This window comes from Neovison vison, chromosome 7, assembly GCF_020171115.1.
Source record: "Neovison vison isolate M4711 chromosome 7, ASM_NN_V1, whole genome shotgun sequence".
Taxonomy (NCBI): domain Eukaryota; kingdom Metazoa; phylum Chordata; class Mammalia; order Carnivora; family Mustelidae; genus Neogale; species Neogale vison.
The window spans coordinates 178,915,058-179,491,773 of NC_058097.1; the positions used below are offsets into that span (position 1 = coordinate 178,915,058).

General features: G+C 46.5%; 6 protein-coding genes, 1 long non-coding RNA gene and 1 other non-coding gene across 12 annotated transcripts; 5 read left to right on the forward strand and 3 right to left on the reverse strand.

Moving 5' to 3' along the window:
* The first annotated feature begins 209 nt into the window (after window positions 1–209).
* On the forward strand, window positions 210–30,388 carry LOC122914302. Its single transcript, XR_006385776.1, has 3 exons — window positions 210–279; window positions 25,683–25,909; window positions 30,318–30,388. It is a non-coding gene; the product is annotated as an uncharacterized LOC122914302 (long non-coding RNA).
* A 10,647-nt stretch (window positions 30,389–41,035) lies between these two features.
* On the forward strand, window positions 41,036–41,226 carry LOC122914660. Its single transcript, XR_006385811.1, has one exon. It is a non-coding gene; the product is annotated as a U2 spliceosomal RNA (small nuclear RNA).
* Window positions 41,227–138,673: 97,447 nt separating this feature from the next.
* On the forward strand, window positions 138,674–177,137 carry CAPRIN1 (cell cycle associated protein 1). Its single transcript, XM_044259054.1, has 19 exons — window positions 138,674–138,815; window positions 139,396–139,605; window positions 152,835–152,897; window positions 153,009–153,095; window positions 156,507–156,745; window positions 156,833–156,915; window positions 160,096–160,233; window positions 161,781–161,833; window positions 161,911–161,997; window positions 164,016–164,171; window positions 164,255–164,363; window positions 166,197–166,258; window positions 166,740–166,850; window positions 167,075–167,224; window positions 168,134–168,284; window positions 171,213–171,407; window positions 172,275–172,375; window positions 173,410–173,473; window positions 175,011–177,137. Exons 2-19 carry the CDS (start codon window positions 139,396–139,398, stop codon window positions 175,073–175,075), a joined length of 2,124 nt encoding a protein of 707 aa, XP_044114989.1. The 5' UTR covers window positions 138,674–138,815; the 3' UTR covers window positions 175,076–177,137.
* A 4,097-nt stretch (window positions 177,138–181,234) lies between these two features.
* NAT10 (N-acetyltransferase 10) lies at window positions 181,235–219,226 on the forward strand. The gene is made up of 29 exons (XM_044259053.1): window positions 181,235–181,404; window positions 183,884–184,006; window positions 184,349–184,440; window positions 187,883–188,054; window positions 189,374–189,496; window positions 191,116–191,177; window positions 192,842–192,956; window positions 193,054–193,161; window positions 196,697–196,830; window positions 198,031–198,124; window positions 198,253–198,351; window positions 201,155–201,291; window positions 204,052–204,176; window positions 204,616–204,766; window positions 205,043–205,139; window positions 205,984–206,100; window positions 206,822–206,923; window positions 207,019–207,093; window positions 207,650–207,766; window positions 208,597–208,730; window positions 208,927–208,975; window positions 212,125–212,221; window positions 212,299–212,409; window positions 213,510–213,682; window positions 214,174–214,293; window positions 214,656–214,754; window positions 215,179–215,252; window positions 215,882–215,965; window positions 218,409–219,226. Exons 2-29 carry the CDS (start codon window positions 183,899–183,901, stop codon window positions 218,518–218,520), a joined length of 3,081 nt encoding a protein of 1,026 aa, XP_044114988.1. The 5' UTR covers window positions 181,235–181,404; window positions 183,884–183,898; the 3' UTR covers window positions 218,521–219,226.
* A 5,692-nt stretch (window positions 219,227–224,918) lies between these two features.
* Window positions 224,919–395,905, reverse strand: ABTB2 (ankyrin repeat and BTB domain containing 2). Of its 3 annotated transcripts, none has more exons than XM_044259055.1 (17): window positions 394,648–395,905; window positions 269,552–269,698; window positions 263,204–263,417; window positions 243,724–243,876; window positions 242,192–242,357; window positions 239,346–239,435; window positions 238,804–238,905; window positions 236,751–236,847; window positions 236,344–236,479; window positions 234,227–234,456; window positions 232,741–232,919; window positions 232,300–232,405; window positions 231,973–232,075; window positions 231,400–231,490; window positions 227,063–227,131; window positions 226,355–226,468; window positions 224,919–225,213 (listed from the first exon to the last, which is right to left on the reverse strand). In XM_044259055.1, the coding sequence occupies exons 1-17, from the start codon at window positions 395,528–395,530 to the stop codon at window positions 225,016–225,018; spliced, it is 3,078 nt and encodes a 1,025-aa protein (XP_044114990.1). In that variant the 5' UTR covers window positions 395,531–395,905; the 3' UTR covers window positions 224,919–225,015. The 3 variants fall into 3 exon arrangements, with proteins under 3 accessions (XP_044114990.1, XP_044114992.1, XP_044114991.1); XM_044259057.1 differs by lacking the exon at window positions 394,648–395,905 and adding an exon at window positions 305,751–305,789; XM_044259056.1 differs by having other exon boundaries at window positions 225,127–225,213; window positions 226,355–226,511.
* A 62,030-nt stretch (window positions 395,906–457,935) lies between these two features.
* CAT (catalase) lies at window positions 457,936–499,168 on the forward strand. The gene is made up of 13 exons (XM_044259058.1): window positions 457,936–458,127; window positions 473,776–473,947; window positions 475,240–475,350; window positions 476,574–476,704; window positions 477,162–477,266; window positions 477,864–477,989; window positions 481,209–481,400; window positions 482,290–482,442; window positions 485,801–485,939; window positions 489,006–489,136; window positions 496,269–496,376; window positions 498,044–498,127; window positions 498,453–499,168. The coding sequence occupies exons 1-13, from the start codon at window positions 458,062–458,064 to the stop codon at window positions 498,516–498,518; spliced, it is 1,584 nt and encodes a 527-aa protein (XP_044114993.1). The 5' UTR covers window positions 457,936–458,061; the 3' UTR covers window positions 498,519–499,168.
* Window positions 492,323–493,503, reverse strand: LOC122912834 (transcription initiation factor TFIID subunit 9-like). Its single transcript, XM_044259059.1, has one exon. It carries the CDS (start codon window positions 493,339–493,341, stop codon window positions 492,544–492,546), a length of 798 nt encoding a protein of 265 aa, XP_044114994.1. The 5' UTR covers window positions 493,342–493,503; the 3' UTR covers window positions 492,323–492,543.
* A 5,726-nt stretch (window positions 499,169–504,894) lies between the features above and the next one.
* On the reverse strand, window positions 504,895–547,237 carry ELF5 (E74 like ETS transcription factor 5). Of its 3 annotated transcripts, none has more exons than XM_044260940.1 (7): window positions 547,197–547,237; window positions 529,008–529,132; window positions 518,690–518,923; window positions 515,651–515,701; window positions 508,339–508,407; window positions 506,772–506,967; window positions 504,895–506,343 (listed from the first exon to the last, which is right to left on the reverse strand). In XM_044260940.1, exons 2-7 carry the CDS (start codon window positions 529,126–529,128, stop codon window positions 506,247–506,249), a joined length of 768 nt encoding a protein of 255 aa, XP_044116875.1. In that variant the 5' UTR covers window positions 529,129–529,132; window positions 547,197–547,237; the 3' UTR covers window positions 504,895–506,246. The 3 variants fall into 3 exon arrangements, with proteins under 3 accessions (XP_044116875.1, XP_044116872.1, XP_044116873.1); XM_044260937.1 differs by lacking the exon at window positions 547,197–547,237 and adding an exon at window positions 536,078–536,147; XM_044260938.1 differs by lacking the exon at window positions 547,197–547,237 and adding an exon at window positions 534,051–534,215.
* Between the last annotated feature and the right edge of the window lie 29,479 nt (window positions 547,238–576,716).

The following is a 576,716-nucleotide window of genomic DNA, read 5'->3' on the forward strand; positions in this document are numbered from 1 at the left end:
TTTGTATGTCTGCGTTCTTAGTGGCGTTATTCCCAAGAGCCAAAGGATGGAAGCAACCCAAGTGTCCATCCACAGATGAGTGGATTTTAAACAAGGGGCATGGGTGCCCAAGGAAATATTAGTCCACCTCAAAACAGAAAAAATCCGGACACAGACTACAACCTCCGTGAACCTTGAAGACGTTCTGCTAAGTACAAGAAACCAGTCACGAAAGGACAAAGACCGTATGATCCCACTCACATGTGGCACCTAGAGTCATCGGATTCATAGAGACGGAAGGTAGAAGGGTGTTTGCCAGGGGCTGGGGGGAGGAAGAAAGATTTTTCAATAGGTACAGTGCTTTGGTTTGGGAAGATTTAAAAAAAGCCCCAGAGATGACTGCTGGAGATGGTTGCACAATGGGAACGTGCTTCCTGCCACCGAACTATGCCCTTGAGAATGGTTAAAATGCTAAATTTTATGGTATGTCGATTTTACCACCAAAAACACTGGTCAGAGTTCAAGGACATTTTGGGCGCCCATCCGGGCTAACATGCGGGATTTTACCTATTATTTCCAGAAGCTCACAACCTTCTTGGCCTTATCTGTGGGTCCATTTAACCCCAATGTTATGGTGAAGCCAGTCTCATGTATCCTAAGACAGACTTCAGGTGCCCCGGTGGCCCTCCCTGCCCACTTAGGTCTCTGTCAGTGGTGCTGGTCCCTGCCTTCCCAGTGACTTTCTTTGCAGGAGCCCACTTGGCTCCAAGGAAACGGGGAAAAGGATGCAGTTTGTTGTTTTGGTAAAACCACATCTTTAAAGGAACTCAATGCCCGTATAGATATCTATCTGCCCTCTCCTCTGAGAATCCATCAGTTAGAATACAACAGGCATGGGCTCCACTTTGGTGGGGGGCGTTGGCAGGAGAGCGGGGTGGTGTCTTGTGTAAGCAAAGCATCTTTAATGTTCCTTCAGGCCCTTTCCAAAGGCCCCGGGGGCTGCTTGGAGGCCATCTCAGCTCATCTCAAGCTTTCGGGCTACAGTACTTCCCATCATGCTGCAGAAGGCCGCCTTGGGTCATATCTTGCAAAGGAAGAGCTATTAAAAAATATTCCATTTGTATTTCCTACGTGGTCCGCCATCTGGAAATATCTTTTATCTGGCAACTTTTGCAAAGGGAACTGAATCTTGAAGGAGGTCCTGGTTCTCTATTCTTCCAAAAAGTCATTTCCATCCTAACCTTCACAAGGGCCAAGCCATCGTGACTTGGTCTTGGAAACAGGAATGGCATGGGACAGCAGCAAGTTTTTCAGGCCTGGAGGCTTCTTTTTAACCCTGAAAACACCCACGTGGAGGGCAATAGCAAAATCTAGAGAATCATTATACACACTCTCAGCTCAAACATTACTTCTTCCAGGAACCCCCTCCCCTACCCTCCATGACTAGATGAGGGCCCCTCCCATCCCCCATCTGATTTCACTCGCAGTCTGGATTACAATTTGTAATTCCACATTTGGGGATTGATTGTTAAGGTACAGTCCGGCTCCCCACAAAGACGCCAAGCGCCTTCTGCTCAGAATCGAATCCAAGAGCCTCACTTAGTATCCCGCACGTAGTAAGCACCCAGTAAACATGTACTCTAAGAAGGGTCAGTGTCCTTCATAAGGTGATCCCTTCTTAGAATTAGAAAATGTGAAAACCAAGTCAGTTTTCTTTGAAACACTCAAGACCTTAAGTAGTTTTAAGAATTCACTTAAGAATGAACGCGTGAACAAGTGAATGAATGAAACTCACCTTGCCTGCCTCTTCGCCAGTTACATCAATCCTGGTTGAAAAATATCTCCTTCTCAGAACTGCTCTTACTGAAAGAAAATGACAGGAACCCTCTGGCAGGGAGCTAGAAGCAGAATGGAGGGAGCGAGGCAGGGTGGGGAGGAGAGGTCTTTATCGTCAGTTAGAGAAAGGTTTGCACGGGTCCTTGATAAAGTAGGGACAAATGTCCCCAGGGCCCTCTGATAGCTGTGTGTCCTTGATAGTGTGACTGGGTGGGCAGAAGGGCCAAGGGATGGATTCTAACGGTTTCTTCACTGGTTGAAAAGGCTGCTTCCTGCCGAACTTGTTTTTCTCTGTTATAAACCAGCTCAGCCTATAAATGGGAAGGAGTGGCCAGCTTCTCCCAACGTGCGGGGTGGGGGGTGGGGCGGCTTGTGTCTCAGGAACTGTGCGGCTTTTCAAGTTGGGTGCTCCCGCCGGTGGGACATGACGAGGGTTCTGCCTGGGTCTCATACTTTGCAAATCTCACATCACTTTGGGTCACAGAAATCCTCCCCCAACGTCTGAATTAGAAAGGGCAAGTAGCCAGGCTCCCAGCTGATAGGGGAGGAAAGGAGGCCAAAGCCCTTCCAAGTCTTAATCCTGCTGAAACGAGAGGGCCCTAGGACACTTAGTCATTGAACCCTGGCATTCTTGCTCAGAAGAAGGTCTTTAGAGAATTCATTTTTCAAGAGGAAGTGTTTCATTAGGTGGAAATCTACTCAGAGGCTGTATTAATTACATAGTAAGTAGCTTTTGTGGGATTTGTCTTTTGAGTAATTCAGACAGAAGTTTACAGTTATGGATAGATGGGCCTGCTGCTGCCAATGATAACTACCTTTTATTGAGCATGTATTATGTGCCAGGCATTTGATATGTTTTATCTTATTTAATCCTAAGAACAACCTTCTGAGATCAATGGTAGTAGTATCTCATTTTATAGGTAATGAAACTGAAGGTCAGAGAAGTTCAATAACTAGCTCAGGGTCACACAACTACAGAAGGGCAGGAAATGGGATCGGAACGTAGGTCTTTGGATTCCATACTCTCACTCTTACCCACCATGTCAGTGTTTCCCAAATTTATGACATTTGCTTGTTAACTACCCATGTCCACAGGCCCACACAAAGTTGACCAGATCAAAGTCTTCAAGGGCCTCAGAGAGTCTCTCTCTGGACACCAATCTAAAGTAGACTTTTCCCCAGACACCAACACACCACTATTTTATTTTCATCATGGTACTTAACATTACCTGATATTTTCTTTCTTTCTTTTTTTTTTTTAAGATTTTATTCATTTATTTGACAGAGGGAGAGATCACAAGTAGGCAGAGAGGCAGGCAGAGAAAGGAGGGCGGGGGGAGAAGGCTTCCTGCTGAGCAGAGACCCCGATGCAGGGCTCGATCCCGAGATGATCCTGAGATCATGACCTGAGCCGAAGGCAGAGGCTTAACCCACTGAGCCACCCAGGGGCCCCCTGATATTTTCTTATTTGTGTATTTGCTTATTGTCTTTCTTTCCCCTGAGTGCAGGGACAAGGTACTCAAAGTTTTGTCTCCGGACTGCTAAATAGAGGGTAGTACCTTGTTAGTATTCAATACATATTTATTGGATAAATTAGCTGACATCATAGATATGCCCACTAACATAACATAATAATAAATAGTAAGTTATATTAAGAAGGATACTGAGTCTAGAGCCAGGTTCTAGGGGAAGAGAATCATTATTACGCACCAGTGTCTCCCAAGGCTGTGGGATGTGGAAATGTTGGCGCATGGGCCATCCCAGAGAAAGAAAGTCAGTCCCAAGATAATTAAGTGCCAGATGACACAGCAGATCAGTGGGAGAGCCAGGTGCAGCGTAGTCCCCCCTCCCCCTCACAGATCTTTACCTTTTCCCTGAGAAGTCAAAATGAGTTCATATGTGATGGAGAACTAGTGCATCATTAATAGCGAAGGGCTGACCAGAAATGCAACCTGATTGGATTAAAGAGAAATTAGAGTGGGGACAGGAATGGAAAGCTTTCTGCAAGAAGGAGAAATTTAGTTGCCCCTTGAGTGAATATCTGGGAATTTCCTTTGCGTCAGACTTACACTCTGAGCTTTACCTAGAGTGGGTAATTGCTTTTTCTTTGCAACACCCTAATGAATTAAGTAGCATGACCACAACTTAATGGATGAGGAAACTGAGTCACGGAAGGGCTAAGAAACTTGCTCCGGGTCACAGAGCTGTAAGGACTGATTAGGGATTAACAGCTAGGGATTCCAAAGGTAGTTCCCCTCACCAAGCCTGTAAGCAGAGCAGGTGTGCCCAGCAGCAACAGCCCCAGTAAGGGTCTCGGCATGGGGTCAGGGTTGGTGCTGTGTTTCCTGGGTAGCGATGGAATAATGACAGGTTCAGGTTTTCTTTTGATATAGTTATGGTCCAAAATGGCAACCTGTTGGCCAAATGCCCCACACCTGAGCCAAGATCGCAAGCAACTCAAAGGTTTGTTATTGTCTCTGGCATTGGCAAAGCTGGGGGAGTCTTTGGGTGAGGGGCCCAGTGATAAGAAGACTCCTTGACACTTGTGGGAGTAGAGAGCCTGATCCTGGGGACACAGACATAGGTCAGGAGCCCACCTGTTGAAAAATAGAGGAGGCGGTGGAGGGGGGCAGATTAATTTCAGGCTGGCTTTTGTTAATCTGCTTGTCTGTGGGCTGCACCCATTTGACATAGCCTACTCAGCATGTCACGTCCCCATGCTGGAAGAAGGGCCCCTTGGGACAAGGTCACATCAGCCTGCAGGGGACATCCAGTTCCTGGGAAGTTCAGAGTACTTCACGCAAAATTTGGTTTGGGTTTGGTGTTGCATTTGTGGGGCGATTTGGATGACTTTATTTATCCGTATAGAGCAGGAAGTTCCCCTGAGAGCACATACGTGCTCCTGGGCAGCCAGCCACCTGGAGCTGGTGGGTTATGTGCCGGGCAGGCTCTTAGGGATTTTTGCCCTTCAGCGAAACCCTCAAGGGCCGCCTCTGTTTGTCATATGGGCCTGTAGAACCTTGGACATTTCCTCTGCTGCCTCTGCTATTTTGCTGGTGTAATCGAGTTGTGAGCCCTTAGTCCCAGTCCTCGAGCTCTAGATGTCACTATTATCTGCAGGGCGGTCGGTAGGAAAATGGCTCATCACCTCCGATTAGGGACTGGGGCCAGCAGGGTCCCATCACGGGGTGGTGGGTAAATGTCGAGGAGGGGGTCAGAGTTAGCAGAGTGTGTGAGGGAGTTTGGCCACCAGGAGGGGATTATCTAGGGGAGAGTCACAGGCGGACCAGATTCCCTTTGGGGTTTCTAATCACTCACGTTTCTTTAGTATGTGGACCAGCACAGGGCCACGGGTCTTGACATGCCGTGCAGCCCTAGGAAGACACAAACACATCCTTATGCCTTTGGATACTTGCATGATCTGGACTCATGGGTCAGGGACCAGACTTGATACGATCTGTCAATGTCCTGTCCATTCTGGTCCAGGACAGCACACGGTAAGACCTAGGAGCCTCAACCAGTAGCATTCCCACTGGTGGTTTTGTGGGCCTTTTTCATGGGCTTGAGGTCATTCAGCATGGTGCAAATAAGAGGGTGGCTTGCTCCTGGGGTCAGAACATACCTGACATTGCGGGAGGTCTAGCCATTGGGATGTGGCCTTGACCATGTATACATACAGATTAACCTGTGGCTAGCCATAAGCAGTAGGCTTGCTTGAGGAGGTCTGGGAGGGGAAGTCTTAGCCATAGTGGAAGTGGGGTTCATTGTGCCCTGTGGGGAGGAGGGGGGAAGACAGAGTTATAACTTTGGGGGTCTGTCTGGTGTTCACCTCTTTACTGGTGAGTGAGGGATCCTTGTGGGGAAAATTCCTATGCTCTGGTAGGAGGTGTTGGAAGATGATGTGGGTAATGGGGTCGTTATCCTCTGAGAACCATTGGTGGGCTGGGCCATGGTCATCATCGGACTCCCTGGGCCAGAACAACTCAGGAGCCACGTCCCAGGTCATGGAGGCATGTGTTGGTACTGGGAAGGTTGTCACAAAGATGCACAATGTAGGAGAGCTTGAGGGGACACTGACCTACGCGCTAGGCAGCCAGCTGGCCCCGAGAGCTGGGGCAAAGCCATCCTGGGCGGGGGAGCGCTGAGAGTGCGGGACCACGCTCCATTTTGTCTCGCCTGGTGGCTGCTCGGGGTAACGAAGCGTGCCTGGCCTGTGGTGCTGCGGGAGAAGAGTTATGCGCTCCACACAGATAGAGATTAGACCGTGGGTGCCATACTGCCCAGGTGTCCTGGCACGGGGCGGCCCAGACCGAGGCCAGCAGCCCGATCAGGCACAGCCGGCTAGTGATAACCTAAAGGTTCGAAGAGAACATTTTCCAGTGTTTAGACTCCTCATTCAGGGCTCCATTTTTTAAAAAAAGATTTTATTTATTTGTTTGACACAGAGAGGGGAGTGGAAGGAAAGCAAGCACAAACAGGGAGAGCAGCAGAGGAAGGGGGAGAAGCAGGCTTCCTGCTGAGCAGAGAGCCCCATGTGGGACTCAATCCCAGGACCCTGGAATCATGACCCTACTTTATCAACTGAGCCAGCCAGGTGCCCCAGGGCTCCCCTTTATAAGGCTGCAGGGCATCCATACCCCCCAGCTCTGGGTGGCTGGCCTCGCTTCAGCGTCCTGTCATGGGATTAGATAACCTCAGGTATGCTATTTTAGAATAATGCAGAATGGGGCGCCTGGGTGGCTCAGTGGGTTAAAGCCTCTGCCTTCGGCTCTGGTCATGATCCCAGGGTCCTGAGATCAAGCCCCACGTCAGGCTCTCTGCTCATCGGGGAGCCTGCTTCCCCTTCTCTCTCTCTGCCTGCTTGTGATCTCTGTCTGTCAAATAAATAAATAAAATCTTAAAAAAAAAAAAAGAATAATGCAGAATAATGCTTTGGCATTTTGCCTTTCTCCGAGAGCCACATGGTGACATGTGTTAGTCCAGGTGCTGCCAGTACGTCCCTGTGAAAAGGGCCTGAAATTAACCAGTCTTTAAAGCTATCTCAAGTCCCATCATAGAGGATGTTTGAGGGGATGGTGATGCCTGCTCTCTGGGCTGATAGAAAAGTAGCATTGGGGATTTTGCCATTCTGTCTATGGCTGATAGGTCCCGGGCGATTCTCTGCCTTGGCTCCAGGCACCAACCCTCCGTGGACTGAGCTCAGGCAGGAAAAGGATAGAGTAAGGGGGGGAGCCCAGGAACCGTGCATGGCAGGAAGCTGAACGTGGGAATCCATGACCTGGAGCCCGGGTCTCCCATCAGAACTAGTAAAGGCAAATGAGGGCATTTTGTTCTAGGTGACGGGTCCCTAGAGGCAGGTCTCGAGGGAGATAAAAGCAGTATAAGGAAAGTGATTTGGGAAACCCTGGGCCATTTTTGCAACTCTAAGAGAAGACACAAGGTTGTGGAGTCCACGGGACCGTGGTGGGAGGGGTGAGCCAGTCATAGGCATCCGTGTCTCCCACCGCTGGGGCCTCCTGGCTGGCCCAGGGAACCTGGGGTAAGGGCCTATGATCATCGGTTTGCCACTGGGAGTTCAGTTAGGGCTCCCCAGTCACTCTGCTGGGAGTGACATTCTTCCACGCCCAATTCTTTCTGCACAAGGATTCAATACTTCTGGGAGAGAAGTAGAGAAGGAGTGGGAATGGTAAGTGCAGCACCACATTGGGGAGACCCTGAATGTCAGCCTCTGAGAATGTGCCTTTAATGAGCTATTTATTGATCCTTTGAGGGCTTTCAAGCAGGGGAAGGATGTGACTGGCGTCTCATTGGGTTGGATTAGGATGAGAGGGCGGGATTTGGGGCCACTCCTTGAGGACATTCAACGTCAGAGAAGGGATGAAGAAAGGAGGTATGGGGCAGAGGGAATGAGCAGGTGGTCTAGGGCAGGAGGGACACTGCATGACTGGGCAAGGCTTGTCTGCAGGAGACCAGGGAGGAGCAGCCCGGGCAGCTCCAGAATCATCTAGATCAGCCCCACGGATGGAGCACTTACTCCCTGCCACACCCGACCAGGGGCAAATATATAATATATTATTTATTTTCCAGTAAGTGGGTGAAGTACACGTGACTAGCCTCTTGCTCCTGCCCCATCCACACAAGGCATTCTCCATGCAGCTGCTAGAGGGATCCTTTTATGACCCATGTCACGTCACCTCCCTCCTGTGCCTGGAGCCTTTCAAAACTCTCCTGCTTGCCCAGAGCAAGAGCCAAAGCCCCGTGAGGCCCTCCATGCCTGGTCCCACTCATTTGCATGTCCTCTCTCCCCCACCCCTCACCTCTCTGCTTCAGCCACACAGGCTCTCTTTGTCATTCTTCAACCTCTAGTTCTGGGGCCTTGGCTCCTTCCCTCTCCCTGGAACATTCTTCCCCAGGTGTTGGGTCTCCTTATTAGAAATCTTTACCACCCAAGTAAGACACGGCCTGGCCTGACCCTCCACTGCCTTTCCCTTCACACCGCATATCACCACTGGACAAACATTGGACATATGTTTGTTTGCTGCCTTATTAGCCTAGCCTCTCTCTCCCTCCCTCTCTAGGTTAGAGTTTGCCATCCAGACACGAGCAATGTTTTTGGGTTCACATCTACATATTTCTAGAGCCTAGGATATTTCCGACCACATACAGATATCCAATAAATGTTTACTGAATGGATGGATAGTATTATAATCCTGATTTGATGGAAGCAGAAACTGAGGAACAGAAGGGGTAAACAACTTGTCCAGGGGGCAGCCAGTAGTGGACAAAGCTAGGATTCAAGCCCAGAAAAGTCTGACCATAAAGACGGTTCTTCTCCATTAGGAAACAGCACCCCCAAGGAGTTTTAGACCTTGGTAACAAAGAAATCATGACTTTTCTTGTTGTCATTGTTGTTTTTTTTAAGATTTTATTTTTTAAGTAATCTCTACACCCAAATTAGAGGCTTGAACTTACCACCCTGAGATCGAGAGTCACATGCTCTATGAACTGAGCCAGCCAGGTGCCCCAAGAAACCAGGTTTTTTTTTTTTTTTAGGTTTTATTTATTTATCTGAAAGAGAGAGAATGAGAGAGAATATACGGGAGGGAGAAGGGTCAGAGGGAGAAGCAGACACCCCACCAAGCAGGGAGCCCAGTGCGGGACTAGATCCTGGGACTCCAGGATCATGACCTGAGCTGAAGGCAGTCGCTCAACCAACTGAGCCACCCAGGCATCCCAGAAACCAGGTCTTTAATCAACAGACATGGGGCACTTCTAGGGGAAGAACAGGTTTGGAAGGTGATGGGGGGGTGATGACAAATTCCTTCTGGACTCAGGTTTTCCTTTGAGTCTCGTTGGACCTAAGTGTCCATGGGTGGCCATTCGATCATTTCCTGTATGCCAGGTGCTGTGTTAGACACTAAGGACTTAAAAATCAACAAGACACATTCCCCATCGTGAGCTCACCATCCGGGGTGGAGTGTCAAGGGAAGATTTACTGAATTCATGGAGTGGGAGCTAACTACCAGCCGACCAGAGCGCGGAGCTGGGTGCACAGCCAGACTCTGGGCCAGGCCCTAGATGAGCGGCAGCTTCTCACGACCCTGTTCATGTGTTCCACAGTCGCTGAGCTCTTGGGTTGTGCCAGACGAAGTGATGACATTAGAAATACAGAAACGGGTCAGATAAGGGCCCATCCTCAGAAGCTCACAGGAGCAAGGAGGAGGCAAATACCTCCTTCTTACTGATTCATTCGCCAGCTAGGAAACGAGTGCGCACCATGTGCCAAACATCCCTGGGCTCTGGGTGCAGGACAATGAGCAGAGCGGGCACTAGCCCTACCCTCAAGGGGCTGACAGCTCATGGCAAGTCATGAAATGATATTACCAGTACTGTTATGAACAATAACAACGGTGACTAACAAAGCCTGAGCACCAGCTACTATCCAAGCACTTACACGATTTATTTCATTTACTCCTCACGATGACCCCGTGGTTGCCCGTTACCGATGAGGACACTGAGCCTGCCGTCTCCCTAAAAAGTCTATGGTTTTCTGGGAGTGCAAAGGACAGCATCACTAACTTTACTGATAAGGTCAGAAAACGCCTTTCAGGAGATCGGGTTTTTCAGGGGGAATCTAAGGGAATAAGGGTTTTCTCTAACCAGAAACATTGGGGCGGGAGTCTGGAACAAGGAAAGCCCAGCACCCACTTCAAAGGGTAGTTTGCAAGAAAAGACGCGTGGAACCCTAGCCCCGTGACTGGCCCAGAGCAGACGCTCTCATGCACGTGCCTCCCTTCGCTGGTCTTCAGGGTGGTAGGAATGTGTGACCCCTGTCCCCACCCACCCTGGGTTTTTAAAAGATACCCTTCAAGTTATAACCTTCTTGGAGGCTGAGGCCTCTCTGAGGCACTCTGTTACAGAATTCAAATGTGTTTGAAGATGCTAGTGAGGGCAGTGCCCCAGCCCCCCTTCATTGCGTAAGTCATGTACACACACACACACACACACACGCACGCACACACACACACGCACAGAGTTGCTGGGGAGATCATGGTAAACACCAGCCCCAGCCTCTCTTTTGGATCACAATAGCTGAGTGGTCTCCCTTTGTGGCTGGTGCAGAGGAACAAATTAGATGGTAAATTAGTAGTTCCCGAAGACATTAGCAAGCACCCTGCTCACCCAGTGAGTGTTTGAGTCCCGGGGGCAGGTGGAGGGGGTGTCCACTTCTCTGCCTGTGAACAGAAGCTCTTCCTCCCTCAGACAGAAGCCTGACTGCCCAGAACACCCGGGGAGGGGGGTGCAGAGCTTAAGGGCTCATGCCCTTTTCAGAATAGTTTTCTTTTATTTATTTATTTTTAAAAGATTGTTATTTATTTATTCATTTGACACACAGAGAGAGAGAGACAGCAAGAGAGGGAACACAAACAGAACGAACAGGAGAAGGAGAAGAAGGCTTCCTGTCAAGCCAGGAGCCCCATGCAGGGCTCGATCTCAGGACCCTGAGATCCTGATACCTGATACCTGAGCTGAAGGCAGATGCTGGGCGCCCCCAGAATAGTTTTCTTTTAAAAGACAAATGAAGGGCACCTGGGTGCTCCGTGAGTTAAGCCTCTGCCTTTGGCTCAGGTCATGGTCTTAGGGTCCTGGGATCGAGTCCCTCATCGTGTCCTGTGCTTGGCTGGGAGCCTGCTTCCTCCTCTCTCTCTGCCTGCCTCTCTGCCTACTTGTGATCTCTTTCTCTCTCTCTGTCAAATAAATAAATAAAACCATTTTAAAAAAGTTTAAAAGACAAATGTAATGACCCCTTCTGGCCCTCTGAGGAAGGAGAAGTTCCCTTGCCATACATTCATCAGAGCGTTGGTCCAGCCTACTCACCAGCAGACGATGCAGTCCTGGGGGCTTCCTGGATCAGATGGTGGTGGCCTGCCTCTCCCAGGCCCTCTCAGCTAATGGCCCTGCTTTGCACCTGTTCTTCCCCAGGAGGCCCTGGCACCTCAGTGCCCGCTCCCCGTGCCACCTCATCTGTCTGCCAGGACACCAGCAGGCCCTTGTGCACAGCAGAGCCTGCTCCATGGCCCGGGGCTGGGGTTGGGGTGGAGGTGTTTCCTTCTTACTTCTGCTCGAGACCAGTTGTGAGCTAGGCCTGTTGCAAACCCTCAGTTTGGAGCCCTGGGTCTAGCGGTGGCCTGATCGTCTCTCCGATAGGGTGGAGACTTCACTCTCGCAGTCAGTTCTCAGACCAGACATGTTCTGTGCAGAATCCCTAGGTCTTCGGGAGGTGGTCTTCTGCGCTGTGCCGAACAGCAAGCCCCACAGGCCCGCATCCTAACTCGGACCCCCAGCCTCTGGCTCAGAAAGTAAGAGAATGCTCTGGATCTGGTTGGAACCGGCTCCAGCAGACCCTCCAAATGCAAGAAGCCATCTTTTTGTTTTGTTTTGTTTTTTAAGATTTTATTTATTTATTTGACAGAGAGAGAGATCACAAGTAGGCAGAGGCAGGCAGAGAGAAAGTGAAGCAGGCTCCCTGCTGAGCAGAGCCCGATGCGGGGCTCCGTCCCAGGACCCTGAGATCATGACCTGAGCTGAAGGCGAGGCTTAACGCACTGAGCCACCCAGGCGCCCCGAGAAGCCATCTTTAACCTTGGTCATTCATCTCTCTCTCTCTCTCCCCTGCACCTTCAGCCAATACTTACTTTTCCCTCTTGCTCAGGGCAACACCGTATTTATTGCTTCAGTAAAAGGACGCTGTAGGCTCACACAGACCTGGGTTTGAATCCTGGATCTGCCACCTACCAGCCAGCCAACCTGGGTATGGGGTATGCAGTCTTTCTGACCCTCAGCACCCTCATTTCTAAACCAGGGACCTCTGTACCTGCTATGCCGGGTTGCCGGATGGGTTACACGAGATAATGCAAGGAAAGGGCTTGCACAATTGTCGCTATTGCGTAACGAGTGCCGTGTGGGTTCACCCGGTGAGAATTTCAGGCCCGGATTTGATCACCTCCTAATTAGATATTAAATTCTAAGCTGGTTCTTCTTTCAAACCCCTCGGGGCCCTGAACAATTACAGGCATAGAGAAGTCGCTCATAAGCCGTAGAGAGCACTGGATAAAGCAGACTCCTGTAGCTCCTTTCCCTTGCCTTTCCCATCAGGCTCTTACCAGCTTCTCTGCTGCCCTGTCTCTTGGATCCCGGGCTCTGGGGCCACTCCAGGCTCTCCTTTCTCCGTGCTCCATCCCCTCACGCTCACTGGCTCTTGAAGGCCTGGTGTGCATGTGACTGTTGAGGTTCCCGAAATGGCTGCTTCCTGGCCTGGGCCTTGTCTGTCAGCTGCCTCCCACCACCAGCACCATCTGTCTGAGGGGTCAGGCCCCATCCCAGGGTGACAGCTCACCAGGCCTCAACCCGAGTCTCTTCCAGCATTAGCAGCCCACCCTGGCCCAAAGATATCTTTTATAGCTGATCTCTGGCAGCACCTCCTACCTTCCAATTAGGAGCTTGTCAACACCGTGGCCATCACTCTTCCTGCAACGGCTGACAACACAGATGCCTGCCGGGGCTGCTCTGGGAGAATGAAGCAAAATTATTTCCATGGTGGAGGTAGTGCTGAGCACAAAAGTTGGAATCTGGGCAAATCTGAATATAGTCCAGCCTCCTTCTGCCATGTCTCAGCCTCTTTGAATCCTCAGCACCAAGCTCAGGGCTTGGTATATAGTCGGTACTCAATACAGGAACGTGCACGAACTGCAGAGGCCAAGGAGACGTTTCCTCGCTAGTGGATTCCCTGTCTCCATGCTTGTTGATATCCAGTTCATCTCCTTGTACCTGCAGTTCAGAAAGTTAACTCATGACCAATACATCATAATGTTTGCTTTGCTTTATTGAAAATAAATTGATAGCAGAATCGAGGACTGCCTGATCCTTTTGTCCACCCTTTTCCACTTTCTCTGAATCTTAGGATCATGGCGAAGCTGTCTGACGTTCAGGGCCATTTTCAGAAACTAGAGCTGGAGTTACGACACAATCTAGCATTTTTCTTATCTGGCAGTGTGGTCTGGTGGTTTACGCGGCAGCTCTGTGAGTCGGAAGTCTGGTTTTCTATTTCTGGGGCTCAAGGGAAACCATGCAACAACAGTATTTGCAGCCCCACTCACTCCTGCTTTCTCTTTCTCTTGTGCCCTCTAATGAGTAGGACCTGGGATGGCTTAGCCGTGGCAGTCAGTAGTTCAACAAGGAAAGGAAATGCACCGCCCTTCTGGCCGCTGCTCCGGCCTCTGAGGGGTGGCAGAGAGAGGAAAGCTATAATCCAGGCACATGGAACGTGAGGGTGGTACCCAGGAGAGTGGTTAGGGGCAGAGAGTACGAGGATGCAGTGATGGCAGATGGGACCACAGCAAACTAGACCTTCCCTCTTGCCCCAGTGCAGAAGCCTGAAACCACGAGGGCCCTCGGGGGTGGAGGGTTGGGGGTGGAGATCTCCTCTACACTACCCCCCCAACTAAGGAGGACTCTGTGTGCTTGGAAAAGGAGGTGACAAGGAATCACCCCTGCTTTGCCCTCCAGGGAGCAAATCCTCAGGAAAGCCTTCCTGAGGGGTTATCGGTGTCCAGTCAGCCTAGAAGAGTTAGATGCACAATGTCCCAGAATTCCACCTCCTCCCAGACTTAAAAATACATGGAGATTTGAACAGCCTTGAAATGGATAGAAAATGTGCGGCATTTGATCAAATCATCCTACTGGAACTATGCATGTTCTGGGCTCTATCTAGAAAGAATAGGGCAAGCTGGGGAGGAAAGCGTCATTCAGCATGCCACTTCCTTCCTCATTTCTACCCCACTGATCTGTAGGTCTCAATTCCTGCTACTGTAGTTGCTGTTTTAACAACCAGGAAGCTATGAGACCTTTTGGGCTATCTTCAGAGTGACACCGTGCAGAAGGTTTGAGGCTGAGCCTTGGGCGGGGCGATCTGATGGCATTTATCACGGGCTGACAATTGCTTTGGGGTTCTGAGGGTTTTCTCTCTCCCAGCATGGTTCAGACGGTAGGTTTTCCTTTTCCAGGTTAACGGTATGTGCATTATTCAGAGCATCTGACTATGGTGGGAATAGGGTGCTTTGTGAGATCCCAGTGGTAACGCAGAGGCCAACTATGTTGCATGATTTGGGGTGTTTTAAAGAAAAAAACAGGGGCATGTAGGTGGCTCAATGGGTTAAGCATTTGCTTTTGACGCCGGTCATGATCCCAAGGTCCTGGGATAGAGCCCCTGAGTTGGGCTCCCTGCTCAACAGGGAGTCTGCTTCTCCCTCTCCCTCTGCCCCTCCCCACCCCCGCCCACCCTCCTTCTCATGCTCTCTCTCTTTCTCAAATAAATAAATAAAATCTTTTAAATAAATAAATGAGAAAAAAAGAAAAATGATCTCTCTGGAAGAGCAACACTAAGGGCACAAGCATTGCAGTTAGAAAAACCTGGATTTGCATTCTGGCTCTGCCCCTTACTTGGGCAATCCATTTCCACTCTTCGCCTCTACTGTTCATCTCTAAATGGGGGCGATTAAGATCCTCTTCAGGCCCTTGTAAGGATTTAATAAGATTTACAACTGGCATAACTGCTGGCACATAGTGAGTTGTAATTTATTGTCCCTCTGCCCTAAAGTGCACTGGAGACTTATTTTTAAAATATTAAAAGGCAGGTTTTCACAGTGGAGATTTCTCTCCAGCCTGTTGATGTTTATGGAGAAAAAAACAAAACAAAACAAAAACAAAAACAAACAACAAAACACAAAAAACAAACCTTGTAATTGGCAAAGGTTATCAAAGTGTCAGAGCTGGTTTTAGGATGGGGATCAAGACCAGGGATGTCTTCCTGTTAAGTGGAGCCTAACGCTAACTAACCAAGAAGCTCCACCAGACAGCCACGAAGAGTCAAGCTCTTGTCTCGTTTTCTTTCTGATGTGTTTACCATCTTTACGTATCACACAAGGTAACTTAAACGGGGGGCAGACATGTCTGAACCAGTCTGGAGGACCCATGGGGCACCTTCTCCCACCCGGGACTGAATTAATTGCAGGAACAAGCTCCCTGTCCCAAGGAGAGGCAAAGTTGAGTGACATTCATCTCATTCAAGGACAAGGACTAACTAACTAGTGGACAGAGGGAGGGTGGAGGTGTTTCTGAGGACAATTATGGCTCCCCCAGTGGAGTCCTAGGACAAGAGAACTGTAGTAAAAGGGTATGAAAATCGCATCACTTTTCCCTGAAACATCTGCAGGCCAGCAAGACACAAGGTCCCGGGGCCAGCTGCTTGGTTGTAAGCAAAGATGGCCCTGATGGCTTCACAAAAACCCCGTGGAAAGGGCTAGTTTTGGTTGCCTTGGTTTCAAACAACACTACCCAATCTTTTTTTTCTTGGTTTTCCATGGAATAACAGTTAAACTTTGCTTAGTTTTTATTTGGGGCAATAAAAATATTAGTACTTTACAAGACTACAAAATATATCCAGAAAAAAATAGAAGCCTGACGCTCTAATCCACATCTCTGAATCAAAGCAACCTTGCCTTGTATCTGTTTTTAAGAGAACAGATTCTAACTAAAACAGATATTAGTATTTTGTCAAGATTCATTAATAAGAATTGAAGTAGATTATACACTGAGGATAATAATATGTAGAAGGAAACCGGGTCCAGTGTTAAAGTCATTCACAGACTCTCTCACACATCCATTCATTGAACCCATTCCTTGAATGCCTATTACGTGTTGGATAGCAAAAACGTCTTTGTGCCCTCAGCATGTGTGAGTCCACAAAACATTCCTGGGGATTTGCTCCCCAGACTATTGAGGCCGTGGGGGGAGGGGTGGACAGGTCTGGAGCCCTCCCAAAGCAGGAACCGCTGGAGTTCATCAAATCCTGCTGGGTTCCTACCTCCAAGCCTTTATTTGCAGGCTGCTGTGGTTTGGGACCACAGCGTTCAATCGGCTCAACCAAATGATCTCAAAGATTTTTTTTTTTTTTTAAAGATTTTATTTGTTTATTTGACAGAGAGAGATCACAAGTAGGCAGAGAGAGAGAGAGGGGGAAGCAGGCTCCCTGAAGAGCCGGATGTGGGGCTTGATCCCAGGACCCTGAGATCATGAACCAGGCCAAAGGCAGAGGTTTAACCTACTGAGCCACCCAGGCGCCCCAATCTCAAAGATCTTTATTTTGTTTATTCCTCTACACACCGAAACTCTCAAGTCCTTATAAATAAGCAATTATGAATTGTGAAAAGGATGTATTAACAGCAGCTTCTGTACCTTCGGGATCCAGTTTGATGGCTTTAACTGTGAAGTTTCTGAGATTTCCACCTCTCTCATCCCCGCTGTTGCTCTTTGCGGCCAGATCAGGCACTACTTGGCTTCAGGTCCTTGCTGCCCGGTGGATTTACAGGACCAGAAAAGATAGCAATTCTGGATTTCTAAGAGAATTTACCTGGTTTTAAATGTAAGCTAATAATTCAAAAATATTTTTTAAACCCTGCCTGGGCCAACACTGTGTATCTTTTAAAAAAGGGCCGGGGGGCACCTGGGTGGCTCAGTGGGTTAAGCATCTGCCCTAGGCTCAGATCATGATCCCAGAGTCCTGGGATGGAACCCCACATGGGACTCCAGGCTCAGCAGGGAGTCTGCTTCTCCCTCTCTCCGTCCCCTCACTTGTGTTGGCTCTCACTCTCTCAGAAATAAATAAATAAATAATCTTTTTTTAAAAGTTAAAAAATTAAAAATAAACAACCACAAAAAAACCCAAATCAGCCCACTGACTTTGACCAGTGCTACCAGTAACAGACAACACCCAGCATGCCGGGCCTGAGCCACTCCCCAGGTGTGCTCACCTGGCCCAGGAAGCAGGAGCAGAGAGGAAGCTGGACTCTACCCGCAGATGGATCAGGGAGGACAGAAATCAGAGGAAGCGGGGCTGCCAGCCCATGTGATGCCTTAGGAAGAAGTGGAAGAGGCTGCCCACCTTCCTCTAGGCAGATGTACAGCTTAGAGACTAGGAAACAGGTTGTATCTCAACCCAGCTCCTGCAATTGACAGCACAACCATGACAAAGGCCGGCGTGGGAGCTCTTGTTTTACGGAACTGCCCGAGGTATGGCATCAAGGGGTCCCTCCACACACTTAAAGTTACCATCGGAAGTTCAATGGCTGAGCTCTGCAGTATCGAAGCCACCAGCCATCCAGGGCTGTCTAAATGTATATTGAAATGAAATAAAACTAAAAATTTCATTCCTCAGTCATACTAGCTACATGTTAAATGTTTAATAGTTGCATGTGGCCAGTGGCTGCCATATTGGAAAGTGCCAATATGGAACGTTTCCATTACAAAATGTCCTCTTGTGTTGTTCTATGGGATTCCTTTCAGTTCTGTTAGCCACTTCTAAGTCTTGATCAGCTTACCTTCCTTGCCTCCCTCTTGCTGCTCCCATCGTGGGCTGCCCTCTCCAACCCTTCAGACCATTCATCATGTTCCCAATATTCTGGGTCATGTGCAGTCCCCCTACTTTTTGTTCATGGGCTCCCCTCTTCCTAAAATGTCCCTCCTTTACCAATCACTACCCAGGTCATATGCCGACCTCCAATATCCCCTGGGTAGATACTGTTTTCTCTTGAGAGCTTCCAGAGCGGCACATTCATCTCACTGATTCTAATCAGATGTTTGCCTCTCTTGTCTCACCTGCTCGTCATGTGCCCTGGAGGGCAGTCACCTGCCTTATTCGTCTCTGTGTCTCCAGGGCTTAGGTGAGAAAGACCTTCAGAGCTCCATCTCTGGAAGGAAAAGTTTCCTGAACACTATCATGTAGGCTCTGTGAGTGACGACTGTGTAATATATCTGTACATAAAATGCTTTGAGCTTTGCAGGTGGTGCATTGTGTTCACCTTCTCTGAGCCGCGGAGCACGGGTGGATGGACACTATTTCCCCCAACTCTCGGGTGAGGCAACAGAGGCTCGGAGATGGGCTGTCATCCAAGATGACTCAGAAATGACTAAGCAACATTTGGCCAGAGGTCTTCCTGCCTCTGCTTTGAGGGAGTGGTCTGGGGACGGAGCCTGGCAGACCAGCCTTGGCTTCATAGAGCTATAGGACAGGAGCTAAAACAAGTTGCTCCAGGGAAACGAGGGTTCAGGGCAGCTGCTCAAGGACGTGTGCCCCTTTGCACCCACACCTCCTTCTCCTTCCCCAGAGGGAGAACCTGTCGTTGGGACGATTGCACAGGCTTCATTCCTCTGGTGTGACTGGACCAGGCCAGGAACCTCCATTTGACTCCTCCTTTTCCTCCCTAACGGCCATGTGTCACTTCCCACTAACTAGGGCATAGCAGAAAGGCCAGTTTGACACTGGCTGGGGGAGAGAAGGTGTCCCCAACCCTCCCCTTTGCCTTAACTCCAGGTTGAAGGCTCTAATCTCCCCTCTGTCCTCAGAGCCACCGTTCCCACGGCAGACCTAAGTGAGCTGGGTAGTTTTATGATGACATAAAAAAAATATTTCTTTCCAGCAAGAAGCTTGAGTGTCATGACTAACTCTGGGCATCTCATTACTGAAGCTCTTCCTGCCTAGGGAGAGACATTTTGTACTCAAAAATGCATTAAAAAGAGTGGACAGAATAGGGGAAGGAAGCCCAGGTTGAAAGGCACAGCCTGTCCCCCCTGCCCCACCCAGGTCCCCCTCTTCCTTCACAGGCAGCACCGAGGAAAGACAGCAATCATCGTCAGAGCATGAGTCTGACCTCCGGCCACGTCCATTTCTGTTTTTCCACCCTTGCCCTCCTTCCTCTTTTCATTCTCATTTTCTTGCTTCCTATTTCTCTCTTCTGCATACACCTTCAGTCTCCGTGAGTTCCCCAGGTACTGCGTGGTCCCTCGGGGGTGCGCTCTGTGCAGAAAATACTTTGATGTGTCTCTCACGCCCCAGCTGACCACCTCTGCCTCCCTCTTCAACCTACTGCAAAGTCTCTGCTTGATGCTTTGAGGTTCAGAGTCTATGAGTACGAAGGGGTCGAACGATGAGCGAGCATACACACAGGAGGAGGGAAACACCAGCACGAAATGAGCCAGGTCAATTTCTTCCTTGCAGATCACCTTCCTCTCCAGCCCTGACCACCCAGCTTCAGGCCTCTTGTGCCATTCTGACCTTGGCAATCTGATTCTGAGTGCTGGTGTTCCTGCTTTCTCCCTGCATGGGACAGGGGCTGAGCCTGATCTTTAAGTGAGGACGAGCCTGACAGCCTATTGCCTGTTCTTGGTTTGAAGTGTTCCACCTGGGACTGCCCCTTGCTCAGTATAAGCCCTTTATATGACCTGAGCCTCTTCTAAAACGAAGCCCTATAATGTAGAGGTGAAAAACACAGCCCCTAGTGTCAGACTAGCTGTGTTGGAACCCTAGTTTTTGTCACTTACTAGGTGTGTAACCATGGACACATTATTTTGCCTTTTCACGCTTTCATTCTCTTATCTATAAAGGGTAAGGGTTATAATACTCATCTCATGCAGGTGTTGTAAAGATTCAGTGCAGTGAGATACAGAAAAGGTTTCTAACCTAGTCTGCAACATAGAAATGGCTCAGTAGTTATCAGCCACTATCATTATTGTTATTTTCACCAATCTCCAAATAGGAAGGCATTTCCCTTTTTTTCTAAGATTCAAAAATTTCTTTAAGAAGGTTTTCATGGGGGATCACCCACTGAAGGATCCTGAATTTCCTCAAGATTGATGATAGGAGCCATGAAGGATGGCTCCTCCCATGGATCTCTGGGAAAGCCACAATACCTCTCCTTTTTTCCACCTAGGTCAGGACTCAAGATGTTTTCTGTCCATGAGTGGCTTTCAGGCCTGTGCACTGATTAGCTACAGACATGTACTTTAAAAATGATTTCATTCTCAGAGCTATAAACAGCACCAGTCTTCCCATTTTCCAAGGCCAGAGAAGGGTCACAAGGTCAGAGTTCTAGCACAATTCTGGAGCATGTTCCCCTGGCCTGAGGAGGTCCAGAGGACACTTGACTGTCCCACTCCTGGTCGCTATTCTCCAACCCTCACATCCGATGAGCCTGCAGGGTCCGATGGAGTCTCCAGATGACTGCCGAGCAGGGCTGCCTGTGTGAGCAGGTGGGACTGAGGTTGGGAGGAGAGGGAAAGTAGGAACCAGAAACACCACCGGACCAACAAGATGGAAACTTCTCTCTTGGGAACTTGACAATTAAGTCCAAAGGAGCATGAGCAAAACCTAAGTGGAATTTAGGCAGATGCTGAAAACCAAGGAGCCCAGCCCGATGGGGCAGGCAGACTGTGTATGGGAGATGGGCGACAACAGAGATCAGACAGCGGAGAAGTAAGAGAATCCAACTGCAAAATGCATAGGCAGAAATTCTGCTAAAGAGGGGCACCTGGGTGGCTCAGTCAGTTTGGCGGTTGCCTTCAGCTCAGGTCATGATCTCAGGGTCCTGGGATGAGTCCCGAATTGGGCTCCCTGCTTGGCTTCCCTGCTCAGCTCCTCTCTCTGTCTCAAATAAATACATAAAATATTTTTTAGAAATTAAAAAAAAAAAAGAAATTCTACTCAAGTGCCCAAAGCTGCTGTCCCCATCCCGCTGACCCCCAAAACACCTCATGTGGGTATGGAGCCCACATCAGGTTAGGAAAGCCTAGAAACCAGCGCTAAGTGAGGGTGTATGCAAGTGGGACAGCATTTGTAGCCTGCAGCTGGAGTTTCTAGCTAGGGCTCCAGTCTCCCTTCCCCAGGTTCTAGAAGAGTCAGGGAGGTGTGTTAGCACCACAGAGAGCATAGAAACATAAAGGTATAGCATAGCACTTTGACCTGAATTACCCAGGGTAGTTTGCCTTCCTGGCACCCATCTCCTTATTTTGGGTAATAGCCCTTGATATTTCCTTGGGAAGCCCCCTCCACCATACTCTAAGCTCCACATAGAGTCCTCACATCCAGCCTCCAGAGTTGGCCATGTGACCCCAACTGGCCAATCACTGCACTCCGCCTCCCTGGCCAATGAGATTGGCTTGGAGCAGACCGGTCACCTTAGGGAGCTGATGGTGGCTGTAGCTGTCTTGTCACCATGTGGAGCGGAGTCTGAAGGATGAAAAAGAGCTGAACAAAGAGGAGAAGCAGAGGGAGACCAGGTCATAATGGCATCGCAGCCGTCCTAGAATCCACTAACCTCCTGCCCCTGGGGTTTGCACTTGGTTTATCAGTAAATTCTCTATTAGTTTCAATCAGTTGGGTTTGGCTTTATTATCACTTTCAAACAAGGCATCCTAACCGAAGGCTAAGACTGCTGAAGAGAACCTATTTCCAGAGCCCACTCGCACAATGATATAGATTGTCAATTCCTGGTTTATTCGGAGGCCACACTCCCATTGGCCCAGGGCTGGGGTAAGGCTCAAGGGGCAGGTGTCTGACATTACTGTGGACCCCCTATCAGGCTTGGGTTGGCGGAACACATACAGAAAACCAGGTTCCTCCTGATGCCTTAGATTCTGCTTTCACATCTCCATTTGCCCTTGAAGGAGTTCAGTAGGTTGCTATGCTTTTGGACCATAATGGTTATACTTCACCTTAAAAAAAATCTATATTGGGGCGCCTGGGAGGCTCAGTGGGTTAAAGCCTCTGCCTTCCGCTCGGGTCATGACCTCAGGGTCCTGGGATCCAGTCCCACATTGGGCTCTCTGCTCAGCAGGGAGCCTGCTTCCCTCTCTCTCTCTCTCTGCCTCTCTGCCTACTTGTGATCTCAGTCTGTCAAATAAATAAATAAAATCTTTAAAAAAAATCTGTATCTATATATTTATATCTACATCTATATCTGTATTTATCTATATATGTATACATAAAAACTCTCTTTTGCATGGAAGAACTAAGGCCAAGAAGAGAATAAAGATGATCCTACAAGAAAGCACGTCCCTGAGATAATCAGAATGAGAACCCCAAGCCCTTTGAAACCTTTTATGACAAATACTAAAAGCGTCTGTCGCTGTTCAATCTCTCTCTACTGTTCCTTCTTACAGGCCCCAAATTTGAAGACCTAGTTGCCATATGTATTAGTTAAACTAGGATAACCGCTGGAACAGCACACTTCCCAGTGTATAATGACTCAACATAACTGAAATGTATTTTGTGTTCTCCTACTAGCCCTGGATGGGGGAACAGGGCAGGCTTCTGTGCGGTCACGCAGGGATCCAGGCTGATGACAGGGATTCCGTCATCTTCAACACATGAGCTCCTTTCAATTTCAGCCAGCTGGATGAGCAAAAGAGCTCATCCGTGTGTGGGAGGCTTTTATGGGTCAGGCTTGAAAGTGACGAATGTAACATCTCATTCCATTGACTGGAGTTCAGTTCTGTGACCATAGCTAAAGGCATGGGCAACTGAAATGTCCTCCGTCTGTGTGCCCAGGAAGGAGAGGAAAACCTAGAGTCCACAATCACTGTTACCGCCTCTGATGTTCTTTTCTGAATTCCAAATGGCACTTTGATCTTGCAATTCCTTCTTTAGTTTCTCCTTGTGGATCTTCGCGATGCACAATAGAGTTAAGACTAGAAGACCAGCCCTGGGGAAGCTAATTATTTCTTCCTTGTACATTCAGCCAGATAGTCCATGAGTATTTGTTGAATGAAGAAATGAATTCAATAAGATAAAAAGAAATGGAGCCTGTGAAAGAGACCATTAATGTTTATCAGACCCAGCAATTTCAGTTAACAACTGGTGAAAGTGAGATAGAACTTATTATTTTGCCCTAGAAAGCTAATTGTCTTGGAATTTTTGCATAAGTTGTTTTATTTCACCATCTGAGTTTCAATAATACATTAACATCATAAGAAAGGAAATTTTTAAGAAGTAGAAACAGATGGAGATGTTCTTTCCCATTAAACTCAGCTATTATCAAGCACCTCTTTGGCAATCCTTTGTATGCTTAAGAAAACTGCATTCTCTTTATCTCTGGGGCCTCCAATATGCAAAAAGTCCTGGGTTCTTGTTCTCAGCTTGTTTCCTCCATGGTGGCTGGAGTTTGGATGTGGAAATTCCTCAGCAGGGCTTTCCAAGATCATGGCTTCCTCCCGCACTATGGAGACTTAGACCTCATTTTAAAAGCATTTGAGGGATGCTTGGCTGGCTCATTCAGTAGTCAGTAGTTGGGGTTAAGAGTTCAAGGTAAATAAATAAATAAATAAATACCTACATTTGACCATACGCTTTTCCAAGTGTTTGCACAGCCAGGGTTTTTCTAGAAAGACCTATGCCCTAAGGTGGGCACAGAACTAGACTAGCCCCCAGTTCCTCTGCTTTTCTACTAACCCGCATCCTGAAGGAGTGCTGTTTTATTCGTCTCCGATAAATCTCCCCCTCCCCACCCCTGTTTTCTATTTCAGAATATTTCAGAAATAGAAAACTCCTGCTTTCTATTTCAGATAAGAAACAGGGGGGAAAAGACAAAAGGTCAAGATCAAGATTAAGATGTATCTCTTTTCCTCTAGGCAACAGAGTCTGTTTCCAACTCTGAAAGCGTTCCCCCACCAACAGATGAGTAAACTGTTCATTCAACTTCCTGTCCACGTTATTTGTCAGTAAGAAATTTGATGGATTTTCCTCATTGTCAGTTAAGAGGCATTTCATCATTATAGACTGTCCTTACAAGGAGTAGAACCTTTCCCCTCTTAATGTTTAGAAGTGTATTTTCAATGTAATAGAGCAGGGTTTTGATTTGTTTTTTAACTTATGCCGTGGTTTCCTCACTTCTATAATTACAGTTGAATCACTTGTTGGCAATGTGTCACTAGGGGCTTAAGGAAAGAAACTGGGTTGATTTCCACATAATGATCCAAATGAAAAAGGCTGAGAAATGAGCCCTGAGCCGCTAAGCCCACTGCAGTGGACATAACAGGTTTATGTTTAGACGCGGCCACAGCAAGTTTCCCTGATTTGCGAGCATAAAAATAAAGCATTTTCCTGTGGGTTATTTCTAACCTGCGAATTTTTTCCATAGCCAGATTTGCCTTGACCTCAGGGGTGAAACTTGAAACTTCAGAAAGAAATGTTTCTCACTAGCAGTTCCCATGATGCTATCAATCCCATTGTAGGACCAACAATTAATTATAACAATGAGAAAGACATTATCCATCCAGGCCTCCCTTCCTGCTCTTAAATTCATAAAACTCCCTGCCACCTGGACAGTTGATATGTATGTGTGTGTTTCTGCGCGTGCGCGTGTACATGCATGTGCTGAAAATAACCTGATTATAATTATGTGTAAAGTACACAGTGGAAACCTTTAAAAGGAAAAATAGCAAATAATTAAAGGAGTTACACAGGAGGGGTGATATTAACGGGAGATGGTTTTTTTACTTTACCCTCTTTTTCTAAACCAACTATTTTGCAGTTTTACTACTTAAATAAAATTAATATCATTAATTCAATGTAAAAAGTTTTAAGTACTTCACTTTTCACTGTTTATTGAGGGCCTACTACCTGCCAGGTTTTGTTCTGGGTGCTAAGAATACAAAGGGAGAATAAGACAGACCCAGTTCTTTCATGGGAGTTCTAGACAAGTACGGGAGACAGAGCATAAACAGGTAATTTATCGAACACCTACTTTGTGCCCAAAATGTTCTGAGCGCTGTGAATCAGCAGAGAACCAGGCAGGCGAATGTCTTTGACTTCGTGGAGCTTATATTGGAATTGATTTAGACATGGATTCATTTCTAATTAGCATAAGCATCAGGAAGGGAAAGTCAGGGAATCTGACTCATCTTAAAAGGTCAGAGATGGGGACGCCTGGGTGGCGCAGTTGGTTGGACGACTGCCTTCGGCTCAGGGCGTGATCCTGGAGTCCCGGGATCGAGTCCCACATCAGGCTCCCAGCTCCATGGGGAGTCTGCTTCGCTCTCTGACCTTCTCCTCGCTCGTGCTCTCTCTCACTGTCTCTCTCTCTCAAATAAATAAATAAAATCTTTAAAAAAAAAAAAAAGGTCAGAGATGATGTTCCCAAGAAAGTGACATCAAATAAAATAGGGTTTGGTTTTGCCCTCCCAGGCTGAGAGATCTCCCCTAGGCAGGGCAGGAGTTCCCCTAGGTAACTAAATTCTGGCCGGCGCTCCCATGTTGAGGTCTGTCTCACAGTTCCATCTGCTGTGGACATGCCTCGTGCAAGAGGTGCTCCTGGCCTAGAGCTGGCGGTGGAGAGGGATTTGGAACCAGATTTCAGTGAGTCGCCACCGTCCATTTGTGTATCAGCACATCGTGTCTGGAAAGTCCTGATATGGAAACCAGCAAGGCCATCCTTCCCTCATGTGCCGACACTAACTAATGGACCCTCTCCTTTGTCCAGATGGGAAACCTGGAGCTGAGAAGACAAATCCAGCAGGAGCCAGAGGGGCCTCTGCTTTACTGGTCAGGAGAAAGCAGCCGCTCGATTGCCGGTCTGCCCCATCACACTGCAGAGCTCTGGGTCACCAGCCTAAACCACTTAATGCACATCACGCCCAGGTCTACTTGGAAATGGCTAAGGCACTTAAATGGAACGTCCAACCTTTGTCCTCAGTCCCCAGACCACAGGTAAGTATTTAGGTCTGTGTAGTATCGATCACGCCTCCCACCGGCACCAGGAAAAACGCTGTGAAGCAAGTCAACTTTCCAGTGACAAGGAAGTCATTCCCCTAATCCGCTCTCACTGGACAATCAGGTTGACAAAAACCATTAAGTTTTCTGAGATTAGAAATTCACTGTCAGAGGGAGCCATGTATAGAGTTTTCCACTCCATTACACCCAGGACAATAACCAGAGGCCAAGCGACAGGAAAAGGCTGGGGTCTGTCTTTTTTAAAGTTTCCTGTGTCCTTGGGTGGATGGAAATAAATTAACAAGTGCCTCCCTTTTGTAGGACATGGGATATATATTATCTCATTAATCAATGCAACAGCCCAAGAGATGAGTTCTGCTGATTGCATTTATCAGAAGGATAAGCCGGGGCTCAGCAGGTTTGGGTCACTAGCTAAGATCTCCCAGCTAGTTAAAGTGACACGGGGCTGAGAATCAGAATCGCTGGGCTGGAGGGGTCCTGAGGCTCATAACCTTCTCTCTTCTAAGCAGAGCCACTCTTTCGCCATTGTGGTCTGGTTCCCTCTGAATGATGCCACGGCTCCGGGGGCACCTGAGTGGCTCAGTCGGTTGAGTGTCGGACTCTTGATTTCGTTCAGGTCATGATCTCAGGGTCATGAGATCGAGTTCCACGTTGGGCTCCACAGTCAGCACCAAGTCTGCTTCACGATTCTCTCTCACCCTCTCCCTCTCTCTTTCTCTCTCAGATAAATACATACAATCTTTAAAAAATAAATAACTAAGTTGCCATGTTCTGAAGCAAGTGAAAGTGGGCTGGTGCCGTGGCGAGGGCCACAGACTGTGGCAGATTCACGTCCATGTGTCAACTGTGTGTCTCACCTTGTGACCTGGCGAAGTTTCTTCACTTCTCTGTCTCCTTCTCCTCCCTTCATGAGGAGATGATAACCCAAAAACACCTATCCCTTTAGGGCTCTGGGGACTAAATAAGTTCCCACATGTAAAGCTTTTAGCACATTGATTGAAATGGGCAGGTCCTGAAAGGAATCTGTGAGGAGTAGGGACTGTTTCAGTTACATTTTCCCTCTAAATTTCTATAACCACATTACCAAAGGCTTGGGAAATAGAAGAAAAAAATCACCCGTATTCATAACTACTATTATCATGATGGTATAGTCCTTCCAGTATTTTTTTTTTTCAATGCATTTACTGTTTTCTCCACAGACAGGAGGGTTCTTCTTTGCGGTGTCTTGTTCTTTATCGCTTACTGTTATACTCCAATCATTTATTCCATTCACAGTCTTTATTTTGATAACTCTAAAATAGTCCATCATACAGATATGCCACAATTTACTTCTTTGTCCCTCCACTGGCTGATATTTAAGTTGTTTTCAATTTCCCACTATTATAAATAATGCTGGCATGAACATTTCTGTGCATTTAGTGTTTGTACATACCTCTCTCTGAACATTTACCACACTGGATCAAAATGCTCTATTTAGGGCTCCTGGGTGGCTCAGTGGGTTAGCCGCTGCTTTCGGCTCAGGTCATGATCTCAGGGTCCTGGGATCAAGTCCCGCATCGGGCTCTCTGCTCAGCAGGGAGCCTGCTTCCTCCTCTCTCTCTCTGCCTGCCTCTCCATCTACTTGTGATTTCTCTCTGTCAAATAAACAAATAAAATCTTTTAAAAAAAAATGCTCTATTTATATGGCTGTCTCCCTGAAGGAGACTTGAATCCTTTATCCTATTTTCCAGCTATAATAGCTGTGGGCCAAAAAAAAAAAAAAAAGACTCGAAGTTTCTGGAAGGTAGGTTTCTTCTTCATTGTACCTCCAACATGTAGCTCTGACACTGAGTCTGTTTGTTGACTCAAAAACTTTCCCCCTGTTTTGAATTTTGGTTTTGGATAGTTCTTTAGGCTAGATTTACAGAAATGGAATTAGGGGTTAAAGTATGTGCCCTTTGGGGGGAGGTATAGGTAGAGAAAGGGTCTATAAGCAGAGTATTACCAAACTGCTTTCCGAAGAGGTTGTACTAATCCACCCTGCTACCAGTCTCTGACTTCTCGCTGTCCGTCAGCTTCATGTTTTTTGTGAACAAATTAAGGGGAAAATAACTTCTAGAGATAAAAATAGCTGAAACATTGCCAAAGAAGAGAACACTTATAAAGCCACAGTAATTAAGTGTATGTGGTATTAGTACAAGGACGGACAAATAGACCAGAAAAATAAGACCAAGAGCCCATAAACAGACCCACACTTACACATAAATATTTGCTCTATGACAAAAGTTTCCTCACGCAACAGTGCGGAAAGTGCCCTTCACTAAATGGTGTTGGGAAAATTAAGTATTCATAAAAATGAAATTAGATCCCTACCCCACACTCTGCACAAAAAGTCAATTTCAAGTAAACTAAAACCTAAATGTGAATAGTAAAATAATAAAACTTTGAAAAAATAAAGGACACCATTTTCATGATTTCAAGGTGGGGAAATGTTTCTTAAACAACGTACAAAAATATTTGGTAAGTTAGAACTACCTTGAAATGAAAACTTCTGTTCATTTAAAAACACAATCATGGGGTGCCTGGGTGGCTCAGTGGGTTAAGCCTCTGCCTTCGGCTCAGGTCATGATCTAAGGGTCCTGGGATCAAGCCCTGCATCAGGCACTCTGCTCAGCAGGAAGCCTGCTTCCCCACTCTCTCTGCCTACTTGTGATCTCTGTCAAATAAATAAATAATATCTTAAAAAAAACCCCACATATACACAATCATAAGATGAAAAGGCAAGCCCCAGAATGAGAGAAGGTATTTGCAACACATATCAACGACAAAAGAATTGTATCCAGAATCTGTAGAGAAAAGGACAGGTAACCCAAAAGGGTAAAATATTGAACAAGCATTTCCTAGACCAGAAAACCAAATAGCCAATAAACACTTGAAAATACACTTAACATTATACTGTAAAAGACCAACAAGTAAATCGGTTTCTACTGAATCCGTTCAACTCTACTAAGCATAGAAGCAACCACATACAGTACACAAAGAAATTGGCAAGGCTGTGTGCCAATAAAACTTTACTGATGGACGCTGAAAGCAGAATTTCACATGACTTTCATGTGTCATGAAATATTATTCTTCTTTGAATTTTTTCCAACCATTTAAAAATGTCAACTCATTCTTAGCTCACAGCCCATACGAAAGAAGGTGGTGGGCCAAGTTTGTTTGTAGGCTACAGCTGGCCAACTCCAGCTCTCCAGTGCTACTCAAGGGGCGGTCCAGGAATCGGCAGCCTCATTGATGCCCCAAAATTTGTTGAAAATGAAAATGCATGGGCACCCCCCTAGACTTGCTGAATCCAAATCTTCAGGGAGGAGGACCAGGAATCTGCATTTTAACAAGCTCATTTTCATGCACGCTGAAGTTTGAGAATCACGGCTGAGGAGACACATATGTGTGTGCTCAAGGATTTACTTACGAGAATGCTCAGAGTGGCATTTTCTGTAGTAACCTCAACCTGAGAAGAACCCAAGTGTTCAGAAGCTATTCAGGAATGAATGTAGACAACTAGAGCCTTGTGCAAGATGAATAAAGTCTAACATGATAACACGGAACACAGAATGCGGACACAAAAGAATATGGACTCTATGATTCTGTACAACAATGCGAAGTTCAAAAACAGGCAAAGTAAATTGTACCATCTGGGGGTGAATCCCTAAGTGACAAAACAGTCAAATGAGGCAAAGAAGTTATATTCATTAAAGTCAGGATCATGATCTTTGGGGAGGGTACGGAAGAAGGCAGCATGTTTAGGAATAGACCCTTGAGAGGCTTCTGAGGGGCCGGCAGTGTCCTATTTCTTGACCTGGGTAATTGCTGAGTAGGAACTCACTTTATAATTTGTTAAAGTGTGCATTTATGTTTTGTGTACTTTTCTGTAGGTGTGATGCATTTCATGATAAAAAATAAATAAATAAAAAGAAAGGTTAAGTGTCAGGAGTGGTGAATTTCTGAGCTAGCTCTGTGTGTGGAACTTGCCAGATCCACTTCACACCTTGACTTCCCGCTTGGCCGATTCCCTGTAGCCCACCCAACTGCAAGCTGCAAATTTATAGGCCAACGGAGCCCAGATGGTTTCCTGTGATAGCTGCTAGGGGCATAATAATGAATACACGTCTCCCCACACGTTCCTGAATGCGTTTTGGCAGGATTTTTACTGCAGGCAGTAAAACCTTGTTACAAAGTCCCTCACTGTCTCAGGGGCTTGGCCACGTTGTGGTTGAGGCACATCGCCTCTTGTTACAGGCAGCCCGTCATCCTTGTCCCACATAGCATCCCTGAAAGCTGGCTTTCTCTCTGTTGTCCTATGAGGCTGTTTGATTGATTGTTACTAATAATCATTGCATTTCAGGAACCCGGACTCCTGTCCTCACAGCTGGAACTTCCTCTGTGCACTAATTGGAAAAACATCCTCCGGGAAATGGGGCATCTTTATTGAGTCAATCTTTGGCGATGACTATGTCAACTGGCAAGATGAAGTTTATAGCACGGAAGTGAAGTCTCTGAAACCTTCCAGTGCACTGGTCCCAGGCCACATTGACTTGAATCCAAGAAGCCACATTGACTTGACCCAACCCCCAGATAGAAAACACTAAGGGTCACCTTAGTGAAGGGCTAGCTTGAGAGACTGGATTCAATCCATAAGTTCAAGAGCCATCCAGCTAGTGGTCCCTAATTTTCTCCCCTTCCTTCCTCATTAACAGTATCCCTGAATATTAGGGGCAAAATTAAGACTACATTTCCCAGACTCCCTTGCAACTACATAAAGTCACATGAGGAAATTATGACTAATTAGGAAGGAAGCAGAAGGAGTATATGGAATTTCCATGAAGGGTCCTTAAAAAGGGGTATGCATCCTTCTTTTCCCTTCCTTTCCTTGTTTTTGACTGGAGTATAGCTAGAGACTTAGCAGCCATTTCGAACAGTGAGGTCACTTTGGAAATGGAGTCCAGGCCAATGGGAAGCAAAGCACTGTACCTTCCTGGACTCTTGCAAAAGAGAAACTTTTAAATCTTGCTTAAGCCATTACTTTGGGAGATTTTATGTCATTTGTATTTGAAAGTAATCTTAACTGATATAACAGCATTTTTAAAAATTTTTATTTAATTTTTTTTTCAGTGTTCAAGAATTCATTGTTTATACACCACACCCAATGCTCCATACAATATGTGCCCTCAACAGCATTTTTTATGATGGTGAAGAAGTAGAAGCAACCTCAGTGGCCCTAAGAAGGGATTGGTTCAATTTGTTCACTCATTTGCTTACTCATTCACCACATTTTAAATGTGTGCCAACCACATACTTGCCTCTGTTCTAAGCATTGAGATATAGTGGTTTAAAAAAAAAATATATATATATATATGTATATATACATATATATATGTATATATAGTCTCTGCCCTCAAGAACTTTGTTGGAAGATGAAGCAAAAGGCATAAATAAATGGACAACCAAAATATAGTTTAGTTAGTGGAACCATAGAGACTGAGTAGTTTAAAAAAATATTTTAGTGAGATAAGGAAAATATTCATGGTGTATTGTTAAAAACAGTAGGTTATCAAGATTATACAAGGTAAGTCTGATGTGTAAAACAGCATATATATTTGCATAGAGAAAGAACAAAATGGATGCATAATTAGTCTGAACAACTTGAACAGCATTTAGCAAGCACAAAAGAAATAGTTAATGAATGAATTTATTTCAAGGTGGAGGGACTGTTTTTTCCTTTGTATTTTTATTTATATATTTTTAAAAGATTTATTTATTTGAGAGAGAGAGGGAACGTGAGTGGAGGGAGGGGCAGAGGGAGAGAGAGTCTCAGGCAGAGTCCTTGCTGAGTGCAGAGCCTGACATGGGACTGGATCTCATGACCCTGAGGTTATGACCTGAGCCGAAATCAATAGTCTGTCAGTAGGGGTGCCTGCGTGGCTCAGTGGGTTAAGCCTCTGCCTTCGGCTCAGGTCATGATCCCAGAGTCCTGGGATCGAGTCCTGCATCGGGCTCTCTGCTCAGCAGGGAGCCTGCTTCCTCTTCTCTCTGTCTGCCTCTCTGCCTACCTGTGATCTCTGTCTTTCAGATAAATAAGTAAATAAATAATCTTTAAAAAAAAAAAAGAGTCTGCCAGTTAACTGACTGAGCCACCCAGGTGCCCCTTCCTCAGCATTTTTATATACTTTCCAAATGTTACCCCCATAATATATATTAACTTTAGTGATAAGGAAAAAATATCAACGTGAGCAAACTATGTGCATTATGAAGTTCAGGATCAAGATGAAATGTGTAGGGTCATGATTTTAGTAAGACTGCAAACTAAGTTGTATATTAAAAAGGAATTCAGGGGGGCACCTGGGTGGCTCAGTGGGTTAAAGCCTCTGCCTTCAGCTCAGATCATGATCCCAGCGTTCTAGGATCAGGCCCTGCGTCAGGCTCTCTACTCAGCGGGGAGCCTGCTTCCCCCTCTCTCTGTCTCTGCCTGCCTCTCTGCCCACTTGTGATCTGTCAAATAAATAAATTAAAAAAAAAAACAACTACATGGTTCTCTTTAAATCCAATTAAAAAAAAAAAAAAAAAAGGAGCTGAGGTCTGAGGTTGGCCTCTCCCTAGGGGGAGGACACTAGAAGGGTCTGGTTCTCCACCCTGTGCCCTGTCTGGAAGCATGCAGAGAAGTTTGCCCAGGGCTTTGTTCTACATTTTTAGTGGGGCAGGACCCACTGCGGCCAAGGTATTAAGCACTAGCCCTATCACTTCTCTTCCCAGGGCTCCTCTCTGCTGGGCCTCTTGCCCAACCATTAAAGCAGCTGTTGTTGTTTTGTAGAGGCTAATTAACTCCACACTGCATGAAGCCAGACGCTAATTGGCCCACTCACTTAATCAACTTTAATGTCTCTCTTCTGGTGGACCCGGCTGCTGCTTTTTGTTCCCCTGATCACCAACAAATGCAGGTCCAGAGGAGCGGCTGTAATGGCCGCCAGTGGGCACAGGCAGCCTCAACGCTGTCCCTTCCCACAGGGCAGGAACAGAGGATCATTCCAGCCATCAGCTAGCTCGGTGGACATACTCCTAAGTTCCCGATCACCGGAGCATCTTGGGACCTGAGCTGATTGCTTCTCTTCCAAACATTGCGCCATGATATGAGTCATCAGATGGTTGGTTCCTCAAGGGAATTGACCTCATCTCTCTCTGTCGCTGACACATATTTAAGGCTCTAAAACCTAACTAACTCACACTATTATTGCAACTACATTTTCCTGAGCATCTTTTTGTTGTAGATGCTGTGACAAGTCCTTTCCAAAGCAATGTGAACACAACACAGCTCAGGTTAAGTAAGCAGTACATACTCTTAACTGAATGAACAAGAAACATCACTCATCCCCATTTGTCAGATGAAGAAACTGAGGCAATAGTAATATTTACAAATGTGATTGCAATGAACATGTCTGTCATTTCAATCACTCACAGCTCTGAAAGATTAGGACCACAAATTATTATAATCCTCATTTTTGGGGAGAACTAGACAATCCAGAAAGAAAAGTGACTTTCCTAATGTCATGAAGTATGGTAGACAGAAAAATCCCAGCCCCCACTCCCAGGATATGTATATCCTGTGAATATGTTTCCTTACAGGGCAAAATGACTTTGCTGATGGATTAAGTTAAGATATAGAGATGAGGAAGTTATTCTGGATTATCTAGTTGGACCCAATATAATCACAAAGTTTCTTATAAGAGGGAGACAGGAGGCTAAGAATCAGAGGAAGATGTGAGAATCGCAGAGGTCAGATGGCTGAGAAGATGTTGGGTTGCTGACTTTGAAGACAGAGGAAGGGGCTGTACGCCAAGGACTGCAAGCAGCATCCAGAAGCTGGAAAAGGGAAGAAAATGGACCCTGCCGTTAAGTCACCAGAAGCAATATGACCTTGCCAACACTTTGACTGTAGACGTCTCTAGAACTGTCAGAGAATATATTCGTGGTGTTTTAAGTCACTAAGTCTGTGGTAATTTGTTACAGCAGAAATAAGAAACCAATACAGATTTTGTTACAGCAGCAATAGGAAACAAATACAGACGATAAGTAGAAGAATGAAAGGGCTTGAATTTAGGCATCATGACACAAAATCCCTTTCTGATTGAACTGACAAGATCTCCCCCTCCCTGATCATTACATTAGCCTCCCTTAAGATGAGGAGCAACTGTGCCTGTGGGTCTGTGGGCCTGGCCTCTCCTTGAAGTCCAGCCAGCCCTCTGCCCCTTCCTAGCCCATCCCACCCTTCTTTTCCTCCCTCAAGCATCTGAAACCCAGCTGCACAATATCCCTCATCTGGGGGAAGCCATGGTTCCGTCTCTGTCCGCAGATTGGCTTTGCCCAGGGCAGAATGCATCACAGTCCTCGTGGGAGTTTGGTTTCGGGACCCCATAGAGCAGCGCGGTTAGGCTCTGACATCTGAATTCTGCCTACCTGCCCTTACTTTCAGTGTGCCTCTGTGTCATCTGTCACTAACCGGGTTGTTGGGAGGCTGAAATGACGCAACCCACATGTCATGCTTCACACAGTATCAGGCAATGATAAGCACTCAGCGGAGGTTGGCCATAATAACACCCAACGCAAACTGAGCTCCTGGCTGGCAGAACCAGACCCAAGGCTCACTCCTAGAGCAGCAGTTTTCAGACTGGGGCGTGCATCAGATCCATCTAGAAGGGGCGGGATTCCACTTCTGGTATTTCTGACTCAGTAGGTATAGGGTGGGACTTGAGAATCTGCATGGCTAACACCCTTGCAAGCAAATGGGGATGTTGCTGTGTCAGGGAACATACTTTGAGAACCACCGATGTAAAGCATAGAGGCAAGTGTTGTCCTTTCTATGCTATCCCCACCCCCACCCCCGTGCCCAGCACGATGCCTGGTGCATAACAGGCACGCAACAAATATCCATGGAATGGATACATTTTTTTCCACTGTCTTCCTGAGGCTTTAAATGTCCAGCAAGCTCGGTCTCCATAAAAGAATTCCATTCTCTTTTTTATCGCCATCATATTTACTACAACTTGGCGCAGACAATCTCCTCTTCATAGACTCCCTGTTTTCCCCTTGAATACCCTCCATTTCCCCAGTGAGTGTCTCTCCCCTGGATCTCAACCTTTTCCATTAACTCCATGCACTGCCCAGCCTGTTCCAGGACATCAAACTTTAATTTAAACAGAAAATAATCAATAAGCTTAGCAAATTGCCCATGGCAACCTCTGCTGAGTGAATCAAAGGGTTTTATAGGTAATTTAAAGGGTGTCCTCACTCATCCCTCAAGGTAAAGCTTAGCACATTGACAAGAGCTCTTTTCCACTCTGGCCCAGGATGCTTTGGAAGAAAATAGAAGAGAAAGGACTTAGGGTTGGGGGTGTTTGGACCAGGAAGGAAGGGTCTATCATTTAGGATTAAAAGCTTCTGAGAAAAAGCGCACTGACATCTGATAATGAACCCAATGTGAGAAAGAGTTTTGTTTTTGTTTTGTTATTGTTGTCGTTTTTCGTACAGGCCAGAGAAGCAGACTCTGGATAACTTCAGGAAATAAAGTACTGTCAGGCGAGGAGGTGTAATTGACAAAAAAGGCTAAATTGCTGGGTCTCAGAAATATTAGAAACCGGAGCCTGCTCTCTTGAAGGTGTTATTTGGGGATGCGCCTGCGTTTTGCTCCAGGATTTATATTCTGAGAGAGCATCCAAGAAGCTGGACTGGGCCACAGGGACCTCCCTTGGTTTGGGGGGATGAGGTGCCATGATGGACAGTCCCACTAGGAAAGGAAGTGGAGAGGAGAGCTAGTTCTTCAAACCAGTGCCAAGGTAGGGAATCTGAAGAAGGGAACTGGGAAAGCTGGGCTGGCAAAGACATGTTTCCACCATAGAACTTTGTGTTTTCTTATCTTAGTGGTTTTGACTTCTCGTTTTCTCCAAACAAGGGTGGCCAGTCTAGTCATGTTGATGAGAATTTGGGGCCTGGGCAGGACTTGGAAGGGCCATCCAGTGTGTGTCCTGGTTATCTACCCAAGCCAGAGAGCTGCCCCTCATTTTCTGAGAATGGCCCCAGACTCCTCTGAGAAGATCGTCCAACTTCTAAATGCTTACAAACAGGACAGTTCTCTCTTATAGGCTGATACCAAGTATTTGACAACCAGCACACTGTGGAAATGGGCTAATCCAAACCGTCGCAGCAGGAAACACCCCGAAGACCAAACGGATCCATGCCAACTGACCATCATTCCAGCGCCCCCTTACCCTAAGTGGGACATTGACAGCCTGTTCTCATCTCCACAATGGGTGCCCAGAACCGCTCCTCATTCCTTGGGAGAAGCACTGGGGTCTTCTTTCCTGAGTTTCACAGACCCATGGCTTTGTCAGGGACTCCAGAATTTAATGTGGCAGCTGTAGGACCAATGCTGCCTTCTTAACAGAGCTGCACTCGGTGACGCTCAGGCGGCTCCTTTCTCCTGTGGACTAAACTCTGGGGCCATTCTGCCTGAGTTCAAAACCCAGCTCTGCTACCTACCGGCTCTGTGACCGTGGATTTACCCTCTCTGAGCCTACCTGTTCTTTTGCAGTAAGGAGATGATAATAGATCCTGCCTTCAAAAGGTTGTAAGAATTACATGAATTAAAGCTTATAAGGTGCTTAGCATTATACCTTGTTCATAGTAGGCACTCAACAAATGCTGGCTGTTGTTATTACATTAACATTTACCTTTTATTCAAGTATTCATATTTCTTTTTTTTTTAATTTTATTTATTTATTCGACAGAGAGACATACAGCAAGAAAGGGAACACAAGCAGGGAGAGTGGGAGAAGGAGAAGCAGGCTTCCTGCAGAGCAGGGAGCCCGATGCTGGGCTCGATCCCTCTGGGATCATGACCTGAGCCCAAGGCAGACACTTAACAACTAGCTACCCAAGGGTCCCTTAACATTTATCTTCTGAAAACATCGAGGGCACAGTACCCTTGGAAACCACGTGTTTAGTCCCTTCCTTGGACAGAGGGAGAGTGAGGCCCTGGGAGGGCAAGTCATTTGCACAAGGCCACACAGCCAGCTGGTGGAGTGCTATGTGACCCAGCCTGTGGCAGTCGAATGGGTGACATCTGTGCATAGTGGTCTATGGGCCTCATGCATAGACCAAGAACATAGGTACTTCTAGAGCTGGCATTTAAGGCCTGGGAGATCCGAGCATGGAACCTGCCTTGCCATTGGCTATGAATTGCACCTAGCTGTCCCAGAACCTCCTTGCCACCCCTGGCAAGGGTGGGGGTAGGGGTGGGGCTAGGGGTGGGAGTTAGCAGGGAAGGTGAAGTTGAGAGTGAAAGACTCTAAGAAGCAGAGTCAGAGAACCTGGCTTTTGTTTTTAACTTGGCTTTATGCTAGCTCCAACCTGCTGGGAGGAACTGGCATTTCCGACTGCCTTTATTCATCTCAAAGTGTTTTTACAAAATCTATCATATCATTTAATCTCCACTCCACCCTATGAACTAATTATTATTATTAGTCCATTCGAGAAATGAGACAGAGGTTAAATGACTTGTACTTCATCCTTTAAAAAAAATTTATAATGGAAAGTTTCAAACATGCATAAAATGAAAAGAAAATAGGATCACAAACCTCCATTTTCTATTCACAGCTTCAGCAATTACCTACGTATGGCCATTCTTGTTTTATCTACATACCCCCACCCCAACATTGTTTCTCCTCCACTGTACAGCAAATTCTAGACATCATAACATAACATTTCATCCATAAATACATCACCAAAGGATAAGGACTCTTTTTTTAAAGACAACCAGAGTGCCATAATTCTTTTATAATATCAAGTAGCTGTTCCTCTTTTATGGTTCCCCCTTTTTTTTAAGAAAGAGAGGGAGAGCTCAGGGTGGAGAAGGAGAAAGAGAGAATCTTAAGCAGACTCCACACCCAGTGCAGAGCCCAACACAGGGGCTCGATCTCACAGCTCTGAGGTCATGACCTGAGCCAAAATCAAGAGTTGGACACCTGACTGAGCCACCCAGCTGTCCCTCTCTTTTATGATTTTTATAGAATATCTTAATTGTTTTCTTATAAAAGCAGTCATCTCTTTTTTACTCAGCATCATAAACATTTTATCATGCCATTAAAAATTCTTCTAAAATGTAATATTTAAGCACGCATGATATTGATGAATCTGTTAATTGGCTGAGTCAATCATGTTTTCAGATTTATATTATTTCCAAAGTTTTATTATTAAAAAGTTCTTCCAGTGGATATCTGTGGTAGACTCTAGGGGTCTCCAAGTATCCATACTCCCCTCCTTCTTTAGGATAGAACCCCGATTTATTTGGTGTGACAATAGATAAGCTAGAAAAATTTCATCTCCCATCTTCTCTTGACATTAACTGAGGCCAAGTGAGATCTAAGTAGGCATTTCATCAGGTCTCTGGGAAGTCTGCTGGGAGGAAATTGACTCAGCTGGGAAGTATTCCATTTTTGTCCTCCTCGCCTTTCTCCTTCTTACTGCCTGGAACACAGGTAGACTTTTAGTGGTCCAGCGCCATCTTGAACCATTCAAATGGAAGATACACTCTAAGATGACAGAGCAGGAAAAAAGCAGCCTGGATCTTTGATGACCCCCATGTCGGAGGTCTGCTTACTTCCAGACTTCCTTTGGTTGATAAAGTCATTGCTCTTTTATTTAAGCTGCTGTAAGAGCTTATCATTTAGCTCAGGAGAGTAGAATGATGAGAAGCCTTGAGACTGGCATATGGCGGTCTTCTCCCAGAACAGCAAGAACATGGTGTGGCTGGAGCAGAGTTCTAGAGTGGAAAAGGGGCAGGTAAGAGGTTACAGAGGAGTCGGGCAGGCCATGGTGAAGACATCCATTCTAAGTGTCCTATGTGCCTCACAATGGGATGAACCTTCTGGAGTTTTTCTGAGCGAGTTATGCAACAGTGTCACCATAGCGCCTGCCACATGGTAAACATTTATTATGTGGTTGTGACTGTTGTTGTGGTTATTAATGATAGGGCGAGAACACCGAAAGAGAATGCGACCAGGAGTCAGAAAAATAGGGCTCTGCTACTGGTTTTGGAAGTTACCAATCAAGACACTAGCTAAGTATCTTGTAAGACCAGGTAAATGACTGCAAAATTTATGGGAGCCTCAAAACCCCCTCCTCAAATGGCATATTGAGTAAGTCAAGCATACCCAATAGACATGAGCAGAGTGATTGTGGCAGAGCGGGGAGTGGGAGCCCTGAGTACTGTTGCTACCTATTGGGTCTTCATCTCTTCCTTACCATGGTGATCCCTTGGGGGGCTTCTCAAGGCGCTGCAGAACCACCACCAGACTGAGGTTGAATTTCATGAGTCACTCGGAAAACACAAATCGAAACCACAACAAGACGGAGCACGGAGGATTTTTAGGGCAATGAAGCTCCTCAGTATGGTACTACAATGGTGGAACACATATCATTGTACCTTCGTCAAAACCCAGAGAATATACAACATGAAGAGTGAGCGTTAATGGGAACTCTGGGCTGTGAGGGATAATGGCACATTGGGGTAGGGTTGTCAACTGTTAGAATGCACCAGTGCGGTGGAGGACATCAGAGCAGGGAAGGTTGTACGTGTGTGGGGATAGGAGGTAGAGAGTGACACTCTGGACCTCCCCGTCAATTTTGCTGTGAACCGAAAATGCCTTTGAAAAATTAAAACTTAAATTAAAACATTTAAGTTTATTAATTTAAAGACTTTTTTTTTTAACAAAGCACAATGAGATATCACTTCATACCCACAAGGGGGCTGTATTTAAAAAAAAAAAAAAAAACAAGACAAAACAAATGTTGGAAAATAACAAGGGTTAGCAAGGATGTGCTGAATGTGGTACACACATGCAGCAGAATAGTATTCATCAATAAAAAGAAGTCATGACACAGGCAAGAGCATGAATGAACCTCAAAAGCGTGATGCTAAGTCAAAGAAGCCTGAGGCTGATACATCTTGCATGATCATTCACATGGAATATCCAGAACACGCAAATTCATAAAACAGAAAGCAGAAAGTAGTGGTTGCCAGGATCTAGAGGAAGGGGGAGGGGGCTGGGGACTGACAGCTCAATGGGGCTAGGACTTCCTCTGGAGTGATGAAAATGTCTTAGTACTAGACGAAAGTGATGGTTATGTAACGTTGTGAATGTACTAAATGTCTCTGAATCATACAGTGGAAATGGTTGATTTTATGTTTTGCAAACTGTACCTCAGTTAAAACACCAGAGTAGGAGCTCTCTAAACGCTTTCCAGTTCCAATGCTCTTGCTGTCCTGCCCCATGGCCATGTGTTATCTGTAATTTTGAGGTGGCTTGGTGCGTGCTAGGACCCAAGAAGAATGCTGATAGCCCTTTTACCATTATCCCCTGAGTCCTAAGGGGGGCTTTGAGGGAAAAAAGCACCAAGGAAAGGTAAGTTTCAGAGGGATTAAGTACAGAAAAGGCCAGAGCATGAAACACAAAGTATGAGTATAGCATAAACAGGAGTGGGGGGTGATAGGTACTAGAATGGAAGGTCCTTGAATTTGCTAGACTATCTCTGGGAGTAATGGAAATAATTATGCAGTTGGAGGATTAAGTAGGGACCTATCCCTACTCAAAGCCAAAGGATTGGGCTCTTCATGGCTTACAAAGGTTGAAAGAAAAGATCCTCCAGGGCTTCAAGGGGTCTTCAGAAGGACCAGAAAAGAATTCTAGACCTAGGGCGCCTGGGTGGCTCAGTGGGTTGGGCCACTGCCTTCGGCTCAGGTCATGATCTCAGTGTCCTGGGATCGAGTCCCGCATCGGGCTCTCTGCTCAGCAGGGAGCCTGCTTCCCTCTCTCTCTCTCTGCCTGCCTCTCCGTCTACTTGTGATTTCTCTCTGTCAAATAAATAAATAAAATCTTTAAAAAAAAAAAAATTCTAGACCTATGCTGTCCAAAATGGTAGTCACTAGCTACATGTAGCTATTGAACACTTGAAATGTGGATGGTGTGAATTGAGATGTGCTGTAGTATAAAATACATACCAGACTTGGAAGTCTTCATCGCTTCTCGGCCTTTTGGCTAAGATCAAGTGTAGTATCTGTTCTTATCAGTTTAATATCTGATACGTCCTCTATCCGAGGACAATATATTAAATGGATTTTTGGAGCAGGGAGATGGAATAGGAGCTTGCTCCGTCCACTCTACGCATCGACCTGGTATTGCAGTACATCCAGGAACGGTGCACCTTCCCCATGAAAATGGTGAAAATAAAGAGGTGTTTCAAGTGGTAAAAAAAAAAAAAAAAAAAAAAAAAAATGTAAATATCTCATTAATCATTTTCATATTAAGTCTATGACAAAATGATCATATTTTAGATATATTGGATAACATATATATTATTAAAATTAATCTCATCTGCTTTTTTTTACATTATTATGTGGCTACTAGAAAATTTTAAATTGTGTATATAGCATTATGTTTTGCTCGGATAGCTCAATGGACCATTGCGTTACTCCTCCAGGGCTGAAGTGGCGCTGTCCAGGGTCTCTTGGCAGAGATCACCCAGCCTCAAGCACCATCTGGGCATTCAAGCTCCCCGAGTAACTGCTGGGAAAACGTGGGCACGTCTTATCCCAATACAGCAAAACAAACAGAACCCATTAAGCAAAGCAAATTTTGCTTGTGGCCTGGATACAGATAGAGGTGCAGCAAAAGCTTCTAGTCTTTTTAAGCAATTCCATTCGCTCAAAAGGATGGTGTGGCCACAAGCATAGTGTCGGGCACAAGGGAGGTCCCAGCATGCCTGTCCCCAGCATCTCAATATGTCTCTGAGTCCCAGAGGGTAGATGGACTAGCATTTTTGAAATTGGCCAGGAAAATTGTGCAATGTTTATTCGATGGCAGGGTAAAAATTGTACATTTTCTATCAAGATAGAAAATAAGAACAAAGATCCAAATAGCCAGTCCCTCACACCGCCATTTTAGTCACAGTCTGCCTGTGCTTTTGGCTGTGTTACAAAATGAAATAAATCCCTTTATAATCCCTCAGACTGGCTCCAAAAAAGTATTTTCACAAGCACCAGAGCAGACCCTTTGGGCATTTCTTCCCACAAATGCTCATCTCTGCTCAAACCTCTTCTCCACCCCACGCCCCACGCCCCCATCACATCCTTTTCCAATATGGCGAACGGAAATGCTGTTCCGTGCTGGTTATGTCAAATGGGGATGGGGGAGGGGGTGACTATAAGGAGGGGTCCAAACAGGAATCCCTCTCATAAGCTCAATATCCTCCCCAAACTCCATGATCCTTCCCAGGTCACTCACCTTTGTAGGTTTCTTCTTCCAACCAAGACATCAAATTTCCCTTTTTCTGCCTGGCAACATCCCCCCCACATTGATGTTACCTAACACTTCACATAGTTCTTAGGGTCCTTGAGCAGCATGACCCTCCCCCTGAACCTTCACCCCCATATCTAGCTCAATGTAACTTCATGTAACACTCAATAAATATTTGTTGAATGACCCAAAGAAGTTGAATCTGTTATTTGCCAACTCTGATAAAATAGGAGAAATCAATGTCAGCTTTTCTAGCTAGCTAGAAAAACAGGACAGCTATATAAAATGATCTGAAGGAAAAATTGCATCCAACACTTTGCTTCCAGGTCTCTGAAGGAGGCTGTTATAACAATGGACTATAAATACAGGGCGAACGCTATATCTGTAAAGAAGCAATTCGAACAGTGGTCTGGAAGAGCCAAGAAAATCCAGCTTCTTCTCCCTGAGTATATACACAGGTGCGCTGTGTGGAATGAAATCCACTTAACTTGATTTTATGGACAGTGATTCATGCAAACTCAGTTCCAAACTGCTCAGCATGGCTCAGTTAAATAAATTACAGCAGGAGTAAGCCAGCCAGCAGTAAAGGCAAAAGACAGAAAATAAACTTGAGGTTGAGGACTGAAATTTTAGGAGTGCCTGCTGTGCCAGAATCATCTTTCTTCTGGGGGTTCTGAAAGGACGTCAGTGGTCTTCAAGGTCATGGCCCCAATTTGACTGATAGGGAAACTGAGGCCCATGGAAGACAGAGTACATGTCCAGAGTTATTTCAAGAGTGACTGGCAGAATCAAAACTCCTCTGTCCTAGGTCAGAACATTTCTGCATTTTCTCAGGCTCCTGAATGTCTTGTTCACTGTCCCAGTGCTAGGCACATCGAAGAGACTCGATAAACATTTGTGGAATCCATGAATGGCTGGATCTGCCAGGCTGGAGACAGCGAGTCAGCCTGAGGGTTAGAGATGGGAGAGAGATCGAAGATGACCTTTTAGAATAAATAACCCTGTGTTTAGGGATAGAAGGGGTCCTCCCTAGATGCTCAGTGTTCCAACTCCCATCTGGGGAGACACGACCACTCCCTTACTTTAGACTCTTCTCTGTTGCGTGTGACAGGCCTGCCACAGGGCTCCTTCCCTCCCATTAGTGACATTCCCCGGGGACCCCAGTTCCTTCCTTCTGGACTAGGGCATCACTGCCCAGGAATGGAGATACATCAACAGGGATGAGTTTGCCTGATTAACGCCTTAGCACCTACTGGCCCTGAGCACACAACAGTAATATAGTGACATCCTTGGGTGTTTCGTGAGATACCATTGCATCCTTATAGTAAATTACCCATGTCTTTTTTTTTTTTCCTAAGCTAGCTTGAATTATCTTTCTTCCTTGTAACCAAAAGATTCTTACACAAAATAAAGGCTCTTAGTCACTGACACAGTGGATAGATCAATATAAGGGATGGCAGTTTTCCAACATGGCTATAAATTCTTTGACAATTGTCCCATCAAGAAATGAAACCTACCCACCCTCCCCTTGAATCTGAGCAGACTTGTGACTGTCCCAACCAACAGAGCATGAGAGATGGGAAGGTACAGATGAGTCCTGAGGATAAGCCACGAAAGGCCATGCAGCTTCTCATTCTTGGAGCACTGACCTACCACACAAAAGAACTGACTGCCATGAAGCCACTGTACTGTGGACAGGCTGCATGTTGCTGTCAACAGTCCCCAGCCCAGGCACTAGCCATATGTGAAAGAAGAAGCTTCCAGATGGTTCCAGCCCCTGCCATTCAAGTCCTCCTAGTTGAAGACCCAGGTATCCGGGAGCCAACCCACCACGCCATCTCTAAATTCCTGACCTGTGGAACATACCCACTGAAGAAAAAAAGTGGTGATTGTATTATATCATTAAGTTTGGTACACAACCTGTATAACTGAAACAGAAGTCTGTAAAGGACTAAGAGAAAGGCCAGGAGTATGGAACATTGTTCAGCTGGTGTTCAGAGGCGGCTCCACGAAATTCCAGTCATCAGTCTGAAGAGACACCATGCTGGTAGCCTTGGGGCAGGGATGGGGTTTGGCAAAGGTGATTTGTTACAGAGAAACATCATCTTCTTTGGTCTATACCCGGGCATCTCTGGGAGGAGGCCCTCTTGGTAAGATGAGGAAGCTGACACAGGGAACAACCAGACTGCTCTTTGAATGTGCTTAAGTGGTTCCAGCTTGCTTTCTGAGCCACAGTCCTCAGGACCATGAGCATCAGACGGGAGGGGAGGAATTGTAATTCTTCAAATTCCCCCCTCCCTGGAACCTGAACTCTTTTGGTTGCAAGGGATGGAAACCCAACTCAACTAGTGCAACCAATGTATGAATAATATGACATGTAACTTGTCATCAAAATGCAACTTTAAATTGTACTCAGCAGAGGTTGGTGGTATCACTCTATTCCTAAGTGGTCCAGCAGTTCAAGGCTGCCGTTGGAATGAAGTTGGATACTGTCTTGACCATCTTCTTCTATATACTCCCGGAGCATGGTTCTCTACATGTTTCAGTGAATAGACACTTTTCTTAGGTGACAGCTTGATATTTTGCTGTGCTGAGGACAAGTTATATTGGAGTCTCTCCATCTTCATGACCATATAGTTAATATTCTGTCCATTAGATACAATCACGATAGTATGTATTATCTATCATCACTATCATGCTATACAACAAATAACCAGAAAACTTCAGTGACGTATAGCAATCAACATTCTGCTCACAAGCCTCTGGGTCAGCTGGGTGGTTTCACTGGGCTTAGAGGGATCATTCACACATCTACACTCAACAGTAGGTTGGCTTAGGAGGCTTGGCTGATCTTGGCTGGGCTGCACTCTCTCACATCTGGAGCTTTGCCCAGACTTTGTTTCCCACATCTCATTCCCCATCAAGCTGGCACAGGCTTGTTCCCATGGTGACAAAGGAGCGAGAGGTAGAGCAAAAGTAAGCAATGTCTCTTGAGGCCTAGGTTTGAGACAAGCACACCATCACTTCTACCCCATTCCATGGGCCAAGGCAAGTCACAAGATCAGCTCGTGCCTGAGGGGTGGAGAAATAGCTTCACTTCTCAGCAGGGGGAGATGCAAAGGTAAACTGCAAAAGGCATGCATTAGGAAGAATTAGAGCCATCTCTGAAATCGATTTACTCTATGACATAATTTTATTTTTTTTAAGATTTTATTTATTTATTTGACAGGCAGAGATCACAAGTAGGCAGAGAGGCCGAGAGAGAGGAGGAAGCAGGCTCCCTGCTAAGCAGAGTCCGATGCGGAGCTCGATCCCAGGACCCTGGGATCATGACCAGAACTGAAGGCAGAGGCTTAACCCATTGAGCCACCCAGGTGCCCCATGACATAATTTTATTTGCAAAATTTAGCAACATGCTAACATAAGACAAGTTTGCAGAACACTGGAATGCCAAAGCACACGGGTTGAGAATTAGTGCCATAATGATTGAGAACTAGGAGTGTAGAGTCAGAGAGCTGGATTCCAATTGCTACACTACCATTTTCTAAATGGGCTTGGGCAATACTTAGCTTTTCTAAGCCTTGGAACCCCCACCTAAAGAATGGGCACAATAATAACCATCCAGATCATAAGGTTACAAAAATTAAGTGGGAACATCCACTATGAAATGCTTAACACAGAGTTTGCCATAAAATACATGTTTGGTAAGTAATAATAATAATTATTAATTTCACCATAAGGAGCCAAAGCAGGAGGTAGACCGCACAGATCTACCCTGACACCATTGTTGCTATCACTCCATTCAGCTCACCCTCAGGAAAGCCACTGGGTCCTGTTCAAGGTGGTGGGCAGATTCACGGAAGGGAAAAAAAAATATGAAGGATCAGTGCTCATACTCATTCATTCATTCACTCATTATATGTCCCTATGTGCTCTCCAATTTGCCTTCAATATACTAGTTTTAAAGTGTGCTGGTGTTAGCAAATAATTAAAGATGTGTCCAGAGATTTAGTCCCAAGGATTTTTAGTGCATTATTGCTGATAAGAGCAAAAACCAGAAAACACGGGAGACTGACCAAATGACTTATACCTTTATATAGCGAACTGCAATGCAGCCATTAAAAAGTACCGTGTAAGATACCTAATGACAGAGGCAGATGGGAGGAGGTATTGCTTAGAGAAGCACTAATGGTGTGTGGGGTGATCAGCTGTTTCTGGCTCCCCCACATCACTAGAGCAATTGCAGGTCCACTGTGGGGATCTGATCATTCTTTTTGGATCCTTACTGATTCAGGAGCTGGAAATCTGGGCAGCCTCTTCTTCCGTGAAAATATCATTTTCCAGATTTCAATCATAGAGTGCTTCAGTCTCCATCTTATCCTAATTCTAATCACGAATAAACATAGGACAAAGTGCTCAACTTCATCGATTGTCAAGAACAAGCAAATCAAAATCATCCTGAGAAACCACTACTCATTTGGCCCTGGCTACAATAAAAAATACTGACATTTCCAAGTGGTGCCGAGGAAGGGGTGTGGTGGCAGCCTACATACATAGTCACTTTGAAATCGGTTTGGCTGCTGCTATAAAAATCAAATGTGCACACCCACTATGTAACCCGGCCGTTACTCCCAACTGACTCTCAACAGAAATGTGTGGGCATATATACTGAAAGACACACACAGGAACAGCAGCATTTCCCATCATAGCCTGACGGACAACCCAAATGTCCATTTATGGTAAAATTGACTGCTTGTCCTATACTCATTCCTACAGAGTCATGAAAATGAATAAGGTACATGCAACATAGTCAAGCAGAACAAAAGGACCCAAATATAAAAATATAGCCCTGTGGCCGTGCTGCTGTATGCATGTAAAAGTAGTTCCATTTATGTAAAGTTTAAACACCGAAAATGGTAGTCTTAGAAGTCAGGCTAGTGGTCAACTTTGGGAAGGATGAAGGGGGCTGTGGTTGGGGAAGAGCACGAGAGGGGTGTCCCAGGGGCTGGTAATAATCTATTCCTGATCAGCTTGCTAGTCCCATGCTATGTACTTGATGGTAACGTAGTGAGCAGTACACAATAATTTGTGTACTTTCTTCGTATGTAATATACTTTTGCAATGGACATTTTTTAAATAAAATAAATTTAGGGGGTACCTGGGTGGCTCAGTTTGTTGAATGGCCAGCTCGATTTCTGCTTGGGTCAGGATCTCAGGGTCCTGGGATTGAGCCCCACGTCGGACTCCATGCTCAGCGGGGAGTCTGCCTGTGGATTCTCTCTCTCTCTCTCCCCCTCATCCAGCCTGCTCTCTCTTTCTCTCTCTCAAATAAGTAAATAACTAAATCTTTTTTTTTTTTTTCAAATCATTTTAACATGCCTTCTACAATAAGACATGGCTTTAGAACACTTTCTAGGAGTTACTGTCTATCGAACTGAGATTGGCTGTCTTTGGGATTCCCCAGGGAACAGGAGAGTGTCCCTCTGAGAGTGGCCCGAATCCCCAGGACACTAGGAGTGATCCATAAACAACAGGCAGAGTCTGGCCCCTGATGGAAGAGCCCAATCCTGCAGGAACTCAGCCTAACAGAAAGCCCAGCCAGGGAATTTCTTTGAGGAGCAGAAAGGTGGGAGACCCACCCAGCGGGTACGGGAGCCCCTCCCTCTGCCTGCCTCGAGATAGTCAAGCTTTTAGCCTGAACAAAGCCCTTCCCAACCCCACTGAAAGGAGCTGTTTGTTTCCAAGGGCCTGGAGGAACAACTAACTGTAAGCCAGGGAGAGGAAGTTACACAATGGATGTTGAAATGTAGGCTTGTTGAAAAGTTGTCACTCGAGTAATGAATGCCCTATTTCCTGTTTTTTTGCCGAAAGTTAAACGCTGGGCATAATTAGCCAGTAAAAAAGCAAGCTTGGCAGCAGAACAAAAATAGCACATTTTGGGAGCCCAGGCCAATTAAAATTGTTTATGCAGCCATTTAGCAATATTTTTCTCCAAACTATTATGACCGGGAAATATGCAGCAGGAGACCGTAAGGCAAAGCTCCTCCAAAGAAAAATGGCCCACACATTGATCCTTTAAGCAGCCTGCTGTTCTCGGGGGATTTTATAATAAGAATGAACACTTCCATCCTCCTGAACTCCCTGGGCCTCCTCGGGATCTTGAGAACAGCATCACTCACCCTCTGTAGCAGGCAGCTGCTGGCGAGGTTCTGAAACCTGCTAAGGTTAAGATTAGCCAAGCTCCCCCACGTGTTAGAGACGCCAGCGACTACACACTCGGCTGCCTGCTGCCGTCCTTTAAATCATCCGGGCTGATGCCGTCATCCCACTGAGCGGACGAAACGTTTTTGTTCAGAACTGGACAGCCTGGCTGGTGTCAGGGTGCCTTGCTAGAACTCAGCGAAATTGCCCCGGGGCAAAGTTTGTCAGGATGTTCTCTTTCCAGCACTTTCTGTCTGAGTCTCTGACGATCTTCCACGTCAAGCACGCAGGTCCCATTTTCCTTTCTCTCCAGCCTCCGTGTCAAAACCCACATTTTAGATCCCTCACTTACACGAAGGTGTGATGGACTGACAACAGCTTCAGAAGCCATCGCAGCTTCTTGCTGAGAGAGGATGCTTTGATTATGAAATTTCAGGCACTGAGTTAAGGAAGGGGGCGAACCCTTGGCGGGGTGGGAGGCAGGCAGGGAAACTTCCCAACATCCCCAAAATTTCGCCCTGGGAAGATAGGCTATTTTACTCAGCTTGCCAGGTTAACCCACTTGGCCGAATGCCTCTGTTGGCTGACAGGAAAGAGATCTTTGGAGACCTTCCCTTGGCTGTAGATATTGTCCCAGATGCCTCCGCACAGTTAGTCTTAGCCCGGCCACCTCCCCTGCGGGGGTTCTCAATCTCCCCAGCCCTGAGGCATCTCGAGGGGGGCGCACCTCACCTGGGAGGCTCACTGCGGAAAGCCTTTCGCTGCCCCTGGGTTAGACAGTGAGTACCTGAGCAGCGGAAGAGCCTTTGCTTGTCTTCCTGCTCATGTTCTGTTCACCTCACATTTATTCATTCATAGCTAGGATTTATAAAACATAAACATGGATCCAAAATGATCATTTAGCTTAATATTAAGAGTTCTCCGTGCCTTAGTTCCAGCTTTCCCGTCTCACCCTTTCTCTGATTAGTTATTTTCCTGAGTTTGCCAGGCCCGCCTTTCTTCCAAAGCCCACACTGTACTTTCCTACGTCTTTGCTTTGTTCAGTCTCTGTTCCCTGCCTGAGCTCCCTTTTCTCCTGGTGCCCAAATCTCTCCCATCATGCGAGACTAACCTGAACCTCCCTTCTTGTCCTCAGAGCCATCTCTGACCACTTCTGGCCACAACGGTCCACTACATGTCTGAACTCCCACAGCATTTATACCCTTGGCCTGCACATGGCCTTCAATCAAAAACTCCCTTTGACATGCCCCGTGTTTTCTCGCTCATTTTCTCTTCTGGTAGAATGTGTAGCCTTGAGTTGGCCTCCTCCCTCCAGCTTGTGGGCACTGGAGTCAGGGGGGATCTCTGGTCAGCAGTTTCCGGGTCAAAACTAAATGAACTTCCTGGCAATGGACCTGCCCCAGGGTCCCCACAGGAATTTCCTATCGACACCCCCGCCCTCTGCCTTCCGTTTCCTCTCCTCCAGGCCGCACTTAGGAATCTGGACTTTCCCTGTGAGTCCTTCCATTCTCTCTCTCATCCATCCAATAAGCATTATAAGGCTTCAGATAACAACCTTTGATGAGATCAGCTCCTGGAGACTATTCTGGTTCTGCGAAGGCATTCAGGTTCTGTGGCTGTAACTCTTTGTAGTTAGCCAACCAGTGACCTTGAAGGGTCATCAGCCCATTGTCCCTCCCTCCTTTCATTCAATATTTTCTACTTCATACTGTGTGCCATGCCCTATGCTGGGCCCCTAGGGCCACCCCTGCTGGCCTTTTTCAAGGAGCTGGCAATCTAGAAGGGGATCCAGGCAAGTTAACAAGCCTTGACAGTACACAGTCTGAATGATGGCAGAGGTTTAAGGTAGCCCATATGGATGAAATTTTGTTCTGTTGAACAATATCTGTTGAGAAGCAGGATCCACAAAACTGTTTGTTCTGTAGACCTTTCCAGAAGCTGTAATTCCTTTATAGTGCACCCAGGTCTTCAAAAATCTCCTATTTTTTTTTTTCCCATTGCCTGTTAAACTTAGCAACAATCCTTTAAAAAGAGCTGGTCACAGAACTTAACAGGATTCTTCATGTATTGCAAGATAATAATTAGGTCATGCTTCTAGCATTGTACCAGGAGCTTTAACTTTGCCTAGAGTTTAAAATGATGCTGGAAAGTAATAATTCAGGCGCTAATGGTCCTAGCTATCACTGACTGAACATGTGTCTGGCGCCAGGTGCTTTTCACTGGCCTCATGGAGAGATCTGAAGGCCAGACGGAGCTTTCTACCATTCCCAAGCCATGAGCATATCCTCTGGGCCTACGACCCTCAGATGTCTGTTCCCCTGGTGAATTTCCCTTACCCTCTTCTGGTGTCATCCCTCTCTTTTGGGAGGGACGGACCAGCCAGTTGCCCCATCCTCCTTCGGCCAAAACCTTATGCCTCCGACTTGACTCCACCGACATTCTCTCCCTTAAACTTGAACTTTCGGATGCGTCCCTGCTGCTCATGTAGCCTCACCGCTGAGTCCTTCGGTTTAACTTCCCACGAGGTCCTACTCCGCTTACACGTACACCGCTGATTACCGCGGCTTGCAACCCATGATCCACAATGCAAACCGTCGTTCACTGCGACCTGGTACCGTCTTCCCATTCCTTTGTTCCAAAGCCAACAAGCTGATGCTGTCTGGAACTTGCCAGTTCTGCTCAGCACTCCGCGGAAGGAGGAGAGGCTCAGATGCCAGGGCCGTGGACCGTGGGACGTTAGAGAAAGGAACTGTCTGAGAAACAGCAAATGTGCCAAATGAATGCTTTCAGAGAAACGAGGGTTGCCTGGTATTGATTGCAGGCCCGCTAATGGTTCAGACTGTGAGGCTGGGCGTGACAGCTCAGCCTTGCTCAGTGCGGTAATATACCGCCAAGTCAGGCCTATTTTCCGGTGTCAGCAGGGAAATGGGAGACTATTAAGGACGCACCTTATCAGGAACTGAGCTCAGTGTCACTGGGGAGACGGTGGCAATTAGCAAGATGGAAGCCATGAAGCAGCGCCAGCTCCGGGCCAGGTGCGGAAGAAATTAGTAGGAAACCTCTTAACTGACAGGTCAGCGTTGGCCCCTACAGGGAGAGGGCCCTGAGCAAATGCTGATGCTCCCTTTTCTCTGGCTGGAAAGATCTCCACTCCTCTAGTGGCCTTCGGGTCTGCTCTCTGCACACACATTTGCTGGGGGAGCATCTATCTATCTAGGCTCCCTGCCCCAATTACAAAAGCAATAACGACCCCTCTCCTTTGAATGACGCTCTCACATTTAGTGTATCAGGCAGGCCGTAGAGTCAAAGGTCCAAGCTTTGGAGACTGGAGTGTCTGGGACAAATGGGCGAATAAGCCAGCCACTATCTTTCCGTCTCGGGCTCTCAGGCTGGAGGGAGTGAGTGAGCCTATGAGGGGCTTTCTTTTGAAGAAATTACTACACAGGTATCATCGCTCTTCTGCTCTCACATTCTAAATATACCCAAGGTCAAGGAGACCCATTTCCTGCTCTACTTGAGTTTGCTGTGTGGCCTCAGAAAAATCCACTTGCCTCTCTGAGCTTCGGTTTTCTCAACTACAAAATGAGGCCATTACTAGATGATCTCTGAGTTATTCCAGGTCCTCCAAGAAGCAAATGCCAAGAACGATTGAACATGCTAGGTAGGATGTTATGAGGAAAAACGCCGGTGAGAGAAAATGTGGAGGAAGCTGAGAAGCGCTGAGGGAGCCCTCTGACCAGGATGCTAGTCTGACTCTGAATCAAGAGGTGTGGGGAGGACGCTTTCGTGGAAACATCTCAGACCAGACCTAAATCTGAGGAACGTTTGGCGAGGCCATCGGGGCTTGCTGGGAGATGGCTGTCAGAGGAGTACCGTGTCTCCCTGGGGCAGTCTGCCTTAGCACCTGTGCTGTTCTCTGTCCGCTGGGAGCAGCCAGTGGGAAGTGTGGCCTTGGAGTAAAGCCAGGGATGGATTTCAGAGCCAGTACTGTAGCCTCCTGCGTTGGGAGGTCTACAAGATGCATTCTTTTGGCCACACGAAAGCACCCCATATGCCCTGCTGCCTGATGTTCTCAGAACCCTAGAGACAGGCCAGCACACCCGGACCCATGTCACCCTGAGGGGGTCTGGCTGGGCAGTGTGACTAGCAGCTGCTCTTGGCCGCTCCCAGAGGGCAAAGTTGCCAGGATGTTTGTATCCACGTGACATGCTGGATCAAATGCTTCCTGTCTCTCCTATTTTTGGCCTTGCTTTGGTCTTCAGAGAAGGGAAGTCGGGGCTCCAGTTGCCCCGCTGTCATCTTTGTTTGAAGTGAAGCCAGACAATAGAGGCCCTACCCTGATTACGTCTGTCCTGCCCTTCCTGGATGGCCCCCAGCCTAGACCCACGGTGCACGAGGCCACCCGGCCACACGTGGGAAGCTGTATGCCTTTGAGTTCTGGACAGGTCTGGGCTCAGAAAAAACCTAGACTTGAGTTTCTGTTCCTGGTCTTCCTGGCTGTCTAACCCAGAACAAATGACCACCTCCATGAGCCCTGACACTCTCTTCCGTAAAAGGAGGGAAATCCTACCTCCATCTTAGGGTCATCGTGAGAATTCAGTAAGATAAGGCGCATAAAGTCTTTAGTCCAGCGTGACACCTAGTATGTACTCAGTAAATGACACATATGTGTGGCTTTCCCTCCCAAACACCTGCTCTCCATATCATCACAACTGCCCTCAATATGATCCTCTGGTGAGAGAACCTAAGTTCTCGTAAATTTCTCCTGTGCCCAAGAAGCATTCAGACAAGGGCAAGAACACTTAGAATGCCACACTGAGATTAGCGGCTAGTTTGTGGGGCTGGCTCGGGAAGGTCGTCACAGTCAGGGCTGTCCCATTCATTCCGTGACTTCTACAGGACTTCCCTTTGGTGTCCACATACCTAGCTTCGCACGTTCATGGGCAATGTCTTAGCCCAGTACACTGGGATGTGCAGAGATGGTGGTTCCAGTCGCTGAAAGAACTGGAAAGAACAGTGTGGGTTGGGGTGATGACAGACAGAACAGGAGGAAGAGGTGGGCTGGCAAGGCTGGGTGATGAAGGGCCTTGTAAACCCTATTAAGGAATCAGACGTGATCCTGAGGGCAATGGCCGGTGTCCTTGATGGGTTTCAAGTAGGAGGGCCTTGTAATCAGATTTGTCTGATGGCTTCAGAACAATTTACCCAAGTTAGCCCCCTTCCCTAGGGAAAACCTGTGCCCTGGAGAGGAAAATATGAAGAGAAAGGATTGGAATTGCACCCACCCCTTGAAAGCACTGCCCGCTCCAACTTTCCCTGACCTGTCCTCCGTCTGACAAAGGCCTCGCGGCCAGCTGGAGAGGAGCCTTGTTGATTACTCACAATTCCCTTCCCGAGAGGACAGGCGCTGATGTGTTTTCTCTTGATAACACTGGCTCCTTTCGAGCAATAGGACTTCCTGTCTGATGGAGAGCAATTACCGTACCTCCAAAGAGAAAACGCTTTAAACAAATCCAGTTTTAGCCCTCCATGATAACGGAGACATTTGCTCACAGATCTGCCATTAGCCCTGAGTTTAAGGAAGAACGGGGACTTAGGACTCCCAGTGACCAGAGAGAGGTCTCCAGATCTGTTTGGTAAAAGATTCCAGGGGCCAAAGGGAGAGCGGGTTTTTCCCCAGGGAATCTGTTCCCGCCACCATACCAGCCTGGGCCTGGAGCTTCTGGCGCTTCTGCTCCCCACCCCTCAGTGGGGGCCAGAAGCCTACGAAGACCAACGGGTTGCCTTGAGCAACTCAGGGCAGGTCCAAGCTGCTCTGGTCACACTCGGTGGCCCTTGGTCTGTTTACATCAGTGGATCATGAGGAAATCTGCATGGAGACAAATTGTTACCCAACAGCCATCTGTGGAAACTGTCTTTTTTCATACCTTCGGAGAACATGAACACTGAAAATTTTATCCCTAGATGGGCACTCCTGCCAGAGGTCCTCAGTTGGTTTCACTCTCTTTCCTGTGTCAGCTGGAATATCTCTCATTCCTTGCTTGCTACTTTAAGACCCAGAGAGGGGCGCCTGGGTGGCTCAGTGGGTTAAGCCTCTGCCTTCAGCTCAGGTCATGATCCCAGGGTCCTGGGATCGAGCCCCGTATCTGACTCAGTGGGGAGCCTGCTTCCCCCTTTCTCTCTGCCTGCTTCTCTGCCTACTTGTCTACTACTCTGTCTGTCAAATAAATAAATAAATAAAATCTTTAAAAAATATATTAAAAAAAAAAAGACCCAGAGAAAGATAAGTGGGGGGTCGTAATTAGTTAACATTTGCATAACAACTGCAGTACGCCAGACCCTGCTCTAAGTGGCTTATGTATACTCCTGCAGTATAATTCTCCCGAAGATCCTATGACACAGGTACTGCTTTTTCTCTTTTCTTTGCTTTTTTTAAGTAGGCTCCATGCCCAGCACAGGCTCCATGTGGGGCTTGATCTCACGACCCTGAAATCATGACCTTGAGACCAAGATCTGAGCTGAGCTCAAGAGTCAGACACTTAACTGACTGAGCCCCCAGGTGCCCTGACACAGGTGCTATTATTATTGCCATGTTAAAATGAAATAACTAGGGCATATTCCAGAACCCATGGACGTATTATGGTATGGCGAGGGCAGGGAGTCAGTTTACAGTTGGAGTGAAGGCTGCTAACCAACTGACCTTGAGATGGGGAGAGTATCCTGGATTACCCAGTTGGACCCAATGTGATCCCGAGATCCTTTATAAGTAAGAGTCGGGGTCAAGTTTGAAGATGCAACCCTGCTGGCTTTGAAGGTGGAGGAAGAGGACCATGAGCCAAGGGATTCAGGGGGCCTCTAGGTTCTCTCCCAGAGCCTCCAGAAGGAAAACAGCCCTCTACTGTTGATGTTAGACTCTGGAGACCCATTGGAGGCTGCTGAGTTCCAGAACGGGAAGATAATAAATTGGTAGTGTTTTAAGCCATTAAGTTTGTGGTCATTTGTTACAGCAGCCACAGGAAATGAACCTACTGGTATTGAGTGTACAGTAGTAAACACAATAAACACGGGCTCTGCCCTTAAGAGCTGGCTGGATATTGCCAGGGTTTGCGGACTCCGGGTTGGGTCAGCAGTTCCTAAAGCACATTAGGCAGTGGGAGCTCTGCCCTTTCTGGAGCCCAGGGCCCTGCTAGTGGTGCTCCATGCTCTCCTTGCCCTATTTAATGTAGCTCCTTTAGCTTAATAGAAGATATTGAGTATTTTCTAGTGTTTGGGACCATCCTAAGTGTTTTGCATATTTACCTACTTTCATCCTGACCACGGTCTCTGAGAGATATTTTTTATCCCCATTTACCAGGTGAAGAAAGTGAGACTCTGAGAGGGTAAGTGACTTTCCTAAAGGCCCATGACAAGTAAGTGGCAGGTGTGAGCCTCAAGCCTCTGATTCTAAACCCACCCACACCGTCAGCCGAACAGCTTCTGTTCCATCCCCCACCCTCCGTTCCACCCACCGTGTGGCCGCCCTGGAGTGCGGCAGAGCGGCTCCACCCCACCGCCCCCACCCTCATTCACATCTGAAGGCAGTCACAGAGCCCCGAGCATGGGTTCCAGTAAGAGGGCGGGGTCCCCACTCGGGCTAACGCCGTTCCTACCCATGAGCACACAGGGGTGTTTTTCAGCCAGAAGCCTGGCGGAGGCGGAGATAAGCATGATTCAGGACAGCTCATGAGGGGCCGTTCTGGATAAAAACTGTGGGCAGAGCCAGGGGACTAGGGCAGCTCCAAGTGGTTTTGGAGACCACGTGCCAAACGCAGGGTGAGCCATGGGTTCTGTTTCTCCCAGAGCTCCGGGTCCAGAAATGGCCAATGGGGGCGCCTGGGTGGCTCAGTGGGTTAAGCCGCTGCCTTCAGCTCAGGTCATGATCTCAGGTCCTGGGATGGAGTCCCCCATCGGGCTCCCTGCTTGGCGGAGAGCCTGCTTCCTCCTCTCTCTCTCTCTCTCTCTCTCTCTCTGCCTGCCTCTCTGCCAACTTGTGATCTCTGTCTGTCAAATAAATGAATAAAATCTTAAAAAAAAAAAAAAAAAAAAAGAAATGGCCCAATGGCTCTACCCCAGACCTTCCCATCTAGCCGGGCTCACACGTTCCAGTCCCTCACCACCCCTCCCACCTTCATCCACCTAGTGAGGGCGACTTGATCTGGCCCTCGGCAGACTGCTGCCTGGAAGGGGAAGGCCTGTGTCATTACTGACAGTCACGATTTATTACCTGCTCATAAGCTTCAAAGTGATGTCATGTCACCCTCATGATGATCATTTGGGGTCCGTTCTCTTATCACCACTTTTGGAACAAGGAAACTGAGTCTCAAGAAGGGGACTGCCCAAGGCCACACTGCGGCCAGTAAACATAGAGCCTGGTCTCTCCTTGTTCCAAAGCGCATGCTGTTGCAGAAGTCAGGGCGTCGCTGATCATTAATGAGGTTGCCTGTCTCCTTACCTAAAAAGGAGATGGAGGGAAGGTGGGGGAGCCTCCGGCTGCTCCCACTTCTCAGGTGGGCCTGGCTCTGAGCCGCCTGCTTGGGAACCCTCCACGGGACCGCCCGGCCCACAAAGGGTGTGTGACTGTGGGGACAGCGGCGCTATCGCAGCAAAGCGGAGTGGGGAGGAAGTGACTCAATCATCAAAGGCCTGGTCTTCCTCGGGGAACTGTCCCTAATCACAATTAGCCCGCTACAATAATACCGTTTCAGAGAGACTGTGAGCCGGGCCCCTGTGTAGCCATGTAAACTGCTTCCTGTATCTGCCAAGCCCAACAGCACTGGGCAATTAATAGAAGCCAGCTAGGCCTCCCGCTCTGATAAGGGCCGGAGCAGCGCTCCTCCTGGCTGTGTTGTTCTAATGACGAACACCCTCCTCCTGCAAAGTCATTCTCTCTCCTCCCTGGCAGCGCAGGGCCACCGTGGCCCCGGGCCCCCAGGAGGCCGGGGACAGCCACACACCACCTTCTGCTCGGTTTGACGCTTCATGGAGATAAAAATGACTTTCATTCTCCCTCTGAACAAAAAGTCATGATCCTCCCAGGACCCTGGTGGGGAATGGATGATTTGGGACAGAGCAGGACCCCTGCAGCCAAGAAGGAGGGCTCACAGACAAGAAAGCACATCATGAGGTGGCTCAAGAAAAGGAACTAGAGAAAGTTCATACAGGGTCATCCCAGGGTTCCAGGATTTTAAGAGCCACCTCAGGGCATAGGGAAGGGCTTTCAAAAATGACCTAGCCCCACACAAGCTCTCTGTGGCTCTTGGGCTACCATTGGAAAGCAACACTTCACAGGCCCAGGGCCTCCCCAAATTGGTTGTGACATGACAGTGACCCACGGGGCCAGGCCTAGATGTTGCCTGCCTGGAGCTCCAGGTCCAGCGGAGTGGAAGCGTGGGAAAACGTCGGAACGTAAAAATGGTGCAGCCACTATGGAAAACAGTATGGGAGTTCTTCAAAGAACTAAAAACAGCACTTCTACTCTGGGTATTTATCCAAAGGAAGTAGAAACAATAACTTGGGAATATATGTACCCCCGCATTATTTACAATAGTCAAGACATGGAAGCTGTCCAGGTGTCCAGCAAGGAATGAATGGACAGAGATGCTTTATTATTTATTTATTTGGTTTGTTTGTTTGTTTGTTTAGCGAGCCAGGGAGGGCCAGAAGGAGAGGGAGATAGAGAATCTCAAGCAGACTCTGCTAAGCGCAGAGACCCAAGCAGGGCTCATTCTCATAACCCTGAGATCATGACCTGAGTCAAAATCAAGAGTAGGATGCTTAACCAACTGAGGGCCCTGGGATGGGATTTATATATATTATACACATACATACACACATATACATATATACACACATATACATATATACACATATGTATGTATAAAATATATATATATATATAGAGAGAGAGAGAGAGAGAATACTATTTGGCCATAAAAAAGGAAATCTTTCCATTTGTGACAACATGGATGGACCTTGAAGACATTAGGCTAAGTATAATAAATCAGATAGAGAAAGATAAATACTGAACGACCTCTCTTCTATGTGGAATCGAAAAACAAAACAAACAAACAAACCCAAGTTCCTAGATACAAGAGCAGATTGGTGGTTGCCAGAGGCAGGGAGTGGGGATGAGCAAACTGGGTGAAGGTGGTCAAAGGTACAAACTTCCAGTTATAAGTAAGTCCTGGGGATGTCCTGGATAGCGTGGGGACTGTAGTTAAGGCTACGGTATTGTGTATTTGAAAATTGCTGAGAGAAGATCTTTAAAGTTCTCAACACAAGAAAAAAATCTGTGGGGCACCTGGTTGGCTCAGTCAGTAGAGCATGCGACTCTTGATCTTGGGGTCATGAGTTCCAGCCCCATGCTGGGTGCACAGCTTACTCAATTAAAAATAAATAAATAGGGGCACCTGGTGGCTCAGTGGGTTAAGCATCTGCCTTCAGCTCAGGTCATGATCCCAGGATCGTGGGATCAAGTCCCACATCAGGCTCCTTGCTCAGTGGGGAGCCTTCTTCTCCCTTTGCCTGCCCCTTCCCCTGCTTGCACTCTCTCTCTCTAATAAATAAAGTCTTTTAAAAAATTAATAAATAAATAAATAAATAAAATAAAAACAGGAAAAAACTGTAATTGTATGTGATGATAGATGTTAACTTGGCTTACTGTGGTCATCTCACAACACAAAAATATCAAATCATTGTGTTGTAGACATGAAACTAATACAATATTATTATATTTTTTATGATATGTTAACTAATCTAATATTAACTAATAAATGTCAGCCAATATAACTTGTTAACTAGTATAATATCAATTTCATCTCAGTTAAAAGGAAAACACGCTGCTCTTCCCACTTTCCTATTTTCTTTTTGGTGACCTGCACCCTCATTTCTTCTCAGTGGGGAGGGTGCACTCATCTTCTTACAAAGGATCAAATGTCTGCATTCTCTGGGGGTAAAAGTTGACTAATAAGTTTGACTCGTTTGGGACACTTAAGCCAAATTCCCAAGAAGTCACGGCTGGTTGAGTCGAAGGTGTGATTCTGACTCTCTTCTCAAGGGAAGTGACTGCTTACGTAGCTTGCTCACTTTTCTCCTCCCAAGAACAATGCAAATGAAGGCAAAGGGATTTTTGCCCTGAGCTAGGCCAGATGAACCTTTGGGGAGGAGGGAGGAGAGAGTGAGGCCAGAGGATGTGGGTGTTTTAAAATTGGCTCTCACTTTGCGGGAAGACTCTCTCCCAAGGTGACTTGCAAATTGTACTCAAATGTCATAATTTCCCCCAGTTTGGGTGTTTGGGTTGTTAGTTGCTGCTCTGTGTTGGGACCCATCTTGATGAACTTTCTTGGGAGAAATTTCTTTTTTCTTTAAAGATTTTATTTATTTATCTGACAGACAGAGATTACAAGTAGGCAGAGCGGCAGTCAGAGAGAGGAGGAAGCAGGCTCCCTGCTGAGCAGAGAGCCCGATGTGGGGCTCTATCCCAGGACCCTGGGATCATGACCTGAGCCAAAGGCAGAGGTTTTTTAACCCACTGAGCCACGCAGGCGCCCCTGAGAAATTTCTTTTAATGGTCTAATAGCATTTATGCTCTAATAGGAGGGAGTGGGGAGGCAGGAGTGAGTGGGGTGCTATAACAGAATGGGTCATAGTTTGGTGGTTAGGACTGGAGTCCCAGCTCTATACTTTGTAGCTGTGCAACTTGGGGCAAATTATTTAACTTCTCTCACTGTCAGTCTCCTGGTCTCTAACAGTGTGGTAATTATAGGACTTAATGCCCAAGATTGTCGTGAGGATTAAGTGACCATGCCTACGAAGTAGTTGGTTCAGTCCTTGGTGTGTATAAGTGTTGGAGACCCACATATTGAGCTACAAATGGCTTTTAACTGCTTGTTATATTAGATTATCTCTCTCCTCTACTGGCAGCATCCAGATCTCTGTCACAAACAGCAGGCCTATTGGGGCGCCTGGGTGGCTCAGTGGGTTAAGCCTCTGCCTTCGGCTCAGGTCATGATCTCAGGTCATGATCTTAGGATCGAACCTCCATCAGGCTCTCTGCTCAGCGGGGAGTCTACTTCCCTTGCTCTCTCTCTGCCTGCCTCTCTGCCTACTTGTGATCTCTGTCTGTCAGATAAATAAATAAAATCTTAAAAAAAAAAACAGCAGGTCTATGAAACATTCCTCACTAGATGTTGGAATGCAGTCTATGACTGTACCCAGGCCAGTCTTGAATACCTCCAGAAACAGAAGACTCACTCCCTGACTAGGGTGGCTCATTTCATTTTCAGAAAGTTCTGGTTGATGGACATTTCTTCCTGTCATTGAGTCAAAGATTTTCTGTTTGGAGCCGTCATTTGGTTCTAGCTGTGCTCTCTAGAACTATAGGAAATTTAAGTCCCATCTCTGTGGCTTTCTATGTGGAAATGCTTCAAATATTTGAACAGAGCTGGCACACCCCTTCTGAGATGTCTCCGTCCAGAAAGCTCAAGTCCTTCATGAGGCTGGCTACTCTCATTGGAACCTGCCCTCGCTCCCTCCCCACCACATATCACTTTCTCTCTAGTGGAAGGGCGAGTTCAAAGAAACCAGAAGGCTCAGTTCAGTTAGCTGCAAACACATTGCAAGTTTCACATCTTTTGGTAAGGAGGTAAATTTCCATGTCAATGGCACTGAAACAGCCGGAGGTGGCTGATAAATGGGAGCTGGCTTTAGATATCAAGTGCTCCCCAATGTCCTGTGGCTGGTAGAGCATTTCTTTCACCAGAAGTACTGGAGGTAGCTTGAATGGAAAGATGAGAGGGCCGCTCAGAGGTAGAGCTGCGCCTCAGTCCCCCTAGGCCAGGCAGCAGGTGGGACCAGATAACTGCTAGATAATGGCCTCAAGGAGCCACAGGAAGGCCCGCACTAATCTCTCAGGCCCTGTTGTGTGAGCATCTGGAGTCTGGGCAAGGGATACTCCAGCCTTTGAAACTTCCACTCATTCTTTGGCATACGACAGCTGCTTCAGAAGATAATATTCGGTCTCCATCATATCTAGTTCAAAGGGGATGGCTAATCTTGACTTTCAGTTACTACCTAATGAAGATTTTCATCCAGATCCCTTGGCCCAGCCACATGCCACACAATAATTACTATCACATATATTTGAGCCTCAAGTGACTTTGTCTGGTGTTTTGCACTGTCCGGCACTCTCGTACTGATACCACACTCACGACGGGCTGACCACAGATGCGTGCTGCGGTTCATTCTCACACCAACTTAATTCTTCCCCACCAGCCAGCTGTCCTGCCATTCAGTTCAGTTCTGACACGACCCACCAAAGCTACATATTAAGGACTCAGTCCCACAAGACTGTCCCCATTTCAGATGTCAGCAGCAAGCCCCAGGGTGCCCCCAGTACTTATGACTGACTTACAAAATGGGGTTCCCCAACCCCCACTTTGGGTTTGATAATTTGCAAGACCAGCATGTAGAACTTGGGAAAATACCTATTTATGTTTACTGGTTTATTATATAAAAAAGAATATGCCAAAGGACACAGATGAATAGCTCAATGGAAGACGAGGTCGGGAGGGTTCCAGGCACAAAGCTTCTGTCACCATGGAGTTGAGGTGTGTCACCCTTCCTGCAATGGATGTGTTCACCATCCCGAAAGCTCTTTGAACCCTGGAGGCTTGAACACATTGGCATCATCAATCATTCATTCAACCTCTAGCCCCTTCCTGGAGGATAGGAGATGGGGCTGAAAGTTCTAAGGTTGTAGTCATGACTTGGTCTTTCGCGTGACCAGTCCCTATGCAGGACCCCATCAAGAGTCACCTTATTAGAACAAAAGACATTCCTATCACCCTGGAAATTCCTAGGGACTTAGGAGCTCTGTGTCAGAAACTGGGGTCAAAAAACATATATTAAAAGATCCTAATATTCTTATCATTTAGGAAATAATGAGGATTTTAAGAGCTTTGGGTCGAAACCAGAGTCAGAGGCCAATGCATATATTTTCTATGGTTTCATACACATCCAGGGCATTTTGAAAGCAATTATTCATTCATTTATCCATCCGTCCTTTCATTCAACAACTTGTTTCTGAGTCCCAGTTGTGTGCCAGGCCCTGTGGTGCACATGGGACTATAATGGTGAGCAGGACCAGGGGCGCCTGAGTGGCTCTGTCAGTAACGTGTCTGACTTCAGCTCAGGTCATGATCTCGGGGTCCTGTGATAGAGCCTGGTAGTGGGCTCCCTGTTCATCCAGGCATCTCCTTGTCCCTCTGCCTTCTGCCCTTCCCTCTGCTCATGCTCTGTCTCTCTCAAATAAATAAATAAATGAAATCTTTTAAAAAATGGTGAGCAACACCAGCCACATTCATCCTGGACAGAACTTAAGATCCAAGTGGCAGGAAAGAAATTAATTATATAATCATTAACGTGTCACAGAACAACAAACCATTTGAAAGATTATAATGAAAAGAAGCAAAATTCTGTTTTAAAAAATATTTAACTAATTAATTTATTTAGAGAGAGTGTGGAGGAGAAGGCGAGGGGCAGAGGGAGAGGGAGAGAGAGAATCTCAAGCAGACTCCACACTCGGTGAGCAGTCCCACTCAGGCCTCAGTCTCCCTACCTCAACTGAGATCATGACCTGAGCCAAAATCAAGAGTCGGGTGCCCAACCGACTAAGCCACCCAGCAGCAAAGTTCTGAAGAAGCAATTCACAAAGAATCTAATCTGGGTTTGTGGGAATCAGAGAAGACCGGAGAGTCCCCAAGGAGACAGTGGATATCCAGGCTCCTCGCCACCCTCCACATTTTCCAGGGGCCTCATGGGGTCCTCAACACATAGTAGGTGCTTAATAAATATTTGTGGATACAGGAACGTATATAAGAACTAACCATGTTTTGTAGTGTGTTTTTTTCAGCCATGTCATTCTTGATTAAAGCTATAGCCTGAACAGAGTTTTGTATCTGGGTAGTTCTCTAGAGAGGATGTAATGCTTTCGCATGCCTAACTTTGTGGTCCTCAAACACCCTTGAGTACTGGGAAGGGTGGGTATTATTTTCCATGTTTCATGGGCAAGAGAATTGAGAGGAAGGAAGTATGGTGGGTAAGGCCCGCTCTTGTGTCCTGCGGTCCTAACACACACTCCTGCCCATAGCAGCTGTGGGAGACCCATGAGCAAGCCTGGAGACAGCATCTCTGCTGTATTTGTCCCCAGGCCTGGGGCTCTCCTGAATTAAAGTTCGCCCTGGGCTCCAAAGTGACACTATCTGGGCTTGTGAGAACAGTGGCCCGCATAAATACATTTTGAACCAGTGTTGGCTCCCTTAGGAAGAAGGATCTTGTTCTCTACCTTGGCAGGGATCGCTCTAAATTCAGCAAGTCAACCAATAGTTATTCTCTGTTTACTCATTAAAGGCACTGCCCTGGTGTAAATAGGCTTTCATATCTTAATAAGAGGAACCACCTTCCAGAAATTTCTGTTTTAATATAATGAATAAGCACAGCTCCCATGTGTTGAACCCTCAGTGTATCCAGCCAATGTGCTAAACGCTTTCGGTGTATGGAGTCCTCGAGACTCTGTGTCGTGGGTAGTAGTGCTGCTTCAGCCCCACGTGATGGTTAGCCTCTGTGTCAGCCTGACTGGGCCACGGGATGCCCAGGCATTTGGTCAAACATTATTTGGGTAGATCTGTGAGGGTGTTTGGGGTAAGACTAACATTTGAATTTGAGTAAAGCAGATGGCTCTCCTGAAAGTGGGTGAGCCTCACCTAATCAGCCAAAGGCCTGGCTAGAGCAAAAGGTTGACCTTCCCATTAGTAACAAAGAACTCCTCCTGCCTGACTGCCCTAATGCTAGGACACTGGTCTTTTTCCAGGCCTTGGACTGGATCTACATGGTAAGCTCTCCGGGGTCTCCAACTTGTTGAATCGTATTTTGGGATAGGTCAGCCTCCATAATCACATGCGCTAAATCCTTATATCACCTTTATATATACATATCTACAAATATATGTGTATACACACACACACACACACACGCACACACATACACATATATCTGTATTGATTCTTTTACTTTGGAGAACCCTGACTAATACATCTCCTTAACAGACAAGGAAAATGACACCCTAGCCCTTCCCCTTACTAATTCCCAAACTCAGCCCATCATCTTCCCTCCAAACCCCACACCCCTGGGATCTGAAACGAAGCATCGCTCTGTCCTCCCTAGATTTCCTTTATCTCCTGGGTCTGAAGAGTCCCTGTCTTTGAACTCTCTAAGGATTCCCCTCACTTTCTGCAGGCCTGCTGCTGATAACCATTTCCCGATCCTGAACTTCTTCCATCTGGGGAGGGAAGGGTGAGGGCAAAAAGGCCTGAGGGGTTTCCAGAGCTACAAACCTTCCTGACAGCAGCTGGTGGAGATCTTCCCCCAAACTCAGCTCTTCTCCCTGCCCAGGCCCTTGTAGTCATCAGTGGCTTCAGGCATGAGGCCCAGGGCCTATACTGCTTTGATTGGGGTTGGGGGGAGGCATCTTTAGGATAATGTTTTCAGGCTAAAATATGTTTTCATGGATAACAAAATGGGGGAAAAAAGAATTGCAATTAATAAGCATTCAGAAAGTTAATTTGTTCAATTTTGGTGCCTATAAAATTTCATCTCAATTGAAAATAACTTTTAAGTTAGTTTTGTATAACTTTGCATGAATTTCTGAAGACACATACTGATTGCTGAGTGATCACGGCCAGTTGTGAAATAAACGTGTTAAAAGAGAAACTGGGGTATCTTAAAAATTGGGGGCTCACCTGAGCAAAAATCAGTTCAAATCAGGCAGCTCCCGAAGTGGTTCGGAGTGCTCACCCAACAGGACCTTGGGGCAAGACTTCTGTAGGAAAGATGAGGAAGCAAAGAAATTATTCGACCAACCATAGCTTCAACGATCGCCTTGCTGGGAAAGCTGTGTTGCTTCTGATCGGTGCTCAGTAGATTTCAATTTTGTAGTATTGAGGCATTTACAGGTTTAGGTTGCTCTTTGCTTATAGAGGCTGCTAAAGCACAAGAACAGGTTGGTCTAATGGCCTCCCAATTTAATTAATTTAACACATGTATTTGGAACCAAATAATTTTGGAAGTGACAATTATCAAAACCTTGTCTGCTTTTTCTCCAGCAAAAGTCTGTATGTTTAGTGTGGGATGCATATGCCTGGGTCCTATAAACCTCTCAAGATACTCCTCTTTATCTCAAGATTTCCCTGCTTCAATTCCTACAGTCATGACCCCTCCCCACCACGGACCCCCTGCTCTTTTGTATTCACCTCTGGTATTCAAAGCTCTCCATAACCCAGCCCATCCTGAACCGGACCTTGCTTGCTATCTTCTTACCTTTCTTTCATTCATCCATTCACTCATTCGATAAACTCAATTGAATCACGTTTATTCAATTGAATCAATGATTATCATGGATATTTTATTTGACAGACAGAGATCACAGGTAGGCAGAGAGGCAGGCAGAGAGAGAGAGGAAAGCTGGCTTCCCACAGAGCAGAGCCCGGTGTAGGGCTCCATCCTAGGTCTCTGGGATCCTGACCTGAGCACAAGGTAGAGGCTTTAAACCACTGAGCCACCCAGGCGCCCCCTATCATGGATATTTTAAGTTAAGCATGATTCTTAACTTAAGAACCTGGCCCAGGCTCTCCAGAAATTTACACTAGACTCGCAGAGCTAGGGAGTAGCTGGGGGCCTGGAGATAGCCAGTAAGCAAATAAACAAATAGATAACAATTAGCCACCAGCTCTTCTTAAAGAAAAATAACCAAAGTAAAGAACTTGAGGACAGGTGTTCTTTTTAGGCAGGGTGGCTGAAGAAGTCCACTCAAGAGGCCACATGAAAACAGAGATGAGAATTAAGTCAGGGAGCCAGACAGGCAAAGGTCTGATGGGAGTGTTCCAGGAAGAGGAACAGACAGTGCAAGGGCCCTGAGGTAGGCGTGGCCTTGGTGGGTTGGAGAAAAGGCAAGGAGGTCATTGCAGCTGCAGCAAAGAGAACAAAAGGAGAATGTTAGGAGTTCAGGTTAAAGAGATGGGATGGAATAGGCAGGATATGAAGAACTTGGTCAAGACAACTCCTCTGCTTTCCAGTATGTTCCTTCAGATGCTTAATTTGCAAATGCTCCCATTGTGAAGGAGGCACTTAATGGTTTACTGGTTCATTGAGCAACAGCAGCAGTTTGCAGAATACCACAGGGCATCACAGATCTGCTAACACCTCCCTCGGACAGACAGCTCTGTGGGCAGGGACAGACAGGCACAAATTGCCCCACCACCAGCCACTGCCTGCCAGTTCCAGCAAACACCTTCTTGGCCCCTCTTGGCTTTGCTGCTTGAAGAGTCCCACTTGCCGCCCATCAGTTTCCTCTGAAATGCCCCTTGCCCCATCTTCATCAACTACACAGCAGTGAGCTTAATGTCTTTCACCTTGACTTGTACTGTGCTGGATGGTCCAAACTTGATGTCTGCCTTCCTCTTGGTAACATCCTCAGTATTCGTGATTCTGAAATCACAGAGTTAGCGGGAAGTAACCAAATACAGTATGTTTCAGAATCCTCCTGGTTGAGAAGTCTGTGGTGAACTGGAAATATGTTTCCCATGAATGGAACTTGTTTGGCTTTTGTTGAAAAGCACTAGGGGCTTGGGGGAATATGGTTAAACTTTGCCAGGAGACTTCTACTGGGTACCTCTCCGAGGCACTGGGAGAGCTGCGAACAAGACACATCCTTTTGGAAGGAACTTCTATGGGGGAGGAGCAGAGGGATGGAGAGGAGAACAGCCAACAGACAGTAAACAATAAATGATGAAGGTACACTTGGAGAGTGAGCAACAACACAGGGAAACATGACAAGGTGAGAGAGAGCTGCTGGAGATTGGGGGTGGGGGTCAGGGGTGTGGCCAGTACCTTGGTTTTGGTAGCCCAGGGGGCGCCACTGAGAAGATGGCGCCACTGAGAAGATGGCTTCTGAGATGAGATCTGAATGGAAACAGGGAGCTGGCCATGAGTTCCTGGCAGACATAAGAAGTGCAAGGCACTGAGTTAGGAATGGCCTTTGGTGGAACAGAGGAGAGGGGATGCCTGGGGCCAGGCTGTATAAAATCCAGTGGGCCTTGGTAAGAGGCTTGGATTTAAGTGTCACAGAGAAGCACTGTAGGAGTTTTAAGCAAGGGAATGATTTGCTTAGTGTTTTAAAATGTGGCTGTCAGGTCAAAGGGCCATCAACAATCAGCCTTATGTCTGCACGGTGGTTTTCCACTTACAACAGCCTTCCTTGTTGGCGATCTCACTACCATCACGATGCTGAATGAGATGAACAGAATGCATCCTGTTTCATGGATGAAAAGCTCAGGCTCAGAATGGTTTCAGTGACTAGGGAGAGATAAAATAACTAGTAGGTGACAAGGTTCAGTAGAAAGTACCTCTTGCTTCTTAGGAGACGTTCCGTGGGTCTGGGTTGAAAGGAAATTAACCAGCAACTCCAGTTCTAGCCACCTGCTTCCTAACCATGCCAACAAAGGGCAGGGTCACATCTGCTTTGCTCCCTTAGGGTGTGGCTTCTCTCATCTGGGACTAATCCCCAACTCCCTTTGCCTTCCACTTTCCACTCAGCCACTTCTTGACAGTTCCAGCCATGCCCCAAAATGTGGAGGAGGGTTCTCAATTCCAGGTATATCCGTAAGTCCTTGTGTTTATTTCATAACCATACTCTGCAGACACCCATCTCCCCAACCTCTGTTAGTACCCACAAATACACACCTAGTTCCTGTGATAGAGTGAAGCATGGAGGAAAAGCTCCATATGAAACAGAATTATTTCAATGGAATCAGAATTACTATATCCCAAGTGCTTTCTGTTTTCCAGGCAAGGAATTACCAGTATTTTCCCAAAATCATCAGATTCTAATAGCAACCGTCTTGGAGAAAGGTATTATTATTATTATTTTGTACACAAAGAGACTGAGGCTCAGATATGTTGATAAGGAGCAAATGACTCCAAACCCGGTGCTCTTAATCTCTACCATGCTTCCTTTCTACTGGAGACAGAGGATCTCTGCTGGTTCAGCCTTAACATTTGATCCTTTGGTATGAAAAGTAAGAGTCTAAAAATCAGTCAGAATGTCTTCTTCAGCAAGCGCATGGAAGAGGCTTGCAAAACTCTCTGAGATGAGTCACCGATCCATTGGTCCCTCTGTCCATCCTGGTGTCATGGTGACCCTCTTTCCCTCTGGTTTATGCCAAGTGTTTGAAGAAAGGATAGGCACATCCTGCAGATAGATTGTTGGGTGGGGTAGAGGAAGGGTGTGTGCAGGACTGGCTTCCTTAATTCTGCCGTTCTCTTCCCCAAATTAACTCCTTTGCGCCTCTGGAAGAGATAGAAGAGTTTCAGGTAGGCTATAAAAACAGACTCTTGACTACTTTCTCTCATTGTCATCCTTGCACCGTGTCACCCATCACCGGTCCTGAAAAAGTAGCTGTGAACTGGGTCAGGTTGGGCTTCTGCCCCACTGGTCACCCTCAGGAGGCAAAGTATCTTTCAGTAACTTGCAGTCTGTCACTCATCTGGATCAAGCATACCCAGGAAATTGGAAATGACTACAACTGTGTGCACAGGTGCAAAGGCGTGCACAGGTGCGAAAGCGTGCACAGGTGCGAAAGCATGCACAGGTGTTTTCTTTCTGCACTACACCTTGACCAGTTCCTAATCTCTGGGCCTGGGACTCCTCCTTTGTCTAATAGGACAGGATTTTCCTTTTCCTTCACCTCCTTCATCTTCTCTAGTGCAAAGCCTCTAGCATGGAAGAGCTATTTCGTAAGTCCAAAAGATTGAGCCTTACTCTAAAACATATCAAAATAAGACAATGATCACAGAGGTGGGCAAGCTTAGCAAGAGGCAGGTTTGTTAGCCCTGGGGCTACTCCGTCCTAGGCTTATTCATGTCAAACAGAGGCCACCAGTGAAAATGCCCAGGACTAGGCTGGTCAAAACCAATGAGCAAAATCAGAGAGAGTAATGTCTCCACAACAAGGCCTGGGGGTCCTTAATGAGCTAAAATAAAGTTCACAGAGCTGCCTAAAGGGGCAGGCATGACTCAGCTTAGAGCTCGTTGTCACATGAGAACACAGGTTCAGTGCTGAGACATCGTTCCACTTTCTGGTTTTTATGCCAAATCTTATTTTTAAACATGACCTACTATGTCAACTTTTTAAAAACAGTGTGGGTCAATAAAATGTGCTGTGTTGAAGGGACATGCTTCCCTCCTTGGATTCCTCATAAGAGCAGACATCTATGGAGGTGACATCTGGCCTCTCCCAGTCTTCATTCATTCCTCCCCAGTTGGGGAGAAGTAATTTTGATTGATGGTTTTGGAGGAAAGAACAGGATGTTCGTAACCCACCACCTTCCCCTCCCTTTCCCTTGGGAGCTGCCCACCCACAGTGTTCCACCCCGATGAAGGGCAGCCTACCCCAGTCCAGCACAACTAAGTCTCCAAATCTGGGACTCCTTCCTCTCTAAGCCATATTCTCCAACATCAGCTTCATCAGTAAGGTGACACATGACCTCCAACAGCTTCTCTTTGGTCTTACTTCCCAGTCAGTTCACCAGCTCAGGCAGAGAGAAGAAGTCCTCTTTCCTGGGTCATTGCTAGATTCCAAGAGTCAGCTCTGGTCCCAAGGTATATATTTGCTCCCTCTTACTACAAACCAAATTTTTGGATGCAGGATTAGGGCCCGCTAAATTCCACGAAGACAAGGGCAGGATCCATGCTTAGGACCTTGAGAGGCTTCTGGTGATCCTCCAGGATGGCATTTGGAGAGATTGGGGGATGGGGGAGAAGATGGAGCAAACTGTGGGAAGTAAGAGAAGAGGGAGGGGAGATCCAGAAAGAGGGCCGCCCAGATACCCATCAGGGGGAGGACAGGATGTGGACTGCAAGGTGACTCGGTGGGAAAATGCAAGAATGCTCTGTACCATCTTCTGAATACCATTTGCATTCAGGATCACTTAATAGTAAGGTTATTTGCTTTTAGGGAATGGTCTGTGCTTATGCACCCTTCCAGGGAGGTGACACAAAAATAGTAACATCTCCCACTCCTCTTTCACAAGGTTGAAAGGCTCTAATGAGTTATCTCTGGAGACTCTGACCATAAGACCTTGTTATCTGTATCATAAACAATATAATTCAAGATGCCAAGAAGAGTCAAACTTACCAATTCTGAAACGCACTTTCCAAAACCCCAGGGAACTAGAATCAGATGTTCTTTTCTTGAGGATGATTTAACGGCCGTTGGGAATAAGAGAAACTAATACCTAGAAAAAGATGTTAAGTAGCAAAATGAACCACTCTGAGGCCCATTCATTGAACACTGATTGAGCACCTACTATATGCCTGCTACTGGTCTGAGAACCAGGCGTGCAAAATTGAATACGTACTCTGAACAAAGAGACTTTATAGTGGTGGCAATTTCCGGCAATTCAATGTGCTGTGTTTTTGTTTTGTCTTATTTTAACTGAAAGTACATTTTAAAAGAATGTTTGGGAATTATAGCTGTACAATAAAATATGTTTTGTTTCACTTCCTTTAGCTGTTACTTTATGACAGCATCGACCTCCTGACCAGAAGCAGAATTCTGGCCTTTCTAAATAACCCATATTGGCTGGGCTTAATGGGTTTTCAAAATAAATGGATTGGATTTCTCAACCTGTCAAAATACAGAGCACGAGGGCTCTTTTGAACTTGAGAGGCCTGCTCTGAGCACAGATTCTGAGTCCGCCGTCTGAGCAGGGGAGCTGAAAGCCAGTTTATCAGCAACCTGTTATTTTTGATGGAAGCAGAGGTGACCGGGACAAAGAAATGAGCTCAGGGAGGTCAGACTAACTTAAACATGATGTCACCTGAGGCAATCAGGGCATCAGCTGTCTTGCACTTTCTCAGAAGGGAATTTTAGAGGATTTTAACCCAGGCAGAAACCTAAGCCTCACCTGACAACTCCTGCAAGACCATCTCTGGGAGGGGGCCCAAGCGGAGTTGGTACCACCAGGAGGACGGTCACAGGGGCCCATGGTGCAGGGTTAGCTGTACAATGCTGGGCTGTGTTATCATTAATGATAGCAGCGTGGAAAGATGCTCTGATGTTAGACGAGCTTGGATTTGTACCCCGGCTCTCCCGGTTCCTAGCTGTGGCCTTGAGCAAGACATCAGTTTTCCGGTCTGCGAAAGGAGGCGGAGAACAGTACCAGGTTCACAGGACTGTCAAGAGGGTCGAACACGACGACTAGTAGAATAATTCCTCGGGTAGAGGGAAGCCCAAGCTCGCGGCTCCTGACAATCGGTCTGGTGGCTTTGTGGTCATATCCAGGGTCTCTGTGAGGTCGAGAGAGTCTCCCTCTAGATTAAGAAATGCCCCAAACTGGGTCAAATGGAAATTGTGACTTCTGCCAGTGCATTTTTGTGGCTTTAGGCCAAATCTCATTCAGAGATAATGTATAAAGTGGAATTTGAGAACTTTTGTGACTAGAAGGCCACGGCACACACCCAAGGCCCACATCCCCACACCCAAGGCCCTGCTCTCTGTGTATGAAAGACTTGTAGGAGTGTTTAAGACTTAGCTTTTCATGTCTTCTCCCAACTGTCTTACATGTAGTATAACTTTTAAGTACCTGATCCTAAAAGGAAAAGGGGAAGAGAGGATCCCAGAGACCATTTACTATGTGGAGAAACTGCTAAGTCCTCCCCAGAAGGGGGTCTCCTGTCCAGGAAGTATTTTTATTTTGCAATTAACAAAGGCAAAGAGAACCCTTTCCAGAGTATGTTGTTCCCTCAAGGCCACAGGATTTAAACCTCCCTGCCACCCAAGCTTTGCTGTGAATGAATTATAGGAGCCAATTATTCTGGGAGCATGCACTGCCCTTGCCGGAACAGACTCCACAGAGCTCTTTGGTGCCTTCTCTGAGGGCAGCAGTGTGCGGGGGGATGGGTGGGGAGAGCTCTTGTCAAGGTTGGCCAGGAGCATCTTATAGGACTCAGCACAGACCCAGAGTCTCTGTAATGGTGGGTGGGGCTGGTGGGCGAGAACAGGAAAGGAGGGGAGGGAGAGAGGAGGCGGCATCACTAACCCCAGCTGGCCACAACCAACAGGCTCATCCAAGACCCTTGCAGAGCGGATTTGGGGATCACGGGACATTTATCGCAAGAGGGCACGGGAGAGTTCAGCTTTTACTTCGTGGTGTAGGAGTACAGGAACCCACTGGGATAATCCCACATTTCCATTTTGCTGGCTTCAGGTCCTAGCAGATCATTAAATGGACATCAACAGCTGTCCCTGGTGTTGGGAATGACAGGATAGAAGGGTTTCCCAGCTAGGATGTGAAATAAATTGTGGAAAGAATGCCCAAGGACAAAGGGAAGCGCCTATCAGCACCAGGCCAGTGCATTGTAGCTGGGAGCTACAATGGCATGAAGCAGAGAGGGTTGATGTTGCCAGCTGATATGCTTCTGTCTAACCGTTACCATGAATTGTGAGCCAGGGAGCAGTGTTGGTAGCTTACCGAACCAGAAAGGGATAGTCCTCAGTGTTCCTAAGTTTTTCTTCTTTTTCTTCATTATCACCTTGACCTTCACCACCAACATTGCTATTACTGTAACTGATCATTTTTATCATCATTCCGTGTCCACGCACAGTTTCTCACAATTTCCCATGAACTTCTGCATCCCTTGTGATGGTTTGGTTATCACATTAACTCTTTTAAGGGGACAAGGCAATATTAGCATCCCCATTTTCCCAGTGTGTAAACCAAGGCTTGGAGAAGGTAAACTGCTGGTCCTGAGTCACGCTCAAGTTCAGGTCTCTTGTATACTGTTCATTTACAACACTACAACTTTACTCTGAGAATGATATCCAAATATTTAACAACTAATAAAGCATGGGTACTGACCAGTCAGGCCAGAGACCTGTTGGGCCAGAGACCAGTCATACACAGTGGATGGGTCTTAGAGATCTTCAGGCCACTGATCTGAATACCACATCTTTGTATCTTCTGGTCCAGCCTTCTCTTCCAGTTCACATTAAGTTCTGTTCCCAAATAAGACTGAAAGACGAGGTATTTAGAGCTGAGATAGTGGGGTTATTAAGATAAAGCAAAAGCAGGGCACCTGGGTGGCTCAGTCAGTTAAGCATCTACCTTTGGCTCAGGTCATGATCCCAGGGTCCCACATGGGGTTCCCTGCTCAGCGGGGGTCTGCTTCTCCCTCTGCCCTCCATACCACCTCTGGTTCTCGCGCTCTCAAATAAATAAATAAAATCTTAAAAAAAAAAAAAAAGATGAAGCAAAAGATTTCAATCTTGTCCTCTTTGACCATGAATGGGGGAAGTAGTTTGGGGAAGGGCATGGCTATAACATGGGTTTGTGGGTATAGGAAGATACCACTCATCAGAGTTGGAAGTTTGGGTTCAGGCCAAGTCTTTAGGGTATCTTGTGGGAATCACGTGGCTTTAGACAGAAGAAAAAGGCAGGGAAAAAAAAAAGGAAAAAGCAGGAAACAGAAGTCAGGCAGAAACAGGATTGGAGTGGGAACCAGTTGGGAATCCAAGGAGAAACCTATTTTCCCACTGGGAAATAGGAGGGTCTGCTACTTGCTTCTCCTGGCATGGGGCATGCAGACATAGCGGGATGGGGTAGACAAAAGGGAACCCACATCTTCATCAGAGCTAAAGGCAATGTGCATGATCTAAACTCAAAAAATGAATAGATGATCAATCAGGTTTTCACTTTCTCAGAAGCTACGCTCCCCATTTTTTGTTCAAGAATGTTACTTACTCTATTTTTATACCCAGTTTATAAATTATTCTTATGTACTATTCTTTTATTTCAGAAATAATAAACATTCACAGTGAGAAAATATTAATATGGATAAAGGGGGAAAAATTAAAATCACTTCCAGTATCTTTATTCAGAAGTAACAATGTCTGAATGTGCTGATTCACACATACTTCCAGACCTTGTCCCATGGATAAAATTCTCATTGTCAGAGTTCTGATGATTTATAAATACGTAGTTACTTTATGCCTTATGTTTTTTCTACCTATCAGTCTTAAAGTTTAGGGACCTCATCTTTGTTTGACAATATAGACAATACCAGGAATCTGAAAATATTTTACTGCATGGGTATCTTGTTGATATCATAAAATCAGAGGCAGAATAATATTTATTAGAAATATCCCAACACAGAGCTCAGAAACAAATCACTTTTGCCTGAGCAGCATTCTATGTTTTCAAAGTGGCCATGTAAAACAGAAAGCCCATTGGAACCATATATCACCACTACATAAACAATAATAACAATTCTTGATTTATATCTTCATATTTTCTGCCTTGTTCTTGCAGAAAAGTTGGTAAAGGCTGATTAGACTGTTACACCTACTTTTTTTTAGAAGATGAAAGATAGGAGAAAATATAACCACAGTGAAGGGGGGGGGAACCCAAAGGAAAATCTGTTTTTTAAAAATCTGGGACTTGTCAGCATGATACACAGCTCCGAAGATTAGAGCAAAGCAAAACAAATGTGTGAGTTATTTCTTGGATCAAAAGTTTCAATCATCTTTGGGCTCACTTCTTAGGTATTTGGATATCTGTAAATGATACACAAGATGGCAAACAAATTTTTTTTAAAAATCCAGAATATGAGGCTTTCAGGTGAAACGGTCTTTAACCATGTTCCTGGCTATGGTCTTCATCAAAAGAATTTCTATCAGCAGGGGGAGCAGAGCTTAACATTAAGATGAAGGTATGTTCCCTTTTTATGATTATAATCCTGCTGAATTGATATGAAGCAGAAATGTGTGCAGAGATATGTCACCAAACAAAGGGCCCCAGTTCTTCCATTTAAACAGGGAGTCATCTGTAAGAAATTATTCTGCAGCATTTTTGACAACATAGGTTATTACTTCTCATAGAATTTCTACACAGAAGGTACTTGGTTAATTACGTTTTGAATGTGGTGGGGTTTGTAAGTTTCAGAATATACTAATTTGGAATATTTGGATCCCGACGTGTTGTTGGGTTTTAAAAAGTCCAGCTTACTGTGCATTGAGATTAACTTGCCCAGAATTGAACCATCTACTCTCTGGGTTAGAAAAGAAATCCTGTTCTTACAGACCCTACGACTTCATTGAGAGGGAAAATCTTATTCATTTGAAAACACAGGAAAAGACCAGGAGAGCTCAACATTGAATTGCTATTGAGAAAGTTTCAGAAAAATAAAAATTTTTTTTTGTTGTGAGCTAGAAAGCTAAATCTCAGCACTGATTCTTATATGCTAAGAACAGTAAGGAGAGAAAGAACAGTAAGAAAAGAAGATAACCACAAAAAGTGGAATTGGCCCTTCCAACTCCATATGATCATATTCCATGAAAACAGGATATAAAAGAAAATCCAGGCAAAATGTGACGAAAGAGGGAGATCATAGAATTGGCAAAAGTGGGAGCACCTGGGTAGCTCAGTGGGTTAAAACCAATGCCTTTGGCTTGGGTCATGACCCCAGGGTCTTGGGATCGAGCCGCATTGGGCTCTCTGCTCAGCGGAGAGCCTGCTTCCTCCTCTCTCTCTTCCTGCCTCTCTTCCTACTTGTGATCTCTGTCTGACAAATAAATCAATAAAGTCTTAAAAAAAAAAAAAAGAATTGGCAAAAGTGGAAGGGAAGCTGGGAAGGGAAGAAACAGTTATAATGCCCCCTTTCTTTTCATTTCTTCAAGCAAACATTTATGGAGCATCTGTTCTGTGCCAGGCACTGTACTAGGTGTGGGGGATAAAGGTGAGTAAGAAACATGTGATCCTGGTCCCCCTGGGACTTCAGTGAGGGGAGAGGCAATAGCCAAGTAAGCAGATAAACAAGGCAAATACAGCCTTTGTTAATTACTGCAAAGGAAACAAATACAGAAATAAAGGGGGTGGGTGGGGTAACCTAGAGTAGTAGAGTGGTCAGCAAGGGTCTTCCTGAAGAAGGCACTTTTACACTGAGGTGGAAAGAATGGCAGGAGCCTCCAGAAACTGTTTCCAGGGCAGAAATGCCCAGCAGAAGGAGTTTGCATGACTATGAACTGTGAGAAGCACCCCCCTACCCCCCGCCAGGCTCCAGCAGGAGAGGTGGTGGGAGGGGGCAGGGGGCGTTGAGATGAGGATGAAAACCTTGGAGTGAGGAACTTGGATTGTGTTCTAAGAGCAGCAGGAAGCCAGTAAAGAATTTTAAGTGGGGGAGTCACAGAGTCTGGTTTGTTTTTGAAAGATCACCCTGGCTCCTTTTCATACCATATACAATAGTTAACTCAAAATGGATCATGGACCTAAATGTGAGAGCTAAAACTAGAAAACATAGGAGTAAACCTTTCTGACCTTGGATTAGGCGATGGTTTCTTAACTATGACACTCAAACACAAGCAAGCAAGGTAAACAGATAAGTTAGAGTTCTCAGATTTAAAAACTTTGATTTCAGAGTACACCATCACAAAAGTGAAAATACAACTCACAGAAGGGAAAATAATATTTGCAAATCATATCTCTAATAAGGGACTTGGATCCAGAATACAATAACAGAAAAACTCTCACCACTCAATATGAAAAAGACAAATGATCCGATTTTTTTAAAAAATGGCAAAAGACATGAATAGAATTTCTCCAAAGAAGATAGACAAGTGCCTCAATAAGTACATGAAAAGATGTTCTGCCTCACGAATCAGTAGGGAAATGCAAATCAAAATCACAATGACGTATCACTTCACACCCAGTAGGATGGCTATTTTAAAAGCAAAACTAAAAACAAGAAGAAGAACCGCAGTAATAAAACAGAAAGGAGAATAGTCTTACCAGGGACTGAAAGGAGAAAGTACGGGGCTGGGGTTTCAGTGTGGGAAGGTTTTAAAAAAACGTTCTTGAGATGGATGGTGGTGAACGACTCTGTCAATGTGCTTAAGGCCACTGAACGGTAGTAGTTGAGGACAGTAACTTTTATATTATGTCTATTTTACCACAATAGTGGGAAAAGTGAAAAGGGGGAAGGGACAAAGGATTTGAACACAAATTTTTCCAAAGAAGAGATGTACATGACCAATAGATATGTGAAAAGATGCTCAACATCACTGGCCCTTAGGGAAATGCAAATCAAAACCACAGTGAGATACCAGTTCACACTCTCCCAGATGACTATATTCAAAAAAGCAGACTGTGACAAGTGTTGACAAAAATGGGAAGAGATTGGCACCCTCATACATTGATGGCGGGACTATAAAATGCTGCAACCACTTTGAAAAATAGTTCGGCAGCCCCTCACACATGCCAAACACAGAGTTACCGTGGGACTCAACAAGTCCGGTCCTGGGCATGCAACCCAAGAAAATTAGAAACATAAGTCAACACCAAAAGAACGTATGTGTGGTAGCCAATGAGTAGAAACAACTCAAATGGCCGTCCACTGATGAATGGATAAACAAAATATGATGTAGCCATCCAATGGGATGTTACTCTTCCACGAGGAGGATAAAACACTGCTATACCCTACAACATGGGTGAACCTTAAAACTATGCTAAGAGAAAGGGTCCAGAAACAGAAGACCACATCATTGTTTGATTCCATTAACACAAAATGTCCAAGTAGGCAAATCTGGAGAGATGATAATTAGATTCATGGTTGCCAGGAGTTGAGGAAGGAGGGAATAGGAAGAGACTGCTAATGGACCCCACATTTCTTTTGGGGGCCATTAAAATGCTCTCAAATTAGATAGTGGGGATGGTTGCACAACTCTGTGAAGACACTGAAGCCCACTGAATTGCATGCTTTTTCTTTTTTTTAGTTTATTTATTTATTTAAGTAATCTCTGCACCCAACATGGGGCTCAAACTCACGACCCCAAGATCAAGAGTTTTGTGCTCTACTGACTGAGCCAAGCAGGCGCCCCCAAATTGTGTCCTTTAAATGTTATGGTATGTGACTTATATCTCAATAAAGTTGTTGTAAAAACCAACCAATCAACAACAAAAAAAGATCACTTTGGCGGCTCTATGGAGAAAACAGAGCAAGGATCCTTGAAGGAGAGGAATGGAAGCAGGTGACCAATTAAGAAGCTATCAGAGGGGCACCTGGGTGGCTCAGTAGTTGAGCGTCTGCCTTTGGCTCAGGTCATGATCTCAGGGTCCTGGGATCGAGCCCCACATCGGGCTCTCTGCTTAGTGGGGAGCCTGCTACCCACTCCCCGTCTGTCTCTCTGCCTACTTGTGACTTCTCTCTCTGTCAAATAAATAAATAAAATCTTTATATAAAAAAAAAGGAAGCTATCAGAGCCATTAATGCAACAGAGAACAGCAAATCACATGGGTGGGGAGTAAAGGAAAGGAGGAAGCATGGGTTTCAGCTTAGGTAAATGGGTTATTAGGTGGTTCCACTGACCACCCATCCGAGAGAAAGAACTGGGTTTGGGTCCGAAAGGGAAAATCTGCGCTAAATCATAACCCTACTCCAATGAGGTAGGTACAGTTATCTGCGTTTATAACTGAATAAATGAGGGTCAACAAAGTTAAAATAAACATCCTAATAATCCTAAGGACTGTGATTAGCATCAGCCTGACTCTGACATTCATGTTCTTTAATGCATGCACTATGAGGAGATATTTTATTTATCTTTCTAAAATTTTTTAAAAATTTTATTTACTTATTTGTCAGAGGTAGAGGGAGGGCACAAGCAGGAGGAGCAGCAGGCAGAAGGAGAGGGAGAAGCAGGCTCCCTGCTGGAGTGCTCTTTCTAAAATGCAAACCTACCCACTTCATTATCTGCTTTAAAACCCTTCAGGGGTTGGGGGGAAATCCTTCAGGGTTTCCCAGTTGTGCTCAGGATCAAGTTCAAGCTCTCAACACAGCTTGCAAGGCCCTTCACTATCCTCACTCTTTGTACCTCTTCAGCCCTTCTTTACTCTCCACCCCCACCCCCACCCCTGCCTAAGCATCACACACCCTTACCCTATTGGAGAGTCACACTAAACTATTTTCAGTCCCCTAATGCACCACGCTCTTGCTGACCTCAGGCCTTTGCATGTGCTGTTCTGGCTGGAAGAGCCATGCCGGACGTTGCACAGCTAACTCCTACACATCCTTCTGTCTTCCATTGCCCTCCAAGTCAGGGCTAGGTTCCCTTTGAAGTGTCCTATGGCTCTCTGCACAGCACCTTCCCCCACCCCCCGCACAGTGGAATTACAGGGTGACCAGCTGAGCAACCCCCTGAGGCAGCAATCTAGAAGAGAAAATAAAAATCATAGGAAATGTAATGAAATCAGAAAAGTTCTCTCTCCCAGAATCCTCTCAGGGGGACTTACCAGAATATTCTTTTCAACTACATAGTGCTATTAGGCCCATCCTGTATAAATGAAAAGCAAATTGATAGATAGATCGATAGAAGGATAGAGGTATATTTTACATGTATCCGTGCTTGGTCAGCATCGGGGTTGGATTTCCAGTTTTGCTACTTCTAGTGGCAGGACCTGCCTCTTCGGTGTGTTGGGGGGATCAAAAGAAATCATGAAGGAAATTATCTGACGTGTTACCCAGGTGCTCAGTAAAGGGTAACGGTATGCATTGGCTAACTGGTTCATCTCAGATTCTTTAAAACCTGGGTCCTATGCCCAGTGTATGCGGCAACACCTCCGTAGCACATTGGCCCACACACCTGACAGCATGACTTCTGGGTTTCCATCATCACTCTCTCCCAGCTCTGCTCCTCATCCACACCTGCCTCGATTAGGAAACTTTGCTTGGCCCCCCGTGTCAGGCTCTCAGGTTGACAAACCCACATCGCCACCTGGAGGACAGCGTGAGACTCTGGGGAAGAAAACCATTTCCAGGCACCAGCCAAAGAAACTCAGCTGTCTTTGCAGCGGTGCTAACGAGGCCAAGTTCACAGGTTCATCCCCAAAGGGGCCAATTAGCTTTACACACAGCGACACTTCAGAGCACAGCCCCAGCCTCTAACCCCGATTCACACGCGTGTTGGTTAGAAAGTGGATTCATCAGGCCAATCCCATTTTCCATAATTTCTTAAAAACCCATTTTTAAGGCCGTGGAAACCGTGGAAATAGCGAAGATGAGCGAAACCGAAACCTGCTCCCTACTTTAAGGACTCCTCGCCTGCAGGAGTGCTTCCCCAGATGATTCTGGAGGCATCAGTGGGAGTTATGAGGATAGGTGGCCCCAAGTATTAAATTAGTTTGGGACACACTGATTATATCCAAGTCAGGCAGGTTCTCTACGCAAGAGCTTCTCAGAGCCGCTCACATGCTAATATGCACAGTTAATCTTCCAACAAGGAAATGCGTGTGCAGTGTTTCCCAGATTTGGATGGCCATAAGACATCCCCTGCCCCGATTTGTTAAAAAAAAAAAAAAAAAAGAATAGTAATGAATCTGCTGGCCCCGGGTATGGCTGCTTCTTCCCCTGGAACATCTATTTTAAGAAGCAACTCATCCATGGGGAAAAGTTCTCAGTCTATTGCTAGATTTAAAAAAAAAAAAAGAAAAAGCAGAGTATAGTATCCCATTTTGAAAAGATAGAACAAAGACGTCCATACACTGGGGAGGAAGAACAATTGAAAGACATCCACCAGAATGTTAACATTGGTGATCTTTCTGTTGGAGTGGCTATTGTCTTTCTATGTTCTTTTGGTTTTTCAAGCGTTTTGTATAGCATATACATGTAATTTTTTTTCAAGCATATATTTATTTTAGAGAGAGAGAGAAACTTTGGTGAGGGGGGGCAGATGGAGAGGGAGAGACAGTCTCAAGCAGACCCCATGTCGAGCATGGAGCCCAAGGAGGGGCTGGATGCCACCACCCTGGGATCACGACCCGAGTTAAAACAAAGAGAGGGACACTCGACCACTACGCCCCTACCTGTCAATTTTAAAATGAAACCCACAAAGCACATGCCCTGGGACAGTATGCCATCTTCCGAAGACTATTATTATAGAATAGTAGCAAAAGTTAACACTTGCTGAAAGCTAAATTGCCCAACGTATGAATTATCTAGATTATCTTGCTTAAATTTCAAATAAATCACATGAGATGAGGTACTATTTATTGTCCCAATTTAGAGGTGGAAGATTAAAGAAAGAGAAACAAATCCTCCTGAACCAGAATCTGAACCTATTACATTCCTCTTTGCTGTCTATCCTGCTCCCCCAAGAAATACCCCCCCAGACACAGTCACACAGACACACACACACACACACACACACCCCACGAAAGAGAGAGATGACACTATTCCTCTCAGGAGAGGGACTCTCTGAAGGCACCGATGCTGTTGCAATGCTACGTGGCTCCCAGCTGCTATTGATTAAATGCTCACCGGTGCCCAGGATTATTCTCGGTGCTTGGATATATATAAACATGGAAACTGAAGAGCCGCTGGGCTCTCCAGGCTCTTTAAGATCAGAGCTTCTGCAGCATTGTTTGGGCCATACTCCCTCCTCTTTCTCTCTCACTGGCCACCAGAAACCCTGGGGAAACTATTTATTGGGTAAAGCCATTCAGCCCTCTCCAAGCCACTGGAGCCACATTCAGCACCGGTACCCGGTCCCTCCGTGGTTAACATGCTCAGTTAAACACCCATCCTTTGTCTCTGTTCCCTGCCCCTACACCTGTTGCCTTCTTCAGAGCCACGAAACCACCCACATTTGAAAACCACTCCATTATGCCTAATTTTTTTAAAATGATGGGAGATCTTTTCCTTTGTGCGGCTCGGGTCTAGAGGAAGATGACTGCTAGACTTTTCCCCTCCCTGGATGGCATTGTTTACCCCACTCCGAGGTCCCAGGCTCCTGCAGAGTTGAACGATCCCGTTCTTTTTGTCTTTCTGCTGTCTTCCAGGTGAGCCAGCAGCTGAATTTTCCCTGCCAACTGGGCCTTAAAGGGCAAGCAAGGCTCAGGGCAGAAGGCATCACAAAGCAATCTTGGACAATGTGGGTTGTTCATTATGTCTGCAAAATGCCACCAGCACCTTTGACCAAACGTTAATACCACACGACGTTGACATCCTGTGACAGAGCCGGAGTTTGAGAAATGGGGCTCAGGGTTGATTGGGGTCCGAAAAATAAATCTTTTCTATTGCCACGAAGCAGTTACAGTTGCACAACTGAAATACCAGCCCTTTGGAAAAGCTATCAAACCCACTCATGCAGGTGGGTAATATCATCACACAGACCGCTTCCTAGATGCCCGGTGTTCGAGGCACGGTGCAGAGCGAGTTGAGCAGACACAATCTATTATGCGAGACATTTCCAAGGCAGGATATAGGTTTCTGATGCTGGCAAGGAAACAGGTTCAGACGAATGCCAAAATATCCCTCCCAGAGGCCAGCATGGTATGTATATAAAGTAACTAACGTTTATTGGGTCCCCTTCCATTTGCCAGGTCCATGCTATGTATCTCACATAATATTCAGAGCAACCTTTGAAAGAGGGGCTATTGTCTCCCCCTGTTTTACAGATGAGGAGAAACAGGGTCCGAGATGGTAAGTAACCAGCCAAGATGATCCAGCTCATAAAACACAGGATTCAATTCCAAGACCCTCTAATGACATGGTTCACACTCTTAATCACCGCACCCTACCTGTAGGAGTCACGTCTAAAACTTGCTCCAGCCTGGATTTGGGGATGTTGGAGCTGGCTAGCCCAGGATTCCCATTCTTGCTTTATCACTCAGTTGGACCTAGTAAACAATCTCTTGAGTCTCCTCGTCCCCCAAAAGGTAGCCATGTTCATGCTTAGCTTTCAGGGTGGTAAAGAAAGACTTCTGTAACTATACTGCATCCCAGGACTTACAGGGATCAGTCCCAGAACCAGAGTCGTTTTGCACAAGAGGAGCAGTAAGCAGAACAGGAACAAAAAAACTCCTAACTCAGTAACTTGTCTGATTCATTTACAAAGCCTCTAGCCCATGGCAGACACGCAGTAGGTAGTAGCTATTGTAATGCTTATTTTATAGACTTTCAAGTTATGTCTTTAAATAACTAACTCGGTTTATCAATTTAAATCAATCTGCTTCTCTACCCCACCCTCTGCATTTTCAAAGACTCTGAGCTATTTCTCCTCATTTGTACTATAACAGCATGAAATGTGTAGCGGAAGCCCCGTTTTGACTCCATTTGACCCTCAAGCTGCGTTCCCTCAAAATTCTAAATTGGGTTGTACATATTTGGAAACCTGAACGAATAAACCCTTACGACCAAAAGGCTCCTGGAGAAGAAGTCAGGAGGTGAGGCCCGCCTACTGGCCCGGTGTAAGTACAAGGACAACCTCAGGGCTGGAGAGGGAGTAGATCTGTGACACAGAGATTTTTCCACTGGTCCAGCTCATGGGAATTTCTATCCGATCTGGCTCAGCGGTCCCTACTTCTTCCTTGATCCAAGACTTTGCCTCTATAAGACACTTGTCTTGCTATATTTTTAAAAAAGATATTTATTTATTTATTTATTTATTTATTTGCGAGGAGAGAGAGCATTGGGGGCGGGGGTCGTTGGGTAAGGCAAAGGGAGACAGAGACAAGCAGATTCCCTGGTGAACAAGGAGCCCAACCTGGGACTCCATCCCAGAACCCTGGGATCATGACCCCAGCTGAAGGCAGACGGATAATCCTGACTAAGCCACCCAGGAGCCCCTGGTTATAATTTAACCTTCACAGAGCAGCCAGAGGGGTCTTTCTAAAATGTAAATCAGATCCCTTCAACTCCCCTGCCCAATTTAAAACATCCAATAGTGTCCCATCGCGTGGTTCAAATCCAAACTCTACCACGGCTTACCAGATCTTACATGAGGTTGCCCTGACTACCTCTCTAAACCCATTTCTTTCCATCTAACACTTCATTCACGACACTGCAGCTACAACGACCTTCTGTCATTCCTGCCTCAGGGCTTTTGCCTTTGGTGTTCCTTCTGCCCAGAGCACCACCTTAGCTAAAACAGCCTCCCCAGAAACTCTTATTACACTGTCCTATGCTATCCATCTTCATAGTACCTACCAGCTCGGGAAATTATCTTATTGGGATATAAACTCCCAGTATTGGATATAGGAGCTGGTGAATAGTAATCCTCACTGTTCCCTGTGCTCACCCTCCCCCCAGGTTTTTTTTTTTTTCAAGATTTTATTTATTTATTTGACATACAGAGATCACAAGTAGGCAGAGAGGGAGGGGGAAGCAGGCTCCCCGCTGAGCAGAGAGCCTGATGATGCGGGGCTTGATCCCAAGACCCTGAGATCATGACCTGAGCCGAAGGCAGAGGCTTAACCTACTGAGCCACCCAGGTGCCCCCCCACCCCAGTTTCCAACCCCTGTTCTACACCTTGGGTTTCAGGACGGCTCTGCCCACCTTGATTTGGTAATCCGTTTGGATTTCCCCCTCTGACTTTCTGACCTCAGCGCATTTGGCTCTTTTGATTCCATTTGGCTTTTTGCTCTGCAGATTCCTTGGATTTTAGCATCACTCAGAGCTTGCCTTGAGAACCACTTCCTCTACCGTCCTAGGCTGGCCCCAAGCCTACTTCTCAATGCAGAGAGTTCCGTCTGCTAGCTCAAGTTCAAGCAGCCGTGTGTACTGGCTCTCAGGACCGCACAGAAGTCTTCACCTGAAGAAGCCCACTTTCACCACTGGACCTTGAAGCACTTATAGGAAAAACAGAAACACACAACTGCTCCAAGGGAGGGGAGATCCCTTCTCAAGGGCTTTCTACACACCAGGGAGCCCAGACCACTGGGCAATCCAGAAAATTGGACTGGCAGGATGTGACTGAAGCTTGCCTGACCAGAGCAACTGTCTGGCCCTGGAACAATGCTTCCATCTTATCCTGGGGGCAGCCGGCTGAGACAGCCCGTTATACACGACATCACACAGTGATTTCCTGCCACACACAGAAAGCGGCAATAATAAAAACCACCACTTCTACTATCCTTTACTAAACTCCATAATCAATACTCAGTGTCAGGTACTTTAGGTTTATGGCCCCACTTAATTTTCACAATAAAATTAAGGTAGATGACTATCCCCCATTTAACAGATAAGAAAATCAAGGCTCAGAGAAGTAATTCGCTCAGGTGAAGTGATTTGCTCAAGGTCAAAAAATAACAAATGAGTGGGACTCCAAAGTGAATTTTTGACGCCAAAGCTCATGCTCTCAATTCTTACACTCCAAGTATTAAATTATGGGTCTCTTTATACACACACACACACACACACACACACGCGCGCACGCGTGCGCGCGCACACATGCACACCAAATTATATAATCCTCAGTAGCTAGAATTTATTTCCTGTTCATCATTCACATAACACAGGGACTGATTCTTCGCGAATGGTCAGTATATTTTGCAAATGCATTCCTAATACTATTTCGTTATATAGTGTTATAATTTACGTATACTATAATTACTAGATTAGATATAAATATAATTATATGGATATAAATATCCATTGCCATAACACTGTCGGCTTTCCCTCTCCCTACTACTGGTCATTTAGACTACTTTCAATTTTCAGTTGTACTGTACAATACAGTAACTCTTACTGGAACATGGAGTGAGAAGTAAAAGATGAATCTAATGAAGGAAAAGCAACACTGCATCTTTCATGAGACTATTTGGGGTGGGGGGGAATCCAGTGTAGTCATATACTAATCACACAAAATAGAGAAACAAGTCTGGGATTATGATAATAAAATTACTAGTCTTTCCAGTAATCTTAAATACCACAACTTTGATTAGAAAAGCTCTTGTGTTTAGCATATTGTAAAATACACAGTTACCTTGGTTTAGGCAAGATTCAAAATATTTTCTAAAGTAAATATCAGAAATGCCTGGATGACTCAGTCATTAAGCATCTGCCTTTGGCTCAGGTCATGATCCCAGGGTCCTTGGCTCGAGCCTGGCACAGGGCTCCTGGCTCAGCAGAAAGCCTGCTTCTCCCTTTCCCGCTCCCCCTGCTTGTGTTCCTTCTCTTGCTGTGTCTCTCTCTGTCAAATAAATAAACAAAATCTTAAAAAAAAAAAAAGTAAAAATCAGTCTACAGAACAGAAACGTCAAGATTCTATAATTTAGAGGGGAAAAACCACCTGGGTGTCTTTTAGCACACTGAATTTGGTTAATAATGTGCCAGACGTATTAAAATATATATGCAGCACTTTTGGTTTGTGGTTCATTATAATTTGGTTTCCTGAGTGCTTTCACTGAACAACCCTCAGGTACCCTCTAGTGGATGAGATGAAGAATGGTTTGGGGCCAAAGGTACCCTTTGTCATCTGTTTGTGTATTATACGCCTAAAAGTAATCATAACTTGTGTGTCTGGGGCTACGTGAGGGATATAGAAATCATGGTTGTTTTAAAAGAAATATTTCATATATTTAAGTCATCCCTTACGGCAGTCTTGACTTTTAGATTTATTAGTACTAATAGTTTTTTGGTCTGCTGGCTTATTGTATTTTAAATAACTTTTACTTGTCTCACTCTCTTTTGAAACATGAGTAAAAAATTAATAGGATGGGGTTTAGTCATCTTAAATAGGTCATTAAATATCCTTTCAAAGAACCCATAGGTAAGTTAAAGAAAGTTATTAATTTTTACACAAATGCAAAGAATTTGAAAAGGCATAGTATAACCCAGTAATAATTTCTGCTTTAAGGAGATCTCAAAATGACATAGGCGGAGAAGAAGATCAGCATTTTCCAAAATGTAGTCCCAGGAGATCCTAGTTCCCTGATAACATTGATTGGGGGGACACGGGGGTTGTCTTTTAGTCTGGAGACGTTTCAGAAAATTAACTCACTCCTCTTGTTTTTTTTCCCATTCTACTCATAAATTTCCGATAATTTGCCTTTCTACGCTGCTTGCTCACCAGAAGGGAAGGCACCCGGCCACGTGACACAAGCCTACAGGCCAGCTTTGCAGCTCAGGTTATCTCCGTGGACTTAAACGTCGGCAATCATATTTACGTAGAAATACCTACGCATGTCCTCCTGAATACTACAGTTAGTTATCTGCTAGCGGGTTAGTGAGTGTGGTCATAGCAAACTTATTAAACTCTTAACACTGTTGGGGGGTGGGAGGTGGAGGGAGGGAGTAGGAAGGGATTTCACTTTTAAAGCTGTACTTTCCTTAGTATTTAAAAATTTTTCAACAGGCATGTTTAACTGTTATAATCGGATATATATGTGTACACACACACACACACACACACACACATTATTTATCATATTCAGTTGTAGAGTTTGAGAGAGAAAAACATTTCCCTAGCAATGGCCCCAAACGCACTTCTGGAACTCCACGTGTTCAGACTAATCCCATCTGTCCTAAGCACAGCCCACCGACCTATCCTCCTTGTTCTCTGCAAAAATCCGGTGGGTTGCTTATACCCAAAAGGCAAGACCTGGCTAGACGGTCTTGCCTCGTTTCTGGGGCTGAAGCTTGGAGCGCCCTCTTGAGGCGCAAGGCTCCACAGCGCTCCCCAGATCTGGTTGGTTCAGAAGAAGCAACCTACCAGTCCCTTGAGACTGTCTTGTCACTGCTGGTGGTGTTCTTCCCCACAGCCTTCAAGCTCTTTGTAGAAATAGTGTCTCCCACTGAAAAGGCCCTAAATTTCTTGCTCGGACTCAATCCCTCTCCCTCTTCTCCTCCCCCAACACCTTCTCTTTCTCTGAGCTCGTGCACACACGCGGGTGCGCGCGCACACACACACACACACACACCCCACACCAGCGGCATCCAGTACACCCCCCCAGTTACCACTGTGCTGATAAAATCAGGTTTCTGCATCAGTAGAATGAAGACCAGACCGCAGGTTGAGATGAACTCACTAGAATAAGTACCTTCCCATGGGGCTCTGCCTGGGGAGCTGGCCAAGCTGCCCTTGGGACCCCCCTCTATCATCTCATTTTCCACTTTCTTCCAAGTAACACAAGAACCTCATCTCCAGGATGCAATGATAAGTCAATGTTTACCAGACACTTAACATATGCCAGGAGATGTGCTCCGTGTTGTATTTTTATTTATGATCTCACCGAATCTTCACCACGGTTCTCTGAAGTGGTACTATTCTTCTCCCCACGTTATAGACGAGAGCACTGAAGTGCGGAGAGCTTCAATGGTCCAGAGTGATAAAACATGACTGCCCAACCACTTGCAAGAAAGGCACATGAAACTTGCATGGTGTGATTCTGTTGAAACCATTTAATCAAGGTCTGCACCTGGGATTGGCTAACCTCACCTGGGACTGGCTAACCACAGCTCTTCGGTCTGCACATGGGGTTGGCTAACCTCAGGCTCCGTGCCCTGGGGATGTGTGTGCTTCCTGGATGGCCAGAGTGCCCAAGGCTGTTGATGCTATAGATAAACAACGCATCATCTGAGACTACCAATTTTCCTTTCAGGTTTCTTGGGAGGTGCGTATTTTTTTATGGTAAGACCTTATGGAGTATAATGCAAAATTTTTGTCTTTTTAGGACAAAAAAGGTAAACTTAAAAGCACCCTTCTAGGGGCACCTGGGTGGCTCAGCGGGTTAAAGCCTCTGCCTTCAGCTCAGGTCATGATCTCAGGGTCCTGGGATCGAGCCCCGCATCGGGCTCTCTGCTCAGTGGGGAGCCTGCCTCCTCCTCTCTCTCTGCCTGCCTCTCTGCCTACTTGTGATCTCTCTCTCTCTCTGTGTCAAATAAATAAATAAAATCTTAAAAAAAAAAAAAAAAGCACCCTTCTAGGGAAGGGCTGCCACACGGATCCTCTAGGGTTATGCTCTCCTGCTTTACCGATGTGTATCAGTAAATATACACATCGGTATATACCGATGTGTGTACACATGAATATCACCCGTAGACAGGGCTGCCTCCAGGGGTGTGAGACCTGCGTAGTCCCACCCACACTTGGTTGAATGCTCTGCTGCCCCTATCTTGAAACTCTTACTAATTTTTAAACTAAGGGCTTCCCGTTTTCATTTTGCATCAGGCCCTGCAAATTATCTAGCTGGTACTGCCTGAGGATCTTGTTAGAACACCGATCCTGATTTGGCCTGTCTGGGGTGAGGATGAAATGCTGCAGATCTGACTCCCCCAGCCAGTACCTGCTGTTGTTCCAAGGACCACACTTAGGGTGGCAAGACCCGACCTTTCACTCTATTCCACAGTTTGTAATACTTAACTGGGAAAGTTTGAGAAGCAGTGGGGAAGGGGTACGGTGAATCCTAGTAGTCAAAATCGTAATAGTTAGAAGCATGGGTCTTTACTGCCACTTACTCTGCACCATGCCATGAATTACTTATCCTCCTTATGGTTTATTTTTACATCAGCAAAGTGGGAATGATAACACCACCTTAGAAGATAGTTGTGAAGATTAAATGTGTGAAATATCTCACATTCAGAATGTTCAATAAAGATCTCTACCTTAGGGCACCTGGGTGGCTCAGTTGGTTAAGCTTTGACTGTTGGTTTTGGCCCAGATCATGATCTGAGGGTCGTGAGATCGAGACCCGCGACAGGTTCCACACTCAACATGGATTCTGCTTTGGTTTCTTTCTTCCTCTCTAACCCCCAAAATAAATACATAAAATCTTTGAAAGAAAGAGAGAGAGAGAGAGAGAGAGAGAGATCACTACTTTAATACTGTAAATGGTAATTAAGTGTAAGACCATGGGGGAAAAGAAAACATGTAGGATGTCTCTTTCTTCAATATTAACAAGCTCTCCCACTTGCCAATCTCTCCTCCTTGCAACCAGGCAAATACTCTTGGAAGAAGCAATTCTGCTAAGGAAATGTATAAATATTGCATATTCCTTATGGGAACCTACTTCACTATGGGAAATGCTATAAGTAACAAGACTATAAATTCTCTATCAGTATGCTAGAGCTGCCATAATAAATACCACTCATGGTGTGGCTTAAACAACAGGAATCTATTTTCTCACAGTTCTGGAGGCTGAAAGTCCAAGATCAAGGTATCGGCAGGGTTAGTTTCTTCTGAGGCCTCTGTTCTCGGCTTGTAGGTGGTCTTCATCTCCCTTTGTCTTCACGTGGTCTTCCTTCTGTGAATGTCTGTGTCCCAAATTCCTCTTCTTACAAGGACACTAGCCATATTGGATTATGGCCTCATGTGACCCTAAACACCTCTTTAAAGTCTCTATCTACAAATATAGTCACATTCTGAAAAACTGGGGTTAGGACTTCAACACGTGGATTGGTTGGGGGTGGGGCATGCAGGTGGTGGGGAGAGACAAAATTCAGCCCACAACAGATACACAGGACAAAACCAAACAGAAGTAGCATGTGTCAGTGGGACCATAGGAAACCCATTCTTGATTTCAGCCTTCATTGCAACTCACCTTTTTTTTTTAGGTGAATATTATGCACTGAGAATGAGGAGGTCTTCCTTGGCTGGAGGGTCCCACAGAGTTGGCTCGAAATCTCTGCTCTGTTACTGACCACCCGAAGCCTGGGCAAGTTACTTTATGTTGCTTTAGCATTCTTTCCTCTAAAATGAGGATCACGATAATGACTACCTTATAGGGGTTTGGTGAAGATGGAATGAGGTAACCTCAATGAGGTAGCAGGTCTTTTCTTTCTTATTCAACAAAAGAATCTGCTGGCAGCTTGGCACAGATTACCTCTGAAGGAGTCTTCAGAGTCTTCCCTACTTAAGGAAATGTCAAGGGGGCCTCCTGTTTGATTGAAGGCCTCCTCGTAGGCAGTGCTCTGGGGAGCATTTAGCGTCAGTTTGCAGAGTAAGCCCTGGGACTTTCTGGGAGAGAAGACTGATTCCTTTCTCTGTCCCCAGACCTTCTCTCTGAAGGTTGGAGCTAGGGAGATAGATGGTCCAGAAAGAGGAGGGTCAAGGGTTCCAACTGAGTCAAGAGATGTGGGACATGAGGCCTGCCTTGGCAATAAACCCAGAAAGGAAAGTATCAGGTGGGGATTCTGGGTCCTTTAAGTGTATGTGCTGTAATCGGTTCTGCCTGCCCCTCCACACCAGTGTTATTTTAAGATGATAACCCCAGGGACGCCTGGGTGGCTCAATCAGTTAAGTGTCTGCCTTCAGCTCAGATCATGATCCCAGGGTTCTGGGATCGAGCCCAACATTAGACTCTTTGCTCAATGGGGAGCCTGCTTCTCCCTCTGCCTGCCACTCTCCCCCTGCTTGTGTGCTCTGTCGAATGAATACATAAAATCTTAAAAAAAAAAAAAAAGAATGATAACCCTACAAATTCAGCTATATTAGGAATGACAAGAGCCTCTCAACTGAGCACAACCCAGAGGCACCCATTTTCTTGAAAAACTGCTAAAGAGGAACAGGGTTGGTGAGCTGAGAGCCCGCCCTTGCAGCATCTCAAGCAAGGACCCAGCTGCACGACAGCTGCATGGCTAGCACCTTGCGAAGTTGTTGGGAAGCTGGGTCCCATCCTCACCATGGCGAAGCAGCCTGGCTTCTGGAGGATGTGGCTTCCCGGTGGGGAATAAAGCGAGAACTGCAGGTGATTTGGCTCCGAGCCCCCTTAAGGGAGTGTTGCCCTGGGGGTGTACAGCCCATCCTCAAAGAGGAGAGTCCCCTGCAGTGACAGGGGCTACTACAGGAGCAGAGAGCTGGAGCCCAACACCCGAACTTTGGCCGCCATGGCTGGTTTCTGAGGCACCCAGCGCCCTTCACTGCAGGCAATTCACTGAAATAAGACCAAACCCACTTAAACTCCTTGCCTCACAGCAACCTCTTCAACCTCAGCTGCAGCAACATCTTCCTAGGAACATCGCCAAAGGCAAGGGAAGCAAGGGCAAAAATGAACTATTGGGATTTCATCAAGATCAAAAGCTTTTGCACAGCAAAGGAAACAGTTAACAAAATCAAAAGACAACTGACAGAATGGGAGAAGATATTTGCAAACGACATATCAGATAAAGGACTAGTATCCAAAATCTATAAAGAACTTAGCAAACTCAACACCCAAAGAACAAATAATCCAATCAAGAAATGGGCAGAGGACATGAACAGACGTTTCTGCAAAGAAGACATCCAGATGGCCAACAGACACATGAAAAAGTGCTCCATATCACTCGGCATCAGGGAAATACAAATCAAAACCACAATGAGATATCACCTCACACCAGTCAGAATGGCTAAAATCAACAAGTAAGGAAATGACAGATGCTGGCGAGGATGCGGAGAAAGGGGAACCCTCCTACACTGTTGGTGGGAATGCAAGCTGGTGCAACCACTCTGGAAAACAGCATGGAGGTTCCTCAAAATGTTGAAAATAGAAATACCCTATGACCCAGCAATTGCACTACTGGGTATTTACCCTAAAGATACAAACGTAGTGATCCAAAGGGGCACGTGCACCCGAATGTTTATAGCAGCAATGTCCACAATAGCCAAACTATGGAAAGAACCTAGATGTCCATCAACAGATGAATGGATAAAGAAGATGTGGTATATATACACAATGAAATACTATGCAGCCATCAAAAGAAATGAAATCTTGCCATTTGCAACAACATGGATGGAACTAGAGCGTATCATGCTCAGCGAAATAAGTCAAGCGGAGAAAGACAACTATCATATGATCTCCCTGATATGAGGAAGTGGTGATGCAACATGGGGGCTTAAGTGGGTAGGAAAAGAATAAATGAAACAAGATGGGATTGGGAGGGAGACAAACCATAAGTGACTCTTAATCTCACAAAACAAACTGAGGGTTGCTGGGGGGAGGGGGGATGGGAGAAGGGGGGTGCGGTTATGGACATTGGGGAGGGTATGTGCTTTGGTGAGTGCTGTGAAGTGTGTAAACCTGGTGATTCACAGACCTGTACCCCTGGGGATAAAAATATATGTTTATAAAAAAAATTAAAAAATTTAAAAAAAAGATCCCAATTTACCATGTTCACGTCAAACTCCTTAGAAGGTTGGAAAACCAAATTTCATTATACTGGGGACCAGAAATTGTTTCACCAACCTTTATAGTGTTCCATTTTAAGTCATGAATCGTGTTCTAATGGGTGGCCATGCATTCTGGCCATGACTTCTTTTCTTTCTGGGCATTAAAAGTGGAATGTATAAAATAAAAAAACCAAAAAACCAAAAAAACAAAAAAAACCTCCTTGCCGCAGGACCCATGTCAGGGTTCCTGGACACCTGAAAGAAAGGCAGGTGGAGCCCTGGGGACAGGTGACAGGACTTCTGAACTTCTGGCTCCTACCAGCAGGTGGGGTGTGAAGCAGTGGCCGTCGGGGAACTAAGACCATTGGAGCCAGTAAGAAGGAAGGAACCTTCTGGCCCCTAGCACAGTCTCTCTAACAGAGAGTAACTACCCTAAAGAAAAAAAGTTATTATTATGGGGAAGGTAATCACTCACATAATCCCACCATTCTGTTTTCATGAAATGGAAAGAAGAGAGGGACTGTCTCCCTACTAGCAGAAGAATGCAACTCTAGGCAGGAACCCAACTTTTCCTCTCCACCTTAAAGGATTAGGAGAGGGTGTGAGAAGTCTCTAAGCACCCTGCCTTTCCTTGTCACCTCTCCTGCTACCCTTACTCCTTAAAATTCCAGTTGCCTACTATAGCTATAACCATAGCAACCCAGCTGGTGGGAAATTATGGAAACACCTACTCATCCTTATGGATTCAGGTAAGTCTTCACCTTAGCGGTGAAGCCTCCTTCAATCCTTACTTCAGCCTCAGAGGAAACCATCCCCCTGCTGCCATGATAGGGCTGTCCCGTGCTCCCTGTAGGAGAGCCCTTTATGGCATGGTTTCAGGAATCGGCTTGCTTGCTCATCTCAATCACAACACCATGATCTTCTTGGGCTTATCTGTGCCCCCAGTGCTTGGATTAGTGCCTGGCACACGGGAGCTGCTCAGTGCCTTTCCTCTATGAATGTCGGAGATTTAAGGGAGGAGGGTAGGAAACCAGACTGTTCTGGCTCCAGTGGAGGTGGAAGGTGGAGGTGGGAGGCAGGTTGTCCCAGGAGTGGCCGAAGGGATACTAGCAACACAACCAGGGAGGAGATGGAAATCGAGTCCTCAGCCAGGGTGCAGGCTGTCAAGGGAAGCCACGGGAGCTAAGAAACTAGAGGAAACCAATGGGGATAAGAACCCTAGAGTAGAAGTGGGGGGATGGAGCAGGGAGGGAGAATCGAAACCTGGATCAGTGTGCAGCTCTTGCAACAGGTCAGGACGAGGAGGTTCAAGACTGAGACTTGGTGGGAGGGGGCTCAAGTCCTCTTCTTAACAGGTGAGGACTGTGTAGTGAGGGGTATGGGGGGCTTGCAGGACCGCACAGTTGAAGCAGAGGGAAACATCTGTGCAGAGTTCCTCTCCATTGGTTCCAGGAGGTGGGACAAGAATTGATGCAGAGAATATACTTCCAATCACACTTTTAACCATTAACCTGCTCAATTACAGACATCATCTCATTTAAAAGCACTAGGAGCCGATAGCCAAGCAGTGCTGGGTTCAAATCCCACGTCTCCCGCTTATTAACAACGCGAAAAGGAAAATCTGAAAGAAATGTGTTTCGAGGGCTTAGCACAGGACCTGACAGAGGGAGACATTTAATATTAATTTTGTCCTTAGTCTGGTTCTCACTTTCCAGTGCCAGCCAAGGATGTGTTTCTCAAATGCTTCCTCCTGAACCCATTTCGATGGCCCTAAATCATCTCATGATCTCTCTCTCTTTCTTTTTTTTTCCCAAATGAGGTGTGAGTGCTCCATAGGATTGCACAATTCTGAATTAGTACAGGTGTCTCCTTCCGGGGTCTGCAGAAGCTCAGGTGGGGACTTGTGCGCTTTTGAACTGTCTTCTTCTTCCTTCCCTCGTCTGTTACCTGCTGGCTGCGATCTGTGCCATTTTATTTTCCTGTTCTTTCACCTTTGAGTGATGAGGCAATAATCATTGCTGCGAGAGTGTTTACTCAGCCCGGCTCTTCCACCCGCCTTCTGCCCGCAAATATACTCTTTGTTCCCCAACTGAAAATTGGGCTGTCTTTCATGAACACAGATGACATTGTGACACTCTTCACCTTCAACGGGCTTTGTTGGTTTTCTTACAATAGCATGGGGTTGTGAGCTCTCTGCAAACTGTTTCACTTGGGATCTCAGGCTTATTAGTAAGAAACACGATTGGAGGACCGAGGTGTGAGCCTGGAAATTTGCGCAATTACAATTCTAACCTTCACCATAAAACTGTCACATATCAAAGGATGGATGGATGGACACAGAGACGGAAATTTCAAATCAGAAATCTCAAGGATGGCTCTCTTTGTATGATAACCATCTTCCACGAGGAAAGAAGGAGTGGTCTCTTCTGTATTATGTCATTAATCTACTCTCAGCATCCCCTGTCATTTGTCACTCCTTCAGAGTAATAATGAGATTCTGTAAACACACGGCAGAACGCAAGGTGCTTACGGAGCCACCTTTCCATTTAGGGCCAAAACGAAGGGCAAAACACCCACGTTTTCCATTTCCCTGTCGAAAGATATTTGGACATAGCCATCAACACCTTTTGTGCCTTAAAGCTGGTCCCGAGAGAATGAGCCGTACAGTGAACACAGTCAGGCTATGCCAACTAATTCAAGTCTGCTGCGGTTTCATTCCCCAATGGAGATGGGTTCTACACGGATCTTGCCACTTGTGAAATGTGGGACCCTAGACAAGTCACTGAGCCTCAGTTTTCTGGTCTGTAAATTTAAAAAATAGTAATAATTAAGGAGAGAGGGCAATTTACCAGGAAAGACAGAACAATGATACTGCACAACAAATGCTTGGAAGATAGGTGGTTGCAGTGGAAACATTTTAAGGTCCTTGTATTTGTTTCAAAGGAAGATAAAGCTACAGATGACCCCTATACTTTGTTAAGATTGTCACACCTTTTGTTAAATAACCAGCGCCAGAATGAAAATAGAATATGTAGCTTTCAGGGGCACCTGGGTGGTTCAGTGGGTTAAAGCCTCTGCCTTCGGCTCAGGTCATGATCTCAGGGTCCTGGGATGGAGCCCCGCATCGGGCTCTCTGCTCAGCAGAAAGCCTGCTTCCCTTCTATCTCTCTCTCGCTGCCTCTCTGCCTACTTGTGATCTCTGTCAAATAAATAAATAAAATCTTAAAAAAAGAAAATAGAATATGTAGCTTTCAAATGAGTAGAAGAGAAAAGTGTCAGAGGGGAGGAGCAGAGAGAGGGAAAAATTCAGTCAACTCAGTGGAAGGCAGGAACCCAATAAAAAGACATAAACAGAGAATGTTTTTCTAAAAGATTGTATTTATTTATTTTGGGAGAGAAAGCACGCATGCATGGGTTGGGGCAGGGCAGAGGGACAAGCAGACTCCTTGCTGAGCACAAGCTCCATGCGAGGCTTGACTCCTCCACATCCCTGAGATCATGACCAGAGCTGAAACCAAGAGTCAGATGCTTAACCAACTGACCCACCCAGGCGCCCCAACAATGAATGATTTTTTTTTAAGAAGGCAAAATAAGAGAACAGAAAAAAACCAATATAGATCAACTATAAAGAGAGAGAGGGTTATTATGGAATGATAAAACAAATAATTTTCCAGACAGTTATAAACATTTCTGGACTCACATGTACCTACTAACACAGCCTCCAAGTTCTTATAGCAAAAATGTACAGAATTTCAAAAAGAAATTAATTCCCAAGCACAGCTGGAAAATTTTAAAATACTGCTTTTAGTAACTAATAAGATAAAATAGACAAAAGTAGTAAGAATGCTTAAAACGTGAACAAATTTAATCAAATGACTTGAATAGAACTCTGTGCTCAGTAATTCAATATTATACATTCTTTTTTGTTTAATGTGTTTCTTCCTTTTTTCCTTTCTTTCTTTTTTAAGATTTTATTTATTTATTTGACAGAGAGAGATAGTGAGAGAGGGAACCAAGCAGGGGAAGTGAGAGAGGGAAAAGCAGGCTTCCCGCCAAGCAGGGATCCCAATGCAGGGCTCGATCCCAGAACCCCGGGACCACGACCTGAGCCAAAGGCAGACGCTTAACAACTGAGCCACCCAGGCGCCCCTATACATTCTTTTCAAGCACATGTGGAACATTTACAAAAACTGACCCCAATCTAGACCACAGAGAAGTACCAACAAACACAAAATAGTTTATATCATATAAAATACATTATCTGTCTAAAATACAATGAAATTTTAAATCCTTTAGCAAATATCACAATGCCAAACTTCAAGTTGTATTACAAAGCTGTGGTAATCAAAACAGTTTGGCACTGGCCTAAAAATAGACACATAGATTGGGGCGCCTGGCTGGCTCAGTTGGTAGAGCATGCAACTCTTGATCTCAGGGTTGTCAATTGGAGCCCCACACTGGTGTAGCGATTACTTAAAAATAAAATCTTTAAGGGGCACCTGGATGGCTCAGTCAATTAAGCGTCTGACTCTTGATCTCAGCTCATGTTTCAATCTTAGGGTTGTGAGTTCAAGCATGTTGGGCTCCCAGCATGGATTCTACATTAAAAAAAAAAAAATTAAATTTAACAATTAAATCTTAAAATAAACCCTAGACACATAGATCAATGGAACAGAATAAAAAATCCAGAAATAAACCCACAATCACATGGTCAATTAATCTTTGACAAAGCAGGAAAGAAAGTCCAATGGGAAAAAGATAGTATCTTCAGCAAGGTGTTGGAAAAACTGGACAGCAACATGCAAAGGAACGAAACTGGGCCACTTTCTTACACCATACACAAAAATAAACTCAAAAGGAATTAAAGACCTAAATGTGAGACCTGAAACCATAAAAAAGTCCTAGAAGAGACCACAGGCAGTAATGTCTCTGACATCAGTCAGAGTAATATTTTTCTAGGTGTCTCTCTCTTTTTTTTTTTTTTTAAACTTTTATTTATTTTTTTTTTTAAGATTTTATTTTATTTATTTGAGAGAGAGAGACAGTGAGAGAGAGCATGAGCGAGGAGAAGGTCAGAGGGAGAAGCAGACTCCCCATGGAGCTGGGAGCCTGATGTGGGACTCGATCCCGGGACTCCAGGATCACGCCCTGAGCCGGAGGCAGTCATTTAACCAACTGCGCCACCCAGGCGTCCCTAGGTGTCTCTCTTGAGGCAAGAGAAATAAAAGCAAAAACAAGCTATTGGAACTACATCAAAATAAAAAGCTTCTACACAGTGAAGGAAACAATCAAAAAAACTAAAAGGCAACTTACAGAATGGGAGAAGGTATTTGCAAATGATGTATCTGATAAAGGGTTAGTATCCAAAATGTATAAAGAACTGATACAACTCAACACCCAAAACAGCAAACAATCCGATTTAAAAATGGGCAGAAGGCATGAACAGACATTTCTTTAAAGAAGACATCCAGATGGCCAACAGACATATGAAAAGATGCTCAAATCACTTACCATCGGGGAAAGACAAATCAGAATTTCATCGAGATCTACCCCCTTATACCTGTTAGAATGGCTAAAATAAAAAACATAACAAGTGGGGCGCCTGGGTGGCTCAGTGGGTTAAAGCCTCTGCCTTTGGCTCAGGTCTTGATCCCAGAGTCGAGCTCGGCGTTGGGCTCTCTGCTCCGCAGGGAACCTGCTTCCTCCCCTTTCTCTCTGCCTGCCTCTCTGCCTACTTGTAATCTCTCTCTGTCAAATAAATAAATAAAATCTTCAAAAAAAAAACATAACAAGTGTTGCTATATGAACACATATGAATATAAGAATATTATTCAGCCATAAAAAAGGAACAAAATCTCACCATTTGCAATAACATGGATGGAACTAGAGAGTATAATGGTAAGAGAAATAAGTCAGTCAGGGAAAGACAAATACCATGATGATTTCAAACAAAACAAAATGAGCAAAGGTAAAAAAGAGAAAGAGAAAGTCAAACCAACAAAAGGTGAAGCTGAAGGTTAGAGGATGGTTAAATAGGAGATGGGGATTCAGGAGCGCACTTGTCGTGATGAGCCCCGGGTGATGTGTGGAGTGTTAAATCACTATATTGCACATCTGAAACTAGTGTACACTGTATGTTCATCACACTGGAATTAAAAAAAAATGAAAATGAAATCCTCTAGCAAAAGCATAATCAACTCCCCATCATACTCTATTAATAAAGTCAGAAAATTTCACTTTAATATACATTTAAGACATTTAAAACATCAGTTAAGAAACTATGGTAGGAATTATTAAATATTTAAGGCGAAAATCACACCCAAAGAACTATACATCAAACAGCTAAAGCAGTTTTTAAGGGAAATGTATAAACTTGAATGCATATATTAGAAAAAAAGAAAGAATAGAAATTAGTCATGCAACTAAAGCAGTTATGAAAAGACGCACAGAGAGCATGATCAAAAAAGAAAGAAAAAACAGAGACTAAAAATTGGCACAGAAATTAATGAAATCGAAAATAGGGAAACAAGAAAGAACAGCACTGCCAAAGCTTTCTTGGTGGGAAAAATGAGTATAATAAACAACTTTCTAGTGACATCTGATGGGGTTCTGGAGTATAGGTGAGGTTCAATGGGGTGAGGTCCAGGGCTGACGACCAAATTCTTGAGTCGTCTTTTGTGCAAAATAATAGTTTATTGAAACACAGGAACACCACCCGTGGGCAGAAAGAGCTACTGCCCTCAGTCTCGAAGAGTGCTGGTTATATACTCAGAAATTGGGGGCAGTAAGGAAAAGGGAGGTTTCAAAGAACTTTCACATGCTAAAGAGGACCTGCAAGATAAAGGAGACCTCTCCATTGTCAAGTTAAGGTTGTTTTCCCCTCTAGCAAGCTGCTAGCTTTCAGACAGTCAGGAGCTGTCAAGGATGAAGGGAAAAGGATTTCTCCAACTTAGATGATGGGCATGTAAACTTTTTACAACCATTTGGGAGAGCAATTGACAATGTCTTCTAAAATTATAGATTTGCGCATACCCCATGACCCAGCAATTCGCTTCCAAGAGTTTGTTCTAGAAAAAGTCTGTCACGTGTCTACAAGAGAAGGTCACAACAGCAGTCATTACTATATCTTTCAATATGGTACAAAACATAAGTTTAGGGAAATTTCTATCAGTAGGAGACTAGACAAGTAATGTGCATATGCGTAGATGACATCTAGTAAGTGGAGTGAGTAAACTTAGATGCATTTCAATGGAGAGAAATCTTAGAAATGTAACTTTGGAAAAGTTATGAAAGGACACATAAAGTATGATATTATATAAAAGTTTTAAGAACACTCAAAATAATAATATCCATTGTGGATTCAGATAGAGAGATAAATTGATACAATTTTAGAACCTGGGTGGGATGATTGGAACCAATTTCAATACAGTGTGTTCTCTGAGGAAGGAGGGAGGGAAAAGGGTTGGGAAAGTATCCAATCATATCAGTATCATTGTATTTCTTTAAGGAAAAATACACGTGAGGGTGTCAAATCCGGGCACTACACTCACGGATGTCTCTATACTATCCTGCGTATGCCTTCTGTATGCCTGAAATGTTTGTGACATTAAAAATAAATAGGGGGAATAGTACGTGCTCTGTCTTCTTGTATGAACATTAGAGATTTTTTAAGTGTTCTGTAAACAAAGCTTTACACAAATGTGACCAGTGTCCCTCTTCCACAGGCCTGACCGTGGCTGCCTCCCATGTGGCAAAGGCTGAGGCAGAGTTGGGGAACCAAGCCTGGGCCTCTCTCACCCACATTTCCTACAAGGTCAAGGTGAAGATCAAGCCAAGTTCTGGCTCGAGCTCAAGTGGCTTGTGGAGTTGAGTATAGTCAGAAGTGTGGAGAGCTAGCATCAGGAGCTAACAAAGGGAACCGAAAGGAAGGAAAGGGTACTGGGAAGATGAAAATGAGAGCGTGAAGATCTAAGCAGGCTGTAAACAAATTCTAGAGATAAAGGCCGGGATTCACAGCAGGTTTTTATTTTTTATTATTATTATTTTTTTAAACATACTCTTTTTTTTTTTAAAAGATTTTATTTATTTATTTGACAGAGAGAGATCACAAGTAGGCAGAGAGGCAGGCAGAGAGAGAGGGGGAAGCAGGTTCCCCGCTGAGCAGAGAGCCTGATGCGGCGCTCGATCCCAGGACCCCGAGATCATGACCTGAGCTGAAAGCAGAGGCTTTAACCCACTGAGTCACCCAAGCGCCCCGCACAGCAGGTTTTTACATGGGTTGTTACGTAAAAAAAGAACATTAGGGTTCAAGCCAATGGGCAAGAAAGAATTCTTGAGACATCTTTGGTGGAAAAAGGTGGTTTTATTAAAGCACGGGGACAAGACCTGTGGGCAGAAAGAGGTGCACTAGGGTCATGAGCAGTGGCCCATTCATACTTCCAAGTTGAGAAGGGGTTAGAGATAGCGTAGGTCTCTAAGGAATTTTGGAAGCAAGATTTCCAGGACCTTGAGGGGGCTAGCTGTGGTTGGGAAAAGGTCATTTCTTACCATCTAATAAAACCTGAGTCATGAGACCCTTCGGTTGTATTTTGGTGGGCCGTATGCTTGGGGGATGATTGCCAACACGTATCCTGAGGGGTAGAGATAAAGGAAGTTTCCAAAGGAATGTTTATATGTTGAAGGAGACATACAGGATCCTGTGGTGGGGGAGTGGGAGTCAGTCTAGGATTGCCTTTTGCCCTTAGCAAAGCACTAACATCGAGGCAGTTGAGTCCCTAGAAGAATGTCACTCTGCCTGTTTCAAGGACTTGTCAATGGGCTGTAGGAGGTAAGGAAATTTAATAATTTTTCTTCTGCCTTTGTGTCCCACATCAGGTTGGTAGATCAGCTCTTTGTGAAGAATAGGGCAGACACGGGCTAGAATTGTTTTCGTTTCTGTAAGACGTGCTACCTTGCCGTCTTGTAGGGTTGGCTTCACGTGTTTAGGCAGCTTTGATGATGTCTCTTGCTCTGGAGCCTCAGGCTGCATGTCTTGGTTACATCTGGCTTTGCATCGTGAAATAAAACAGGTTGTATTCACTACGAGTTAAGAACACAGACTCTAGAGTCAAAGAGACAGGCGTTTGAATCCTGGTTCTACAGCTTACTGGATGTCTGCAGTTAGAAAAGCTGTTGAACTTCTCTGAGGCTTCATGTTTTCATCTGAGATGGAGCTAATGAAGGGCCTTCACCACAGGGATGTTAAGAAATGAATTAGGTGCGTGGTGCTGGGCCCATGGAACACTTAAAGGGCATCAACCATTTTCTGTAAATACAAACTCCAGCAATAATTCCAGCATGCTTCTACAAAAGGTTCCAATCATCTAAAAGCAACAGTGCGTTTCACCAAATGTGACCCTTTTCCTATTCCAGAGTAGTGTCAGGAGAATTGATACTTGTTACCCAATGAAGGGAAAGAAGGCTAATCCTATCCAGGACACCCCTTTGCAAACAGCACATGCAGTAACATGGGATGTCCAGGCAGCAGGGCCTCGAGCAATCTCCTTTAGTTCCTCTTCTAGCTGGGTCTATACACCGAGATGACCAAGGAAGTTGCTTGGAAAAAAAAAAGAAAGAAATTAAAAAGAAAGGCCTTCTGGGGCTGGATATGAGGTTTGCACAAAGTTATGAATGTACTAAATGTTGCTAATGTATTTTACTATAATAGAGAGAGAAAGAATGATGCACATGTAACCCCAAGATCTGCAGGCAAATCCACCAGACACAAAAATTGGTCTACAATCCCAGTAAAGTACAGAGGAGACAAGTAATCTGTTGGTGAATTGACCGAGATACATAAATGATGTAAATGGATTGTGTGTAACAGACAAGAGTATCCCATGTCAGACAAGGGACCTTCAGTTTAATGAGGGGAACCTCACCCCGGCTCTGCCTGACATCTAGGAAGCGGCTGTGTGTGATCCGACTTCAGCTTTCTGGGAATAAACGAAATGTGGCAGGTCCCAACAGGGCCCCTTTCTTGCTGTGGTCATGGTCGTGCAGTTCTTCGTCTATCAGAGCGGTCCGGCATAGGACTCTCAAAAGTCTTAAAAATGGCCTAAAACTTACCCACTATTCTTGTTCCCAGATTAAAGTCTGACATTCGTTATTCTTGGCTTCATTAGTCTGAAGATGAAATGAGGATGTGCTAAAGAGAAGGCTTCTTACACAGAGGATCTTTTGCTGTACCTTGCGGGGTTTCCAGTACAATCTCACTTGGATGGGGATGTCACTGAGACCTTTGGGGACCTGCACAGGAGGGAGGGTCTATGGGGAAGCGGTTCCAAGTTTCACAGAACAGTCGTCTGCTGAGGGCTTATGCTGAGCCCCATACTTTGCTGAGGTCATCAAAAATGTCATACCAGTTCATTTTCACAACAGTCCTGTGAAGGCCGGTAACTGTCATCAGCCATGTCATATGGGAGATGCACCCAAAGCCTGGAGAGATAGACTTTTTGAAGTTACATGGCTAGTAAGCAGCAGTGCCGAGATTAGAACTCAGGATGGTAGGACTCCGGATCTCAAGCTCGTAACCCCCAGCTCTCGTGGAACAGTGATTTTCACCCACTTTTCTCCACCTCTCCCTCTGTTTTTCTCTGGGCTAGCTCTGTTCGAGCTCTAGACTTTTTCCACACGGCAGGAGCGGTGGCCCCAGCAGCTCTGGGCTTGCGGGATTCCTAGCATCTTTGGTTTTCCGAAGGATGCGAGGTATAAGGGCCCTGGGAGGGCTCTGCAGTAAGCTCCCCGCACAGTGCTCACCAAGCGTGCTTTTTTCTGCGTGAGCATGTGGTGCCTCCCTCCAGAGGTGGGATCCATTTCTTCGCCTCTCGAATCTGAGGTGGTTTTCTCTGACCAAGCCAGTGTGACAGGAATGTCACTCTGGGACTTTTCTGGGCCTAGCCTCCAGATGACAACCACCACCACCAAACACCAGCAGCTTTGCTGTCGCTGTCATGCCAGAAGGAAGTCCAGGCCATCCCACCGGAGAAGGTCCCAAAGGAAGGCCCTGTGAGGTGAGATGCCGCACAGGAGGCCTGCAGAGCAAAGCTGAGACATCTTAATGGGAGGTCTCCAATGACCATGGCCCAGACCTTCCAGCTCGGCCCACCTGCCCGCAGAATGCAGCTGTGTGCTTAAGCCCAGCCAGCACCACATGGGGCAAAAGAATGCCCGGGCAACCCACAGAATCATGAGAAATAATAAATCATTGTTTAAAGGTGCCAAGTTTGGGGATGGATGGTTATGGGTTCATTATCTTGGTGTAGGCAGCATCGCATCCCCAGGGACACAAGGGCCTCGGATTAGAAAAGTAAGCCGTGTCCTCCCTTGAAGCCTCAGTGACTGCGCATAGAAATGCCAGGTAAATGGAAAAAACCTATGTCCACTTGCTTTGTGTGGGTTTATATCCATGTAGTAGAACAAGCAAGGACTTTGGGGCCCAAATTCCTGGATTAGAATACTTGGTTCTTTTTCGCTTTTGTTTCCTTTGCCTTTGGAGACATATTTTGAAAGAAGTTGCTGTGGCTGATATCGAAGAGGTTACTTTACTACCTATGTTCTCCTCTATGATTCTGATGGATTCCTGTCTCATGTTGAGGTTTTTTGTCCATTTCGAGTTTCATTCTTATACATATAGCTGTCCAATTTTCCCAGCACCATTTATTGAAGAGACTGTCTTTTTTCCACTGCATATTTTTTCCTGCTTTGTTGAAGATTATTTGGCCATAGAGTTGAGGGTCCATATCTGGGCTCTCTACTCTGTTCCACTGGTCTATGTGTCTGTTTTTATGCTAGTACCATACTGTCTTGGTGATCACAGCTTTGTAGTAAAGCTTGAAATCACATAACATGATGCCCCCGGTTTTGTTTTTCTTTTTCAACATTTCCTTAGCAATTTGGGGTCTCTTCTGATTCCATGCAAATTTTAGGATTATTTGCTCCAGCTCTTTGAAAAATACTGGTGGAATTTTCATCGGAATGGCATTAAAAGTATAGATAGCTCTAGGCAGTATAGGCATCAAGATCAAAAGCTTCTGCACAGCAAAGGAAACAGTCAATAAAACAAAGAGGCAACCCATGGAATGGGAGAAGATATTTGCAAATGACAGTACAGACAAAAGGCTGATATCCAGGATCTATAAAGAACTTCTCAAACTCAACACACACAAAATAGATAATCATGTCAAAAAATGGGCAGAAGGGGCACCTGGGTGGCTCAGTGGGTTAAACCTCTCTGCCTTCGGCTCAGGTCATGATCTCAGGGTTCTGGGATCGAGCCCTGCATCGGACTCTCTGCTCAGCAGGGAGCCTACTTCCTCCTCTCTCTGCCTGCTTGTGATCTCTGTCTGTCAAATAAATAAATAAAATCTTAAAAAAAAATGGGCAGAAGACACGAATAGACACTTATCCAATGAAGACATACAAATGGCTATCATACACATGAAAAAATGTTCATCATCACTAGCCATCAGGGAGATTCAAATTAAAAACACATTAAGATACCACCTTATGCCAGTTAGAATGGCCAAAATTAGCAAGACAGGAAACAACGTGCATTGGAGGGGATGTGGAGAAAGGGGAACCCTCTTACACTGTTGGTGGGAATGCAGGTTGGTGCAGCCACTTTAAAGAACAGTGTGGAGATTCCTCAAGAAATTAAAAATAGAGCTTCCCTATGACCCTGCAATTGCACTACTGGGTATTTACCCCAAAGATACAGATGTAGTGAAAAGAAGGGCCATCTGTACCCCAATGTTTATAGCAGCAATGGCCATGGTCACCAAACTGGAAAGAACTAAGATGCCCTTCAATGAATGAATGGATAAGGAAGATGTGGTCCATATACACTATGGAGTATTATGCCTCCATCAGAAAGGATGAATACCCAACTTTTGTATCAACATGGACGGGACAGGAAGAGATTATGCTGAGTGAAATAAGTCAAGCAGAGAGATGCAGAGAGAGTCAATTATCATATTGTTTCACTTATTTGTGGAGCATAACAAATAACATGGAGGACATAGGGAGACAGAGAGGAGAAGGGAGTTGAGGGAAATTGGAAGGGGAGATGAATCATGAGAGACTGTGGACTCTGAAAAACAATCTGAAGGTTTTGAAGGGGTGGGGGGAGGGAGGCTGGAGAGCCAGGTGGTGGGTATTATGGAGGGCACATATTGCATGGAGCACTGGGTGTGGTGCATAAACAATGAATTCTGTTATGCTGAAAAGAAATTTAAAAAAATAATAAATTAAAAAAAAAAATACTTGGTTCTGCCTCTTTCTGAGGAACCACCGTGAACAAGCCATCTCGCCTCTCTGTGTCTTTCTAGAAACTAGAAATAACCTGAATTTTTCATACAAGGTTCTTTTGTGAAGATGAAGTGAAGTTTATTCCACAAACATTTACAGAGCTTTTTCAATAAACCTGACACTACCCATTACATTGTCAGCTCTTTGAGAACAAGCTCTTTGTACTATCACTTTTTCTAAAGGTCCAAAAATATTTATTGAATGGCTGCATTGTGACAGATCCCGGTGACACAGAGATGAATGCACAGTTGATTTCTGAAAAGCTCAAAGGTAATGGAAAAGAATGTATAAAAAAAAATGTCACTATTATGTAATTTTGTAAATACTGTGATTCACTAATTCATTAATTAGACTTACTGACTCTCCCTCCTCATTCACAAGAGGATTTGCAAAAGCTTAAAAAAAAGTCATCAGATATAAAAGGATAAAATGAGGTGAGAAAATTAGGGCAAAGGGAAGATAAAGGTTGAAACAGTGACTTATTAATCTATAACTTAATTGCAAAATTGATTATTTTTAAGCTGGTAGTTTCACTTAAGATAATTAATCTATCCCTAGTGCCAAGATTTCTAGAAGCAATAAAAATTGTTAAATTAGCCACCTGTAGTTTTGCCTTAAGCAGATCGGCTCAGATTTCACTGTATGTTTCAAATGACTTTAACTGGTAGTAAAGGTCTTGGAAACACTGCCCCTCCCCCAGTTGGGTTAAGTTGGTTAGTTCAGTCAAGGAATGTGACCGTTACGTACATGGTGATCAGGTGGGAAGCAAGCAGTGGAGACTAGTAAGTAAAAACTAGGAAGCGGTTAGTAACTACAAACCAAGCTTCAGACTCCTGGCTTTATCACTTACTAAATATGTGACCTAGAGCAGGTGACCTTTCTAAACCTCTCAGTAAAATAGGTGAATAACAGTACTTACAACGAGAGGTTGTTATAAGAATTAAATGAGATAATCTGCGGAGCATACAGTGAAATTTCATAAATGTGAACTATATAAGTTATCACCCTTGTCACAGAGCGAGGATGGATTGTGGAAAGCAGAGGGTCTCTGGTTCATGGGCAGCTGTAATTTTATTGTAAGTCTGAGTAGGGGGGCATTAATTAGGACACTTTGGTAGCAAGTGGAATGGAGTTAATACTGGTAGTTTGAAAATTATCAATGTGCTTTTATATTTAGCTTGTCAGAACATGTGATCTTCCTCCTCGGCTTCCTGAAGCATCCTTCTGCCTAGGAAGATTAAAACTGTTACAGAGGAATGCAAAGAGGACGTCCAGCTCCTGACACTAGAAAATAAGACTCTAGCTTTACAAGTCGGACTACTAAGGGAGGACTGAGTTAACTTCCTTCCTCCATCTTTACTTATCCAGGTCTGGGCTTATGGCATTCCACAGAGGAAGTCCCATAGGAGGAAAGCCTGCCCTTTCCTGAGCCCAGAGGTATCGTAGGAGGAAGGTTAAAGGAGTCAAATCAAGTGTTGCAGTGTGAGTCCCAGTTTTCTGTCTCTAGGCCTCAGCAGGAGTCTTTTGCCCTGCTGTCCATTTGGGTCTCTGGGAGGGAGACACCATGATGGCTGTTCTGAAGCCCGGAGGGGAGCAATCACACCCGTCCATTAATTTTGGCAGCTCAGCTTGATCAGGCAGAGGCATTCTTGAGCTTTAGGTTTTCTGAGCTGTTCTCCAGCTCTGAGGGGTTGCAGTAAGCCTACCACGCAGGAGCGAGGCCACTCACTGCATCCCGGAAGTTGGTGGGATCCTGGTGGACCACTAGCTGGAGGACAGACCAAGGATGAGGCAGAGGGTCCACAGCCCGCAGGCAGGAGCAATTAAAGGAGTCCAAGACAGCACAGGGGAGAATGGACCACCTTCTCCACTCCAGCCCTCCCTTACGTTGCTGAAAGAAGCCTGTTCTGTGTCCCCCTTGACAGACCCCTTACCACTCTGGGCATAGATGGGGTAATCTCTTGAAAGCTCCCTCTTATCATGAAATTCTATGATTCTACAATTCAAACCAATGTCAAACGTCCTCCTAATGCATACAATTTGTAATATTAATACAACTTAAAGTCATAGATAAACATAGTATTCCAGGAGAGTTGTGACAGAGTTATGAGGCCTCATACTTAATGCATTTCAGACATATTGCCTCAACAAAAATGTCCTCTATTCAATAAAAGACTTAACCGAGGGACGCCTGAGTAACTCAGTCGGTTAAGCATCTGCCTTCTTCTCAGGTCATGATCCCAGGGTGCTGGGACCCAAGTCCCTCATCGGGCTCCCTGTTCAGTGGGGAGCCTGCTTCTCCCTCTGCCTGCTCTGCCTACTGTTCTCCTGCTTGTGCTCTCTCTCTGACAAATAAATATTAAGAAAAAAAGATTTAACCGAATTAGCAAACTCCTATTTTACGGATTGCAAGAGCAGATATTAAAACTCTGTATTCCTTACTGCTCAGCCCTAAAATGCTACAAACCACTGATCTAGGCAACAATATGACGACTCTCAAAATAATTATGTTGAGCGAAGGAAACCAGGCACAAAAAGGGATATTTTGTAGGATTCCATTTCATTAAACTTTTGGTGATGACAGAAGGCAGATCCGTGGTTGCTTGGGATGGGGGTGCACAGAGGGGATTACCAAAGGGGCGTGAGGAGACTTTTGGGGGTAATGGATGTGTTCAGTATGTTGATTATTGGTGATGGTCTCACAAGTGTATACATATGCCAAAATTTAGGAAATTTGTACGCTTTAAATAAGTGCGGTTTACTATGTGCCATTTATGCTCCAATAAATGTTTTGTTTTTAAATATTTTATTCATTTATTTGACAGGGAGAGAGGGAACACAAGCAGGGGGAGTGGGAGACGGTGAAGCAGGCTTCCCGCTGAGCAGAGAACCTGATGTGGGGCTCAATCCCAGGACCCTGGGATCACGACCTGAGCCGAAGGCAGACACTTAATGACTCAGTCACCAGGCGCACCAATAAATCTGTTTTCTAAAAGATTAAATTTTACAGAGTAAAAGAAACTATAAATTCCTTCCTTTGTTAACTTCAGTAGGAAATACATGCTGAAATGGAAATATTGACCCTCTCATCGCTTCTCGGACTTTTGGCTAAGATCAAGAGAAAATGTTGACTCTTAGCTATAATATATAAGGAGAAAAAAAGTGAAAGAGTACATCTGTATATGTAGGATATATAATATATAATGTGTAATGTGTAATTGTAATATATATGTATTTATATTACATTATATTATATATAATATATGCATATTATATATAAGTATACACTTATATATATAAGTATATATAATATATTATATATACTTATTAAAGTATATGATATATTATATCATATACTTATATATTTATATATTATATATATTATATATCATATACTTATATACTTATATATATTATATTATATTATATATACTTATTAAAGTATATGATCAAGTAAGGCCTTGCCCTTTAATGGTCACAACACTGAATTCAGACTGACTAGACTTGACTAGAAAGTTGTCATCCCACAAAGTAATGAAATGTTAAATCCTTAAGAAGCCATACTTTTCTCAAGTATACATGGTTTGAGATACTTAAACCTCAAGGATTTAAGTAATAGTATTATCACTTGTTTAGGTTTCACTCAGTCCGTCCTTGAGATGCCGTTTATCTCCTTTGGAATGCTCTACCTGCAATGAAAGTAGGCCGTCACCAGTGAGCAGTTATTTTATTGATTCGTCTCAATTTTAGCCAACAGGTGTAGACAGCAGGTCTTCCACCTTGGGTGTGGCTAAGTGAGAGAAAGCAGCAGAAATGAGCAATGACCTTTAAAAGAGCAAATGAAAGTTCTTCAAATGTATGCTCGTCAGTATTGCTCATGTTCATTTATTTTAATTTTAAAGGCAATTTTAGAAATTAATATAGAAGTATAACTTGATTCTTTCCATGCAAATTATTAATTGTTATACCTCTTAGTCCTCTTCTTTAGAGAGGAAAGTTTTTTTTTTTAGAAAGGAAGAGGGAGCAGGGGAGGGGCAAAAGGAGAGAGAGATTCCAAAGCGGGCTCCACACCCAGTGCGGAGCCCAGCCTCACGACCATGGGATCATGACCTGAGCTGACATCAAGAATTGGATGCCTAACCAACTGAGCCACCCAGGTACCCCGTGGAGAGTTTTTAAGAAGGAAACACTGCAACTAAAAGAGAGAGCATGAGAAAAGCGTGTCAGAGTAGCAAAAACAAAAATCCTTTGTTCTGGAGAAATCTGTGGATTCAAAAAGATTAACAGAAGATCAGCTCAATTCATATAACGGCATACACATTTTTAGTAGAACTTCGAACTGCTTTTTGTTTTCGGGCGTTAGGCTAGTGGACAATGGGATTAAGGCCATATGCTTTAGACTTTGCTTGTGTAACATCCAAAGCTGACTTTGGATTCTGAAGTTGACTTTTCTCTTAGAAACAGTGAAGCTGTTAAGCTGAGGTTCAGGGCACATAGTGACTCAATATTTCTAGCTCCATTTCAAATTCACTGAAGGCCCCCTTCATTCTGGCGTAGTTGGAATCTTGAACTTAGAGGGTCAGTGACTATCCATGTTTCATTGTCCTGTCATTATATGAAAAGAAGTGGAGAATTAGGCCAGAAGACCAGCACGGGAGAAGAGCCTGCTGGAGTATGGGTGGGTTAGAAATACAGAGGAGATCGTTTTACTGGGGATGGTGGGTGGACCTCCTGGTGGGGAGGTAGAGGGCAGGACAAAGGGTTTGTACTGGATGTTTCCTCCCCTGGAGAGAGCCCCTAGGTTTTTTGTTTGTTTTATTTTTTTAAAGATTTTATTTATTTGACAGAGAGAGACACAGAGAGAGAGTGAACACAAGCAGGGGGAGTGGGAGAGGGAGAAGCAGGCTTCCAGCTGAGCACGGAGCCTCATTTGGGGCTTGATATCAGGTTGTTGGGGTCACAACCAGCCGAAGGCAGACACTCAATAAGCCACCCAGGTGCCCCTAACCCCTAGGTTTTACTTCGAGAGAAGCACCCCTCTCCCATCACCAGCCATGTTTGGGTGGGACTGGCCCCAACTCCATTTTAGAAGGGGCTGTTGGCTTAAGCCACCCTGGGCCCCTTAGTCACAGTGGTCTTTTCCAAAATAGGCACACAGTGCAATTGGAAGGCAACTAGATGCAAGGAGGCCCTGGGACAACTGGGTGGGGGTGGTGAGGACAGTTTGCTTTCCCTGCGGTGGGAATATCACTGAAGACTCTCTTCCTCTGAAGAGTACTGATAAGGACTGCATGCCTGAGCCACTTGGATTCCAAGCTCACTTAGGGTCCCTGGACACCTCATCCACTTGTTCAAAATCTACCTTTGCCACAGTCCTCTCAGAGGGCTGTGTCTGCAGATGTGTGTAGGCGTCCGGCCTTGATGGGAGCAGCTTTTGTTCTTTTATTATTTCCAGACCACTTGGGCCCCAGTAGAAAAAGGGCCACTGACTCCCAACAGGGCACTTGCTCCATATAGGCATTGTGCTGAGTAATTTGTGTGTATCGTCTGGTTTCCTTTTAGTAGGTACTACTCTTTTTCTCCTACCTATTTTATGGGTGGAAAAGATGAGGGTTAGAGGAGATAAGAAATTTGCCTGGGTTCACATCGGCGACAGTGTCAGGGGCCGGGCCTTGAACTCTCTCAGGGCCACACTGCAGGGTAAAGGCTATGGCTGATACTGTTAGTTATTAGTGGGAAAAGCCAAAGAGGCTGGTCTAAAGTCTCTGAGGCATAGCGAAGCTGTAGCCAACGTTTCCTCGTCGCCAGGAGAGGAAGGCAGAAAAACAAACATTGCTTAGCAGCACACGTCCTTCTGCAACAATTCTGTGAAACCCCAGGATCATTTATTTCTGATTAGAAACTTCCTGACCAGCTCTGCTTTGGGGAAAAGAACTGAGATTTCCTCAGCTCCTCACTTTTGCGCTGTCACTGTGTGTGCTAGATGTGGGGGTGGGACCAGGGGCAGGACCAGAGCCAGCCGGAGAGGGGGGCTGAAGAGAAACGGGAAGGGTTCTGAAGGGCTCTCTGAAATAAGGGGGTGTTTTTGTTTTATTTTTAAAAATTTAATTGACATAGAGAAAGAAAGAGACAGAGAGCCCGAGCACAGGCAGGGGGAGAGGCAGAAGCCTGATGCGAGACTCGATCTCAAACCAGGGAATCGTGACCCGTGCCGAAGGCAGACGCTTAACGACTGAGCCGCCCAGGTGCCCCTGAAGTCATGAGTTTTGAGCAAGACAGTGACTTTGGGGATGGGTGGGTGGCTCAGTCCTTAAATATCTGCCTTTGGCTCGGGTCATGAATCCAGGGGACTTGGATCGAGTCCCACGTTAGGCTCCTTGCTCAGCAGAGACCCTACTTCTCCCTCTCCCTCTGCCTTCTGCTCTGCCTACTTGCGCTCTCTCTCTGTCTCTCTGTCAAATGAATAAATAAAATCTTTTTAAAAACAAAAACAGCAACTTGGGACAATTGTCTGAAGGACCAACGTGAATCTGAGATGTAGCATGAGTTGAGCTCCAAGGAGGTGGCCTGGGAGCGCCCCAGTTCTAAAATGGGCAGATTCCACAGCAGAGAATGAGAAGAAACCGGTGCCCAGATCTCCCCCATGTGCTAATATCTCTTGCATCCCATGTCAACAAATGGATTCCTTTGACAAACATTTACAGATGTCCTGCTGTGTGCTGGGCACTGTCCTAGGAGCTAAGGGTATAAGAATAAACAAGAGAGACCCCCTGTCTTCTGGGAGCTTATAGCTTAATGAAGAAAATAAATATTTGAGAAAATAAAACATGGTACGCTAAGTCCTAAATTGGAGCTATGTGAAGAATTCTGACAAAGAAGCTTGAAAAAGGTAATAATATTGGGGCTTAGTCTTGAAGGATAAGTAGGGATTTTTCAAGGACATTATAGGAAGGGAAAATTCTAGGGGGAGGAACTGAGGTTTGCAGGGGTGTAAAAGATTGTGGTCTGCCTATAGATGAGTGTCATTAATCTGTGAGGCTACAGTGTCTCAAGAAGGATTTTGTGGGGGTGGGGAGTAGTATGGGAGAAGTAAAGCCTCAAGACAATTCAGACGTCAAAAGGGCATTAATGTGGAATAGATTTGTTTCTCTTTTTTGAGTTGACTGAGAGGTAAGATAGGAGGGAAGCTGTGATATGCACCAAGGTCTATCTGTCAGCGTATAATCAGGAAAGAGAAATCACATAGTCATTGCAACAGGAAAAGTACAACATAAGAAATTATTAACTATAACAGGAATCTGCAGTGATGAATGAGTAACTAGTAAGAAGTAAAGAGAACTCTAAGTATAGGAATAGCAGTTCTATTATCTATGTTATATCTAATAGCAATTACCTCTAAGGTTTAGTTAGAGCACTGAAGGAAGCGCCCTCATGGCCCCCAGTTGGGACCTTATTGGATCTGTTTGTTTTTTAAGTTGGCTCTGGTATACTCAGCATGGAGCCCAACGTGGGGCCTGAACTCATGATCCTGAGATCAAGACCCAAGCTGAGATCCAGAGTCAGAGGCTTAACGGACTGAGCCACCCACGTGCCCCAAGACCTTGTTGGAGAGGGTTTGGCCAAGGCTCACCCGATGGCCAAGAAGTCTCCTGCCCCATCCATCTGCCCTCTGGAGTGCACACCACTGTAACACTGCCTGAGAGTGGGACCAGGGGAATCTGGCTGCTGGGCCACCATGCACCTCAAGGATAGGACGGTAGGGAAGCCCGCCAAGCAATGGGAGTTGGGCACTAGGGGAATCACCTGTGCTGTGGAGCCTAGGGTTGGAGGAGGGTGCACGGGAGCTCAGGTATGCTGCGGGAACCAAGAAATAAAATCCTGTTCTCCTCTAATGTCTCTCCAGCACCCTCTACTGACAAAGCTCCAGGGTCAGCAGGTGTCGGACAAATACTAAAGGCCCAAACCCATTTTCACAGACCAGGCCAAAAGGAGGAATTGGAGCTCAGAGGCAAGGCATCTGTAACCGGCATTCAAAGACAGCTGAAAACACTTTGCACATACTCTGAGAAAATTGTTTCCGAGCTAAATTCACACTTTCAAAGGGTTGAACCTAATAAAATCTTATCTAGTGGTTACAAATCTGTCCCGGAAGATTTGTACCAGCACACCCCACTTTGTTGTTAATATGGGAGAAAGTTGTTTCAATCTGTATTTGTCATTAAAAGTTGTGTCGTGAGGGGCGCCTGGGTGGCTCAGGGGGTTAAAGCCTCTGCCTTCGGCTTGGGTCATGATTCCAGGGTCCTGGGATTGAGCCCCGCATCGGACTCTCTCCTTGGCAGGGAGCCTGCTTCTCCTCCTCCCCTCTCTGCCTGCCTCTCTGCCTACTTGTGATCTCTGTCAAATAAATAAAATCTTAAAAAAAAAAAAAAGTGGTGTTGTGGACCCTATTTTTGAATGGTAGTTAAGGACAGGAGCTTTGGAGTTGACATGTCTGGGTGTGGCCACAAGTATTATCAGACAGCTAATAATAGCAGCTCAGAGACTGATAGCTGCTATGATAACACTTAAAATAATTTACTACCTGTTAGACATAACAATGGCTTGAAAATATCATTTACTCATCTAAGATTATGTATCAATATTAATTAAATCTTGGCATGTGGCAGAGACTGGTTATAGACGTCATGAAGTCAGCGTTACGGCAATTAGCATGCATCTCTCTTTTCTCTGTACTTCTGAAATGCCTTATTTGTGGACCTCATATAGCACTTATTTCATTCTCTGTTGCATCGTGATATGACACAAGATGGTTTTCACAATGATTCCTTCATGAGGAATACTGTTTAGTCATTTTCCTTTTCCCTTCAGACTTTAAAAAATTATGTATTTTGCATAATAGACACTCAGATAATTGTTAAAATGGAATTTTTATTTTGTCAGCAGTCTTTCCTTATTCTTGCATGTCTTGAAATTCTTACAAATGCCTTATAAAACTGTCAAAGGACAAAAGGGTTTAATAATCCTGTTTTACAGAAGATTCTGAGACCAGAGTGTCACCTGCCCAAGGTCACATAGCTAGTGTAAAGACAGGCCCAGGACTAGAACCTCAGTTTCATTTATGTGTTAGTCATTTGTCAAATATTGAGCTAGGTGCTGTGCTGGGCTCTGTGGTTCTACGAATTAAGCACAAAATCTTTGCTTTCAAAGAGTTGGCAATATACTGGGGAGGGGGCAAGTAAAAATAATCCTGTGAATACCAAGCAGTGTGACAAGTGCACTACAGGAAAATGTGGGCTGGTGCTGAGCTGATGTCCAGACTAGCATGATGGCCCAAATACGGAAATATTTTTACGTCATTGTTCAATAGCCCGCTGCCCTGCTACAGTCTCCCAGACATTCCCATGATCCAGAAACTAAAAGATTAATGCACAAATATCCAGAACTCCGTTCCAGTTGTTGGGATCAGCCGCTGTTCTGATTATTTGTTCCCAAAGCAAAGTCAGGTTTTTATTTATCTTTATGTAATTTCAATATCATCCCTGGAAATATGCATAAGGAGTTAGAATTCGATGGGATTGTAACTCAGGAGAGGGACCTAATTCAGAACAAAAGTTTAGGGTGCCTGGGTGGCTCAGTCAGTTAAGCGTCTACTTTTGGCTCAGGTCATGATCCCAGGATCCTGGGATCAGCCCCAAGTCGGGCTCCCTGCTCGGTGGGAAGCCTGCTTCTCCCTCTCCCACTCCCCCTGCTTATGTTCCCTCTCTCACTGTGTCTCTCACTGTCAAATAAAATCTTAAAGAAAGAAAAAAAGGACAAAAAGTTAAAAAAAACATTTTCAAGAACTGTAAAAATACTTTTTAAAAAATCTGATTATAACAGAGAATTTATGAAATCCATATGTTATGTAAGATGATAGCCTGGGGTAAACTGAGTGGAGGATACAAAAAACCTTTCTGTATTATTTTTGCCACCTCCTATGAATCTTTAATTATTTGAAAATAAAAAGTTTTTGTTAAACGTGAAGGAAGCCTGTCTACCTAGGTTGGTATTGTTAATACAAAGATATTCAATATGCCATTGCAAATGGAATTCTGCTTGTGCTGAATTCAAACACACAAATTTCAGTGAAAAAAAAAAGATCAAGTCTAAAATAGACCTGATATATTTCATGTCACCAGTTTGCAGTATAACACAAGAAAATCTTTCAACAGTCAAATATAAAATATAAAGGACTTAAGACTCATGAAAAGTCCCTCCTTCTGAGGATCTCCGTCACAGAGGCCCATTCCCCATGTTGCCTGTGGCACCTGCGTCATGGCCCAGCCCTGGAAACGCAGGCTGCCGAGCAGTGCTGGGAAACACTGACTCACAGCTGCTATCACCACTTCCCTCTGCAATCCACTTGGAGAGCTCGGTCAGGAAGGTTCTAGGGTCCACCACGTGTACAACCTGCAAATATTCGGTCCAAGCACGGATGCACTCATTATCCGTAAGTTCTCCCAAACTAAAGGCAGACCCCACCATGCAGATGAGGCACAATAGTCCACAGGACTTCCCCTTTACTCTCTGAACAGTCTAACTGAAATTACTAGAATTTTAGAAAGACATTTATCCCTCTTCTTCAAAGTCATGGGATGGCTAAAGACAAGCTCAATTTGCATTACTAGACAGAACACGAAATCTCAGTCAATGGCAACAGTGTACGGATATAAGGTGAGCTGCATGGCTTTCTTAGAGATCCGCAGGTAAACGTTTGCCTTATATAAACATAAATAAAGAGCCCGTTGTGGTGAGTTTCCCAAAACCAAAGAGTCAGCTCCAAAGGCAACTCCAGAAGCTAAAACAAATGACAGTTCCCTTAGATGAACTGAATTTACACACAGCACACACATGTACACACACGAACCCTTATATACACAATTGTGCACATACACTTACATATTTTATAAGATTTTTCTTACTATAAATATATATATGTATATATATATTTGAGTTCTTCTGGTACCCCACAAGATAATAAAATAGAGCAACATAAACACACAGTTACAAATAAAGAAAATTAAATTATTTTTAAAGATTACATTTATTTGACAGAGAGAGATCACAAGTAGGCAGAGAGACAGGCAGAGAGCAGGCTTCCTGCTGAGCAGAGAGCCCAGTGTAGGGCTTGATTCCAGGACCCTGAGATCATGACCTAAGCTGAAGGCAGAGGCTTAACGCACTGAGCCACCCAGGTACTCCAGAAATTAAATTTTAAGAGTATCTTTTTAACTCTCCTCCTAGTGCATGTAAATACACACAAATGAACATATACATGTCACTCCAATGCAACCACTAAGTAAGGTGCATAAAAATCATACTTTAAATGACATATGTGAAATTCCCTATCTGCGAAAGTGCAGATGTGCTGACGAGAGGCGAGGCTAGGATGGAAATAAGTCGCAGAAAGTTAACATTTGAAGGTATGGTAGCTGTCTCCAAAGATGTCCCCCATGAACCAGTATTCCTAGTAGTGACACCTCTCCGTAGTCCCCTCCCACGGTATATCTGGGCTGGCCCTGCTCCTTGCTTTAACCCATAGAACACAGTGGAAGCAACGCCGAACAACAAAAGCGTTTTGTAACAATCAGTTGCTATGGAGAATTTAAAATAAAATGTATTGGGGTGCCTGGGTGGCTCAATCGGTTGAGTGTCTGCCTTCTGCTCAGGCTATGATCTCAGGGTCCCGGGATGGACCCTTGTGTTGGGTTCCCTGCTCAGCAGAAGAGAGTCTGCTTCTCCCTTTCCTTCCCCATGCCTCCTCCCCTCTTGTGCTCATGCTCTCTCGCAAATGAATGAATGAATGAATGAATAAAATATTTTAAAAACAATAAAATAGAAAGTATTATATATCTTATTGTGTGTTTTGTCTATTCATCTTTTATAAAGTACAAAATACAACAACACATACATATGTGTGTATCTCACATGCACACAGACATACACACACACACACACACACACGCACTTTCCCCCAGAAAGCCGGTTGTTGCACATTCACCAGCACCACTGTGCTTGCCTCAACTCAGCATACCTTCCTGGAGTCGTAATCATCTGGAAGAAAAACTAAGTCCTCAATTCTCTTACTCTGAAACTCAAAGTTATTAAAATCTGCCAGAGGGGACTTGGGTGACCCTTTGATGCCTGTGATAGGAAGCACAAAAAACTCACTGCAATAAAAGTCCCCGTGAGGTTAGAAAGAGCTGGGGGCAGTGGGCTCGCTTCAGCACTACGCGAAAGCAAATAAAGGTCCCTGGTCTATGAGAAGCCCTGGCCCAACTTCCAGAAAGGCAAGCTTCCAGGGAACGGCGGTGTTGGGGACGCTGAGCTGCCGTGGCTCAGGGAGCTAGGGGTGATCTGGACGGAGAGCACCTTGGCATCAGGACCATCAGCCTCTGTCCCATCTCAGCAGGCAGCGAGACCTAGCTCCGGGGGACAGAATTGAGCAGAAACTTCTCTGCACGCAGCGCAGGTTTCCACTGGAGCGAGCGGGCAGCATCCGGGAGGACACGCCGAAGACTTCAGGCTCCAGCAGGTCAGTCTGACTTTCAGCTTCCGGAACCAAGCTGTGCTAATAATGCCCCAAGTCCCAGGAGGCTTTGGCTCTAAGTAAAGTTTTAGTGTCAGATGAGATTTATTTTCTAGAGAAGTAGCAGAAGCTTAATTTTCAAAAGGAAGAGGGGAGGGGGAAAACGGAGGGAGAGGAGAAGGAATAAAACCTTTTGCTTGGTTTTTAAAGACCAGCATTAAGTTGTGTTCAAATGTAGCACCTCGGCCAAGTACATGACATTCATCCTTAAAACGGAAGTGGAGTGGGGGGTGAAGGTTCTCACATAGTCACATCTTGGTAGGTCCCCGGAGGGCAATATCCCAGCTTACAGGGGAGCTTGCCACCAAAGCCGGAGGTGGGGAACTGAAGGTAGAGGGTGTTTCCTAAATAAAGGAAGAAGGGACTTTAAAATGTGTGGTCTTTTCAAAGACCCGTTTTCTGGCCCTCTAAATCTGAGGCCCAACCACAGACAGAGCCCGAGTTACCGAATCGTAGCTGTAGATCTCAGCTAGGTCATTCAACTGCTCTGAGTCAGGGTTCTTTCATATTGGTAAAATACACCCACCTCGTTGGATTATTGTACAGGTTAAGTAAGAATATAGATGACGTGCTTGGCACACAGCAGACAGTCAATAAATGGTAACCAGAATTGATTCTACCGAGGCCTTTCAATCAGCATGAGATTAGCTTCGTACTAGATTTTTAGGTCTAAGAAAGTGTTCAACTTTATTTAGGGTTCAAGTCTTTAAATTCTTCTCTAAAATTAAGAATTGCTTCGGGGCACCTGGGTGGCTCAGTGGGTTAAAGCCCCTGCCTTCAGCTCGGGTTCTGGTCCCAGGGTCCTGGGATCGAGCCCCTCATCGGGCTCTCTGCTCAGCGGGGAGCCTGCTTCCATCTCTCTCTCTCTATGCCTGCTTCTCTGCCTACTTGTGATCTCTGTCAAATGAATAAATAAAATCTTTTTTAAAAAGAAAAGAAAAAAATTAAGAATTACTTCATTAATGGGTTTTACAGAAAAGTAATTGAGGGTGTTCGATGAGCACAGTTTACCTGGGACTTAGGAAAAAACAATTCAGTTCGATATGTAGTCCTATAGAGATATGATCATGTTTTTTTCTTACCTAAATTTCAGGCTTGGTGTATAGAAATAAACAGCCTCTAAAGGACTGTGCAAAGCAAATTTATGAGAACGTGGATATTTTGGGGGAAAATACCCCTGGTGATTCTGATGTGCACTCATAAATATTTATTCCAGTGAATGGATTTCCACTCCCCTAAACCCCACAGTGGAGAACCTCTGGGAGCATGTTCAAATTCTGTTGCCAAGCTGTGCTCACTTGCCCTAATTTCCAGTTAACTTTAGCACGCCCAGAGGGTACATGGCACAACACTTTTAGACCTTCTAAGGACTTAGCAGCCAGATATGTCATGATAGGTCCCTGGCTCTGCCTGGGCTTGCCCTGCCCTCACCTGAGCCAGCGCACACAGTACTTATAGGTGGCTCTGCTTTGTTCCTAGAGCCAATGAAAGGGAAGGACCCAACGTTAAGTCCAGTATCTTGAGAAGAAACGGAAGTGGGATTCATTTTGCACCTTTCACAGGTGTTAATATGTTAATATGTTAAGTTAGTATAATTTTGGCTCCTTAGCCTCTTCGGACGACCCTGTAGAATTCTTTATAACCCCTTTAGGACATTGGAGCTGGGATGGGAGTTCCACCTGCAATCCCCAGAGAGCTGGTTTGGCTCTGACCCAGGTGCATGACTTTCTCTACTGTGGTTCCTGCATTCTGTTCAGACTGGGCTTCTGGCTTCTTCCTGACTCATCTGCTAGGGTTTCTGCCCGAAACATGTGACTTCTCCCTCTACTAACAGGATAGCAGCAAACGGTGGCCAGCGGTGATTCATGGACATGTGTGATGTTCCCTGGGAACTTCATAAATGCTGGGAGGGAGAGAAATCTGACAGATACCATAACGTCTCCAGATCAACGAAGTCAGGGCCTGGAACTTGGAGAGTCTGGAGTTAAGGTTCAAAATGATCCCCAGAATTCAAGCCAAGTATCAGTGAGGTTATTCCAAATTTCAGTTCCACAACACTACCCAATGTTTTCAGGAAAACCCTGGAAACAATTTGAGTCCCTGCTAGTCAGTTAGGGAAGGTCTTGGAGCAACAAGTTGAGCGGTATTGGTGGCTTAGGGGGTGTCGGTATTGGGATGTTATGACTTCGTATATGTGCCCCAGCCTGTGAAACACGAGACCTAAGAGCTATGGGCAGTTCTGTTGTTCTGATCCAGCAGCCTATGCCTGGCAGGCCCTGGGTGTTTCCAAGCACTATCACTGCTTCTTATTAGAGCCGACACCTGATTGTATCACTGCTGAGACTTCACAATCCGAGCCTCAGCAACTCCACGGGGTGCTGTTTTAGGTCTCCAGTTTTACTGGGCATAATAGAAATAGTCTTTCATTAGCAAGGTAGTACTGCTCTGTGAAGGGCTCCTGAAAAGGATGTTCCATAAGAAAGATTTTTGTTGTACTCTCCAGGACCATGCTGACATCATTTAAATTAAGACCAGATCCTCACCCCCACCCCACGCTGAATACACTGAGGCCCACCAGGGCCAAGCTGATACCCTCTAGAGTAAGGGGAACCAACCCCTCTGTTCATTAGTGCAGAATCTGCCATCCTCCGGGAGATGGTTGGGACCAATCTCCTCTGCCCTCCCCATTCCTGTCTCCCATGCCACATTAGTCACTGGTTTTACATTACCTCCGTGGTCTGGAGGTATGGTCCTTGGATCAGAGAGCATTCACATCACTTATAATACAACTTGTCGTACAAATTCTCAGGGGCCCTGCCCAGATCCACTCAACCATAAACTCTGGGAGTAGGTCCTAGCGGTCTGTGTTTTAACAAGCCTTCCCCCAGGATTCTCAGGCACATTAAAGTTTGAGAATGCCAGCACTGGGACACCATCACCATATGCTCCATATTTCTGTGTTCCCTGCTCCCCTTGCTGCTTTCCAATGTGCCCCCTGGAGCAGCTGCTCTGTGATCAGCAAATACACCTTCACCCTCCACATCTTCCAGGAATGTTCTCCATACCTCCTTGCATTAACTGAAACCCTCTTCTCTTCTAGAAAGTCCTTGGTGGTGGTGGATATACACTCATATCTATTTACTGCAGGACAGCCCCTTGTCCTTCCTCTCCATCAGTATTTCAAAGCCACTACTCTCATAAAAACACCTACTCCATTGAGGCTCATGTCCTGTGGTTACTCCAACCTCCCCCCTCTCATTATTCAGGTCTTTTGTACCAGGCTCATCCTCAGTCACTATGAAGTCTCTTGTGATGGCGAACACCCGAGTCCCTCAGTTTCTTGACCACCTTATCTCCAATGACCTTCTCCTTGGTCCTCTAACATGGACTTGCACAGGACACATAGAAACTGTGCCCATCTGCTTTCCCTCTAAAATCACAAACACAAGGATCCCATTCCTGACCACAAATTCTTGCCATTACCCTTCTGCTTGACTAGCTTTTCCCATTATGATCATTTCCCAACCTCTTTGGAATATCTAATTCTAAACCTTCCCCTTTAATTCTCTTCATCTAGTCACCTCTTTTGTTCCTTCCCAGCTTTGATCGGATGGCCTATCATTTTGTCAGTCTTTGGCATACATCTTCATTTACTTTGTCTTTCTGACCTTCTGTCTCTACTCTGGCAAAATCCCATCATAGTTGACATCAGCCATCAATAAATCAGATATTGAATAAGCACCAACTTCATGACAGGTACTTTTATAAGCACTAAAGAAAGATGTAAAATGGACAAGATGGATCATGGCCTTGGCCTTGTGAAGTTTATCCCCTATTGGAGGGTAGATGGGGGATGAAAAAAACAGGCTTAGAGATATTTAATACATGTCACGGTCATGATAAGTGCTTCCAGGAAAAAATAAGTGCCAAGAAGGGAGACAGAAAGTAATGGGAGTGGGAGGATGGGGAGAGGAGGCGGTGCTATTTTAGACACCATGGTCTAAGAAGGCATCAGGAGGAGGTGACTTTTGAGCAGAGACCTGAATAAGCTGAGAACCAAGGTGTGGGAGGAGGCTCCAGAGAATAGCAGGTGCAAAGATCCTGGGGTGGGCATGTGCTTCACCTGTTAGAGGAAGAAAAAGGTGATAGCGTGACTGAAATGCAGACAGTAGTAGAAGATGTGGTGGGAAGGATGCCCAGAGGACACATCATGAAGGCCTTATGGATCCAAACGAGGACTTGGGAGTTTATTTGTTCCAGAGGAGCCACTGAAGGGTTTTACGCCTTTGTCTGAAATGGTCTGACTTTCCTTGGAAAACATCACTCTGGGGACTGTGTAGAAATTATACTGTGGGGAAGGCATGAATGGAGCAGGACACAATGAGGGAATTCTGCTGTGATCCAACTGGGAGATGAAGGTAACCATATAGTTTCTCTGTACTTTTCCCTGAAAGTGTAGTCCCTGAACCAGCATCATCCATATCATCTGGAACCTTCTAATGCAAATTCCCAGGCCCTACCCCCCCTCATCGACCTACATTTATTAAACTTCTGATCTCTTACATATCCTCTCATTCTCAGAAAATAACTCTCACTTGGGGGGGGCAATACATCATGTAAGAATTCCTCCATTTCTGCCTACAATATCTATAAAATTATATCCTTTTACTCTATTCATACGAAACAGGTATCCCTGCTTCTAACTGTGGCCTCTCTGTCTTATCTGTGTTTATGGTTCATGCCTGCTCAGGTCCCTGCCAACATGTTAAAAATAATTTCCCCCCACCTTTACCTCCAGCCCTCACTCGGTCCAAAAGCTGAACAAAGCTCTTGGAAGAACTTTGGAACAACCATTCTCTCTGTCCTCTGGTCCCCCTCCCTTCCCCAACCTACTTGAACCTGGCTTTGGTTCCCACCCTTACACAGAAAGATCTCTCACCAGGTTTCCAATGATCTTTTGCTGCTAAAACCATAGAAAACATTGAGCCATGTCACACAAGTATATCTGTGCTTTGTGTTATTAGAATACTTCTGTATGAGATTTATAAAGAGCTGTCACCACACCAACCCCACCCCATTACATCTTCTCTTTCCCTGTCGCAGACCCTCCTCCTTAGATCCCCATCACCTAGTAACTGAGGGGTTAAGCCATCACAGCAAGGGTCCCCCTCGCCCAACTCCCATATCAGGTTAACAGACTTTCTGATTGGTTTGTGTGTTACATTTTTTAGTATAACCCATCTCAGCTAAAATCAACAGATTTTCCAGACTCCTTCTTGACTGTTCAGAATCATTTAACACACTCAAATATTTGAAATAGTCTCTTTCTCTGATCTCTGTGATCCCACACTCTTGATTTTCTTCCCGCACTTTTCAGTTTGCTGCACTGACTTTCCTCCATTGACATAACCTTTAAATGTTGATATTGTTCTGGATCCTCTTCTCTTTAAAATCTCAATAGATCTCACTTATTCTCACCTCTAGCTTTCAATTACCATCTGTATGTGAATAAATTCTACATTAAATGTTTAACTGAACCTCTCCTCTGAACTCCTGACCTGACTCAAATATCTGCTTAGCATACCATTTGGATGTCTCATAAAGTCTACAAATGTTACATGATATTGCACTTCCTAGCTCCTAGCTCCCCATCTGGTCCTTCTGCTGAGTGTGTTCTACCATCCACCCAGATGTACAAATTAGACAACTAGGAGTCATCTGTAACTCCTCCCTTCCCCTCACCACCCCCTCATCTTCCATAAATTACCATGTTCTATTTAGTCTCTTTCTTTTTTAAAAAAATTTTTTATTTATTTATTTACTTGTCTAGAAGGAGAGAGTGCACACACACATGAATGGGAGGAGGGGCGTAGGGAAAGGGAGAGAGAGAATTCCAAGCAAACTCCATACTGAGTGTGGAGCTTAACGTGGGGCTCGATCTCACAACCCTGAGGTCATGACCTGAGCTGAAATCAAGAGTCAAACACTCAACCAACTGGAGCCACCCAGGCCGCCCCCTATTTAGTCTCTTTCTAACCTACATGGGATATATATTAAATCCATTCCATTGGCTTCCATATCCCCTCTGGTCTCTGGTTCAAGCCACCATCCCCTCTCACCTCACTGATCATAGAGGCCTCTTGGATTCCTGCATCCATATCTGCCTCTCTCCATTGTATTTTCTCTAAAACAGCCAGAGTGATCTTTTGCAAAATGCAAATCTGATTAAACCAATATATTCTGTTTCACTCCCCTGGGATTCAAAATGAGGTCACATTCCTCTTAATGTTCAAATCAGATAAGTTAGAGCCTTCAACTTGTCTGCCTGGTGTGATAATTTCAGATTCCAAAGGTTCAAATTGTCTTCATAGATGGAACTGAAAAATCTGCCTATATTCTTTTTGACTGCTTGGCTATCCGTAGAACACCAGAGTGTACTAGTCCTCTGCCATAGGATAGTTCTTGCCCATTGCAGTATGATCTGTAGTGACCAGGCACTGATGTCCACCAAATACCTCAGGGTAATCCTTAACCAGCAAAAGAAAGTGTTTCGATGGTCTAAGCCTAACAGTGTTTCAGTTCTGGAAGATGGGGGAGGAAACCTTGCTTTACAAATGTCATAGTCCACTACGATGGCTCAATGTCACAGTAGGCATGGGACCCAAATGTTAGACCTCTTCCCTTCCTCATACACATGGACAAGGAGAGATGGTGGGTGTCAGAACCCGCTTACATTTCCCAAGACAAAGCCATAATACTTTTGTGAATTTGTGCATGCAGACTGATTTGCTCTCAACCAGGCCTTAAGACCCAAACTGCAAAGGATGTTACCAGAGGCCAGCACCCTGAGCTCCAACACTAATCAGAATGGACCTGAAGCCTAACCAATCAGGGTATAGTCTACTTCTATTTGAGAAAGAAGATAATTTTCAATCCAAATGTCCTTGACACTCTTTAGTTCCTGTCTTTAGTAGATGGTCTGACTTCTAACTCAAGGTAGAAACATAGGAGAATCCCAGGAGTTGCCTTCTCCCTCTGTCACATATAACCAGCCACAAATCCTTGACTATTCTACCTATGAACACCCATAGAATCAGCTCTGACACTTAGTTCAAGCCCTTCTTTGTTCTTTTATCATTTTAATCATTCCTACATGTCACCCTGGCTCGACTTCCAGTCTTAACCTGCATATTGCCTTCGTTGATCTTTCTAAAATATAAACCTGATCCCTCCCCTGTTCTGTTTAAAGCTCTTCAATTAATCCCCTTTTATCTACTGCAAGGATGGGATTCTTAGTCTGAGATGCTGAAGTAGGAGTCAATGGATGGGCATCAGAGGAATTGTGAATGATGTACAAAATTTTGTTATGTGCATTTCTCCGAGATAGCTCATGGTTTTCATCAGAGCTTCAGGGGGATATATTTCCATAGAAAAGCTAAGGTCTGCAGTTGAAGCTCAAGCTGTTTAGCTGGGATGAAAGGGATTTTCATGACCTGGTTGCTACTGACCTGGTCAATCTTATGATTTGCATCTCCCTCCTGCTATCCCTCTCCACTTAATACTCCAATAATATAAAACTGCTTATGATTGCTAAAACACACCATACGATCTTATGCCTTCCTGTACTTTTGGGCATCGTGCTCCCTCTGCCTGCAATGCTCTTTTCTTTATCCCCTCTCATCTGCTTGTAAAATTTATCTTTCAAAATCTGGCACTGGCAGCATTTTTAGAGAGATTTCCCTGGTTCCCTCCTATAAAGAGTTAACCGCTCTGGCTTATGAGCCACGTCTCTTTCTTGTACAGGCTTGTACAGGCGCCCCCCTCCCCTTATCCAGCTTCTTTGGTTCAACACTCTGTGCCTCAGACTCACTCATGTTCCTAGTAATAGTTTGTTAATTTTCGCTGCTGTATGGTATTCTGTTGTATAATTTATCATTTTTTACTACTGACAGACATTTGAATTGTTTCCATTTTCAGCTACTAAGAACAGGTTGCAATGAACTTTCTTTTTTTTTTTTTTAAAGATTTTATTTATTTATTTGACAGAGATCACAAGTAGGCAGAGAGGCAGGCAGAGAGAGAGAGAGTGAGGAGGAAGCAGACTCCCTGCAGAGCAGAGAGCCCGATGTGGGGCTCCAACCCAGGACCCTGGGATCATGACCTGAGCCGAAGGCAGAGGCTTTAATCCACTGAGCCACCCAGGCGCCCTGCTATGAACTTTCTTATCCCTATCTTTCAGTTACCTTACATATGGTGCTTGCTTCGGCAGCACATATACTAAAATCAGTTACCTTACATATGCATTTCTATTAAGTATGTATCTAAAAGTACAATTTCTGGGTTATGGGGTATGTGATCATCAAGCTGCCAAATACCATCGAGCTGCCAAATACTGTCCTAAAGTGCTTGGATCGATTTCAACTCCCATCAACTGTCTGAGAGTTCAGCTGCTGTACATTCTTGCCATTACTTGGTCATTTCATTTTTAAGTTTTAGCCATTTTGGTGATATACTGGTACACTGAAGTATATACTATACTGAATTTTATTTATATAGCGGTCTGCACTTCTCAACACTGATTTCCTTGAGGCCATGGGACTCTGTGTTAGGCAGCACTGTGTACCGACAGGTACAGTGTCTGGCACACTCCGGTGCTAAGGAACTGTTTGTTGAGTGAACAGAGAGTTGGAGAAGCGAGAAGGGGTTGACAAGTCTTCCTAATGCGAAAATCAAGCTTTTAAGGTGAGTGACTGTCTATTTTTGCCTAACTTTGAGACAAGTCCTAATCATCAGACTTGTTTGAATGTCTGTCCCCTGCCAGTATTGTTCTTGTACTTTCTCAAGGAATCACTAGCTAGGTACTCCTTAGCATTGACTGCGAATTTATATACCAAGGCAGCGACAATTCTGACCATAAAGTTAAAAAACACCTTGAAAATAACTGTATTTCCCTACTTTCTGGCAAAATCACATCTAAGCCACCCAAAGCAGAGAAGAGGCTAATCCTTATTTATAGATGTTAATCTTTACTTAAGTCCATGATTAAAGAAGTTAATCCTTGTTTGAACCTTGTGGGTTTAATGCACATCACTTTTCACTGGGGTAACATTCACTAGGATAGCTTTAGTAAAAAAAATGGATAATAAGTGTTGGCGAGGATGTGGAGAAATGGGAAACCTCATATGCGGCTGGTAGTAGGGTAAAATGGTGTAGCTGTTTTGAAAAACAGTTTGGCTGTTGCTCAAAAACATGAATGCAGAGATGCCTGGCTGGCTCAGTCGGTAGAGCATGTGACTCCTGATCTTGGGGTTGTGAGTTCAAGCCCCGCATTGGACATGGAATGCGGAAAATTACTTAAAAAAAAAAAATCTTTAAAACAAACAGAAAAACATGAATGTAGAGTTACTACTTGACCCAAATATTCTTCTCTAGACATATATCTAGAAAATTAAAAATGTATGTTCACACAAAAAGTTGTAAACAAATGTTCATAGCAGCATTATCCATAATAATCAAGAAGTGGAAACACCCCAAATGTCCATGAGCTGATGAATGGAATCCCTACAATGGCATACTACTCAGTTATAAAAAGGGATGAAATATATGCTAGAACATGAGCAAATCTTGAAAATATTCTTCTAAGTGAAATCAGCCACAGAGGCCACATATCATATAGGGCCATCTATATAAAATGCCCACGATAGGCAAATTCACAGAGACAGAAATTAGGTTAGTGGTAGCTAGAGGCCGGAAGAAGGAATAAATGAGGCGTAATTGCTCATAGGTACGTGTTACTTTGGGGGGTGATAAAAATGTACTAAAATTAGATAATGGTAATGCTTGCATGACTCTACGAATACACTAAAAACCACTGAATTGTATACCTTAAAAGGATGAATTTTATGGTATGTTAATTGTATCTCAATAAAGCTGTTATACAATACCTCAAACTATTACACTTACTTTTTTGCATAATTTGCTTCTTACCTGAACTATTTGCTATAAGCTTGTATTATTCTTGCAAATTTCAAGAAAACAAAGGTTTTTAAAAATACGGGTGACCCTTGAATCGTGGGTGTAAGGACCTATTTAGCCAGAGAAACTCCATCTTGGTTAAAAGCCATTTTGTTGTTTGTGCAGTAAAACTTAAACTGACCCTGCTCCCCTCCCCACCAGAGAAACTTACTTAGAAGCAAGACTGGGAAACCAGTAAAATATGATCAGCTAGTTCTTAATAACAGAACCCAGAATACAAGGCCAGGTTGGCCAGTTCTTGTTAACAGAGCCCAGAATACAAGGACGAGTCGGGCCAGGTGGAGACATCCAATCAGTAAGAAACACACATACTTTTCCCCTAACCACCAAGGAATGTAAACCCCAGTGTTTGGGCGCCAACCTTGAGCACCAATTCTGACCAGAGTAATAGGTTAGGTCAAACAGCTACTATAGGGTAAATTGTAATTCAATTGGCCACCTGCGTGTGACCTAACATGACTACAATCTCATTGGCCACCTATGTGGAGTCAGACTTTTGCTCTATTAAAGGTAGTCTGTAAGATGGGGAGGGGTCGCCCTCTTCGGAGGCGGCCCTGACGGGTCAGTCAGTCAATTCTTGAGCCTATAAGCTAGGGGTGGTCTCTCTCTTTGGAGACGGCCCTGGCCGGTCAGTCTGACTTCTAATGCTTAGCATAGAATAGAGCTTTGTGTAACTTTCACCTTGTCTCAGTCTCGCTCCCCTGACCAATCAGTCTAACTTCTAATACTTACCATAAAATAAAGCTTTAAATAACTTTCACTTTGTCTCAGTCTCGTTTCATTTAATAACGGACCTAACAGTGGGATCATGATCTGAGCCAAAGGCATACACTTGACTGAGCCATCCAGGCGCCCCAATATACACGGATTTTTGATTATGCAGGGGAGGGTGCCAGCATCCCTAAATTCCCCATTGCTCAAGGGTCAACTGTATATTTAATTATGATTTGTATTTTATTCCTATATTATTACCTCTTCTTTTTCTCTCATTGAACCAATCCATACTGTCCTAAAGGATCAAGTATATGATCAAGTAGGACAGTACTGCCACAGGCATTTGGTTTAGACAAGAAGAGCCTAGGTAAAACTTTTCTGGTTTCTTCCCTCATTATCCTCTGGAAGCAACGTCTTAATCCAGTACGACTGGCCCAATCAATGTCCTCTCTTATTTTTCTCTTCTGATCTCTTGAAGAGGAAACCACGAAGCAAAAAAAGATGCATAAAACATGGTATTAGAGACTACTACTGTCACCTTTGATTACTTTTTAAAATTTCGTCTTCCCCTTAGTTTTTTTTCCCTCACTCCAATGATTTTTTAAAAACTTAAAAATTCCTCTAATCCTGTACTTCTCAAAATGTGGTTCCCAGCTGAGCAGCACCCACATCACCAGAGGACTTGTCAGCAATGTAAATTATAGGCTTCAGGGATTTGAAAGGGCTGGTACTGGGGGCGCCCCCAAACCCTCAACCGCCCCCCACCCCACCGTCCGCGAGCTGGGGGGCGGGGCTTAAGTAGTCTGCCAGGTGAGTGCGGAGTCTGCAGGCTTAGTTCCTGCCCCTCTTCCCCTGCCATCAGCTATCCAGGCATAATGCACATTATTAGTAGACCGCTGCAGATCTGCTGAGTCACCTTTCTTTCCCTTATCCTACCTTCCCTTCGCCACTCTGCTTGGATTCTTCCCTCAGCCTGTTTCTCTCAGCATTTTCTCTCCCATCTTGGAATCTGCTCTTGCCCAAATCGCAACACGTGTTTCTGTCCTTTCCCACATACCTGGTGATTGTCAACATCCCCTACTTAAGAATCCCTCACAGCACGTCCCCGGGGAGAAAGAGAAGAGGGTAACCGTGAGAAGAAAGATTTTTGTTTGAACATGTGTGGTACTTACTCTGGCAAAAATAAGCATGCTACTTCTGTGGAGCAGAGACTGACAAACTTCAATGTGCAGAGGGGAGTTTGTGGTTTTTAAAGTGCACGTTACTAAGCTTCAGATTCTGGGCTCCAGAGGCTGTATCTGGGTTGGAGTTCAGGAAGCTTCATTCTCACAAGTGCCTCAGGTGATTTGGAAGGTGTAGACCTTGCCCACTTTGAGAAAAACCAGGTAAAGCATGAGTCTTATGGGGGTGGGGTGGGGGGGAGCTTCCATACCTCTCCCCTTTGCAGAGTCTCCACCTACTGGAAGTTTCTACAAAAAGAAAGTAACACAGGACCCACATCTTTTAGTGACATTTTCCATGTCGTTAATTTAGCAATGGAATGCTTAGGAGACTTTTAAATCAAGTACTTAGACTCTCAAAAAGAAAAAAAAAAAAATGTTCTTAACACCTGAAGGGTAAACTGTTAATGTAGGGGCAGTTCTGCTGTGAAGTGGTAAAGTCATTCTTGAAATAATATATATCCTATATAATTGTAGAAATAATCCTGAATAAGATAATTACCTTTGCACTTATGTTCTCCTAGCATATAACTGAGATAAAGTTTCATTCCTTCTAAAGTTGTCACTTTGGAGGAAGTTTTCTCAGTTTATTGTTCACAGTGGGTTATAAGTATTAGTGGAAGAAACGAATATATATATTATATATTCCCTGAGAAAGATCATTATTGTGCATCAGTTGCCAAGGTGTGAGATGATAATCTCACAGTTTACAGTTCAGTGTTACATCCTTCCACATTTTCTTTCTTTTAAAAAAATTTTTTTAAGACGTTATTTATTTATTTATTTGAAAGAGAGAACACAAGCAGGGAGGAGGGGTCAGAGGGAGCCCAACGTGGGGTCTTAATCCCAGGACCCTGGGACCATGACCAGAGCCAAAGGCAGATGCTTAAATGACTGGGTCAACCAGGTACCCCCTTTTAAAATTATATTATTTTTAAAAAAGATTTTATTTATTTATTTATTTGAGAGAGAGAATAAAAGAGAGCATGAAAGAGGAGAAAGTCAGAGGGAGATGCAGACTCCCTGCTGAGCAGGCTGCCCTGGGACTTGATCTTGGGATTCCAGGATCATGACCTGAGCTGAAGGCAGTCACTTTTTTTTTTTTTTTTTAAGATTTTATTTACTTGACGAGATCACAAGTAGGCAGAAAGGCAGGCACAGAGAGAGGGGGAAGCAGAGAGCCTAATGTGGGGCTTGATCCCAGGATGCTGGGATCATGACCTAAGCTGAAGGCAGAGGCTTTAACCCACTGAGCCACCCAGGTGCCTCTGAAGGCAGTCACTTAACCTAACTGAGCCACCCAGGTGCCCCCCCCAACCTTTTAAAATTATATTTAAAAGATTTTATTTGTTTGAGAGAGTGAGCGAGCAAAAGAGTGAGCACAGGAGCAGGGGCAGAGGGAGAGCGAGAAGCAGAAGCCCCTGCTGAGTAGGGAGCCCACCACAGGGTTCAATCCCAGGACTCTGGGATCATGGTCTGAGCCCAAGGTGAACGCTTCACTGACTGAGCTACCCAGGTGCCTCCTTGCACATTTTCTTTCTTAAGACTCCCCCACCCCATCATTGTCATCCCAATATTTTTACTTGTGGAGTACTGGAGGAAATGACATTTTTGGCCCCATACAATAGAGCTGCCTGATTTCAGGAGTATCAGTATTTTGGTCTGGATAATTCTGTGCTGTCCAGTGAATTGCAGGATTAGAAGCACCCTTAGCCTCTGCCCTCTAGATGTCAGAAGCACCTGCCCCCACCCCCCCAAGCTGTGACAGCTTAAAAATACCTCCAGACATTGTCAAATCTCCTCGGGGGAGCAAATTTGCCACAGGTTGAGAATCATTGAAGAAGAACATTAAGTGAAGAAAATACAATTCACATGGTAACTCTATGGAACATTTTGATGCCTGCGGTCAAAGTATTTTTGCTTTTATGTTGAAAATAGTGTGTAGCTTCTTGAGAGTGTTTAATTAGAAATGACAGTATTTTGTGAAATCCAAAAAAAACATATTCTGGACATATTGTACCTCTACAAAATATGAAGCATATCTCTAAAAGTGATATTAACTTAAAATTAAGGTGGACACATGAAAATGTAAGTGGACAAGAATGTTATCTCAGTATGCGAGAGGTAGTGTGGGCCAACAATAATAATAATATCAATACTGTGCTGATATGCTAATACAGTAGGCAATATTGACCAAACATTTGTGCCAGGGGGCACCTGGGTGGCTCAGTCGGTTGAGTGACTCCTGCTTTTGGCTCAGGTCATGCTCTCAAGGTTGTGGGATGGAGCACCATGTCGGGCTCCTCGCTCAGTATGGAGTCTGCTTCAGATTCTTTCTTCCTCCCTCTTTGTCTCTCCTTGATTTCTCTCTGTCTCTCCCTCTCAAGTAAATAAAATCTTTTAAAAAAATTTTGTGCCAGGCATATTATTGCTTCTGAGAACACAGAGATAAGAAAACCAGTGTCTTCTCTCGGAAGGCTCAGAGTCTAGTGGGGAGACTCAAGGACACGTGGATGAATAATTACAATCCTGAATTACCATTTAAAAGGGCAGAACTGGAAAAAACTTATAGCCATGTTTACAGTTCATTTGTTGTAACATGACTGAAAAACAAATTAAGAGGCTTTAAAAGCCTTAGCTGTGTGGACAGTTCATACCTGGGCTAGGTTTCTGTCACTCTGACATAGAGAGTTAATGTAATTCAGATGAAATTTCCCCTCTTTTCCTTATCATAAATAAACTTGGCATTAGTTTATTGGGTGATTGAAGTTGAAGCAGGTGGACTATATTGTCAAAATGATCAGGATAAGTAGTTCAATTATTCACTTCACTTGCCTATGAAGACTTCAGCATGCTGTGATCTAATGAAATGAATGCCAACTTGGGAAAAAGATTTTATCCATTTAGGGGTGCCTGGGTGGTTCAGTTGGTTAAGTGGCTAACTGCAGCTGAGGTCACGATCCCAGGGTCCTGGTATTGAGCCCGTTTCTCCTCCTCCTTCTGCCCCTCCTCTCTGCTTGTGCTCTCTCTCAAATATTTAGAGAGACAGTACAAGTAGGGAGGAAGAGCAGGAGAGCGGGGAGCCCAATGTGGGGCTTGACCCCAGGAACCTGGGATTATGACCCGAGCTGAAGGCAGCTGCTTAACTGAGCCACACAGGCACCCCCCAAAATACGTTAATATTGACTATAACTTTTTTTTAAATAAAGATTTTATTTATTTATTTGACAGAGATCACAAGTAGGCAGAGGGGCAGGCGGGGGGGGGGGGGAAGCAGGCTCCCCGCTGAGCAGAGAGCCCGATGAGGGGCTCGATCCAAGGACCCTGGGATCATGACCTGAGCCGAAGACAGAGGCTTTAACCCACTGAGCTACCCAGGCGCCCCTTGACTATAACTTTAAAACCAACTTTTTTAGAGTGTTTTCCATTTACAAGCATATCTCATTTTATTGTGCTTTGCAAATACTGAGTTTTTTTTTTTAAATTGAAGGTTTGTGGCAACCCTGTGTCGAGCAAACAGCATCTTCTTTGTGTCTGTCTCTGTCACTACTTGGTAATTCTCAGCATTTCAAACTTTTTCAACATTATATTTGCTATCGTGTTCTGTTCTGTGATCAATGATAGTGACTTGCTCAAAGCTCAGATGACAATTTGCATTTTTCAACAATATTTTTAAATTAAGGAACATACATTATGTTTTAGACCTATTACTGCACACTTAATAGACTACAGTATAGTGTTAACAAAACTTTTATATGCACTGGGAAACCAAAACATTCATGTAACTTGCTTTATTGCAATATTTGCTTTATTGTGGTGGTCTGGAACTGAATGCGGAGTATCTCCAAAGTATACCTGTATAGACATATGCTGCTCTCCCACTGGTTTGCTCTCCCAGTGGTTTGCTCCCACTGATTTACTTTTTCTTGTTTCTTTAGTGACACAATGCCCCCAAGCTACTGCATGGCTTTGGATTAGAAAATAATAATAATAATAATAAATAAAAATAAAGGATTAAAAATCCACATAAACATAGCTTCAGTCCTGTCAAGTAGGAAATAGACAAATTTGGTTAGCTGGGACCATGGCATTGAACTGGGGAGGAAGTCAGACTAAAGACATTGATTTGCTTTAAGATGTATTGGTCTTCCTGGACTTGCTGACCTGAATGCACAACTATGAAAATGTCTGAAACCCAAGGAAATGGGATTGGGGTCACTGTATTGTAGGAAGTGACAGCATGGACAGGTATGCACATTCACCAAACATTTCTGGTTCATCGGGCTTCCTGCAAGGCATTTGATAGGGTAGCACCTCTTGGTTGTGGGATCATGTGATTCTTTCTGGCCAATGGGGTGTGAGCACACAGGTGGCAAGACTGGGCTATTGATCAAAGATACTCCCTACTTTGCTTTCCTTATGACCAGCAGCACATGAGATATGGCTTCTTCATCAGCCTCAATCTACTGACTACAGTGGACATAGCCCTCTGCTGAACCATGGTGGATACATATTTGTTTTTAGCAGAAAATTGGCTTCTTCTGGTATGAGTATTTTAGGTTTTGTACACCAGACTGTCTCTCTCACTACTATTCAACTCTGCTCTGCTGTGGCATGAAAGCAGCCCTAGAAAAGATATACGTGGATGGGGCTGCAACCCTTTAAAAAGCTTTACAAAAAGGCCACTTGACCCTGGGACTATAGTTTGTAGACCTCCCTTTTGTCACAGACCTTTTAGGATTGTTACTGCAGCGTAACTTAGCCTATTTTGATATACTGGGGCTGTGAGATGGCCCCCCAAGTGAGATCTTTTGTCACCTGTGTTGTCATCTTTCCTGCTCCCTCTCCATAATCTTTCCCTTTTCCTGGAAGAACAGCCTAACTTAGCTGTGGGTCTTTATGCTTCCATACCTGTTACTGTATCATGTGCCCATGAAAGGCACAAGAGGCCTCTCTTTCACACAAGACCTCTTCAGCTCAAACCTGAATCCTTCATTACCGGTCTCCAAATCATTGGTTTCCATACTTTAGAATCACCAGAAGGGGGTTTAAAAAAGCAAAAACAAAAACAGGGTGCTGGGCTCCACCCCTGGAATTTCTGGGGAGAATTTATCTAGTAGAATATGACATGATCTTGACATTGGTCAAGTTCTAAGGAATAAAGCAGTGACTTTTTCAAACTTCTGTGTGCACACAGATCAGCTGAGGATCTTGTTAAAATGCAGATTCACACAGTAGGTCCAGGATAAGGCCCGAGGTTTTGAGGGTGATGGTGGCCAGGGTGAGCACACTTAAGACATACAAGGGGCTAAAGGATTCTAATCTTCCCTTCTAGCCTCTAGGTGTAGCACAGTACAAGTGCTTCAGTCTTGGATAACCTTAGGTCAACTATGACTTCTCTTCACACCTTACAATTTGTTAGCAAATACTGTTGGTTCTATAATATGCAAAGCATCCAGCCACCAGTCACCACCTTCACTGTAACACCCTGTCCTTGGCCACCCCCATCTCTGGGCCATATTATTTCAACAGCTTCCTTGTTGGGCTTCCAGCTTCTCCTCTTGCCCCACTCTCCCTCTTAATCCACACACATGGTAAATTCTTTACACAGCAGTGAGAGGATTTCTTTAAAACCCAGGGTGACCCTGTCACGCCCCTGCTTAAAATTGAAACTATGTATGCGGTGCTACCCATTTCACTTGGCAAAGGACAAAGTCCTTACCATGGCCTGGCAGGCTTCAAAACACTGTATACCTCTTTTTTGTCTTTGACCTCATCTCCTACTCTCTGCTTTAGTCACTGTGGCCTGCTTGCTGTTCTTGAACCCACCGAGCACACTCCCATCTCAGATCCTGAAACTTGGGTGTTTCCTCTACCTGGAAAATTCTTCCTCCAAGATAAAAGCTTGGCCTCACACCCTTCTTTGCCTCAAGTGCCAGTAAGGCTTTTCCTGACAACCTTGTTTGTTTTTTTCTTCTGTACCATTTCACTATCTGACATTTACTTTTCTTTTCCTCACTTAAAACGAAATCCCACAAAGATAATTTTGTTTTGGTCACAATCCCTAGCATTAAAGAGTTCCTAACACATACTAAGGTGCTCAATAAATATTTGAACAAATAGCTAACATACTTTGCCGCTAACTGGAGTATCTTGAGCCTGGAGGCTGCAGTCGTTTTCCTAGCCTCCCTCAGGATACACTGTTGCCAGCCAGAATTACTCATTTTATTCCCTAGAGAATAGTGGTGTTTGCTACAATCCTCTTCAAAACCCTTCTTCAGAGAATTTAAATTATAAATTGGTCATTTGCTGTTGTCACACATTATGTGGCTGAGATCTCTCAGATTATGTTCCTTTAATACATTTTCTTCCAGCACTTGTCTTGTCTGTTCCCTGTCCACACCCATCCCGCCCCTAGTTTAATTACAGGACCGGAATAATTCTCTTGGAGGAAAAAAAAAATTGTTTTGTATCCATTCACCATTCTCTTATTAAAGAGTATTAGGTAAATTCGAAACAAAAACATTCTAATTTGTACTATACGGGTTTATTGGATAAGTGTCATTTTAAGACAGATGATTTTTAACCCGAATCCAGAGTTTTAAGATTTTTAATAAGCCACCCATCTTGCTCATTTCCAGCGCGTTCTACAGAGGACTCCTAGGTTACCTACCCGGTGATTGTTTTGTGGGGAAAGCAGCGAACTGTCTTTTTTGAAAAGACCTTTTGGGATGTGAGAGTGTGATTGCTCTATACACAGAAGGATTTCTAGAAGCTGGGATTGCACTACCCACCCCACGCACCCCTTGCTTGCAGAAACCTTTGCCCCCCACCAACCCCCCTCCCCCCCAGCCTCCCCACCCCCCGCCAAGGGCTCTTTACAGGGCAGACGCCAGCTCCGATCCAGCTGCTTGACACCTATTGTCCCCGTTTGGATGTCAAGCGACTTTGCCTGAAGGACCCTAGCCTCGATTTCGCTCCAAACTCAAGGCGCCGCTCCTGCAGCACCGCCGGGGCCGTCCAGACCTACGCTTAGCGGCCGCCCCCCAACGACATAAGCTAGAGCAGCGCGGTAGGAGGCCCGGTGGGCCCTTCCCCGCAGGCGTTCGCGCTGGGCAGCCCGAGCGGCCGCGAAGGCCCCCTCCCGCAGCTTCTCCCGCCCCCTCCGCCCCAGAGGGCCGGCTGGCTAAGTCCCTCCCGCTCTCGGCTCTCCGCCTCACTAGCAGCGGCTCTCGGTGCTGCGGGGATAGGGCGAAGCGGCCTGCGCCCACGGAGCGCACGACACTGCCCGGAACGCACAGCCACCCTTGCCCCCTCAGCCGCCCACTCGGGATCTCCAGCGGCCTCCGCGCGCGCACGGTGAGCGCCACCCGGACCGAGGCGCTGACCGGGAAGAGGGCTGCTGGCCCGAGTGTCCTTTACCTCCGGATCGGCTGGACCTTCTCGAGGGGCTTGCTCCCCAAGTCTCCCCTCCCCCCAACCCCCCCACCCCGGTTATTACCAGTGCCCTTCTCCGCCCTTCTCCACCCTTCTCCGCCTTCTAGCCCCGACCTCTCCTCCCTCCCTTCTCCGCCAGGTGACGAGTGCCGGCCCGGGGACCGTTGCACTGGCCGTTGGCGGCCGGCACTGCGAGGCCCCGCCCCCGGCGCGAGCCTCGGTACCCCGGGGCGGGTAGGCCGAGCCGGCGGCCCGCGCGGGGGAGGGGCGGGGCGGGGGGCGGCGCGAGGCCGGGCCGGGCGCCCCGCTGGCGGGTCGCGCGCGCGTCCTCGGTCTCTTCCTGCCCTCGCGGCGCGCGCCGGCCCCATCCCCACCCCCACCCGCTCGCGCAGGCTCCCGCCGGCTGCGCGTTTTGTCCCGCGTCTCGCCCCGTCCGCCGCCTGACTCGCCGCTCTTGTCCTCCTTCCTCCCGCTTTTTCTTCTCTCCTCTCACGGTCTAAAGATGCCCTCGGCCACCAGCCACAGCGGAAGCGGCAGCAAGTCGTCCGGACCGCCACCCCCGTCGGGTTCCTCCGGGAGTGAGGCGGGGGCCGGGGCAGCTGCGCCGGCTTCCCAGCACCCCGCAACCGGCACCGGTGCTGTCCAGACCGAGGCCATGAAGCAGATCCTCGGGGTGATCGACAAGAAACTTCGGAACCTGGAGAAGAAAAAGGTGCCAGGAGTTGGCGGGGATGGGAGGGTTGGATGCTCCGACCCTGACTGCCGGGGCCTGCCCTCTGCCCGTCCCTGGCACATCCCCTCCACTCACCCCCACCCCCCACGCCCGGCCTGCTCAGTCAACGGAGCTTGGAGCCCAGAAAACGGGTTCCTAGGGGAGGTGCTTGTCACCTGACCCGGACGCGGCGCTCCCACCGCCCCCCCGCCCCCGCCGCCCGGGCCGCTTTATTACTCCTCCGGCGGTGGGCCAGGCTTTTGGCCTTTGGGAGTGGGATGCGTGAGGGCTGGGGGCTGTCCCTGTCGCCAGGCTGAACTGAGTGATGCCCCTCTCTCTCACCGAGGCCCGATTTCTTTGACAGAGGGCCAGCGGGGAGAAATGAAGGGGTCCCGGTGAGGGGACTGAGGGCTCAACCGACAGCCTCGTGGAGTTGGGGCGGCCTACGTTGTGTCGCCACGGGGCTGGTCCGCTCCGTTACCGTATACTCGAGGCCTGTTCAGTGTCTCCTCTCGGGAGGGGCAAGTGTGTTTAGGACCTTCATCTAGAATTGGTTCTCTGTCAGGCCCCTTTGGAGTGGGGCTTCGATTTGCTGCCCACCCCCCGCCCCCGTCTGATGGGCGCCCCCACGTTTCCTTCTTTGTTTCAATTGTCTAGGTGTCCCCTGAGCCTCACGCTCAACTTGACCCCGGGAAGATTTTCTGCAGCGGCTCTTTGCCCCACCCGGACTGTAAAGAGGGATGGGAGGGAGACTACCACGATTGAGATTCGTTGGGGGGCGTGGGTCCCTGTTAGACCGAGGGGATCGCCAGGTCTCTGGGCACATGGAGAGAGCGTCTAACATGGCGGCGGCTGCGAGGAGAGGGAAGCGCTTTACAGGAGCTGCATTGTGAGCACAAAGCGAAAGCAGAGGGGGAGGGCAGAGACCAGGCAGCCGCCCCGGCTGGCCTTCGTCGCCCCCCACTCCAAAAAGCAGTCGAGCCACACCCACAATTTTTTGGATTCAAGTTGGCATTCTAGGTCACACCGTGAGGTTGATCTTCAAGTAGGTCTTTTGTTTTATGCTCTCAGTGCAGGACAGTGTACCAACTCTGTTGAGAGCGACACTTGTGTGTGTGTGTATGTGTGGGTGTGTATGTGTGTATGGATGTGTATGTATGTAGAGAAAGGGTCTCGGTAGAGTGAATAATTCAACCTTCAGTAAGACTGGAGGTGGAAAGGAAGAAGCAAATCAGAACAAAAAATAGGGTAATTACATCTGTGACTGTTCTGCAAACTTTTTGCCTTTTACCTTAAAAATAAGAACTTTGCTTAGATGACTTCCTCTTGTTTGCTTTTAGTAAAACATATTTATTATAACATTTTGAATTTTGACGAAGTCATTTAAAAATGTTTATTTAGCCACCTACCTAACAGTGTTACTTAAGATGCTGAGACTTATTTAGCTAAAATTTGGGCCATAACAAATAACTTGAAGAAAATGGTGTAGGCCATAATTATTTTAATTGCTTGTTCTAGGATTTATTTTCTATTTCTTGGGAGTTTTAAAACATCTTTAGATTCTATACTAATCTATACTAATCTGTCTCATTTTTCTTACTGGGGATTTTACTTGAATTTCTTCGATTTTATTAGAATTAGATTTTAGAAATCAAGAGATGCACTGCTTGTAAATGCCTACCTTATTGGTGATATTTTGATAAGCAAGTGTGGTTTATTATAAATGAAAATACTAGATTTATCAGTAGCAATAAAACAAAAAGTATTTTACTTGTGAAGTAGCTACATTTAAATATGTAATGGAATTAGCCTGCCCAAGGCTAGTATCTTCTGAGTATGCCCTCTGATTTAGTTTTTGCTACTCTATTTGAACTTGAGACTTAGGTATCTTTTTAAAACATCTTACTGCAATAAACAATCCTGTCAATTTGGTTGATACCTGAGTGGCTTAATTTCCAAAATTCTTAGGAAATGCCTGTTTTCTTTTAGGATAAGAATCAAAAGGTAAATAGTAATGATGTAATACTGTAAATACAGATATTTGAATATAGATATATATTTTTTAATGACTCAAAAATAATTTTTCAAAGTTCTTAGTTAAAGGCAGGCACTGGATTAACAGCCAGTTTAGTTGTGAGGTGACTGAGTCTAGTGCTCCAGATACGAATGGGAGTTCAGTTTATAAGCTCTATGAGGACCTGGCAGTGACAGGTCACTCATGTGTATGGATTTATATTATATATATATTGCCTAACGCCCGCCCCCCAGCCCCCCCTTATACAGGGGAAAGTAATGTAACTATTATTACAGAGATAATAGACTAGGCTAGTAAGTACTGAAAAATTTCTTGTATTGGGGTGGAGTGGAGGGGGGGGGAGGACTACACAAAGTAACAAAAAGTATTTCATGTCCCCCCCCCCCCACATCTTCTCAGTGTTTTGGATCAAATTACAGTTACATGAGGTTTTTTTAATAACTCACAGAATGAGCTACCTACTTGTTAAATAGTAAGTCTTGGCAGTACTGATGTTGTGACTTAATTACTATTGAAATTAAGTTTTACTTTTTGAGAAACTCAGGGCATTTGGATTTTTCTCTAAACATTCAGTTTCTAATTTAAATTGTATTCTATATCTAGAGGATTTACTGTATGAAAGGATTTAACTGATTTTTCGGTAGTGAGTGAGCATTTCTAAAACACCTAAAATAGGATTTACTTTACAAATCAGTTTTGAACCTTTGTGAAAATCCTTGTGCAGTAAAGTAAGATGATATTTATACCTGGATTTCCTTTTATGTCAGTCCACATAGCAACTTATATTTGAGCTGTATTTCAGACTTGACTTATTCATAAGTCTTCTGGACAGAATCTCTTTTTTTAATGGATTCTAAAATCCAGTATCCTGACCAAAATAAATACCAGATATGTAGTGTTACTTTAAGAGTTGGAGAATTGCAATAATACTGCATTTCATATAAAATATAGAGTTATTCATTAATTTTCTAATAAGTTGAGCCATGAGAGGAAAGCTAAGCATCTGTTCAGTGAAAATGCATGCTTTAATGAAATATGATCCTTCTATGTAATGCAACTAAATGGCCTGGTAGTTTTTGAAATTTGGGCTTATAGATACTAAGTGTGTATTTAGCAAAGAGAAGAAATGTAGCTGTAATCTAAAGAATGAAGTGCAAAACTTCATTATTTTGCAGATAGATCTTTGAACTTTTATAAGTAATAATCAATTGACTGATTGCCTGGTCAGTTTGTTGGTATAGAATTGGGTTCTAGGCTATGCAAGATGGTACTTTGAAACCAAGCCTTAATTTTAATTGAAGAGAGAGCTCATTTATATGGTAAGATGCAATCAGTTTAATGTAGAGTAAAGGATGTTTTAATAGATGACATTTTAAAATTTTATGCTTCTTGGAAATATAAAAGGTTTAGACACTAGTGATTTTGGTAGGTGAGAGATTAACCAAGTGTTCTATTGCAAGACAGCTTGACAACTTTGTAACCAATATGTGACCATAAGTGATAGCCAAAGTGTACTTAACTGTTTTACATACTACTCCCTAAAGTCCTTTTGCTCTTTATATCTTTTCAGTAAATATACAGAAAAAGGATGCTGTCATTGTTAGAGAAAACATTTCTTTGCAGAGCACTGCAGTGTGTCTCTACTTAGGATATTCAGTGCAGCTGTTGTACAGAATTTCTGTTAAGTATTTTGAAATAAAAACATTCTTAACTATTTTGTAAGTAAAATCTTTCTTGGGGCTAACACCTAAAGTTTTTCTTGACAGAGTTAAAAATCTCTGATGTATTCGCTTCTCGCATTGGTTGCATGAAGTATTTCTCTGCAATGCAGAGGGCAAGATTACTTTGTTTTGCATTCACCTTGTTAACGGGAAAAAATGCATTTGTAATCCTTTATTTGCTTCTCTCTGCCTTACTGGGTGTGTTGTGTGTGTGTGTGTGTGTGTGTGTGTGTGTGAGAGAGAGAGAGAGAGGGAGAGAGAGAAAAGTATTTAAAATTTAAATTTAAAAAGGAAAAGACGTTAATTTCCTCATGTGATAATACGGGTATCTTTTTCTTGCATGAGTAGAATTCCAAGTATTGTAATGAGGATGAATTGGTTTAACCTGAGCATGTTATTTTACTCTAGATGATTCCCATGTGGCAGATATTTCTGTCCAAAGACATTTTGTGTGACTTAGAGATTAAACATACAATTTGTCATTTTATGTATTTAATATTTAGTTTACATTTAGGAAGATTAGTACTGTTTCATCTTTAAAGATTACTTTCAAATATTAAAATTATAACAACATGGTGTTAATTTTATTACTATATTGTTGATAGAATCTAAGATATAACACCTTAAAGTAATTTTAGGATTTGGTGGAATTCATTTTACAGAAAGTAAATTGAGGTGCTCAGGTAAAATGACCTAGTTTAGAATGAGTGAATTCCAAGGTCTCTTGAATTATGAGGGTAATTAGAATTTGTAATGCTCTGCAACATAAGTAATTTTTCATATTTAAACTGATCCTTTAGAACCAAGTGAGGCTTTTTACATTAAATCTTTTAATTAGAGTTCCTCTGTTTTAAAAAGCTGTGAAAGCAAAAGGACAAAGCTTTTTTATATCTTTGTTGTTTAACCTTTATTAATACCTTGTTAAATTTGTGTTTGAAGGCTGTTCAGATAAATGGGGTCTTGAGAATAATAGTATAGGTAAAGTCCCATTGTATCAGGTATTATTGGGACATCTGTATTGTTGTAATGGAATGAATTTTTAAAGTCTAAATTCTGAAGTGTCTATGCATAGTTAAGCCCTGAACCCGCATTTGCCCCTCTGGACTCAGGCTTGATATGATTGTAGACCAGATAATTTGGGAAAAGCATTACCAGTGGAAGGAAGTTGGAGGAGGGAAAGTTATCCTTTCCATCTTAATTCTTGTATTTCAAGATTCTGGATATCTTTTAGTAATAGGTCCCTTTTTCTGGGGTCAATGAATTGTAGGTAGCACTAGAGAAGGATGAGAGGAGTAGCAGAAGACAGCCAAAGTTGGAATTGTAAATTGCTTGGCTTCTGTTCTTTATTTCTCGCACTAGTTACACTGATGCTTTTGTTGGATAGAGTATGAGTGTAAAAACATATATGAAAGAGACTGTAGGGCAGAGTTCAGAATTCATATTTCCTTAGGAAAAGCAAAGGTATGCTTCTTGGCCATGTTCAGCTAAAGTCTGTTTCCTTTAATGTCCTGTACTGTCTGTATCTGTATACTTCCTTGACATTTTAGTACTGTCTTATGTTCTTACCTTTTGTGTTTTCCTAAATAGGTGGTTAAGCTCCTCTGGGGCAGAGACTATGATTGATACTACAGTGTGCCTTATGCATGGGAAATGCTAAATAAATACTGTTAGTTTGACTAACTCATTATATAGAAATATTTGTAGCTTCATCAACAAAATCCTGTTCAGATAGATTAATCCATGAAGGAGGAAAGTTTTTTGTACAGAGCTATTTACTGCAGTGTTTTACTGAAACGGATTTTTTCCTGAAGAATTTTCTTCTCTTTTGATTCATTTTTTAAGTCAGTAGCATAGATACAGCACATTTTAAAATCTTGGTACCATAAGCATGATTTGTAAATAGTCTTAGGAAGGAGGACATAGATGAATCTTGGTATTTGAACTATTGTAAATTATTAAAAATTTCATTGCATTTCCCTTAATATTGTTATCTAGACATAGAAGTAACTGAAATACACTTTTAAATCATTGAAAAAAAAACCCTTTTGGTCTCCATTTTAAATGAATTACAGTTCCCATCTTTTTATATAACTCAGCAGTGTGTATAAAATCATTCAGTTGTACTGACTCATCCTAATGAGTAGTTTGGTTAAAACAACTAATAATTCAAAAGATACTAAGATTATCAATAATCATTTGTTTTTTGTATGCCCAAGCTTTAGACTTCTTAAGACTATAATTCAAAGTAGGTGATGCTGGAACTCTTCAACATTATACTAGGGTCAGCTGCTTCCATTCATTCAGACTTAACTGCATAATTACAGCCATGGACAAGGAATAAGGATTTTTATAGGACTACTTTTTACCTTTTTTTTTCCTTTTCAGTGGGACTGAAAGTCTTACCAAATTAAACTCCTGGTTAGTTATTTGCTTGAAAAACTGTCTTACAGTGGGATCTTAAATAATATCTAGTTTAGCATTCTCTTACTCTTAGTGTTGAAGAAATCCTGAATTCTTGACAAGTACTCAGTTTCGGCCTTAATCAGTCTTGTAGGGCCTGGTAAAATGCTCATTTCTCAGTCTGTTTCATTTTTGGACAACTCTTTAAGGTCTTGATGTTAGAGTCACCTCTCAACCCACCCTTCCCGTATTTCTGGAACAGCTCAGACTTCTGCTACAGGAGAAGACTTCCAGCATTTGAAGAACTGTTACGGATCACCTATGGATTGTAGTATATGTTCTCTCTACCCTTCTTTTTACAGTTGGAAACTTGTTTCTTAATCTCTTTCTGTTTCCTGTGAATTTTACTAGTAACTAATTGTTGGTTGAATTGGTGGAGGGTGAGCAGGAGGCAATCAGCTGCCCACCATTACGTGGGCAAAGTCAGAATTGATATTTCTAGGTGAAGAACAGGGAATGTAGGGATTGGAAGCTTGAAATAGGATATAGAAACGCCACTGATGATTCTAGAAAGTGAGAAGAAAAGAAATCCTTGTCTTTTGGTTTTGCATTTGTCTTTCTGTAGGTTTTCAATACTGTAGAAGGGATTTATTGGGCCTGGAGACAAAATAATTTATAGGTAGGTGCTCTTACTACTTTTGTTACTTTAGGCTTCGTTTTTAACTTTTCTGTTTAAGTTTGGAGATTGGTTTGAGAACAGAGGTTACATAGTTTCCTGGATAGCCAAGCTAGTTTGTTTTCAGATGTTTTCTTTCTTGTGTGACTATTTATAATTGTCTAGTTAAAGAATTTTTGTTTTTTTGGAGTCTCTCTTTTCTGTTTCTTTCTAATTATGTAATTTTAAAATGTTTTCTTCATTTATAGAATTTGTTGGATAGAAGAGGAAGGAAGGAAAGTTCAGGATAGCTATTTTGGATATTTATCTTCTGGCACCCACATAGCACTGTCCTGAAATTTTTAAAAAACCATTTCATTAAAGTAACTTTTTGTGGTCATGAAAAAAATCTTAGGGAAGAACAGAAGATCTAGTTGTATTGTGATTCAATAGTATAATAGTACTCTGGAGAAAGGAAGGGAGGAAAACAGCAGGGCAAAAATGAGATGTAGCAATGGCTAGAATCCAGAGTGACATAAAGGAGGAACATAATGAGGCACAGATGATTTTTCTGAGATGGATGACCTTAGGCAAGTTATTAACTGCCCTGTCTTTCAGGTTCTAGTTACGTGAAATATGATTGGTAATAGCCCTTGCTGATAGGGTTAGCTGCCTGATACTTTAAATTTGAATGTCTGTCACATAGTGAATACTGTCAACTATTAAAAGCAACAAACTGGAGATAGGGTGGGACTGGGCAGCACTTCTTGGAGTAAATATTTCTTAGGACCATGTTGTGCTTTTTTTCCCTTTTCTCTTTCTTTCTTTTTTTTTTTTTTTTTTTGAGTATACACAAATAAGCAGCTGAAGCGGCAGAGGGAGAAGGAGAGGCAGACTCCATACCCAGCAGGGAGCCTGATGTGGGGCTTGATCCTAGGACCCTGGGATCATGACCTGAGCTGAAAGTAGGCACCCAACTGACTAAGCCACTCAGGTGCCCCTACATATTGCCTTTTGACATTTATGGGGCATAGTCACATCTCTATCCTATGGTTCCCCTTTAAAGACTAGATAATCTGTGAAATGGCTGTATTTTTATCTTGCTCATATGTGGTGCTATAAATGAATGGTTAATATTCTCAGAATGTTCAGTAGTTTGAAAAGGAACCCTAAATTGAATTTCAAGATAGGTATTTCGAGATAGAATTTAAGAGGTCAGGTTTTTGCTACGGGTGATTGCTATTGTGATAAGACTTCTGATGAAGATATCTTTTTATGCTAGGAAAACAGCTCTATTTTCCAGAAAAAATACTTAATATTCATTTTATGTGGATGCTATGAGTAATTGACCAGTTTGTTAGTTCTAGGTGTTAGGTAGCCATGTTCTAGCTTAGGGAAGAAAAAAGCTGTATTTGGAGCTGTCTGGAGCCCTTTGCTCCTGTACTTGCCCCTTTACATTCATTGGAGTTAATGTTGGATCAGTCATTGTGAAAAGCAAGTTATTTGCTTATTGATACAGTTCATACTGCAAATTTAACCCCAAATGAAGAGTTTTTCTACTTGGACTTTAAGCCATTTGAATGGGATATGACAATAGGAACGAAGCCCGTTATGATAGTGCCATTCGTCTTTGAGTTATCTGCTCTTGGGACTAGAGCGGATACCATGTCTTTTTTTTTTTTTTAATCTCTGAAAGCTGTTTAGGAGTGAGCTGGGATTGCAAGCCACCCTCATTTTGAAAGGCAGAAAATTAGACCAATTGATTGTCCTAAGAGGCTTTCTGTTGCTAGTGTGAAATTTGGCGCTTATCAGTAAGTTTAATTATAAAGCACTCTGAACTTCTGGACAGTGCATGGTTTAATAAAAGTACCGTGAATGGAAGATGGTAACTCTTCAGTGTTCAGATCATAAATGGGTCTTAAGTAAATGGCTAGGTTAAACAGATTCATAAACTGGTTTAGAAAACCATTCAACAAATTTTCTGAATTTGTTTAAAGCTAAAATAAACCTTTAAGTAACCAAATTGAGGCTGCCATATAATGATTTTTATGGTCACAATTTGTATTAGATGTTTGATTCAAAACAATTTATTTCTGTCTTCTACTGGATTATTACAAGGGAATTACAATGTATTTGATCGAGGTGACTGTTTCTCAAACTTAAGCACACGTTAGAATCATCCAGAGGGCTTGATAAAACAGATTGTGGGGTCCCATCCCCAGATGCATCTGGGGTGGTGTCTGAGAACTTAACATTTTTCTATTTCTTTTTAAGACTTATTTTTTTTTTAAAGTGATCTCTATACCCAATGGGGTTTGAACTCACAACCCTAAGATCCAGAGTCGCATCTCCACCAACTGAGCCAGGACATCCAGGCACCTTGAGAATTTACATTTATAACAAGTTCCTAATGGATGCTGATGTATTGCTGGTTTGGAGACCACACTTTGGCTTGTAGATCAACACAGGGTCTCTGCTATGTACAGGTCTAGTTATATGTAATGGGCAACAGAGGTCCCCCTTAGTTCAAATTCCATGATGATAAAAGACATACATACCTAAGCAACCAGGAGATCCTGTATTATACTGATAAAAACAAAAACTAGTGTCCTTTAATATAGAACAGTTTTTTAATTGTCCCTGCAGTCTTATTAGTAAGTTTGAGTTTCCTCAGATGAGGGCTATTTATTAGGAACTTTGACCAGACTTAGAATCTTGCTTTTTGGAAGATGGGCCAGGATAAGGGGATAGGGTATTTATAACAGTAGTATAGCAAGTGTTAATGGCTGTAGAGGAATGTGAAGCTTTATTGAAACCTTTGTTTTATTATGGTTAGAAAAATGTTTTAGATAAGACCCATAGTTTCCATTCATGTAATTAATGACATTTTTTTATTGCATCACTAAAGCTGCCTTAATTCAACTCACCAGGTATAAGAAAGTGTGGTCAGCTTTTGAAAATCCCCTGTTAAAGAGCCTTGAGATTGTTCAATTATATCATGATTTTTTAACATGTTTCTTCTGTCACAGTAAACTCATTTCTTGTGGTGTCAGTGGCAGCCCTCACTTTAAAAATCATGGCTTTTAAATTATTATAGATTGAAATATTTGAAACCTGTTACAGCAGTATAAAAAGCAGAAGAAATAGATGTATGGTTTTTAATGAAAAAATCTTTGTTTTGGCTGCAGAGTCTTTGCATAGTTTTTGGTGATGGTATTCAATGAAGTTAAGTACTGTGAAGCTGTTTCCCGTAGCAGCTGCTTTCCCTTTCTTTTGAGTTCTCTTTCACCATTTTTCCAGTTACTCCCATGTGATAGATTACTCCAAAACTTACTCCATTTTCTGATGCACAGAGACTCTGCCTGTCAGGGATTCAGACAGCCACACAGTGGAGTTGGTATCTCTGCTCTGTGATTCCTGGGGCCCCCGGCGGGAAGACCTAAGGCTTGTTCACTCACATGTCTGATCCCTGGGTTAGAATGATTCTAATACTAGTGTTGCTAATCTTACATAAGGCCTCTTCATTGGCTTGGCTTCCTCATAGCTTGGCAACCTCAGGGTTATTGGACTTCTTACAGGATATCTTGGGGCTCCAAACATGAGTGTTTTTAGTGACTAGCAAACAGAACAGAGATATATTGCTTTTATGATAATAGCCTTGGAAGTTTACAGGATTGCTTCCATGTGGTCTGTTGGTGGAAGCCCACTGAACACAGTTGCAGGGGAATTGGACTAGTTCTTCATGGGGCAGTGTCAAGGTCACATGGTAGAAGAGTATGTAGAACTGCAAATGTAGCCGTCTTTGGAAAATGTAATCTGTCATAGAAATTTGGGATGGATGAATACTAAATTTGTTGTGTAGAAAATTGGGGGTTTTCTGCTTTAGGATATCTTGTCCTGGTATAGGACGGTATAGATTTCTGTTCAAGGATTATTATAGTTAAAGTCCTGGCAATATCCTGAAATCTGTCATTCTTACTATCTTCTATAGTATGAAATTTCAATTTTTTATTATACAAACTGTTCGTTGCAAATTATTTAAGTGTATAAAACAAAGCAAAAGGAAACAAGTTCCACCTATAATTCTTAGGTACCATTCTTAACAATAAAAAAAAACTTGTTATATATGTTTATATATGTACATGTTTTAGGATTTGATTTGACATCCATTTTTAATTGGCATATATGTTTTAAGTTCTTAAGATATTAAATGATAAAGCTAAGCCAGGTACGTAAAACTGTACCCTATGAGGGGTATATAGTATACTCAACTCTATTACTTTAGATTTAGCAGCAGCTTCTTTGAAAAATGTATAAAAAGGGAAGATAATAAATGCCAGGTATAAATTAATAGCAGTTTTTCTCTTGCCTAATAGTTAATTCAGAATTTTTACTGTAGTAGCATTACATTGCGGGCTCTCTTTCCATTCTTATATCTTCTATTATCTACATATTTCTAAGCAGGAATCCTTACTATAATAAAATATTATTATACCCTAAGTCCTCACCATTAAAAGCAAATCTGGTTTGGTTTGTTATTTCTTTTAAAAGAAAAGTAGCGTACTCTTTTAAAAAAGAAGTGAACTGTCTTTATTCATCCTCAAAGAGTGTTCAAAGGCAGTTGAGCATATCTTTTGTACCTGGAATTGGGCCTGCTATCATTTTTCAGCAGTCAACCTTAGACAAATTTTATACTTTTCCAGCTGAAGGTTATTTTGTGAAATAATCCAACTGAGAATACAGTTGGATACTTTCAACAGCCTTTAATGTTTTAATGTTTATCTTGGTTTTATTTACCTCCAAGATAACTAAGGGATTGTTACGCTTTTTTTTTGGAGGTTTTATTTATTTATTTGAGAGAGAGTGAGAATAAGCAGGAGAGGGGCATGGCGTGATTCCAGGACCCTGGTCTCATGACCTGAGCCAGTGGCAGACGCTTAACCAACTGTGAGCCATCCAGGCATCCTGTTAGGCTTTTTAATTTAGGGTGGAATGGTTATGCAAGTTGACTGTTTCTGGCATAAGGAAAATGGATCATTTGACCTAAAACTAATTAGTATTGTTTTTAAACTTATTTGACCCTGAATGCATTTTATTAGATTTTATATTTTGTTTCATGGTTAGTCTTATTTTTGCTAAGGGTAAGGAATAATGTATGTTCATAATTTATTGTGATTATATTAATTAAAAATATTTTTCCTCCTTGGGGTCTCTGGGTTGCTTAGTCAGTTAAGTGTCCAACTCTTGATTTCAGCTCAAGTAATAATCTCAGGGTTGTGAGATTGAGCCCCAATGTCAGGTGTAGCGCTGGGTGGGGAGTCCGCTTAAGATTTTCCCTCTCTCTTCTGCCCCTCCCCCCCTTAAAAAATTTCTTCCCTTTAATTTAGGTTTCTGTTTACTCCCTCTCCTGACCTTTAAAACAATAACTTAATTCTTGACTTTTGCATTACCTGTATATCTTTTCTTTGGGGTCTTATCAAATAATAGTATTCTGGGAAACTGCCACAGTTTTCATTTTAGTGAAACTAAAGATGACTTAAACCAGAGGTTAATTTTCTGTTCCTACTTTCTCACATTTAATTCCATTTGTGAGAAAATAAAACAAAGTCTTTGACTGGCACACTATCTAAGGGGGATGGAATAACTGAAGATCGTGTTACTCAAAAGGAATGGATGAAGCACATCAAAGATAGTAAGTACTTGGGTCTAATCAGGAAAAATACACTCTTTTCCTATGACTTAGTCACAGGATTTCTTTCTTTCTTTTTTTTTTTTTTAAGTCACATGAATTCTTTCCGAGGGACAAGAATTCAACACTATAAAATGTCTATGTCTGTATGCTCCTGTATAAGTAGGATTGTAACCAAATTGTATCCCTCACTCATGTGGGTAGGAACCATTTATGCAGGCCATCTGATGCCTATCTTTTTTTGAGAAACCTAGAGTAAGCATTACTGTGTCATGTCATTGGCTTATAGTACAAAATTTGGTATCATTCAGCAGGCTGGAGTACCTACATTCATTTTTTTAGCTTACTGTTTATTAAATAAGTTACTTTATGCACTAACTTAAACTGAAATTAACTAGGGGTGCCTGGGTTGCTCGGTGGGTTAAGCCTCTGCCTTCGGCTCAGGTCTTGATCTTAGGGTCCTGGGATCGAGCCCTGTATTGGACTCTGCTCAGCGGGAAGCCTGTTTCCCCCTCTCTCTGCTTGCCTCTCTGCCTAGTTGTGATCTGTCTCTGTCAAATAAATAAATGAAATCTTAAAAAAAAAAACCCACCCTGAAATTAACTAAAAAGCATCTTTAGGGCAAGATTTGAGACAAACTTAGAGGATGATATGGGTTTGTATTTCAGCATGGTTAGGCTGGTATGTATTTTAATGTGGGACATAATTTTTTTTTTTCTTTTAACATAGGGCAAGCTTGATGATTACCAGGAACGAATGAACAAAGGGGAAAGGCTTAATCAAGATCAGCTGGTAAAGATGCTACATTTTATTAAGGATTGTATGTTTGCTATTTTTAATAAGAAAATTAATTTGTGGTTCTTTGTATTTTAGTAAAATTGGGTTTTGTCTTTGTTATTTTAGGATGCCGTGTCTAAGTACCAGGAAGTCACAAATAACTTGGAGTTTGCAAAAGAACTACAGAGGAGTTTCATGGCATTAAGTCAAGATGTAAGTAAAAGATTATATATATGTTTATGAAATATTAAAAGTAAGGCAGAACATTTTTTTGTTTCTTTGGGTTTTAGTCCTTGTATTACTGTTTATAAGCTCTCTGCAAGTTGAGAGGATTGTATTCAGTTATACCTAAGATGCTTTCCAGTTCTGTAAAGTTTAATGTAACACCTGAAAGATGCCTGAGAACCAAGGTTTCAGATATGACAAACTTAATATAGTAGTTACCCTAAATATTTCATTGTTAAAAAAATTAGCTTATTTATATACACACATGCATTTATTTTCTGTATATTCCTTGTATGTGTGCACATTTATTTTTCATATATTCCTTTATGCCTAATGACCATCTTACAATCCTGTTAACTATCAGAAAATAGAGTCTTGTTTTTATATTTGGTAATCACTGTCTCCATTAGGGATCTTAAGGAATGTGGCAGACTTAAGGGATACATTCCTCTTGTATCAATTTGTGATCCACCAACGTGGTGTTTTTCCCAACATCTTTGGATGTGATAGAAGTCTTTGGGAACAGGACAAAAATTAAATACAAGGAAAGTCAAATAATTTGTTGAAAGTTGAGACCAGAAAATTCCTGTCCTGAATTGGTGTTAGCTTATTTGGAGAGGGGTTAACAACATTAAATACAAAGTTGCCTCTGATTTTGTACAATGAATAAACAAAACACTTTGTTATGTGAGGAGAGACATTGCACTACAGAGATAAAAAGTTCTGATTCTGGAACCAGACTGTTTTGAATCCTGATTCTGCCACTTTTACTTAGTAGTTGTAGGACTTTGAGTTACTGTTAACTTTTAGTTACTTGTCTGTCCCTATAACATTCAGGGTTTTCCAGAGAAATAGGACCAGTAGTATCAGAAGAGAAGCAGGGAGAGGCTGTCACACTACTTAAGTTTTCTAATCTGTAAAGTAGCGATAATAATGGTTCCTACCTCATCACAGAGTTGTGCTTGGAACAGCATTTGACTTACGGCTAATATATTTCAGGCACTTAATATTATTATTACTTATTAAATTTGATTAAAGGTGGAAAATATTAATGATATCCCTCCAAATGGAATAAAGGAAGCTTAATTTACACCAAAATAGGGAATTGTTCCACTTCACCTAGGTCAGACCCTTAGGCTTGATGAATCCTGGCCAATTTGTTTTTCTGATTTCTTTTAAAAAATATGGATCATAGAAGTAGGATTGCTATACAGTTTAATAATACAGTCATCAATTTCTCAGGCTACTAACACTGTATAAGTGAAAATACTTGCATTCTCCTTTGCTTTTGATTTAACACTGATGTTTGCAGGAACTTTTTTCACCAGGCATTTAAATTCATTTGCAGTCTTTATTGAACTCTGATCCTTTATTGCACCTTTCCACAGTTAAACACCTTTTTTGTTTTGCATTCAAGAGTTCTTGGGGCACCTGTATGGCTCTGTTGGTTAAGCTTTGGCTTGGGTCATGATCCCAGAGTCCTGGGATCGAATCCCAAGTCCAGTTCCTGGCTCTGCGGGGAGCCTGCTTCTCCCTCTCCCCCCTGCTCATGCTTTCTCACTGACTTGCTCTCTCAAATTTAAAAAAAAAAAAAAAAAAAAAAAATTATTTAAAGTTGCTCCAGCCTACCTTTTTGAGTTTTCATATTCTTTACTTGAACTTACTTTATCCAAAGTGGCATTCTTTATCTTATTTCTTCTGCTCTCTTGACTTATTTCACATTCCTGACCCCCTCCTGTATTTCTGGCCCCTGGCTACTGGCTGCCTCTCTGTCCTAAAATTGTACACATACAAAATTACACAAAATTGCACATACCCAGCCTCTGCTCCCCAGTAAGATGGAAGGCTTATCTATCTTAGGAATAGATGTCACTTTCTCCTTGAAAGCTTTCTGTACTGCCCTAGCTTAGATTTCATCTGTATGTTCACATGTTACTTACTGCTAAATATCATTTAATCTGCTACCCTCTGTGCTGCCATCCTAAATTTGTCTTACTGTAGACCACATTGTTCTCCTAGGTCTCTCTCTTCCCATTTCTCCCTTTATTATACATTTCGTATGCTTTTATCTGGTTTTCTCTGTCTCAGTTTATCCTAGCGAGGCTTGAGAAAGGGGGAAAGGTGGTAAGTAAAACACTTTTAGGACTCTTGAAAAGAGTGACCTTTTTTTAAAAGTCTGACTTTTGACCCCAGGCTGGCACTGTGCATGAGAAAAAAGACCTATTGGGTCTCCCTTTACCTTCCCAGGAAAATAAAAGACTAGCAGAAGAAAAAGAATAGTGGGGAAAAAAATATGTGTACTTAGTATATATCTCTGTTCTTCTGCCACCCTCTTGTTGTCTGCCAGCATACCCTTATTCATAAAAACAAGTTTCTTTTTCTTTTGTTAGTTTTTTATTGTTTTTAAGTAAGTTCCACATCCAACATGGGGCTTGAACTCATGACATTTGAGATCAAGAGTTGCATGCTTTACTGACTGAGCCAGCCAGGTACTCCACAGTCACTATTTTTTAAAAAAATATTTATTTTATTTGTTTTTTAAGATTTTATTTATTTGACAGAGAGAGATCACAAGTAGGCAGAGAGGCAGGCAGAGAGAGGGGGGGAAGCAGGCTCTCTGCTAAGCAGAGACCCTGATGCAGGGCTCGATCCCAGGACCCTGAGATTATAACCTGAGCCGAAGGTAGAGGCTTAACCCACTGAGCCACCCAAGCGCCCCATAGTCACAATTTTCAATATGTTGGAATAATACAATACTAATGTGGATAGTTGGGGATGAGGAAGGCAGTGATGGGTTGTGGCATCCCACAACCCAGTCATCCCTGTGAGTCGATAGTAGATACTTAAAATGAAAAAATTTGAACATTTTTCCAGAGAAGAGATGGATATAGATAAGATTTTTTATTGTTGCTGTGTTTGGGTTTCTTTTTTAATTGACTCAGGGCTTAATTAGAAATTTTAGTTTTTATGCTTTTTATTATGAAAGATGGCAAAACTAAAGAAAGGGATATAATGAACACCCCTATATCCACACTCAGCTTCTATGGTTTTCATCTCATGGCAGTCCTATTTCATACATATCCACAACTACTTACTCCCTTGCTTGCTATCAGCTAGGTTATTTTGAAGCAAATCCCAAATACATCCTTTACTGGTAACATTTCATTAGTATAATAGTTTATGTGGAGGGGAGGATGTGTTCTAAATTTCTAACAACTGTTTAAAACAGATGAATTAAATATTAAATTCTTACTTGTAATTTGGGAATCATCATTTTATATGTCAGGGTCACGTACTCCGTGAGTAGGTCTTATTTTTATTGGACCTGAAATTGGTTGAACTGTATTAGGAATTTTGTGAAATTAATTTCAGTGTCTTATGCTTACACTTTTAATGCAGATTCAGAAAACAATAAAGAAGACAGCACGTCGGGAGCAGCTTATGAGAGAAGAAGCAGAACAAAAACGTTTAAAAACTGTACTTGAGCTCCAGTATGTTTTGGACAAATTGGGAGATGATGAGGTGAGAACTGACCTGAAGCAAGGTTTGAATGGAGTGCCAATACTGTCTGAAGAGGAATTGTCATTGTTGGATGAATTCTACAAATTAGCAGACCCGGAACGGGACATGAGCTTAAGGTATAGTTATTTGATAGTAGAAACTTCTGAATGTTGACTTGACAACTAAAATGTAATTAATTTTTAAATTACTATTATTATTATAAGGTTGAATGAGCAGTATGAACATGCTTCCATTCACCTATGGGACTTGCTGGAAGGAAAGGAAAAATCTGTATGTGGAACAACCTGTGAGTATTACCATAATTTTTTATTTTGTAACTAAGAATCTTTAAAAATAAGTTTTCTGTTTAAAAGTATTGTTAATTGGGCGCCTGGGTGGTTCGGTGGGTTAAGCCGCTGCCTTCGGCTCAGATCATGATCTCAGGGTCCTGGGATCGAGTCCCACATCGGGCTCTCTGCTCAGCAGGGAGCCTGCTTCCCTCTTTCTCTCTCTCTCTGCCTGCCTCTCCATCTACTTGCGATCTCTCTCTGTCAAATAAATAAATAGAATCTTTAAAAAAAAATTTAAAAACAGTATTGTTAATTGAAGAAATTTCAGAACTGTGTAAATAACATTGATCTGCTGTTTACTTTTGGTTTATTGATTTGTTTCCTTTTTTTTCCCTTTTTGCTGTGTATGTGTGTGTATAAGTCACAAACACCAATCATAAATCGGTAGAGATGGGAATCCTAACTTACCATGGTTTTGTGTATAACTTACTGTGCTTGAAGTTGGACAGATTAACACCAAATAAACTTTTCAGAGTTGTTGGTATTAGATAGGGACTGGTTTTTTTCCTTGTTGGTGAAATTTTATGAAGAATATTTTCTGTACCTCATACATTTTACTCCTGATCCTTGCTTTCGTTTTTGCTTAGTTATTTTTTAGACTTTGTTAATTTGAGGATGTTATTTTCTTTGTATTTTTTTTAAGCCTTAATCTCAAATGAACGGTGCATATTCATTTTAAAGAAAATAAAGGGACATTTAAGTTTCACTACCGGGGTACCTGGGTGACTCAGTGGGTTAAGCCTCTGCCTTTGGCTCAGGTCATGATCTCAGGGTCCTGGGATCGAGCCACACATCTCTCCTCAGCAGGGAGCCTGCTTCCCTCCGTCCCCCTGCAGCCTGCCTCTCTGCCTCCTTGTGATCTCTGTCAAAAAAAAAAATAAAATCTTTTTTTTTTTTTTTTAAAGATTTATTTATTTATTTATTTATTTATTTATTTGACAGGCAGAGATCCCAAGGAGGCAGAGAGGCAGGCAGAGAGAGAGAGGGAAGCAGGCTCTCTGCTGAGCAGAGAACCTGTTACGGGACTCGATCCCAGGACCCTGAGATCATGACCCGAGCTGAAGGCAGTGGCTTAACCCACTGAGCCACCCAGGAGCCCTAAATAAATTAAATCTTTAGATAAAAAACCACTTTCACTACCTCAGTAAATTAGGAATTTTAGGTTTATTTCCTTAGTAAATAAGGGAATAGGTTCTTATCTTTGCTATTTATTAAGTTGATTTAGGGAAGTAGATTTTGAACATATTAAGATCAGTGTATCTGTGTTTATACCTTATTTTTAGCTGTTTGGTGGAAAATTGGATAAAAAGTTTTAATTGGCAAAACTGTATGATGTAATTTGGAGTGTATTTGCTTTAAGGAAAAGGTAAATCAAATATGGGAGCCAATCTTTTGTATCTTTTCATGTAAGAAATAATTTTCTTGGTTTGTTAACTTGCATTATTTACTGTATTCATTAAAAAATCATATTTGCTTCTTAATTTTAGATCTGCATCAAATATGTACTTAATTTATCATTTAAAGTTCGAATAGAAAGAAATCTACATGTGTGTATAAACTTGTTAGCTTAAAAAGTAGTTTTAGGTCAAGCCTGATCAAATTTTCATGAACGTTACTGAGGAGAAACGAGGGTTAAATGTCTAAGCTTATATCTTACTTGGGTGTTATTTTCTACCTAGTCTTGTTTATCTTAAGAATGTAACATCTTTATTGCTAATGAAAAGTTACTAATGACTCAAATTGGTGTTTTTATGTGCATTTAGTTTTCACAAGTTTTTTAAAACAAGTAATTCTTAGTTAGGAGGCTCTGATGCAGAGGAAGGGAGATGTGAAATGTTCATTCAAAAACTTATTAGTTTTATTGTTAACAGGATTAACTATATTGTGGTAATGTCCTTGAAGTTTTATTTATCTGTAAAGTGACCTATTCTACATTCTACATTCTACATAAATAGGTACATTTTGCATGTACTATATAAGGCCAGGAAGTTGAGATTAATTCTTTTTTTTTTTTTTTTTTTAAGATTTTACTTGTTTATTTGACAGACAGAGATCACAAGTAGGCAGAGAGGCAGGCAGAGAGAGAGGGGGAAGCAGGCTCTCTGCTAAGCAGAGACCCTGATGCAGGGCTCGATCCCAGGACCCTGGGATCATGACCTGAGCCGAAGGCAGAGGCTTTAACCCACTGAGCCACCCAGGCGCCCCGAGATTAATTCTTGACACATACCTTCACCTGCTGCCCTGTCCTCTTATATCCAGGTGTATCAAAGTCTGACAGCTTTCCCTTTTAAATATGTTTTGAATCTATCTACTTCTTTTTCTCTTCCTTCTACTTTACTTCCTTTTGTCTAATGCAATCTTTTAACTAAATCCACCCTCCCCATCCTTCTTTAAATTCTTTTAATGGCTTTCTTATATTATATTTTACATACAGTTGTTTTTGACTTAAAGACCTTGCATGTTCTGGCCTTTACCAGACTTGTCTTTTCTTGGTTTTTTCTTGCTCCCTATGGCTCAAGCCACAGCACATGGTTTCATTTTCTTGTATTTGGCACCATTTATCTTCATATAGGGCTTTTGTAAATGCTTTTGTCTCTCCCTTAAAGCACTTCTCTTCTTTCTACTACTCATCTTCCAGATCTGTGCTCTTGAAGCACTTACAAGGAAAGCCTCTCAAGTTTTTTCCTGCCTAGGTCCAATCCATTGTACCTTTGTGTAGTACTTTTCACAGATGTGATTTTACTGTTTTTGTATCTGATAATTCTTCTCTATTAGACTATAAACTTAGGGCAGATATTGTATCTTTTACAAATCTTTTTGTAGCCCCATTGCCTACTGTATTGCCCAACATATAGGTAGGCATTAAATATATACTAAATGAATAAATAATAACTGTCAGCTTTTTGTTTTGAACTAACTTCCTTTAAGTGTGTAAAGTTTAATACTGATAGGTTCTTTTTGTTCTCTATCATTCCATCATTTCTGTTTTTGGTGGATTTTAATGTTTTTTATATGTATGTTTCAGTAAGGGTTGACAAGTTTTTTTTTCCTTGGAGCAGTATTTTGTAGCTTGTTGAATCTTACTCAAGTCAGGCATTCTGAGATGGTCTAACATTATAATTCATATCAATTTCTAGATAAAGCTCTAAAGGAAATTGTTGAGCGTGTTTTCCAGTCAAACTACTTTGACAGCACCCACAACCACCAGAATGGGCTGTGTGAGGAAGAAGAGTCAGCTTCAGCACCTACAGCTGAAGACCAGGTAGCTGAAGCTGGTAAGTACTTGGGTGGATATGAGCTTTAGTTTATAGTCCTAGTTTTACTTCTTTTGCCACAAGTTCAGGCCATACATTTACTTAGTTACATAAGCACATTGAGGTTTTTAATGAAACTTTAAGCATGACAAAATAGTAAATGTGTATTAAGAGTTATTCCAGAAGTATTAAGTATCAGTCATTTAGGGGCACCTGGGTAGCTCAGGCCATTGAGTGTCCTAGTCTTGACTGCATCTCGTGTCATGATCTCCGGGTTGTGAGACGGAGCCTGTGTATGGCTCCATGCTGGGTCAGGAATCTGTTTAAGATTGTCTCCCTTTCCCTCTGCCCAAATACCAGTCATTTACTTACTGGTTCAAATGTTCAGTTGGATCACTGTTACAAACCGGTATTTTTTTGTTGCAGTATTGCTGGGCTCTTGTAATATAGATGAGGAGAAATGTTGTAGGGCTTTTTTAAGTACATTTTGGCTGACATGCCCAGATTTATCGTTGTTTACCATGCTAGTATATGAAGTGAGTAGTATGAGGGCACATATATGCATGTCTATATGTTTTAAATGGGGTGATTATAACTCCGTAATCTTCAAGTGTAAATATCTCAATGGAATGAGATTTTTTTCCATTTAACTTTAACACTTGGCATAAACTAATAAGTATGTAAGCACTCATTAGGAGTCCTTTTACGATAACTTAAGTCTGAGTATCATTGGAAGCACTGTCAGAGCATAAGTTTTGTAGTGGTTAAAAAGCATGGATTCTTGATTCAGATTGCCTGGATTGAAATCTTGGCTTTGACACTCATTAGCTATGAAACTTTGGGCAAGTGACTGAATTTCTCTGTACCTCAGCTTCTCTGTTTAGAGAGAAGTATGTATCAGGTATCTGGTACATAGTAAGCGCTTCATACAATGTTAGCTATTAGGTTGAAGCTACAAAGGGAGATGCACGTTGGTGGAATTTATGGTTGCAGATCAACATAGCGAAGTCTTTTCTCCACCTTTAACTGTTTTCACCAAGTGATTAAAATAGAGAGGAAGATTTCAATCTATATGCTGCTTTATAATATAACTTCTTAGGCTAGAGAGAGAAGTTTTAACTTAGCTCTTTATTGGCATTATACCTAATCCAGGATAACTACTCTTGAGCCTGATTCATTTTGGAGTAAATGTAAAGAAAACTCTTTCTAAATTCTTTATTGTAAGAATGATTAAAATATAGAAACTTAATGCTAACTATAACTTTGTTAATAAGTTCTGGTTATTTGATGGTAAACTGCTAACTTATTTGGAGTTTAAAATAATTGCTAATTTAAAAAAAACTTTTCTTAGGGCGCCTGGGTGGCTCAGTGGGTTAAAACCTTTGCCTTCAGCTGAGGTCATGATCCCAGGGTCCTGGGATTGAGCCCCTGAATCCAGCTCTCTGCTCAGCAGGGAGCCTGCTTCTCTGCCTACTTGTGATCTCTGTCTGTCAAATAAATAAATAAATAAAATATTTAAAAAAAATTTTTTTCTTACTCTTCATTTATATCATCTTTTAACGTCTTAGAACCTGAGCCAGCAGAAGAATACACCGAACAAAGTGAAGTTGAATCAACAGAGGTATGATTTTTATTTAATGCTGGTTTGCTTTTTCTGCCTTTCAAGCAGAACTCTGAAACATTTACTTTGCTTTGCAGTATGTAAATAGGCAATTTATGGCAGAAACACAGTTCAGCAGTGGTGAAAAGGAGCAGGTAGATGAGTGGACAGTCGAAACAGTTGAGGTAAGAGTTCTCTTGGGTGCAAGGTTGTTGTCTTTTTTTATTTGTAATTTTTATCTCCTAAGAACAAATTAAGATTGTATGTTTTTAATACATTATCATGACAAACTTATTAAACTTAAAAGATCATTATGTTTAAAAGATTATTTATACTTGTGGATGTTTAGTAGAATCTCTAATTGATCCAGCTATAGAACATATATATAAAGTTATATGTGTGTGACTTGGGGTTATTAAAGTACATGATTTGTATGTTGTTGATACCAGGTTGCTCTATAAAAATCTGGGCACCCACATGGATAGCCTTTAGAAAAGGCCCACCTTCCAAGGGAATATGTTGGAGTGTCATCTTAGACTCCTTCTCCCTAATGCTCTAGATTTCTCTAGTGTTTCTTAATTCTGTTTCTCAATTGACATTACCTTTCTTCAGGTCCTCATGTCTAGTTAGGTGTCCCTTTCATATTTTTCTTTCCTGAGTGCTCCAGGCTATCTTACTCATTTTTATAGGCCAATTATTAGAAAAGTTTTAATTAAGTTACTTATACTTGAAACTCTTGATGGTGCTGTGTAACCTATAAGATAAAATCAGAATGCCTTACCAAGTTGGTCCTTGCCATCCTTTCCATCCTCTTTTTGGTTGCTTCTTTTATATATCTGAAGTACAGAAAAAATAGCTTTCAGCTGTGAATAATAATGCTTTTCTCTTTAATATTATCCCATCAAGATCATTCTTCAAAGGTGTGTTAGTACCTTTAGTTCTTTATAGATGTACCAAAATGCACTGTTGATAGATTGAGTAAAGAACTTGCCCTGTATTCTAGAAAGTTACCTAGTTTGGATGAAAATAGTGTCCCATGAAGCCCTAGCAAGACAGTATATGTATTTGCTGAATTGTGCAAGGCAGTTCAGAAGTATTAGAGGAGGGTTAGAAGAAAAATAGATCTAAGAGATCTCTCTGTAGAATGGTGATTTGTGTAAGGTATACAAACCTCCTGGGCCTTGACTAAGTAGATTTGGTATATGTTTTTAGGGAAGTGAGGTAATAGGTATATATTAGCATGAATATAGGGGTAGAAATATGAATTATTAGCATTTAAAAAAAATTGGATGTTAGGGATGAAAAGTATGTGTTGGCATAGTAGAAAAGTTTGAGAAGTAACAGTGCTTAGTAGAACTTTTTGCTTTTTATTGGGAGAGAATAGTATATTATCTTACTTAGTACTGTGCCAGTATGGTTTGTTCTTAAGTACTTGGTAGGTGGGACCTTTCCAAAGGCTATTCGGATGTAATTCTAAAGAATTTTTTGAGATGTAGATGTAGATGACACATCAGTTGGTCTTCGCAACAGTTTAAGTAGTGATTATCTCACAATTGCTTATAAGAGAAATAAGCTTATGATTTATCCAGGCTCACCAGGTATGACTTGCCCAGGATTAGAAGCCAGACAGAACACAAATTTAATATAATAAAAATCAGTGAGATTTCCCAGAAGAGTGGGGAATTACTAAATAATAATCAGAAGAAATTATTAGAGGTAGGTAAAAGGTAGGTATAGTGATCTTTGGCTTTTGTAGCAAGTTATATAAGGTGATACGGCTTCATCCTAGAGAGAATCAAACAGTAGGAACTCAAAGTTTGATGATGATAACAACTGACTTTTCTTGACTGCTGACTCAGTCAAGTATTGAGGTAAATACAGGTTTAATTTCTTTCTATAGAAGGCATAGCAGTTTTAAGCACAGTACATTCTTTTAGGAAACAAGCACGGGTAATCTTTGAAAGCAGGTTATAAAGTAAATCTGAAATGCTGCATAGTCGTCCTGTGGAATTGAGAACACTGTAGAAGTGACAGCACTCAATGTTAAATTTATAACTATGGTCAGTTTGAGAAACTACATTAAAGCCTGCTACTTTGTTTATAGTATAGTGCCATATAGAGTTTGGGGACCTGTCATGATGGTAATGAATGGAGCTCTTTTCATGCTCCCAGTCTGCATCTCTCCCCTCATTTTCCCCTATAGGTGGTAAATTCACTCCAGCAGCAACCTCAGGCTGCATCTCCTTCAGTGCCAGAGCCCCATTCTTTGACTCCAGTGGCTCAGGCAGATCCCGTTGTGAGAAGACAGCGAGTCCAGGACCTTATGGCGCAAATGCAGGGGCCCTATAATTTCATACAGGTAGGTGCAGTTGAGTCAAACACTAACTGAAAGTTTAAGTGTTTACATTATTTAATCTAATTCCATTATATCCTGACTTGCAGGATTCTATGCTGGATTTTGAAAACCAGACACTTGATCCTGCCATTGTATCTGCACAGCCTATGAATCCGACACAAAACATGGACATGCCCCAGCTGGTTTGCCCTCCGGGTTAGTAATGGTGTATTCTTTTGTGAGAAATACAGGGCCAGTGCTCTCAAGTTTTGTAAAGTATGTGAAAATTAATTATTTCCTTTTAATGTTTGCTTAACTTTTGGATCTTGGGTCTTTTAATTTGGTAAGAAATACTGTTTTTCCCTATAATATGAGTAACTGTCGTTATGTTGCTTTTTTTTAACCTTTTATTATCATATATAAACTTAAGTATGTGCAAATGTAGTTTGATGAGTTTCACAGACTGAACACACCAGCACCCAGAAATGGGACATACCTGTACCTCAGAAGCCTATTTGTGTCCCTTTTCAGTCACTAGTTTACCCTCTCTTTTGGCTCTTTGGGAACCATTTCCTGATTTGTAACATTACAGACTAGTTTTGCTTATTATAAGTTAAATTGTGCTTGGCTTTTTAAATTTCAAAATTAAGCATAAAAATAATAGAGGTGTCTTTCTTTGAAGGGTGTTTGCAGCTTTTTAGGAGAATTTCTGAACATTTTATTACCTAAATAAAAATGAGATGCAACAGTGAGGTGGTTAAGGGGCTGCTTAAGAGGAAAGGGGAAGATTGGCCTAAAGACAGTTGAAGTTTCTGGGTGCCTGGGTGGCTCAGTTGGTTAAGCGACAGCCTTTGGCTCAGGTCATGATCCTGGAGTCCTGCGATTGAGTCCCGCATCGGGCTCCCTGATCAGCAGGGAGTTTGCTTCTCCCTCTAACCCTCTCCCTTCTCATGCTCTCTCTCACTCTCTCTCAAGTGAATAAATTAAAAAAAAGACAGTTTAAGTTTCAGACTTGTATTACTAGTCTTACACCGTTACTAGAAATAGCACTAAAGAGGATTGGCATCTTGTATGTGGTTAAGTGGTCCATTTTTCTCCAGGACCGTCAGTCATTTTGAGTCTTGGTGTTTTTCCCAAAACATGTCATTATTAAGGGTACAAAAGTGGGACTATATAAAATAACATACTTAGGGGCGCCTGGGTGGCTCAGTCAGTTAAGTGTCTGCCTTAGGCTCAGGTCGTGATCCCTAGGGTCCTGGGATCGAGCCCTGTGTTAGGCTTTTTGCTCAAGGGGTGAGTCTCATTCTCTCTCTCCCTTTGCTGCTGCTCTGCCTGCTTGTATCTCTCTGTCAAATAATAAATGGATAGAATCTTAAATAAATAAAATAACATGTAATATCATGTAAATCTTCAGTGTTACAAAAGGAATTGCTGAAGGAAGCATGTTTAATGACACTGTTAGTTTGTTAGTTACAATTTCTCCAAAGTAAAGGAAGCTCATATCTAATATTTCTACCAAGAGTTAGAAAATAAATTATGGTTAGGCCTATGGAAAAGAGACAGTTATTAGTGTTCGTTTTCCAAGTTCTACCAGAGAAAGACAATACATAGTTTTTAGAACTGAAAAGTTGTGGCAGAATCAACATATACAGCATTGATAGAACCTGTAAGCCATTTAGATACTCAGTTAATGTGGAGTTCATTAGCCTCTCTTAGCAAAATGGGTGATTTCTAAAGGACTAACCACAGATCCAAATTTTTGATTCTTTAACCATGGTTGGGGAAGGGAGTAGAAGAATGGTGGGAGTTGACAGTTTGCACACTGAATTGAATATAGGCTTTTTAAAAGCATATTCTTATTTTTTCCTGTGGAAGCATTATGACTAGAAGGAAACCAGAAAAGCTTACTTAAAAGCTAAAATCCTAACGATACTTTTCCAGTTTATTTTCATGATCACTAAAGTGTTTTTAGGATTTGGCTATAGAAGTTTTCTCTGAAGAAATTTGATTTTTGGATTAACAGTGGATTTTTTGGGGTCAATTTTACAGTTCATTCTGAATCCAGACTTGCTCAGCCTAATCAAGTTCCGGTACAACCAGAAGCTACACAGGTAAGAGTGACAGAAATACTGCTGTAGGTTTGTTTTTAATCAGTTCTTGGGTCTCTTTCATTAATGGCTCATGAAAGTGAGGTATGAATTTTATCATTGTGCAAGTCTATTGTGGGTAGCTGTCATATTGTGGGTAGCTTTATTTCCATGTTATATTTACTTTTGTTTTAATAACTTAAAAAACGTTGTTTTTGTTGTCTCATGTTTATAATAATTTTTAAATTTTGAACTGAGTAGAATTTGAGAAGACCTGTTTAAATGTCAAAATTCTAAAATTCAGTGTCGATATTGCCATTTAGAAGCATTTGTTGGGGACTTCGTAAGTGGACTTGGGTATATTTAACTTTCAGTTTTAATAGTAGATGTAGTTTTTGCAGTTGTTAAGTTTTATAGTCTCTTTAACAGGTATATCTGTTTCTTAGCCCTGTCTGTGTTAGAGTTTATAACAGAAAGCAGCTTTGATTGCTTTGTTTCTGTGAAGGTTCCTTTGGTTTCATCCACAAGTGAGGGATATACAGCATCTCAACCCTTGTACCAGCCTTCTCACGCTACAGAGCAGCGACCACAAAAGGAACCAATTGACCAGATTCAGGCAAGTTTCTGTTACTAGGTAACATAAACTTGATGAGGCACTTACTCATGAATTGGGCAGAGGTAAATTACTATTAATATTGTTACTCTTTTTGGACCTAATGCAAGCAATACAGTATTTTGCTTTTATGAAATAGTTGAATTTCTTAACATACTAAGTCTTGGATAGTAGACTTGGCTAAATATAGTTTATCACTAAAGTGCATCTATTCATTTTGTGTTTAGGCAACAATCTCCTTAAATACAGACCAGACTACAGCATCATCTTCCCTTCCGGCTGCTTCTCAGCCTCAGGTGTTCCAGGCTGGGACAAGCAAACCATTACATAGCAGTGGAATCAATGTAAATGCAGCTCCATTCCAATCCATGCAAACGGTGAGTAATTAATTGAACTAATATTAAATGCCTAGTGTGTAGTATGATCATGCCAGAGTCTCAACAAAAAAGTCTTCATTTAGCTTTGTATTTGAGTTTACATCTCTCCAAACTGTAGAGTATATTTAATTGAACATAAACTCTAATTTTTTCCTGATCCCAGAGATAATATTTGAGTTTTAGGAATTGTGTGTTTACATCTTTGTTTTTTATAGTTTCATCCTTTTTGGTTTGATTTATAAAAGTAAATGTGCAGAAAAGTAGACTACTATGATATTTATATATAAATCATTACCTAGATTTAACAGTTGTCTACTTTTTTCCATATTTGCTTAATCTTTTATTTTATGGACATTTCTCATAGTAAATTTCACATATTATAGTTCATTGTGGTTTTTCAGTAAGCATTTCTAAACTGTGGGGTTTCTAGAAAATGATGATGAAAATACCATAATTAATGGGATACAGCTAAATTGGTGCTCATGGGAAAGTTCAGAATTAAATATTAAAGTAGTAACTTGCTGAAAATGTCAATAAAAATAAAAAATGATTAAGTATTCAACTCAGAGTTAAAGTTCATAGAATTAAGTTCTGTAAGTGACATTGTATCAGTGGTTTGAATCTTTAAAAAACTTTCTCATTTATAATTGCATTTCCAAGCTGCTGATTTTTGTGTCTTTTTAGATTCTGATCCCCTCTTATGTTCTCCTTTAAGTGCTGTGTGGTGTGTATGTCTGTATATTAAATATATATATATACTGTATATATAGAGAGTGAGTGTGTGTATGTGTTTGGAACTGTAATGCGTTTACAGTTGAGGTAAAACCAGCATTGAGGTCTGCCTTATTAAAAATAGGGAAATTATTAGCATAAAGGGATGATGTAATCATTTACTTTATTTACTTACAGGTGTTCAATATGAATGCCCCGGTTCCTCCTGTTAATGAACCAGAAACTTTGAAACAGCAAAATCAGTACCAGGCCAGTTACAACCAGAGCTTTTCTAGTCAGCCTCACCAAGTAGAACAAACAGACCTTCAACAAGAACAGCTTCAAACAGGTAGGAAAACCAGTGTCACTTCTTGGCTTCTTGCCCTCCAACACAGTTAACTGACGGTGGTAGGTGGTAGGAGAATTTAGATTTTTAGAGTGTTGGGGTCCAAGAGTTTTTGTTTTAGTAGTAGACCTTACAGATTTTTCATTACAGAACCTGAATTCAATTGAGTTCATATTTATTGTATGTGCCTGCACTTTTTTTGGAGGCCTTACACCAGTTTTCTTTTGATCAGTAAAGCGCTCATAATGTCCCTTTTTCGTTCTGTGGTTTTAGTGGAATTAAGCTTGTTACTTAAATTATGATCAACTTAGATTGCTAATTAATTGAAGCCAAATAGCGTGATACTTGGTAGGTAGTAAGTCAGTTAGTTTTACAGTTAAGAAGCAGTAAGGAGTTGGCTTGGTTGTCAGTATGCTAGTTAGAATAAAGCAGGCGAAAATCCCATGGTAGCTGTCTTTGGTAGACTAGGTTGAAACAAAGTCTTTTGTTGGCAAGTAAGGTCATTTATAAGTTGGCTGGTTACCACATCCATTGTAGTAATGTAGCTGGAGATATTGTAGATTTCTTAACTTTGTAAGGCATGAAATAACTGCTTTAGGTCTTTGGTTATTTAGATCCCAGGTTGTTTAATTGGAATCCCATAGCAAACTAGCAGACCTTTCTAAAATCATAGGGGTTAATAGCTTAATTTTATCAGACTGATTTAAATAAGTATGAGATATTTTAATTGTCTAAATTCTTGATAGACCTGGATCAACATTATGGATTCTTAAGTACTAAATTCTTACATGTATTTCCTATAATTTTAATAAGCACCAGTAATTAGTAAGGAGTTTGAATCAGCTATAATCTGATATTTATCCATTACGCTATTTGTGTTTAGCTGCTGAGGGATAAAACTGGGTTTCAAGCCCTCATGCTCCTTTAATTATTGCCATGTACTCATAAGCATGTCAGCACAATGTCTAAAGGCCCCAGATACACCTGCTCCACAGCAAATTGTACTGTTTGGTCAGGAACAACATGAAAAAGGGATAAGGCAAGAATCTGGCTATTTATGGACTTGAAGTTTATGATATACAAACACTTTAATAGAAATTCTGTTTTTTAAAAAGAATTCTGGTATTTAAATTTTTTTTTTTTTTTTAAGATTTTATTTTTATCTATTTTTGCGAGAGAGAGAGAGAACGAAGATATGAGCCTGGGGGGAGGCACAAAGGGAGAAGCAGACTCCCCACTGAGCAGGCACCTGATGCAGATCTTGATCCCAGAACCCTGGGATCATGACCTGAGCCAAAGGCACAGATGCTTAAAACAACTGAACCACCCAGGTGCCCTGATTTCTGGTATTTTTAAATAAAGATTACACTTTAATTGTACCACTAAGAGTTTTTTTGCAGTGAGATTTGACCAAGACTAACTTACTGATAAAAACTTGAGTTGAAAATTCACTTTTGACCACTCTTCTACATGCATGTGAATGAATCTCTTCAGATAGAAAATGTTACCTATAATCATGATAGTTGCCTGTAATTTTAAATTTGGGGAATGTAGTGAAAGGCAGTCTATAGAAAGATCACACTGTAGATAGTATAATTGGTCCATTAATTACATAGTTCAAAAAGGAGCCACCACTCCTTCTCCTCCTAGGCATACTTGGGCTTACTCACTCCAGATATCATTCTGAGAACTGATAAATGTGTTTGGGGTTTCTTCAGGATATAAAATGTATCAGGTGAAAAAAAAAAAATCAGGTGAAGTTTTTCAAGAGTCACACCACCTGTTCTCTCTGCCTAAACATGGGAAGATTTGGGCTGGCAAGAGGCTGCTGATTGTTTTTGTTCTTGGGGTATAGGCCTTCCTTTAGTCTCTACCTTCCTCACCTTCCAAAGGTAGTGTTTGCATCCTGTTTTGTCTCCTCTGTGAATTATAAACATTGAGGTAGTATCAGAAAGGTACCTCAGGATTTCGTTTTTGAAGATTTGTAGATTCTAGACTTCTCCCCATTGTGGAAGGAGGAAGGGGTGTGCAAGGTTAGCGTAAACCTTTTAGAATCTTCTCTTCACCTCATCAGGTTGAGTGCCACTGTGAGTAGTATTTAACTGTCTTCTAAATTGGTTGTACTCAAAAGGACTTGAAGTGAAATCAGGCATTAAGGGGGGCATAAGCTGAAGGCCTCTGCTGATTTATCTTTATAATTGACTGGATATTCCACCATATGGTTGCCTAGGTGTGGGAGAGCATGGTTTTGTATGTTTCACTAAGTAGCAAGGGCAACTTAAAAGGATATGAGGGGTGCCTGGGTGGGCTCAGTGGGTTAAGGCCTCTGCCTTCGGCTCGAGTCGTGATCCCAGGGTCCTGGGATTGAGCCCCTCGTCGGGCTTTCTGCTCAGCAGGGAGCCTGCTTCCTCCTCTCTCTCTCTCTGCCTGCCTCTCTGCCTACTTGTGATCTCTGTCAGATAAATAAATAAAAAAAATCTTTAAAAGGATATGAAAACTTTTACCACAAAGGAACTTTTTAGTGAAAAGAAATAAATGATACAAAATGAAAATTGTACTGTTCCAGTATGTAAGATCTTTTGAGTTATTGTGGGTCTCTTGTGCTAATAGACAGATATTTAATAATACAGGTTTTGTTTCATTTGGAAGGATAGAATTTTGTGCTCTCACACATTTGTGTGCTTCTAAAGGTTTGGAATTATTGTTGGAGAATTGTATTCTCTTTAGCTAATTAATATATGGGTAGGAGGAAAATAGCGATTTAATAACTTAACTAATGGATAGTGATCAATATTGTTAATATGAAAATTTAAAGACAATTTGAAGAGGAAGTACAAGGCACCTCTTAAACCAGAAACTGAGAGAACAGGTTGTAATGAGCTATGTGTATGTGGGGTATGTGTGTGTATAAATTTTTTCTTTTTATTATAGTGGTTGGCACCTACCATGGTTCCCAGGACCAGCCCCATCAAGTGACTGGTAACCACCAGCAACCTCCCCAGCAGAACACTGGATTTCCACGTAGCAGTCAGCCGTATTACAACAGTCGTGGTGTGTCTCGTGGTGGTTCCCGTGGTGCTAGAGGCTTGATGAATGGATATAGGGGCCCTGCCAATGGATTCAGAGGTACCAAAAAAAGCAGCAGCAAATTTATGTTCTTTTTTTATTTATAAAATACATAGAAATATGTTGTATGGTTTTGGGGAAAGATATGTATCTGCATTAGTCTCTTATGTACAACTTAAACGTTTTTAGTATGTTACAGGCATTTATTTATTTATTTAGTTTATTTATTAAAGATTTTATTTATTTGACAGAGATACAGCGAGAGGGAACACAAGCAGGGGGAGCAGGAGAGGGAGAAACAGGCTTCCCACTGAGTGGGGAGCCCGAGGTGGGGCTTGGTCCCAGGACCCTGGGATCATGACTGGAGCTGAAGGCAGACGCTTAATGACGGAGCCACCCAGGCGCCTAGCAATTATTTATTTTTTATAAAAGATTTTATTTGAGAGAGCGAGAGAGAGCACAAGCCAGGGGAGGGGCAGCAGGTGAGGGAAAACAGATTCTCTGCTGAGCATGAGCCTGATGTGGAGCTCCATTCCAGGACCTTAGCTGAAGGCAGGTCCTTAACCAACTGAGCCTGCTCAGGTGGTCCTGCTTTAGGCATTTAAACCGACAAAATTAGGAATGAATTTTTTTAGGTGTCAAAACCCTGACTTCTCTGTCTTCTAGGTGATACTTGTTTCCATTAATTATCAGACTTTATGGGGATTTTTTTGGTGGGGGTGTGTGTGCATGAATGGGTAAAAGTGTCGTCTTCCAAGTAAGTTAATACTCAGAAATTCAGGAACAGATGGGATCAGGATAGGAAATTAGAAATTAGTTTAAATAATTAGCATGGCTTACAATCTTTCAGTTCTTTTTTTGGTCAGTAGTAGGAAATAAAAATTCCTTGTGTAGATAAGAAAATTATTTTCTTGTCCTAAATTTTAGGAGGATATGATGGTTACCGCTCTTCATTCTCTAACACTCCAAACAGTGGTTATACACAGTCTCAGTTCAGTGCTCCCCGGGACTACTCTGGCTATCAGCGGGTAGGTAGAAGTTGCTTTAAAATACAAAGCTGACCTAAATAAACCAGTGAAATCGACTGATGAGGCTGTTTGTACTTTAGTAACTAAGTAATTTGGGGCTAATTTTGTAATTTTGTACAAGATACTTCTTTATGGAAAATGATAACTTTCTTAAGCACTCAACATAGGTGCTCATTTAATAGAGTCTTGAAAACAATGATTTTCGTTCACTGTTTGTGGGGTTGCAAATTAGTGCAGCTACTGTGAAAAACAGTGTAGGGTTTCCTCAAAAAATTAAAAATAGAATTACCATATGACCCAGTAATTCCACTACTAGGTATCTACCCAAAGAAAATGAAAACACTAATTGAAAAAGATACATGCACTCTTGTGTTTATTGCAGCATTATTTATAACCCCAAGTAACCCCAAGTATCCATCACTACATGAATGGATAAAGATGATGTGGTATATATAATGAAATATTATCAGCCACAGAAAAAAAAGAGAAAAGGAAATACTGCCATTTGCAGGAAGTGTATGTACCTCTAGAGAGTGTGAAGCTAAGAGAAATAAGTCAGAGAAAGAAATACACGACACGATCTTACTCATATGTGGAATTTAAGAAACTAAACAGAGGTGGACAAAAAAAACCACTTTTAAATGGAGAATAAACTTGGTAGTTGCCAGAGGGGCAGGGGTGGGTGGGGAATGGGTGAAATGGATAAAGGAGATTAAGAGCAGACTTACCTTGAGCATTAAGAAATGTATAAAATATTTGAATTACCCTTTTGTACACCTGAAGCTAATATAATACTATGTTAATTATGTATGAATAAAAATAAGTTTGTGTAGGAGAAAAAAATGATTTTTAAGAGTAGAGACATTGAATGTTGAAAATAACAAGTACAATTACAGAATAACTTCTCTAGCTATATTGAAATGTGCAAAAAATACAAGGAAGAATTTTGTGTTCTGTGTCAATAAGAATAGATAGATGATGAGTAAGCATTAAAAAATTACATTTCCTTCCGTACTAACTAGCTTGTCTTTTAGGATGGATATCAGCAGAATTTCAAGCGAGGCTCTGGGCAGAGTGGACCACGGGGAGCCCCACGAGGTAATATTTTGTGGTGGTGATCCTAGCTCCTAAGTGGAGCTTCTGTTCTGGCCTTGGAAGAGCTGTTCCATAGTCTGCATGTAGGTTACATGTTAGGAATACATTTATCATTACCAGACTTGTTGCTAGGGATTAAATGAAATGCTCTGTTTCTAAAACTTCTCTTGAACCCAAATTTAATTTTTTGAATGACTTTCCCTGTTACTATATAAATTGTCTTGAAAACTAAAACATTTCTCCTCCTCAGAAAAAGTGTTTTTCCAACTGCAAATTATTTTTCAGGTCCTAAAACCTGCTAAATGTTTTTAGGAAGTACTTACTGAAACATTTTTGTAAGACATTTTTGGAATGAGATTGAACATTTATATAAATTTATTATTCCTCTTTCATTTTTGAACATGCATATTATATTTTAGGGTCAGAAATTCTTTAATGGCCAGATAAGCCATAGTTACATTTAGAGAACCATTTAGAATTGATAGAACCTAGTTGAAACTTCAATGCTTTTGGATCACTAATAGTGATACAAGTGTCGGATTATTTCTGACTTCTAAATAAAACATCCAAAATCCTAACTAATTTATTGAACTATCTTTAAAAATTACAGGTTTAATGAGTTTCTGATTTTGTCTATTACCAGAGGAAAACTGCTTCCTATTTGGACAGGAAGTCAACCTGTGTAACAATTAGACAGATAGCATTTCTTATGATCTGAAGTTCTAAATGGTTCTCTGATTTAAGGGAAGTTAAATTGAATAGGTTTCCTCTAGATATTGGCCATAACATGTATAAAATGTATATTAAGGAGGAATTACAAAGTACTTTGATTTCAGTGCCAGTAGAAGCTGGCCAGCAAAAAGGTGCATTTTATTTTTAAATTAATGGATCACTTGGGAATTACTGACTTGAAGTATCAAAGGATATTTGCATGTGAATGTGGGTTATGTTCTTTCTCATCTTGTAGCATATTCTCTGAAAGTTGAGTTGACCGGTAGCTAAAAATCTGTTTTAACAGCATGTAAAAAGTTACTTTATCTGTTACAAGTCATTATACAATTTTGAATGTTATGTAGTTTCTTTTTAACAGTTAGGTAACAAGGTCTGTTTTTCATTCTGGTGCTTTTATTAATTTTGATAGTATGATGTTACTTACTACTGAAATGTAAGCTAGAGTGTACACTAGAATGTAAGCTCCATGAGAGCAGGTACCTTGTCTGTCTTTACTGCTGTATCTATTTCCAACGCCTGATGACAGTGCCTGGCACATAGTAGGCACTCAATAAATACTTGTTGAATGAATGAATGAATGAGTACTGGTGGAATACTCCATTAGCTCTACTCTTCTTTTAGCTAGAGAACATGAGCAAATTTGCGCATGACAACTTCCAGGACAGGTGAACACTGAAGAATTGACTTCTTAAACCTAATAATGTGGTGACAAGCTGCCCACATGCTTCTTGACTTCAGATGAAAATCTGCTTGAAGGCAAAGCAAATAATATTTGAAAGAAAAACCAAATGCCATTTTTGTCTTCTAGGTCGTGGAGGGCCCCCAAGACCCAACAGAGGGATGCCGCAAATGAACACTCAGCAAGTGAATTAATCTGATTCACAGGATTATGTTTAAACGCCAAAAACACACTGGCCAGTGTACCATAATATGTTACCAGAAGAGTTATTATCTATTTGTTCTCCCTTTCAGGAAACTTATTGTAAAGGGACTGTTTTCATCCCATAAAGACAGGACTACAATTGTCAGCTTTATATTACCTGGATATGGAAGGAAACTATTTTTATTCTGCATGTTCTGTCCTAAGCGTCATCTTGAGCCTTGCACATGATACTCAGATTCCTCACCCTTGCTTAGGAGTAAAACATAATACACTTTACAGGGTGATATCTCCATAGTTATTTGAAGTGGCTTGGAAAAAGCAAGATTGACTTTTGACATTGGACAAAATCTATAAATCAGCCCTAGAGTTATTCAGTGGTAACTGACAAAACTAAAATATTTCCCTTCGAGAAGGAGTGGAGTGTGGTTTGGCGGAACAACTGCATTTCACAGCTTTTCCAGTTAAATTGGAGCACTGAACGTTAGATGCATACCAAATTATGCATGGGCCCTTAATATAAAAGGCTGGCTACCAGCTTTGACACAGCACTATTCATCCTATGGCCAAACGACTGTGGTTAAAAACACATGTAAATTGCTTTTTAACAGCTAATACTGTATAAGACAAAGCCAAAATGCAAAATTAGGCTTTGATTGGCACTTTTTGAAAAATATGCAACAAATATGGGATGTAATCTGGATGGCCGCTTCTGTACTTAATGTGAAGTATTTAGATACCTTTTTGAACACTTAACAGTTTCTTCGACAATGACTTTTGTAAGGATTGGTACTATATATCATTCCTTATAATGTACATTGTCTGTCACTAATCCTTGAATCTTGCTGTAATGTCACCTAAATTGGTACAGGTACTGATGAAAATATCTAATGGATAATTATAACACTCTTGGTCACATGTTTTTCCTGCAGCCTGAAGGTTTTCAAAAGAAAAATATCAAATGCCTGCTGCTACCACCCTTTTAAATTGCTATCTTTTGCAAAGCACCAGTATGTGTTTTAGATTGATTTCCCTATTTTAGGGAAATGACAGACAGTAGTTTCAGTTCTGATGGTATAAGCAAAACAAATAAAACATGTTTATAAAAGTTGTATCTTGAAACACTGGTGTTCAACAGCTAGCAGCTTATGTGGTTCACCCCATGCACTGTTAGTGTTTCAAATTTTACGGTTATCTCCAGCAGCTATTTCTGTAGTTGCATTTATCTTTTGTCTAACCCTGATTGAATTACCTTTTTCTCATGGAGGCATTTATATTCAAAGTGGTGATTCCTTCACTTAGATGCATAGGGAGAGTCACAAGTTTAATGGAGATGACAGTTTAGTAATTTATGTACTGTTGGAATTTGTGCTAGCAGTTTGAGCACTAGTTCTATGTGCCTATGAACTTAATGCTGCTTGTCATATCCCACCTTGACTTCATGGAGAATTAATCCCATCTATTCAGCAAAGGCTACTAATACTAAGTGAATGGTATTTTCTGTGCAGAAATGGAATTTTGTTTTATTAGCCTTTAGCTAAGGAATTTTTCCTGTAGGTGCTCAGCTACTAAAGAAAAACAAAAAACAAGACACAAAACTATTCTCAAACATTCATTATTAGACAACTGGAGTTTTTGCTGGTTTTGTAACCTACTAAAATGGATAGGCTGTTGAACATTCCACATTCAAAAAGTTTTTTGTAGGGTGGTGGGGAAGGGGGCATATCTTCAATGTTTATTTTAAAATAAAGTAAGTTCTTGACTTTTCTCATGTGTGGTTGTGGTACATCATATTGGAAGGGTTCTGTTTACTTTTGCAAATGAGTATTTCTTTTGCTAGCACCTCCCGTTGTGTGCTTTAAATGACATCTGCCTGGGATGTACCACAACCATATGTTAGCTGTATTTTATGGGCAATAGATAAAATATTCATGGTTTACTGGGTAATCCCTAGATGTGTATGCTTACAATCCTATATATAAAACTAAATTTGCTATCTGTGTAGAAAACAATTTCATGACATTTAAAATTGAAGTAAATAAGTTCTTTATACTAGTGATCTCTATGAATCAGTTTAGAGATGGGATGGGGAGAAATGCGTTCTAGGTTTCAAACTTCTATGCATTAGTGAGATGTTGTGAATGTGTAAAAGGTGTTAGCAGTTTTATTATTTCTATGTATGTTTTTAAAAGAATCGTTTGTTCTTTTGGAAATAGAATTTTTTTTTTTTTGGCATTCTATCATCACAGTCTAAATGTTAAGCTTTTGTGTCACATTCAGACTATATTTTTCAAAGGAGTGCCTCATTATGAGGCAGAGAGCTTTTTAAAAAAAAGTCCCGTTAAGGTCTGAGTCTTGGTACTAAGCATCCTGCATAATTTGTGAATACTTGTCTTACCTGCAGAAGGCCTTTTGGTTGGTCAAATGATTATTTTAGCAGAGTTGCAAGGAAATGACTGTCACATGTGTCACTGTAGCTTCTTGATACAGTAAGAGTCCACATTATAAGGTACTTTTTAAATGTACAACATCAGTCATCTCATGTGGATAATATGACTCCTTTTTTTAAGCTTGAAGTAGAATGTCACTGATGACCTTGATTAGAGCAGTTTTGTTTCTAGATCCTAATATCCTAAAGAATATGGAAGGGTTTTTGCAATCACTGTATCCTGATATTAAAACAAATATCCTTTAAACATTTTAAATCAGTTAGCTTCTACAGTTCTTTTGTCTCCTATATATGCATCTCTGTTATGGTGGGAAACTTTTCCACTTAAAGGAGGCATGAAAATTTGTGTTTATTCTCAGAAGCCTCAGTAACTGAGGCGCTCTGTGACAACCAGTTCATAAAATGTAGAAGGCAGTTGAGTAGTTAGTTTCCTCAGTGTCTTAGGAAATTTGTGCTGTTTCATTATATTTCCAGTAATATATCTAATTAGGGGAGTGAGATACAGGGAAGCACTGAGTTCAAACCCTTCTTCATTTCATCTTTAAGTTCCTGAATTCTCATCCTACTTGAGTTCTTATTAAGCACTTTTAAGTTTTACTGACTATAAATTATTTTCAAAGAACCAGTATTGCCCTTGAGCCTATCCCTTCTGTAGAGTCAGCGGGGAGGGAAACCATCAGGAAAATGAATATAAATTAGTTAAGGCTTATCTCTATACCTTTTCTCATTCTGGGGTTTATAAAAATACTGGAAAAGACTATTTGTCTTAAATTACATTAGATTAAATATTAAAATCTGATTCTTTACTGTCCTTGAGTGAAGTCTACATTAGTTGTGTATACTATCCAGCGAAGCTCTGATGTGCTACTTATAAGAGGAAAAGGAAAAAGCTTAAAAGAAATCTCTCTGGTAGCCTTGTCTTCTAAAGAGACTAGATTACCATACCTTCTTTCAGTCAGGATCTTAATACCTTAATTTAACAGGAGTTGGCGAGGTCTAATCAGTCTCATGCAGAAGAGTGGCTCATTGAGTATAGACAGTGCAAGACCACCTGATTTAGTAAAGGCAATTCTCAGTGTTGTATTTTTATTTATAAATACAAGTTTTTTTTAAGTACTGTGTTTATATTCGGAGACACTGTATTAAGCCACTGAACGAAGGCTTCATTAGGCTAATCTGGATGTCCTTTCTGAGCATCGTGGCAAGCACTAAGTATTCAGTGGTGACAAAAATCACTGTGGTTCCTGCTTTCACTGAACAACCTCATCAAAGATAATGATGTGGGACACAAAAATGTACCAATGCCATGATGGAGCAACGTGATTGATGACAGGTATAAAGGCCGTGACTCGGGTTATGACCTAGTCAAAATGATCAGGAAAGACTTGGGTGAAAGGGATAATTGAACTAAGACTTGACAGATGAGGAGTAATTAGAGAAGTGGAGAGAAAAGTAATGTCCAAAGGTGTCATCTCCAGTGATTGAGAAGGCTGGCTGCTCAAGTGGGAGAAGTGTGGGTGTTAATATATTGTTAGTGGCCGAAGAAACAGGTAAAGGGTACTGTAGGGGGTTTTATAGTTATGTTCCATGTTAAGTTTTGTCTCTTAACAGTTGGAAACTTAAGGGTTTCTAAACTGTGTGTATATGGGGCCAGGGGTGGGTTAAAGGATGGTCACCTAATAAAATTGCCATTTAAAGAATACACAATGCATTGTTGAGAACAAAATGTATGGTGCTAGATATGTCTGTTGGAATAGCCCATGTGAGAAATTAAAAAGTGGAGGGCGGTAGTGAATGGCTTCTACTTGTTTCCAGTCTCACTGGCCACTACTCAGTAATTAGTATTCTTTGCTGGGTAATCCAGTGGTGAGACCTTGATCTCCAGCTAGAATCTTTCCTAGGTGATCTCATCTAATCCCAGGACTTTGAATACAATCACTTTAATTCACTTCTACATACTCCTAGGTCCCAAACTCCTGAAAACTCCAGTCCTAGTCCGTAATCTCTATTTGAATGTCTTGAGTGTTCCAAATTAATCTCTTCATTAACCTGCATTCATCCATTTGCTTAGGGCAAATATTCCGGCTACCATTGTTTTTTCTTTCATACCCTGTATCTAGTCCTTAAGTAACCTACATGATTCTACCTTGAAAATGTATCCTGAGTCATCTAGCACTTCTAACCACCCCTACCACTAGCTTAGAGCAGGTAACTACAGTAGCTTTTAATACATGGCTGCTGCTACTCTTGCCCTTCTGCAGTGATTTTTGCACAGCAGCCAAGAAAGCCTTTTCTAAGGGTTTGTCAGATTTTGTCACTTCCTGGTTCCCCAAACTCCACTGGTTTTTCCATCACACCTAGAATTCTAAAGTTTGGTTCATGTGCATTCATTATTTGGCCTAGTTTCCTACCATTTTATTCTTGATCATTGTAGTCTGGCTATGTTGGCTGCTTTGCTACCTTGCCAATTAGGCAAATCCCATCTAGTAATCTATGTGTTACATCTTCAGCTTGGGAGGCTTTTCACTCAAATATTTTTAATGCTCATTCTAAATTCAGGTGTTTGCTCCAGTGTCATTGCCTCATAGGCCTTCCATGACCACCACTAAAACATATCCTTTGTCACTAGTCACTTGCTGGATCCTTTTTTCTTTCTTTTCTTCTTCTTCTTCTTCTTTTTTTTTTTTTTTTTTGATACTTTTTTCTTAATAGCACTTAATTATGCAAACTTCATGAGTGATAGGAACATTTTGGTCACCTGATCCCTTGTGTCTGGCATATTGGCATTTTTGTTGAGTGAATGAGAAAACGGTCGATATTGGACTAAATGAGTGGTGGTGATGATTACATTGTAATTGTATGTGTCTTGATGTGGGGAAGGAATTTCAGTAAGGAAGGGAAGATAAGTTTGGCTTCAGACATTTTGAATTTGAGGTATCCCCAAAATGTCAAGCAAGCAATTGGGATTTACTTGAAGGTCAACGCTCTGGCCTAACGACAAGAATGTGTAAGAATATATATGTGGTTCTTGTGCTTGGGCGAGTTTCACCTGGGAGCTGGTGGGGTGGGAGGGTGAAGGAAAAAAGAATGTTAAGTAATTTATCAAGAGCAGAGCCCCAGGGCCGGTTTTCAGAAGAGCGCCGTCATTTGATGGCCAGATAAAGGCCTAAAGGGAGCTTACAAAGCACCCACTCTGGTGGATGGAAAGCCTACTGGATTCCCGACAGGTCTTCAGGGTCGTTTCTGCAGGTGGGGAGGGTCAAGTGAAATGAATCGGGTCTGCTGGTCGAGTTTCCTCATTTTGTCACAAAGTAGGAAGTTATTTTAATAAAAATCGTCAAAATCCCGCACAGATCCCTGGAGTCGGTAATCTCATAAAACCAGACTAATACACAATCCTGGTCCATTTATCATGTGCTGCCCCGGACCCATCTGGGAAGCCGGGCTAGTCCCAGTACAGTGGCAGTGGCTGGGGGTGCGGACACCTGTATGCACATTTTCCCCTTCGAAGCCAAGGTATTTTGAGTCTGACGAGCGGCACGCCAGTCACCCAAGTAGAAACTGAATTTCCCAGCCGCGTTGTCTCTGTGGGCTGCAGCTCCGCCTCCCGGGCCTCTGACGTCATCACACAGAGACCTGGTTGAGAAAGGTCCCTGCACACGCGTTCCGCCATGCCGTTAGTGCGCTTGCGCACACGCTGATTTCTAGGGCCGGAGCGGGACGAGCTTCGCGGAGCGAGACCAACTCTGAAAGCTCGCAGTCCGGCATCCGCTAGGGGCAGCCCACTGCTCCCTTCTGGCTAGTGGAGTAATTCGGTTCCCCCACGTGCTTCCGCTCGGCTGCTGGCTGGGATCCGCTGGGCTCCGGGCGCAGGTAGCCAACACGGGATGTCTTGGGGTGGGTGTTGAGGTCGGTGTCCATGTCTTTCTTGGACCCAGAGGTGACCGGCTCGAGGATGAAGTCTCTGTATCCATGCAGATGCCCGGCCCTCGCCTCCTGCCTTCCTGCACGGGCGCTCCTAGATGACAGATTCCTCTTCCCCGATTGGCGGCCACCTTCGGCGTGCTTCTTGAGCGGTCTCGGGGCTTGATCTCCACCTTCTAGGGACCTCTTGCTAGGGGTCGGGGTGAGGGGGTGGGTGACAACACTTTCGCTTTCCGCGGAGCTTGCCCACAGTTCCCAGTATAGGCGCTGGGCGTTAAACTGAGTCCAGATCTTCCCACGTTTTAAACTGTTTGTCTCACCTCATTCTTTTATAGTCTTTATTCAGCAGTCACGTTCAAGACTTTATTTGCTAATGCTCCTAGAATGGTAACTAGCACACAGATGCTATTTTGTTAGACCAATAGATGAATGAATGAAGAAAAGTTCTCTTTCTCTTCTCTCAGGGCCCTCTTCATCCATTAAGCCTTCCGTGCAACTCCAGCCGAGAGTAACCTCTGATCCAACCTCTGATCACTGATCAGACCTTCATCAGACCACTGGCTGTACTGTTATTTTTACACCTAATTTTGTCAGTCTTAAGACCGGTCGCCCCTTATCTCTTTTACTTGAATATTTTCTCCAAGGAGAATGAAAGCTCCTTGAAGTCAAGCCTTTATCTGGCATTGCGTCTGGGGCTCCCCTAGTAACCAGGGCAAAAAGCAGACCCTAATAATTAGTTATTGATTGGTTAGTGTGTGATCGTTTTGTGACACCTCAGCGGAGGTGATCCTTGAGCTGGAAAAAGCTTAGGCTTTGGAGTCTCTACTTGAGTTCTTTTATATTTGCTCCTTTCCTCATGAAAAAGGAGCCATTGGTTGTAATATAGTGTTGAATATTAAGATAGAACTGCTAAAATCCACATTTGGATTGGAGGTTAGAAGGATGGTTATGGCATAGTTAAGGCAATTGATGAACTTTATGTTTAGAAGCAGCAGGCCCTGGACTTCCTAGGTAACCTGTCATTCTTACTCTTATGTTGCAATAATATAATTGATATTCCTGATGTTTGCTTAGCGTATTTATTGTAATGATGCAGTATTTTGTTATATGTAATCACAATAATTTTTAAGGTCTCTCTGTACAGATTTCAGTATGGTTTTCCCTCCCTCAAGGAGACAATTGGGACACATTTCTTTTTTTTTTCTTTTCTTTCTTTCTTTTTTTTTTTCAGATTTTTATTTATTTATTTGACAGAGACACAGTGAGAGAGGGAACACAAGCAGGGGACGTGGGAGAGGGAGAAGCAGGCTTCCCGCTGAGCAGGGAGCCCAATGCAGGGCTCGATCCCAGGACCCTGGGATCATGACCTGAGCTGAAGGCAGCTGCTTAATGCCTGAGCCACCCAGTTGCCCCTGGGACACATTTCATCACAATAATATTCATTGATTTCCTTTCCCTGACTTTATTAGTAATGCATATGAATTTTAAAAAAAAAAACCAGAACACCAAATAACAAAAGAACAAAATAAAAACCATCTGCAGTCTCACCATTCAGAAATAATTACATTTTGGTGTTTCCTTCTAGGTCTGTTTTCCCTATGTGTTAGGTAAAGGCATTTAAAAAAAGAAGGTATGCTTTGTCTTGTGATGTCTGTCTTCTCATAAGTATCTACATCCATATCCTTAGACAATTTCTGAAAGTTATTTTGAAAAACTTTTCTTGAAAACTGCCTTATTCTGTAAATATGCCATCATATATTTTAATCATTCTGCTTTTTTGGAGCATTGTTTCTGGTTTTGGAAAAAACCTCCTTGATAGAAGTATGAATTACAGCTTCTCTTTGACTTTCCTGCTGAGGAAACATACTTTTCACCTCCCAAGCCACAGTTTCCTAATTTTAAAAATGAAACTGACAAGGGCACCTTGGTGGTTCAGTGGGTTGAAGCCTCTGCCTTTGGCTCCAGTCATGATCCCAGGGTCCTGGGATTGAGCCCCGCATCGGGCTCTCTGCTCCGTGGGGAGCCTGCTTCCTCCTCTCTCTGCCTGCCTCTCTGCTTACTTGTGATTTCTCTCTGTCAAATAAATAAAATCTTAAAAAAAAAAAAAAGAAACTGACATGTTCATTTACTTGAATATTTTCTCCAAGGAGAATGAAAGCTCCTTGAAGTCAAGCCTTTATCTGGCATTGCTTCTGGGGCTCCCCTAGTAACTAGGGCAAAAAGAAGCCCCTAATAATTAGTTATTGATTGGTTAGTGTGTGATCGTTTTGTGACAGCTCAGCGGAGGGAGCAATTGGAGAGTTCAGTAAAATGATGCTTACAAATGTGCCTAGCACAGCCCCTGGCCCCACAGGAGGCCACCAGCTAATGTTATCACCCAGAATCTGGTGTTCATGTACAGCTGTGTTCCCTTTCTCTCTGTTTTCAGCGGTAATCGTTCACCATGCATCGAAAGAAAGTAGATAACCGAATCCGGATTCTCATTGAAAATGGAGTTGCTGAACGACAAAGGTCTTTGTTTGTTGTAGTCGGAGACCGAGGAAAGGATCAGGTAGGACCTGATCAGCACTTCCTGGCTTACTTTGTGTCTTATCCCAGAGTCAACTTGTTACTGGCTGTCTGAGGTTTCAGCACATGGTAACATTAAGGTCCCTTTGACTGGTTTTCTCTGAGCAAGATGCCTAGTGAGAACCTCAGGGGGTACTGAGCATGAGGTTAAGTATGTGCGACTGGGCTTCTAGCTCCTGCCTAGGCACTGCTGGCCTTGGGACCCCGGGTGCTTTCCTGTCCTGGCCCTTGGTTTACTTTCCAGATCTTTCAAGTGAGGTCTTGGGCCTGGCAGTCTCTGAGGCCTCTTTGGGCCCTGAGATTCCGTGACTTTTTCTTTTGGCAGGTGGTCATACTCCATCACATGTTGTCCAAAGCAACGGTGAAGGCTCGGCCTTCAGTGCTGTGGTGTTACAAGAAAGAGCTGGGCTTTAGCAGGTAAGTTTGGCCCTTTGAATGTCCCATACCACTTATAATTCCTGCTCCTTAGTTCAGTGCTAGGCAGTGATTCCAAGATCTAGTTTTTCAGGGATCATTAGGGAGGTGCTACCTCTGAGGACACTTCCAGAGATAGAAAATGATAGCACAATGTCCTTTCTGCGTTCCTGACAGTAAGTTTCGTTTATTTTATTTTTTAAAAGATTTTATTTATTTATTTGACAGACAGAGATCACAAATAGGCAGAGAGGCAGGCAGAGAGGGAGGGAGGAAGCAGGCTCCCTGCTGAGCAGAGAGCCCAATGCAGGGCTCTATCCCAGGACCTGGGATCATGACCCAAGCCGAAGACAGAGGTTTTAACCCACTGAGCCACCCAGGTGCCCCGCTGACAGTAAGTTTCAAATCCATTTCATGCTCTATAGAGGACTGCATCCCAGTGCCTTGCTTTCTGCCTCTGATTTTTTTTTACTTTTCTAAGCTGATCATGCCGCTCTAATGCAGATTCCTTGAGTTGCCTTTTCCCATTTCAAATTTACTCTGCATTTTCAGTCTCTTTTTTGCCTTTTGTTTCTGAGGAGGATGTGCCTCATCCCATGCCCTCTGCAAACCCCTTTATGAACTCTGAATTTCTTCTCTCACTTCTTTCAGGACCTGCATCCTCTTTCCTCTGCCAGCCACTCTATACCCCTTTGAAATTTGCTCCTTTTTCCTGTAAATGTGCTCAGCTCTCCAGTCTCAGGAAAAAAAAAATGATGAGCTGCCCAGTTTTATCTCTCAGGCTCTCATTTTTCTCTCACGTTTATTGCTGTGAAATAGAAACCTTGTGCACTTCTAGTCACTCTCTTTTTTAACTGGCTTCCGCTTCTATCATTGTGACCAGATTGTGCTCTGGGAAGTCACTGACAGCCCAACATCTCATGCAGCAGTTTTCTCTCTCCTTCTCCTTCGTCTTAGAGTTCTTTCTCCACTGGTTCACTGTTGTGTTTGACGGTTGGTTCTCCTCTTACTTTTGAAGCTGCAGTAGTCAGGGCATCTATTTGAAATAGCACACCTCCGCCACAAACACACTTGGGCCCAAAGGGAGTTCCTTGAGGTCTGCACGATACCTACGGGAATGCGATGTCAGCCCTGCCTTAGCTGGTATAGAGCCAGAGCCTGGATGCTCCCAGTGCTTGCCTGTCTCAGCTCTGCTCGCCGGTCCTGTTCTTTCCCGTTACACTTCCGCCATCTGTGTTCTTTTGTCCCCATGGCTGAAAGAGCTGTTGAGTGTTGAGGTCCAGCAATGTTGGACCTCTGTCTTTCTCCCCAAATTCCTGTGGCAAGATGCCCACCCTTGGCCCTAAGGAGGTGGGGTCAGTCCACCTAGTGGAAATCTGGTAGCTCAGCCCACAATTCTGTGTCTGGAGGAGTTTGGGGTGCCAAGTCGTGTGCCTTGGCAGATAACCCACTCTGTGGTCATGTCAGAGGTGCGCTCCTTTCTTGGCTTCAGTGATGCTTTCTCAGACTGCCTACCTGAGTAGTACTTTTTTCTTGATCTTACCTCCTGTTTGCCCAGCTTGCATGTGCGTTTCTGTCCTTGAGTCTCTCCTTTCTCCTTTATTCCCAAATGTGTTTGTCTCTGGCATTGACTCGGAAATGGAAATCTCCAGCTCAGGCTGCCCTGTGCTATGGCCACTCCTGGCCTTGGCCCTGCCGCCTCTGTCTGGGATGCCACCGCCGCCTCTCAGGTGTCCCCTTCTGAAACGTTCCCCATTCTTCAGGGCCTGCCTCCTTCTTCAGACTTTCCCCAAGCCTTGGAGTCACACATTGGGGTGCCTCTGCCCTCTTGGCTGCCTACCGTCTTCCAGTACTGGTCACCCTCCATTCTCCTTCCCCGGGAAGATGCTCATTTGCGCCCTGGTCTTGTTTTACTTCTAGGTGGTAAGTTCATTTAGTTAGGAGACCTCGCCTGCTTATCTTTTTATTTTCATATTTTCAGATGGTCTGGCATGTTAGTAGTAGGTGCTCAAGTGGTATTTGTTGAGTCGAATGTGTTGTTTAGCAGACTTTGAGCTGCTTTCAATTGTACTTAGTTCCAAAGGCTAACTCTCATTAGTTCCCATCCTTTGGCCTTCAAGAGACTTGATTCTGCTTAAAAGAAACTAGGTTTTTAGTGAATTGTTTTGCTGTTCTAAAAAAAATATATGGCTGTTCTAAAAAATATATATGGCGTTCTTTTAAGAGATATGAAAAATACAGACGCATCACAAAGTGCAAGATAAAAGCGCTCATAACCTCAGTACATAGCCATTGTTAGCGTTTAGCTGTCTGTCACTGTGGATTGTTGTAAATCACAGTAGGTATTTTGTTGTATATATTCTTTCATAATTGGACAGGGAAGCATTTTTAATATAGATTGAGAATAAGGCCTGTTCCCTGTCAGCAGAATGTGAAGTTTCGGGGCTTGTGTCACTGCCCTGCAGTTGGTTAATGTCAGACGGGGCAGAATTAGGTGGTTCACAGTGTTCGGGGCAGATTTGCCTTTCCAACGTAACCCTTCCATCTTCACTTGTAAGACTCTCTTCTGTACCTCTTGTAGCTCTCGCAGCCCGGTCTTGAGGTGACAGAGCACCAGATTAGCTGATGCTTGTAAGTCATGGGCTAAGGCACGAGGGACAGTCACCTTGCCCAATGGCCTCTTTCACAGATGAAGAAATATGGGCCTAGAGGGAAGGCCTTTGTTCTAGCTATTCAGTTAGAGAACTGTAGTAACATTTTCATCAGTTATAATCCTTAATTTTGGAGTTGTCCTGTTTTTCTCTCTTTCTGTAGATCAAAGAGTTGAATGACAGTTGGGCAGTCAGGGTTTTTAAGATAAAAGAAGTTCAGGATTCCTGAGAGCTATCCAGATCCCATTCCAACCCTTATATCCTCTGTCAGGATTGTCAGGGCTGCCCTTGAGGACTTGATCCCACAGTCTGGGGAAGGAAGTAGATGAATTCATTTATGAAAAATGAATAAACTACCTGTGGTCACCCTGCCTTTCTCAGGTCTTCTGGGGAATCTGGGGAATGGTACCATGTAGTGGAAACATGGGCTTGAGACTGAGGTAATGAGGTGACCAGGGTTGATTTCAAATTCTGGTCTAGCCAGATGTGAGCTTTAGGTCCTTCCATTACTTTCCTTGGGAAGTTAAGTATTTGCAGAAGGTGCCAGGGCAGCATAGCAAGGCCCCCCCCCCCCACAGATTCACCATGGCTCCCTCCGAAGCCCGTCCTCAACCTCTCTACACTTTCCTTCACCTTTAAAGGGCGGGGTTAGCCCTGTAGTTGCCGAGTTTCCTTCACGCTCTGAAGGTCTGGGTGGGTGATCATTGATTGGCCTGTCCCCTGCTCTCACCCTTAATAGCCTCTCTGGTTAACTAGCTCTCCTGGGGGTCGGGGGTTGTTGGGGGTGATTGCAGTCACCGGAAGAAAAGAATGCGACAGCTCCAGAAAAAAATAAAGAACGGGACACTGAACATAAAGCAAGATGACCCCTTTGAACTGTTCGTGGCGGCTACAAACATTCGCTACTGCTACTACAACGAGACCCACAAGATCCTGGGCAACACGTTCGGCATGTGTGTCCTCCAGGTGGGTAGCCTGGGCCTGGAGTCCGAGCACGAGCATTCCCCGCGAGAACAGCTGGGCCCTAAGGAGGAAGGCTCACCCACCACCTCGCCTGCACATGGTCAGTGGGACACTTGGCCACTTTCCAAAGCAGACTTAATAACTCACTCCATATGAGAATGAACTTTTACACTTGGGGCAGCACTTACCTAGAGATACCAGAGCTGACACAGAGGCTCCGTCACAGCTGCTTCTAACCAGCTGAAGGTGAGAAAGGAAGTGCTATGAACCCCAAGCGACCTCATGTCCCCTGGTCCTTCCTGGAACTAGCTGGAGACTTTGGTGAGCAGGGAGCAGTGGGACCTGTTTTCACCGACAGGGTGGAGCCCTGTGTGTACTCTGGCGTTCTTCCCAGGCTGCTTGATTGCCATAACCCCCGACAACACCCTCCATCCCTCTCTGTCCTTAAAATCCCCTCACTGTCCCCCCCCGCCCCCCACAGAGAACTCTTAACCTGGTGATTTTTTCCACTGGTATTATTCTCTTGCCAGTCAAGTTAATAGACGAAATTTCATGTTTTTCTTTGTTTTGAGCTCTGATGGTCTGTGTTTTATCTTTTTATTCCTTGACACTGTGACCCCCGCATCCCCCCAAAAAGAACACATTTAGGCTCAGATCCCCAATTTTGGTCTGTGTTTATAGTATGCATGTAATACTGTGGTAATATACATTATAAAACGTTACCTTATAAAATGGAAATTAAGAAATGAGGGGAAAAATCATGAATTGGGAGTTTCTGGTTTTTTTTCTACCTTCCAGTGGGTTGTCCCATACTGCTGGCTTGCACCCCACCTTGGAGACAAGAAGAGAGCCTCTTCTCACCCCACCATGGATTGGTAGCAAGCGTTCTTAGGCGGCCGCTGTTTCTGGTTGCCATGGAGAAGGCTCCCTTAGGCAGTGGCTCCCCCGTGTGGCACAGTTGAGTCTTGTCAGACAGGTTCTGTCTGTGAGCACATCAGAAAATGCACGTGAGGGATTTGTGAAATCCAAGTGCAAATCTATGAAAGTGGGAGGATTTCTTCCCCAATAGGCTTTTGTCTGAGAGTGTTAGACACACTTGACATACAAAACCAGGCACCCCACTTCTCCAGGGCTGGGCTCGCTTCTCTGCCCGTCGGGAAGGGGTGGGTGTATGTGTGTCCACACTCGTGAGTTGGGTGGGGGCTGTGGTCTTGGGTTTGTGTTCTGAAGCCTTCCTCCTACTCTATCACCTGGCCCTTAGTTGAGCTTCCCTGGGGGTGCTCTTGGCATGACCAGCCCTATCCAAGGTCTCCTTCTTCCAGGATTTTGAAGCTTTAACTCCAAACTTGCTGGCCAGAACTGTGGAAACGGTGGAAGGTGGCGGGCTGGTGGTCATCCTCCTACGGACCATGAATTCACTGAAGCAGTTGTACACGATGAGCATGGTAGGTGTGTGGTTTGTAACCGAACTCAGGCGGTTCAGACCAAGCTGTGTTTTTGCTATTGGCCACTTTCTTTAAAGAACTTCCGTTGAGCAGTTCCAGTGAGCGGTCGGCGCAGGCTCTGAGCTGGGAGCTTTTTGACTGCCAGTAATGAGAAGGTCACTGTGGAGAAATGTCAGTGGCCCTGACTGTGTCTTGGCATCTGAATTTCACATTTGATTTTGGGTATTTGCGGATTTCTACACCAGTGGGATTCGGCTATGGTGCAGCTGTTCTGTAGTTCCATTTCTGGAGTGGTATTCTGCAGAGAGCCGTGCCAGAGCCTCATCCGTGTATGGCAAAAAAGGGACCATGCACAGACATGCTCACCAGTCCTCATCCTTGGATGATGAGGGAACATTGGTCAGTTCCACCCCCGGTTTGGCAAGAGCTTTGACTGTGGAAGGGGTAGTTTCCATCCAGAGCTGAAGACATGGTTAGGAGTGGGACTGTGTCTCAGTGGATGCAGAGCTGTCAGTAATACCCTGTCAGTATTGCCACGTGGATGTTCTTAGTTCTTAGGTTTTCAGTCATGCCCATGGCCCTACTCAGGAATGGAGTTAGGATTAGCCTCAGGCTTTCACGAGCTGTGTTTCTACGGTGACCTGGACTTTCCTCAAACCTTAGTGGCTGCTTCCTGTCACCACTGCTCTTCCCATCACCTGCCTCTGTGGCCCCCTCTGGCTTCCTCGGGTGTTCTGAGAGGCCCACGCATTTGCTGTGGCCACTGGGATATCGCAGGGCCCTCTTCCTTACCACATTCAAGTCCTTGCTCAAACCGCCTCCTCAGCGTGGTCTTTCCTCACCCCCTGTTTGGAATGCGTGACCTGCTTTGTTTTTCTTCAGAACATTGGCCAACTACCTGAAGTTACATATTTATTTGTTTATTGTCTGACTTCTTGTGCTAGTCTCTAAACTTCATGGGATCGGGGACTTTGTTTTCCTTGCTGGTGCACTCCCCGATGCTGGGAGAGTGGCCGGCATTTAGTAAGCACTCATTAAACACTTGTGAATGAATGAACTTGTGCCCACGTCAGTTTGTTTGTCCTTCTGCCCCCTTTCATATGGCTGTCTGCTCCTCACCTCAAAGGGCCTTCCCTCCCTACTGCAGGTAAGTAACCGCCCCCTGCCATTTGCAGTCACTGCACCCTGGTTTTCATTTGGAGCATTGGCCGGAATGTTACTCATTTGTTTCCCTCCAACCATCAGACCGTAGGCTTCATGGGAACGGAGGCCATGCTTCGTTAAACACCAGTGTATAGCCAGCATGTCTGGCACACGGTTGGCATGTATGTTTTATTGAATGAAGACATTTTATGGTGCTGGATAAAATGTGGAAAAACGCCAAAGTTGAGATGAGGGGAAGTTTGTTGTTAAAAAACCCTACACTGAGAGTTTGCTGATCCCAGTTCCAGCAAGGAGCGGTCTGACCCTTGAGCACAGCAGATCGCGTAGGGGTGGATTTCCAGCAGCAGCGCTGGCGCCTCTTTATCCCAGGGCTGCCTGTTACAACGTCTGTACAGAGACCTGGAGCCCCAGCGATACTGTGGGATGTCTTTGTTCACGGATGTTGTCTCTTTCAGGACGTGCATTCAAGATACAGGACCGAGGCCCATCAGGATGTGGTGGGAAGATTTAATGAGAGGTACGTCTGAGGCACATTCCTCAGGCCCTTAATTGTGAGGAGCCGTGGCGGGAAGTATATTTTTGTCTTGGACCCAGCAAAAAGCTGCGCTCTTATCCGAGGGCAGGTGGCACGGGTCCAGAGCGGTGAGAGCCCGGACAGCAGTGGTGGTTGGGAAGCCAACTGGAAGCAGTGAAAGGGAGTGGGGGGCTGGGGCTTGAACCAAGTCCTCCTCCTCTCTGGCTTCTCACTTACTCTTCTGTCAAAGGGGTAATTTGTCTGGGTCACCGTTTCCCAAAATGTGTTTCACAGAACGTTAGTATTTTAAGAGGGACTTTAAGAGGGACTTGATGTCAAAAGGGTTTCTGGCCAGTTGTGTCTGGGAAATGCTGATATGGTTTGTTCTGTGTGAAGATTCACATTGGCCTGTCGTAGCATCTGGAAGTCTTGCAGCAGCAGGGACCTATTTAACTGATTGTTTCCCAGATTTATTTGACCACAGAGCCCTTTCTTAGGGAGCACTGGTTAGCAGCCTGTGAAACACCATAGGAAGCTGTGGCCCGGGTCAGTGGTCCTCGTCTAGAGCAGTCTTGCTCACTGGGGACATGTGGCCGTGTCTGGAAACATTTCTGTTGTCATGACTTGGGGGACACTGTTGGACGGGTAGGGGACACTGCCGGCATCTAGTGAGTAGAAGCCAGGGATGCTGCTGACCAGCCTGAGGTGAACAGAACAGCCCCACAACAAAGAGTCTGAAATATTGCTCGTGCTGAGGTTTAGAAGGCCTGGCCTCGAAACTTGGGGCCTTTCCAGTTTTCATCGTCTCTGGTGCTTTCACTCAGTAGACGGATTAGGCTGGGAGCTGGCTGCCTGCTGCCAAGTGGAACAGAAGGAAGCCTGTGACAGGAGCCTGTGAGGCGCTCTCCTTGTGCTGGGGAGGCCCTCGAATTCTCTAGCCAAACACACATTTTCCTACACTCAGGAACGTTGGTGTTAATTTTTCAAGGGAGCTTTTCTGTCTTCTCCCTTGTCTTTATTTTTTCCTCGTGGCAGAAGGTAAATTTGTTCATGTATGCGTTTGTTTCCCTGTGTGACTGGTGATCATTTGTGGGATGGGTTTGGAGCTCCCCACTGAAGGATGGCCTGAGACAGCTCAGTCTTTAAAGGCTGAGCATGAGAGGGTGTGGGAAGAGCCGTGTGACACAGGGAGCAGTGACAGTTGTGCACAGTAGGAGTGCTTACAACCGGTCTCTCTAGACCGTTCTGGGTGTTCTTGTTTGCTGTATAAAGCACGTTCAGGGGGTGCCTGGGTGGCTCAGTCCATTAAGCTTCTGCCTTCTGCTCAGATCATGATCTTGGGGCCCTGGGCTGGAGCCCCACATCGGGCTCCCTGCTCCACAGGGAGTCTGCTTTGCCCTCTGTCCTCTCCCACTGCCTTTTCTGTCTTGCTCACTCTCTCTCAAATGAATAAATAAAACCTTAAAAAAAAAAAAAAAACCACGATCAGGTACCTTGTAGAGGAAGCTCAGAATCTTCTTGCCCTGCCCTCCAACTGTGTTTTGGCTTTCTGTAGCTTTCTTAGAGCTGTGCGGGCCAAATGACTTTCCTGAAGAAAAGCCACACCTTTGTTATGTAGGCACTGCCCTCCTTCCCCCCCAACACCTCAAGACCGCTTTGTTCCTCAGGTTTATCCTCTCGCTGGCCTCTTGTAAGAAGTGTCTCGTCATCGATGACCAGCTCAACATCCTGCCCATCTCGTCGCACGCTGCCAGCATTGAGGCCCTACCTCCCCGGACCCCGGTGAGTCAGCCAGCTGGCCAGGAGTCAGGCCGAGGCCGTGTTTTCTGTGGAGACCCTCCCGTGGCAGTGGCAAATCTTCTCCTCTCCTCTCTGGCAGGAGGAGAATCTTGGTCCTTCTGACCTTGAGCTGAAGGAGTTGAAGGAGAGCTTACAGGACACCCAGCCGGTGGGCGTGTTGGTGGATTGCTGCAGGACCCTAGACCAGGTGAGTGTGGCATTCCGAGCTTCCCCGCGCCAGGATGGACAGTGCAGGGGAAAATAGAACGTGCAGAAAGCTACAGAAGCCACACTTGGACAAGTCAGGACAAATCAGGACTTGGATCCTCCTGGGGAAGGAACCTTTTCTCTTGCTTTAACTTGTGCAGGACCATCAGGGCTAGTCTCTGTCATCTGCGTTCATAACAGGTCCAGGGATTACCTCCCCTCCACTCCACGTCATCAGTTTAAGGAGTAGAGGGTCTGGGGCTGTGCTGGGGGAGATGGATTGAATTTAAAGAGGAACCTCCCCGGCACTTTTTCCAAAAGAGGGTGATATATCTGTATTCTTCCATTTTAGTTAAGTTTTAATGACATAAAGATTTTGCTTCCGCTTTGTGTAGAAGAGAGCCTGAGGCCCCTTGTGCCCTGGTTCCAGAGTGAGGTCTGATGGGGCCCTGTGCCGTGGTGTGGCTAGGTGGGCTGGGAGGGAGCTTCCAGGATGCATTTCTGTGCTCACCGAGGTGATCAGGGCAGGTACCCTCAGCTTCTCTAGTGGTTCCTGGGCTGTGCAGGACCTGCCTGTGCCCAGAGGGCTTCACGCTGTCAGGTGTGTCCAGGGTTCTGGTCCAGCCTGAGCCAGAGGAACAGTCTAGGCCTCTTGGCACTCAGCTCTGCCCTCATGATGGAAAACAGCTGCAGTGACACCTCCCACTTGGGGTGGAGGCCCAGCAGGCTGATTTCCCTGCTTGTTCTAGAAATAGAATTATTGGCCACATAGCTCTCTGTGCAGCCCAGGCTGCAGGCTCTAGGCTTCTTTGAGCCACTTTCTCCTCCCCTTTGTCAGAGAGAGGAAATGAGCGAGAGGATGGAGAAAGGACAGAAGAGGGAGAAGGTATAAAAACAGGAGTGTTATAAGAAAATACACAGAAAAAACAACACCAAGTATGAAAGAGCGTGCTTTAAAAATGGAAGATGGTGTTTCTACTTGGCAGTCCCCTTCTGCAGAGAAAACTGTCATTAACAGTTTATTGTGTGTTCTTGAACTTTTCCTGTGTATACAAATGGAGATTTTACCAATATGTGAAGGGATTATGCTGTACAGTGTAAGTGGTCCCCTAGTAGGCACTTGAGTTGATTCCAGCTTTTTTCCTATTATAGACAATGCTGTTAGGATCTTTTTTACAGATATGCACTGTCCCTAGGATAAATTTCTAGAAGAATTGCTGGATTAGAGTGTGTGTGCATTAAAACGGGTATCGCAGTGGTTCATGGAACCAGCAACAGTATGAAAAGGCATTTTATCCTACACCTTGCCAGTACTGGCTATGGTTAAACTTCTAAGCCTACCAGTCCTGTGTTACAGGGACACAGAATCACCTTTTGATTTGTGTTGCTTTAATTATGAGAAAAGCAGGTACTTTTTTCATATAATTACTGGGCATCTGGGTTTGTTTGTTTTGTAAATTATTTCGGGGGGTTGGTTTTTCATTGTAGCATATTGTTTTAGGATGTATTTTCTAAAAATATATATATATTTTTTAAGATTTTATTTATTAATATGACAGACAGAAATCACGAGTAGGCAGAGAGGCAGGCAGGGCGGGGCGGGGGGGCAGGGGAAGCAGGATCCCTGCTGAGCAGAGAGCCCGATGCGATGCGGGGCTCAATCCCAGGACACTAAGTTCATGACCTGAGCTGAAGGCAGAGGCTTAACCCACTGAGCCACCCAGGTGCCCCAAAAGATTTATTTATTTGAGAGAGAGAGAGAACACGCACATCTGTGCAGGGGAGGGGCAGAGGGAGAGAATCTTCAAGCGGACTTCCTGCTGAGCAGGGAGCCCAACGTGGGTCTCCATCCCATGATCCGTGAGACCATGACTTGAGCTAAAACCAAGAGTCAGACGTTCAACTAACTGAGCCACCCAGGCGCCCTTAGAATGCAGTTTTAGTCCAGATATCTTACCCTTCTGTTATGTTAGATTTTTCCTGGTTATGTTTTGTCAGAATTTAGAACTTCTCAGCAGGAAGCAACAAACGAACAAAATACAGCGCTCAGCAAAAGCCATTAAGAAGAGTGGGACCTGGATCTCTGAGTGTTTCCATCTGGAGAGACTCTGGCTTCTTGAAGCGCTTTCCCTTCCTTCCTTTCCATCTGCCTGGGCTTGTGTCTCCTCAATGTCTTCTTCAGTGTCACTGCCTGGGTGTGTGTCAGGCAGCTTCTTTAGGACCAGACAGGCCAGGCTGGACCCTCTGGCCTTCTTCCCAGTTTCGGCCTTTTCCTGGGCAGATCCCAGGCGAGGAGTAGAGTTTGGCCCCCAAGTAGTGTTGTGGTTCCTCCTCTCATTCAGTGCCTCTGGACTCTTGCTCTCCTGGGTGCTAGACCCGACCCTAGGCACTGGGCTCCGCAGTTGAAAGGAGGGGCACACCTGCTTTGTGGAGCTTGTGTTCTGGTGGGTTGAGTCTGACGCTGAGTCAAGGAAATGGGCCAATCCTGATATGCAGTAGAAGGTGCTGTGTACAATGGGGAAACAGTGTCACAGAGGGATCAGGAATGCAGGAGGTGGGCAGAGGCTTTGGTTCCGGGGGCCCTGGTTTAGAAGGTGATCCTTGAGCAAAGCCTTGAAGGAGTTGGGGAAATGAACCTTGGGGCCATTGGAGGGAGAGTGCTTCTGGCGAGGGGCCACCAAGGGCAGAGCCCTGAAGCAGGAGTCTACGTGGTGTGCTCGGGGCCAGCAAGGAGGCTGCCTGGGTTGAAGCAGAGTGAGTGGATGCGAATAGGGGGAGATGACAGAGGTCATGCGGCAGAGCCACGTGGCTCTGAAGGGCTTGGCACTTACTGTCTGAGAAGTGGGCACCCACGGTAGGTTTCACATGCCCAGTGTCTCAGCATAGCTGCTGGAGGGATCCCCAGGCTCAACTTTAAAATATACCCTCTGGCTGCTGTGTTGAGTCTAGACCGTAGGGGAACAAAGGTGGAAGCAGAAAGACTAACTGGGAGTCTTTTGTAATGATGGGGGAAGACTGCACGGGGGCTTTGAGCAGCATGGCAGAGGAGGACACAGGTGAGGGATCGTAGGATTGGTACCTATTCTGAAGGTAGCATTGATGGGCTTTGCCGGTGAATCAGAGGTAGGGAGAAAATGGAGAGGCTGTTGGCCTGAACAGTGGGACAGTTAACTGAGAGAGGGAAGACTGTAGATGGGGGAAGTTGGTGGGGGACACCCTGAGTTCCCCTTAGGTCGGTTCGAGAAGTCCGACACACATCCCAGTGGAGACATGTAGGGGCAGTTGCATGTATACAGGAGTTTGATGGGTAGGGAAGGGGTCTAGAAGTGGGTGTTCCCAGCATCCAAGTGACATTTCAGGCCCCGAGACTGAGAGGAGCTGACCAGGCAGTGAGAAGCCCAAGTGCTGAGCTTTGCCTCCTGGCCGGCTGGGATAGGCCCCCTTTGATTTAGCCCCGACTTCCCCACAGTAGTGGCGGTAGGTGGCTGAAACTTGGTCTTTCTCCCAGCTCACCTAATAGGGTTCTCTTTTCACAGGCCAAAGCTGTCTTGAAGTTCATCGAGGGCATCTCTGAAAAGACCCTGAGGAGTACTGTCGCGCTCACAGCTGCCCGAGGAAGGGGGAAGTCTGCAGCTCTGGGATTGGCTATTGCTGGGGCAGTGGCTTTTGGGTAAGGAGCTCTCATTCCTCTGCTTTGGGAAGTCTGAGCTCTGAGGAATAAGTGTGCGAAATAGGAGAATAGGAGACTGGGAGACTGTCCCTGGGGCTGTGTGAGCCCCTATGTGATTTCTCTAGGTGGTGGGTTCCTGTCTAGACGCAGCGACACTGTTTCCCCCTCCCCTGGTGGTGCACACATGTGCAGGCATGTGGACACATACACCAGGACCTTTGTGATCACTATTTAAAGTTGAACACACAGACAAAGTGGGACAGATGTACAAGAGGAAAGAAACAAGAGTAAGAAACTTTAAAACTCTTTAGGAGATGGGAATGTATGTGACTATCTTTGCTGACTGCAGAAAGTACACATTTGACATTTTAATGGTTTTGCTCAGTCGAACAGCTTGTTTGCTCTTGAGGAGCTGCCTTTGAGTGTGATGTTCCTTTCTGTTCTTTTGCCCTGGGCGGGAGGTTTATGCAATTGCCAGAAGAGCGTTTACTTCCCACTTCACAGGCTGAAATAATGGACCTAGAATTTACCATGTCCTCATATGCGTGGTTTTCCTTGGTGCTCCTAGTAGCTCCGTAAGCATTTCATGGAGGGATAAACCTAGGCCCAGGGAGTTTCAGTGAGTCACTCACGATTCCCCGGCAGGTCAGTGCTGTTAGTGCTGGGGCCAAGGGCAGCCCCTGACTTCTGGTCTGTCATTCCCGATGCTCCGGTGGGGTTGGTCAGCACCTTTGCCTTTGGCACTGTACACTCAACCAGGCCCCCTGCAGGTTCAGTGCAGTCTTGGCCTGAGCTCCCATTGAGCTGTTGGGCCTCATGGTCTGAAACGCTCTCAGCACAGCTAGCAATGAGTGAGGCCACCTTCTGGTCCCAGGACACAGGCTCGGGAAGCAGTCCGTACCTCTCGGCAGCGTGTCTTCACAGATGTCAGGAGCAGGCTGCCAGGACGCACCGCCTTCTCACTGTTCATGTGTTCTCCTTAGTTTGGGACAAAAATGTATGTGGATCTGGAGTTTCACTTTTCCTCCCTAGGAAGTGTTCTTCTTCTTTTTTTTTTTTTTCTTTTTTCTGCCATTATCTTTGGTAATCACCTTTGGGATGGAGCAAACAACAATCTCTTCTTTCCTCTTACATTCCCTACACGTCCCTTTTGGATGTCCTGATTCCTTAAAAAAATTGTCCTTTTCTTTTGTTCAATAGGTACTCCAATATCTTTGTTACCTCCCCAAGCCCTGATAACCTCCACACTCTGTTTGAATTTGTCTTCAAAGGATTTGACGCTCTGCAGTATCAGGTAGGAAATGAGGATAAGGATTTACTTTGGTTCCGGGCTGGGCTTAAGTCTAGGTGAAGTCCTTGGAATGCATGCTTACTTTAATTTTAGTTTCTAAAGTTTGTCCTTGATTTGACTCTCTCCATCAGGAGCACCTGGATTATGAGATCATTCAGTCACTCAATCCTGAATTTAACAAAGCGGTGATCAGAGTGAATGTATTCCGAGAACACAGGCAGACCATTCAGGTGAGGCTTGTTCTAAAACCCTGCTGTGTGGGGCCAGTGTTCTGCTGTATCTCAGTACAGCCATTTTAGAGCATTTTATGTCATGTGTAATTGGGTGTCTTGTTTATGTGTTGCTGCTTTATGATAAACCTGATCCAGATTTTCAGGCTCTTGTCAAGGAAAACCTGGAAGCAAACTCGCAAACGTAGGTAGCCAGGTCGGAAGGTTATCGTTTTATCCCTTGGAAATTGAGTAAGTGGGATCGTGACTGTGAACCAGCTAGAAGAACCACACTCACTGTCTGACACCAGGTCTGATTTTCCTTAGTTACGGTAGGTCTTGAGATGGTGCATCTGTAACTAGAACAACAGCCTCACCACTTAAAAGAGAAAGAGAACTTTGGAAGATGTACTCTGAATCTTTGTGGTTTAGCTAGTGCCCTATTTTCCTTTTTAAAAACAGTGTTTCCCTGAAAGCTCCATAAACCTCTAGTGCTCGGGAAGCCTGAATGGCGTGCACGTGTCCAAAGGCCGCAATTCTCTTCGGTTGTAGAGAAGCATCAGTGTGACAGGCTTGCAGAAGGGATGGAGGCCCCCGGGCTCCCAGCAGAGGAGGCTCATCGATTATTTTCAGTCTTGGGGTGGGAAGTGGGCCAGGTCAACTTGGCAGTTTGTGACCTTTCTGCCTGTGAAGGCATATGTATCCGCCTGTCAGGGAGCTATACCTTTCATCAAAGGTTCAGATTGTAAATAATGGTAAGTGTCTCTGCCTTTTACCTAAGGATCTTCATTTTTTCCTGCTAGGTCTCTTTCTAGAATCCCTTCATTCTGTACATTTCTTTCCATTTTTGCCAGATTCCCTCAGCCTCCCTGAAAGGGAGGAAGTCCGATGGTGGGTTGGGTGGAGGGCAGGCGACAGGTAGTGAGAATACAGAGACCTGTTAAAACTCAAGAAAAATACACAAACCAGAGAAAGGAAACCTTTCCTTGAAATGCCCAGGCTCGGCCCTTTGCTCTTTGGATCTGTAATCAGAGAGCGGCTTATATTGCCAGAGTCCCTTTGTCTCCAGGCTGGAGTTTAAACACAGAAGAGGTGACCTGACTTTATGAGGCTCCATTTGGGTCTCTTTGAGGCCTCCTCCTTGCTGGAAATTGAGAAAAAGACGAATATTAGATTAAAGTCAGTTACGCCTCTCCGGGGGGCTGCTTTCTGCTGTTTTTATGAGGTGCTTGTTTAGTTTTTTCCCCTTAAAGAGTCCAAGACATGGGGCCCTACTGAGGGTGTGTGTTTGCTGTTAGAACTGAGTGGGGCTGCTCTGTCCCTGACCCATCATTCCACTTCCAGCAAAGCAGCGAGATGATCTTACTTGTAAAGAGATACTTGAGAAAAGTACGGAGGTCAAGGTTATGCTCAGAATCCAAGCACATAAGCCTAAGAAATACTGACACTTTGTTGTTTGCTATGTTTATTTCATATTTTAAAGTCGCTTTTATCTTTGTCTTAAAGATGTAAAGCATCAGAGACAAAATTGAAGCCCGTTTTGTGCCCCTCCCCATCCCATTCCTCCTGCCACTCCCCATAGGTAACTCAGCTCTGGGTCGGTGTGTTTCCTTTCATTTCCTGTGTTTGTATTTTACTAAGTAATTAGGTATCCATGAACAATAACATACCGTGCTTGTCCTTTCTCGGCCTGCCTTGTTACTCAGCTTTTGTTTTCAGGATTCGTCCAGATGAAAGCTTGCAGCTCTGGTTGATTTTCAAGCATTTTATGTTTATATTACTGTTTGCTTATGTTTCTAGGAATGGAACTATTCAATTTAGGGTATGCACAGATTCCCCCCTTTTTTTTGTTTTTGCCAGATTCTCCTTTAAAAAAGTGTACCAGTTTACCTTCCCACCAGCAATTTTTTTTCTTTTAAATTTTTGTTTTCCTCAAGTTCTTACCAACACGGGGTGTTTTATGGCTATCTATTTTCCGTGTCCATGAATGAAATGGGACCTCCTCGCCGTCTCTAGCATTGTGCTGCTTACTAGCGAGGTTGCATGTGTTTTTGTTAGTTCAGGTTTTCCCTCTTGTAAAATACCTCTTCATGGCCTTGCCCAAACTTTAAAAATAGCAGGAGGCCCTGAAGAAACCGAAAGGGTGGTTTGCATGCATAAGGATGCCAAACTTAGGGCAACTTTATGGTGTTAGGTAGCCAAGCTAGTCATACAGTTAAGGATATGTGAGTGTATGTGTATTAGGAAGGCATCATCGAGTCTTAGAAGCATCCTCTTCAGGGCTGGGAGACTTGGCCTTAATGATGACGATGTCCAAGCAGGTAGCCCAGGACCCAGTGTGTAGGAGGTGCTTGAGACACCTGACTGTCCCGTCTGCCACCGCTGCTGGGACGAGGCTGTGCCTCTGGCTCCCTGGCCAGGACGAGGCTAGGGAGAAGCATGGGAAGACGAAGAGAGGAAGGGGGAGCCCCACCTATCAGTACTAGGCCAGGCACCAGCCAGGGCATTTTTCCAGATTTCCCTGATGTTTCTCCCAAGCAGCCATCAGATGGGTATTTCCTCCGCTTTACTGGACAGGAGTCTGAGGCTGCGAGGCTGAGTGACCCGTCCAGGGGCACGTAATCGGTGGTTGAACTTCCGAACCCAGGTGTTGGGCTTCAAGCCCATTCTGTTTTGTCCTGCCAAGAAAAAGTGGAAAGGAGAAGTGAGAGAAGAACTGGGAAGTGGGAAATAGGACAGAGAGGGGCCTCGACGAGGCCTTGCAGGGATCACAGCTGTGGCCCCGGGATGGCCGGGTAATAACGTAAACTTTTCTTCCCCACAGTATATACACCCTGCAGATGCTGTGAAACTGGGTCAGGCCGAGCTTGTTGTGATTGATGAAGCCGCTGCCATCCCCCTGCCCCTGGTGAAAAGCCTCCTGGGCCCCTACCTTGTGTTCATGGCATCCACCATCAACGGGTAAGCACTTGGGTGGGAGTTATTGCTCCCATTATAGGTTCTTGACCGTTAGCGGGCGTGAGTGAGCATGCCTGGGTCGGGGTAGGTGGTCTGGTTCTCAAAGCCAGAGTCATAGGAGCTGCTTTGGTCTCTCCTGGCACATTGGAGTCAGTCTCTCATTAATGAGGGGCACCCACCTCTGGTCTGAGGGTAAAATGGGCAGCACGAGACTGACGAATTTCATAACTCAAGTGGTGAGGGTCTCATCTTGTCTCTAGGCCTGATTAGTTTTCAGAGAGCAACCAGCAGTACTGATGTCATCTCTCTTAGAGCCATGTGAAAATACGTGTGACAGCAACCACCAAATTAGCATTAGATAGCGTCTTTTTTTTGGTAAACTTTTATTTATTTGAGAGCAAGGTGGGGGAAGGGGCAGAGGGGGAGAGAGGATCCCTAGCGGACTCCCCACTGAGCGTGGAGCCTGACTTGGGGATTGATCCCACGACCCAGAGATCGTGACCTGAGCCGAAACCAAGAGTCAGATGTTTAACCAACTGAGCCCCCCTGGTACCCCAAGACAGCAGTCTTACAGTGGCTCAAGAGCTTTGTTTAGATACTTAAAATGTTTAGTTCATGCTTGCTGTGGAACCATTAGGAAAAACAGGCAAACAAAAAGAAAAGTCACTAATAGTATCACCATGAGAAGTAGCTTCTGTTAGAATTTTGTTATACATTTTCTACACATTTACTTTACTTTTTAATTTTAAACGAGAATGTGAACATTGTTTACTTATTTTAGTTAGTTTACTTTTTTATGTAACAATATATTGTGAGATCTTTCCAGGTCAGTAAGTATCTATCTTCAATATTGGAAAGATTTCTTTGTGTGAATCACATCTTGAAGAGATAATCCTCTGTTAACAGATATATATTGTGCTTGCTTTACTATACTGAAAATATTTTAAAAAATGGATTTTACTATTTTTGCGAATAGTTTTATTGAGATATAATTCATGTACTAAGCAGTTTACCCACTTCAAATGTGTAATTCTGTGCTTTTTAGTATCTGCACAGAATTGTGCAACCAGCCCCACAATCAATTTTGCATTTTCGTCACCCCCAAAAGAAAAACGATACTCTTTACCTATCACCCTCTAATCCCCCTGCTTTGGGGAACTACTAGTCTACTGTCTCTATAGATTTACCTGTTCTAGACGATTCATGTAAATGGAATCAAACAATGTGGGGTCTTTTGTGACTGGTTTCTTTCACTTACCATGTTTTCAAGGTTCGTCCGTGTGTCTTGTGTTGGGATTTCCTTCCTTTTAATGATCAAATAATATTCCATTGAATGTTTATCCACATTTTGTTTTTCCGTTTACTTGTTGATGGACATTGGGGTTGTTTCTGTCTTTTGGCTGTCAGGAATAATGCTGCTGAGAAGGTTTTCTGTGTGGACATGTTTTTAGTGTTGTTGGGTCTGTACCTAGGAGTGCAATTCTTGGGTCGGAAAGTAGCTTTACAGTTAGCTGCTTGAGGATCCGCCAGACTGTTTTTTAAAGCAGCTGCACCAATTTAAATTCCCACCCGTAGCGTATGAGATTTCCAAGTTTTCCATGTCCTTGCCAGCATGTGTGCTACATGTCTTTTGATTATAGCCATCCTAGTGAGTGTGAAGTCGGGTCTCGTTGTGGTCTTCCTTTGCATTTCCCTAATGGCTGACGATGTGGGTGGGGCATCTTATCGTGCTTATCCACGGTTTGTGATCTTTGGAGAAATAGCTATTTAGATCCTCTGCTCATTTTTCTATTTGGCATATTTGTCTTTTTATAACTGAGTTGTAAGTTTTCCTCATGTATTCCAGGTACCGGTGCCTTATATGATTTACAAAAATTTTCTTCTGGTTTTTCCTCCACTTCCTTGATAATGTCCTTTGAAGTGCCAGAAATTGTTTTGTTGCTTGTGCTTACTTGTTTTTCTTCTTTTTTAAATAAGTAAATGGAATTCTTTGGAGAAAATTTCGTTACGTGTGGCTGAGAAGGAGAATAAAATACCTCAATGTTCCGATTTTTTTGATCATTCTTTAAAAATAGTATTCGAGTAAGAGGAAGTGTTTATATGGTCTGTAAATATTATCATAGTACATACTATGAGGTGATGTAATACTGAACAAAAAAAGAAGACCCACTAAGCAGTCTACCCGCCCCCCCCCATGCTGTGACTGAAGGAGGAAATATAAATGAGAAGAGTCCGTTTGCTGACCAGAGTAAAGACAATTTCTTTTTTTTTTTTTTTTTCCAAAATCTTTGTTAGTTGCTTAGTCACCTTCTCAGTGAAGTAGGTCTGAGAGGAATTACTGAGGTGGCGGGTTATTCAGTCTTGATTTTCCAAACCAGAAGCACTCTCTGCCTTCCTTCAGATGCATCTGCAGTGGCAGCTCGCTCACTGACCCTGAACACTGTTCCAGTTTGTTATGCTGAAGGCTGTATTCGCCTCCTCTTTCCAGTCCTTATTTTCTTTTTGGTTCACAGCATCGTCCCGTGAGGTGGGAGGCTTAAAGAGGGTGAGTTCCTTGCCCAGAGGTGCTAAGTAGTCACGCCAGACTTGAACCCCCGGCCCACCGGCCCCCAGCTGAGGCACCCTGCTGCCTTGCCTCCTGTGGGCATGTACACCCTCTGCGGGGAGTCCAGATGGCAGCAGGGTGAGGAAGGGAGCTCTCCATCCTCTCCTAGGGGGTGGATTTCGGACCTCCTGCCTGATGGCCTTTGCTTTTGCTCCTAGCTACGAGGGCACTGGCCGGTCCCTGTCCCTCAAGCTGATCCAGCAGCTCCGTCAGCAGAGCGCCCAGAGCCAGATCAGCACCACCGCAGAGAACAAGGCCACAGCGACAGCCAGACTGGCCTCAGGTACCCCCAGAGCTCTCGACGGGCCTGTCCACGCCAGGTCCCCGCAGACCATGTTGCAGGATCATCTCCTCATACCAGCCTGGGTGGTACCATCCTGGCCAGCTGTGGGGCACAGAGGCTGGGTCCCCAGAACGTGGAGTTGCTTTCTCCAGGGAACAGCAGGCCAGTGACCTGTTGGGAGCCTGACCCAGGCCTTCTGGATTGGGCCCTGGTTTGTCACTGCCTCAGGGCATGGTTGCACTGACTTAGTGGGATCCCGGTGGAATCAGTGTCATGGCAAATTGAACATCCCCCAGAACAGTTTAAAACCACTCAGTTTGAATTCTTCAACCGTATTTACCTGGGCCTGTGACAGAGGGAGTAGAACATTTGCCTTGCTCTTTTTGACGAAACGTATCTAACAATTCTTCTCATCATGTATGTGTGTTTCCGGGAGCAGCGCGAACCCTGCATGAGGTCTCCCTGCAGGAGTCCATCCGATACGCCCCCGGAGACGCCGTGGAGAAGTGGCTGAACGACCTGCTGTGCCTGGATTGCCTCAACATCACCCGGATAGTCTCGGGCTGCCCCCTGCCCGAGGCCTGCGAGCTGTATCCTCCCGGCGCCTGCGCCCCGTGAAGGGAGGGGGCGATGAAGGCACTGAGCAGAAGGCCTCGGCCTTTTGTTCCATAGGCTGCTGCTCCAGGGAGAGGGGAAAGTTGAATGTTCTCCATTTCCTTGCTGTTCCTTCCCTGCAATACGGGGTTTCTCTGAGGACGCGGGGCTCCTCCTTCTGCTGGGGGCGATCTGTGTATCCACGTCCCTTCTGGAAGCAGTCCTGTTTTGGCTCTCTTTGCTTTGTTTTAGTTGCTTAACTCCAGACCCAGCTACTATGTTAATAGAGATACCCTCTTTTGCTACCACAAGGCCTCTGAAGTTTTCCTGCAAAGGCTTATGGCCCTCTATGTGGCGTCTCACTACAAGGTAATTGTAGCCAGCCAGCCCTCGGGTGCCCTCGGGTGCCCTGTAGCTCTCACGGTCCCTTTTCTGGCTTTTCATATCTTTTACTACCTGATGGCCCAGGTGACCATTGTCCTGGGACTTAGATGTTCTGCACTGATACTGCTGGAGAGATTGCATTGTCCATTGTTCAGACCCGTCTTGGGCTCCAGCCGCGCAGAGTGTGGAATTCCTGCTTGTAGCTGGGGAAAACAGAGAGCTTTGCTGCTTTTAAAATAGGGTCTTGTGTTTCTCACTTGTCTGCTACACAGATGGGCTCAGATGGCATAGCAGCGGTTACTGGCGGTACTGACCGACCGAGGCCACTCTTGTACCTCTGGGCTGTATTTAAGGAGCACCAAATGAGAATTTAGAATATTTGAAAGTCTTCCAGATTGAAGGGCATGTTGGGAAGGACACTTTGTGAGGCTCTAGGTAGCATTGTTATGAACACCCTTCAAAGGAAGACTGAAGAGCTCGGTGTTAGAAGTGGTGATAGGTTTTGTTGAAGTAGCAGCCTCTTCTCAGGAAGAAAGTTCCCTTCCCAGCTGTGAAATCCGCAGCGCTGATGAAGCAGTCCTCTGCCCTCCTCCTTAGCCTCAGCACTTGTGTCATGATAACAGCAAACATTTGAGTCAAAGTCCCTCCTAGGCCATTTTGCAGGGTCTCGGGCCGGCCGGCCGACATACAAGTAAAGCACTCAGCCGGGGTTCAGCTCACAGCTTGGCTTCAGCGAGGGCGGTCCTCCAGTCAGCCGATCACTCCGGAGTGGCCTCTCGAGTGAAGAATAAGAGGAGTGGTTCTCACGGACTTTGTTTGTGCCCCACAGAACTCTCCCAATGACCTCCAGATGCTTTCCGATGCACCTGCTCACCATCTCTTCTGCCTCCTGCCCCCAGTGCCCCCCACCCAGAATGCCCTGCCGGAAGTGCTTGCTGTCATCCAGGTACGGTGGCCGTTGTTTGGGGACGCACTTAGGAATCAAGTGTTAGTGACTCAGAGGTGGGGTGTGTTGGGGGAGGTGTTGATTCCCGGGGTGGAGCCAAGTGGCTGGGTGATTTGAGGCAGGTGATGAGGGTGCATGGAAGGAAACCACCCCCTGCCCGAAACCCAGAGCCTCACTGTTGGAGGAGAGGTGAAGGTCGGAACTGGCCACTCGTATTTTGACCTAGGGTTTCTTCTAAAACAGAAGTTTTTTGTTTGTTTGTTTTCTCCCTTTATTATAAAAGCAATACTTCTAAAATTAGAAGAAAAGGCATGGAAACAATAATGTTTTTAATGCCTGGCATGTACTTAAACATTTTTTTTCTTTTTTTTTTTTTTAAGATTTTATTAGAGAGAGTATGCACACCCACACATGCAGGGGAGGGAGAGGGACAAGCAGATTCCCTGCTGAGCAGGGAGCCCAGTGTGGGCATCGATCCCGGGACTCTGGGATCCTGATCTGAGCCAAAGGCAGACGTTTAACCGACTGAGCCACCCAGGCGCCCCTACTAATGCATTTCTCTGTTATTTTTCCTTTTCATATACATATACATTTCATGTACATCATAATGTTAGGAAAGAGCTGGCCTTGTCAGGGAAGCTGCAGAAGAACATTGATGATGTTCTGTGAGTGGGCTCGCTCCCTGCTTCTGGCCTTCTGCACTGTCCTGCTTCCCCCGCAGGTGTGCCTTGAGGGGGAGATCTCTCGCCAGTCCATCTTGAACAGCCTGTCTCGAGGCAAGAAGGCTTCGGGGGACCTGATTCCGTGGACAGTGTCAGAACAGGTGGCGCCCTTTCCCTGATGTGGCTGAGTGAGTGAGGCTGGCGGGGCTGGATGAGGTTTTTGTGGCTCACTTCCTGGCTTGTGTCTCCCACACAGTTCCAAGACCCAGACTTCGGCGGCCTCTCCGGTGGAAGGGTTGTTCGCATTGCTGTTCACCCGGATTATCAGGGGGTAACTCATCCTTAGGCCTCTGAGACCCGCCGGGCTTCATTAGCTGCAGCTGTGCTGCTGGCAGCTCCCTGGGCCGGTGTATGTGGCTGTTTGGGTGGATAGCTAGTCAAGAAGTAGGCAGTTCCAGGTACTTCTCTCCCATGGACAGTTTGCCCGGGGCCAGGGATTGGCGGGTGGACAGGGTGATTGTATATGCTCGCTTTTCTTCTGTGAAGACAGGGCACCCGTGAACCTGACCTACTTTCCACAGTTAGCTCCTGTCTCTTCGAAATCCCCACTGAGGAGTCCGCTGTGGAGACGTCCGTTTGGGGCTTGCTGATCTGGGGCCCAGCCCTCCTGCTGCTCAGGCTAGATGGTGTGAGAGTGGGAGTCATAGGGTGCTTGCTCTTAGGGCCTCTGCTTTGACCTCATGGAGGGATCTTATTGGTTCTCTGCCAAGAGTAGTTTGACTCAGATCGGAGGCTTTCTGGAAGCAGTACAGGGGCATAGAGGTGCTTCTGGCAGATTGAGAACCTTTCTTGTTCTCTTGTCTTTTTCCCTCTGTGTTTGCTCCTAGATGGGCTATGGCAGCCGAGCTCTGCAGCTGCTGCAGATGTACTTCGAAGGCAGATTCCCTTGTCTGGAGGAAAAGGTCCTGGAGACATCACAGGAAATTCACACGGTCAGCAGCGAGGTAAGCCTCTTCTGGCCAAACGCCTGGATGCTGGGAGGATGGTCCTCTGGGTCCTTGGGAACATGAAGCACTGTTTAGTGCTCTGGGCTCTCTGAGCTCTGGCAGATTTCCTCCGTTTTGGAGAAGCAGTGGCTTCTGGAGGCGCTTGAATTGAGAGGCTTGAATTGAGAGGCGCTAGAAACTTGTTAAAAATGCCCCTAGCCTTGCCGAAGGCCTCCTGAGTCAGAGGGCTGGGAGGGGCCCCATGATCCGTGTCTTAAGGAGCTCCCGGGAACTCGGACGTGTGCTTCCACTTCGACTTCGCATTTGGCGGCCTCCTCCTCGGGTCACTGAGCCCAGACTCCGGGAAGTTGTGTCTCTCTTGGTGATGTCATGAATGCCGTGAACTGTGACAGTTTTTCATACACATTGACTTGATTTTCACAGTATGCCTGTTTGGGAGGCAGGCAAGGGGCTTGTAATTTATGGCTGGCTTAGAGGTTGGTTCCTGCCCAAGTCACAGGGCCACCTGGTGACAGAGCTGGGTCTTCAGGACACTGTCTCTGTCTCTTTGTCAATGCTAAGGCATTTTAAAACCGTGTAGCTGTTTCCCTGAATTTTAGGTGTGGAGTGGTGTGATTTCATGCGTGTCCAGGTGTTGGGTGTGCTGGGGAGCGATTGCTGGACCCAGTGGTTGCCTGTAATTTAAAAACCAGGGAACAAACAACAAACCTGTCCCAGTTTTTGCTGTGTTTCGGTCCGAGCCTGGCACAGTGAGGGTGCTCGGGAATGTCACTGAGCTTCCTCTTCCTCTGCTGGGTGGACTGTGTTCTCTTCCTGGCATCCTCCAGGCCGTCAGCTTGTTGGAAGAGGTCGTCACTCCTCGGAAGGACCTGCCTCCCTTACTCCTCAAACTGAACGAGAGGCCTGCTGAGCACTTGGACTACCTGGGTGTGTCCTACGGCTTGACCCCCCGGCTCCTCAAGTAAGGGTTTGCCTGTCCTTCCTTCCTCGTGTCACCCTGTGGCCTTGGTGTCCCAAGAGTGAGTGTTCTGTGGGTTGTGTGTGTGTCTTCCAGCCAGTGTGTTCGTCAGCCACCCACTGAGTACCCTTCCTGTCTTCACATGTCAGCTGCTCTCTGAAGGGGCACGCAGTGACCTGTTCGTTTTGTATCTTCGCAGGTTCTGGAAACGAGCTGGGTTTGTTCCTGTTTATCTGAGACAGACCCCGGTGAGTGAGGCAGAGGAAGGGTGTGGGCTTGTGGTTACAGTTGGTGTCAAGTCTGTCCTTACATGGGCCCTGGTGCCTCTTTCTGTGGCTCCAAGCACGTGTGCCCTGCCTCCAAGAGGTTTGTTCTGATGACACCGAAACGGCCGGCATCCCTGAAAGGCCACGTAGTCCCACGCTTACTCCCACACTGTGTGCTGCGCGCCTGGTGTGTGCTTGGCCTTGTTTGTGCTTGAGTATAAAGAGGCAGAGGTGCACATGGACTTGTTCATCAAGGAATCAGGAATCCGGCAGCCTGGGGGCCTCTTGGAATTTGTAAAAAGTCAAATGATGTTTTTAGGAACTGGTTACAGGTGGGCAGACTCCAATTATGGGCTGGTCTCTGAGGGTGGAGTGTGACTGTGGGGCTGACCGAGCCGTGGAGGCTATGGAAGGGGGAGTTACTGACTGGGAGATCATAAAAAAGAAAATCATGTATTTACCACCTGCAGTGAGCAATACAAGCCACAACGCTTATTTTCTGACGAGTAAAAATAGGCAACAAGAAATTAAAGAAAATGACAACTTTTCAGATCATACTAGGTGCCGCGAAGAAAAGCAAACACTGAACTTGCAGTGGACTGAGTGGTCGGGCTTCTGAGGGGTGGCCTTTCAGACTGGTCCCTGAGTCATCAGAGTGGACTGGCCGTGCGCGCATTCCTGGGGGATAAAAGTGTTGCACCGCAGCAGGTGCGGTGAGCACAGGGCCTGAGGCGGAAGCGAGTTGCCGGTTTGAAGGAGACGAAGGCTGGCGAGGCTCCCGGTGGGGCAGTGAGGTTGGGTGGGGCCTCTGTTTGCTTCCCGTCCGCTTGGAGGAAGGTGTCCAGCAACTGTGACTGCCACGTAGACCGTGAGCGGTGGTGGCCTGAGAGTGAAGGCAGGGAGGCGGGTGCCTGAGACGGGGTGCGGGCTTTGCCAAAGTGGTGAAGACGGACAGAAGAGACGGAGGCCAGGCATGTTTGGGGGTCGAACTGACAGATTGGATTGGAAGATGAGTGAACCAGAAGAATTCAGGGTAATTCATGGGTTTTTGGCTTGAGAGTCCGGGTGGGAAACTGGAAGGTGGAGGTGCTGTTTGCTGAGAAGAGCCGCTGGAGGAGGGACAGGTCTGGAGGGGACAGCGGGAATGCTCTGGCACAGTGTGACGTGTTGTCAGATACCTGATGGGAACGTGGGACGAGCGGTTGCCTACAGGAGTCTGGTCCTCCAGGGCGAGTTTGGGGCTGGAGATGGACACCTGGGAATGTGGTCTCAGCAGAATATGCTGCCTGGGTCAAGGACTTTGTTTTCTTCAGAGCTGTAACCCCAACACTTAATAGCATTTACCACGTAGAGCACTAAATAGTTGGGTTCAGTGAATGAGTACATTTTTAAAGTTATTGAAAACTGCGACTGAAATCTGAGAAGAGGGTGCATCCTGGACTCTCCAGCCTCCAGAGGGGTCGGTTAGAAATGGGAGTGGCCTTGAGCTGAAGGAGAAAGTGGGGGAAGGTATCCGAAGCTAAGTTTAACGAGTGTTTCAGGAAGGTGGGGGGCGCCTGGGTGGCTCAGTGGGTTGAGCGTCCAGCTCTTGATTTCGGCTCAGGTCATGATCTCAGGATCGTGGAATCCCGCTCTGCATTGGGCTCTGTGCTAAGCTCAGAGTCTGCTTGAGATTCTCTCTCTCTCCCCCTCTCCTTCTGCCGCTGCCCCTATCTCTGCCTGCTTGCATGTACTCTCTCTCTCTCAAGGAAAAAAAAAATGGTAAAAGGGGGAATCTGTGGCTGTGGGAGAGCAGGTAAGCTAAGACAAACAAATGGCCAGGGACCTGCTGGCAGTGGTGACTAGAGGGAAAGCAGCTGCGGTAGAGCTGAGGGATCATCCCAGCTGGAAAGAAGGGGAAGCGAGGGAGTAGATGACTTTAGAGGAAGCAAGAGGGAACAGAGAAACCAGGTAGCTGCAGGGACATTGGCATTAAGAGGAGTTTGTCACATAGAAGATTCTAGAACATGTTTGTTTGCTATGGGGTTCGATCTTGTAGAGACTGCACAAATAGCACAGGTGACAGGGGTCTCATTGCAGACTTTGAGGCAAGGGGAGTAGGACCCCAAGGGCAGAAGTGGCCACCTCCTCCTTCACAGCAACAAGGAAGGCAGTTTGGGCACAGAAGGTGTTGGTCAGTTGCTTGAGTTGGTGTTGGGTGGATGAAGTTCTCTTCTGGTTCCTTCTGTTTCCCCAGGGAGGGGGGGGCTGTCAGCTGAGAGAAAGGGTGTTGGAGGTTCGGGGGTTTTTTTGTTTTTGTTTTGTTTTTTTAAGCATACAAGGACCATATCCAAGGATGGTGCCCGTTTGAGTATTTATAGTGGGCCTGGTCAGGACTGCTGGGTGTTGGGCTGTGTGGACACAGAGCAGCTCACGCATGGGCTGGCTCCTGATTAGTGAGTTCAGTTGAGGCCGGGCTGTAAGTCTGCTGGTCAGCTGCCAGGAGATTTCAGACCATTGAGCTCAGCATCGACCATGGCTTATTCCTTGCTTTTGTGCTCTGCGCCGCTCATTGGTACATGGTGTGGGTGTTTTGTTCTATAAATGCTCTTTGGTCGAATTCCATTAGATAGTTTTATGGTGTGGGCTTTTGTGGTTGTTACAGAATAAAAATTTAAAAAGCCATGCCCACTATTTAGCACCTAAAGAAGCTTGCATTTGCAAACTAATTCGCCAATATGGGAATTCTAGGTTTGGGGCATGGAGTTTTGTAGGGTTCCAAAAACGTGGACTGGATCACTTGGAATGTAAGCCGTAATGACTCTGTGGTCAGAATCTGACCTGATGTGTACAGGTGGCTCACTCGTGGGTCCAGAGCAGACAGCACTCTCGGATGATCTGAACCGCTCTGCTCTGCTGCCGTGGCACCTGCTAGGAATTCACAGAACCGAGTGGCCTCTGACAGCTGTCATGTGGAAAATGGGGCTTTGTGGAAGGTGCAGGCCACGTGCAGAGGGCCCTCTCCTAGCTGGGAGGAAGAAAAGGCCGGGGCAAGCACCACATCTTCCCGCTCTGCCTGCTTGCCCTTCAGCAATGACAGATGCTTCAGAGAAGGGCACTCTTGGTGCCAAGTAGGCATTTGTGTTTCACAGAATGACCTGACCGGGGAGCACTCGTGCATCATGCTGAAGACTCTGACTGACGAGGAGGAGGCTGACAGGGGAGCCTGGCTCCCGGCCTTTTGGAAAGGTAAATTGGAGGGGAAGGGGGGCAGCGAGGTGATAGGCAAAGGGCCCCCACACCTCTGACTGTGTGTCGTACTCCAGACTTCCGAAGGCGATTCCTAGCCCTGCTGTCCTACCAATTCAGCACCTTCTCTCCCCCGCTGGCTCTGAACATCATCCAGAACAAGAACATCGAGAAGCCAGCACAGCCAGGTAAGCAGCGGGTGGGCATGGACGGCTGCCTGTGGCAGATCTTAGTAGGTTTCGTGGCGGGAGGGGGTGAGGGGAGCAGGTGGTCCAGAAAGAAGGCTGTATTAGGAATTGAGGGACAGGTCCTAGGCATCTCCCACTGACACCCCCCACCAAACTCTGCCTTAGGGGTCCCAGCTCCCATAGTACCTTCCATCTGTATAACAAGACTTAGGAGATGTGATCTGATTTCAGATGTTAAATAGGGTCATACAGGTAGTTAATTATGGAACCTGATTTAAATCCTGTGAGCTCGGGTAACCAGCTCGGTTCTGAGGCTCAGTCTTCTCATTGATGAAATTGTAATAAGAACATGCGCCCCCTGGGTGGCTCAGTGGGTTAAGCCTCTGCCTTCGGCTCAGGTCATGATCTCAGGGTCCTGGGATCACACCCTGCATCGGGCTCTCTGCTCAGCTGGGAGCCTGCTTCCCCCTCTCTCTCTGCCTCTCTGCCTACTTGTGGTCTATGTCTGTCAAATAAATAGATAAATCCTTTTAAAAAGAACATGCGCCCCAACCTGACATGGCTGACACATGGGAGGCGCTTTGGGCATATAAATCCTGTTTGAATATTTAAAAGTGGACCTATAGTATTAACAGCTGTAGGTTTGTTTTTTTTCCGGTGCTCATTATGTATGTGTGCCTTTTTTTTTTTTTTCCTCAACTATATTTTGATGGAAAAAGCTGTGTTCCTTATACTGGGCAGAGCACACACTTTCTGTGAAGCTGGGTCCCGAGGAGAAGTGACCCAGTGGAGGAGGAGTGTTTTTTGGTCTGGTGTGTTGACACGGAATGCCGAGCAAGGGGTGCGTGCCAACCGTGCCCACTCCCTGGGTGGCCCAAAGCTACCTCCTCCTTTTCAGGATGAAGGTCAGGGCTGTCTGGGCCTGTGTGTTCTGTCAGTGGGCAGGTGCTTTCAGGCAGCTCCTGTCCTGCTCTGGTTCAAGGCCCCGTGGAGGAGCAGCTGTTGGCTTGCCACTTGGGGACCATTGTGTGTGTGATGTGGGGATCGTGTCAGACCCTGCAAGGGCGTCTGGCCTCCTGACCTGTCTGTTGCGTGTACAGCGCTGCGCCGGGAGGAGCTGGACGCCCTCTTCCTCTCCTATGACCTGAAGAGGCTAGAGATGTACTCCCGGAACATGGTGGACTATCATCTCATCATGGACCTGATCCCGGCCATCTCCCGGATGTATTTCCTCAACCAGCTGGGGGACCTGTCCCTGTCAGCAGCCCAGTCGGTAGGTTATCTGCTGCTTGTGTGCTGGGTGTCGATTGGGATGCTTGGAAGTAATTTTGTGCATTTAATTCCTTGCGGTTCTGATCGGTGGGTAGCGTTCTCCCCATTCTGCGGCTGGGGACACTCGGACTCTGAAGGCGGTCATGTGCCCAGCCATACAGTTAGCGCGTCGAAGAGCTGCGCTCTGAACCCGTGCCCTTCCCATGACACCACATCGCCTTGATTCTGACTCTAACTTAGCAGAGGTCAGGGGCACCCTGAACTTCTCATGTGGCTCTTGTCAGGATCATCGGTTTGGGTCGCTGAGGAAGGGAGAGCATTTCTTGGTGGTTTCAGTAACGGGATGAAAGAGGAGAAGCCAGAATAGACCGTGCCAGTCAGATTTTGATCCAGATTTTGGCTTTGGTCAAAAGCGTGACTGGTTCTTGGTGCCATTTGAATGGCCAAGGGCCTGTCCCGGTGGCCACGGTCAGCAGACCCTCCATCCTCCAGGCCCTTCTCTTGGGAATTGGCCTCCAGCACAAGTCTGTGGACCAGCTGGAAAAGGAGATTGAGCTGCCTGCAGGCCAGCTGATGGGACTTTTCAACCGGATCATCCGCAAAGTTGTGAAGGTAGTAGCAGCCGGGGGCAGGGTTTTGGGCAGTTTTCAAATAACTTAACAAACTCGCTCTCTTCCTTAAGAGAAATAGATGTAACATTTGGCCATATTTGTTGCAGGTATTTTGTCTCTCTCTCACATGCACACACGCACGCACACACCTAGGGGCGGCCTTCAGCTGTGTCTGTGCTGTTCTTTGCTTTTTCCCAGAGGCAACACTGTTAGGGATCCACTGTCTTTCTAGTCTGTGTTCTTGTCCTCTGACGGTGAATGTGTGCCCTCTGTGCTGCGTGAAGTGGGTGCTGAGTGACTCGGGGGCGAGGGGCTGGGAGCCGGCTGCGGCTTCATCTTCCGCGCCCGGCCGTCATCTTGCAGCTGTTCAGCGAGGTGCAGGAACGGGCCATCGAGGAGCAGATGGCGGCAGTGAAGGACGTGGTTATGGAGCCCACTGTGAAGACCCTCAGTGATGACCTGGTATGTTCCCACTGAAGGTCGGCACTGCCGGCTGCGGAGCCCTTCCCCTGGAGGAGCGGTGCGCCGCCCTGCCCCCCACCAGTGGTGGTGGCACTGGTGGCAGCTGTGGTGGCCTCCATGCTCTGTGGGTGGGGCCCGCGCGAGCTCCCCTCTCCCGGCCTGGGTGCGCCCGGCTCCCTCCTCGACTTGCGAGTCCCATCGGGTGCGTGCGTGCGTGTAGTCCAGCAGCAGCTGCTGACAACTTCTTGTTTGTCCTTCTGGACTTTTCCAAATGCACATTTTATATTCCTATGTCTTTGGTAAGAGCTGTCCCTGACGGCGGGATATGTGCTGGTCACGGAGATCTTCTGTCCCCTCCCCTTTCTCCTGAGCTTCCTTCTCGGCTTGCCTCTGACCAAGTCTGTCTCTGGGGCTTTGACCACAGGATGAGGCAGCAAAGGAATTCCAGGAGAAACACAAGAAAGAAGTGGGGAAGCTGAAGAACATGGACCTCTCCCAGTAAGGCCCCTGAGTGACTTATGGGGAGCGGAGGCTTTCAGAACCCTCAGGACCTGCCTGTGGGCCTCTTCTGACCCCCTTCCGGGCACCCTGGCTGCTGTGGCGTGGCGCCCTTCCAGAAGCACTCACCGCTGAAAGCTTCCTCCTTCACTCTTTGCAGAACTTGGAAGGATTTTCCTTCAGGCCCCTCAGGGAAGGGGGGGATGCTGATTGATGAGCAGCCACTTTTAATGGCCACTTTGTGGTTGGCTCTTGCATGTGAATGTGTTTGAAGAAAGGATTCTGCTGCCTAAAGCAACCAAACCCCTTGCTGTGGAACCCTTTGTGTGCTAGGACTCTTTGTCCCCCTCCGCATGGCTGTACGGGTGCTCCTGGAGGTGGGAGTGAGCAACTTGGGGGGCGCCAGGAGGCTCTCCTGATGGGCGGTGAGTGGGAGTCCAGGCAGGCCCGGTGCGCCCCAGCTCCAGTGAAGCGCCCGGCTGGAGGAGCTCAGCTCTGCGCGCGGCCCCTGCCCTCTGGCTCGCACTGACCAGCCACCGGCTTCCCTGGCAGGGTGTGTCTGAGGAGACTGTTGTCGCCGTCTTCTTTTAAGCAGGCTCTGAGATTTCCTTTTGTTAAATTTTGTTTAGATACATAATCCGTGGGGATGATGAAGAATGGAATGAAGTTTTGAACAAAGCCGGGCAGAATGCCTCCATCGTCAGCCTGAAGAGGTGAGGAGGGCCCCATGACCTCTGGCAGGAGAGGCTTTCTGGCTTTTGTGCCTCTCTGGTGACTTTCACTAGGAGATCACTAGGGCTTGAAGCAAAAGCTTTGAGGGACGAGTCAGTGCTCTTTTCCCCTGGAGGGTCGCTGCTTTGGTATCCAGTCTCCTCCAGCTGAGGCAGAGCCGTGGGGCTGTTGTGGGCTGCAGCGCGGGGTCCCGTGCACCCTCAGAACAACCGCGTCGCTCTTCTGTCACCAGCGCGGCTTTAAAGATGAAGTGACCAGGGCTGTAGGGTGGAGGCAGGGCTGGGACGGGGACCAGGTTGTCCACTGGGAAGGCTGGAGTTTTACCTCCGGGGCAAAGGTTCTCCCAGGCTTAGGGCTTGGAGTTCCTTAGCGTCATAAAAATTGAGGGCCCCCAGAGGGCTTTTGTTTACGTGGGTTGTATACCTCGATGTTTCCAATGTTAGAAGGGAAAAACAAAAATATTCATCCAAAATTAACAGTCATGGATTTGTTATTGATTTATTTTAAAAAATACTCCCCCGCCCCCCAAATCTTAGAGTGGCACAGTTTTGTTTTGTTTATGATTTTATTTATTTATTTGTCAGAGAGAGCGCAAGCGAGCGCGTGCACAAGCAGGCAGAGGGGCAGGCAGAAGCAGAGAGAGAAGCCGGCTCCCCGCTGAGCAAGGAGCCCGATGTGGGACTCGATTCCAGGACCCTGGGATCATGACCTGAACCGAAGGCATTGGCTTAACCGACTGAGCCACCTGGGCGTCCCAAGTGGCAGGGTTTTACATTTTGCAAAGCGGTACTGTCTGGCTTAATGGGAGGCAGCTGGCTCATCTGCTTCCGCCTCCCATCTGGTGCCACCACATACCTCGTGGCCTCTGGAAGACTGGCCGGCTGTGAGAGCACGGAAGTGAAAGGCAGCCAGTGTATTTATATTGTTAGGAAAATAGTTTCTAGCTCGGGCCCACCTGGAAAGGTGGAGGGGATTGCAGGAGGCCTGGACCCTGCTTTGAAAACCGTTCCCTCCGGCTGCTCTTCTGCACAGGGGAGCATCTGTAGATAATGGCTCCTCGGGCCAGAACCTTCATCATCATTCCCTCAGGAAGGGAGTGAGGTTTCCCTGCCCTGGGACTCTGGAGATGAATGTCCACGTGTGGTTTGGGGTTAATAGGGAGGGGAGTTCTTGGCATTGCCATAGGACAGCACCCTTTAGAGGATATATTTAAAAAGACGAGTCTTATGACTCTAGCAGCTGAAGATCGCAGAGATCATGATGTTGTCCTCTGCGGTCTCCGTAAGCTCCTGTGTGGTCTTGAAGGTTCCAGCGTTGGTATCAGTTATACTCCCCAGATGCTCTCAGATGTGGCACGAGAGCCCTGTCAGTGTGTCCTAGTTTCTGGTTTGGACGATACGGCAGGGGCGAGCCCGGGGCCCACGACAGCTCCAGCCTTGAGCGAGGCTTTGAGCGCTGCAAAAGGCCAGGGCACGTGCTTGGTGTGGTGACTGCTGGGTCCTCCCTCCTCAGAGCTTGGCTTTGCCAGCCGTTGGTTTGGCTCTTCCTGCTGGTGAGGGGCCTCCTGGATTCCCTGCCCTTTGTGGTAGTTCATCTGCTTGAGAGCTCTGAGTAAATCGTGCTCTTGGAGGTAAAGACACTGACCTCTATCATCCTGTTCTTTGAGGCCCTGCTTTTTTATGTACCCCCCACCCCCCATCCACGGGAGGTCACTGCATTCGGGTGATGTTAGTGGTCCGTGGGTAGAACTGTTCGGTCTCTCCTCATAGGGAGGTGTTTGCTCCTGGGGCAGAATGCCGCCGAGAGGATCTTTAACCTGTGAGGGGATCGGAGGGCGGCTGCTGAGTGACTCCAGCACGGAACTGCCAGGCTTTGGCTGGCCGGTACAGACCTGAGTTACTGCTGCTTGGGTTTCCCTCTCCCTCAGGGGAAATAAAATAATGCCACGTCGCAAGTGTTAAACGTTCTCCTGGGAATCTCCTGCTTTGTATTAGAGACTGTCCTCGGGGTCCTCGGGGTCCTTGGGGTAATGAGTCTGGTTTCCAGGGTAATCTCGAGTGGTGAGCAGTGGGAGAGAACCCTCCTCAGGACGCCGGAGATCTCCCTGTGGTCCCGGGAGCGGGGGATGACCGGTACTCCACAGAGAGCTTTGCTTTCAGGGGTTGGGAGAGAGATTTGTTCTTCTGTCTGAGGAAGAGCCCAGTCAGGGCAGGAAGCGGGTCGGCGTCCCCCAGCCCAGTGCCTGGCATGCGGGCAGCTTGCAGAGAACAAATGTGCCGAATGTCATTAATGTTCCAGAAGGTGGAAACCCTTCCGGACAAAGCAAGCCTAAAGCCAAGCAGTCTGAACGATGGTACCGATCTGCGGATTTCATTTTCTTTCTACTCATGGTTTTTTGTTGTTTGTTTCTGTTTTTTTCTCCAGTGACAAGAAAAGGAAGCTGGAAGCCAAACAGGAACCCAAACAGAACAAAAAGTTGAAGAAAAACAGAGACCCAAAGAACACAAAGGATCGGAAACTGAAGCAGAAGAAATAGGAAGAACGTGGGCACCCGCGGCTGCCGTGGGAGGAGAGCGCCCTGACTCTGGCTGGACCGGGCGGCGGCCTGGACTGTTAAAGGCAGCAGGAGCCCCCACCGGCCCTGGAGACCAGCCAGGAATTCAGTCTGTGGCCTGAGCTTGGCTTAAGGCGACATCACTTCCTTGCCGGTCCACCCAAAACTCGATGGTTAGGCAAAGCTCTGGCACTGCCAAGGACCGGTCTCTCTCCCGCACTCCAGGCCTCTTTTCCCCTCTAAGTTCCTGTTTTGCTCTGGGCCCAGCTGTGTTAGCTCCTTCTCACACGTGTTGAGCCGCACTGACTCTCGTCCCCTCTGAGGCATTAAGCGCACAGCTTTTCGGTGATGCTCGGGACGCTGCCAGTGGAGCCCTGGGCCTCTCGCCATGGCCTTATCCACACACCACAAGGCCTAGAGCAGCAGGAGCTCTGCCTGACCAAGTGGCTGTGGCAGGTCACTGTTCTGTGCCCTGGGCTTTGCCGTAAATCGTTCCACTCCTGCCTCTGCAGGACCCGCGTCCCAGAAAAGCCTGAGCTCTTAATTTAAGAGGAATCTATCTGGCCTTGAGTCCCCCAGGTCGATTGTTTCATGTATTTGGGAAAAAACTTAGGGCAAGACTCTTTCGCTAGCCGGGGGGAGGGAGGGATAGAGAATCTATTTTTAATAAATAACAAGCTGGAAAGACCCAACTGCCTCTGAGTGCTCATTGACTCCACGGAGCTGGGGGTTGGCCCTTGCCCTGTTTCTTCCGGAGGACCTTGGCTGCCAGGTAGACTTCAGAAGGTGTTAGTGCTAAGGCCGGGGAGGGCAGTGGCCAGGGCTTAACCAACCCAGAAGCCTGTGAGAGAAGTGGCCGGCACCCACCGTGCTTGCGGTGGTCCTTCTGAGGGACAAGCTGTGGCACCTAGGAGCTAGCCAGCTGTGCTCCCTGTGGCACCTGGCGCAGCTAGCTGGCTTCTGGATGCCAAAGGCTCCCCCCGCCCCCAACCCCGAGCTCCTGTCCGGTCGTTTGGTTCCTTCCTTCTGTTGGGGACAGAAATTACGTGGTGGCTTCACACATACTTTGGTTTGTGTGTTTGACAGTAACAGTGCTGGATTTCAAAGTGATACTAAGTGTTGAGCCTGGAGGGCCTCTGCCGGTTTCCCTGGGCTTGTTCCTCAGCCCTGTCACGGAGTGCGAGCAAAGCTCCGCGTGCAGTTCCGCTCAGTTGTGTTCTTGTTCTGACCCTGTTTCCGGTGCCGTACATGGCCGTTGAGGGCAGTCCTGGCGGCATCAGTCTCCAGCTTCCATGCTCACTCTTCTTTTTTTTTTTTTAAAGATTTTTTTATTTATTTGACAGACAGAGATCACAAGTAGGCAGAGAGGCAGGCAGAGAGAGAAGAGGAAGCAGGCTCCCTGCGGAGCAGAGAGCCCGATGTGGGGCTCGATCCCAGGACTCTGGGATCATGACCCGAGCTGAAGGCAGAGGCTTTAACCCACTGAGCCACCCAGGTGCCCCCTCACTCTTCTTTTTATCTGGAAAATTCACATGGAGGCCTTGGTTCCTGATCTTCCTTGTTTCTTAATAGAATTTAAAAGGACCGGTCTTCCATGAGTCCAAGGATCCTTTCCTCCGCTATGATGTGTAATCCAGGTTCCCAGAAGTCTTAACACATGGCAGGGAAGGTAAGGGAAGCTTCTGGAGCAGGGAGGATTAAAGGTACACTGCCTGGGACTCAGCCACAGCAAGGAGAGCAGGCTCTGCCTGGGCTACGGACCCCTGTACCTTGTCTACTCAGGCCTCGGGACCTTTTGTCTCCTGGATCTGCAGGTGTCTGCCCACCGACCCCCTGTCAGGTCTACAGGAAGGTTTGCTGGGAGGAGCAATAAGAACTAATTTCTGATTCGCTTTTTCCAGGTGCGTGCCTGAGCCTGACTTTCAAGGAGGATTTTCTTAGGAGAGATGCTTAAAAGCAAAGTCAGAATCCCAGATGGTCCGAGCTGGACAGTTTCTTTAAACTATCCAGCCATGTCATCCCATGGTTAGGGGGGCCCGGCCCTTGAGTGGCTCTCCAGCCCTGAAGCCTGGCTCGTGCTCTGCTCCAGGATGCAGGGAGAGGTGCCCTGAAGCCAGACCTCCTGGCTTCAACCCTGCTCTGTCCCGAGTCTCACCGTGACCCGGGACATGTCACTCACCTGCACCTGCTGTCCAGTCGGCCTCTGTGAGATACAGCTGGCAATGATCGCTCACACCTCCTGGGCTGTTGTGAGGAGTGAGTGGAGCCGAGTAAGAGGAGTGGACCATGGTGCCTGGTGAGCTGCTTGGTTACACACAAAGTGCTAAGACTCCGTGAGACCGGCCTTGTTCTAACAGCCCGAGCGGAAGAGCCCCACTTGGGCAGCAGGAAGGTGCACCTGGCGGTCAGACCTGTCGGGCCGTCTGGCTCCCATCAAGGTTGTTCTTCGCCTCTCTGAGGCCGCCTTCCTCTCTGCACGCAGAGGAAGCGAACATTCGCCTACTACCTATGGTCTTGGCCCCTTTTTTGGCAAAGCGAATGTTCCGAAGCAGGTCTCTGCACTTGGGGTTGTGATCGCGGGTTCTCCTCCGAACCTGACAAAGCACACCTCCCCCAGACCGCCATCTGGCCCCCAGACAGAGTGACATCTGTAAAGCCAGGCTGTCTCGGGAAATGTCATTGGTGAAATGAATTCAGAAAGGCTGGCTATGAATGCTGCTGTCACCGGGACGGGAAGGGGCTCAGGAAGCCTGAACAAAGAAGATGCTTAAATGGGTTTCATCATCCTCCAGGCCCCAGGCTCCACGGCCCCCCGGGCCCCCCCCAGCCCTGCGGCCGGGACGGGCTCCCCACGGCCTGCTCCAGGGCTTCCACTGCTCGTCTGGCCCCAGCCTCCCCAGAGGACTCCAGAGTGACCGGGAGGTGGACACAAAGAGGGCTGTGGAGGCTGGGGGAGTGGAGGAGATCAGTGACTGCCACCTTGGAAAAATGTAGACTCATTACCTGAGGGCCATTAGACCTGGCTGCTTGCTTGCCTGGGGGGCTGCAGGCCTCAGCCTTGGGGAGGGAATCCCCCATCTGTGGGCAGCTGCTTAAAGGGGAAACGTGGTCTGCAGAGGGGTGGGGTGACAGCAAATGGAAGGCCCGAGGGTCTCCTGTGGTGCTGTAGGTGGTTCGGCTGGGGAGAGTGTTTCCATGGCCCTGGTGTCTGACTGGCACTGGGTAACCAGCAGGGTAAGGAAATGGGGAAGGAGTGGGAAGGCAGGGGATCCTCATGTCTGGAGAGGGTTTCCTTTGGGGACAAGGCCCAGGCTACAGCTGCTAAGAGCCAGATTGTCATTAACTGCAGGGTGGCCGCAGGAGACTGAACTCCCTCTGATATAGAACTTGCTTTCAGTCCCTTGTTTCCCAGGGACTCCTGTGAAGGACAAGTTTATTTTCTATCCTCCAGCCTGCCTTTGGCTGCTAATAGCCTGAAGAGGGCAGCTGGAGGAGCAATGCCCATGCCTCCCCCTGGCCCCCTCATGCTCTGGAGCAGTGGCCCTGAGGAGGAGGCCCAGCCTCCAGGGCTAAGGTAAGATGACCAAACACCTCCACTCCTGGTCCTCCTAGTCCCCTTGGAAGAATCTGATTTTTATCTATTATTTTTTAAATAGATTCCATGCCCAGCAACATGGGGCTTGAACCCACGACCCTGAGATCAAGACCAGAGCTGAGATCAATTGGATGCTTAAAGGACTGAGCCACCTAGGTGCCCCCTCTATTATTGAAATGCTTTCTTAGTGTGTTCTGCTACATATGCTACATATAGGCTCAAAGGGGTCCCATCTCTCCCTTACATTGCCTTCCCATTAGCCTGCCTCCCCCAAAAGAAAGTGGCTGAGCTCTCTAGGTACTTGACTGAGGCATGTCCTATGGGGGGCACAAGGAGGGGGTGAGACCTGTGAGGAGGGTGGGCACAGGCCCGTGGAGGGAAGGGTAGCCACTCACCCCTGAAAGGTAGTCACTGTGGATGGCAATTGCTGGGCAGCGACAGACCCCTGAACCAACCTCCCAGGGGCCTCTGCCCAGGGTGGTGCCAAGGGGTGCACCTCCTCCCTGTGACCCCAGGGGGCGCCATGGGTCCATGCAGGGTCCCTTCCCCATCCAGGCCAGGAGCCGAGGTTGGGCCTCAAGCCGCCTGAGCTGGGCCCTGTCCCGCAAAGCTGGGCATCAGGGCTTTCCTGGACTGACACCAACTGACCCCCTGAGGTCTTGATGTTGTCCCTCAGCTTCTGAGTTCCGGCCTATTAGTTATTGAACCACAGCCACCCAGGCCAGTGTTTCTAGCGACTGTAGAAATTTTCCCGCCTCAGGTAGCAAACATTTAAAAAACCTTTCTTTCTGCCTGAACTTCGTACCCGAAACAAACTATAACCCGTCCCAGGAGACCCCTGGGCCCGAGTCACTGGCTAACTGTCCTCTCTTCATTCCCCGATGGCACAGACCAGCTTGGGCTCAGCTGGGCCCAGAGGCAGCAGACACTGAGGGACAGGTGCTCCCTCATCAGGGAGAGAAGGCCCGGCCTCTACCTCGCTGGCCACACAGGTTTAGACCACATAAGAATTGCAGACATTAAGACAGCCCTAGTAGTAGCTCCCGCGTGAGGGCCCTGGGGGTGGCCTGGGCTCCTGGAAGACCAGAAAAGCCCCTGACAACCATCTGACTCCTGGCAGGGGCTCCCATCACTCCACACAAACCCCTTTTCTGTCCTCATAAATGGCACATAAGTATTAAACACAGGAGAAGGATTTTATATCCTCAGTTACCTTGTTTGACAGAAGAGGAAAAGTAGGGCCCAACAAGGGCCAGCTCCAGGCTCAGGTTCTGGGTGAAGAGTGTGCGGCGCGTGCACGGGGGCGGGGTGCAGGGTAGTTGTAGCTGGAGGGGCTGGAGGCCTGAGTAACCAAGGAGTTAGCCCAGCTCTGAGCAACCCTCTAGCAGGAGTGACAAGACCAAGGTCATTGTTAACAAGTGTTTATTGTTAATAAAACCATGGTACATTTACAATAAGTGACATTAATGTATAGTTACAGTATCATACAATATTACAGCAATAAAATAACGCCTATTCCTTTGTACATCCAGCTCAAGCAGCTAGTCAAAAATATTTTCCAAGATTGTAAGCCTCTGGGGGCTTTTCAAGGTAACCAAAGTGACGCCTCCTGAAGCGCCAGGGCTCTCGGTGAATAAATAGTTTCGAAGGTGCAGCCAGACAGCCCAGAGAAGGCTCGACCCAGAGCAAGCCGTCCAGATGCTCCCCCAGTGTCTGGTCCATAAATACGACAGGCGTCCTGCCTGATGCTCGGCTCCATCTGGGAAAACTCGGGGCTACGGGCCTGCGGCAGGCAGGACAGCTGCAGCAGGTCCTCGGCTCGCCCCACTGCCCCACCCCTTCTACACCTGGACCCGCAGTTCCCACAACCAGTGCCCTGCTTCCTGAGCCCCCGGGGGAAGCCTAACTCTAGGCTGGGGGTTCAGGATTGGCCTCTAAAAGCAGCAGCAACAAAAGCTGAGGCCAGCAGACTCACCCATTCCACCCTGTGCACCCCATGCCGCCCTTGGCTCAGCCAGGAAGTCCGTGGGCATCAGTTGGGGAACTGCCTTTTCACACTAACGGAGCAGGGGTGTGCTCCCCCGAAGGAGGGCCTCTGTAGGCCTAGATGTCAAAGAAAATCCGGCTCTAAGTGACACTCTAGGCAGGGATCTTCAGACCCTGGAAGGTTCACATCACAAAGGCACAGCCTTGAGGAAGAAGTTCAGGGATTTGGGCAGCCTTTCTGATGTGACCTTGAGGGAAAAAAATAGTTTCTGCATGAAGTGGCCTGGGGCCCTGAGTGTGTGTTCTCTCCCTTCATCAGGATGCCCACACCCCCAAGGGACCTTGCTGGGACAGTCTGCGCTTGGGGAGGCCTTGGGATTGTGGGTGGTCAGAGCCTGGAAGGCATGGTCAGAGGCTGTTTCAAGCAGGGGTGAATCAGGATCAGCCTAAGACCTCCAGGAGAGGAGAAGGGGCACGTGAGGGTGAGTACATGGTGGCCCTCAAGGTGCAAACAGTGTGGGGGTTGGAGGGAGGGGCTGCCTTTTGGCCTTGTCTGCCCATCGCCCATCAAGCAAACCTCCCCGGGGCAAAGGGGTTGAGGTGGTGCCGCCCAGTGACAGGAGGGCTCCGAGCACATCTACCTGCCCAAGGACAGATCGATGCCAGAGGGAAGATCTGCAGAAAGGGGGGAAACTGAGTCCCATGAGCCTGGCTCCAAAGAGGCCTACAACCAGTGCCCCCATCCCACCCCCGCAGCCGGGCCCCAACCCATCCGCAGGCTCCAGGTATGTACTTGTTCCAACGCCTCCATTAGCGCCTGCTCCCACCCCCCAGGAATGCCTAGAGCCAGAGCCTCGGCCCAGGGGGTGTGCAGCCCTGCTGTGCTGCCCCCGCCCTCAGACCCGGGAGGTGATGTAGACTGAGTGAAGGCGCTCAGCCAGGGTGCTCTGCAGGTCCTGCAGGGGGTCCAGGCCCTGCACCTTGCTGTTGCGGCCGTAGATGAGCTGCCGGAAGGAGTCCTGCTCCAGCAGGGCCTTCATGTGCTTGAGGAAGAAGCCTTCACAGAACAGGGCCAGTTCAGGGGCGTTGTGGATCTGGGAGGGGAGAGGGAGTGTGAGAGCTGCGGCCTTTGCACAGCCCCACCCCGCCCCCACATGTGGCCCAGGGGCCGGGGGCTTTCCCCTTATCTGGACTCCTTCCATCCTTCTCTCCTCTGGATGAGACTAATCTGGGCTCAAATCCCAGCTCCAGCACCAGGAACATTACTGTTCTTGGTGCCATTGTTTTCTTTGCCTACTTCCCACTGTTGCCATTACTGAAGGGCGGCCATCCTTGTGGGAGCAGAAGCTCCCTTAGCAGTACGGCGACGGGGAGCCCAGCCCGAGACCGGCACCTGAGCAGTTCACCCAGTGGATGCTCAGTTAAGATTCTAACTCAACAAATACCAAGTGTCCACTCTGGGCCATGCCTTGGACACCAAGTTCTGGGGCGAGGTCCCTGCAGTATGCTTAGAGCTGATGGTTCTACTTTGGGAGACACAGAAGCCAGAGAAGCAGGGAAGGTCACAGCAGGTGGTGGGCAGCACTGTGGGGACAGTGGCAGGTGCCTCATGGTAAGCCAGGGGCTGTGGCAGGAGCTAAGAAAGCCACGGGGCAGGTGAAGAGATGTGGGAAGGGTCCTAAGGGGCTGGCCAGTGTGATATTTAGCCTGCCCGCAGAGGAAGCTTCATGGGAGGGAGGCTTTAAGTAGAGGAGTGACAGTCTTTGTCAAAGACCCTGGAGCCTGCAGGGTGACAGCCAAGAGGGGGAGGCCGGGCCCAGGTCATGGTCTGGAGAGGTGAGGCTGGGTGGCTTGGGGCAGGGTGGGCACAGCGGACATGGAAGAGAGTAGACTGACTGCTGATATGCTCACAGGGAGGGAGCCAACCTAGATGGGGCAGGTTAAAATACATGAAACTCCCAAGTTTTGAGCACAAGCACCTTAGCCAGTGGCTGTACTGTGCACTGAGGGGGTAAGGTCACAAGAACAGGTTGGGGAAAAAATCAAGGAGGAACCTAACGAAGTGATCTAACACAGGGAAGCTCAGCCCTTTGGCCCAGGCCCCCCAGCCTGAGAAGCCCGCCTCCTGGGCTGCGGGGAGCACGGCTCACCCCCGCCCAGTCCTTCCGAGGCAGCTGCAGCTGAGGCCCCAGGGGAGCTGAGCCCCCGGGAGGCAGCAGGCAGCATGGCACTCACCTTGGCGTACTTATAGGTGTTCACGGCACTCTCCACGCTGAGGGTCTGAGAGCACAGGATCTCGCAGTGTCTCTGCAGGGCATCCAGCTGGAACAGGCTGGCAGCCGACAGCAGCTGGTGGGGAGGCAGACGTGGCCTTGGACGTGGGCAGCCAGGCCTGTGGCCCAGGCATGGGGGAACAGAAAGCTGCTCCGGGCAGCGTGCCACAGGCCCTGGTTTCTCCTAATCCTCGGGGCCCTGCCTGCCTCCGCAGGTCAAGTCCGAGGACTGATTCTTTCTGTTCTAGGTCATCTAGGTACTTGCTGGGACACTTTGGAAGGCACAGGACGGGGGACAGACACTGGATGGGATTCCTGACCTCAGAAGGTTTTCAACCTCGAGCTGTGCGCTGTGTCGCAACTAACATGGGGTCGTTTTCTAAGCGGTGAGGAGGTGAGTGGGAGGCTGGGCTGCCTTTGACCCCGCTGGGCCCATTATCCCCACACCAAGCCCTTCCTCCCCCTGGCCCCCTCCCCCAGGCCTGGCCCAGAAGGTGGGTGGGCAAAAGGCCCTTCCTGTCACAGGAAGAGAAAGGACCAGCAGGGAAGGAGGAGGTCCCGAAAGAGGTCGCCTCCCCTCTCCAAATGCCCGGTCCCTGAGTGCCAGCAGCTGGGCACAGGGCACACGGCACGTGGGCTCCCAGTCCTCTCCCCAGCGCAGAGGCCTCACCTCCAGGATGTCAGCGGCTGGGATGTCCAAGGCTTCTGTCCCTCCGTAGTACAGATACTGCATCATCATCTGCGGCAGGAAGAGGCCCCATGTGAACACCAAATGGACCCACGAGTCCCCTGTCCTTATCTGCCCCCAGCAGAGGGCCACTCTTCGCCTTGGGCCTGGCTGTGCCCTCCATTCCTCCACAGGGGGACACACACACATCCCCCAACTCCCTGAAGCTACAGTTTGTGTCTGTGCAGTTTCGAGAAGTCAGTCCAGAGATTCTCCCTCCTGGTTGCCTGCGTGTAGGACAGGCCTCCTTCCAGGCGGTGGCTCTATTCTGATCCTCAGGACAGCCCTGGGAGCCCAGAAGGGAAGGTACTATTCACAGATGGGGAAACCGAGGCTCGGGGGGGGGGGGGGCGGGTAGGCAGCATGGCTCGAGTCACTCCGGTCTCCTGATCCCCGCACCAGACCCCCAGGCCACACACTGTGCATTTCTCTCACCTACATTTTAAACGTGGGCCTGGGGCGGGGGGAACTGCGCTCAGAAGCTGCTTCCAACTTTCCTGTCTGCGCTGGGACTCCAACGTGGAGGTGAGAGCCAGACCCTGTCTCTCCCTACCCCCACCCCCGGATTTGTTCCCTTGGACGGCAGGCCCAGAGCTGGGGTTGGGATCTGCTCCAGAGGTCACCTCGCCACCCGGCCCAGACCTGCCCGGGGCTTCTGGGAACAGAGGGCCCAGGATATCAAATGAGGTAGCCCAGGAATGGGGAACGACATTCGGTTTTGCTGAGGTCTAATTTACGAGCTCTGCCATCACGCTGGAGTCCAGGAAGTTCCCCGCTGGAAAAAGAAAAGCGGTTCGCACTGGCTGGCTGCAGAACCCGCCCCAGCGAGGAGCTGGCAAGTGTGCAAGTAAACACGGCTCCAGCCGGCACAGTTGGGCTCTGTTAGCAGCACGGCCCCCGGGCTACAAGAGGCACCAGAGGGTCTAGGGAAAGGAGCCCAATGCCGGGGGCATGGGAGTGTGGAGATGGCCTGGCCAGTCTGTCCAGGCTCAAGGTCTGTTCCTGAGACCTTCATCCACCCCCCAACCACAGATTGGTGGGCGCCTAGAGGCCTTCCATACCCCTGCTGGAGCACATACAGGGTGCTCTGCGTTATGTGTCTGTCCCTCCGGGAGGCGTGTGCCTCAGGGGGCCCCAGGCCTGGTCTTTTCTACCACCCTCCAGGCTGGGCTCGGAGCCTTGGATGAGCCAGGGCAAAAGCCCCTGGCCCAGGCCTGGGAGTGGAGTGGGTGGGTGGGCACGAGCTCCCGGGATCAGAGGCTAAGGGGTGGCCTCAGGGCAGCCCCTCAGCAAGAGGGGAAGCAGGGGTGCAGCTCCCCTTCCCAGCCTCTGCCTTCAGGAGCTGGTTTGGACAAGGCGCAGCCCACGGTGGCCCCTGGAGCTCCCTGAGGTCACCTGAATGAGTATTAATCCACGGAAGTCAGAACTGCTCCCTCGGAACCTTTTTGAGGGAACTGGGTGGCCGGCAGGCCTGGATAGATGGGTTTTACCCAGCCCAGCAGCCCCCAGGCAGGACGGGAGTCATAGGCCTCCCAGCAGGCTGCCCCTGGCTCTGGGCGAGGCCTGGATGGGATCAGCTGCAGAGGGAAAGCACAGTTTGCTTCTGGGCTGAATAGGAACCCAGGAACCCAAATGCACTGCACGGATAGGACTGGGGTCAAGCCAGATAAGACCGGCACGGCTGTTCCTCACAGGCCTGGGTTTAGTTGGCAGTGACCTCGGCAAGTGTCTAGACCAGCACTAATGCCACAGCCACTGGTCAAGTGTAACTTTCAAGCATTTGAACTAAGACTGGTCTGAATTGAGATGTGCTGTGTCAGATCCACAGTGGATTTCAAAAACTTAGTATGAAAAAGACGTAAGATAGGTCATTATTTTTTATATTGACTGCATGTAATATCTGGGCTATAAAGAGTTAAATAATAGATTATCAAAATTAATTTCATCTACTTCCTTTTGGAGGTTTATGTGGCTACTACACAATGTCACGCTCCACAGGTGGCTTGCATTACCCTTCCCTTGGATGGCCGAGCTCAGAGCTCCTTGGGCCCGTTTCCTCCACTGGAAAGCACAGACCATGACGGACCTCCTTTCCTCCCTCCCTCTCTCTCTCCCAGGGCTGTGGAAACCAGGGAGCTACTCAGGGGCTGCTCTGAACCCTGCAGGCTTTGTCAGGAAGCTCCAGCGGAGGACCGAAGCGTGCTCCAAGCAGCCCAGAGAGCAGAAGTCTGCATCTAGAGGCTGCCCCCGACACGGGGCTCTGCTGTGGGGGTGGAGTTCTCGAGCAACAGAGCCCACATTTCCCAGGCCCATGTGCACTGTGGATGGTGGATCTAATGTTCCGGGGGACTCTCCCCGCAGCTCCGAGAAGCCGTCAAAGGGGCTGAGGCTGCTCTGGCACAGGCCTCCCCCACACTGGGCAAGCGCGGCCTCACCGGGCAGCTCCGGGGCCGTGGTCCCCTGGGGGCGCACACACGCCCTGCTGCTGCCTGTGCACTGCCCTCCTGCGTCTGACTGTGACCCCCCCCTCAGGTTCCAACTCACCCAGACATGGGGCTTCTTAGCCAAACGAGTTTCTTGAGCTGCCGCCTGCCCAGGAGTTAGGATCAAGGGAGGGGAAAGAGGGAAGAGGAGACGCCCCACTCCGCTGCAGGGCCAGACCCTGGGCCTCACCTCTTCCCTGTCAGCCCCTGGGCCGGTCCCCTCTCCTGCCATGCGCCTTCCTCCGTCCCTCCTCACCTTCATCACGCAACTGGATTTCTCTGCAGCCTCCTACATGGCGCCCTGGCTGGGGTCGGGAGCTTTGTAAATGCAAACTGGGCCATTCCACACAGCCTGGGTATGAATCCTGGCCCTGTCACTCTCGCTGTGTGACCTCAGGCAAGTCCCTCAACTTCTCTGTGCCTCTGACTCATCTACCCCCAGGGAATAACACCCACCCCTCCTAGGACGGTGCTGGGCTCCGAAGCTTAACTGATGAACAGTGGCAAAGCGCTTGGAACCACGCCTGCCTAAGTGCTAGCTGTCAGCACTTTTCAGGAGATTCCTGTGTTAAAGGTCAAAGGGTTAAAGGTCAAACCATTCCTGCGATGGCTCTCAGGGCAACAGACTGGACTAGAGGTAGTTTCTGGAGCATGTTGTGGTCTCTGCTTCTGGAGTTTGGCCTGCACTGTCCCCCTGCCTGAGCTTGCCCCTGCCAGCTAGGGGCCCCAGGCCCCGGGAGGCGCTGTAGCTGGGGGTTAGATGCCCCTTTCCTGCACTCCCCGCGCTGTCCCCACACCTCTCACTCTCGGAGACCCATCTCCTAGAGGGCCGGTCCTTGGCCCGTTTACTGCTGTACCCACGGTGTCCAGGGACAATGAAATGCTAACAGTAAGTGGGTGAAGACCGCATGAAGGGGGAACTAGGTCATTTTCGATGGCTCCTCCTTGTGCTCCTGTGACAGTGACCCATCTCACCGTCTCACTAGGCCACAAAGCCGTCCTGTGCAGGGCTCGACCCTGGACCCCACACCGGCTGCTCCCTGGCCTCAGTCCCAGCCCCTGGGGGTCGTCCCTGAAGCCTGGGGCCCACCGCACAGGCTGGAGACCTAGAGTCGCCACTTCTCAGAAAGGCGCTCTCAGCGGGGGCTCGGCTGACATCCCAGCCAGTCTCCTCCCTCCAGACTCTCTGGCCACGACTGGCGGCCAGCCTGTGGAGTGTCTATCACGCAACCTCCGATGTTCTTCTCCAAAGCTGAGGGACCGAAAGCCTGACCTTGGTCTTCCACAACCAGGATGGCCAGCTGGCTCTTTCTGCCTGGCCTGCCTGGCTGGGGTCCGATGCTTGGCAGGACTGGTGCAGCCCACACCGTGCTCCCCAGAGTGTGGGGGCCAGCCGTCCGGGGGCCCGCTGAAACGTGGGGTGCCGGGGGGCTGACGTGCAGTCTGTGCTCTGGGGAGCCCACCCTGAGGAAGGAGGGCTCCTACAAGCACGTGTGGTGGGTGCCGGGTCTCACGGGTCTCCATCCGTCTGCCCAAGACCCTCGCCCAGCGGTTCAGAGCTCAGGACTCGTGAGCGAGGCTCTGAACTGTAAGCCCATGCCGGAACGGCCACTGTGGCCGGGGACAGACCTGGATGCTCCTGCCAACAATGGAGTGAGTGAACGCAGAAGGCAGGGGGGTTGGGGAACAAGACGGCCAACTCCCAGCTGCCTCCCAGCCAAGACGGACAAAGCCCGGGGGCACTGGGGGAGCCAGCCCTGCCCCAACACATGTGCAGCAGCACGGAGGCTCACACACCTGGAAAATGTGGTACTTCATGTCGCTGATCTCGATGGTTTTGCCGCTGTCGCCGTCCTGTTCTGATTTATTGGTCATCAGCGTCTTGAACCTGGAGCAAAGGGGGTGAAACGAGGCGGGTCTTGCACATGACTTTGACTTCATCACGGGGCAGTAATGGCACCATCCATCACCCGACTGGTCACCGGGAGACGGGACATTTTTAAAATTACTGCAGCTCCCAAAATAATCCTCACAAATGGCAGCTTACATCATCCTGGGCTGACAGCCAGGCTGGGCCCCGATCTGTCCCCACTGCCCCCCGTCAGTGACTGTGATGCCTTTGGCCTGAAAAGTGACTCTTCATTCCAGAACATTTTCTAATAATCAGAAGCAGTACCTCGACTAGGAAGAACGCTACTGCAGCGCATCTCCTGGAGAGCTCTGGGTCCCACCCCGACGGCCCCCTGTCCACAGGACCCATCTCCGCAGGGCAGAGGCTCCTCTAAGGAACCTGCGTCTCCTCCCGTCGACCGGAAGCCTCCCCCGCCCATCCAGGGCCGAAGCTGGGGCCTGTTCCCCGAGGCGGCCTACCTGTTAGAAGCTGTCACCAGCAGGACCTTGTGTGCATAGAACAGCTTTCCTTCCACTAGGAAGGTCACGTCGGACATCTCCTTGTTATTCAGAAAGTGAGGATCTATGGCCAAAGGGACATAAGAGACATGACCAAGGGCGCCCCGGGGGATTGGGTAAGCATTCCGAGAGGCCAGGGTGGGGGTATAAAGGGGAAGAACAGAGACACTGAGGCCAGGTCCTTGGTGCCAAGAATGGGGAACAGGAGACCAAGATCTGTGGGAGAGAAACAAATGGGAGGGGACTCTGGAAAGGACGAGGGGCGGGTAGCCATGGGGCGAGCCTCACCTAGCCTGGCAGGCAGGGTCTTCCGGATCTCGGGGATGCTGGGCACCGGGCTGCTGCCGTAGCAGTGCATGAAGATGGCGGCCAGCTGCTGGGTGACCGCGTCATTCTGCCGGGCAGAGGAGAGAGAGGTGCAGTGAGCCCGCTGGCCATGGCCATGGCAGCAGACACAGTGGGCGCCTTTCCGAAGGTTCGGAGCAGCCACCAGCCTTTGCTCCTCCTGGATCTGGCCTGGTGGGAGATGCCTGTTCCTCCGTCACGGAGTCCCCAGGTGGTTTCTCTGGCCGGGCCCCAGCCCCGACAGCTCCCCCGGGCTCTGCAGCCGGGCCGCGGCAGTCAGGGTGCGGGGTGTGCGGGAGGGGGCCTGCGTCTGTCTGGCCGCGGCCGGGCCCGGGTACCCAGCCGGCCCGGCGCTCGGGGCGGGGACCCGCTGACGTCACTCACCTTGCTGGTCTTGAGGATGTCAAACATGAGCTGCAGGCCCTCGGTCACCAGCTCCTCATTGTACTCCTCCTCCTTGATGGAGCTGAAGTCCCGCAGGAGGCTCTGCACCACCGAGTAGCGCGACTGGGAGAAGGAGGTCCTCAGAGACTCGATCCACACGTGCAGCTTCCAGGGGACGCCTGGCGGGAGGGCGGGCGGTCGTCACCTCTGCGGCGCATGGACCCCCGAGCCCACTGCACAGCGCCCCCCTGCTCAGGTGGGCTCCCGTCCGGTTCCCTCAGGCCGAGGGGCTCTCGAGCCAGGGCAGGGGAGCTTCACGGACCCCAACTGGCCCTGCTAAGAGGTCAGAGGGGACTTCAGGTGCCCATTAGATAAGGCAGGGGAATGGCTCCGGCCTGAGCACAGGGCACCCAGACGGCTCAGCCTGGGGCCACGCCAGCCCCACTGTTTGTGGGGCCCCGCGACTACTTACCGGGAAGACCTAACAATTACAGGGGCTGGCCAGGTGACCTATCAAGCACGGACACCCGGGCCCACGCCTGTCCAGCACTCCGGGCACTGGCATCCGGTGGAGTGTAATTACTGTGTATCAGCTCCCTGGAGGGTGTCCGTGGGGCCATAAAGTAACTTAAAACTATTTTGTGGAGGTCATGACAAAAGCTAGTAATTTCCTTGGTAATTAGAGAGATAGCTTCTTACCCCCCAGCCTCACTGTGGAAAAAAAAAAAGGACGATGGCATTCCCCAGGGACACAATGACGTAGGGAGCATTAGCATCCTCGGTGTTCTGTCTGTAGCTAGGAATGATGCACCCATCTTATAGGGAGGAATACTGAGCCTGACTGGCAGCAAGAAGGTATGGCCTCCAGTCCCCTGGCCCAGGCTGGGCATGTGTGTGTGGTGGCTGCCGGGACAGTAAGCCCAGCTGCCCTCCCACAGAGGACATGCAGAGCTCATGGAGAGCTGGCTCCGGGCCTTGCAGGACGTCCCGGTCTTAGACGAGACTCCGCAGCATCAGTGACGGCGGAATGGCTGGGTCTCACCCAGGTCTGCCTGTCTGAGCGGCCTCCCTGAAGGCAAGAGCATCCACAGACTCACAGACCCGAGGAGCGAACGAGTCTGACCACGTCACAGGACAAGGCCAGAAACTGGCTTCCTAGTGACACAGATGTTCCGGCGGCCACACATCCCAGGCCACAACCAGGTTGGGGGCTGCAAAGCTCCCACCAGGGAGGAGGAAGTACCTGAGGCTGGAGGGCTGGGCCGATGCCCTCTCAACGCACTCCAAGGAGACCCCCATGGAGGACCAGCTGAGGCTCACGGCCTCTCCTGCCCCGGCCAGCCGCTGTCAGGCCCACGGAGATGGAGTCCCGCCCGATGCCTGTCTGCCCTGTGGCCTATCTGCCCCTGGGGGCCCAGCCCTCCTCCCGTCTGCTAGAGAGTGGTTGAGTGCTCGTGTGCGCACGTGTGCGTGCGTGGGGCCTCACCCAGTGCCCGCAGCTCCATGGTGATGTCCACATAGCCGTGCTCAGCGCTATAGTACATGGCCTCCTGCAGGGCTTTCGTGCGGGTCCGGCTCAGCCGCACGGGCCCCTCGCTGCTGCTGCCCTGGCTGGAGGTGTCGCTCTCCTCCACGCCCTCGGCCAGGATCTCCTCCAGGGACAGGACGTCAGCTTTGGCCTGCTGGGGCTGTGTCAGGAGCTTCCTCAGGACGTTCCTGCAGGCCCAGGGATGATGGAGGGGGAGTGCCTGAGGTCCTCGCCATGGACGGTGCCCACCAGAGTTGCCCTCCTGAGCCCTGTGGCCTCGATGGGCTGGTGTGGGCCACCTGTGGGCACTAGGGGTTCACAGCCTTCCCCTCCCAGGCGGGCTGGGCCGGGGCTCCCAGCACCTTCCATCTGTAGCCACCTGAGCAAGGCGGGTGGGGGGGGTGGTTTGGAGGGACTGGCCCTGGCAAGACACACCTCTGCCCCTGTCACCGCCATCCTGGTACTACTTAGTCATGGGCTTTGGGGCCAAGCCGGCCCTGCCCTCCTGGCTGTGTGATTTCAGATGGGTTCCTCTGCCTCTCTGTGCCCTGACTGCTCTGTCATCTGTGGAGTGGGGTGTCCACGTCACCCTCTTCCAGGGTTAACGGGAGGCCAATGGACAGCATCGGATGTACAGCCTGACATGTAGCAGAACCCTGAGGTGACAGTCAACCGTACTCGTGGGAAGGGTCTGAAACCCAGGACACGTTCATATGCTTTGTTTCCCGGCCTGCCACAAACAACAACGAGCTGAAGTCAAGAAGCCGGTCACACGGACTCCCGTGTGGAGGATACTGGACTTGACAGAGCACATTCCCGTGCACCGTGGCATTGCATTAACCCTGTGAGAGCCCCGGGACCCCACCGCTCATGGCTGATGACTGCGTTGCACTCACATGGGGCAGGTCACATGGGGCAGGAGTGTGGACCCAGGACTGCTGGCTCCGTACCCCTCATTCTGTCACATCCTGCGGCCTGGGATGGCTGCAGTGGGGGGCAGGTCCACAGGTCACCTGGGGGGGCTGAGCCTCCTCCCAGCAGCCCTGCCCAGCCGGCTCCCTGTCTGTGACAGAGGTCATGCTGCGCCCTCTTGAGAGACCCAGGATCATCCTGCTGTTGCCTTGCTAGCTCACCGAGCTTACAGAGCACCTCACTTGTGCCATGCACCGGTATGGGAAGGTGAGCCGGCCCATACCACCCCTGCCCCCCAAATCCCATGTTCCAGAGAGAGTAATGGGAAGCAGATGTGTGGACAGGGTGAAGAGGCTACAATAGGGGAAACCACGGGCCGCTGGGGGAAAAGGCCTAGTAGCACGGGTGTGCAGTATGGCGCTGGGAGGCGGAGGGGAGGGTGAGTTTTGGTGGCTGAGCAGGGACGGCATCAGCCGAGGCCAGAGAAGAAAGCATTCTAGGGAGGAGGCCACAGCAGGCACACTACTTTTGAGTACAGCGTTGGAGAATAGGAAGTCGTTGTCCAGCCCACCCTTCCCTTCTGGCCCCCTTTCTGGCTGCTGATAACCTCCTCTCTTGTCTCAGTCTGCCCCCTACTCCGCTCCAGGGCTGCCGGATGGCTCTGGTCGTAGCCTGCTGCCTGCCCCGCCACACCCCTGGGCAGGCCTGGCTCCCACAAAGCAAGGTCTGCCATCTGCTCCCAGAGGGGGATGTGATTTCCCACACAGCCGCCAGGAGGCTCTTCAGGGCAAGCATATGCTGTGCGAGGCCCTTGGAGCCCCAGGAAATAACTACCCAGGGAACACGGAGGGGACAAGCGTGGGAGGGGGCCTGGCCCCAGGGCGGGCCAGAGCGTGCAGGGGAGAGTCTACAAGAAGTGGGAGACCCAGTGGCAGTCCCAGCTCCACCAGGAGGTGGGGGCCGTCCCTACCACCCAGTGTCTCTCCGACATCGGAGGCCTCTCTGTCCTTTGAGGACCTGTATCTTCTTTCTGGGTGGCTTCCAACGCAGACCCCCCCATCTAGAAAGATCTCTAGCTCTTCTGCTCCCCATGGGGGACTTGGGCCCCTGAAAGCCCGTTTCATGCTCCTGTATCACACGGGGCAGGAACCCCAGGTGCGTACCTGTGGCCATGGGCGGCCGAGTGGCTGAAACAGTTCATGTCCTCATGGAGGGAGGAGGCCATGCCATTGGCTTCGAGCATGCTGAGTAGGGGGTCAGCACCTCGGCTCAGCAGCAAGCTGACCAGCTCGTAGTTCCCTGGAAGGCAAGGCGGACAGAGGGTGCTACCACTGCCCCTGTCACCGTGCGCCTCTACGGGCCGCTGTCCAGTTCCCGAGCTCCATAGAAAGGCGGATGAACAGGGTGAGGGGGAGTCCCCAGGGGCCCAGAAGGAGGCGTATCCGGGCTTGCTTCAGGGACCTGGGCATGTGGCCGCAAGTCTGGCTGCTGCCCCGGCCGGGAGGACCCCTTGGTGTGGCGGGGGGCGGGGGGGGGGGCTGCTGTTGCAGGGCAGCTGCCGCATACCTACCGGCTGCGGACGCCAGCTGCAGGGGGGTCTCTGTGTAGCTGTCCTCACCGCCACTCACTGCGGAGCCCTCCACGTGGGCCCCAGCGTCCAGCAGCAGCTGCAGGGCACAGGGCAGGACAGGGGGCAGGACACATCAGCGTGGCGGGGAGTGGCTGGGATGAGGCAGAGGCGGCTTTGGGAGACGGGCCTCTGGTTCCCTCCAGGCATGTGGCCAAGACCCAGCTCACCTGGGCAGCTGAGGAACCTAAACTCTGGAACTTGAAGTTACCCTCAGGGCTTCCAAGTTTCTAGAATCTTCACATCCACTTTTGTGGCTTTGGATCAAGGCTCTGAGCTTGTGGGGGCCTTGGAGCCTGTTTTTCAAATGCTTTCCTATGAATCGGTTGCAGTGACCTTTCTAAGAACTTATGCAAGTGAGCAAAACAGAAAGTATCACCCCCTATCTACCAGGGGAAACTGAGGTTCTGGGAGGCAGCAGAGGTAGTGGGAAAGGGAGAGGTGTTAGAGTCAGAAAGAGCTGAGTGTCAGTGCCGGCCGCTAACCAGTGAGTGACCTCAGGTGGGGAAGGAGCTCAACTCCCAAGGCCTCAGTCTTCCTCATCTGAAAAATGGCCAGAGGCCTGCCTTGCTGCCATGCTGGGGATGAAACGGAATGGTGCTAAGCCCACAACAGGGATCGTCATCAAAGGCCTCATGGGGTCTCACCAGAGGAGTCCAGCAGGCAAGATGGGGAGGCATGGGGCTGGGGCAAGACCTCGCTGTCCGGGACACTTCTCTCCCTTCTGGCAGGGACAAGATGGTGCAGGGCTAACAGATGCCAAGCAGTTCCAGCCGAGCCGGGCCTGGCTTTGCCTTGGGGCAGGGGTGGCGTCCGTGAAGCTCTAGCAGGTGACTCTGAGCTGCACCTCACCTTCCCTGACCGGCTGCTCCGGAGGGAGCCCTGAGATCCTTCCTGGGTTTCTGACACCAAACCCACAGCCTTCTCCAAATCCAGGAGAAACCCCGCCCACCGCACACCTGCAGACCAGGCATGGGGGGGCCAGGCTGACCGCCAGGCCTGCGCTCCGGCGTGCAGGAAGTGGGGAATGGCTGTCGGCCGGAGGCTCTCATCAGTCAGAAACCAGCTGTGCCCTGCTGCCCGAGCCGGTGCTGCCCGAGCCGGTGCGCCAAGGTGGGGGAGGTGGAGGCCCGCCTGATGGGGTGAAACTGGGCCCCAGTCCAGGCAGGTCTGGGGCACAGCCCTGCCGGCCGGTCTGGGCTAGGCTGGAGCTGTGCTCCGTGCTCAGGAGGGCAGGAAGCGCAAGCAGGCAGAGGACGGCAGCTGGCCTAGTGCAGACCCACGACCAAGTCACTGTGACAGGCAACAGCCTGGGCACGGCCCCTGCCCTCAGAGAACTTGCCGTCTGGCAGACAGTGGGCGAGGCGGACGCATGAACTCCCAGGAAGGAGTGTGCAACCCCGTGCACCCCAGTGGCCCGAGGAGCAAAGGACTCTGGGAGTCGAGTGGCAGGGTGGCTGGTGGCCTATGTGGGGTGAGCCGCTGCTCGGCTCTAATTCTGGGCCGGAGCCCCACCCTCACCCCAGCCACAGCTATCTGGGCCATCGTGGGCACCACAGGGCGTGGCCTGTCTGGCCAGGTGAGCTGTGCCGCTCTGAGTCCTCTCAGGAACTGGGAAATCCATAGACTAAGCCTTGAATGGGGATGGGCAGTACCAGAAGGACACGCGGAGATGGGGCCAGGGAGCAGAAAGGGCTACAGGTGAGGAAGACGATCGGAGGAGAGAAAAAGGAGTCCACGTGCCATTCCAGCAAGCCCGGAGACTCCCGGACTGATACGGAGACGCCTGCCTGGACCTGGGCTTGTTCCCTAAAATTGCACACGTATCCTTATCCTAAACCCTCTCCCTGAGCCAAAGCGTGGGGGTGGGGGGTCTGTCCTGCTGACTCGGAGAGCGGCCCAAAGCAGCACCTCTGCTCTCTCGGATTCCAGGCAGGGCTACTTTCGGGGCCCCCTGGACAGGCGAGGGCTCCCTGCACACGTGGTGGACACTCACCTGCACCACAGAGATGTGCCCGTGAAGCACAGCGAACGTCAGCGAGGTCCAGTGCCGGCTGTCGGGGTGGATGGAGGGGTGTCTGGGAGAGTTGCTTGGAACCTGGAAAATACCACGAAGGAGCCATTTTTTTTCAGGTGGGCAAGTGCCACTCCCGGGCAGGTGACCCAGGCACCTGAGCAAGGGGGCGCATCGGCAGGGAGGGTGACTAGGAGCCCCTTTGAGTGCCTTCTGTTGCCCTAGTCATGTCTGCATGAAGCCCCCCGACCCCTGCCCTGCCGCAGACAAGACTTGGCAGGATGATCGGTGAGCGCCACCCTTCCTGGGTAGGGACACGGCAGGGATGAGCCTGTCCCGGAAACAGAACCGAACCCATTCTCTCTGCTCTGCTCTGCTCCCCGCTCTCGGATGGGAAGCCCAGGTGAAAGCAGAAGTGCCCTGAGCATCTGCGTTCCCGTTCCTCCCAGACACTGCCCCGGCGCAGCTGCTGGAGACTGTGGGTTGCTCCCTTGCTGGGCTGGGTGCCCCGCGGCGCTGCTCACCTGGATGTCCAGGTTGGCACCCGCATCAATCAGCATCTGGACCATCGCTTCGTCCCCGGCTGCGCAGGCATACATCAGCGGCGTCAGGCCCTACAGGAATCAAAGATCAACGCTAAACCCTCCGGGAACAGACACGGTGCCACGTCATCCACGGGCCTCGGTCCCAGAAACCACAGTCCGGGCTCCTGCCAGACCCAGCTGCCCATCCTGAGCTCACCCTCCTGCCCCTTCTGGGACCAAGGGACACACAGTCCATGAGGCGCAAGCAGGGGCCATTTCCACAAGTGTGGCGGGTCCCCAGAGGGGTGGAGAGCAGGGGCACTGGAGCCAGACTTGGCCAGACGAGGCCCCCTCTGCCAAGGGGAGCTGTAAACTGTGTCCAGGTCACTCGTCTCTCCCTGTTTCTTCTTGAAAATGAGAACAACAGTATCCAGCTCATAGGCTTGTTGTAAAAAAGATGAGTGACTATGTGTGAAGTGCTTTGTCCAGAGGAAGTCAACCTCAGGAGCTAAGAAATCACAAGAACGCAGTGAGCCCGTCACTGCCACGGTGTCACCCGGCGCTCTCCTCACCCACACCTGGCCCTGGGCACCTCGGTCACCCCATCAAGTGGTTTATGGCCAACATCTCCTCGAGTCACCATAACACCCCTATGAGGGAGGCTCTATTGTTATCCCCATTTTACAGACGAGGAGCAGAAAGAACCGAGGCCAGGTCACACGAGGAGGAGGAGGACCTCACATGGGACCCGGATCCGCCTGAGCTGTGAAGCTGCCCCTCGGAGGCCGGGGTCTCAGTCTGCTCTCTCGTGCCACGGAGCCAGGATGAGCTTTTCCGAAGGCCGAGGCCCAGCCCCTCCCTGCGTTTCGAAGCACAGCTCGCCGGGCTGCCTCCTGGCTGGGAGTCTGTCTCCGGGGCCAGTCATAGCACAGGCAGCGGTGGAAAGTGTTATTCCACAGCTGGATCCTGGCGAGCGCGCGTCTGGAGCCTGCGATGTTATTTATTAGGTTATTTGTGTGTAGACAAGATCTCCTTACCTCATAAATCCTTGCCTAGTGCCGAGAGATAAAGAAATGGCCTGACATTAATCACGGGTGAGAGAGCTGTTTACCCACAGATCATCCCATAAACACCAAGGCCGAGGGCACAAACAGGATCGAGCATTCCGAGAAGAGCCCAGTGGCCGGAGGGGGCTCTGGCTTGCTGTCAGCCCCCTCCGCACTTGCCTGACGCGGCTCTCCACGCATCTGCACGCGGTCCAGCATTCGCATCGGCTACGAGTCCCGGGAGGGGAAACGACCTTTCTGTGGCAGCCCCATCCCCCTCCAGGTCCGTGGGGAGGGTAAAGCTAGCAGGGCCGACGGCCAGAGCTCACGGATAACCATCGCTGTCCTCGCATGGATGCAAGACCCAGAACAAATGCTCACTGAGCCTTTATTACGTGCCAGATGCAGAAGTGTCCCTGATCCCTACAGGGCTGGGGCTGCGGTCCCCCGTGGGTGGAGGCAAAAAAGTGACCCTCACGGAGGTGAGGGGCAACTTGTCCATGACGCCACGGCTATGACAGGGCAGATGGCCCGGGGCCTCACCCCGGCGACCTGAGCGAGGAGCAGATCCCCCAGGATGAAAGCCCCCGCAAGGCCCGGGGAAACTGCTCTGACAGAAGCGCCCAGCCTGTGGCCTCCCTGCTGCCCTGCCTCGGCCCCCCAGCCCAGCATATGGCCTGACCATCCCACCTCTGTGCTCCTGCTCCCAGTCACCTTCTCCCTGGGGCGCTGCCCCACCGCTCTCTGCTTCAGCCCTGCCCTCCCAGTCCCGGAGGCGCTGGGCTCCAGCCATCCTGCCTGATGGTCACCTGTCCAGGTCCACCCTGGTCTCGTGGCTGACCTGGCACGTTAGCACACCCCGTCCCGCACTGGCACCTCACGGGACAGCATTCCACCCAAGCCCTCTGCTGTCACGGAGCCCCCCCCCCATGTCTGTGTGGCCTTCCAGACCACAGTGCCATCATCTCTGCAGTGAGGATGCACAAAGTGGCATCAGACAAACCAGCTGGACAGTCCATAGGGGCGAAGAGCTTGGAGTCAGACTGCTTCTGACCCCGGCTCTGCTCCACCCTGGCTGTGTGACCGCACGTAAAGCAACTTCTCCGGACCTCAGTTTTCCTCATCTATAAGATGGGGATGATAACACTACGACTTCCTCAGGCCACCGTCCAGACTGAATGAGTGCATCTGGGCAAAGCACTTTGAACGGTGCCTGGAACATAGCCGCACCCTACAAATGGCCCGCCTCATGGCCAACACAGTAAACAGCAAACAAGACCCCCAAGTTCTATCTCAAATTGTGAATCACTTCCAACGCTTCCTCTTCTGGCTTCATTTTACTCTCTAACGCTTCTCACCAACACACTCGGTATGTTACATTTGTATTTCTTAGCACGTGTTTCCCCGACTAGAACGCTAACTCCATGGAGGCAGCAGGGTCTGTGGGCCTGGTGCGGAGCAGCCAACGAGGCGCCCAGGGCACATGCCCCAGTGACCAGTTCTCACAGCCAGTCCTCCAGGCTTCTGTCCAGCCCTGCACCATCTGGGCCAGCGCGTGGCCTTCCAGCCGGGGGAAGCAGAAGCTCCTAGACAGGTTTCCCTGGCGGTGCTAGGAAGGTCTTCCAGCTGACGGCCCACCAGCCCCAGGCAGGGCGCCAACTGGGAGGCTGCCCACTTCTCAGGAGCACCGAGCAGAACAGCTCTCAGGTTTGGAACAGTAGGACTGTGCCACTGCCACTTGCCACGGTGAGTCCCCTCCTATGTCCCCTGCGCCTGGCTAGCAGAGCTCTCTGCACGCACCTGGTCGTCCATAGTGTTCACCCCATCCGGGCCCAGGGCATCGATGGCCTGGTTGATGAGGTCCGTCCTGCCGCAGTTGAGCATGCGGAAGCCCAGGTCCTGGTTGAACTTCTCCGTGGCCGCTCGGGCGTCCAGCCTCCGGAAGGAGCTGAAACAGCACTCGGGTCTGCACAGACGGGACCCCGAGATGCGTGATCAGGACTGTGTGTGAACGCCCGGGGCGAGGGCTTCACCTCTCAAGGAGGTGAAGCTGATGAGGGACGGGATGACTGGGAATAACATTTGATTGGCAGCGACTGGCCTTGTCATGCTCAGTGACATGAGGAGCACAGACTTCTGCTCTTCTGCAAACAAGTTAAAGAAGAGTTCTGAGCTTCTCGGAGCTGTCCACTGTCAGGAAGCGAAGTCCCCTCAGAAAGAACCCACCAGGGACTCTGCCTGAGCCAGACGCAGCTCCAGCCTGGGCCACAGTGCTCGCCTGTAGGCCTTTTGCAGGGCGAAGGCTGCCCTTGGACTATAGGATGCCCACAGTAGGTTCCAGTCCCTGGCTTACATCTTCTCCTCCAGGCTTCCCGAGGAGACCCAGAATTACCAAACAGATGCTGGAGAAAGGCCCAGAACCCCATGACCATCGCACTACCATCCAGCCATCCTACCAATGAGAGTCACAGATTAAAAACTGTGTCTACGAGATGGCACGGAGGGGCTTCACGGGGGGGGGGGGGGCTTCAGCCTGGAGCCTTAGCTGGGCCAAAGTATGGAAAGTTTATGTCCCAGAATAACATTTGGGAATTTGCCATAGAGAGTGAGGAGGCTATAACTGGGGTTGGGGCAAAGGCTAAAAAAGAAAAAAAAGAAAGACAAAAAAGAAAGACAGAAAGACAAAAAAGAAAGACAGAAAGACAAAAAAGAAAGAAAGCAGCAAGTCTCTCATACGACAAGGATAACCAGCAGAACATTCTCCAGACTAACTTTTGGAGACCAGTCCAATATAAGACAGTCATGCTGGGAAGAAAGTTAAGAGTCTAGGCTCGGGGCCATGTAGCCCTGGGTTCAAATTCAGACAATTTTCTAGCTGAGTGTCTGTGGGTGAATTATTATTCCTCCCTGATCCTTGGTTTCTCCATTTGTAACGTATGCATTACAGCCCCTCTTTCTGTAAATTTGTCATAAGGATCAAGATGACACGTGTACAAAGGAAGGGCTCAGCCCAGTGCCTACACCAAGGAGGAGCTCAGAAAAAGTAGTATCAGATATAGGAACAGAGGAGAAGACCTGCCTTTGCTGATTACCCCCTAAATATCCCACAGAGCCAGACTGTGCAGGCTCTCCTGCCCATATCCAAATGCGTGTCTGCTCTGTCACCTGTGGCTGCAGAAGATGCACCCAGAAAGCAGCCAAGGTCTGGAATGATCAGTCTAAGAGGCATGGCACCCACAGGGTCCCCTCCCCAACTCCCAGACAGGGGGCTGTGCAGGGGGCTGGGCGTGGAGCCCGGGGCCCTCCAGCCTCACTCCTCCCCCGTTCCGTACTTGAGTTGCCGGGGTTCACAGTCCAGGCCGGGCAGCAGCAGTCGGGCGGCCTGCCGGATGTCGCCACTGTCCACGGTGAGGCTGCGGCGGTGTTCTGCGTAGGTGATGGCCACACGCATCCACTCCATCAGGGGCGGCAGCAGCATGAAGGGCCTGTGAGGCAGAAGAGAGAGAGGGTCAGGCAGGTAGGGGGCGCCCTCCAGCATGCATGCTCTGAGCATAGCTACAGCGGCTGCTCACCCCTAAGCTTCAGGCAGTGAGGTGTGGGGGGCTTGCTCCTTGCCCACACAGAGATCCCAATTTGTCCCCTTCCATAGACACTGTCATGGGTCAGGAGAAATTCCCATCACGGGCCACAAGCAGAACCTAAGGGCCTTAGGTGACCCATGAAAGGAACAGTTTGCCAGCCTGTCAAATGGGGGACTCCTGAATTCAGACAGGGGTCTCCCTCTGCAGGGGAGACTGCCTCCTGGGTAGTGGGGGGCGTGCGGAGGGAAGAGACCCACAGACGCTGGATCCCACCCCAGCTTTGCCCCAAGCAGCTGTGCCCCATCACCACAGACCAACACAGCCTGAGCCTGCTCCTGGCATCTGTGAGATGGGCTGTCGTGAAGCTGTGTGTTCTGACGTATGGGGCATAGTTAACGGTCACCCCCCACCTTCCTCCGCCTGCACCTGGGCTGAGGTGGGCCTTACGTCCCTTCCTGTGCCTCAGCATGCCACTCCCTGTCCCAGGAGAGCATAACACTAAAAACTCAGGGCCACAGTGACATGGGGTGGGAGGTGGAAGCAGGGAGAAATTTCTGCTAGGGAAGGCCTCTGAATTGCCAACTCCAGGGGGCACCACTCATGAGGTTGTCCATGTGTCACCAGGGGGCGCCAAGTGCCCCCTAGCACTGAGCAATACAGCGGGCACAGCTGCTCAGGGCTAGCCCTCTCCCTGCCTAGCCCTCCCGTCCCCATCCTGCCGGATCTGGATTATTGCTGGGGAGGCAGGGTCCGCTCCCTGTCCAGAGGGGCTTTCTTCCTGTCCTCTATCCGTTCTGGCCAAGTCTCCCATGGTGAAGACCATCTTGGGAGACCATCTCACAGTCCAACCCATCTCAGTGCTGTGGGCAGCCCTGACGGCCAAATGACTCAATGGACAACCAGCCTGCTCTGCCCAGAACTTTCCTTGCCTGGTCACAAGGATGAGGCAGCCCTGGCACCCTGCCCCTTGTGGCTGTTCTCTTCAAGGACAGCCTGAGTCTGCCTCCAATTCCTGTGTGTGCTCCCCGCCCTCCTGATGCCTGCCACTCCTCCACACCCCACTCCCTGGGATGCCCTGGGCTCCGGGAGCATTAGATGTCTGCTGTCACCCGCCATCTTGCCCCTAGACTCACAGAGAGGTGCTGTGACCAGGAAAAGGATCTCTATTCTCTTTCCTCAGCCACTAAGTCAGTCAACAGGAATCCACAAGAGACCCTCAGACCACTGGTCTCAGATTTCCAAACACTCAGGAAATCGTCAGAACTTTTAAGGGCTTCTCTCCTTGAGGGAAAAGATGCTTTTTATTTATTTTTAAGCAAAATAAGCAGATGTGATCTTGAAGGTGGTTCATTTGGAAGTTATTTTGATGTTCTGGGCCTATCGTTTCAGAAAACCTATCCGGGTCTGCGTATACCACTAGGAGTGATGAATAGTCACGAGTGGGGGAAGCCCAGCTGCTCTTGGCTTTCAAGAGACCTGAGGTCTAGTGCCCTGGACCTCACCCGACCCTTCTCCAATCCTGGATCCTTCACCAGGACATACCAGACCACCACACACCCGTGGTTCTCAAGTTCCCTGAGCGTCATGAACTTGTTATGGTGTATCTAAGCTTTCACCTCTGGACCAGCTCCTGGTTCTGCCCAGAAAAGAATGGCATATAATTTTCAAGGGCATAGTGCTGACTTGCTAAAGTGGGGAAGCCAGGAATCCATGGGGGGAGCGTATAGAATATAGGAAGTTCACGAGCCATTTGTGAACTCCTCCTGTTTATAGAACTTTGATTATAAATACCCATTTGAATTCTCCCCAAATAGTCTTGGATTTTCCATTCTGACATTGCAATGCTAGAAGGCAAGCTCAGACACACATTTCTATATATATATCAGTCCTTCTGATCCAAGGGGAAGGCTTTATCTAAACCACCAGCATTGGGACTGAAGTGTAAATGAAAAGCTAGTTCATGGATTTGCCAGCCACTCTTCCCTGTTGTGGCCGACAGCCAAGACCAAGTGCCAAGTATGGACACTGAAGCTCTAAGCAGCATCTCCCAGCTGCACTCGGGGAAATCCAAGAGGGAACTTGGGGAATCACCAAGTCTAATCAGATGCTGTTGTGATTCATCACGCTCGGGGCCTCTGAGAGTTCAGTACATGAAAAAATACGGCGTTGGTAACCTTTGTGGGCAAGTACTGTGGATTGGCTCGTTCAGCTTCCATTATCCCATCTTTGTTGGAGACATAAACCATTGAAAACTACATTTCCCAGACTCCTTTGAAGCTGGGGTTCTGGCGGCAAATCAGGTTTCGCCATTAAGATCCAGCCACATGAGGTCTGGTGAACAGGTGAGAGGCCGAGCCCATGTTTGTGCCCCCTTTGCCAGTTTCATGAGACATGAGGTCTAGTTCTTCTTTTCTTACAGACCCTTCCAGTGTCCATTTTCCACCTGGCTGAGTGCTTCAGAGGCTGTGTGCTTCAGAAAGCAAAGACAAAGACTTCTTTAGGCTTTAGTCTGGAATTGCATTTCTAGGGGCTATCTCAGAGGGAGCGGCCCTGGCTGGAGGAGTCTTGTATCCTCCTCGGAGGCTGGGCCTTGAACCTGCTCCTTGAGCTCTTCCAATGATTCTGTTGGCATCTGACTCCCTGCATTAAATCGCTTCCTGCTTAAAAGACCTAGAGTGGCTTCTGTTTCCTGAATTGAACGCTGACTAGATATTCTCAACATCCAGAAATCCTCCAGGGTTAAGAGGGTCCCTCTGCCTCTGGGGTAGCGGCTGGTGTCCTCCTGTCAGGGCCAGCCCCCACACTGACATCTGCAGGCCTTTCCCCCTGGCCTACCCAGTCCCCTGTGGTCCATGGGAAGATAAAATGACAAGCAATTCATAGACTTTCTCAGTAACATCCTTCCCTTGGCCTGTGGGTTCCAGGCTACTACTTCCTTTCTGGTAATTTCATCTTGCCCACTGGACATGCTGAGAAGCTGGCCTGTATTCCTGGACATTCTGGAAAATCCCCATAAAAACTCCCATCTGGGCCAGCTGTGGCTACATCCTACCCGCAGGGTGAGAGGGCCCCAGAGGGGCAAGGCTGGGAATATTGGCATCTGCATTGTCCCCAGGGTCTCCTGCTTTGTCCCCTCCCAATGAAAAAGTCGGTTTCTCTCTTCTTGCCATTTCTCTAGGCTGAGGTTGGCCACAAGCCTTTTGTTGCCAGGGCAGGTGTCCGCTGTGCCAGAGGGGGAAGAGGCACGGCTGAAGGTACCCCCTGTGGTTGGCCCCTCTGTCACCAAGACACCTCTTGCTGGGTCCAATATCTCTGAATAGCGGTTCTGGAGTGTTCTGGTCTCAGGATCCCCTTCGTACTCTTACAAATTATTGAGGCTGCCAAAGAGATTTTGTTTAAGTGTGTTATTCTACAGCTATTATTGAATCAGAATCCAGATAGAACATGTTAGGGGTGCCTGGGTGGCTCATTCGGTTAACCGTGTGCCTTCAGCTCAGCTCATGGTCCCTGGGTCCTGGGACAGAGACCTGAGTTGGGCTCAACCCTGCTCATCGGGGAGCTCCTCCTTCTTCTGCTTCTGCCACTTCCCTGGGTGCTCTCTCAAATAAATAAAATCTTAAAAAAAAAAAAAAAAACTAGAAAATATTCGAACGTGAATGTGCCAGTTCGCATCTCCCAACAATATCCCAGTATCAGCTTTCGTTGATATTGTCATCACTTGTAACAGAGCCTCTGGAGAAGCTCCCCGGACACATGTGAGAAGAGGAGAGGGAGAAGGCAAATAGCACTTTATTCTCATGAAAATAATTTTGACCCTGTAGATTCCTGAAAGTCTTCAGGACCCCAGGGGTCCCCAGAACACACTTTGAGAATCACCACCTCAAGACAAGGCTATATTTGGGCAGAGCGCATGGCTCGGGTTCTGCCTCTGGCGGAACATGGCCTGGCCAGTTCTAGAATACTCTATGACTTGCATGCGCCTTCTCAGTCCAGCGAACTGAGGCTCCTACCCCACTTCCCCACAGCACCCTCACTGCAAGGAAGCCCCGGGTTCCTGAAAGCAGGCGAAAGGGCTCTACAGCTTGGGGCAGATCATACACTCTTTGGGCCTGTTTTTCTCTTAAAGAAGCGGCTTCTAGGTATTTCCATGGCGAGAACCTCTTTTGCTGGTATTCCGTTGACTCCACGTGACAATGTACTCTGCGGTGTACTCTGCGGTGATCCAGGCTGTGGGCTCAGGTGCGAGCCTTCTGGGTTGGGATCCAGCATACCTAGCAATAAATTCACCTGTGATCGTGTGCCTCCTCAGCCTCAGTCGTCCCATCAGCCAAATCGGTATAAATAACAGGACGACCTCACGAGAAGTATGTATGGAAGAGCTTAGCCCAGCATTTGGCACACGGCAAGTTCTCAATAAAGGCGAACTATTATTACTATGTTAGTGTCGGTTGATAGAGAAAACACATAACAGCAAAATAGGCTACAGGAATCTGATCCTATCAAATGCCTCAACTCTAGCTCTTCAAGTGGGGTCGACTCCCCCGTCCCGGGTCCTCCAGCAAGTATAAACACGTAAAGATTGCAAAAGCCTGCCAGCGAACTGCCCATCACCCACTCCATCCCAAGTCATAAGACAGACAAAACAGATGCAACCACTGTGAGGGGTGGGATCTGGAAGCCGTTTCTGGCAGTGCAGCCTCCCAGCCTTGGCGGTCTAGGATCGCACTTGGGGAAGGGACACAGCAAGGTACAGACTCAGCGACACGTGACGTGGGGCGGGGGCAGGGTGGGTGGGCACGGAATGCCAGTTAGGGGCCTATGCCCCCTCCTGCCCCAATGCTGCTGAAACCGTCACCCTCATGCACACCAGCACATCAGGTGGAGCCGCCTCTGTGACAAACCACGTCCCTTAAAAAGGCCACTGACTGGCCACACGTGTCTGTGTGCGAAAGACAGCGGCTACCACCACGAGGGACAGTCGGGAGATGAGGCTTCCACGTGAAGGAGTGAGCATGGCCTCTTTGCTAGGGGAGGAAATGGCAACCTCCTGGGGCCAAGTGCTTCGCCCAAGGTCACAGAGCCAGTTCAGCAGCACCACAGAGACCAGCCCCACGTGCCACATGACTCAGTTTCTCCTTGTGTCTCTAAGTTAATCATATACTTGAACCTGAGCTTATCAAGCCAAGGGTCTCCTAAGGCCCTCTGACAGGACAGGCCTGCAAAAACCACTTTTTTCCCCTTTAAAAAAAAAAAAAAATGAAAGAGAATAAGCTTCTTTAAGGCCTTGGTTTTTAAGAGGTCCCTGCAGCCTGGGGAGGAAAAAAAAAAAACCCAGCCCCACTCAGCAAGCATATGATTTATTGGGATTACAGCCCTATAAGCAGTGTCTTAACAACATGAAACAGGAAACGACTTTAATTTCCAGCTCAAAGCAGGCTCTGTTCTTCTAGAGGTGGGCAGCGGCCTCGGGGAGAGAGGCAGGTTGGCAGAGGGGCACAGGCTTGTAACCGGAGGCTGTGTGCCCCAAGCCTGAGGCGTGGGAAGGCCTGTGCCCCTGTCTTCCCCCAGCAGGCCTGTCCCCTCTGTGCCCACCCACGAGGAGCCGGGTATGAGCTGCAGGCAGGCCCCGGACATGCCTACCAGCTGGGCAGGGCCTAGAGACCTGGCCTAAGCTCAGCCCTGGGAAAACCAGCCCGTGGTTTCTTCTTTTCCAGCCTTGGCAGGGAGCGCAAAGGGCTCTGGGCGTGGGCCTGGCTCTGGGGACGAATAGGGTTTGGGGAGGTCTGTACCTCCTTTGGCTTGCTCCCTAATGAAATTGTCTCATTCCCCGGGAAGCTCAGCCCATCCCACCTGTGAGCATACTTAGTTCAGGAGAGGAACCTCACAGTGGCCAGCCAGACGGTCTCACACCCTCAGCCCTACATTCTCCCCCTGACTCCGCCCCGTCTTCGGATGGAGCCGCTGCCAACAACAGGGTTTTTCTGGGGCCATCTTCCTGCTGCATCCCCCTTCTCCTAGGCCCTGCTCCCATGCCGCTCCCCCCATGCTGTCTGGGTAGGGGCCAGAGAGTGGCAACTTCAGGAACTAGCAAAGAGGTCCAGCTTTGCCCAGTCGAATGACGACTCTGCAGGCAAAGACTCCTCTGGGAAGGTCAAGGTCAGCTCTACCATGACGGCTCTGAGGGCTTTCCCATCGGTTGTCCAAGATTTCTGAGAGCCACGTGACCTAAAACACCAAGGTGAACCATCCATGATGAAAAACCCCACTGTGTCCCTCTGAAGTCAGATGCAGCTCCCAGCACAAAGGAAGCAATTCTAGTCCGGTTCACATCCTGGACTAATTAATTTTCGAGGATTGCTTGGTAAACCAGAATGGTTTGGCAGGGCTTAGAGTCAGAGCCGGGTAAGTACCTTCTCTGACCCCAGGCCTGTCTTCTCCAGCAGCCATGATGCCCCAGCACCTGGAGCTGACCCGTGGCAGGGTCTCCACGTGTGGTCAGAGGACTGCCGTCAGACAGAGCTCAGGGCTTGCTGTGGGGGAAATACTCTTTTCTTATTAAAACTCATCTGTTAGAGATCAGAGACCTAAAAAAACCTCTATTTGTCCAGATATACAGTTGGATACAAATTTAGACTATACTCAAGTCATGATTAGCTGTCAGCCATTTCTCTGCCTCTTCCCAGGGACTGCCAGTCAGGATGCCCGGGAGCCTACAAGTGGGCAGTGGGATGGGAAGTCAATCACAACTGTGGCATCCTGGCTTGGCTCCCAAGGCATGTGGGGAATAATAGAGAAACACTAACAACTAAGATTTCTATAGCATGCAAAGTACCGGGCACTGTTTTAAGCCCCTCACACCTATTGACTCACTTAACACTCCTAGAAATGTTACGAAACAGCTACTAGAATTACCCCCATTTCACACACTGAAACTGAAGGCCAGCGAGGTAGACCACCTTGCCCCAGAACATGCACTTTGGTAGGTGGCAGAGCTGGGATGAGGTCCCGGGCTGTAGATCCCAGTCCCCGGGTTCCCACACAGAGCATTCCGGTGTCGCTTAGCTTAGGAAATCGGCTCTGGTCGTCCATGTTCTGGACCCTTCCCCATCTCCCTCATCTTAGCAATGGGGAGTTTTAGGCACAAGAGCCATAGCTTTTGTCACCCAAACTGGCCCACTTCCAAGAGGAAAGTGGAGTGCTATTGCCAGTCACACTGGAGAGCAAACTCTCTCAGACAACCCAAAATATCTGGCAACCCTAGCTCCTGGGTGAAGCCCATGGCGGCCTCCCGCTGCCCCCTCCTGCCCAACCTGAAGCAGCTCTCCACTCTGCCCCCCAGCCCTGTGGGGCTCACCCTGTCATCGTCATCGGTTCACCTGAGTGTTAGCTTAGCTGCTTTCTCTTCCGACTACAATCCCCCCAAAGGCAGCGCCTTTTGCTCACTGGTGTTCCCTCAGGTCCGTACAGGGGCCGCTAGTAGCTCAGTCTCCAAATCTGTAACTGTGTGGCATGTTCCTCCCTCCTGGCAGCAAAGCCCTCCGGCTGCGACCGTGTTTTCAGGGCTCTGCTCTCCTTCCAGAACTCTCTGCGGGGCTCCGTGTGCTATGAACAAGGGCATCAGGCCTAACTCTACAGGCAAATGAGCTCGGAAAATGGGGACCAACTTCATCTTTCATTCTTGGAGGCTTGAGTTGGCTTGGGTATTGGAAAATGGCTGCCTTCAGTGAAGAAAATACTTCCCAGATAAAAAGACAACCGGGGTGCCTGGGTGGCTCAGTCATCAAGCATCTGCCTTCAGCTCAGGTCATGATCCCAGGGTCAGGGATCGAGGCCCACATTGGGCTCCCTGCTCAGCAGGAAGCCTGCTTCTCCCCCTGCTGTGCTTGCTTTCTCTCTAAAATAAATAAATAAATAAAATCCTTAAAAAAATAAAAATAAAAAGAACCATTTCACAGGAGAGTTTTCGACCCCAGAGCAGTGTCCTGGGGCGGGGCTCCACAGCCAGGGCGCCTTCTGGGGTTTCAGAGTGGGGGGTGGGAGTTGGCCTGGGACCCAGGGAGGACATTGGGAGAGGATTCTCGGGGAGGGAAGCAGGAGATGTGCTTCTGCATGTGTCAGCGTGTTGCTGTGCCCCGGAGGAGGGGACAGAGCCATCGGTCTTCCCTAACTGGCTCTTGAGTCCAGGGCGGCATCTCAGTGGGCGAGCCTGCACACCGGCCATTAGCTCACTGCCCTCTGTGGCCTCGCAGGGAGGGCTCTGCCGGCTTCAGGGAGCCTGGAGCTTTGGGGCCTGGGACTCTGGTGGGCGGCAGCTGCTGCCCAGGCCCCTGGCGGGCAGCGTATGAAAGCAGGCCTCTCTCCACAATCCTGGAGTGCGGCTGCCTTGGCCAGCCCGCCACACCTCACCTGTGAGAGACCCACCTTCTCCATGGCTCTGCTCTGCATCCAGGACGGCTGACAAGAGACCATAGACTCTTTCACCGAATGGAAGCAAGACCCGCAAGGGCTTCCAACCTGTTCACACCCACAGTTGGGGACCCTGCTACCAGCCATTGGGCCAACCTTTGGAGGACACTGTGGCTTAGCTCTTCTGAGTCTTTATCTCTCAGACACCCAGGGCACGGAGGGGGAAAGGGCTTTCATGTAGGGTCTCTGGATGGATTCAGCTGAGTATAATCACACAAAAGTTGCCCCCCCTCCTCCACAGTCTAAGGCAAAAAAAAAGATGACCCATTCATGTGGTCAGGTAGAAACTATCAGCTAGAAACTTCTAAGAGGAAGTAGGGACCTGGTTCTTGAGGCCAAGGGGTTAATTCCTGAGTGGCAATGAGGGGTTCTGACCCACGTCATAAACAGCAGTGCACCCAGAGGACTAGGAGAAGATGGTGCTGGCTCCCAGGACTGACCTTGCTTTCTGTACCCATATCCCAACTGCAACTTGGAAAAAGACTCTGGCACTGGCTTCTGGGCAGTAAACCGCAGGCTATGATTTGTTGAGGACCTACAATGTGCAGAACAGGCAGAGGAGATTCTGCTCACATGACTCTATTTCTTTTTTTTTTTTTTTAAGATTTTAAAAATTTATTTATTTGACAGATCACAAGTAGGCAGAGAGGCAGGCAGAGAGAGGAAGGGAAGCAGGCTCCCTATTGAGCAGAGAGCCCAATGCGGGGCTCAATCCCAGGACCCTGGGATCATGACCTAAGGTGAAGGCAGAGGCCTTAACCCACTGAGCCACCCAGGTGCCCCACATGACTCTATTTCTAATATAACCACCCCGCAGGGGAGGTACAATTATAAGTGTGTATTTTACAAATGTGGAGATGGAGACTGAGGCTTTGAGGGGTTGGGACACAGATCAAAGGTCACATAGCTAGCCACTGGCAATCTGTAAGCTTTAAAAGGTAAAACAAACAAACAGACAAAGATTCTGGGGTCCTTTGCAACACCAAATTACCACACACAAAATGTTCTGAGCCCAGGAGTTGGCTGACCCCGGGAAAAGCAGGCAGGGCAGACGAAAGGCGGGCCCCCATGGCTCACCTAGGCTCCCCAAACTCCAGCTTCTGCACCTGTGGCCTCATCAGCCCTGAAGTCAGCAGGGAACAGGAGGCTGGGCTGGGCCCTGGAGCCTCAGGGATATTCTCTAGAGTTCTGAAGACACTGCCCCCCTCCCCAAATATCCAATACAACAGCAGCCAAGTGGGGGCAAGTGCCAGGTGGCTGTCCTGTCTCAGGTGGTTGGTCCTGTGGGAGGAGGGGCTCTGTAGAGCTGTGTGGCAGGCACATAGGAGTGGGCCAGAGAGCAGCCCGGCCTTCCAGCAGACATCATCTGAGCTGCTCTCCTGTCCCCTTAGTGCCTGGGACATCAGCAGCTCAGCCCTGGAAGCCACCTTTAAGAAAACAAAGTCTGTTCCCTGCAGAGCAGGGACTTCCAGCACACCAAGGCTCTCCGGGATCCTGGCAATATTGTAGACAAAGTGGACTGTGGCTGTGGTGTTGCAAAAACACTGCCAGTGAAGGAAGCCCCCAGGCCCAGGTGCCCAGCCTTTTTTCTGCAAGGACCTGTGGCCCCAACAATGGGGCAGGAAGTGAGATGCAACAGGCAGCCCCTGGGGGCTAGGATCCTGCCCGGTCTCCATCCCCCATTATCTGGCACTACCACTTCCTTTGTCTGCCCCCAATCCCTGGCTCATTCCTTGTCAGATGCTGGACAGACGCCCACCGTCAGGCTGGCTACCCTGAGCCAGCGAAGTCCCGTCTGCCGAGGAAGAGGCCCCAAGTGGCTGAGAGCGGGCCACCTAAGTCACGCTGCATAGAGGCAGTGTCCACTAGAGACCCGGCTCTCGGGATCCTGCCTCTTCTCTCCTGGGAGGCGGGAGGGGCACGGCAGCCCCGATGATGCTGCTATAGTAATCAGGCCTCCCTGCCTGAGCCTGATCTGCCTGTTCCTAGCTGTGACCTTGGCTGTCTCTCTGACCCTCTCCAGGCCTCGGTCTGCTCCTCTGTAAATGGGAACAGTAACAGCCTTCTCTGGGAGCTCTCCTGAAAATCTATCAGAGGGTGCTGCATGTTAAGTGCTTTATAGACTGTGAAGCTTCGACTACATGTTCCCAGCCCGAGTGAGATACATCAGATCATCTCACTCCCCAGCTGACACCTGGTAACCACAGCTCATCTCGTGGGGGCACTGGACCCAACCAGCAAGCAAGGGGCCAGGGTACCTCAGTAACTCTGGAGAGGGTCTGACGCTGAGCCCGCTTGGTCTTTGAACCAATGGGGGTGGATAAAATCTAGGGTTTGTTTTTTTTTTTTTTAAGATTTTATTTATTTGACAGAGAGAGGGGGAAAGACCATAAGTAGTCAGAGAGGCAGGCAGAGAGGGAGTGGGGGAAGCAGGATCCCGAGAGCCAGATGTGGGGCTCGATCCCAGGACCCTGAGACCGTGACCTGAGCTGCAGGCAGAGGCTTAACCCACTGAGCCACCCAGGCGCCCCCCCCTCCAGTTTTTAAAGTTATTTTCAATCCTTGGGTGGTAGGTTTTGGTAAATCTAAAGTTTGCACACATCTCTGTGCAAAGCTGTCCTCACTTAGCCTTTGTGACATCTGGTCTACCTCATCTTCTCTCTGAGTTGCCTGGCTTCTGGATTCTGCCTGGCTGACTTGAAGGAATTAAGGGCAGGGACTGAGGGCGTGCATATGAGAGAAGAAACGTGCTTTTTTTTTTTTTTTTTTTAAAGATTTATCTAGTTTAGAGAGGGGGGAGGGGGGAGGGGAAGAGAGAGAATGTCCAGCAGATGCCCCACTGGGTGTGCAGCCTGATGCAGGACTCGATCTCATGACCCCGAGATCATGGCCTGAGCCGAAACCAAGAGTCGGCTGCCTAACTGAGTGAGCCACCCAGGGACCCTGAGAGAACATGCGTTCTGAGTAGACATGATTTTTAAAAATTCCCCATTGTTTCTGGGTTATTTATGCATTCAACGTGGTTCAGTTGTTTAAGCCTTCCCTAAGGTTAATGGAAACAGTAATTACACAGATAACAGGGGCTAGCGCGTCTGAAGAGCTGACTCTGTGCCTTTAAACGTGTGACCTCCCGTGACTGCCACAAGAGCCTCTGGAAGGAGATCCAGCCGTTTTCCAGTGAAAGCCGAGAAGCGGAGGCCAGAGCAATGAAACGAGCTGCCCCAAGTCGCCCGGCTCAGAACCGGCAGAACAGAGACCCCACGCCGCAGTCTTTCTGACACGAGTCCAACCTGCAGGCTCTACATCCTGCTTCGTTAACTGAACAAACTCGTTAATGGCCTACTGTGCGCCAGGGACTGTTGTCTGTGCTGGGCACGCAGTCAGAACAAAGCCCATCCACAGTCTATGGAGCTCACATTCTGGAGGGTGGGGAGGAGGGGGTGGACGAGTAAGCAGACATACGCAGCAGCCAGGCGTCCCCAGGCCCAGGAAGGTGCTCTGGAGGAAAGCAGCAGCGGATAAAATGATGGGGAAGGACCAGGCATGGCAGGCTGTAAACAAGCCCCTTCAGAGGTTACTGGAGGCTCCAGTCTTGGGGACGTGGGGAAACAAGTACTAATTCACCCAATCACTCTCCTGATTTCTTGGACTTCCACTTCGGGTAAGCAGATGGGAATTTAATGCACAGAAAGGGGGAGAGGAAAAGAGAGAAAAGAGCTTGATGTTGCAAATCTTCTTGAAATGGTATTTAAGGGAACCCTAAGTCAGTAGCATCAAGCCCCCACTGCCATCATCTCTATTATTTGATAAGAAAACACTTTCGCAAGCTGAGCAAAAGATTAACGAGCCTGCTTCTTCACACTGAGCGCACAGCCTATCCGTGGTGCTTCCTATTTATGTAAAGTGCTCGGCAGAGGGGAGACGTCCCCCCTTCTGCATCTGGAATGGAACAAAGAGGCGCCTCTCCTCGCTTTATACCTCTCCTGTACTGGCAGTATTCCCCCAGGACTTGGGGGGTGCCCCTCGGAGGCAGAATCCGGAAGCAAAGGGGCTCTACTTTACACAGGGGTAAACTGAGGCTCAGACAGGAAGCTGGACTCTCTCAGATCCCAGAGCCAGAGGGGCAGCGGGGCAGGAACTGGACTTGACCCTCAGACGCCTCTGAGGATGTGCCTCTCCCCGGGAGAGCTGCTCCAGCCCCCCCTTGATGGACTTGCCTAGATCCGCCGTCACTGAGAACTTAAGAAAGCAAACACCAAATTCTCTCTACCGAATTCTTGTGATTTTAAAACATAGATCCAGCTGTGTCATGAAATGCACACTTTGAAACAACAAAGTCCTTCTGTGACTTTTGTTGCCCCTTGTCCCTTGGCCTGTCCCCATCTTCCTACAGCTGTCCTTGGACACCCAGTTAAAATCCTGGGCTGTTCTGCACTCCCTGACCCTGCCAGGCTCCTTGAAGTCCCCCTGAATATGCAGTGAGGATGATAGAGGCTTCCGTGGGCCAGGAGCGGCTCTAAGTGCTCTCGGTATATTAACTCGAAGCCTGCGATAACCCTGTTGAGAAGAGACCATGGCACAGAAGCTAAGTGACATGCCCGAGGCCCCCCCATTCATCAGCGGCAGAGCTGGGTCCGAACCCAGGCAGGCCACACAGCCTGAGGGCCGTCCTACATGGGGTCGGGCAGCGGGCTGCCTCTTCCACTGTCTGCTGGGCTTTGCTCATTCTTTGTCTCCTGCCCTGTGCCAGCCTCCCGCGTGACGCTGGAGACTCGGTCACGGAAGGCACCCTTCCGGATTCTCTCATATCCCTTCCCTGCTGGTGGACAGAAGTACCGGGAGAACCGTGGGTTAATAAGCAAAGCACCAGACGGTGTCTGCCACTTCGTGTGCGCTCTCTGAATGCTGGCTCTCGGCTCTGGGCAGCGTTTGCGAGGAGTCCTGTCACTAGTGGCATTAGTAGCAGGAGTAGTTCGGTTAGTAATACCAGTACTAGCAATAGCAGTAATGTATTAGTAGTATGACTAACAGAGACCACTTGAGAACCGCATTTTAAGAAATGCCATTCGAGGTCAATGAAGACAGCTGACTCTGGGTGTCAAACACGTGTCTTCTCAACACGTTTCTGACTGTTACAATAATGAGGAAGGCGACAGCTGCCATTTAATACATATTTTTTTTTAATATGTATTTTTAATGAGCCAGCCACTAAGCTTAGTGTTTCACCGAATTATCTTGTTTACTGCTCGTGGCCATCGTACCTTTGCCATTTCCCCAGCGAGGAAACCGAGGCCCAGAACGATAAGCTGGCCGGCTGTACTGCTGGAAGGCAGCAGAGAGAACACCTCCCAGGGGACCCAAGAGGCTCCTGGAATCTATCTCCTCTTGGGTGGGGTCTGAAACCCCAGGGGTGGACTTTTAAGGGACTAAAGGCACCTGTGGTGGGTGGTGCCTTGGCTGGCTCCATCACTTCCAAATTCTGCGCACATATTTGCTGGAAACTTCCTTGACTAGCTTGACACATGGAACGGAGCAGCCAAGAGCTGGGCCAGACACATGCCATCTTCCACCAGGATCCTACCGGAACGAGGGTTTCGTCCTTGAAGCAGACCCTAGAGCCTCAGTAGACCTAGCATTCTGGGATCTGTGTCCTCAGATGACTATCAAACCAGCACTTTGGGGCCCCTGGTCCTGTCTTGGGGGGCAGAACCACATACCAGACTGCTTCAGGCCGGGGCGTTGGCGTACATCTTGGTAGGAAGGCCACTCTTCCTAGCATCAAGGCAAGCAGAGTCGGCAGGGCTGCCTGGTGCCTTCTGCTCTCCTCTCTCTCAGAGGGGTCCAGGTGCTGAGTGCGGAAGGCTGGGTTGAGGGCAAAGAAGAACCAGCCAATCCCAGGAAGCCCCATGCCAGAAGACAGGGACCACACTCTCCCCTGCCTTGCAGTCTCCGCATGCTGCACCCCCTGCCCAGTACAAGTGATCACGTTAATGATCATAGTAGCTCCTATCCAGCATTTACTTTGTTCCAGGTACTGTTCTAGAATGTTAGGAATATGAACTCATTTAGACCTTGCACCTTACAAGGGGCTGTGAGGACTGCGTGTTGGTGGTCTGCAGAACCGAGCTTTGGAGGAACCTGCCCACAAGGGCTCTACAGTCACTAAGCGGGAAGTCTGATCAGAAAGGCACGTGTTTGAAGAGCAGGGCCCTCCTCAGACAGGGCTCTGGCAGGCTGGACCTCATGACACCAGATACTTCAGGCTCGGTCTCCCATCAGACTCTGGCTCGGCTCCCATGTTCCTCCTGGCTAAGCATCCTGGGCAGTGGCAGCGCCCAAGCCTTCGGAGTGTGCTTCCCTCCACCAAGGGGTGCCAGGCAGGGCCGGGGAGAGGGAAGAGGCCACGCTCCAGCAAACACGCCGGTCCATGGACAAGGGGCCTGCTGTTGTTCCTAGATTCCCAGCGAGTCCTCAAAGGCCTCCCTGCTGCTGCCGCCATCAGATCACATACACCGGGGAATGCCACCTGCTGAGACTGGGCCCTCCAGCACCCGAGGTTTTGAAGCAGACAATTGGTTTACCTTCCGTGTATCTCAGCCCCCTCTGCCCCTCAAACTATCTGTCTCCTTTCTAGCAACCTGCTGGCGAGCTGGCAGACCTCCTGCCACTCCTGTATGTCCGTGCCACCTTCCTGCCTGCTTCCCCGACGCCTCGTCCCCACGAGGATGATGGCCAAGGAGGCATCTCCACCCGGGACGCTCTTGCAGCGAGCTCGTCCGTCTGCCTCCAGGCACGACTAGCAAGGACCGCACTTAGCCAGATGGCTGTCCATTCTCCTCCAGACCTCGGGGGAAGGAGGCTCCCCCATCTCCATGGGCAACCCTGGATCTCTGACAGCAAGTTCTTTCACTTCTCAAGTGTGGGCTCAGGCGATGACATGCCCTGCAGGGCGGCAGCTGTGACCGCTCCTGTGTGTGAGACCCTGCCTTGTGTCTTGCTGGCGCCGTGAGGCAGAGCTGCTAGCAGGAGAGGGGCCCTGGAAGGGTGCGGGGAGTCCCCGCAAGGGTGCGGTGAGTCCCTGCCTGTGAGGCTCTGCTGGGTGGCAAGGGATAGGTGCTGGGAACAGACAGGCAGGTAGGGGCCCAGGATGGCCTCGGGAGACCCACTCAGGTGTCTTGAGAGTTTGAGGACCAGGGTTAAGCATCTGCGCACGGCAGAGGGCGAGGGCTGTGAGGTTGGAGAGACCTGGTTCAAATCCCTGCCCGGCCACTTAGCAGCTGGGTGCCCCCTCCAGCCTCGAGCCCTCGTTGGTAAAACGGAGGTCATTCCAGAACCTACCCTGCTGATTCGTGGGGCACAAAAGAAACACAAGTAGGCGGAAAGGCCTTTTTGAAGGCAGAGCTGGCTACCTTCTGTGTGTTATCTCACCTCATCCTCCCCACTTTCCAGGTGAGGCGTTTGGAACGTGGAAGGGCCTGTGTGGGAGGGTGGACCAGAGTCAAGGCCTCACCCCAAAGCCTGGGCTCCAGTGCCTAACTGTCCCTCGCAAAGCCGCCCCCCTACCCACCGCGGCTCCTCCTGTTTCTGCCGCTCCCTCCTCCCAGCACCTCCCCTCCGGCACCCCGAGCAGGAGGCTCCGGGGAGACGGCCCCTCCCGGGAGATACTAAAGCCCGACTGAGCGGGGCCAAGGCAGCACGTGACTTAGCAGGGAGGCCATGAGGAGCTTCACACAGAGGGAGGAACGCCTGTCCCACCCTTTAGCAGCAGGAATGGGGTCACAGAGGGCCCCGTGGGAAGGAGGAAGGGCCATTTCCTCCAAGCAGAAATCTCTGAGCAGAGACGTGAATGGCACCATCAATGTTACCGTGTGGCCAAACCCAAGCCACCACACTGGGCTCCTCAGTCCCTGTGAACAAGGCAGTGCAAGACCCCTATATCCTCGCAGACCTTGAAGACCACAGGCCCCGAGCCACCCAGTCCCTGAACCAGAGGCCTCTGGGACCCCGTTCGGCCATCATACCAGAAATCAGAGGCTCTGGATTCTGGCTGGGTGGACTTGGCCCCTCACTCCTCATGTGGGACAGAGGCAGGAACTTCGAGAGTCAATAAAGTGGGGGTACAGGGGACGGAAAGAGACAGACAGCCCTCCCCAGACTCACAAAAGCAAAGCCCTGTCGCCCTAGAGCCAATTCTGACCATTAGTGTGCATGGAGAGGAGGTTTCCCCAGAGCTCTGGGAGGATGCCAGCATGGCGGTGCCATGAGGAGATGTGTGGCATCGCCTGCCATGGAATGAGAGCTTGGTGGCCCCCCGGAAGGGGCAGCCAGGCTCGCTGGGGCCTGCCCCATCCAACGGAGTCCAAGCATGGCAGGATCCAAGCAGCCAGGAGCCGGGCCACCACACAGCTGTGAGGCTGTCTGCCAGCCTGGGTATTTTTAGGGTGTCCTCCTTTTCGTGCCCAAATCTGAAATGTCTGGATACTTTTTTCCTAATGGTGGTTCCAATTCCCCATGTATCTAATACTCATTTGAATGATTCATGGAAAAATGCCTTAGCTACCAATTCTTTTGTGCCACAGACAGTGTGGATTTTAAATAATGAGATATCTGCGCGCGCGCACACACACACACACACACACACACGTATAGTAGCTGAGCTACTACAATTGCGTCCAGACAACAACCCAAGTCATGCAGAAACTCTGCGGCTGTACGTTAGAGCACTGGGGGTGGGGAGTTCTCCCAGGAGGAAAGCCAGAGGGCAGCCACAGAGACAGCCAAGGGGTTCTGGGCGCCACGGCTGCAGAGGAGCCCCTCCCTGGCCTGCCCCATGGCCCCATGGCCAATGGCCATGGTCACCACCAGAGGGCCAAGAGGCCTAGGCCACAGCAGTGGACCCAAAGAAGGTTTCTCATCTTCTCCCAGCCACCAGTGCTTGGGTAACAGGGTGTTGTCTAGCCCCCTGGGGACCTCACCAAACAACCAGCGAGTCCTCCCCACCCCTCACATGTTTTCCTTGCCCTTTCTCCTTCCCAGCCCACTCTGGAAACCACAACGATTTCTGCACAAAGCAGAAACAGCTGCGACTTAGGGCCTCTGCTCCGGTTCCCCCTTCCGGCCGGGTGCTTCCTTTAGGAAGCCTCCACCTGCTGCCTTCTTGCTCGGGGTCAGGCCCGGAGTGACTTACCTGGGCCCTGCATTCACTCTCCATCCCCAAGACAGTGACGATCTAATAATGACACTGGTCATAATCACAGCAGCTTAGCCTTTACTGGGAGCCTACTATGTGTGTGTCCCTTGGCCACCGCTGCTTCATGCCTCTTGTCACACACACAGTCGTTTGTGTATAGTGGTTGTGAGCAGAGTCTCTGTGGCCTTGGCAAGTCACCAAACCTCTCTGTGCCTCCACTTCCTCATCTGTCTACTGGGGCTGTGAAGCCCATGCATTTCCTGCGGGCATACTCAAGAGCACACAGCTGGCAAGCACTCAGCACGGTGCCCAGCACCTCCTAAGTGCTCGGGAAGTGTTGATTGTCACGATTCAACCCTTACAATGGCTTCACTGCCACTGCTTACAGCAGAGGAGGCTGAAGCTCAGGGAGGCCTGAAACCTTGCACAAAGTTCTCAGGGTCCATGAGCGCTGTTCGTGCCCAGCCTGGGCCACTGCATTCTCAACCTGCAGTGTTGGCCATGGGTCCACAGGATGTCCCCTATTTCCATGATGGCTATTTTGAACGAGCTGGGATGCATCACACCTTTGTTTTCTGTGACTGTGGGGGCACCAGAGAAGTGGGCCTGGCTGCGGAGCAGGCGTGAGGACCACAAAGTTGATGAGATCCGAGGCCTCTCCAAGGCAGCAGCCTGATGGGGTGGGGCTCCTTCCTCCTCCATGTGGCACAGAGCGCCCCCCTGCCTGGGCAGTCTCCCTCTCTAGGGACTGCTGAGCGGGGGAATGTGTGCCGACCGTGCTTTCTCGGTCAAGGGCAAGTCTTTCCCGGGACCTTTACGCACCCAACCCTTGAGCCCCTGGACAGACCCTGCCAGGTAGCCATCTGGCCCCCCAGGTGAGGATTATGCCAGCACATATGATGTTCTGGGTGAATCAGAAAAAAGCATCCTCTCCAGGAAGACAAATTTTACAAGCCAGCCCTGTGAGTGAGACTAGACAAGGCAACGAGACAAGGCAACCTGGTCTTCAGGCTGACATGACTCCGTGTTTGTCTCCCACTCGTGCCCCTCACTGGGTACCCTTGTGCAGTGTAAAACCTTTACATCTGTGCTTCGCAGCCCTGTTGCCAGCCGGGAAGAGAGAGCAGCAGGCCTGGGTCCTGCGGCTCTTCAACCACAAACCTGCCAGAGGCACGATGCTCTCATCTGTGACTTGAATGGCTGGGGCAGGGCAAGCCGTAGGTCCCTACCAACAGTGGGAACGTTGGCCTCACCCTGATCACAGGGCTGCCATTGATGGGGGGCCTGTTCCCAGCCAGACACCGTCCTTAGTGCTTCTCCTCAAAGCCCTTACTCACCCACTAGCACCTTTGCAGGCAGCTGTGAATACCTGTGTTTATAAAGGGGCGCCTGAATGCCAGCGAGTCCAGGAAGTGAGTGTTAGAGCAGGAACACCCAAGACACAAGCCACAATCCATCCTGAGCCTCGACGACCCCAGGCCGCCCCCACCTGGGGGGAAGGGCATGACTGCAGGCCAGGGCCGGGCCCGTGTGGGCCACAGTCCACCCGCGGAGCAGCCCCCGCGGGACCCTTACCGTTCGTTGTTCAGGGCCATCCTCGGGGGGTCCAGGTTGGGGTTCTCCATGGACTCCATCTGTGGACAGCGCAGGAAGTAGTAGAGCGTGTGGAGGGCGTCTGGGGACCAGGTGATGGGCTGGGGCGGCTGGCGGGCCTGGCGGGCGGGGCTGGAGCCCGGGCAGAGCGGCCGGCGGCCCTGCATGTGGTGCATGGCGCGGGATACCAGGTCACCTGCGGGGAGGGTGGCGGGGGTTGGGGGGAGAAAAGAAGTCTGAGGTCACCACCCCCATACTTCCAAGGCTCCTCATGGCTGCAGAGAAGCGGCTCCCCTGCAGTGGTGCCTAATTACTGTTTACCCCAGAGCCGGCAGGCGGAGGTGGGAACCGTCACCTAGATACGCAACAGCCATTTCGGTTTCCTTTCCCTGCCAGTCTCGCCCGAACTGCCGAGCCCCAGACTTGGCAGGGCCGGTCTGCTTCAGAACTTATGCTAATGTGGTTTCTCTTTCGACATCCTCCTCTCTCCACCACCCAGTGGGCCTTTCCCCAGCTCTTTGACGGAGGGAGTCCTGGCCTCGGACCCGCAGCGCCCCGGGGTGCGGTGGCCCTTCCTCGTGCCATCCTGCACCAAGGCCAGGTGCTTCTGCGGGACAGGGCCCTCCATCTCCATCTCCAATACATCGGGTTAGGTGACAGCGGCCACTGGCCCCGAGGGCTCACTGTGTGCCGAGTGTGCGGTTTCCCAGAAACGGGCTTCCATTCGATCCTTTTATAATAGTAACACTGAGGCCCAGTATTATCCCCATTTTACAGGTGAAGAAATGGAGGCTTATCTGGAAAACAAATCCTTAACTGACTCCCTACATTTCCCCAGTCACAGGGAGGCCACGGTGCAAAGAGCTTAACCAGCCAAAGTCCTGTGCCTAGTAAATGGTAGTGTCTAGATTTGTAGCAGGCCTCTTTGACTCCAAAGTCCATGAACTGAACTGTGTGACCCAGGCCTGACCCACTAACGTCTGTGGGGTCCTCGGGTCCCCATATCCTGCACGGGGTTAGTGCCCAAGTCAAGTCTTTTGAATATCCTAGTGGCCTGGGACAGGAAACGTCCCGTCATTGTGTGAGGCCACAATGCTGAGACAGGATGGGCCGCACAGCCCCCTGCACCTGCGGGCCCCTGCCCCCTTCCATTCTCCTTGGGCCTGAGAACTGACGGGGGCCTTGACCGGGGACCAGCTCCCCCCCAACCTGTGGCAGTTCCTTAGAGATGGCCCCTTCCAGAGAAAGCTTCTGGACAAGGTTGGCCCTAAGTCGAGAAAAACAGGTAGGTTTTCCTCTGGTGAAGGTCATTCGGGGAATGGCAGAACCAGCTCATTTATTCAATTAACCTCTGTGATTCGGCCTCTGTGAGTCTGGTTCTCTGCTCCACAGTGTCCCCAGCACCCTGCACAGGGTTTGCTGCCTGACGGGCGCCCCCCAGATGTTTACAAAATCAAGAAATCTCCTCACACAATCATTTCACTTTAAAATACAGCTTCTGGGGGCGCCTGGGTGATTCAGTGGGTTAAGCCTCTGCCTTCAGCTCAGGTCATGATCCCAGGGTTCTGGGATCGAGCCCCACATCGGGCTCTCTGCTCAGCAGAGAGCCTGCCTCCACTTCTCTCTCAGCCTGCCTCTCTGCCTACTTGTGATCTCTGTCTGTCAAATAAATAAATAAAATCTTTAAAAATAAAATAAAATAAAATACAGCTTCTGGTGGGGTTCAACTTGAGTCCATTAGTGGCCAGGTTCTCCTAGGAGAGCCTCAGCGATGGTGTCTGGCTTCCAAGCAGGGAAAATGACACCCCTGGAACTGGAGATCTCTACTGGGAAAGAGACCTCCACGCCTCCCTCCCCTTCCTCTCTCCACACCTGACTCTGCTCGTCCCTGCGATTGTATCCCAGCTGGGGGGTACCTCGTGACTTACAGACACCTGGCTCCCATCCCCAAGACTGATTTAATTGGTCTGGGCAGGACCCGGGCATCCTCTTTTGTAGATGTTCCTGCGGTGAATCTCGTGTCCAGTGAGGTTACGGACTCGCCAGGTTAACGATCGAGAGCCCAGATTCCAGAGTCAGACACACCTGGCTTCCCAGTCAGGGCTCTGCTATTTCCAGTGAGGGGCCCTACAGAAGTTTCTCATCAGTGCCTCCCTTTCCTCATCTGTACAATGAGATCTACCTATCTAACCTTAGAATTGTGAGGATTCAAATAAATAATAAGTGTGAGGCACTTAACATCATGCTTGGCACAGAGTACTTGGTACAGATGAATTACACCATTATCATTGCTGTCCTGGGACTATTACTCCTCTATCCTCCAGGCCGCCTGCCGCAGGGCTCTCCCTTCCAGGGTTCTTTTCCACGCAGTCAAGCCTTACCCCACATTTCCCACCACAGGCAGGACGGGAGGAGTCTGAGCCCAGAGTCTGAGCCCAGAGATGCCAGGTCCCACCCTGCCCTCGGGCTCCCGGGTGGCAGAAACTGCCGTTGACAATCGCCAGGCCGACCCGCCCCCTACCAGCTAGTTGTGTGGCTAAGTTGGCTGCTACCAGCTGAAACCTGGCTTCCATTTCTCCAGGTCAAAATGGCACAACTTTTGGCAGCATAGCAGGACCACAAGGAGGAGAAGTGAGAGAGTCCCCGATAGCATCATCAAAGAGAGACCTTGTGGCAACACTTCAAAGGCTTGACAAGGTAGAAGCCATTATCGTTAATTATGTTTATGATCGTTTTATTGTTCTTGGTGTAGAACCCTTTTGGCAGCACATTTCCAGCCAGAATCAAGGAATAAATGGAAGGGACCCTGAAGCATTCCCTGAAAGGAAGCCGGGTACAGAGAGAGGCCTTCCAAAGATTTGGGCCAGGGAAGGGGGGATGGTGGGGGGTGGGGACCACAAAGGAGGCAGAACGGCCGCTGGAGAGGCAAGTCCCCAGCTCTCCGCTCTGGGCTCTGGGCCCAGCTGCGGGCCGTTTGTCTCTCAGACCAAGAAGCAGATGCCCACAGACAGCTATGAGGAGTCGCTGAAAACTCACACAGCTCGGCAGCCCCCCTTACGGCCAAAGCCAACCCCTTGCCCTAGGTGTTCTCCCCAGGGGAGACCTTCCTCCCTGCCACCTCATATCTTCTAGGCTCGAGAGACGGGAAAAATAGACTAGATCTCATCTAATCTCCACAGCCTCCCCGTGGGGGAGATATTTCCATTTTACAAACAAGGAAACAGGCTCAGAGAAGTGAAAGGACTTGTCCCGGCTGTACTAGTAAGTGAACCAGTCAGGACTCAGCCCGGGGACCCTGAATCCCAAACGTACGCTCTGGGTCATGGCTCCGTGAGGGTGCGGTCTGGGCCCTGGGACAGGGCTGCAAACTGTTTGTTACTGTTTGTCGCGGGGTCACAGCAAGCTAATTTTAGAAACTGAGGGCGACCTTTAGAAGAGTCTCATGGCGATTGGACCGAGTGATCTTTTGTCTCATCATTTTTAAAAAACTGGCTTGTGTGTTATGTCTTTGGTTTCATGTTTCCTGACATATGTTTTCTGTTCTATTTTTACAAAGGTTTCAGTCCGCAACAGGGTCACAGCACAGAATCCGGGCCCGTCACCCCAGCTGCCTGGAGATGCCGTGGCCCGGACTGGCCTGCTCTCTTGCTTTCGTGCACGTGGGCGCCCAGAGCCGCTCCAGAAATGTCCTCGTACTTGAGAATCCGCTGATCTTAAGCGGGATGAAACCTAAGCCTGAAGCCCAGAAACGCCCACAAGGGACGGGAAAGTAAGCTGCTGCTGCTGGCTGATCAGGAGAGCCTCCGGGAGAGGCACCGTGGGCTTCTCATCTGTCCAACCCTCATTATGAGCCATCAAATAAAAACAGCAGGCAAGAGTCTGCAAGGTGACTCTGCCTTGAAGATGAGGCCTATGCCGTCTGGCTCCCTTTACAAAGAAATGCTTAGTCTTGTTTATCTCGTATTCCCTCCCGTTTACCTTTTCACGGGGAGAAAGGGACAGGGAAAAATACAAGTGCCTACATTCTCTGTGCAGTTGGGCCCGAGACAAGAGAGAAACTTCCAGGCAGGCCGGTCCTGGCCACGGGTGCAGGGAGTTAATGCATGTTAAACCCACGGTAAACTTTTCGGTACGAGGAGCTCAGTGCCAAGTATCAGTGGCCTCATTAAGGTCTTTAGTCTCAGAGAGAAAATCTCCACTACCAGCCTCCACCTCTGTCTCCTCCCTCTCTCACTGTGGGTTAGCAAAAACCCTGGTTTCAGGGTGGGGAGGTGGGGCAACATGGCTTGTGACCAGCCTCTTTGGTTGCCTGTGAAAAGATGCGAGAGAGGAATGCTTTTTCCCTTTGCCCCAAGGATCCACTGGGCCAGGATGTGGACTCACCCTAGGTGGGTTTTAGGAGGCAAACACTGGACAATACAGAACTCATTCCTTTACACACACACACACACACACACATACACACGGCATCAGGTACATTCTAATCATGGGAATACAATACAGCAGGAATAAAACAGAGAAAGTCTAGTCTCATGAAGCTGACATTCTAGTCAAGGGAGAGAGATGAAAGACCATTTACAAGTGAATCCGTGATACATTTTAAATGGTGACTGTCCTTTGAATGAACTAAAGTTGTAAGGAGGGAGACCGAGGAATGAGAATGGGGGACTCATCTACACAGGGGATGCTCAGGGAAGGCCTAATAAGGTATCATTTGGGCAGAGGCTTGAAGAACATGAGATGAAGGACCAACACAGTTGGGTATGTGGAGGAAATGGTCACAGGCAGAGGGGAAAGCCAGTGCAAAGGCCCTGGGGAGGGAGGATCCTGGCCAGGACGCCAGGGTGGCAGGAGCACAGTCCATAAGAAAGGAGGAGTAGACGACTAAGCCAAATCATATACTGGATTTGGGGTGGACATGGTGAGAATTGGGGATTTCACTGAGTGAGCTGGGAAGCCATGGGAGGGTGGAGGGGACACTGAGCAGATGAGTGACTCAATGTAATTTGTGTTGACATGGCCCTAGATTGGGCTGAGTTGATAGAAGTGGAGGTGGCCAAAGGGGCAAACTAAAGCTTGGGATATTTTTTAGAAGGTAGAACCAATAGGGGTTGAACGATGACCAGGCCTTCCCTTGAGGAAAGTTTCTGAATGGCTCTCCCTTTGCCTGGTTGTGCACTATCCTAGGTACAGAGGCCACCATGGTAAAAGGCAAAGGACCAGACTCCAATCCTGATGTCAGCTATTAGAGATGCTGGTGTCTGGGCTGCTGGCCACATCTAGGAAGCCCACAGCCCTAGGCTAGTAGAAGGGTGGCCATTTGAGCCAGACATACCTAAGCCCACTTCCTACAGGGTGCCGGGGCAGCCGTGCACCAGCCCTGACTTCTGTGATGCCCCCAGGAGACCGAGCTGGAAGTCCTGCCTTCTCATCCAGCCCTAGGATGAAGCTGCTCTGAGATCTTGAACCAGGCACTTTCTTTCCTGCTCTGGGAAGGGGGAGGAATTGGGGGGGGAAGAAGGATGGAGGGAAGGTGCTGTGCCCTGAAGAAGCAAACGGGCTGCCATTCGCCATTCAGAAAGCTCCAGGACATCACAGACATACGGAAGGGCTAGAGCAGAGTGAAACTGCACCTGTTTCCATACCACGAGTTTCGACCCCTGTGTAGTGTCCCCGCCCACAACTGGCCAGTCTCACGGGGCTGCCAGGCAGAACTAAGGAGGAGGAATATGCTGTCTGATTTCTTAAACAACTGGGACAATGAGCAAGAGATCGGGAGATGCACGCAATTCCCCGCCTAGCACTTTGCTTTAAGAGAAGCAGCTGCCAAACAGGAATGACCCAGTCTGAGGGGTTTCCAGCTGTGTTCCACAGGACCCTGAGGTCCCAGGGGAGGCGCAGATGGCCCTGCCATGGCTGTGGCACCCCAGCACAACTAACGTCAGCCAGAGGAGCTCTGCTTTGATCTCTCGTTTTCTACACTGAGATTTCCAGGGGTGCTTTAAGAACAAGTAGCAGGTGTAACTGCAGAGCGCGGCGGGCCGGGTGAGGGAAATGAATGAATGACTCGAGCTGGCTATAGCATGCTGAGCTGCATGACGATGCAAGCTGCCCCTGACCGCTGCCCTGCAGGAAGGGGGCGCAGATGCACTGGGGTGTCTGAGGGCCAGGCTTATGTCCATGCTTATGGGCCACCCATTTGCAACCTCTGGCCTAGAAGGACCTGGCTTTCAGAGGCAGCATGAAGGAGGAGGAGGCCGGAATCCAGAAGGGGAGCTCTTCCCTGACTTCTCCCTTAGAGCCAGCTAGACCAGGATGCACCGCACTTACTCAGCTCTGAGATGCTCCCCACGCAGGTGGCCAGGAGGGACTGCTCCAGCGTCCGGAGCTCCAGCTGCGCGTAGGCATCGGCTCGCTCGTCGTGGCCCAGGGACCCACCGTTGTAAGGACTGAAGTACGCGGGGAGGGAGAGGACACCTGTGTGGAAATGGGTAGACAGGTAAGTTCAGGAGGGAAGCAAGGGTCCACAGGCCCAGCCCTGCAGCTTCTGGTAGAGCGGGGGTGGGTGGGGGAAGGGGGGTGGTCAGGCAAATGTCAAAGCTGCACTTGAGGACATCTGAGTCCTACAGAAGCCAGAAGGAGGAGCAGCCCCTTTGGAGAGGTGGTTTCTGGGAGCTGCATGAGGAACTGGGCTGCCCGAGCTCCTGGGCCATAAAAGAATGCATTCACTCATTCACTTCCTCATTCACTGAATACTGAGTGTCTCCCTCAGCCCAGGCCTTGCGCGACATTCAGGACACTAGGACAAAGAGACCTGGCTTTGCCTTCATGGACCTCAGGAGCTGTGAATGTCCACCGTGCCCATCCAAAGGGTGGGACCCCCCTACACCCCGAGTCCTCTCACTGCCTCATGCTGCTTCCGTTCCCACTTCTGCCAAGCAAGGGATGAGGACAAACCACAGAGAAAGGGACACGGTCTTCTCTGCTCCAAGAAGGGGATGCGTCCCAGGCACTGGCCAAGTCCAATTAATGTTTTTCATTAGCACTTCAGTGCTAGAGGGACAGAGCTGTCAGAATCAATCCCAGAGGGTGACAGCCTGTAAATTTCTCCAGCTCAATGTGTGGCTTCTTAGAAAGCACCAGAAAAGCAAAATCAGACCGGCTTAAAATTACATGTTGGTTCTTAAGAGCCCGTGGCCACAGAGATTCCCAGCCTTCGGCAACTGCTGTTTCTTCAGTCAATGCGTCTTTGTCTGACACCCCCATGAACTTATTATTATTATTATTATTATTATTTTTTTTTTTAAAGAAAAACACCCACAGGAATTTAATCGGTCACTTTTGGGAAGACCTCTTAAAATTCCTTGAGATAGCTGGAGAGCCCCTGGGATGTGGCCAGATGCAGGGTAGAATCGCCTAACCTGCACACAGAACTGTAATGAGGAAGGCAACCGCCAGGGACAGAGAATGGTCAAGACAGAGCCTTGGAGGTGGGACGTTCGGGTTCCTGATCCTGGCTCTGTCACTTAACCAGCCGTGCGATCTTGGGCCAGTGACTTCCCTTCTCTGTGCCTTGGGTTCCTTGTGCACTAGCTAAGGAGAAAGCAAGCACCTGGTTCATGGTGTAGCTGTGAGGACTAACTGGGCTGTGGGCGTCTGTGTCTGCATCAGCCGCGTTAACAAGGAAGGGCTCTGTCAGGAGCTGTTGCTAGCATTTCTATGTGCCAGGAACGGAGCCTTCATCTCCATCACGAGCTTACTCTTTCTACAAGGTTGGCACTGCTGTCTCCAATTTAGATACTGGGGGACTGACGTTCAGAGAGTTTGAGTCACTTGTTCAACTTAGTGACAGAGCCAGGAGCTGAATCTGGATGTGATGGGCTCGCAAACGGGTACACGTCTTCCCCCACTTGCAAGCACACATCCGAGGAGCACCCCACTAAGGCCGTCCCAGTGCGCAGGCTGATACTGCGCATTACCGCTGCGCAGTTCACCCAAGGAGTCCCCCACTGCATCCCACGGGGCAAACACACACAACCGTCGTCCTCTTTCCCAGACCCTGGCAGTCTTCTCTGACCGCTCTGCTGACAGTCCGCCCTGCTGTCCTTGCCTGGCCTCCCCCTGACCCCGCCTCCTCCATGCTGCCTCACTGCCCCCCTCCCACCGAATCCCATCACCCCTCTTGCATGGCGGTGGCCCCTCCTATCACATCTGGTGCTGACATAGTGAGGCAGGGCATCAAAGCACTGTTTCCAGTGGGAGAAGGAGGAAAGCATGGTGGGGATCCTCCTGCCCCCCAGCCCTGTGCCCTGAGGCAGAAACTCTCCTTGATGGCTGAGTACCCAAACACATTAGGAAGAGCTGACTCTGAGCATCAAAACAAGTAAAACAAAAGTGAATTCGGTCCCCCTAACACACACACACACACACACACACACACACGCACGCACGCACACACGTTCCAACCCATAACACGAACATTTGGGAGAGTTTCCACACATCCATGGGTCCTGTGAAGGCTCTGCTCCCCCTCCCTTCTTCATTATTAATCTGCAGAAACAACACTGGGGACATGTGGATCAAATTTACAGTGCTTAGGGCAAGGGAATAGGAAATTCAGCTGATTTGTCAAAGGATTCCCAGAGAGAAATATTATGTCAATGGATCCAGTAACAGGAGCCGGCAGGTCCATTAATAATAGTTCCCATTTTCCTAGTCATCGCCCACCATAGGGGCTTTCACTTAATATTGTGGCAAAAGTAATTATGAACCTATTATTAATAATAATAATGGATGGCATCATAGCTTTTGCATAGTGCCTCTTGTTTTTAAGAGACATTCAGCATTGAGCAACGTGTTCTCCCAGCGCGAGAGGCAGGGCACTCACTGTCAGTAACGGTCACGGCTGGCTATCACTGAGGGCTTCTCGTGTGCTGGCCTCTGTAATAATCCCCCAAACTGCAAGATGCACTCTGTGCCCATCTCACAGATGGGGAAACCAAGGCTGCCAGAAGACTCGTCCAAGGTTACTGATGGGCAGACACTACTGGGTCTAGAATTTCAATCTCTTGGCTCCCAAAATGCTGAAAGGAAATGATACCCTGACTGCGGCCACCTCATCCTTTAAATGGCCCCAGAAGATTTGCAAGAAGAGGGGTTCTGTTCTGTGTGAGCCTGGGGTTTGACAGGAGGAAAGAGAAACTACGACATAGAAATGGGACTTTCCTTTTAATGGGTCCCCAGGCACTTCTTGCCAAGGATCCCTGGAGGCCTCCCGTGGACGTCTGCAGACAGAGGCTGTCCCCTTATTCCCTTGATCTTTCCAGAATGTAGCTCTACAACTTGGGTTCCACATTTGCCCCTACGAAAGCCTTTTCTTATGTCAATCTGAAATTCACAGAAGCTGTTCCTCAGCAGCTCTCACTGGAGATGGAAAATCTTTACGTCCTCTCAACACTTCCTTCTTTGTCCCACACACACTCCCAGCCTTATGACAAGGCCTGTCCAGCACAAGGCCATTCTGGAAAAAGAGATGTCACCCCCCACCCCCCCCACATGTACGCACACATACACCCCAAAAGAAAAGAAAGAGTGTCTCTCTCCTTTTTTTCCATTTTTGTAAAATCCTTGGGAAAAATTGTTTGTTTCCATCCAGATCAAAAAGCAAGCAAGTTGGACTGTTTCCCTTGATGAGTTAATGAGGACATCCCTGATCATTCCCTGTTGTACTCTGTGAAAGTGATGGAGAAAACCCTCACGCATCACTCCCTCGTTCCTGCGATGGGCCCTACGGAGTCGGAAGCAGTAGGAAGCAGTCACCCTTTACCTCCCTCGCCTGTACAAGGAGCATCTCTCTTCAGACACTGTTCCCCTCGAATGTGCTCTGGCTGCATGTGAAGCTCTGCATTCCTCAATCTATACACAGAACCGTCACCTGCTCTCACTCAATTTTGCTCAGTCTGGTTGCCCAACTCCCGAATCTCCGAGCTCATTATCTCATTCCCCAAAGCCGCGGCCGCCTCCTCCCTTGTTCCCTCCTGAGCACAGTGCCACATCCGCCCAGTTGCACAAGGACAGCCCGTGAGTCATCCCTATCAAGCCTCCCTCTTCTCCTCCACCCACCTGATCCATGGATCAAGGGTAAGCCTCACTGCTTTGACCACCTGGGTGTCTCAGAACCCCACTGCTGCCAGGACCCTAGCCCAGGCCACTCCCTTCCCTCAGCAGACACTCACCTGTCTCCTTCCACCAGTCTTGTCCCATCCCTGCTGTCCCTTACTCAGCTCAGTACTCCTCCTCACTTCCACTCGGTACTCTTCAGTGACTCCCCACCACCCCCCAACAGGGGCAAATACCCTTCCACAGCTAACAATGGAGCATTTTCTTTCTCTGAAATTTAGGGACCAGCTCTGTTCCACCGGTGAATGGGGGAAATCCCCGGCACCGCCCAGGAAATCATGGGAGTCAAGAAGCCTACGCGTATCTGATCCCTGTGTCTCCAAGTGTTTTGTGAGTTTGGTCCCTTGGCTCTGCGCCAGCCCTGGGTTTGGAAAAGCAACACTTTCTACCCAAGAGATTCTCCGCCGGTGCCCAGAGAGGGCGCCACTGAGTCAGGTGGGAAAGCCACTGAGCCTAGGCTGGGAACCTGCCTCCTTGCTGGCGGTTGCCAACCAGGAATCAGCCTGGGGTTTTAGTTCCCTGGGGTGCCAGCTCCTGCAAGCACGCGGCCAGCAGGAAGCAGATGGACAGAACACGGGGCTGACAAACCAGACTTTCAGTGCTAAAGCTTTTCAGAAGCAGGGCTCAGGCCAAAGGCCAAATCCATGGGGATGTCATTCTCTTCTCTATGAAACACTGGGGTAGCGTCCGGCTTCTCGAGCCTTCTCTGGCACGGACCCTGCGCTCCGGCTGGCCTGTGTGCTCCAGCACTGATGCATAGCGCTCAAAACCTTCTCCCTGCCTCCGTTCCACTACCTAACTTGCCAAGTGTCCACAGCGGGAACAAATAGACCCTGTGATTACCACTTCCCATGGTTTGATTTCCCCCACTGCCATCCTACGCCCTCCCCAGTACACACACGCACAACTTTAAATGTAAAGAAGATGTCTTTTTTGTGAGAAAACTGGATAGATTTATGGTTCAGCTTTTCTGACCAGTCATCAAAAAACCATCAAGACTGTAATATAACCATACCCCACCCCAACTCAATAAGTGATTACCAGCCCTCTCCCCAGACTTGTAAATGGCCTTTCCAGGACACGTGACTACAGTGGGCCCAGATCCCCGGCAATGCTGCGTCTCCCACCCCTGCCCGAGACGCTCCCCACTGGATGGGACCCTCCAGCAACTGGCTCAGGGAGGCTCCTTTGTGAAGGCAGCAAAGGCCACTGCCCGTCTCCTGTTTCTTTAAAATGAAAACCGGGGATGCTGAGGATTACTCTTTTATTACCCGTGTGAGGAAACTTGGCAGGGTATATTCTGTTGGTTTTCTTAGGAGCTGGAAGCTTGGGTGGGGTTCAGTCCATAAGCTTCTGAAAATAAAAATTATATTGCCCCACTGAATGGTTTCCAAATAGCCTGTATAATCCAACACTTTTTACTTTTTAAAAAAGTGTTTCCATTCTATGATCTGGAATTTTATATAGAGCACGTTTAATGCGCAGTGTTGGATATTAGTCATACTGAAACAAAGTGCTGAAAAGTTAAAGCATGACTAGTTTTTGGAGAGACCCAAATGGAGCACAAGGACAGTCAGTTCTAGAAAAACTTCACTGAGTGGTACTTCTCCTGACATTCTGAGTCCAAGAAAAGGTTGGGGGTGGGTGTTGAGGCAGGGTTGGGGGGTGGGGAAGGTGGGAAGGAAATAGGAAGGAAAAACCTGGCAAACTGTCCATCATTCATGTAAAACTGATTCATCAAGAATAATGGAAAGCTCATTTAACTCTTGGCCAGAAGCCATCTGAAGATGTGACCATAATGCCATGGGGCTCGAGAGTTCAAGCAGGAGAAGAGGAGAGCCGGGGGAGACTGGAGTGTGGTCTGAGTTTGGGAAGCAGGTTTTAACCATGGGTTAATAATGAGTGGAGGGGTGCCTGGGTGGCTCAAGTCGGTTAAGCATCCGACTCTTGATTTCAGCTCGGGTCACGATCGTAGGCTTATGAGACTGAGCCCCATATCAGGCTCTGCGCTGGGCACGGAGACTGCTTGATTCTCTCTCCTCTGCTCCCCACTCCAAAAAATAATAATAATAATAATAATAATAATAATAATAATGAATAGAAATGGGCTACCCCAGAGTGAGTAGTACTCTAAGCCAGGAATGGGATGAACCCCAGCATCTGAACCCACACAAAGGCCCCAGCAGGGGTCTTATTACTAGTAGCAGGTAGCTAATCCTATTACCAGTACCAATGAGGGACATGGATGATTAGATGGCCGGGTCACTAGGCTAAGGTCACAAAGCTAGAAAATGGCAATAGTGGGATTCAGAGCCAGCCCGTCCGACACTGGAATCCACACGGGTCACCGCCACGCACCCCCTCCCACGTGGGGCTCTCCCCATTCAAGCCCAGGGACAGACACTTGCTTCTGTGCACACCGCTCCTGTTAGCAGTGTGCCTTCCCTTTTTCAGGGTCAGGAAATTAAAAGCCAACAGTGGTGCTCTGGTTTGCACCTGACTCTGACTAAGTTATCGGAACACCAATGGCCAAAGACGGTCATCCGGTTCGGTCAGGCCCAGGGGACTAGGAGCTCACTGTGGAACAGTGAAACAATAATGCACATTTATGACTGCCCAGGAGGCAGGGGCCAGAGAAGCCAGGGCAAGATCAAAGGCGGCTCAAGTACAACGTGTTCATTGCCAGCATCCCCAATTCTCTTTAAAAAGATGATTAAAAAGAAAATGAGTAAAGGCAAAGCTCACCATGAATTCTGGGCTGAAATTCAGCTCCCTCTGGAACCCGTGACCGTTGTGGGTCTGCTGGCAGAGGACCTGCTTGGGGCGCTGGCCTCGGGACTGCCTCCTTCCCCTCCAGCTGGCAGCAGCACCTCTGACCTCAGGGCTGACTCACCCAATTCTCAGGGGACTCCAAAGGGGGCCACCATAAAACAATGACAGCACGACAAAGTAAGGTGGGGGGTAACCCCGGAATCTCCCTAAGGAATGCTGGCTCCCTGGAATCCTGGCTGCTTAAACCATTAAGTTACCGATCAGTTCTGTCCTAGACCTGGAGGATGAGTGCTGGGAGCCTCGTAAAAGAACAGACTAGTAGAGATCACAGATTGCTGCTTAATTTGGGGGAGTAAAAAACCTCATAAAATACAGTCTTTTCATTGCCATTTCTCCTCTTTGCAAGAGAGTGAAATTAAAGCCAGAGTAACCAAGCAGATCAATTTCAGGAAATTAAACCTAAAGGTGAACTCTGGAAAAACCAGCAATAGTCACAACATCAGGCAGTACGGGGCAGAAAACTCACAGTGACCTACTGAGCTTTTTCCCCTGGAAAAACATCTCCATGGTGTTTAGAGTACTTTTAAAGAGATTCTGGGTGGCCTCTCTGCAAAGCATTGATGTAACACATCAAGAACTTGAGTGACCAGGAAGCATGAATCTTGGAACTGCTGCTTCTTAAAAAAAGAAGCCGTCACATGATCGTGGTCCTTTGTCAAATGCTGTCCTTGACCCACACTGGGTGAGCACATGAATTCCTATGAGCCAAGGCCAACAGAGAGCTACTTTTATATAAAGGCAACACATTCAGTATGTCTGTGGGTACACACAGTCATCACCCGAAAATATCAGCGTTTCCCCCCCCATCAGAGCACATGTTCACCCAGGTAAGAGTGGTTCTCTCTATAGTCTCTTTAAAAATGTTTGAATCACCATGATTTCTAATTTTTTTTTTTTACAATGTATAAGATCTATTAGCATAGTAAAATGTGATTATTATAAGGGAAATGGGGAGCAGGGAGAGAGAGAGAGCCTTAGAGAATGATTAAGGTGACCAGTGCTTCTTCTGAGCAAAGGAATAGCCATAACTTCAAATATGGAAGAAAATTAGTTATCAGAAATTAAATATTTTTATAAGAAAACAAGCAAACGTTAAAAAGAAAAATACTATAATCTAGTTACCTGTAAGGAGCACAGAATGGAGGTCATCAATCATAAAAGATAGTTGCTGATTTTTTTAAAGACTTTATTTATTTGAGAGAGAGAGGTTGTGCACACGAGCAGGGGTGGGGCAGAGGGAGAGGAGAGGGAGAAGCAGGCTTCCCGCTGAGCAGGAAGCCCAATGCAGGCTCGATCTGAGGATTGGACCTGAGCCGAAGGCAGACCCTTAACTGATAGAGCCACCCAGGCTTCCCTAGATAGTTATTTCTGCATGGGAGAATTTAAGATGAATTCTTTTTTCTATTAATCTTCATACTTTTTTCCTACAGATTAAATAAATAATGACCACATGTATTTTAATAATTTAATAATAAATTTTAATTTAATAAAGATAAAACCATTATTATAACCACTGTGAACTCATGGAGCTAAAAAATAAAAAGTAAATAAAAGGAAAACCTGGTTGTTTTATAGAATTATTACTACCAAAAAAAAAAAAAAAGGTAAGAAGGAAGGATATTCCTTTTGGAAGAAATCCAGGCAGAAACCGTTCTACATTGTTAATGAGGAAGTTACGATTTTGACTGCATGCCTCTTTCTAAGAATCGGCCCTCTGAGAGCCAGCGCCTTCGCCTGGCCAGGCAGTGGTGACTCTGGGTGGCTCAGGGCTGTGTCACCATCTGGACTCATGGGGCATCCTGATAACCTGTCCCAGCTGTGTACCCACGGCACCGAGCCTATGTGATCGTGACGCAGCCCTTACGGTGGCCCAGACCTCCTGCTCCACCATGACGGGTGCAGGCTGCAGTGTGCGGGTAACCAAGGACAGGGACGGCCAGGACAATCTTCACACCATGTGACCAGAATCACCAACTGAGAAAAGTAGCCTGGCGCTACCAGCATTGGTGTGGTGGGTCCCAGTGGGCAACCAGGGGTGGGAGAAGAGGCAAAACTCGGCCCAGGTCCGGTTCCTGAGCCACATCTCCTGCTAGGGAGCAGCGCTGCCAGGAGGAAAGAGAGGGGAGCAGACAGGTCTTCAAGAGTCAGCCCGGAGGGTAGGAGAGGGATAAATAAGCCAAGCACCTAAAACACACACACGAGTCACCCCTTGGGGGGGGGTTAAAAAAGAGGCAACTATCACAAGGTCCAGGGCAGATGGCCAAAGCATTTATTAACAGATCATGAGTCCATTAGTCAGAAATTTATTGCACTAGAGTTCTAACGAATATAACCTGCTTCAGTTGGCTTTGGGTCCCATTCCAAAGGCTTTTGACTGTTAGATTCTCTAGATGATTTAATAGCATGAGTCAGAGAGAAGAGGGTTTAAAATCCAGCTCTGAGTCTTATTAGCTGTGTGACCTTGGACTAGTTACTTAACATCACTGAGCCTCAATGTGCTCATCTGTGTAAAAGGCTGGATAGCTCCTAGCTCACAGGATTGAGGATTAAAAGAGGTTAAGTGAGCATTTAGCAAAATGCCCGAACATATAAGTGTGTAGTAAATTCCCGGGCCGATGGCTTTGGAATAAAACCATCAGATACCATAGTAAAGTACCACCATTAGGAGGAAGGGATGGACCTGAAGCCAATCTATCCCATTATTTTTCCAAAGACCACTGTGGTCTATGTGGATAAAAAATCATGCTTTACTCATGAAAGATGGGTTATTTATTCTGCATTCGTTCACTTACTCAATTATACAACATTATTGTATATTATTATTGGTATTATACAATATTATATTGTATATATTATCAATATATATATAACATTATATATTGATGACCTAATCATGCACCAGAAGTAGCTATGCTCTGGGGATAGAAAAGTGAACAGAGAAGGTCCCTATCCTTGATGTTTGCAGTCTAGGGAAGGAGGGCAGATGGTATACCTACCAACCAAGTCAATATTGTGTGGAGAGGGCTACAGTCAGCACAATAAGCCCAGAGGAGTGGTGTCCAAGCCAGACCATCCAGGGCTAGTGGTCAAGGAAGGCTTCCTGGAGGAAGGGATATCTCAGCTGATGACGAGTACATGCCAGTCTGATGAAGGGGTTGGGAGGGTCTTCCAAGGAGAAGAAAAGCCTATTTAGGGTCTGGGGCAGGGGTAGGTTGGGGAGACGCCCGATGGGACTTGTCATGAAGTTGTGTTTGTAGAGCAAGGACATTGCACTAGAGTTTGTGTTTATTTGCAGGAGCCTGGGGGCTGGCTAACAGAGATGTTGCCCTCTCTCCACCCACCCTTGGAGCCACTATAATCCAAAGGTTTGCAAACTAAACAGTCAGAGAGTAAATATTTTGGACTTCGCAGGTCTCAGTTGCAACTGCTCAACATGGCCTGTGTACTGCGCACACACTCTGTGCAAACAAATGTGCATGGCCGCATTCCATGTATGAAACTATAAACACGGATTTGCATGTCATCTCATCTTCATGTGTCATGACATAGTCTTCTTCTAATGAACTTTTTCCAACCATTTAAAAATGTAAAACTCGTTCTGAGTTTATGGGCCCTATGGAAACAGGGGTCAGGTGGGATGTGGCTCCGAGCCCAGGCCTGGGGAGGCCTGTAGAGAGACGCCTGGAGGGACCCAGAGGAGGAGGGCAGAGCCATGGGCAGAAAGTAACTGGCCTTGGGGGAGGGGCCTCAGGAGTAAGAGGGCACTACTCGCTAGAGTCCAAAGGGCTGCAGCTCTGTCCTGAGGGCAATGTGGACCCACTGAAGAGGTTCAGGCTGTTGAGTGAGGCGGTCATCCACCCATTTTGACAGAGAAATCAAGCAGTGCCGTGCGAACGGCCAGGAGGGAGCCCTGGACCAGAACCCTCAGCAGGCTGACAGCACCACCTTCTCGGCCGTGGGACTTCTCAGTCCCAGACCCAGCCTGATCGCTGCCCAGGCTCTCGCTGCGACAAAGTCCCGCATCTCTTTCAGCTTCTGTGTTAAGCGCTTCGACGTCAAAGACAGAGGTAGCAGATGGTACTTTTTGCAACTAGAATTCAGCAAGGTACCATTTTTAAGGCCGAATAAGTGAAAACTGTATTTAACGACCTTTAAAACTGGTGATATTCCTAGGTCAACCTGAAGCAGTCAGCACGTTTCAATCTATCAGGCACAAAAAGGGAACTCACAAAGAATGGGAGAGTTTTATAAAACGTGCCTTGAAATCTGGGTCCGAACAAAGTTACCCCAATGCTGAGTGCGTTGGGGACACCAGGGCCCACAGGCCGTGGTGCCCCCTTCGTTAGTCATACAGAGCACACACACACATGCACATGCACACACACACACCCCACACACGTGGAGAAACAGCTGCTTGCAAGCAGTTAAATCCTGGAACAGAGAACACATTCTTTAAGGCCCTGGGACCCCCTGTGTCAAGGTTAACTGATGGCTTCAAATTTGAAATAAATATCTGAGCAGGCTATGGAAATTTTAGCATGGTGCTATTCCCATGATTCATTCACTTATGCAAATATCCCTTGTGTGCCCATTAATTACCCTGAACTTGGCACTAGGAATACAGAGGTGAATAGACTCAGGATCTTGCTCTAGAGGAGAGGAAAAACATGTAGACAAATAATTAAAAGGCAGTAGGATACATGTGGGGGGGAGGGGAGGTCTGGAGTCCATGCAGAAGTTTGGACCAAGTCTGAAGAGAGGGCTTTTGCTATGTGCTGTTATGAGCTAAGGAGGAAAAATAACAGGATGTTTCAGAAAGCCCCCACTTACTCCAAGACCCCAAAGGGATTTTACGGATTTTATGAGAAGCAAAGAGCCCCTGGTCGACCCATGGCTGAGCAGCCTCATGCAATACCAGAGTGGGCTGAAGAGCATGGAAGAGGTACAGGGAAGGAAGCTCATTCCTAGAAAGAAGGTCTCTACAGAGTTGCTCATTTCCGGGCTGAGGACGTCCAAACCTCCCTTGGCCACTCCCAGGATCTTGAAGGACACCACGATCTCTCCCTACTAAGATGTATGAAAACAGTCACTGGATGGGATGCTGGAAACCGTGCCAATGCTCTCAGGGACCTACCTGATGCCGTTCCTTCTTTCTAGCAGAATGCCAGAACTATTCTGTCCGGAACAGTCACCTACTCTGAGCCCCAGGGGATGCTTCCTTGGCCTTCCTATAGCCGTGCAACAGTTTTATGGAAGATAAACTCAAGACTTCAGGGGTTTTGGAAAAAGTTACTTTTCCCGACCTAAGGGGACAGGCCACCCAGCTGGCAGAACTTCTGCTTTTCTGCTGACCTCCAATGTGACACACCATCCAAAGGAGGTGCAGCGGCAGCCACTGTGCAATCAGGAGGCCGGTCGCCTGTGGAGCACCGTCCAGGGCCCACGGTCCTGCAGTGGTGGGGGTGGGGCTGCAGGAAGGGACAGGAGCAAGATGAGAACCAACGCACTCAGGATGGCAGAGCAGAAGGTTCCAGGAGCCTAGGTGTGTGACAGCCTCACCAAGCAGCTAACTACCAGCAGGAACGGCCAGTCTTTGAATATCTTACCCGCTGCAGTAACAAAGTTGCACAGGCTGGGTGGCTTACAGAAAGCTCTTTTCTCACAACCAGGGAGGCCAGAAGTGCAAGACCAGGTGCTGGCAAGGCTGTTTTCTCCTGAGGCTTCCTTCTCGGCTCATATGCGACGGTGCTCTTCCTGTGCTCTACGTCTGTGTCCTAATCTCTTCTTACACGCACGCCAATCACACTGGATGGGGACCCAGTCATATGGCCTCATTTTACCTTCATTACCTGCCCACAAAGGCTTTATTTCCAAGTACAGTGACATGCTGAGGTACTGGGGGTTAGGACTTCAACATACGAATTTTGGGAGGGACACAATTCAGACTCTAAAAGTTGGGTTTCCTGTGACGTGCCTATGAAGTGATCTTTCTAATACAAATCACGTTTCCAAAACTATTTTCATGCCATAGAACCCCTGTCCAAATGAAATCATGTGGAGAGTCCTACAATAAAGCTCTCTCCCCAATCCCAGGGCCCCCACGTTCCCATGAAGGGCGGATTTCTGCTCAGAGCCCACCGTCCACTCTGGCTGGCTCTGGAAATGCCCCTCAGACCCCATCAAGAACAGTGTAGTTCTGGTCCACAACGCCGAGCTCCCTAAGGGCTTAGGGAGGCAATAGCAACTCCAGCCCTCGCTTAGACCCGATCAGAAGCTTTGTGGCCGAACTTCCCGGCAGACCATTCGGCCACCTCAAGGTGAGAATCTGTGCAATGCCACTCACTGTTCAAGTTCAAGAAGGCAGGTAAGCAAAAAGACAAAATAAAAATCGTGGTAACCTTACCACCTGGAGATAATCACCACTGACATTACGGTTTTCTATTTTTCAGGCTTTTGAATGAGCACCTATGCTTTGAGTGTACATCTTTACTTTAAATAAACCTTTAAAAATTAATTTTTGAGAGAGAGAGAGAACCCACACGCATGCAGCAGGGAGGGGCAGAGGGAGAGAGAATCGCAAGCAGACTCCCCACTGACCATGGAGCCCAACTCAGGGCTCAATCCTACAACCCCAAGATCACAAGCTGAGCTGAAACCAAGAGTCAAACGCTTAACCAACTGCGCCACCATACTTTTAATTTTTTTTTAAAATGAACCCTACTGTATAGTTTAATAACCTCCTTTTTCACTTATTATCTCATGGACATTGTCTATGGCCCCCAAGAATGTTTCTAATTATTGTTTTCAATGGCGACAGCCCATGCCATTCTGGAGGCTCACAGCATTTACTGCCATTATTTGGGGTGAATCAGGAGGGACCCTTCAAATAGGACGTCACAGTGAGCTGTGTCCCCCAAGTCTCTTCGCACCCGGTGCTCCAGAGCCTTCATGAGAAGAGCCCACCACGTGCCAGCTCCACCTGGGAGGTGAGGAACCGCCTCTCCCACGGGGGACCTGCCAGATGACCTTATCAGGGCCGCCTCACAGACATCAGTGAACATCCTCCACCTCTTTCTCCATTTGAAAACCAGGTCTCTCCAGCAGGGAATTAAAGCCCCCAGAAGGTTGTGGGGTTTCTTCACACGTGAGTCTTTGGATGACAGACTCCCTAGCAGAGGTCTCGGAGGGCTGGCTGTGGGGCTGTGTTCCATGGAGAAGCACTCGGGGTCTGGCCCCCTGACACCTAGCTCTGGACTTGCACACAGGTCCAGCCCAAAGGGATCCTTTTCTCCCCTGGGATGCCCAGGACTCCCAGGGCTCTCCACACAGAACCCACATGGGAAGATCTCTTGCTAGCAAGGTCACAGGTTTCGGGGGGGAAAGACAGCCTCCAGCAAGCTTCTCTGGGAGGGAGGCCTTTCCTTGGGGAGCTTCTTTGTCTGGCTGCCTTGGGTACAGCAGCGCCTCTGCCTGTCTGCAGAGCTGTATGTGACCCCGTGCACTTAAACTACAACTTTGGTCTTTGGCCGGAGTCCCTCGCTGTTTGTTTTACAAACTCCTACTTAGAGTCTCAAATTAGGCTCATTAAAAAGCCAGCTCCCCATGGGGCTATAAACGTCACGCGGACAAGCGGAGAGTGAGTTTACAAGGCTGGCGTGTGATCTGCCCACCAAGAGCGCCGTGGACCCAGTGGAAATAGTGAATCAGCCTTTTTGGGCAAGACCCCTTTCGCAGGCCCTCCTGGACCGAAGCTGTGGTGGAAACGGGCCAGAGAAGAGGCAGCTCGAGGAAGTCCTTTCGAGACAGCTGGGCTGGCTTTCTTGGATTTCAGTGGCATTGACAGAGGGGTCTGCTGCCGCCCCCAACCCCTCTGCTAACGCAGCCTTTCCTCACATCTTTGTATGTGGTGCCCCAGCTCTGTCTACGCCGTCCCCTGACAATCACCATAGCAAGCAGAGGCCACTGCCATCACAGCCCCCCAACTCTCAAGACCGATGAGCCTTCTCCTCCCAGGGTTGTTTCTCCTGTTCCCACCCCAGCTCTGTCATCTCTGCTTCGCAGCTTCTGCCCCTGGCTGGGGTCACACCTGGGGGCAGCAGGTCTAGGTGAGTGGAAGGAGAGAAAGTGTCTCCTGCCCCCCAGCGTTGGGCTCATTCTCGCAGCAGCCCCCTGTCAGCATGCCCCGAGCTCCACTGAGGCTGAATGAAGCAATGTGTCGCCTCGGAGATCTTACTCTCCAGCCCCCAAGCCACCCACCAGGCGGCCAAGGTGAGAAAGAATCAGTGTCTTTTAACCTCCTTGATGATGTTTCAAGAGATACTTTCTCCATCCCAGGGCTTTTTAAAACACACAGAAACAATATTTCTCCTATCTTTACCCTCCACGCAGCACATAAACCAGAACACACCCCATGTTTATGTAGTTGAGGCTGGAAGAAAACACACGGCCTCCAGCCCTCCTCATGCTCACCTGCAGTCCAGACTTAATGCGTGGCCATCATGTGATCTACATGAGCCCCCAGCACCCAGTACCTGCTATCTATAGTACCTCCAGCACCCAGTACCTGCTATCTATAGTACCTCCAGCACCCAGTACCTGCTATCTATAGTACCTCCAGCACCCAGTACCTGCTTCTATAGTACCCCCCAGCACCCAGTAGCTACTATCTATAGTACCTCCAGCACCCAGTACCTGTTATCTATAGTACGTCCAGCACCCAGTACCTGCTATCTATAGTACCTCCAGCACCCAGTACCTGCTATCTATAGTACCTCCAGCACCCAGTACCTGCTATCTATAGTACCTCCAGCACCCAGTAGCTGCTATCCATAGTATGTCCAGCACCCAGTACCTGCTATCTATAGTACATCCAGCACCCAGTACCTGCTATCTATAGTACCTCCAGCACCCAGTACCTGCTATCTATAGTACATCCAGCACCCAGTACCTGCTTCTATAGTACCCCCCAGCACCCAGTAGCTGCTATCTATAGTACCTCCAGGACCCAGTACCTGTTATCTATAGTATGTCCAGCACCCAGTACCTGATATCTGTAGTACCTCCAGCACCCAGTATCTGCTATCTATAGTACCCCCCAGCACCCAGTAGCTCCAGCTGATCAGGGCTCTGACGTGTGACCCACCCAGCCAATGCGCCAAGTGGCTGCTGGAGGGTGTGGCTCCAGGGACCACAAAGTCATTCCTTCCTAAGAGAGCTTGTGTGTAGCTACAACTGCTAGGAAGTTCTTATTCAATCCGATTCTGTCTTGTTGGAGCTTCTATACTCCCGGTCCTGTGTCCACACCAGGAAACCTACCCCATGCCCATGACAGGGGGGCTCCTCCCTCCATCACAAGCTCCCCATGGGCCACGACTCCACCCCTTCTAAATCCAGGAGCCCAGGACTCCTGCACAACTCTGGAGTGTGTGATGTGTGTGTGTCTACCTGACAGCTTCAGAGTCTGAAATGCTCCCAATTGCAGCCTCAACATTGGTGGCCTCCCTGTCAGTAGCCAGCCTCTTTCTCCCTAGCGACTGCCCCCCCCCCACTTCCCAGAGCACGCCCCGACAACAGTGTAGTGGTTGGGACCCCAGGCCCTGCGAGGCAGGCAGGCCCAGCCTCAACTCCCAGCTCCACTGCTTACTTGCTATGTGGCTTAAGACAAGTGGCACCTTCTAAGCCTGTTTCCCTGCCTGTGAAATGGGGATAAGACCCACTGGCAGAAAGCAAGGAGGATCGGCTAAGACCACATGCATACAAGCTTAGTAGGGTGCCAGGCACAGAGCGGGCACCCAGTGGACGGAGGCTGTCCCTGTCCATGCCACATCGGCTCATTGCGACCGCCACTGCTCTCTGCTCTTCTCCCAAGTCCTCAGGCTCAACACAGGAGATCTCTGTGGTCCAAGGTGGGTAGCTTACAAAGTGCAGACGCGGTATTTTTTTATCTCTTTCCTTCCTTCTCTCTGCCACCTCTGCAGTGCCAAGTAAGTAAGTATGTAAGTAAGTATGAAAAACCCAGGATCGGAGAGCACGAATCGGACACTTGCAACATTAAAGCAAACCGAGAGATGGCTTCGGGGGATGTGGAATATTAAAGAAAGCCACTGTCTCTGTGACATCTGTCCCCTCCAACAGCAGGTCCAGGGGGGCAGGCATCAGAGCACAGGGGCTGGCCGTGGGCTGACCACTCTGCCACAGACAGTAGGGCGGAATGGAAGAAGAGAGGGTGTGACCGCCTGCCTCAGCCCTCCCCAGCCCCAGTCCTGGACACGATGCAGGAGGTGAACACTGGAAGCATCTGCAAGGCCCGGCCGCCATGGTTCCAGTGAGGTCCACTGGCTGTAAACAGCGGCTCCGCAGACCACAGAGCCCACCCTCTTTGCCTCTAGCTCTCCTACGCCTTCACCTTAAAAAGAAACAGAGGGGGAGAGAGAGTGAGAAGGAGGGAAGAAAGGAGAAAGAGAGAAAGGGAAAGAGAAGAAAGTGTTTATCTGAAAAATAAACACGAGGACTACATGACTGCTTTGAACTTAGAACCCCTGTGACATTTCCATTAACTAAAGTTCTAGAAAAAGCCACTGCCTGTTTGACTCTTAGTCTTCAAATAAACACTGGGAATGGCTTGGCAGGCTGAGCCCCCCAGCTGCCCCACCCCCAGGAGCCCGGTCTCTCAGAAGGGGCGGTTTTAATGGAGGGGCTCTCCGCGACGCTCCCCTCCCAGGAATGACAGCCCTGCGTCCTCGGGGAGCGGTTAACAGCTGCAGACCGGAGGCAGACGCACAGAGGGAGCGTGGGGTCAGAACGAAATGTCCCAAGGAACCTGAGACGGAACGGTGTCCCCATTTTACCATGAAGCAGGCCACGCGGTAAGATGTTAAGCCACTTGCCTGATACCACCCGGCTAGGAAGCAAGAGCCCGCAGGCCTCGCCGCTCCGTTACAGGAAATCTGGGCCTAGCGTTTACAAGTCCCAGTTGGTTGTTTTTGTTAACTTGAGATACACGTCATGTACCATAAAACTCATCCCTTAGGGGTCCCCGGGTGGCTCAGTCGGTTAACCATGTGTCTGACTGCTGATTTCAGCTCGCATCATGGTCTCAGGGTTGTAAGATCGAGCCCCGTGTGAGTCTCTGTGCTGGGTGTGGAGTCTGCTTAAGAGTCTCTCTCTCCCTCTCCCTCCACCCTTCCCCCCTCAAAAACCCCCACAAAGGGGCACCTGGGTGGCTCAGTGGGTTAAAGCCTCTGCCTTCAACTCAAGTCATGATCTCAGGGTCCTGGGATCGAGCCCTACATCGGGCTCTCTGCTCAGCGGGGAGCCTGCGTCCTCCTCTCTCTCTGCCTACTGTGATCTCTGTCTGTCAAATAAATAAATAAAATCTTAAAAAAAAAAACCCACAAAACTGAAAACAGCTCATCCTTTAGAAAGGTACAGTTCAGTTCAGTGGTTTTCAGTATAGTCGCAGTGTTGTAAACCCATACCACTATTTAATTCCAGAACATGTTCATCATCCCAAGAGGCACCCCGTACCCCTCAGGAGCCACACCCCACTGTCCATCCCCACTGCCCCCCCCACCCCCTCCAGCCCTGGCAACTGGGAACCCACTTCCTATCTTGCCAAGCGCCTGTCTTGGATGGTTCTTGGAGACGGAGTAGCCCAAGAAGCAGACTTCAGTGTCTGGTCTCTCTTATGGAGTTTAATGTTTTCAAGGTCCGTGTATGCCACAGCACGTGTCAGTCGCTCACTCCTTTTGTGCCCGACTGGTCTTAGGTTGTAACGGTAAACCACGGGGCGTGTCCCTCTTTGTTGCTCCTAAACACTTGCTTTGTTTCTGCTGGGGGGCTGCTGGGGAGAATGCAGCTGGGAACGAGCACATACGCGTTTTCGATTCTCCCAAGTGTATCTCTAGGAATGAGAGGGCTGGGTCAGAGGGTGCTCCCATGTTCCACTTTTTGAGGAACGGCCAAACCGTTTTCCACAGTGATGCCGTCATTCTGTGTTCCCAGCAGTGGTCTAGGAAGGTTCCCCTTTCACTTGCCTCCTCACCAGGGCTTGGGACGGCCTGTCTTTCTAGTTAAAACCGTCCCAGTGGGTATGAAGCTGTATCTCATTCTGTGACAGTTTTTTAAAAATATATTTATTCTTTGGCAAGGATTCGGTGCTTGAATGGGCTTCCTTAGGAGGCGGGCCATCACCGAAGATACAGAGGAAGCAAGGAGGAAAATACGGCAAGCACGTTTAATAAGAAATTTGTCCTAGGAGGTTAGGGTGATCGTAAGAATGGAGTTTCCTCACCAAGATTCATGTCAGATTACTTCTATTATAATAATAATGCACGTTTACTTCAGAAAAATATAGAAAATACGGTCCAGTGCAAGGTAAAAAAATAAAAGTCGCCCATAATGCCGTGACTTTAAGAAGTATTGGTCTATTTTTTAAACATGCAGGGTTGTAGCATTTCACTTATTCCACAGCAAAGCATTTTCTCCAGGCCATTAAAGGTTTTCGAGACAAGCCTCTAAACGTCTACATGGCCCCTGCCATCTGTTGCAGGCTCTGCTAGCCTGCTTTGTTCTGGGTCTCCTCCAGGGGTTCACTTTCCTGTCTTCTGGAACTAACCATCATTTAGCTCACAGCATCAGGACCTCTGGTTGGAAAGAAATTCCTTCCAGCGTGGGGGTGGGTGTCTGTGCAGAAGCCCCTGGAGAGCCTGTAGGATGGACAGATGGGCGTGTGGATATGTGTGTACACACACATACACACACACACACGTGCACGCACACATGCAGTCCTCACACCTTCCTGGGATGACCATTCTGATGAGAGAAAGCAGGGAGGGTGGACCTGTGGACTTGGGGACACCACAGTCCCCAAACACTGAAGGCCAGTGAGTTCACAAAGCACACTGAGGGGCAGCAAGCTTGAGAACGGAGAATTTGAGTGGGCCACACGGAGGTTTGAATGCCAGGTTAGTCCCTGACCCAGGGATGTTGGGCACATCTTCAGCCTGTCAGCAGTAAAATGGGGCCAACGACACCAAAAGCATCTTGCAGGGTGCTGGGAGGGTCCAGAGAGAGCCTACGGCAGTGCCTGGGACACAGAATGGGCTAGAAACAGTCCCTGGGGCCAGGTAGTGAGCAGAGAGAGTCCTAGAAAGTTAGCAATGGGGACGCCTGCCCCCCAAGGGCTCCTGAATGAGCAGCCCCTCCCTAAAGCATCTGTGACCATTTATTTGCCAGTTTCCAGCCCCACTCACTCCACAAAGCAGAGGCCACAGGACTCTGAGTGCTGTCGACCTAAAGTCACTGATTTGGCAAGAGACTTAGACTGCCTCTTCTAGCCCCTTACCCCTCATTTCATCACAAAATTTTAGTACAGATGTGGTTCCTCTTTTCCCAGTTTCAGAAAAGCGTCCTCATAGCATGTCCCAGACAGCCCAGGAGCAACGGGCACCTGCCACCCCTGACCCTGGGTTCTAATGCCAGACTCCCATAGAAGGACCCAGGGTCGCACTGGAGAAATGGCAGATTGTAGGAATGGGGCAGCACAAACGATGAGCCTGGAACATGTAGCACTAGGGAGTATGAGAGGGGCCAAAAAAGAAAATGCCAGGGCATGTCCAAGGACGCAGGAGCCCACCCAAAGAGGGGCCCTCGCTGGAACACTGCAAACAATAAAAAATAACATAGCATTGGATAATCCAAAGTAGAAAATACATATCCATGTGTCCATATGATTAAGAATGATGGAGTCATTGAAAGGGAAAATACAAAATAATTCCAGTTAACTTATATAAATGCATCTCCCTCCACAAGGTGGGGCATAAATTCATTCCCCCCGAAGTGTGGGATGGGCACAGTGACTTCCTCCTAAGGATATGGCATGGAAAGGGCTGGGGGAGGCAGCGTACTTTCACAGCAGAGACACCCGGAAAACAGTATCTCAGCCAGGTGGTCGGGATTGACGTCATCAGTGATGAGTCTCCTTGACATCACTGACCCTTGACAGGACATGAGAAGCAGGGTCCCTGACCTCTGTGACCTTCTGCCCCCCAAACCTGCAATTCCCGCTTAATCAGGAGAAAAGCCTCAAACCCAAATTGAAGGATATTCCACAAAATACACAGCCAGGGCTCCTCTAAATGTTAAGCTCACCAAGAACAAGGAGAGTCTAAGAAACTGTCAGAGCCAAGGGGACTCTCAGGAAACACGGGACTTGAAATATAACACAGGATGCTGCGACAGAAAAGGACCATTAGGTGAAAACGAAGGAAGCCCTCCTGGAGTATGGACTCGAGTCAACAACAACGTATCAATTTCATTCATTTGTTGTGACAAATGTACGATGTGACTCTCTGAGATGATAATAGAGGAAATGAGATGCAGAGAATTTGGGAACTTGCTGTACTATTCTTGCAACTTTTCTGTAAATCTAAACTTCTAAACTTAAAGGTTTATTAAATGTTAGTAAATAAGTAAATTCTTTAAAAAAAAAAATGTGCCAGAAACATCATGTGTACTTCCCAAATTCCTAGTAATTCCTAGTAATTCCTAGACCTGTCCTGGAATCCCCCAAATCTGTCTAAAATCTGCAGACACTTACCTCATGCGACACTTGCAATACTTGATTGCGTTATATCTATTGATCTGTAAAGCCGTCCGTTCATAAACATTTTTATTCAGCCCTTACTGGGGGCCAGGCATGGTGCTAGGCCTAGAAGATGTAGTGGTGGAGAATTTGGTGTTTTCCACTTTTCTCTGGGCCAGGGGCCGGGATGGGAGGTGCCCTGTGGGATTAACTGGCTTGGTCCTTCTGTGATGGGGAGGGCAGCTGGTGTTCAGCCCCTCCCAGGGACTTTGTGCACCTAGTGGGCACCTTTGGATAACTGGGCATTTAAGAGGCTGATGTCCTTTCGGACACTTTGGGTTGCTTTATTTGTTTTTTTCCATATATATATATATATTTCAGATTATAAAGGTAAATATGGTTATTCTTTAGAAATCAGAAAGACAATATAAATTTTACTTTATTTTTAAAAATTTTTAAAGAGATTTTTATTTATTTGACAGCGAGAGAGGCAGTGAGAGAGGGAATCTAAGCAGGGGGAGTGGGAGAGGAAGAAGCAGACTCCCTGCTGACCATGGAGCTCGATAATGTGGGGCTTGAACCCTGGGATCATGAGCTGAGCTGAAGACAGATGCTTAACAACTGAGCCATCCAGGCACCCTGACAACTTAAATTTTTAAAAAAGCAAGTTTCCTATAATCTTACCTTCCAGAGCTAACTTGTTAATAGAGTATAAACTTTTTCTTCAAATAGTTTTTTGTGCATATTAACATATCAATATTTCTTTCAAGATAGGTAAAAAATAATGTCATTACAAGCCTAACACTAAACCCTGTATTTTGTGGACATTGTTTCAGCCGATTAGACTTGGCAATACATACGTGTGTGTGTGTGTGTGTGTGTGTGTGTGTTCTTCTAAGATCTGCACAGTTTTCTGCTACATCCACCTCCCCACATTTGGGCTGCGTCCCCAGCGGACACGCCCTCCCCCAGGCCGGAGCCTTCTACAGGCCCACAGGGACTTCCCCTCCTTTCCCCTCCACTAGCCTCCTCCCCTCCTGGGGTGCCCCCCAACCGCACGCAGAGCAGCTCCTGGGAGGAGGGGCCCCAGCAGGCCCTGAGTCACGCATTGGAGCTTCCGGAGTGAACCCCCAGTGCCAAGCTATCTGTGGCTGCCCTGGCGAGGCCCTGAGCACCGACTCAGTGAGCCAGGAGGGAAGGGAGGGGGCTCCCATTGCAAGTGGAACTGGTAACAGCTGATGAGAACACCCTGACCGGAGGGTGTACTCAGAACAGAGAACCACGGTGAAGGACCCAGGACTTCCCCAGCAGGGAGATTCCTGAGTTATTCTCCCTAATAACAAGGTAGCTGCTTGCACCTGGGTGAGGCTGAGGCTGAGGCTGAGGCTGAGTCAGGGGGCCACCCGGGATGCTTTGGCCCGTGGAGGAAAGACTCAAGTCCCTGTGGTCCCTCAGAGTGCCAGCACTGCAGGACGAGCCTGAGGGTCGGCTCTGGCTCGGCTTCTCGTAAAATAAGACCAAAGGGCTTTGCATATCATTGCTTCCTTGCAAACATATGGTCACCGGGCAATGCTGAGGATGGCGGGGCGGGGGCGACGTGCGACGTCTAGGGGGCTACTTCCACCCACTGAGGCACCCAGGCTCAGCCCCTGCCAGCTCCAGAAGCCTCTGGGCATCCCGGCTCAGGCAGGGAAGGTCACCCTTGCGGCTCCCCTGAAGCACTGAGACACCAACTACTGTGTATATTAAGGCTATTTGCTTAAATGTTCAGTGTCTGGTGCTTCCCTCCAAGGGCAAACTCCTTCTGGCAAGAGTTGCCTGAAGGATGGTGGGCACGTGATAGGTGCTCAGTAAATATCTTTGGAGGGAAAAATATGGATGTCATCAACTAGCTGTTCTACTGGAATCTGGGTAACTAGTATCTGATGGCTGCTGGACCTCAGTTTCTTCATCTGTAAAATGGATATGGTACCTCCTCTCCCGTGGGTACGGGGAGAATTAAGAGGGCAAATGCACTTAAGCCCTAAACCCAATGGTTTCACCTGACATTGCAAGAGTTTAAGAAACCAATACGCGAGCTCTTTCTGTTACCAACATCAGAGGGGAGAAGGATCCTGGACCCCTCAGTAACTGGCCACATCCCCAGGACATAACGAATTCGCCTTTGTTCAACCAGCCCCACAGGAATGGGCTGGCAGAAAAGAAGGCAAAAGGAACCAGTCGGTGCCTGTGATCCTACCTCCCTAAAAGGATCTGCCTATTAGAGTCCTGGATGGGACCATGTCTGAGTAGGGATCTTGCCATTTGGTTCATAAACCATAAGCCACGGGTCCTAGGAAGCAGCAGCGAACAACCCATCACTGATTGCCGGTTTGCAAACCTCTTCCTGATCCAGCTGCTCAGTCCAGCTAACTGAACATCTTTGTGCCCTAGGTAACAGGCAAAGCCAGGAAAGCCAGAGAGGAACCTGTCCCCCGCACAGCACATCCCCCCCACCCCGCCCCTGGCAAACGATGCAAACATTCCAGGCAGCAAAGCCCTGAACAGAGAGCTACATGCTCGGGGTGAGCACAGCACCTGCCCAGGGGCTGATCGGTCTCTGGAAGGGAATGGAAGTGCTGTCAGGCAAGGCCTGCTGGGGACAGCTCTGCAATTAAGAGGAGGAAAGAGGTCCAGGTGGGAAGTCCCTGACGATTCTTGTTCTGGGTTGGCGGGGGGGGGGGGGGGGATGGGGTATAGATACAGGCTGGAGGGAAAAAAGGGGTAAGAAAAAAAATAAAGAATTGAAATAGAGGGAGCTCCTTCCTTGAAAGAAGAGGTCATCTGGAAACATCTCTTCACGAGAAATCTTTAAAAATGTGTTTTGAAATGGCTGAGAAGGTATGGAAACGGTCTTCCTTTTCTCTTACGGAAGTTTAGAGAGTTCACACTTGTCTTCCACCTCTGGCCTTGCGTGAAGGGCGGAACACATAGGATACAGTTTCGTGTACTTTTCAAGAAAAAAAAAATGCTTCCTGATTTGGACTGGTTCATCCGAGGGCTTTCAGAGAAGCTGATGTGCAGGGCTGGAGAAGGACCCTGCCTCTCCAGATTTCCCAGAAGGCAGCTTCTTGCAAGGTCATGGTGTGTGTGTTGGGAGAGGGGCAGGGAGAGGGGGGAGGTGATCCCCTCCCCCACTTCAGGATATGCAGCAGATTCTAGGTAGTTAGAAGCAGAGGGGACCCCATTCTCTTTTGATCCCATCCCTGTACCCCTGCCCCCATTTACTGATTTACTCAGGGAGGCCTCAGGGCCCAAGGCCCGGCCTTGATCTCCAGGGGAAGCAGAAGTGATTGAGATGCCCATACATCAGGCTTGTCGGCAGGGCCCAGGAGGGAGGAGGGGGAATAAACAGACAAAGAGCGAGGAGGGGGAGATAAACGAATTCACATCAGCTGCAAAGCGCCTCCCCTTGATGGATTAGCACCTTCCTCTGCCCTAATCATTCTAGACAGCCTCAGTGGCTTGGGCCAGCCAGGGCCATCTGGGAACCCTCAGGGATTTGGACTCTCAGTTCCATGGAAATGTTTTGGCAGCTATTATCTGTGATCCTCAAGTTTATGAGCAAGTTGAGTGTAAACATAAAGACTTAATATTTAAATTGTACAAGGGAAGCAAGCTATTTAGAGTCATGGCCAAGGGCAGGGGCTTTGGGGACAGATCACCTACCTCTGAATCATTGTGCCCGTGTGCTCCCATTTGTAGGAGTCCGCGGCAACACCTCGGTGGGTTGTTAGGGAAATTAAGTGTGCCGATGGATACAGAATAAACAATGTTGGTAGTTTTTATAACTATCACCATGACTGGACCCCATGCCATTGCTGGATGTGCTGATTTTACATTGTTTTTCTGTTATCTCTATAAGTTCCTTTGCCGGATTATTTATGGTTCTTTTGATCACCACAAGATGGTCTTTGTAAAGGATACTCTCCCTTTCTGAATTATTATTTGTATAAATCTGAACTTGCCCAAGTCAGACTGGTGTAAATGGGGGACTCACTCAAGAAGAGCCCCAGGCTGCACAGCTGAGAAGCGAGGACACCCTCCGAAAGGTAATTGGGATCTCCAGCTCCTTCCTTAAATCACAGCTACTTATAGGAAAAGGGCCACAGAGGTATAAACAGCTGTGAAGGCACCAAGAAGCCCCAGTGAAAACAAAGTCTCAGCCAAGGGAAAGAAATCCTGGAAACACTCCCTTCCAAGGATAGGCCAAGTCCAGCCCACTTGTATTTCTGTAGCTCTCATCTCATTTGGAGAGAAAAAGTCTGGCCTTGACTTTTTCAGACACTCTCGTTTCCTCAAGGGGGGACTCGCAGAGAGCCAGGGCACCCCAGGGTCAGGTGCCATCAATTTCCTCTGGCATCTGAGAAGGAAGGTCAAGGTGGGACAGAGCAGATCACCTCTACCCAGAAATGTGCTGTCTTTCCTGAGGACATCAGTTTCCATCATCCAGTCTTTCCTGGCACTACCTGGTCCATGAGATCGTTGTTGCTCATGTGGCTTTCTGCAGTGGCCTAGATGATCTCCCTGCCTCTCTTTCTATATTCCATTTCCAATGGAATATACATAGAAGGACCCTGTTAAGACCAAGAAGCCAAGTCCGTTCATGCCACTTCTCTATCGAAGCCCTCCTAAGGCTCACCCCCGTGTGCCCTCCTTCTGCCCAGCACTATACTCTGAGTAGGTCTTTAAATTGGTTTCAGAGCCCTAGATTGTCTCACCATACACCTACCTCTCTGGCCACACCACACTGGCCCCTTTGCTGTTCTAACAAGACAGACATGATGCAGCCACAGGGCCTTTGAACATGCTGCTCCTTTTCCTGAAATCCTTCTTTCCCCAGGTATCTGCATGGCTGGCTCCCTCCCTCACCTCTTTTAGGGCTTTTCACAAATATAACTCTTTCAGTGAGGTTTCCCCTGACTTGTATCCGCCCACCTCCGGCTCTCCTTATTCACATGCCCTGCAATATTTTTCTCTACCATGTGGCACACCATCAAATAGATTATGCATTCTGCTAAATTATTTTCTTCATGAATATAATCCAATCCCCGTGAGGCAGGGCTTTTGTTTGTTTAAGTCATTGCTATATTCTTATCATCAAGCATAATGCCCAGGATATAGTAGGTGCTCAATAAATATTTCTTGGATGAAGAGCAACCCTATGACCAAATTTATATGAATCCATGATTTGCATAAATATTAATCCAGGACCTACCATATGGTGATTACTTAACATATACAATCCCATTAAGCCTTTGTAACAGCCTGTGTGGGTTTGGGGTGAGCTCTACTTTATAAATGACAAAGCCCAGCCTGGAAGCTAAGCTAAGTGACTTGGCTTATCGTACCCTCGTGACTCATCGTGCCCTGTTGCTGATCAGTGGCATCTGTTTTCTCAGCTGACTGGAAGCTCCACGAGGGCCAGGGCCACGTCTGGCCTCTTCATCCCCTGTTCCCGGTGCTCAGTAAATTTCCATGAAATGAGTACAATCAGATAAAGGGTTGGGGTGGGGGGAGTCACTGCCTTGCCTTTTATCTAGCTCCTGGATTTGGTTCCCACCTACAGAGCTGTTCAGAAGCAGGGAAAGCAGTTTACCCTGAGGCTGAGCCAACCGAGAAATCAGCTCAGGCTCCTCCATCTTTCCTATCCCACCCACCCCCACTCTGGGCTTTTTGCCAGCAAAGAACAACTACCCAAACAAACTGCAAGACAGGATTTTTCCTGTAACTCAGACCTATACTGTCGTTCGAGGTAAGTCTGACAAGAGTCCATGGAAAGAACGGATATTTGGGGGCCAACGGCAGTTGTCACTCTCTCCCTGCCCTAGGCCCCCTCCCCCACCATCTCCCCACTCTCTTGGCAAAGATCCACCAGAGACCCACCGCCAGACAAAGGGCGGGAAGATGTTCTAGTCTGAATGGACCATTTTCCCAGAGAAGCAAGTAGGCTTTTTTTTTTTTTTTTTTTTTTTTTTTAATATTGGATAAAGATCCAAGAGCCTGGGGACTGAATTATCACTTAATAGTTAGGTGGAGTTTCTTATTTCAGTTACATAATTTCCTCACCACAAAATAGTTTAATGGACACAGAAGATTTGACAATTCATATGAAAATCATCATAACCTCAGTGGCTACTCATCACAGTCTATTTTTTCCTGGGCTTCTGAGAACAGGGGAGAAGAAAAGGTTGCGTGTGTTTGTGTGTGTGTGTGTGTGTGTGTGTGTATGTGTGTGTGTGTGCGCGCCTGCCACGCCCACCCCACAACCCTGCCCACCGAAAGCTGGAGGCAAGAGAGCTCTCAAAGAATGCCCTCCTTCCTGGTGCCGGAAACTTCCATTTGAAGCACCACGCCATTTGCCAGTGGGGAAACAGGAAGAGCTCCAAGGGGGTAAGCCAGGATTCCAGGGAATCTCTAAGGATCCCCCTGGCCGAAGCACGTGGGTTCCCAAGCACTGGGCTTCACTCCGTCCACTGGCACCCATGCCCCTGAAGAAGGGTCCCCCAGCACCCCCCCAGTCAGCACTAATACTAATAATAAACTAATACGCCATAGATGTTCAGGTCACTCTGTCCCTGCGCCCAATCCACTGAAACATCCTGCCCTTGAGCGCCTGGGCTGAAATCTTCACAAAGACCAAGTTCACAGGGTATGAGTGGCGAGAGAGACAGAGACAGACACAGAGACAGAGGGAAGAGGCAGTTGCCTTTTTTTCTGGAAGAGTGGCCTTAGGGGTCACCCTTTGACAATGGGTCAAAGGGTGTGAGACCCAGGTGGTCTGAGTTCTAGTCTCAGCTCTCCCAGTTACTGTGGGACTTTGGGCAAACTAACCGCTCCGTCTCCTCATCTGTACAGTGGAAATAACAGTTAGTAACGTCCTTCGTGGGGTGTTGTGAGGGTTCAGTGGACTCATACCTCTTTTTTTTTTTTTTTTAAGATTTTTATTTATTTATTTGACAGATCACAAGTGGGCAGAGAGGCAGGCAGAGACAGACAGAGGGGGAACGCAGGCTCCCTCCTGAGCAGAGAACCTGATGTGGGGCTCGATCCCAGGACCCCGGGATCATGACCTGAGCTGAAGGCAGCGGCTTTAACCCACTGAGCCACCCAGGCGCCCCTCATACCTCTCTTCTACGGCCTTACAGAGGCAAAATGGAAAATGTAATCAAACATTCTTGCCTGCGCTTCTGGGGAAGGGGGTCGGGAGAGGAGGCAGTGTTTGCCCCAGGGATAGACCAAGGGTTCCTCCTTCATGTTCCAGCTGGATGACAGCCCCACTGTCCACGTGTCACAGAAGGAGTGAGGAAGTGACAGAGTGGAAGCTACTGGAAGGACACCATGAACCACACACACGGGCACCGATCTGGGAGTCCAGGTTGGAGCCAGGAAAAGGGCCCGGCAGGACTGTCTTGTAGCTCCTACACCCAGAATTCCAACACTGCGCATGTATTATTATTTTTAAGAGACCCTGTCCGTCTTGTATTCTCTAGATAAACTGGAACTGAGGCTGCATTTGCTTCTAATACGTAAACACTCGTCCCCCTTCCTCATCTGTGAAAGGCACCAAGCTGTTAGGATCCAGGCTGAGTTTCTGTCAGAAACAGGTCACAGCCCCCAACAAGCCGCTAGGAGAAGCTAAGCCCTTCGAGGAGTCTTGTGAAGTCTCCACAAGGGCGATCTTGCCTCCCAGCCTCTCATCTGCCTTAACAAACCAAGTGAATCAAAAAGCAGAGAATACTGCTTGGGGCCCCGCATCGGGAGTCTCTGGGCAGCGTCACTCTTGACCTTAACTGTGCTCCTGGAAACCCCCACCTCTGAGGCTGCCTTATGACTGTGGAAAGAGTGGGCTTTGCCTTTTATAAGTGAAACCGAGATTCGTTCAGGCGCAGGTCTGTAAAGTGCCTCTGTCGTCACCCGTGAGTCAGACCTCGCCACGCCCTATGGTCCCTCAGGGGCTCGGGCACAGCATGGGACACGTGGGCAGTCGAGATGGGACAGGTGCCGCTGCTGTACCACGCCACAGGGGAGTGTGACAGCTCCTGCGGGGCCAGCTGTGGTTCCTATTTTGGGGGGGCTGGGGGAGGGAAGGAATCCCATAAAATAGCTCTCTGCGGTTGTGACTGCGTTCACCCCCCCACACACACACACCAGCCCCGGGAAGGACCAGCACAGCATCCTGCGGGGAGAGCCTATGGACTTGTGGGAAGAGGGACCAGTACGGTTGTCTCTGTCACAGGACTGTGTGACAGATCTAGCTTGTCACTGCAGGCCGTGGAGCCCTACTTCTGCCCCGAGCTAGTGGTTCCCCGTGCAGCACCTAACTTAATCTCCACCAAAGTCCCTACAGGATGGGCACAACCACAGCCTTCATTTTCCAGAAGGGGGAACTACAGCCCAGAAAGTGGTCACTGCTGCTAAGTGGAGGCCGGTGGGTCACTTACAGGGCCTCCACGAGGGCCTGACCCCAGCAGAACCAAGGGTTCTCCCGGACGAGGGCATCTTTCCTCTCTCCCCTGCTCCCTCCCTGCTACACCCCTCCTCATCTCCCCTGCCTGCCCAGCTCACAGGTAACCTGTCACAGAGCCTGATGGGGAAGTAGACTGGAGGTAGGGCACCGGCACAGGGGTCCCTTTGGAGGAGTCGATCATCATACACAGGACAAGAAGAGCCAGGAGCTGCAGACGGGGAGCCTGTGGTAAGAGAGGTCTGCTTCTGCCAGGACTAGCCTCCTGCTCTGGGGTAAGTCACCTCGCCCTTCTTAACTCCACTTTCCTCACTCACAATCCTCCCCGCCCCCCCAGAAAGTAATCACTAACATCTACTGGCACTCACTGCGTCTAGCACTCTTGCTAAGTACTTCCCGTTTGGTATCTAATTTAATCCTCAAAAATAGTGCCGGGAGACAGACACTCTTCTTATCTCCATTTTCCAGATTGTTACTATCTATCTGTGAAAATGGGAACAATACTGGGTCTCTTGTGAGGCTTCTAGGAGGACACAGTAAGATCATTGATGAAATGCACAGGACACAGACTCAGTGTTTGGAAGGTGAATATTCAAAGTCCCTCCATGGACAGCCGTAAGGTCAAGCAGAGAGTCAGACCAGAATGGAGCCCTGAGACATCCAGAGCGGGTTGCTCTGCACGGACACACCCCAGTCCCAGGTATCAACCGGTGACTCAGCAGAGGGCATGGCACTGCCTTATAAAAAAAAATCATCCTGGAAACCCCCTTCTGATCCTTCTGTACCCTAGGACATGAGTGGATGTGTCTTCAGAAAGGATGGATTTTGAAACATCGGCTCCTGAGCCTAACAACGCGTGTAATTCTCAAGCCACTTCTGTTTCTGCACCAGCCCCATGCCAGGCCCTGCACTAGATCTGGACCTACAGAGAAACGTGATCAGCTTCTTTCCTGGTAAAACCTGGCCTGCCTGGGGAACTGGGATGCTGACCTAAGGAGATTCACTGCTGACCCAAAGGAGTATTGCGGGGTTCTCCCCCCTCTTTAAATCACTTCCAGTCGTTAAATGGATAAACAACTCTAAAATACTTAGGAGATAAGAAGACAATCTATCAGGACTCCCCTGACCTTTGAAAGCTCAAAGTGAAAAAAGGGAAGCAGGCCCGGGCTGGCTGTGGGAAAAGTAGATAAACAGCAGTTTCACCCGCAACACAAAGGGACTGAAAACCCTGCACATTTTTGGCATGGGACTAGAATAATCCACAGCTGGGCCCCCAGCACAAAATGCAAAATGGCATATCCAGGGGCCTTCGTTATAACTGAGTGAGCCCTTGCTCTGCGCCCGCCTAAGCCATCCATGGAGATCACCCCATTTCAGTTGCCCTCCGCACAGAGGGCGGCAGCGGGGCTGAGAGTCAGTCCGGCCGGGTGGTTGTAAAGAGTCACTCATAGCCCCCTCCACACCCACCTGGCCTCGTTGGCTGGGGGAACTTGGGCACACTGTTTAAATGCTTTGGACCTCGATTTCCTCATCTGTAAAATGGGTGTACTAGCACCCACCTGTAAGACTGCTGTCAGTGCTAAATGAAGCAACACACATAAGGCTCTGGGCAGATCGGGGACACAAGTGTTCAGTGAACATGAGCTATTGATCGATTAGCTGACTGTGAACAGCCCTGTGACTGACACACGTGTCATCTCGAGCACACACACCACTAGGCTGAAACTCTCGCGGTTGGAAGCTACTCATGCCGGGTCCAGTTTCCTCTCCAGAAGGGAACTGTTCATGGCCCTGCCTCCCAGCAGCCACCTCCCCCACGAAACCATACCAGTAGGCAGGGGGGCCGCTGAGTCTTTTTTTCCTCCCCCATTCGGAAATCACTGCCTGAAGAAACCACCCAGGAGTGGGAACCCGTCTGGGGGGGGTCTGTCCAGGGAAGCAGACCGCAAAGCTGCCACTGGCATTGCTCGGGTCTGCCCTGGCAATGCTCGGTTGGGCAGACCCGAGGCCTTGACCCTCAGTTACCCTGGGCTCCACTGTGAGCAGCAGACTCAGAAGGCTCTTCCGAGGTGTTGAGACACGGGAGGCACTAGCTGGGACTGGCCGTGCCTGAGACCCCGAGTTGTCTGTAGCCACACTGCCCGCCTCTGGTTTGTTTGTTCTCCTCCTCTGACCCAAAGGGTGAGCAGGAGCCGACCTGGGGGTTAGGCGCAGGAGGGCTGTCTTCAGACCTCAGCCCTGGCTCCTCCCTGGGGCGCCTCACACGCTTCCACACGCCCTGGGCTCCTTGACCCAGTGCAGAGCCTTCAGTGAGGACAAACAGAAGCCTTCTGGCGGATGGCTTCTTCTCCCCTGAGTGCTGAGCCACATCTGGGCCGCCACTGGCAGAATCCAGAGCCAACCCGCGGACAGTGAGGGAAAGGCCGGTCCCTGAGGTGGATCACGGGGTGCTGCCCAGGCCTCGCTGCTACTATCACACCTGGGACAGAAGGTCTTCCGGTAGACAGTCACCAAGAACGAATGACCGTCCGGCAGCTGCGGGTGTTAAAGCCGCACACAAGGCCACAGCCCTCCCCACATGAGACTTACAATCCCAGAGGAAAGAGACAGTGACCAAAAAGTTCTAACAAGGTCATCCCAAGCCCAGACTCAACAAAGCAGTTGGAGTCACCGCTTCAGCACATACCTCAGACCACCTCGCCCCTCTTTTCGAAGCCCTCCAAGGGCTCCCCGTCTCACTCAGAGTGGAGTCCTGAGAATGGCCTATAGGGCCCTGTGGGGCTGGTCCCAGGGCACCCCAGATCCTAGTGCCCCGTGTCTCACTGGAACTCCTCAGGCCTCTGGGCAGGCTGTCCCTTTTGCCCAGAATAGTCTTCTCCCAGATTTCCACATGGCAAGTTCTCTCACCTCCTTCCAGCCTGTGTTCCAGTCATTAAAATCCACCCAACTATCCTATTTCAAATTTCAACTCCACCGCCCGCCCTCCTGCCCCTCCTTCCCCTCCTTCCCCCTTCCCATCCTCTCACATACTATATACACTTACTGTCCTCACTGCTGGTCATCGTCCCAGTCCCCCCCACCCCACAACCCCACAGGAGCATGAAGGCAGAGATGTGGGTTTTATTCTCTGACATACCTCAACCACCCAAGACCATGTCTGGCATATTCCAGGCACTTGGTAAACATTTGTCGAATGAATGAGTGAATGAGTGAGTGAATGAATGAATGAATGAATGGATGAATGAATACTATGACAGGGTATTGAGCACTCAGAGAAGAAAAGCTAATTTGATCGAGGGGTCAGGGGAAGCCCTCCCCACCCCAAAGCTTGAGGGGAACTGAGGAGAGGGAAATAAGGGTAGAGAATCATCTCCTGACAGCCAGTCTCTGCTCTAGGGAGCATGAAGGTGTTGTCCCTGCCCCCTCCCTGAGAGGGACAATTCCACCCATAGAGGGTGACACCCAGGCCTGGTCCTGGCCATCCTAGGTACTTCCAGCTACCTGGACAGGCATCTCCACCTCAGAGAATGAAGATTTCATTGAAGAGAGCTCCTCCTGAAGCCTGACCTTTAAAACCTTTTGTCAGCCAAATCGCCCATGAAGATTCTGAAGTCAACTACACCAAGTCCAACCCTGGCTATTAGGTTGAGGGGCAGAATGGAAGCATCCAACAGAGGTTAAAAAGAAATGATATTTATTGAAAGCACATTATGACCCAGGCACTATTATAAATTGTTAACCGGCTTCATTCCTGATGAATTGGGCACCTCCAGTGTGGTGACAGCCAGATAATAACAGAACCCACCTCACGGTGTGGTTCTGATGAGCACGGGAATTACAAGTACTAAGTACCTAGAACAGAATCTGTCCCTCCAAGTCTTTGCCACTATGTCACTGTCCTCAACAGAGGAGAAGACTGGACCACAGAAAGGTGACATAACCTGGCCTAGCTTCCACAGCTCCTAGGTCAAGCCGGCATTCACACACAAGCCGTCTGGCTTCAGAGTTGATGTTCTTTACCCTGTGTCGTATCGTTCTCAGAAATCAGGCTCCTCATGGAGCACTTCTTCTAAGGGGGTAGAGAGGCTCCTCAAAGCAGATTTCTCTCTGAAAATCAAATTGTACTTGGCCTTATTTGTTGGACGTTGGCTAAGATCTGGCAGCCAACTACCGCTAAAAATCCCAGGACATACCTGCTCCCCTCGAAGGCGGCCCACCCCCTTCCCCCCGGGTATCTGGAGCCACTGCGTTCTTCTGGACCGCACTGTGAACTGGGAAAGAATCCCAGCCTCTGATGCTGCAGCTACAGAAACCCACAGCCCCCAGCAGAGGAGGAAGGCCTCCCTTCTGCTGCAGCGACAAGTGACTGTCACGTACATATTGGTCTTTGCCATCAGTTCCTGGCAGCGTGTGACCACCAGCAGCCCTTCCACACAAATGGCAGCAGAAGGGCAGAAAGGCTGACTGGGGCCCCAGACTTCTTGCTCCCTCCTCCCCAACACCTGACTCGGAAACCCTCCTGTAAAAAAAAGAAACACCTTCACATCCTTTAATTATGGCTTCATTTCCATTCCATGTGCCTAGAAGCCAGGTCGGCCCTTACTCAAAGGAGGATCACCTCCCTTCCTTCAGAGGGAACCTGAATGCACACAACACCTCCCCTCAGGGTGTTCAAGAAAGGTTATTTAGGAAAGTGAAACAAGTGATTTAGTTCATGGGGAGACGTCAGCAAAATCCATTGAAGTCGACATGATATGATGACTCCTTAAAACTGTAAAAACCATGAGATGTCACAGAAGTAGAAGACACCGGCAACACGGACTCAGTGCCCAGCTGGGGATGACCTGTGTGGTGCTAGCTCTGGCCTCGGACTGGAGTGGGGGCCCACACGGAGGCTCAGCGACACCCCGAGGCAGCGAGGGACAGGTCTCAGTCTGGCCCTGAGGTCAGCCATGGTCAAGGCGGGTATCACACAGGCACCAACGAGTAACTGAAAAAGTTGCACAAAAGTGGTGCACTACTGGTTTTACGGCCAAACCACCCATGGTTAGGTAAAAATTTAAATAAGATGCTAAAAAAGCAACTAGGTTACAATGTCATTGCCCCAAATAACCCCAGGCAGCTTCTCAAGGAGTCAGAAGCCCGTTGGGAGTCTCCTTCAAGACCACAGGGCTAAGGCTAAGGTCCAGAACATCGGCAAGAGGGCAGGCCACCGGGGTGGGTCATGCCACCACCTCCTAAGGAAGGGAAGGCCTTTTGGGCCTGAGCCCACCTGAGCACCAAACTTGGAGCTTTGTCCCCCTCAGGTAATTCTTTCATAAGCCCTGTCACTGCATACTGGGGGCAGAGCAGAAGCAGCCTGGGTCCCAGCCCTGCCCTCACAGAGCCGGCAGCATGGCAACTAACACAAGGCCTCACCCATGTCCAGGGTTATTCGTGGCCGCTGATGGCACCCAGGGGCCAGGATGGCTTCCCGGGGATTCAGGGACAACTCAAGCTGACCCTGGAAGAGCAGGGAAGCTCAGACAGAGAGAGGCAGGGGTAAGGGTGATGAGTAAAGGCAGATGAGTGCGAGCTGCCCCGGAACAGAAAGAAGAGGGGGCATGAGGGCAGACGTTCATGAGAAAGTGCGGCCAGGAATGCCGCCGAGGTATGTGGGAGCAGGGAGCCTGACTGTCTTCTCCTGGCCATAAGGGGACACAGAAAGTGTCCCTGTAAGAGAAGTCTCTCCAGGTCTCCTGAAAGGCCTTGCAAGTGTCCTAGCGCTCCTGGACTGTGAGTTCCGTAGGGGCAGGGCTCCACTCCCAGCACCCATGGAAATGCCCCACACACATCGGTAAATACTTGAAGAAAGCCATGACAGATGGGTGCCCAGAATCCCTTCCTTCCCGGTCCAAGGAAGTATGGGTTTCCTGCAGCTTCATAGACATCAAATGGCAGGATTTTAGGCAACTGTAACAAGTCTTCGAATGACCCTTAAGGTCCGCTTTCTGCTCTCATGGGGATGAACTTTAGTCCTGGGAGAGGAGGGATGGACGTAGAAAGGGACAGTAACGGCAGAACATGTCCTCCCTCCAGTCCCTGTGTCGATTCCTCCCAAACCCCGAAGCCATCACTGAGAGTCGCCTTCAGAGAGGGACAAGGGCAGCCCCGAGCTTCCTTCTGCAACCCGCACCTCAGGGGCCTCCCTACCAGCGCTGCGGCCACCCTTGCTGGGATCCTGCCACGTGTCGGGCTCTGTACAGACTCACTGTACTACGGCTCACTTCATCCTCGGGAGCGGTGGCTACCATCAGCCCCATTTTAGAGATGAGAAAGTCGAGTCCAGAGAGGCTAAGTGACTTGGAAGGTCACCAGGCTTCTTAGGGGCAGAGCTGGATCCACACTGGTCTGACAGCCACGTACATGTGCTTAATCTCTCCACTTACCCTCCATCCGAATCCCTGACGTTACCCCAAAGAGGAAGGGAAGGAGGGCAGGTGCCTGCAGATCGGACAAGTAGAAGCCGGTGGGCTAGGAGATGAACATTCCACCCCGGCTGAGGAGCAAGGGCTGGCTCGGCCTGGCCTGGCCGTGGCAGAGGGAAGCGGGGAGGGGCCTCTTAGACGCAAGGAGACTGGCTCCTCCCTTCCCCTATGACAACCAAACCAAAATAGAGGGGGTGAAGCTGCCAGTGGGCGTGGGAGCGCATCAGCCCCAAGTGATTCATGCCTCGGTGAAGGGCGAGGTGCCTGCTCAGACAGCCCCACACTGTTTCTGTCTGTGTGAGAGCGGAAAGGTGCCAAGCAGAGTCCTTGGTGAAAGGGAGATGCATGAAGCACGGCCGGAAGCTGGCACGGATGCCCCACGCCGCCCCCCAAGCCCCTGGGGGACGTGAGGGGGACTGGCTCTGTTGAGGAGACCCTGTCTGCCACCTTCCCCTCGGTACGGTTGACCAGGCTTCCACTCTCGTGCCTAGTAGGGGTCGGGTGCTCCGGGCCGCAAGAGAGACACAGTCTTACTGAAAGGGTAAACGGAGAATTCTTCACTCGGTGTATCTCCTATTAGATGCATTCTTATAAGATTCCTTGACTTTTTTCCCCCCTGGGACCAAGCACAATGCAAGTAAGGGACCAAGTTCGTCTGAATGACGCAGAGCACAGACAGTCGGTGTCTGCCTCAGAAGGGACAGCGGAGTTGAGGACACAGCCGTCCTTGAAGCAACGGAAGGAAGCGGCGAGGGTATCTGTAGCGTGAGGAGGGGGATCTACGGCAGACTGAAACCCCGGTGGTCTGGAAGATACAAACACACTGAAATGGCTCCTGATTTCTACAGTTCTGCCTGTGTTCCCAGGAACTCAGAAGGCAGCGGAGGAAAACTTCCCTCACTCATTCTTATTCTCGGTGCTCCCAGGGTGTGGCATGTGGGGCACGGGGGATCTGAGCCCCGTCTTCCCCCAGGAGCCCCCTCCCCACCCCGGGCTCACCACACATCTGGAGGGGAACCTCTCATGAGAGAAGCAACACTGACGGTCCCACATGGTGGTTCCGAGTTCAGGCTCCAGGGGTCTAGCGTGGGGAGTCGAGCCTGGCTGCAGACACTCGCGGAGGTGAACTGAAAGGAAGGCCACCTGATACGGCCCCGTCCCCAAGCTGGAGTCCCACGCTCCACACCTGGGGGAGGGATAACTGGAGCCACTCAGGGGGCCAGAGGCCAGGTGCCTTCCATTTGCCCACCTCCTTTTGGTCTGTCTAGGCAGCTCATAGTGACACTGCTGGACTCCGTTCCTTAGTCGCAGCGGGAGGGGCTGTTTGGATAGCATGACCCGCCCCCATGGGACCACTGACCCTTTCCCAGGGAAGTGGAAAGGGAATCTAGAAAGGCTCCCAAGCTGTGCATTTAGGGCACACACCCCAGCCCCAATCCCCAACTGTGCCCTTGTTTACAAAGAAGCTCACAGGAGAGCGGAAAGCAGGAAGGAGAAAAGGGGACATGGTACATCCTGCCGGACCTTGGGCCCAGCACAACCCAAGTCTCAGCTCTCCTGCCCCTGGGCTCTGCCTGCTTCCAATTATACTTTTCGTTTTGTATTTCCACCTTATACTCAAATATGGTTTGTATAACTTATGACTATAAGAGTCCTCCCTTAGGTAGTGCCGGGGCCAATGGAACTACCAGCTGGGCCAGAAGAGCCCAGGTGGCCTCCAGGGAGCCCTCAGGGACCTGTGCTGCCTCGTTCCAGGTGGCCATCACCTGACCCATGAACAGCTCAGGGCTGACTCCGTCCCTCCATCCCTAGGAGGAAAGGGGCTTCCACAGCTGCCCTCAGTGGAAAAGCCTCCTGTTAGCCCTGCCCCTGAGCTCCCTCCCCCACGTCCCAGCTCATGCCCATCCCCACACTGGCGGAGACTGGCCCGTTATCTCCTCAGCATTCTTCCCGGATGACAGCAGGCTTGCCCGCTGCGGAACCAAGCACAGCGGCCCCTTCTAGGCTGGGAGCATCACTCCCCGCCCCCCCACCCCCCCACCCCCGTCTCTCATCTCGTCACTGGCACCTGGGCCAGGGGACAGTGGAGGCCTGGGGTTCATCACTCTCCTCCTTCAGCAGGACAGGGAGCACCGCCCATTCGGCCACTGCCCCGGCCCAGGCCCTAGTACACAGAGGCAGCCCAGCTCAGAGAAGCCAGCCCAGCTTACTAAAATAGCCAGGCTGATTCTGGGGGAGCCCCAGAGGAAGCAAAACGCCTGCGGTTATCTCTGCTTCTTCTAGCCTGGCACCGTACCCCTCCTCCCTCCTCCCTCCCTCACCCAGTGGAAGCTCACCGCTTGCTTTACTCTCCCAAAGACAGGCTACCTCTTTGGCATTTGGGGCACTAGGAACAAAGCTGCCCAGTCTGGCCATCACCTCCTTGGGCTTAAGACGACCACATTCCCTCCTTCAACACCCCCTTGGTGAAGTTCACCTGTCCGTCCTTACGTAGGTCGTGAAGGCGCAGACCGTGTAGATAGTATTTTCCCATATGGTGTAGTGGTGGAGTGATAGGGCCCACAGCTTAACACGTCAGGACTTAACTAACAAGAAGTCAAATGAGAACTTAGGAAGTGCCAGGTACCAAGCTGACTGCTTGGCAGACACAATTTCATGAAACCATCATGGCCACCGTGTAGGGAGGGTTCTGTTATGTTTTCTGCGTTACAGACGAGAAAATGCTTACTCAGAAAACGCAGGCCACCTCCCTAGTCCTACGGCTGGTGACGGAGAGAGCCTGGATTGAATCCTCTTTCCCCATGCTAAACTTCCCTCAGGACTGTAAGTGCCCAGCCCACATTTCTTCTGACCCCAGAAGGACGGGAGGCTTCTATTAGCACCTGCTTGCTCATGCTGGTATACAATGGTGCTGGGGAATATGGTGGCCACCAGCTATGTGTGTGGCTACTGGGCACTTAAAGTAAGGCCAGCGAATATCAGGAACTAATTTTTTACTTTCATTTAGTTTCAATTAATTTAAATCACCCCATGTGGTTAGTGGCTACCATTCCGGACAGCGCAGATAAAAAGACATATTTTGGGCAAGGTACTTCCACAGGTATTGTATCATCCATTTTCAGGCAAATGGGGCAAGTAAAATTAACCCTTTTACAGATGAGAGCCAGGGATTTGCGTAAGTTGAGTTCAACACCTCACTCTAAGCTCTCAAACGACTTCCATCATGTGTCCTTTACTCAAACTTGACCTCTGACCTGAGGGCCAGGAGAAATGGTCTTGACTGGGCCCCACTTTGGCCCACCATTAAACAGACATGTCACTTTCTCACCTTCCCCTCCTTCATGCTGAGAAATAAGAGGGGCAGATGCACATGGCAGAATGTTCCGGAAAGCCTAGGGTATGGTGTCCTCAGACCAAAGGGACAGGTAGTCAGGATTCAGGGTCCTTCTAAGCTCCTGTGTGGTTGCAAGTCACCTTTATAAAGGTAAGGAGAATGAGGCAGAAATTAGATCAATTCTTTTGCTTGTCCACCAGTCTTGTCTCAGAAGACAAAATGAGGGGGGAAATACTGTGATCCCACATTCTGGCCTCAAGGACATTCCAGTGCCTTGGTAAATGAAACCCAACTCCTGACCATTTCCTTTAAGATCAATCCAATCCTCAGGACATCGGCATTCAGCTTAAAACGGTATAATCCGCTGGGTGGGCACTAAGTCCTTGCCAAACACCCTGGCACCTACCCAACACTCATTCCCACTCCTGGTCCTTTGTGAAATCCAACCCATGAGTCGCAGCAATGATGCCCATGCCACCATCAGCTTATAATCTTATACCCACCTATGCTATAGCCAGGTTACAATCTCCTGGGGGGCAGGGGGCATCGAGAGGTGGAAATAAATCACATGAGAGACAAATAGAACACAGGAGTTTCATAAAATACAGACAGAAAATAAACTACTAGCCCAGCCACGAGAGACCAGCACAATGTTATGTTTTTCCCCCTGGTCCCTGGTGAATGCCCCTAATTCTGGGAAAGGCTCCCTTTCGTCTTCTGAGTCAGGCTTGAAGGAAGACTGCAGTATTTCAGCCTTGGGTTTTTAGCAGGGAAACAAACCCGGTTTTGTCATATAATTTTCTGCACCTCCACTGTAATAACACATCATTTGTGGATCTATGCTAAAGCAAACACCATATGGTGGCTGCGTAAAAAGTTGTCCGGGGTTCTGACCTTCGAGATGTAAGGGGTTTGTTTGGGAAAAGGAGGCTGAGTGGGGGGAGAATCAAGACGGTAATGCGACACAGTGTCGGCAACCTGTACTGGGTGACGTTTGGAGGTTCAACGCTGGAAAACCGGGCTGGTGTCAGGTTCCAAACACTCGAGGCAAAATGGCCAATAATTCTTTTTTCTTTTACTTTCCCAAGTGAAAAATGTTTCATGAAGTCTATTTTCTCAGTGTCTTACCACAACTCACTCACTCTCTCTCTCACACACACATGCACGCGTGCGCACACACAGACACACACACACACTCACTCATTCACTCCAGTGGGGAGGAGCCACGGGCTATCCAAAAGGAAAATGAATCCTGAAGCCTCAGGCTGGCGAGCTCTCTGTTTTGGGGAATGCTGGGGCTGTGCAGCAGCAAGAATGAGCCCGAATGTGCCCCACGTGCAGCCCAAGGTTTCTGGGACGGCTCTGAATGCGGACCACAGCACAGCTCACACAGACACAGGCCACTCACGGGAGGCTACTCTCTTCTCAGTAGCCGAGTGGCTTAAACACAAACCCGTTTAAGACATTTAAAAATTCTAAATACACAAGATAGTTCTGTTATTCCTCACAGATAGTTCTGCTATTCAGGAGCCTCAATGGTTAGCGTGAAGCGCAGCTGGCCTCATGGGGTGGTTTTCTAGAAGGCGGGTCTTAGGACTGACCTCTGAATCCTGACTTGAATCAGCTGAGGCTGTCATGAACACACGAGGGCAACTGCTCCAGAATGAACGGACACCCCGTAGTTCCTCCCACTGGAGGGAGAAATGAAAAGAAAAATGAACCCGACAGCCGCGTGTGTCTCTGAGAGACCTGGTTCTGTAGCATGAGAAGAAGCATGAATGAGGCTTTGAGAATTGGTTCTTACCAAAAAGCAGCTCCGAGGAGCTAAGTCTCCAGGAGCCCCTCTGGGACTCCAAAAGATGAAGAAGTGTTTTTGGACGAGAAGTGAACACAGAAGCCAGCCTCGGAAGGAGCAGGCTCGCCCTCATAGACCCAGAAGGTCGGCTAATGGCGAGAATTTTCTGTTAATGATGAAGATGTTATACCCATGCAGTCCAACGTCAGGGTCACTGGTCCCATTCTGGCTAGGGGCACTTGCTATGTGGTGTATGTGCCTGTCTTAACTGAACATTAACTGAAATGTAAACTTCGTCCCATGAGGCGAGTGGCGAAAATACTGGACACCATCATCAGATCCAACCTCCGATCACTGTTCATGAGAAAGCCCCCGAACTGCCTTCAGCGAAGTGCTTTGACAGTTATTCTTTTTCTTTCTTTTCAAAAAAGAGAAATGCTCAGCCAAGCTCATACCTTCTAATGCCAGGACACCCTGCCACAAAACCTAGGAGGCCATCCCATCTTCCAGCCTAAGACGGGCCCTGATGCATGGCCCTCAGAGGAGAGGTTCTCTGCCTGAGGGTTACCAGTCCTGTGAAGCCGCCAAATCCCTCCACAGCATATCCCGCCAATCGTGGGCCGCGCTGCCTCGCCTTCCCTGGCCAGCCCAGACTCCCTCATGGGGTGACACCTGCACAGAGGCAGCACCCCGGTATCCTTCAAGGCCTGCAGGCAGACTGCTCTAACGACCCCAAAACCCCACTGTCTCAGAGCTCCCCTCAGAAGCCCCAACCCGTTTTGCCCAGGAGAAATCTCAAGGCATTTTTGTTGTTGTTGTTCTTTTCAAAAATTTTATTCTAATTCAATTAATTAACATAGAGTGTATTATTAGTTTCAGGGGTAATTTGGTGATTCATCCTTTGTATAGAACACCCAGTGCTCATTACATCACGTGCCCTCCTTAATGCCCAACACCCGTTACCCCGTCTCCCCCCCACGGCCCCCGCCAGGAGCCCCGTATGTTCCCTTATAGTTGAGAGTCTCTTAGGGTTTGTCTCTCTCTCTTTCTAATTTCGTCTTATTTTATTTTTCCCTCCCTTCCCCTATGATCCTGTTTTGTTTCTTAAATTCCATATGAGTGAGTTCTCTGACTTATAAAAGTCTCAAGGTTTAAGATGAAGTCCCACGGCATACCTACGGATCGCCACATCGGCCGGTCAGTCTAGATCACCCATTTCGGCTGGGATCGATCATTATTAGATGATCCCTCACACGCCTTCTCTACAGCTCATTTGAATAAGGAATAACACCAATGTCTGACCCGCTTTATCATTGATTTTTTCCATTTAATCCTCACAGTGAGGGAGAGGCACAGGGAAGAACTATCATGCCTGTTTCACAGATGAGAAAAATACAGCTGCCAGGGGTTTACAGAGGTGGAGTTAATGACCCAACCAAAGATGGAGAATAATCTCATGTCGCTCTGGCAAGTTACTTAGCCTCTCAGGGCTTCAGTATCACGTGTCAAATGGGAATTTAAAAAGCACCTGCAACCCCGAAACTTCTATAACTAGTCTGGGGAACGGAGAAGAACTACCACAGAAACTTCTAGAAGGTGAACAGATTTCTTTCTTTCTTTTTTTAAATTTAAGATTTTATTTATTTGACAGATAGAGATCACAAGTAGGCAGAAAGGCAGGCAGAGAGAGGGGAGGAAGCAGGCTCTCCGAGGAGCAGAGAGCCTGACACGAGGCTCCAACCCAGGACCCTGGGATCATGACCTGAGACAAGACAGAGGCCTTAACCCACTGAGCCACACAGGCTCACCCCATGAACAGATTTCTGATAGCAGGGAGGGCAGGTTGTAGAATCCTCTCCAGTTTAGCTCCATTCCTTCCCAGAAACAAGTAGCCCTCTTTTGTCTGGGCAGGTGCAAATTCAGCCTTTTCACATTTAGGGATCTGCGGGGTATCTGCCTCCTTCCCTCCCCTTTCAGCAGGTGGGCTCTGGCTGAGAGTCTTACAAAAGGCTGACTGGTCATACTCTTGAGCAGTTGAGAAAAGCCAATCAATGGCTTTTCAGAACGGGCTGGGTGAGTCACAGGGTCAGGAGCATGGCTATCCTTGAATGTTCAGCCCCCCTACAGAACTAGCTGTTTAGTCAATGACTCCCCAGGGAGCTTCCCCAAAACAAACTTCAAAAAACAAAACAACAACAAGGAAAAAGATCTTTGCTAAATGTAAGGCTTTGGGGAGATTGTTGTCAATGGTGCCCTGCCCAGGTGCAGAGCAGACAGAGAATCATAGCCATAGTCCAAGCACCTTGAGGCGTCCCTGGGACATGCCCATAGGCCTGGGGGCTGATGAGGACTGTGGTCCAGTGGCACAGGCAGAAACAAGCCGAATACAAAACGAGGATTTTCTGAGCTCCATCGCCCACCTGATCCCAGCTGATGAAGTACCTGCTGGCAAGGGGGTGTGTTGCCTCCTGAATAATACATACTCAAGGTCCCAACCGCTGATCACGGGGTAATCCAAGGAGCAGGCTCCCAAGGGGAAACGTCGGTGGCACACACCACTGCGCTGGGGCCTCAAGGACGCGGCAGAATTCCCAGATCTGGCTTCTCCCCACCGAGCGCCATCCAGAAACACTCCTGTCCCTTTCTAGGGATAAATCGATGCTGATAACAACAGGGTAACAGTGTTTCCACATGGACACTTGGCCCAGCACTGCCTCTTTGGAAGAATTCTATAATAGCCACCCATTTCGTAGGGGTTTCTCAACTCTTTGAATCCCTCCATGTACAGATATGAAAACTGATCCCCACGGAGATCAAGTGTCCCCACCGAGGCCCCGCAAAAGGTGAGGGCAGAGCTGAGGGGACGCTGAGGCTCCCACAGCCCCATCTCCACCAAACGCCTCATCTGCCCTGTGTGGGTTCAGGGGACCCTCACGTTTCCGTGAGAGACTCCACAGGGCATGCTCACAGCTCCCGTCTCCGTCGCTCTCGCAAGGTTCAAGAATCTGAGGGATTCTCTCAAGGAAAGACAGCAGTGAATGTGAAAACGAGTGCGGCCAGCGCAATTGTTGTGGGTATGAAAAATCCAGACTGACCTAAAAGATAAATACACAGGTGCCTCTTTGCTCTACAAAACTATTTACCATGGGCTTCCAGTAAGTGACCTGTTTTTCTCACGCATTTGAAAGATTTAACTTAAAAAACTCCTCCCCCTGCCAACATTTTTGGGTTTATACCAACTGCATTATGGGAAAAAAGTACCTTTTTTAAAAAAACAAAACAAAATGAAACAAAAAACATACTGCCAGCTCTTTATTTCTGAGAAACCAGGGTGGTGATAAAAGGATCATGAAGGGGGCGCCTGGGTGGCTCAGTGGGTTAAGGCCTCTGCCTTCACCTTAGGTCATGATCCCAGGGTCCTGGGATCGAGTCCTGCATCGGGCTCTCTGCTCAGCAGGGAGCCTGCTTCCTCCTCTCTCTCTGCCTGCCTCTCTGCCTACTTGTGATCTCTGTCAAATAAATAAATAAAATCTTTAAAAAAAAAAAAAAAGGACCACGAAGGACAATGGCTACTGGCAACGATGAGAGTCCCATTCTACAGATTCACAGAGAGGTCAGAAGAGCATTGTAAACCCTGGGAGAAAAGAGGCCTCGAGAAACCTGATGCTTCCTTCGCTGTAATGAGTTAAGCCACTTAGATCTCATGCATAATGGGCGTGATGATAAATTTATAATTATCAGCATTTTCACTCTTTTAAAATGCTCTCACACATTCTCCTCTGGCGTCCCCCACCCGAGGCACAGTCATTTTCACAGACTGGTGAATAAGCTGCATTCTTCTGGCTTTTAACAAACACCACACAGTGCTGTCTGTACCACCCCCCAAATTAAATCAGGCTTGTTGCAACACAGCTGCAGCTCCGGGCTGCCAGCCCTTCTGGAGGCCTGCACAACTTCCGACTTGGCAGGGTGGGCTATGGTTTTCACAGACCCATCCAGCCCCAAATACCACTGCACCCCTGGTACGGCGAGCCGGGCCCCCAGCGAGAAAACGAGGCGGACTCCATCCTCATCAGAAGCGGCCGGGGGCATCTCATGCTCATGATCGTTCTTGCACAGAGAAGTGATGCAACAGGTCCGGGAACGCAACAGGTTCTGTGCTCGGCACACAGTAGGTTCGCAGTAAATGGCGGCGTGGGTTGGGGCCAAGCATAGCGTCGATGGGGCGCAAAATCACTGGCTTTTGCCATCAGCTTGTGCCCTGAGTGATGCGAGGGGCTTGTGCTCCCGTGATCAGTGAGCCCAGGTCTCCTCTGCAGAGGAGGGACCTGAGGCTCCGAAATAAAGGGAAGTGCCCAAGGTCACACTGCTGTGTGGGAGCCAAGATTTAGAGTTTGGTCAGCCCGGCTTTACTCTCACTCTTTTCGGAGCCTTCAAGGGCCCCAGACACGGCATAAGAGGTAAGACAAAGGTGGGGCTGGAGACACGTGTGTGTGTGTGTGTGTGTGTGTGTGTGTGTGTTCATGCAACAGAGCACATAGGAACATGCAGCAAGGCTGTGGGGGTCTCTTTGAGTTGTACCTCCAGGAACCTTGCAAGCTATCCCCGGCCCATCCCCCACAACATTCTCCAACCCCCCACCCCCCACCCCTCAGTCATGTCTCTTCCTCCATCAGCCCTGATACATTACAAGCCCCCACGGCAGGGACTGTTTCTTCCTTTTTGCTTTGTTTGGAGCATTGTCCTAGCAAGGCTCAAATAAAGGGCTATTATTAATGGTGGCAATAATGCAATATTGTTTTCTCAAGGGTCTCTACAAAGGTTGGCCAGACCCACGCCATGCTACTTCCTGCCAGCTTTCACTGGTGGCTTTCACCTGGGCGCCCTTGGCTGCCTGGGGGCGGAGGGCGGTTCCCAGCAGTGCCCTCCACACTGAGCTGCCTCAGCTCTGTCCCTTTAGTTCCTTAAGGTTCCTGACTATCAGACGGGGGTGGGGGGGTGTCCAATCTAGTGCATCCGAGTGCTGGCAGAGGACAGACAAGGCAGCCGCAGGGGACCAATCCAGGCCAAGGAGATAATGCGCCCCAGCTTGGTTTTGAACAGAGCTCACTGGCAGCTCGGGGCACAGAGTGAAACAGCCCTGGGGAGCGGTTCAGAGTCGGGAGTGTTTTGTAGCTCTGGTTTTCATTAGGCACTTTGGGCCTGTGGAAGCTCTGCAGGGCTCAGGGTTTCTCTCTTGAGAGACGCTGCCTGTGATGAAAGAGGGAACGTGAAGGGGAGCCCTCGTGTGTTTGGGCTCGTGGGTGGGGGTCCACATGCGCCACGCTGTGCAGGAGAGGTAGGCTCATCCTTCACATTCCGGAGCTTTGGGCTTCAGCTAGGAACTCATTAATAAAGGTCGTGGGGGAAAATCGCAAGGTTTTATTGCAACAAGAGCCACCATCAGGAGGAAGCAGGGTGGGTGCAGAGGGGAGGTGGGGTTTAAACAGAAGTTCTTTTGCAGGTTCAAAGCTTTTAATTAGCACAGCTCTGGGGATGGAGCCCTCACCTCTACCCTCACGCTTATAAACAGCAGGTCTGTTCTTGCTTTACTTTTACTGTCACCCGTGACGGGCCCAGGTCACCAAAGGAGCTGGGCTCTTCCTTGAGCCTTTCGTCCGTATGGCTGACCTGTTCTCGGAGGCTGGAGAGGCAAGCAGGTGCTGGGACAGGTGTGGCATGTCCCTGTCATGTATCAGTAGATCACGAGTGTCCTCCGTAGAGAGAGCTCAGATCTAGGCCTGGTGGGGAAACAGACCCCGAGCCTAGACTTGCTCCCAGGAGCCCCCTCCTCCAAGCCCAAGAGCAAGATCATACTCAGAAACTAGATGCACGAGCGTGATACCCCCCCGCCCCGCCCTCAGCCTTCCTGCGGACAACTGCTGGGCAGCTGTGATCTAGGGGCTTAGGAGGGAGAACAGGAAACCGCCTGCTAACAGGGGGGGTCCAGGTGCTGTGGGCCCAAGTAGCTCCCCTTCCCACATGGACGTCTTCGTGGATTGTCTTCTGATGGGCTTTCTCTGCAAGATCAATGGTTTATAACAGAGAAAGTTTCCCACCATCTCCTCTGCAGGAAGAGGCCCAGGCCTTACCAGGCTTCTCCAGCAGGACCAATGAAGGGCTCCAAGCCCTCCTGATCTCTGAGCAGCAGCTTGGAGAGGAGCACTGGATGGGGAGCACTGGGCGCAGGGAGCCACAGCCTGGGACTCTCCCCTTAGCCCTGATTTCTTCCTCTGTAAAATGAGCTTCCATGCACGCTACATCTACAATTAAACAGCCGCACATCCAGAGCATAGATGGACTGTGGCTCCTTCCCTGGGACCATGGACAGGAAGAGGCATGATCAGAGGTCTGGATACTGCTGGCATCTGTAAAATATGCTGAGGAAGCCAGAGTGGATGGATGGCCCTGGAAATCACGTTCAGTGGTCCTAATCCATGGGAATTTGCCCAGCTTCTCTAGGGGAGATCTTTCAAACTTGTTCAGAAAATTGTCTTGTTTGACATTCTGCTCCCAACATTTAGTTGAGTTGGTCAATTTCTCTATCTCTTTTAGCCCCCCCGCTGACACTGATCCAAGAAACCCAAACAGAGAACTCAAAGCCACGAGTCAGCTCTGATGCTCTCCCTGAATAGGACCAGTGGCGGGTGTCATGGGCCAAACACTCTTCAATGCTCCCTGGGATGCTGAACCACTCAAAAGTGTGTCCCAGGGCCATTGCCTTGGGTGGAATCAACACATCTTTGGGTCTGGCTCTGCAGGGCACCAACCTCCCCTTCCTGGCCTGGTTCCTTCATCTTTAGAATAAAGGGCTTAGCTTCATTTTCCTGTAAATGTTTTTCTAGCCTAAGATTTCATAACCCCTGCACCCTTCAACGTCCTCAGTCACCAGAAGCCGGGGATCATCATCCAGCACAAAGGGCCAGGAATGAGGAGATAGGCTTTGCAGAGCCTGCTCTCACCCTGATAACTGAGGACTTCAAGTCCTCCTCTCTTATGACTCAGTTGCTTTATCTAAGGATAAAGGGAAGGGCAACAGGCCTGTCCTTCCTGTGGGAGAAGCACGGATAAAGGAAGGAACAGAAGTGAATGTAACCAGTTTGAGAAGTCGGTTTTTTGTAGTCTTTACAACCTTAGTTGTGCCAACGGCCCCCATGCTCCCTTTCTGTTCTCTAACAGAGGAGAGCAGAGGAGCGGGGCAAGGCTGCACCAGCATTTCCACAGTTTACGATCTCTCTGAATTAATTCTCTGACAAGAGGGGTCCCTTCTGCTACCAGCCCCAAGAGGACCTACCAGTCAAAGGAAAATGCCCTCTTCGAGCACGGAGGAGAGAACACGGATTGAGGAGTGCTGAGTCCTGAGATCGGGTCCTACCTCTAGCACTTACTCCTGTGACTCTGGAAAAAGTCCCACCCCCTGCCTGTGCCCTGTCTCCTCCACTTGGAGCTGAGCTAGCCTACTGGAGCGGTCCCTGCGGGCCGACACCGTGCACTCCTCCTATCGAGCGGGCAAACAGTAGTGGGTCTTGTTATTTCTGAGCAAAGGCTCTAATTGTTCTCTACAGCATGAACTCCTCTATCTAAAAACCACAACGGCCTCCCTCCCCCGGCCGCCCCCTTCCTCTGAGATCCGCAAGACGCTTACAGAATATTCCATTCTTTTTCCGCAGTGCTTGGGCCGGAGACTCTGATGACTAAACCATTGAATTTTAATATGCTACTGTGCTCCCGGGAGGATTCCTTCATTTCCCAGCTCCCACCGCCCCTGCCCCCTGCGCCCTCCATGGCCATGTGGTAGTCGTTAGGAGCAGTTTGATGAAGTTTCGGCTTGCTGAGTAAAGGAGAGACGGGGGAGGGCTGCTAGTGAGGCATGATAAATGGACACAACAGGCCAGAGAGCCACTCAAAAAATAAACATAAAGCTGCTTTTGAGTGAGCCCACTAAAAACAAATTCCAAAAAAGCTTCCCCTCCTTTTCGTGTGTGGGGGGGGCGGTGGCAGTGGTGGCAGTAGGAGAGGGAGGGTCTCTTGATGGAAGGGAACACGGCTCAGGGAGAGAAACAATTCTATTTATTGGCAGCAACCAGGAAACGCGCTTCGGGGCGCTGCCAGCCATATGTCGTGAGTGCCGAGCCTTCCAGAGATGAGGCTGGGCATCTAACTCTCGGGTGTCCAGGAGGCAGCAGCCCTCAGGAGAGCCAGCCAATGCTGGTAGAACTCCATGAAGAAACGTGGGTCTCCACATCCCCCCGGGGAAAGAATCAGCTGGTCGAGAACAATCCAGGTGGCTCAGCCTTGCTGACTTTCTGAAAGCCCTTCACAGTCCCAGCGGACTTCCTCAAATTTTCTTTCCTGGATCCCAACCCCAGCGTCTTGGCCATCCCCAATGCCCTTATCCCCTCCCCCCCAGCCTCCATTTCCACCAGGCAGTTAAAAATCCTAGCCCTGAGCTCTGAACACAAACGGGGGAGCATGATCCGCCCCCACCCCCGTCACTGCAAGTGTGCAGAGGCGCGGCAATGGTACAGTGGTCACAAGAGAAGCAACACATTTTGTTTTTGGAGATTGGTACTGCAGGAGGAAGGGATGCACTGACATGCGCATGGGATTAGGCTTCCAGACTCTCCAGCAACAGTGGGGATAGAGATACAGGGGAAGTGGGTCGAGATCAGTAAATGTTGAGTCTGGGTAATGGGTACGTGGTCGGAGTTCTGCATACAACTCTTTACATGTGTCTGCACGGTCAAAAATATTCGCAGTAAAGAACAAGTCTTGAACAAAATGCCAGCCTTTCAGTGGTAAGAATCTCATCTGCAAGCCAGGTTTCTTCGCAAGTCTGTGACCTCAGAACGTCAAAGCAATCTTCCTAGCGTGGGGGAGTACGGTGTTTCAGAAAGCTTTTGGTGTGCATTTCACTTATTTGTTACGCAAGAGCTTGGGCAAACGGGTGCTGCCTAAGAAGGAAGGATATCAATGTTCTTATGCTTTCCAGGAAGCCTTGTTAAATCACCCCCCATGCTGGGTCTTATTTGGGACCTCTCCCCAAGGATCTCTTCCGGACATGATTCAAATGCGCTGGAAGATGGCTAAGAGAACAGATATTTCCCTCCTCTTCCATTATTTCCCAATTGTAAATAATACACAGGTGTATACAAAACACACCCCCCAACTCTGTTTTTTTGTTTGTTTCTTATTTTTTTGTTCAAAGTTACCGACTGAATTTTCCTCTTACACATTTGAGAGCTCATGCAAGCAAGTTCCGCCGACGCCAGGAGAGAAGTGAAGTGCTCCGAGCAGCTCCTGGAAGGAGGAACAACAGGGAGAAGGGCCGTCCCTCGGAGAGCACACCCTTCCCTCCGGGAGGAGGCTCCGGGCCCCTAGACCATGCCTCGCAGCAGCTGGGAGCCTGAAGACCTGGGTCTGCGTCCTGCTCTGCCGCTGGCCCAAACCTCAGGCGGCTCCCTGAAGCTGGCGGCGCCTCTGTTGCTGCATTTGTAGAATGGGGTTAACGCCAAGTGCCTTGAAAGGCATCAGAAGGCTGCATGGAGGGTGGGCAGGCTGCCCACTGAGTTTCCTAGGGTTGCTGTAACCAAATACCACGGACGGGGTAGCTTCAAGCAACAGAACTGTATTCTCTTACATGTCTGGAGACTACAAGTCTGAGATCAAGGTGTCCGTGGGGCCGTGCTCTCTCGGGGCAGAGTCCTTCCCCGCTTCTTGCTAGCTGCTGGTCGCGGCTGCCGGTCCTTGGCATTCCTCGGCTTATGGACGCACCGCTCCAATCTCGGCCTCCACCCACACACGGTGCTCTTCTCCCTGTGTGTCTGTGCTGCAAGTTCCTTCTGCTGATAAGGACGCTGCTCCTGTTAGATCAGCCACCCACCCTACTCTATTAAGGTTCCATCTCACTTAATTACATCCGCAACAACCCAACTTCTAAGTAACATCCCACCATCACACTCTGAGGTACTGGGGGCTAGAATTTCAACTTATCTTTTGGGGGACACAGTTCAGTCCTAACACTTTTTTTTTTTTTTTTTTTTTTTTTAAGATTTGAGAGAGAGCATGAGTAAGAGAGCAGAAGCAGAAGGAGCAGCAGAGTGAGAGGGAGAAGCAGACTCCTCCCTGAGCAGGGAGCCCGAAGCAAGGCTCCAGCCCAGGACCCTGGGATCATGACCTGAACGGAAGGCAGAAGCTCAACGGACTGAGCCCCCCAGGCGCCCCAGCCCTAACACTCTCTAGCAGGCTTATCTGAGGGGTAGCTGTGTCTCCTGTCAGTCTGTGCCTGAGGGGAGGAAACTGCCCACCAGGCACGCTTGGCGGTTAATATTCTGGAGAAATGCCCATTGTGACAAGAACAGCCTCTTCTCCTTTTGCGGTTTTTGGTAAAAAGGGGATCGGTTTTACAAAAAAATGTTGTGGTTTTCATCAGGAAGTGCCCCTAGCTGGAGCCTGGAGAATGGGAGCGTCACTCCACGGCAGTTGAATTAAGAGACATCCTTGGCTTTGTCGTGAAGGGCAGATCTGCTGTGGGCCGTGGAGGACGCGTCTGTGTGGTTTTAGATCTGGGAAAATATTTCTGGGGCCACCTGTTTCCAACACGACCTCAGTCTGGCAGGGGGAAGACATGGAGAAAAAGAAGTGGGGGATGGAGTCACTATCCTTCCACGTTCTTCCCTAGCAGTTGCTAAGTTTTTCCTGTAAAAGGTCCGATAGTAAACATTTTATGCTTTGGGGGGCCATCTGGTCTCTGTCACTACTACCCAACTTTGCCACTCTACGGGGAAAGCAGCCACAGATAATACATAAACAAAGGGGCATGGCTGAGTTCCAATGAAACTTTATTCACAGTCACTGACATTTGACCTTCATAGAAATTCTATGTACCAGTAAGCATTATTTATCTTTTACTGTTTTTCAGCCATTTCAAATGTAAAAGCCATTCTTGGAGGGCAGGGTATGTCCCAGCACCCCAGCTTGCGGACCCCTGATCATCACGCTGCCAGAGAGATGAGGTGGTATGTTTTCCCACAGTACACCCCTGCTGTCATATGACCTCATTTCTCAACACAACTTTGCACTTCACAGCACATTTTCATAGGATCACGTGACGTGATCCTCTTATCCACCCTGTCGCTGGGCACACTAGACATTATCCCCGCTTTATAGATGAGAAAACAAGAGGTTCCAATAAGTCAAATGCCCAGTTAGCAAGCGGTAAAGTCAGACTGAAACATACAGGTCTTCTGACTCCTTTTATGGTACCATGTCACCCAAATGTCCACCAAGCCAGCCATGCCCCCACAGATGCACGCATGTGTCCGAAGCTCCCTGAGTCAGCACTTGTCATCTTCCCGTCACTTTTCTAGGAATCCTGCCATGACTGGGGTGTTGGTGCAGAGCAGAGAATTCTCCTCTAGAATCCTAGTTTCCTAATGAGGATGGCCAGGTGTAACGCTGAGGGGGATGCACTTGGAGCAGATCCCGCTGTTTCTTGCCACACCCATACACAGTAAGGAGGTGAGTCTCAGGACGGGGCGGGGCCCGATTAGCTCCTGATGCTTTTAATCGGCTACACCGTTCAAGGCAGTTTTCCTTCCTCGTCTGTGTCAGGAGTTGACAACAAGATGTGTACGGGGTCAGGCACGTGAGGTAAATAGGTGATGTTTGAGAGGATAGAGGTACACAGCAAACTGGAAAACATCTGCTCCATCAGAGGGGGCCGGTGCTGCTACTCAGCTTTAGCCAACTGCTGCCAGATCAGGAAATCTCCAAATTTTAAATGACAGCGTAAGATTTTTTTTTTTTTTTTAAGGAGTATTAGGTCAAAAGATACCTGTAGGCCTCTGCGTGCGGCCTCTGCCCTGAAGCCTGTCTCTAAACTCCAGGCACGTGATACCACCTTGTAGTGCATAAAGTTGATTCTCTTCTCCCCCAAACACCCATTAGTAGCAGCCAAAGGTGTGGGTGGATGGGTTTTTGGAGTGGAAACAAGGAGAAACAAGCAGCCACATGACCCTGAATATAGCAGTACAAGGAAATAAAAGAAAAAGGCTTGGTGTTTGGAAGTGGATGAACACTGAATTATTCAAGGCAGGTTCAGCCCAGGGCAGAAATAGAAAATAAGTCCTTGCCATGTCCCTATTCAAACCAAATTGAACCTGACGGTATCCTGTCGAAAGACACCTTTGATGGAAATGAAGATGATAATCACTGATGCCCTCCAGCATGGTGATTGATAATGTTCCCTCTTCCAAATCGCAACAGTGTCCTTGAATCCCACCAAGGGGCCTGGCTTGGGTCCAGCATCAGACTCTGGATCCAGAGGAAGGAGCTCAAGGCTCAGTGGGCACCCTGCTCCCAGTTTACACTCTCTAAATACTGATAACTTGCCTTTTGCACCATGACCCATGGTGGGCTCTTTGATGGTAGAACCATGTTGTGGTCGTCCTTGAAACCCTGGCATCCTCGGTGCCAAACCTCTGCAGAGGTTTTGACTGGATAACGCAATGCTGTGTGCAGCCCCCAGCAGGGGCCACGTTTGCTGAGCCAGCACGCGGAAATCAACACTCATGGAACATTCATGCACCAGGTGCATTATTTCATTTGATATTTGTAATAAAGCAAGGACGGACTATCATTGTTCCTACTATGCAGATTAATTAAAAATTTAAAAAAACTAGTGCTAGGAGTTTAAGTGACTTTCTTAAAGTATAAAAAAAAAAAATAAACAATGAGAGGTCAAGTGGGGATTGGAATCTATGTCTGAGCACCCAAAGTCCACTCTTGCAAAGTCCACATGTGCAATTTACATGCCCTTATGCACTAGTGTCAGAGCAGAAACACCTGCTATGCAGCCCTGAGGACATCCCTCCAAGGGCTGTTGAGCCTGAGTGACCAGCACGTCCTTCATGGGAAGGAAGGAGACTGCTCGGAGGAGCAGTGGGGAAGGAAAGAAGATGATGGCACTTGACTGATTGGACTCCTCCTTGGGTCTGCCACAGACTGAACAAGTTCCGGGGCTATTCCCCCAGGGATCTTGACAGTTCAGCCTGACACAGTAGCATGTGAGACAGGGCAGCCACGCCACACGCTCTCTAAACCTTGCTACTTTCAAAGATGCATTCTGCCCTCACACTCTGGAGGCAGGACAGCCCCAGGGCCTCATGACTTGGTGACTGTCCATCCCTGTTTAAGGTTGCCGGGCCTCAGTTTTTGCATCTGTAACTGAAGACAGGAGAGCACACACACCTCTGTGGGTTGTTGGAGGATGAGATAAAATAATGTCTGTAGAGTGCTTAGCACAGTGCCTAGCATACAATCAGAACACAATATAATGTTGCCAGTGGCCTGTTTGTTTGTTGGGACCTTTAATTTTGAAATAATTATAGATTCACAGGAAGTGGCAAAAAATTTACAGAAAGGTCCTATGTATCCTTCCCCTAATTCCCCTAGCTGGACATATTTTATAGAACTACAGTACAACAACAAAACTAGGAAATGGACATTGTAATAATGTGTATATGTAGTTCTATGTCATTTTAGTATATTTTTGTGGTTTATTTTTATGATCAAAACCATTTTAGAATTTATAACCATCATGAGAGGCAGCATAGGACTGTGGCTAAGTGCGTAGCCTCTAATTGTAGGCCATCTGGGTTCTAGAACTGAGTCTGGCCATTGCTGGCTGTGTGACCTCCTGCAAGTTATGTAACTGCTCTGTGCCCTAGTCCCCTTATCTGTCAAAGGGGAACAACAAGATTAGAACTTCTCTGGCAGGATCATTAGGATTAAATAACATAATATATGTTAAGTTCTTCTTCTTCTTCTTCTTCTTTTTTAAAGATTTTATGTATTTATTTGACAGAGAGAAATCATAAGTAGATGGAGAGGCAGGCAGAGAGAGAGAGGGAAGCAAGCTCCCTGCTGAGCAGAAAGCCCGATGCGGGACTCGATACCAGGACCCTGAGATCATGACCTGAGCCGAAGGCAGCGGCTTAACCCACTGAGCCACCCAGGCGCTCCATAGGTTAAGTTCTTAAATCATGCCAGGGAGGCACTTCAGAAAACACTCCATGAATTTTAGCTATTATTATGTTCGCAATGTCCCCCATTTCTGGGACCCGGGAAGGGAGGTGGGGGAATCATTCTGGCCTGCCTCTGCCATGGAGCTCAGACCCTTCTTCCCCATTGGTCGCTTGTCAGGATGCTTTACAGAAGTTAGCCAAGGAAAGGCCAGGCGTCTGCTTTTGTTGCTGTTTTGTTTTGGAATAAACCTTGTTGCTCTCTGGAGGAAACTCAGGCAGTCTGGGCCTGAACCTGCTTTTTGGAAGGCCCAGGGTCTCTGTTGTGGAACCCTGACGGACGCCAGGCTCACTGTTTTGGAAAGTCAGCTGGCAGGGAACATGGGAGCTAGAGCTAGCTGGCCCGACTGGCCTTTCTGCCTCACGAAGGACTGCACTTGACCGCGGATCGCAGTATCCCAGAACGCCCAGGCTTTCTCTGAAAGACTCCTCCCTCCATCCAACTGGAGGCCCCTGGATGGGCTTCCTGGCAGAGCAACATTAGCAGACCTCAGAGGGGGCAGACAGAACAACGAGCCTGTGGGAGGAGAGCTGATGATGGCCTCATGGTCTGGCTTCAAGGTCAACGCTCCTAAGGACTTACATGCCCTTATGCACTAGTATCGAAGTAACAATGTAAAAGAGGAAGGAGATCAGACACGTACAGCTGCACAGAGAGCAGCACCCCAAACAGGCTGTTGCTGTGGGAAGAGGGGCAACCGTCGCGCTCAGAGCTGCCATTTATTATCACTTTGTGTTAGACGCGCTGAGCTGTCAGACCAACATAAGATGTGGGACCATCACCCCGTTTCACAGCAAAAGAAGAGAAGGTTGGAGAGGCTCCGAGCCCATAAGCCACAGAGCCGGGGCTCAAACCCAGGCTTCAGAAATCCCACGCGGGAGCGCTCAGAGCCACCGGGCTGCGCTCCCACTCCGCGGCCACAGCTCTTCTGGGCTGGCTCTCATTTTGCCCTGTATTAACGCTGCGATGCATGCCTGGCTCCGTTCTGCTTACAGCCTTCTAGTATGATCTGACGCATCCCTGCATGAGGTAGTGGATTGGAATGGTTGCTCTATACGAACAAACAAAAACCAGCACAAGTCGGTTGGACACCATTAAAAATAAAAGACAGGTCTTTTGTTGCTTTTTTTTCTAGATTTCTTTTTTCTTTTTTCTTTTTTTTTGACCAAGGAAGTCTGTGTTTCATCTGGGAGATAAATGGTCAGACCAGTGGATGCATAGAACCCCGTTTCAGTCTTGAGATCTGCGACCCATGCTGGCTTGGCCTCGCACAATATTGGGCAAAGGTGCCTTGAAAACCCACCATGTGTTCATACCCTGGAAACCTCTCCTGCTTTCCCACTTCCAGCCGGCTCTCATCCTCAGACTATGTGGGGGGATGACATCAGCAGGGAGAACTGGACCAGCGGCCTTGACCGTCTCACTCCTGCCTGGGGCCCCAGCCCTGGGGCTGCTGAGGGGAAGGACATCTCCAGGTGCTGGTGAGTCACCTGCGCTCCGTGCTGGCCTGGCCGGGTCAGCTCAAGGGAGCGCTCTCATTCCGCGTCCTGGGCCGTGTCTGTGAACCAAACAAACCATGGGGGCTGAACACGCCACACACTGACGCCCTCACTTCGAAACCAGCAGGAAAAGCAGATTCCATCATTTGGAATCTATTTAGCTTGGATTCATGACAGCATTCCTTACTCAAGACCTGAGTGGGAACAGGGCTGGAGCCCATAGGTTAAAGCTCTGCTGAGGAGAATCAGAATCGTAACCATGGTCCTCCTCACCCCCTTGGAGCCTGGGCTGTAAACCAGGACCAAAAAATGTGGTGGACAACCACCGCCCCCCCCCCATGAAAAACCCACCACCCTGCCTGCTGTGGAAATAGCACACGCTACATTTTCTCCAGAACCATTTGGCTGAGGGGAAATTGCAGGGACAATGGCTTGCCACAAGCCTCCCCTGAATATCAGGCATCATTTTCCTTTGATTCTGCACTAAGAGGGGGCTAAAACAGCAACGCGACCTTGATTTCCTGCCTAGAAATAGCCGCGGATGACACCGGAACCCAACTGTAGCTCCTGAGTCCAGAAGTCACCCCCGCATCGGTGGGTCTTAGCTCTGTGTCTCCTTTTTGTATCATTTCTCATCTGCTTTTCCTAAGCTGGTATGGCCAGTCTTCCCTGGTCTGCCGGATCTAGTTAAGGACAGCTGTTAATTACACACGGCAGGCTGAGGAATGATAATACATTCTGCCACCCTTTCATGTCAAGGGCACCAAAACTTTCAAGCCTGTTGGGTGAGCTGCACACACTCTTTCTCCTATCAGGTCAGCTGTGGTCTTCACAGGGGAGCAAAGCGAGGGCCGGAGCAGGTGACTGTCCCACTAGGAGTGTCACAGGGGGCCACTGCCAGCCAGTGGAAAGAGGAGACGTTCACTCAAGCACTCCAAGCAAGGTCGCTGTCACACACTTGGACAGACACCTCTTCACGTTTCACAACAGTGGCTTGTTGAGATTACAGAAAAGAGAAATGGCCTTTGGGCCTTACCAACGTGGGAGGGCTCAGAAATAACAACTCAGGGGTCTTCAGAATCACACCGAAGGCCCTCCAACGAGAAGAATGACATATCCAAGCGGGGAAAGAAAATTGACATTAAAGAGAGCCATGTCCAAAGTCCTGACTCTGTGTGACTAATAACTCCCCAGACCATGCTCCTGAAGGGTCCGGACCAATTTAAAAGTTTTAAAAAGCATTTAAAATAGACCTTCCTGCTCCCCCAAACTTAATCAGTTATTCTTGGCTGCAAATAAAACCGATGCTGGGACTTACTTAGAGCTGTATTTCATAATCTGGTTACTATTCTTAAGGGAAAATATTAATACATAAAATCCTTCTTGGCTATATATATACCATGTGGAAAAAATATAGGGCAACAGGATTCTTACACACACACACACGCACACACACTCCCTGGCCCAAGCCTGCCATTTCATCTGCTTTATTGGCATGCACATCTGGATTATATAAATTTCAAGTATGGTTTTCAATATTAGTACCGCTTAGGGTTACAATACTCGACAAATCTCGAATGCCAGGATGTCAAATCAAATTAGCTTGACCAGCCGCAGGAGCAAAGGGGTGAGTGGGATGTACAGTTGGAAGGCTCGGATAACAAACAAAAGCTTGCTGTCGCTCCATTGTTTCCTGCTTTGTTGGCACAGGGGTTTCGGGAGTGACCTGATGAACTCTCAGATCCAGGATACTTGTGACCTGCAGATCCCCGTTTCCATCCCTTACGAGACAGTCTAAGGAAGTGAGCAAGGAGGCTCGTGGGGGTCTGGTAATTCATCCCAATTTCCATGGTGCAGCACTACAAGGACACTCACATTTTCAAATGATTCGTGTCAAGGCAATTCCACTGCAAAGCAGTTTTGTGGATTAGTGCTATCCCCAGAGACACAAAGTATATGGAAAATATTTTTCGGGACAAGTCTATCACTCTCCATCTTTCATACTGCTTTAATCTAACACTACTTGACTAACTGTAACAGCTAGATCAGGGACTGGGCCGGGAGATGTCCAGCTGGCTGAGAGCTGAGTGCCTTTAGCTCAAAGGGAACGACTTGAATGCACAGCCCTAGTTCATCCAGGGTCTCATGAAGAGCATCTCTGAAATTTCAAATTTTAACTTTACTTCTCCGGTTCAAGTCTGACCCCCCCCCACCCCCCAGTGGAGCATCTTCTGGTGGGTCATGTGTGTCTGGGCCGGTCAGACATTGAGTATTTTATGATCAAATCTAAAAGTGGCCACAAGAAAAGTACCCCATACTTTTGTTTGTTTGCCAAGTACTTAGAACTACTTGAATTAAAATCCCACCATTTTCTAAGTGTCTTACTAAAAAAATTACAGATTCTCCCTTAAGATTCTCATATTACTTCTTACAAAGTGATTCTATCACTTATTATAAATCTATCTTTTCAGTGTTTTTTGCCTAGCGCCTAGCAATGCTTATAGATGTTACATGAAAAAAAAAATGTGTTCATGGTGAATTACCGAGGTTATTCAATGGGCTGGCTTCCATAACGAGGGAATGGCTGAGCGTCACCAGTCCCTGTAGACACACGGTGGACAGAATCACAGCACCATGGCTTCCCTCTGGCTTCCCACAGTGACTTGTAGGGTCGGAGCCTGTCGGAAACACAGCCTTATGGCCAGCCAGGTCACCCAAATGGATGGCATGCTGGTGGGAAAGGACATCACACAGGCGCATTCGTGAGCATGTAATCTGTGCGCGTGCAAAGCTGTGGGTTTGGTCTTTCCAAGCATGAGACTCAAGGCCAACTTGGCAACACTTAGGCGATGGGCTCCGAGTCAGGTTACCACTACACTCAGGCTCTGGAGATGCCCCATGATCCTGGCCACTATGGGATTGCAGTGTGGACTCCGAAGGCCACAGCGGACCTCTCAGGGGCCTCATGTTCAAGAAAGACTTGTGAAAGATGCAGAAATGTAGCTCTATGGGAGAGAATGGATGTGTGCTCGGAGGTCCTGCTCTCCTCCCAGTGTTCGGACAGTCACCAGGGAAAATGAAAGAGAAACCAGAAAGCTTCCTTTTATTTCAAAATGAAACCTGAAAAAAAGGCACAAACCACCCAATTAAAGCGGGACAGCGAACACAATGGAGGTACCGTCTCACTCCTCAGCATGAGCACCGCCACGTCCTGAAAGCTCACTCCTACCATGTGCTATGCGTGGCTTCCATATGTTAAACTTCACTGCCTGAACTCTGTTAGGAGTCTATGATTGAGCCCATTTTACAGATGAAGCAATGAGGCCAGAGCAGTCAAAGGTCCAGAGACAGAGGCAAAGTCAGGATTTGAACCCAGGTCTACCTGGTATCATAGCCTGAGCGGCCCCCACCTATGCACCCAACAAACATTTAGGAGTCCTTAATCTGTACTACATACTATGGGGGCTAAATGGATCAGACAGGGATTCTGCTCTTGAGGAGAAAGAAGATATTAAGAGGAAAGGCCTGAGGTTTGGAGATTCCAACTCCAGAAGGCACTAGCAAGCCTTTCAGAGAGAAAATGCCTTCTATAGATAAACCCATTTGATCCCCTCAAGGGTCCAATGCGGTAGGTACTATTATGCCCATTGTACAGATGAGAACACTGAGTCAAGAAATGGTTAGAAACTTGCCATGGGTCACACAAGCAGAAAGGACGGAGCTGGGATGGGACCCTGGCACATGCAGGTTTGAGTACCATCCCAGACATCATGGCAGAGGACGGTGAGTCTGGAGCTAAGACGGCAGGTTAAGTCAGGCCGAGTTACAGGGCTGTGTCTCCTGCCCTTGCCTGCTGGGCTACTTGGTCAGAGAGGAGAGCATCACACAGTTCTCGCTGTAGCCTGTGCAGAATGCTCCCTGCAGAAACTTTCAGCCACCTGGCCCCTTCCTAGCTCCAGCAGCTGCCCCAGGGACCCCCTCTTCTTCTCCTTATCATTTTAGAAAGGTGTAACTCTATGGATTCATTGACAGTCCATTGACAATGATTGTTTTTCCGGCCCAAGTCTAGGAAGCACAATAGCTGTCCTAAGCCTTTTGACCTCAGAGCCCCTATTACTAACCTAACAGGCATGTCTAGTGGACTGTGCCTCCAGATAATGGTCCTTGAACCCTACAGAGTAGACCATATTAAGCCCTGAAGACCAACGGACAATGTAAGCATCTCCTGTTCAGTCAGATACTAAGGGGGTTGGTTTATACAGTGACAACATATAAGTGACAACGTTGTCACTTCTAATCCTTGCAACCACCCTGTTTTCTATACAAGTCAAGTGACTTACCCAAGGGTGACGCAGTAGTTGTCGGAGGCAGAATACTCGGTGAACAGGGGCGAACTGGAAATCCTTGGGTGCTTTCCCCCACACCACCCTGCTTTTCCTAAGACATGCATGTAACTGAAGAGAGCATAACAAAGACAACGGGAAATGCCCTAATTGTGATACAGATAGAGCAAAAGAGAAGAGCTTGTTTCAAGCCAGGAGGAGCCATAGCTGCCTTGTATGGGAGAGCAGTGGGGAGAATGGGACGAACAGCTAACAGCCTTCCAGAAACCAGAACCTCCGCCCCAAACCACAGTCTCGGCAGCAGCGTGACACCCCGCACAGTCCCTTCTGGACCTGGAGTGCGGTACGCGCTCCTGCAGGCAGGTTCAGACACCCCTTCCGTGTGTAGCCAGAACTCTTCAGTACACAGCAAGGACACAGCCAGAGTTCTCTAGGACCTTCCTACCCATGCTGCCAACCCTGGCTCCACGCAGGCTGGCTCTCAGATCCGCGTCTGCCCTGTGGTGTGGAGGTCGCTCTGCGAGCTGGGCTCCCAGCTCTGTGACGGCTTGAAACCACCCCAAGTTCCCCAGCATAGCAGCCCACAGCCAAGCCTTGGATCTGTTCTGGCTTCTACCAAAGTCCAGGGTGTGGCCCCAGTGCAGCATCAGGCCTTGCACCGCTTACAGGAGCCTCTGCCCCTCCCCTGAGCCCTTCTGTCGAGACAGTCCTGGAACTCTCGCCAGCGCGGGGCCAACCATGCTTGGAGATCCTCGCACAGCCCTTTGTGGCTTCCTGCTAGGCAGGCCACCGGCCCCGGGAGGCCAAATAATTTGTTTCCTTCAGAAAACCCATATGAGGGGTGCCTGGGTGGCTCAGTGGGTTAAGCCGCTGCCTTCAGCTCAGGTCATGATCTCAGGGTCCTGGGACCGAGCCCCACATCAGGCTCTCTGCTCTGCAGGGAGTCTGCTTCCCTTTCTCTCTCTGCCTGCTTCTCTGCCTACTTGTGTTCTCTCTCTCTCTGTCAAATAAATAAATAAAATCTTTAAAAAACAAAAACAAAAAAACCCAGATAATGCCTAAGAGCCATTTGCCCCCTATCACCCTACCCCACTCCCCCAACCGCTTCCAGCAGACCAACAGCTTACTCCCCTGAGCTCCAGATGAATGGGTAGAGGCCACATCCCAGGAGGGAGTAAGGTCTCAAAGTCCACCTTCTGGCTCTTGGAACTTCGGGGCCTCTTTTCAAATCTTATGCTTTTTATATGTATTCAGAAAGTTATCCTAAAGTAATCATTTAGACCATGTGCAAATATTTTGTCACAGAAGAAGCTCATGACAATGTTGATAAAACAGAAAGAAATTGTAAATCAAAATGCCCAGTCACAGGTGAAGAATTATGTAACTCCATTACACAGAGCACCCTAAGAACCAATACGTAAGAGACTTAGACTTACTGACTTGGAATGATGTTTATAGCGTATTGAACAAATGGATTATGAAATAGTATGCAAGTGAGATCCCATTTTTGTAGAAAAAAAAACCTCTGTGTGTGCATTAACTTTTTTTTTTTTTAAGATTTTATTTATTTATTTGACAGACAGAGATCACAGGTAGGCAGAGAGGCAGACAGAGAGGAGGAAGCAGGCTCCCCGTGGAGCAGGAAGCCTGATGTGGGGCTCGATCCCAGGACCCTGAGATCATGACCTGAGCTGAAGGCAGAGGCTTAACCCACTGAGCCACCCAGGCGCCCCTAACTTTTTTTTTTTTTTTTTTAAGATTTTATTTATTTATTTGAGAGAGTGAGGCAGAGAGTGAGAGAGAACACAAGCAGGGGAGGGGCAGAGGGAGAGGGAGAAGCAGACTCCATGCTGAGCAAGGAGCCGATGGGGGGCTGGATCCCAGAACCCTGAAACCATGACCTGAGCTGAAGGTAGACACTGAACTGACCAAGACACCCAGGCACCCTGTGCATTGACCTGCTGAAGATACTCTCCAAATGGCCAGATTATAGATGACTTTATAGATCATCAGAAAGAAGCACATTATTTTTAATGTTTTTCTACACTGAACATATTAGTGGTACAAAAACCATAAAACACTTTCTTTTGATTGAAGAAGCAGCATGTGTCCATTTAGCAAGTGTTAAAATATATATGGAAAACCAACAAAACAAAACCACCCTCCCGTAAATCCAAGCTTCAAAGTTTCAAATCAGTGCAAAGGTAAATAGTAGTAATTTAGGGCACAGATCAAGATGGGAAATTGTCACTAAATGCCAGGCAGCCTAGAGAGTATCATCACCAGGTGGCCCTATAGGACACTATTTTTTGTAGGTGGTCTTTCAACACCAAAACATTTTCCCGAGGAACGAGGAAAAACTGCCTGGAAGTTTAGTCCCCAGGGTCAAGATCCACACTTGGTTCCTTACTGTCAGTAAAGATGCTTCAAACTGGTTTTCTTGTTTCCTAACGAAGTCCCCTCTGATGCCAGAAGGAAGGGAGAATGGACTCTTCACCAGCCAGTGTTCTGGGGGTAAGTTGCGGGGTTCTCTTACCCCCTACCCCGGTTAATAATGTCCTCGTACGGAGCTTCTCAAACTTCCCCATATACGTGATCCCTGAGAGCTTGTCCAAGTGTGCACTTGAAATCAGCAGGTCTGGGGAGGGGCCAGATGCTCTGTACTGCTGCTCACCTGCATTCCCAGGTGATGCCAAGGCTGGTCCAGGGCCCACGTTTGAGAAGCAAAGCCCTAATCATGATTCTCAGATGGGGGGGCTTGGGTCAGCCCAAATCCCACCATCCAGGAGGGCAGAAACAGCTTGGCTTTTGAAAAACTCTGACCTCCTTGGGTCACTAGTGACCCGTTAGCAAGTGATCTAGATGGCACTCTGAAGGACCTTGACGACTTAATGCTCCTATCAAAATGAGCCATTTGCCACAGTTTCCTGAGGGAGAAGCCCCTATGCCTGAGCTGCCCTACAGAAACGTAGAACCAGAAGCACCTTTGGGTGCCTGAACCAGGTGGGCGGTACCAGAGAGTCCATTCAGAAGCAGGGCTCTCATGACAGCAAAAACAAATCAACCCCAAATAGTCATTCTGATTGGCTGCTTCTAGAAGGAGGGTAAGAGGCCACACTTAAGGGTAATTAGAGAAGGATGAATAGGAAGCAGGGAAAGGACTACGGTTAACAGGCAAGGTAGGGAAAGCAGAGGACATAAAAATGGTAAGAGATGGCCCCAAGTAGCCCGCTGCACCCGTAAGCGTGTCCCTGAGGGCCCCGAACAATGGCAGCCGGTGCTGAGCGTGCACAGCCCCCACCCGACAACGTCTAGACCTGGAGGAGCCTTAATGAGGCTGGGTGGTGAGGCGACACCATTTTTCATCCCTGACACTCAGACGGGCAGTCCTCAGCCCAGGACCCTGTCTGGTCAATGAGCCCCCAGCTCGGCTGTGTATAAACACCTTCCCTCCTCCATCAGCAAGGGTGGCAGGTGCTCGAGATCTGGTCACGGTCAGTTGGACAATCTGATAATGCTTTCCGGGGGTCGTGGTGGCCCGAACAGACCGGCATAATTAGACCAGGCAGAGAGGCTGTCAGACAACCCAGGCGGAAATAACAGGCCTCTGCCAATCAAAGGGAAACCCAACCGAGGTGGCGGGTGGGGAGGGGAGGTGTTCCTTGTACCAGTGGGTAGTGGGGGAGGGGCGGCTTCCCTGAGGCTGGCTGGGGACTCTGGTGGGGGCTTCGGAGCTCATTATGCGAGCCCCAGAGCTAGGCAGGGGCTATCGATCACTATCGGGGGTCTCTGGGGACCCGTCATTATGCAGCAGGACCTGGCGTGTGCTCCACTCTGGCTGTAACCAGAGGAACATGGCGACGCATCCTTGCCGGTGGGAAAACAGGTTGGTCTCCCCACCAGCCCCTCTTTTTTAATTATCTTGCAGCTCTTTAATCTGGGAAGGTGCAGCAATGGGCAGCAATGGGCTTTTCTACTATTAAAAGAGCACAGAAAGTTTGCTGTTTACAAAGTCATTCTATCCATGTCATCTCAGGAGGGTCAGAGGCGGGGCTGGGACTTGCGGGAGCCTGGCTGGGAAGGCGGGGGGGGGGGGGCACCCCACCCTTTGGTCCTGTGACACTCACCCTGCCACACGTGTGCATAGACGGCTGGATTTAATCCGGGACCCTTGCCTTTTCAAGAGCTGGGCAGAGCTCCGCAGCCCCTGTCCCAGCCTGAGGGCGTAGCATTGGGCTGGCGGGTCCCTCCCTGCTTTTTAGGAGCAGGGACCCAGGACACAGTGAGGCCAAAGCTCTCCTAATCCTTTCATTCCATGTTTTCTGTTTGATTAGCCAAAAGTTGTCCCCTGGCAGCTTGCATCTGGAACAGATGGGAACCTGACAGGCAGCCTCTGTCCTCGGCCCGTGTGCACCTTGAAAAGCAGAAGGCTGACTTTTGGCCCATCCTCCAAATAAATTCGACTCCATACCCCGACAGTGCTAAAGGTTTCTTGGGGAAAATCAAAGGAAGTTCACACTACACACGGACAGGAGAAAACTTCCCCTGGCCTCCTTTCCATGCCTGTACTTCCTCCAGCCTTCCTTTCCCAGTGCCCACTGAGGTCCCCACCATCCACCACCGTTTCCGGGTTGTTCCTTCCCCCGCCCTCGCTCACAGCCAAACAAAAGCCATTGAACTATTATTCTCAAGGTGTTCCCAGGAGGCTAAAAAACATATTCATGGGTATGATGCTGTGTGGAAACAGCCAGTCTCAAAATGGTACATACTATAGGATTCCATGTACAAGATACTCTCAAAAGACAGACCATCATGATACAGAACGGAGCAGTGGTTGTTGGGGGTTGGGCAGGGGGACAGGGTGACCACAAAGGAGAACAAATGGGAGCTTTGGGGAGTGATGGAGCTGTTCTAGTATCTGGACTGTGGTGAAATGTACACATGCATCGAAACTCACAGAACTGTACACTTCCGCAAAGCCAACTTTACCATATGAAGATAATTAAAAAAAATATGTACCAACAGAACTGGTCCCCTCCTGGGATGAGGGTGGAGAAATTCTGCAATTATGAATGATGGACTGATCCTAGTCGCCTAATAGAGCATCTTCTTCCAAATCCTTCCAGTGTCGGCCTTTACACAACACACACAGCTTCTCTGCCCATGCCAGGGCCTCAACCTTCAGTACTCAGCTTGGGGGACCCCATTCATCATATGCAATGTGAGTGGTACTTAGAGATCTATTTAATGGAATGCCCTCCCCACCCCACCCCCACCCATGGCTGCCTCCTGCAATCAGAGGAACATTCCAGGCCTATCTTGTGGACCTCTAGCTCTGCCCCTGATCTTTCAGCCACTCTTCCTCCCCTTCCCCCAACACTAGCCTACTTTACTTTCCTCAGATGCACTGAGCTGGTCCCCATCTCTAGGCCTCTGCCCCAACTGTGCCCCACCTGTAATGCTCCTCCCTTTGCCAGGCATAGCCAGGGCCTTCTCTTCCCTCAGGCCCCAGCTCCAACATCTCCTCCCTGGAGAAGCCTTTCCTGAGCCCTTTGCATGCAGCCCGGTTTCTCTGTAGCTTTTTTTTTTTTTTTTTTTTTGGTTCTGGAACATTTCACTCTTGTTTGTCTGTCCTCCCCACAAAAGAGGGAAGGATATATGTCCGGCAGGCAGAGGACCACCTTGCTCACCCTCATAACCACACCACATCACCTAGGACAGGCCCAAACGTGCCCAAACACAGCGGCTAGACCACGAAGACGACAGAGCTTGAACAAAATAGAGAAAGGATTGCGGGGTTGGGGGTTGGGGAGGGGGTGAGAAGGAGCAGTGAAATCACAAATTTATGAATTCTCTTTTGCCCTTTCCCCAAAGTTTTAGACCCAAATATTTCATCTCCCTCCCCCCCACATTTCATTATTGAAATTTTTTCAAAAATACAGCAAGGTTTAAAACATTTTGTGGTGAACTCCTGTGTAGCTGCTGCACAGACTACGGCCGTCACTTATATTTCGCTACACATGTGTTATCACAGACCTGTCCTTCAGCCTGGTCCTCTATCTGTCCTTTAACCCATCTGACTTTTTCTCCACTGATTACTATCCCAACATCTAAAAAGGTCCCCATGGCATAAACAAAGAAAACAAGCCGGAGATGAGAACACTCCTCGGAGCTGCCCCAAGTGCAAGAATAACTATGTTTTTCCAGTAGCTGGGACCCTGGCAGCCGAGCCTCCCTTCCAAGTCTTCTGAGCAAGCTCCCTGAGCTCTGGAGCCATCAAGCAGCACAGAACATGAAGTGTGTTCTTTTTCTACAGCCTTGTTAGTCTCCTTCGTCATGTGCTTGGCCCCGGGGGTTGTGGGGGAGGCGGGAGGAGGTGTTAAGGACTCGAGGGTTCACAGGGGGATGACAATGAAGGACAACCCTCAGCCACGTTTCCAAGGTCACTGCCCTGGAAGCAGGCTTCTGTGTTGTTGCTGCGGAAATTGCTCCCCAGATGCGCAGGGAAGGGTGCAGCCGAGTATCCTCGGAAATGTTTTCCTTTATCGTCCAGACGTGAAGCCCAGCTTTCCTCTGGGAGCTCCAGCATCTGATCCTGGCCTCATCAGTGACCTTCACAGTCCCTCTGGTGCAAATCTATGATCAGTCAAGCTCTGATGAGGATGGACAGAGCTAGAGCTAACCCAACACGACCTTGGACTTCTAGGCCCAGGACGACCTGCTGGTCACTTCAGTAATGACGGCCTCAGCTTCCCCAAACAGCTTCACTGTTCCATCTTGGTGGATGTTCAGAGTCTTAGGGAAGTTAACGGATCTTCCCCCACTCACAGGAAAAATAAAGAGCATGTCAACACAGGACTCTGCAATTACTTTTAGGGGTTCGCCAGAGCGTACCCACAAGGCTTCTGAGTTCGAGCAGCTGGGGTTAATGCCAACACAGGCTAACCGTGTGCTGGGATCTATGCCAGGCACTTTACCTACACTGTCTTATACAATCTCATGACAACCCCTTCATCGTCGTCATTACCCCATTCTCAGGGGCAGACCAAGAAGCATAAAAATGCAAAGCAATTTACCTTCCAGAGCTATACGACTGGTAGGCAACAGGCTTGGAGTCTACCCAGACCTGACTCCAGGACCACCGAGAAGCTCACGGGCTTCTTGAGATCCCTCAGACCAACCATGCTCAGGCCATAACTTGAAGCTACCCTGACCCCAAGTTTTCCTTCCCATGCAAATGGCTTATTAAAGTCAACGGATGAGATAGTCTATCCTGCAGGCCAGCCAGAATGGGCGCTGGGCATGAGCCAGGAGCATGAAGCTCTGCGCCCTAAACAAGGGAGGCCTAGGAGCAGGTCACTTAAACCTAAGAGATGGTGAATCAACCCGCAAGGCAAAGACTATCCCATAAAGAATCAGCTCCATAGCAGATGTCAAACTGTACCCATGGGCCCAATTCAGGCCAGATGTGTGTTGTTTGGCCCACACAACTTAGCCATTATTTTTTTTTTTTTTTTTAAGTTTAAATTTGAATAGCTTTTGGTCTGGGCCTGCAGCTGACTACATAGTCTTCACTATTCCCAATTGTCCTGCCTCCACTACCTTCATTAACAAAATGAACAAAGATGAATGGTCTAGACCCTGAAAACATTTGAGCGGGACTCCTAAACCACAGCGAACCAGTTGTACTGACTCCTACAAAGGAATTTTTGATACTGGCCCCCAAACGCTTCTCTTCCTGCTTTGAATTTTATAAGCCCCCAAACCCCTCACCCCAGACTTTCTTGGAATGACCATTTCCATGTTTGCTCATAAGCTAACACTTCTCCAAGCATACAAAAAGAGTTGGCAAACAAGTAGATGAATGTTATTAGCTCAATCCACTTTCCTCCTGAGGTCAGAAGAAAAAGAGTGAGTTAATAAAAGCACGGGGGTATTACAAAGTCATTACCAAAATTTTCATATACAGAACTAGAAGTAAAAAATGATTCCAAATGGATTCATGAGAACAGTGGTTAAAGACACCTGGTCTAAACATAACAAAACCAAACTAACGTGATCTTCTGCTTTTAGCTTGTGTTTTTCCTTGGCACTAAGAGTTCAAATATTTATGTAAGTGAATAGCCTTTTACAAAAATACAGCAATAGAGAAAATTTGTTTTCTGCAACGGAAGCACATGTAATACGATCCCACTTTTGTTTAAAGATGTGTGCTACGTAGACATGAAGACAGAAAGGACGCCCGAGGAGACACTGCCTCATACCTGTCAGGACAGTGACTATCCCCAAAGCAGGAAATAATAATTGCTGGCAAGGATGGAAAGAAACAGAACCCTTTGTGCACTGTTGGTGGGGACTGGAAAATGGTACAACCACTATGGAAAACAGTATGGAGGTTCCTCAAAATATTAAAAATAGACCTACCATGGGATCCAGTAATATCTACTTCTGGGTCTGTATCCAAATGAATTGAAAGCAGGGTCTGGAAAAGATTATCTTTGTACCTGTGTTCACAGCAGCATCGTTCACAATAGCCAAGAGGTTGGAGCTACCCAAACGTCCACCAGTGGATGAATGGATAAATAAAATACGGCGTATACATATAACAGACTATTATTCAGCCTTAAGAAGGAAGGGGATCTGAAACAGGCTACAACAAAGGTGAACCCTGAGCACATTACGTCGAGTGAAACAAACCAGTCACAGAGGCAAATACCGTTATGATTCCATGTATATGAGGTAGCTAAAGTCATCTAATTCATAAAAACAAAAAGTAGAATGGTTGCCAGGGGCTGGCAGGAGGGGGAAGAGGGGAGCTGTTAAACAGATACTGAGTTCCCTATTTGCAAGATTGAGGAAGTTCTAGAGAACTGTTTCACAACGTCGTGAATATATTTCATACTACTAACCTACCTAAACATGGTTAAGGAGGTCAATTTTAGGGGCACCTGGGTGGCTCAGTCATTAAGCATCTGCCTTCAGCTTAGGTCATGATCCCAGAGTCCTGGAATTGAGCCCCACATCAGGCTCCCTGTTTGGCGGGAAGCCAGCTTCTCCCTCTCCCATTCCTCTGGTTTGTGTTCCTTCACTGTCTTTGTCAAATAAATAAATAAAATCTTCAAAAAAAAAAAAAAGAAGCTCTATTTTATTTATTTTTACCACAGTTCAAAAAATATATTTAAAAAATGAAAATAAATGGATGAATACTGCTGAAGTTTGGGTGTGGCTCTGGGGGTAGGATCATGGGATACGGGTGTGTTCTGTTTTGCTTTCTTTTTTTTTTACAATGTGACTGAATATTATCACACAAAAATCAGTAGAATCATCCCCTTTGCGAAAAAGAATGTCAGGTTTAACAGGGTTCGAAGGCTAGGATAAGGGATTATATACATGAATAGGGACGTACAACACTTTGCTTAGTGTAGCTGGCAAAAGAGACTCCACCCGAAATATCTGGGCCAGAGTGCTGGCCATTAAAGTTAATGTTCATTTGAAAGACAAAGAGCAGGAGAGATCCAAACACACCCATAAAAGTTTGCAATTATAAGTAAGGGCACATGACAGACTGAATGAAGCATTTTCTTCCCTTTTCCCCTTCTTCTTTTTTTTTTTTTTTCAGTTAAAGTTTTTTTTTTTTTTTTAAAGATTTTATTTATTCATTTGACAGAGAGAGGTCACAAGTAGGCAGAGAGGCAGGCAGAGAGAGAGAGAGAGAGAGGAGGAAGCAGGCTCCCTGCTGAGCAGAGAGCCCGACGCGGGACTCGATCCCAGGACCCTGAGATCATGACCTGAGCCGAAGGCACGGCTTAACCCACTGAGCCACCCAGGCACCCTTCAGTTAAAGTCTTAAACACTGTGGGGACCCTAGTGATTCTAATCTTTATTTTGTTTCTATCTCAAACAATGTTCCTAAATGCTCTATTTTTATATTCAGAGAAGACCCTGAAAATTCCTCACTTTTGCATAGTACCGTAACGGATTTATGCACGTCTTGAGTTGTTGCATATCTAAAATCAGAATGGGGTTTAAAATCTACATAGACTCTAAATACAGAACTTCTGATTCTCTAAATCATTAGTGAAGATTCTAAATCATTAGTGAAGAAAAATAGCACTTACACGAAAGAAATATTACTCTTACTGCAATACCAGGAAATTTAGTGATATCTGGATTAACACTTTAAAAAATTAACAGTAACATGTATAATGTGTTACAAGAAAATAAAACATGCCCATCAAACTCAATGGTGTGGACAGTATGACTCAGAATAGGGCTGAATTTTTAAATATGGATTTAAAGAGAACTATTGAGTGAAACGTAATCTGTTTACAGCCCACGTATTTAGGCATGGACAAAATCATGAAACGATTAAAGCCTACAAACAACTGGATGAGGGCAAGTGTCTTTGCAGAGTGGGACTGGATTTGGGTTCAGTACCATTTGATATCAATCATCTACATTTTCAAGATGGCAGCCCAAGTTAAGGGTTACACTGTGGCCAAGGGAGCAGAGAAGGCATGACTTTCTCTTGTTAAGGTTCTAATTCCTCCCTGACTCAGCAGTCCATGCCAGTCCAAGTAACCCCAGGAAAATAATTTCTAGACTTTAAATGTGTGGTTCTTCTCTATAATAGATGGTAGTAGTCAAAGAAAGCGGGTATTTTAGGCAGCTCATTAGCTACATAGGGCAGATATGAAAATCATCTATAGATCATCAAAGACAGGTGGCCTTCAAAAAAGCTTCAGAAGGGAAGGAAAAAAAAAAGTGGAACAAAAGAAAAGTGTGTGCCAGAGAGGACAGAATAATTGCGACTTGAACACAGACGGAGAAGTGTCTCCGGGAATTTCACAGCCAGGACTAATAGCTAAAATTACCAGCTTAAACTATTTCCCATGTTCATTCTCCGAAGTGCTATAAATGGAAACAGTTATAAATTTTTTTCCCCAATAAAGTGTTCATATTCTTCTTTCTAAGACATAAGAGACTAATGCTTATTTAAGACCAACTGAGGAAAAAACAGAATTTTACAGCCACTGTGCAAAACCCCGAAAACCTTCATCTGCGGGGTAGAAAAGGGAGCAAGTGATTCCACGTTTCTCTGGCTCCCCGCACACAGGGGGAAGGTAGCCTGTCCTTATGTGCGCATATCAATGAGCTTCAGCTCTAAGTCAATGCCACAGTGATCCCCAAGGAAACTGACTAAGTGTTCCTAACAGCCTGCTAAACTTTGGGAATTCAGAAGACCATAGTATCTTTTTCTAATTGGATCAGAATCCACTTTGATGTCTTCATCCCAAGTGGACGGGCTTCTGCTTCCCAGCCAGCCTCTCACGCTGGAGTAAGGGGTCTGTAAACAACATTGCCAGCCTGGCCGTCTGACGGTGGAAATTCACAGGCTCGGACAGACGCAGCTGTGTGTCCTCTGGGGGTGCGACAAGGGACAGAAGAAAACTGACCCTCCAATGGATCTTGATCAGATTCATTTTTTACATTGTTTTTAATGTTATTATTTAACACGAACGGGCTTTCATTTGGGCGAAAATGATCTGAAAAGAAACCTCCCTACTTGGGGCTAAATTAGAGTTCGGGTTTTTTAAAAAAGGTTCCTCGAATGGCTCACACAAACCAAACAAAGGTACCATTTAAACCTGAGCTCAGCAGATTCCTGTGTCTCAGACACGGGCCATGTACACTGATTCACTGGCTCCCAGACCCACCCTACACACTTTGCAGGTCTACGGACCTGGGGTGGACGGCAGGCAAGTCTAAATAGACCTTAAATCAAACAGATATTTCATTCTGCTTGCAGCCCTGGTCAGCAGTCCACCAGATCAGGACCGGAGCTGCGTTCCTTTTCTTCATACAGTAAACCCGCTCCCTCCCCAGTAACGAAGGAAAAGCCACAGCGGTCTGCAGCAGGGCTGGGAATGATTTAGCAAAGACACGCTTGGAAACTTTAAAAAGGGCTGCAAGAAAGTTACACGCTTGGTCGCACCAAGATGATCTTTCCTACTTTGCAAATTGGTAAAATGCTGGCATTAACCTGAGACCAGGCAGTGGGTGGGAGGATCCTTTCACTCATGGTGAAGGTGGTGGCCAGACCTGGGCCACTGGTCTCCAGTCTCAGAGACCAGCCTGTCATTTTGCCTTTGCTCCAGAGGAATATGGGATGCTCCGCAGAACATTTCCTACACTAACGAGTGCCAGGGCATTTGAGAGCAAATGGACAAAGTCCTCCCTTAGGGTCTTCCCTTCCAGTTGGGGTCGAGGGGGTCAGGGACGATAAGCAAATATACATAGCAGATAGCAGTGGTCGATATGAAGAAACATTAAGCCAGACAAGGAAATGGGGAGGGACAGGGGAGTGGAGCTCCCCCGCCCTCCCTCCACCCCTGCTGCCCAGGGAGCTGGAAGAGGTGGGAATGAAGCTGAGACCTGCACCAAGGGAGAGCGCTCCTGTGACAATGGGCCACCTGGGCGAAGGGAATGACAGGTGCACAGCCCTGGGAGTGGTAACAGAGGAGTCACCCAAGAATACACGGGCCAGATAGCAGAAGGCTTGGAGGCCACTGAAGGAGTTTGGATTTGATTTTAAGTGTGATGAGGGGCCTTTGGTCAGGGGAGTGGCCAGGTAAGCTCTGGTTCCTAGGGGGAGTGCTTAGGAGGATGCTGGTGTCGTGGAAGGGAGAGAAGACAGCAGACTAGATTAGAGCAATGGCTTGGAAATAGAGGATTCTTTGAAGGCAGAGCCAGCAGCCTGGCTGGAGGGACTGGATGTGGGATAGGAGAAAGAAGAATCGAGGATGACTGCTAGGTTTTTGGCAGAGGGACTAAAATACGTCGCTTGCAGATATAAGGAGCTCTAGGTGAGAAGTGCGTCTGAGAAGGTGAATTCAGGGTCTCCGTTTTGGGACATCAAATCTGCAACATCTGATGGGAGACAGAAGGCAGCAGGAGAAGAGCTGGAGTCAAGGGAGGCAGTTCAGGTGGGAGGTACCATGTGCCAAGGCCGAGCACTGGAGAGCGTGCTGGCTCTCTAGTCCCCCTGGGAAGGAGGAAGAACCCATAGAGGGACTGTGGAGGAGAGTAAGGGTGCTCTAGACACCAGTAAACAGCCTGTTCCGGGAAGGAAGAGTGACCCTCTGGATCCCATGTTGTATACGCACAGTGGAAGAAAGAGATGGGGGGAAGCACAGAGCAAATTTGGGAAAATGTTCACACTGGGGATCTGGGTAAAAGGGAGAGGGGAATTCTTTGTTCTACGCTTGCATCTCTACTTCTGAAATTTTGTCAAAGTCAAAGTCAAAAGGAAAATGGTATTTCTGAGAGATCTGGTCAGATGAGACACATAGACTGGGCCAGAGTCTGGCCATCCAGGAGCTGCGGCTCCCTCCACAAGGACAACCCCAGTGAAATGGAACAGAAAAAAACTCTGAATGTTGCTGGGTCCAAGAGAGAAGGAGAGGGAAGAAAACGATATTATCTAGAGACCACACTTTTCGGGGGGTTTTCCTGTAGATTGGAACACAGAGATGGGAGGGGGCCATGGGCATGGGGTCAAGTAAAAAAAAATTTAGGAGGATATCTATGTAAGATGGTGTCTTTGCTGAGGAGGACAATCCAGCAGAGGTGGGAGAACTATAGGAGCAGAGCCAGAGCGGGTGGGGATGCTCAGAGAGAAGTGGAGGGTTGGCCACAGACAGGTGGAGGAACAAGCCGTCAGCTGGAGGCACAGAAGTATGTGGAGACAGATGCAAGGAGGCCATTCCATTGGCAAAGGCAAGGGAAGGAGAGTTCCTTCTGATTGTTTCTGTTTTCTCAGTGATCTATAAAGCAAAGTTAGCCACTGACCAGAGAAGAAGACAGTGTTTAAGGTTTCAGAAAGGAGAGGAGGTGTGGGAAAATGAAAGAGGGACTGGCCTGCCAAGCAAAGCAGAAGCTCAACTGAGGTAGGTGGCCATGAATTTAAAGTGAATCTAATCAGGATGATTGTATGCATGTTCTTTTCCAGAAGTTCGGCAGCTTGGGTGCCAGGGGGCAGAGGGCAGAGGGCAGTTTAACCAAGGTTAAGATTTTCCAGAGGGTGTGAGATGGAGTGATGGACAAGGCAGTGCTGAGAGCACCGGGTCCTGAAATCTAATGCGGGTGGGGAGGAAAGGAAAGGAAGGAAGGGTGTTCGTGGGCTGTGGGATCAAATGGGTTGGAGGTCCCACTGGAACAGAGGCACCTCTCGAGTGTCAGGGCCCAAGAATTAAGCCAGAAAAACAGGAGGTGGTGGTAGGGAGGGAGAAAGAGAGAGAGAGAGAGGACTTTAGAGATGCTGTAGTTAGTGGTCATGACGGGCCCAGGGCAGGAGTCCAAGAGCAGGTGGCTGAAGTCAGTAAAGGACAAGACCATTGGGAGTGAGGAGGTCCAGGAACCAAGAGGACAGTGTTCTCTGTGGGTGCTGATGCTGCCCGGAATGGGGGGGCGGTGGCCATGGTGAGAAGGGCAGTGACCAGGGGCTCTCATCTTCCAGGAAGGGTGGGGACCTGAAGATGTGCAGATCAGTGAGACAATGAGTAGTAGCAGCAGGAGGCATAATCCACAATGCCTGAGGCTTTGAAGGAGCTGGGAGCTTGTTTGTTTTTCTTTTTAAGGGGAATATAGGGGGGAAAGGTCTGGAAATGACAATAAGGAGCGAGGGAGAGTTCTGACCTGTATCCAGGCCCTGGGTACGCAGTGTGTGGGAGCAACAAATAGCCTCTCCCCGAGAAGCTGTAGGTCAGTATTTTCCTCCAGCCCACAGGGAGGTTTCGATGACAACAAGATGGCAAAGGAAATGTTAAAAAAAAAAAAAAAAAAAAAAAAGGCAAAAAGACCCCTGGACTTCTGAACAATTCTGACAATGCTCAAAGATATAGTAAAATTTACCACTGTTCGTGAGTTCGTATGTACAAATAAAAGCCTAACGTCCATACAAGTAAAAGCCTCATGTTAGGGCATGTGGACAATTTAGGCATCTATAGATGGCTCACCATGAAAGGAAACACCTTTTATAACAGGATTTCCCTAAGGAAGATAGTTTAGTCTTGCTTTATGTACCTATCTGTCTTCCATCCCCGCTGTTTGCCTCGTGCCTGGCCCAGCGCAGATGCTCTGCGGGAACTCAGGAATGGATCTGCTTTTCCTTAAAAGTCCCTTGTGTCTCTGAAGCCTTTGTACCTCGGGCTGGTTCTTTCTCCCGTCTCCTCCACTACGTATTTTTTAAGTGGTTAACGTGAAGAACGTCCGCCAAATTCTGGTTAACTTTTTCTAATGTGCTTTGGAGTAGAATATCCTAAAAGGAAAACATAACCATATGTTCAAGCTGAGTGTATATAGACAGTCTGTCCAACTTTTGTCATCTTACTTGGATTCAGAGAGGCCAAGTGACTTGTCCACGATCACACGAGGTGCGTGAGACACGGAATGGAACCCAGGAACCCTGGCTACCAGCCACTTCAATATACGCCACATAACATATGCCCATATGTCAGGGCACTAGGACTGACCGGCCTCCATCACTTGTGGCATACCCTTGGCATAAAACTCAGGTCTTAATTTCTACCTTGAGAACACTGAAGGTTACAGAAAGAAACTTGGGTTGGGGTGGGGGTGGCGGAAATCTCTCTCTCTTTTTTCTTTTAAATCAATTACTTTAAAAAGCCATTTTACTCTCCAGTCTTCCCATAGAAAACCATGCTCGGCCTGGATACACCAGAGCAAAAGAGTTGAGTCTTTCCTACGTGCAGCTGGGTCTGCATAAATGTTTGAATTAATGAAGATCCCTGTTCTAATTTCATTCCTGGTGCTCCTCGCCCTCTTTCAAATTCCGGCCCTTGAATGGTTTGAGTGATTGAAGATGCAGCTTAAGGTTTCATAGGAGATTTTCAGGGACGTCTGCATTAATCCTCTGTTCCATGCAATGTAGAAAACATTAAGTAAAATTGTCTGAAGTTAAAATATGTACTTAATTCCCACTACGGGGGAAGGATCTTTTTAGCAGATGTTTTTCTGGAATGGCTGGTGATTGTAAAATAGGAAGCATCGAACGAAACAAAGTCAAAGTAGGTAAGGACAATGGACTAGGCAGGGGTTTGCACTGGGAGGCAGGAATGGCATATCAATTAAATTTACAGACTCCTGCCTATGAAAAATAAGCTGTCTTCAGATCGTTTCTAGGACCTGGCTACACATGGTGGTCATGTACCAAGGAAAATGAATCCAAATTGATGCAAAAAAAAATAATCATTTAAGCAGGACGTTCCTGTGATGTTTAAGCCAGGATCTCCAAGGGTATCGGGTTGCCTTGCTTGGAAGGACTGTGTGTTTGGGAAGTCGTGACAGTGTAGTCCTCATGGAAAACAATGAAGGCGGTTGTCTGCCAAGCCCAAGGAGGCTGCCGCTCTGCAGATCCTGCTCCATCGCAGGCCTGCCTGCCCCTCACTCCCCTGGGGACAACGTAGGCTGGGAGCGAGCCCTGCCTGAAGCCTTCCGGGGGCTGGGCCTTTTCATTTGCAACTGGCTTTTCCTTTCCCAGGCTCAAGCTGACATCAGTGATACTTTGGGCCCTCGTGCCAAGGGTGTTTGGAGTTTGCTGGTCTGGGGCTCCCATTCTGCACTGTCCCTAAACTGGAAGTAAGCGAGAAGCGGGAGAGACGGGAGGCAGCGGAGGGTTGCTGAGGCTGACATCCTGCATCCACCACTTACTGGCCTGAGAACCTCTTTGTGCTCCAGTTTCACCTGTGTAAATCGGGAATACTAACTATTACCACCTGCTTCATAACACTGTGGGGGGGGGGGGGGGGGCGCGGATAAGTGAGATTAGAATAAACCAGATGGCACCGTGCCTGGCACAGTGTTCCGTGCCTCTTATTGGTGTGTGGGAGGGCCCAAGGGCGGGATGCAAGGACCTTCAAGGTAAGAAAGGGATTTCTTTCATGGCTCTTAAAAATATATTGTTTCCCTTTAGCGCAGCGATTCTACAAGCCCACTGAATCTCACTGCCGTGCTAGCTCAGCATGAGTACCTAGACATTAAGAATCATGTCACACTCCCGTCTCACAAGTTGCGGAAACCCAAATCAGACTGCATTCAGCTTTGGGTGGTGGGAGACATAGTGAAGGCCTTTCAGTTTCCACAGCCATGATCAGAATGAAATGTTCTCGTATCAGGCGTTTCACATTTTAGAATTCAATTACAAAACCCTACCATTTAGCTTGTTAGGCGGCCTGCTCCACCCCAGGAAGAGTGACAAAAGACAATCTCTACAGCCAGGCTCCAAGTTCCAGCGCTATAAATCACTGGTTATCAGATGGAGTGGAACTCATTAATATAAACGAGAAGCCTGAAAGGCACCCATTAGCATGCTATTAATTTGTTTGACGATCTCCGGCATGGCAAGAGCTAAAATCGTTAGGCTGGGCAATACTGCACCTCGTACAGAAGAATAATCTGGTCCCATTAATTTTTGTCTTGGGCTTGCCAAATGTAATTGGGCATAATCAGAGCTCATACATCCCCTCATAGCTTTTCCATCCTTTTTTTTAAAAGAAGAAAATGGGGGGGGTGAGCTCAAAGTCTTGGTACTCAATAAACATAACCAATGAGAAGAGGTTTCAAGTTGTGACAGTCCCCGTAAGGACTGTAAATGCTTCTATGCTTTTGTTTTCCTTCCTCTGCTCTTTGTTTGTTTCTCATTAAAAGAATGGGAATCATAAACTCTTTTCCGGTTGGGTTAACTTTACTCATCCTTCCTTCCAACCATCCATTCATCCATCCTTCTACCCATCCATCTCCTTCATTATGAGTGGGGGAGGGGAGGATCCATTCTATCCCAGCGGGTAGATAGGGCTGTCTTCGATCTTTGCCACTAACAAGGAGGCAAGCGGGAAGGAGAGAAGATGAAGCAGCTTTGTCGACCGTCTCTGTGGTCTCATGTCTTTCTGTCCAATCACAGGATATTTCTGTAGCGGGTTAGTTTCCCAGCTTCTAAGGCTGTTACAGAAAAGCAGCTCACAGCCTTGAAGGCCTTTGCTGGTGTCTTGGCTAATCTGGGTCACTGTGGTCATAAAGGACACCAGAGAAGAGGGCACTCCTCACCTGCTCCTAAACACACCCCTTTTCTCTGATTGTCGCTGTTCAGAGGACACCCACCCCCTCGGTCAGGCCAGCAAATGAGTTGAAGACAAAAATTGTGTCTTCAGAGTGTTTCAGACAATGCAGCCGCACAGAAGGGCCTGTGGACTCGAAATGGATCTGTCAATGATCATCCTGACTCCACTGAGTTTCAAAAATCGAAATCAACAAATGTGCACTCTTCCTGTCCATCGAAAGTTGAGCATAAACAATGGGTAAGTAAACTGGTGTGGTCACGTCCACTAGCAAAGCATGCAAGGCCTCACCTCAAAGCTAAAAGGGAGAGAAGAGGGACATGCCGGTGAGCTTTGCAATTTTGTTGAAACCTAATCATTTCAGCATCACCCTCCGTCTGCAATCCAGAGAAGAATCACCTCAGAACATTCAGAACTCTTCAGCTTCTTCTCATTGCGGGATATGTAACGTTAGAAAATATTTCAACGTTATACGCATTCGGGGCACAAAATTTGCCAAATGTTAGAAAGAATAAAGAAATCAAAAATCCCATGTGTTTCCAACTCCCTGAGATAATCACTAGTGACACTTTGGTACATTTCCACACACAGCTGACATATGTTTTTACAGACCTGCACCATGGCAGATAGAGTTTCCTGTTCTGCCCTCCTGCCCACCATGGCTGGATATTTGCTAAGCATTTCCCTAGGCCACCACATTTCCCTCAAATATGTACTCCTTAATAGATGTGTACGTTTCACCATACCCAAGTGTTGTGATTAATTTCACTGTTCTCAGATGATATATAGACAGGATTTTAATCTCTCTCTGGCTTCTTTACTAAAATTAAACCCTTATCTTCCTATCTGAAAGTTACGATTAGACAGATTCAAATCCATCAACGGATATTCAATTGAGGGAAACTCGAGAGCAGGAATTCTTGCATGAATATCTCCAGTAGGAGAAGGTCCACCAGCTCTCCAGCCACAGAGGGCTCAACCAGCAGCCAGAAAGGTTACCAAGGCCCGAAATCAAGTGTTGGTCTGGGCCCACCATTTCTATTATCAGTATGCGCTGGTCAGTGGGGCTGTGGCCCTCCGACGAGTCTGTCTTTGTGGCCTTGAAAATATCTTCTGCAGCAAAGCAAGCTGCTCCCTGTGGTTAGCTAATAACTAAGGAGCCTCCCTTGAACACTTATATCCGAAGCCCTGGTCAGAAGGGAAGCTGGGCCATTGCTGGCAGTTTGGTTTACTACCCAGAAGGCAGCCCAGAATCATGGGTGTGGGGGGTATACTGGGCTAGCCAGGGGTCCTGGGCTGTCAAGCCTCCAGTTGTAAACGGAACCCTATCTGTATATCTGGATCTTGGGTTGTTGGTGCTTCTCTGGAGGGCAGGGTTCAGATCAGCACCTGATAAGACACCTCCAACTCCATTTCCTGGCTCTGGCAGATTTATTCCTGATGAGTTCCATCCCAACATTCCTGTCATTCAGGTCTTTGAGACAAAGGCCACGGGACACTTTCTCAATTGGGAACTGAGGAGAAAGACCACACAATGAGCATCTCCCACTCCCCACAGTCCTGCTGGCTTTACGGTACATAGGGAGATCGCAGTGGTCAGCTTACTTCATTGGTCAAGAGGAAGAGCCAGGGAGAGGCAGAGGAAGAGGTGTAAAAGCGACTTCCTGCAGGGAGCAGGACCCCACCGCCAGCCAGCCTATCATCAGCCACCATCCGACAGCTTACAAAGCCTTCCTTTCCAATTCTACTTCCCATTTGTATTAACCAACCAAGCACAGGTCGCTTTACGCGTTGAGAAGGTCAGAAGCCGCCTCCCCACATCCGAGGCGATCTCAATCCTTTTCAAGGAATTCATGAGTGGCACCGTGTAGAAGCTTCCTGTCTAGCGGAAGAAGGGGTCGGATGTTTTCTTTTTAAACAGCCAGCTCAAATGTACTCCTCACCCTTTCCAGTGGTTGCTCTTGAAATGCATTTAAACTGACATGAATGCAAATATAAACCCTTGAAGGAAAAAATCCTCTAGCGGCTAAACGCTTATAGGAAACTAATCGTGAGCCAGCACAGTCGGCAGCATTTGCTATGGGTGAATTCACTTCATCTTCCTAACAGCTTCTCATGTGCACAGGATTCCCATTTCGCAGATGAGGAGACAGACACAGAGGTCAAGTGACCATCCGTGGACACACAGCTGGGAAGCGGCGGGGCCAGGATTTGAACGCAGGTGGTCCAGGCCAGAGGGTTCTAAGCCAACCGACAGCTGGGGCAGCCCCGCAGACCTGTGTTTAGGCTGCCGTTCCCCTCCCAGGGCACAGGCCCTGGAGTGAGAGTGCGGCCAGGGCAGAAGCATGGACACGTCCTCCCTCTGTCGGCCTCGGTCTCCCGGTGTCATTCCCCATGTACTTTACAGGCCATTTAAGGGACCGTGGGGAGAAACGCTGGCCACATGTCATCCCTGCGGGCTGCGCAGACAGCAGAGCCCCGCAGTTGTGTAAGGTCAGGGACCTCGGAGGAGCATCTGGAACCGCACACCAGTGCGGGTCACCGGCTCCCCCCTCGGAGCGCACGTTGCCGGCTCAGGGAAACACAGGCTCCATGTAAAGACCCCGAGTGGCTGTGCTTGATCTAGAAGAGGCCCGAGGATCAAGGCGCTAAGCTGGGCGTCAGCAACGCACACCCCAGAGACCAGGCCCAGGCTCACACGTGCCCTTGTGGCAGTGTTCTCCTACAGCTCGCGTGGAGAGGCCTCTAGGGGATAAACTTGCTCCCCCACACACGTGCCCACTTTCACACCCACTGCGTCCCCCGCCCCTTGAAGGAGTAAACCCTGCAGACGGAAGCGGCTGCTTCTCCCAAAGGCATCACCGGGGGTCGATCATGCCTCGCGGACCTCTTTCCCCGGCAAACTGACAACTGAGTCAAGGAAGCAGTTGGGGAAATCTGGCAGAAATCCTGGCAGAAAAGAATGGTGCACCTCACGTCCACAGGTGGCCTCGAGGCTGGGGTTACTGGAAACGAACGGAATAAGGGAAAAGCGGCCGATAAAGATCTATCGTCTCCGTCTATTTCACTCACCTGCCCTCAGCTGAGTTAGGGGACAAAAGATGTCCCGCGAGGCTCCCCCGCCAGCTTTTCGTGCTGCAAATGTCTAAACTTACAGAGCAACAGGAAGGCAAATACAATGAGTACCCATACGCCCTTCACCTCGATTCACCGGTTGTTACCATTTGGCCACACGTCTGTTCTCCTTTCCACTGAGCTGCCTGTAGGCTGCAGACTCGTGGCTTCCTGTGTCGGTACGAGGGGCGCACCTGACGCTCTTGGACCTCATGCGGCCGTTCTCAAGAAAGCTGGTTACTGACAAGGAAGGCTACCGGGTGTCAATCCACAGCCTTACATTTACTCCTAAAAACATGAAGAGTCAGCAAAGCCTCACTTACGTAAAGTAATATGATAGGATTTGTAGACTTTGGACTCCATTGCTTAGAGGAGAAAATAATTCTAAAGTGTGTAAGAGTCCACTCTCGGGGCGCCTGGGTGGCTCAGATGGGTAAGCATCTGCCTTTGGCTCAGGTCACGATTTCAGGGTCCTGGGATCAAGCCCCACTTCAGGCTCCCTGTTCAGTGGGGAGTCTGCTTCTCCCTCTCTCTCCACCTCTCTCCCCTCTTCATGCTGTCTCAAATGAATAAATTTTTAAAATCTTAAAAAAAAAAGTCCATTCTTTACCTACAGTTTGGCAACTAAAATAACTTTCATGTGATGATTAGGTGTTTGTGAGGTCTGAGCCAGTTTTCTCATTAAGCAACATTGTAGACCCAGCCAGGGAGATAAAGTTCAAAGTGAATGGAGCCCATTGCACATCTAAGTTGTTTCGAAAAAAGATATTCGCTTGGGGCTGCTGAGTTGCTCAGTTGGTTCAGCATCTGACTCATGATTTTGACCCAGGTCATGACTCCAGGGCTGTGAGATCAAGCTCCACGTTGGGCTCTGCACCAGCCATGAAACCTGCTTGATTCTCTCTCTCTCCCTCTCCCCCTGCCCCTTCTCCCTGCATGCTCCTGTCCCCCCACCCCACCCTCTCTCTCTCAAAAAAGAAAAAGGAGAGAAAAAAAAAGATTTTCACTTGTATTCTTGCTTTTCATCAGTCAGTAAAACTATTCTCTTCAGGAAAAGAAAGACTGGAAAGTGAGCCATTTTTTCCTTAGTTGTTTTTCCTTTTTATAAATAAACACTACCTTATAATACTTAGAAACTTCTGCTACATGAGAGCTCCGATGACCCCAACACATAATGGGTGTTCAAAATGTCTAGAGAGGGAACCAAAGCTTGTCCGCTTGGTTTTCCAACCACAGCAAGAAATGACAGCTAATAGTGTAATAAGGGACTTACAAAAAAAAAAAAAAGGTAGAATAAATCTTCAAGCACGGAGACTCAGCAACTCAGTGAGGGGCTTATGAGTGTGAGACTGACTTTCTTGCATGCCTCCCTGAATGAATCACTCACTCACTCACTCACTCACTCAGAGCTTGGCATCCTAAGAACCCATAAAACAATGTCCCGAACCATCCAGACTCCTTTTTGATACTGCCTGATTAGTCAACAGTAAACAGTGCCTGAGGTGCCCCAAAGGGGTAACTGTCACTGGGTCACACACGAGGTCCAGAACAACCATGGCACTTCTCTCAAATACTTGTGAAATTGGAACCAAGAAATGAGCAACTATGTTCAGCTGAACCACATTTTCCCCTAGGTCTTCCCCGATCCCCTTGTACGCATGTCCTGCATCACGACACATCCCAAAGCTCTTGGATAACTCAACATCTCACATACCCAAACCCTAGCTCTTCAGCAATCCCCACCAAGCAGAACTCAGCAACGATCAGGAAATGAAGGCCAAGAGCTTCAATGCCCCGCGCCCCATTCCTGGCTCCAGAAGGAGGCCTCTCCAGACTGACACCACAATTCTTTCCTTCTGTGTACATTTGGGAGAGTGATCTCCTCGGGGAGACCGGTAACGCTGTCTGGGTGGGAGTCTACATTCCCGGTGGTTAGAAATCCAGCCCCATAGTAGGCGATTCTCCGAGTTAAAACATGGCAGAACAAAAAAGGTGGGTCTTTTAGACTCGGGGTTCTTGGGTAAGTTCCTGAATTTCTCTGAGCTCTGATTTCCTTATTCTGAAAACTCAGTGTAAAGCGTTTCCTTCAAGAGAGTATACGCTGAGAAGCCCCGGGGCACAGCGGTTAAGAATGTGGCTCTGGAGCCAGACCGTGCGGGATGGAATCCCGGCCCTGCACCTCCGGCTCCATGACCTTGGACAAGTCATTTCACTTCTCTGAGCCTCAGCCTCCTCACCAGCAGGAGGGAGGTCATGGTAGCAGCACTTATGTTAGAGATGGTGAGGACCTGTACTATGGGGACTACTGAGCAGATAAGGACGATGGGCTTCAAACACCCGATACAGAGCAAGCACTCAGGGAGGCTCACTATCACTCATCATTATTACTACACGTACAGCACCCAGCTTGTCACCACCTGACACATAACCGATACTCAGAAGAGCGTACTGACTCCACGGAAGCTGGCTGAGTTTTTTCCCCTCAGACCATAGCTTGTTTGAAGAAAACATGACTGCTAACGGCTGTAGAAGGGCTTAAGAATGTACAAAAAAAAGAGGGGCACCTGGGTGGCTCAGTTGGTTAAGCGTCCGACTCTTGGTTCTGGCTTGGGTCATGATCTCAGGGTCCTGGGATCAAGCCCCACGTCGGGCTCTTTGGTCAGTGAGGAGTCTCCTTGAGATTCTCTCTCCCTGTCTCTTTCTCTCCTTCCCTCCCCCGACTTAAAAAAAAAAATACAAGAAGAGAAAGCAGACGTGACTCAGGACTAAGTGAGGGGCCGTTGGGTATTGGGGTCAACACCCGGTCACATCTTGGGGTCCCTGGGTGAATCACTCCCCCAGAGCAAGCACGGTGCTATAAGAAGACTCATACGAAGAGTCTGAGTCATCAAGAACACTCATGTCTGCTTAGCTCACTCTGTTTCAGAAAACAGGAAACTGTGTGAAACACTTTTAAAAGACTCTGGTCGAAATAGCTGAGAAGTTTTATTGCCATGATAAGGTTTGGGCGCTTACAACACATGGATGTGCTGCTTTCCCACCCGACCTGCGCCCCCCGGTCCACAGCCTGGGGTTTCAGCTGAGGCAGATTTGCACTGAAGCCAAGGAAGCTTGACTCTCAGGCAGACCCTACGTGCCCCAGTACCTTCCAGAACCCTCAGTGGGGTCCAGCACTGTGTTCAGATGAACATGTGTTTTTACAAATTTTGGCCAAAGCAAGATTACCAACACCGGTTAAGACCGCTGTCCCTTCCCGCCCCATTTGGTTGTCCGTCAGGGTCCGTGGGCAGTAGGTGGGCACTTCCGGGAGCTGGGTGACGGGGAGTCAAGTTGGGGACACAGTCCACTAGGCTTGGTGGTTACATTTCCACACAGTTAAATTAGTAGCCTTCCCAGCGTACCAAGGACAACCAGACGCCCCCCTGTTGTCAAATGTGTCCTGACACAGGGCTCAGGTCATGTGAAGGTAGGACTGGGTACTACCGTTCTCTGCACCAGAAGGGGACAGGAGCGAAGAAGAAAGGAAGCTCAAATGCATGGGGTCAGGGGCTAGTTTGTAGGAAATTCTTCTAAATCTCACTGCTTTTAAGTAAATGATCACTGTTTCCCTAAATTTAACAACAATCCTGTAAGTATCTGACGTCACCGACACTGAGTTATAAAGCCAAAATAAAATTTTCTTAACTATTAGTGATGCAAGAAAAACAAACTTTTGATGAACTGTTCTAAAGGGAAGACTGATTTATCCCTACAGAAAGGAGATTAAAGGCTCTGTTATATGAAGAGGGGATCAAAGCCCAAAACTGTGGGGAAAAAGTCCTGTCGAGGTGTATCAGGCAGTTAATCAAATGACTGGTCTGGATTTTGTGACGTATCAGCTCTCATCAATCTGTTGTGGTATCTTTTTCAATCTAAGTAAATACCTGCTTTTATGCTCATGTTGCATTTGTGATTTTGGATTTTTTTTTTCCCCCAGATTCTTCTTCTGAACTGCATGAACTTGAGGCCTCCCTAAACCTACATGGCCCCTGACGGTTGGCAGAGTGTGAGCTTCAGATCATGTAAGCCTGACCCCGAGACTGATCACCCATGTGGTTTGGGAGGCATCTCCCTCCACCCACTAGGCCTCCGCTCTCATTTCTAAAAGGGAGGTAAGCACTACGTGTGTGTGTCTCATGGTGGTGAAATGAGATAAGGCCTAGAAGGGCTGAGCTGCAGGGAGGACTCCAGGACCTCTAGATCCTGCTCACCAATGGGGATGATTTTCAAGTCCTCCTCAGACCCATTATCCAACTTGTTTCTTACAACTTTGTTTGGCTATCTCACAGATAGCCCCATCTCAGCATGTCCCAAACCTGGTCTTCTCCCCATGGGCCCCTCCCCGCCACCTCCATGAAAGCCTCCAGTATCTCCCCTGCGGTGAATGCCAGACACCTGAGTCCCGATTGTCACGTCCGTCTCCAAGCTGCCAATATCTAATCAGCTCTCAAGTCTGTTACTTGGGGTGTCCTTCAAACCACCTACTTACCTTGATCGCCAATGCTACCTGGTCTGAGTTTTCTCCCTCTCTCCTGGGGCACCGAGCACCACCACACAGGCCTCCCACTCAGCACCCCGCCCCAAGCACCCATCCACTCTCCAGAGAGAGTGATCCTTCCTTTGTAAGCACAGTTCCGACCATGACAAGCCCTGCCTCAGGACAGATACCACAATCCTTAGTCGAGCTTACCTCCCCAGCAAAGCCACTCCAGCCTTCAAGTCCTGGCTGATTTCTGATTCAGTGCCCTCATGCAGGCCGTTCCCTTTCCCTGTACAGTCCCTCCCCTCAAGTACCCACACTCAAGTCCTCCCCCTCAGAGCCTGGCTTCGGGAGACTTCCTTGACCCAGTGAGGTCAGGTGTCCATGGTTCCGGGGGGCGCACGGTTCTCTTGCAGGGGGTGGGCTGCCTTGTGGCTACACCCTGTTGAATGCACAGACCCTGATGACCCTCACTGTTCCCCTGCCCCTCCCTGTCCTCGGTCCCCAGCACAGTTCGAAATCCACAAGAAACACTCAAAACCAGCTTTTAGAACACAGGCGTGCACAGGTGCGATATTTTCTGAAAGGAGGCAGCTCCTCAGTGGTGGTCCCTCTCCTAAGACCAGGGCCCAAGGCAGGATACCAGTCGGACTTAGGATGGCACAGTTTTGACGGAAATCCCATGGAGAGGACATCGCTTTACCCACCAGGGGCTCCACGCACAGGCCTCTCCTCCACTGCCCTCTGCGCCTGACCTTTTTGGCCTGTGAGAAGGAGCTGCTTCTCTGCTCTCTGCCTCCGAACTTGCTCTGGGACCTCGGGCCTCAGGCCGGTGGATCCTGGCAGGCCTCGTGCGCTCCCAGAAGGGCGGCCTCACCCCTCGGAGAACCACAAGCTGTGAGGCAAAGCTGGACAGGATCACGACACTCGCACGCTGCTGCTCCAGCCCCAGGAAGGCACACTGCTGCGCTTCTAGATTTATCTGCCGCCCAGAGGTTTAAAAATATCCGAGGCGATGTCTCACCGTCCAAGTACCAAAGCGGTTGTGGCTTGGCCTTCGCTCCGAACCAACCTAAATCAGTTTGCTGTAAAAGACAACCTTCTGCTCAGGGAGCTTCAAACCGACCCCTCAACCACCCCCTGAAACCAGAGGAAGGCAGCGCCTCAGCTCCCCTAGAGATTCTGCAGTTGCCACTGGTATTTTGAGAGAGAGGGAGAATAGTTCCTTCCGGGCTGGTAGCTGAGGCTGCTCTCAAGGGCTGAGATTAAAATAAAAAAATTAAAAAATAATTTTTTAAAAAAAAATAAGGTATGCATTTTCAATGTGGGCCAACTATTTACACACAGCCCTGGTTCCTAGCACCCTGCCTTAGGGTAATTACGACATTTCTCCTGCGTGGAAGCCTACAGTAAAAGGGAGCAATTGACCATTCCTCTCTGCTGGGGCAGGAGTTCTTCATCTTCTTTTTCTTCTTCTTCTTCTTCTTCTTTTTTTTTTTAAGTAATGTCTACACCCCACATGGGGCTCGAACTCAACAACCCTGAGATCAAGAGCTGCGTGCTCTACCGGCAGAGCCAGCCAGGTGCCCCTGGGGCAGGACTTCTAATTGTCAGTTCGCTTAGAGAAAGTGACTCAGAATAATCCTCTGGAACGTCAGCTGGTTCTAGAAGCCTGGAAGGGCGTCTTCTAAGGGACTGAGCACATCCAGACGTACCCAAGAGAGTTCCCAGTCTGGTTCAACACTGGGGTCCCAGGAAAACCCACACTCTCTGCTCACTTTCAGAGGGTCTCTGAGGGGTAAGAAACACTGGATCTGGGGGTCAGGAGCTTCTGGCTCAACTCTGCAGAATCAAGAAAGCTTTCTCAACCGTGGGCCAGGGGTGGTAGCTACCTCTGGAAGTGGACTCCAGGATGACAAGGAATGAACTGTACACAGCAGTGGGGCTGGACAGATACTGTCTGCTTCAGAACTTGGTCTCTGGCTTTTGCGCCTGGTAGAGTGTTCAGTACGTCACTATTTCTAGATCAGAAAGATCACTCTAAGATGTTCCCTGCATCAGACTGGTTTGTAATCCTGAGTTCCTCTTCTTTCCTCTCTCAGTTAATTTAAGAAAAATGAGCCTCCCCAAGGATATTCCTTAACCTCACACTGCGTAACAGCAGCAACTAATGTTTACTGAGCACTTACTATATGCCAGGAACTATGTAAATATGTTTCGTGCATTATCACACTCAATCCTCTCAACAACCCTGGGTGATAGCTTCTTTTATTCTCACTTTACAGGAGGAAACAAGCTCAGAGAAGGGAAGTAACTTGGGATAGTTTACAGAGCTGGCAAGTGGTGCAGCTGGGCCTCTACCAAGCCTAAGTGAGTCTAAAAACCACGTTCTATAAACAAAACAAAACACCTTCCTTTGCAAGTGAGATACACACACTAAAGTTACATCTATTCTTGATTTGGAAATCACCCGGGGACTAAAAGGGTTAATAAGAGCTCACTGTCAATGGGGCAACTTATACACGAGCCCATGTGTATTTCTTTTTTTTTTTTTTTTGCTCAAGGGTTCTGGAGCCTTCTGTGAAATGAGGTCTGCAGCTGGAGAGTGGCAGTCAGTGGGAAGAGGAGTAAGAGGATGACCAGACACCCCAAAGAGGCACTCCTGAGGGCTGGCTCACAGACAGAGCCTGCTATTGGCCGGCTGCTGAGCACCCCAGCTGTCTCCCAGGTAGGATGTGGTCTGACCACATTCTTTCAAGAGTCTGGTAGCTCCTTGCAGGCCACCTGGCTCGGAAGACGGAAGACGAGCCAGCACCTGAGCGGCGGGCTGCGTCAAGGCCACACTCACCAGAGAAGCCCCGCCTCCTGCCCCAGTGGAGGAAGCCACGTCCCTGGTTAAGTCAAGGCCTTCCTGTCCCTCATGAGCAGCCAAGGGCCATCTGATGGTGGACATCTGGAGAACTCATCTCAAACACCCAAAGAGATAGCAGGTGTTGGTATCACACATGCGCATGTATACACACACACACACACACACACACACACACACACATAGACGATGCTATCAGCTATACCTTGTAAGTGGGAGAGATGCCACTGTGAGGACTCACCTACCTCAGTTTCTCTGTCTGTGAAATAGGCTTAAAAGTAGGACTTCGCTAGTCTGGCAGAATGAGTTAATATGCTTAAAGCACTCCGAGTGGTGCCGGGTGCTTAACATTCAAGTGTCGCTGGTTATCATCATTACTGCTCCGACCATGGCAATGAGTAGCCAGAGTCCACAGTCTCCCTGCATAAAACCTCAACCACCACCACCACCCCCGCCCTCAGAGAGGGACTTCCCCAGCACCCGCCCAAGGGGAAGTGCAGGCCAATTCTTCTCCAAGATGTTGGGGGCGGGGGTCACAGGGGCGTGACCTGGCTGACACACAGCGCTGGGGCGAGGGGACTGGGGCGAGGGACTGCCGGTGGTGTGTCAAACGAATAAACACCTGAGAAACAAGTCCTGACTTACAACAGCAGCAGGAGGAGGAGACTGAGGCCGTGACTGCAGAAAATACTCCCCGGGCCGTTTCCATGAGGGTGGCTTTGATTCTTGTATATCCAGCACCCCAAACCCAGCAAGGCCAAAGCTGGATGAGTTCCACACGTCCTGGGGGTCCCAGACTATTGAGGCTGCTGCTCCTCCTGGATAAAATGAGGCAGAGCGGAGACTTCCGGAAGCCACTCAGGGAGGGAGGAATGGGTCTGAGCGTATACTTCCACTTCGCTGAAGAAAGAGCCCAGGTATGGTTTCCTTGATGAAGTGTCTACACCCCAAGTCTGATCCAGCACCTAGTATGTCCTATTAGTCAGGTGGGGGCCGGTAGAACAAAGTACCACAGACTGAGGGGCTGAAACAACAGAAACTTATTTCTTCTCAGCTCTGCAGGTGGGAAACTCAAGATCACAGCTCATCAAAATTTGGTTTCTGCTGAGAGTTTATAGAGCACCCTGTGTTCTCACAGGTAGATTTATCCCCCACACCCCTCCATTCTCTCTCTTATAACCAGTGGCTTGAGGTTCCTGGATTTCCAATCCTATCAGATCAGGCCTCCACCTCTATGACCTCATTTATCCTTAACTACCTCCTGAAGAACCTATCTCCAGATACAGCCACACTGGAGTGGGGGGGGGGTGTTAGGGCTTCAACATACGATTTTTTTTTTTTTAAGATTTTATTTATTTATTTGACACAGAGAGAGATCACAAGTAGGCAGAGAGGCAGGTAGAGAGAGAGGGAAGCAGAATCCTGCTGAGCAGAGAGCCCGATGCGGGGCTTGATCCCAGGACCCTGAGATCATGACCTGAGCTGAAGGCAGAGGCTTTAACCCATTGAGCCACCAAGGCGCCCCTCAACATACAAATTTAAGGGAGACACAATTCAGTGCCTAGCCTATGTGTTCAACAGTGCCTGTTACACAAGGAAAGGACTAGAAAGGCAACCCAGATGTGTGTGTTTTCAAGGGCCTACCACATGCTACATCCTGGGCTACCTAATGCAGGGCATAACCTATCCTTCTCTCGGTGGCAGCCATAGGGGCAGGTTCTCATCTGAAAGGAGGACACGGAGGCTGAGAGGTCAGCATCCCTGAGCCCCAGGTCTCATGGAGGGTGAGCAGCAAAGCCCAGCCTTCAGCCCAGGGGTCCACCCCCGGTGCCCGAACCCTCTTGGCAGGATGGGCCACATTACTTGTGGGGATCAGGGTAAAATGAGAGTATAGAGCCCCTCATTCAAACATTAAGGGTTTCAAGGTAGTGACAATAAGTCAGTAAGTCAAGTGGGGGGCCCTTCCGAGTGGAGATTCTATGAGACCCCATAGGATACACCCCCATGGGGCCTGCTCTGCCACTAGGGGTTGGCTCTGAAAAGCTGAGGGAGACACAGGCTGTACAAGACATAATCAACCCCGCATTGCTCCTGATCATTTCCACTTTGCCACGTTCCAGCTCGTCTCTCCAAATGACTTCTCCAGAAAGGCCATCAAGTATTATCTTACCCTCCTTTTTAAAAAAAAAAAAAAAAAAAGCAAAGACTGGAAAAATCTCTGCCAGAAGTGTTCAGAATTCCACATTAAAGGGAGGCCTGTGCTTTAGTGAGTCTGTCTTCTGGACCGTCTACGTTTGCAGGAAGCCACGTGAGTGGCAGACACTCTGTGGAAACCAGCTTGCCGGCATTTGGAAGCCTAAGTGGGACCAGATTCTTGGTTGAGGAGCCCCAATTACCACAGAGCGAGCTGTCCTGATTAAAACCAGTGGCTTGAGGTTCCTGGATTTCACTGAATAAACACACCCAGTTCGGACCGACTTGATTTCTGCTGATGGAGAGAAGTGAGTGAGTCTGAAATTACCTGTGTCCAGGGCCTTCCTGACCCCAGGCTCGGAGGGGTCTGGGATTTGGCTCTCTGAGGCTCCAAAACCCATCTCTGGGAAACTCTGAAACAATGGAAAGCTATTTGGGGGCAGCCAGAAAAGCTTTGGGGAATAGAGCTCCAAATATTCATGAGGAGGAATGGAAACAATTAGACTGATTCCAGGGATGAGTTCTGGGTTCCCATTCTCCTCTCTCCCCCGCAGCCGGCTCCCTTCTCCTCCATGTCTCCTCCCCTTGCCCAAACCCCAGCTCACCCACAAGCCTCAGCAGATGCAGCAGAGAGGAAAGGGAGACTTCTGGCAGGCCAGAGACCTGACGCACCTTTTTTTTTTTTTCTCACCAGGAGTCTGGTCCTCAGGCATAGAGGTCTCCAAAACAATTTCCCTTTTCATAGTAGCTAGCTGAAGCAACCAGCCTTCACCTGTTAGACTAGCTTCCATGGCAGGATGTCCATGCTTCCAACACAAGGACAGACTCCCCAAACACCTGTGCCAGTCAGTCCCTTTCCAAAGAAGGGACATGAGACGGCATAGGATAACTTGTCCAGGTCAGCTTACATAGCGACTTTTAACCACTAAGTGTCAAGCTGCTAATTAAATGTTCACAGTTAGAGTTGTAAGGTAAGAAAGAAACATTTTGCACTGTCCTAACACCTGACATGACCAGAACCAACTTCATGACCCAGTGGCCAGATTTGCTCAAAAAGAGCCAAAAATGCTAACAGCACTCTGCTTTAACCACCTAGAGGGACGGAAACTAGGGTTCCGGCCTTCTGAAGGTGCTCTGTGGGGCACGGGGTGAAGACGGCTCTTACCGAGGGCATGCAACATGGGTCCGTGTTCTGTGGTCAGTCCCAGGCTCTGGCCACACAGTAGCACTTGTCACATGCGTATTAGACAAGTTGCAAACTATTCCTTTTTTTCCTTTTTCCATCATCAGTAATTGGGACCCTCTGGAGAGACAAGAACTCCTCAGTAGGTATGTACTGACTTTCTAGAAATGATTTCATGTTCAGCTCAGCTCCAGCCAGCCAGTGGTCTGGACCTCCTGATCCCTTGGGAGCCAAAGATATCCTTTGGATCATCTCCTATATTCTGCTCATTTGCTTCCCTAAAACCGACAGGCTTAAGTCAGTGACCAAGTGTAAACATGTGTTTGCCACAAGTACATCATTAAGTACAAAGGCACCCGGCTGTGTGGTAAAAATGCCAAGGCCAAATTCCTGTTTCCATCGGTGCTGCTGCTCATCTGGGAGCTTCAGCACACACACAAATATCTGTAAATACATACCTGCACGTTCACATTTCAAAGACACCGCATACTTAAATGTGATAACTCTACCACAGTACGACTGGATATGAAACTTCCAAGGGGCGCCTGGGGGGCTCAATCAGATTAACATCTGCCTTCAGCTCAGGTCATGATCTCAGGGTCCTGGGATCGAGTCCCATGTGGGGCTCCCTGCTCAGCCGGGGGTCTGCTTCTTTTTCTCCCACTGTTCCTCCTCCCACTTGTGCGCGCTCTCTCTCAAATAAATAAATAAAATCTTAAAAAAAAAAGGGGGGGGGCTTCTCTGAATGATTCAAACTCAGCTGGGTCTATCCTAATGGACAGCACGAAGGGCACAGTAAGGATCCCTGTATGCTTAGGGTGGTAGTGAGGCTGAAGATGTGAGCCGTCTGCGAGATAGTTCCCCACTCCACACGCCCATGACCTCATTGGGGGAAGCCCAGAAAGCCACACGGGAAAAAAGATCTGGGCAGAACACTCAGACCTCAACTGTATCAGCTCCAGAATGACTATGCAGGAGGGGCTTGGGACAGGAGAGACCTCAAGCATGTTTCATTCTCTGCCGCCAGCAGGCCACTACCGGATCAACAGAGACAGAGTGACTCCAAACGCCAACAGAGATGCATGGAAGGCCTCCTGACATCTCACAATGTGCAATGGCAGGTGTTCCATAAAAGCACAACCTATCTTGGACAGGTGACGCATGTCTCCTGGGAGATTAGTTTCTACTCCAGAATCGCTGGACAAGGCCTGGCTCAGGCAGTCCTTGCCCTCGGATTCCACTGCCCTATGTTCAGATCATTATCACGGTCATTAGCATGTTGTGACAGGCCTGTCTACCCTGGAGACTATAATCTTCCTGCCGGCAAAGGCGCTGGGACACGTCCCCTCTCCTGGTGCTGTATGGGGACTTCCAAAGGCAGCACTTGGCCTGCAGAGCATCCGACCACAGGTGTTGCCAGAGAGAACAAGCGTAACAAGCAACAGTAAGGGGAGGGACTGGTCAGTAAGATCACCGATGGCTGATCTGTAGGGCAACCGAGTCATGCCCCGGCCATTCCCGGAGAAGGAAGCACAGGCTCTGAGGGTTCAGGTGACTGGCCAAAGGTCACTCGGCCATCTGGTGGCAGAGCCAGGACGTGACTCGAGTCTCCGCTTCAAACTACACAATGGAGCAGCCATCAGAATTCCAACTTGGGTTTCAGAGCAATCAGAAAGAAGGCGGTTTTACTTCTTTTACAACTGTGAATCACCCAGTAAGTACAGAGTCCAAAAGCCCAGGGCATTATTTTCCAGTTAGCGACAGCTGGGGAGTTGGGACTCCATGTTCCAGGTTGGGAGGTGACCCGTCGTGTGATAAGGGTCCAATACGCTGCTCTCAGGTTTTCCTTGAGCAACTTAAGCACTGGCCCAAGTAATCCCTAAAACCTGGTGTTCAGAGAAACAAGATGTCTTGAAGAAGAAATACCAAGAGGCATCATCTCAGGGCTAAGGAAGGAAACGGGCATGCCGTTCCAGGGACTGCGCCGTTACTAGCCTGAGTCAGCTACACTGCCAAAGACACCTCTACCCCAGACGAAAATTCTGGAGCCAGAAACTAGCATTGCCTTAGCAGGAATGACAGCAAAGGCTCCTGCACCTGGGGACCACATTTTGTCACCCCCCCCCCCACCAAGAGTAACAAGAACGGCACTGGAGCAAAGACCACCCCGAACTCCAGGACAAAAGACAGGCAAGGCCGTGCATTGAAACTCTGCAGCCTGGATTTGGTGGACAGGAAGCCTTGGTTCAATCCTTTCCCACAATCCCACCGACTTCAGGCGGTCTATCTGAGGTCGGGCAGAGAAGGTCACAGAGTCACCAGCAAGGTTCCTTTGGGCTTTCTTCCAACCCTGTCACAGAGGTACATTTCCCATCAGGACAAAGGGATGCGTGGGCTGGCCAGTGTCTAAGAGGCAGGGCAGGGGACCTAGGTTCAGGATGGCTCCAAGCCACGGATGGGGTGTGGGCAAGAAGGGGATGGCCATCACACATTGTGCAGTGGCCTGTGCTGCTTACTTTGGGAAGCAGTTCAGAATGAGCTAGACCTGGGTGTGGGTCCCCTTTCCATGACTGGTCACCTCCTGGGAAGTTACTTCACCTCTCCCAGCCCTAGTTTTGTTATCTGGAAAATGAGACACCATGCCTTCTTCGAGAGCAGGTGGATAGTGAGTTCCTAGGTATGAAGCATAGAGAGCTTAGGACCTAGAATATATTAATCCCTTAATACAGGTTTTCTAATGTTATTTTTATTCTTAACACACAGCTCATTCCCCAGGATCTCGACTCACAGGGCTGAATACGATTTGATGTCAGCTATCCCACATACGTGCATGGGTGACCCAAACAGGAACTAATCCAGCTTTGAAGGCACTGATGTTTTTATAGGAGGAAGGAGGAGACTTTAAGGATGTTGAACTTGGGCAAACACTGAAATATTTTGCATCTCCTGGGCAAGCCATGTGTGAAGACAGGGCCGTAGAAATGTACTCAGTGGCAGAAGCAGTCCAGTTGGTAGGGAGAAATTGTCACTGGGTGATCTCCAAGTTGAATCTCCAAGTTGAAGACCATGGCCATTTCAACTCCCCACCAGTGGAGACTTAGGACAATAGGTCACCTGAATGGACATGTCTCACCACCACAGAATCTTTTCACCAAAGCAGAGTAGAAACTGGAAGCCCAAGTTTTGGGTGGGTGGCATGGAGTTCCTTTTCCATTCACTCACCTAACTGACACTAAGTACTTCCTCCATGAGCGCCTTGTGTCCACACCAGAGGGTCGCCAAATTCTCCCAACACATATATACCGGGCTAAATTTATTTCCCCCAGGGCAAGGCCTGCTTGCTACCTTTCCTCTCCTGAGGACAACAGCTTACTTCTGTTACCCACACAGTTTTTATCTTTCTTTCAGCCAGATATACTAAGATCTCCCATGAAGTTTGGCTTTACACCGTTCAAAGATGTTTCAGCTTGGGTTAAGTCTTGCAAGGAGAGAAGGGACATGTGCAGATTTCCCAAATCCACAGAAGTCAGACATTCATAAACGTTTCTAGACAAATCACAGACAGCGGTATGCCAAGAGCTCAAAGGAAAAGGAGAAACATTAACCAACCAATTCAAAAAAACACAAACACACACAGAGGTTTAATCAGGAGGGCAAGGAGAGTTTGAAGGTCAGTTTCCCTTTTATGATTCAAAGAAAATCAAAACTGATCAGGGATGACATTTCTTTTTCCAGAAAGATGCCTGTGAACTGTATGTTTCATTGGGATGCTTCTGGGTATAAAACAACAAAAAGCAACAAAACTAGTTTAAACAGTAAGGGGAAATATTAGCTCTTAAGTCATCTTGGGTAGGGGAGTCTCAGGGTTCGCTGGTTCTGTGGCTCAACATTATCATGAAGGATCCAAGTTATTTCCTTTTTTCCCCCCTCAGTCTGCATCAGGATGGTTGGTTCTATCCTATTTCCCTGCACAGCCACTGGATAGCTCCTGCCTTAGTTCCAACATCCAATGATGTTGGAACCCATATGACATCCAAAAATCTGAAAAGAAGATGACCCCAAACTTGGGTCATCCCTTTGAGAGGAAAACCCTTCCAGAAGCCTCACCAAGCAGACTTCCCTCAATGGCCTGAATGAGATCCCAGGTCCATTCCTAAATCAATCACTGTTCAGGGGACAAGAACCACAACTGGCAGGACAATCGGGACTCACCGCTGGGCCAGGAGGGAAAGCCCAGACGCCCAGACAAATCATGTACCATGCTTCTGATTCCTGAACAGAGCCACAGTTCTGTTTGCAAGAACAAAGGATGGGGCGGTAGGGGGAGGGGAGAAAGCAGGTTCTGGTGCCAGTCTGGGAGACACTCCAACAATATCCATCATAGCTCACAGTCTTCCTGGGGTCCTAAGGATTTAAATATATATCAGGTCACAGAGGGATTACAAAAGCCATCCCAAAATGCAGGTCTGGTGTCAAATGCCTTTCTCAGAATTCAACCCATCATAAAAACATGATGGTAACAAACAACAATGCTAGTAAAGAACTCGAACGGTGTGTGATAAAGAGTAAGTGGCCCAAGTCAGCTATTATTACTACTCTTACTACCAATACTCATCATTGGATTATCCAACCTAGAAGGGAGGGGATTCAGCTGCCTGGTTAAATGTTAGATAAAGTTTGCTGAGTGAATGAATAAATGAGATAAACCAGATTTCATTACTTAGGCAAGTAATGTGGGATCTTGTTCGGGATCTGATTCACACTAAACCAATTTAGAGAAGATATTTTTGAGGCCAACAGGTAAATCTGAATATGGAGTAGGTCCTGGATTACATCAAGGAATTGTGATGATGTCATTGGGACAATTAAATGTGAGAAGCTATGCAACATGTATGCGAACCCTTATTTCTTCAGAGGATGCAAACTAAGGAATTTAAGGATATAATGTCATGATGTCTGGGATTTGATTTATTTCAGCCAAGTAGAGGCACAACCGTTCAATCTAGGTGATGGACATACAGTTGTGCATTACACAATTCTCTATTCTAATATTTAAAAATACTTTGTAGCAAGGATCTAGTAAGTAAGGTATGCTATGATCTGAACTTGCCTTCGGAAAGTTCGCCATGCCTTCAGGCTGTTCTTCCTCGAGGCCCTTTGGACCTTTTCTGCCATCTTTCTGGGATGTTTCCCAAGATCCTTGCATTTCTGGCTCCTTCTCACACTCAGACTTCTGTCCAGCTGTCACCTCCTTACATTGGTGTTACTCCCCCCACGATCCTTTTCTATCTTATTGGCCTGATTTTGCTGCCATTCAGTATTCACTGCTACCTGGAGTTACCCTATTTGTTTACTAGTCACTATGTCTTCCATCTAGAACAATCTCTGTGAGGAGAGTGACCAGCATACCCTACACAATCTTTCTCTGGTGCCAAGCCAGCACCATGCATATAGAAGGCACTCAAATACACGAATGAAGAAATCGAATTCTCTCTCTTCTTAAAGCCCTCATTAACACTAACTGGAATGATTACCATTTAATGAACAATTTACGTATATTCATTTACTCCTCACAATAATCCTAGGATGGCAGGTCTTGTGCTATGATTAAGATCCAAGACTTACTTAGTCTCTGCACACTAAAGGCGACACACACCTGACACACAGGCTTCCAGCCCATTCCTGGGCCCAGGATAGGCATCCCTAAGAGATCGCCAAACCCCTTCCATGGAGTACGGATTCAACATCACGCTGTAGGCTGTTGAAGTCATTCGATTTGGTCTGGCCCACAAGGTGGGGTCTACTTGCTATTCCCATACTAGATCTTGCTATTAAAAAGCAGGTGTCAGTGTGATAGAGTTCTCCTTCCAACAGGTCTTTCTGGGGTTCATTCTGCCTCTTCAGGAAATACGAAACCGAAGGCTCCAAACAAACTTGACCTTGGCGAGTGATACTGCCAGACCACTGGATCAGCCTCCAGGAGGTTATTAAATAGCACAGCCCAGCTGCCAAAGCCTTCTGAGGCCTGGCATGCAAGGAAGGGCTCCCCTGTGGGGCCTGCTGGTTGTCCCTGTCACTTACAGATCAGTTTCCAGCTCTGCTACTCTGCCGCTTCCCACACCTTTCTGCCAAGAAGGCACATGGAAGCACAAAGACCAAAAGCAGGAGTCAGGAGACCTACATCCAGCCCTGCCATCTCCATGGCAGGTGGCTTCACTCCTCCCACCTCCGATTTCACACCTGAAGAGAAGTCCCTTCCAGTTCTGACCTCTGATTCAAGGTCCATTTTCAGAGCTTTGAAATTATGTGCATAACCCCTGCTACAGAGAAGGTCTCCCATCAGGGTTTCTAGGAGGAGGAAAAGGAGTCTCTTCATGGACCACCTGCAAGCTCTAGCAGGGGGTGATCTCAACATGGTGGAGAAGGCAAGATCCCTAGGACAGACTAAGAGTCTGCATACCTTCCAGTATGTTCTTCCTCCATCGAGACTCTCTGATAGAGGGAGAAAAATCAATGGGTCAAAAGTCTGCTGTTTACTGACTAGGTGACCTTGGGCAAGTTAAACACTCTGTGCCCTAGTTTCCTCATTTATAAGATGCAGATAATTACAGTACCTACAGTATACGGTTGTTGGAATAATAACCTAATGCCGGTAAAGAACTTGAACAGTGTACGACACAGAGTAAGTAGACCAAGTTAGCTATTGTTAGCTAATTAGTTAAATGTTCGATAAAGTTTACTGAGTGAATGAATAAATGAGATAAACCAGATTTCATTCTTTCCACTCATTCCTCCCTTCTCTACACTCCCTGATTGATAAGTTACAATGACTTCCCCTAAAGCTAGATTTTACACGGAGGGTAAAGAGACCTATATTATGGTGAGAGGTCTACGTTGCACTTAAGTATCAAGATATGATTTCTCAGTTGATGTGAAAGGTATTTTCTTATACCTTAGAGCAACCACTTTTTAAAACAAAACTACACAAAGCGATGGTAAAAAAAATATATATATATATAATAGATAAAATACAATACTAAAAATTGTTCAAATAAGCTAATGGTAGGAAAAAGGAAAGAGAAACAAAAACAGCGGGGACAAACAAAAAATAAGATGGTAGAACCTAGATCCAAATATACCAACAACTATATTACCTAGAAACACACTAAGCATGCCAGTGGAGACAGAGATGGTGAGAAGAGAGAAAAAACAGAATCCAACTCTATGCTGTTTACCAGAAACTCACTTGGCATAGGATATGAACCAGTTAAAATGAAATGTAGAGAAATATACTATGTAAACATGTATCAAAAGAAAACTGGAGTGCCCATCATTAACATCAGATCAAGGAGACTTCAGAGCGAAGATAATTCTTCAGGACAAAGAGGGTCATTATAACACTGGCTTTCACATAAAGCATCAGAAAAGATGGAAGTTTCTAGCAGGATGAGGGGGAAACCATTCAGAAAGACCCTCTTCTCCCACCCTCTCTCCCACCTCAGCTGCCCCAGAGCCCAGGGACATGACCTGGCTTTCCCCACCCAGGCCTCAGGCTCATCTAGTTCTCTGTACTCCCTCCCAGTTCCCTTCTGATCTCAATGAGCTTCTGAGGAAGAACCACCCCAATGCATTAGTGACCTTGTTGGAAAAACCATCCCCAGTCCAGGATTACACCCTCGTTCTTTGGGGTCCATTTTCAACTTGAGAGCATCCTGCTATGTTCTTGGTGCTCAAGGTCCATGTTGTCAAGGATTTGGGGCAAAAACTCCCTCACTTCTATTCTCACATTTTTACCAAGAGAAACAATATAAGGGGGGTGGCGGGGTGGGGGGGAGAAGTCTTTAAGAAGCAAATGATCCTGCCCAGAAGAAAGGGTTCTGGATTATGTTTTCTTCTACGACCTTGGCAGGATCTGGTTTAAACAAGCCCCCGGTGGTGTGCGAGTGTATGGTTGGGACGTGCTCTGTCTGCCGTCTGGCCTCCCAGACCCGGCTCCTCGCAGTGGAGCACCTCCAGCCCCCACACTGTCTGTGCCCCCCCAACGTGTGTCATCCACACAATGTGTGAAAATACAGAGACTGCGGTGCCCTCCATAGCTCTGGACAATCTCTGGTCCCACCCAGTTCCTGAAGCCAGACTTGGTTTGTGCTCAAACTGGTCCCGCTGTCCAGGTTGCAGACAGGCTGGACCGGCAGCTCAGAGTCAGAAGTCAGACAGATGGAGGCATCACGTGGGTTAGGGAGGCTGGCAGGAGGCCCACCCAGTATCCTCCTTCTGGAAAGGCATTGGCCTTAGCAGTCGGGCAATCTTCTTTCTTCACAGGCCTGTGGTTTCACAAGTGATGAAATCTGTTATCAGGGGAGAACTCATTTTTTGGACGGTGAGAAATCCTGAAGTGACAGGGTCCGTCCACGGCACTGGGGTGAGGGACTCGGGCTGTGCAGCTGGGGAGAGCCCACCGTGAGCCTGGCTTTGAGGCTCACTCGCTGTATGACTTGAGGCGGGGTCCCTAACCTCTCTGAGCCTCCACTGCCTCTTCTTCAAGCCCAAGACAGAGTCTCCACCTTCCTCTGCCTGTTGGGAGGATTAAATGAAACAACATATGCCAAGTGCTTTGCTCGGGGGCCCACACGGAGTCACTGTGGAATGAAGAGTTCCTTTTGGTACCATCCCGGGATCATTCCTTCCTCCAGCAGAAAAACCACTCCTTTTATGGCCTCCATGACGCCTACAAGATGCCGGCCCAGGGCAGGCATTCAAGGAGCCCTTGCTGGCCACACGTTCACACTATCTGGATCTAGTTAGCTACAGGCACTTCAAAAGGAACATTTAATAACACCCCTCCTTGTCTGGTTTAGTTCACAAATGGAAAGCAAATTCGCCACCAAACCATCCAGGATTCCGAAAACCTGCGGCCTCAAGATGATCACACCTTCCACTGGCACCTGCAGCTGATTATAAGCAGAGATCAGCAAGATGGACTTATCTGGGACACTTGACAACACACAGCTTAGACCAAACGGTCTCACTAAGCCTTGCAGGTGGCCCTGAGCCGGAGACCGACCGGAGGGAAAGACAGGTGCCCTTTCAGTCCATCCGGCATCATTTAGGTGCCACTGGGACAGAAATCAGCCTGGTCACCAGCTATTTGGGACCCAATGGCTCTTTCCCTCAAACCTATAATCTGACTCTTGAAGACGCACTCCAAAGTGCTTTTCTTCCAGAGAGGAAAGGTGACATGAGAACAAATGTACGCTGAGGTCAGAGAATATAATAAAGAATAATTGCTCTAATAGCTGCAACGGAAAGACATCGTAAGCTTCATGTCCACATGAATGGCCTGCTGAAGCTCTCTTCAAATCAAAGTTATCCTTGCCCAGCCTAATGTGGCAGATGTGTTTCTCCATAAAACTGGCTTTTCCATCGACTTTTCCTCCCAGATCGCCCGGCCTACCTCTCCCCCTCCCCCTCCCCCAGAGCCTGGTCTCCACAGCACCCGTTCTGCTCTCTGCTACACAGAGCCCCCTTACGGTTCTGTGACCAGCAGGGCTCCCGGCCCGCCCTTCCAGCCTGGGAACAGCATGTGGGCGATGGACCGCAGTGTGACTGGTTCGACGGTGGGCCTACGACCTCAGCCAGGCCACTGAGACTCAGACCCAGGATTTTCGTTTGAGCTGCCAGGCCAGGGGACTTGTCCCCTTTGCTATTAGGCTTTAAGCTGAGGCTGCTGCAGGCAGTTCATAATCATGAGGAAAAAGCTGATGGACAATAGAGCCGAGCCAGGAGCAGAATCAAGAGGAGGGAGCAAGTAAGAGCGAACAGGGCCTCAAAGACCCTACTGAACCCGATTCAAAGCATCCCTGAAGCCAACCTTCCTTCAGGACTTTTAAATAAGCCAGTGTACGTCCTTCTTAATTAGTTTGAAACATGCCTGCGACCTACAGAATCCTGACCCAGGAGTTTAAAACAGAAGCATACCTTTAAGTGGTAACGTGAAAGCTTCCCAGCTTCAAGAAGTAGAATGAGCATGGATTCCCAGAATCCCTCCCATCTGGCCATCCTGAAGAATGGGTACAGGGCTGGCCACTTCCGAGCAAGTGGCTGCTGGCTTAGAAATGCAGGTGACCTGGGATGCCGGGGGGCTCAGTTGGTTAAACGTCTGACTCTTGGTTATAGTTCCGCTCACGCTCTTGGAGTTGTGGGATGGAGCCCCACATGAGGCTATGCACTCAGTGTGGAGTCCACTTCGGATTCTCTCTCCCTGTCCCTACCGCTCACTCTCTCTCTCTCTCTCTCAAATAAACAAATGAATGAATAAAATCTTAAAAAAAAGAAAAAAGTGCTGGTGACCTCACTTAGATAATGCTGCTCAAGTTAACAGGTCTCAGGTAATGACGAAGTACAGGTCTCTCAGGAGACCCGAGATCTGGCCCCAGGCGGGTCCCTCATTGGCCTTGGCACCTCAAACACACCCTTGGTTCCTCCTGATAAGAGAATGAAGCCATCCACCGGAGCACAGGGAATGAGGGGTCCTGCCCCGTGGCATTGAACAACACGGGCTTTGAGGTGGGCAGATTTGGGTTCCAATCCCTGGTCCGTCCTCAACTAGCTATGGGATCTTAGGTCACAGGCTTAATCTCTCTGGGCTGGTTTCCATGTCTGTAAAATAGAAATGGAATGTTACCACATAGAGTTGTTTTAAGGATTAGACCTGGTGAAGTTTGTAAAGTGTTCAGCAATGTAGCTGGTCTACAGCAAAGGCTCAATGAATGTTAGCTATCATGGTGACTGAATGAGGCAGAACGCAAAACGACGTTGTAAAAACCCTAGGGCGCTGTCCCCATATTAGTATCGCCTTCCCCTCACTCTCACGCTGACGGTTAAGTTAGAATGTCACGGGGTGGGGGGGGGTAGGCGGTGGGGGCAATCAACCCAGGGAAGTCACTTCAATAGATCATACCTCACCCAGCAGAGAGACAGACAGCAGCCAACGGGGCACAGAGCTGTGAGCCCCGTGTTGTAACTGTCATTTCATTGACGGTTCAGTGCGGCCCCCAAGAAAGAGATCAGGGCAGTCCATGCAGAGCTCTCTCAGTAGCGACCTGGGAAATGTTCCTCTGGAGGCCTGGAACTGTTCCCAAGCTGTGAACAGTCTGGCCTGGTCTGGACTTTTCCAGAGCTACATCTGCAGAAGGCTAGATTCCCTTCCTGATTTTTTCCTATTTCTTTTAACAACTGCACAGGGGGGATGAAAAGGTGCTTCTTTATGAATGAGAGATGTCAGCTGCTGAACCTGGCGGCAGAGATTTCCAGGAAACCCAGCCTTGAGGAGTCTGCCTACAGCAGGACCCCTCCTACCTTCCACTGGCAAGTCCAAGAAAATGGGGGAGTGTGGGGTTTCATGGGGGTGGCGCGCAGGAAAGAGACCACGGTGACAGAACCAAAAAGAGATTCCTTCCAGCTCTGGAGAAAAAAAGCGCCCCCCGCCCACCCCAGGCTGCAAGGGACACTGGTTCTTTTTAAGTTTGGGAGCTTTTAAAAACACATAACCCGCCTCAGGAGTGCTCTCCACAAACATACAAAAAAGGGTCACTTCAAATAACCCAAGGATTGCTTAATATGGAAAAACTTAAAGCTTGAAAATCAGGTCCATAAAATGTAAGGAGTCGTGGAAAAACAACCCCATTTGATTTTACACTCCTCATGCAGGAAAATAGATAGATTGTTCTCCTACTCTCTTTCCTAACTGCAGCCTGTATACCAGCCGTGTGTGTTTTGGACTCCTTCCCATCCTACCATGATTTCCTGTCTAAGTCTGGGTCCCATGGTAACTGCAGAAATCTGGCATCCCGGCCCCACACGCGATGACTGGCCACGTGAGGGATGCCAAACGGGTATCTTCTTCCACAACAAACATATCCCTCTTCGGGTTCTGTGGCAGGGCTAGTCTCTTGCTCATAAACTCTTACTAATAAAGTCTTTGGTTTATAAATGGATCTCCCTACCCAGCCCGTCTCAGCCACCTTGGAGGGAAAGGAAACTCTCCTGCAGAATCAGAGGGCCTATGTATTCAACATTCCATCCACTGCCCAGGGCACAGAGGCTACAAGGTTGCTGGGGGGGAACAATTATCAATGGTCTTGCCACCAGCAAAGGCATCAAGCAGTTCAGTAAACCCAAAATCTCCTTTATGGGGTGGACGGATATTATCCTTGGAAATGTGTTTCGTGAGAGTCCCAAGGATACGCTGATGGGGGCCGCATGTTTCAGACATCCAAGGGTTAACCTCTGTTTAAATTTCCAATCCCATGCAAACAACACCGGCTCCAGGGATGCGATGACTCTGTACCCCCAATCCGGATCGGCAGCCGGGGTCTTCCAAGCACAGCATCTAGCAGATCGTGGTACAAATGCCTGTTTAATTCCTGCTTCCCAACTAGAAGCTTCTCCCTGAAGTGTGGGGCCCAGAACGTTTCACCTGTATTTTGACCCAAGACCTGACGTTCTGTAAATGTGTGCACAGTGTCTTGTGGGAGACCTCGCCCGGGGCCTCACCACAAATTCACGGACTCTGCCTTCATGGCCCCCACTTTGCCCTTTGTTCGCTCAGGCCGCCTGCCAGGCACATGGTTCTACCTCTTCCCCCGTGAAGACCTCTCCTTGGGTAAGGACAGGATAAAAATCACTGGGGTTAAGGTCACATGGAATCACACATCCTGAAAACAGAATGCACCCCCCTGCCCAAACTCAGAGTATTAATTAGTGTCTCCTCTTGACCTCAGGAATTGAATGAGAACCCTAGAATTTTAGGCAAACCCAGAAGATCACTTGGCTTTTTGTTTTTGAGGAACTGAAAGATGGCTCCTCCCACAGCTTCTGAACCCTCAGTGACCACAACCCCTGGCATGTCAGCCAGAGCAGCACCCAAGGAGCCCCCACCCAGGGGAGCCAGTCCAGCAATGCCTCTGTTGATTTTGCTAATAGAACAAACAGACCCTCTTTGGGAAAAAGAGAGAGAGAGAAGCAAAACAGCAGAACTCGGCTTTCCTATCCATTTCCTTTGCCTTATTAAGAAGAACTGCTTTCAGTAAGAAACCCTGAAAACCACAGATGGAACTGTCTCAGAAGGGTGTTCAAGGGGCCACAGGGCAGGGAAGGGCGTGCAGGGCACAGGAAACAGGCCTTGCAGCTAGCACGGAGGGGAAGACACAGGTGAGGACTCGGAAGTCCACCAAGTCAACAGTCAACAATAAACAGCTTTACCTGATGAGGTGTTAACTGTTTTTTGTTTGTTTGTTTGTTTGTTTTTAAAACTATGTTTTTTCATTTTTATTTTTTTTAAGATTTTACCCATTCATTTGACAGCGATCACAAGTAGGCAGAGAGGCAGGCAGAGAGGGAGAAGGAGGAAGGCTCCTTGCAGAGCAGAGAGCCCCATGCAGGGCTCGATCCCAGGACCCTGAGATCATGACCCGAGACGAAGGCAGAGACTTTAACCCACTGAGCCACCCAGGCGCCCCAAGTGTTAACTGTTTTACAAAGATGAGATATACATGGTATCTCATTTGATTCTCTTAACCCTACAACACAAGTACTACAATTTCACTTGCAAAAAAAAAGGGGGGGTTCAGAAAGGTTTGATAATGTTCCCACCCCTAGAAGTTCTGCAACAGGCAACATGAATGGATAGGGACAAAAGTCAGGATAATGGCTACTTGGGGGTAGATGGCCTGGGGAGCGGGTACCTACAGGGAAGGACCATGAGGGTACTTCCTGGGGTGGGTGTATTTTAGATCTTGAGCTTCCCTTGGGTCGATTACACAGCTGGGTAAAATTTCATCAAGCTTCATGGAATTTAGGAATCTGTACTTTGTGCCCCTCAATTTAAAATAAGGAAAAATAAATAATGCCCATGCCTCCCAATGACATGGTGAAGGTCTCGAAATTGAACCTTGGTGTCCTTAATTCCAAAACCTATACTCTCCTCTCCTTCATCAAATTCAGAGAGTGGCAAGATGTGAGGGTCATTGAGACCCAGATGCCACAGACCCAGAGGCACAGGACTAGGGTGTCTCCAGCACCCTCCATGCATCCCCTCTGTCAAGGGAAGGAACCACGGGTAGAGAAAAGCCATAGGCAAGAGTTGTGATGCTGGATGGTGGCAATGAAAGCAGAGAGAGGTCTAAGATCATACCAAGACAAACACCATCGGCTCCAACCCAAACATTGCCTTCCCTTGGAAAGAAAATCTCCTGGAGAACACAAACACTCCTAAAGTGACTCAAATGAAAGCCCTCATATCTGGCACAGCTCGGACAAAAAACAGCCCCGTCTTTGTTCGACTGTGTTAGACCCACATGGGAGCCGATGCCCAAGACCCGCGGCAAACCTAAAGAGCGAGGCAACGGAGATGACCCTACTGCTCCACATTCCCCACGCAGAGGCCGCTGGGGTGGAGGTGGTTCCTGGGCATTTTGTGCAGACGACAGGCCACCTCAGAGGGTAATCGTGGTGGCCTAGGGAATGGTCCGGATGGTCCATGGTATAACGACAGTTACCACCTACTGAGAACCCACTATGTTCTTAACTGCGGATGCACAGATCGGACGTGTGGTAATCCCTGGTGCAGAACCATGTTTATTTTGTTGTGATAATGGGAACTCACCTCCAAAACAAAGCCAGAGCCTTGACAACCCTCCACAAGGAAGCCACCGGGTCCTCCCTCCCCGCACCAGACATACACGCCAGCCGGGTTCACCAGCCACGCTCAGGAGAGCGTTTATGCAGGTTTCTTGTGCCCAGACGTGCCCCTCCGAAACTGTTTCACTTAAAAACTTTGTTTTTAACTTGACGAATGCTGTATCGTGCCGTATGTCATCGTTTGAGGTTGGGTTTTACTTTCATCTACTACACTGCTACTGTTCATTCGACCCCTATTTTTCTTCCCAATTCATTTGTTACCAGCTAAGCCCGTGATTTGCTCACGTTTTTGCCTTTCACCTTTACGCCACCATGAGGCAGGTGCTGCTCTTGTCCTCATTTGATAGATTAGAAAACAAAACAAATCCAATAGGCTCTGGGGTTTTCCCAACCTCACATTTAAAAAAAAAAAAAAGAATCACCTTAGCTGGGATTAAACCCAGATTGGTCTCTAAAACCTTTGATCTTTTCCACCGAAACACTCAGGATGTGCTCACATAGGAGTGGGTACCCTCTTCAGACTGTGGGAAGGGTCCCCAACGGCCCTCACCTGCACCCCCAATAGTCACTGTTGCCCTCATGATCATCGTAATGGTTAATTTCCAGACATTTACATGCCAGATACTATCTTAAATGTCTTATGAAGTGTAATTGCCTTACAACTGCCTTACCCTGCAACTACCATAAGGGGTAGGTAGTATTATCCCCATTTCACAGGCAAACTAAGGCTCGGAGATACAAATTCATCAAGGAAGGGATTCATCAAGGAAGCGGCGGATCCAGGCTTCCAACCCAGGCAGCACCCTCAGTCACAGGGCTGCCTGCCTCTCAGGCTGCAGAGAGGGACAACCATCTATCTAAGTGGCAGCGACGAAGAGGGACAGTGGCTGGGAGACCTGTGTGGAGTTTGCACCCTGGGCAGTGACTGTTCCACTCCCAGATCCCAATTGATTGATTTATTGAGGAAGGTGCCGGCTCTACGCCTGGGTCCCGGAAGAGCTGCAAGCAGGGGCTGGGCAGGGAAAGAGGAAAGGGGAGGAGGAAGAAGAGAAAAATCAGATGGAAACACAGACAGGCTCAGCGGCGACTGGCATAAGTTTACTGGTGGCCGGTCTCAGTCAGGGACTGGATCGGTAGACGGAAAGAACCAGGCTCCGAAAATCGGGGCTGGAGGGCCAGTGGCAATGCTACGAGGAAAGACGGCATGGCAAACCCTTCCGGAAAATCTCGCACTCTATTTAGAATACAGAATTCTTATTTGACCCACTCTCAAGAGCCTAAGGATTGGGATTAAAATCCTAGTCAGCTTCCAGCGAGGGAAGCCGTAGGCTTTGAAGTCTGGTCATTCTGACGTCAAATCCCACCCTTGACGCCTGCTGTGTGTGTGTGTGTGAGACACTTGGCCAAGTCACTATAATTGTCTCTCGGCCTCAGCTTCCTCATCTGGAAAGGGAAGATGAATGTGCCTCTACTTTATAGGTGGGCTTGGGGTTCCATGATGTAACCCGTGCAAACCGCTTGGAATCCTGCCCCATCTCCGAGCAGGCACTCGATGAACATCAACCTGGCTTCTCATCACCTCAGAGCACGGTAGAGAGGATGGAACGACAGAGCACCCAGTAAATGTCGGCAACGCCCCGCCCCGCCCCCTCCCGCTCAGCCACACCACAGTGTTCACCCCGCTGCGCAGGGGAGACGCTGACGCACCGGCCACGCGGGCCTGCTCTCTCTTGAACGGGCTTTTGCCCAATGCATACTCTGAAAGGTGCCTAGATCCAGGTGAGGATGGACTCACAAATCTGAATTACCTGAGGGGCCTTTAGGAAACAGTGTTCTGGCCCCACTGTTCTAGGTTTTTACTTACTATGCCCAAGGTGGGGCCTGGAATACTTCTGAAAGTGCCCCAAGATGTTTCCAGCCCCCAGCCAGGCCGGAAGTGACTGATGCAAGAACTGCCTCCATTTTAGGGCACAGGAGACGTTTGGGCTCACGCTACAGGTATCTGGACAGACAACCCCCCCCCCGGCATTCCAGGGGCCCCCTGGAATAACAGAGAAGACCCTGGCACAGATAACTAGCAAAGCAACTATTTGCCAAGAAGGGTCCTAGTTACCGATTAACTGTGAGTGATGGGTCAATGCCAGGGAAGCCGCAGAAAGGACAAGGGTTTGGTCAGCCTGGGACGGCCCACACGGGGCCCAAGTTAAACAAATGACATCACGCTATGCAATATCCTGGCCCCATGTCCTTCCCTTCTTCTCTCAGAAGCGTCTGCTTGAAAGGGTGCCTCCCTCGGTAGAACCATCTGTGGGAGGAAGGTAGGGCAACCACCCCCTTTGGCGGCACTTGGATTCCCCTCACTGAAATCCATCTCTCGTAACAACTGTGGTGACAGTTATTCGATTCCCTGCATACGGTTCCAAGTTATTTGGATTTTGTTACAAGTGGCAGATTTAGCACATTCTGGATGTGGGCAAACGAGTGGCAACTGCATGACGATATGGGCATTTCCCACCACAAATTCATCTTCCAGAACAAATCCAGCTCTGAGTCCACTGTTGGATGTGGCAGTGCTGGTCACCCAGCCCAGCAGGAGGGAGGCAGGCCGCTGGTTACCCTGTGAGGACCTGACATGACCATTGCACAGAGTCGCACTTTTTACCCCCGCTGTCCTCCAGAAAGGAGAGAGAGAGGAGCAAGAGAAAAGACCACATGGAGGCTCAAGATATATGAACTTGACCTAGCCATTCACTGGGAGAGCTGACACCCTCTGGGTCACTTCTTCCGACCAGACAGATAATACATCCTCAAGCAGAAAAGGTGAGCCCCATGGGAAGTGAAAGCACACCAAATTCCATTGCCCGGAGGCAGTGACCGTGAGGATGGCCGGGAGCATGTGCTGGTGGCTGCTAGGTGCCAGGCACTGGGCTGGGGGCTTGGTTTGGTGTCATCCCATTTAGTCCTCAGAAAAGCCCTGGTAGGTTCTAGGATTGTCCCCATTCTACAGATGGTAAAATTGAGGCACAGAGAGTTTCCATAATGAGCTATATGATCTGGGCAAGTGAGTAATGGAATCGGTATTTGAACCCAGGCCCCCAGAGTGAGCACATATCCTCTCAGAGGCCTCTACCCATCAGAGAGGCCTCTCTTGGTCCTACTCTTCTCAAAGGACACTCCTTTCAAAGCCACCTTCCTCCCAGAGCCCACTAAGGGTTCTCGGGCTCAGGCCTCTTAGCAAAGATGCAAAAGGACCCCAGGTCCTGCAAAGTGCTAAAAATCTTAACCTCTTAGGTAAATGTCAAGTTCTAAGGAGCCACGGGCTCTGGCAGCAGCAGCTCTCCAGGTGGATACCAACGGGCCCACTTTAGGCAAAACGCCTCTGAAAAGAGCTCACCTCCAGTGGTGGAAGGAATAGGAGTTCCTGAAAGAACGTGTGTTCAGAAGGGTCTTTAATTCAAACAAGCAGCCTCCAACTTCTGACAAAGGGCCCATCTACGATCCAGGAAGGGAGAAGAAGCTTGGAGAACTCTGGAACTCAAGTTCAAGTCCTCCAACTCAGCAGCTGGGAGTCACAGCAGAGATGACAGCTGTGGCACCTGGGGAGCCTGTCTCCTGTCTCACCACCCCGGAAGGAAAACAGTATCTACTTCTGAAGCATACAATGTTGCTGCAGGGAGAAAATGTACAAAACTTTGTAGCACGCCGTGTGTTGTGTCAGGCATTCTAAGTGTTTCGTTCCTATTTCTTCATTTGTTTAATCCTTACAAAAGCCCAAGGTATCTGAAAACCACACTTTCACTGACAAGGAAACCAGTTCAGAGAGGCTAAGTGACTTGCCCTAGGCCACGCAGCTTGGAAACCATAAAACCTGACCTCGTGTCAAGGGTCCAGAGGTTAGAGCCACAAGAATCAATGGCCTTCATCTCCACTTCCATGAATCTTCTTGTTTCTGCAAACAGAGAACTTTGGAGAGACTAGAGAATAGTTAAAATTTTGAGGCTTGTGAAAACCCAGAAAGCTGACCCCAAGTGACCGACCAATGACCCACTCTAATGGCCACACGTCCCCTAGAACTGTCTCCGATGATGGAGAGGCCTCTCATCTGCCTTGTCCAATATGGTGGCCACCAGCCTCTTGCGATGAGTGGGCACTGGAAATGTGCCTTGTGTGACTGAGGAAGTGATTTTTAAAAAAATCTCATTGAATTTTTACTAAATTTCCATTTAAATATTCTCACCCAGTTAGTGGCCTCAAATAGAACAGAACTTCTCTCCCCCACAGCCCAGGCCTCCAGGGCACCACACAGTGAAAGCTGTAAGAAAACTCACGCTTCTAGGGCAGGTCTTAGTGCAAATGAATAAAATAAAATAAATTCTTCTCACCCCAGAGCAAACACCATCACTATGATCTGGGAACTTTTGCAGCTGGAAGAGAGACATGACCGTTTCCAAAACAAACAGCCTCGCCTCATTTTTTCTTCTTTTAAAAGAAAAAATCAAATGTGCAGCCCCCTACCGTTAAATTACTTAGGAAAGGTTGTCACTTTTTCTGGGGACAAATTTCTATGGTTTACAGTGACATAAAGGCTAAAATATGGTAGAAAAGAAAAGCCAGAAGAATAAACAAGAGGAGGCCCGGCACTCTCAAAGGTGTCATAAATCAAGAGGAAATAGATTCAGGGAGCTAGAAGCTTCCAAACATTCTTCCTCTTGAACTATTTTAAGCAACCCACACATACAGTCTCTCCGAGGTTATTTCATTCACAGCAACAGATGAGAAGCAATGAGCTTGGCAGGAGATCTCTTTAAACATGCAGAGAACCAAACACCTCCAACCACAGCTCTCGGTCCTGTCGGCTCGGCCACCCGGCCAAGCAAGGTCCCTATTTTAAGGCACTTACAGGACTCTGTTGTTCAGAAGCAGCGAGGGATGCTCTGGCCTTGCTTCAGTTCCTCTCACCCTCCTGGACCAACACCTGTTCCTTGATCCGCTCGGGGAATCACTGTATATGCTCCCTCCCCACCCGGGGACTCTGGAGCCAGATGGACCTGGGTTTGAATCCTGCTGGGTCATTTACCAGCTATGCCACTTAGACTTCTCTGAACCTCACTGTCTTCCCTGTGCAAGGGGGGTAAGAAGAAGACATACCACTCGGGGTGATTTTAAGAATGACATGAGAGAATAGAGGTGAGGGGCCTGGCCTGGGCACTGGTACTTTGGAGAAGCTCCTATGAGGCAGGGATGTGCTGGGGGCCTGAGTTGAGAGTTCAGTCCACTGGCTTCTCTGGCTGGGAAGGGAACACAGCATGGCTACAGAGTAGAGAAGCTGGGAGAAGGCTGCCTGGGTTCGACTACAGTCTCTACTTCTTAGCGGCACGACCTTGGGAAAGTGACTTAAACTGGGACTCCGTTTCCTCCACCCAAAGATGGAATAAAATAGTACCCACCTCATTTACTAAAGGGATAAATAACTCTGTTATATCACTCGGCCCCTTCCATGCAACCCTAACAATTCAAGCTTCTCTTGGGTGTTCTCTGGTGATCCTTCCAGATGAGTGAGCCAAAGCAGCATAGCAGCAGAGTGAAGGAAAGTCACCATCCGGGGTGGGGCAGAAATGAGGACTCCAGAACAATGATTCTTTTACCACCAATAATCGCTAATGTCTGAGTGCTCACAGAGCACCAGACTTCCCAGGAACACTTCCCACATGGTCTGGGCCCCACTCCAGGTCATTTACATCAGACATCAGAATTCCTGGAGGTGGGGCCTTAAGACACACACACATACACAGGTGTGCATGTCTGTGTGTGTGTGTGTGTGTATGTGTACACTCATGCATGTGGATTTAAAGCTCTCCAGGTGATTCTAATGTGAACCCAGGGTCAAGACCCACGGAAACAACCCTATGAGATAAGAACCATGATAAATACCCATTAAACAGGAGAAGAAAACTGAGGCTCAGTGACCAGATAACTAACTGGCAGTCAGGCAGTGGCAACTCTCTCATGTTCCACTTCTCGGCCACCCTGCGCCGTCATGCAGGAGACCAGCCCATCCAATAGGCACTCGGACCCTCCCACAGAGCCTTTCTCTGTGACTTCTCCGGAGCCCCCTCTGCCTTCTCAAAGCACCCAAGAAGGTTCTATCTGGGGCTAAATTCCAGACTCAGATTTGACCTCCATGAACCCAAAGCGCCTGAAATGGAGCCTCACTTTCGAAAGACCAAGGGGTACAGGCCCAGGGTCAGATGGATCCACTGAACACCTGGTCCGAATTAAACAGATCTTTAGTTAATGACAGGAAATGATAGGGTCTACAATCTTCATTAAAGCTGCTGGCTGCCCTTGAAGAAGCTAGAGAGCAAACTTGAGGGGCTCCGAAGGCCCTCAACCATGGAATTAGAAGACAAAATAAATCTCTCCTGCTGGAGGCCCTATCTGACCCTCCTGGATGATGCCCACTAGCAGGTCAGACAAAGGGCAAGCAATGTTTCCACACATCATATGATTAAGAGCGTGCAAGGAGATCTGGAGGCCGACCTCCTGCTTGGCATCTCTATGCAGGAGTGTGGGACAAGCAACCAAACCCGCAGGCTGACCTGCGGCTCAATCCGGCTTCTTCCGCACACAGCTGTTCCATTCTAAGCAATGGCTACTCCCTCCTTTCAGGGGCTCAGACTACACATCTTACTGTCATACTGATTCCTCTCCCAGACTGTTGACATAGCCCAAGGCTGTAACTGCAAAATACACCCACGAACTCACAACCTCCCTGCTGACTCCCAACCCAAGCCACCATCCCGCCTCGCTTGGATTACTGCAAAAGCGTCCCAGCGGTCATGCTGTCTCTAGCCCATCCTCGATGCTACGCTCTCCTTCCAACCTAGCAGAGGGGCTGACTTCATTAAAGTACAAATCAGATTGTGTCCTTTCCGTGCATTAAGTCCCTCCAGTGGCTCCCAGCAGACTCTGATTAACAGTCGAAGAGCCTCCCCAATGGCCTACAAGGCACAACCTGGCTCACCACCCCTCCACTGGCTCTCCAACCAAATCTCCCTACTCCCCTACCTTCACCCCAGGCCAGCCACACTCGTTTCCCGGAGCCCACCAGCCACCTGCTGTTTCCCCTGCCCGGATCCTTCTGCTCCAGCTTGGCTGGCCTCACCGTGATTCTTACAGCATGCCTCCCTCTTCCTCCTTACCCCCCGGGCCTCTGTCCGGTGCCCGGCTCACAGTAAGCCCTCAGCAAATATTTGTTGGATGAACAAGTAGATGCGTCCCAAACTCAACTCTTGGCCTCTCCCAGGTTCCCAACCCCAGCCCCTGTGACCCACAGTCTGTCTCCTAAAGACCAACATGGTAGAAGGCACACAGGTCTCTCCTAGAATACTTGACGAGCACCCACAAGCCAGGTGGAGCTCCCTGGGATGGCTGTCCAGGGCCAGCTCCACCACGCAGTGTGCTCCCCTGCTACTGAGCTGGGTCCGAGCATCATTCTGGCCTGCCTGGCTCGACCCAGGAGGGTTATATCCAGAAGGACAGCTGCAAGCAACTTGCCCGCAAAGTGTGTGCTCATGCACAGGAGCAACTTTTGAGGCTGTCTGTTCTGCCTCCTTCAGAACATTTTGTTCAACTTCAGCCTGGGGATTCGTCCGGGGGATGGGCTGGCAGGGAAGAAGGATGGTAAGCTGCCCCATTCACAGAGCCGCTCAAACTTTGTGGTTGCGGGGTAAACCGGGGTTCAGAACCCAGGCACCTTGGACTGCTGAGTTCCACGTTCCAGTGCCTGGGGTTGCTGGCAGCCTGTCATCATCCCCCTTACTCTTTCCCTCCTCTTTGAAAAACCGGCTCTGCCAACTGCAACAAACAGCATTTAAAAATATCTTGCTGGATTATACAGCCCTGCTTTCTAAATTCCTCACAATGCCTGTCTCTGTCCCACATAGGAGAAACACGGGTGTAGCGTATTTAATTTTTTTCCCCCCCTAGCTGCTCCCCTGCTATAAATACCCAAGTCTGGGTAGGCGGGCCTCCAACACCGACTGCATGAAGTCACCTCGAGGGAGCCAGTCCCACCACAGTGCCGGCCCGCCAGGGTCTGGGTGCAGCTGTTGCGCACCAAAGTGCTAGGTTGGCCAGGAGGAGACAGAACTTATCCCTTCGATGGGGCGGGGGGTGGGGTTAGTAAGATTTCTAATACATAATTGCAGTTCATCCCAATATGGAAAAGGCTGTTGTCTCATCCTACCACCCAGACAGGGCTTTAGAGAGCACGTCCAGCTCCATCCCGGGCTGTTTCTTTCCCCAGGATGCTAAGCACAGGGCTTGACCTTAGGAAAAAGATTTCACAGCGTCCTTGTGGGGTCTAGAAACATTATCAGAGACAGAAGGGCCCTTGGAGAATCTAGCCCGACCTCTTCACACCACAGATAAAGCAACGGAGAGCCAAGAAGACAGAGTGATTCACTCCAGGTCACAGAGGGGCCACGCTCCAACACAGAGCTTTCTAGATCCAAACCCTCAGCTCGCTGGACTGGACAGTCCTAGATGCTTGTGCACAGAGGGCTGCTTGGTGTGCGAGCTTTAGCTTGTGTTTATTAACAGTTCTCCTCACAGAAAATGCTGACTTTCATATTTTAAAAGATACAGACTAAAAAAAAATTTTTTTTAAATTTTTAACAAATGCTTGGCCTTGGTTTCAGGGATGATTTTCATGCACTGAAAGGCTTGTTTTGCCCTCTCTGCGTTCCAATTTAATCTCTCCCCACCCAAATCTTGTCTATCTGGTACTTCCAAGTTCAGTTTCCCTGTTTAATTTTCCCATTATGGACCTGAACTCACCCTTTCTCCTCAACTCACTGCTGGAAAAAAATGGACCCCAAATCATTAACTATAAACGACTGTGTATATGTATATACATATATATTTCATTCAAAAGCTCTTTTTCTTACAGGAGAATTCCTTCACTGGGGTCAGGAAAAGCACTAACAGCAGAGTTATTAGCTAGGTCATTGATGACCTATCACATTTTATTATTGTCAGTGGAATTCCACCAGGCCCTAGGGAGTCCAGTCCAGATGGCGTGGAGTGATAACGTGGTTCCACCAGATCAAGCATTTAATAAGACTGAAATCTTTATTATCAATGCTCTGGAAATGCCTTCACCAACATTGGAAGGTGACTAAACCTGAGAACTGACCCACTACTTTCCAGAATGATCAACGCTAAACCGGAAATTGAACCTATCAAATCATACTCCTGACCGAAGAAAGTATCTTATCCTGCTTTATGTCCCTCTCCAATCTCCAGGATTTGAAAACCCTGCCTTGGCAAGAGTCAGTCCAATGGCCTCATTTAACAGGACTGTCAGCCCTGACCTTCATTTGGTACTGGCATTGCTTTGGCCCGAACTGCCCTGTTTAGGGCCCTGGGACAAAAGGCTGAGTCTGAAGTCAAGTTGAATGGGAGAAGCAAGGTGAATGGAAGCCTGGTTCTTCATGCCCTCTCAGCCCAGGCCGGCTTGCTCAGTCTTCCCTCGTTCCTTGTACTGCTAGGACAACGGACAGTGGCGGGGGCAGGGGATGGGAAGCGCAGAGAAGGGTGTGTGCTTTGCTGAGGCCAACCTTCCAATCAACAAAAGGGGTAACGGGAGGTCTGGGGCTGTGGTTAAGATGCGCTGGGGGAGCAGACACACTCGATTTCTGAATTATAAAAATGAGTATTGGAAAGCTCTCTTCCTGCACTCTGGCAGGCTTCTTAACATCTGGATAAAAGATGTGGGAAAGCTGTCCCTTTTTGCTGTGTTATCTGCCTTGTTCTCCCCATCCAGCATCTGAAGCTTCTGGCCAAGCGGGGTTGCCTGCTGTTCTCCAACACACACACTTCAGCTTCCAGGTCTCTGCGTACCACGTTCCCTCCGTCTGGAAGCCTGTGTGCTCTTCACACTGCCTCCCCTTCCCTGCTCCAGACCTGCCTGCCCCAGTCCCACTAGTTCCCATACCACATCCTCACAAAGCAGCCCTCCCTCCCAGCCAGGCCTCCTCTTCCCTGCTTTGAGCTCTCTTGTCACCAAAAGCTTCCAGGTCCCCATCTATAGGGCAGATATGACATCCACCTCTTAGAAGGGCTCGGGAGCAGAAAGGGAACAGCTGATGGAAAGCAATCAGCACCATCCTTGCCAACCAAAGTCAGCCACGCTGGACTTCCTTGCAAGGATCTGGGCATATGCTTTGCTTTCCCTACCAGACCCCACGCTCCCCGATAGTCAAGATCAATTCTTGCCCTCCTCCAACTTGTCTCCATTGCCCGTCCATAGCCTGCTCTCAGGAAGAAGCCGAGTAATGAGGCCGGCATGCACATCTCCGCTTACTTGGGCTGTGCTCCCTCGCCTTCTCCTCCCAGTTCGGCATGGGGCTCCGAACATGCTGCCAGAGCTGCAAAACCATTTAGGCCTTTTTTTTTAAAAAAAAAAAAAAACAAGCAAGACGACCACAAAGTATGTTTACATGACAGGCCAGCAAAACACAAAACACCTGCTGTCCCGTGGCTCAGGACTTGGCAACTGCAACAAGCGGGGGCCAATATCCATAGTGGAATTGCTCCCTGGGGCCGGGAGCCTGGCGTGTGCACTGCCACAGTCCTCAGTGCAGTGGGCCAGGCAGGAGCTCAGGGTGGGGAAGGGGGTCTGATCTCACTGCCCTGTGCCAGCCAGCTTCATCTTGGGGACAATCATAACGGAGCAGGGTGCGAGGGTGCTTTTTCCAGATTCCCTAACTTCCCTCTACCTATTAGTCACCAAGGAAATCCTTGTGGCTACTCCTTGTCACCCTGGAATTTGGGTCACGATCTCCCCCTGCACTAGAGATTCCCACTACAGCAAAAGCAAATAAGACTAGTACATTCAACATGAGTCTGCAAAAACACAGCAATAATTAGAATTAATATTTTATGCACCAGAGTACAGAGTTCCTTACAGGGGCTTTTATTAAATCCTCAGAGTCATCCTGTGAGGTGGGTACTGTTTCTCAATCCCCAGCGATTTTGCCCCCCAGGGGACATCTGGCAATGTCTGGGGATGCTTTTGATGGTCACGCTGGCAGCAGGGAGGGGAGGGAATGCTGCGGGCATCCTAGTGGGTAGAGGCCCGGATACCACAAAGTGCCCCACAATCCACAGGACTTCCTCCACAACAAAAACCATCCAGTCCCACAGGTCAGCAGGGACAAGCTTCGAGAAATCCTGTTAGAAGAAAACTAGGGCATAGAAGTGAACCTGCCCAGAGTCTCACAGCCTCTCAGGTAAGGTGCCAGGAAGGACCCCCAGGGAGGCCGACCCTGTGCTCTGCTCTTCACACTGACCCCAGCCGCTAGGCCACCCCGGGAGCCCCCACTTGGCACCAAGGGCAGGGCCCCACACAGAAGAACCAGCCCCTCGTTTTCCCATAGATCAACGGAGATGTGGAGCCACCGGCTGGAGGCATGGGCCCCAACTCAGACTTCAGAGCCAAAGCATTCCGGGGCCTGCTATGCAGGCTGCTTCTCTCCCCAGGCTCCCAGCACTGATATTTTGCCCCGTGAAGGCTGCTTCAGGAAATCATAAAGGCTCTTCTGCCAACTCCAGATCCCATGAACTGAGCTCCCAGAGACCAGTGGCTGAAACGCAGGCTCCCTTGGGGTGCCTTTCCTACTGGGTTTCTTCCTGTCCTGAACTGACTCACCCTCCGTACGAGTCTGGCAGCGGAGGCCACAGCTTTTCCATTGCACTGGGCTGACTGCTCACCAAGCAGCTGACCCTTGCCAGGCCCTCCCTGCCCCTGAGGGGCAGCAACCGGGGGTCCTTAAGGCCCATGGCACCTGTGGCATTCGCTCTGGGACAGCCAGAAACACTGACGCAGAGTAAGGCAGACCCCTCTGGGGGCCCATCTGTGCCCAGATCTTGAAGCCTGGTTTTCACCATTGGTTAGGAAGACTCACTGGCCAAACCCATTTAGGGCGCCCGGACCCAGCAGGCCGCCGACCGATAAAATCTGTCATAAATACTGCTGTCACTAAGAGTTCGGTGGGGAGGGTCGCATATATTTCCTCACACCTTTATTCCCAGGAAAAGCACGGGCCTAAGGCTTGGGCAATCCGGGGCCCAGTCCTGCCACATCTATAACCTCACTGTGAATTTTGGGAAAGGGCTATCCTGTTCCATGGATTTTTATGGGGATCCAGTAAGGTCATGGATGAAAAATGTTTCAGGTGCTGCACAGAGCATGGAAGTGTGGAGATGGGGCCAAGCGTCCACCCCCATCCTGTCAGGCAAAGGCCAAGTACAGACAGTGGGACAGATAAGCACCAGCCCAAGGATTGGCACCAACCCCATGTCTCCGGCTTGCCTTGGAACTTAGGTGTCGCTCATCCATCCCGGGAGTGTCTCAGCAGTGCCAGCCTTACTTCCTTCTCAGACGGGAGGCAGGGGGTCATCAAGTGATCTGAGCAAGAGTCATCAAGTGAGCTCACCCTCTGGGGCAGCTCTGGGGGTGAGGGAGGGGTGGGGGTCCTGTTCTTAGGGGAACTGGCTACCTCCATCTCGCAACTCAGTCCTCCTGCTGCCTATTAGACTTCTGCTGTGACACCCCCACTTTGGGTACTGCACCCTGAAGAGCTCCCCTATTTACCTTTGTAATACAAATGAAACCCCTCCATTTACATCTACTCAGCACAGCTGGCCTCCGGAACCCTGTGAGAAATCAGGGTATCAAAGGTTGAATGAGGTTCCTGATGCTTGGGAACCCCCCAAACGCTGCCTCTGTTCATCAAGAACTTGAAATTCTCTGCCACGATATTAAAAGGGGGAAGACTCTTCCACGGTGTCCAAGGATTTCAAGCAACTTTCCGAAATTAAACATCTGGCGGCAGAATCATTTATTTGCCCAACGAGTTTGTACAGAGCTCCTACTATGCACCAGACGCCCTGTGGGGTCCCGGGGAGACAACGAGCTCACAGTGGGGTCGGTGAGACAGACCCAAGCAGGAAATGATATGAGCATATGCTCTGGGGGCTGCAGAAACACGGAGGAGAGGCGGCTCAGTCGGGGGTGGAGGAGTCAGGTAAAGCCTTCTGGAAAAAGCAGAACAACTCCACCTTGTTCCTCTAACTACTCGAGGCTGGGTTGCATTTCTCCGGCAGTCAAGGGGGAAAAAAATAAGTTTTCATTTCCAAAGCTTGCTTTGTTCCAGTTTTACCAGCTCCCTTGGCTTCAATAAAACTGTCCAAGAGAAGCTGCCCTCCTCCCTCAGACTACCCAGGTGTGAAAACTGATTAAATACCAACTAGCGCCTCAATTAACTCTTGCCCCCTTCGTTGACGATCTTCAGGGAAATCTCCTTATCATCTTCTTGCTAACAGAGTCCTCCAGGAGAACGGCACACCCGCTGTAGACACAGCCCTTGTACTTCTTGGCTGTAAATGACATGGTTGGGCCTTGCTTCTGATGATAAATAACCAAATAATTCAGACAAGTCCCGAGTCACTAGATTTTGCCTAGAGATTCTTCAATAGCAGTGGTACTGATACACTTCCTATTACCAGTGACATGCCAAAGAGGCCCTCCTTGGCTGTCATTTAGATTAGCTCTAGTCACATTATCCCATTACCTTGCCTTTTTTTTTTTTAAAATAACATTTACTACTAAGGGTAAAATCCCTGTTTGTCACTGGTTTATAAGCTTCATGAGAGGTGGACCCTCCCCTCCTTCTCCCCTTAATCCACAGCACTTCTAATGCCCAGCAGTGGGCACAGGGTCAGTGCTCAGTAAATACTTGTTGAATGAACTGCTAGCCTTTACTAAGCATTTACTGTGTGCTAAGATCTTTAAATCTATGATCTCACCCAATCCTCATACCAACCTCATAAGGCAGGTGCAGCTATGACCCCTCATTTTACAGATGATAATGCTTAAGAAATGTGCCCCGGGTCACTCTTATAAAGAGCAGAGGTGACAGAGATCGCCTTCCTTACCTCCGTGAAGGGGCTACTCTTGGGGACTTCCTGGTTACTGCTTTGGAGCAAGGACATTCTCAGCAAAAACCTCATTTCATATACAGGCTTGGAACTGAAGAGGATTTTCTCAAATGCTTTGAGCACTCATGAAAGCTTCGTAAGACAAACAGCCCAGAAGAAACCCAGGATTGAGTCTCAGTATCAGACTTACACGCAGGGATAGGAAAGAGCAGGCGCCGGCAGGGGGTGGGGTGGGGTGGGGTGCGGGCAGCGAACCGGAGAGGTTTCTATTTTCTGCCAGCTCCATGCTTATAAATACTATGTCCCATAAGGAAGCCACGGAGATACTATGTGCCTTAATGACACCGGGAACACGGACATCAATACCGAATGAGCAAGTGATAGAGAACTCCTGCTGCTCTGCGAAGCTGAGATCATGTTGTATAAACGCTACAGAACTTTTATCATCCATCCTGGGCTGAGCAAAACCATATTCGCCCAGCACTCTGAGTAATGGCCAGAGTAGATGGATTAGGGCCCTTAAATTCCTCGTTGCAAGACATTAAAAGTTTAAGAGCCCCATATAGCTGAGTCAAATGCATGTGCCCATGCTGTATAATTAGCAGGCACAACAACAATAAAGCTATAATTGAAAGGGAAGACCAGCAGGACAAGAACACGAACTGGCACCCTCCTCCCAAGTGTAGCCACTGCTCCCTTGGTCTTCACCTGCGCAAACGGTAGCTTCCGCGTGACACAGGTTTGGATCTCCCATTCCTTCCCTGAGCAATTTCTGCTTCCCTCTGAAGTCAGCTTTCAGGCATAAGTAATTCACCGCTCCTCTACTAAACATTCCTTTCACTTTGTCTAAACAGACTTCATAAATCAACCTAGTTACTGTTTACGGAGGCCACCGGCAGGATCTCATGTATAAAAAATGAGCATCCGTGCTCCTAAGTGGAAGCGGAGGGTCGCCTTGCCTGCAAGAGACTTCCCAGGAGACCAGGGAAGGCACAGAAGGAGACGCTTGCTTGGGATGTCCAGGGAGCCCTGCTGTCACGTGGCATCCTGCTGTCTTGAGTAGCACTGCTTGAGAAGGATTGTTTGGAGTAAGGGAGGAGGCTCAATGATGGGGTCAAAAACTCAGCCTGTAAGGAAATCCCAAGGAGTGATGATCCTAGATAAGAAATGGCATTTTGGGGTAAGCCCTTTAGTGGAAGACAGCTATGTTCTAGCAATTCCTGGCTACTCTGCCTTTTCAGGGGACCCTGGAGAGGCAGCTGTTCTTCCTAGCTTCAATTTGCAGTTGGAAAAACTGAGAAGTTCCTCTACCTGCTGCGTACCAGCTGAGCACGAAGGGCATTTTTAGTTCTGTTTGGCACCTCTTTTTCCATTTTTTCCTAGTCTGGTCTACAGGCTCAGGGCCTCCGTCTTTTCTCCTAGGGAGCTTTCCTTCTTTGAGCTCAGTCTGGGCCTCCCCCGCAGCCTAAAAGTACAGGATTCTCCCCTGGGCTATGATGGTGGGTGGAAATTCCCCTGCCCTCCACTTCCTCTCTTGGATCTCATGTTCCCGGTGTTGATACCACAAACTCAGAAGGCAAAGCACAATTATCAGCTGTGACATCATCAACACAGATTCTGGGCTGACCTCTACTCTGACCTCAGAGGAGGAAAATTAAAAGGCAAGTGCTCTTCCATTCCAGGCATCATCTTTGGTGGTGCCAGAATTAAAACCCAAACCAAGGAAGGGCTAAGCAAAGTCATGCCGCTACACAAAAACTATCTTCAAAATGAGGCTTAGACGTCAGCTGCCATCCTTGGAAACTGGACTGGTAAGAATGAAGCTGTTTCCTCTCCTCTGATGGCCAAAAGCTTCAACTCTGGAACCTGCCCAGCCTCAGATTTTAGCTTTGTCACTTAATGTCTGTGTAATCTTGGGTAAATTGCTTAACAATTGTGAGCCTTCGTTTCCCTATCAGTATAATGAGGATCATACTAGAGAGTACCTACTTAATAGAATTGCTAGGATTTCTTGAATTAATGTATGAAGTGCTAAGAATAGGGACTGACATACTGTTAAGTGCTCACTTTAAATTTTAGCTATTTTGATGTTCAACCATCACCCGCCTGGCCTCTTCCACGGACTACTTGTTTGCCACCGAAGGCTGTCCCCAAAATGGCCTTCCAATCAGATTGCAAGGATGTCTAGCCATAGTACCATTCTAAATTTATGGTTTGCTGACTTCTGAAATTGGAGTCTGGTAGGCAGTTTGCTGTTAAATGTATGTCACACCCTCGCCTTACCAGGGTGAAGGTCAAGTGCTTCCCTTCCACCCTTTGCACTGAAGCCTTGTCATCCTTCAGAGAAGTGCAACTACCCAGTGTGGTTCCTTTCTCAAACTCCCCATCATGCAGTTGCCCGTCCCCCATCACCACGTTTACTGGGTCATCATTTCTTTTGGGAAAGCCCATAAGGTTGTGCATTTACTATAACACTGAGCACAAATAGTTAAGAACCCACCACTACTTTCCTGCTTCTAGGAGGAGGCCTGAAGTGCATCCTTGAAGCCTGCAAAGCTCAAGGCAGCTGCACCTGATCCTGGGCTTCCTGCTTCCTTCCTTCCATTCCACTTATACGAGGCTCAGGTCTTAAGAGTTTGGAGCCTCTGGCTGCTGCTATTGGGCTGGAGAGACTAGGGTCAGAGCCACATTCCATCTGCTCTGCTGCTGGGGAAAGACCACTAGAGATCCAGTCAAGCAAAGGTAAAGAGCAGCAGGGCAATCAGCTTCGTGGGAAAACAGGTTCAGGAATGGCTTGATCAAGAGCCTCAATCACTAAACAGCATCCACATAGTGATGATGCCACGGAATAACAGGATGTAGTACATCAACCTCCAAAAGCCAGCCACCTGCAAGAACCATCTAACGAATTCCATCCTCAAAACAAATGTTTTCTCCCAGGTCCTGGCACACTCACCAGCTTCGCCCTAGGAAATTCACCCCGTGGGTAGCCCAGGGCGGGAATTCTCTCCCATCTGTCCAAGGCCTGAGGCCCGCACACTTACCATTGGCGTTCTTGCCACAGATGAGATGTTCATAGGGCTGCAGGACGCCCCAGAGCTCAGCGTCGTTGTTGATGACCATCTCCAGGGCCTCGGGGGACACCTCCCCAGCCCCGGCCCCTCCGCCATCGGGGCTCTGGCTGGCCAGCACCCTGGCCCGGATCTCCTCCACAAGGTTCTCCATGCAGGCGGTGAGCGAAATGGCCGCGTACTCGTGGATGCGCACGGAGATGCGGGTGTCCACCATCCAACGGAAGAAACGGCCCACCGAGAAGGTGAGGCCACAGCGCGCCGACTTGCCCCGGCGCAGCCCGTCGCCGGCGCTCATGCTGTACAGAGACAGCGCCTTGACCGCGGCCACCGCGCAGCTCTCGGCCAGCGCCCAGCTGTGCACCAGGCGCACGGCGCTCTGCACTTCGAAGCGGGTGCACTTGGCGTGCAACACGCTCAGGCGCTGCGCCTCGCGGGCCACGCGGATGAGCGCCCTGCGGAGCAGCCCCGCCAGGCGCCGCACCGCCTCGGCGGAGAATAGGGGCAGCCGCCGGCCGCCCGCGCCTTTGCGAAGCACCCGGGCCACGTCTCCCTCGGTCCAGGGGAACTCCTCCAGCTCGGGGAGGCGCGGGCAGCGCGAGAAAAGGTCGGCCACTTCGGGGTCCTCGGGCAGCACCGTGTTCACCGTGTCCCAGCTGTTGTGGCGGCTGTTCATGGAGCCGGAGTAGCACCACCAGGCCGCCCCGCGGTGCTGCTGCGCCGAAGAGTTGAGCGCCTGCGAGTTGGACTTGGAGGACGAGAGGCTGAGTGAGCGGCACGAGTCCCCGGCCCCATACCCGGAGTCCAAGGTCAAGTCCTCCAGAGTCTTGAGAGTGGAGCTGTACGTCCCGGCCATGGGGATCCTGCCGGCGGTGGCCTCGCCGAGCGAGGGGCGCTCACAACTCCATGCTCCCTTCCCCAAGTGGGCAGGAACAGGCTCTAGGCTCTCCGGGGCGCCCTCCTTCCGCTCGGCGGCCGCATCGCCCGCCCGGAGGCCGCGGGAAGGTGGGCGAGATTCTCGGCGGCCGGGGCCCCGCGCGTCCAGCGTCCGACTCGAAGCTGTCACTGGAATGGGCCCCGCCGCTCCTCCGCGGCAGCCCCCTGGTCCTCCTCAGCCTCCCGCCAGCAGAGCGTCTGTCCTCCGCAGAGAAGGAATCCCGGGAGAACAGGGCGGTGGCAGAAGGAGGAGGCGGCTCGCGGCGCCGCGCGAGTCCGGGACCAGCCGGCGAGAAAGCGCTCAGCAAACTTCTGCGTCGCGCGGGCGGCCCGCACAGCTGGGTACCCAGCCGCCGCCGGCATGCAAATAACCCGGGGAGGCTCACCAATCATCGGCCGCGACGGGCAGGGGCTGCACCAATGATCTCCTCGAGGGGCGGTCACTATGCAGATTTCACGGGGCTGCGGGTGAAACCCCGCGGCGAGGGAGGCGGGGCTGGAGGCCGAGGGTCGGGTGAAGCGGCGGGGATGAAGGTGGAGGAGGGGGAAGAGCCCGCGAGCCCCCGGCAGCGCGGGGAGTTGCAAGCAGAGACCGGGAAAGGAGGGGTCGAAGCGTTAGGGTCCGGAGCTGACGATTTAACGAAAAATTTAAAGGAAAAGCCACGGTGCGCTGCCCCCTGCCCCCCGTCCAGGCACTGGGCGTTCGCAGCCCCCTTTCAAGCCCCCTTGCAACCGATGCTGACTTGTCGACTGTGGTCCCAGGGTTGGGAGGAGGGGTGTGGAACAGCCGCCTAGGGGAGGAGGCACCAGCCAGGCACCGCACCTCTCTCCCGGACTTTCTGACAGGCCCCTCCCGTTTCCTGAGATGAAACTCATTTGTGTTTAGTGGGAGGAGGGACATCCTTCCTTGCTTCTCCGGAATCCGTCTGGTTTTCTTTACGATGCTCTCCAGGTTCCAATCAGACCAGATCTGACGAATAGACGGGCTCCAGGAGGTCTGTGGTCCCCCTGCCTCCCCACCACGGGAAATTACGCAGTTTTCTGAGCATTAACTCTGGGGAGACGGTCCTAACTTTTATCAGAGTCTCAAAAGGGCCCGTGCCTTCAGCGTTACATTTGGACAGTACGACTGGCTGTCAGGTGGAGACTTTCTGTCCGGGGTGTGTCTGAGTGTGTGTGTGTGTGTGAAGGTGAGAAGGGTACCTAGCACTGGCCTGCGCTCCGGCACCTGGCGGCACGCACCACCTCCTGACCGTGTGCGCATGAAGGAGCCCTGCGCCCCGCCGGGACTCGGTTTCCTCCGGGGTGAAGCGAGTGCTGACCTCCAAGCAGCGCCCTTGTAAACCTGTCTCGGGCCCTGCGTCCAGAAGCGGTCAGCCAGAGCGCTGTGGTTCCAGCAGATCCACGCCCAGCCCTCTCCGTCCGCCTGCTGTCCTGCAGCTATGCACACACACGTGCTCGAACGTGCACATGCCCCCTCCGGTGCAACCGCAAAGTGAAGGAGGAGATTGTGCACGCGGTGCCCCCAAGTCAGCCTCCCCCGCTCCTCAAGGGCTCCTTTGTGCTGTATCTTACACAGTTCCAACTTCGGGCCGTGAGTTGGACACGAACTAGAAATGTCTGGTTTGTCTCTTTGCTTCTGAAATTAATGGCCCTTTCCCTGTGAAATTCCTTTTTTTTTTTCCCCCCTGTGGCAGTTTGGCTTAATTTTTCCTTTCTGCGGGTTTTTATTTATGCAATATCGCCGCCTCATGGTCAGGAGAGAGAACGGAGTCAAGGGTGAAAGCAACACGAAAGACACAAGTTCGCGAGCTCAAGTTAACAGAGGACACAAGGTGTGACTACAGCGGATGGAACTGAGATAAGTCAAAAGTGGGTATTGAGGTTCAACATGCCAAAAACGAAATGTGATGCAATTTTACAACTTATTAGCGGAAATATAATTTTAAAGCAAATGTCGCCCTCTAATGGACATTTAGAGGAAAGAAATTGCCCAAAAGTCGTTTTTATTTTTCCTCCCTGCTTCCCTCCCTCCCTCCCTTTCCTCCCTCCCTTCCTTCCCTCCTTCCTTCTCTCTCTTTCCTTCTTTCCTTTTTTGTTGTGCACACCCTTAAGAAGCAGAGAAAATTTCTTAACTGGAAATTTAAAACAGGAACTTACTGAGTGGAAAAGTTATCTAGGAAAGAGTCGATGCCATTTATCTTATAAATGACTTGATGACATAAAAGTGTAAAGACAATCAAACATGCCTACAGACAAATTTCAGAATCTTGTGGATGTTAAGCCACTCGCAAATATTTGTTCTGCAAAATTCAGCCATGGAAATTACTACTGGAAAAACAATTGAGTTTCATGAATAAATAAATTACAAAGAGAAAGAGATGGTTAGGAACCCTATACACTAAAAAGACTTAAGACATACCAACTAGTTAGTCATAATGTGTGGAATTTATCTGAAATTTGATTTTTTAGGATCAATAAACTTTTGACATTATGAAACAACTGGAAATCAGGAACATCGCCCAGATCTTTGCTATTATGAAATCTCTATTACTTTTTTGATGTGGTAATGGTAGTGTGGTATGTTTATTAAATACTCTTTACTTTTAGAGATACATAGTGCAATATGTGTTGTAACTTTTTCATAAGAAAAAGGAAGAAATTTCTTATGGGAAAATCTGGTAAAGGGACTAGAGAGTTATGAAAGTTGTCAAGATTGTAGATCTCTTGTCTTTCACATGTTCACCAAAGTCTTCTATGGCCAACTTGAGCACTGGACATACAAAGTAAACCCAGAGTGTGTCTCTTTGTGTTATATGTGATGGGGGGAGAAAGAAACATAGAAGGTAAAGAGACACAGAAGAGATAAGAGGTAGAGAGAAAGAAACATAGAAAGATAGAAATAAGAGGACAAGATACATTGAGAGCCATGTTAGAAATTAACCAGCTGATTGATTTCAGTTAGTCATTTGGGAAGTTGGCAAGCAGGGTGAAAAACTTTGGATCAAGAAAGAAAAGACATGGCTTCTTATACATACACGTGTGTGCTTAATTAAGGCAATCTGGTGGCAATGTGATTAATGTTAGGAATGCAAATTATATTAGAAGAAGGGGAAGTATCCTCCCAACCCAGGCCTGGCCCAAATATCATTTTTGGAGAAAAACAACTGTCATGTATCTGGACACATTAAAAAGAACATGATGAAACCATGACAAATATTGGGAGAATTCCCAGTGGAGTGAGTAATTAAAAATCTGAGATTGCCCATGCAAAAATATATAAGGGAGGAAACTTGAGATACAGTTTAGAAACTTTACCTTGGCTGATGTCTCATATTTTGTTATATAGTTTCTTACAAAATCAAAATCTATCTGGAGATTAAGGGATGAAATACTGTAGAATTTATCTTGAAAGCAAAGGGGTGGGGTGCCTGGGTGGCAGTTGAGGCTCTGCCTTCGACTCAGGTCATGATCTTGGGGTCCTGGGATCAAGCAGCGCATGCTTCCCCCTCTCTCTCGGTCTGCCTCTCTGCCTACTTGTGATCTCTCTCTGTCAAATAAATAAATAAAATCTTTAAAAAAGAGAGAGAGAGAAAGCAAAGAGGTTAAAACTAACTAAACTAAGTACAGGCAGAACTCTCATATGAGAAAGGTCGCTTATGTCCTTGACTTTAGGGAGAGACCAAGTTTCAATTTAGTTTGTGGATCGTTTTTGGTAAACTCTCAATAATATTCATTGAATACCTACTGGGTCTAGACTGTGCTAGACACTACAGAGGTGCGTTAGACAAGGTTCCTGCCATTGAAAAAAAATATTCAATATGCAGAGAGACAGGCATACGAGACTATTCTGCAAAATATGCTTTGCATATTTTGATTAAGGGTCACTGTCAGTTCTTTGACTCACCACACAGGTGGGTGCATGTAGAATAGACACGACACCAATACGAGGAAGAAAATACTCCATGCAACGCAAGGAGAGCTGGAAATGGTGCCCGGTGTTGTAAGGGTGTGCCATGTTCGTGGAGAAGTTTTGTGGCAGAAAATCCAGCAGAACCCTCCTTCACGAAAAAGGAACCAATGTTGTGGAAACTGTGAGATGATACTTCCATTCCATGCAACCCATGTTAGCCCAGTCCTGACACAGAGTTGTTGTTTCTCTCTCCCCCTTTTCTGGGCCTCATGACTAAAGAGATACACAGATCATTTGGAACAAAGAGCTCCCAAGATGACCCAGGGAAAAAGAAATCCACTTCTCCAAAGCACATTCTGCAGAATGGTGTTAGGGGTTGGTCTGTGAAACAAAGATCAGTAGTCACGTTTGGGAAATTCTGCATCCTGTTTCTCCCTCTAGTAGAGTCATGAGGGACAGTATTTCCTTTCGGGCTTTTCCATATTTCCTTGAACCTAGTATATACCAGGCTTAACTCGGCAGAGAATTTCTCCTGTCCTGGGGCTGCTGCAAAAGTAATTGGAACTTTTTATTTAGCTCAAAGCAGAGAAGACAGTGACCATGTTTATGAGTTTGCTCACGCAGAGATGGTAAGGCAAGACCCTTGGAAGCAATCCAGATAAATCCCAGAACAGAGCAACGTTCCCCACTAACCAATGTCTAAGGCTGGAGTTTAGTGATCTGTTAGACACAAATGTGATTCCAAAGGTAGGTCAAAACCTAGAGCACTGGTCCACAGGGGAAAAGGAGGTGGTGTGGGTTTGGGCACTGGCGCAGGTCAAAAGGTTTACAGAGTAAACCAGATGGGGGTGGGGTGGGGTGAGGTAAAGGTAGAGACTGTCTCTCCAAGTGGGGAATTCTCCTTATTAGCAACTGGTATCAGATTTGTTAGATGCTATTAGAGATGAAACCATCAGCACGTGGGGATTAAGGGCAAGAATTTTAGTGGATGGCCTGGAACTCAGAACTACAGAGAGGACAGAAACAAGAGGACAGAAGACCAAGGAACAGCCTCATGGCGGTAATAATGCCACATCCGCACAGATGAATATTCTGTATGTTTTTCAAAATGCACTGCCATTGTGTTCTTCCGCCCTGATATAGAGAATATCTTCGGTGAAATATGATACTCAACTCTGCAATATTTACTCAACATTCATCTTGTAAGACTCATCTGGCATTCTAACTGCAAACCTGAAGTCCCAGCTCCCTTTCTTGAAGGTCCTGATTCAAGAAGCCTGGAGCATGACCCAGGCAAAAGTATTTTCGACAAGCATTCCCAGAATGCTAAGGCATTTGTCTCTTAAAGAGAGACAAATGTACCAGAGTGCCGGAGGACTGGTACAAAAATGCTTATTCTTGAGCCATACCTGCAGAGTTTCTAATTCAGTAGGTCTGGGGCTGACGAAACTTTTTTTTTTTTTTTTTTTTTTAACCTATGGGTCTCTGGTAATTGGAATGCACAGTCTCGACGTCAGGATGTTCACATGTTTCCAGCAGGTGGCGCTCTTGCGCGTTTTGTTAAAAATGTGTTTGTTAAATGAGATTCTTGACTTACAAACTGGATCTTTAAACAAGTTTTAAATTTCCCAAGTGGATAGATTTGGGACCAAAGAGCTATTCCTATTTATGAATTCACTGCATAATCTGAAGATATTTCTGTCTTTCCTGAAGCAAGGATGCTCAATATTACAGGGGAGACTGCACACAGCTCCCAGCGCAAGGATGGATTGGAGGGAATGACCTTCAGAGTTCAGGGAGTGGTCTCTTCAGCTGTTTGAAGGCTGAATTGATTTGAAGACAAGGCTATGGTGGGAATATTCACTAATTTAGCACCAAAGCTTTAAAATTGAACCCCATTTTAGTCTTTTTAAAAAGCAGTCCAAAATAATCAACTTGGAATTGAAGAGCTTAGTGGGCATTAGGGATGACCCCCCTATTACAGATGAACACCAGAACGCAGAAACTTTTCTTGACTCAATTTGGTCAGCAAACCAGAATCAGACACATGATTAATAACCAAGATTTGTTGACTTCCACTTGGACGATCTTAGTTAAAAACTTCTTATTTTACTGAAAATTCCAAACATAGAAAGATAGAATTTGAGAATGAACCTCATGGACCTATAACCCAGCTTTCAGGATTATCCATTTATGGCAGCCTTGTTTACACTGTCACCTGCTTCCCCATCTCCCAGTATCTTTAAAAGCAAATTTCAAAGTTCGTAACATTGGGTAATGTCCATGTAAGTCTGTGTGCCAGGCTTATTCAGTGGTTTGAAGCAGGCTTAATAAGACCCTTTGTTGTTGTTGTTAAGATTTTGTTTATTTATTTGAGAGAGAAAGAGATGGCATGAGCAGGAGGAGCAGAGGGAGAGGGAGAGAGGATCTCAAGCAGACTCCATGCTGAGTGCGGAGCCAGACACGGGGCTCAGTCGCACAACGCTGGGGTCATGATCTGAGCTGAAATCAAGAGGGAGCTACTCAACCAAGTGCTTCACCCAGATGCCCCCATAATAGGACCATTTTTTTATTTTTTAAAGATTTTATTTATTTATTTGACAGAGATCACAAGTAGGCAGAGAGGCAGGCAGAGAGAAAGGAAGGCACTGAGCAGAGAGCCTGTTTTGGGGCTCGATCCTAGGACTCTGGGATCATGACCTGAGCCAAAGGCAGAGGCTTTAACTCACTGAGCCACCCAGGCGCCCCAACAGGACCAATCTTAATGTGAGACCTGCTAGTGTCACATTAATAAAACATGCCCCAGGGTTGCAAATTACTGCCCCCCATATGCCAAGAAGACACTTGGAAATGTGAGTGCTGCTTTAGATTGTGGGGTTAAGGGTACACTTGGTGAGGTATTACTTTCTCCTCCTATGTGAAAATAATTGTTTTCAGGATGAACAGCCACTATTAATCTGTTTTCTTAATTTCTGAATTGAAGCCAATACACTCCCCCCCTCCTTATCAAGGGGCTGTCTATAGGATTCTGAAGGGAGTAATTTTCTAATAATTATTTTTCCAGGGTATGGATTTTGGTTTTTAAATCATCACCCTCCCCTAAGTTAGAAATGTTTTTACAGTTTATATTAGGAATCTAGAATAGTAACTTTATTTGTAATATTTACATGTCTTTCTAGATGTAAAATTTGCATTTGGAAAAATACAATGAAGATAAGTACTAACTATAAACCCACTAATTAACAAACTGTACAGAATAGGAAGTAGAAGTTCTTTGCTTATTCCTTCAAGCTCATGCTCCTTAACAACTGGGCCTTCCAGAATTTTCGCTTGAGCTTCACAGACAGGTCTTCTTCTGCACACATAAACACACACACATATGCACACTTTTTTTTTCTTTTCATAGGGATGAATTTATATTATGCACATGTTCTGCAAGACATCATATGACAAGATAATGTGGACATCTTTCTGAGTTAGTAATGTATTTTACTGCAGTCTTTCAATGACAGAACAATATTCTATTGCATGGTATACCAGAATTTCTTCAGCTAGTCCTTTACTGACGGGCTTCTCTTCTAATCTTTCTTCCCTTTTCCTTCTTCCTCTTTCCCTCCTTTCCCTCCATCTCCTCACCCTTTCTCTTTCCTTCCTCCCTTTTTCCCTTCTTCCTTCCTTCATTCCTTCCTTCCTTCCATTTCTTCCTTTCCTCCTCTGCTGTACAAATAATGCTAATAAACTTTCTTGTACATAAATATTTCTCTCTTTTCAATTATTTCTATATGATAGATTCCTAGAGGTGGGATTATGGGTCACTGGGTATGCTCTTTATTTTTTTTTTTAAATATGTCACCAAATTTTCCCCCAAATGTTATACCAATTTATATGCTGCCTTCTCAAAGCCTACATATCTTCCACACAGCAGAGTTCCTACTCAGCTTCTAAGTGAAACTTTGCCTAGTAGTCTAACCCATATTAATTTGTGATTTACCTATCACTCAGTGCCTTTGTCTGTTTCATACATGACTGTTCTGAAAACAATACACTTTGCTAGAGAGATTTATGAGCAAATGATATGCCTATTTCAAATGTTACAAGGTTTCACTTCTTGGAATTTGTGGTTAGAAAATTAGTTTAGCAACAACAACAACAACAAAATCCATTACTGTATTGTGATTCTAAAAAAGAAACAATGTTAATATCTAACAAGGCTTACATTTCCCTGCTTCAGACCTGGATCTGTTAATTCTCCAGAAAGCCCCAGTTCCTTTTAGTCAGGTCCCCTGGAATTATCTTCCCCGTGAAGCTTTCTATATATAATCGTCCCACACCGTACCCCACACCCAACTCCACTTCGGCTGTAATCATCTCATATCATAGTGTGATGAGATTCCTGTTTACTTGTTTGAATTTTTCCGTTTTACTGTAAGCTCCTTGAAGGCAGCAATTTTATCTCATTTAACTGTGTATTCCTGTTTCCTACTTAGCGCAGGCCCAGGGAAAGCATTCCATATTCTTGTTGAATAGATGAACAAATGAAATTTATCATGTATGCCCAAAGTATGACTGTATTGTTTCTTGGGTATATGTCTTTTCTTTCCAACAACATTATGTGGTTTGGAAGAAGCCCGTTTTATGTCTCTTGTTCTATGCCCTTTTTCTTGCAGAGAGTAGCTCTGTTTAAACCCAGAAGAGGCACTCAATAAATATTTGTTGCATTAAACTCAGTTGACTTACACTGAATTATGCAACATTCATTGCTCAGAAACTGAAAGCTCTATCTCCTTGTGGGGCTATCCACAGTTTGCTTGTGAAGCTTGTACAGCAAAGGATTTGTAAATACACACTAAGCACTACAATTTAGAGCACTCTTTCTCCAAAGGGAAGAAGATTCAAGGTCAGGTAGATTAGCTGGGAAGAAACCAGTATTATAACAAGATACATCATTTATGACAGCAAACAGGAAAAGTCACTTAGTCCAAGTTAAACACTTAGTCCATAGTTAAAAATTACTTAATAAAGTAGGTCTCCCAATTACCTACCAACCTCACTATAAAAATTCTATTTCCCGGGAGCAGGAGCAATAGAGTCAACGTTCTTTCTTCTTGCTTTTAGTTAATATGACAATTATACAAAGTGATGACTCCGACTGTAGCTGCCTTCATGTCCATATTCTGGCATCTTAATGACAAGAATAAATGCCATTTGCCTCGCCCACTCATCCATGATTCTGAAATTACAACCTGCCTTCTGAAATTCTTCAGGAGTAATTGATGAAACACTGCTGATGAGGCAACCCTGCTTGGCTGGCATCTGCTCCTGCTTCTTCTTCTTTTCTTTGGACTTTATTTTCTTAGAGCAGCTTTAGGCTCATACCAAAAATAAGAGATAGGTATAGAGATTTCCTATAGACTCCCTGCTCCCAAATATACATGGCCTCCGCATTACCAACATCCCTCACTGCAGGGGTATATTGGTTTCAGCTCATGAACTTGCACTGAGTATCATCACCCTGAGTCCATAGTCTTCATTGGGGTTCGCTCTTGGTGTTAGACATTCTGTGCGTTTGGACAAATGTATCGTGACGTGAGTCCATCACTATAACATTCTACAGGATAGCTTCGCTGCCCTAAAAATGCCCTGTGTTCCACGTATTCATCTCTCCCTCCCCCACTGCAACCACTGCTCTTTCTACTGTCTTCATAGTTTTGTCTTTTCCAGAATGTCATATAGTTGGAATTCATTTTTCAAAGTGTTAAAGAGTGGAATAAGAACTTTGCCCGACTTAGTCCGGAAACTGGTGACTTGAGAGGGGCTGGTGGAACTCAGGGAATATTCTCAGGAACTGTGTGTTTTCGTGCTTTATGATGTGACTCTTGGGTCCTTCTAATGTTTGATAAACTGGGACACGCTGAAGCCAGAAGAACTAGGCAAGCTGTGTTGGAATCACCGTATGATTATGCCCACATTGGACCTGCCTCGGATGCCCTGGTTCATGGACCAGGGAATCTCCTTCCTCCTTGTTCTGCTTTTTATTATTTTTTTAAATAAGAATATAACCCCCTGGAGAGCAAACTGCTCTTTATTTGAGCAAAATTAACATGCTGACAGTCCACTGGGAGTGGATCAAGGTCACATAAAAGTTTACAAAGCAGGAAATATACTCCTGGTTTTGACAAGCTGCAGCTAAATGTGGCCCAATGAGGATCTTGCCAAGGGAACACTTAGATAGTGTGAGTTACAAATACTGACATTAAGAAAAATAAAAGGTGGGGAGGTAGTCTACAAATTAACCCCGACAGCCTGCCATTTTGGCTTTGAGAAGACATTACATTTCAGAACTAACCATAATCTTGTGTTTTATAGCATGGTGATACCCTCCAGCCAGCCACAGGGGTAAAAGTCATTGAACTTTAAAAGTTCAATGACTTTTACCCCTACCTGAACGTGCACCTGTGATCCAGTTTAATCAACGGCAGATAGTACTAAAACCCAAGACCCCAAAACACAGCTGAGCTGGGAGGCTTATATTGTGGTCATTGTTGCTAAATCTGACTACAGATTCAAATGTTCAGGGTTTCAATGCAAAGGTTTCAACATGCTTCAAATGTTACAGGGTTTACTTCTTGGAATTTGTGGTAAGGAAATTAGAATGAGCTCGGATATTTAGCAACAACAACAATCCATTGTGGTATAACTAATAATACCAGATGGGTAAAATAAATAATAGAACATCAACATAGTAGAATAATATGTAACCATTTAAAATGACATAGAAATATAGCTTTTATTTTGAAATATGTTCATGATATATTAAATGAGAAAAGCAGATTATAAAACGTGTATGTTGGGATGCCTGGGTGGCTCAGTTGGTTAAGAATCTGCCTTCAGCTTAGTTCATGATCCCAGGGTCCTGGGATAGAGCCCCAGATTAGGCTTCTTGCTCAGTGGGGAGCCTGCTTCTCCCTCTGCCTGCCACTCCCCCTGCTTCTGCTCTCTCTCTCAGACAAATAAATAAATAAAATCTATAAAACATGTATATTTGGATCCTATTTTTGTTTAAAAGAAAAAAAAGCTTAAAATCCTGAAGTTCTAATAATGGCTCAAGGTAGATAAAGTAGATGGGGTTACAGTTTTTAAGTAGGAGTTTTTGTTTTTGTTTTTGTCTTTTGCTTGTCTGTGTTTAACAATCTTTCTGAATTGAGTATATATTGCTTGTTATACCAAAACAATACATTTTGAAAATAAAGTTATAGGGCCTGGCTCTATTAAGTATTATGAAAATAAATGAATGAACCGAACGTTACTTAATGTCCAATTGTCCCCACAGAGCAATTTATGCTAATGTGACATGTGAGAAAAATGTTTTAATAGCATATTTCACACTGCATTGTGATTTATCTGTTTACATATCTCCCTCCCTTTCAGCCCAAGCTTCTCCAGGGCTAGGGTTATTATTATTCATCTTTAGATCCCTAGTATGTAGGTTGGGAATGTAGAGTGTGATGAGTAGATGTTGAATAACTGAGTGTATAGCTCACCGAAGAATGCTGAAAGATTTCAGCTTTAGTTTCAAAGCAGGATGTTCACAATCACACCATCTGTCTTGCTTTAACTTAAGCATGTAGTCAATGTATTTTTGTTAAAATAAACTTTGATTTGAAAAAAAAAAAAAAACAGTGGCTCTCAAACCTATATGATGATCAGAAATATCCGGGAACTCTACTGTCAAACCAAATCAGAATCTGACAATAAAGAATAAAGAATCTCCAGTTGTAAACAGGGCAAAAATCCAATCCACCACAGGAGGTCCTCAAGGCAAAGTTAAGAAAAAAGTTCAGGGGCCAAGGGCTGAAGACAAATAATTTATAGAAATCACCTGTTTGTGTTGTGGGTTCTACCTCAAAGACGCCATCAAGTTTGGGATCTCAAAGTATTCAGGAAAACTGTAAACATAGCAAATTATAATACTTAGTCCTTTCAAGAAGGATGAAGGAATAAATACATACTTTCATGCATATTTTCTGGAGATCAAGTGAAGCATATTCATCAAAAGCTTTTTAAAAATAGCATAACTTTTGGGGCACCTGGGTGGCTCTGCCGAAGCCTCTGCCTTAGGCTCAGGTCATGATCTCAGCATCCTGGGATCGAGCCCCACATTGGGCTCTCTGCTCGGTGGGGAGCCTGCTTCCCTCTCTCTCTGCCTGCCTCTCTGCCTACTTGTGATCTCTCTGTCAAATAAATAAATAAAATCTTAAAAAAAAAAATAAAAACAGCATAACTTTTGACTTAGTAATTTCACTTCTGCAAATTTATCCTAAGGAAGCTATCGTGGATGTGCCTAAGAAAGTCACTCTAAGGATCTTGATCACAGTTCCATGTATAATACCCAAAACAAATGAAAGAACTGTGAAAATTAGTAATGGGAAATCTCTCTGAATTGGAGTGGGGAGGTTTCAGCATTGGGGGGGGGTGACTCTCATAACTTACCACTCAGTAGTCAAGTGTAGACCCAACAGGAAGAGATAGACTTGACCCTACTTGGATTTAACCTTGCGCATGGGCACTGCTCTATTGCTCCAGCTGGAGGAGGACAAGCTTTTCTTACCTCCACATTAACAGTGCAGCCAAGGAAAAGCCACCACATCTTGAACTTCCAGTTTCCTCCAGTGGACCTTTCTTTGTTTTGTTTTAGAAAGGTTATTTATTTGAGATGAAGAGAGAGGGGAGGGGCAGAGAGAGGGAGAGAGAATCCTCAAGCGGACTCCACACTGAATGGGAGCCCAACTTGGGACTGTATCACAGAACCCTGAGCAAATGACCTCAGCAGGTATCAAGAGCTGGGGTCTTAACAGACTGAGGACCCCCCCACCCAGTGGACTTAGTTCATAACAGCCTTTCCAAAATTATCCCTTTTCTCCTTAAAAAAAAAAAAAAAAAAAAAGCCTCTCTTTGTCCTCCCAACTTGACTATGGTTTTATTGCAGCATATTTGTCCCAGATTGCATTTCTCTTCTATTTCCCAAACAAGCCCATCTTTTGCTGGTAAAATAACTGGCAGTGTCTGTTTCTAAGGTTAACAGAACAAAAGAACTAAACCAAAACAAACAATATCAATGCCCAATGCCAGAAAATTGACAAGGATAATTATGGAACACCCATCTAACAGAATACTTTGTGACAACTAAAAAGATATTGTAGGATCATGATCCTTGGGTCCTGGGATCAAGTCCCACATCAGGCTCCTTGCTCAGTGGGGAGCCTGCTTCTCACTCTGCCCCTCACCCCACCTATGCTCCCTCTCTCTGACAAAATCTTTAAATAAATAAATATGAAAAGGTGTTCCTAATTTAATGTTAAAATTTTTAAAAGGACATAAAACAAAGCAGTATGCAAAGTAGACCTAATTTTGGTAAACAAAAATATATAGATGGATCAAATCCATAGAGTGGTTGCATCTGAAGGAGGGAGATTAGGGATTGCTAGAAGTTTCTTTGGTTTCTTTGTCTTTTCTGAGTTCTTCGTAGTAAACCTCTATTGCTTTTATAGAAAGAAAATGAAGACTTTGACAAAAACACACATATTAAAGCCTAAAATCAGTAAGATCAGAGGAGAAAGGCTCTAATTTTGGAAGCCAGCTCTTACATACCATTTACTATAAACTACATATGCTATCAAGTTATTATATACCAGAATCTGCCTTGCCTTGTGGAAATTGGCTTTGAGAGTTACCTAGGGTTAAGAACAGTGGGAGGAATTTATCTCTCAGTGTCTTCTACCCTACCTGGCTGGCTTGCTAAATTTAGTGACTTCCCCTGATGATTGATACTAAAGGTTTACTCTAAATGTCTGGAGATTTCCTGATAGATTTCTACTATGTTGAAGCCTAATTATCTTATTCATTTAGCAGGTGGCTTTATAGTTGGCAACTGCTAGCCCATCTTCAGAAACCAATCAATGCTAACACGATAAAGGGCCCAAGTGTGTTGGTGATGTGTCACACTTCAAGGCAACCTATACCTATAAATGGAGGTCTTCTAGAAATTACTCCTCAAGCCAAAGAATTCATCATTCTCATAGTAGATGTTTTGGACATTGCAGGTGAGATATTTCAGGCATTCATAGCTGAACTGCCTGAACAACTGCTGTTTAACCCTCTTAGCTCCTGTCAACTTCCCTAACAAGGCTGCAAGAGCTAAATACTCCCCAGCCTCCTTGCCTCTCAGGGTAGCCATTGGCACAGTTCTATCCAACGAAATGTAGTTTGTAGAGGGCTAGGGAAGAAAACTTATTTTCTGATGCTTATACCCTCCAGAGCCTCCTCCTGCCCCACACTAGGTGCCTTCAACTTCATGCCTGGAGCCATTTTAGTTATTGGTGGCTGGCAGGACAAGTTCAGAAGAATCTTGAAGATGTTGGCCCAGAAATTACTGAACCACTGAACCAGCTGCCCGTATCCAGATCTTTTTTTTTTTTAATGTGTGAAAAATAGTCTCTGTGAAGCCACTCTTAGCCAGTTATCTTTCACTGTCACCCAAAGCATTCCTGACTAATACACCCATCTTTAAAAACAAACCGCAGTTCAAGTTCATGGCTCTAGTTTCATCCAGAACGTTGGAGTGCAGTTCCAACACATACCAAGGCAAACAAAACCAAAGGTTCACAGCACTATGGAGTTTGTTCACAGCATTCCTGAGTGCATAATACATTTTATGTAATTCCTGGTTGCTTTAAAAAGAAAGATTGTAAGATTAAAAAATAGAGGCTACTATCTGAGATTCATCATGGGTAACAAAATGCAATAGATAGCATGAAAAATTCTACTGTTTTATTGACTTGACAAAAACATTTGATAATGTTCATTTATTCAGACTCTTGGTTACTGTTTTTCAGTTTTGATAAGTTCATTAGGTTCATTCATTAGGTTCTTAGCGTTATATATTACAGGAGCTCACTGATCAGATCTGTTTTCTTTCTTACTCATCTCGCGTTTTATCTTTTCCTCTTTTCCTTCACTCCCTTAAACCCGCCCTCCCTCCTTTCTTCCCCCCCCCGCCATTTTTTTTTTTTTGTAAACCACAATCCCATAGGGAAAAAAGAATAATATGTATAAGCATGATGTAATAAACAATAATGAAGCAAGCACTGGGGGCAAGGTCCATGTGCCAGGTATCTTCTGTTTCTCCCCCTAGATTCATTGCCTACCTGCTGCTGATCCTGGACGCTGACCAGTGTGGACCAATGAGCAACTTTGCTGTATGACTCTCTCCTGGGTCTGGCTGATGGGGAGTCTCTGCTGGAGATCTGAGGAAGGAGAGAGAGTAGGGGTAGGTCATCTATTCCCTTGGCTCCCAGTGTGAGGCCATTTCAGGCTGGTTGTGTCTTTCTACTCCTCTTGACATGGTAGAACCTACTTAATTTTCCATCCTTCTGATTCCAGGAACCAATCATTCCCCTTGTCTCTGCAGGCCTACTCGTGGTAACAGCTTAGCTGCTGCTAGCCCCAGGTTATTTCCCCTACACCTGTACCTTTGTAATTATTGTCTTATAAGTTAATACTCTTCAGATTATTCTATTTTAAGTAAACCTGCTGTTTCCCATTAGAACCTTGACTGATCGGGGGCCCCTGGATGTCTCAGTTGGTTAAACATCTGCCCTTGGCTCAGATCATGATCCCAGGGTCCTGGGATCTAGCCCTTTTCCCTCTCCCTCTGCCTGCTGCTCTCCCTGCATGTGTTCTCTCTCTCTCTCTGTGTGTCAAATAAATAAACTCTTTTAAAAGGCGGGGGTACCTGGGTGGCTCAATTGGTTAAGCGACTGCCTTTAGCTCAGGTTATGATCCTGGAGTCCCAGAATCAAGTCCTGCATTAGGCTCTTTACTGAGCAGGGAATCTGCTTCTCCCTCTGACCCTCCCTTCTCATACTCCCTCTCTCAAATAAGTAAATAAAATCTTAAAAAAAAAAAAAAGACCTTGACTGATCCAAAATAGACATCAGTATATTGTCCAAAATAGTAGCTAACTGCTTCACGTGGCTATTTAAATCTTCACTTCAGTGGGGAAAAAAAAAAAAAAAGGAAATAAAATTAAAATCCAGCATTTAGCTCCTTGGTCACACAAGCTACATTTCAGGTGCTGAGTAGCAACATATGACTACAGGGGTGCCAGTGCTGGCTGGGTCAGATATGGAAAATTTCCATCACCCCAGAAAATTCTACTGGATAGCACACAGAATATTGACCATCCCTGGACATCCCTTTCTCCATCGGGCTGCTTCTTGCTTTTTTTTTTAAATCATTTTACCACCTCGGTAAGCACACAAAACAGTATGTTTTAAGTTCTGCCTATATTGAACTTCAAGATGTAACTTTGCAGTGGGTGTGTTTCGCACACCCACTCATATTTAACTAATGCGTGGTTACCATCATTGCTATCTAGTGTTCCCTCACGTGGATACATCCCAGCACAGGAAGAATCCCTTCTACGGCTGCTGGAGGTTCGGGTTGTCTCCAGCTTCTGGTCATGACAAACCACGTATATACTTCGTTCTGAATGTGCGCGTAGGTGTATTCCTGCAGCAGAACTGGATTTCTGGGGCATAGAGTGTGCATTTCTTCCCCTTTAATAAATCATGTCAACCTGTCTTCCAGAGCAATCGAGCCAATTTACACTCCCATCAGCTGTGTGTGAAAATGCCTATTGCCTCACACCCTCAAATCACTTGGTATTTCAGGTGTCCTGATGTGCGCAGTGATATCTCCCTACGATTTTTAAATTGCATGTGCCTGTTTATCGATGAGGTCAGTACCTTTTAGGTCCAGTTCCATTTTTTCACACATATATAGTTAAGTATCTTGGCATTATTAAAAAAACAAAACAAACAAACAAACAAACAAAAGCCTGTCCTTTCCCCATGCCCTGTGCTACTTGTGTCTAAATCAAAGTCCATAAAGGTATGGGTCCTTTTTTAGGCTATGCTTTTCTTATCTGTTGGTTTCTTTATTGCTGTATCAGTTTCACACAGATTTAATTACTGTATCTTTGATATCAACATACCTTGGTATCTGTTGGAGAAAATCCTCTGCCATTGTGCTTATGTGTGTGTGTTTCTTATTTAAGACTGTCTTGGATAAGGGTGCCTTGGATAAGGATGGCTTGGTTGGTTAAGTGTCTGTCTTCAATTCAAGTCGTGATCCCAGGGTCCTCAGATCGAGCCCCATGTTGGGCCCTGGCTCAGTGGGGAGTCTGCTTCTCCCTCTCCCTCTTCCCCCCTCTATTCATGTTTTTCTCACTTGCTCTGCTCTTTCTCTAAAAATAAATAATCTTTTTTAAAAAGATCACCTTTGATATATTTTGTCCTTTGTATTACCATATACGTACATTTTAAATTCAGCTTGTCAAATTCTAAAACAAAACAATACAGAACAAAACCCCCAAATTCTGTTGAGTGTTTTGGCCAATGAATATGGTATAATCTTCCCATTTAACCAGGTCTTCTGTAATATACCTCAATATAATTTTATAATTTTCTCTGTAGAAATCTTGTATAATTTTAAAACAATGTGTTTCTAGGTACTTAGTAGTAACAATGTAATTGGTTATAGTATCACCTTTTCAGATTTTATTTTCTATTTGTTTTTGGTAGAGAAATGTTTATTTTTCTTTATTGACTTTGTATCCTAGCAACCTTGATAAAATCTCTGCCCTCCCTTGTAATATAAAATAGATTCTTTTGGATTTTTTAATGCCATTATTATATAATCTGTAAATGACTTTTTCTTTCTTCTTTCCTAATTGCTGTGTCTTTTCTTTTTTTTTTTTTTAAAATTTTATTTATTTATTTGAGAGAGAGACAGTGAGAAAGAGCATGAGCGAGGAGAAGGTCAGAGGGAGAAGCATCCCCATGGAGCTGGGAGCCTGATGCGGGACTCGATCCCGCAACTCCGGGATCATGACCTGAGCCGAAGGCAGTCGTCCAACCAACCGAGCCACCCAGGCGTCCCTGCTGTGTCTTTTCTTTATTTCTCTTGCTTTATCACACTATCTAGGGCCTCTAGTATACCCAACAACATTAAGTAGAGGTTATGATTAAAACTGTCTTTGTCTTATTTCCAGTCTCCAAGGGGAAGTCTTTAATGATACACTCAGCTGATTACTTGCTGGGGTTTTTTCCAGATACCATTTGTTTGATTACGATTAAGGAAGGTTCCTTTTATTCCTGATTTTTTGAGTTCTTTTTTTATTTAAGTCATCAATAGAAACTGAATTTTATCAAATCTCTTTTTTGTATTCATTGAGATGATTGTACATTTCCCCCGCCCCCACCATTACTTATGTACCAGCCTCAGAACATTAGCTGGAGACTTTCTAGGTCTACTTTCTAATAAAAGTATGTTACAACGTGCATCTGTGGGCATATCAGTTTAGGCTCTCTCTTTTTTTTTTTTAAGATTTTATTTATTTATTTGACAGAGAGACAGTGAGAAAGGGAACATAAGCAGGCAGAGTGGGAGAGGGAGAAGTAGGCTTCTTGCTGAGTAGGGAGCCTGATGCGGGGCTCGACCCCAGGACCCTGGGACCATGACCCGAGCCAAAGGCAGACGCTTAATGACTGAACCATCCAGGTGCCCCAGTTTAGGCTCTTTAGATTGCAAAAATAATCCAGGCCAAAAAGGGAGCTTACTGTCTCATTCAACCAAAACTTTGGCACAGGTGAATTTAAGCATCAAGTTATGTCATCAGGACTCTTTCTCTTCATCACTGAGCTCTGCTCTTCTCTGTGTTGGCTTCCCCGCATCTCCTCTTCCCCCATCTGGGGCAAACAACTGTCAAAAGCCATGGGCACCTTCAAGCTTCAAGTTCAAGAGAATAAAGTTAGGTTTCTCTCAGCTTTCCCAGCAAAATTGTCATTGGTTGCAACTGGGTCATGTTCTCATGCCTAAAGCCTTTACACTGGCAGTGTCATGCAATGACCTGACCCATCAGGCTTTAGTCATGAATCTGGGGGTGGCATCAACTCATCCGTAAGCATATGGGTTGGGGGAGGGGCAGGCTGTAGGTGACTTCTGAGAGAAAAACTGGAGTGTGGTTATCAGAAAGAGAATAAAAAGATTTCTTACACTAAGCTAGATCTTTACTACTACCAGTATACCTTCTATACTTATTACAATCTTAAATTGCTGATTAGATTTTTGGTTTATGTTTAATTTGGATTATTACGCATTAAGTGCTTGGGTATTGTGCTAAATGCTTTAGATGAGTTGCTCCTATTATTCTCACAATAACCTTAAGAAGTAAGTACAAATATCACCAAAATTTATGAAATAAGGCCCAAGTGACAGAGTTGAATGGACAGAACTGGGATTGAAACTCAAATCTATTTATCTTCAGGGTCTGGGCTTTTTACATCACCCAACGCTGCTTTTCAAATCATCTAACTCTAAAATACAAGGATACTGAAATTGGTAAACCTAATTTTCTAAATTTAAGCCCCTTTATCTGATTCCAACAGAATTTTGAAATATTATCCCTGAAAAATGTTTTGTAATATAACACACCCCAGAGGAACATACAAATGGAAGGATATATGATTTGTCACAAAGGATGTGCTTCAACCAGAAAACTAAAGAAAACAAGGATCAGTACCAGCTTGCCCTGTTGCCCAGCCTTCATCGGTGGCATGGGGCCATTTCTGAATTTAGGTTTCCTATGAATCAGCTGCCTATTTCCAGAACATCATATTAAGGAAGTATTATCTGGTTGACAACAATGGCATAACAAGGGAAAAACTCCTTAGGGCCATTTAAACTGTTCCTGCCCTCACTTTCTCCATGTTGCTGCCTGAAGGGTGAGATTTTGTGGCATCTAGTGCCTTGTGGTCCCCATGCATTGGAGCCCTTTATGTCTCACCGTGACCCACATTCTCTATGCCCTGGTTATCAGTGTCTGCCTGCAGAGAAGCTGCCCTCTGAAAATCAGTATAATTAGAGAATGAAACTCTACTGCTGTACTGCTGTATTACTGTACTGCTCTTATCATCAAGAAAGTCTTATATTTTAAAAAAAGCTTATATTCTAACTAAAGTGGACTACATATCGTTCTGCTGTATTTCCTATCTAACTCAATGTTTCCTTTATTCTCTCTACCTAGAATGATGTAAAACTGGGTTAATTTAGGTTTTCTAGGACAAACTTTGCAAGGGCATAGGTTTTGGGGTTTTGTTTTTACTCATTTTACTGATGCACAGGTGTGAAGAACTGTTCCTGGCACATAATAGGTACTGAAAAAAAAATTAGCTCAAATAGTGTACTGAGTGTCACAATTGATCTGTATTCTGGAATGAGCTCCTTACCTCATTACAGAGCAGTAACAAACAGTTCATAAATGGGCACATGTCCTTGGGCCTCAATTTCAGTAGCCCCGATCTTATCCAGTGTTTCTCTATGTGTGACCCTCAGAAAAAACATAAGCTGCCTAGCACGGGGGCTTCGAATTGGCAGTTTTTATGAGTAACCTGGGCAATTTTTATGCATATGAACATCTGAGATCCCTGGTCTAATATCTTATTTGATATCCAATCTCTTATTTGAAAAGGGAAGGGAAGTCCAATATCTTATTTGATACGGGAAGGGAAGTAACTTAACCCAAATCACACATTTTAGGCTGTATTAGCCCTTTGTTCCCTCTTCCTCTCTTCCGAATGGTATCCAGGATTTTATTTGAGCATATACCTCACTCACAGCCTGTGTGCTTTGGAGGAAGGTGAATAACATCCAGCTCAACTTCAAGGTTGTGCCCTGAATGGCATATTTAATCCCTCTGGACATAGAAAGGCTTAGAAGTAAACACATGACCCAAACCAGTCCAATCAAGGTGAGTGTTAGCATTCTCACGTGGCGTGCTGACATGTCAGCACTCTTTCTTTCTGGATAGCCTGGGATGGTCTTCAAGCCTGGAATAGTTTCAGGCATTCTGCATCATAGGGAAGCCAGGGACAAGAAAAAACTGATGCGGAGGCAAATAGGACAGACAGGACGTGATGACATCACTGAGCTGCTGTTGAATCAGTCTAGCCGGGACATAGGCCCTACTTATAGGCCTTTCTGTTAGCTATGTGACTGATTATTTGCCTTTATTATTTAAGCCAGTTAATTTGGATTTTCTGTTACTTGCAACCAAGTATGTCCTAACAGATATTATTAAGATGTTCAAAGCAGAGAATTTAAGAACTTCGGCTCTTTGTGTTTTAGTTTTATAATTTGTAAATTAATAGATTGGAACACATCAGTGGCTTTTAAATATTTTTAGCCATCAAGCCCATTTATATCAAGCAAAGTTTTACACAGAACATACGAATATGTAAACTAAATTTCAAAAAATTAAAAAATGGACTCCTTACTCAGTAATTCTCATTACTGATGGCAGATATTTCATAGTTTCTGGAATCCATAGACACTTTTATTTTCCTTGGAGCACAATTCAAAGTCCATTAGCATAGACAATAAAATATGTGTAATATATATAATAATATATATATATCTAAATAGCTGATATTTATTGCTCTAACTTTGTGCCAGGGATTGTGCTGGATTCTTTTTTTAATGCATGGTTTTATTTTAAATTCAACACAAATCCATGAAGTAGGTACTTGTATTTAATAAAGGGAAATCATGATACCTGCCTTGTGGAACTGTAGGGAAATTCAAACATGAGCCTAGACTGCAGGGTGAGTGACTTTTCATTGAACTTGAACCTAGGAGAATGAACACCTGAAAACCTTGTCTATTCATGGGACTTTTAACTTCAAATCAATAAATTTCCCTTGTATATGTGAGCCTTAACTGGCACAGATTCTTTCTGAACTTGAGCCTTGATATTCTCAGCAGCAAAAATGAGACTCGGGGCTCCTGGGTGGCTCAGTGGGTTAAAGCCTCTGCCTTCAGCTCAGGTCATGATCCCAGGGTCCTGGGATCCAGCCCCGCATCGGGCTCTCTGCTCAGCAGGGAGCCTGCTTCCCTTCCTCTCTCTCTGGCTGCCTCTCTGCCTACCTGTGATCTCTGTCTGTCAAATAAATAAATAAAATCCTTAAAAAAAAATGAGACTCAACTTGTTTCCTCTTTGACTCTGTCATGTGTGTCAGTTCCTTTGGCAGCAGAAAATCATACCATCAGCAGCAATACCTGAAGAGTGAAAACAATAATATTTTCATAGACACCACAGAATGCCAAAGCCCTCATAGTCATGTTAGTTTTAAGAGGAGTCACAGAGAGGTTTAATAGCTTTCCTGTGTTGCATAGCTCATTAGAGTCGGAGTTGATATTAAAATCCAGTGGTCTGGGGTGCCTGGGTGGCTCAGTGGGTTAAAGCCTCTGCCTTCGGCTCTGGTCATGATCTTGGGGCCCTGGGATCGAGCCCCGCATTGGGCTCTCTGCTCAGCGGGGAGCCTGCTTCCCCCTCTCTCTCTGCCTGCCTCTCTGCCTACTTGTGATCTCTGTCAAATAAATGAATAAAATCTTAAAAAAAAAAAAATCCAGTGGTCTCTGACTTCTGGGCCAAGGCTCCTCACACCTGATACTGCTCCTAATTGACCTGGCCAGTCTTGGTCTCTAATAGCCACTGCATTTAGCCTATAAGAAAGAAACTCTGGTGGGTATTAACAGCAAGTATGTTCCAAATTTGATTTGTCAGGACTTTCAATGATTTTGCGAAGAAAAGAACATTTTGCACTCTGGTTTTCTGTGTACACAGAGGTGTGACTGAGGTTTTGGAATTTTGTTGCAAACCTTCACATTGAAAGCTCAAGTACAGATCCACTGAAATAATACTTGGTAATTCTTTCTAGTTTTTGCCATTTCTCTATTAGGTAGAAAACTAATGTAATGCCCTCAACAGTTTAGACGTTATTTAACTTGCTTGAGTGTTCAACAGTTCCTCACAGTGTGTGTGTGTGTGTGTGTGTGTGTGTATTCAATGTATCAGAAAAATTGTTGCTAAGGTATTACTTATCTTTGATTACATCCTCTCTAATGTGATTGTAAGCTTTCTGAGGATGAGGCCATCTTTTTATCAAGTACATACAGTCTTATCATATTTTGATATTTTCCAAATATTTAAGTATCATCCAGATGTTAGGTTAAGGCTCCCACTGCACATCTTTGCCAGAATTTCTGCACATTCCTAGTGAAATTTTGTTCTGGCCAGTTCCACCTCCCAGAGGATTCTTGGTCTGACTTGAAGCAAATCTTTGTAGGGACCTGCCCCTAAACTGCATGGCCCAAGTCAGGGCAGGCAATAAGAAGGGAGGCTCACATACTATTTGCCTAAATATTTAACAAACTATTTAACTATTACATATTAAATTATAAAATAAAATTTATACTGTCCTCCTACCTTGACGAAGTTGCCTTCATAACAAACTATAAGGCCAGGTTGAAACAGAATTCTTGGACTTCTTCTAGTTCCCTACTGAAATTTAGCAGTGTGGGGAGAGCCAGACCCTGCCCACCAATCTCCCACCCACTCCTAGTACACCTCCTTCTTTTCTTCCTATAGCCCTTCTTTCATCATCTCACACCATGGGCATTTTCATATGCATTCATGGACATCCCTGCATGTCTAAGCTCTGTCACCTCACCCTCAAATAGCCAATCCTTGGAGTGGACCTCAGTCCTGGTGGTATGCATACCAGTAATGTGGGCTATAGTCAGGAAGATGGACGCAAGGACAAAGCTTGTGCTATGCAATCCTTTGAGCAGGATGCCCAGTGTATGGTCTAGAAAGGGAGAGAGTATGGTCCTCAGACCAGAAGCATCAACTCTACCTGGAAGCTTGTTGGATTTGCAAAATCTCAGGTCCATCAATGCATTACAAATGACAAGATTTCAGTCCCTATTTGTGGTTGAATAACATTCTAATATATATATTAGATATACATATATCTAAATATATAAAAATATATATATATATAAAAGATACCTATATATAAATCAAAGAGATATATATATCAAAGCTATCTATGTGTATATATATCTATATATCAAAGAGATATATATTTCTTTGATATATATTAGATATATATATAGGAATGTTATTCAACCACAAATATATATCTATATCTTTGTATATATATATTAGAATGCTATTCAACCACAAAAAATAATGAAATCTTGCCATTTGCAACACATTGAAATATATATATATATATATATATATATATATATATAACACAGTACTTATTTGTTTATTTATTTATTTCTCTCTATACCCAGCATGGGGCTCAAATTCATGACCCTGAGATCAAGTGTTGCATGCTCTTTTGACTGAACCAGTCAGGCGCCCCTATATATACACCACACTTTATCCATTCATTCGTCAATGGATACTCAGGTTGTTTCCATATCTTGGCTATTATAAATAATGTTGCAGTAAAAATGGGGGGGCGTCTATATCTTTTTGATTTAGTGTTTTCATTTTATTTGGATGAGGACCCAGAGGTGGAATTATTAGATCAGATGGTAGTTCTGTTTTAATTTTTTGAGGAAGCTCCGCACTATTTTCCATAGTGGCTGTACCAATTTACATTCTCACCAAGAGTACATAAGAGCTCCTTTTCTCCACAGTCTCATCAACATTTGTTATTTCTAGTGTTTTTGATAATAGCCATTCTAATAGGTGTGAGATAATATCTCCTTGTCGTTTGATTTGCATTTCCCTGATGATTAATGATGTAGAGCAACTTTTCATGTATGAGCTCACTGTCTGTACGTCTTTTCTGAAAAAATGTCTGTTCAGATCTCCCCACTTTTAATCAGGGTTTTTTTTTTTTTTTGCAACTGAGTTGTAGGCATTCTTTATATATATGAATACTAATCCTTTATCAGATATATATACTTTACAAATATCTTCTTCCATTCAGTAGTTTGCCTTTTCATTTTGTTGATGTTTTACTTCATTGTGCAAAAGCTTTTTAGTTTGATGTAGTCCCACTTGTTTATTTTTGCTTTTGTTGCCTTTTCATTTGGTGTCAGATTAAAAAAATCATCACTGAGTCCTATGCCAAAGAGCTTACTGCCTATCTTTTCTTCTAAGAAGCTTTATGGCTTCATGTCTTATGTTCAAGTCTTTAATCTATTTTGAGTTAATTTTTGTGAATGGTATAAGATAGTGGTCCTGTTTCATTCCTTTGCATGTCATAAATAAGCTATAGATGCGTGGGTTTATTTCTGAGCTTTCTATTGTTACATTAATCTAAGTCTCTGTTTCATTGAGCTGCATGTCTATTATTATGCCAATACCATACTGTTTTAATTACTAAATCTTTGTAATAACGTTTGAAATCAGGGAGTGAAATGCCTCCAGCTTTGTTCTTTCTCCAGACTTCTTGGGCTATTCAGGATCTTTTATGGTTCCATACAAATTTTAAGATTGTTTTTTCTATTTCTGTGAAAAATGACACTGGAATTTTGATAGGGATTGCACTGAATCTGTAGATAGCTTTGAGTAGTACGGACATTTCAATAATATTAATTCTTCCAATCCATGAGCATGCAATATATTTTTACTTATTTGTGTAGTCTTCAATTTCTTTCATTAATGTCTTATATTTTTCAATATATTGGTCTTCACTTCCTTGGTTAAATTGATTTGTAGTTATTTTATTCTTTTTGATGCAATTGTAAATGGGATTGCTTTCTTAATTTCTCTTTCTGATAGTTCTTTATTAGTGTATAGAAACAACAGATATTTGTGTATTGACTTTGTGTCCTATAACTTTCCTGAATTCATCTCTTTTTCTAACACGTTTTTAGGGTTTACTATGTATAATACCATGTCATCTGCAAATAGTGCCAGTTTTACTTCTTACTTTCCAGTAAGGATGCCTTCTATTTCTTTTTCTTGCTTAATTGCTGTGGCTAGGACTTCCAATACTATGCTGGATGAAAGTGCTGAGAATAGGCATCATTACCTTGTTCCTGATCTCATCTGCCTTAGGGTGAAGCTCAGAGGGAGCTGACTGCACCCAGAGTTAAAGTGAAAGAGGCTCACCTGCTTATATTAAAACACCAACCTGAGTGAAGGTATCTAATTTCACACACACACATCTAGGAGCCTGCTGGAAAACATCGGGATGGAGATTGGTGAGCATCATCTTTGTGCTCTTTTTGCCATGGTCTAGAGTACCAGCACCTCCCAGATGGGAACTTTGACACATTTCTGGTTCTCTGAATTTTGTGGTTGCCATCTAGGGGCCCCTTCTGATTGCTTGGTTCTGGTGGCCAGGAGTGCTTTGCTTGCAGTTCCACAGGACTGTATCTATTTGTATATTTTAAAATTTGATGTCTGAGGGTCTGGCTTCCGGTCAGCCTGATCTAGGCACAGAGGTCCTTTGGGACAGTGACAGGTCTTAGCACACCCACAGCTATGGGATCTATTAGAAGTATAATAGGCTGCTTGGACAAGCACAAAGTTTTGAAAGACAACAAAGAACTAGAGCAGGGTTGAAACACAGGGTTCATCTCTTAAATGACTGCACTCCTTCTAAGACTAGGAGACATAGTTGTTTCATTTCCTGTATAGAAACACATAAAGTCAAGCAAAATGAGGAAACAGGAGTATATTCTAAATGAAGAGAAAACTTCAGGAAAAAAACTTAATGAAATGGAGGTGAGTAATTTACTTGATAAAGAGTTCAAAGTTATGGTAATAAAGATGTTCACCACTGGAAGAATGCAGTACAAACTATAGCAAAGAGATGGGAAACATAAGAAGTATCAAATGGGGTGCCTGGATGACTCAGTCAGTTAAGCATCTGCCTTTGGCTCAGGTCATGATCCCAGGGTCCTGGGATCAAGTCCTGCATTGGGCTCCCTGCTCAGTAGGCAGTCTGCTTCTCCCTCTCTCTTTACCCCTCCCCCTGCTTGTGCTCCCTCTCCCTCTCAAATAAATAAATAAATAAATAAAATCTTTAAAAAAGAAGAAAAAAAAGAGAAAGTATCAAATAGAAGTCACAGAGCTAAAGAATTTTAAACTAAACTGAAAAATATACTAGAGAAGTTCAATAGCAGACTAGATGAAGCAGAAGAAAGGATCAGTCAACTCAAAGATATAGCAGTGAAACTCACCCAATCAGAGCAATAAAAAGAAAAAAGAATGAAAAAAGTTAGGATAGCTTAAGGGACCTAAGGGACATATCAAACAGACTATCATTCAGATAAGAAGAAGAATGACAGAAAGTAGCAGAAATCTTATTTGAATAAATAATGACTGAAAGTCTTCTTAACTTGGGGAAGGAAAAAGATATCCACATACAGGAGCCCAGAGAGTTGTAAATAGAGAAACCCAAGGAAACCTATACCAAGATACGTTATAATTAAAATGCCAAAGTCAAAAACAAGCAGAGAATATTAAAAGCAGCAAAAGAAAAACAACCTGTTACATGCAAGGGAACCTGATAAGACCATCAACAGATATTTTCAACAGAAACTTTACATACCAGAAGAGAGTGGCATGCTATTTTCAAAATATTGAAAGAAAAAAAACTTCCAACCAAGAATGGTAGCAAAGTTATCATTCAGAAGTAAAGGATAGATAAAGAATTTTCCAAGCAAGAAAGGTCTAAAGGAATTCATCACCACTAAACTGGCCTTACAAAAAAATGTAAAGGGACTTTTCTAATTTGAAAAGAAAGGGTGCTAAATAGTAATATAAACAAATATGGAAAGATAAATATCACTGGGAAGGTAAATATATAGTAAAGTTAGCGGATTGATCACTTGTAAAACTAGTATAAAGGACAAAAGACAAAAGTAGTAAAAATAACTATAATTACAATAATTAGTTAAGGATACACAAGATAAAAAGATAAAATGTGACATCAAAATCATAAAATGTGTGTGTGTGTGTGAGAGAGAGAGAGAAGGAGAGAGAGAGAGAGAGAGAGAGAGAGAGAGAGAGAATAATACAGTTGAACCCCTATTTTAAAATCGATAACTTGAGGGGTTGAGGTGGATTGTTCCTTCCAGCTTAGTCAATTGCCCTTTGGGAACGGATAATCTCCTAATTTCTGGAACGATGATATTGCTAACTGGAGAAAGAGTAGGTGTTAAGGTCTGTTGGGCAAAGACCATGACTATTTACTAACTGTTGAACCTGCATTGCCTGCATATGTAGATGCTCAATAAAAGTTTTTTGAATGCTGAACAGCTGATGTCAGGCTAGCCACAAAATTCAATTTTCAGTTCAGAGCTAGCTCAACTTACAGCACTTAAGCTATGACTCAAAATGTTCATGATCACTGTGCATTTGGAGAAACCACAAAGAAAAACCAAATTCAATTACCAGTTTCCACTGGTCTTAAGGGCGAGGATTCCAATACTCCATCTTACTATCAACAGGTTAGATCACTTTATGATATACCCAAAGAGCATGACTTACACTGAAAACTCCATATGTTAAACAAAAGTCTTTTCTCAATGGAACAGATGTCTATTGTATCGATGTTGCCCTACCTACCTAACAATAACTGACTTCCTCAATGGATCCATTTTTTCTTTCCCCCTTACCCATGGTCTCTACCATCATCACTCTTCCCATATGCCAGTGGCCATTTTCTGTGGGTCCAGATGTGAGATCAAACCCCAGGAAAAATTAAGGAGAAGCAGGGATTGTGTTATTGGTGCACATTGCTCTCACACTGATGCAGTACAACTTCAGCTCCACCCCGAGATCCAGTTTAACTGGATGTTCCATAACAAGGCTGCTCAATGGGCTGGACACATCCCAGGAAGGGTGGGGAGAGTTACAAAAGCCATCTCTGCCCTTTGTCCAACCCAGCCAGTTAGCAGCAGAGGATACTGTTTTTCCTAAACTTCAGTTCTTAAAATAGGAGCACTTCTACCCTCAGAATTTAATAATATTGTTTTGCCCACAAATAATTATTAAACAATATGGCGGGGAGTCACAACATTTATGCCAAGTATCTTTGAGGTTGGCCACATATTTGCCACTTAATTCTTTAAGTTCCTAACTCATGGGAATCATTATTGTAATTTTCTAAGGCAGTTTTATGTTTCATCATAACCACATTGTATCTTTAATGATTGATTGGCAATGTTGAGATTGAGAGTTCCAATATGCATTTCTCAACAAAATAAATCATAATTAGATATGTTTTCTTTCTTTATTTTTCTGATGCTGCTTCAGAAATGAAGCTCAACACTATGGTATTTGACTTCCATTAACATTTGGATGAACCATACTGACATCTCATTAGGTAACTTCCAAAGTGACTCAAAGACAGTTAATACTTCTTAGGTAAACATTTAATTATGTTAAAGAATTAAAGAATTTTAGTATTACTAATATTTTAAGTTCTGCTTGCATGCTTCACTTAGTATATGTGGAAACTATGTTTTTAAAAAGTTAAATAATTTATTGCAGACCACATTGCTGGGAGATGGCAGAATTAGGACCAAAATGTAAGGATCTTGACTCTCAAATCAGTCTCTTCTCTACACCAGTGATTGATTCTCAAAGTGTTGTTCCCAAGTCCTTTTCAGGGGGCCTACGAGGTAAAGATTATCTTAGTGATACTAAGATATTATTTGCCTTTTTTGCTTTTGTTCTTTCAAAGGTATACGGTGGAGTCTCCCAAGAGTTAACATGACATGATATTGCAAGAGATGGAATTCCAAGACCGGTATGAGAATCTGATTGCCCTTTGTTATGTTAGGCATAAAAGGATTTGCTAAAATGTAAAATGATATCATTATTCTCACTAATTATCTTGAAAATAGTTCTTTTTCATAACAATATATCATTTATATTAACATATATTAGGCTTATTGTTTTTATTTTAAAATAAAATAAATTTCTAAAAATTTTATCTGTGTGTGTGTATATATGTGTATGTATGTGTGTGTGTATATGTGTGTATATATGTAATTCCAATATTAATAAAAGCCAACTCTTTGGAGTTCTCAATAATTTTTCAGGGTATAAATGGGGTCTAAGTCCAAAAGTTTGAGAACTCCTGCCCTATATACCATGTTGGTTGGAGATAAATATGGATCAAGATAGGCCTATAATAGCTCCAGAAAATTTTCCTTAAAATGCATCACATTATTTTGCTTTTTACAAGTTGTATCAATCAGGATCACAGCAGGAGATAGCACATTCTGATGGGATCACTAAGGGAATTTTCATGAAGGACCTATACAAAAAGTGTGATTAGAGTTAAGGGAAAGCAAGGGGGGGAGATTAAACCACCTGTGATTATCAGGTAGGCTTTACCACCCTGGGTTAGAAGAGGCAAAGACAAAAAGTGGTTCCTGGAAATAATTACACTTGTAGCTGTAGGAAATGACTGCCCTGAGGAGCTGTGAGCCTGGAATGGTGTGTATAGACTTCCGGGGATCTAACACTTACATAATTTGCAGTACCTTATTAGGGAAAAGAAAACAAAACAGCCTTTATTTCTTTAAAAGAAATCACAAATTACAAACTTTTATAATCTGGTAAGTACCATAAACATCACAAAATCCTGGAAAATCACATATTTTCCATGATAATATAAAACATATTTTTGATAACAACATTTAAAATTTATGAACTGTCAAATTGAGGAAAGCAGCTTTATTTTATGTAGGATTTGTAAGATTTCAGGACATTTCAAATTTTTTTGTATCATGGCTAATTCCAAGTACTCCTTGGATTGATGATGTGTAATAACCATTCTTGCTGTGATATTGCATTTTGAATTTTATGCCATCTTTAAGCTAGCAAGAAGTTAATAAGAACCTAAGTGATTGTGATTGAGGAAAATTATTTCAAGCCAAGGGAAGGCATGGGCAATGCGAGCAAGCTTCAGCAAAGGCAAGAATTCTAGCTTGGTAGAGTGAAGAGTACAGGTAGACAGTAGTGGGAGATAAGACCCAGTAACAAGACCACAAAAGCGTGCTGGAGTCTGAAGGGAGATGGGAAAAGAATGTCAAATGTTGGCAAGAGGCTGAGGAATCAAAGGCTCATTAATGATCACCAGACATGGGAAAGGCAATATAGATCCCTAGTATTAGAATCAGATGTAACTCTGCCACTTTTTAGCCTGTGAAGCCTTATGAACAATAACCTAACTATACAGGGAAGAGACTATGAACCACCATAATTAAATTCCACTAAACCCAATAAAACGAGTCTCCATCTCAGTGTCTCCTTACCTGGATGCTAAAAATAACCAGAGCCACTCCAATGACACCTGATAAAAGGATAGCATGATGGAAGGGAATTCAGGATGGAAAGAGACAATGGTTATATTCAATTGTGACTAAAGTATCTTGCTCTTTCTAATTTGATGAAAATACATTACATGTAAACACATCATGAGGACTCCTTCCAGAAGTCTGGCAGGAACATGCACACGTGAGGAACTCCAAAGTTTAAGAATCATCACCTTTAGCTCTGCAGCTGAAGTATGAATGTCTTGGACTCTCCCTCCTCCTAACCTTTCAACTCATGTCAGCCCCCTCCCCCACCAATGGCTGAACTCAGCAAGAAGCCAGGGTATCATGAGGCCAAGTGGATGATGAGGTCAAGATTCCTGAGTGTAAATAGAGAAGGGTGGAGAAGGCATCTGGAGGAGCAAACAGAGAATGTCTACTTTCCAAGTGAAGCAGAGAAGCTAACTGATGACCTGGAGAAATATTGCAATTAATCCAACTTACAGTGGGAACTAAAAAGAACCAAAAGTCCTATTGCTGAACAGCAGAGGTCTGGGGAAACAAGGAGACATATGCAGCAGTGGGTCCAGGAAATGGGAATTTATAAGGAACAACTGGAGAAACCATGTACATTATTGGATACTTGATAGTTCTTTATGGGCACTGTTTTTCTCTTTCTTCTTTAGATTCTCGAACAGGTCTGGTGATCACTGTGACTTGGCAAAAGTCTCTCAACGGCAACTTTCACTTATATGAACTTGAAATACTTTCTCATGACATCTATTTATTATTATTTTGGCCAAAAGTTGAAAAGTTTGGGAGGAACCCAGGATAAATGACAGATGACAGGAGAGAGAGATGTAAAGTAGAGAAATGAGACGAAGGGGCAGCCAGCACTAGGGAGAAGTCAGTGCACGGATCAGACATATCAGTGTGTTGCTACGCACAGCACTGGACTCAGGTGGTGGTAAACCATTGGCATACCACGCAGCCTGCACTGAAGTGTAAAGAACAATTTTATAACATGAGAACCACTTGAGCCATATGTTATGTTACAGTCCTCCATCATCTGTGGTGGTTATAGTCAGATGGCAGAGAAGAATATTGCCTTCGAGAGACAAATCATCCTGAGAAATGGATTCAGAATTTCCACTCCTGAAAAGTGAGTCATAAGTATTAAAAACAAAGTTTGTGTCAAAATCTTAGAAGGCAAAATGTACTTGAAAAAGAAAATGTGGGTGGTTTAATCTATTTCTATCCAATGTGACCCTGTCACACAGCAGTGAATCAAGTACCTTTGGGTGCCTGCTATAAGATGATAGATTTTTTCCACCTCTATTTGTATGCCCATTAATGCTACTGATGCTGAGAACATGGATATAATGAGGTACCTGGTGGGGCCAATGGTTTTTGTAGGACAGTGAAATGTCATTTGAAAGATGCTACCATTATTTGTTTTCAGAAGTGAAAATTTTCATTTACTTTGTTTGGGTTAGATGTTTCGGGAAGGCTTTTGAATGGACTCCTTTATTTATACAATGACCTAAGTGGTAATACTCTAGATTAAGATGTCAAATGTTGTATTTAGGAATATAATTTGAGTCCATCTTTAAAACAATGCCACTACAGACATGTTTTTTCCCTTAAAGCTTGAATTTTAATGCTCTATGCCTGAAAATGACCTCTTAGAAGATGTGTATTTCTTCTTGTCTAAACTGATAGGAGCTTAAACCTGATTAGGACCTGAGACCAGACCATGTGAAGACAAGGCACACAGCCTGATTGTCTCTTTGCCTCACACTGGAGGAAAGACCAAAGTAAGGACCTGGCTGTCCTGGAGAGCTCACCCTACACTGAATAAAGGGGATCCTACACGGAATATCAAGACTACCAACTTTGGGAAATTCGCTGTATCTTATTATCATTTCTTGTCTGAGTTGTAAGTTAGCTTATACTCTTTATGGGGAGGAGGAAACAATTTTCCCCTTAAGGAAATATTTTTATTCCCCCACCATTGATCATCGTGGAGTAGAAAGGGAGACTTGGATCATGGGAGGGAAGGATTTTTCTCCCCTTTTTGGGAAGCCAGAACATCAAGAAGAAAAGAGATCTTCTCATGTAGTTTGAGTGGGCTCCTTGCTACATGGAGGGCTTGTGGGTACTAGGCAGGACCAGTAGGTTTATTTTCGATTTGGGGCTCCAATTTGGAGCAGTATTTGAAATTGCTGTCACCAGTGTATGAACCAGGGCATAATACAAAAGCAATTTTATTTTTGTTTCTCTAAATCTAGGTGTAATCCTTCCCTACTCCTGAATGAAAACTTGGACAATTAATAGTTATAGATAATAAAATGTTATGGTCACTTTAAGTTGTAAATTCAGCCTCAGTGTGGTATTTAAGTTTTTTCTCTTCTCCCAGCTAGGGCCTACTGCAGACAAGAACATACTGTCTAGGAGAGATGGGAGTTTCTTCTCTCTTTCTTCCTCCTCTATCCCCTAGCTGTTCCACTAACCCCATTTGTGTGGAAGCAAGGGGAGGGAGGACAGGTCATGGGGATCAGAAAGGTCTTTCTTGGCCAGTACTATTGTAAGAATGCTTTGGGCATTCTGAACCTGGCAGACATTTAAACGCAGATCTTTCTCTCATGGGCACTTTTATAGGTTCTTCTTGCTTCCCTTCAAGATCCCTTTGAATGTTTCTCCATTGACGTAGCTCTTCCAGATTCCCACCCAGCCCCTAGCATTCATGAAGTCAGTTTTATGGTTGATGGTGGGTCCATTACTTCCCAGACACAAATTTACTCCACTGCCACAGGCTGCTTTCTCATATGTAAGTCACGTATCTGTGTCTTGTGTCCCTGAACTTGACAGAACACTGTCTCTCTGCTGGGGCCCCCTGGAGTCTCTCTCAAAGGCTTTATTTGTTTATTAAGATTCTCCCCAGCCCTTCTCTCTCATCACTTAGTACGAACTTAAAAAAAAAAAAAAAGATCTACTTATTTGAGAGATAGAGAGAGAGCAAGAGAGCACACAGGGAGTAGGGGCAGAAGGATAGGGACAGAGAGAATTCCAAACAGACTCCCTGCTAAGCATAGAGCTAGACTCAGGACTCTATCTCACAACCCCAAGATCATGACCTACTCAGATATCAAGAGTCGAATGCTCAACCAACTGAGCCACCCAGGTGTCCCAGTTAATATGCACTTTAAAAAAACACATTGATTTATTTCTTTTAGACAGAGAGAGAGAGAGAGAGAGCGAGAGAGCGAGCGCACAAGCAGTAAGGTCAGAGAGAGAGAGAGAGAATCTGAAGCCGACTCACACTGAGCCCAGAACCTGACTCAGGGCTTGATCTCATGAGTCTGAGATCACGACCTGAGCAGAAACCAAGAGTCAGTCGCTCAACCAACTGTGCCACCCAAGTGTCCCTTAATATACACTTTTTAAAAAAAAAATCTGAAAATGAACATTTTTCTTCATTATTGACCCTTTAAAATTCTTTCTATTCCATTCTATTCTTCTAGAGCCTAAAAAAAACATGTTTAGAGTGCTCTAAACTAGTCCCTATGTCTCTTAGTTTTCCATTCATGTTTTAGTATCTTTACTTGTCTGTATTATACTATCAGTAAATTTTTGCACTAGCTTCCAATATTCATAAATTCTTCCTTTTACTTTGTTCAGCCTAGGATCCAAGCCATCATTGCCTTGCATGGTAGGTATCATGTTAAGAAATTTGTGCATATCTAACTGTGTCCTCAATGATCACAGAAGAATGCAAGTGAGGACACAGTTCTGATGTGTGTAAGTTGGGTTAACACTACACTGTGCAAAGTGAGGACTGCCTGTATATCCAGTTCACCATGTTTCTATTTCTAGGACTATTTCCAATTGGTTCTTTTCCATGCCCATTAGTTTTGAATTTAAGTTGCCCTTTTCTTACATTTTCTTATTTTTTAAAAAGTATATTATTGCTTCACTTATTTTCTTGAATTTATGATATGCACTTATTTTAAAGTAATTTTGATAGCAGAATATCAGTTAGAGTTCATTGGCTGGTTATTTCTACTCATTCTCATTACATGCCCTAAAAATTTTATTTGAACATTTATCTTGAGTAGAGTTCTCTTCTCTCCTTTGCTCTGTCCTAAGTCTATCCTGTTCATGAATTTCTGCAGCTGCCTTCCACTAGTTTCAGGACCTGAAATCAAGAACTAGGAGTGCAATAGTAAGTTCAGGGCCACTGTCCTATAGTGATAGGATTCAGTCATTCAGCCAATGCAGAATTTTGTCAGCTCTTTTCCACATAGCATTTTCTCCCTCCTCCAACAAACACATGTAGTTTACAACAACTCCTTTCCCTGTGGGTAAGCCCTGCCTCAGCTCCCATTTCATGCTATGAGGCTGGATATGAATTTATGCTATGCATGGGGTGCTTTTGGTTCCTGTTGTCCAGCTCTGCCTCTCTACTTGAAGGAGATCATCCAAAGCATTATCAAGTTGCTTGATCTAATTTTGACACAAAGACCCCTCATGGTGTTCAGTTCTCTCAGATCTGGGTATAGCTCTGTATGGTTAGATGAATTGCTGCTAATAGATGTTTGATCATCCCAATACCCCAACACAGAATGGTAGAGAAGGAAAGAATAACTATAATAAAAACAATTTAAACTCATTTAGAATAAGGCAGCATAGGAAACATTACACAATGGCCTCTGTTCCATAGCATGCGTATCTTAATGGGCAGGAATTACAAGATTTTATTTTCTTGAGCAAGCTCATCTGGTTACCAATGGTGTCTTTTCTGGAGGGCACCCTTTGTCCATTGACAAATGTGGCCATATCTAAAAAGGACTTTGGAGGGGTGCCACAAGTGTGAGCAGTCCCGGTAGGGGCCAGTGCCACTCCAAAGTGACTCCTGCCCCAGAGAAAGGGGAAGATAACCACACACACCAGTTTGACTGTAGACCCAGCAGTGGGCTGGGGGAAGACAGGTGGTCTAATTGTGGGCCACACCCACCAGTGAAAGCCCCCCAAAGGGATAATACAGGCAGAGCACCCTACAGTTCAATGCCACCACAGCCCTGGCAAATGCCTGGTCTCACCCAAGTCAAGCTAAGAATGCCCCGGACTGGCCCATTAACCAAACAAGGACCAAATCCTGCCCACAACAGGTGAAGAGAGTCACTGAAGATGACTGGACAGAAGGAAAAAGTAGCTCAGCCACAGCAGCAAGGTGCACATACATAGAAGATACCTCTGAAGCACCAGGTTCTGGTGAACAAGGGACATTGCATTGTGGGGCACCACATGACCTCTTCTTCATAAGGCCACTACTTGCAAAAGCAGGAGAAAGCTGACTTTCCTAACACAGAGAAACAGAGACAGACAGACAAAATGAGACAACAGAGGAATATATCTCAAATAAAAGAGCAGAACAAAATCTCAACAAGAGAGCCAAATGGAACAGAGATAAGTAATATGCCTGATAGAGAATTTAAAGTAATGGTCATAAAAATACTCACTGGAGGGATGCCTAGGTGCTCAGTTGGTCAAGTGTCTGACTTCAGCTCAGGTCATGATCTCTGGGTCCTGGCATTGAGCCCTGCACTGGGCTTCCTGCTCAACAGGGAGTCTGCTTCACCTTTCTCCCTCTCTCTCTCCCCTCTCCCTGGCCATCATTCATTCTTAATCTCTTTAATAAATTAAATCTTTTTTAAAAAGATAGTCACTGGACATGAGAAAAGAGTGAAGGATCTCAATGAGAACCTCTATAAAAAGATAGAAAGCATAAAAAAGAACCAACCAAAGATGAAGAACTCAATAACTGACATTAAAGATGCATCAGATGGAATAAATAGTAGACTAGAGGAAACAGAAGAATGGATCAGTGCCCTAGAGGACAAGGTAATGGAAAGCACTCAAGCTGAACCTGAGAAAGAAAAACAATTAATAAAAAATGAGAATAGGTTAAAGGAACACAGTGACACCATCACACATAACAACATTCATATTATAAGAATCCCAGAAGGAGGGGCGCCTGGGTGGCTCAGTGGGTTGGGCCGCTGCCTTCGGCTCGGGTCATGGTCTCGGGGTCCTGGGATCGAGTCCCGCATCGGGCTCTCTGCTCAGCAGGGAGCCTGCTTCCCTCTCTCTCTCTGCCTGCCTCTCCATCTACTTGTGATTTCTGTCAAATAAATACATAAAATCTTAAAAAAAAAAAAAAAAAAGAATCCCAGAAGGAGAAGAGAGAAGAGGGAGCAGAAAATTTATTTAAGAAAATAATAGCTGAAAACTTCCCTAATCTGGGAAATGAAACAGAAATCTAGATCAAGGAGATGTAGGGAGACCCCAACAAAATTAACCCAAAGAGGTCCACACCAAGACACATAGTAACTGAAATATAGAGATAAGGAGAGAATTTTAAAAGTAGCAAGAGAAAAGAAAATAGTTATATACAAGGGAAACCTCATAAGGCTATCAGCTGATTTTTCAGCAGAAACTTTGCAGGCCAGAAGAAAGTGGCATGATATATTCAAAGTGCTGAAAGGAAAAAAAAAAAACAAACCAAAACCAAACCAAAACAAACAAACAAAAAAAACCTGCAATCAAGAATATTCTATTGAGCAAGGCTATTGTTCAAAATAGAAGGAGAGATAGAGTTTTCTAGACAATCATATTTAAAGGAATTCATCACAACGAAATCTGCCTTATAGGAAATGTTAAAGGCGACTCTTTGAATGGAAAGGCCATAAGCAGGAGTAAGAAAACTAGGAACCACAAAAGTGGTAAAAAGTATATCCAGGGACACCTGGGTGGCCTAGTCAGTTAAGCTTCTGACTCTTGATCTCAGCTCAGGTCTTGATCCAAGGGTCATGAGATCAAGCCCCATGTTGTTTTCCATAGCCAATTTACTTATTGAAAAAAACTTAAATTAAATTAAGTATATCTATAAAAGTCAGTCAAGGGAGTCACAAAATATAAGGATATAAAGTATGACACAATATACCTAAAATGTGGGAGGAGAGGAGTAAACATTTAGTGTTTTTAGAGTGGATTCACAGGTGCCTACCTGGCTCAGTTGGTAGAACATATGACTCTTGGTCTCAGGGTTGTGAGTTCAAGCCCCATGTTGGATGTAGAGATTACTTAAAAATTAAATCTTTAAAAAAAGAGTATCAATTCAAACTTAAGAGACCATCAACTTAATATAGATTGTTTTTGCACAAGATATTATATATAAACCTAATGGTAACCACAAATAAAAAAAAGCGGTAATAGATATGCCAAAAAATAAAGTAAAGGAATCTATGTATATCGCCAAAGAAATCCAGCAAAACAAAATCAGCAGTAAAACAAGTAACAAAATAGCAATAAGTATGTACCTATCAATAATTATTTTGTATGTAAATGAACTAAACACTCTGATCAAAAGCCACAGGTTAATGGAATGGATAAAAAAGCAAGGCCCATCTATTTCCTGACTAAGATACTTATTTCAGAACTGAAGACACATGAAGATTAAAAGTGAAGGGTAGCAATACTTATATTAGATAAAATAGACTTTAAAACAAAGACTATAACAAGAAACAAAGAAGGATACTACACAATCCAAAGGGAACAATCCATAAGAAGATATAACAACTGTAAAAAATTCTATACCCAACATGGGAGCATCCAGATACATAAAATACCTACTAACAAACATAAAGGAAGTAAATGATAGTATGACAATAATAGTAGGGGACGTTAACACCCTACTTACATCAAAGGATGGATCCTCCGAACAGAATATCAATAAAGAAAGAGTAGCTTTGAATAACACATTGAAATAGATGGATCTAACAGATCAGAACATTCCATTCAAAACATTCCATCCTGAAACAGCAGAGAATGCATTCTTTTCAAGTGCAAATGGAACATTCTCCAGAATACATCACATATTAGGCCACAAAACAAGTCTCAAAAAATTCAAAAAGACCAAAATCACACCATGCCTCTTTTCTGACCAGAGCACTGTGAAACTAGAAATCAAACACAAGAAAAGAATCAGAAAAGAACCCAAATACATGGAAGTTAAATAATATGGTACTAAACAAAGAATGGGCCAAGCAAGAATCAAAGGGGAAATTTTAAAAAAATACATGGAGACAAATAAAAATGAAAACACAACTGTCCAATTTTGGGATGCAGCAAAAGCTGTTTTAAGAGGGAAATTTATAATATACAGGCTTACCTCAAGAAACAAGAAAAATCTCAAATAAACAACCTTTTATTATTATTATTATTATTCTGTTACATTAGTCACCATACAGTACGTCATTGTTTTTGATGTAGTGTTGCATGATTTGTTGTTGGTGTATAACAACTTAACCTTACACCTAAAGGGGGTACAAAAAGAACAAACAAAGCCCAAATCAGTAGAAGGAATGAAATAATAAAGATTAGAGCAGAAATAAACAAAACAGAAACTAAAAAAACAAAGAACAAATCAATGAAACCAGTAGCTGGTTCTTTGAAAACAGCAATAAAATTGATATGCTTTTAGCTAGACTCAGAAAAAGAAAGAGTACACCTGGGTGGCTTAGTCAGTTAAGTGTCTGACTCTTGATTTTGGCTCAGGTCATGACCTCAGAATCATGAGATTGAGCCCTGAGTTGGGCTCTATGCTCAGTGCAGAGTCTGCTTGGGATTCTCTCTTTCTCGTTCCCTCTTCTCCTCCCCCTGCACTCTCTCTCTTTCTCTCAAAAAAAATAAATAAATAAAGTATTTTTTAAAAAATGGGAAAAGAGAGAGGATGCAAACAAAATCAGAAATAAAGGAGGAGAAATACAACTGACACCTCAGAAATATACAAAGAGAATATTATGAAAAATTATATGCCAACAAATTGGACAATATAGAAGAAAAATGGATAAATTCCTAGAAACATATAACCTCTGAAAATTGAATCAGGAAAAAACAGAATAATTGAGCAGACCAATTACTGACAATGAAATTGAATCAGTAATCAAAAAACTCCCTACAGGGGCGCCTGGGTGGCTCAGTGAGTTAAAGCCTCTGCCTTCGGCTCAGGTCATGATCCCAGGGTCCTGGGATCGAGCCCCGCATCGGGCTCTCTGCTCAGCAGGGAGCCTGCTTCCTCCTCTCTCTCTGCTTGCCTCTCTACCTACTTGTGATCTCTGTCTGTCAAATAAATAAATAAAATCTTTAAAAAACTCCCTACAAACAAAAGTCTAAGACCAGATGGCTTCACAGGTGAATTCCACTGCACATTTATTTATATATTTATATTATTTATTTATTTATTTATTAAAGATTAACTTTATTTATTTGAGAGAGAGAGAGCATGTGAAAGTGGGGGGAGGGACATAGGGAGAGGGAGAAGCAGACTCCCTGCTGAGCAGGGAGCCTGATGTAGGGCTCAATCCCAGAACCCTGAGATCAAGACCTGAGCTAAAGGCAGATGCTTAACTGACTCAGACATCCAGGTGCTCTGAATTCTACCAAACACTTGAAGAAGACTTAATACCTACTCTTCTCAAAAATAGAAGAGGAAGGAAATCTTACAAATTCATTCTATGAAGCCACCATTAGTCTAATACCAAACCAGATAAAAACAGTACAAAAAAAGGAGTACTACAGGTCAATATTTCTGATGAACATAGATCTAAAAATTCTCAACAATTAGCAAACCAAATCCAAAAGTACATTAAAAAAATCATTTACCATGATCAAGTAGTACTTATTCCTGGGATGTAAATGTGGCTCAGTATTTGAAAATCAATCATTCTGAGAAATCACACCAACAGGAGAAAGGATAAAAACCATGTGATCATTTTGATAGATGCAAACAAAGCATTTGACAAAGTACAACATCCATTCATGATAAAAATCCTCAACAAAGTAGGTTTAGAAGGAACATACCTTAACAAAATAAAACCATATATGAAAAGCCTATGGCTAACATCATCCTCAATGATGAAAAACTGGAAGCTTTCTTCCTAAGATCTGAACAAGATAAGGATGTCCTCTCTCACCACTTTCATTCAGCATAGTACTGGAAGTTCTAGCCATAGCAACCAGACAAGAAAAAGAAAGGCTTCCGCATTGGTAAGGAAGACATAAAACTTTCACTATTTACAGATGACAGGATACTATATATAGAAAACCCTAACAACTCCACCAAAACTGACTATAACTGATAAAACTGAATTCAGTAAAGTCATAGGACACAAAATCAATATACAGATAGATATATGTTGCATTTCCATACACTAATAATGAAGTAGCAGAAAAAGAAATTAAGAAAACAATCCCAGTTACAATTGCACCAAAAAAATAAACTTAACCAAGAAGATGAAAGATTTGTACTCTAAAAACAATAAAATACTGATGAAAGAAATTAAAGATGACACAAGCAAATGGAAAGATACTCCTTGCTTGTGTCTTGGAAGAACAGATACTATTAAAATGTCCATACTACCCAAAGCCATCTACAGACTTAATGCAATTCCTACCAAAATACAAACAGCATTTTTCACAGAACTAGCACAAATAATCCTGAAGTTTATATGGAATCACAGAAGACCCCAAATAACCAAAGAAATCTTGAAAAAGAACAAAACTGGAGGTATCACAGATTTCAAGATATACTACAAAGCTGTAGTAATCAAAACAATATGGTACTGGCACGAAAACAGACAAGCAGATCAACAGAACAGAATAGAGCCCAGGAATATACCTATGATTCGATTGTCAATCAATCTTTGACAAAGGAGGCAAAAATATGCAATGGGAAAAAGACAGTCTCTTCAACAAATGGTACTGGGAAAACTGGACAGCTCATATGCAAAAGAATAAAACTGAGCTACTTTCTTACACCATACAAAAAATAAAGTCAAAATGGATTAAAGACCTACATGTGAGACCTGAAACCATAAAAATCCTTGAAAAGACCATAGGCAGTAATGTCTCTAACATCAGCTGTAGCAACATTTTTCTAGATATGTCTCCCAAGGCAAGGGAAACAAAAGCAAAAATAAATTATTGGGACTACATGAAAATAAAAGCTTCTTCACAGCAAAGGAAATCATCAACAAAACAAAAAGATAATCTACTGAATGGGAGATTTGCAAATGATATATCTGCAAAGTGGTTACTATCCAAAATATATAAAGAACTTATACAACCCAACACCAAAAAGCCAAATAAACCAATTAAAAAATAGGCAGGAACCATGAACAGACATTACTTTGAAGAAGACATTCAGATGGCCAACAGACACATGGAAAGATGCTCAACATCACTAATCATCAGAGAAATGCAAATCAAAAGCATAATATCACCTCACACCTGTCAGAACAACCAAATCAAAAACACAAGAAACGGTAAGTGTTGGTGAAGGTGTGGAGAAAAAATAACTCTTGTGCATTGTTAGTGGGAATGCAAACTGGTACAACCACTGTAGAAAACAGTCTGGAGGTTCCTTCAAAAAGTAAAAATAGAAATACCACATAATCCAGTAATTCTGCTACTGGCTATTTACTCAAAGAATATAAAACACTATTTTGAAAAGTATATGCACTCTATGTTTATTGCAGCATTATTTACATTAGCCAAAATATAGAAGGAATCCAAATGTCCACTGATAGATGAATGGGTACAGAAAATATGGAGTGTTTTATACATACATATATATATACACACATATACACACACACTATGTATATAGTGTGTGTGTGTATCCATGTATATATATATGAATAATATCTGAATAATAGCTGAGTATTATTCAGCCATAAAAAAGAATAAAATCTTGCCATTTCCAGTAACATGGATGGATCTAGAGGGTAAATGCTACAGGAAATAAGTCAAGTCAGAAGAAGATGAACACCATACAATTTCACTCATATGTGGAAACAAAACAAACAAAGCAAAAAGAGACATAAAAACAGACTCTCAAACACAGAGAACAAACCGGCGGTTGCCAGAGGGGAGGCACCTGGGTGGGGGGTTGGGTGAAATAGATCAAGGGGATTAACAGTACACTTATCATGATGAACAACTGAGTAATGTACAGAATTGGTGAATCAGTATATTGTATACCTGAAACTAATATAACAGTGTACATTAATTATATTAGAATTAAAAATAATAATAAATTTAACAAATAATAAAAATAAAAAAGCTTTGGAAAGAAAGCTCTTGGTGGGGGGACATGTATGAATTACAAGATCATTTTATACCTTATGGATTTAAGAGTTTGTGGATTGCCTTAATGGCCAAGTAATTACAGGCTTTTATTGCTTGCAAGGCATGAATTTCTCTAGAAATACCCATCTTTAAAAAAAAATAAATTTTAACCTCTTTCCATTTGCTTTATTCCAAGGTCAAGTAACCAAAGATTAGTCAGTCTTCAACTCTATGATCTGTGAGAATTTCTTTTTCCTAAGAATAGGTGGTGCTTTGCCCATCCCTCAGTCCTCAGTTGAACTTGGGTTCTGCCTTCATGTTCTATCACATGCTGTAAGGAGTAAAGGACTTTTAGAGACAAAGCTGTATCTTACTCAGTCTCTACTTTCCCATGGGCCAGTTTCAACTGAAGGTTTTCTGTTGCTTATTGAAATTTTATCTAAGGATGGAAGACAAAAATAATTCAAGATATAAATGCAAACAACAGACCATGAGTCCAATCCAGCAGAAACTGATTTTCTCTTTCTGATCCTAGGAAGGAGGTGAATTTGTACAAGGAGATCGTTTAACCACTTATCTAGAAGAAATGGTCTGGAGTAGGACTACAACAGATTTCTCAAATAGTGAAAGAAACCTGGGCTTTGGTGTCAGGGTGACCTGTCTCAGAACACTGAGCCTCACTCACTGGCCGGGCAAGTCACCTCCTCATTGCTGGGCCCCTGTCATTGCCCCTACCCTTCCCAGGTGGTTGCAGGGACTAAATGACATGGGGCTTATAAAGGAACCTTGCAACATGCATCACCAACTGTTGGCACCAGCCTGTCTGCCTCTCCTGGCACAAGCTGCCTAATGAAGGAGCTATTGGTTAGGGAAGAGAATCTACTAAAATACTCAGAAATGCTTCCTATCCAGCACTGAGACGGGGAGTCAAAAATAAGAACTATTGGGTACTCCGAGAAGACATTCAGTTCAGTTTATGACCTCAGAGTACCCACTTCCTTATCCACCATTTCTCAGTAGGCTCTTTCTCAGACCGTCATTTTTAAAGTGTGTTTTATATTAACGACATGAATTCTTGCTTCTTTTTGCCTGGGCAGATCCCCTCAGCACAAAAGAAAGTGGCCTGCCTCCAGTGAAACCAGTGAGGGGCAGCATGTAGATGAAAAATGGAAGTGGATGTGAATGGGGGAGAAGGACCATGGAGGTCTGACTTTGAAGGCTGGTGTGACGGATACTTGGCCAGTGTGGGAGTTCTGTGCATAAGAGGGAGGAGTTTTGCCATTCGACTTCTAAGAATTTCTCCTACAGGAAGACTTATGAAAGTATACAAAAGTGTACCGTTATGAGATAGACTTATGACAGTATTGTTTATAAAAATGAACATTGGAGACTACCTAACGCCTGTTACTCAGGGAATGGTTAAATATATGATGGTGTGTGTATCCTATAGAGCGTTACGTGGGGACCTAGAAGAACAAGGTGTAGTTGTCCATATTGACACAAAAGCATAGTCCCAAGGTATTTTTGAGTAACAAGCAATTTTCAGATTAGTGTGCACCATACGATGAGGGGGGGAGTGGGAGAGAGAGAGACGATGAGCATGGCAAAAGAGTGGGTCACGAAGGGGAAGGACTCTCACTTTCTGTACATTTTTATTTTGTTGCATCTTGTTTTATAAGAAGCACAGGTTATTCTTCTAAAGTAAACAAACAAAAAACCCCTCTTGGCTGATGTATAAATGTATTGAAGTTCAAACAAGTTAAAGGAGTAAGTTAAAAGAGTTGTCCCCACCCTGTACCTTGCCACATGTTCTTTATACTCACACACGACAATCCGGGGACACAGGATAGAGGGGTGCTGGATCAGCAAGTGGGCGCCCGTCATTAGGTTAAGATTTGGTGGTTGTTTTCCAACAGGAGAGGAGTTGCTGGAATGGGGTCGTTCCTGGAGAGGTCGCTTTCTCCTTCATCTCTTTTGGAATCGCTTAGAATGAACCATTCAATCAATGTATAAATCTGTTTTCTGTGAACGGGGCACACCACCATCTCAATATAGAGCTCATGGCTCTCTTGTCAGGAAGGTGCTAGGCATGACCTCCACTCACAGCCCACTCACAGGGCCATAGGTGCCCAGCCAGCACATAAAGCAGTCCCCTTCCCTGCAGCGCTGTGGGACAGCACTTCTGACTGCGGAAGTCAGTGTCCGGTAGGCATGTGATCAGGGACCCCCCAGAAATTTCACTCAAATCCCCAACATGCACAGTCTGGATGGAGACATGACACTTGAAGTCTGGCTTCTCAGATTCTCTAGAATAAAGCACAGCGTAATTTTCAGATTTCTCTTCACACAACCAGGCTAGCAATCTGAAGCTCTGGAAAACTGACATGTTCCTGTCTCTCTTTCTAGGACATTTTTTTCCTTTACGTAAATAAAAAGGGAAAGATATGGGATGTATGTGAAGAATGCATTTATCTGTTAGAGTTACAACAACACTGACATTCCACAGTGAGGTATTTTCTAGGTGTCATTGTGGTTTCACTTTCAAAGGCATTAAACTTCAGCAAGTTTCATATATATTTGAGTTGTATCGTTTATCGTGTTTTGCAAACATCATTAAATGATGTGTTAGATGTAATGCCCGGTCCTCATCGATTCTGCTTAATGGTCGCTCTAGAATCTGTCCCACTGCCACTACTCTTTCTTCATTTTATCTGGACTCTTCTAGTGACCTTACGACCGCTCTTCTGATCTCCACTCTCCCCATTTTATGACCTCTTTTTATATGCTGACAAATTAATCTTCCTAAAACATAGTGGCTGGGCATGTTTGTAAAAACATGGGTCTCAGAACTTGAAAGAAACCTTGCTTCCCAGACACCCTCCAATAACTTCCAGAGGTCCTAAGTTCCAGGTAAACTGAATTCTCCCTGCATTCCCCATGCAGTACCTTACTTCTACCCTGGATTATGGGCTAATGCAGTTATAACTGGACATTTCTTCAGATTTCACCAGCCTGAAGACAAATATGGAAGCACATTAGCATCAATGCCCTGGTCTCAGTAGCTTCTCAGATACAGGAAGTCCCATATATTGAAAGGAGAATTGAGCTGACAGCCAGGCATGCTGCTGCTTTACTTTGCTGGGTGCCAGGGAAGCTCTCTGTGTTTCTGTTGGTGCCACTGTCTTCCCCATGTCCTTCTGCTGGGCATCTTGAGCCCTCCTGAGGCCATGGTTGACTTTGGCAGAGTGAGAAGGAATGGCAGAAAGAATAGCTCTCTCTCTCTTTTGTCACAGTCTGTTGGCGGTATGTTAAAGCTGTTGGCTGGGCTCTACTGTATTACAGAATATAGAGAAAGAATAATCTTTTATTTTGCAGTACTATTGGAATTCAACTTGCACCCAACGTCTGCCTCACAGGCCCCAGGATATATTTAGAATTCCCACTTCTCTTTGATAATTCAGGTTTTTTTGTTTCTGGATCCTGCAGTTCATGCCTGGATTTCCTTCTCGTAGGAGGAATGGTTCTGTAAGAGGTCTCTCAGGACCTCTGCAAAGAGATTTGGGCTGGACCTTGCTACCAGTTTACTGGACGTGCCCAGAAACTCTGGCTCATGACTGTGTACTCAACTGTGGTTCTGAATAGGAGATATTTTAGCCTCCAAGCAGGAGACTTCCCTTTTGTCTGCCCCATTACTCTGGCAGACATACCTACATCCCAAGTCCTACAGATGGACTCAGCTTGGGCAGTTTTCATGTTTACAAAAAAACCGCATACACTGTGATATCATTTACATAAAGTTAAAAAATATGTGGGACCTGTTCCCCAAATACTTATAGAACATAGGTGTTTGGTTGAACTTAAAGACAAGCAAAGGGGAGGGAGGAAAGTGTCAGGGATGGATATATTAAAGACATTACCCATATTAGTAATGTTTGATTCTTTAGGCTGAGTGGTGGGTCCATACTGTTTGATTTTGTTATTACTTATAATAATGTATATCCATTACATATATATGAATTATATCACATCCAAAATTTTAAATATGAATTGTGTCATAATTAAAAGTTTGTTCTGATTTAAGAAAACATCTAAGTATTGATTTTTACTTTGCACTGCTTTCTTATCCCTTTGCTTTGCTTTTTAGTACTCCTCCTCTTTGTTGTCTACTGTAATCTTCAAGTTCTGGAATATTCTTTCATATTTGCCGTCTTTTTCTTATCTTAAGGACTGAACTTCTGTTTTCTGCTATGATTTTTACCTCTGCTCCCATCATGACTGCTGGCTTCTTCATTTAGATTTTATCAATTTGTTTTCCACCTCTTGGGACTATACTGTCAGTGGTGAGCAGGTGAATTACTTACTCCTCTCAGTTTTTGTTTTCTGGAACAGTTTTCTGTCTACATTACATGAGTCATTGTCTGTTAGAACAGACTTCTGGGTTTTCTATCCCCCCCTTTTTTGCTGCTGTTTGATAAAGATACACTTTTAGATATTTTATGGACTTTTATGGACTACTCTATAAACTTTTTTGGGAATTGGAGTTATGGCAGATTTTTAAGAGGTGCCAACAATACAATGAAATGGAGATAGCCCCTAAGAAAAATACTTTCTTAACAGTTTCTCCTTGGGAAATTTGTTTAGTCCTTACTCCAGCTGAAGAACACCTAGAGTGAGCATCTCTGTAACCATTAAAAATGATCATGTAGATTATTATTTATTGACAAGGAAAGATGTTCATGACATATTAATGAAAAGAAATATAGCAAGCACAATATTTATATATAACCTATATATAATTTCATTTTTATTTAAAGCCTTCTATATCTAAGTGCATATATAAGCATAGATAGAATAGAAGGACATATACAATATTAATGTATCTGATAAAAATATTAATAGTGCTTATCTTTAGAGTGGTGGGATTTGGGATTATATTTTTGGTTAAGTTTATATGATTTTTTCTGTTTTCTAAAGCACTTGAAATGAGACTCTGTGGCTTTTATAAAAACTGGCCAATTAATTCCCATTTTGATTTAAAAAAAAGGTTTTGGTGAGATTAAGAAATTTCTCTTCAAAAGATTTCAGGTTTTTTTTTTTTTTTAATCTGCAAATATACCTATCTGGAAGTATCCCTACTCTGTACCATTTAGCATAACATATTAGCATCTTAAAGTGAAAAAAAAAAAGAGTGAGAAATCCACATGGTATCTCACTGTACACATACAAAAAATGACAGTAAGTTATTGGTACAGGCCACATCACTCTGGTTGTGAGGGTAGGTCCTTCCCAAAGATAAGGGCACTGGGGGGAGAGCAGGATGGAGAGAGATGGACTGTACAGAGGAAGGGCAGCTTCCTAGGGTTGCAGAGTTCCATCTAGGGAAATGGAGGTGTGTGAACTTCTCCAGCAGACCCAGCAAAGTGCCCTCAGGGTGGAGGAAAAAGCCCCCCCCCCAGTAGTTTTTCTTAGGGCAGAAGTATGCTCCTGATTCCACTGTTCCCACCTTGAATTCTCAGACACAAGTCAGCAGCCTTGGCAGTCATGACCACTGGTAGTGTGGGATGCCAATTGAGTCTGCTTTGCCTGGGACTTTCCTGTTTGAGCAGTGAGAGTCCTACATCCCTGGAAACCCCTTGGTCCCAGACAAAACGGGGATGTTGGTCTCCCTGTATAGTGGGAACACCAGCAGGGGTCAGGAGATGTACTTGGCAGAGCCGCAAAAGGTTTTTAGAGGTTATGACAATCAGAAAAGAGAAGGTGGCAGTTGCCATAGTGACTGTGAAGGGGTCTGTTAGAAGTGATGCCAAGATATGGTGGTGCCGTTGGCAGCGGCAGTGATCTGAGCTGCAAAAGAAGAGCTGTACAGACAGCTCCAGAAGGAAATTGTTGTTACAACAACAATTTGTTGTTGTAATGAGGAAATCATTACAACATGATTTGTTGGGATGGAGGTGGAGGACCAGGTGTGGTGGCGAGGACCCAAGAACTACATTGACAAAGATCACACTTACCTTACCATTCTTATCTCTCCGAAGTTCTTCAGTTGCCCTGCCTCAACACTTGGGACTTGGAAACATGAGCGGGTTCTTCCCAGACTTCATCTAGTTTTGGGGCCTAGAGTCACCTTTTGCTCATTTACACATCATCACTTATCTTTCTTGTTCACGTTCTGTTAAAAAAAAAAAAAAAGTCAAGTATTTCTTGATTCACCAGGCATTGGAACATATATTACAGAAGAAATTCACTGAGTGGTTTTGCCAAGGGAAAAAGTCAGGAGTTGTTACCTGCTCCAAATCAAGGATTGAAAACTAGCTCATGGATAGGAAAGAGTAAGTCCACAGACCTATATGCTGGTTGAACAGGAACTGTGGTTCATGGGTCAAGAAATACTTTGCAGTCCGATGCCCTGAGGTCAAGTTTACAGTCCTAACCAGTTGTAGCTGCTGAGAACCAGTTATGACGAAACATACAATGTTCCTCTCTGCTCTCCTAGGCAAGTGGTGCTTTAAATAGGACGTCTTCTAAGTGAAAACGTCTCTTGGAGCCAGACTTTGCTTCCTCCACCTCTCCATTTTAATTCCTGCTTCAGCCACCGTTCCCAGGACCTTGCTGGAACAAATTTTTATCTTTATATTCCCACCATTCCCAGGACCTTGCTGGAACAAATTTTTATCTTTTTATTCTGGACAAATAGTACTTTCCAAGTTGAGTCTTGATTGCTGTTTATTGTTCCCAAATTTCCTTTCTTCCCTCCTCCCTCCCTTCCCTCCTTCCTTCCTTCCTGTCTTTCCCCGCACCCTCCTTCCTTCTGTCCTTCCTTTTTTTCTCTGATGAGGACAGCCTATTTAATCTCCATCAACTCACCCTTATCTCTTTAGTTCCTCCTAAGCTTCCTTTGCAGCGAGCTTCCCATAGCTACACTTGTTGTCCACCTGTGTGGCTTGGAATCTCAGGAAGGCACTAGCTTTGACCCCCAGGTCATAACTGCTTTTAGATCCACAAGAGTGTTAAATAATGACACATCTGCATTGAATTATGATTCAGCCTTCCTGGCCCCACAACCACAAATCTGTAATGCCCTGGAGGGAAGGAGAGTCTGCTACAAATATTGGCTGCAATGACAATGTTTTGATCTGCTTTTCATTTCCTAGATGTAGTCATAAACCCATGTAGAGGGTGGCTAAAATGGTTGGAAGTGGAGTTTTTGGAGGATCTGACATGGTTTATTTTTTTAATTTTAATTTTTTAAAGATTTTATTTATTTATTTGACAGAGAAAGAGACAGCAAGAGAGGGAACACGCGCAGGAGGAGTGGGAGGGGGAGAAGCAGGCTTCCCGCTGAACAAGGAGCCTGATGCGGGGCTCCATCCCAGGGCTCTGGGATCATGACCTGAGCCAAAGGAAGACACTTAACAACTGACCCACCCTCGCGCCCCTGACATGGTTTAGACGGGGCTCTTCAGGGCTGCATACACAATACTTTTTTTTTTAAATTTGATCTTATTTTTTCAGTGTTCCGAGATTCATTGTTTATGCACCACACCCAGCAATCCATGCAATACGTGCCTTCCTTAATACCCACCACCAGGGTCACCCAACCCCTACGCTTAACTCTCCTCCAAAACCCTCAGTTTGTTTCTCAGAGTCCACAGTCTCTCATCGTTCATCTTCCCCTCTGATTTCCCCCAACTCACTTCTCTTCTCCATCTCCCAATGTCCTCTGTGTTGTTTCTTAAGCTCCACAAGTAAGTGAAACCATGTGATAATTGACTCTCTCTGCTTGACTTTTTCCATTCAACATAATCTCTCCCAGTCCCATCCATGTTAATACAAAAGTTCGGTATTCATCCTTTCTAATGGAGGCATAAAACTCCATTGTATATATGGACCATATCTTTATCCATTCGCCTGTTGAAGGGCATCTTGGTCCTTTCCACAGTTTGGCTATTGTGGACACTGCTGCTATGAACATTGGGGTACATATGACCCTTCATTTCACCACATCTGTATCTCTGGGGTAAATACCCAGTAGTGCTATTGCAGGGTCATCAGGTAGCTCTATTTTTAATTTTTTGAGGAATTTCCACACTGTTTTCCAAAGTGGCTGCACCAACTTGCATTCCCACCAACAGTGTAAGAGGCTTCCCCTTTCTCCACATCCTCTCCAACGTTTTTTGCTTCCTGTCTTATTAATCTTGGCCATTATAACTGGTGTAAGGCGGTATCTCAATGTGGTTTTGATTTGAATTAGCCTGATGGCTAATGATGATGAACATTTTTTCATGTGTCTGTTAGCCATTCGTATGTCTTCTTTGGAGAAGTGTCTGTTCATGTCTTCTGTCCATTTTTTGGCATAATTATCTGTTTCACACAATACTTTTTGTTATTCAGTTTCTTTCTTTACAGATATGCTCCCCATCCCCACCCCCACCCCTACCTTTCTTTTATACACTGGTACAGAACAACTAGAACTTTGACTTTGATTTCACAATTTATGTGGCTAATTTCTATCTTTCTTTCTTTTTTTTTTAAGATTATTTATTTATTTATTTGACAGAGAAAGATCACAAGTAGGCAGAGAGGCAGGCAGAGAGAGAGGGGGAAGCAGGCTCTCCGCTGAGCAGAGAGCCCGATGCAGGGCTCGATCCCAGGACCCTGCCGAAGGTCCTGGGTTAAAGCCGAAGGCAGAGGCTTTAACCCACTGAGCCACCCAGGTGTCCCTATGTCCCTATGTGGCTAATTCCATAAACTATTGTGTTCCATGTCATAGAGCATTTCTGAGAGTTCCAAATAATTTTTTTTTTTACATTTCAGGGCATAGGGCTTTGTGTGGGTATGTTTGGAAAATAACATGGCAGAATACGATATAAAGAGGGCATATCCTTTTCCTGGTACAGGCCATATACCTCCTATGTCCCCAGCCCAAAGCCCTGCTTCTGTCCATAGTTTATGTTAAATTGCCTGTCTATGCAGCCTGTGATTAGCTACTGTTAGATCCTTCTTTCATCTGTGAGGTTCCCTGTGGGGTTCACTGTGCTGTGAAGAGGAGTCTTGGTGACTGACATTTTGGCACCCTTTGCTTATTGTGGACGTCAGCTGACTGAACCCCTTTCCAATATCATGATACTTTGTTCTGCTCAAGATTTACTTTATGATTGATTTTTACTATAGACACTTGGATATCAGAAGTGAGACTGTTTAAGGAGTGCATGTTGCTAGAAGTAGGGTGAATCTCCCACACAATTAACTTCACACAGGACTTGTATTGCCAGGGTTCCTGTTAACAGAACAATATACAGAATAATCTCTAAACTTCAAGTGTGATCAATAGCAATATAGGTCATGTTCCAAACACCAACAAAGGTGACCATAAAATCAGGGCCTGTTTTGAAGATAATAACTGATATTCACTAAAATAATCAACTAAGTACACAATAATGAGAAGTCAAAAACAAATGTTCACTGGCAAGTAATTCCTTACCTCAGGATAATCACGTAAGCTTAGCTCACAGTACTAAACGTTGGATGATCTCAGGGTTTTATAAGTACTAATATATTATATTTTATGATATATATACACATTGAGAAAATCGTATGACCATTTCTCTGTGTAGCTTGATTGTCTGTGTTTATATTTTCTTACTTTTTAACTTATGTCTTTGTGTCTTAAATTTTTCCTACAAAAAAATCACTAGGTCCAAGAAAAAACTGTGACCTAGGTAAAGTTTGAATTCAGTGGCTTCTGCTTCCTCCTCATTTTCCTTTTTTTTTTTTGTTCTTGATATGTCTTCACCCCCACATAAGGCCTAAACTGGGCCCCATTTTGGGCCTTGGTCAGCTACTACATTACTTATAATTAAAGTATTACCTGAGTAAATATTTATATATGACCTCTCTGAGGAATGTATTTACATTTCTTTGGTAAATATTTACTTTGATATATTAAAATTGCAGAAAGTTACAAAAATACTACAAATAACCCCAGTTTACCCTTTACCCAGAGTCAATAATTGTGTACATTTTCCTCTATTTGTTTTATCATTTGCTTGCTTCCTTTATTTGTATGTATGTATGCATGTATTTTTTCCTGAGCCATCTGATAGTGATTTGCAGACATCATGCCTCTTTACCACTAAGGGCTTCAATATGTTATTTTCCAAGAATAAAACATCCTCTTCCGTAACCACAGTGCAATGATCAAAACCGGGAAATTTAACACTGATACAATGTTATCATTCATACTAAATTTATAGTTTATATTAGGTCTCATAAATTATCCCAATAATTTTCTTTAAACCTTTCCACTCATTCCAGATGCAATCCAAGAACACACTTCCTACTTAATTGGCATAAATAAGTCTCTTTAGTCTTCTTTAAATTGGGATAGCCTTAGAGTCTTTCTCTTTCATTTTCTTGATATTTTAAAAAAGTCTAGACCAGTGATTTTGTAGAATGTCCTTCAATCTGAGTTTGTTGGATGTTTCCTCATGATTAGATTCAGGTTACGCGTGTTTGGTAGAAGTATCACACAAGTGATGTGTTCCTTTTGGTACAGCATATCAGAAGGCTCAGGATGGGTAGAGCACATTTCTTTTTTAAAAGAGCACTCTTGAACATGAGAAAGCTTTCATGTCCTGAAGGAAAATATATTTAAAAAGGAAATGAGAGGGTATAATGTATTTGAACTATTTCCCATTCTTCCTTTCAAAGATGTTCTCAAATGGAATGTCATTTTCTTGTGGTCTTTCTCAATTATGTGGGCTTCACAAGTGGTTTGATATGTCCTTCCCAAAAAGCCAGGTCTGCAGGTAGGTGAGAGGTGGTATGTTTCTTCAGTTGTGTTCTAAGAATGTGGGACACTCACCCCAGATCTTTCTGTATTCTTACTTGTTTTGTGGCAGGCAGGATCATGTCAGAGTTGAGATATGGCTTCCGGCCTGGTTTAAATCCTGGCCCTGCCACTAACTAGGTATGTGACTTTGGGAGGTTACTTTACCTTTCTGTATCTCAGTGTCCTCATATGTAGAGTGAAGATAATAAGAGTTCATACTTTATGGGGTTGTTGTAAAGATTCCATGGGTTAATATTGGGAGATGCTTTTAGAGTAGAACATAGGACATTGTAGGACTCATATACCTGCCTATTAAATAAATACATAAAACAGGTTTGAGGTGACGGTTGTTGGAACAGGAAGGTTTGGTTTAGGGCAGTGGCTGGTCCTTGTCCATCACCATGTGGACCAGGAGCTAACACTTGCAGTGGCCAGAGGCAGTCTCTTCACTCCACCACACTCTATAGGGGTGGGCTGTGATATAATACCTTAATGCCAAGTTTGCTGTATTTCCTCAACAGCTGTAGCCATCCATGAAAGAACCATGTGTGGCTCAAGAGCAATACTGGGAAATGCGAGACACTAAGGCCCACTGTGTGCTCTATCTCTCTTGATCCTCGCAAGAATCCAACGACATCAGTGAAGCAGTTCCTGCCGGTTGACCACCAATCTCAATCTTCCCTTTCTTCTATTATCACAGAAGGCCTGAGTTTTGCCAAGCACATGGTTGCACAGCTGGTGTCTATATTCCCCAGCTTCCTGAATGGCTAAGCATGGCCATGTGACCAAATTCCAGCCGAGGGACTGTGAGCAGAAATCAAGTGTGCCGTTTCTAGGTGGTGCCTTCAAAAGGAACAGGCATATACTCCTTTTGTTCCTCTGTTCCCTTCTCATTGGTTGGCATACAGCTATGGCTGAAAGAGGGGGACTCAAGAGACAAAAGCTGCACATTGAGGATGGCTGAACTGCCTAACCAGCCATGCCATCTAGGTCTGAGATGTTTTGTGTGAGAGAAATACATTTTTACATGGTTTAAACCATGGTATTTTGAAAAAAATTAAAAAAAACATGGTATTTTGGGGGGTTTCTTTTCATTTAGCAGCCTAGGTTAAACCTAATACAGAAGGTGTGACTACCTCCCTCTCAAAAGTGAGAAATGGAAGCTTAGAAAGATTAAGTGACCCAGTTTGTAAGAAGCCGTAGTGGGATTCAAACCCAAGTGCTCTGATGTTAGAGCTGAGACTTTTAACTATACCATGTTGTTTTGCCCCTTGGAGCCCTACTGGTCTATGATCTGGGCTCATGGGAGAGATAGGGGGAGAAAGACACCAGTCCCAGTCCTCCTGGTCTACATCCCATAGTTACACGCAACGTGTACAATTTACAACTATTATTTTCTTCACAGATACATAATTGTGTCGTCTCAACCATACTGATTGTGTTGATTTATCTATGAGGTTTTTGTCATTTTTTCAAATTGTCAAAGCTTAACCAAGTCTGGTTTCTGCATACAGATTTAAGATCAGAGTCACGCACAAATGCAACACTTCATAGTTTACACCAAGGAGACCATTAAAATACCTCAAGGACAGCAGCCCTGGAAAATAACTCAAGCCAGACATAATAATCCCAGTAGTTTACATGATGGACTTGCACAGCCCTTGCAAGGGAGGGAAAGATGAGGAAGCAGAGTGGATGAACAGCAGGAGCCAAAGCCAGTCTGAGTCAGATACAGTGGCTGGTGTGCTTGGGCAAACTTGAGAAAGGCTGAACCGCAGCTGCAAATGTTTGCTTGCTCTTCTCATACTAGACAAGGTGTCACAACACCATCACTGATGAAGTCAAGCTTTTAAGAAAGAATGGAAGAGATCTCTTTAGATTTCTGTGGCCACAGCGGGGCTAACATAATGCTTATTCTTGGCACTATTCCTAATGCCCGTTCATCCTTCAAGATTCATTTGGCCATTGTTTTCTCAAGGAAGCCTCCCATGATCTCTCAAGTTCAGGTTAGGTGACCTTCTTTGGTACCAACGCAGCAGCTCTATTTCCTTTCTCAGAACACTCTTCGCATAGTGTTATTTCCTGGCAGTTTTTTGAAAAAGACTATTTATTTATTTGACAGAGAGAGAGCGAGAGCGAGCACACAAGTAGGGGGAGCAGGAGAGGGAGAGAGAAGCAGGCTTTCCGTTGAGCAGGGAGCCCGATGCAGGGCTCAATCTCAGAACCCTGGAAAGATGCTTAGAGTCACCCAGGTGCCCCTCCTCATGGTTTTATTGTTTCATGTTGTTTTTTTTTTGCCCATGCCTATCTCCTTTAGTGTTATGTTCTCAAAGTCAAGCACGCAGAGCACAAAGGACACTGCAGACGTTCCCTAGAATAAATACCATGGGGGTGGTGGTAATGGCTGAACAGAATACAAGAGGTGTTGTTCTTTCTCAACAATCTAATAAGATATGCACTGGATAGGCATCTACAATCTAACTACTTACCAATCTTTAAAATTTAATTTCCAGTCCTTACTCTCAGTGTTGATGAGTGTCAACCGGCTCAGTTTTGCAGAACACAATAGACCACATGTCAGGGGACTTCAAATGTTCATATGATTTGAACCAAAGTTACTTCTAGAAACACGTCCTCAGGAAGTAAATACAGAAGAAGGATGTTCACTGTACTATTATTTATACCAGAAAAAAATTAAATGTTTCTAGTAAAGGAATGTGTAAATAAGGGATCAGTGTTTTGATTGCACATTGTGCAACTATGAAAAAACACATACACACACTTTCAGAGAATAATTAATATTTAATGAATATTTAATTCAGGGAGAATTTAATCACATAAGGTTAAGCAAAAAAACGCAGGACATAGGATATGGTTGCTCTGTCATGGTGCTGGAGAGGCTGGCAGGAACGTGGTGGACAGGGAGTTTGGGGATACATGGCAAGGGGATTTCTCATCAGATTCAGGAATGAGAAATTTAAACCACAGTTGTGGTGACCTAACAATTCCAGGAGGAGCGTTCCCGACGGACAGGCTTTGCATTTCAAGAAAAAGGAAGATTCAGCAAAATTACAAGAGGTTGCTATGGAAGAAGGTTCAAAGCTCATAAGAATTCCTGGTCGCAGGAGAGATGCCCTGACAACCTGGAACATCTCTAATTAGCTGAAGAAGGCAGGCTCAGGAAGTGATTTAGAAAAGTTAAGCAGCCTCTATCAGCAGAACAAGGTGTTTGTCCACTGCCGGGTGCACTGACCAGGTTTTGTATGAAGAACAACGCAGGGTTGACCAGCCTCAGCCATGAGAGTGTAGCAAAAGTGTAGACTTCATTACTATTCCAAACAAACAAAAAAAAATCATCAAATGAAAAGGCACAAGGAAAACGTGAACAAGTACAAGGTAAGTGTGCTGCTAAGAAACAAGAATATGAGAGGAGAAAATGAGAGAGACAAAGTTCAAAAGCTCTACAAAATGAAAACAATGCAAGTGTTCAAAAGACTGAGCAAAAAGACTAAAAAGGGCCAAACCCGAATTTACAAATGGCATTGTCTTTAAAAAAAAAAACTATAAAAAAACTGTCAGATGCTTTGTCCTTAATCAAGGATTAAGCTTTCTGCTGTCTATTGAGGTTTTTTATGTATTTAATGTACTGCCCAACAATTAATTAAATTTATCAATATACACTGGGATGCTAAATACCATGTGCTTAGATATTTTTCTTCTTGTAAAGAAAAATCTTCCATATATGATCTATAGAACACGATTTGTTTCTTATTTATTTGCCTCTGAGGAAAGCTGGCTTGAAGAACAGAAAGAGCCTTCTATTTCGATGACAGGTTTAAGCCTGTAATACTTTTGTATCACGTGAAATTCAGGGGAAATGAAATGTTTTGAAAGTTTTAAAAAAGGGCAGCTTGTGGGAAAAGGCAGTGCCACTTTTGTGGTCCTGCAAATTTCCACTGTGGCCTAGGTGGGTGGGTAGGTGGAGGTCTTCACACCAAACATGTCTCCACTCTGCTTCTTGTCCATTTGCCACTTTAGCCACCCCCTCCCCCCAATAACTCAGCTTCTTGTGTCTCAGCCAGTGAGGGGAGGGCCCTTCCCCAGTACTAATGAGCAACATGAGAAGTGCTCTATGCTACAGTCTTTTTGGGCAGAGGGTGGCAGTAATACTTCAACTCTCATCTCCCTGAGGGGCAAGGGGGTGGAGGAGGACCTAGGGTCTTTGGGTGTGGGGGAAGGGCTCCAAGTGCCCGTAGGACCTCCCTGTCTCTGATGGTGTGTCCAGCACTCCATCTGTTGTAAGCTGTTGTTGTTTGGTATGAATGAAATTGTCCTTACCAAACAGATTAAACGGTTGAAAAAAAAAAAAGCACACAAAACGATATATTCTGTATGATCCATTATTAGTCTTTCTCACTCTCTCTCTCTCACACACACATTACATACACGAGAGAAAATATAAGTAAAAAAGATATCTATTTATTACCACCCGTAGATAAGTGTTTATTTTACACATTATATTTCCAAGCCCCCATTAGTAGGCAGTTGTTACTTTTAAAATCAGAAAAAAAAGAAGTTAGCGTAATAATACATTCCAAATTCTTATTTCTGTGTTTCCTTTTGCTCAAACACCCAGATGAATACATGGAACACGTGGCCTGGGGGAGAAAGAGCACATGGATTTTTTTCCCTTAGGATAGTTCCAACTATGGCCACTACCAGACGCCAAAGGACATAGGGGCTATGTCCTCCAAAATAATTGTTCTTATTAAAGCAGGAGTCAGGTATGGTAAAGCAAAGTAGGCAGAGTAGAGGGTGCATGTCACCGCCACATATAAAACCATTGGCGGGGCGCCTGGGTGGCTCAGTGGGTTAAGCTGCTGCCTTCGGCTCAGGTCATGATCTCAGGGTCCTGGGATTGAGTCCCGCATCGGGCTCTCTGCTCAGCAGGGAGCCTGCTTCCTCCTCTCTCTCTCTCTGCCTGCCTCTCTGCCTACTTGTGATCTCTCTCTGTCAAATAAATAAATAAAATCTTTAAAAAAAAAAAAAAAAAAAACCACTGGCACTTTTTGCAGATTCGGCTTCCCCGTCCTATTTGTCCTATTTGCTCAGGCCTAGCCCACAGTGGGCTAGAAACACGCAGCTGTGGTAGAGTTCACCATCCTTCCCTCCCAGGGCACTCTGGATTGCAAAACATCTCTTTTCTTTTACACTCTGTTCCTTCTGCCTCCTCCTCTATCCCCAAGTTACTCCATAAGACCATTGTGAAAAGAATGAAATAAAAATATGTGGAACATTCTCAGCTCCTAAGAGGGAAGCTGGAATCAGAACAGAAATAACAACCTTGGTGTGTGTTACTGTTCATGCTGCCCTGTGTACCTGTCTGTCGGCCAAGAAAACAGAATTTGTCCTCTCCATTCTCTCCTTTCAAGTAAGTGATGAAAGAAAATTGATCAATAAAGGTGCCTAGCTGCATGGTCAGCCTTTTCACTTCAGCGTTTATTGTATGGCCTACTTTGGAAGCTTGGTTTTAGATTTGATGATCTAAGGATTCACAACATTCTGTTTTGTGCCAGGACATTTTTTTTCATTGGGTTCTGAATAATCAGAGAACAGCATTTTCTAAATAACAATTGTATTTAATACCCATGAAAATACTCCTATGTTTATGTTAATAAAATATACAAATCTGGGACCAAATTTGTTTACAGAGCCAATCACTTGGGATTACCTTTAGAAATCACATAGATGTAATGTATTTTTTAACTAGGGCTGATTTTTAGAAGTGTTTTCACTTAAACTGTATTAAGATTATAGTTGTGAGGTCAATGAATATAATACTAGGCGTGTAACCAAAATAAATTCATTGTCATTACTTGAAAGCACATACCTTATTTTAATGTACAAGATATGACATGATCTGAAAGTGTCTTGTTTCTCCATTTCTTTTTTGCTAGAAATTCCTTAGGAATCCAAACCAACACTAAAGGAAACAGAGGGAAAAAAAAAATAAACAGAGCAATGTTCACGTAAAGAACAAAGGTTAACACGTGAGGTCTCTTTTTATTTACTTTGTTGAAATTTGGTCACTGAAGAAAATGATTAATTTATTTTTTCAACATTTATTTACTCAACAAGCCATGAGCTCAGGAGATGGTCAGGGCTAGAATCCTGACTCTCTGTCTTAATAATGGTGTAATCTTGGACAAGTTACTTATTTTAACCTCTCTATGCCTCAGATTCCTCAGTTGTGGGTAGCGAAAGACATCACACAAATCACACAGCGAAGAGCATCTTCACAGTTAAGTGTAATGAAGGAAAAATACAGGGAACTGAAGATTGATTTGGGGGCTGCTTTTTTTTTTTTTTAAGATTTTATTTATTTATTTGAGAGAGAGACAGTGAGAGAGAGCATGAGTAAGGAGAAGGTCAGAGGGAGAAGCAGACTCCCCATGGAGCTGGGAGCCCGATGCGGGACTTTTTCCCAGGACTCCAGGATCATGACCTGAGCTGAAGGCAGTCATCCAACCAACTGAGCCACCCAGGCGTCCCTGGGGGCTGCTTTTCAATGAACTGCAAAAGTTAAACTTTTATGACAGATTCTTGATACCACGCTTTTGTAAAATCATGATCTTCTGAAATTTCCATAGTCACATGCCCACCCATTATTTGTAGCTTTATTGAAAAAAGTCAAACTTAAAAGTTGAGCACTCTTGGGGCGCCTGGGTGGCTCAGTGTGTTAAGCCACTGCCTTCGGCTCGGGTCGTGATCCCAGGGTCCTCGGATCGAGTCCTGCGTCGGGATCTCTGCTCAGCGGGGAGCCTGCTTCCTCCTCTCTCTCTCTCTGCCTGCCTCTCTGCCTACTTGTGATCTCTCTCTGTCAAATAAATAAATAAATTCTTTAAAAAAAAAAAAAAGTTGAGCACTCTTGATCTGAAGATTATGGCAGGTTTATATGTATTAAGGTGTTTAAAGAGAAATCCTAGCACCTGAAGGGGAGAATAATTCAGTCCATTTGATTACAATGACAGACGAGTCAATAACTTACTAAGCATTTAATTTTCCAACACAGCTCTTTAAAAACACAGAGCCAAAGTTCCTGGAATTTTTCCAAATTCGTATTCTTAGGAAGGCGGGATAGCCCAGCGGTTCAGGGCACAGGCTTTGAAAGCAGAAGACTCAGGATCTAGGCTCTGACATTCTGCGAGTATTTAAGCTTTGGGCAAGTTCCTCCACCTCTCTTCAGCCGCGGAGCCTTCATATTCAAAGGGGGGATGACTAGATTTTCATCACGAGGTTGTTGTAAGGATTAAATGACACAGTCTGGCAAAGATCGAGCTGCATCTAGCACATGGTAGACACTCCAAAAAGGGCAGCCTGCTCAGCCAAAAGGGAACCTAAAAGGCTGAATGAACTTCCTTCTTAATGCATTTGAGACTATGACGAGTATTAAGAACCTGCCCGTGTTTCATTTTTCCAGTTTGACTATTACGAGTATTAAGAACCTGTCCGTGTTTCATTTTTCCGGTTTGACTATTAAGAGTATTAAGAACCTGTCAGAGTTTCATTTTTCCGGTTTGACTATTATGGATAGAGTCTGTGTCCAGGAAAACTGACGCGACATTTGAGAGTAAGATAAGTGGTTCAAACTTAACTGCGGAAGCAGCGTTTGCATTTATTCCAAATTCCCATCAGTCCCTCAGTGGCAGACGATTCGAACACTAGGTTAAGTCAAAAATTCGTTTTGCACAGAGGAATTCAAGCCAGGATTTCTGACTGACTAGGAGCTGAGATCGCGTTTCAAGTGCAAAGCCCCACCCTGCAGCGCCTCAACGTTCCCTCCTCAAAACCAGCCGGCCACCCGCCGTCGCGTCGCGGGGCAGCGTGAGGGATGCTGGTAACCCGAGGCGAGAGTCAGAGCCCCAGAGGTAGGGCCCAGCTCTGGGTTCATAAACCCCAGCCTGGCAGGGTCGGAGGGGCCGGGCTTCCCAACCTTTTCACCCACCTTTCTGGCCTCTCTCAGTCCTGAGGTTTCGTCTCCCCCGCAGAGGGGACACAGCGCCTTGTCCATCTCCTCCCGCCCGTATTTGGCTTCCAATCCCATCCTGCTTGGCGCTGGAGCGGCCAATCAGGAGACAGTCTCCCTGCAGGGGCGGGACAAGGGGCGGAGCTGAGGGGCGGAGTGACAGGCGGAGGCCGAAGTCGCCTACTTTATGTCGCGCGGCGGTAGTCGGTGTCGTCCGCTGAGGGTGGAGACGTGAGAGCCGAGGCCACCTGCAACGTTCGGCAAAGCCAGTCACACACGATGGCGGACAACCGGGATCCAGCCAGCGACCAGATGAAGTTCTGGAAGGAGCAGCGGGCCGCGCAGGTACAGCGCGCGTCCCCCGAGCGGGCCAGAAGGTTTGCGCAGGAAGCTGGGCGTAGGCGAGTAACGGCCCAGGCTTTGCCTACGCAGCGGCCGTGCGGGGGGCTGCACCACTGATCGCGGGCCGGGGTGGGCGCCGCTTTTCAGCCCCGGTGGACTGGTCCATTCTCGGGAAAAGGGGGAGAAGGCTCTGGGTTAGGGGGAAAGGCTGCTGCTGGTTTTGTCGTGGGCCGCAGAGCGTGGGTGATTGGCTCCAAGTTTTGCAGTTTTGCCAGCTGGGACAGAGGTCGCAGCTTGAGGGAGGCATGAAGCCTCACGGGGGAAAGAGGCAGAGAGCTACAGCTGCAAGAAAGGAAGTGAGGGAGGAAATGGGAACGGGGCTCCAGCCTTGACCTTGCTCAAGCGCTTACTCCAAGGTTCCATATTTGCGGGGTGCCATGTGGGCAGGGATCCTGTTTTTATCATCTCGGTAGCCCCAACAGCAGTCACAAGTGCTCCGTACGCATGGCAGTCAACGACGAAATAAAGAATTTTTAGGTCCGTAATTCCATTTTCATTTTAAAAACACCATGCCGAGCATTTTGGAGCTAGAAGCGACATCAGGGCTTGGTTAATGCGTTTATTCAAACGTATTCTTGGAGTGCCGGTCTGTGCTAGTCACCGTGCTGAGACGGGGTGTTCAGATGCCAATGAGGCAAGAACTAGAGCGTAGGGGAGCTCAAAGTCTCGTCAGGGAGACAGCACAGATAAACAGGTGATTACCATACAGCATGGTGAGGGCTCTATTATAGGTTATCTGTAAGGGTAAAGGGAGTGACTGGACTTGGCTGGAAAGCTTCCCAAAGCACGTGACATCTGAACAAGAACTTTAAAGATGAGAAAGGAGTTCAGTTCCGTGGTGGTGGGTGAGGCGTTCCTGGCCTGTATCCAGGGGCGCAGAGTCTCAAAGAGCATCTTTGAGCAGGTTGGGTTAGTTGGGAGTGCTTCTGATCTCAGTCTTCTCTTGTCCTATTGGACCAGAGAGTCTTGAGGGACTTGCCCTGTTCCCACGGCAGAGAGAGGGCCAGAGCCATGCTTCTTTTCATCTTAATGCTCTTTCTCAAAATTGAGTTAGTATGCATGAACTGGACTATTAATGCTAAATGTCCTGTGGATCGCTTTACAATTCCCTGCTCTTGAGAAGGTTTTTATACCCCTCTTAGGGCCTAGCACTTCTCTCTCCTTGTTTTGTCCTTTATTATATGCCAGGAGGGTAGTTCAGTTTTTTATGAGTTCCTAAAGTGAACCAGAGAGACTTGGAGTCTTATCAAGGATGGGCAGCCAGTTAGGGGCAGAGTCAGGATTAGAACTTACCTGCTGGGGGCCAGGATTCTTTCTGTATCTAGTGGTTGCTAAATCCTGATTCACAGGATTGTCCATATTGTCCATACTGAGAGCAATATGGACAATGTAGTGAGTGTTTCATAAAGCACAATTTATTCATTTTTAAAGGACCCCTTTAAATTTTGTTCTGAAACTAGCTTGCCTCTATATTTTGAGAATCATTAACTGTTGTTAAATCATTATAGCACTAGTGGCGATTTACCCTACGTGGTTGCCCATGTGTGAAACATCGGGCTTACAAGAACACATCTATAATGGGGGTCTTATAGTTGAAATACTGTTGTCTTCTCTGCCGATGGCATGTCTGTGCGCTGTGTGGACGGTCCTGATTGGCAGTCGCTTTAATGTCTTGTTCTTCACTTTTAGCTGCTCTTGGTGAAAACCGCTTATTTCTTTGAGATGACCTCCTCCTCCGGATCCTCCAAAGGGAATTTTGCACATGTCCCATAGCCTTTCTAATTCTCCAACACTTTTTTGGGAAAATTTCATACATTCAGAAAAGTTGAAGGAATCCTGCAGTGTAAACTTATATATATTCACCACATTTTGTTATGTATCCTTTATTACATGTTTTTTTAATTACATGTTATTGTAACTGTCCATTCCTTTTATATCCCAGAGTAGGTTATAGCCATTAGTAGACTTCACCCCTAAACACTAAACATGCAAAACAGAGTTCAGTATTTGTTTATGTGTTTAAGTTAATATGTACAGTGAAATATACAAATAGTGTACCATTCCATGATTTTTTAAAAAAGATTTTATTTATTTATTTGACAGAGAGAGGGAACACAGCAAAGGGAGTGTGAAAGGGAGAAGCAGACTTCCCGCTGAGCAGGGAGTGGGGATTCCCAGGACCCTAGGCTCATTACCAGAGCCAAAGGCAGATGCTTAATGGCTGAGCCACCCAGGCGCCCCTCAGTGATATTTTGATACATATATACCGGTGAATCCTATTCCCTCCTCAAGGTACAGAGACAATTATTGTACTCTGGAAAGTTCTCTCATGCTGTTTCCCAGTGATTTACTGCAACCTTTGCAGTCTTGCCCCAGGCAGCCTTCCTTTTTGATTTCTTTTTAGCCTTTGGCTTATGTGCTTTGTTGTGTTAACATTTCTTTAATTCAGCAAAAATGTTTTGAGATTAAAACAAGAAAAAAGTGTTTTAAGATTCATTCATAATGATGTTTGTATCAGCAGTTTGTTATTTTTATTGTGGAGTAGTATTCCATTGCATGAATACAGGACCATTTGTATACACTGTTGCTGGGCATGTGGACTATTTCCACTGCTGTTACGAATAAAGCTGCAATGAAAAGTCTTAAACAGGGCGTCTGGGTGGCTCAGTGGGTTAAGCTGTTGCCTTCAGCTCGGGTCATGATCTCAGGGTCCTGGGATCGAGTCCCTCGTCGGGCTCTCTGCTCAGCAGGGAGCCTACTTCCCTCTCTCTCTCTGCCTGCCTCTCTGTCTACTTGTGATCTCTCTCTGTCAAATAAATAAATAAAATCTTAAAAAAAAAGTCTTAGACAGATATTTTTGTGCACATATGCTTTCATTTCTCTTAGGAAATGCCTGCAGTAGAATTATTGGGTCATAGGGTAAGTGAGTATTTTATAAGAAATGCTAAGTCTTTTTCCAAAGCATTTATACCATTTAACACTTCTGTCAGCTGTGTATGAGAGTGCCAGTTGCTCCATAGTCTGTCAACTTTGGTGTTGTCAGTCTTTTAATTTTAGCCATTCTTGTGGGTACAAAGTGGTGTCACTGTGGTTGTAATTTGCCTTATTCTCATGACCAGTGCGAATGAGCATCTTTCCATGTGCTTATTAACCATTGGGTTATGTTCTTCTGACATAGCTGTTCAACTATGTCCTTTAAAAAACTAGATTGTCTTTTTTATTATTGATCCATAGCTCATCTTTGAAGTCATATGTGGGCTAAGGGCTGTAATAATTCTGAAATGTATTACGGCATAAACATAATAGAAATTTATTTCTCTCTTACATGATGGGCCAGAGTGGTTTGGGATGAGTACTCTATGGCCTATAGTTATGGAGGGAGGGTTCCAGGCTTAGCTTTAAAGGTTGCCCTGGACATCACTGCCCATCTGTAGAAGGTTAAGAACATGGAGAAGGGTATGTGGGGGGTTTAGGGACCAGGCTAAAAGCGGTGTAGGTCATTTCTACTCATTTTCCATTGGCTACATTGGCTCCAATGGCCTGTTACATGACCACACCTAATAGAGAGGGCAGCTGGGAAATGTAGTCTACCCCAATCTAGGTAGCCGACTTACTATGTTATCCAAACCATACATTCCATGTGAAAATCTATTTAGTCATTTCTTGTGATGTAGTGATAGGCAGGTATAATCTTTTTTTTTTTAATGTTATGTCATTTTTCTGTGTAAGTGGGCAGCTTTTTATCAACATCCTCCCTCCCAGTCTCTGTTTTTTTCTTTTTCTATTCTTTCTCTCTCTCTCTTTTTCTTTCCTTTTCTTTTTCTTTTTCTTTCTTTCTTTTTTTTTTTTTTTTGTGAGTAGGCTCCACACCCAGCGTAGAGCCCAACAGAGGGCCCGAAATCACGACCCTGAGATCAGGAGTCAGATGCTCAACCAACTGAGCCACCAGGTGCCCTTTCAGTTTGTATTTTTATTTTAAGGTTTTATTCTTGATATGATTATTTTAAATATTTGCTAACGATTGAAAACCCATAGCAATGTTTTGACCATTTCTTGCTGGAAGCCTTGATAACTCCCCAAGAAGAGAAAAAAAAACAATACCACATTAGCAACTGTTGTGACACTTTGACTATTACAGGTACTAATATAAAACAGCCTGGCTTGAAAAACAAACTTTTCCTATTTGGGTGAAGGAGGGGGGTGTGTTCAGTCTGTGTGTGCTCAGAGATACAGTGATATGACCTTTAAGTCTGACATTTATCTTCCTTGTAAAATGTAACTTTTATTTAATTTTTTTCTGGATTAAAACACCTACTAGTTCTGTTTCTGGCATCTTTCTTACTTTCTTGTGTCATTTGCTTCTTCCCCCTTCCCCCACTCAGTGCAACAGCATGGACAGGTAATTCTCTGCGTGCCTGATAGCACTTCTTGTTCTTGCTCAGGGCACTGTTGTTGGTCTAAGGCCATAAACGTTGCAGTTCTGGTAGCAGTTACCATGCTTAAAGGGCCTGTTTAGAAGCTTTCAATATACCCTATTTACTACCAATAGGATTTTTTTTTTTTTTAAGATTTTATTTATTTGACAGAGAGAGACACAGTAAGAAAGGGAACACAAACAGGGAAAGTGGGAGAGGGAGAAGCAGGCTTCTCGCTGAGCGAGGAGCCCGATGCGGGACTCAATCCCAGGACCCTGGGATCATGACCTGAGCTAAAGACAGATGCTTAATGAATGACTGAGCCACTCAGGTACCCCCATTTGTGTTCTTTATTAAGAACACAGTTTGAATATTATAGGAAAATAGTATGGTGACAAATGGTGACTACACTTATTATGATGAACACTGAATATAGAATTGTGAAATCAGTATGTTGTATGAGTATGTTAATTAAAATTTTAAAAAAAGACTTGATTTTTTTTTACCCTTTTTGAAAAGATTTGACATTTTCCATGATATGTTATTTAATTTTTTTTTTTTGAGTGACCATACCCTAGGTGGAGGGAACAGGATAACTTAGACAATGAGTAAAGCAGAATGAAAATCAGTCTTGCTTCTAGAGCTTAGAATGACCTGTTGGCATTGACCTATACAGGGCACCTCGTGGCTTAACCATGATGAAGTTTGCTTACATGACAAAGTGCATCCCAGTGAGAAGTCTCTGCTTGTAGCCCAGGAAGCATCCTTTTTGGTCATGAAGGCAAGCAGAAACTTTTCCCAGTGTTATCACTTCATGTATTTTGATCTTGTGAATCGCCCTGGTGTGATGGGCCCTTAATTAAGGTCGGGTGCCTTCTGATGTTTAGCATGTCTTCAGGTTAATAATAACAATAATAATAAAGCCCATCCAACTACATTTGGAATTTAGTATTAAATGGCCTTGGTAGTTAGGGTTTTCACATTTTCTTGTGATGGTAAGCGCTCTCTGGGCAGGAGCTGGCATTAACCATCTGGTCAGTTGCCTAGTGTGTATTTTGTTGCAGTGCTGAATTTGGCTCTTTGTCGTGACCAAATGGGTGGTCTAGGGAAAGAACTCAGTATGGAGTGGGGTCACAATGAGCACTCACTTGTTAGAGTTACTGATGCAGCCTGCCCTTTCTCTCCCTTTACCTTCTTCCCTGTTTCTTTTATTAGACATTTCTCCTTGATTCTTGATGTAAAAAAAAAAACAAAAAAAAAAACTCCCTGAAAAAACAAAAAAACACCCTGAAACTTTATATTGTGGAAAATTTGAAACCAGAACTGAAGTAGAGAGGATCATATAATGAACCTCATAAGTGCCTTTATCTCCAAAAGATAATAACTCTGTAAGAATACCACTGTGACATCTAGAACCTGAGCCGTAATCGCTTACCTTTCTCAGCCAGTGTGTTCACTTTCCCTGATTGTGCAGAAAAGCATTCACCTACAGACCAAAGTTGACTGTAGAAAGGCCTACTTGCAAGAGTGGCCCCTGGCTGGTGTCTGGAATTTGGATTTCAGGAAGGCTCCCCTACCTGGGCTGCTAAGAGCGACTGACTCCCAGAGCTGTGCAAACAATGTAGTGTTTACTGAGTCCCTGCTTTCCTGCTGGGAGCCAGAGGGCACCTCCACCATCAGCTCCTTATATAAACTTCGTGTGCTGAGTCTCTAACAAGCTTCCCTGCTAGACAACATTTCACAGGTGTTGCCACATCTTGCTGGAGGGTTAAGTGTGTCCTGTGTGACCCCTCCCGCCCCCCCCCCCCCCCCCCCCCCCGATCCCAGGAGAGGACTCTGGAAGCTTGTGCTTGTTTCTTCCAGACTTCACTCCACATGCCTTTCTCCTTGCTGGGGTTTTGCTTTGTATTAAAATGCTATAATAAATTACAGCCTGAGTATGACTCAGTGCTGGGTCCCATGACTCCTCCTAGGGAATCACCTGGAGGTAGTTGGTCTTGGGGACTCTTGGCACGTCTGTCTGTCTCTCCGTCTGCTTTTTAATGCTTTGTTTAAATGCAGTCTGAGTAAGGTTCACATGTTACATCGGTTGATATGTCTTTTAAGCCCTTCTTCTGGTAGCTATAAACACAGTTCTTAGTGGTTTTGTGAAGCAGTGAAGAGTCAGGCTTTACAGTCAGATAGGATTCAAATTGTCACTTGACTCCTGGGCAGGTTGCTTCACCTCCCTCCCCCATGGTTTCTCCATATTAAATTTGGGCTAATAATCCTCCTTACCTTAAAGGATTATTCAGGACTCATTTATGTAATACATGTGTGTAAATTAATATATGTCAATTACCCAGCACATAGAATGCATATAGGACATGTTAGCTCTGTTGTTTTAAGAAATGCTGTAGTATTGTGGTTAAGAGTTTGCATTCTTTTTTTTAAAAAAGATTTTATTTTATTTTTTATTTACTTATATGACAGACAGAGATCACAAATAGGCAGAGAGGCAGGCAGAGAGAGAGGGAAGCAAGCTTCCGGCTGAGCCTAATGTGGGGCTCGATCCCAGGACCCTGGGATCATGACCTGAGCTGAAGGCAGAGGCTTAACCCACTGAGCTACCCAGGTGCCCCAAGAGTTTGCATTCTTGAGCCAGTTTGCTTGGGTTCAGATTCTGATTCTGACCTTTTCTGTGTGGGTGACCTGGAGTAAATTGCATAACTTCTCTGTGCCTCAGTTTCCTCTTCTTTATAACGAAGGTATACTCATACTTCACACAGCTGGATTAAATGTGATAACCCAAGTAGAGTTTAGAATAATGCCTATATACTAAGCTGTTTTTGTTATTACGAGGTTTGAGAAAGTTCTGTAGGTGAGACCTCTCACACAAATTCCATACCCAAGCTGAAGCAATAATCAGCAGGATGAGTGAGTTCCAAGTGTTATTTTCATTACTGGTAAAGGCTTGGCTGGAGAATGTGGCTTAGGCGTTTTGGCCAAGAGGACTTGCTAAAATAACCCCTGTGTTGAATTTACCCCTTGCATTTGGCAGTGGAGATTACCAGACCAGCCCCTGGGAGAGCAGGATGTGTGCTGCCTGTGGCCACTGGCTTCCAAAGGGGAGAAGGGTGGGGACCTTATGAGGCCTGGGTTCTTTTCCCAAACTGCCTAGTCCCTTGGAATGAGTCGGGAGGCTTGGAGCACTCTGGTCTCTCCCCTTTCCCCCAAAGAAATTTGAGGGCCAAGACAGTCTTTGGTTTTCTGTTCATGGGTGTGTACATTGTGCATATTTGATGAATCTTTGTTGAATAAAGGTAGAATGTTATAATTTACTAGAAAATAACATATATTCTGTGTTGATCTCTGAGAATGACAAGATGTCATTATGACTCCTTTGAGACTGAAAGTTAGGGATGGGCTGTATTACCAATCTTTGTCAATTAAAACATGGAAGAATGATGTTTAGTAAGTTCTTGGAACTTCTGTAAGCAGAGGGCACTAATAAATGGAAACTGTTGATAGAATATTTTATCAGAGAAAGCCAACCTTACTCCTCCCAGGAAAATTTCTTCATTCGTGTCTTAACTCCAGCCAAAAATAAGAAAGAGCAAAGCCAAAATGGAATTTTACTTTGAGTCCTTACTTTTGATCATGGTGTCAGTTTTTAGAAAAGCCAAAGTCCTTCTTTGCCAATTTCTGCAGCAGTTTTCATAACATTTGTCTAAAGGTGTTTGATTGAATTTGAAGTTATAAATTCAAACATCTCCCATTTATTTTTGGGAGGGGAGATGCAGGGGGAGAGAGAGAGACTTTTGTTGCTTCTTTCTTCTACTTAGAAATAATCTTTCTTGGCCATTTTGTGTTGGTCCATAGCTTAATTTATTCACATGTTGAATCCACAAGCCTTTTTATCAGCACCACGCTCTAACCAACTGAGCTAACCGGCCAACCACTCCACAAGCCTTTTTAAAAAGATTTTTTTAAAAAAGATTTTTGTTTATTCGACAGACAGAGATCACAAGTATGCAGAGAGGCAGACAGAGAGAGAGGAGGAAGCAGGCTCCCCGCCAAGCAGAGAGCCCGATGCGGAGCTCGATCCCACGGCCCTGAGATCATGACCTGAGCCGAAAGCAGAGGCTTTAACCCACTGAGCCACCCAGGCGCCCCTAAAAAGATTTTATTTATTTATTTGAGAGAGAGAGAGAGAGAGAGCAAGGAGAGGAGCAGAGGGAGAGGGATAAGCAGACTCTGCACTGAGCATGGAGGCTGAAGCGTGGCTCTATCCCATGACCCTGAGACCTTGACCTGAGCCGAAATCAAAAGTCAGATGCTTAACTGATGAAGCCACCCAGGAGTCCCACACAAGCCTTTCTTTGTATACTTGTTGATAACTGCATCATGTCAGGTGTCAGGGATATAGATGTAAAATGAGTATACTGTCTAGAGAGGAAAAACAGTGAAGCAAATAGGGAATTATAAATATTTTGTTCTGTGGGGAACAAGCAGATGCCCTTGGCCTACCTCGAGGGATGACTTGGGGTGGGGGCAGGAAGGGCCGGTTCAGGAGAAGCATGGATGAATGTCATGGATAGTTGTCAGCCAGAAAGACATAAATACCTTAACAAATACAAATGCTGCTTTCCCTGAGAGAGAGCGAGCTCCTAGAATTCCCCACCAATGAAAAGCTTTTCTGTCATTAAAAAATTCTAATCCTAAAGAGAATCCTAAAATTATAATCCTAAAAAACTTTAAAGAGTTTTTAAACTCAGTGATCTGAGTTTAAAACAACAATAACAACAGCAACATAATAGTCAGCAAGTTGGAAGAAATCTCCTTTGCCCATCATACTTGTTATATAGAACAGGTAGACCTGTGCCCCAACATTGAAATCTGTGTAAAATCACTGAAATTCTCCAACCATACAGTATTACTCATTAAATGGAAATAATAACCCGTCTCTCACTAGATTATTGGTGGCTTAAGGGAGATGATTTATGTAAGGGTAGCTTCGATAAAGTCTCGCATATGGCAGGTGGCTCAGAAATGGTTGTTAGGAAGAGAAATTAACAATTCTGTACAGTTCTGTCAGTTGCATTGATCCTCTGTCCTTCCTGGTTAGCGTTGGACCAGAAATGGCTCTCCTCCATCCTCTTACCAGAGAAAGCCCAGAGCTGGCATTCTGGGGTGTTGTTTCTTTGGTCTGTAGCTGGCAAGAACCAGGGGCACAGGCTGCGGGGCATGGCTGTGGTCTGGTTTATCAAACACACTGTCCTGCAGGGGCCCCCTGCCCTCCCTCCTCCAAGACTGCAGCCTGTCCTGTTGTTTGTGCAGAACATAGAGATTCCTCTTGCCTTGCAACCTCTGTGGTCTGTGGGGATGGGGGTGGGGAAAGGGAGGGGTCAGGGGTAAGGCCAGTGGAATGAATGAATGAGTGTTGAACTGGGTGTGCCCGAGAGGCCCTTGTTCTCAATGCCGCACCCTCTGGATGGTACCATGAGTCCATGTTGGGATGGTTGAGCTTCTCATGTGACCCAGGTGCCCTATGGCTGCTTTTTATGACCTTGACCTGCAGACAGGCTCAGACTTGTTTTCTCCTCCAGCCATTTCTGCCCTAGCATCTGTATAAAGCCTGCCACCCTTTTTCTGCCCTTAGCCTCGTCCTGAGGCTGCTGGCTCTGCCATTTGTGGGCTTTTTGTTCCCCCTTCTCTCCTTTCATCCCCTCCTGACCAGACTCTGCCCTTCTCAGCTGGTGCAGAGAGTGGCTTGGCTTCACCTGACTGGGCTCCCTAACCAGGCAACCTCTTCTAAGTGTCCCGTTCCTGGCTATTTTTGTGGTGGTTTTTCGCCCTGAAGGGCTGGTTTTCATTGCTCTCCGCTTACTTGTTCAGAAGTATTTGAAATGTGGGAGATTGCTGCAAGTTTGCCCTAAACCAGAACAAAAACAAATTGTATTTAGACTGGGGTTGATTGCAGAGCTCCGTGCATGGTGCTGACCCTGGAATTGGACACGGGGCGCTCACTGCCTTCTGAGCCACCACCTCTCCCCCTTCCTTTTGTCACTGCCGTTCTAGACACTGCATTCATCGCCTCTGCTTCCTTCCCTCCTCTGCATTCCTGGGCCGGCCCGCTGAAACTTACACCTCCAGGGTCACTGATTTAAAGTCAAAGACAATGGTCACAATCCTTTATTACAGGAGCTCAGATGCACCCTGTCAGATCATTTTTCCTTGGCTCAAGTCACACCATCGGTAGTAGTCAGTGGCTGGCTCTCTCTCGTTTTATTTTACTTACCCTTAAAACGGTCATGGGACTGGTCACCAGAGGCCCCAGGTTTCCAAGACCAGAATCCCCTTTTCAGTCCTCAATTCCAGTGGTCTTTGTGCAGCAAGTGCCTCTGTTGGCTTCTGTCCCGAAATTCTCTGTCCCGGAGTTTGGAGTCTGTGACAAGCTTCCATGAATTCTTTCTCCTTTGCTGCCTCTTCCCTTCCTTGTGAGGGGATGGTGCTGTCCCTCAGTGCTCTGTCCTGGTCTCTTCTGTCTCACCCTGCCCCTCTTCCACGTCCGGCTCCCTCACGGTCACGGGCACACACAGATTCTTTTGCCTCTGCTCCTCTTCTGTCAGCATTTAGTGGCCATAGTTTCGGTGTATCAATCTTGACAAAGGAATTTACACACTAAATATAGCTGCTTTTGAGTCGGATTTTAAGACTGTGCTTTTTCCCAGCCTCTAGCGAACGTCCTATTTCATTGAATCTGAGATGCCAGGTACTGTGAAATGTACTAGCGCCCTATACACTACTCAGGAGAAAACCCTGCCTGGCCAAGCCAGGACACATTGCTAAGATGCCACGGATGATAGAACTTACCCAGCTTTAAAGATCTTAAACTATTAAAAAATTGTGTATGTTACCATCAATGAACTATGATAGGTAACATTTGTTTAAGAGCCTGTGTTCAGCAGCGGCCCATTCTCTGAAGAATTTTCTCTCTGCGTTGTAATTATTTCTCTGAAGAAAGAAAGTAGAGAAGAAGAACCTTATTTAGGGTCTTTCCTCATAAAAATGATTACATATCTATCGTATGCTTCTTTGTTTTCTTTGCAGTCATTTTAAGCTGAAGATGTAACTCCAAATGGAGATTTCATGTTTTTAGATTTACATGGGCAAGTGAAAATAAAGCATAATTTAGGGAGTTTTTTTTAGAAAGTAATTTGGTGATTAGAAGTGGACACTTGTGGTGTCTTCATTAAAAATGTTTTTAAGGATTCACAGACCTGTACCCCTGAAGCAAATATTACATTATATGTTAATAATAATTAAAAAAAAAACCCAAAAAATGTTTTTAAGGGAGCGCCTGTGTGACTCTGTTGGTTAGGCGTCTATGTCCCGCTCAGGTCATGATCCCAAGATCCTGGGATAGAGCCGTGAGTCAGAGTCCCTGCTGAGTGGGGAGTCTGTTTCTCCCTCTTCCTCTGTCCCTCCCAGTCATCTGCACTCTCTCTCTCTCTGAAATAAATAAAATAGGATCTTAAAACATGTTTTTAGGAACTGTATGACATGAGGATATATACATTGCCTTCATTAAGTTAATACAAAATACAGATAATTTGGAAAAACTTCTGATATTTGATTAGATGTAGGTAGACTTTCTGACTTAAAAATTATTTTAGGAAAGAAAATAGAAGTCTAAAGAAAATTAAAATGACCTATAATGATATCACCTAAATGTTATGATAGTTTTATTGTTACTTAAATTTTTTGTGGATGGGATTCTTTTTTTTTTTTAAAGATTTTATTTATTTATTTGATAGAGATTACAAGTAGTCAGAGAGGCAGGTAGAGAGAGAGAGAGGAGGAAGCAGGCTCCCCGCTGAGCAGAGAGCCTGATGCGGGGTCGATCCCAGGACCCTGAGACCATGACCTGAGCCGAAGGCAGAGGCTTTAACCCACTGAGCCACCCTGGCACCTCTGTGGATGAGATTCTTAATGGTGGCATAGTATTTCATTAACTGTGCCTCTATTTTTGGATATTTAAGTTACATGTCAGCTTTTGCTGCTGTAGGTAATATGACACTGAACAACCCCTGTAGACTGTAAGTTCCAAGAGAGCAGGAATGTTGATGTTTGCTGCTGTGGTCCCAAACACTAACACACCATAGACACCCCCTACACACTTTTGGAATGCTTTTGGGTAAATTTACTGTGAATCTTAATGCACACATTCTTCCTGACTCTGAATATACCTAGGGAGTAGAAAAGGGAAGCTAGGGAGATGATTTAATTGCTTATTTTGTAGTATTTTGGGAGATGTATTTGGAATATAGTGTCCCTCAAGGCAAGCAGATGCATTTAATAACTGCTTTTCATTCTTTTTTGTCTTGGGTTCTGTAAGGAGGAACCTTTAACCTCGGAGTGTCCATTGTCACTTCCTCATAACATAGAGATGAGAAAAGAGGGTATTTTGAGGCAAGACTGCTGCTCACACCAAGCTATTGTTATCTTCTAAAAATATCTCTAAAGCCTTGCACTTTTTTTTTTTTCATAAATCATGTTTAAAAACTCGTTTTCCATGGTCCATTCCCCTGCTCCACTTCTCATTTTATTTAATACAGCTTCATTTCCTTAGGTCTTTTTTTCTCAGCAAATATATGGCATTCTTCTCACCTTCTAAGATACACTCTCTTCTCTTTAGTTCAGGTCGGTTTCTCTCATCGAGTGCTGCCCTAAACGGCCCCTAAAGTCGGGGATCTTTTTCTTCTAGTCTTTGCCCTCCCTTTGGACTCCCTTCTGCATCGCGACCCGGTTGAAGCTTTTTCTGGCACACTTTTTTTGAAGGCAGATTACATACACACGAGCGTGTGTGAGGAAAGCTGTTAAAAATTAGGACTGATGATCTATTAGAGCAAGGAAGAGAGTCTGGATGCTACATTGTTGTGGAGAAACCCAGGTTCACTTCTTAGTGGGTTGGTATTGCAGAGGACATTCCTGCATCGGGTGAGAGGGAAGCCCCTTGGTGCAAAATTCCAGCATTCTCACTCCCGACTTGCATGAGTCTGGGCCATCAGGTGAGACCATCTCATTTTTTAGTTCTTCATTCAGCCGTCCATTCATCTGCCTTGCTGTGCATATGCCTTCTCTGGTCCTGGTTTTTATTCTTTTTTTTTTTTTTTTTTAAAGATTGTATTTATTTATTTATTTGACAGAGAGAAATCACAAGTAGATGGAGAGGCCGGTAGAGAGAGAGAGAGAGGGAAACAGGCTCCCTGCTGAGCAGAGAGCCCGATGCGGGACTCCATCCCAGGACCCTGAGATCATGACCTGAGCCGAAGGCAGCGGCCTAACTCACTGAGCCAGCCAGGCACCCCTGGTCCTGGTTTTTATTCTTGATCATATCGCTCCTACCTGGTGGTCCGGAGGGGGTGTGTGATGTGCTTTTACTGGTTTCATGAGTGATATAAATGACAACTCGGACCTGTTTACCTTTCCCTTTCCTGAGCCTCTTGGTATCCTCTGTCATACTTCTCTCCTTTATGCCATATCCCCTTGACTGATTATTATTATTATTTTTTTAGATTTCCTTTAGTGCTGTGTTTATGTGTTGAGAAGGAGAAGAGCATGGTATGGTGTGGGCAGATTTTTGCTCAGACAGAGTCTGAATGGATGCCACACACATGTCATGGTAGTTAGAAAAGAAAACCTAAAATGCTTTGCTTCTGCTATCAGATCACTCCACATGACCAGTAAAATGGTAGCGTGTGTGTGCCTAGTGTGGTGCCCTCATTTTGCATGAATTTAGTGCTTTCAGTCCCCATATTAACTCTGGGAGATCGTTGTTTCTTGCCCATTTTGCACATGCGAAGTTGGGACTCAGAAATGGTAAGTAACATGCCAGCACATAGACATCTGATGACTGACAGAGCTGGAGGTTGGACCCAGACTCTGATGCCAGCACTTACGGTTTTTCTAAGGTTCCCTGTTGGCTTCTTCGCCTTTCGATGTGAGGAGAACTCTAGTGGGTGTTGGAGTCTTCTTTATTAATTCTGAAGATTCCAAAATCTCTCTTGTGTAGTGCATTTTCCCAAAGAACTCATGGTATTTTTATAGGCTTTTAAAGTGACCCCCCCCCCAATATCCCCTTCTAGGGAAAAGACAGGTATTGACCTTCTTTTAATATTCAGAGCAGGTGTACCTGCAGAGGAAAAGTTATACGCTCCATTCCAGGTTTGTGAAAATTCTAGGCACATGAAGTTGGTACCATGGACTTCCATCACTAGACTTTTTTGAGTTGTTCTCAATGGACATGGCTGGGCTTTGCTTCCCCCACACATCTCCTCTGGTTTCCCAGTGGCCCAGGAGGACATTGGAGATGCAATTGTCCCTGGTCAGGAGTACAGGGTAGGGGTCAAGATGATTCCAAGAGCTGCTTAGGATCATTTATTAAAAAATGCTGGGGCTCCCATCCTAGAGAAGGGACAGCCAGGAGCTTCCGAAGTATTTACTGATATTGGAGAATTGGGTGGATTAAAAAAAGAATTCTTTGTTATGGTAAAATAACCTGTTCCATTTCGGGGACATTTGACATCTTTAGACAATTAATACTACAACCTATCTTAGCAGCAACAGTTTATTTTCAGTGACAATAAAAGCCGTGACTTTTTTTGGCTTTTTTGTTTTGGAATTGGAAAGCAATGTTACAGGAAGCTGGCATCTGCTGCTCAAGAGAGGGGAGTGCTCTCTGGGATGACCCACGGGAACAGCGGTAGCACTCAGAAAGCAGCTGAAAGTTGACTGATGACCAGCATGGCTCCTGCAGAGACCGTCTTCTCACGATCAGCTCAGACATTCCGTGTAGGGAGCTTCGTCTCCGGGGCTTTCCTGTGTGGAGCTCGGGGGCTATGTCAAGAGCAGGGGCCAAGAGGGCTGGCAGCTTCCTTAGCCCTCTTTCTGCTCTTCAGGGCATATCGCCAGATTGGTGTTGAGATTTTTCAAGGATTTCCGAGACCTGACTCTGCACTTCAGGCAGTGGCATATCTTGCAGCATTTCAGCATTTCGGACCCAGGAAATTTAAAAAGACTTTGAGCAGAAGGTCTAAAAATTGGGAAACAGTGTGTTCTCTGACAGCATGAATAATGGGTTGATTGTACCAACTCTCCTGCTCTCTTTGTCCTTTTCTGTTTACTCACTTAGAAACCCGATGTCCTGACCACTGGTGCTGGTAATCCAGTCGGAGACAAACTCAATGTTATGACATCAGGGCCCCGGGGTCCCCTTCTCATTCAGGATGTGGTGTTCACCGATGAAATGGCTCACTTTGACCGGGAAAGAATCCCTGAGAGAGTCGTGCACGCCAAAGGAGCAGGTGGGAGCCATGTTTGTTTGTCGTGAAAGGATTGTTGCACAAGACCTGGGTTAAAAATTCCTTCTCACAGGCTTGGAGCTCCTTTACTAGATGTGGCAAATCTCCATTCCTGGGAGAAAGGGGAAAAAAAAAAATGTCCATCGGGAGAGGAACTCGTAATTTTTTTTTTTTTAAAGATTTTATTTATTTATTTGACAGATAGAGATCACAAGTAGGCAGAGAGGCAGGTAGAGAGAGAGAGAGGGAAGCAGGCTCCCCGCTGAGCAGAGAGCCCGATGCGGGACTCGATCCCAGGACCCTGAGATCATGACCTGAGCCGAAGGCAGCGGCTTAATCCACTGAGCCACCCAGGCGCCCGGAACTCGTAATTAAAAGTTGATTATTTCTCTGGATTGAACATGAGATATTAAATATTTTAGTAAAAACGACAGTGATCTTCCTTTTCTTCCCTCCTGCACTTTTTTTTTCCCCATGTGCACTTTTGTGAAGAAATAAAAATATGAAAATGCAGAACACGGCATGCTGAAATCCTAGCTAGATTTAGATGGTGCACTGACGGGATACATACTGGAGTGAACGGTACAAAGTTGAGGATAATTGTGTTAGGGGGTGGGTTTGTGGTGATTTTTCTTTTTTTGTCCAAAAGTTGTGTAAAACTTTTTATCTTGCTTTTATTGCAGAAACGCAACATAGGGTAATGTTTAAAAGAAAGCTGAAAACTCAGTTGGGCAAGAAAGCTTGATAGAAAGAAAGAACACGTTTGTCTCCTAGCTCCTTGCTCTGACTCCCAGTTAGAACTTTCTAGTTTCTTTATTTTTTCCTTCCATCTTCTCCAGCTTTTTCTGTGTGGCTTTTCTATCAAGGCTTTGGTATGCTGTTTAGTTTGTAGTTTGGCCTGTGGTGTCTTCCTGAGTGTTTTATCGTTCTTTTCATTCCCTGTGTTTTCTCTTCTTCTCCCTGTTCTTCTCTTTCCCTCCTGGCTCCTCCCTGTGATTCCAGATCACCTCAGGCCCTCTGTCCTTGGCCAGCCTTGACCCGCTACTTCTAGCCCCACTCATCTCTCCTTCTTCTTGGTTCCAGCTGCATAGCACTCAGTGTAGCACTGAGGGCTTTGCATTTTGCCTCCATCATTTTGTGTTTGGACATCTATCTCTCCTTTCTCCGGTCATCTTGGAATCTCCCAGAAGGCCAGTGCTGCACCATCCATTTCTCATCTCCCAGATGCCCAATGAGGGCCTATCAAGTGGTCTGCCATGGTCTCATGATGAGGATTTCTGTGTCTTTCTCATTAGGGGCTTTTGGCTACTTCGAGGTCACTCATGACATTACCAGATACTCCAAAGCGAAGGTGTTTGAGCATATTGGAAAGAGGACTCCCATTGCTGTTCGATTCTCCACTGTCGGTAAGTCTGTCTGTCTGCGTGACTGGCATTGCGATCACTCAACCGTGTACCTTCTTCAGGGCATTTATAACTACATTGCAAGGAAGGCATATTAGAAGATAGAAAAAAACACTTCTCCAAATGATAGCCAGGTTTTACGGTAGAAAAAAAAAAATCTGAGACGTGCCGAAAGTTCCTTTAAATTCTGTTTGTTTGAGGTCTTAGGAAATCACACCAGGCCCAGGCCAGCACTGTGGTTCTGTGACATTTGGAAGGAATTTTCCTACAAGTGGTTGCCTCAGATGGAAACGTGGAGTGGGGCACTTACTCAGCAACCGCAATAGCTGCCCTTTATCAGGAATTAACTCTGTGCCATCTGTGATTAAGTGCTTTATAGACATTAGCTGTAATTTCATCTGTAGATCTACTTTTCAAGGTGAGGTTGATTCTGTTTCAGAAGGGCAGTGATTTTTTCAGTAGTGCTAGTATGAGTTAGATCTATCATGCCACCTCTCAACACCCGACAATGCACGATTAATGCTGTTTCTCTTCGGTTTGTGCCTTTTTAAAATACTGTGGATTCAAAAGTAAATAACATTAAGAATAAGAATCTATTTTCACTCATTTTCTTAACCTTAACCTCGCAATTTCCACTACTCACTGTTTCTCCTTGTTTGCTAACTTAATCTTTATAAGTATTTTCATTTTCATCTAAAATTTAATTACCTTTTAAACAAACCTATCTAATGTTAAATGGATAATCCTTTTAGCTTTTACAGTTATGTACTCTTTTATTACTCTAAATGAATTCTTTTGTTTAATTGGTAGACTTGGATTAGCTAGTAAGTGGGTAAGTGGTAGAAATAATAACCCAGGCACTTAACTACATGATTTCCCTTTTTATTTTTTTAAATTTTTATTTATTTATTAAAAGATTTTATTTATTTATTTGACAGAGAGAGAGAGAGAGATCATAAGTAGGCAGAGAGGCAGGCAGAGGGGGGTGGGGGAAGCAGGCTCCCCGCCTAGCAGAGAGCCTGATGTGGGGCTCAATCCCAGGACCCTGAGATCATGACGTGAGCTAAGGGCAGAGGCTTAACCCACTAAGCCACCCAGGTGCCCCTGATTTCCCTTTTTAGAAGTAGATTGGAGAGGATAGATCCCAGTGTTTCTACATGACTTTAGGTTTCTTGGATGGCAAGTACTCTGGCTTATCCTTCATTTTTCCCATTTGAATTTTCTAGCTGGAGAGTCAGGCTCAGCGGATACAGTTCGGGACCCTCGTGGGTTTGCTGTGAAATTTTACACAGAGGATGGTAATTGGGATCTTGTTGGAAATAACACCCCCATTTTCTTCATCAGGGATGCCATATTGGTAGGTGATAAAGTATATTGCGCTCCACAAATGTTTGATTTAAATTGATTTCAAACACTCTGTATTGACTGGCATTTAAAGAGAAGCCCCAGGAAAAGCAGGAGGAGAATTTGGGTTGGCTGGATTGCCTTTTTAAGCACATTTTTCTGTATTTAATAACTTTTTATAAAATCTAATAATGGTTACCATTGGTCTTCAGTTTGGCATTTCAAGATTCACTGACTTCATGGGAATAGTCCAGTTTTCTTTGTAGAGCCTGGAAGATTAACAAAAAGAGGCACTTTGCCATGGAAACATGTAGAGGGTAAATTTCATTTTAGGGTTTGGCAGTGTAAAGTTCTAGGATTATCTTGTTCTGAGTTACAATCTGTGGACCTAGTCATAGGCTATGTATAATGTAAGACACCATAATTCCTATAAACTTAGTTTTGGGACTTTTTTCTCTTTTTCTGTTTAGTTTCCATCCTTTATCCATAGTCAAAAGAGAAACCCTCAAACACACCTGAAGGATCCCGACATGGTCTGGGACTTCTGGAGCCTGCGCCCCGAGTCTCTGCATCAGGTGGGAACTCTTCTTTTTCACTCTGTTGTAATGTTTCACCTGAACTGTGCCTTATCATGTGGTTCTCCAGTGTTGGCTCTCTCATTGGACTTGATTTCTGACTTTCTCTTTGGGAGGCTTTCTCGGATTTCTTGACCCCAAAGAGTTTTATGATGACTGATTTTGTTAATCTTCCCCCGTTCATAGAACTTAAGTCATGCTAGAAACATTATCAGTTGATATTTAGCAATATTAAGGATTAAAGTCTCTAGTACGAAGTAAAGCTCTTATAGTAGTGAAAGAAGGGAAGAGTGTTACCAAACGTATTTACTATGAAAACAGATTTTGAATAATAAGTTAGGCTACTTTTTCAGATTCGTTTTTCCTTGTCTTCACTGAATTCTGAGCCATGAGGTTAATGATTTACATGTCATTCTGCTTTAAAATTCTTGTTATTTTGTGTAAATGATACTAATGATAACCTTTCCTATGGGAACTTGCTTAGTGAGTTCCATGGCATCAAGAGATTCTTGGAAAACTTAGGAATATCTTTAAAAAAATCTAGGATGTTTTGATTGAAACTGAGAAATGTTAGGCTTTATTGTCCTGTTCCTTTAGGTTTCCTTCCTGTTCAGTGATCGAGGGATTCCAGATGGACACAGGCACATGAACGGATACGGATCGCATACTTTTAAGCTGATCAATGCGAAGGGAGAGGCAGTTTATTGCAAATTCCATTATAAGGTACATGTTGCCTTTGGGGGAGATGGTACAAGGCTTCTACCACCCATGTTTCTTTACTCCTGAGGATTGGGCGAAGAACAAGGCCCCTTCTCGCCTTTCCCTTACCTCCACTCTGAAGACCGAGAGGTACTGGTCCAGGTGACTTGGACCAGGACTCCAATGTTGGCTCTGCCCAAGTGAACAGATGCCCGCTGCCCAGTTAAGGGAACCGTGTGGGCTCTCTTTGGTCTCCTTTTTCCATGTGGCCGGAGGGTAGGAGTACTCAGCTATTACCAATGGTTAAGCTTTCTTCTCCTTCAGGACCCCGGGAGCAATGCGTAAATATTTGGGAAAATGCTCATTTAATGCTGGTTCTCTGGCTTAATGTTCTGGTGCTGGCAAGTGAATATCCACTCTCCCTGAAGAGGGAAGACCTAATAGGCCTCCAGGCTATGTGAAAGATTTCTACCAGGTTTAGCCTAGCTTTCTAGACTTCTTTGTTGGCATTTAGAATCAAGGCTTAGCAGAGTAAAGCAAATCTTGCTGCTAGCTAGAGAGACTCGAGATTTCTGTGCTTTGTGTTTCCTAGACCTGAGTCATTGTGCTGAACATAGACCTCTTCTGTGGTCCCGGAGGGGACTATGGCAGAAATGGGGCCTTCCTTTCTCTAGTATCAACCTCACCATCACTTTCAGTCTGATGCTATCTTTCCAGAAACATTTCTACTAACTTTTTTTTAACTTATCCATCCATTTATTTAGCATTTATTGAGGGTGTATTATGAACAGGGCAAAAAAAAGTAAAATCAGTTACAAATGTAAAATAATAAAAATTGTTTTTTTCATTTCCTTTTATATAATCATATCAAATAAATTATCTTTGGGGGAAGTTTTGAGAACATTTTAATTAATTGAAGTGTTTTAAAGAGCTCTCTCATAATGATCTTGGCATTTGTTACAATAAGTAATAGTCTCAGAGAACTCTAGAAGGTATTTTAAAAAGTATCTGGTTGCCTAAGAACATGTTTCCAAATACTACTGCTAAAATAAGCACAGAACAGTCATGGACTTGGGACAAATATAGTCTCCTTAATGGTATCTATCCCCAAGACCTGTTTCCTTCTGTCTTGTCTTAATCTTTATCTGAACAACTTATGTAGGTATATCAAACAGGAAAACTGTCTCCCGTCTTTATACTTATAACTTGGATATATAAGCTTTGGCAGGTGACAGTTTTAAGCAACAGTTGTCTCATTGGCTTATAGCTGCCAAAGGGAGCAGTGTTGTGTCACTGAGAGCAAGGGCTAAATGACTATGTCTGGGGCACCTGTGTGGTGGTAGCTTTGCAGGCAGACCAGTTGTGAATTCAGATCTTCCCTTTTCTAGGTAATGCTGACCTGGTCATATTATTAAAAGGTCTCTGTGCTCCAGCTTTGTCACTGGGAAATTGGGATAATAATAGTACCTGCCCATGACCCTGGAAGGATTGGATTGCTTATGGGCCTGTTGAGCAGAGGGCCCTGGGGTAGCCCAAGACCTACTTGGATATTTCAATCTGGATTATTCTGACCTATGACTAGTCTTTTCTAAGCCCAAGGGATTCAGTTAAAATCAGAAAGGTATTGCAATATTATTGCTCAATTTAATGTATTAGCTCTCTGGATGATCTGCAGATGGTGACCTCCATTTTTAAATCTGGAAGGTGACTGTACTTCTGGTCCTCCTGTAGAAAGAAGGGTTCCAATCTTGCCACCAGCTAGAGAGACTCGAGATTTCTGGGGTAGAGATTCAGAGTTGACTTTGCTGAGGAAATCTTTCCATGCTTGGCTTGTGGGGATCTTTCAGAATAAGATGCAGGAGAGAATCTGTTGAAAAGGCAGTATGGTGTGATAGTAGGAGCGTTAGTGAAAGTGACTAAGTTAGTTGGCTCTTCATGGCTTGCTTGGGAAGTCAGAATACTAATTTTGCCTGCTCATAGGTAGAGAACTGGTTCAGAGTGGCTCTATTGAAGTTCTTTTCAGCTCTGTGAACTATGATCCTATGATTTCTGAAAAAAAATAAAAGGAAGAGAGTAGGGATGGAGGGTTGCTGGCTAGCACAATCTCAATAATTGATCTGAGCTATTACAAAACAGGAATTAAAAAATTACTTCCTGAAAAATATTTGCTTATTTTAAAAATATTTTTTTATTTTATTTTTTTCTGATTTGAAAAGTAACATGAGTGTAAAAATTCAAATAACCACTCTGGAAAACAGTTTTGAAATTCCTTAAGAAATTAAATGTAGAATTACCATGTGACCCGGCCACTGTATTTTGAGATAAATACTAAAAAAATCCACTGAACTGGACACTTTAAAATGGTTAAAGTGGTACATTTTATGTTGTGTGTATTTGTAAGACCCGCGGATCCCCTTACCCAAGAATTCAACACTGCCACAGGATGCAAACAGCAAGAGGTTCTTTATTGTAGCGCAGGCGCCTGCGGGTGGTCAGCAGCTCCTGCTAGCTGAGCACACCAGGCTGGGGTGGTGCAGGATTTTTATAGACCGGTACAAACAAGTTTTGGATGGGGCAGGGCTGATTGGCTGACAATTTGAACATTTGAAAAAGGCATACTTGGTGTTTGCGGATTGGCTTTGGAGGACCCCCGCGTGCAAGAAAAAGGCTGGAAGGGGGAGTGAGGAGGGAGAGTTGGACCTTATTACTCAGCAGAGATGCATCCTGCCTACGTGACTATGTGGCCCCCTGCCTATGCCTCGGCTATTAGCAAAAGGTATCTTGTTCAAACAGGAGACCAGTGTCACACCCTAAAAGCCAAGCGGTTATAGAAAGGCAAAAGAGCAGTTAATTAGTTAACAACTGGGGGAAGGGTCTTTCATATTTTATGCCAAAAATTTCTTGGCTTTTCTGAAGACAGTAGTACAACATTCCTTATATGGGTGAGAAATTGAAAATAAATTAAATGTTAATAGTTAAAAAAATTCAAATGATACAGGATACAGAAAGGGAAAGATAGGACTAATTTTAAATGTGAAATGTATATACAGATTCCCTGGGCATTTAAAAGAATCAGGATAACCAAATGGAATTTCTTATTGGTGAATTCCCATTTGTATCAGATTTGAACAAGGAAAATCCATTCTGAGTTGTGTTCCTCGTCATCCTTCAGTGCATAACTGATGAAAGTTCCATAAGTTTGCCAGGACATTTCAGTTTGAGCTGCTTTCTTTCATTCTGTAGACTGACCAGGGCATCAAAAACCTTTCTGTGGAAGACGCTGCAAGACTTTCTCAGGAAGATCCTGACTACAGCCTACGGGATCTTTTCAATGCCATTGCCACGGGCAACTACCCCTCCTGGACATTTTACATCCAGGTCATGACTTTTAATCAGGCAGAAACCTTTCCATTTAATCCATTTGATCTTACCAAGGTGAGTATGTTAACAACTAAATTGTTTTCTTTCTTTCTTTTTTTAAAAAATATTTTATTTATTTATTTGACAGAGAGAGAGAGATCACAAATAGGCAGAGAGGCAGGTAGAGAGAGAGGGGGAAGCAGGCTCCCTGCTGAGCAGAGAGCCAGGATGCAGGGCTAGATCCCAGGACCCTGAGGTCATGACCTGAGGTGAAGGCAGAGGCTTATACACTGAGCCACCCAGATGCCCCTCAATTGTTTTCTTTTTTAACTCTCTTTGTACCTAATTTTACAAATTCCAGTCAAGTATTTGTAACAATAGAGAAGTTATGTACGAAATACAGTGCAGCCACTTTGCAGTTTCCTGGCCTGTGCATCTCACTTCTAATTCCTTTTTGCTGAGTTCATTGAGTTCCTTGAAGTGGATTGATCTCTCATTATCAGCAGGGAACAGAGCTGGAAAAGCTGATGTCCTTTTGCCTGGGGAAGATGTCCATGTTTACTGTTTACAGTTGTGAAAGATGTAACCAGTGCACTCACCCGAAGTTCTTTTCACTTTACTAGATTAAAAAATTATTTTCACTTATTATTGTTGGCTTCATTATATTAGAAAGTTGTTTTTTGTTGTTGTTAAGATTTTATTTATTTATTTGAGAGTGAGCAAGCAAGTGCGCATAAGGCGGGTGAGGGTAAGGACATAGAGAGAGGGAGAAGTTGACTCCCTGCTGAGCAGGGAGCTTAATGTGGGGCTCAATCCCAGGATCCCGGGATCATGACCTGAGCCAACGGCAGATGCTTAACCAACTTGAGCCACCCAGGCACCTCAAAAACTGGTATTTTTAATAAGTATGTTAATTTCATTTAGTTGGTTTTTTGGTAATTGTGAATATGACATTTATTTTTAGATTTGGCCTCACCAGGACTATCCTCTTATCCCAGTTGGTAAACTGGTCTTAAACCGGAATCCAGTTAATTACTTCGCTGAGGTTGAACAGTTGGCATTTGACCCAAGCAACATGCCACCTGGCATTGAGCCCAGCCCTGACAAAATGCTTCAGGTAAGCTTGGTGGAGTGAGATCTTCTGAGACAGGCGTGCAGGTGTGTGCATGGGTGATTGTGTGGATGCGTGTGCGCATGCACATACACATGCTCTAATTTGGCATGACCTATATATAAAGAATTAACTAGAACATCACTTAAATGTTATTCAGTCTGGGTCCTTAGTTCCTGTGAGTCTGATGGAAGCATCCTGATGTTACAGTATTACAGAATAAAGCAAATTTCATAGTATACTAAGACTTTGATATTTAGTCTTTTAATTTAAAAGAAGAGAAATGCCTCAGATATTTGTAGAGTAAAGCACTCTTCGTTCAGTCTGTCATTGATGGGAGGAAATATCATTAACTGGTTAGTATAACTCGATTCATTTCCTCTCCCATGGTGATGCTTGAATTTTTCCATCTGTAAAAAGAGACTGGAGATGGTTTTTATGAACTGAACATATGTCACCAGTGATTGAAGGAAGTGGGTTAATTTAGCTGTTTGTCTCAGTCATGTTTCTACGCATTCACTCTTTTTTTCATCATTCTCCACTAGGCTCTTCAAGAGTAGAAAGAGTGAAAAATACTTTTTTTGGACCAGAAATCAGTAGGAAAATAATTGGCTTAATAATTATTGAGTAAATCAATCTCTTGTGTTTTTGGACTCTGACCGTGAAGCAGAGATGAAGGATTATTACCCAAGATCAGGCCACAGTGGCTGATGGCTACTTCTTATGTAAGCATCTGACTCTGGTTCGGGTGTCACTCTCCATGGAGACAAGCTAAGATTCCATTGTTTTTTTAAGATTTTGTTTTTATTTATTTGACAGAGAGAGCACACAAGCAGGGGGAGTGGCAGGCAGAGGGAGAAACAGGCTTCCTGCTAAGCAGGGAGCTGGATGTGGGGCTGGATCCCAGGACCCTGGGATCATGACTTGAGCTGAAGACTGTTGCCTAACCAACCCGAGCCACCCAGGTGCCCCTCCATTATTATTATTATTATTTTTTAAATTTTTATTAACATATAATATAGTATTAGCCTCAGGGGTACAGGCCTGTGAATCGTCAGGCTTACAAACTTCACAGTATTATTTTTTTTCAATAGTAACTTTTCTGCTTTGACATTAGGAATATCTAAGGCTTTTAAAGAAAATAAGCTTCTCATTAGCTTTCAGTTCAGTTTAACTAACGTATAGATCTGTATCACACACACACATATATATACACATAAACACACACACATTTTTATTTATTTATTTATCTATTTATCTATTTATTTATTTGTTTGAGAGAGAGAGAGAGAGAGAGAGATAACCCACATGTGAGGGGAAGGAGCAGAGGGTGAGGGAGCGAGAATCTTCAGCAGGCTCCATTTCCCAGAGTGGAGCCTGATGTGGGGCTCGATCTCACAACCTTGAGATCATGACGTGAGCCAGAATCAAGAGTTGGATGCTTAACTGAGCCACGCAGGTGCCCCTTAACTAAAAGAAATTGAATACCTCTCTGCATATGATACACTGCTGTGGCTGCGATAACATATAAAAACACAAGATAACTATAATATAAAGCAGAATGTCATGTGAGTTAGGAGAAATCTTGTCTGTTAGGAGGATGATGACAAAGTTTCAAGAATGAGGTAGCATTTGAGATGGCTTTTAAAGAATGGGTAGGATTTCAGTTTTCAGCAGAGATAAAATGGGGCAGGAGAGAGACCTGAGTACAGGTGGACCATGTTGGGTGTGTTTCAACTGTAAACAGTCACTTTTTCCTAGAGTGGAAGAAGTAAGATTGGGTACATTGAGCATCAGTCAGAGGGGACTTCAGTGCTTGAGTAGAAGTTTGTACGATTGTCCCTTTCGGTTTTGAGAAATGTGATGTGTGCTTATCAAGTAGAATCAGTCCAGTTGGTGAACTGGAGGTCAGGGAATAGAGGAGAGCCAAGCAGCTCACAGAGCACAGGAAGGAGCGCTTGTATGAAAGGAGTAAAGGAGGCCAAGCCCTGGGACCCTGGGCATCCAACTTTCCCTGCCTTGGGGTTGGAAGGGAGCTGAACCTGAAGGAGGTTACTGGGATTTGCCAAGGCATGAACTTGTCATGGTAGAGCTTGTCAGGGTAGAACTTGTCAGGGTAGAGCTAAGCCTACATAGCCCTGGTATTGAGGGAATAGGTTGAAGAACAAATATTATCCAAATTCTCTTCATGATCCAGGTCACCATGGCTCTCTGGGGCCACAGTGAGACATGGAGACAGTTAACAACACTGAGTCATGCAGTTAGAAGACCTGAGAAGCATTGGGTGGAGGCCTCGGCCCAGGGCAAAGGACCACAGATCATATTCATGTTCTCTGCAACAAAAAAAACAAGCGTCTGAGACATTTCATTTGAAACTGTGGGGAAGAGGGTCCTGAGAAAAGATGATAAACTGAAACCATGCAATTCTATTAGTGAATTGAATTGTATGAATGAATCCTATAATTTCTGTCAGTATTAACTTGGCTGTGGCAAACATATTTTAAATTTATGTGCTGTCTTCTTGTTGGTTTTTTTTTTTTTAAGTGTGTTTAGAAAGTGAAAGGGCTTTATTTAGTAGGTGTGGTCAAGATATCAGTCCATGGCTCAGTTGTTTTAGAACATACGTCAGTTAGCTGTGCGTTCTGACTCCAGGGAGGATGTGAGAAGTCATACGTACAGCACGGAAGGACTGCAGGGCTTACTTAGCCATTCTGTGACCAGTGAGGAAACGTTTGAGGTTTTTTGAGTAGGTAAGTCATGTAATCTGTGTGGGGCCTGAGGCCGATGCCTTTGGCAGGAACATGTAGGACAGTATGGTGGAAGAGGGGCTGAAAGTGGGCAGCCAGGTAGGGGGACTTTGAAATCACTCTGATGGGATCTAAAGAGCATCTGAGGGTGACAGTGGCTGTATGGTCATGAACGATGTTCTCCATTACCTTTCAACAAGATCATGTTATTAAACTTTAAAGTTATCCAAAGTGGTAAGTCAGATCACAGTGGAAAGGACATGGATTCCAATCAGTGGGGTGCTAGCAAATATATTTTACAATATGAATACATCCTTAAGAGTGGGAAATAATATAAGGCAGGGCACTAATTTGTTATTTGAGGAGAAAAAAAAAGAGTTCTCTTCTGGAACAGGTGTGAAGATTCGTGGCTGTTTGGCTGTGTGACAGGGAAGATTAAGGACTGTTCAGTTCGGGAGAACTCAGGAGATCGAAACTTTGCTCTTTTGCGGGGTTCCGCAGGGTTTGGTGGTAACGCTCTAGAGAGTGCTTCGTACTTGAAGTTTGAGAAGCAAGTGTGCAGACCATTCTGTTGTGTGTGTGACCGCACACAGCACCTGTTTCATTTGTAACTGTAGGGCCGCCTTTTTGCCTATCCTGATACTCACCGCCACCGCCTGGGACCCAACTATCTTCAGATACCTGTGAACTGTCCTTTCCGTGCTCGAGTGGCCAACTACCAGCGTGACGGCCCCATGTGCATGCTCGACAATCAGGGTAGGCCTCAGATGTCTGGGAGACGGGGGGGAGCCTGAGGGTGCCGCTGAGCAGAGGGTGGGGGGGGCCCTGCCAGGCCTATGGTCTTTGGGCTCCTCCTCTGCGAAGACGACCAAGGGGACCTTCTGCTCCCTGAAGCAAGGATGGTTTAAACTGCCTGAAGACTCTGTATTTTTTACCTGTTTGATATGTTTAATCAAGAGTTCCCATCTCAGATTTTCCTTGCTGTCCATCAGATCATGGAAGGTGGGAGAAAGGTCTTTCATGGCTGTTGAAGAGTAGCATTCAGCTTAGGGGTTAGGTTTCAAAGACTTTTCACAAAGTGGACAGTTCCTTATCACTCTTGGATCACTAGGACTTAAGACTTATGGAAGTGCAAAGGCAAGAGTTCCTGTTTCTTGTTTTCCGTTGTAATTGGCTGGGGCCAAAGAGGAAGAAACGTAGGTGGGGTTTTGAGGGCATGGGGCAGGTTAGAATAAAGGAGACAGAGTAAATCAAGGAATTCTCCCTCACTTTTTTTTTTTTTCCCAAAGTGAATATAGTTGAATTCATGTAAATCAAATGGTGAGATGAGATGCTACTGCATTTGGTTCTTTGGAGCCCATTCATAAAATTTATGGTTTTTTTCTTTTAACTACTCTCTTTGGTGCCCATGTACAAACAGCCTCTATTTTTTATTACTTGTTCTAATTAGAGAATGTTTGATTAATGTTTTTTCCTTTTAATGCTCTCTAGTTTAATATCGATCTTAATTTTCTTTCTCCCCCCCCCCCTATTTAGGGCACATTTGTTTTAGTAATAGCCTGCTTACAGTGATCCCTTCAGAAAATGTACTAATGATTTATATTTATAGCCATAGATGTCTGTATTCAAACAATGTTTGCTTTTCTCTGATACAAATAATAAATACATCGTGCCCTAGAGAAAATTTGGAGAAGAGAAGGGGAGAATAAACCCACTTACAGCCCCAACACTCAAAGGCCATAACTGTTGTGTTTTGCTTTATTTCCTGCCAGTTTTCTCTGGGACTATTTTTCAGAGACTTAAGATTATTTTGTTTATATGACTTTGTGCCTTGCTTTTGTTACCATTTTGACTAAGCCTTTTATATGTATTTAATGAGTTTACTTGTTCACTAACTGATTACATCAGGAATTTGCAGTACTTCTCCCTGAGGTTTGCAGAGCTCAGGGGATGTGCTGTTGCCCAAAGTAACTGATATTTCCTGTCAGTCTTCCACATTTTTTTTTTTTTTAAAGATTTTATTTATTTATTTGAGAGAGAGAGACAGTGAGAGAGAGCATGAGCGAGGAGAAGGTCAGAGAGCGAAGCAGACTCCCCATGGAGCTGGGAGCCTGATGCGGGACTCGATCCCGGGACTCCAGGATCACGCCCTGAGCCGAAGGCAGTCGTCCAACCAACTGAGCCACCCAGGCGTCCCTTCCACATTTTTATTCTAAAGTGATTTCTTCCTTTCATATTCTGCAGTCCTTTCATTCCCGAGACTGGCTGTATTGGAGAGGTTCATATATATTCTGGAATTTCATTAATAAGTACTTGCTTCACATTTATCCTTCTTGTTCACCATTATGGTGGCATATGTGTGAAAAAACTATTCAAAGATACATCTTGACACACCCTTTTCCTACTTTTAAAAGCCAAGCATTTGGGTTGTGCTCTTGAAGTTTAATGACAGAGCTTAATTGTTCCCAGTAGTCAGTGACTTGAAGACAACTCCCACTTTGAGGAAAGGTCAGAACTCATTTGGAGGTAGAATTCTAAAATTACTCAAATTGGCACATTTCAAAAAGTTAATTCTTAGTGTGGAAGACCATTGTGGTGGCTGGTTGTTGGAGCACTTTGCCTTCCAGATAGGTAACGCTGACCTGGAATGAATCTCCAGGGCTAATGATCAGGCCCCATAATAGTATGGGGCCTTCCTTCTTCCTACATGCCCTTGATGCCTTGATGGGTGTGAACTGTAGGCACCTTGATTATCCACTCTGCATAATCTGTCCCGGCCGTGAGCTGGTTAAAATTCCAACCTCAGACTGGTTTGTTCAAAACACTCAAGAGGTTTCTAGGCCACTCCTGCTTAGGCAGCATGTGATCAGGCAATTCAAGCTTCAGCCAACATCAGCTGAAGCAGTTAGGAAAATAAATATGCCAGAATTTAAAAAAAAAAAAAAAAAAGGGGGCATTTTAATTTATTCCAGAAGTCAGAAAATATGTTTTGATTGCATTTGTCATAACTTCTTCTGTAAGTCCAGATAAATGAGTGCAGCCATACTAGAAACATCAAATTAAAGGACTAAAGTCCTTTTTTATTTACTTGTGGAAGGAAGTGAAAGTGAAGCTAGAATTGAATAAAGTCATAGTCAATAAAGGAAAGATATTCTGAGAATCTTAATAACCTTGAAGAAATAGTGAAATAGAGTTCTGTAATGGGAGTGTAATCTGTGCTGGAATGGAAGAGAGCAGACAGATCCCAGATCTCAGCTCTAGCACTAACCACCACATGACCGTGCCCAGGCAGTTAGCATCTCAGGGCTCCGTTTATCTGTGTCTGTATATTGAAGGAGCAGAGCTAGAACTTTCAGTTGCTCCCCAAGATTCTGTGATTCAGTGTTTGAATTGAGCCCAATCCCAAATGAAATGCTCAGATTTGAAATGTATCTTTGGGTCTCATCTTCTTTGGGGGCCAAATCAGACCTATAAATGTATTTGTACCAGTAAGCAGCGAAAGATTTTCAAGATCAGATCACTTGAAGTGTTCAAGAAAACTTAAGATCTCTTAAGATCTCATGGTCAGAGTGAGACTGACCATGAGAGCATTTGGAAGGTGGCATTATTCTCTAGGAATCTGAGTCCTGCCTATAGCTAAATAGGAGATGTTAAAAATGGCACGTGCATGCATATGGATTGTGTGTGTAAACGCATGCATGTGTGTCGGGATATACATGTAGATGTGATCGCCACTTGAATTATATCTTACTACATTGACTGCTTGCAGACTTAATTCATTCTTCACCTCCCCAAGTGAATCTGTATGGTTTTCTTTTGAAGGTGGTGCTCCAAATTACTACCCCAATAGTTTTAGTGCTCCAGAACAGCAGCCTTCTGCCCTGGAACATAGCAGCCAGTGCTCTCCAGACGTGCACCGCTTCAACAGTGCCAACGAAGATAACGTCACTCAGGTAAGAGAGAATCGCAAGCAGACTCCACACTGAGCACAGAGCCCGATGTGGGGCTTGATCTCACAACCCTGAGATCATGACCTGAGCCGAAATCCAGAGGCAGATGCTTAACTGATCGAGCCACCCAGGCTGCCCCAATTTTCCCCTCTTAAGGTGTCTAATCTGTCTTAAATTGAATTCACAGAAGACATACCTAATCATAAGTCAGTGCCTTTATTAGATGGAGTTGAAGTGTTGTGTTTCTGTGCTCTTTCAGTATAAGGTATGGAGACTTCTTTCGGTTCCCCCAAATTTTGTTGAAGGGATTATAGGTGGGGCCACTGGGGAAGCAGTGACGCATGGAAATGTAAGAAATGTGTAAATAAAGCTTAAGTAAAACCGCTTCTGAGAAGCCAGGCAGGACAGCCCAGATTTAAGGCACTAGAACAGGATTCACAGTAGCACTAGGAGCCTCCATAGCAAGGGTATGGCTGTGTCCACTGGAGGACGCACTGGTCACCAGCACCGTTCAGGGGACCGAACTACTCTCCACCTGAAGATCGGCTTCTATTTTTCAGTACCAGTTGCTCATTCTTACTGTGTCCTCCTCACTTCCTCCTCACTTCCTCATAGCTTCTGTTTTAACAGTGCTGTGGCTTTGTTGTGACCTTGGCCTAACTCTTCTCTATGGCTTCTTTTTCCATATATTACTTTCTCAGGGGACCCTTTTTCACTGTCTCCCTCTCTCTCTCAGTACTTCTGTGTCAGATTCTAGAGAGAGGGAGTCAAATTGATTTGACTGGTGTTTTCATTCTAGGCTGCATCATTGACCTTTGGCCAGCCTGTGGCCACCCTCTTTCTGATCACCGATAGCTGTTCGAGTGAGGTTCTCTCGGTGGGTGCACTGAAAGAGACCCTGTCACTTTAAAGAGGAGCCTCCTCATTAATGTGTCCAGTACAACTTAGACCTCACACAAGAGAAAAAGGAGATTTAAAAGTCTAATTGTCCTAGAGCTCAGTTTGGGTGGTTGGTGTTAAACTATTATTTAAATTAGAATAGGAACTGTATCTTCTTTTTCAATTTATAAATGTGGGTTCTAAGTAAAAGATATTTAAATACATGAATTAATTCACCATGAAGACATCTTTATTTGAAAGGGATGCGTGCATAATAGGATGTAAACCAGATTTAGATGAAATGAAACATCTTCTAAAAGCCTTTTGTAGTTACTGCATTATTTTTAGTGATGCGGATGATACCAGTATATTGTACTACAGTCCCTACCTTTCAAAGAATTTTGCCTGCATGAGGCCTGCTCTGGTGTTAAATTAGCTAATACTACCTCTGCAAAAATTAATTTAGATAATATATGGCTTTCAGAGTAAGAGAACATTTATGCAGTTCATCTAACTAACAACCCATGTCCAGAATATGTGACGAACTCTTACAGAGCAATGAGAAAAAGCCCAAGGAATAGAAGATAGGCAAAGACTTGAACAGGCACTTCACAGAAGACAATATCCAAATGACTGAAAAACATACAGAAAAGTGGTTTATCTCTATAGTTAGCAGAGATGTACAAAATGAAACCACAAAGAGATAGCACTACCTAGGCACCAGACTGGCTAGAATTAGGACTGGCCAAGCCAGGTGTTGAGAGAACGAGAAACAATGCTTTCTTTCCTGTGAGTGTAAATTAGTTTAGCTGTTTTGGGAAGCTGTGTCTCAGTATCCATTCAAGCTAAACACGTGTGTGTCTTTTGACCCCGGTAAAGTACACTGTTATGTAGGAACCCAATAGAAATGTAGACATGTGAGCACCGGAAGACATGTGCAAGACTGTTCCTGTTACGCAGATGTTCAACGAGAGCTTAGAGAAGCACATTTGCCAGAACACATTGAAAATATGAGAAGTCAAAAGAATTGCATTTGGGGATGCAGTTGGATAATGACCGGGAGAAGGGTCTGGTGGGGAGATTTCTGAGGTGTAAGTGATGTTCCTTCTTTATCTGGGTGGTGGTTGCATAGTATGTTCACTGAAATCATTGAACCCGCACTTAGGGTTGGTGCCCTTTACTGTAGGGCTGTAACACTTAAATTAAAAAGCTTACGAAAGAAGAAAAATCATTCTCTCAATTTCCGTATACTAGTAAAAATATCACGTTTCCTTTGAAAAGAATTTGGTCCTGTGATCAAAGTTCTATGGTTAGGTGTTGGAGCTGATAAAACCATTTAGAATCTTTATCGGGTCAATGAAATTGAACAGCTGTCCTGTGTGTGGAGTCCATGCCCCTCTGCATTGAGCCGCTGAGCTGTGTGTACAGATGGTGGTTGCTAGCCAGGTGTAAGGCTGTGCAGATCAGAGCTCCCTGGAGACTTCCACAGTTTGACTTCCAAGCCTGCCTTTTGCCCGAGCAGCATGACTGCGGAAGCCAGGCTCAGATGGGTGAGGAGACCGTACTACTTCTGTTGCAGCCACCGGCTGAGCTGTCCACCTGCTGAGAGAGGGGTGCTCTTTCTCTCTGTGTGTGTACATGTGCTTCTTTATTACTCTCTTGGAGCTAGATTAACCGGATCTCTGGGAGAGCAAGTATTTTATGTGGGTTTTATTGAGTGGTGTGTACCCTGTACATTTGCCCCCTGTACATTTGTGTACAGGGGGCAAAGCCCTGGTTTATAGTGTTTATCAATTTTCCTTTTTTTATAGTGTTTGTCAATTTTCCTTTTTTTTTTTTAAGATTTAATTTATCTGATAGAGAGAGAGAGAGAGCACAAGCAGGGGGAGGGGCAGAGGGAGAGGTAGAAGCAGACTCCTTGCTGAGCAGGGAGCCTGGCAGAGCCGCTGTCCCAGAACCCTTGAGATCATAACCTGAGCTAAAGGCAGCGGCTTAACGAACTGAGCCGCCCAGATACCCTATAGTGTTTGTCAATATTCTTGGTGAAAATATTCCCTAGAGCTGATTCCAAGCTAGGAACATGGCGTCACTACATCTGTGGCATTGGAACATGAGGTTCAGTATCACACTATTTTGTTCTATTTCTACCATAGTAATACAGTAGACACAAATAATCTCAGGAACATAGGTAATAGTGTATTAATTGGGAGAGCATACATTTTGAAGGTTTATTATTTTTGTTTATAATGTAATTTAACTGTAAGTATGTAAATTATATATAAACATATAATTGGTTTTTTTTTTCCAAACTGATGAAAACAGTTTTATTTTTTACACTTAAAGGCTGATGAATAACCATTACTAATCCTATTAAAGAAAACCCAACATCTCAATTGGAAAGGGTATCTATATTTACTCATTAAATAGCATTTAAGTTTTCTACAACACAACTTGAAAATACCCAGCATGCATGTTTAATCTAGTACAATGGATTCAAGACAAGTATACATGTTACAAGCATCAAGGCCGGATTACAAATTATCATAGTCATCATCGTCATCATCATCGTCATCATCATCATCTTCTCGTTTTCTTTTCATTGCATTTGATGATTCATTGGCAGTATTTTGTGATGACACCATGTTAGTGGTAATAAGAATGTTTTTGGACCCAATTAATGATGGATTAATCAGAACATTCTGAACTGCGGATGTTGCAGGAATTGATGCTTTTACAGTTAGGGACTGTGAAGTGGGCATCTGTACTGTAAACCTTTGCCCTGTGAGGGACATTGGAGTCCCTACTTTAGTTGACACAGACATGGTCTGTGGGGTTGGTGTGCCAAGAGTGGGAGTACATGGTCTGCTAGTAACTGAACCAACACTTAACCGTGGAACTGTTATTCTTCCCGCAGAGGTAGATGCCTTTTTTTGTAAAGACTTAAGTCTATAGTTTGGAGCAGTTGAGCAGTATCTATCAGGTGGCAACCTGGGGCCTGAATATGGCTTGATTAATGGCAAAGGAGTTTGATTTCTTTGCCTTGCAATATCTAATAAAAAATCTCTTGGGGGAGGAGAGGTAAAAGACTGATCAGCACGACACTGGATGGCCAATCGCACATCATCTGCATCAACAGTAGCTTTCTTAGCATGGCTGGAATAAATTTTTGCATCATCTAGAATTGTGGTCACATATCGGAAGGCAAACTCCAACATCTGATTTATAACTCTTGGCTCATATTCTGTAATCCCCATATTCTTCAGGATTTGTGCCATCGTCTGTGCATCTTTCGGCATACTCTTGGGAGAAGCCATCTTGCCAGATTCCATGATATCTGTTGATCAGACTTCTCGAGCTAAATCACCCACATTAATGTATTTCAGTCCTGATCTTGATGCAAGTTCTTTGCCCAGCGTGGTTTTTCCAACCCCTGGTGTACCGGTGAGCAGGATGTTCGGAAGCAACATTATAATTGAGTTTTTAATAACGACTGTGTTTTAACAACTCACAAAATTCTTAAAATATAACAATCCACTCTCATAAGCAGGTGGGCTCCAGCACACCACTGAAACTGCAGGACCAGTTTCCTTTTAGTTTGATGGTAGACTGATGGAACATAGGAGGCCACACTTCTATTTGTCATACATGGACATGCTAGATTAAAAAATAAAAAGAAAAGTAGTTGAGCTAACAAACAAAATTCAATCTCTGGGTTCTAGAAATGAAAAAGGAATCACAATAGTTCATGAACATCAAAGGTATATATATCATGGTGGGTAACCAGACTTTATTTACATCTTTATTAAAATTTTATGATTCCAAGGGGCTTGGAGTTTAGGCTTCAGACTCCATGTGTTGCAGAGAGCTAGAACTGGCCTCTTGACCTGTGACATAATGATGAGAGTCAGGAACCGGCACTCCATGGGGAAAACTACCCACCAGACTGAGGCTGCAGCTTGCCAGCCTGTGGGCTCTAGACTTCCTGAGAAATTAGGCATCCGTTCCTCTACTCTCCTCCTCTTAGGTGAGGTCTCTGCACTCTTGTTTCACTTAGAACCACCTAGAAGTCCTGACCTGAGAAGCAATGAGTCAGCGAACCCTTTAGGCCCCTTTGCAGAAATGGTGAAAAAAATCACAAGACCCCTTAACAATTTGGACACAGGTGATGGTTCTGCAGAAGATAATTCCTGTTGGAGATGAGTCCCAGGGAAGAATTATAATACAATTGGGGAAATCCAGTGCCCTGAGAAATTGCATGTGCCATAGGTGGAAGAATCATGTACATGATAAAATAATATAAAAGGGCTTTAAAATAAGCATGTATACTGTATTCAAGGAGATAGAGAATGGGATATGATCTTCAAGATAAAAAGATACGGGAAAACAAAAATGAATAGATTTAAGAAAGAACCAAATAGATGTTTTTAGAAACGAAAAGTACAATCTTTTGAATAAAGATTTAATGGACTAAAGTATCTCAGTGGATGGTTAAACAGTGTATTAGATATAGCTGAAGAGAGAATTAGTGAATTGGGGGATAGATCTGAGAAAATCCCCATAATGCAGTACTGTGATTGGATTTTGGTCATGTCCGAAGTTTGATGTTTTTATTTATTTTTTTTTATTTTTTAAGATTTTATTTATTTGACAGACAGAGATCACAAGTAGGCAGAGCAGCAGGCAGAGAGAGAGGGGGAAGCAGACTCCCCACCGAGCTGAGAGCCCAATGCAGGGCTTGATCCCAGGACCCTGAGATCATGACCTGAGCCGAAGGCAGAGGCCCAACCCACTCAGCCACCCAGGGAGCCCCAAAGTTCGATTTTTTAAACTTTGGTTTCAAATATAAAATTTGTTAAAAAAATTTTTTTTTTAAGATTTTATTTATTTATCAGAAAGAGAGAGGGGGAGAGAGTGAGCACAGGCAGACAGAATGGCAGGCAGAGGCAGAGGGAGAAGCAGGCTCCCTGCCGAGCAAGGAGCCCGATGTGGGACTCTATTTCAGGACGCCGGGATCATGACCTGAGCCGAAGGCAGCCGCTCAATTTTGTTTTTAAGATTTTATTTATTTATTTGACAGACAGAGACCACAAGTAGGCAGAGAGGCAGGCGGGAGCGGGCAGGAAGCTAGCTCCCCGCCAAGCAGAGAGCCCGATGCAGGGCTCGATCCCAGGACCCTGAGATCATGACCTGAGCCGAAGGCAGAGGTCCAACCCACTGAGCCATCCAGGCGCCCCAATTTGTTCAAATTTTTAAAATGTTTTTATGACTTGATATTTGATAACACACTTAGAAAAGCTATGAACATTTTGATATTGTATGAATTTGATACTTTGGATAATTGGGTATTTTTGGACTTTATAAACATTAGTAGAATAGGACATAGGATGGTGATTGGTACATTATAGAGACTTTATAAATAAATAGTGTTTGAATGAATGAATGAATGACATGTTAGAATAGAAATCATAGCTGATACTTAGAAATGGTTGATTTCAGAAGTGAGCAAAGCCCTTATTAGGACTCATCTACCTTACTTCTAAGTTGCTATTTTTCACTTTAATCAATTGATATTCATGTTAGAGGCAAGCTCCATTGATACTCATGTTAGAGGCAAGCTTAATCGTATAAACAGTTTCACTATTAACATGTGTCTTCTCCCAGAAAGCATCGCTTCTGAGAAACTAAGGTATATATTAATGAATTAGGGTTTCTTCCTCTATGGTTCTGGATGAATTGAACAAAGGTCGTATGATGCTAAGTTTCCGTTTGATGATGGCTTGCCGGCTCTGGACGTGTCTGTAGCAAGGTGTGGTGGGTTTCTTAACTGTAGGCTCTACTGTGTGTTTATCTTGTAAGAGACATCTAAACACTGACTACAAAGGACATGACTCCAAGAAGCAGTTGTGAGAGCTGTTGTCAACTGAATTCTCCCTGTTCCACAAAACGAAATGTGAGGAACTCCATACAAATGGCAGTTTTCGCTAGAATTACAGCTTACCCTTCAGTTCTAAACAATTTCTCATTACACCAATGAGAAGTTATTTTTTCCTTTCAATGGCGGCACATTGGGTGAGTTTTGTTCACAACAGACTGGTTATTTATATATATAATCCATACACACACACACACACACACACTGGTTATTTATATATATAATCCATACACACACACACACACACACACACTGGTTATATATATAATCCATACACACACACACACACACATATACACCACATTGCGCATTTTCCCTGCGCAGGTGCGGACGTTCTACACGAAGGTGCTGAATGAGGAGGAGAGGAAACGCCTGTGCAAGAACATCGCGGGCCACCTGAAGGATGCACAGCTTTTCATCCAGAAGAAAGCGGTGAGTGATACTTCAGCCGGCGGGTGACATCTGCTGGCCGGAGGAGAGAGCGCAGCTGTGTGAGAGAACCCTTAAGTGAATGTCGCTTCTGTTCTGCTTGAGCTAATTGGACTTAAAAAAAAAATAGCACTACAAACCCCTCAGATTGTTTTTCAGAGTCCATAGTCTCTCATGGTTCACCTCCCCTTCTAATTTGCGGGGGGGTGGGAGGTTGGGGTACCAGGTGGTGGGTATTATGGAGGGCAGGGCACGGCTTGAATGGAGCACTGGGTGTGGTGAAAAAATAATGAATACTGTTTTTCTGAAAATAAATAAATTGAGAAAAAAAAATAGCACTAATCTCCAGTCCACCTCCGATTCCTTGCTCTGCATGTTTTTTCCTCCAGGGAATGTGGCATAGCCTCTGATCCTTCAGTTCTTTGTCCAGTATGTAATAATTGAGTTGAATTCAGGGTGAATTCTGTCCTACACTCTTCATCGACTGCCACCAAGTTCTGTGCCATAGTCAGGTCCAATATAAAAATGTGGGTCCTGCCCCAATTTTGCTTCAACTTTAGATGATAAGAAATACGGATTGCTTTTTTTGTGTGTTGCGAAGCCTATCTAACCACTCAGTATCATGACCCCTGACCCTCCTTCAGAAGCAGCTAGAAACTTGCACTCTCTCTGGGAAGCACTGAGCCACTGCCACATCAGGCTGAACTTCTGAGCTGAGGGGCCAGGGTATTTCTGACAGCAGCTCACTGTGCTGCGTGGAGCCTTCCCGCTTGCAGTTTTTGGGGCCTGCCACAGAAGTAAGCTTCTTTGAAGTTGAGACAACCCTGCAGTCGCCTTCTGTCTTGGTCGCTGCTTCTCTGTTCAAAGGGACAGCTGGACCGGCAGCTCTCTGGGATGTGTTCAAAGGCCTGGAGACAAGTACCAGCAGGCTGGGCACTTTCTCTGTAGGCAAAGTTCTGTGTCTTTAAGTGTCTCTCACAAGTGCCTGTCTAAAAATAACCTTTTAAACTGCGGAGATACTATTTACATGTTTCCCTCTGCAGCCGAAAGCTGGACGCTTGCTCTGTGAGGTAGGCGGGGGCGGGTTTTATCTCACTGTTGAGAACGAGTGGAACAGTGTGTAAGTAGCAGAACTGGCCTTGAACCCTTGGTCTTCTTCTTTTGCCTGTGCTGAAACTGTAAGGCTTCCTGGGGGTTCACAGTGCCCCCCTCCTGCTGTCCGCTCAGGATCAGCCCGTGGTTGGGAACTCCTGCTTGAAGTATGTGGAATTGCCCAGCACGGGCCACCGTCTTTGTACACCTCACTTTAAAGTCAGGCGGTGTCTGGGCCCATCTCGTTCTACAAATCACTGTGACTTGTTGAGTCACCCTGAGGCCGGCTCCTTATGTGCAGCATGTGCCACTCACCTCGTTCTCTGAGGTAGGTTTCATTATGTCACTCGTTTTGTGGGGAGTGGACACTGACGCTCAGAGGAATGACTTCTCCAAGGTTGCTCTGCCGGTCTGTGCCAGGGTTTCCCCCGAATCCTCTCAGTCTTACTCTGTGGTGTTATACGCTGCGTTGCTGTGCCTTCCTTCCTCCCCTACAGAGTAAACACTGTGCCACGTGTGCCAGAGGCCAGCCTAAGAGGGGAGTAGGGGCAGTTTACTTTTTTGTCGTTTGGTTTTAGGTCAAGAACTTCAGTGATGTCCATCCTGACTACGGGGCCCGCATCCAGGCTCTTTTGGACGAATACAATGCTCAGAAACCCAAGGTGAGCCCAGAGCAGCCTGGCGGGGATAAAGGAAGGGTGTCCTGGATCAGACTGGGTTGGAAAGTTTGGTTTCCTTAGTGATGATTCTTCCCAGGGACAACTGTTAGATTTTCCAAGCTGTTCAGACACTCCCTTGCCAGGTAAAGAACTCACCTGCACAGCACACCCTCTTTGCTTTAGCTCTGGACCACATAAGGTCATGTAGATAAATGCAGTTCCCAATGGTTATTATCTTCATGTGAGCACAAATTACCAAGAAGAGCACCAGGCTGCTGCTGCTGCTGAGTGAGTTAATTAACCTGCTGGTCTTGTTCTTTTAAAACAGAATGCGATTCACACCTTTATGCAGCATGAGTCCCACCTGGCGGCAAGGGAGAAAGCCAACCTGTGAGTTGGGGCCCCGGGCCTGCCCCAAGTTGCTCTCCATCTGAGAAGCAAACCATGGTGTTCACACACCTACCCACTCTTTGCCAGATAGAAGATTATCCTGAGCTAACTGCACAATCTCAAGCCATGTCTTTCAAATAATAATCCAGGTTTCTATCGCAAATAATGTAGCAGTGGCATTTAGTGCTATTTCCCTGGGATGGAGGGGAATAAGGGTAGGGCTTAATAATGGTAAAAAAGAAAACGTACTTGCCTTTGATAGTTGATTGGATTATTCACTTAAAATGACTAGAATGACAGTTTCTAGCAGAAATATGATTTTATTTGATGAGGAAAAAATCTTGGTGAAATTAATATGTTTACATATCATCTCATGGCCTTATTGTATAAAAATATGGCTGTAATTGTATAAGAAGAAAAGATCACCTACTCAGTAATTTTCATTATTCTCAGTTCTGTATAGGAAAAACACATTTAATGCATTGATGTCTTTTGAAAATAATTTCACTGACATCATAGCTTAATGCTTACTCCTGCCTGGAACTGATCAGATTTTTCTGAACTTGGAATTACATCTATGCTCATACAGCATTGATTTTGCAACAGACTGATTTGTAATTGCTACATTTTTACAATAAAATAATCTGCACATAAGAAGAATGGCATTTGATTTCTTTGGGCTCCATATATAACTTGGACTCTTAGTTTGAATATCATGTATTTTCAGATGCTTACCCTTAAAACTGAGAATACCAATATTACAGGGATACTATATTATTTGTTTAAACCAGTAGCCTTTACACACAGTTTTCTAAGACACTCTGGACCAGAACTTTTCATCCTACTGGGAAAATAGCAAATTTTCCAACTCTGAAAGTTACTTAGATCTCTTGTCCATTAGTTCACTTCCTTATCTGTCTATGAATTTTTAAAATAAGAACCTCCGGTTCTTTTCTTTCTTTTTTTCTTGCCTATCATCTTTGCCTATCATGCTTAAATGGAATACTCTAGACTTGAGCTCTTGAGTACTGAATGAAACCTTTTTTCTTTGAAAATCCTTATTCCCGTCACCTCAGCTCTTCAAAACCAGTTTTTACTCACTCTCAGAAATTCCGAGATCTTGGGCTACAGGAAACTGTTGGACCCTTAGTAGATACAAATTTGCAGTCCTTCATCTCAAACTTTTTTTTACCCCCCTGCCAAATTCTCCTGCCTAAATCCTTCCTATATTTGAGTGTGATTGGAAACTGTTCTGTTTGCCAACATAGAGAGGAAAATTGTTCCTTTGTGCCTACTGGTGAATACTTTCAATTTAGTGACTTTACTGTAGTTCTGGCTTTTTATATGATTAAATATATAAGATAAACTCATAAAAATTAATGTAATTTGACATGGGGGAAGGAGTTTATTTGAAAATTGGTTATAAACACAAAGATGGGGTTTTTGAGATATTTTCTGCTTTGATCTAGTCTGTCCTTTAGAAATAAGTTAGTAGTTAAAAATCACATATATCTAACATGTTTCTGGTATGTAACAAGTGTCTCCACTTTTGTCCTCTGGAGACCTCTTTTTGTAATTTTCAAAGATAAATATTGATGAGGTTAACTTTCTCAGGTTTTACTTCCTGGGCAGCAGTACCCAATTATATTCCTTTTAGGTGACATTAAAATACATCCTGAGAGTTTCTGAACCAAATTCATAAGGAGAATAAAATTAGTAAGAGGTAGTATGTTACAAAGGCTTTAGAACCACAAGAGACCAAGATTCAGATCCGTTCTATGCTGTTTTCTACCTGTGGTATTTGAGCAAGTTGCCTCACCTCTCAGTATTAGTTCCCTCATCGCTAAGTGGGACCATTAATTGTTCTATCTCCGTAGGATTGTATGGTCATTATTCAAAATATTGACTTTGAACACCCCTTCTTTCCAGTTCAGTACTCCAGGGCCTCATCTTCGTCAGCTTCTGCCTTGTAACAAAGCACTTCACTACTCAGTGACTTGAAACAATAATCATATATCACTCATGTCTCCAAGTCAGCTAGGGGTTGGCTGATCTAGACTGGGCTCAGCTGCGGCAGCTTGTTGATGTGGCTCTGTGTCACACGTCTCTCATCCTTCTGGGACGCATAGTGATGGCTAGTTCCTAGTGATGGCAGAAGTGCAAGAATGCAAGAAAGGGAAACCTACTCTTTTTTCTTTCTTGGGAAATTGAGATTGCATGAGTGAAATCCCAGTTGCACAAGTGTTTTCTTTGTTTGTGTTATGGCCACTAATACTTAACGGGCCAAAGCAGGTCATGTGGCTAAACCCAAAATCCAAGTGTGAGAAATTGTACTCCATCCATGGAGGTGACTCTGTGTGTGTGTGTGTGTGTGTGTGTGTGTGTGTGACTCTATCTGAACATTAATCTACCATAGACTTCCCCTCCCATTAGTTCTTCCATCCTACTGGGATTTCTAATCAATTCTCAATGGTCATCACCCTCTTTGTGTCCTTATTTCCCTTCTTACTTTGTTTACATTTGCTCTAGTTCTAAATAATAACTACTCCAGAACCCAGCCTTGGTCAAGGATGCCTCTCAATGACTCAATTTCTGCACTGGAAATGACCATGACTGAAGCAAACCACAGCCCTTTTGACTGGGCTTTTAAAAATTTGACCACAAACCTCAAGTGGGCCCCCAGTGCTGCCTGGAAGTCTGTTTTTCTCTCTTTGGTAAACCCTCCTGCTTGGCTCCCCCTCTCCCTTCAGCTCCTTATTTTGCCAAGGATAGAATAGCTTCCTTATCTTTTCCTCCACCAGAGTCTTCCAACTTGCCAGCATCGACATCACCATGCTCTCCTTTCCTTCCTATTGACAGAAATGAACTCTGTTCCTGCTGAAGGCCAGACCTCATGTGTGCACTGACCCCATGCCTTCCCTCCTGCTCTTGGATCCCCTTGCCTTCTCCTACCTCATCCCTATTAGCTTGCAAACCTGCTCTTCCAAATGTCATCACATCCTCTCTTGTCCTCATAGGGCTCTCCTGTCATTGCCCCCTTTGTTGAAAAATACTTGAAAAGAATTTCCTTTACTTACTTGCTATCCTTCCTGTCTTCTGTCCTCCCTTGAAACTACTACAATCATGCTGCCCTTGCCAAGGTCACCAGTGGCTTCCATGCCACTAAAATCCAATACTCTCATGCAGTAGTGCCATTTCTGGGTATATACACAAAAGGAGTGAAAGCAGTGACTTGAAGAGATATTGCACCCAGTGTTCATAGCTACATTACTCACAATGTCCAAAAGGTGGAAAAAAACATAAGTGTCCATTGATGGATGAATGAATAAACAAAATTTGGTATATCCAGACAATAAAATATTATTCAGGCTTAAAAAGGAAGGAAGTTCTAACACAGGATAGAATATGGATGACCCTTGAAGACATGACACAAGGGAAATAAGCCAGATGCAGATGAGCTAACATGAGGTTTCTATGGCGGGGAGGAGGAAACACTTAGTGTTTAATAGTTACAGTGTTTTGGTTTGGCAACAGGAAAAAGTTCTGGGGATGGATAGTGTGGTAATGATTGCACAACAATGTGAATGTATTTAATGCCACTGAACTGTATACTCAACAATGGTTAAAATAGGGGTGCTTGGGTGGCATAGTTGGTTAAGAAAGTGACTCTTGGTTTCAGCTCAGGTCATGGTCTCAGGGTCATGAGATTGAACCCCATGTCTGGCTCTACACTTAGCATGAAGTCTGCTTGAGACTCTCCCTCTGTCTCTGTTTTCCCCCTCTGTTCTCATTCTCAAATAAATACATATTTTTAAAAAGGTTAAGATATTAAATTTTGTATATATATATATTTTAGCACAACAAAAAAAATCCAATGGTTCATTCTCATTCTTCACTCATGTGGTCTCTTAGTGTTTGATACAGTAGGTCACTGGAAACTCTCTGTCTCTGTCTCTCTCTCTCTCTCTTTTTTTTTTTTTGCATAAGAACTTTTTTGAGATATAATTTACATACCATAAAATCCAAACAAAGTATATAATTCAGTGGTTTTTAGTGTATACAGAGAGTTGTGTAGTCATCACAATTGATTTTAGGACATTTTTGGCACCCCCCCCCCCTAGAAACCCTATACAATTAGCAATCACTCACTGTTCCCCCACCTGAATCCTGCCCCAGCCCTTGGCTATCACCCATCCAGCTGCTATGTGAGATTGGCCTTCTCTGCACATTTCACTTACATGGAGTCCTACAGTGTATGGTCTTTTCAACTAGCTTCTTTCACTTAGTGTAATGTTTCCAAGGTTCTTACATGTTGTAGCATGTGTTAGTACTTCATTTCCTTTTATTGCCAAATAATGTTGCATTGTATAGATATGCTGTGTCTTATTTGCCCGTTCATCAGTCGATAGACTTGTGGGTGTCTCCACTTGTTGGCCACTATGATATGAATAATGCAGCTGAAAACGTTCACATGCGTGCTTTTGTGGGGACACATGTTTTCATCTCTCATATTCTCACCATTTAAAGGCATTTTCACTTAACCTCTGGCACACCGCTGTCTAAAGATCAGCTCCTGGCATTATGTTATGTTACGTTATGTTACGTTACATTATGTTATATTACTTATTTTTAAGATTTATTTATTTGAGAGAGAGTCCGTGCATGAGTGGGAGAGGCAGAAGAAGAGGAACAGAGAAACTCAAGCAGACTCCGTGCTGAGCGTGGAGCCAATGCAGGGCTCAATCTCACAACCCTGAGATCATGACCTGAGCTGAAACCGTGAGTCAGACTCTCAATTAACCGTGCCCCCCAGGTGCCCCTCAACTCCTGGTATTTTAAAACTGATTGCTTGCTCTTCTGAGAAGAGGACTAGGTCTGGGCTTTTAAGCTCTGGGAAGGATCTCGTTCTTTTCAAAATCAATGTCAGAATTTTGGTTTAAAAATACGTTAATTTCGGGGCACCTGGGTGGCTCAGTGGGTTAGGCCTCTGCCTTTGGCTCAGGTCATGATCTCGGGGTCCTAGGATCGAGCCCTACATCGGGCATGTCCCAGCCTCTGGAACCTGTGAAGGTGACCTTATTTGGAGAAGAGTTTACAGGTGTCATTAAGTGGAGGGTCTCAGGAAAGGATCCTCCTGGATTATTCAGATGGTTTCTAAATCCGGTGATGAGTATTCTTCTAAGAGACCAAAGGGGGGAAGGAGGGGCAGGTCACATGCAGATGGAGGCAGAGATTGGGATCTTGTAGCCATAAGCAAAGGAGGCCTGGAGCCACCAGAAGCTGAAGGAGAGAAGGAAGGATTCTTTCCTAGAGCCTAGGGAGGGGCATGGCAACATGCCAACACCTTGATTTCAGACTTCCAGCCTCCAGAACTAGGAGAGAATGAATTCCTCTTGTTTTAAGCCTCCAAATTTTAAGCGGTCCATTAATTTGTCATGGGCAGTACTAGGAACCTAATTAGAAAGAGGATGCTGATTCATGGTTTTGTAAATGGAACACTTCTTGAGCGGCTGAGGGAGAAATGCTTTTGTTCTGTGAATTGCTTGAGGCCCCTGTTACTCCCCCACCCCAGCTGCTCTGCCCCCACTTCATTTCCCTCCGTCCCCTTGCCTCAGCTTCTTGGTTCTGCTCCTTCCAAGCTCTGCCCAGAAGTTCCTTGTTACTTCCCGTTAGAATATTTCCAATTTTCTGGACAATCTCTTTTAGTGGGACTGTGGGTTTTGCTTTCCATTGACATGGTACTTAACCTCTTTAGATGGGCAGGACGGGGGTCCCAAATTCAAAATGTACAAGCATTCTGGATGTATGAAAACCAAAACCAAAAGCAACCATAATGATGCAAGAACAAAGCTGAATGTCTGGAAAGAGGTTATGACTGGTGACCAAATGCTGTGCCTCAAGGGCTGTTTCTACTTAGCTCCAGGAAATTATTGCCACAATGTATTGAGGAACTAGTGTTGACAGATTTGATTTTTTAAAAGAAGCTGGAAATCTGGATTTTTCTGTAAATCCCCTGATTTTTAGATAAGGTAACTATTCATAGTAAGAAACAAAACCAAACCTCAAAACAATTAGCAAAACAACAACAACAACAACAACAAAAACGTGCATGTGTGTGCAATTTTGTATGTGTGTACCAAACAAAAATATATCTCTAAGGTCCTACTGGCCCATATATTCCATTTTGCAAGGGGACCCTCTATCTTAGGATGTAGAGGTGGTGGGTAGGATCATTGCATATATTTCTTGCATCTTTTGGGGCTTTTTAAAAATCTCCATCTCCAAAATGCTAAGCAACAGAAGTGTCCTCAAAGGTTTGATAGGTCGCTATCGCTTTCCTGAGCCTGCCTTGCCGAATTTAACAACACGGGAACACTTAAACATGTTAAATATTTTATTCACATTGTTTACAAACTATATCCACCTGGAAAACACATGAGTCCAAAAATAGATTATTTTACAGTAATTCACATTTTTTTAAAAACAAATCGCTACGAAGTGAAGCTCTAAGCACGGAGGTCCTCAGCCTGTCTCATGGTTCAGTGCCTGGTTGCACAGAGCCCCCCAACCCTACTGGGGTAGCAGTCCTCAGGGCAGACAGCCTCATCGCAGCTCACCAGTGGCTTCCCTACCAGTGAGCGATGAGGAGATGTCAGTGCACACTTTAACCCGTGAATATTGACTGATAGCAATTCACCGTTCCTTCTTTTGTCACGGAAATAGTTTTAGAGCTTGAGTACATGCCAGGAAGACAAAACAAAGGAGACTTCTCACGTAATCAGCCATTACAGAGTTATCAGGACCTGGCCCGTTCTGTAAAGGTTGAACGTCTGGGCTGCAGACAGAATGAACAAGCTACAGTTTTGTGGTGTTGACAGCTCGGATCAGAAACAGTAGTGATTTGGAAATTGGTGCGAGGATCTGTGGACTAACTCAGCTACCCTCCCTTCCCACCACCACCAGGAGAAGAGGGGAAATAAACTCAGTAGGAATTAATAATGTGCCTAATTTTAAGTGTGTGGCCCTAGAAAGATGGCCGTGGGAGTTGGCTGAATGCCCCCAAAGATACCGTGGTTCAGAAGCTTATTATTTCCCTATGCTATATCCAATCATGCCCTCCAGAATGGGGTCCAAAAAAACAAAAACAAAAACAAAATCAACAAAGCATGTCCCCTTTTCTTTTATTAAGAAACTTTTCTATGGCATTTGGCTTTAATGATTTAAAATCTACAGTAGGTCTGTCTTACCCACATTTCACCCTCTCCTACCAAACTAACTACCAAAGAGTCACTTTTCCTGTTTTTCCTTTGCGAGCTGCCACAGTTAAATATGAGAAAACTTTTGAGCCTTTGGAAGGGGAGCCCCTGGTTGAGTCTCAAATGGCAGAAGTGGGTCCTTTTTCTCAGAGTAGCACAGACAGCACGGGCTATCGTGTTTCTGCAACTCTCGATTAGGGAAGGGATGTTTGATCAGGGAACCACAAAAGACGTTCCTTCCTCCCCTTGGATAAGAAAACACAGAATTCCTTAAAGGGTGGCTTCACCGTGGGAGCAGACAACAACAACTCTGAATCCGAATGGAAGCTGAGAGGTGGAGAAATGTTAGCACATTTGCAGGTTAACACAACGACACAACAACAAACAACAACAACCGAGACTTTCAAATGTCTATTGCGATGCGATTGTTTGAGAAGACAAGAAATCCGTAGAAGGAGCTCGATGAATGGAGCGGATCATAGCTTGTCTTCCTGCCACCCGTGTGCATTTTTTCCAAACTTGTACACTAGCCTTCGGTCGACCCGTTCCAAAATTCCCGTTTTGTAGTAGTACCTGAGAAAGTCAGCAGAAGAGAAATGTGGGGAGACCCGCACCCCGGGAAGACAACAGAACAGAAACACTCTCCTCATTCCTCTCGGGTGACCAGGCTGGTTTTTGGTAACCCTGGTATTTCCACACCCTGTTATCAGCTTACACTTAAACCTTTCCCAGACACCTTGAAGGCTAAGCCTCACCACACTCAGATCAAAACGCATTTTGTGTGTGTATGTGTGGGACGGCCGGCATTCAGAGTGATCCCCAGGGCCACTGCCAAGAATGAGAAGGACGGCGTGTCCGTTTACAAACTATAATCCCACCTGTAACTAAGAACCAGAGTGTTGTCTCATGACCTTTCGATTATCAAGGAAAAAGCTGCAAAAACAGTTTAGTTTTGTATAACTCTGCCCGAAGGCTCATGGTGTTTCACGCTATTAACTCACCTTAGAGCTCGGCTCAACTTTTCATACGTCATTCTGTCATTTTTCTTCCTTTGTCCCCACATCTTTGCCAGGGCTTCTGACTTTACTACCCGAAAAATACCTTGTTCCCTATCTTCCCATTCCAGAATACCACAGTTTTCTTCAGGAGAGAGAAGCAGGTCTCGCACAAATTCCCATAGATGAGAACTTTGGAGGCCTTTTGAGAAAGAAAAAAAAAGTTACTTAACAGTTAAAAAAAAATTCTAAGAGTTGTACCACTTCTCCTTAATTCCGAGAATTGCTGCTTTTTAAATGGGGATATTTTCCATATTATGACCAGGTGCTCTACTTGGACCTGCATTGGGCTGTGAAATGTTTCTCTTCTATTAAAGCAATTGTAAGGGACACCTGGCTGGCTCAGTCAGTTAAGCGTCAGCCTTCAGCTCAGGCCATGATCCCAGGGTCCTGGGATTGAGCCCTGCATTGGGCTCCTTGTTCAATGGAGAGTCTGCTTTTCTTTCTACCTCTACCGCCTCTCTCTCTCTCTCTCTCTCTCTCTTTCTCTCTCAAATAAATAAAATCTTAAAAAAAATAAAGCAATCATAAAATACACATACAGGAACACTGAATTTATACTGACTAGAAACACCGTGGCTCCCAGCCTGTCCTTGCTCTGTGGAATTATGGAATAATTCTTAGGAATTAATAAAATGACAGTCATATGATCTTTCTGACAGACAGTATGATGGTACTAATATCCCATAGCCACGCCAGTCTGGCAGACTGATCCTACAATGAATTTTTTCATGAGAAGCTGGTGTTTCTCTTGGTCCATTAGAGTTGTCATTAAGACTGGTTCTAATGTCCAACCACCTGGGTTTGGAGCCTGAATTCACCTCTTTGTAGCTCTGTAATCGTAATCTCTCCAGTTATCTGTAAAATGGGACCAGAGTGTTACCTACCTCATGGGAGAAGTTGGAGGATTATGGTTTAACAATAAAGTGACTGGCACCGAGTGGGGCAGACTTGATTCGGCCCTGGGTAGGTCTGTCTTAGGGCCAGGAAAGGCTATGAGAATTGCCAACACATGGCGTTTACTATCGTCCCTGAGGACTTAAGAGAGAAGGACCCTTGGGGCGCCTGGGCGGCTCAATGGGTTAAGCCTCTGCTTCGGCTCAGGTTATTATTTCAGGGTCATGGGATCGGCCCTGCATGGGGCTCTCTGCTCAACAGGGAGCCTGCTTCCCCCTCTCTCTGCCTGCCTCTTTGCCTACTCGTGATCTCTGTCTGTCAAATAAATAAATAAAGAGAGAGAGAGAGAGAGAGAAGGACCCTTAGCAAACCGGGAGAAATAAACCCTTATTCAGAAATTCACCACGGTTAGACAATTTCTTCGCTTTGCAATTTTAATTCTCACAACACCATGTCCAAGTGAAAAGAAATGTAATTCTGATAACAGTTTATCTGCTATTTTCTTTGGGGAGCCCCTGGTCCCCTTCAAATGTTCAGTGTCCAAACTTATTAGAGTGCTTTGTCTCCTGAACGGTTTTAGGAAATTAGAAATGAGGAAGGGCATCGCTACACTTACTTGTTCGACTATGACTGTGACAGTCTTGACTTTTGATGCCACTTGTTTTCAAGCAGTTAGAATCAGCATCTGCAATAGAACGAGTTACAGCAGTAGAACGAGTTCAGACCTCCAATCACACCAGAATGAGCAGCTATGAACTGGACACCTTTGTGGTAGGAGATCCCACAGGAGGCACTTTGGGGGTCATTAGGAGGTCGGAGGGGTTTGCCTTTGAAAGGGGCGGCATTTGCATTCAAATACCAGGGACCTGCCTGGTGCCAGGTTCTGGGCTCTGTGCTGGGAACAAGCAAGAACGAGACAGTTCTGGTCCCCATGCACTTGGAATTCAAGGACTCAGGGGCAAGGTACAATACAAGTCAATCAAGTCACCCATAGTGAGTGTTATGAAAGCAGCAAGACATGGGGTAGAGAATGAAGGGTTGGTGGGGGCTGCCCGCTTAGAGTGGCCAAGGAGGGCCTCGTGTGCAGGAGGCATCTACGCTGATGTGAGAGGGCGGGAGAGGCATCCAGAGGGAAGGAGCAGCACAGAGAACCAGTGAGGCATGTGGTGTTCCCAGGGGTGCGGGGGGTGGTTAGATGATGGTGCTGGGGAAGCCAGCTGTCCACAGAGCCCACAGGGCCTTCCTTGCCAGCCCACAGTAAGCACTTGGGATTTTGTTCAAAGAATAAAGTGAAGACTTGGGAGTTTGACAAGATACACATTTTAAGTGGGAACACACTAGAAGGGACACGAGTAAAAGCAAAGAGACCACAGCTTAGGAATAGCAGGAAGCAAGGCATCAACTCAATACAGAACTCAGTCTAAGTAACAATCTGAGACATGTGCACAGCGTTATTTCAAAGGAGTGTATGATATCCAAAAAAAAAAAAAGAGGTAGTGCCCAATCTCCCCAGCCTTGCCGCTCCCCTGGCTCACTTTGCTCTGGCTATACTGACCTCCTGCCTCTTTCTGAGACTTCCCCTCACCTTCTACCCCAGGGTCTTTGCACGTGCCCTCCCTCCGCCCTAAGTCCCCTTTCTTTGGATATCCATGGGTTGGGCCCTCCTCTCAATCTTCACTCTAAGTCACCTTCTCAGTGGAATCACACACACTTACTCCTACCCAGCATTCTGTGTCTACTTCCCTTATTATTTTTTTGGCCACAATACTTATCATCATCGAACATAGGATATTGTGTATTTATTTATTTAGTTCACTCTCTGTTCCCATCAGAAGTCAGGGATTGATGTTTCCAGAGGTATCCCCCAAACATGTAGCCCTGAGCACAGCACATAGTAGGTGCTCAGTAACGTCCTGGGCAGCCACTAGACCAGCTGCTAGTCTATAGCAACCATATACATGGTAAAGTCTAGTAGGTATATTATGTCATAATCTGGATGAAAGAATAAGTATGTTGTCAAGGAAAGGAATGGTGTCTCGCGTACCACACTGCTGCCCAGGGCAATCTCAGTGCCACTGGCTCATGTCATTCCCTGGCTTACCGTCCTGCGGTTACTTCCCCATTGTCTCCCAGATAAAGGCCGCCATACTTGTTAGGACTTTTACAGACTGCTCCCCTTCTCTGCTGCTGCTGCCCAACTTCTTCCCTTCTGTTGGTTTAGAGGGTCCCAGTGCTGCTTGGCTTTCTCCTGCCTCAGGGCCTTTGCATGGCTCCCTGCTCCCTAGTTCCACTGAGCTGACTTGTACTCTCCAGACCTTTTCAGAAAGTCTTCTCTGAACTTTCCATCTGGGTTAGATCCCCTCTCTGTTCCACACACTGGTGTGTTCCTTAGTATCACAGCACTAGTCCACGCCACTGTAAGGACAGACCTCGTCTCGTCTCTACTATAGAGCACTTTCTAAATGCCACGTGCCTGTTAAGTGCTTCACATACATTATCTGTTTCAGTCCCTGCAGCCACCCTATATGGGACTAGGACTACTTCTATTTTATGGAGGAGGAAATTGAAGCCCAGAGAGTCTAAGAATTTTATCCAGAGTCGTGGAGGCAGGGCTTGAACCAGAGTACGTCTGTTCTCAGAACTACTACTCTATCTTGTCTTTCATAGTAGGTGTTCAGTGCATACTTGGTGAATAATTATTAGCTGTGTTTGGTGAGTGTTTAGCATTGCCAGGCACTCAATTTCACCTGTCCTTGTGATGAACTTCTATTTCTGTGCCCATTTTACAGAGAAGTAAATGGAGGCACAGTGAGGCTCACCGCAGCTCATGCACTCATTCGCTTACTCATTCATGAGCGTTGAGCCACAGTGTGCTCACTGGTGCGGGAGGCACAGGCCAAAGCAAGTCACTCCTCTTAGGGACTTACATCCAAGTGGGTACAAACATCTAATGAACAAGCAGTAACTGTGGAGAATACTGAAGAAGGGTGAGGGTAGGGAGACCTCGGGGGTAGGAGAAGGGAGGTAAGCAACCTTGCACTCTTAATTAGAGCCAGTGGACAAGACTCCTGACCAGAGTGGGCAAGCAGCGAGCCCCGGGGAAGTTTGCAGGACACAGTTCTGGTCACGTGCCTGGCCAGGGGCAGAGCCCAACTTTGCACTCAGGCCCGCTGGCCTTAAGCCCTCTGCTCTAGTAGCTACGGCGCATGTCCGCTGGAACGAACAATGACAGGAACGCGGGCCTTCAGCTTTCAGGGTGCCCTCTGCACCTTTCACGGGCTATGGGCTGGAAGCGCATCGATGGGGAACACCAGGTCCATGCGCCCAGGCGGGGATGTGCAAAGCCCAAATGGAGGCCCTGGCGGACTCAGCTGACAGAGCCGCCGGGCGGAGGGGGTGCGAGCGCTGGGGCAGGGGCGGAGGGGGTGCAAGCACGTGGGCAGGGCCGGCAGGGCCGTGACCGGAAGCAAGCAAGCAAGCGGGCGGCCCTTCTGTCCGCGGAGTGCCGTGCTGCCTGGCGCCACCTGCAGGGCGCACCGAGCGCTGCTTCAACTTCGTCTTCGAAGAGGAGAGAACGCCAACAGAGGCACGGGATAAACCCAGGGGAATTCTGAAGCGGCGAAGAAGACCGAAAGCTTGCCCTCAAATGCCAAAATGGCAAGAAGAGGGAGGGAAACCTCGTCCTTTTCATGTGTGGGATTTCTCCCGTGTGCCGCGGATGAGGGATCTTTGGCTTGGCTGGCGAAGCCCGGGATAGGTAAGTGTGACGCGGAGTTGTGTGGCCCGTGGAGGGTTTCTCCTTGTGGGTCTTGTCAGAGATGTCCCTATGTTGTCTGCTCCCAGTTCCCAGTGGTGGCTTTGATGCTACTCCCGGGTCCAGCTCGCTCTCCTGGGGACGGCCGTGGGGGCAAAGGCATAGTAGCCGTGACCGGCACAGCCGGGTTGAGAGGGTCACCAAGTCACAGCCTCCATGGCAGCCCGCGGACCCCACTGAACTCCCCTGCAGATGTCCCCTGCGCACTGGCGACAGTCCCCCTGACTCTGAACTATCTTCCTGTCAGAGGGGTCCCTGCAGCTGGGCGGTGCCTGGTGTGGGGCAACGTAGCCTGGGCTTTCTGCTTTCTGTGCGACTTGGAGAGGTTCGGTGCCTTGAGACTGGAGACTGTTGAAAAGGGGCCACAGGATATATTCTTGGTCATTGACTGAAGTCCCGAAGCAGAGACGGGGGCTGGAGGGGCAGTTTCCAAAGCCAGCTCTTGATGTCCCCCAGGCCATGAGGGCTGCTAGAGAGCCCCAGCTCCGTGCCACGAGGAGAAGACCTAAGCCTCAGAACAGAAGGTTCCTGGGGCGACCCGAGGCCTGCAGGCTTGTTTTCTGGCATTTCAGCAGTGGGGGTGGGAAAAGGGTCTGGAGTGGGGGAGCAGAGACAAGTGGCAAGTGGCTGGGGGGTATCACTTGGGCCAGCCCGATAGCTTCAGAACTTGTCGGGGCTGGGTCCTTTCCGCAGGTACTGAGTTAAAAATCCTCTTGTTCTCTGGGTCACTGCAGACCTGGGCCCAGACCCAGAAGAGTCTGGAGCCTTGGATCTCAGCTGAGGTGGGCAGTGGAATGAGGGGAAGGGTTTGGAGGCATGTGCACCTGTGTGTGCATATGTATGTGTATGTGTGTACATATGTGCATGTATATGTGTGCATAAGTGCATATGTGTGTGCATGTATATATGGGAGTGCATATGTGTGTGCGTGTGTGTGCATATGGTGAACGGCCCAATGTATAGAAGCACAGACTTCGCGAAAATGAGTTAGAATCTCATCTGTACACTTCTTTGCAAGTTCCCGCTCTTCTGGTTTCCTCAGATGTAAATAGGGGCAAGCATCCTACCTCAAGGAGTTAGAATGAGGATTCAGTGAGTTAGAGCAGGTAAAACCCTCCGCCCGGCGGTGCCGGGGCACAGGGCTCCATAGGCGGTCAGGGTAGATGTTCATCTTTGCTACAGACTGATGGGAACGCTGCTTGCAGCCCTAGCATGTCAGCTGTCCTCGTTGGCCCGGCCTTGGCCTCTGGCCAGCACATCTCCTTTCTGCGTTGGGGGTGACCGAGATCACAAAATAACAGCCGGGCCATAGGCATCGTGATCATACATCTTGGATTTTCTAGAACAGGCTCATTGGATAATCTGTCAGTCCGTTGTCTTCATTCTTGTTAAACCACATGTTGGGGGCTCTGCTTTGGGATAGCTATGGGGGAGCCAGAGATGGGCCTCAGGGGCCCCATGGGAAGACCACGGTTTCCTGGCTGTGGCAGTGGAGGCTGCGATTTGGCAGAGCTGTGGTGCTGCTTTTCAGTGTGCTCACGGACCACTTAGCCCAGAATTTGGTCTAGAAAAGAGGCACCTTTCCTTAGTAAGCCTGGCAGGGCCTACATGGGGCAGAGCCTGGGGCAGCTGCCATCATGAAGGGTTTGTCTCCACAGAGATGCCAGTTCAGAGCCCGTGTCTTATCACCACCTTTATCTCCGGAAAATTCTCTCTGTCTTTCCCATCACCTGGTCTGGGCCTCCACCATCACTCTGCCTCTTGGATAGCAGCCTCCTGACTGGGCTCCTTCCTGACCAGATACGGCAATCTGGAGGGAACCTCTTAAAATACAGATAAGGTTTTATTGTTTTCATGTTTCAGTGGCTTCCAAGTCTGCTCAGAATGAAATCCAAACTCAAAAGCTGTGTGTGACCTGCTCCTGCCCTGCTCTTGTCCTCAGCTTCCATTCCTCCTCCTGCTGTTGTCGCTGATGATCTACCAGGGTGCTATCCAGGAGAACCATGAAGCTGGAAATCTGAGCAGTCCCAAATGGTAGCCACTAGCTGCCTGTGCTATTGAGCACTTGGAATGTGACTCAGCAGCTGAATTTTCACTTTATTTAATTTTAATTAAACTTAATGGCCGCCTGTGGCTACTGTTTACTGCATCGAGCCTCCTGGTACGAGTTTTTTGATTCTTTCTCAAGGACTCCAAACCCATTCTTGCCTCAGGGCCTTTGCACTTGCTGCTCATACCCTGTACCCTTTTCTTCCCTCTTCCTGGCTAACTTCTGCTCATCCTTTAGGCTTAATTTAAATAGCTCTTCCTCCAGGAGTTCTTCCCTTGTCCCCAGTTGAAATGTAATCTGTCCCCCATCACACAACACGTCACCCTGTCCTTTTCTTTTGTAGTATCATCATACTTAGCCATTGCCAACTTATGACAGGGATTATTTGTTTAACGTCTTTCTCTCTCTCTGCTTGCTTTATGAGGGAAAGACCAAGATTGCAGTCATTGGTGTGGCCATGGCACATAGTAGGTGCCTGGGCCTGGCTTGTGGTAAGTGTATACTACATGTTTGCTGCATGAATGAAAAGGGAAAGGCAGGGATGCATGAGGGGAAGAAGGGGTTAAGTGCTTCGGATTTAGCCACACCTGGGTTATTGGTCACCTTCCTAACCTTGTCACCTTTAATCTCTAAGCTTTAGTTGCTCTGTGGTACAAGGTCTTATCTTACAGGGTTATGAGAAAGCTTAACTGAACTTTACCAAGATTCCAGCATGGGGCCTGGCTCATTAGAAGCACTTGGTGAATGCTAGCTGCCATCATCATCATTATTATTATTATTGCCATGACTCTAATTGGGGCTAGGTCTATACTCAGGTAGCAACTTTTAAAGAACTTATGGGACACACCATCTCTGCCAAGCTGTGAGGGAGGCAGGCTGGCAAAAAGACACCCATTTATAGGCAGAGACACTGGTCAAACTCTCCGCTGCTCAGGAGTACAGCAGGTGCCTGCCCTGGGCTCAAGCCCCTAGACAGAATCAGTTATGGCCCCTGGGCCTCAGTGGGCTCCTTTCTTTCTTGGGGGGCTTTGCCTGGACTGGGCTGGGTGGTTCAGCAGGGTTTGTATGCCACAGACCACTGTGGTTGGATGGGAAGGGATTCCAGGCCGGGCCAGGAAACTCATGGGAGCTTTGTTTACAGGCAGGAGGAGAGGCTCTGCCCTCTGGCCTGAGAGTGGGGAAAACACGTTGAAGGCAGAGCTGCTCCTGGGAGGGCCATGAGGGTCTGTGGGGCACGGCGGGCCTCTCTAAGTCTGCAGCGTGGGCTTGATGGACCTAACTATTCCTGTGCTAAAACTCTGAATGAGATAACCTGCTTTAACCAGATAACCTGAATCCTCAGTTGATTGCTTGGGACTCTCAGGATAGGAAAAATAAGTCATAAGAAACCATCCTTCCATGTTGGCCCCTCTGAGGCCTCGGGAGTCCCCCCCAACCCCAATATTCTGTCCTCCCTCTGCCGCTAAAGGGACTGAAGTCCACAGAGGGAAGGGGCCTGCCCAGGACCCACATCTCCCAGTGGCCCTGAGGCCAGGGCCATCATGTGGCACTCAGGAACCAAAAGCAACAACATCATCCTGTTTAAAACAATGAAAGCCTAAACCTCCATCTGCAAAAGCACGACATTGTTAATTCTCAGACTCCACAGGCCACTGGAGGGCCTCCATCACCTTAGAATTAAAAAGCTTGGTGAGCTCAGATGGAGACACTGTCCACGGCAGAGCCCCCTGGGGTTAGTCATTATGGTAACTGTCGTTCACAGAGAGCCAAACTTGGAGCGTCTGGGCCACGGACACTTCCTATGTACTGTTTCTCTAACTCACCACAACCGGGGAGGGTCGCTCCGTTTTACAGATGGGAAACGGAGTCTCGGGGAGGACGAGGAATCTGTACACCCAGACCCCACGCTCTGCCCCCCACATTTCCCCTGCTGTCTTCTCCTGGTCTGTGACTGTTTTAGGTCATCAACTTCTTGGTTGTGGTCAAAAAAGAACCGTCAAGCCCATGCGCCCACCGGCGGCCTTGGGCACCACCGCCTTGGGCCATGTGAAGCTGGTTACTTACAGTCTTTGATGGCAGCCTTGGTCTCTTCTGTGTCAGTAAAGAAGGAGTAACCTGGGAAGGAAAAAGAAGTCCACAAACTGTACCAGACGATCCTGGTTTCCCTGCCTAGAGAGGGGCCGCCTGGGAGAAGGGGAACACTTAACTGTCCCCTCTGCTGGGTAGTTTTATTTCAGAAAGAACCTTCGAGAACACCTGGCTCTTACTAGGTCATGCTGAAGGCACCTTTGAGAGAGGACAATCTCCTAGTTTTTAAAGGGCTCCCGGAGCCGGGCCCGGGGCCAGGCAATCCAGCAGGGGGACCTGGGCCCTGACTGAGGTGGGCTGTGTCACTGCCCGCAGTGTGACCTCACTCAGTCTCCGGGCAGCATGTGACAAGACTCCCACTGAGTGAGTTCCCCTTCTGCTTCAGCTCGCAGGGTCTGTGGCCTGCGATGGGGCTTCCAGTCCCTTGGGGGTTTGAATGCCATTATTATTCGTCAGAGGGGCAGACGGACATAGGAGGCTTAACGGTGTGCAAGACCCACCGAGAGGCTATAATAAGAATTCGGGAGATTATGTTGGGGCCTTGGTTTGCTCCTCTGAAGAATGGGGTGGGCTGGATGGGGGGATTAAGAGTCTCAAATCAAGTTACCACAAGGAGGCACAGGCCAAGGGACACGTCTTTTAGCTTGTTGTCCAATAGGAGTAACTTCCACTGACTGAGGAACTGTATATACATATATAACTGTTTTATTCAGAAAATGTGCCATTTTCTGATGGGTTCCGTTCAGCCAGGGCTCCTGGGTGCACTCTGCCTGGAGGGCTGCCCAAGAACAGGTTGGAGGACTGATTGATGAGGGACCCATTCCACTCCCACTGTGGAAGCCACCCACGGCCCCCGGCCCTCCCTGCTGGCCTCACCCTCCAGCGACCAGTGTCCCCTCGTTTCTGGGCCCTCGAATTCTATTGAGATGCCTCCTGAGCCAGGTATCACACTGGGCCCGACTCCCGTGTAACTCCTTCTGCTGTCCAAACTGCCAGAGTCCTAATCCAGGCAGTAAAAAAGGCCTAGGTAATAATCAGATTACCATCTAGTTTATTGTCCAAATGCAGATGCTTTTGAGAATGAAGCACTGATAAAAATTAGTCTGTGGTAACAGGTGAGACAGCGTGTCCCAGGAACACTGAGATGCTGTAAACTCTGGTCTCAACACATGCATTATGATCGCGATACACAGTGTACATTCCTGCTTGAGGAACATTGAAGGAGGAATTTCAGCGTGGAGCGGCGTGGTGTGTAGGTAGGTCTACTCCACACGGTAAGGACCCTGGCCTGAAACTCCTCCACTGGAGTTGGCCTAGTGACCCCAGGGATGCCTCAGAATAAGAAGAGGCAACATACGGCCTGTTGGAAAAACAATTGTGTCTGGCTTGTTTTGTGTGGGTCCTGAGGTGACGGTGCCCAGAACAGGAATTCGGGCATGAAACAGTGTCAGGGAAGGGAGGCGCCCAGGCTGAGAGACCCCAGCACAGGGGCTGCAGGGGTCTGGAGACAAACTTGTTTGGCAAAGGCTGGCAATGCCCAAGCTGCATCCCCTTTCAAGATAGAACACGTCCCTCTCTGTGGCCCGGGGATTCTCCGGCAAAGCGGTTCCCTCAGAAGGTTCTGAGTGGAGCCCCTCCCTGAGCTGCTGTGATTTATTCAGACTTTCTCCTTTTTGCGGAGGGCCCACTCTATGCTCTGGGCCACTGCTCTTGGCAGGGCGCTGTCACTGGTTGTAACAAAGCCAAGACTGGACAACGACGGACAGCAGGTCTGTTGGTCCCTTCCTCACCCCTGGTGGGTCATGGTTTCCAGGTCAGAAGCTGAGAAGTGGCCCAGGGCCAACATCTATAGCTTTCCTGCCCTTGGGCACCCATGATGGGGGAGAGCAAAGGGAAAGCAAAGAATTTTAGAGTTGGAAGATCCTCTGTGGTTTTCTGGCCAAACAGGAATCCCTGCCTCAGCATGCCATCAATCAGGGGGCTATTAGTCTGCTTGATTATCTCTAGTGATGGGGAGCTTCTTATCTTTAGTATCTTCCTGAAGCAATCTTTCAAAAAAAAAAAGAGGCTAACTTTTAGAAAAGTCTTTCTTAAAATTGAACTGAGATGTGTTTCCTTTATTTTTTAAAATATCTTTCCCCTTGGTTATATTCATAATGACAAAAACAGCTGCCATTTACTACATTTGCATCTTTATGTGCTGCTTCGGGTCCTGTTTGACAGAGTCCTGTCACCTGTGAAGGTGTGTGTTATTATCCCACTGTCCAGACGAGACAGAGGACCTGTGACTTCAGAGAGCTGGAGTCAGGGTTACAACCCAGATCCTTCCAAACTGAAAGCCCTTCCTTTGTGTTGACTTTCCATAAAGCAGCTGTGTGTGCTGTGTGACCTTGAAGTCACCTGATCGCTTGGGGCCTTAGTTCCTTTATCTGTGACATGGGGACACAGAATTACATGTACTCAAAGAAACCTTTCCAGTCTGAAAACACCTGTTCATCCACATTCTGGTCTTGCGGGGCCTGATGAAATATTAACTAATCCCACTGGCGCCACCTTCTGGCCGTTTGATCCTTGACCATTAGGCAAGAGCAGATGAAATGTCAATTAATGGTCTCTTCTGGAAACGGAAAGGGAAAGGGTCTAGTTCATTTTCTTCTCCTCCTGCCTAATGAAAAGTCAAGCAGGAACCCCCTGTCCCCCCATGTCTTCTGGTGGCAAATCTTAACAGAATACATTATTTTGTTGTATCTGCCTGGTTCCTGAATGTCTTTTTAGGTTTTCTTTTCTTGCTAAGAAAGTACTCAACTTGCTTCCTTGTAACTTGCTCCCTCTGACCTACAGTCTCTAATTCTAGCAAACAAGCACTCCAGGGATTGAGGTTAAGGGGCTTTCCAGTTCCTGAGATCCCCGGTGTGAGTGTCAAGGTGGGGAAGGACCTCCTGCGATCACGTGGCCCCACCCCCACCCTTCTCCCCCACCCCCCCGACCCCCGAGACCCGGTCCCCGGACACTGACCTTGCGAGCGGATGTTCTGGAGGATGAAGTAGAGGTACTCCCCGCAGACGCCGGCCGCCTCGATGAACTCGTCCTGTGTCATGCTGCACAGCTGCGGGCCACTGACGTTGAAGTGGCAGAAGGAGATGCAGTTGGCATCCAGCTTGTACTGGTCGCAGCAGAACTGGAGCCATTCCCAGACATGGCGCTTGGTCCAGTACTCGGGGTGGACGGACGTCCAGTAGGAGTCGCAGGCTATGGCAGGAGAGAGAGACAAATGAGGGATTGCGGTCCCCAGGAAGTGTCCAGGGGGCCCCCTGAAGGAGGCTCCTGTTAGGTTGCCATCCACATCCTTGCCTGTGAGTTAAAAGGGCCTCTGGCTTTGGGGTGTTCTTCGGAGGCCCAGGTTTATCTACTCCACTGCAAAACCCAGAAGAGTCTGGATCTTCCGCGTGTGCCTTGGGCCAGGAGAGAGACGGACCTGCGAGAAAACCTGTCATAGCTTGGGAGTGCTGGGGCCTAGTTTTGGTACTTGGAAAGGGGGACTAGAGGAGAAAGGGAAGAACGGGGCCCTTCAGTGTGGTTGGGTTTCAAACAAAAGGGTATCCAGAGCTCAGTCTTTGGCGCCTGACAAGCCTGGGTTCCAACCCAAGCTGGGCTGCTTTTGATCTGGCAAGGCCATAGACAGTTAAGCCTCAGTTTCCTCATCTGTGCAATGGGTATAATACGCCCAACTCACAGGGCTGTTACATAGTTTGGAGTGGACGTGTGTAGGCTGTGTAGTGCCCAGAAAACGATCAACCAGTTTGAGAGTTACTAAATGCCTATTGTGTGCCAGGCACAATTTGAAGCCGATTTGATTCCCTCGGCTCTTAGGCACAGTTGCCAACACTAGCTGCCGGTTTGTGCACTGCCTCTGGTCCTCTTGGGCCGAAGGCCTCAAGCTGGTGAGACGTTGCCCAGAGGCTAAGGGAGCTGTGGAGAAGAGAGAAGTCAGGGAGCTGGTTTTATTGTTGCTTTTGTGGTTTTGATGATGTTTTGAGGAATTTCCATCCCAAAGCTGAGACACTTCACTCCTTCAAAGGAGCCCCATACAAACCCAGACAGAGGTGGGCACCATTTTGTCTGGGAGGCTGAGAAGTGGCCATGGGCCTGGCTTGGAACAGAGATTGGGTGTACCACGGTTCTGTCCCAATGCAAGGAGAAACAGAAAGGGTGGCATACAAGGGGTGTGGAGGAAGTGAGATACCAGGCACTTGGTTAGGCCCTTTGACACACAAGTCTTGTGGCTGCCATGGTGCTCATTAATTTATTCATTCATTCGTTCATTCAATAAATGAGCTTTAGTCTCTTCATTGGCAAGATGGGGTAATGATAGCACCTATGTCATAGAGTTGTTCTGTGGATTAAATGAGCTACTATATGCAGAAGTATTTAGAACAGAGCATGGAATATTCTAATGCTATTACTAAGATTGTCACTGAACACCTGTTACGTGTGAAGCAACAAATTGTGAGCTAAAGATTCATGGTAAGAAGTTTGGTCCTTGTCCCCTGGAGGATAACAGATTATGAACCTGAGGGTCACAGAGGACTTGCCCTAAAGCCCACAGAGGCTAGTGGGCTAGTGTGTGGCAGAGCTGGGATTTAAATCCTAGTCAGAACTTGAAAGCCATTGCTCTTCCCATTCTGTCCTACTGGTCCTCAGAGCATCAGGGCAGAGAAGAGATAAAACATGGAGAGGCAGGGGCAGACAGAGAACTAGAGAGAGTGAGAAGGCCTGAGGAGAATGGTGGAGAGGAGAGTGTGGCTCAGGCTATGTGAACGACAGAAAAGGTCACTCATGAGCTAGACACCACAGCAAATATCAGCCAGGCTATTCTGATTCTCCCATGATGTTGCACGTACTGCCACTGTCCCCAGTAAGTCTGTGGCACTTCCAGTCCCAGGGAAGAGAGATGTTCTCGGCCCTGTCAGGGGTATTGCTCCCTTGGGAGCAATTCCTGTGTGTCAGCTGTGTAAGTTCCTGAAATCCTCCCAAACAGGGATGATTTCACAAAGGAGGAAACTGAGGCTCGCCCTAAAACTCAGAGCCCTCCTGGAAATCTCCTTTCCCACCATGGAGTGGATTGAGGGGTTATCAACTTAAACAATAGATTTGCTTTAATTATCTTACTTTTTAATCAGAATTTTATATGCATGCGAGTAAAGGTTTGGTACTCTGCCAGGATGGTTGAGGTCAATGTTGTTACCTGTCCCTGGTGGGTAAGGAGATTAGGGGGCTGGATCTCTCCTTACTTGCTGGTTGCTGCCTAGATCTGGCCTAGTAGCCTGCGGGGGGGCCCCTTGTGGCCAATAGGGTCTCCTGAGAAAATAGGGCGGCCATTCTCCAGTCTGGTCTGCACTTTCATCTACTGATTTCTGGCTTGAGTAAACCTAGGGGCCTTTGACATTCCTGGTATTCTGATGAGGGATGTTTATGAGCCTTGAAATTCTACCGTCCTCGGTCCTGAGCTGAGCCCCCAACAGAGATGGCTATCGGTGTGCAGCACTTGGAGGACACACTTTATTTCTTTTCATGGAAAGATTTCGCCAAGTCTCCATTTCCTTCTCTCTCTACTTCCACCCCCTTGTTATTTTCTTTGGCACGGGAAGAGGGCCATGTTGTTTCTGGAAGCCAATGGGCCTAGAGGATTCGGAGAAACGCCCGGGTGGGGGTGGGCACTGCCATGAGGAGGTGTTGCTGGCAGGCTCACCTTCCCTTCAGCTTTTTCCTTTGAAGCTCACCCACAGAGCAGGCTTTGTGTGTGGCTCCTTCTGGAAGGAAGCCAGAGCCAGAGCCAAGCATGGCGGGCTCTCCTCACCAGGAAAGGCCTTCCCCCAGCCTTGGGAGCTGAGAGGAAAATGGTTGTTCTCACTACATGGAGGGCAAAGAGAGCCAGCATCATGGGGTGCTTTCTGGTTGTGGCGTGTTTCTATGGTCCTGTCCTCACTAGAGGGGTGCAGAGGTGAGACCAACAGAGGTGAGCAAAGCCTGCTTCATCTGGCCTCTGCTTCATCTGGCCCCATCATTTTCCCAGGATTGCTCCTGGCCCAGAACAAGGTCTCCATCTACCTTCTCCTAACTGGTTCCTACTCATCCTCAAGACCACAGCTCATGCCCCCATCTCAGAGAGACCTCCCATGCCCACACAGCCTCCTCAGGTGTCCTTCTCAGAAGGATTCATGTCTCACCGCACCCCCACCCCCACCCTGCCAGCCATGAACTCCACACAGCTGGCCAGATCCGCTTTGCTCACCCTGAGTCAGCAGTGCTTGGGGACGGGTCTACCCTGCTGTGGGTGCCCAGTGGGTGTAATCGACTGGCCGAATAACCAAGGCTCATTATCCCCACTTTATAGGTGAGGAAGAGGAGGTTCTGGGGGATTATGTGACTCAACAAGGGCCATATGGCTAGTCAGTAAGGAAGTTAGGTCCAAAGCAATTCTTATCTCTTTAAATGTGAGAATTTTGTGTCATATCATGACCTCACTATTCTTGGTTGAGGAGGACCAAGTTGGACATACATCTCCAAGAATGACTAAAAAAGATTTGGACAAGGCATATGTACACATTACATATATATATTAATATATGTAAATTAATATATATGTAATATATATTACACATTACATATATAGAAAATAAATATATATAATAAATATATATAAATGTAGAAGATATATATATATATATATCTTTTACATATATGTAAATTTAGGTTACAAGAGGTTTAAAAAATCAGAAAAAGAATGAGACACTGATGATGACAAGGTTTGCAACCTCTGTGGTGATATGAAGACCCTATTGCCACTTGGAAGAGATAAACTCAGGGTAAATAAAAGAAGAGTTATGCGCCCACAGGATATGTTATCTTTAACAAATTGTGTTGTCTGGAAATACAAAGTGTTTTTCTCAGTGCATCTAGCATTTATAAAATAACCAAAACCCTTTGGAGAAGCTGAGCATTGAAAGCTTTCTGCCTGTGTGGATGGGGTTGGGGATGAACCACTTCTCCTACCTGGTGCCCTTAATCTAAATGTCTTAATCTAAATGTCTATTTAGACTATTAAGCACGGTTTCAGTCAGCTCCTTTGAAGTTGGAAGTAGGTCAGGACATTTGTTCAAGGGCCAGCTACACTGGGAGGAAGAACTGAGCCGCTAAGGGGGTTTTCAGAAATTCCGGGGGAGTGGGTGGAATTCTCACAAGTGATGCTATAACTTGGGATGTGTTTAAATTCAGAGGGAGCACTTAAGCCGGTAGAGCATGGGAGGCACACCCAAATGCCCACACAGTCAGCAGGGAATGTCCACAGAAGGTGCTTAGAACAGAGGCAGGCATGTAGTAAGTGCTCATTAAATACCATTCATGTATGCTTGTTAATATTGGGGCTAGCCATATAACTACTTTATACTTTCTCAAATACTTCTAATATATATTGTGTGTGTGTGTGTGTGTGTGTGTGTGTGTGTCTGTGTAGGTCAGCCACTTTGTTCCTTTCTAGAGATTTGGGTTTATTTTCTTTACAAAAACTGAGGAAGTTATATTATAAACGAAGCTAATTTGTCCTTGAATGGCCAGCGTGAGTGAGGTGGCCAATGCTGCTCAAAATGTGGAGATACTGGCCAGTCTGTGTGATTTTGTCAAATGCTTGATGCTCAGGTCACACATGAGACCCATGCTTCTAACACTGGGGTGGAGGGGCAGGGACTAATTCCCATCCCCCTCGCCTACAGTGGACAGAGGGTGACAAGGGTAACTGTACCCACGTGATTAATGCCTATGCATCTCCTGTGGACGTGCCAGAGAGTGGGTCCAGTAATCCACGACTTTCATTCTTTGTTATAGACACCTGTGGTCTTCTGAAAGTGCTCTTAAAAAAATTCTAGATCAGTCCCTTTGCCATCTCTTCCAAATGGATTGCTGCCCCTGAGCCCTTTCTACACTGACCAGCACTGTTCATTTTGGGGGAGCCTCCCTTGAAGCAAAAATGTCAGGGAGAGTTTGACTTTTCTTCTTACAACAAAATAGATACTCAGCAGAATGCAAAGTCGGTGAGACGGAGATTGTGAGAGTTGTTTGAGCTTAGAGCTCTGAGTTAGGTCCCCAGACCTTCTGCAGGAGAACTCGGTCTTTCTCCTCTGCTGATCGGGGAGCCTCGGTGAGAAGCTCTGTGAAGCCCAATGAACCTGCCAGCTCCCAGAATTCAATCAGACTCATTCCCATCCTCCATTCCATGGTTCTATCAAATGACCTGAAGAGGAAGGGACCTGCAGGGAGGGGCCTTGAAGAGAGCTGAGGATTGTGTGGATTAAACTGAGTGTGGGCTGGGGGCTGGACCTCCCTGATTTGCAGTTCTGCCTCCTCATCATATTAGCTGTGAAATCCTAAAGGAGTTTCTTAACCTCCCTGGACCTCAGCTTCCTTCTACAAGACAAGAACAGTAGTGCATACCTTGTAGGAAGTTTGCTGTGAAAAGGAAAAGAAATGGTACATGTAAAGAACATAGCCCAGTTATCTGGAGGACAGTAAGCCTTCAATACAAGTCACCTGTAATTTGTTACTATTTTGGGACTGCGTTTGTTCTCCAGGGAAATGAGGCCTTCCTCCCTCTGAAGCCTTGGTCTAGCTGAGGGACAAGCAGAACAAAGCAAGCCCAGGGCTCGGCGTGGGGAGGCAGACAGTCTGGGTCAGAGGAGGCCCGAGTTAGACAGCCTGGACCATAATTAGTATGATTTATTAGCATAGGGAGTTGGGAAAGTTTTTTGCCTGGGGCCGTACTGGAGAGAGCCGGCGAGTGGACTGGGTAGCACGGGACATCATCAATTGTGGCTTTGTCACCGAAAGGAAGGAATTTATGGGCAAGGGGAGCCTGAAATGAAAAATTGCTTCCAGGTTTCCTCCCAGAGATGGTTGAGTTCCATCCAATAGCCTTCTTGGCATTCATTCCAAGCCTGTGGAATGATTTAGACCATGAGATGGTGGAATGGGAGGGAAGTCCAGAGTAGCTTAAGGAACTGGATGGAGAAGAGACTAAAAGGGCAGGTGGGGATCAGCACAGAGCTACGGCCTGAGGCATGTGGGTTGGGAAGGCACAGGGGTTGGGAAGAGCACCACGCCCTGGGTGGTCCCGAAGCCCCAGCTGCCCAGAAGGCTCAGGTGTGTGGAGGGTGGGTTGCTGGTGGCGAGTGCTGAGGTCCCTCTCGGGGGCTGCTCCCAGGACAGGATCATGACCAAGGGCCCACCTCATGCTCTTCAGTGATTTTATTGATTTGTCTGGTTTTGATTTAGAAATTCTTAGACTCTTGCTTGAGCTTCCGGACTTCTATACCCAGCACATGAATCTTGCTGAGAAAAGCCCATGTAGCACCCAAATGCCTTGTCCCCTGATCTTCTGGATGTTAATACCCGAAAGGCACCTTTTCAAATAAAATTTTGCACCTTTTCAAATAAAATTCCTTCTTTAAATAAAATTTCCCAAGGTATAGCAACAGCTGACACATTTTTTGAGCACCTAGGATGCAGCAGTTAGGTGCTGTCCTCTGTGCTCATGTGAACTCTCCCCCCCATATGCCACCAAGTCCTCTGAGGAAGTGGCAGGGCCGGAAGTAGGTCATGTAAGTGTTCTCCAGCTCCTGCTGCTGGAACTTAGTGCCTTTGAGGTGCAAGAGCTTTGCTTGACCAAGGTGGGGATGAAGAGAGGGAGCTAGAGCCCAGCCTCCTGAACCATCACCCAGGGCCCTGAGGGACATTTCAGGAACCCCTGGAATGGCCCTAATCTAGAAAGTTCTGCTACAGACAAAGTGGAAACCAGAATCCAAAGCAGAGGGGCACCGCATGTCGGCGTGGTCACCTCAGCAAACAGGGGAAGGGTGGGTGGGTGTGTGGAGGTTCACAGCGGAGAGCCAGAAACGAGGTGTGAGGCCAGGGTACCCCATGACTTGTCAGAACTTCAGCGGAGAAATCTTTAAAAAGTATCATACGCTTGTCAAGGTCAGACAGCCGGCCCTGCACACTTCGATCAACTTTTCCTGTATTACTAGTTCTTTATTTTAAGAGAGCAGAGGGGAAGCCCCGAGGGCGTTAATGAAATTCTAGAGTATTTTGCAATCTGTGATGGTCCACTCCAGGGTCTTGCAGGGAGGCCAGGCAGAAGCCCTGCTTCAAAGAGCACGTCTGATCCTTTGTGGTTAGCGCGTGGCAGGCCCGGAATCGGCTGCTGTCTGCTAAAGCCATTGGAAAAGGTTGTGAAGACAGCTGGTTTTCCGGACTAAGCCGATTATTCCTCCCTGCCCTCCTTGTTCTTCTAGTGGATACATCATTCCTTTCTCCCTTTCTTTTCCCTTTGGTCTCGAAGTACCTAAGCTGTCACATCCTGAATTGGAAAGGATGAGACCGGGCCCTTTGCTGCTTTGGTTCAGTAGGAAAAATGAAGACGGGAGAGAGACCCAGCTGTTTTTCCACTAGCGGGGGGAGTCGTGAGGTGTTCCTGGCAATGGTGGGCACCTACTGAGTGCCTGGCATGTCATGAAACACTTCATCTGTGACACAGCAGGCCTCGCAGTCCTAGGCGGCCGATGTTTTTCCAGTTGGGAAAGTATATCTCCAAGTCATTAGGAAAAACCTGCCAAGGTCATGGCGTCAGTGGTTCGTGGCCGTGTCGGCCTGGGGAGGCTGGACGTGGACAGGAAGCTGCCATGGGGACAACTGTGAATTCAAGATGGGATCTCCTATGGGGCTGGGGGATGTCTCACTGGCCACAGACCATGGGGAGTTTGCAGAGCAGTGTACAGAGGCGAGTCTGCTGTCCCCTGCTGCCTCCCTCTCAGAGAAGACTCGGACAGAGGGGTAAGGAAAACACAGAGGCCAGACTAAATATTCTTCCCATGGGGCGTGTTGGCTCTGAGGACAGCCACGGCCTACAGGGCCCACCCAGTGTCCAGGCAGCTCACAACTATCCTGTCACATCCAACTTCTCTCCACCTTTAGGAGGTCAGAGACAGTCAGCTCCTTCGGGAATCCAGAGAGCCACGTGGCCAGTCAAAAGCTGGGTTCCTCCTTCAGGGAGGGTGACTCCTGCGGGATATTCATGCCTTGGTGGGACTTTGTCTTCTCTCAATGGGCAGTGGGAGAAGAGGGCTACAGCTGTGATGCAGGAATCAGAGAAGCTTCTGGAAGGGGTCTTAGCAATGACCAAGTCCAACTTCTCATTAGACTGTTGGGAAATGCAGAGGCCTCAGACAGGAGAAGGCCATGTCTTTATGTCTGAGACTGTCAGGTATCAGCCCCATTGGCAAGCCTACTGGTGATCACTTCTGTTAACCCTTCGCTTTTGTTGTTGTTGTTTTTTACTGTGGTAAAATAGATCTAGAACTTACCATTTGAACTCTTTTTTAAGTGTAGAATTTGGTGGCCTTAAGTCAATTCACAAGATTGTGCCAACCATCACCTCTGTCTGTCTCTGTGACATTTCATCTTCCCAAACTGAAATGAGTCCTTCATTTTTAAATGCTCGTGGGTGCTTGTCCCGCACCTGACTGTGGCCCAAACACCTCCCACATATTAACAAACACCCTGGTAACAATTCTATGAGGTAGGCGTTCTTGCTGTCTCCTTTCACAGATGAGAAAACGAAGGCACGAGAAGCTGCAGTGCTGCAGTTAACAAATCTCAAAGCCAGACTTTGCCTGTAGGCTGCCTGGCTCCGAAGTCTGAGCTCTGGATGACTATAGAAACTGCTCCAAGGCCTGGAACTCCTCCCTGGGGCAGGCAGTCCACCCCCTCCTGCCACCTCTCCAGCTGGCAGAATGGGCAGGAAGAGTGGGCTCCCGGGATGGCAAGTCCCTGCTATGCATGTGTGGACAGAAGGGTCTCCCTGGACCCTGCCATCATGGGATGCAGGGGAGACAATGAGGACACAAAAGCTTTCATTTTCCTCCTTCAAACTTAGCCTCAGCCCAATATTGAGGGTCAGAAGTAGAAGACATTCTTCATTATCTTTCTGGGGATCAAAGGGTTTCTTAGGCCTAAAGGAGATTTGGACTGCGTATCTGGCGGACTCAGAACCCTTCAGATAGGGTGAGAGACACGTTGTGCGTGTGCGTGCCCCTGCATTGGTGGTGCGAGCAGAGTAGGGCTGGATTATGGAGGGAAGCACCCCAAGTGTGTCTGTGATGCACTAGCCTCTGGTCGGAGGCAGGAGCTTCCTTCTGATGGGGGCCTTTTCACAGCATCCTCAGAGGCTTGGTCTCTCCTGGACCCAACTGCCTCCTGGCCCTGAGTGTGGGCCATGCCGAGCCTGAATGCCCAGGGTTAAGGCCTGGGAGGACTGACAGCCCGGTGAGGACTTAACTCACAAGCCTTGGGCCATGCACCTGCCAGGTTTGCTGGGTTGTGCAGTCACCTGAGCACCGGGGAACAGAGTCCCTCAGGGAGAGGGGCCAAGTCAGCAGGCCCTCCTCTGGCACAGGATCTGCACAAGGCCCCATGCTTCCTTTGTAGGCGGAGAAGACCCGCCGAGAGAGGAGGAAAGGTGGGAAGGCAGGCCTGGTGGACGGCGTGGGGATTCATGTCTACCGAGCGCATGCTTTGGGCTGGGCCATATATTTTACACAGTTAGGCTCCCTTACTTCTCACAGTGATTCTTGTCATCCCTGCTTGAGGGATAAGGAAACAGAAGCTCCGAGAAAAACTGTCATATTCATATCAATAGCCGCAGGGTAACGTGGTTAGAAGATGATTTAGAAGATGACTGTGTAGGATAATTGAGAGCCCAGATGCTCAAGTCAACTTGCACGAAACCTAAAGAGCCGTAACACCTTGGCTACGTCATCGACCTCTCTATGCCTCAGTGTCTTCATTCATAAAATGGAAATAATAACTGTTCATTTCTCATAGGGCAGCTGTAAGGATGAGATGGGTGCTTGGCACAGGGCCTGAACCACAACTACTGTTCAGCAAATGTTAGCTAAATCCATGATATCAGGAACTCACAGTGTACTCGGCTCTGGGCTAAGGTTTTTGCTTAAATATAATAACTCCAAGAAATTGATTCAAAAGCGTTTGTAGAGTCCCCCAAGGCCACAGAGCTGGGAAGAGGTTGGGGTGAGGATTCCGGTGCTTTTCTCCCTGAAGAAGCTTCCCCTCCTGCTGCCCACATCTCTTCCAGTCCTCTGCCCTGAACACCGGTGAAAGCTGGCACGTTCCAGCCCCCAGCATGGCCTTGCCGCCTCCTAGAGGCCAGTGCCACCTCCTGCCCCAGGTCTTCCCAGCTCAGATGGGCTTCTCCGGGTTTACGCACCTGTCTGATGCTCAAAGGCCGGGTAGTACTCTTCATTGCTGAACAGATCAGTCCACGACATCAGAGGGTCGCAGAAGGACGTGTTGGGCAGGAAGGTACTGTGTGTCACCGAGTCCAACATCACCCTACAAAGGCAGGAGAGGGCTGAGAGGAGGCAGACAAGGGCTGCACAGGAGCCCCCCCGCGGGGCACACTTGGTTTTTATTAACAAACACGCAGCCATTTAGGAACCGGGCAGCCCTTTAAGTGCTTGCCACAACGACGTTACTCAATCCTTGCCCCATCCTGTGAGGTTTGTACATTTGCCCCCATCTTATATACAAGAAAATCTAGATAATGGGGTTGCAACAGTTGCCCACGTAACATGGCCCGTAAGTGGTTAAGTTCAGGGTTTGACATGGAGATTCTTAGGGCGCAATGCTGTCTCTTTCTTTACTTTTCCTATTGGCTCACATGTGACCCCTGAACTCCGGGTTATAAGGTTCAGCCATATGCTTCTTTTTTTTTTTTTTCCCAATTTATTTATTTTCAGAAAAAACAGTATTCATTATTTTTTCACCACACCCAGTGCTCTATGCAAGCCGTGCCCTCTATAACACCCACCACCCGGTACCCCAACCTCCCACCCCCCCGCCATATGCTTCTGGGCAAGTGTGGCTATATGTTAATACACCCCAAAACCCTTACCCCTAATTCTGAAATCCACAAGCTCTGAAAAGGAAAGTATATGTGTGTGTGTTTACAGACTCATTTCCCACAAAACACACAAAAAACCAAAAACCAGTCCTAAATTAGTTATATAGTTTTATATACTGTTACATATATATTCCATCCATAAATCTATATTCAGGCATATAAACCATGTACTAAACATAGATACACACACACACACACACACACACACGTATATGTATATAAGCAACATATTGTAACTGTGTACATTATACATATGCGATATAGTTTTGTAATTGTAGTTATAATTCTGTTTATTCTACTAGATGAATATTCATAAGATACGTAAAATACATATGCTTCCTGGAAGGAATACCCCGACAAGAGGATTCTGTATCCTGCCGCATATACGTACTGTATAGCCTTCCTCGTACCTGAGGAATCCTGAACTCTGCAGCACATCTCGTCCCAGGGTTTGGGTTCAGAGAGCGAGGACCTGTGATGATTGGAACATACACTCACTACGCTTTGGGCTCTGTTCTGAGCACGTTACATCTGTGTCTTGATGACCCATGGTCTCCTCAGAACACACTCTGAGACAGGTTCTTTCTCAGTGATGAGGACAGATGCGCTAAGATTTTAGGTCATATACCGCAAACCACCCAGTGGGCAGATGGATAGAGTTTGGGTAACAACTCAGGTTTATCCACTTAAGAAGTCCCTTTTTTTTCTTTTTTTTTTTAAGATTTTATTTATTTATTTGACAGAGATCACAAGTAGGCAGAGAGGCAGGCAGAGAGAGGGAAACAGACTACCTGCTGAGCAGAGAGCCCATTGAGGGACTTGATCCCAGGACCCTGGGATCATGACCTGAGCCAACAGCAGAGGCTTTAACACTCTGAGCCACCCAGGCACCCCAAGAAGTCACTCTCTTTATCATAGGGCTCTCCCGCCTGCATACACTGGCGAGGAGGGAGATTTGGGAGAAGGTGTCTGGTTGAGGCTGAAAAGATGGCAGAATGGAATGGCCAAGGCTGCTGCCATCTTTCAAGTTTGCTTTTTCCCATATTCTCACAATTCAGGGAAAAAAATGAATTCATATTTGGTAGATTAGAAAAATTGGTTTGCCCAAATTCTCTCTTCTGATCATCACAATCATGTTGATGAGGTAGGGTGTTTCTACCCCCATTTTGCGAAGGGGAGCCTACAGCTCAAGGTCACACAGCTGGTAGGTTAAATGTCAGAACAAAGATTGGATTCTGGATCTTGAGATATTAAGCATGTAGAATTTTCAGATGGCCGGGATCTTAGTAATCACCTAGTTCAGTGTTTTGCAAACTTGATAATCATTTGCCTACCATCCCAATAATTTACTTAACATGCTAAAAAAAAAAATCCACTTTTTTTAAAAAACACAACTACATTTATTTAAAAGGAAGACTTTTTATCACCACTATAGATGGAAAGCCTGTCTCCTTTCAACATGCAGAAAAATGAAGACAGAATTTAAATAAAAACTATTGGTCCATGCATCACCTAAATCAGAGGTTAGCAGACTACAACTCACAGGCCCAATCCAGCCCACCACCTATGTTTGAAATGGGCCGCAACTGAAAATGATTTTACATTCGTAAATAGTTACATAGGAAATTGTTATATATGTACCCACTTACTATAATCAGTTTTGCTTTTTGGTCTCTATATCCTAAAATACTAGCTACCTGGCCCTTGAAATAAAAGTTTGTCTACCCCTGACCTAATCTATTTCCTGTATCACACGAGTGGTGTGAGTGCCCCGTGTTGGTGTGAGTGCCAGAGTTAGTCCAATCTTTCCCTTCACTCCATTGTTGTATAGCTGAGACAAGTAAGGCCCAGAGACTCTGCGAACTCACTCAAGGTCACACAGCCAATGGATGTCAACATTATGTTGTAGCAAGTTCTTAAGGTTTCTGAATTTTGGATCATCTGCTTCCTTTTCTAGAAACACTCCCAGTCACTGGGTGTGGTACAAAAACAATGAATACTGTTACGCTGAAAATAAATTTAAAAAATTAAAAAAAAAAAACCACTCACAGTCACATCTGCCTACAGACATATCCCTGACACATTTACATATTAAATGGAACCCCAGTACTGAGAAAGGCAGGGGTTGTGTGATTCCAGAATCAAAGGGCAACTTTTTGAGGGTGCTTACAAATCTACCATCATTAGCTTCATCATCTGTGCATGAGAACTGCTCTCCTGTGATAGAGAAATAACCAAGTTCAAATTCTCACACTCTGGTACCCTTTCTGGGCCTCACTGGAGAGTCACCAGACCCTACTGGGAAGCCTCCTTTCTGGTGCCCAGAGAGGGTTAACCAGCCCAGTGGATTATCATGTTCATGGATCTCCCCCTGGGAGCCGTATCAACCAGAGGTCAAGGCTGCCTGAGTTTAGACTCTGATTTTCCCACGGATTGGCTGGTTTTATATCCTGAGCGGGAGGTAGGATGAAGAGGAATGGGGGTGGGAGGTTTTGAGGGAGGGAAGGGCCCCTAGAGCCCAAAGCCCCTCTTCTGCATTTTGGACTTGACCTCAGAAAAGCTCCCTAAGTGAGGGCTAAAGGTAAAATCTCAGAAAACTGAGGGAGAAGAGGGCTGAACTCTGACATGACCTTCCTGGGGGTGTTTGGAGAAAGGAGGGGTGTAGTCCACATGGAAGGAAACAGAACTGTTTCCAGGTCTTCCTCTTCATTTAGAAATCCTCCAGGTAAAAAAACACTATAGTAGGAGTGGGCACTTTCTTGCTTAACACCTGACATGAATAATTCTCAAAAGTCATTTGGTAACTTGAATTTGATCACCAAACATTAGGAGTATTTCTGAGCAATAGGATATTTACCTCTTTTAAGGATTTCTCTTCCTCTTTACACCAACCTGCTCGCTTGACCTGCAATCTCCCTACTGCTGTACACAGCGTCCGATCTGATTCCCCTTGGTAATCTCTTCTATGAGGAATTATATCCATTGAGTTTTCTTAAAGGACTCTCTCAGGTGTACCAAGGGCTATTTTTTTTTTCCTGTAATTATTTCTTGCTTCTTGGAAAAAATTTTTTTTATAAAAGCTGCAGATTTCTTTTTTATTTTATGCTGTTACAGTCGGAGAGCATATTATTAACTCTGGGCTTTCCACAATAGCCCTTGGCCACTTAGCCAGCGTGCGCTAGGTGTGAGTTCAGGAATAATGGCTGCTTTGTCTTCAGTCGCTTAGCTTCCTAGGCCCTTGAAAGTCCTTGCAATAATTGAACATTTTAGCTCTTAAGAGTTCCTTAATGTAGGTGGAACAGGGTGAGGGTGATGGGGGGAGGGGGGGAAGAACCAGCTGTTTGGGGCCCATTTCTCAGCTAGTACATTGAGGTCCAGGAATCTGTAGGCCCAGGCTCAAAGTTTGACTGGCATTCCCAGGTAGGTGACGTGGACCTTAGAGGGGAAAAATTGGTTCTTGGGAGTCAAAATATCTTAGCCATTATTATGTCTCAAGACCCTCTAAAGGGCCACCGTGCATAAATGATAGGGGGTAGTGACTATGACAAAGTTATTTAAAAAGCCTCCTTAGTTGGGAACGACAATGAAAAAATGGTTGAGAAGCACTGGATTAGACCTAGAGTCAGCAGCAGGACAAGAAGGGAGATTCGGGGGTGGGGGAGGTGACCCAGGCCTGCTATCCTAGGCCTATGTTTTGGGGTTTTGAGGGGTTTTGGTTTGTCATCCTATAAAGAGCACTGGCTGGGAGTTAGGATTCTGCCTCATGTGCCTCTGCTCTTGACCACACTGGTGAGGGGGACTCTGAGACATGCCCTGGCTCCATGATTTTCTCCAGACGTCCACCTGAATGGCCCAGCACATCCAAACACGGGCGCACACTCATACGCATATATGTTGGTTATACTGGATATTGTGGTCGAGCAAGCTATCTAAATTGGAGTCAAATCCAGCCACTACAAATGGAGATTTAGCTTTAGTTCTCCAAAGTACCCTGATTTCCTCTTCCCCTTTCCCTCCCATGTCCACTACTTGCAGCAGTGGCCCCCGGGCATTCTTTGCCTGGGCTAGCCCGGTCCCTTAAGCTCTTCAAACCCTCACTCACCCCTGCCCATCCACACACCCACCGCTGTTAGAATCAGTTTCCCCCAAACACCACCACAGCTGCTTAGTGAGCAGGGAAGTTTCAAGCACAATCCATACAAGGGAAAGGAAGCCGGTGGGTTCCGTTCCACGTGCAAGAAAGCCCGAGTGCAGGGACCTGTTGGAATGAGACAGTGATAGTGGAGAAGCTTGGGTCCCCCATGTCTCCACTGGCTTCCTAACCCCTCTGGGAGCCGGCTCACTCACCAGGTGTGCACAGGGAAGGGTCCACACAGTCAGAGGGACAGGCCTGTGGGCTTCTTGCCCCTACACGAGTCAGAGGCAGCAATCACAGGTGTGGTGCCCATGGCCTGATTAACCAGGCACCTCTGCTCAGCCTTCCAGAGAGAGGGGAAGGAGCAAACCAGCCAGGCTTGGCCAGTTTGCCAGAGAAGGAAAATTCCTTCCTGACCCTGGCAGAGATCATCAGCTTCACTCTGGGCATGTGACCAAAAATCCACCCAATTAAGCATCTACACATTGGCTGTTTATGCACTAAAACATCACCAGACAGAACAAGACCATGAGGGTGGAAACCATGGAATGGGGGGCTAAGAAGGGCCTTTCCTGATCCCGCCATCTGGGCAGTCCCATGGGGAAGAAGTTTTTCCTCTTACAAAGCCTCAGCGAAACCTAAGTGTCCACAGGGTCCCGATTCCTGGGAGCAAAGCAGGGTCAATTTCCCACACTTTGGACCTCCCGAAGGAAGGACACATGGGGGGAAGTCTCGGTGGGTTATTTTGACACTTGCAGTTAAAGAATTGGGGTGCTTGCATATTTGTTCTTCTGAGAGAAAGCAGAACAGCTGCGAAAATGGACTTGCTCTTGTCTTACTGAGGGACTCCTCATCTTCCTCTAGCTTGTATAGGGAGCTTGCTAGTTTGTCCTTAGTTGTTTCTCCAGAGGTGTGGCAAAGATCCACAGAAGGTAAGCCACACGGTTTACCGGGGGTTCCGATGCAGAGCTCATCAGCTTTGGATGAAATCCTTGAGGGGTTAAATCTTACCTCTGCCACCCACCCACAAGGGCAAGGGACATGGGAACATCTAGATGTTTTATTAGTCAGCCTGTCAGAATTCTTTATTTTTGTTTCACACAAGGGGCGGTCTATAAAAACCCATGCTCTTCTCTGAGCTCACCTTTAAAATGGGATTTTAACATGCCATCCTCAGGATGTCCTGCGGATTTATTAAAATCAGATCATATATGCAAGAGGGTGTAATATCTTGATGTCTGAGCCAAGGCAGGGGAGAATCAACTGTCATTAGTATATCAAAAAGGTTCTTATTCTGGTGACTTCTGAGAAAGAAAGACAACCAAACTCTGAAAGTGCCTGCCTAGAACACCTTGAGTCACGAAAACCATTCTCAGCGACAACATGAGGACAAAGAATTACATCTTCACTCAGAGGAACAAACGATCCCTCTCCCAGGATCTTTAAACTAGACTAAAACACAAAGCTGTCTCCCCAAATCACTTGACCTTAATGGCCTCTGACATCCTTTCTTGTTTGTAAAAGTTTTAGTCCATCCGTGGGTCCCCTTCTTCAGGTGGAGAAGGGGGCATGTGCTACCGGTGGCGGCCAGCAGGGGGCAGATGCCCACAAACCCCACGTCCTGCAGAGTCTTTGAGAAGGTCTGAGAATACAGTGGAAAAACCCTAACCATTGCTTTTCTGGAAGCCGTCTACACTGAGGTGGTGTAGGAGGGCAAAAAAAAAAAAAAAAAGGGTTTCTTTTAAGCTATTATGTATGGACAAATTCCTGAAAAAGGCCCCAAACTGTAACAAGGCAGCTCTCTTCTCTGTATCAAGGGGGAGCCGTGGGCAGGGCCAACGGCAGAAGTGGGAGTTTCAGACAGGGCTTGGTGGGCTTTCCTTGAAGCTGACTATTTTGGGTGCAAAATCTAGCTCCCTTCCTACAGACAGGTTTAGGAGCGGGTAGAGAATTGAGTACCTGTACATATTCTCTGCGAGTCGCCCTTGGTTTTGCGCATGGGGGTTCTGGGGAAGGGGTGGCTAGGCAGCCTGAGGAGGAAAAATGACTGTCCCAGGCGAGCACTTAAATCCCCGTCAAAGAGCTCCCAGGAGGCGTTGTGACTGATGAAACTGGCATTTGGCGGGGGGGTGGTGATCCGGAGGTGCAGACCAGATGAACAGACCCAGGCCCCAGCCCGGGGCTCTAAGCCCTGACACCCCCTACAATTCATCGAAAAGAGCAAAGAAAAGGTGCTTACGTGAGGACAGCGGTGGGTGACTAGGTCCAAAGAGGAGGCTCTCAAGGCAAGAGAAGGCGGGCGCTCCCAGCACCAGCGTACGGTGGAAATAAAGCACCTGTAGCTTTGTGATATAAGTAACACCTACAGACAGGTCCGTTTGGTTTTTCAGGTTTACGCACAGCCCCTTTGATGACGGTGACATACAGTGTGACACGGCTCCTTGGAGGGGGGGAATGGTTCTCACATGCAGAAAGTTTACCTTTATCCTGTTTTTGTACCCAGCTCACCCTCCCTGCCCCCCCCCCCCCCCACCTCCGTCGGCCCCCGCCCACCCTCCCCCACTTTCCAGTGGACTCAGTAAACAAGATGAGAATTCTTGCCTCTGGGAGCTTTGCTGGAAATGCCCTGCATTTGCTGGGAACTCTCGTTGGTGCAAGCTGGAGAGGAAAGCAATCCAGCCCTGTTGCCTGTCTCTGCCGCCTCCCTCCTGGGCTGGCGGAGTCCTGCGGTTGTGGAAATCATGTCATTCTCTCAGTTTCCCCTCTGTGAGGCAAAGAGCAGGGGCAGGCTGGGGCAGGGGTTAAGCACACAGGCTTGGCTGCTAGGTGGTTTGGGATTCAAATTCTAGGTCTGTCATTTTCTAGCTTGTCACCTTGAATAACTTAACCAGCTAGCTAATAACTTAACCAGCTCTAATGCAAACAACAGTGCCTACCCACTGGGCTGCTGAGGGGGGGGTCACATGAGTTCACGCGAGGGCAGCCCCTTGTGAGCTGTTTTCCTCGAGGAAGCACATCAATAAGAAACCCCCTTCTCTACCACTCCTCCAACCTGTGCCTTGCAACTTGATGAAGGTAACAGCCAGCTTGTAGGGACAATGTGGGGCCTTTCTTCTCCTTTGTCTCTCAAAGCCATCATTTACCTGTTTAACTTCTAACATTAACTTGTTTAACTTCTAGCATCTTCAGATGCAATGAGCCACGGGAAGGCTTTCTCCCTTCCCCTCCGTATGGATGGACACAGAAAAGTTTAGTGGCCCAGGCAGGTGTCTGCAGCCACGAGGCTGGGGGCCTGACTTGTTGTGAACTACCTGCTTTGTAGTATCCACATGCCCCCCTCCTGCCCCAGAGCTGAAACTCAACCTAATTTAGGCTGTGAAATGCAGTGTCCCCGGTTGCCTGCGGACAGCTGTTTATAGCGCTGTGCCTCTTCGCAATGTGCTTCCAGCTCTCTTGAGCAGCCAAGACACTGTGTACAAACGGCAGATTCCAAGCTTTAAAGTGAGAGCAGGGACTTGTTTGTTGGGTTTTCTTGGGAACTCTGGGCACAGCTACAAACACACAAATAAAAACCACATGGTCTGCAGAAACAAAAGGCAGTTCATTGGAGGACTCAGAATGTCACAGAAAAATTGCTGGAGGAAGATAAGGCCACCCTAACTTGCTGTGTAACCTCAGGCAAGTCCAGCAGTTTCTCTGGGCATATTTCCTCTCTGGTTGAAAGGTGGAGTTTGGATTAGAAGCGCGATCTTCAAATTCACAGGGACAAACCCTGGAAAACTCCAGGGGGTTCTGGGAGGCCTCGGGGGGCTGCTGGGGATGGAAGGCCAGGAGCCCAGGAGGTCAAGCTCTAGACCTTTCCTCCCTCATTCAATAAGAGCACCTCAGCTTTTATATAAATCCCCAGGGTAGGATTTCCTTGGAACAAAAGAATCTGCGATGAAAGGGAGTCTGCACAGAACTGGATTAGATGGTCTTTGCGATCCTTTAAGCTCTAAAATTCTGTGGTTTGCCTCTTGCTCCTTGGTGTCTAGGGAACCAACCTGGTTCTATACACCACATCCCCTGTGCTGGGCACTTCCCATCTTGTCACTGGTTTCTTTTTTTTTTTTTTTTTAAAGATTTTATTTATTTATTTGACAGAGAGAGGTCACAAGTAGGCAGAGAGGCAGGCAGAGAGAGAGGAGGAAGCAGGCTCCCTGCCAAGCAGAGAGCCCGATGTGGGACTCGATCCCAGGACCCTGAGATCATAACCTGAGCCGAAGGCAGCGGCTCAACCCACTGAACCACCCAGGCGCCCCTTGTCACTGGTTTCTTGAAACGATTCTTATGTTTGGATCTGCACATACGCTCCTCTTGGTAGAGAGGTTTGCGAGGAAAGCATCATATTCTGCTGCTGTATTTGGAAAACAGTCTTTTGGAGAAATGACACCTTTTCCCCCTTATGCTGTCTCAGCCCAACTACTTCAGAGTGAAAACTTTTCTGGCAGTCAGTGCGTGTGACAACAAACTCTGTTTCTCTCCTGGTCCTGAATGCATAATATGGCATCTCTGAGGGCCTATGCGGGAAATTACAGGCTTCTGGACCAGTGGATAAAAGGGGTGATTAAGATAAAACCAAAATAAAAGGGGAATTTGACTCTAATTAAGTCTATCACATTGAACCTAAATTTGATTGGAGTGGAGATCTTCGACAACATCAAACACTTAGTTTATAATGACCGTATTATGAATGTTGATAGGAGGCAAGAGATGGGGTGGGGGATGGGGGAGAGGAAGGCAGAAGAAGGTATGGAGCATTTTAGAATTTCCAGCCTGTCCTCCTGATGTCTCAACTGCACAGTAATAACAGGTAACGCTTAATTAGGCTCATCAGAGCAACGTAGTGACTAAGACTAGATTCTGGAAGGATCTGGTCTCCTGTTCGAATCCCTACTTGGCCACCTGCCAGCAAGGTGAGCCTGGGAAGCTTACTGGATGTCCTTACCTCCTAGTTCCCTCAACTGTAAAATGGGGAAGAAGGGTACATCTCTTATGGGGTTGTGGGGGGAATTGAATGGAGTAAGACATGGAGGGAGGGAGGGGAGCGCTACGTAAGTGGGAAGCGTGAGCTCTGTTACCCACGCGCTGTTAGATTTGTCTTTACACGAAGAGGACACTAGACTTTGGTCGCTTTAATGTCTTGGGAGCCTGCACACACAAGCCACAACCCAGGCCAGACTCAATCATGAATGCACTGATATTCAAAAAAATGAAATTTAAAAGCCACAATCACGAACTGCCAAGTAGCCTTTCCCAAATAAGGCAAGAGCCTAAGCTCTAGCCTATCAAATAATTCCCTTACTTTGCTTCCGCGCTTCCATTCCGCTCTGTAAAAGGCCTTTCCCTAGCTCTTGTCAGTGGAGGGCCACTAACCCCTTTCAGTCTGGCGACGCCCAGCTGGGGATGATGTTTGCTCAAGTAAACACTTAAAAATCTTTACAAATGCCTCAGCTTATCTTTTAATATATTGGTGCTATTAAATTCTCACAACTCTTTGATGAGGGAGTTACTTATTATCTCTGTTTTACAGATAAAGGAACTGAGGCACAGAGAGGTTAGGTAACTTGCCCACGGTCACACAGCTCATAAATGGGAGAACAAGGGTGTTAGTCCAGGCTGCCTGCCTCCAGAGCCTGTCCTCTTAACTACCATGATAACCAATCTGTGAGTGCTCCCGGGGTCGTTGTGTGTGGTCAGCGAAGAAACAATCGTATACACACGGGGCGTCTACCATGTACCAAGCATTGTGCTAGAATGCTCTTCTGGCTCACCTTGGTTATTTTTCACAATAGCCCTGGGAATTAGCTATCACTACCCTCTTTTTTGCTTGAAGAAACAGAGGCTCCAGTCCTGTTGGGTGTCACCCAACTGGGTGGTGGCCAAACCTGGGCTCAAGTCAGGCCTGCCTACTGTTAACAACACTGCAGATACAGGAGCTCAGGTTGCCCTGAGCCTCTGTCCTTTGGCTCTGGCCTCAGCACAGCCTTCTGAGGGGATCCTTCCCTCTCTTGGTTCAAGATCTCTAGGTCTTATAGTTATTGAAGGCATAGTCTGTCTCTCACTGTGGAGTGGAAATTCTGGCACCTCATTGATCCCCAGTACCCAGGGTGTCCCATGATTCTTGGGACAAAGAAGACACTCAACACATATATGTACCATAGAGTACCCTGCCCTCTTTAACCTGGGCCAGTGTTTCTGTAGTCATATCTTCTCCCCTTCTATGTGTCACCAGCCCAACCAGCAGCAGAGGCTGAAAACACAAGGAGGTTAAAAAACCACATTTAGGTAAATTCACAGATGATGTCATTAGCATCAGGGTGATGGTGGAATGCATGAGTTTGGGATCAGGATCCCTGTCTATATTATCTTGATGCCATTTTTAGAAAAGAATCTGCTAGAGAAATTCTACTTTTTAATGCTCTCTTGGCTCCAACATTGAAGAATGAAAAGTGTTTGGGGCGCCTGGGTGGCTCAGTGGGTTAAAGCTTCTGCCTTTGGCTCAGGTCATGATCCCAGGGTCCTGGGATTGAGCCCCACATCAGGCTCTGTGCTTGGTAGGGAGCCTGCTTTCTCCTCTCTCTCTCTCTGCCTGCCTCTCTGCCTACTTGTGGTCTCTGTCTGTCAAATAAATAAATAAAATCTTAAAAAAAAATGAAAAGTGTTCTGTCAGTGAGTGTGTATGACAATGAACTCCGGGGATCTGCCACCTTGAGAACATTCAATGAGGCACAAACTTTTCGTTCCTCAGTGAGACCTCATTGAGGCCTCGGGTTCCTCATCTGTAAGTACTTACTGTGATTTTTGGAACATAGTTCTTGCCAAATGGCAGCCATTGTGGTCTCTGGAGAGAAGTGCGGATGTTGGACGAGATTGCTGACCTTTGAGCATTACCATATCAAGAAGGATACTGTTGCCCTTCTGCGGTGAATAATAGTAATCACTTCCATTTCTCAGCTCTTAACTAGGTGCCAGAAAGTGTCTAGGCATGCTACAGGTATTAAACCATTGAATTCTTACATCATTCTTCCAACACAGGTGCCATTATTATTATTATCCAAACTTTTCTAATGAGGAGACAGGATTTGGTACCTTTGGAGGAGGCAGAATCAAAGTTGAAGAGATACCAGTTTTCTTAGGCATCCTGTTTTGCTGGAAGGATCCTTGAAAGTAAGGACAAGAGTTGTAAACCCATTGTCCCCTAAAACACCAGGCATGGACTTAACACAAGAAGGTGCTCAAGAAGTTCTTGTTGGTTGACTGTGTATTTGCTTTACTTCCTCTTGAAGTATCTTTCCCCGGTCCCTTATATCCATCTCATCCTTCAGCTCTTCATGCTGGCCTGACCAGGAGCCCTAGTTCAGTAGATGGAAATAGTGAGGTAGCTCCCCTGACAGTTCCTCCTTGGCTATGAGCCTCATGAAGGCAATGGATCTTTGTGTGATTTCAAGCACTGAAGGCATTAGGGAGGTTAAACAGTGGCAAAGTCAATGGTTGGCAGATGCGTAATGAAAATGAAGATAAGAATACTGATTTTGGAGCAGCTCTTTCTGCCCACGGGTCCCATCCCCATGTTTTAATAAACTACCATTTGCACACACACACAAAAAAAGAATACTGATTTTGTTTTCATTAGGTTGAATTATTATGATAATTTTTATGAAACAGCTATCACACCTGCATGATTGTATTTCTAATCTCCCTTTGTGCTAGATGGACACTAGATAGTCAAACTAATCAAAATTGCCATGTTTTGGGTCAGCTTGAATATATCTGAGGCAATAACAACCTTTTAGGGCTCAGATCTGAGAGGTCCAGCCAGGGGAAGCCTTCTCAAAGGCAGGGCTCATAAAGAAAGACTTTTCTTTCGTTGTCTTCCTACCAAACATCAGTTCCCTGGTAGGTACGAGGGCTTGATTTCTGAAAGAGTTATTGAGGGTGACAATTTGAGAAATGGCTTCATCCATTTCTCAAATTGTTCTCCATGCTGTTGCTTGGAGGACATAGTGCTGATGGTACTGCCATTGAAATCTTGGCAGAATGGACCAGTGCTTCCAGCAATGGCTAAATTGTTTGGTTAATCCAGGCACCCCACCAATGAAGTTCAACTTTCAGTAGAAAATCAAGCAATTCCATCTTTAAGGACTTACTCTTCCCACAGTGAGCTGACAGCAGATTTCCTGGATAAAGTTAACTATTTGAACCTCAGTTTCCTTGCCTGTTAGGTGGGAGTGATCACACATGTAGTTTGATAAGGTGTGGGACCACGCTGTCTTGCATGTCTCCAGACTGAACTCCCTCATGCCAGTTGTCATCCAAAGGCATGTCTTTGGTCAAGGAATGGGGGCTGGAAAGGGTGTGAGGATGGAGAGTGGAGAGGGAGGAGCGTTGCTAGGGGAAATCCATGGCCAAACTCATGCTGATCTATCCTCATCAATCAGCCAAGTCTTACTTCAAAGACACTGTTGATTATAGTGTACATCATTGATTTAGATCGTCATCTTGGGGAAAAAAGCATTGTGTTAAAGGTGCAGATAGATTCTAAAGCCTATCCTGATTTCAGAAATATTAAAATGTGAATGTGATAAACATAGTAATTAAATGTATATGTATTTATATTTATTCAATATCTATTCAAAAATATATGTTTGTGTACTTAATATATATTTATACTTATAAATATATACTTAATTACTCTATTTACTCTCTCTCTCTCTCTCTATATATATATTTATTTGTTTTAAATGGGCTAGTATGCTGAGGATTATTAAAAAGAAACTAAGACCCAGTTGTGTCACTAACAGAGAATTCACGAAGAAACACTTAGAGGAAGTACATAATTCCAAGCCAAACTTTGAATTTGGGGCTGTAGGATTTCAGAGAGAGTGTGGTCAGCAAGGGCTGCCGCCATTAGAAAAGGCTTCCTGTGGGTTGTGACATTTGAGTTGGGCCATGAAAATTGGAATGACTAGCTAAAAATGGTTGCTTATTATGTGCCAAGCACAACAACTGAAGGAGTAGGGCTGTTATTATCCTCATTTTACAGAACGGGAAACTGAGGCTCAAAGGTCTTCAGTAATTTGCCCAAGGTCATAGAGCTAACAAGTAGCAGAGCCAGGATTCAATCCTTGCATGGCCTGGCCACATGGCCTGGGATGTGTGGGATGAGCAGAAGGAGAGGGTCTTTCCGATAAGAGGAAGCCTGCAGCTGAGTAGGAAGAGAGAACGAGGCAGGGATCCCCCAACACTGCTCGTGCAAGGTTGGCCTGGATTTTGAATCCTGGCTATGAATGAGGGGAGTCTCTGGCCAGTTGCTGAGAACTTTGAATTTGAGGAGGCTCCCCAGATCCTGACTGCTCTTTTGGGGCAATTTTGTGCAGGTCAGCAATGAGATCTTGTTAAAAGCTTTGATTTTTCTCCTGCTCATTGTCCATGTATTTTTTCTAGGATTACACTGTTATTTCTTAAAGGATTCTGTTGCTGGGTTTTCTCCTTCCACCAAATGTGAACTAATATTGTTTCCAAATAGCTGTTTCCTTGCAATCCTTTACAACTTTACACAGTTCAATTTGCCATTAAAAAGTACAGTGGTCTGAATTACACTGAAATTTCCTGAGTTTGGTTTTGTCCAGGAGCTCATTTAGAGATACAGTCTCAGTTATAAACAGCGAATGTATAAGAATTTTGCCATTATGCTTTTTCTAAAATTTCAGTCTATCAATAGTATAAATTTTCCCGATTTATCCCTTTATCAGAATATGTCACCATACCGTAACAGAAATCCAGTGATTCTCAGTACCTATAAATCAGAGGGGAGAGCCCTCAAATTTAAGAAGATGCCCAGGCTCACCAAGAGGCTCATATCAGCACTAACTCCCCTGAACCTTGACCTTGTAAATCTGGGGAGGTTCCAATTGGAAACTTGTCGTTCCCCAGGGTGCACATCCGGGAAGCACATTACTGGGGAGGAAATGAAGACAGGTGTCTTCTTTGGTTCTTGCCCACATCTCTTTTCATGAAACAATGTTTCCATTGCTTTTCCATGTGTGGGAAGACCCCACAGGTAGGATTCAGTTTCATTTTGAGTCAACAGTTGTCTCTTTTGTTCTAAAGAGCCAGTGAGATAATGGCACATGGCTGAACATTTTTAGGTGATTTAGCTACTAAACGTGGTATTGCTTGAAGCAAAAACCAAATGAGAAAGCAGCAAAGGAAAAACCAGCACTAGAAGTGGGTAGATGTGGGTTGAAATCTCAGAGCTACCACTTGGTAGCCAGTAACATATCTCCTTGAGCCACGTTTCCTTATCTAAAAGCCTGGGTGAATAAACTGTTACTTTCTAGAGTTTGGGTGAGGAATAAATGATATAATGTAAGTAATACTTCTCTCAATGCCTGGCATATATTAAATAATAACTTATGGCTATACTACTACTACTATAGATTATTATTACTATTACTATTAAACTTATCAAAGCCTCAGTTTCCTGATCAGCCAAATGAGAATAATATTAGCTACTCACTAGATTAATTGAAATAATACGGGTGGGTGCATCTGGCTCACAGCAGATATTCATCCATCCATCCATTTTCAGTCCTTTATCTGGTATCCATCAAAAGTTTATGGGGCACCTGGGTGGCTCAGTGGGTTAAAGCCTCTGCCTTCAGCTCAGGTCATGATCCCATGGTCCTGGGACTGAGCCCCACATCGGGCTCTCTGCTCAATAGGGAGCCTGCTTCCCTTCCTCTCTCTCTGCCTGCCTCTCTGCCTACTTGTGATCTCTGTCTGTCAAATAAATAAATAAAATATTTAAAAAAGAAAAAAAAAGTTTATCAACCTTGGGAGTTAGGAGAAGGCTATGGTATTTGGCAAGAGTTCTTAATTATCTTAAATACAGCAATACTTTTTAGAAGATGTTTATTCCCTCATCCAAACCTTGTTTCGTGAGCTTCAAAAGGCCTCTCTGGGTCTCTAATGCTGCAAACAGACTGGAGCGAAGGGTGGAGAGGGCCAGGTTGGCCCTCTGTGGTCAGTGGCTCTCCCTCGTAGACGGGGAACCAGGCCTGGGAGTGTTACCTGACACGCTCCTGGCTGCTGACTGTTTAACCAAGTTTAAACCAGAAGGGAGACTGTATGCGGCACCAAGGAGGTCATTTCTCCCGCCCTGAGGTGGGTGGACTTGACTTCAGGTCAGGCCAAACAATATTCAGGAGGAGCCCGGCTCTTTCGGGATCTTTTGCAATTGACAAACTGGTTTGAGGTAATGGACATTAAAGGCATGCCAAGATAGGTCTGGAGATAAGATTTGAAAACGGCTGACAATTAGGAGCTAAAGAGGGCACGTGCTGGTGGAATCTCATTGGGGGAACTCTATAGACAAGTGCAAATAAGGAAAAGCCTGTTTTTTGGGGCGAACGGAGTTCTGGCCAGTGCAAGGTATAGTAGAGGAACAGACACAATTTCAAGTCCAGTTGTGTGAACCTGAGCAAACACGTAAACACGCAGACACACACCCACACACAGGCCATTAGTCCTACCACATGTACTCCCATCCTTCATGTAGAGAGCACACATAACACTGAGATGCCACTTCTAGCCACACGCCCCAAATCCACCATGCCTCCCCGACATCCTGTCCTCCCCATAGACCAACCCCATGCAGCACAGAACACCCCCCAAAGCCATGCACACATTACACACACAGCCATCAGATAAACATAGTCTCCTTAGGAAGCCGATTAATAAAACTATGTTATCTTTAATTACACTTGACTGATAATAATGTCCTCAGAGCTGCACGGTTAGATTGGCTCAGATTGTAACATCCAGATTAGGGCTGAACTCCCTTTGAACTCTCGCCACTCTGCTGGGCTCTCTACCTCAGAGATTATAAATGGCTTCAGCTGGATTCGCCCCATGGCACTGGGACGGTAAGTAGAATTCCAGCTCTCCTTGGTTCTCTTTTCTTTCCGACACTGGACAGATGATATCTCTAAAAAAAACCCCACATGGCCAAGACTGGGAGGAAGGCCCAATTCAAATGACCGCCTCCTGTTCACCACTGTGAGCCCTGGTGGGTCTACTTTCAAATCCAAGTCCGTCTTCCACGGAAGAATTCACTGTGAATGCTGTCTTGAGGACTGACACTTGAAAGCAAACAGTGTAATTCCTGGATCTTGGGCTCTTGGGGACAGGCTTTCGTGAGCCATAATTAACTCTTTCAAGTCTTCACTGTGTCCTGCAAATAGTAAAGTATCTGGTTCTTTATGATGTAACGCTGAATGGAGGCAGCAGGGAGGCCTCTTAGGCTAATTACACGTTGGAATGAGGTTAACGACATGCCAGAGATTCTTTGCACGGCTCTCCTGACATTGACAAGTCACTTGGTAACACGCTAGGGCTAAAGACGGTGATGACTTTTAAAGAGGGTGGGGGCTGGAAACTGAACCAGACAGGCTGCTGACGTCATTCCCCAATCTTGTTTCTCCCCTGAGATGAACCTGCTTTCCCCACACCCCCATTTCCAGGAGCTAAGAGATCTGGATTTTAAACTGGCATTCAGCGCCCTGTGCCCAGAGAGGTGCCGTGACTTCTGCAAATGTCTCAGCTCTCTCTCACCCATTTTACAGCAGCTTGAATTTAGCCAAGGATGAAAGCGAAAGCCCACCATCCGATGGGATGTTTGGGGCTGAGTAGAAGGTACGTCGATACAAATAAACAAGGTGTACATCAAAAAGAACAGCTGGATGCCAGGAAAATGCCCAATTCACAGGAATGAGAGTTGGTGCGAGCCACGGAAAGATCTTCATGTTATTATGATCCCATTCTTCCGGTGAGCACACAGGCAATTCAAAGTCATACAGGGACCACCTGGCAACTGCTCTTTCTCCATCCTTCTACTTGGAGCCAGCCATTGTTTTAGTCACCTGCAGGGCTGTCCCAGCAGACTCCAGTCTGGATCTGAGGGTGCCACATCCTGCACTGCCCATTCCCCAGCATTCCGTAGCTGGAGCTAATTGATTAGAAACGAGTCCTCTCTGTAGACCCGAGAGGGAAACAGAGCTATAAAATACCATCGCGCTTCATAAGGAGACTTGTCCTATCCCTTAGCAGTGGTGGTGGGGGGGGCTCACGGGTTAGAATGGATGGAGAGGAGCCTCAAAGTTTCCTTGAAACTCGAGAGAAGACACTCTCTTTTCCTGCCTTGGGTCCTTTTCCTCCGGGTGGAAGCACTGGGGCAAGGCTAGCTCTGCCCACTGCACCCCCCTCCCACCGCGGGCCCTTTCCTCTCCCTGCACACAGGGACACGCAGCACCCACCTCAGATCACTCGTCCCGCCCGGCTGGGCTGGGCTCGGGTCCTCCAACGTTGTCATCACCTGGTCCCGAGAGGGCCCCGGTGGGGTGGGCCCCTCTTCAGCGAGGACACCGCATGGCTGCCTCCAGGCAGGGGCTGCCTCCGCTGGGTCTCCCAGCCCCACGCAGCCTCCCAGGTGCAGCAGGGTCCCGGAATGGTGGGTAGGTTGTCTACCTCCGCCAAGCGCAGGTGTTAACAGGAGGGTAGGCGGGTCTCTCGTGTTGACGGGAGCTACAAACACAGGGAGACGCGCCCCAGCAGAGAGGCACCTGCTCACGTGCAGAGCGCTGTTGAGGTCTGGGCACGGCTGCGGGGGGCTGTCCACGGCCGTGGTCTCCAGGGGAGGCGACGTGTGGCGACCGGAGGAGCCAAGGAGAAATGTGTCAGACGGAGTTTGTCAGCACCTCAGCACCCTGCCAAATGGTAATTACTGGAGCCTCGTGCCACCCAGGAGAGGGAGGGCCGTACTTTATCCCCAGTTTATGGAAGGGTAAGTGGAGGCCCAGGGAGGTCAGGCAACCACTTTAGCCAGTCAGTCAGAGGCTAAACTTGGCCCTGAGGGGGGCTGACTCAGAGGTTACCAGGGGAGCTTGGGTGAAGCCAGGCCTGGGGGAACAGTCATAGGCAGGTCTGCCTCATGGCCACCATGGGCCCCAACAGTTCTGTCTTCTTCTGTCCTGCTGGGGGCTCCCTTATCTCTGGCAGCTCTGCTTCCTCTTCAGCTCTCATCTGACCCTGCTCTCTCTGCTGGCCCATTTAGCATTTGTATAGAACACAAGGGAAAATGCTAGTCTCCTAAAACACTGTATGAAGAAAAATACCCCCAGCCAGCTCAGTTAGGTCAGGCACGTGAGCCTCTTAAAGCTCTGAGAAGACTTCCAGAAAAGAAACCTGTTTAATTTTTCTTAACCCAGCATTTCCCAAACTGATTTGAACAACTTTTTCTAGTAACACCTATTAACATACCACCCAGCTAGTGTTTCACCAGATGCACGTTGGGAAATCCTAATGGAGCCCGTCAGCTCCCCAGGAGAAGGGACTGTGTCTCTTTCTCTGGGGTGTTCCCTGCACCACCCACTGGTGGCAGGCTCAGGAAATTGGGCAGAATTGAGCGGTACAGTCATTTCCCTAGTTCCTCAGACATGAAAGTCTGAGGTCATCATTCCTCAGAGCCTCTGTGTGAAGCCAGCCACCATGTCATGTTGAGTCGACCGCTCTGCGCCCCTACCATGATACTTCTGCATGGTTCCCTCTTATGATCAGTCCCCATGATCTACCACCTCCACAGTGAGGCCTTTCCTGACCACCCTTTCTAATACACAGCACTTCCTCTCGGGGTGGCCTTGTTGCTCAATCCCAAGGGGTGCACTTTCCAGTAGACCATCACACCGGTGGTACCTGAGGGAATTATGCAATATGACATCCCCTGATTCTCAGTTGCCTTATTCATGTTCATTTTCTTCCCAGTACTTTGTACTATTTAACTTGTACTTACTTATATATATATATATATATATTTAAAATTTTTAATTTTTATTAACATATAATGTATTATTAACCCCAGGGGTACAGGTCTGTGAATCACCAGGTTTACACACTTCACAGCACTCACCATAGCACATACGTTCCCCAACGTCCATATACTTATATATTGATTTACTTATTGATCATCCTCAGGAAATCAACTAATTGTACAGGTTGCTCGCTGCACAGGGGGATTGGGCCAGGCATTGCCTTGGGTCCTTTGTATTATTCCCAAGTCCACACCGAGATAGCAAACTCCTGCATACAATAAGGGAAAGAGGCTGCATTCTCCCCTGAAAATTGCCTTGATTCATTTGTACGAGAGGGATATCCGTTTGTCCAGATATGTACCTGGACGCTATGTCCACTCAGCTGGGGACCCTTTGTCTCATTTACACAAAGGTATAAGGCGGGTCTCATGGTCTATGAGGGTAGGGTAGTCTCATGGTCTATTCCATGTAACCTCCATGACCATTGGGTGACCTTTTTTTTTTTTTTTTTAATTATCCAAACCAGGGCAATTTTGAGGATAAATATGGCACCATTTAATCTTTACATGGGGACAACAGACAAAAATTAGGACTATCCTGGGCAAATCAGAACATAGGGTCACCCTGATTGTGTGGAGCAGATTTTATCCTTTTGTCTATAGAGTATAAGGCACATCTTATTTGTGGAAAAATGATTAAGAGAATGACTCTTGCTGTACTCCCCAAACTGGGCTCCTTGCTTCAAGTCTCTCCCTCTTCTGATCCATCCTGCCAGATTAATTCTCCTAAAATACCACTGCATGTGCACATGTCTCCCACTTCAGCAGCGCCAAAGCTTCTGCAGCTGTTTCCCAAAGTGTTCTCAGAGAAGCACTGAATCTGGTTACGTGACTGACTCATCCCATGGAGCACGTGACTCTTGATCTCAGGGTTGTAAGTTTGAGCCTCATGTTGGGCATAGAACCCACTTTAAAAAAAGAAAGAAACACTACATCTAGTGAGATGTGTTTTTTAAAAAAAAAAAAAACAAAAAAACAAGAGGGCTAAGAGTTAATACATTAATACTTGGGAACGGATATCCACGATGACATGAAAATGGTGAAAGAAAGAATTATAGAAAGGAAACTTGCTGACCTTTGGCTCAGTGATCCCAAAATGCATTTGAACCTGGAATTTCTGTTAATGACTTACTGCATCCAGTGGACTTGGATGCGAAATTCTGGAATATTTTTCAATAGGCCAAAATCCTTGGATGGATATTCAAAGACAATCACATCTGAGCCCATATATTTTTCACATGGAGCTCCTGCAAATTCTCCTACAGGAAACCTTGGTCCATTCATTCATCTAGTAAATATTTCCTGAACACCTGCGATGTGCCAGGCCCGTTCTAGTTGCTGGGAACACAGAGTTGAGCAACCAAGGTCCCTGTCCTAGAGCTCGTAGTCCAGATGACAATGAAGGAAACTGAATCCCTATTTTAGATGGACTAATTAGGGAAGGCCTATCCAAGGAGGTGACAGTTGAGCTGAATGTCAGTTGAATGACTCTAGTGTTAGCTACATTGGTTTGCTCTCGGTTCCCTGAAGACTTCTAGTACATCTTGTGTGCCTCTGAGTGTTGGATCACACTCTCCTTTAAAGTTGGACTTTTCCTCTCTATTATTCTCTACTTTGAGTGGAGGATTATTTTTCCTTGAGTGGTTCCCTGTAGTATAACTTCCTCCAGGAATCTTCTTGGAGACATCTGAATTCCCCCAACATGTTGACCTGTCCCATGTTTCATCCTTAGCACAGGCTACCTGGTGTTGCCTTGTATCTCTTTTTTGTGTTTTCCCGAGTTGGTGACCTAGACTGTAAACCTTCGTATACATTAGGAGCTCAGTAAATGTTTGTTGATGATGAAGATATATTCTCCAACACAGGCGAGGTAAGAAATGGGTGGTGACTTTTATGTCCCAAGTCAAATTGGACTAATGGCAATGACTGCCCTTGGAACTGTTTGGAAGGGTCCCGATGCTATGTGTAAAGAGTGCCATAATCTGTTAGAGATGTTTTCCATGTGTGTGCATATGTGCATGTGGCAGGCAGAGCATAGGCACACCTATTTGCTATTCCTGAACTAGACGTTGCAGAGGTTCAATGTTATCAGCTCAAAGGATACTCAGTGAGTGTAAAACTGAAGGAATTCTCAGGTAGAAGTATCCATAATATAGCCAACTCTCAGGAGCCCAGCCTCTGGGTGTGGTTCTTTTTTTTTTTTTTTTTTTCTGGGTGTGGTTCTTGTCAATGTTCTCTGTGCCAGAAGAAAGAAGGGAAACTGATAGGACAGTCGTTATGATTATTATTATTGTTGTTATTATTATTATTTTTTTTTTTTAGAGAGGGGGAGAGAGAGAGAATCTCATGCAGGCTCCATGACCAGGGCAGAGTCCAATGTGAGGCTCAATCTCACAACCCTGACATTGCAACCTGAGCTGAAATCATGAGCCTGATGCTCAGCCAAGTGACCGACCCAGGTGCCCCACATGTGTTCTTATAAGAGAAACACGCCATTTAGAGACAGGTGCACAGAAGAGGCGAGGTAATGTGGAGATGGGAGCGGAGACCAGATGATGCGGACTCAAGCCAGAGTCTGCTGTCAGCCAGCTGAAGCTGAAAGAGGCTGTGCATGGAACCCCTCAGAGCCCTTGGGGGGAGCACGGCCCCACTCGCTCCTGATTTCAGACTTCCGACCTTCAGAGCTGCAAGAGAAGAAATCTGTGTTGTTGTAAGCCACTAAGTTTGTGGCAATTTATTAAGGCTGCCCTAGGAGTCCAATATACAAAGTCCTATATGCTCTCTGCAGAAAATGCAGGGAAAATCCCAAAAGAAGAAAGGTCCCAGCAATTCCACAGTTAAGTAATTATGTGGTTAAGGAACACACACACACTATAGGATTATTCTAAACAACTTTCCATGTCTTATTGTTCGTTAGTATGATGTTAATGACTTCCATCCTATTCGTTCTTCTGCAAGTGGTATAACTAAACCGATAATCCTCCTGTTTGATGTTTTGGTTGTCTCTGCTGCCAACACCATTGCAGATCTTTCTGATGGTAGCAGCTGGGGCTAGGGCAGGGTAGGCACCTTTCCAGTGGCTCGAGTGTCCTGAGCTTCCCAAAGCTGTGCCAGGGAACCTGCAAGTGGCAGGAGCCTGGGCAGGGTGGGGGCAGGGAGGGGAGGGTGCACAGGATGGGCCAAGATTACTAGCAGGAGGGAGTGGCTTCAAACCCACAACAATACTTTTTATTTTTTTTTTAATGAATAGGATTAAGAAAAGATTTATGACCCTAGTGAGAAGAGCAGAAGGGTGTTTTCAACTTTGGATTCAGAGAAATGAATGTAGATTGTAGATTTATGGGCAAATATAGATTTATGGCTATGCCATAAATATTGGTTAGAGGCTGCCTGTTGCTTCAGCCCTGCTGTCACCCCATGGGATGCAAAGCTTCACAAAGCCATTTCCTGCATGAAACACACCCCTGCCTGAAAGGGCAATGGGTGGCCATGGGGCCTTCAGAAGAATCTGGAGCTATCACAAAACGTTATTGGGAAGAATACTCATTACACTTGTAATTGGGAAAAAAAAAAACAAAAACAGTTTGTGTTTCTTCAGTATGTAGTCACAGTCTCATGCATTATCATGTCTCCCTATCTCCATTTGGGAGGAGTGTGACCTAAATTGGTGGTGGAAACAAGGAACGAGCTTAGAAGGAAGTGGTCCGAGAGGGAAGTTCTGACCCATGGTACCACCATGAGACTTAAGATGAAGCCCGAGGACAGTATGCGAGGTGAAATAAGCCAGTCACAAAAGGACAAATGCTGTTTGAGTCCACTTGGATGGGATAGTCAAGTTTACAGAGACAGAGAGCAGAATGGGGGTGGTGGGAGAGGCGTCAGGAGGAGTTCTTGACTGATGAGAATTTCAGTTTGGGAAGATAAAGTCTGCTGACGGGTGGTGGTGATGATGATGCAACATTGGGAACATGTTTAATGTCATTCAACTGCATACCTAAAAATCGTCCAGGTGGGAAATTTTATTAGATATATTACCAAAAAAAAAAAAAAAAAAGCTCTTGTAGGAGTCCTAGACAACAAGGTGCAAAATACCCAGAGGGTCACAGGGAGACAAAGGGCCCCATATACTGGGGAACAACTCCCTGAATTTACACATCAAGGCTATACCAAGCACTTTATGTACCCATCTCATGAATTATCTAGGAGGTAGGGGATGATTTTCCCCATTTTATAGACGTGGGGACTGTGAGGTTTAGTGGCCTCCCAAGGGGGTTCGGGGACAGACCAGCTTTTAAATTCCCAAAGGAATTTGAACCCAGGCCTGACATGTGCAGAGCCCACTTTCATTTTATGTATGGAGTCTTGACCTCCACAGGATGTGCTTTGCATATTTGTTTCACTGAATTCACATAGCAACTGGGCCAATTTGTTATGCTCGTCTTGTTTTATAGATGAAGAAACCAAAGACTTGGATGTTAAGAGGTTTGCCAAATTGTGCAACTAGGGAGTAGCAGGGCCTGGATTTGAACCCAGGTCTGCTGGGATTCGGTACCCATGTGAGGTTTTTCTAAGGCTTCCTGGTTTAGACCAAGCTCCAGGGTAGACTTTCCTCTCCGTTCTCCTTTAGTCTGGCTGTCTGGTGCCGCAGGAGTGGGGAAGTTTCTTTGCTTAGATTAAAGATGGTCCCTGGTTTATAGGGTCTTTTCTCCAGCTACAGAAGTTGGGCAAGTCCTAACTGGACTGTCTTCATTACTTTTCTACAAACTCCTGATACCAACACCCTTGACTCTGAGACAGTGTATTACAACGAGGTATTGACTCATCCGTCTCGTATACCAGGTTAGAGGCTCCAAGGGACTAGGGGATCTGACTTCTGCTTCCTTGGTGCCCAGTACTGTACTCTAAGCATAGGAAGGACTCATGAAATGTTTTTTGAAAGAATGAACAAATTAAACCAGGGGGCCGATGAACGATTTTTATGAACTCTCCAACGTAAGCCTGATCTGGTCCATACATAAAATAATCTATGAAGAATGGTAGTCTCCTTTTGCCCCTGACCTTGGTGTTCACTTCTATTTATCTGAGAGATATTGACTGAACCCTTGCTAGGTGGGCTGGGAAAACAGAAATTAATATGATAAACCCCTGCTTTTAAGAAGCTTAGAGTCTAGAAGAGTGGTGCAAAGTTACATACAAATCCTTAGAATAGTCACAAGGTAAACAGTGTTGAGTGTCCCAAAGAGAGATGGGATTTCTGGAGAAGAAGAAGAATGGGGACGAAATGAAGTTGTTAAGATTCCAGGCCTTTGCATTCAGGCAGTTTACAAGCTGTGTGACTCTGGCAAATTATATAAATTCCCTCAGGTTCAGTTTTCTCCTGTAAAAAAAAAAAAAATGGGGGGAGGGGACGGGCAGTTAATCAGTCGAATTGTGTTCCTCCACAAGATGTTGAAGTCCTAGCCCCCAGTACCTGTGAATGTGACTCTATTTGGATATAAGGCATTTGTTGATGATCAACTAAAGATGACATCATTGGGCTGGGTCCTAATCCAATATGACCAGTGTCCTTATAAAAAGGGTAAGTTTAGGGAGGCCTGAGTGGCTGGGTCAGTTAAGTGTCTGCCTTTGACTGAGGTCATGGTCTCAGGGTCCTGGAATCATGTCATTCACTGGGCTCCTTGCTCAGCGAGGAGCCTGCTTCTCCCTCTGCCTGGTGCTCCCCCTGCTTGTGCTTTCTCCCTCTTTCCCTCTTTCTGACAAATAAATAAATAAAATCTTCAAAAAAAATTAAGTGTATGTTTAGACTGAGACACACATACAGAGGGAAGAGGATCTGAAGACACAAGGAGAATGCCACCTACAAGCCAAGGGAGGCCCGGGGCTACCAGAAGTTAGAACAGATTCTCGCTAAGCATTTCAACATCTTGATTTCAAACTTCTAGCCTCCAGAGCCATAAGATAATAAATTTCTGTCATTTAAGCCACCCAATCTGCGGCACCTTGTTATGGCAACTCTAGCAAACTAATACAGGGCCGATGCTTATCTCACAGAGATGTGGGGATTAGATGAGATAATACGACAAAGTGCTTAGCACAGTTCTCAGTATAGTAGGTGCTGGATAACTGTGGGTAAGATGAAGGTCCTGGGCGTGGGGGAATCAGGCAAGGCCTCCCAGGGGCGGGGGGACTCGGATCAGGGCTGAAGGGCTGCACAGACTGTGGGCATTGAGAAAGTGTAGGAGGTGGGATTCATGGGACTGTCATTTGCAATGAAATCTTGCTCCCAGTAAGAACGGAGGCTGAGCTCTGAGGTACTTGCCTTCTGGCCCACGAGCAAGGAGCCATTGGGGAATGGGGAGGATTCCTGTTATTTTTGCATTCCTTTTGATAATGACCATTCCAGTTTTCCTTTTGAAAAGTCACCCCTCCCCAGCTCTAGTCATGGCTCTGTCCCTCCTTGGACTGGCCAGATGGCCTCGTAATGAGTACAGGAGGTGGCAAGTGCCCCAGACAGGGCCAATCAGAGTTCCCATTGATAGGACTGGACACTGAGAGAGGGAGAATTTCTGTTCTTCTGGCATGGGGAACATGCAGGTCATGTTCTAAGGACAACGAATCTGGTGCATCTTGGGGCTGTGTTTACTGACTGCATGGAAGAAGCTGTCTTGGGATGAGGGATGCAGGCTCCTGTGCAAATGGAAGTAAATCTGAGAGTTGGAAAATGGTAGAGTTGGATGGATGGAGTGAGTGAGAGAGAGAGAAAGAGAGAGATCTGAAGACAGTGAGATAGTGTTTGTGGCCCAGGATCCAGCATTCCTGAATCCATGTATTCATCAAACTTTAAGTTTGTTTGTTTTTCTACTTACAGTAATTTGTGTTGGTGTTGATCACATGTGTCTGGGAGAATCCTGACATAGTCATGTTTTTAGGGGCTGAACTTTCCCCTGGGGAAGCAGCTCCTGGGTGTGAACTTCCAAGAGGGTGGTGAAGGTGGTCATGGTGGTGATGGTGGTGACAGTGGTAATGGTGGTCATGGTGGTCATGGTGGTGACGGTGGTGATGGTGGTGATGGTGGTGAATGTGATCATGGTGGTGACAGTGGTAATGTTGCTCATAGTGGTAATGGTGGTGAAGGTGGTCATTGTGGTGAAGGTGGTCATGGTGATGGTGGTGATGGTGGTGAATGTGATCATGGTGGTGACAGTTGTAATGTTGCTCATGGTGGTAATGGTGGTGAAAGTGGTCATTTTGGTGAAGGTGGTCATGGTGATGATGGTGATGGTGGTGATGGTGGTGAAGGTGATGGTGGTGATGGTAGTGATGATGGTGAAGGTGGTGATGGTGGTAATGGTGGTGACGGTGGTGATGGTGGTGAAGGTTGTCAGGGTGGTGAAGGTTGTTAGGGTGGTGATGATGGTGAGGGTGATGAACGTGGTCATGGCAGTGATGGTGGTCTGTCACAGCCTGGTGGATCACAGAGGACAGAACAAGCCTCCCCTGCAATTTCACGCTGGGATTGGTGTCTGTCTGTGACTTTCCCTCACATGTCCTCATCATGCTTTGACAGGTATTTGTGTCTTTCTTTTTGGACCCAACTCCTCTGTGGAGAATAAGACCAGTCCTGTGAAGAATTTCAGAGGTTTTAGGAAGGCAGGGTCCTTACTTCTCACATTGAATGGAGGCTTCTAGGGGTCTGAGTTGAGAGACCTTTGGGTCCCTCAGAATGTCTCTGGAGAGGCATCCCTTTTCTCTGGAGGTGTCAGGGAGCTAGAACTGCTTGGCATTTCCACTCAAGCTTAATGTCTAGTGCCCTTCATGTGTCTACCTCAGTGCTGACTGAGTTGTTTTCCTCATCCAAAGGGATCACAAGAAGCCCTAATGTCCAGATTTCAGTCTGTTGACCTTCGCTTGATCATGCACAAGAACTTCTAAGCAGATAGAACTTAAGTTACACTTACATTGATCAATTCCATTCCAGGAGGCTTAAGGGAATGAGGAGAACACTGTGGCTGCATTTCTTTCTTTCTTTTTATTTTTAAGATATTATTTATTTGACAGAGGAACTTGTGTGTGTGTGTGGGAGGTAGAAGTGGTTGTTGTACATTTTAACGAGAAAGTGACAGGTGAGCAGGTAACTCCCACTCCTCCTTCAGGTCCTCCCTGAGCTCTAGACTGGGTGAGCACCACCCCCCCATTTCAGGTTCCCAGATTATCTTTGTCATTACAGTCTTCCTAGCTGCAATGATTTTATGGAAATGTTTCCCTGCTGGGTTGAGCTTTACAAAACTAGGGCCCATGTTGTCTTATTTACCACTCTCTTCCTGTTGCCTGGGACTGCCTTGCCCTCGACAGACATTCTGTGAATGTTTACTGGGTGAACAGACAAATGAAAATGGGACATCATTTAGAAAACATCCTATGTTTTCCTACTCACTATGTATTCCATATAAATGATGTATTGACTCTTTGATTGTTGTACATATTAGGAACTTTGGAAAGCAAAGTATCAAATAAGTAGTGAGCCTAATATAGTGTAGTGCAGGGCTTCTTAAACTTGAATGCGCATACGAGTCATCTGAAGACCATACTGTCTAGAGATGGCTGTCCAGAGATCCCAGCCCAGGTGCTCCTCTTATGGTAACTTCTTATGGTAACATTGACTTTCTGCCATTGAGAACTGGGGTCTCGCTCTCTCCTTTCCAGTCTTGGTGGAACCATGACCAGTCAAAGTGACCCTATGAGACTTTTTGGAAATCAGCCACCAGTCTGTGAAGACACTTAATGTCAGGATCTTTCTTGGAGCTATTGAAAATAATTTCTTTTTCTTATGGATTTGTAAGCCTGGAACTGCTGCTGAGGGTCCATGATGGGGTAGGAAACTGCTCAAGAGTGAGACCCATATGTAGGGAAACAGAGCTGACACAGAGAGACCAAATCCTGATGACTGTTTGAGCTACATGATCCAGCCATGCCTGAAGTCCCCTTCAGAGTTTTCAGTTAGAAATGTCAATGATCTCCTTCCCCCCTTCATTAAAAACTACTTCAAGTTGGGTTTCTGTCACCTGCATCAGAAGATTCATGATGGATATGAATGTGTGCCAATCTTCTTGGCAGCACAGAGTCTATAAACCTAGTTTTCAAGAACTATTTAGTGCTATAAAAAGCACAAGGCTATTGCTAATCCTCCTTCCCTAAGAATATCCTCGAGGAGCCTTATCCATCAATTACTATTAATGAGCACATCCCCAAAGCCAGCCCTTTGATGATCTAGGCACCCTTGTTTAGATATTTCCGCCTTCTTGCCTTCATGACCCCGACGTTTCCCAGGCTATCCCGACTCAAGAATAATCTACAACTGATCTCAGCATTCCCTGCTGAGGGCAGGACTGGTTCAACCTAGGCAAACCCCTTGGAGCTCCTGAGTGACTCATCCTGAACAGAGCCCCAGGTTTGCCTGGGGACTTTCAGGGCAGTTGTGTGAGAAACTCTAGAATACACATGAGTTGAATACATGGGGACTCAGTGCCAATTTGGAGCGATTAAAGGATCCCATGAAAGCTGAACCTCTGGAGAGAGGTATATGCTTCTGTTGTATAATCCCCTAAATGCAAAGGGGCAGAGGTGTATCCTCTTTTGATCGAGCACCTGTTCACACCCACTCTTGTCCCTTGGGTTCTTGGCACCAGCAAAACTCCTGTCATCATGGCGGCCAGCCCCAGGCTCTGCCCTATCACCCTGGGAGTGCCTTCTAAAGAATTTGTCCAGAAATGTGGTTCCAGGCTGTGCTGATTACTCTTCGTAGGTTTAGACCTGGCCTCTGGGTCTTAACAGCAGGAATGAGTTGCCAGAAGGATCACATTCTTCCTTCGAAGCAGTTTGTTCTTCTTCATTTCTAGCAGGAAGTGGTGATGCGTTCTTCCCTACATGCCTGTCCTCTCTTTCTAAATCCCCATCTCCTTCAAGACTGTCAAATGCTGCCTTATCTGGGAACCCCTCCGTGACCCTCCTTTCTCACTCAGGCCCGTCTAGTTTCTACAGCCTTAGAGTTTCCAAGACTCGTTATACAGGCTTCGTTAATGAAGTTTTTGGCACAGTAAGTGTCTGGTGGTGATGATCCAGGATTCAGAACACCTTCTCCGACTCCCATTTTTTGGGAGAGCCTCTCATGACTGCCCGGTGGTCTATGTTGTAACCCTCAGGGCTTCAGCCAGTGAATTCCCCCTCCTCCCTTCTGGAGAGCCGGGCAGCTGAACTCCAGAGACCAGAGACCCACTCTGGCCCCTTCTGACTCTGTGACCTTTGGGACTTCTAGCTCAACTTCTCCCTGGCTTACTCTCCTTCTCTGGACAGCAAGGATAATGATGAGTCCTACTCCTCAACATTGCTGGCTATAGCACTTTGTACAGCGCGGGGCACGTAAAAGCTCAGTCTTGCTATCGTGACCATTATTAATCAGTACAAATCAGTTGAATATCAAATAGAGAACAGGGAAGAGTTTTAGTTTCCAGCCTCTGAGCCTCACATGGAATTGACTTCTTGGTGACTTGAGACAATGTCCAGACCTTGTTGTGATCCGCTGGGCTTTCTCATCATTGACTCATTTCTCATCATTTGCTCAAAATCTCTTCCCTGCCTGCTTCCTAGGTGTCTGCTGTATACAAGCGACAGCTCCCATCATTGTGTTGCGGGAATTGGGATTAAGGCCAGGAAAATATTTTGCAGTTTTGGCTGAAGGATGGATTAGCATTCTACACTGTTTATTTCTTCACTAGAATTTACTTTGCCAGCTCCCAGCCCTGTGGTCAGGGACAAGAGATACCTGCTTTACTTTAAAGGAGAGCCGAGGGGGAAAATAATACTGATTCTGCTGTTTCTGAAACAGGAACCATAAAGGAACCTTCAGTGAAAAGTGTGTGGGTTCAGACAATGCTTTCTGGCTGGTAAGGAATGAAACCCCGAGGATTAGGAGGCACACTTCACTTGCTTCATTTTTTTTTTTTTTTTTTTTTTAAATACAGGAACAAGCAAGGGACTTAACTCTTTACGTGCTGGGGTGAAGTTCAGTATTCATAATCTAGTCTTTGGCTAGCGGTAGTATCGTGTTCAGTAAATATTTATATATATTTAGCATGTATGGTGTTCAGAATGTAGAACCCTTTGCCTGACCCTAGATGGAGGAGCATTTGTTATATGTAGTGCTTTGACTGTAGAGTAGGATTCTGTAAACAAAACTTTCTCCCTTAAATTCATTCTGCCCAAATAGTCAATGATCAACATCATATAAAACTCTGGCCGGCTGGGGAGGCTGGCTGGCTCAGTCAGGGGCACACGCAACTCTTGATCTTGGGGTCATGGGTTTGAGCCCCATGTGGGGCATAGAGAACAGCAACAATTCGGGCAGGCTGTGGTTCAACATGCAGACCATTCTGTCTGATGACAGGAGTTCAATGTTGATTGCTTATAATTCTTTATCAAATCTGAGCGCTATTACCACTTTGGGTATTATTCTTATTTTTGCTGGACTCTCCATTTCCCACTAAAAGCCAGTCACCTCTTCCAGTTATTACAATTGAAAATGCCCCTGCACCCCAGTTTCCAAAAGCTCCGTAGGGGGACGGCAGCACCCCTTCTTGAGAACGACTATATGAGGCAGTATAGTCTCTAACAGATTGTCTTGTTTGATGATGGTGCAAGGTTGAGTTCAGAACGTCCCCCACTGGACTAGAAGCTCCACGAACCGTGCACAGACCCACATCAGGTTTTAGTCTCTGTTATTTTTTGGTGCTTGGAACAGGACTTAACCCTTAGTGGATTCCTGATAGATATTGTGCTGGGGTGGTTGGAAAATAATATAGTACAGTATTAATTTTGCATCACTTAGTCAAGCTGAACTGTGGACCTTTTGGTAAGTAAGGGGGATATTCAAAATATTTAACAAATAATATTGCACAAGCCCTGACCAATAAGAACTCATTTTGGAGAGTCTGGAGGCCCCCTTGCTGGCCCAGGAACCTTTAGCTGTGGGCTCATGGGAAGGTCCACAGGGTCCCCGAAATAGGAGATGTGAAATCAGGGGAATGGGAGGGGACAGTATCAACCAAATTATAACAGCCAGCAAGGCAATATGAGAAGCTGCTTCTGACTCTCATCAGCATGGCGACTGCATCGAGTGCAGCACATAGAACATTTTCAGGACACCCCAGGAGCTATTCATTCATTGACTAAATATCCTGAAATATATGCACCAAAGGTTCTCTTCCAGCTTCCAGGCTTTCTCCACTTCATTTTTTTCCCTGGATATTTCTCTGCCCCTTGTTAAGTCAATTTTAGTTCAGATTGTTCAGGAAAAGAGTGAGAAAGAATATGGGAATACCTCCTGGATGTCACCGATGTAACCCACAGACAAATGCCTGTTCCTCGGGAGCCTGGCAAGGTTCCCCACCCTAGCCATACCTTCTCACCCACCTCGTTCCTGCTGCTGAGACCCTAAGGCTTTTTTCCAAGTGAGCCTAGTAGTCTTCTAAGTCTCTACAATTTGGCTTAGCAGCTAACTGGGTAGTAAAGGAGAGAGAGTGACAAAAGTTTGGATTCCAGGAGACCTGGATTGTAGTCCTGCCTCTTACCTTACCAGATGTGTGATTGTAGGCAAAGACACAATAAGCACACACTCGAATTGAGTGCCTGTGGACAAATCACTTAGCCCTTCCGTCCCATCTGCTGGAAAATGAGGGATCTGCAGAGGCTGCTCACTAGAACTCTCCCTGCTGCATCCTTAGGTGGAAGGCATGTCCCTGTTTGGGTCCCACACCCCCTGCTCTGGACTCACCTGTGTGGCAAGTGCCCTGGTGCCCGTCCATGGGATCCAGGCTCTAACTGCTCTCTTTGGCTTGGTCCCGAGGGCCTCTGGCCCTAGACCTCAGCTCAGGGGCTCTCCCACTGGAGATGATGGCCATGCCTGCTTCCTCCTCATGCCCTGCCCTTCACTCCTCTCTCTTCCTCTCTCACTCGCTCAAAGCTCTTGCTCTTTCTCTGTTCTCTCTCTTCTTCCCCATCTCCTTTCCTTCTTCAGCACTTGGGGGACCTCATCCCCTCGCCAGCTTCAATTCCAAAGAAACCCAGACATTAAGTCTTCCCTCCCAGTAGTCAGACTGCTGCTTTTATTCTTGGTCCCTGGGAAGTTCCTGCATCCCTGCCTGCCTGGGTTTCCTCAACCCAACTTGTGATATTCCTTCCCCACCTCATCGAGTTGGTGGGACACTTCAGTGGGATTCTCCCTGTAAAGGACTCCAGCCGTGTCTGGCAAATGGGAATCCAGCCATGTTAGTTAGTATTTCTCTTTCCTCTGTAGCAAGCTGATTTGGCTCATTGAAAACATACGGGTGTGATAGGATTCGTCTGCCCTGGAAAGTTTGTGTTTTCTTTCCTTCAGGAATTTAACATATAGGAGGAACCTACTCTTTGAGTTTTCTTTTCTCATTCCGTGGCCTGCCATTCCTATTCCTTTTTACAAGCACACATTCCACAGCTTGACTGAACTGTTGGGAGTTTGAAGACTCATTAGACAATCTCATTTTTCCTGATATTTGTATTTGGCCAGAATGTTCTTTCCCCAGTCTATCTTCTTTGTCTTTGGTGGTGGGGGAACAGACTGACCTCTTATTAATAGATACTTCAGGAATTGGGTCACATGCTGCCTCCTCCAGGAAGACTTCCTTGGTTGCTGCCAATCCCCAAGGCAGAGTTAAGTGTTTTGTTTTTGTTTTCTTTTTAGATACTCTTGTCACAGTGCTGACACCATGGCAGTACCATTATTTCTATTTACTGGTCTCTCTTTTTAGACTGGCAAATCCTTGAAGATAGGAATTTGGCTTTGTCTATCTTTATGTCCTCAGCACCTAGCTTTTTTTTTTTAATCTATTATGTCCTTAATAAATGTTAAATGAATGAAGAGGATGGGAAAAGATGTCCTAAGATCTCCCTAGAAAAGTTGCAGTCATTGTACAAAAGGACATTCATTTTACTAAGAGGTGCACTTCTCTCTGTCCCTGTTTTTTTTTCCCCCCTAGGTATATGTGTCTACTTGAAGCACGATTATAAAAACTTCAATTTTTAGAAAATCTGTAGCCATTGGAAAGAACAGATTAGAAGGCGTGGGGAGATGCTGTTAGAGCTAAGGATACGGAACATAGAAATGATACTGATGGGGATAAAAAATAATGCAAAACACACAGCTGGGTGCCGAGCACAGGGAAAGAGCTTTCCAGAGCACAGGATATTTCTACATAGTCTCTCGGGTGACCTTCACAAGGAAGGGCCTGAGTCACTGAAAGGTTAAATAATACTGAATACTCTGCTTGAAAAAACAAAGCTTTAAAGCCTATTGCGCTTTTCATGGAGTAAGTTTCAGTCCCTGGGAAGCAGCGTGGGGGCTACTCAGTCATTAGGATGCCGTTTGGACAGTGTAAGACGGAAACTATGTTATGGGTCTAGAGAAGATCCTGTCATCTAGTAAGCACTTTTGGATATCAAGGGCATCTTGGCGATAAACAACAGAACGGTAAATGGAAGATACCTTAGGACATTGCCTTTTTAACTCATCTCTTTGGAGCCCTGGGGGTTCCTTGGCATCCTCTTGAATATTGCTGAATGTGTAATATTGAGAATGAGGAGCAGGGAGCTGCATTCTCTCTGTTGCCATCTTCTTTTTCCTATTTTCTATGCAACAGGCTGGGAGTAGGGTTTTGTTTGAAGGAGAGTCCTCAACTAACAAACGCGGCAACTGTGTTCTTGGAGCAGGTAAAATGGATGTCCAGATATAGGTTCTTCGAAGGCAGCGATGACGAGCATCGTCTGAACGAGTTCAAGTCCCAGCGTCTGGGCCTCGCCTCTCTGTACCTCAGTTTACCCATTTGTAAAGTGGGGATAATTATAGTCCCTGTCTCACTGACCTGTTGTGAGAACTACATTAGTTAACATAGGTTAAGGCACTTAAAAAATTGCTTGGCATAGAAGAAATCCGACCTAGTGTTTGGTATTTCCTATTTAAGCGGCGCCTTGACCAAGCCTGCTTTATTGTAACGAGTGAGGCAAAGCTTTGGAAGCCGGGGCTATCCGAGCCTTGAAGAATGTAGGGAGGGGCAGGGCATTTGAGTGAAAGAGCAAAGCGAGGAGGGGTAAGATCCCAGGTTCAGGCCTCAGGTCAGGACGCAGGAGAGGCATAGTCAATGGCAGATATGTTATTACTAAGCAGAGTCTCAGGCCAGCCAGCGTGGTCAGGATGTGGGGGTGAGAGGGAGGGGACAGAGCACAGCTGAAGGGAGCGGGAAGTGGCTCGTGCCCTGGCGTGAGCTCCCACTCTTCCCCACCTTGCTCAGGAGCCAGAACTTTATTCCGAGCGACACCTTCAGTTTTAGAAAGACACCGTGGCGGTGGCATGGAAGATCGAGAAATCAGAGGAAGAAAAAGGAGGACCAAGTCCGTGGCTTTTTCAGAGATTAAAAACGTACAGGGTGGGGTGGGAGGCAGGGGAGAGGTCGAAGATGATTCCAGAACTTCCTGGTTTGGGCAACTGGGTGGATATGTGATGCTGTTCATCAAGATAGGGAAGGCAGGAGGAGGAGCAGGTTTGGGTGGGGAAGGCAATGAGTTCATTTCTGGGACAGGTTGAATTTGAGGTGCCTAAGGGAAATGAAGGTGGAGATCCCCAGTAGGCATTTGGAAGACTGAGTTTGGAGCTTGGAATGGAAGGGCAAGGCCAGAGGTACTGATGCCAAGTTGCCAACTTATAAATAAGAGTCTGAACTTTGGGAGTGGTTGGGTTCACCGAGGGAATGAGTGCAGAGTGATAGAAGAAGGAGAATGGAATCCCGAGGACATGGAGGGCTGAGGAGGGCTGGGTGTGAGAGACCAGGAGGGGCTGCCTGACTAAGCTAAGTCCTTGGCTTGAGCAGGTGGGATGCAGAGTGGCCTTCAGAGGGGCCCTTCCCACATCTTTACTGCCCTGATAATTTAACCAAAAAACATTATTGCTCTCAAAGGGCAAGAGGGGATTTATGGTCTTGGAATTAGTGTGCTTTGGAGCTGGAAAGAATCTCAGAGATTTTATGGGTTTTGTGTGTGGTATGTGTGCAAGTGTTTTTTGTTACGTGTTTTGTGCAGACAACTTAAAAAAAAAAAAAAAAGCAACCTTGTTCCAAATCCCAATAGATTATGATAGTGTGATTGACAAAGGTGCTGTTCCCAAAGCCGGGGCTCTGTGGTTTCTCCTGAATGTCTCAGAGCAGCACTCACCCATTCGTCCCACAAACATTTGCTGGGTGCCAAGCGTCCAGCAGGCCCTGTGCTCAGCTCTGGGTATAGCTGTGGACAGCAGTTTCTGCCCCTGGGGCTCCCTGGTTCTCAATCTTGACCGAATCTTAAAATCATATGGGGAGGGGCCCCTGAGTGGCTCACTGGGTAAAAGCCTCTGCCTTCAGCTCAGATCATGATCCCAGGGTCTTGGAATCAAGCCCCACATGGGGGGGGGGGCTCTGCTCAGCAGGGAGCCTGATTCCCTTCCTCTCTCTCTACCTGCCTCTCTGCCTACCTGTGATCTCTGTCTGTCAGATAAATAAATAAATAAAATCCTAAAAAAAAAAAAAAAGAAAATCGTATGGAGAGTGTTGAAAAATTCCCAATGTCCAAGCCATGTCTCATACCAAAGAAATCAATATCCTTGGCAGTGGAACCAAGTTCAAGTAGCTGTCAGACTTCTCCGGGTGACTTCAATGTGCAGCTACATCCGAGAACCAGTGTCGTGTAGACGATCTAGTCCTAGGAGGTATTTCCCCTGAACCCAAATGGCAGGCTCTTGAGTCAATCCATTCTTGATTTCTTCACGAGGGGCCAAAAGGTAGTTGGCCAAGGTGGCCACAAAGGGGCTGGGCCTAGAGCCTCAGATAAGGAGGAGGCTTGCACAGTGGTGTGGCCTCAGCCCAATCCATGCGGTGGCCCTTAGCCTGGTTGGTCACCCAGCTTTGATGCTTAAGTGAAAATCTGCTGAATGATTTGCATTGTTCTCTCTTTTCTCTGGGGCTGTCTTCTTTCTCTGTGAAAAACCAGTGGAATTCTTTGTCTAAATGGGGTATTCATTCCGAGGACACACAATGAGCCTCTTTCACTGGGAATTCAATCTCTAGTAACAGAGACTGTGGGGCCTGCCAGGAACCTCCTTGTGCAACTGGCCTACACCAGACTTCTGAAAATGAACTGTGGGCACAGACGCCTGGAAGAAAGGGGGGCCTCACACTGGTGTGTGTTGGGAGGGGGTCCCTGAGAGCCGGGGATGGCTCTGACACTGCAGGCGGTGCTCTGAGCTCATGACCAAGCCCTTTTCTCTAGGGGACTGACCGAAAGTATGAGTCTGGTGACTGCTGTCTAAGCCAGGAAGGGTAGCTGTGTGACGTTGGGTCAGTGGCGTGAGCTCTCTGAGCCTTAGTTTCAGGCTGAGATACTGGGGATAGAGAATTACTGGGAGGATCAAATGACATGATATATACAACGTGTGGGGCACCTACCCTCACTTGCCAAGTGTTAAATGAAGGCCCTTCTATATCTAATCCCTAATCGAACCCAAAGAACTAAATCAGCAAACTAGGTGCTGTGGGTTATTATCCCTCGTTTCTAAATGAGGATACTGAAGCCCAAAGAATGGAAGAAACGTGCCCCATATGGCACAGTCATGGGAGAAACTGGACTTGGATCTCAGGCCTCCCACAGCGAAAGGGCAACAGAGGGTCAGGGATCACTATTCTCTGGATCTTGTTTAGAATTCAGACAGGAGGAGAGAGGATGGTATGGGAAGTGGGGAAGACTTTTCTTATTATTTTGGGGGTTGTATTCAGAACCCTGATATTTAACCCGACAGCTGCAGAGTCTCATCCTGGGAACAGAAAAAGGACCCCATTTTTGCTGGGACCAACTAAGTGTCAGGCAGCCTGCAAATCCCTTTTGGTGTGTGCTCCTGCATTATTTGATCTACAGGAATAAACCTGCCGGGAGTGTGTTACGGATTTTTCACCCTAATCTGGGAGGGAACATTCAGAAGCTCAGAGATGTTACACAACACGCCCAATGTCACAGAGTAAGGGCTGAAGCCGGATTTTGAACTAAAATCTGTCCGGCCTGAGACATCTGCTGTCTTGCTTTTGCCAAATGTGTCCTGTTGACCCTGAGAAATGATGTCGCCCCCATGTTTTTGGCTCACCCTCTCACTTCCTATGGATCTCATGTCTATTTCCTAGGTCCTAAACGATCAGAGAGGTCAGTTTCCTAGGCTGTTTTCTCCATAGCCACATTGGGAGGAGAGTAGCAGTGATACTAATACTAATAATCACAATAATTACAACGTTGAACACTGTGTTCCCAAGTGCGCAATCTGTTCTAGACACTGTGGCAAGACCTCAGCAGACTTAACCTCATTTAATCCTTACAACACTCCTGTAGGGCTGGCATTTTTACTCTCCCTGTTTTTGCAAATGGGAAAGGGGCACAGATCAGTTCTGCGACTTGCCTAAGGTCACACAGCTAGCCACCGTGGACCTAGGATTAGAACCACGAGGTCCGTCCCAGAAGCTACTTGGCAGAACGTGCTGGAGGCAGCTGTTGTGGTCTTTGTGCCTCCTGACCTGGCTTCCGATGGGCAGTTGCCATGAGACGTGTTCCACGGGGGAACGGTTGCTGGTGGAGAGAGGGGTGGGTGATGATTCTCCTCTCACTTCATCTTGAGGAAAGGGTCGTTCCCAGTATGTGCGGTTTCAGAGTGGTGTTGAGAGGGCTCTTACTCTTTCTGCCCATAGGTCTCCATGGACTTGGTCTTCTTTTCTCTTGGCTCTCCATGCTCCCTCAGTGGGGCGCTCAGGCCCACCAAGTCCTTCACTGACCTCCTTTAAGAAGGAGGGAGGCTCCCTTTGCAGAAGGTCAGTCTCCTGTGCCTTCTTGCCTTGTTCTCAGGCTACATGGTCCTCTGCGGGCTGCCTCTGTGTCCCTAGACCTTAGATCCGGGAGCCAGACCCAAATCCCATCTTGGGTTGGAGAACCTGGCCACAGTGGGCGCTGGCTCATGTCTATAACCTTGCACCTGGGGCTGATATTTCAGGCAAGGGACGTTCCGGTTTCCCCCAAAAGGGCTTTCGTTCAGTAACCTCACTTTCAAGAGGGTGCCAATCCAGTACATTCTCTACCTGCATTCTGCCTTTTGTAGCTTAATAACATGAGCAGCAGTGATTTATTGAGCACCTACTATGTGCCCAGCATTTCACAAACATCACCCCGTTTTGATCTTCTTAACGTTTCTGTGGGGAAGGTCTTGGTTATCCTGTTTTTATGGCGGAACTGACTGAGTGGGGAGAGATTCATTTGCTCAAAGCCACACAATAAGCAGTGGCCCAGCTGGGATCTCAGTCCAGATCGGTCTGACACCAGCGCTCTTAAGCACACTCCAGACTAGCTTGCATGTCTCTCCTCACCCTCCCTCCCTCTGCCTGGAAGTCCAAAGTATCGCATGGGTGGGTGGTGAACTTGGACGATCTGGGTGACAAGAGGAGCCATTCTAGTTGCTGTTTGCTCTCTGCCCACGCTGTGTGCCTGTGGTTTCTTCAATCTGGGACTAGGGCAGTCGGGGGGGCACCTCGTACAGTCTGTCTGGGGCAGAATATCAATAAGTCACTTGTCTTTCTCAGCTGGATGGGAACAACTTGGTCATGTGTGAATCTGCTTGTGCATGCGCAGGTTCCGCCCTTACTTGCCCTTCCTGACAGATCGCTGGTCCTGTGCCTGAGTTTGATTCATTTCCAGTGAAAAACAACCCCAACCTGAAGATAAGAATTTACTCAAGCAAGATTAGAGGGTGAGATAATGTGGAGCTTGCCATGAGTTCGTTTTCACTGGTGACTTAGTCCACTTGAGAGTTCTCATGCGTCAGGAGGGAGCCCGGGTCTGGGGAGGTATGCAGGCAGACATGGCAAGGCAGCTAAGTTCTGCAAGAGAGCCTAGGCCTTCTGACTGCAAATGCTTAGGAGCCCAGACCCTGGGCCGGGAGCAGAGGGCACAGCATGGCGGCTGGTGCAGGCTAGGGAGCCGCCATTTTCCATGATGGTGGCACCTAACTTTGGGAGATGGTTTTCTCAGGTTTGTCTCTGCATAATGAGTCTTGATTCCCCAAATGGAGGAGTTAGACGCCTACTTTCTCTGCACTGAGTAGGCAGTCGTGACTTAGGTTCCTTCAAACGCTCTTCTGCCCCCCAACTGTCTTTGATCTCAAGGAGGGTGGTGGTGTGAAGGATCCGGGTCAGCCACGGTTGGGGTTCTGATGGAGTCAGAGGGGCCCGGGCAGGTGGTGGTGGCAGGGACATGAAGGTGGTGGCGATCGAGTGGTATTCTTATCGTTCTTGGTGGCAGAGCTTCCATGTCTGACCCTCTGACCCCCACAGAAGATTTGTGAGCTACCCCCAAATCCTTGACATTTGTTGAAGTTTGCTTAATGGCCCAGGATATGGTCTCTTTTCATGTATGTTTCATAAATGCTTTAATATTTATTCTGCTGCTGCTGGGTGGCGTGTTCTCTTAATGTTGACTGGATTCCATTGGTTGCTGGTATTGGTAAGTTCTGTATTCTTGTTGATATTCTGTCTAGTCATTCTATCGGTTACTGAGAGGGGGTGTTGAAGTTTCCACCTATGATTGTGGACTTAACTAGTTTTCCTTCCAAGTTCTAGTGAGAATTTTGCTTCACAGAATTTGTCGCTCCACTGTTTGGTGCATGGATTCTTGTGGATCGATGGTTTTAAAAACATTATGTCATGTCCTTCTCTGTCTCCAATAATTTTCTTTGCTCTGAAATTTACTTTATCAGATATTAATATAGCCAACTGCTTTTTTTTTTTTTTACTAAAGTTGGCATGACATATCTCCTACCATCCTTTTAATTTTCAGCCTACTATATCATTATGTTGGAAGTGAGAGAGCATAAAACAAAGCCATGTTTTTAAATCCACTCTAAGGATTTTTTGAGTTTAATTTCATCTCAGAATGTCTGATTTCTCATTTTTTTTTCCCTGAGGGATATTCCTGCTGGATGCTGAGTTGACAGGGTGGGTTTGTTTTGTCTTGTTTTTTCTTCAGCATTTGAATAATGTACTGTTCCCTTCTGGCTTCCACAGTTTCTGATGAGAAATACACTTTAAGTTAAATTGTTTTTCCTTTATAGGTAAGGCATTGTTTCTCTTTAACTGCTTTAAAGATGTTTTTATTTGCCTTTCCTTTTCAGAAGTTTGACCATGATGTGTCCTGGAATGGTTTCCTCCCCCACCCCCCCAACCCCCCATTTTATCTTGTTTGGGGCTGGACATTCAGCTCTTTAAATCTCAGGTTTTGTCTTTTACCAAATTTGGGAAGTTTCAGCCATTAGTTCTTTGAATGCTTTTCTAGCCCTGCCCTTTTTCTCCTCTCCTACTTGAACTCAGATGACATGAATGTTAGATGTTTCATCCCACAGGCCCCTGAGGCTCTGTTGAGCTTTTCTTTCTGGTCTGTTTTCTCTCTGTTGTTCGCACTGGGTTATTTCTACCATTCTACCAATTCTTTTGTTTTTTCCCTCCATTCCACTGTTGAGCCCATCCACTGAGGTGTTTTTTTTTTTTTTTTTCATTTTAGTCATTTTATTTTTCAGCTCTTAAATTCCATTTGTCTTTTATGTCTTCTATTTATTCACCAAAATGTTCTGCTTCTTTTTTTTTTTTAAAGATTTTATTTATTTATTTGACAGACAGAGATCACAAGTAGGAAGAGCAGCAGGCAGAGAGAGAGGGGAAAGCAGGCTCCCTACTGAGCAGAGAGCCTGATGTGGGGCTTGATCCCAGGACCCTGGGATCATGACCTGAGCCAAAGGCAGAGGCTTAACCCACTGAGCCACCCAGGTGCCCCTAAAATGTTCTTTTTCTTTGATGAAATGTTCAATTTTTTTTCCAGTTATTTCAAGCATGGTCATCATTGTGTCTTGAAGCATTCGTATGCTATCTATTCAAAAATCCTTGTTGGATGATTCTAATGTTTCTGTCATCTCTGGTTTGGTCTCTATCAATTACCTCTTTTACATTCAAGTTGAAATTTTTCTTGATTCTTGGCATGAAGAGTTATTTTCTATGAAAACTGGACATTTTGATTATTATGGTATGAGACTCTGAAGCCTGTTTATACTTTCTGCTTCAACAGACTGTTTTTTTGGCCCTGCTCTGTCAGGGGAAGCCACAAGTGTTGCCCTATTACCACCAGGTCAGGTTGACATCTGAGTTGGGGAGGGAGTCCTCATTCCTAGGGTGGAGGTGGGAGTTCTGGCTCCCCAGTCGGCCTTCACTGATACCTACCCTGGCTGGGAGGGGTAGGAATGTCTTATTTCTACTCACATGTGTCTACAGTAAAGGGAGGTGGTCTCATTGCCTCTGGGTGGTGATGGAGTCCTCCCTCGCCCTCCTCTAACACCAGAGGGGAGGAAAAAAAATATTCCTCGGTAGGGGTGGAAGTACAGATTCCCACGAGAGCTCCACAGACATCATGGTGGGGCAGATGTTGTTACCATCTGGGGGAGGAATTTTCCAGCTCCTTACTTGGCCTTCTCTAACCACACTGGCAGGAGGGTTGGGGAGCCTCATCACAGTCTGCAAGGGTAAAATCTAGGTTCTTCTCTCTGCCTCACTCTGTGGGCCTGGGTGAGGGGAGGCACATTGTTTTTCTGTGATGTTTGTCTGGAGTAGAGCAGTTGTTGTCTGCGAATTTTCTGTCTTCATACCCTTTCCTAGCTAGAGAGAAGAGGCTTTCGTTGAGGCTTTCTCATATCTGGGTTCATTGGTGTTTCTGGGCTGCAAGTTTCTTTAGCTCCATGTCTGGGATATATGGGACAAAGAGAAAACCCGGAAAACTCATCTCCATGTCATTCCTTGGGTCCAGTCCCTTACCTGTCTGCCTTCCTCCCCCACCTTTCAGAATTTTCTTTTTTTTTTTTTTTTTAAAAAGATTTATTTATTTGACAGACAGAGATCACAAGTAGGCAGAGAGCAGACAGAGAGAGTGGGGGAAGCAGGCTCGCTGCAGAGCAGAGAGCCCAACACAGGGCTCGATCACAGGACCCTGGTTCCATGACCCGAGCCGAAGGCAGAGGCTTTAATGAGCTGAGCCACCCAGGCACCCCCAGAATTTTCTTATGATTGCTTTATAGCTTTATACCTCAGGTTTATGTTTTTTAGGAGTACTTGGTGGGAGGAATAGAAAGAAGTATGTCTACTCCATCTTCCCAGAAACCAAAGTCCCAGCATCCTTTAATGTGTTGCCTTCCTGCTGAAACTGGCCACAGTGGGCTCTATTGTTTTCAGGGAAGAACCCTGACTGATACACCATCCCTTCAAGAAGGACAGGGCAACAGAAGAGCTGTCCCCTGAACTGGGAATTCCAGTCTTGTCAACAGGTTTTCAGAATTGGTAGTTCTCTGTTTTTATATGAATGGTTTTCTTCTGTCTTCTCCAAACCACACAGCTAGTCTTCTGAACACAAAAAAACCCTTTTTCCATTACTTTTTTTTAAAGTTAATTTTTTTTTTGTAATTTCTACATCTAACATGGGGCTCGAACACATGACCCTGAGATCAAGAGTCACATGTTCCTCTGACCAAGGCACCCAGGCCCAGATTACTTTCTTTTATTAAAAGAAAAAAAAGTCTGAGGGGTTTGAAGTGGCGGGGGGGGTGGGAGGTTCGGGTACCAGGTGGTGGGTATTATAGAGGGCACAGCTTGCATGGAGCACTGGGTGTGGTGAAAAAATAATGAATACTGTTTTTCTGAAAATAAATAAATTGGGAAAAAAAAAGAAAAAAAATCAGTAATTGTTCTTTGTAAAAAAAAATTAGAAAATATGCATAAATAAAACAGCATCTCACACCAAAAGAGCTACTGCTAATATTTATATACCATATATACATATAATAAAAATGTGATTGTGATACACTTTCACTGAGTAATCCACTTTTTCACCTAACCAGATGTCTTAGTATCTTTCTACTCCAATAAATATAGTTTAGTTCATCATTGTTTTAGATTATTTTTAATGGTTATATAATGTTCCAATACAAGAGCACAGTTATTTACATATCTGTTCCCTACTGTGTCCAGTTTTTTCCCACTGTAAATGATTCTTCAAGGAACATCTTTGTAGATAATCATTGTATACTTGTCTGGTTATCTTAAAATTACCCCCTAGAAATGGAATTGCTGGGCTGTAGGGGACACACATTTCTTTAAAAAGAGCAAACTATGGAAAGAACCAAGATGCCCTTCAACGGATGAATGGATAAGGAAGATGTGGTCCATATACACTATAGAGTATTATGCCTCCATCAGAAAGGATGAATATCCAACTTTTGTAGCAACATGGACGGGACTGGAAGAGATTATGCTGAGTGAAATAAGTCAAGCAGAGAGAGTCAATTATCATACGGTTTCACTCATTTGTGGAGCATAACCAATAGCATGGAGGACAAGGGGCGTTAGAGAGGAGTAGGGTATTTGGGTAAATTGGAAGGGGCGGTGAACCATGAGAGACTATGGACTCTGAAAAACAGTCTGAGGGGTTTGAAGTGGCGGAGGGGTGGGAGGTTGGAGTACCAGGTGGTGGGTATTATAGAGGGCACAGCTTGCATGGGGCACTGGGTGTGGTGAAGGAATAATGAATACTGTTTTTCTGAAAATAAATAAATTGGGAAAAAAAAAGAGCTTTTGATACATATCTTTACTTATCCTTCCCATCTTGCTTCTAGTCATAGTACCATTGCTTGGTTCTCCTTCTGCTTGAGTTTTCTCATTCACAGAGCACTGTGGGCATCCCCCCTTCAGGATCCCCTTTACTTCTCTCCGGATGATATGTGACAAATTAATGCACATGTGACACCTTCCACGTTCCACTCGCTTATATCCTGAGGATCTTTTACCATTCAAGGCATGGTGAAGTTTCCAAACTGAGGTGGCAGGTAGTTTTAAGTTCAAGTGCTGAGCGTTCAGATGGAAGATTCCAGAAGTAGATGTGATCAGCCATTTCCTTCCTTCACCATTGGCCTCTGGTCCTCAGGGGTGAAGAGAGATAGAAATGAAGTAAGATGGTGAGGTATGAGTATGAGTGGCCCTGTCTCATGTCTCCCTCTACCCCACAAAATGAATCTTGGCCAGGGGGCATGATAAAATCTGCCTTTAAGTCACGAGGACCTGTTTCAGACTTCCTGGGGTATAGTCTGGGGACTCATCAAGCTGCAGGTCAGTTCTCTATTCTTCACAGAAAGGCTGTCCTAGATTAGAGATGGTAGTATGGTGTGTCTAGTGGGGAGGGAGAGTAGGGAGAGCCTTCCCATTTTCCCAAGACCTCAGATTGCTGAGGGTCAGACATCTGAGTGTCTCTGTGGCAGGGACTCAGGTTGGGGTACAGAGAAAGAGGAAAGAGAAGAGGAAGTAGGAGCAGGAGGGAGGGATGGGGGCGACATGAGGAGAGAGAAGAGAGAAATGATAAGAAATAAGAGCTGGGAGGCCCACAAGTGCTCCTTGGTGAGTGTTGTAGACCCTGTGACAGATGCTGAAGGTTGGGTCATGTTTGCAGGCATCCGATGAGGGCATGGTTGTCTCTTTCAGAATTTTCTAGCATGGAGCACAAGTAAGGATGAGATGAGGTGAGTTACATTTGAAGCCAGAGGCCAGCATGGGACAAAAACAGGTGGAGATAGTACAGTAATTTCATTCTTACCATATATGCAGGGTAACATTCCCATAAAACACACCCATAACACCTATATACACGCAACACACACTGAACCAAAATGGTGATTAAAAACTACTCTTTTTCACTTAGTTTACTTGAAAGTAACTAGATTAGTCATTCTACAATGGCCAGGATAGGAATCCCAGGCAGAAAGTACACTGTTTGAGAAAACGGTGTGGGGTAGGGAAGGAAGGAATTTTTGCAGTCCTGAGTTCACATTGATTGAAAATCCTTACCAAGTCAGTTTCTCTAAACTGCCTTGGCCTGAGAAAAGACTGTTTTCTAGGTTTGAACCTTTGCATATTCCCAAACAAAATCTCCTTTTATTTATTCCTGTGTTACCTATGCATAGTAGTTATTGAATTATTTAAAATCCCGTTTTGCTCAAGCAAAAATTTTCTTGGAGGGCCAATATCATGTAAAGTAAATAAAAATCAGTTGGTGGGGTGGGTAGGATGCCTCCCCGCAATCATCTGAGGTTCATAAAGGGGCTCTATGGAACATTTAGGCTCAACAGATACAAGGCTGCCATGTATGGTTGTGCAGTGTGCAGGCTGCACAACAGTATTGACCAAGGCACTCTGTGAGAGCTGAAATCTAGCTTGTGTTTTGCTCATCAAGACTTGGGCTCTAGCACAAGGCTGTACCCATCTGGGAATAGGGTTGCCTTTTTCTATGTGCAAAGTAGAGTCTGCTTATAAGCCATATGTCTACAAAGCAGCATGTACCCAGAGGAGACTTCTTCTCAAATTCATCCACCCAGGTGGGGCACCTTTTGTACACAGGCCACATAAAGGCAGGTAATGGTCCTGCATGAACACACTTTGAAAACAACAGTAAGCACTTGCTGATACCTAGAATTTGGCTTTCTATTTTGAGTTTGCTGATAAATTTCAAAACAAGTTCAGTACATTTCCTTGTTCCAGACTTAGAACATAATCGCTCAAGGGTGGTGAGGGGCCAACGGCCTGTTGGAAGAGCAGAGACTGGTACTGTCATTAAACTATGGAGAAATGTGCCAGTCAAGACTTTCTCTGGGTAAAGTCCCTTGTTGTTATTTTATTTATTTATTTGTTTGTTTGTTTGTTTGTTTATTACTGTGAAAATCAGAACTAGGAGATCAATCACTTTAGGAAAACCTTCTATTTGGAAGACAAGATGGTGGGGAAGTAGGAGGAGGCAACATTTCAACCTGTACCCTAAAGAGAGCTGATGACCTACCAAAGAACTTCGATCACCCAGGAAATCAGCCTGAGATCAGAATTATACACGTTTGGATCTCTACAGGGGCAGAAGACGCCAGTGGGCAGGTAAAGTGGAGTGGGAACTGCGGACTGATATCAGAAGATAAACAAAAGGGAGAGGGAGCCACCAGAAGCGACCGGTTGGAAAGTAATACCCCTAATACGAGAGTGCCCTGCGTCTGGGGACCAGCATTAACTTGGAAACTGGTTGAAAGCACTCAGAAAGAGCAAAGGATTGGGGGGGAGTGGGGATTGTGGGAATCCAGGCAGCTAGGGACAGGGGCTTAAGTCCCCGGACCCAGGACAGCCACCCATGGCGCTGAGCCAGAGAGAGTGCGGTGGAGAAACCAGGTCTTGGTCCCTGAGCCGCCAGGGCGCCCGAACGCATGGGGTCTGGCTCCTGTGAGGGGCTGGTAGCTTCGCCAGTCGGCAAACCGCCGAGCCATACTACAGCGCCTGAGAAGTGCGCACCCCTCACCCTCCCCTGAGAGCCCTGTGCAAAGGCCCAGCCTGGTGCTCTCGGACCCACGTCCTGCTCTCAGAGCCTGAGACTCGTGCATGATCCACAGCTTCCCCGAGAGGGGCGCGTGCAAGCCCGGCGCTCTTAGACCCAGAAAGACCAGGCACTCCCAGCCCGGGCCAGCGGGAAAATCTCAGTGTGCAATCACTGCTTGGAACCTCTTTGGCGGTCTGGAGCTGCCCAGACAGCTGCCGCTGCCGTGGTTTTGTACAAGCGAAGATCCTGCATCCCCAGGGACTGCGACTTGGAACCTTCTCTGCCAGCGGCCAAGGGGAAATTTATATGGGTTCTGCAGCACCCACAGGGGACCAGACTGAGTCTT

What these genes read in the sequence shown, in the direction of transcription:
- LOC122912834 (XM_044259059.1), bottom strand. Translation starts at nt 493,341, where the DNA reads ATGGAATCTGGCAAGATGGCTTCTCCCAAGAGTATGCCGAAAGATGCA.
- CAPRIN1 (XM_044259054.1), top strand. Translation starts at nt 139,396, where the DNA reads ATGCCCTCGGCCACCAGCCACAGCGGAAGCGGCAGCAAGTCGTCCGGA. An exon ending in GGAACCTGGAGAAGAAAAAG is followed by an intron (nt 139,606 to 152,834) that starts GTGCCAGGAGTT and finishes CTTTTAACATAG; the next exon opens with GGCAAGCTTGATGATTACCA. An exon ending in GGCTTAATCAAGATCAGCTG is followed by an intron (nt 152,898 to 153,008) that starts GTAAAGATGCTA and finishes TTGTTATTTTAG; the next exon opens with GATGCCGTGTCTAAGTACCA.
- NAT10 (XM_044259053.1), top strand. Translation starts at nt 183,899, where the DNA reads ATGCATCGAAAGAAAGTAGATAACCGAATCCGGATTCTCATTGAAAAT. An exon ending in CCCTACCTCCCCGGACCCCG is followed by an intron (nt 192,957 to 193,053) that starts GTGAGTCAGCCA and finishes CCTCTCTGGCAG; the next exon opens with GAGGAGAATCTTGGTCCTTC. An exon ending in TTCACACGGTCAGCAGCGAG is followed by an intron (nt 207,767 to 208,596) that starts GTAAGCCTCTTC and finishes GGCATCCTCCAG; the next exon opens with GCCGTCAGCTTGTTGGAAGA.
- CAT (XM_044259058.1), top strand. Translation starts at nt 458,062, where the DNA reads ATGGCGGACAACCGGGATCCAGCCAGCGACCAGATGAAGTTCTGGAAG. An exon ending in GCCCCGAGTCTCTGCATCAG is followed by an intron (nt 477,267 to 477,863) that starts GTGGGAACTCTT and finishes CTGTTCCTTTAG; the next exon opens with GTTTCCTTCCTGTTCAGTGA. An exon ending in ACAATGCTCAGAAACCCAAG is followed by an intron (nt 498,128 to 498,452) that starts GTGAGCCCAGAG and finishes CTTTTAAAACAG; the next exon opens with AATGCGATTCACACCTTTAT.
- ELF5 (XM_044260940.1), bottom strand. Translation starts at nt 529,128, where the DNA reads ATGTTGGACTCGGTGACACACAGTACCTTCCTGCCCAACACGTCCTTC. An exon ending in TCACAGTCATAGTCGAACAA is followed by an intron (nt 506,968 to 508,338) that starts GTAAGTGTAGCG and finishes CTTTCTCAAAAG; the next exon opens with GCCTCCAAAGTTCTCATCTA. An exon ending in AAGTTGAGCCGAGCTCTAAG is followed by an intron (nt 506,344 to 506,771) that starts GTGAGTTAATAG and finishes TGACTTTCTCAG; the next exon opens with GTACTACTACAAAACGGGAA.
- ABTB2 (XM_044259055.1), bottom strand. Translation starts at nt 395,530, where the DNA reads ATGGCCGGGACGTACAGCTCCACTCTCAAGACTCTGGAGGACTTGACC. An exon ending in GGGGAGCATCTCAGAGCTGA is followed by an intron (nt 263,418 to 269,551) that starts GTAAGTGCGGTG and finishes CCCTCCCCGCAG; the next exon opens with GTGACCTGGTATCCCGCGCC. An exon ending in TGAACACTATGGACGACCAG is followed by an intron (nt 239,436 to 242,191) that starts GTGCGTGCAGAG and finishes TGATTCCTGTAG; the next exon opens with GGCCTGACGCCGCTGATGTA.